At 37.8% G+C, this 489,444-nt stretch overlaps 4 protein-coding genes, 1 long non-coding RNA gene, 1 other non-coding gene and 1 pseudogene across 18 annotated transcripts; 3 read left to right on the forward strand and 4 right to left on the reverse strand.

Annotated features, from left to right (window-relative positions):
- Positions 1-71,467: 71,467 nt before the first annotated feature.
- Positions 71,468-129,229, forward strand: EFEMP1 (EGF-like fibulin extracellular matrix protein 1). Of its 2 annotated transcripts, none has more exons than XM_087436741.1 (11): positions 71,468-71,564; positions 72,825-72,912; positions 77,022-77,070; positions 77,237-77,638; positions 112,055-112,177; positions 116,087-116,206; positions 117,189-117,308; positions 118,599-118,718; positions 122,869-122,992; positions 123,077-123,272; positions 128,593-129,229. In XM_087436741.1, exons 2-11 carry the CDS (start codon positions 72,832-72,834, stop codon positions 128,752-128,754), a joined length of 1,497 nt encoding a protein of 498 aa, XP_087292867.1. In that variant the 5' UTR covers positions 71,468-71,564; positions 72,825-72,831; the 3' UTR covers positions 128,755-129,229. The 2 variants fall into 2 exon arrangements, with proteins under 2 accessions (XP_087292867.1, XP_087292866.1); XM_087436740.1 differs by lacking the exon at positions 128,593-129,229 and adding an exon at positions 127,890-128,189.
- Positions 107,279-307,479, reverse strand: LOC147915962 (uncharacterized; annotated as a pseudogene). Its single transcript, XR_015553647.1, has 6 exons — positions 306,748-307,479; positions 158,787-158,920; positions 152,059-152,196; positions 140,337-140,460; positions 110,111-110,310; positions 107,279-109,654 (listed from the first exon to the last, which is right to left on the reverse strand). The product of XR_015553647.1 is annotated as an uncharacterized LOC147915962 (transcript).
- Positions 245,084-286,245, forward strand: PNPT1 (polyribonucleotide nucleotidyltransferase 1). Of its 3 annotated transcripts, none has more exons than XM_087436738.1 (29): positions 245,084-245,259; positions 249,118-249,178; positions 250,160-250,234; positions 250,920-251,025; positions 251,883-251,932; positions 252,964-253,027; positions 253,122-253,169; positions 254,385-254,498; positions 259,610-259,796; positions 260,684-260,735; positions 261,112-261,169; positions 262,955-263,051; positions 263,530-263,632; positions 267,493-267,563; positions 269,308-269,344; positions 271,307-271,373; positions 271,457-271,546; positions 272,561-272,614; positions 277,065-277,171; positions 277,607-277,678; positions 277,771-277,834; positions 278,209-278,292; positions 278,620-278,703; positions 279,591-279,697; positions 279,785-279,840; positions 280,859-280,937; positions 283,007-283,054; positions 284,639-284,793; positions 286,017-286,245. In XM_087436738.1, exons 1-29 carry the CDS (start codon positions 245,099-245,101, stop codon positions 286,024-286,026), a joined length of 2,361 nt encoding a protein of 786 aa, XP_087292864.1. In that variant the 5' UTR covers positions 245,084-245,098; the 3' UTR covers positions 286,027-286,245. The 3 variants fall into 3 exon arrangements, with proteins under 3 accessions (XP_087292864.1, XP_004435724.1, XP_087292865.1); XM_087436739.1 differs by having other exon boundaries at positions 245,100-245,259; positions 250,164-250,234; XM_004435667.3 differs by lacking the exon at positions 286,017-286,245 and having other exon boundaries at positions 284,639-284,924.
- On the forward strand, positions 307,477-381,393 carry PPP4R3B (protein phosphatase 4 regulatory subunit 3B). Of its 5 annotated transcripts, XM_087436737.1 has the most exons (17): positions 307,477-307,619; positions 308,972-309,027; positions 318,991-319,089; positions 325,969-326,592; positions 335,019-335,096; positions 336,471-336,587; positions 338,036-338,152; positions 350,589-350,720; positions 351,823-351,925; positions 353,313-353,396; positions 354,172-354,213; positions 355,881-356,039; positions 359,509-359,678; positions 361,664-361,803; positions 362,202-362,386; positions 363,851-364,053; positions 379,764-381,393. In XM_087436737.1, the coding sequence occupies exons 1-17, from the start codon at positions 307,478-307,480 to the stop codon at positions 379,857-379,859; spliced, it is 2,547 nt and encodes an 848-aa protein (XP_087292863.1). In that variant the 5' UTR covers position 307,477; the 3' UTR covers positions 379,860-381,393. The 5 variants fall into 5 exon arrangements, with proteins under 5 accessions (XP_087292863.1, XP_004435726.1, XP_087292860.1 ...); XM_004435669.3 differs by lacking the exon at positions 353,313-353,396; XM_087436734.1 differs by lacking the exon at positions 353,313-353,396 and having other exon boundaries at positions 362,223-362,386.
- A 2,124-nt stretch (positions 381,394-383,517) lies between these two features.
- On the reverse strand, positions 383,518-415,443 carry CFAP36 (cilia and flagella associated protein 36). 4 transcript variants are annotated; one of them, XM_087436743.1, is made up of 10 exons: positions 415,188-415,443; positions 411,785-411,849; positions 411,045-411,146; positions 398,670-398,784; positions 392,245-392,332; positions 390,462-390,534; positions 388,533-388,635; positions 384,798-384,847; positions 384,456-384,602; positions 383,518-383,685 (listed from the first exon to the last, which is right to left on the reverse strand). In XM_087436743.1, the coding sequence occupies exons 1-10, from the start codon at positions 415,300-415,302 to the stop codon at positions 383,584-383,586; spliced, it is 960 nt and encodes a 319-aa protein (XP_087292869.1). In that variant the 5' UTR covers positions 415,303-415,443; the 3' UTR covers positions 383,518-383,583. The 4 variants fall into 4 exon arrangements, with proteins under 4 accessions (XP_087292869.1, XP_087292870.1, XP_014646988.1 ...); XM_087436744.1 differs by having other exon boundaries at positions 390,483-390,534; positions 415,188-415,442; XM_014791502.2 differs by having other exon boundaries at positions 384,798-384,937; positions 415,188-415,442.
- LOC147915963 (U6 spliceosomal RNA) lies at positions 385,483-385,589 on the reverse strand. The gene has a single exon (XR_015553702.1). It is a non-coding gene; the product is annotated as a U6 spliceosomal RNA (small nuclear RNA).
- A 22,938-nt stretch (positions 415,444-438,381) lies between the features above and the next one.
- LOC147915964 (uncharacterized) lies at positions 438,382-477,539 on the reverse strand. Of its 2 annotated transcripts, none has more exons than XR_015553649.1 (3): positions 477,480-477,539; positions 442,371-442,520; positions 438,382-439,234 (listed from the first exon to the last, which is right to left on the reverse strand). It is a non-coding gene; the product is annotated as an uncharacterized LOC147915964 (long non-coding RNA). The 2 variants fall into 2 exon arrangements; XR_015553648.1 differs by having other exon boundaries at positions 438,382-439,526.
- Positions 477,540-489,444: the final 11,905 nt, after the last annotated feature.

Genomic DNA, 489,444 nt, shown 5'->3' on the forward strand with positions numbered 1-489,444 from the left:
CAATGCCTGCGAAGATGCCTATAGAAACATCTACTACGGATTTAGAGGCTCCCTTCCTTTGGTAATATCCCTAAAACCTTTGAATAGGATGTATAGGTAGTGTTAGAAATAGCTTGCCCCTTGATGCTTTACTCTGCTACTATTTTTTTAGTTTATCTGGCCCATGAACTATGTAGCCACATTGGCATAGCTTTGTTACCAAAACCACTTTATACCAATTTCCTCCTTTTTCTTTTTAAATGTCCATCACAGCTACCCGGTAAGGCAGGCAAGGCAGCAATGTATGTCTGTGCTTTCCCTTCAGAGCCCTCCCCACTCCAGTTGTGGGCATAACATACCCTACTTCAGCTTCACCTGCAGCTATCTCATCTTCCTCATCAATGTACAGTATTTCCATTTATGATCTTTTTTTTCTAACGTTTTCCAGTAGAGGGAAGAAGAACTACATCTTTATTCTTGCTGTCTCTTTACAGTCACTTTTCAGTGTTAAACCTAGGGAGAAAGAAAAACCAAATCTAAGGTTAAGAGAAAAGAAAAAATGAACCATCATGCATGTTTCTTTGGAGTTGGGTCTGATTCATGCTAAGCCCTTGAGAGAAAAGACATGAGAAATGACAGGCCCTGGTTTTTTTATTAGGATAAAATCTTCTGTTTATTTTTTATCTTGAACAATATGACTCCAGAAAATAAACTTAGAACTATATTTTAAATGTTAAATTCCAATAAGCAGACATTTTTATTTTTCAAAAAGCATCCTTTTACTTAGGAGTTCATATGAAAAACAAGGTTGTATTCACTTGTTCTTTCTCACTTGTTTTGTAACTTTATATATACCTGAATTTTTTCCATGAAAAGCCATTTTCTAACTCAGCAAATTATCACTATCCTAATTTTGTCAAGTCTCAGTTATTTAAGGGCAAGTTATGAGCTGGAATCGGTAATTCTTTGCTTCAACAAATATTTGATTTAGTTCAACAAATTTTTCTTGAGTTCTTACTAAGTACCAGACGCTGCACTGAGAATTGTACGGCTGGGAATATAAAGATGAATGAGCACAGTCCCTACATTTAGAAGTCACAGTCTAATGAGGGAGACAAAATGGAAGCAAGAAAACGCCATCGTGTATAACGGTGCCAAAATAGGGAGAGTACAAGTCGAACAGGATGGCAAAGAAGGGACACTGAAAAGAGAAAGCAGTGTCTGATATTGGTCTTAGGTTCAGCATGTGAGTCAGTCACACAAGATGTGTATGTGTGCCTGTGCGTGTGTGTGTGTGTGTTGGAGGAGGGAGAGAGGAAGAGGAAACCATTCCCCATATGGACAAAGGCATAATACAGCTCTCTGGATTCTTGGAACTTCACGTGGTTTGTTATAGCTGGAGTCTATAGTGTAGGGGAAGAAATGTAATATGAAATGAAGCTAGAGAGAAAGGCAGGGAAAATCCCCGCCAAAGTGCGAATCCCAGCCCCTAAACCAGACCTACTGAATCTAAATCTGGACTTGGGTCCTGGGGATCTACATTCGTAACAAGATTCCACGGTGCTTTTTATGCTCACTGAAGTTGAGAATCTCCACAGCAGACGGTGGAGAACCTCTGCAGGTGCAGGCGTCTCCTCCTCCCTCCTTTCTTGATCATTATTCCTACCATTGATTATCCCCTCTCAATGGACTGAAGGGGCTGAGGCTCATGGCCCAATCCCACATAGCTGTAATAAAGCAGCATGGGCAAAGGGAAGGACACGGAAACTACCATCTAAAAAAAGTAGAGACCTTGGACCTCCATTGTCACACCTGCCCCTTTGGTGAGTACATGGTCGTTACTTTTTTCACTTGTTTAATTGCTGGTTTTCTTGTGATAAAGAAGTATTTTAGGGTGTTTGGCTTTGGTAGTCCCAAATTCTGTATAAAGCTGTTTTAAAATGGTTTTCAAGTGATTGGTTTTACACTTACCTATACTCCTACTTGATTTTGTTTCATATTATGTAAGGATTAAATAGAACAAATCCTTTCTAAATGCAATCATACTTTTACAACATTACATGCAATGCTGCATATGCCAGAAATATGTGAAAATAAGTTTCCAAGTCAGCAAGAAGACTAGCTTGATAATGTCTCATCAAGAAAAAAGGAGGGAGACATGAGACTTCAATGCCGGGTCTTCAGCTGATGCACTCAGTGAAGGAAGCCGTGCTTCTACCCAAGGCACCCACATGCCTCTGCTCACAAGATTCTTCTTGAAGGTCTAACCTGGATGGCTGTGAGTTGGCTTAATCTCAGCTGGCAACTGTGAGATGTTTGTAAATCCCCACAGTGGTCTCTGGGATTATGCTAAACAGAGCAATTTCTTTGCCCTCACGGATCAAAAGACTTGCATGGCTCCAAAATTAGAGTACCAAATTTCTATTTCACGACAAAGAAAAAAAAACTGCTATCATTACTGTTTCATTCTCAAATTCTTTTAATCATACTAAAGTCTTTTTCTCAAGTTCTGTCATACTGGAAAGGTAACTAGCCTTGGGAATTAATTTGCCTTATTCGATTCACATGCCACTTACAGTGCTCCTTCAATGCTACTTTTTTTGTTTTAAAAAAAAAACAAAACTTTGCAACCAAGGGACTTTGGGTGTTAGAAGCTGAACCTAAAATGTTTTCTTTCTGAATGCTCCTCCCACTCTATTTGTGAGTGCTGCTCTATCAAATTTCAAGCAGTTCAAAAGACGAGGATCTCCTGCCAGGCCCTCCTCAAACTTCAACTGCCCAGATTATCACATTGAATTGCCCTTCCTCATTCCTCTGTGAATGTTTCCCATTCAACTGTCCTAAATTAAGACTGAAATTTAGAATCAACTGTGGCTCAAGCTAAGATTGCCACAGACTTCTTTTTTTTTAATTGATGTCATAATAGTTTATAACATTGTGAAATTTCCCCACAAGACTTTTTTTTTTTTTTTTTGTGAGGAAGATCAGCCCTGAGCTAACATCTGTGCTAATCCTCCTCTTTTTGCTGAGGAAGACCAGCTCTGAGCTAACATCTATTGCCAATCCTCCTCCTTTTTTTTTTCCCCAAAGCCCCAGTAGATAGTTGTAAGTCATAGTTGCACATCCTTCTAGTTGCTGTATGTGGGACGCGGCCTCAGCATGGCCGGAGAAGCGGTGCGTCAGTGCGCGCCCGGGATCCGAACCTGGGACGCCAGTAGCGGAACGTGTGCACTTAACCGCTAAGCCATGGGGCCGGCCCCCCCACAAGACTTTTGAGCTGTACTCAACTTCAATTCTTGGTGATCCCTGGAAACGGGCAGAAAACCATATTCTGCAAAAAGAATGAAAATAAATGTAATTCTTCAGGGTAAAAAAATCAAGGCCAGTTCTCTTCCTCATTCACCTAGCAATACAAAACAAATTAGATGGAACAAATTTATAATTAAATGTAAGATTAACTTTAACAACAAAAATTATTAAAGATGCTATTTCAAAGATCTTGACTGGCACATAGCTCCTTGGGTATCCTCAGGAAGAGACTGGCATATAGCTCCTTGGGTATCCTCAGGAAGCCTGTATCTGTGTCTGTCTGATTAAATTATGGATATTTCTGCTATTGAGGCAGATTAGTATAGTATGACCTATTAAGTTTTCTTGCCAGAAATTGACGTTGGGTAGTAGGAGGTTGGTTTGAGGACTAGTTATTCCCAGACTAACAGGACAAATATGGAACTATAAGCCAGAAAGTAACATCTCTGGTGAGAAGAGGGCTTCATATTAATCCTCAGGGATCATCAGGACCCTTTAAAACTGCTTAAACTCTCCAAATATCATCTATATCTTCCTGCTAGTTGAAATAACCATTTTTTCAAACATTAAAAAATTCCAAATTCCAATTCTCGGTGACAATTTTTCAAAAAAGATAGAAAATTCTTTTTTTAAAAGGAAAGAAAATGTGGGGCCAGCTCCCTGGTGTAGCAGTTAAGTGCGTGCGCTCCACTGCTGGCGACCCGGGTTCGGATCCCGGGTGTGCACCAACGCACCGCTTGTCAGGCCATGCTGTGGTGGCGTCCCATATAAAGTAGAGGAAGATGGGCATGGATGTTAGCTCAGGGCCAGTCTTCCTCATCCAAAAAGAGGAGGATTGGCATGGAAGTTAACTCAGGGCTGATCTTCCTCACAAAACAAAAAGGAAAGAAAATTAATGTAATTCAAGAGGGTAAGTAATATTTTTAAAATACTTGAATACAGTATACTATGTGTCAGGAACTGTGCTTATTACCATGCTTGTACGTGCAGTAAGTGTATCTCTGCTGTCTGTAGATGTTCACAGTACTCTCTACACATACAGGACCAGGGGAGCTTTTAGAAATACCAGTGTCAAGGGCTCCACCACAAGTGAATTAAATCAGAATGCCTGGGGGTGGGCCCCGGCATCACTATTTAAGAGCTACCCAGGGGATTCGAATGTGCAGCCAGAGGTGAGAATCACTGTATTTGAGCCCAAAAAGAAGGCTGTGGATGGAGTGGAGTGAGAGAAAAACTGGTAGGAAATGGGGCTGGAGGGATTGCTGGGTGGCCCATGGTAAGGATTTGGGATTTTAATGAGAATGACTTGAGAAGCCAGTGAAGAGTTTTAATTTTAGAGAAGTGGCCTGACTTGTTTATAGGTAACTTAGATCAAATAGGATTTTCTTAGAACCTAATAATTTATAAACTCTGTCTAAAGAAAAATACTTACTATGAGTTCCAAATAACTTCCTTGCAATTAAACTTTAGGAGTGTAGACCACAGGATAAGCAGGTTCCTACCAAGAGAAGAGCTAGTATGAAAGAACAAAAAGAAAACTTGCTCAGGAATCAGGAGCCCCAATTCCTTTTGGCAACTAATTAGCTGTGTTGCTGTTTTAAGAAAAAATCACCTATCTTTTCAGCCACATAGAATCTGACCCATTTTTTTTTAAACTTAAAAATTCTAGAATTGCATCTCTGGTAGTAATTAGCATCAAAATAAGGGAAGGATTTGGCATCTCTGCCAATGAGACATTCAATATACTGTTGTTAGATGGGGTTAGTTTGTGCCATGCCTAACTGAAGATGGAGTACAGCAGCCTTTTAGTAGAGAGGATCTGTCATGCTCACTATCTGAGATCTTGTTAGGACTCCTGGGCACTAAGTCCTCACCTCAATCGCTAGCACCTACAGTATGGCCCTTGTTACTCCTCCTCCACCTACACTAGGAAGACTACGGAAGTCAAAGTGGAATTGGCCAGCCTCTCTCCCAGAGCAAGCAGGCAGAGCCTATTGTCAGTCTGCAGGTCTGTATCTGAGATGTGTACTGAATCTGTGATTCTGAGATGTTGCAGTAAACCTGAATTCTATTTCTGCTCAATACAGGCGACCATGTTCTCTTCATCCACTAGCCTGTGTGTTCCTGTTTGACCATAGATCCCAACTCACTGAGGCTCTGAGCATTGCTCATGTCAGACCTCACCTCTAGGCCTGGACTTGGCTTTGTCCTTAGGAGCCACAGTGACCATGTGCCTCCCACATCCCTTAGCTATTTGGAGCCCCATGCAAAGAGCATCCCAAGATTGCTTCTTTAGATGCTGCCTGATTCTGCCCTGATCAGGTGTCCTAGCATGTACTGCACATCAACCTGTGGTGCCCAAAGCTTGTACTGAGTATTCTCCAGGCATCCCTGGCTTCCTCCCCAGCCCACAGGTATCCCACCACCACCCAGCCCAAGTGCCTACCAGAGTGGCAGAAGTCCAGAGGTCAAATGGTTTTTCCATTGATCTCCTGGCTTTCCATACTACCTGTCAGTTCCCCAACTGAGAAAAGGTCTCCTCCTGAGCTCATTCCCCCAGACAACTCTTAACTGAGCCTCCTTAGTGCTAGAAATCAACATTTCAGTCCTGGCCTAAAAAATCAAGTAAGATTTCCAGCCCTATTAGACAGCTAGCGCTGGGGGCTCAGCTGGCCCAGGAGGCTGATCTAGCAGTTCACTTGCTGCAAGGAGGCTTGTGCTGTGAGGAAGCCCCAACTTGAGAGCAGGTTTTACTCCATTACTGAGAATAAGCTAGCTAGATGGCCACCTTTCTGCCTTCAAAGGACTCTATTGTCCTCTGCATCTGAATAGATTAAGTAAGGAATATGAGCAGGCTCAAATCAGGCCAGTAAAAGTTCCATCTACCACCAAGAAGGCCTATGAAGTCACTGAGAGTCAAAGCAACCAGAGACATTGTAGCAGCATCCCCGTAAAAGCTGCAAAATGGCTCCAGGCTCACAATGTCTATCTTCTGTGGACATACAGATTAGAACTTTCTGTGCTCCTCCCCATGCTGTACTATTGGAGGATGAACAGTTTTTGAATGCCCAGAAAGACTATCTTTGTCTTCCTTTGCCAAACCTCCTCCTCCCCCCGCAAAAAAAAATCAAAACAAAAACAACAGCAAAACAAATAGAACAAAAATGGTTTATGTTTTTAGTGATCATTGCAAGGTCTCTATGAACTCTAAAACAGATCATCTTACCCAAGCCAGAGCTGTATTCCATTAAGGTAGAGCAGGATTAAATAAACCTTTCCTGGTTACAGACTCAAGCCTGTATCAGCTAGAGCCCCACAAATCGGTAACCCAGCTTGGTACCCAATTTGGGCCAATCTAGCCAATTCCTCTGAGTAATCCTCAAAGCCTGAACTTCTAAATAACCACACTCTCCTTTGGGGGTTATGGTATTATTTAATTCATATTCTCAAAACCTGCTGCACCAGCACCCCACATTCTACTAGCAATGAACATGGTGGCCTGGAGGGGGTAAAGATGGGGAAGGTGCTGAGCTCAGTCAACATGCTTTACCAAGAGGAAACACTAGCTTTAAGTTCTGCTCCCCCCAAAATATAGTTGCTTTTCATTTTCCATTCAACAAGTACTTAATGCCAATGAGGTACCAGGTTCTGTATTGGGAACGTAGCAGTGAACAAACCATCTTTGCCCTCAGTCTAGTGGAGGAGTTGGTTAGTAAATCAATGGCGTAAAATATCTCCATTGTAATTATAGATAGTTAAGTGCTATGAGCAAGGGATGGGGAAACCTCATCTAGACTGAAGGTGAGGTAGAGACTTGAAGAATGAGTAGGAGTTGTGAGAACAGCATGGTAAAAACCTTGCGAGAAAGGAGGAGTTTAATCAACTCTAGTCTTGTCACCTGGAATTGACATACCAGAAGGATCTCTCTGGAAAAACCTCTGGGAGATACTCTGGAAAGGGTGACCCTCTGCTTTTTAGTTCTATTGTAGACACTTCAATTACTGGAAGATGCCCTTAGCCTATATAATACTCTAAAGATTACTCAAAACTGTGACCTGGAATTTAGGATTCTCCTGTTTTATGGTGGTCTATCTCTGCATCTGAGAGTTGTCTTCCCTTACTACCATTTTGCACTGTCTACAAGCATACTAGCTAAATTTCCAGACTCAAGTAATCCAGAGAACTGCAGAGTTTCTACTCTATGATTTTTATGGGGTGAAAAGAAATGAAAATGGGAAGTTGCAAATGTACTCCTAAAAGATCTATACTAATATAATGATGTCTAACGAGCAACATTCCTGAACTCCAATAATTAATTACTGGACTTGAACTTCTATAGGTGCTTCATTCTGGCCTCTTTCCTTCTAGATCATCACACTTACTTATCACAGTCCTGTTTAAGATCACCTGTTTCCAATATCCCACATACTTTCCTTACCAAGCTAGAATAGTGTTTCTCAAATTATAGTCCCTGGACTATATCACCAGGGAAATTTTTAAAAATGTTAATTCATGAGCCCCATCCCAGATCTACTAAATCAGAAACTTTGAGTGTGTGTCACAGCAATCAGTATTTTAACAAGCTCTTCTGGCTAATTCTGCTACGTGTTCAAGTTTGATAACCACTGGCCTATATGGGACCTTTCACTCATCTCCATGAATACCTTTTTCCCCACCTGATTCCCTGCAGCAGTTTGTAATCCAAGATGATATTCCCATATCTAATCATCCCAGCCACCATATCCTAGTCCTCAGGGCTTTCAAAACTTGTTGAAGTCTTATGCTCATACAGGCACTCCAAATAGTTAATAGAAGCTTAGAATCATGACATGGGGGCAATTGGACTCCTGTCTGTTACTTTTGATAAATGACACCGCCTAGAGAAGATCCCACAGAGCATATCTGCAACAATCAAATCTTGAGGGAGCCTGTTCTTTACCTACTTTTATTTCCTTGTCACATTCCTTCTAGCTCACAAAATGACATGATACCAACTAATTTTCCAGTCACTGCTAGAGTTGTTAACTCAGTTCCCTAATCTGTCAAATCTAGCTGCAAAACTCAAAACTATACCTACAGAGAGACCATGAGAGCTATAGGGAATATCATGATGGGCTGACTTTTCAAATCTTCCTCCTGGGGTTCCTTCTCCAACAGAGGTCTTTAGAGTCCCCAGTACCATTCTGCTTATAAGTCCTTTGGCTTTACTGAAATACTCTCTATGAAAAGCAAATAAACCTTAAGAAAATGCTAAACAATTGAAATAACATACTTGATCATAGATAAGAACTCTAGAAAGAGAGACAATAAGCTGGGAATTATGTCCCTGGAGTACTTTAATGTATTCCAAAATTTCACCATCTATAAAATAAAAATATGGTGAAATTTTAACTCTCAGGTCTACTTGGGATCCAAATAAATGAAGACAGAAAGATAGCCATCAATGGACTCTCCAGTCTCCATTCTGTGATTTCCACCTCTCAGCTCCACCCCTGTTCTACTTCCAAATCCCCTACTCTATTATTTCCTACTCTTTATGTCCAAGATAGCCCAACTAAACCAGAAGTTCCACTGGACAGAAGGATGGGTTTGATAAGTAATACTAGAGCCTTTCATTCATTCTGTATTTGGGGGAATTCTAGAGGATTAATTAGAATTTCCTAATGAGATCATCAAAAGCTGACCTGCAAAATGATCAATAAGGTAGAAAACCAGTAACATTCTTGGCGTTGGCCACTAATTCTTCTTGGTGTCATGTGCCTCCTATATTTACTAATTCTAACCTTATCATTTCAGTGAGCTAGAATTCTAGTATGGTTAAAAAGACATAATAAACTTATCTTGAAAATGTACATAGAGTTTATCCTAATCAGTGCATCTGAAATTAAATGATCATCAGATCATCTCATCCAAATCCACCTTAGGATTTTAATATTTTTAAAATTATCATTAAAAAACAGGAATGAGTGGCTAAAGGAAAGCTATTTTAAAAATATCCTTTCTAAAACATACCTATCCATACTAGTTTGCCTTGAAATAAATGATTATGCTAAGTGAGTCTTACATTATATTTACAATGTCTCTCTTGGTAAATTGGGGAAATTATTCATTAGTGTGAGTTTGGATTGATTTATCATGTGACATGTTAAAAAGAGATACTTAACTGCAAATTTCATATATAGGAACAAAAGGGAACAAAGTTGTTGCATTTAGAAATAAATGATACTTAATATAAATTATTACAGCGTTTTTGATGTCGCAGATACTGCATCAGGAACTGATTGGATAAGAATCTGTCACCATCAGTTCCTAATGCATTGCCTTCAGCATCTAAACAAGCATCAGTTTTTCTGTGATGTGATTGTGGTTATACAATAAAATAAGCCTAAGGGAAATGTTTCTAAGAGACGTGATCCCAAGATGCTAAAAGACCTATCATTAGTCTACCACACTTACAGATTTATCACTGAAACCAAAGAAGTTAATCTAGTTCCAAGTTTATGCCTATAATACCCTTGTATCTTCCTTGATAAATATATTACTAAATAAAACAACCTAAAAGTTGCTGATCATTTTTACAAGTTGGGAGAAAAATGAGTAGATATTGTTTTGTTTGCTCTCTTTGCTTATCTTTATTTTTTACCTTAAGAGTTTATGCAGTTTTAATTGCTATTTGAATAGAGATTATTTCCCACTATTACCACTAAAATAAATGTTATAAGAAAAAAAATGCTACAAAGCAATTACTATAGAAAATAACATGTTGGTTAAATTCTACCTTCAACTAGCCTAAATTCATTTGTATTTTCAGCATTTTCTAGTTGGTGGGTTGATGAGCAAGCTCATTTTACTGCACTTCCTAATTCATTTATCAAACACTTGTTGAACACCTATTATGTGCCAGCTGCTATTCTAGGCACTTGTGATATAGCGGTGAGCAAAGTCACTACCCTAATGGAGCTTACTTACTAGTGAAGGGAACAGACTAAAAACCAATTAATAATATTCTGTGTGAAATCGAGTCTTCAGAAGAGTAACAGTCCTGAAATAGGTTTGCTTTAACATGAAATGAACATTATTGGGTACAGGCAATAATATAACTTTTGTGTCTACTTGTAAAATAAATTTAATAAACAATTTAATAAGTAAATTATAATATACTATATACATTTTCATAGTCTCAGCTGAATATGTTCCCCAAAGGGAGAAAACGCTACTACATAGAGGGTTACATTATAAGAAACACAGGCAATGACCATAAGTAATTGTAAAAAATAATCCTTACTTCTAGTCATATCTGACAAAGAATATTAAAGGAAAAACAATTCACAAACTTCAGAAATACTTCTAAGAATCTCCTCTCTTTTTCTTAATGCCCCCACAGTTGCTCCAGAGCCTCTCAGTCTCAATTCTCTAACCTTTGCCAACTGTAAAAGCCCCAGCCCACTTGGCTTTTCTATATCTTTTTCCCTCCCCTTTCCTTCCGCCTCCCCCATTCTCTGAATTTTCTTTTTTTCTGTCTCTCTCTCTGTCACTCTCTCTCCTCCCACCTCCCTCTTCCTCTCAAGACCCTACAGAATCAGACCCTTGGCTTCCCTTTCAGTCAGTTGCTTCCATTATTCCTTGTCTGCTGTACCCAACTCTGCTCCATTCTCCAGACATTCACATAGCTAGCTCTCTCACTTCAAGTCTCTACTCCTTTTCAGAAACACCTTCCCCAGCTACCCTATTTAAAATAGCCCCTCAATCCCTCACCCTCTATCCCCTTGCCTGGCTTTATTTTTCTTCATAGTACCTATCACTACTTGGCATTTGGTTGTATACTTGTTTGTTTGGCTTTTTTATTGTCTGTCTTCCTCATTGGAATGTAGGTGCCTTGAGGGCTGGGACTGTGTAGCGTTTACTGTGGTATCCCTAGCATCTAGAAGATTTCCTGGCACATAGTGGGCTGTTAGTAATTGTCTGAATAAATGAGTTGTTTGTACTGGAAATCATTATTTTAATTCTTCTCTCCAGAACAATAGTGAATACTTGAATATGAAAGTTTAGAAACTTTCTAATTATATCCTCAGGCCTTTTCTCTATCTATAGTCTCTCCTGAGGGGATAGGGGGTTTTAGTACTGAGTCTCATATCTTTAAAAACTATCTATATGCTAATGAATCAGAAATTCATATCTCTAGCCCTGAGTATTCCCTGAGCACTAGACCAATATATCTAGCTCTTGGATTGGATTAATTGGAATAGGATCCTGCAAGTTGGAATGGAGATGTGTGGGAAGACCCTGATGAAGCTGGGGACGTTGAGCCCCTAAATTCTGAGGAGTCTTCTTTGCCAGTGGGAGTGGCCTCTCCACCCTATCTCCCACCCCCCAATCTGAGGCAATTAACCCTATACTGCCTGAGGAATCTGTAATGGTCTCCACTGAGGCAGTTTCCATGCAAGACAATTCTGGGTCTCCCTAGGACCTACCCCACACCCCTCTTTGCTTCTAGATCTATAACTAGATACAAATACCAGCAGACCCTAGGTGAAGCACATAGTGTGAACTGTGAGGAGACGTAGCTACACTCCAAAAGAACTACTTGAGTTTTCTGACTTATACAGACAAAAACCCAGGGAATATATCTGGGAATGGATAGTGAGAGTGAGGGATTATGGTGGAAGGAATATAAAGTTGAATCAGGCTGAATTTACTGATATGGGCTCACCAAGTAGAGATTCTGCATTTATTGTGCAGCTTGGAGAGTTAGACAGGGCTCTAACAGTCTCTTTGGTTGCTTGCTGAAACATGGACCAAAAGGCGGTCCACAGTAAGCAAGTCAGAAATGCCAGACTTGCTTTGGTTTAATGTAGAGGAAGGGATTCAAAGACTTAGGGAGATTGGAATGTTAGAGTGGATTTCTCATTTCAGATCTGCTCACCAACTCTGGGAGGGTCCAGAAACAGACCTTTCACCACGACTATGAGAAATAACTTCATGAAGATCCTTGAAGAGCTCTGTGATCACTCTTCTCTGTAGGCCAGACCTAACTGTAGGAACTGCAGCCACTGAATTGGGAAACTGAAATGTGATGGGAGTAATTGGATCCCCAGGTGGTAGGGGCCAAGTGGCAGCACTCAACCACCAAAGGCAAAGCGGGCATGGTTACCACAAGGGACAGCAGAGTCAAAGCGGCCTTCAGGATAGTCTGACCCTTGCAGACCTATGGTGTTGGCTGGTTAATCATGGTGTTCCTAGAAGTGAAATAGATAGGAAGGCTACTAAATTCTTACTTGTCCGTGTTAGCAGAAAAGTTCTAGGTCAAGTGAACAAAAGTCTAACCTGAATCAAAAATACACAGTCACGACCCTCAATCAATTCCCAGACTTGAGCCAATTTACAGACCCAGAACTCCTTGAACGAAGGAGAGGATGGGTCCCCTTGAGGAAAGACCCCAGTATACTGCCAAAAACCTATACTGTTAATCTTTCTCCCAGCCATACCCAAAGGCTTTTACCAGGGTAACTGTGTATTGGGGAAAGGAAATAATCAGACCTTTTGAGGACTACTGGACACTGGCTTTGAACTAATACTAATTCCGGGAGAACCAATACGTCACTGTAGGCCCTCCAGTCAGAGTAGGGGCTTATGGAAATCAGGCGATCAATGGATTTTTAGCTCCGGTCTGTCTCATAGTGGGCCCAATGGGTACCTGGACCTATTCTGTGGTTATTTCCCCAGTTCCAGAATGCATAATTTGAATAGATGTACTCAGCAGCTGGCAGAATTCCCACAGTGGTTCCCTGACCATAATTGGCTATTATGGTAGGAAAGGCTGAGTGGAAGCCGCTAGAACTGCCTCTACCCAGGAAAATAGTAAACCAAAAGCAATGCCTCATTCCTGGTGGGATTGTAGAGATTAGTGCCTTCATGAAGGACTTGAAAGAAGCAAGAGCAGTGATTCCCACCACATCTGCATTCAACTCACTTATTTGGCCATTGCAGAAGACAGATGGATCTTGAAGGATGACAGTGGATTACTGTAAGCTTAACCAGGGGGTGACTCCAATTGTAGCTGCTGTATCAGATGTAGTTTCATTTCTTGAGCAAATTAACACATCCCTTGGTACCTGGTATGTAGCTATTGATCTAGCAAATGCTTTTTTTCTCCATACCTGACAATGGGGACCACTAGAAGCAGTTTGCTTTGCTGGTAAGGCCAGCAATACATCTTCACTGTCTACTTAAGGGGTATATCAACTCTCTAGCCCTATGTCATAATTTAGTTCACAGAGATCTTGGTCACCTTTCCCTTCCACAAGATGTCACACTGATCCATTACATTGATAACATCATGGTGATTGAGCCTAGTGAGCAGGAAGTAGCAACTACTCTAGACTTATTGGTAAAAATTCAGGGGCCTTCCACCTCAGCGAAATTTCTAGGGGTCCAGTGGTATGGAGCATGTCAAGAAAGCTCTTCTAAGGTGAGGGATAAGTTGTTGCATCTGGCCCCTCGTACAACCAAAAAAGAGGCACAATACAGGCCTCTTTGGATTTGGGGGCAAATATTCCTCATTTGGGTGTTTTACCCCAGCCCATTTACCAAGTGACCTAAAAAGCTGCTAGTTTTGAGTGGGAACCAGAACAAGAGAAGGTTTTGCAATAGGACCAGGCTGCTGTGCAAGCTGCTCTGCCACTTGGGTCGTATGATCCAGTAGATCTGATGGTACTTGAAGTGTCAGTGGCACATGGGGATGCTGTTTGGAGACTTTGACAGGCCTCTGTTGGTGAATTGCAGTGCAGGCCCTTAGGATTTTGGAGCAAAGCCCTGCCATCCTCCACAAACAATTACTCTTCTTTGAGGAACAGCTTTTGGCCTGCTACTGAGCCTTAAAGACTGAATGCTTAACCATGGGCCGTCAAGTTACCATGTGACCTGAGCTGCCCATCATGAACTGAGTGTTATCTGATCCGCCAAGCCATAAAGTTGGTCATGAACAGCAGCACTCCATCATCAAATGGAAGTGGTATATATGTGGTCTGGCCCAAGCAGGCCCTGAAGGTTATATGAAGAAGTGGCCCAAATGCTCTTGGTCTCCTCTCCTGCCACACTGCCTTCTCTCTCCCAGCCTGAATTTATGGTCTCATGGAGAGTTTCCTATGATCAGTTTACAGAGGAAGAGAAGACTCAGGCCTGGTTTACAGATGGTTCTGTACAATATGCAGGCACCACCTGAAAGTGGACAGCTGCAGCACTACAGCCTCTTTCTGGGACATCTTGAAGGACAGTGGAGAGGGGAAATCCTCCCAGTGGGCAGAACTTAAAGCAGTGCACCTGGTTGTTCACTTTGGTTGGAAGGAAAAATGACCAGATGTGCAATTATATACTGTTTCATGGAAAGTGGGCAATGATTTGGCTGGACGGTCAGAGATTTGGAAGGAATGTGATTGGAAAACTGGTGACAAGGAAATTTGGAGAAGAGGTATATGAACAGACTTCTCTGAATGGGCAAAAAATGTGAAGATATTTGTGTCTCATGTGAATGTTCACCAAACGGTGACTTCAACAGGGGATGATTTTAAAAATCAAGTGGATAAAATGACTCGTTCTGTCGATACCAGGCAGCTTCTTTCCCCAGCCGCTCTTCTTATCACACAATGTGCTCATGAACAAGTTGTGCAGGTGGCAGGGATGGAGGGTTTGCTTGAGCTCGCACCATGGATTTCCTGGCTACAGTCACTGCTGAGTGCCTGAGCTGCCAGCAGCAGAGACCAACACTGAGTCCCCAATATGGCACCATTCTCTAGGGTGATCAGCCAGCTATCTGGTCACAGGTTAATTACATTGGACTGCTTTTGTCATGCAAGGGGCAGTGTTTTGTTCTTACTGGAATAGACACTTACTCTAGATATGGATTTACCATCCCTGCATGCAATGCTTCTTGTAAGCTACCATCTGTGGATTTACAGAATGCCTTATTCACCATTTTGGTATCCCACACAAGGTTTCTTCTGATCAAGGAACTCACTTCACAGCAAAAGAAGTGCAGCAATAGGCCCATGCTCATGGAATTCTTGCCATGTTCCCCACCATCCTGAAGTAGCTGGCTGGCCAGAATGGTGGAATGGCCTCTAGAAGACTCAGTTATAGCACCAGCTAGGTGGTAATACCTTGTAGGGCTGGGGAAAGGTTCTCCAGAAGGCTGTATATGCTCTGAATCAGCATTCATATATGGTGCTGTTTCTCCGATAGCTAGGACTCATGGGTCCAGGGATCAAGGAGTAGAAATGGGAATGGCACCACTCACCATCACCTCTAGCAACCCACTAACAAAACTTTTGCTTCCTGTTCCCATGACCTTCTGCTCTGCTGGTCTAGAGGTCTTAGTTTTAAAGGGAGGAATGCTTCCTCCATGAGACAGAACAATGATCCCATTGAACTGGAAGTTAAGACCGTTATCCAACCACTTTGGACTCCTCATGCCTCTGAATCAACAGGCAAAGAAGAGAGTTATTAGGTGGATAGGGTGATTGATCCTGACTATGAAGGGAAAATTGGACGCTACTCCACAATGGAGGTAAGAAAGAGTATGTCTAGAAAACAGGATATGCTTTAGGGTGTCTCTTAGTATTACCATGCCCTGTGATAAAGGTCAATTAAAAACTACAACTCAATCCAGGCAGGACTACTAGTGGCCCAGACCCTTCAGAAATGAAGGTTTGGATCACCTTAATAGGTAAATAACTAGGACCAGCTGAGGTGCTTGCTGAAGGCTGAAGGAATATAGAACGGGTAGTGGAAGAAGGTAGTTATCAACACCAGCTATGACCGTGTGACCATTTACAGAAATGAACAGTGTAATTGTCACGAGTATTCCCTCCTTTTTTTTTTATGAATATATTTTTGTGTGCGTATTAATATATATAGATAAAGCAAATATTTTTTTCTTTCCTCTCTTATTCCCTTATCATGTAACATAAGATGTATTGACTTTATATCATATTATTTAAGTATTGTTAATTTCATATCATAGTATTTAAGTTACAGGATATCAAGGAGAAGAATAAACATCATTCAAAGACCTACTTCTTCTAGGAAAGGGATTAGTGTATTTTTGGTTGTATGCAAGATAGTTGTATCATGTTATGTGGAATTATGACCTTGTTATTATATTTATTTGGAGATTAAGTATGGATTAAGGAGATGCATATGGGTGGCCACGTTGACAAGGGGTGGACTTGTGATAGTTAATTTTATGTGTCAACTTGGTTGGGCCACAAAGAACCCAGATATTTGGTCAAACATTATTCTGGGTTTGTCTGTGATGGTGTTTTTGGGTAAGATTAACATTTGAATTGGTAGCGTGAGTAAAGTGGAAGTGGTTCTCTCTTGGATACTAAGACCTCCCAACTCACCCAGTCCACGTTTTTAAGGAGAGGAAACAATTCCTTAGGTGGATTATGAGGTAAAATAGTGAGAGAGGCAAATCCCACCTTCACCCCTCAAACATGAAGAGTGCCTGTAGGGCCTGATGGATAAACAGCCTGCTCTAGAATGTTCTTTCCTTAATCTTTACATGACTGGCTTCTTATTTCTGGAATCAGCTCAAATGTGACTTCCTCAAAGACCAACTGTTATCTAAAGTAATGCACTCTCCCCACCCCTACAATCATGCTGTATCTTATTGCATGTTTTATTTCCTTCCTAGAATTTCATATGCTCTGAAATTATTTTTTATTTCCCTCTTTAGTCTATTTCTTCCCCCACTCCAAGAAGCCTGCAACTTTGTCTTATTTCTTCAGTGCCTGGTGTATAGAAGATGCTCTAAAATTACTTTTTTTTTTTTTTTGGTGAGGAAGACTCTCCCTGAGCTAACATCTGTTGCCAATCTTCCTTTATTTTACATGTAGGACGCTGCCACAGCATGGCTTGATGAGTGGTGTGTAGGTCTGCGCCCAGGATCTGAACCTGCGAACCCCAGGCCGCCGAAGCAGAGTGTGCAAACTTAACCACTACACCACCAGGGTGGCCCCCCAAAATTACTTTTGAATAACATAAGGACCAATGGCCTCCAAGGATGTAAGGCAAGAAGGAACCACATGCCAAATGTCAAGTATGAGCTGGAAGATTCCTGGAGACAGATTCCTTTTGCTACAAGGAGAAACTCGAAAGTATATTTCTAGAACTGATGAGAGCGTTCTAAAATATTCTGTAATTATTTGTACTTTCTATCTTAAAGTGATCATGATGGTATAGGGATTCAGAAGGGAAGTCTTTAAGCCTAGTGCTTTGATTTAATTATGGGGACAAAATGAAAATATGGATTTTTTGAGAGAAAGTAGACTAGAAGTGGCCCATATTGGCCCTAGTATAGCCCCTCTTTAAAAGACGCAAAATGCAGTTTGGAACGTGTAGTTTGAGAAGGACTTGCTGCATTGTAAGGACTGTGAAGAGATTTGTGAGGTCTGTGAGCAAGACCCTGTCTTATTCCTCTATATCACGCCATCACCCAGCAAAACTCCTGGCAGTAAGGATGGGAGGTGGAAGCATTTGAGGAACTTTGTGAAATGCTTTAGCATCCACATCACAGAATTGAAGTCAGGCCACACCCAGCAACTAACTGCCACCGTGGAAAATGCACCATCTGAGGTGCCTTTCATTTCCTGGGAGGCAAGTGACAAACCACAATGCTGTAACTTCTTACTCATTTGACCAAACAACCCCAATCCTGGTGTGCTTATTTGGACCAGAGGCATAGAATGGGCATGTCTGCTCTCCATTCCTAACTCACTCAACTAGACTTAGGAACAATTTGAGAATGGAGACTGGCCCATATTGCATCACAAATAAAAAAAACCAAACACACAAGTACCCTAGTTTATAAATAATAGGCCCTCCAAGAACCCACATGACATCCTGAGTGCTGGATGGTATTTCTGAAAGCTCTGAGAGAGCTGAAAATCACACACAGGCAAGCAAGTCCCTGCTGAATACACATCTAAGGATCTGTGCATGCATTGTTTATTCCAGCAACTTTACGGAATAAATTACACACAACAAATTAGTTTCAGATGGTAGGATATGAATAGCCAATGTGCAGTATAAAGGAAAGTGAACTCCCACTTTTGACCCAACTACTTCCCATCTCGAGCACCTCAGACTCAGAATCCAGATGTAATTCATTTTTGAAAACCCAATGAAGATCAGAAAGTTAATAAGTGGTAAGGATTAGAGATTTCAAAGTGTAATTTATGAGTATTGTTAACTCATTATATTGTCCTATGATTTTTGGTTGTTGTTATATGTGAAACCATGGGTAAAATTGAGCCCATCCTTCCTCCTTCCCTTCATTATGCACAACAGTCAAAAATAAATCTCTTCCTGACATTTCCTACCTGTACAGAAATTCCATAATAGATTCAACTGAATACACATTTAAAAATCTCACTGCATACCACACTGAGACAAACATTTATATTCCTGAAAGAGGTATCCCTCTTTTTCCCCCATCAATCTTTTTGTTTGTTTGTTTTTAATGAACACAGTAAAATTGACTTCTTTTGGTGTATAGTTCTGTGATTTTACTACATGTATAGAGTCATGGAACCACCATTACAATCAGGGTACAGAACAATTCTATCACTCCCAAAATTCTATTCTATGGTCTCCCACCTACCTTCAATCACTGGCAAATCACTGGTCTGTTCTCTGTCACTGGTTTTATATTTTCAAGAATGTCATATAACATTTGTCATGTAACTTTCCACTAAGCAAAATGCCTTTGAGATTCATCCAAATTGTGGATGTTATTTGTCTTTTTTTTTTTTTAAGATTTTATTTATTTATCTATTTTCCCCCCAAAGCCCCAGTAGATAGTTGTATGTCATAGCTGCACATCCTTCTAGTTGCTGTATGTGGGACATGGCCTCAGCATGGCCGGAGAAGCAGTGTGTCCATGCGCGCCCAGGATCCGAACCCGGGCCACCAGCAGCGGAGCGCACGCACTTAACTGCTAAGCCACGGGGCAGGCCCTGGATGTTACTTATCTTAATAGTTTGTTCCTTTTCACTGCTGAGTAGTATTCCATTGTATGAATGTATCAGTTTGTTTATCCACTCACCTACTGAAGGATACTTGAGTTATTTCCAGTTTTGGGCAATTATGAATAGAACTGCTGTAAACATTTGTGTATAAGTTTTGTTGTGAACGTAAGTTTTCATTTCTCTGGGGTAAATACCTAGGGTTGGATTACTGGATCACATGGTATATGTATGTTTAAATTTATAAGAAACTGCCAAACTTTTTCCAGACTGGCTGTACATAAAGTCTTTTTCATAAGTAAAATAATAAAAACTATTAAAAGTGATCCTCTGATAGCTTGTTCACTCATGTTTAGGTGATTCCAATAATGTTATTCACCATAATAAAATATTGTCCCTAAAATAATCAGAAGCATTTGACTTCATTTTTTTTTTCTTTTCACTTTTAAAGCTTCAATCAAGTCTTTAAGATTTTAACATGATTTTTAAAACAAAATTAGATGCTTGACTATTGTAGAAACATAAAGCCTGAGGAATCTACTTATAAATGAGGAAATTTTAATGAGAGGGAGAACCAGGGGAAAGTTTTCATCACAGCTAAGTTTGAGCAATTTAACCCAGTGTCATATGCATCAAGTCCAATTTTCAATTCATAAATAGGCCTCCCCCTCCCTTCCTCCAAAAACTTCCACCCCAGGCTAATTACAGAAGAAAACAAACCATGAGCACCAGCCAGAAAAGATTCACAGTTGCCACTCTTTAGTTGCTACTTTAATGGGAAACACATGTGCAAGATACCACCCAGGAGACAACTGACCAGTGTGCTCTGAAAAAGGGAACGTCACCAGAAAATGAGCCACACAAGATGGCTTATTCTCTTGGACAGGCTGAACTCAGAAGGAAGGTTGATAGCATTTCTGTTCTTATATAAATATGTGCTGGTCCAAAGATGAGATGCTGGGACAGAAATTAATCTGTAGCAACAAATTTGAAAGGCAATGACGTGAACTAGCCCTCACTACTTATCATCTCATCCACACACCCTGCAATCAGTTACCATCAGATTTGGGAACTTCTTAGCAAAGTTAACATGAGGAGAACTCCTGCAAAGGAATTGGAAGAAAGGGCATAGTGATGACTGTAATTATTAAATAATAATGCTAATACTAATTAACTGCCTCTTACTACAGGTGGCCAGCACTGTTCCAAGTGCTGTACACACAGCATCTCATTATATCCCTAATTTATAGGGTAGGTATTATCTCCACTGTATTAGCTCAGGCTGCCATAACAAAATACATAGACTGGGTGGCTTAAACAACAGGAATTTATTTCTCCCAGTTCTGGAGAACAAGATCAAGGTGCCAGCTGATTAGGTTCTTGGTGAGAGCTCTTTTCCTGCCTTGCAGATGGCCACTTTTTTTCTGTGTCCTCACATGGTGGAGAAAAAGAGAGAGAAGAGGAAGCAAGCTCTCTGCTCTCTTCTTATAAGGAGACTAATCCCATCATGGGCCCCTACACCCATGACTCCATCAAAACCTAATTATCTCCCCATCTCCAAATACCATCACATTGGGCATTAGGGCTTCAACATATGAATTTGAGGGGGAACACAATTCGACCATAGCATCCACTTTACAAATAAATGATGTTTTGAGAAGTTACAGAGTTTAAAATGGGTCACTCAGTCAGCAATCAGCAGAGCTTGAACTTGAATCCAGGACTGTCTGACTCTAGAGAATAATATCTACTATTTATTGACTGCCCACTAAGGGCCAAGTGCAGCTACACAATATCTCTAATCTTCACAGAAAATCTTGCAAGTCAATATTCTTCCCGTTTATACATATGGAAACTCTGGCCCAACTCTGGAACCATCTGAACCAAATTTATTGCACATAGTGTAACCTAGTGTTTCTCAAAGCATGGTCCTTAGACCAGCATCATCACCATCTTTACTTGGAAACTTGTTAGAAATGCAAATTCTTGGGCCACACAGCAGACCTACTGAATCTGAAACTCTGGGGATGGTGTCCACAATCTGTGTTTTAACATGCCTTCTAAGTAATTCTGATCCATGTGAAAGTTTGAGAATCATTTGTTCCATAAATTTATTGGAATAATTAACATATTCAAAACTCAATAATAAGTGGTATATCCAAGATTCAAATACAGATCTGCTTAGTGTCAAAGCCTATGGCCTTTTGCTATACTATACTGCCCCATCCCAACTTTACCAAGGGTAGATCTTGGGGATGGAACGTATTTTAAGTGAAGTGTAATTGTAGAGCATGATTCTGAATTTTGCTTTGCCACTATAATGCTGATCAGTTCTCCTACCTACAATAATGTAATACAAGGAAATGTCTGAAGGCCAGTCCCTGAGAATTGACAATGGTGCTTTCCACTGATCAAAAAAACACCTTGTGGTATGAATTGGAAAACCAAGCTCTGTGAAATTTTTATTTAGGCCCAACAATTTTGTAGCCCATTTAGTGAAAATGAGAAATAACATAGTATATGGAAACAGTAAGTATGGAACAAAGTTACTTCTTAAAAAAGTGAATTTCATCCTCCTTTGATTTATTTTTAAAAATCATGTTTAATTCATCTAATCAATCACTGTTTTTTCTATAGATAGTTGCTGCATAGTTTCTCCATTTTTCCCCTCCAAGGAACAAGACAGTATTACATACCATTTTGGAAGTCTGGATAATTTACAGAAAGGGATAGAAATCTGCCTATAATAGAAATGGCTAATTTTCAGAGAGTGGTGAATGCAAGTGTTTAATCTCACACCAAGGGCCTTTTAAAATTATTTACAAAGTCAAAGCACTTTGAAAGGGGTTATTTCCGATGCAAATATGATCATTTGCTCTTGTGATCAATATCACCTCTAAAACAATTTATTAATATTAACAATATTAATGAATATGTGCTAGTTCCTGTGCTAAGCATTTTACATGTAGTAAAACTCATTTAATCATCACAAACATGTGAGGTAGGTCCTAGGATTATTCCCATATCATAGATGAGGAAATTGAGACCCAGAGAGGTTAAGTAACTTGCCAGAGCTCCTTCAGCCGGGACTCTAGATTAAGCCTATTAAAGAGCACTGGCTGGACATTCATTCAGACACAAACCCTTGGCTCTGGATGGATGGACTCAGTGTTGCTCTCCATCTGGATTAGTTCCAAAGGTCCATCTGTGAGCCTGCCTGACCCCTGGGGTGAGACAGCACAGCCTTCATAGCCTTGGCACTCCATCTGGATAGAATGAAGAGCAGCAAAGTGATGATGTGGTGGACCTGACAGTACCCTAGATCTGGTGGGAGACAGAGATCAAAGCTATAAAGGGACAGAGTGGGGACTGTAGTTCTATGTGCCTGTTTGTTTTCCACTTGATTTTTGAAAACAGGGCTATTAATCATCTAGTTTGTGGTTTTGGTAATTTCACTGACTCCTAATACATTTGAGTCAATGAGGCAACGATTAGCAAGATCTGTGAACATTCAGACTTCTTATATGGAAGACGAATTAAAATCTTTTAAAAACATATCACCAGCCAGCAGAAAGATTTTCATATTTTTCTGCTTCAGAGTGGTAGATGGATGTGACTTAAGCCCTAATTGGGAGAGACTTTATCTAATTTATAATAGCAGATATTCTTTTAAGTAAATTTTTCCTGCTTTTTTATTCCATCTACCAAAAACAAAAGCTGTTTTCAACAGAGCATGTTGAGGTGAAAAGGGCTTTCCAAAGAAACTGTTGTGTGTGAATTGTGATTCTGTCCTAATTTGAGAAGTTCATCTGAGCCTAAAATCATTTTGCGCAGCTGACAGGAAGTTTGCTCAATGGCTTTTGCCTTCACACCCTCCCCTCCAGCTCTCTTTATCTCTACAGACAGATTTCCCACTTTCATTCTTTTCTCCCTTCCTTCTTCCTTCCCTTCACACACACCTCCACTCCTCCTATCCACTCTGATTCTATTCATTGACACCATAAGGAATATGGTTAGCCAAGTAGGCAAAGGTTTTGTAACATTTTGGGGGCTTTTCGTGCAGTAATTAAGGGCTTATACCTGGCCTGGCTAGACTTGTCATTGCATGTCATGTCCAGACTCTCTAAAACTGTGTAGATTGAGAGTCTTATTTTGAGTCCCTCTTTCACCATTCCTTTGGAAGCATTTGAGCTCACTGAATATGCTGAGCTTCCGAGAGAGCAAAGACCCAGTCCCTGCCCTCGAGGAGCTCATCCCCACCTGGGGCGGGGTGGGCAGTAGGTTTATGCGTAACAAAGCTCTCCCTAGTTAATCTGGACCCAAGCTGATTCATTTAGAAGGCAATTTCCCTTAAATTCCTTTATGAAAGAGGTCCTGTCAGGCATCAAACTCACAACAAATCTCCCTGGGTTGAAGATGGTAAGCTTTTGGTTAAACGATGAGTTTTGGAACCAGATCTACTTAAGTCCAAATCCCAACTCTGCCTTGGACAAGTTACTGAATCTCATGGAGTCTCAGTTCTCTCTACTGTAAAGTGGGAATGAAACCTGCTTCAAGGGTCTGCATGAGGATTAAATGAGAAAATGTCACACAAAGCACCTGGCATAATTTCTGGTACGCAGAAGATGCTCAATAAAGATTTGTTTCCCTTTTTTTTCCTCCTCTCTTCCCAGGACTCACAGGAAGAGGGGTGTGACCTCTTAGTGAGAAGACACAAAAGAGGCTCTAATAATATTAAACAGCTCGATATCACCTACTACATCCCAGGCCCTATTGGAGGCAATTTACATATTTTAATTCACTTGATTCTTCCCCAAAATTCTATGAGATAAGTGCTATTATTATCATCTCCATTTCACAGATGTAGAAACTGAGGCAGAGATGCCAAGTAACTTGCCAAGGTCGCACAGCTAGTATGTGGTGGGACTGTGATTTGTACGCAGGTTATCTAGCTCTTAACCATCATGCTATTAGGAGGCAGATCATGAGAGAGGAGCTAACTACAGCTGGAATCTGAGCATACAAACTGGCAGTCTTCAGATAATGGACTCTGGTTTGCATAGTGTATTAAAAATCAGAAGAGTTCACATTAAAACCTATATTTCTGACTTTTCTCAAAAACAGTCAGAAGATGTGGCAATATGCAGCCCACATCCTCATGGAAACAAGCCGCTGACTAGTGACTACTCTCTGGTCCGAGCATATGTTCTCCGGTTCACCACAGTTGCCAGTGTTCACAGTTGTATCAGGTAGGCCCTGCTTCACTTCCGATCTGCACATGCATTTGAGCTTGTGATCCAGAATTAGGCAGTGCTCTAAACATAGCATTGTCCATCAAGACACAAGAACTATGCTCAATAATGTACACCCAATCGTTGAAATGTTTGAATGACATGAAAGACGAATGTAGGAAAGAGGTCTGAGCGAAAAGCAAGCAACAACCAGGTTCAAATCACAACCAACGGCTTAAGCTTGGATAAGCCTTTGAGCCGAATGTGCAGGAATTGTAAACCCCTGCTTTTCCTCTCCACATCCCTACACCTAAACAAAAAGCCAGATTTCCTTATAGATCATGGGGCTGAGACCCATTTGCCTGCAATGTTAAAAATATCCTTCTTTGTTGGGTATAGCCAGAAGAGGTAGTCTAAATTTTCATGTACTGCTTAACCCAAACAACACCATCTAAACACTTTTTTCTTCTTCTAGCTCTTTAGGCCTTGCTGATTGGCATGATCTTGGAGAGCAGACAGATATACAGCAAAACTCTCCTAGAAACCTGGAAATTGTGGGAAGGGAAAGGTATGGAACCTTTTCTGGACAAGCCTATAAGACAAGAAGAATCAACCTGATTTACAAGTAAAGAAACTGAGGCTAAAAAGTTATCCAAGAGCACATAGCCAGCTGACCCAGCATATTCTGAACTCGGTCTGTGTTCTTTCCAAGACTTCACACTACCTTCCTCAGAGCCTATCTATGTGAAAATCATGTTTAAAGAAGTAATCTATGGTATCACCATTTGTACCAAAATGATATCATACATCCTGTATTTAAAAGTCTTCCTAACAGATATATCTTTGGCCAAGAGAGAGCTCTAATATTACTCATCAATGATCCTGCCTTTGTAACATGTGAATTATTTTTTGTTTTACCTTCTCAGTTTTATTAAACTGAGATCAGAAAAAGTCTCATCTTTTTACCAATTTATGATCATTTTTTAAATTATGAACCTGTAGTAATGCTTATTGTATTTACAAATCTCTAAGTGAAAATTTTAAAACCATTTTCCTCCTCTAATCTCTCCCATTTTGCCTTCTTAGAAGTACACAAAGCATTTCAACCACTCCCAAATTCCCTCTTGTAATACCCTTAATGATTCTGAAATATTTTGTTATTCCCCAAATACCGCCCTAAAGACAAATCATTGGACTCCAGGCTCTTTACACTGCCAAGTTGAATACAGTTCAAATGTCCTATCTAACCAAACTCTAACTTACAACAAAGACACATATAGTAGATGATGTGTAAGATATTCCAAAAATACCAAGGCAACAGAAAAAAAAAATCTGTGATCAAGAGGTCCTCCCAGAACTTCTGGTAATTTGAAATAATCATTTGTATCAAGATCCTGTAACCTGATCATAGCACACATATGTATATTCATATAACTAATAACATAAATCAACTTTCATTTTAGTAATGTATAGCTTAAGATTTCTTCTATCCAAAACAATTAATATTTTAAAATTTATGATTGTTTCTCTACTTTAGACATTGAAGCATGCACAAGGACTTGAGGAGAAAGCAAAACAAGAAAATTAACCTTAGCCTGATAAAATAAAAATTTTAAATAAAATTATAAGTCATTTAAAATATAATCTTGCTTTTGAATTAACCATTCCAAAGCATGGTATGAAACAGAACACAGAAAAGCCATTTTCCAAAAAGATATAGGACCTACTGGGATTTTCTTTTATGTTAAAAAATGGCCCATGGAAGAAGAGTTTCCAGGCACCTCTTCACCAAAAGGCACACTTCCCCTGACCTGGAAGTTTGTATTTCAGACCCAGTTCTTGTCCAAGCTGATTGCATAGAGAAGATCTTCGGAGACATTTAAAGTTTAAGGTAAGTTACCTTATTATTTTCACAACCGTATGACCATAAAAGCAAACTGTGTAAAGCCACATAAAAATGATCGAATTTAAATTTTTTCAAACTATAAGCACCTTGAAGACAAAGATTCTCCTTTTCCCCATCACTGTTGTATTACTTGCACCTAGAATAATGCACAGCATGCAGCGATACTTAATAAATTCAGTACTTGTATGAATACTGACAAATTCTCACAAGACCAAAGGGTTAGTTGTACAAACTTCCCTGCAGCCCTGCAGTTTTCAAAGTTTCTTCATACAGTTCCCCTAATGGCTCTTCAGTTCACTAATCATAAAGCCACATAGCCAGAAAGGAAAGAAATTCCAGAGACTGAAAAGCAGTTTGCCCTGTCCATCAACTCACATATTTATAGAGTTTTAAGCTAAAGGGGATATTGGAAGTTGCCTATGAACTCTCTCATTTTACATACAAGGAAACTGAGGTCTAAGCTCTCAGGTTAAGTGACTTGGCCTTGATTATCCCGCTGAGAGCTGCCAAAGCCCTTCCTGTTATTTCCTATATCTACCTCTGCAGTTAATTCCAACCATTTCCCCCCAAAAGTATTTGTAGATGTGAGGATTTCATCTTTAAAATCCTCCCAGAAATCTCCGTTGGGGCATGGTGGAAGGGCCCACAATGCTAATATAATCTACCATTAGCCAGGGGTTTTGTTCAACTGAAAAGTATGTGTTGACTGACCTGCAGGGTCTTGCTTCTGGGGAGAAGGTCTTTTGAGCCCATCTGAAAACCTGAAACGTTTTATTACTCTTTCATTATTTTATGAATAACTCCAAGAGAAAAAAAAAAAATCATTGTTCCCTGCAAGTATTGAGACAAAGAGGCAACAACCTGCAATTTGGCCACAAGAGGGCAGCTACAACATTTCCTCCTTGATCTTTGCAGTTCTAAAACATGACAAACGGCATTTTAGTGCTCAGCCTGCAATAGAATCACAGAGAGCACCTTTCAATTTAATTCTCAATATGTCACAAAACATTCTCTCACGGTGTTTCTTGGGACTTTTCTTCTTTTGTTTTTAAACAAATTATTTTCAAACTTCTTTCCAGATCTAGAGAGCCCTCTTAGAACTCTGTGCCAAGATTACCATCTACAAAGATCTTTGGAGACCAATAAATCGTCAGGCTAATTTGGAAACCCACAGAAAATGTTTTATTTTAATTATGTTTGACCCCAGATAAAAATAAAAACAGTAATGATCATCTGATTCTGCCGCACTTAATAAAGCTTGTTCTAAGTGCTTTACAGGATTTGCCAAATATTTGCCTCATCTCATAGCCTTCATTCGTCATTTCCATTTTCGTGATATCCTGAAATCTTTCAAGTCAAAATTTATTGTGGAATTTTATCACTGAGCTAAACAGTGGGAGGTCTGCAAACAAAAAGCAGAGATTAGTGAGAGCTAAATTCCGTGTCCTTATAGTTCTACAAAAACATAAAATCTAATTTATTTCATTTTTTAGGTGAATAGAGTTGAGAGTTAATTTGAAAAGTAAATGCTAGTTTGTGTGTGTGTGTGTGCACTCACTAACAATTATTAGTTTGGATGTTTACCAAGTTTTTTGTAGTTTTTAAAGATGTACATAGAGGTATATTTCCTTCAAGTTTTTCATGGGGCCTTCCCTAATCATCCTCTTTAAAGTTGCAACCCCTCCCTTCCCCCATATATGCTATCCCCATTCCTTGCTGTATTTTAATCTGTACCGTTTATCAACACCTGACATACTTTATATTTTACTTGGTTTCTGTTAGTCTCCTCCACAAATACCCCTTCCCCAACTAGAACAAAAGCCTTATGACAGGGAATTTTGTCTCTTTTATTTATTGCCATGATCTCAAAGCTTAGAATAGTGCTTAACACATCGTAGAAGCTCAATAATTCAGCAACATGGTGAAATCACAAAAATTGGAGCATTTTTACTAGAAACTGATATTTTTAAACCTCTGGTATTGCTAATTTACTTTAGTACATTTAAGGAGATGGCCTTAAAATAGATAATAACCCACTTAATCAGAATTGAAGCCTATTTCTTAAAGCAAGTACCTTAAACAATACTTAGGTTCATGATTATTGCTGAGAGTATCCTCTTGAATGCTCAGATCCAGCTGGGATTTGTTTCCCAAAAGTCAATCAAACCTGGACTGAATTCTCAGTGAACATGGTCCTCCAAGAATTGTCACAGCATCACATGAGCAAAGCAGGGGCATAAGGGAAAGAGCATGACTTAGCAATAGGAGCTCATAGTTCTAGTCCTGCTTCTGCCACTAGCTAACCAGGAGTGAGGAGATCTATTTAAACTGCTAGTGCCTTAACGTACTCATCCAAAAAATGAATATAACATCACCCTGGCCTATATCAAAGAATTTTGGTGTCTTATGAAATAGTGAAATGTGAAAGTATTTTGGTAAGTATGGAGTATTTTTCGAGGGTAAGATGTTATTAAAATCAGTGTTTCCTGATTTCTGCCACCATTTGGTAGGGCCAATCAACGATATTTAACAGTTTAATGGACAGTTGTAGGCTAGATGCAGTTCTATCAGTTAAGAGATGATTGTCAGGCCCTCCTTGTTACCCAGCCCCCAGACCTCTTCTCACCACCGCTGGGTTTATTTGAGCCTGGAAGCTCTGCCCTCTGTCTCTAGGATAAATACTGATTGGAAACAGAAGGCATTTAAGACAGTCTAGCCCTATAACAAGGAATTCACATCATGTCACAGTAGTCAGTCCAGCACTAATCATGTCCGAGCCCTACTTTTCTAAGAATTCACTTCCTCTTGGAAGTATTTTCACAGTAGGTATTTGCCTTAGTCCATTCAGGCTGCTATAACAAAATACTTTAGACCAGGTGGTTTATAAACAACAGAAGTTCATTTTCCATCGTTCTGCAGGCTGGGAAGTCCAAGATCAAAGCACTGGCAGATTTAGTGTCTGGTGAGAACCTGCTTCCTGGTTCATAGATGGCTGTCTTTTTGCTGTGTCCTCACGTGTGGTCTCTTTTATAAGGACACTAATCCCATTCAGGAGGGCTCCATCCTCATGACCTATGCACCTCCCAAAGGCTCCATCTCCAAATACTGCCACATTGGGAATTTGTTTTCAAAATATTAATTTGGGGGGACACAAGTATTCAGTCTATAGCAATATTCAATAAATATTTGCTGAACAAACGAATGATAAAAGGCTTTATGCCAGTGTCTCCCCAGGTTTGGAGCTCTGCCAGGCCCTTGCCAGTATTTCCTTCAATTACCTGCTGACAGATTCCCTGATGCTGACTGACCAATCAGCAAACTACACTTCTGAGGATCACTTCTTCCTCAATTCCTACCACTATATTTATTCAATCACCTTTGGGGCTTCTCACTTATTCCATTAGACTCTGTAAAGCCAACTCCTTGCCTGATCTGTTCTTGGTTGCCATACCCAGTGGATACCATGTTCTACTTGCCATTCTGTACTCCATCAGGACAGCTACAGCAGGTCTGTATCCTCGGGGCCTGCCTCACTTTGTTCCTGTTCCAGCTCATGGCCTATCTCAGAACCCACGATCCTCACTATAGTTAACCAAAACGATGCTGTGTAGTCATGCCTATCATGGGCAGAGCCCTGAGAGCATACAAAACAGTGCAAGTAATCCCCAACTTCAAAAATGTTATATTCCAAAAGTTTGTTGGTAAATAGATTCTCTAGCACTCAGGAATGTATTTCCCAAGTCATCACAAACAAACTCATCTATTTTAATAGTCATTCCTTCAAAAATATTCATTGAGTATCTCCCCACTTTACACTAGTCACTGTTCTTGGCACAGGGGAAACAAAGAGAAATGAGACTCAGTCCCTTCCCTTCAGAAATTCACAGGATAACAAAGGAGACAGTGGTAAAAGCAACTAATATATATGCAATGCAGCATCTGTGAAAATAGAAGACTGTCCACAGTACAGCAGGGACAAGAAAGAAGAGGTGATCCCTCTGCCTGGGCCGATCAGCAAGGTTCCACAAAGAGACATTCCTGCTGAGGCCTGAAGAATGAGGAAGTGCACCAGGCAGACGAGGGGAGAAGGGAGTTCCTGGTATGTGATTGTCAGGCTGCCAGACCAACACCCAAGCGTCAATTTAACCCTAATGTAGCTCTGCCAATGCTGCAGCACTGTCAGAGACAGAAAGAGAATGGGTTTTTGTAGGCTGGCCTGGGAAAATTTGTTTCTGTTGGGAAATTAGTTCTAAAGCCTTCAACAAAACAGAATTGGCCCTGGGCTCATGCCAACATACACACACGCCCCACTACCATCACTCATCATCTGGGGCAAAAAAGAAAAGCAACTTAGTGACAGAAGGAGCAATTCTTGTGCTTTTGCTTTCTTGCAAAATACTAGCTGATCCTGTGAATGCAAGGTCATGAGTAAGGCTTGTTAGAGACTGCACATACTAGACAGTTCCACACCCCGAGGAGCTTAACAACTAGCTGTATAGGCAAGACTCACGCATATAAAGTAACTAAGAGCTTAAGGCACTAGCTGCCAAAGGAATGACGCATGCTATAAGCACTATACTCCTAGCCATCACTGCTTTCTTCATAGAATAATCCAGTTTAGTTCAACAAGTGTTTTATATTAATGCCCACTGCAGGTCTGTTGATGATGTAAGGCTGCATTCTGAATTTCACAGGGCAGCATCCACCAAGTTCTGTAAATGCAAATAAGTTTTCTTCCCAAAGGTATTAAGTTAAGTCAACTCTGGAAAGACTCTGGGGGGCCTAATTAATAGGAATTCTGTTTTACTCAATACGGGAAATACATCAACACTGAATAGGTATGAGAAAGAATTTCCCACCAGTTGGAGCTGTCCAAATTAGAATGAACCGCCTTGGGAGGTAATAAGTTTCCCGTCAGCCTAGATAATTACTTGGCAGTGATTTTGTAGGGGTGACTCAAGCATTCAATGACCAGTAGGCTCCGTTCCAATCCTGTGATTGTGTGAAACTCTGCAGCTCCCACTTGATAGCACAATAGACAAATCTGGGAACCCACACTGCAGAACTGTCACAATGCTGAAGTTTAGTCATGAGTTAGGCTCATTTAGGGTACCAGGGCCCAGTATGAACAGTGGTGAGGAAACAGAGAGAATGGGAATATATAACTTCTACAAAGAGCCTGATCAAACTCCTGGGGTCAGTGTCTGGGAGAGCCTAGAATGCCAAAAGTCATTAGTACTCAAAGGGAATCAGGGCTATTTGACAAGGAGCATCCCGTGACGAAGACTAAAGAACTAAATATGTAGCCCCTTGAAGAAGAGATGTGTAGGATTCTAGAGTATTTTGAAAGGCTCATCTGATGCAAGCTCTCCTGATCCCCATACTGGGGGACGCTCCTGGATGTTAGGACATTAAATTCTTGAAAACATCCAAGCAAAGGTGTTGTCAAAGATGAGCCCAAGAGGAGATTATCTCCAAAGTAAAACAAGCAGAGGGTGGACAAAGCAAAGTTATACAAGCCTTCTGAGTAAATGATCTAATTGCAAGATGGTGATTGTAAAAGAGAGGCAACAGTATGAGGGTTCTGGACAGCCAAAGAACGAGCTGTTGAAAATTCTAGTGTCATATGGCACATCGGAACAAACTGCAAAGAGTATAATTAACTGAGCTCCAGGTTTCCTGTATCTAAAACAAGGTAACTTCATCAATGTGGCCATGTTGGCTAACGCGCTATCAGGTAAGAAAAAGAGCCTACATTTGGATCCCTATTTAACCAATTTCAGGCTCTTTAACAGAGACAGTTTAACTCCTGTGAGCTTCAGAAAGTAGGGGACTGAATTTGAAAACTTTCATGAAGTCCCTTCCAACTCTAAGATCTATAATCCCAATGCACAAAAGAAAACATCTCATAATAGAAGAAAACAGTTATCAACCACATCATCACAAAACATGCTGGAAGATACTAGATAAAGCAAAAACCTTGATTCCTGAATTTCCATCTGTGACTTCTCCGTTTTTTTCCTTTTTGGACTAAATTGTGGTTTAAGTAGTTAAGCCAAATGAATGGAAGTGAAACCAATACACCACACACTAGCAGCATTCTTATTTTTGTGGAGAAAGAAAGCAAATATGTGTTATTTGATCATGTAGGAAAGATCAATCTAGAAAGCTTCCATGGACAAAGCCCCATTAAATCAATAGGGGTTCTGCCCAGTGCCCGGGAAACCCATCAAGAAGAGCCAGATTATTGCTTTTTTTAAAAAGCTATCAACTAACATTACAAATCATTTGCTATTCTCAAGAGAATTGCCTAGTATTGCAAAACTTGATAATTACTGATTCATGACTGATTTAGGAAAAACATCGGCTTAAGTAATCAGGCCAGAGTACTGCTGCTGACCGCAATGCTGGCAGGAAACCTATCCTTTCTTTCATCATTCCTTTCATGAATGTTTAACATTCTACAAAATTTAGCTTTTAGTATATTAATAGTGGTTTGATTTTTCCAAAAGTTGAGTATACAGAACATACCAGTTACGTGTATGTTCTGTATACACCTATACTTTCTCTGACCTTTATTCAAGTATCACTAAGCAGAAGTTATGAGAAAATGATTCCAGAAATCAGACTTGGTAAGACATGGATTGTTTTTCATAACATGTCAGATCTCAGACTCTTTGAAAGGACTCTACAAACACATAAACATCTCTTCTATAAACTGACAGTACATTCTGTATAAACCAGCAGGAAGAATTTAATTAATGTTTTGAGCTGACCCTACACATCACAAGCTGCACATACCTACATTAGGGTAATGCATGCTTCTCTCATATAAGCTTTGCTAAACAATCACTTCATTTGGCGAGCAAACAAAACATCAGAAAGTGTTCATCTGTACATGCCTCCGGGAAGATGTTTCCTATAAGGATAAATGAATCTCATATCTGCAGAGAGAAAGTTATTCCCTCTCTGTTGGAATGGTTTTTCTGCTTAAAATTAAGAAATTAAGAATATTTTCTTTTCTGCAGAGGAATTACAGAGAAATTCAAGCCAAAATACTGTCCCACAGATTCAGACTGCCTCTAAAACCATATCAAATTTTCTTTTCAGATCTTTCCTTTTCTGAGATTCTGCTTTCCAAGTAAACACTCTTTTGTTAGTGAAAAGCAAACCCTTGTCATAAACTAATTTCTACTATCAGTCCTTAAATGCATATATCATGAAAATATCTGAATTGTAGGTCTATTCACTAAGACACACCATCAGTGTTCTTGGAGGAAAAAAGTCAAGTATCTAAACAGTGGAAAATTTAAGTAAACATTTTAGCAGGGTTGTCCAAATAGGTAGTCTTATAGATTGCTGAGGTGCAAGTTGGTAGAACTCTGTTACAAGCAACTTGACAAAATATATTAAGGTTTTAAATGTTTATACCTTGGATCGAAAAAGTCCATTTTGGGGAACTTAGCGTTTAAAAAAAAAAAAAAATCTAGGGGCCGGCCCCGTGGTGTAGCAGTTTAGCGCGCGAGCTCCGCTGCTGGCAGCCTGGTTCGGATCCCGGGTGTGCACTGACGTACCACTCGTCAAGCCATGCTGTGGTGGCGTCCCATATAAAGTGGAGGGAGATGGGCACAGATGTTAGCCCAAGGCCGGTCTTCCTCAGCAAAAAGAGGAGGATTGGCATGGATGTTAGCTCAGGGCTGATCTTCCTCACCAAAAAAAAAAAAAAAATGCAGACTAACATAAAGCTTTGTGCACAAAGATATTTACTGCAGCATTATTTATAATAGAAAAACATAGAAAGAACGTATATGTTGAACATAGGAAAATGGTTAAGGGAAAATTAATATAATCTCTCAACAGAATACTATGCAGCCATGAGAAATATTTGTGAACATTGGTAATAACAAGGAAATGCTTATATTATAATATTAAATTTAAAAGCAGAAGACAGATACACACACATAAAACATTTGCTTTTAACTATGCTTATAAAAATAAACAATAAATCTCTACATGTAAAAAAAAAATGAAAGAAAATATCGGTTAAATTTTTTCTCCTTTCACCTTTTCTATATTTTCCAAATTTTCTTCTATGAGCTTCCTAAGGAAACATTTTAAGCAAAATGAGAGGAATTCTAAATAGAAACAGATTAGAATTGATGCTCAGTATTCCTGACCAAAATTAGATTATGCCTGAGGAAGGTCGGATGTGAAGAAACAATGCTGGTGGCATTAATATGTATTGAATTAATTCATAATTAATTCATTCAATGAATAGTTATATAAATTGACTGTGGGAGGGAGGAGGGGAATTATAGAAGTCACAGTTAAACCAAGAGAATCATCTAGTCCACATTATGCAGCAGCAGGAAGAATGAACCCTGGGGAGACCAAGATGTAATTTAAGAACTGGAATAATATACCAGCAGAGAATTCGTAGGAAGAGAAACTTTCAACAAGGCAGAGAAGATCAGAAATGGTAATGCTGCAGAGAGGCAGTGAGCTCAAGAAAAACAAGGAGAGGAAAAAAAGGCACTGGATTTAGCAAGTTAAGGGCTAGTTGGGAAACTAAGGAAAGAACTTAAATCCCAGAGGATGAGTGGTGAGGAAATGGAGGCAGTGGGTTCAAAGGGAGATGAGAAGGGGAGGCAGATTAGACCCAGGACCGATTGTTTTGTCCTTTACAAAATAGGGGAGACCAGTGTGAGTATGGAGGCAAGACGGGTAAAGGCCGACCATCAAAGACAGAAGATTCGAGATAGCCCAGAACCATCCTGCCCCCTGCCTGCCCCTAAAAGTCAGAGGCTGCCCACATACCTATGTCTGGCACAGAAATGCACCTCAAATTGGTTCTAAGTACCTTTGGGACCCTAAACCATTCCTTAATACAAATTGTCCCTTCTAATCAAACCGTGCTTGTGCTACTCCTCACCTGTGCTCACAGGGCTCTTCCCTCCCTCTGGGACTTTTCTTGTCTGTCTCTTTCATGGGTCCTCCTCCTCTGCTCCCCTCAAGTGTCAGGTTCCAGGGTCTATCTGTGGTCCTTGTATTAGTCTCCTAGGACTGCCATAACAAAGTGCCATAAACTGGGTGGCTTAAAACAACATAAATATATTCTCTTACAACTCTGGAGGCCTAAAGTCTGAAATCATCAGGGCCATGCCCTCTCTGAAGGCTCAAGGGGAGGATCCTACCTCATCCTGATAATCCTTCATGTCCCTTGGTTTATATAGGCATGACTCCCATCTCTGCCTCTGTCTTCACATGGCCCTTTCCACTGTGTTTCTGTTTCCTCTTCTTAGAAGAACACCAGTCACTGGAATTAGGGACCACCCTAATCCAGTATGACTTCATCTTAACTAATTACATCTGCAAAGACCCTACTTCAAATAAGGTTACATTCTGAGGTTCCAGGTTGACATGAATTTTGGGGGAACTCTATTCAATCCAGTACAATCCTCATGCATTCATCAGAGAGTGGCCACTTCAGTGTGGTCTTATCTACCTCCAACTCATCTACTCTCTGTGTATGACTCTGAAATCTGTATCCCCAGCCTCAATCTCAGCCCCACTCTCCAGGCCTGTATTTCCCATTGCCTACTGAACATAGTTGAGTGAGAAATCCACAAGCCCTTTAAACAAAACATGTCCACTTCCAAAAGAGAGCCCATGGTGCCTCTTGTGTTTTCTGTTTTAATTCATGATAAAGCCATCTGGTCTCCCAAGTGAAAAGCCTTGGCATTATCTTCAACTTTCTCTTCTTCTTAATCACCTCCCACCACATCTAAACAGACAATGGACCCTATGGATTTCATCTCACTCAAATTTGACCTCTTCTTTCCACCTCCACTGTTAAAGCCTTAGTCTGGGCTCTCAACCTTTCCTTAGACTATTCAGGCAACAAAAAGGTCCAAGTCAGTAAAATATTATAGAGCACCTACCATGTGACAATGCTGGGCATACCAAGAGGGATGAAACACAATCTCGCCATTGTGTAGCTTTCAGTCTCAGGTGGTCTCCCTGCCACCAGGCTCAATGCATTTTCTTGTAAGAAACCGAATCTGATAATGTCACTCTGTAGCTTACAGCTCTTTTTTTGACTCTCTTTTTTCTACAAGATGAAATGCAAGTCCTCCCTTAGTCATAAAAGATGTTTCACAATCTGCTTCCCCATGTGCCACACACCTCATCCCCAGCCCTTTGTCACTGCCATGGTGGCTTCTTGCTCTTTCCAGATCCATGCCTAGGAGGAGTGTTTTTCTTTGATCTAAAGTGCCTTTCTTCCTTCTGTGCCCTGGGAAGCCCCTACCTACCTTTAAAATGCACTTCAAATAACCCCTTCTTTCTTACCTCCCATCAGAATCCAACGGAGTCCCTGTGCCCCCACAGAACTCTGTTCCAATCCTTATTTGAGCACATTTACCACGTTGTGTTAAAATTTATCTTTTTACCTGTCTGTCTCCATCACTAGACATGAGCTCACAGAGGGCCAGTACCACGTAGTACTCATTTATCTCTGTCTGAATGAATGTGATTATTAATGCACCCCATCCTCTGCTTATCTGAATCCTACCTGAGGTTCCAGGTAGGACTGACTCAATCCTAGCCCCTTCCCCAGACTTTTTCTGGCCACTCACTCCAGGCCATGAGTGTCTCTCTCCTCTGAATGGCCACACCACTTACCTTCTGTTTCACCAGCTTGGCATTTAAAACATGGTGTTTCGAGCTATTAGCCATTTTCCTTTCTGATATACTTCAAAGCTTCTTTTCCAAAGCTTAGTCCAATACTTTGCATCGTTAGTAGATGCTCCTTAATATTTTCTGATTGGTAAATCTTTTAGGGAATGGAATTTTAGAGAAAATGAGAAGGAGTGGGACTCAGGACAGGCGATGATTTTAGCTTATAGAAAGATAAGGTATACTTCCTCGCATGAAACTAAAAGGATGAGAAGGAAGATACAGGAAAATGATAAAAGAGAATACAAAAGTCCTGAATAAGAAAGCTTCAATCTTACAAAAATAATCATGGAAAAATAATATACTAAGCTAATTATGCTACACAAAATGTAGATGCAGCCAAATAAAAACAAATCATAATTACCATCTATGGGTAGATAAAGAAAGAGATAGCAAGAGTATATACATATCATATACACATTTAACTTATGTAAAGTTGCCTCTAGAGGCTTGCTAGAAAGGAGAGGGTGAGAAAAAAAGACTGTAAAGTGTGGACGATCCTGCCTGCTATTCCATTAAGGGAGCAAGGGATGCCAGTCCAGTCAGATCCACTTCCTGTGCACCCTTCATAGTATAAGCAGCTCGTGATGCTGAGGTTGATTATAAGGTCTGAAGATAAACTCGTACCAGTTTCTTCAGCAATCTGTACGGTAAAGGAAACACTGTGCAGAACTTGCTAAGATAGAAAGCGTACGTCAGTATCCAGTGTAGCACATATTTGTGACTATATATATTGAAATTTATGGATGATTTAAGAGACTTTCAAGGATATAGACTTCCCATAGTTTTTATATTGTGTACTGACTTTGGTACCTAACCCCAAGTAAGATGTGACTCCACTGGTTAAATCAAATGTCCTCTACTGATCCTTAATTCCCATTAGGAGCTCTTATAACTACCTGCTGTTTATACTGCTTATTTTGACATTTAGTCATATGCTGTCTTATATTGCTATTTAACTCCTGAATGTTCAGATATAAATGTAATCACCTTGTCCAGACTGTAAGTTGGTGACAGTAACCACATCTTAAGCTTTTATACCCCCCAATGTATATGGCACAGTACCAAGGACAAAACAAAAGTGTTTAATTATGGAGAGCTCATTTTATCAAAGTCACTTTCTCTACAATCAAACTCAGAGTCTAAAAGAAATAACTCAACTAAATGTATGAGTTTCATATTCTCTATTGTGGTTTCTAGGGTAGACTTACAGCTGTAAAATGACTGGCGGAAGGGGAAAGGCCCTTGTTTGACCCAGAATTATTCATTAAATATTAAATAATTGACTATCATATTCAATTGAGAAGGCATGAACAGGCTCAGTATAAAGGATAATAAAAAAGGATTTTGTCATCAGCACTTTTCTGGAGGGATAATAAAAAAATTCTTTTGGGAAAGAGGTCACCTTTATGAGTGGCCTGGGAGGGAACATCAAATCAAGCTAAAACCCACCCATTCCTTTAGAGAAAATAGAAAACAACAGAGCAAAATCTCCAAGGATTAATCAACAAAATATAGGTATATGAAGAGATTAATCAGGATTTCTTCAGGCTTAACTAAATTATCATGTACCATCTCTAGTTTAAAAATAACATTTTTAAGTAAAATGAACCTTTTGCTGCTGATTCCTGAATCCTATTTTCTTAATTCCTTTCATTTTATTAACATAACTCTGTCCACAAGGCAGCAGGAATCTGATGAAGATTGAGCAACTACTTAGTGTCATGGGATTATAAAGATAAGCTATTTGGATAATTTAAACTAAAAAAATAACTCTCCGTTATCTCCAGGGTGGGTTTTGGGACCTGGGTTATTCAGATAATTTGGCCAACCTACGCTTCATATTACCAGAGTAGACATTCTAAATCTGCTTCTAACACTAGGAAATTATTTCAAACTGTTTTTAACACGTTCTGTGATGAAGAGATGTAAGGTTAAATACCATCCCAGTTAAAAAGTAAGTTTGCTGCTATTTTTACTGTATTGGTCAGCTAGCTCCTTTCAACTCTTGGGTCAAAGTTTTTGGACATTAAAACAAATAAATTCACTCTGTTTTTTCAAGCATAAATGATATGTAGTAAGCCTCAGAGAACAGAGGTTACTCATTCTGGTTATGTTTTACTTTCTTGCAAACACATACTCATGTTCAATTGAACTGCCTCCAAGTGATTTTTAAGTATTAAAGGTGAACACAGCCCTCCTTTTTCAAAGATATTTTGGGGAACTGTTGTGAAACAAAATGCAAATCATTTTTTTAAAAAACTGATGTTAAATAAAAAAGTGCTAGTCAAGAAATCACCCAAAGTTTAAGCCCACATAAAAACAAACTAAAATTAATGATGGGTAAGCACCTAATAATGTTGAACAGGAAAAACATTCAGAACTCTTGACAACGGGTTCAAATTTCCTGACCTGCTGGACAAACTTCCCTTTCCACATCTTTCTTAGATTCCATCAGGTCCTGTTTTTCTCTCTACGATAAACTGTCATTTATCTAGAATGTAATCAACCAGAAAGTTAAAATAAACAGGGTGATGTTTTCCTATGCTCCCTTTTCAGTTAATTTACAGGTGTTTATTGAATGCCTACTAAGCTCCTAATACTGTGTTTCATTTGCTGTGGACATATGAAACACGTCACAAATGTTGCTTAGAATTGTGTAACTTCTCTTTTATGCAGAAAAAATAACAAGTAAACAGCTTTCAGAAAAGTAGTCCATAAGCAACTTCCAACACATCAAAAAGGTAATTCTGATTCAATCTCTAACTGCCTTGTTCATCTATAACCAGAAGGCAATAACAGTAAATGCTCTGACAGTAAGAGGAAAACACTATAAAATCTGGAAGTTACAAAGGAAGTCGAGATTATTCCATATACTTTTAGTTTCAAATGTATTTCTATTATCTGACTTTTTTTAAAAAAGTGACTAATAATACATATGTTCTATTAATAAAAATAAACAATTTTCCCACATTATAAATAAATGAAGATTGAAGTCTCTTCTTATCCTACACAAGACCCAGCATCAGATTTCAAAGGGTTAACAAATAATTACTGAATGGAGATTGTGTCCAAAATGCAAATTCCGTGTTATTCCCACATAGGTCTGTGCACATGTGAGCTACAAGTTGCAATTGGAAGTTTAATTTTACTTCTCAGACAGTGAATTTCTAGTTTGCATGGAAAGGATTCTACAGATACAGGGAAGCTTGACTAGAAAGCACAATTTAACCTATGAAGAAGAGCCCAATGCTCTTCCACAGAGGTTATCATGCAGCCCTCTCCACCCTCATAGTCCACAACCCTGGGGAAATAAGAAAGTTCCATTTTTCCTTTCCAAATTAATGTGTATCTGTTTCTAATTCTCTACTAGACCACCAATAATTGTGTCACAATGGGGAATTTAATATATGCAAGATTCTGATTTTAGAAAAACAGAAAGAATCTATACATGAGGTCAGCAAAAATTTTTAGTTCCCCAGGGCTTCCTGTTTCAATGCCCTATTTTAGAGTATCCAGGGAATTTTTGAGAAAAAAGATATGCTCCACAGTAGGCACTGGCAAATAAAACCAAGGAACTGAAAGTCCTTCCTTTTTCCAAGAGTACAAAGGAAATTAAGATACTTTTAAAAACAGTAAACCATTCATTTTCATAATTGGTCTTCTATAATATGCAGCTATTAAGTATGATTATAACTTATATTTACACAACCCTTTTCGGTGCTGATAACTTCAGCCTTTATTACTTCCTATTTCTTTGACAAATTACCTAGATGTTGGGACAACAAGTTAACTATCAGAAAAAAAAATAAAATCAGATTTCTACTTTTTGTGTTTCATCAAAATAAATTCTAAATGAATTATATATTTAAATATTTAAGACATAAAATTACAAAATAAAAATATATGTGAATATTTGAATATTCTTGAAGTAGAACAGGATTTCCTAAGTTTAACACCAAAAAAAAAACCCATAAAAGAAAATGTTGATAGATTTGACTACATCAAAATTATAAAATTTCTGGATTTATAATTCCAAAAATATAGTGTATACCAAGTAATGTTTCTGTAAAGAATACCTAAAAATTCTGAATAAAACATTTAAAAAAACCTTTTAGAAGCATAGCTTAGATGGCAATAAAATAAGGGAACTCTTCAGAGGCAAAAATAACTTAAAAGATAGAATCCAAAAAGGTAATCAAGCACTAAAATGCATAGGTGACAGGGGGCATTTGCTGATAGTTGCTGATTTCTGGCAGTTTGGAGATTTCAATTTTAATGAGAATAGGTGGACAGGGTTAATTTAAGGCAGAAATTAAGATTAAATCACCTCCACAAAGCTGAAATCATGAGAGGAGACACTCTCAGTGAAAAAGGTAAACTAAAAAAATAAGCAAAACAAAACAAAAACCTTTCCCCCTGCCCCACAGAGGGAGAGCTCTGGATTCTAGATTCTGGATAAAAGAAAAAAAGAAGAGAATGCCTGAAAACGGTTATGCCTCATAACTTCATCAACTTTCATTTGCTTTAGTAACAGAACTCACATTATCTATGTAGCCTGAAAAAAAAAAAAAAAAAAGATTAAAGTAGACTAAAGTAGCTCTTGATTTTGTAGTGTCCCGATTGGCTTGCAGAAGCAAATGAAAATTCCTTCTATAGAAGGTACCTTTAACCCAGGCCTCATAGACTTCCCACAGATAGAGTTCCCATGATTGTGAGCTCACAAATAAAAATCATAAAACACATAAGGAATGAAACCACCATGAACAAGAGTCAGCATAAAAACCAAGCAATACAATCAGACTACAGAAATTGCTGGTATTGGAATTTATGAAGAAATAAGAGACTATAAAAAATGGACAGGCTTGGGGCCAGCCCAGTGGCGCAAGTGGTGAGGTGCGAATGCTCTGCTTCGGTGGCCCAGGGTTCGCAGCTTCGGATCCCGGGCACGCACCAATGCACCACTTGTTAAGCCATGCTGTGGTGGCGTCCCATATAAAGTAGATGAAAGTGGGCACAGATGTTAGCTCAGGGCCAATCTTCCTCAAGAAAAAAAAGGGGAGGAGGATTGGCATCAGATGTTAGCTCAGGGCTAGTCCTCCTCACACACACACACAAAAAATGGACAGGCTTAAAAAAATGAAATGTTACTTCCAGAAATGAAAACTATAATAATTAAGATTAGAAACTTAATTGTCAGGTTAACCAACATATTAGACAAACCTGAAGAGAGAACCAGTGAATCAGAAGATAAGTCTGAGTACTCATATGCAGCAAAGAGATTCAAAGATTGACGTATAAAAGAGAAGTCAAGAGACTTGGAGGATAGAGAAGATAGAGATATATTTAACAGGACAGCCAAAAGAAAATAATAAAGAGGATGAGGAAATGCAAGAGAATTGCTAGAACTGTGGAAAGGCAGACATAGGAATTACAACAATGCTAAGAAAGACAAATGAAAATAAATCCTTACCTAGACACATCATGAGAAACCGCAGCATACCTGAATTAAAGAGGTCTTAAGAGAAGCCAGAGATAAAAGAGAGATTATCTACAAATGAATAATTAAAATGACTGCTGACATCTTGAGAGTGACCATGGAAGCCAAATGATTATGGAATAATACTTACGATATGCCAAATGACAATACTATCAGCCTGGAATTGTATACCCAGCAAAGGTATCTTTCAAGGTAAACATGGTGAAGACATTTTCAGACAAACAAAAATGGAGAGAGTTTACCACCAACAGATGCTTACTGAAGGAACTTCTAAAAGAAGTACCCTAGGACAAAGCTTCAAAGAAAGATCTGAAATGTGGGAGGAAATACTGAGAGAAAATATAACAAACATGTTGGCAAATTCAGTACACATTGACTGCAATGATAACAATGTTTAATTTGTGGCATTTTAAAAAGAACAAAAACAGAAAACAGTACAGAACATAGTTATCAAAGTTAAAGTATTCTAAGGTGCTTATATTGTTCAAAAGGATGAAGATAGTGATTATCTTTGAACATTTTTGAGTTAAATATGCATGCTAAAATTTTTAAGATAACTATAAAATTAATAGAAATAGTATGTACAATTTAAAAATAGAAGAAAAAGTAGAGTGAAAAAAATAGCATAATAACAAACCAATCCAAAAGAAGGCAAAAAGGGAGAAAAAAAGAACATGGAAAAAGTAAGAGTTCCAGCCACCAATTCCAGTTCCAATGTGTATGGGATTTTTCCCACATCACCAAGCAGTTCTCAGACACCAGCTGGGTGTTCTACAATTCAACTCAATTCTGACATCATCTACCCAGAGATAGCATCAGATTCCACAGGTTAAGGCCTCAGTCCCGCAAGACTGTCCCCACTTCAGATGCCAATCACAAGCCAGGGTTGTTGCCTGTGCTTCTGACCAACTGGCTATAATTCAGAGGTTCCCATGACCCCCTCTTTGGGTTCAATTAATTTGCTTGAGCAGCTCACAGAACTCAGGAAACCTGTTTACTCACTAGATTACCAGTTTACTACAAAGGATATTAAAGGATATGAATCAACAGCCAGATGAAGAGATACATGGGTGAGGTCCCAAATGAAGAAGTTTCTGTCTCTGTGGAGTTTGGACCCAGGACAGTGGCATGTGGAAGCATTCTGGTTCCCCAAGTTGAAAGCTCTCCAAATCCTCAGCTTTTGGGTTTTTATGGAGGCTTTATTACATAGGCATGATTGATTAAATCATTGGCCATTGGTGATTGATTCAACCTCCAGCCCATCTCTCCTCCCTGGAAATTAGGGGGTGGGACTGAAAGTTCCAACCCTCTGTTTATGGTTGGTTGCCCTGGCAACCAGTCCCCATCCTTAGGTGCCTTCCAAAAGTCACCTCATTAACATAAACTCAGTTGTGGAAAGGGACTTGTTATAAATAACAAGACATCCATTTCACCTTTATGGCTCTGAACTGAAGCAATTTCAGAAACTGAGGACAAGAGATGAAATACTATAACAAAAGATGCTCCTATTGGTCTTATCATTCAGGAAATTCCAAGGGTTTTGGAAGCTATGAACCAAGAACCGCAACAAAGACCAAATATATACGAGAAATGTATTTTGGTCATCCAAATGACCAAATATATATTTCTCATAAATCACAATATTGCAGTAAGACAAAGAGAAAATGAAAGTTAAGATGGTAGAGATGAGCTCGAAAGCAACAATATAATCACTATAATTGAAAATGACTAAACTCTCGCTTTCAAAGAATAAAACTGTCAGGCTGGAATTAAAAAAAAAAAGACATATACCTAAATATAAGGATCACAAAATAGGTTGTAAGTAAAATGATGAAAAAAGAATATACCAGGCAAATACTAACACAAAGAAAACCAAAAGACTAGAGACATTACTATATAATGAAAAGAGAGATGATTTCTTTTCATACTGAAAAAAAATGAAACTGGATCAGCACCTGTATTAGTTAACTATTGTTACAAACTCTGTGGCGTAAAGCAGCAATGGTTTGTTACCACAGACGACTCTATGAGTCATCCAGGATTGAGCTGAAATCAATTGGGCTCAGCTCAGCTGCTTGGCTGGGGTAGCTATCCTCCTCTTGGGACTAGTCGACTAGCTTGGACATGTTCTTCTCATAGCAATGGAAGAAGCAGAAATACACAAGCCCTCTTAAGGCCTAGGCTTGGAACTGATGTCTCTTCTGCTCATTCTGTTGGCCAAAACAAGCCATGTGACTAATCCCAAATCAAGAACTGGGGAAATATCATATAACTTTGTGGGAGGAACTTGAAGCCACATAACAAACGGGATACAGGGAGGGGTGAAGAATTGGGACCAATAATGCAACCTACCACAGCACATGGAACCATTCACAAAAATCAATTTCAGATGTGTAAGAAACACAACTATGAAAGCCAAAATTTTTTATCTTTCAGGAAAAAAATAAAGAGGAATCCACCTTGGAATCCAAAGAAAGAAAAACAAAAACAACTTATAGAAAAATGGTCAAAAGACCTGAAAAGGCATTCCTCAGAGGAGAATCCACAAATGACCAAAAAACATATGAAAAAGATGCTCACCCCATCAGTAATCAGAGAAATGCAAAATAAAACCACAATGAGAAACCATTTTACAGCCACCAGTGATTTTAAAGTCTGATAATATCAAATGTTAACAATAACATGGAACAATAGAAAATCTTAAACACTGCTGGTGTGAGTATAAAATGGCGCAAGCCCTTTGGAAAATAATTTGGCTTTTTTTAAAGCAGAAAATATGCCTATTCTTGGACCCAGCAATTCCAATACTAAGAATACACTTTTTGCAAATAAGCACCAGGAGATATGTACAAGAAGGTTTATGGCAGCATCGTTTTTTTGGAATAGCAAAAAACTAGAAACAATAGAAGAATAAATAACTAAACTGTGATGCGGCCATATAGTAGAATACCCATACATGCATTAAAAAGGATGCATCAGGGGCCGGCCGGGGGCATAGTGGTTAAGTTCCCACGCTCTGCTCTGGCAGCCCAGGGTTCACAGGTTCGAATCCCTGGTGCAGACTGATGCACCCTTATCAAGACATGCTGTGGGGCCGGTCCCATGGCTTAGCAGTTAAGTGAGCGCATTCCGCTACCGGCAGCCCAGGTTCCGATCCCGGGCCCACACCCAGGCACGGCTTCTCGGCCATGCTGAGGCCGTCCCACATACATCAACTAGCAGGATGTGCAACTATGACATGCAGCTACCTACTGGGGCTTTGGGGGAAAAAAAGGAGGAGGATTAGCAATAGATGTTAACTCAGAGCCGCTCTTCCTCAGCAAAAAGAGGAGGATTAGCATGCATGTTAGCTCAGGGCTGATCTTCCTCACACACACACACACACACACACAAAAAGGATGCATCAACATGGGTGATTCTCAATGGATAATGTTAATTTAAAAGAATAAATAAAAGAAATCACAAAAAAATTCATAAGTATGATTCTAGTTATATATAGTTCAAAAATATACAAAATTAAATAATATATTATTGAGGAATTGTCCATATGTGACAAAACTATAAAGAAAATAAGAATAAAATTAAGGAAATTGGTTACCTCTGGAAATGTACTATTGTTAAACTGGGACGTGAGTTCAGGGTTATTCGTTTTATTATTATTATTATTATTCAAACAGTATATGTATGGTATTTACATTTTTTTTGTACAAATGATATATTTAATTTTTAAAATAAAAGTTAAAAGTTTAAACTGTATATCAAAAATATCACAAACATTAAAAGGCAAATGACAAAGTAAAAAAAATCTTGCATTATATCAAAGATTTATTACATTTTTAAATTCCTACAAATAAATTTAATAGAAAAATAAGCTAAACTCTGAAACAGACAATCCACTTAAAAAATTATAGATGTACAAGTAAATATATAAAAAGGCATTCAACCTCACTAGTAATTAATGAAATAGAAATCAGAGCTACCATGGGATGCCATTTTCAACCGTGAGCATGTCAAAGATTAAAACGAAAGAGAATATGGGATAAAAGATCACTCATATTCAACAGAAGGGACTACATATTGATGTAACATTTCTGGGGAACAATTTAGCAATAGATGACAAAAGTCTTAATATATGCTATCCTTTAACTTAGGAATTACACTTCTAAAAATTCATCCTAAGAAAATAATCAGTCAAGTGCACAAGCTTTATGTATAAGGACACTGACTGGAAAACTCTTTATAACAATATAAAGTTGGAAACAATTTAATGTCTAATAATTAGGAATTGGTTAAATAAATTACAGCAATCTATACAAAATCACATCAAGCAATCAATAGATGATGGTAGGTACCTAACTCTGGACAGGAAAATGTGTTGATAATACTATTAAATGGGAAAAAAACAGTTGCAATATAAGTAGGCATAGTATGACCCCATTTAATATATATATAATAATTATTATTATATATGTGTGTGTAAATATAAATAGAAAGATATTAAAGGATATACATCAAAATGAGAATGTTAACACGTTACCTCTGGATGGTAAGATTTAAGGTGATTTTAATTTACTTTTTTTTTGCTTGTCATTATTTTTTTATTTTCTACAATAATCACGTATAATGAATAATTTTTTTAAGAAAATTAAATGTAGTACTTGGAAAAATAATATTGTGTGTAAACAGCACCAGAGAAAATACCATTACAACTTTTTTAAACTTCACACTTTTCTTCAGGGTGAAACTGGCACTTTTTAAAGGGAAGATGCTGAGGCTCAAGAAGTACTGTGGAATCCACCACAAGACTGTTCAACTACAGAGTATAATGGAAGTCACTAGCGAAATGATTTTTAAGTGCCCTATTGTAAGGTGGCCACAATTTAATACAACAGAGTAAGGAAGTCATAAAAATTAAAATCCAATAGAAGGGGAAAAATTAGAAAATTTGCAGAAATTTAACAAATGAAAAAAAAAGTTATCTAGAGTTCAATAATGGTATACACCAAATAAGAGAACCCTACCTATAGAATGAGAAATTTTCTAAGTTATAAATTGTTTATGCATTGTGCTTCCATTATGAGAGTTTGATGTATCCCCTGACATTATACAGTTAATGTAAGGAGAAGAAAAACAAAAGCAACCTAAGAGACCATGGGGATTAGTAATAGGACCTAGGGACTTTCGCCTCTAGTTCATTGTTTGGAATTTAGCCTACATCAACACATGACTAAGAATTATAACCTACACTTCATTCCCAGTGGTTATATGGTCCCCTTTGTCTGGAAAAAAAGTATTCAATCCAAAGAGCAACCTACCGATGTGGCACTTCTACTAGGAGCCCCCAAACACTATAGAAATTAAAGGTCAACCCTGACTTTTGTCCATTATCTAAATAACTATGTGTGTATGAAAAGAGGAAACGAGAGAGTGAAAAATTCAGGGATACAGGTGGCTTAAATTCCAAGTAAAATCATCCAGCTCTAACTTTCATACAAGTGCTGATAAGTTTTCATTAAACACACTAAACCATGCTATAATTAGAAAACAAACTTGATCAGTCCAAAAATATTTTAAATTTCATTTTAAATTTGATGCCTTAGCATCAAAAGTCCAAGATTTCTGTTACATTTAAAGCATGGTTTAAACCTCCCAATGAGTGCCTTTTGCTAAGTACCCCCAACTCACATATTTTATATTTTCATAGCAAAACATTTTCCCAATAGAGTTAAGAGTTTTCTATCAGATAATGAACAATTATACTACAACTTGCTAACAAATGTTCTTTACAGTGAAGACCCAATTCGTTGTGTCTGTTTGACTCATGCTGGCTTTCATTCAGATACTGAATTTTATGTGGCAAGACCTGTTCTTTCCTAGAGATATGACTCTGGTGATTGAATAATGCTAAGTACACATGGCTAAGATCCCAAAATCTGACAAATTGGATTATTGCTTGTAGAAATTTAAATTCCAGTTGAGAGCATCTCACAGTTCCCAAGGGCCATCACAAACTGTAATCATAAATGTTATTTATTCATGACTAAATAAGACAAAATTAGTAAAGTAGGGAGTTAGAAGGGCAAGGGTGGGAGGTTATTGGAAGGATAAATCTGTCAGCTATTTAGGTTAAATATAACATGCAGAAGCAGCTCTTTCAGCTATAAAATGATTTGGTAAATTTCTAACAGGAGATTTTTTTTTTGTAATTTTACCAAATACAGAGATTCAAAAAAGCATTTTACAGTAACATTAAAGAGGGATAAGAGCCCTCAAAAATTCACTTGTTTCAACTAACCAAACTTCTAAAGAAATTTTTATAATCAGAAAAGAATAGGAAAAAAGACAAAACCAAGAAAAGCTACTTTAAAAAAAAATGCTACTAAAACTAATAGATTTGACCTGATCCCAGCTGTTGGATTTTTACTTTTTCTAAAAATCAGATTTCAGATTTGAAACTTGAAAATAAACTATGCTCAGAGTACCAGGTGCTCTTTAAAAATAAAACATTGCTGGAGTAGAGGGAAAGTAAAGGAGATCTTAATAGTCTGGGAAAAGCCTGTAATAAACAGTTAAACCCTTTCCGGGCTTCTAGAAAGAATTCTGACGACCAGTCTGAAAACACAATCACCACAGGAGGATTCAATTAAACATACTCTTGGTTCTATGGAGTAACATGACTCCATTTGGGTAATATAAATGCTTTGGCAGCTGGGTAAAAAAATGGGATGATCTGTTCTTCAGGTACTCATGGATGGCTTTAGAAGAAATGAGATTTCTGACTCTGGTTACATATACCAAAAGCCCCGCACACGCTGAGTATTTTAGTGACAAAATAAATCTTAGGCTCTTTGTATGACAATAGGTATCTGGGTCATATAAGAAACTATTCAAGGGGATTTTTATTGAATGTTTTTATTGACTGTTTCTTTTTTCACATGGCCATGGTTAACTGAGGTCTATCTCTTTCATTTTATTTTGTCAGACAGCACTAGCTTTACCCCTCCTTTCTTAAAAAGTCAATTTCTTGATAGCCATTCAAATGTTCTAACAAGATTCTGATACAGACAACTGGTGAATTTTTGAGTGGTTTCATGCTCTCCTGGGGTAGAAAAATCAATAAAATACCCTAGGTAGAACAATTATCTAAAGTACGTCAAAGTGGGGCCAGCCCCATGGCTTAGCGGTGAAGTGCGCGCACTCCGCTGCTGGCGGCCTGGGGTTCAGATCCTGGGCGCGCACCGACGCACCACTTCTCTGGCCATGCTGAGGCCCTGTCCCACATACAGCAACTAGAAGGATGTGCAACTATGACATACAACTATCTACTGGGGCTTTGGGGGGAAAAAATAAAATAAAGTATGTCAAAGTAATAAGCCGTCATTCGTATATGCTAATGATGCCACAGATAGATTCACTCTTGAAGAGATATATGCTTGGATTCCCTTTTCCTATGTGATCATGAGCCAGCCATGGCCCCTAATAGTTCCCTATGACCAAGGGCATTTGCTTTTAGATATATTTCTCTGTGAAGAGTTAAGTCTGTTCAGGTATCAAACAGGCAAATCTGACCCACTGAACAGTATGTACTGACCACTTGAACAATACACAGCAGAGTTAAACTCATACTTAACAGGCAGGCCCAGATGAGTCTCAGCTCTCTAGGTCTCAGCTTCCTCATCTATACAATGCAGACAGTAATAGATCCTACCTCACAGCATTGCTGTGAAGATTAATTTAAGCCTAGCTCACAGTAAGCCTCAAAAATTGTGTCCTCTTACTAGATCACAAAGCCACACAAAGATTACTTAGTTGTTGGAATTTTTTGCTTTGCTGATTTTCAAGAATATTCTCTACTCATTAACACCTGTTTAAAATTTAAATGTGTGTTAAAATTTAAGTAGTCCACTTCTCCGGTTTTCTTGATGAAGTTCACAGTAGAAGCTTTATATACTTACACTGAAGATTCCTTATCTGGGGATTATCTATTACAGAGAAATCAGAGCAGACCTAGATTTTTGTTGGTTTGAAATTTATACAATTTGTGGGCCCTCTTTAAGAAAAAGCATATGAAATTATGAATACAAAATTAGGATACAAGTTCTTTAGAAATTAAAAATACAAAATTAGGTAGAAGGCTGTGCAAGTGAAGGGGCTGTGAAGTTTCATTAACTTCATGGTAAATTCACTCCTAATAGCAGTTTTAACATCAAAAGCATCATCTAGTAGGGTTTTCTTGGGGTTTTTTTTTGGTGAGGAAGATTGGCCCTGAGCTAACATCTATTGCCAATCTTCCTCTTTTTGCTTGAGGAAGAGTGGCCCTGAGCTAACATCTGTGCCCATCTTCCTCTATTTTGTATGTGGGACACCACCACAGCATGGCCTGATGTGTGATGTGGGACTGCGCCTGGGATCCAAACCTGTGAACCCCAGGCCACCAAAGCAAAGCATGGAACTTAATCACTGTGCCACGGGGCCAGCCCTATTAGTTTCATTTTTAATGCTTATAGCTTGAAAAAAAAATTGTGCTGAAAGGTAGACAACATGGTACTTACAGTACAGGTGGGCTGCTTTGCATAATATTATGAAAGCAGAATTCTTGTTAAATAATTTTACATGCATAAAAGAGCCAAAGAAATCCTATAGCCAGTGTCTTTTACCATGTCAAGAATTCTTGTATGAAATGAATAAGCTGTTTTCAAAAAAGAGATTCTTGTGACCTGCTTTGTTTATAGCAGTAACTGTAATTACTTTTAAGTTCTCTCAATTAGTCACTACGAGACAGAACTTTATAGGAACTTATGAGATCTCAGATACACCATACTTCTGAAGTAGAAGATGTTAACCTTGATGATAAAAAGACACTTCATTTTGGAGGAAACATTTTTATTACCTAACATTATTTGCTTCACAATACTCTTGGAAAATAAAATTAGCATACCTCAAGAGAGGTTTATGATGGTAAACCTATTGTCTGTTACTGTAGCCAACTATAATTCCATACTAATCCTATACATTTAATGACATACAAACTTTAAATGTTTCATCAATTGAAATAACTTCTTGACTTGACAGCAACCACTGTCTCTACACCATCATTTTTATTCACTCCTCAATATGCTACAGTCTGGTTTCCACCCCCACCTCTCCCATTAAACTGCTCTCTTCCCGGTCAAATATGATCTCTGCTTCTAAATCCAGTTGACACTTTTTGAGACAAATATACTTGAAGCCCATTTATATAGCACCAAGCAGCCCAGATTGCCTAGTCTGGCAAACAAGGGCCTCATGACCCAATCTCAGTTTATCTCTGCAGCCTCAACTTCCTTTTTCCCCCTAATGATCTCCCTATTCCATTCCTACAGAACTGCTTACAGCTCCCCTGGAGGCTTTCTGAGCCTTTGTGAAGGGCCATTTCCTCTCTTGCTCTGGCTAACTTGACTTATCCTCCACGACTTACCTTACCTGCCTCTCCTTCCAGGAAGCAAGCCTTCTTTGACCTCCTAAGGTGGGGTTAATTGGCTCTTCCTTGCGTTTTCTGTGCTGTCCCATCATATTGCATTATAATTGCCTGCTTAGATGTTTGACACCCCTCCAGATCATAATATCCTTAGGGGCATGGTGGTAGACCTAATGCTTAGTACATAGTATGTGGTCTACAAATATGTGTAGAAAAACTGAGGGACCAATAAAAATTTTAAAAACAAACAATTTTAAAAATAAATAAATAACACACATCCACACACACAAACCATCCAGATGATTCTATATAGACCTTTGGCTAAGTTTTACTTTCTATTCAGAGGATTCAATTATAACAACTAAATGTATTTAATAATTTCAAATAAAATGCATTACCAGTTAACCAGCTAATAATCACCTGATTGGATCTAACCACAAAATTAAACACTGGTATCTCTGTATGGCTGTATGGCAGTCTACAATACTGCCCATAATTTAGTCTACATTACTTCCCATAAATGGTTTGGCTATTAGGTTTATTTTTCACAAAGTTTACTGACTTAACAGGCTACTTGAAGAGCATGCAGTCACTGGCTTTCTAGTGATTTTATAATTTAGGAACAGTCTATTAATCTATTTCAAATATATGACTAAGAGCTTTCTCATATAAACACTATTTCCATCAATTGGAAGCTAATCAGACTTAATGCATTACCGCTTGTAAATAATGGAAATACATGTTCACTTTCATTTGCAAAGGACTTTTGAGTTTACATGTATCTTGAACATTCTATGGGTTTTAAAACCTCACCATTGTCCAAATGAAATAGTGAATCAAAAGAATAAGACATAAACTTGCACTTGTAAAAATTTGCACTTTAAGAAATCTAGTTGGAAAGACTAAAACACATAGAAAATGGTAGCCAAAGAGAGTCACAAAAGAAACCTGATAAGCATTTGTTGAAGCCAATCACTCTAGACCAGAGGATGGGAGGAAGAGAGCCATATCCATGATAATATCCTCATGATGTTCTATGAGATTCTTCAACGAAACCACAGCTTCCAAGAAAAAACTAACTGTTCATTCAAGAATTCATCCAACACATTTTTGTTGATAACCTATTCCAAGGCAAGCATTGACACAGAAGTGGACAAGCAGAAAACAGCCTTATGGAGCTTAGATTCAGATGTAATGAATGTTTGATAGCAGCTTATTACTAGAAAAAAAATCTGAATCTCTTAGCTCTTACCCCCATAATATGCCTATATAATTTTACTCTATTATTATAAACCACTTCCCACACCTGGATAACTATCTTACAAATGTGTAGTATGTATCTCAAAAAATACTTTTGATTCCTCTAGAAGGGATTAAGCATTATATGTCTCCTCTTCCAAATTAGGGTAGGCTAGAGACTGGGCTTTCTTCTTTGTATCCCCACACCCAGCCCAGGGCCTGGAACAGAATATTATGTAGGATAAGAATCAAGAAAACAGGATTCTAGACCTAACTCTGCTATTAAATCTGTGGGGGGTGGGGGGGGGATGGGAGGTGTGTATTTCTGTTTTCAGGTAAATTTCTTCACCTATATAATAGAGGAGTGGGATTAAACCTCCAGCTCTGAACTATAATCTTAAAAAGAATATGAATGGCATAGGAGGCCAAAGAATTAGAGATCTAGTGCCTGTTTAATGTTGTAGGACCTTTGATAAATATGAGAATATGGGAAGAAGAAGGGTCTGAAAAATGATCCTCAGGTTGAAGTATAGAGGACAGGAATCCGGTTACTTTTACATGACTCTGAAATGTTTTATTTCATTTAAACTAATTCATAACTTGTTCAACTCCAGTTTCAAGGCTATTTATAGAAAAATGAGTAAGAATGAAAAGGACAAGGGTACCCTTATTTTCTGTGGCCCAGTTGTTACCTATCCCTTGTAAATGCAATGATGTTGGTTAAAGAAATATGGCTTTCCTCAGCAGCTAGTAGAAAAATAAATGAGGGGCTAAAAGATGGTAGGGAGGAAAGACACACAGAAGATGCTACAGGGAAGAAGAGAAAGGTAATAGCAATTAGAAATACCAATAAGAGCCAGCATGTAGCAAGAATAGCAAAAGTTTTCAAGGAAAATCCAAAAGGAAGTCTAGAATTAGCAAGTGTTCAAAGGTTCTTCACTATGTGGCAGTTCAAAATCCTTTCCATCTTCATTACCAACCAACAGATCACCCTTTCAGACTAAAGTGTAATTTGATATAGAGATACATATGCCATGTTTTCCATTGTAATGTAGACATATGAGTTTGTCTGGTGAACTGGTAAGGTCGGCCTGCTGGAAGGTGATTTGCGTTGGAAGACCGAGGTTCTTCTCCTAGGAAGAACCTAAGCTTGATTCAGTAACAAAGACACACATGTTGGGGAGGAAGTGAGGAGGGTAGCAGCATGTCCTGAGGGTAGTATCATCACCCAGATTTGTCCCCTCAGCCAAAACCTCACACAACGATTGCTAAGGAAAGGTGTTGAGGAGAGAATAGACTCAAGAAACTATTTCTCCTATTCACTGTGTACATATTGATGTGCAATGCAATGCCATTTTAGTGCCCATGTGACAAAATGTAGCTAGAGATGGGGCAAGAGATATTTTCCTCACTTCTGCATGGATTCAGGGCAGTGTCAGAGCATTGGAGGCTCCAGAAAACAGTTTACTTTGGAATCTTGAGGCCTCCAGCCCAAGCATGGGAGATGCAGTGCCCAGTGGAATACCTCAGACTGTGTTCCCCAAGAGAGTTACACCATTTTGCAGGCTCAGCAGCTCTCAGCTATCAGAAGTGAGAAGTACTCATCCATGAGCTCATGTGAGACCCCCTAGGCCTTCCCTGCCCAGAAGTAGAGAATTTAATATTCCTGAATTAAGACCACTGAATATCCCTGGGCCTCTATTTCTTCATTTTTCTTTATAAACACATATGGAACACCAACTAGAGCCACTCCACTGAGTGTTGAGGATATCAAGATCAATATGACATGGCCCCTCACGGAGATTTTGGTCCCATAAGGGAGATAGATAAACAGACACACATACACACGGAAATCATAGATTGTAGGTCAACGTAATACAAAGGAAAAATACACGTTGTAGTATAGACAAGTATTTAACCCAATCTGTAAGTGTCATAAAATGGGAGAGAGAATTTTCCCATGAAAGCCAGTTTTTCAATCAACTGAAGTGGAGCATGGTTCTTATCCATGAAAATCAAAGATAAGCTTTACAAAACATTACACAATATAAGGAAATGTTTAAACTATAATGTTGGGAAAGAAAAAACAGTATAAAAGACCTTGTACATATGTATAATATATGTGTTCCAAAATTACAACATTGTCTATATTTGCATATATACTTAGAATAAGTATAGGGTGAAAGAGAGAAAGTGAGAGTGAATGAACATGTGGAAAAGAACTACTGGAAAGAACTACAACAAAATGTTGTCTCTTAGGGTGATAATATTTAAGTCATTTTCATTATGGATGATTTTAATTTACATCTTTATATTTTCTTTTATTTTATAAGATGTCTACATTGAGGACATATTACTTTTATAATCAGATAAAACAAATACTATTTTTTAAAATAGTCATTAAGAAGAAGGAAACTATGACATGTTTAGAAAAATAATAAATTCATTTTTCAATGTTAGAAAATTGCTAAAAAAACCTTTCTAGGGCCGGCCCTGTGGCTTGGTGGTTAAGTGCGCGCACTGCGATGCTGGTGGCCCGGGTTCAGATCCCGGGTGCGCATCGAGGCACCACTTCTCCGTTCATCCTGAGGCCGAGTCCCACGTGCAGCAACTAGAAGGATGTGCAGCTACAACACACAACTATCCACTGGGGCTTTGGGGGGAAAAAATAAAATAAATAAAATCTTTTAAAAAAAAAAAAAAAAAACCTTTCTAATCAATATTGTCATTTTAAAACCTATTGTTATACTCCTTTAATATACTTCTGCAGAAGAAAAACAAGTATTATTTTATCTAAAATATAGCTGATTCATACATTATTTTTAAATTGCTAATTATTAGCAATTTATTGCTAGTTATTAGCTCCAGGCCAGAATTTCTGAAAATGTTTGAAAGAAGATTAAGTGATAGAAACTCAGCATGTGTATATAGCACAACCCCATTTTCTTTACTGGTTACATAATTCCTTAGAAGAGAAAATAACCCCTTAATATAGCACAAACTTATAGCTAAGCTAAGTCTTCACAATACACAGAGAAGGAGAAAAATGAACAATTATTCATAGAATTTGCCAGGTATTTAAACCAGCTATCTGGAGATTCAAGACTAAGAGTAGGTTTTATTTATGTATGTAAGTGTGATCAATTGAACCAGGAGTCATTTTATATCACACACAGTGCTTAACACCATCTCTCCAAGCTAAATATTCAATAAAAAGATGAAAAGTTATATCCTCTTGTTGGAGTGTTCCCTTTATCCTTATGTAATGCCTTACTTTGTCTCTTGTTACAGCTTTTGTTTTAATTCTATTGTCTAATATAAGTATTGCTGATATAAATATTATAACACTTGTACATATCTATGCACCTAACATAGGAGCACCTAAATCCATAAAGCAAATATTAATAGACATAAAAGTAGAAGCTGACAGTAATACAATAATAGTAGAGGACTTTAACATCCCACTTACATCAATGGATAGATCATTTAGACAGAAGATCAATAAAGAAACATTGCTCTTAAATCACACATTAGACCAGATGGACTTAATAGATATATACAGAACATTCCATCCAAAAACAGCAGAATACACATTCTCTTCAAATGCACATGGAACATTCCCCAGGATAGATCACATATTAGGCCACAAAACAAGTCTCAATAAATTTAAGAAGATTGAAATAATATCAAGCATCTTTTCCAATGACAACAGTATGAAACTAGAAATCAACTACAAGAAGAAAACTGGAAAAGTCACAAATATGTGCAGATTAAACAAAATGCTACTGAATAATGATTGGGTCAATGAAGAAATCAAAGGAGAAATAAAAAAAATACCTGGAGACAAGGGAAAATGAAAATACAACATACGAAAACCTATGGGATACAGCAAAAGTGGTACTAAGATGGAAGTTTATAGCAAGCAATACAAGCCTACCTTAAGAAACAAAATAAATCTCAAATAAACAATCTAACATTACAGCTAAAGGAACTAGAAAAAGAACAAAAGAAGCCCAAAACCAGTAGAAGAAAGGAAATAATAAAAATCAGAGTGGAAATAAATGAAATAGAGACTAAAAACAACAATAGAAAAGATCAGTGAAACTGAGAGATGGTTCTTTGAAAAGATAAACAAAATTGACAAACCTTTAGCTAGACTCAATAAGAAAAAAAGAGAGAAGGCTCAAATAAATAAAATCAGAAATGAAAGAGGAGAAATTACAATGGACACCTGAGAAATACAAAAGATTATGAGAATACCACGAAAAGCTATATGCCAACAAATTGGAGAATCTAGAGGAAATGGATAAGTTCTTAAAATTATACAACCTTCCAAAAATGAATCAAGAAGAAATAGGGAATCTGAATAGACTGATCACTAGTAAGGAGATCAAAACAGTAATCAAAAACCTCCCAAAAAACAAAAGTCCAGGACCAGATGGCTCCCCCAGTGAATTCCACCAAACATTCAAAGATTTAATACCTATACTTATTAAACTCTTCCAAAAAATTGAAGAGGAGGGGATTCTTCCTAACTCATTATATAAGGCCAACATTACCCTGATACCAAAACCAGACAAGGACAACACAAAAAGAGAAAATTATAGGCCAGTGTTGCTGATGCACATAGATGCAAAAATTTTCAACAAAATATTAGCAAATCAAATACAACAATACATTAAAAGGATCATACACCACGATCAAGTAGGATTTATTCCAGGTATGCAAGGATGGTTCAAAATCTGCAAATCAATCAAAACGATACACATTAACAAAATGAAGAAAAAAAATCACATGACCATCTCAATATGTGCAGAGAAAGCAGCATCCATGTATGATAAAAACTCTGAATAAAATGGGTATAGAAGGAAAGTACATCAACAAAATAAAGGCCATATGTGACAAACCCACAGCTAACATCATCCTTAATGATGAAGAACTGAAAGCTATCCCTCTAAGAACAAGAACAAGACAAAGATGCCCACTTTTGCTACTCCTATTCAACCTAGTATTGGAAGTCCTAGCCAGAGGAATTAGGCAAGAAAAAGAAATAAAACATATCCAAATTGGAAAAGAAGAAGTAAAACTGTCACTATTTGCAGATGATGTGATTTTATATATAGAAACCCCTAAGGAATCCACCAAAAAACTATTAGAAATAATAAACAACTGCAGTAAAATTGCAGGATACAAAATCAACATACAAAAATCAGTTGCCTTTCTATACACTAACAACGAAATAGCAGAAAGAGAAATCAAGAATACAATCCCATTTACAATCGCAACAAAAAGAATAAAATACCTAGGAACAAATTTAACCAATTAGGTGAAAGACCTGTACACCAAAAACTATAAAACACAGTTGAAAGAAATCGAGGAACACACAAAGAAATGGAATAATATTTCATGCTCAAGGATTGAAAGAATCTACATAGTTAAAATGTCCATACTACTTAAAGCAATCTACACATTCGATGCAATCCCTATCAATGACATTTTTCATGGAAATAAAACAAAGAATCCTAAAATTTATATGGAACAACAAAAGACCCTGAATAACCAAAGCAATCCTGAGAAAAAAGAACAAAGCTGGAGGCATCACACTCCCCGATTTCAAAGTATAGTACAAAACTGTAGTAATCAAAACAGCATGGTACTGGCAGAAAAACAGACACATAGATCAGTGGAACAGAATTGAGAGCCCAGAAATGAACCCACACATTTATGGACAGCTAATTTTTGACAAAGGAGCCAAGAACATACAATGGAGAAAGGAAAGTCTCTTCAATAAATGGTGTTGGGAAAACTGGACAGTCACAAGCAAAAGAATGAAAGTAGACCACTATCTTACACCAGACATAAAAATTAACTCAAAATGGATTAAAGACTTAAATGTAAGACTTGAAACCATAAAACTCCTAGAAGAAAACATAGGCAGTACGGTTTTTGACATCAGTCTTAGCAGTATCTTTATGAACATGTCTCCTCAGGCAAGGAAAACAAAGAAACGAAATAAATAAATGAGACTACATTAAACTAAAAAGCTTCCGACAAAAGAAACCATCAACAAAATGAAAAGACAGCCTACCAACTGGGAGAAGATATTTGCAAATCATATATCGGATAACAGGTTAATATCCAAAATACATAAAGAACTCATACAACTCAAAAGCAAAAAAAACCCTAACCTGATTAAAATATGGCAGAGGAGGCTGGCCTGGTGGTTAGTGGTTAAGTTCGCATGCTCTGCTTTGGCAGCCTGGGGTTCACAGGTTTGGATCCTGGGCATGGACCTACCCACCGCTCATCACCCCACGCTACGGTGGCCTCCCATATACAAAATAGAGGAAGATGGGCACAGATGTTAGCTCACAGCTAGTCTTCCTCAGCAAAAAGAGGAAGATTGACAGAGGTTAGCTCACAGCCAATCTTCCTCACCAAAAAAAAAAGATGGGCAGAGGATCTAAACAGACATTTTTCTGAGGAAGATATACAGATTGCCAACAGGTACACGAAAAGATGTTCAACACCACTAATTATAGGGACATGCAAATCAAAACCACAATGAGATATCACCTCATGCCTGTCAGAATGGCTATTATTAAAAAGTCAAGAAATAACAAGTGTTGGAGAAGATGTGGAGAAAAGGGAACTCGCATACACTGCTGGTGGGAATGTAAACTGGTGCATCCACTATGGAAAACAGTATGCAGTTTCCTCAAAAAATTAAGAATAGAACTATCATATGATGCAGATATCCCTCTTCTGGGTATTTATCCAAAGAAGATGAAAACACTAATTTGAAAAGATATATGCACCCTTATGTTCATTGCAGCATTATTTACAATAGCCATGACTTGGAAACAACATAAGTGCCCATCAACATAAGTACCATATCAACATAAAGAAGATATGGTATATAAATACAATTGAATACTACTCAGCCATAAAAAAGACGAAATCTTGCCATCTTCGACATGGATGGACCTTGACGGTATTATGCTAGGCGAAATAAGTCAGATAGAGAAAGCCAAATACTGTATAAATTTAGTCATGTGGAAAATAAAAAAACAACAACAAACACATAGATACAGAGAATAAATTGGTGTTATGAGATGGGAAGGGGGGTGGGGGAGGGCAAAAGGAGTAAAAGGGCACATTTGTATGGTGATAGATGGCAACTTGACTTTTGGTGGTGGACACGATGTAGTCTATACAGAAGTCAAAATATAACAATGTATACCTGAAATTTACATAATGTTATAAACCAATATTACCTCAATAAAAAAAATAAAAGAAAACAGGAAAAAAAAGAGGAAGAAGGGAAAACTTGAAGAATCAATTTTAGGACTAAAAGAAAAATAACCATTCCAGAGAAGTATTCATGAAGTGTTGATCGATTGTTTTGCACAGTAGAAAAAAGATTAATCTCTACACCTGTACTCATAACCCTCATCAAAATTAGCTTTCTATGAGAGATAGCTGTATCCACATCTGGCTTCCTGAGAGTGTGAGCTACTTTGGGCAAATTCTGTCTGATCCTTCCTCTTCTGTATCTGCTACATTCCTGACATCATACCTCACACTCAGGAGGCTTTCCTGTAGATACTCTTCTAATTGAGTAGAGGCAGAATAAAGAAATATTTTCGAAGGCGACACTATGAATTTATAAAGAACTAGACTGCAGAGAGCCAATTGAAATCCATTTGTACCCACTCAGAGGGAGTATTTGTAATATTGAACTCAAAATTCAGTTGACTAATGAGTTAAGCAATATGTTAGGAGGCAAGAAAGAAAAAAACAGATTCAAATTAAGTAGCCATTAATCTGAACCAAAACCTTTTGAATCTTAGAATTTCAGTGTTGAATGTTGGAAATCATTTGAGTGATGAAATCCAAATGCGTTTCTATGTTTTCTGGTAATTATTTTATAAAATATTTGAAAATATTTCTATTTTAAAATTCATTATAAGGAGACAAACTTACTATAACAAAGGCACATATATTTGTGTAAATTTAAAGGCACTATTCTTTGTCATAGAAATATCCACAAGTTCTTGGTCAGCTTTGTATGACATTGGACATGGTACTCAACACCTTTGTTTACCACGGTTTATAAAAAGGGAATAACATGTATCTTATAGAGTTTTGTGATACGCAAGACAACTTATCTAAAAAACATTTGCCATAGGACATTCAAATGTTATTAGTCTTCCTACCTTTCTATCTAGAAAGTATAGAAATGATCTGAGTTGTATAAATTTTTCTTCTTGTGTCTTTAATTTTGTCAAAACAAATAGAAACAAAAATTTTATATTTAAAAAAATAAAAAGAGGAAGAGGACAAAGATGACACTATGGACTGTCTTGATTGTTTGTTCTACAAACATCTGTTGAGTATCTACAAGTACAAGGCTATTCCCGTTTCTGCAGCAATACAAAGACAAGACTGTCAATTTCAGCTCCCAGACAGGTAGGGCCTGGGTGTTAGTATGGGCTGGGGGCAGTGTCCTGGGAGCTTGCAGCAGGGGCAGATATGGGGATCACTTGCCCAAGGTCTGCAGAGCATAGTGTCAAGCAAATTAATATAAAAGGTAACCTCAAGGAGAGATACCAAAATCAAAGTCAGGCTGACCAAGTAAATTGTCAGTCCAAAGGGGGTATAGGCTGAGAGGCAGCCTCCTAGTAAGAGGCAATGGGACAGAAATAAAAACAGACAAGATGATTCACAGAAATTTCCTGGGACAGAGTGCATTCTGCATAGAGCTCCATAGAGCATGTTCTGCAATGCGGGCTGGAAGGGAGGTGGACAAACACAGTCCCTGCCTTCAAGATCACAGCCTGGCCAAAAAGAGAGATAACACCCATTTCAGTCTGCACACGTACCTGTTAGTTCCACTCAACAGCTCCCTAAACCTGGAAACATGCCTCAGTCACATGCTCAATTTGTGTTGTATGGATGGATGATGATAATGAAGAATATGTCAAATGGACAAAGGAGGCTACAGATGAAGACATAGGGCAGGGAAGTGGAATGCTGTAAAGACGAGAAGTCAAGACACTTGGTTCTAGCCCCTGGCTCTGCCACTAAACAGGATTAACTTTGATAAGTCATTTAAGCTCCAAGTTTTATGAGGGAGCAGAAGGTTGCAAGGATCCTCTTTTTCTTCTTTTTCCTTTTCATCATAAAACGAATTCATCTATCTTAAATCAGATTGGAAAGTCCTTTCTGATCCTGCCATTCTTCCAACTGAATTGAACAAATTCAAGTGTTTTATAACTCTTGGCCCTTTTAAAAATTAACTACATTTGAAGCATCTGCTTGAACAAGGTTATTAAAAAAAAAACACTTAAATCTAAGCAATATCCTTACAATATCCCTCTTGCAGATGTGTCAACTTTCAACCTCTTACCTTGAGTAGAGTTTCCACATTTGCCCTATTTAATCAATAATAAAATTCAGATATGTCATTTCTTATATTTTTTTCGTTAGCAGCATACCGTAAATTGCAAGTAGAAAGGGTTTTTTTTTTGGCCTTTCCACACTCTACAGTGAGAAAGAAGCTAATGCTAGTTTATGAAAATAATTTATGCCTTAAAATTCCTCTAAGAGCAGAGAGAAAATAATAATGTCCATTCTATTTTAGGCTTTGGTCTCAGCAATTACATTGCTATAGGATATAACACACTAAGGGAAAAAAATCATAAATCAGTACTACTAATGCTATTACACAGTTTTTTTAATTCTAGATTTCAACATACACAACGACTTTGATTTTGTTTGAACCGCTGCTTCTTATAAAATTAATTTAAATATTTTCAAAGAGATTTTAAAACCTACTTTGTTATCTGCAATCAGTATCAAGATAGCAAGATTAAGTATTCACAAAAGGACAGATGAGGAGAACTTTTTATTTTAATAAAAATCCACAAAGTGAAGGAAAAAATAATTCAAGTAAGGTGAAATAAAGTTGGAAAGTAGAACACAGAAAATTCTAATAGTCATCAAAATATTATGGAAAGATTCCAAACTGGCGAAAGTGGGAGAGTGATGATCCATTTCTTTTACATATTGAAATAAAATTATTAATTTTCAGGGGGTATTATTTCTAATTTCATGGTCCATAATGCAATCATCTTGAAATCCCATTAGCCTTGATTAGCCAAATGAAGTTTCCGGAAAAGCTAAGTTTGAAAGGAGAGAGGGAGGAACTTGTAGCCGAAAACAAAATAAAGCTTCACATCTGTATCCGCATCTGAAGTTGCTCTGTAAGATCTGATAACTTGTTAGAAAGCAATCTTTTTTGCAAGGCAATGGATTTACATCATACATTTTATCTCTCCAAGGAAATTCTAATTGCTGGTTCCAATCATTTCTGATTGATTTGCTTTTTATTCATCCAAGGTATTCTCTGCTCTATGATGAAATCAAGCCTTCAATAAAATTCCAAAAATTTCAGAACAATTTACAAGCTCCAGATGACTGAAAGTTTTCTCACGTCATTTTGGCATTTAGAAAGAGAGTTTCACCAAATATATTCTGAAGAAAAATACATCTGGCACTCACTAAAACAAAGAACTCACCAATAACATACTTGAAGCAAATTAATGTCACATAAATGCAAATTTGCCAATATTTTTTGAGGCCAAAGCTGCAATCCAAACTCCATGTATTTCAATGAGTCCCCTTCTAAAGCACAGGCCACCAGTCACATGGGTTAATGCTTGGGCATATTTTAGCAATCAATTTAATAAATACACATTATCTTCTGTGTACAAGTTTATAACGGTTCTTGTCTCTGTATGTGTGGATATTAGAAAAGACTTAGCATCTCCTGAAGGCCCACTTAAATTCATCTTTTCTCTTGGCCTGATGCTGGCTCAAATTCAGTAACAAAAGGCAAGATAGAATCAAAGAATCTTAGCACTGAAAATATTAGAAGCTATCTCTTCCAAGGACTTGTTTCAGTAATGGCAAGTATATCAGAAATCCATATATGTATTCATCATGAGACTATTTTCATGGATAATAATGGTAAACTTAACTACTTAAAAATATTGAGGGCCGGCCCCGTGGCTTAGCGGTTAAGTGTGCGCGCTCCGCTGCTGGCCGCCTAGGGTTCTGATCCCGGGCGCGCACCGAAGCAGCGCTTCTCCGGCCATGCTGAGACCGCATCCCACATACAGCAGCTAGAAGGATGTGCAGCTGTGACATACAACTACCTACTGGGGCTTTGGGGGAAGAAAAATAAATAAATAAAATTTAATAAATAAATAAATAAAAATATTGAATTTTTACGCATCAATACGAAAGCAGCCCAAGGAAATAAATAATTTAATCAACATTATTTTTGCAAGAGTATGTTACAGGGCTATCAGTAGCCAGTGATCAATTTTTATCACGTCACTAAGAATATTAGTATTTAACAGATGAACTCTTTCTATGAAAGCCAGAGGCTTATACAACCAATTCTGGCTCCAGTGTTGGCTTCTCCTTCAACAGCATTGTAAGAGAATATTCTTTTACAAACTAACTAGACCCAAATATTGCCCAGTTTGGCTACATGGCCAGAAATTGTAGGCTAATTCTGCGCTTCATGTCTTGGTCCCTAGAATGCCAGGAAAACCCACTATGGGTCCCGGTTGGGCACCGTTAGCCTACGCCTTAATCAGCCACTCTTAGAAATGAGCCACACTGATAGGATATCTTCGATTCAGAATTATAATCCAAAGCATACGGAGACTTAAAGCACAATGCATAGTCATCAATATCTGTGAATCTCTTCTGAAATTGTGATTTTTTTCACCAAACAGATCTTAAAATCTTTAAAATTTCAGATTCCCCTGAGCTCATAGCAATTTAGCAAGGTGAAATTATGGCAATCTCTAACTGCAGCCTGCTCAATCTATGCATATAGTTTGAATCTCTGTAGTTGCACTACGTTGAAGGTTGAAGAAATCATCCATGCCTCTGTTCTGTCCCTGCAATCCTAAATTCAGTTGGTGGTGGGGAGGGAGCAACAGAGAGGAGCACTTAGAGCAGCGGTTCTGGCCCCAGACAGCCTGCTTTTGAAGCCCTGCTCTGCTGCTCATTAACTATATGACCAGGACAAGTTACTAAACTACTCTGTGCCTCAATTTCCTTTTTAGTGAAATAGGCATAATAATCGTGCTGTTGAGTTAACACATATGAAGTGCTTACCACAGTTCCTAACACAGTGTAAGTACTATATAAGTATTAGCTATTACTATTTATTATCAGCAAGGAAGTATAATTTTATAAGCCACTTGCAATTCAAAAAATTAGGTATCTCAGAGCCATTTATTCCAAAAATACCATCATCTTAGGATGTTGGGGCCACACATTTCCATGACCCACTCATCAAACTGCGGCAGACTAAGTGTCCAGACCCTGCTTCTTCTAAATATGCCATAAACTAGAAATAGTTACACACAAAAATATGAAGAAAATTTTCAACCTTAATAACTTCTTTTATCCTATCATACAATGAATCTGATTTACTAAGCTTGTGGCATAAACTGATGAACAATAGGTCACTGTGATTAATAATAACAGCAACAAAAGCTATGTGCAAGGAACTGTACTAAGGGCTTTATGTGCTTTCTCTTATTTAAAACTCATAAAAACTCTACAAGATAGGAATTATCATTATCCTCATTTTACATATGAGGAAACTGAGGCCCAAAGAGGTTAAGTAACTTTCTCAAGTTCACACAGCCAGTGACTGGCACAGTCAGGACTTGAACCCAGGCTCTCCAGACTCAAGCCCTATGCTACACTGACCCCTCATTGGGGGTTATCTTGAGGTGTGTCTATCACTTCTGAACCAATCACTGTGGCAATAGGAGAATTGACGTTTTGATTGACAGAGCCTGAGCCACATGCTCACCCAAAAAGTCAGAGGAAAAATAAGCTCCATGCAAATCATAGGGACTAAGTCTAGTTCAAACTGTGATGTCTGGATTCAAGGATAGTAATGATCAGCAGGCAAAGGATATAAATGAAATAAGAGCCCAGGGTGGATGCCCCAGCTCCCAGCCTGCCTTGTAGTTCACAGAGGCAGGCCTAAATCCTAGAAGTCTTGACAGCCCATGTGAAATGGGCTGCCTTCCAGCCAGAGGAGCCTGCAAGTGGGCCCACTGCTCTTGTATCCCCAGTTTCATCAGCACGCAGAAACAACTTAAACTACTACAGAAGACAATAATTCTGCCACATCACCAGGCCTAATAGCCAGGTTCTGCACCTTGACATTCTTGTTGCACTGGCATGGAGCCATTTCCCCTGATTTTCAGGACCTAGGAGTTTTCCCTTTGTGTATACTTAGGGCCATTCTATGGACAGGCCTGGTCATGGCCTACCACTATAAGAGTTGGTTTCTAAAGGAAAATCGGGATATTATTACTAGAAGAAGAGGGAGTAGATGAGGAACAAGCAAAAACAATGTGATAAATATAGGTGAGTACAATGTGATAAATACAAGTACAACATAATAATCACAGATAAATGTTGTTACCCTGGTCAACGTTTGTGCAGAACTGACTCAAAGAAGTTGAGTGACTGCTATGGTTACCCAGCTAGAGCATAGCAAAGTCCAGGCAAGAACTCCTGGCTACCTGTCCTATTTTCTTTCCACTACGCAAACCTTTAAGTTTGCCCAGGACTGAGGGGTTTCCCAGGACATAGAACTTTCAGTGCAAAAGTCCTGGGCAAACCAGGATGAGTTGATCACCCTGTTATTAATCTCCACGTAATTGTTTCATCTTTACTGCCTTCTTACCGAATTCCTTTTTTCAGTGATTTCACCTTCCAATTACCCACATACCAGTGAATACTCTTAATCAGGTTTTAACCACAGGACTTGTTGACTCCATGACTCAATTAATTAAAAACCTAAGTGGACCCTTGAGACTTCTAATTATTTTCAAGAAATTTTTAAAAAGGGAAATATTAAAGAAAATATAATAATATAACCTTTTCTTTGTGATACATATAGGGTAATAGCTGGCAAACTGGGAAGCAGAGAGTTTCCTTATAAACGCCAGTCACTAGTTACTTTTCAAATCACATGAAGAGAAGCCGGAGTTGCCTTCCTGAGGCAGTGACTCTTCAAGGGAGAATTCAAGTCTTAAATCTTTGAAAATTGCACTCACACAAAAAAGGCCAGGAGGTAGCAGGGGGACTCAGAAGCTGATCCAAGCAGAAGTGGCTGGAATGCTCAGCTCGCCCAAGGACAGAAAGGCTGGGAATCTCTCCCAACAGCCTCTCCCAAGAAACACTCAAGGCCTGCCTCTCTGGAGTGCAGGACACAGGCACAACACATGAGAAGGGCCAGAGCTCCTGGAGTAGGAGGCTTCCTCACACTAGCAGTGAGTCCAATTTCTGCTGCAAGTAACACCTGACTCAAAATGGCTTGAGCCATAAGGAAATATATTACCTCATAAAACTGGAGTGCAGAGGTAGGACCAAGTCCTTGTTTGGCTGATTTGGAAGCTCAACAATCAGGGCCGCATGATAACTTTCATGGTCCCTAGTCACTTTTGCCTTCATGGGGCTCTTCTTCCAAAAAAAAATTATATTTTACCACTGCAATGGTATAAAAACAAATCTAATCCAGACTGGATGGTATTTATTTTTTCCTTCTGACTTTAAAAGAAATTAAAACATTGTGGAAGACTCCTAAAAGTATCATGAGTCCTAGGGTCAATCAGCCCAAGAACACTCCATCAAGGATCCAGGTTCTCTCCACGTGCTGCCTACGCACAGCATGTATTACTTTCGTGCTCAGGCTGGCTTACCTCCAGGCTGTATCATGGCTGTCAGTGGCAACTGAGGCAAAGGGCTCCATTGTTCCCCTCCACTGTGAGCTTGGAAAGCCTTTCCCCTAACTACATAAAAGAAATCCTTCCTTTCAGTTCTGATAGGTCCTAAGTGGGACAATGGCCTACTTGGAAACAATATCCAGAGAATGCCATTGCTGACTTCATTATCTTTGGACTAGTCGGGAGATGCCCTATCGTTAGTAATATGAAAAACACCTAAATAATACTGGGTTATGTTAGGATGGAGGATTAGTCTACTACAGCCCCCCACATGATACATTCTAATATCTCAGAACAATCATTCACATGTATTGGATACTTGCCATGAGTTTCTCACTCAGTTTTCACAATCTTAAGAAACAGAGAGTGTTATTCTCCCCATTTTACAGAAGCAGGAACTGAGGTTTAGAGCATTTAAAAGATTTGTCCATGGTAATATTTTTGTAAATAGTACATAAAAAGGACAAAACATAAAAGAAAAAAATTAATAAATTAGACTTCATCAAAATTAAATATGTTTGCTCTCAAAAGAGCATTAAGAAAATGAAAAGGCAAAGCAAAGGGAGAAAATACTCAAAAAATATATATCTGACAAAGGAATTTCAGGAAGACTATATTTTTAAAAAACTCTTACAGGAAGATGGGCACAGATGTTAGCCCAAGGCCAATCTTCCTCAGCAAAAAGAGGAGGATTGGCAATGGATGTTAGCTCAGGGCTAGTCTTCCTCACCAAAAAAAATAAAAAAACTCTTACAATTAATAATATGGCAAAAAAACCCCAAACAATAAAGAAATGAATTAAAGATTTGAATGGGCTCTCCGCAGAAGATGATATATTGATGGACAATAAGCATATAAAAATGCTCAGTATCACTAGATATCACAGAAATATAAAATAAAACCACGATGAGATGCCACTTACATTCCCACCATAATGGCTAACATTGTAAACGACTGACAATACTAGGTGTTGGCAAAGATGCAGAGCAAATGGAATCTCACATACTGCTGGTAGGAATGTAAAATGGTACAGTCACTTTGGGAAACAGTTTGGCACTTGCTTATAAAGTTAAATATACCCCTGCCATATGACCCAGCAGTTCCTCTTCTAAGTATCTACCCAAAAGAAAGGAAAACATATGTCTACACAAAGATTTCTACATGAATACCCATGACAGCTTTATTCATCAACAATCCAAATATCCATCAACAGGTGAACAGATAAACAAATCAGGGAATATCCACACAATGGAATACTACTCGGCAATAAAAAGTAATGAACTTCTGATATACCTAAGAACGAGGATGCATCTCAAAAGCATGCTGAATGAAGGAAGCCAGACACAAAAGAGTACATACTCTAGGATTCTATATGAACTATATGAACTTCTGCTAAGAAAAGGTCACAGGAGAGCAAGGGTGTAAGCAGGAAGACCAATTAGGAGGCTGTTGTACTAATTCAAGTGGAAGATGGTAGTGGCTCAGATCAGGGTGGTCACCAAAGAAGTGATGAGAAGTGGCCCAATTCTGGATATATTTTGAAGATGGAGCCAACAGAGTTTTCTGAAGAATTGAATGCAGAGTGTGTGAGAAAAAGAGAAATCAAAGATAAGGCCATGATCTTGGACCTGAGCAAACGGAAAGATAAAATTGCTATTGATTGACATGGTGAAGCAGGTGTGTGGAGCAGGCTGAGAGAGAGGGTGAGAATCAGCAGACCTGCTCAGTTTGAAATGTCCATCAGGTGTACAGATGAAGATAACAAGTCAGCAGTTGGATATACAGGAAGAGTTCCAGGCTGGAGATAGAAATTTGGGAGTTTTAATCCACTTTTTCTGGGGAAAGGGCTGAGGAATGTAGAAAGAATTCAAAAAGAAATAGAAGAAAATGTCTGGACAGATCTTTTTACTATACAAAAGCAAAGATCCAGTTTTTTAAAAAAAGTTTTAAGGTCATTAATGACTGGGAAAACAAACATTTGAATTTTGGTAGTAAAAATCTTCAATACTATTAGCAAAACCCCATATACTCAAGTAAAGTTCAGGGTCATGAAGCTCTTCTGATCTTGTCCAAAATTGTGTGGCTTGCAACCAAAATGGCAAGATCTGGGCAACCCACTGGATACCCCCCAGATAAGGAAAGAGGCTTCCACCTGACAGCCTCTCTCTCTCTTCCTCCTTGTCTCTCTTTCTCACACTGTCTACCACCTTCCCCCCTATGGTAAGCAGGGAAGGGAAAGGAGCTATTCCTCTCCCTCCCACCCTCCGCCTCCTGCTCCCGGTTGAAGTCTTTAATACCTTCAGTTTGCACATCGTCTCATTCATGAAATTGTACTTGGATGTTTGCTTCTTAGAAGACATGACTGCCTTGGAAGCAAACTATTAATCTGACTGTAGAGTTGGAGCCTTCCGAGATAACCACAATCTGTGTGGTATGATTTGAAGAAGCCAGAAAAAAATTTTTTTTCTCTCCAGATTCCTGAAATTCCACCATTAGTACCAAAGGTGGGAGTAAAATGCCCAACTTTGAACGACCGGTATTGGGGACTCCCGCAAGTGAACCAGCAGAGAGAAGATAAACAGTAGATGAGAAAAGGAGCCCATAAAAAAGGGAGGTTTGAGAGACCACAAACAAACCCAACCTCACAATTTTCTTAGTGTGAGTTCTACTTGGCCCATTCCCAAGACTTGCCATGTAGTGGGTCACAAATATTTGTTAAATGAATGAATTCCCTTTTCTCTACATTTGATGAAGCAGACCCTCCCCCATTCCGAAAAGGAAAAAAGCAGCAGCAGCTGAAAGGAAAGGCATAAGAACCAGCTCTTCGAATGAGGTTAATTTACTCTCCTAGGATTCACTTATTGGGTAAAAAAAAATTAAGCGACTTCTCAGGACCCTCAGAAGCTCTCTGAGAGATGTTTTCCCCTCCGCCGGGCACAAGAAATCCGCCGGGCTGCAGCATCGCCAAGGCTAATTCAAACCCCAGACATCGCATGCCAAACGTGCCATCTTCGGCCTGGGGTTCCGGTTTGTCTGGGAACTAGGGGTGAGGGGCTGTCAGGGGAGGACAGGGCGGGTGGCGCAGCGGGCCCTAGGAGGAGGGGATGCGGACGGAGCTGCGCAGCGCGCTCTCCCGACCGGCTTGCAGCGCTTGGCTCAGCCCTTGCGCCTCCCTCAGCTCTCTCCTCCGCCCCCCTTCGCCCTCCCTCTCTCCCTCCCTTTCTCCTCCTCCTCCTGCCGCCGCGGCCGCTGCCAGACCTCGCCAGTTCAGACCCACGGGGCTGCCCTCCCCTGCGCTCTCCCCTAGCTGCCCGGGCCCGGAGCGCAGCGTGGCCGCGCAGGTAGGAGCCCCCGACGCTGGGGTAGCACCAGCGCGCCCAGTGCCCCCGGGGCCGCGCGCCGGGGAGTAAGTGGGGTGACCTGAGGGGTGCAGTGTACTCGAGAACTGCCCCAGATTGTGCAGGATCTCTCAGGCAGAGTGGGAGGTAGAGGTGTGCGGTCTCGGAATGCGATCTGTCAGCATGTGCGAGTCCCCGGTGACATCTGTTTGGATAGGCATGTGTGTGTGCGCCGACAGTCAGCCGGCCGGGCTTTGCCCATAAACGAGGTTTTGAAAGTTTCAGGGGGCCAATGTGCGAGATTTAAGCCACACCTGAGTTCCACAGGAGCTGGTTAGAAGCTGGAGCGCTGAGTAGCTTCCCGGGACTGCCGCCTGTTAACTGTTAAGAAAGGGGACCTCACCTCCCAGGGGGCGCCAGGCCGACCGCACCGAAACTGGTACCTCGGGTTGCGGTGTGGGCCCCTGGTTCTGGCCCTAGGCAGCCCCGATCCTGAAGGTAGCATGCGGGGACCGAGAGACTGATAAGACAAGGGGAAGCAGACGCTTTGGGCTGCTCCCCCACACAACCTGGAGCTTTTTAAACAAAGCTGCACGCAGAGAACGGCGTGGAAATGCCACTTGGAGAGTTTGTGCTGGGAGATGTGAGAAGGAGCTCTGAAGGGCAGGTATTCTATTAGGGAAGTAGATTGCTCCCCGAGTTTTGTTTTGGTGTTTTGTTTAAAAAAAAAAAAAAAAAAAGTTTGAAGCCAAGGTAATTTATATTGGTTCACAGGTATTTCTGTTGAGTTGTGTAAGGAACTTCACTAGCTGGAGTTGAGCATATAAGCCTTAACGTTCAAGGGAATGTGAGATTTGCTGCCCCACCTCCACCCTCGCAAAAAAAAAAAAAAAAAAAAAAAAGCACCATCCCCTTTGAAATTCATTACCTGTTATTCCTTACCTCCCACCCCCTTTCTGGAGCCTGTTGTGTAGGTGCAGCATAAAATGCACGCTGTATATACCCTTTGTATATATTCAGCGCAGCCGGATGCAGTAAAGTGAAATGTTATTCTGCAGCCGTTTTACAGTCTTTGGTGCCTCGTTTGCCCACGGGAAGGTTGAGGAGGGGAGGGGAGGGGAGATGAGAAAGTAGATTGGAAGTTGGGTATGATGAAGCCTTAGCCTCCCCCGCACTCCCTTCCTTGCTTGTTACTTAGCAGCTATAGTTTTATTTCCACCGCAGCAGATACTAAGCATTGGTTTGTCCTGTGTTTTCTTTGAGATTCACGATGTTGAAAGCCCTTTTCCTAACTATGCTGACTCTGGCGCTAGTCAAGTCACAGGACACCGAAGAAACCATCACGTACACGGTAAGGGGCGATGGAATTTGAGATAAGTGCGGTTCAGCGGGATTCCGTGACACAAGGGAGACTTTATCCACTCCTGCCAGTGTATGTGGGCTGTACTCTGTGGAGGGTAATAAATTAAACAACGCTTTAGCGTGGTTCACGTTTAAGATTTGTTGTAAATTGCCAGTGGTCCTTTCAAAAGCTCATTTAGATCACCAATTGAGATAGGGACCAAAATGTCCCTTGCACAAATAGGATTTGTGCAAGGCTGAAAAAGGGAACCCTTTTAAAACAAAAACCAAAGTAAGCTACATGTTTCCAACACATTCAATAAATTAATGGGTATAAAGAAGTGGAGAACCTGGATTCCTATACCCATGCAGATGAAACCAAAACTTGCAGAGCAAGACTCAAGTCAAGTAAGAAAGTTAAACATCACAAAAGCACATCGCCTTATTTGTGCATGTGACTTGTGTTCTCATGTAAGTGCCTTTTATTGACTTTATAAAGGCTATATATTCATTTATAGTATAATTGATACCTCATATAAATGCCCTTCAGACAGACATTATGTGTTACCAACATGTGGTATTTGCTAAAGTGGTTTTAAAATGCATTGTGTGAAATTTGGTTTTACAGATAAGTATATCTGATACTTCCTAATTAGCATATCTGATACTTCCAAGTAATATTTGATTAATTAGTTAATTGCATGGATATAACCAGTGTTTAATAAAATATTGAAAATATCATCTGACCCCTCCCACTGCCAGGAATGGATGTGGTGAGAACAGAGGGCAATGTTTACATCACTTCTGGTGAGTTTGCACCTCTGTTTTGTGTTTTCTAGTCTTTAATCAGTGTTGTGAGGCAAATGACATTTGTCCTGGATCAGAATATGAAAAAACATATTTTTCTACTTGCTCCCAATTTAAAATTAAGTAATTCTACTCAAAAGAATGTGAAAAATTTTTGAAAATAAAACTCTTAAAGTGAGCTAATGTCAATTACTGATAATAAACATTATCTCACTTTTCAGTACCATATTATCCCTAGAATGTTAGTATTCATCTGGTAAATGTTCCTTGTTGTTGTTCAGATCAACTGTAAATCAAACAGTGCTTAATATAAATATTTTGTTAATGGTAAATGTAGTTGCTTCCTCTGCTGAAGATAAATAAAAGCAAGAGAAATGAATACATGTGTTGTTTATCTTCAGATGAAAATGTTTTGTTATTCAGGCTAAACTTACTACTTTCTTAGGGAACTAAAATTAAATTGGCTACCCACTTTTATATTCATCTAATAAAAGATTTTATTGCTTTTACAATTGCTTATCTTATACTCCCTTCCCTTTGCTCATCACCTAAATCTTATTCATCTTTAGCAGAGAAAGTTCCCTGTGGATTCAACACTATAGTTTTAACACCAGTGACTAGGGTTCACTAATATTATAACAGATTTCCAAGATATGACACCCTTTTTGTGCTAAGATTAGGCCTATTCCCATTTGAATTGTGTATGCCTATTAATTCATGGTTAAAGGACAAGATGTCACTATTTTTTGAGTACTCCACTGTGGAGACACTATCTCCTTTCATCCTCATGGTGAAGTATGAGGTCAGTGGCATCATCTTCCTTATGCTGATAGTAGAACTGAAGATCAGAGAGGGTATCTAACTTGCTGAAGGCTACACAGCCAGTATGTGGTGAAGCTAAATTCAGTCAAGGCTTGTTTAATACTAGATTCGTATTAAATGTACTGGAACTAAATACCTAAAACAAACTTCAAATCTTCTCTATTTAGCATACTGACTATTCAAGTGAACTGTCATTTTGCCTGGCTTGAAAGATACTTTTCAAAAAGATGGGCTCGTATCCACAAGATAGCCTTATATCCCCCATCCATATTAAAGATGGGGTCCATTAAGCTATTTACTTGCCAAGTATCTGCCATGTGCATAAGCCATTCTCACCACTATCAAAAGAATGTAAGTTTATTTGTTTACTAAGAAAATTCAGATCTTAACCTCAGGGAATTTACCCTGGGAAAATGCTGTTGAAAGCTACAAAGTTCCTAAGAAAGTACAAATAATATTATTATACAGATTATACAAGTTGCTAAAGAAATAGAAAAGCAAAGGGGTAATTAATGTCAATACTGGCATATTGGAGGAGCTAGAACTCTGTGCTGGTTCTTGAAGGAAGTGATGACTTTGGATTAATCTAGAAAGGCTGCAGAGGCACCTGAATCAGAGAAAGTGGCATAATCAAAGGCAGAAGTGAAAACAGCCAAGTCAAGTCCAGGAAGCAAGAAGGTCAGATGGGCTGGAGCTGGGTAGTAGGGAGGACATAGAGATGATAATAATGGGAAAGGAGAGATCTGCAGGCCTCTGTGAGCTCTTAGATGGAGGAACAGCATAACCAAGAGAGCAAGAAAGATTGTCACGGACACTGTGTGCAGCATGTAGAGATATGGACCACCTAAGGAACCTTGCCTATTCAGGAGGCCAGGAAGTCCTTACTTCAGTGTGGTAGATATAGAAATGGACACAAAGTCAGCAGAACTTGAAGGAAAATAATTGGAAAAGTTGATGTTAAAGTTGTAATCCTGGGTCCTAAGAGAAGTGGTAGTGCCTTGGACAGTATTGGGGAAACTAGAAAAAATTAATTTGGGAGGTAAAGTTAGTTTAGTTTTCACCTTAAGTCTGAGATATCAGTAAAATATCTAAACTGATCTCTGTCTCCATTCAGCTATTTACTTGCCAAGCATCTGTTGTGTGCATAAGCAACTCTTGGCTCTAGTAAAAGAACTGAAGTTTATTTGTTTGTTTACTCTACTTTCGCTCCTGAAGCATCTTCCTCAACTCTGTATCTGATCAAATGTTTTCTTGAGCTTAAAAATTCTTCATGGCCTCTTATGGTTTATAGCAGCAATTCTCAAGAAGTAACCCATAGATGACCTGTATCAGAATCACCTGGGATGCTTGTTAGGAATTCAGATTCCAGGCCCCCTCCCCAGACCTACAGAATCAGATCTTTTGGGTGAGCCCAGGAGTCTGCATTTTAACAAGCACCTGAAGTGATTCTTAAGCATAATAAAGCTTGAGATTCACTGACCTTCAAAGTAGAATTCAGTTCCTGCTTGTCCCAAGGAAAGGCTTCCTAGATTTGGCCCTTCCTACCTCTCTAACCTCAACCCCAGCCCCCCAGGACTACTTGTAGCTCCTTCCTTCTTTAACAATTTTGTGCCTTTGATCACGTGGTCCCTCATCCTAGAGTTCCCACATCTCCCTGGAAAAATTCTGTAAGGCCCAATTCACTTGTGGCTTCCCCCATAAAGCCTTCCCTTCCACTCTGCCATACCCACCCACAGCCCCAGGCAGAGCCCATCACTCCTTCCACAGGCATACTTCTATCATGGCGCCTGACATCTTGCTCCAACTTGTCAACATGTCTGACTCCTCTTCTGGCCTGTGAGCTGCTTGAGGACAGGGACAAAGTCTTCATCATCTTTGCATCCCGAGGGACTAGGATGGTGCCTGGTGTGAGAAGGTACTCGATAGATGGATAGACAGTTTGTTCAGTGAGTGAACTAGGGAGGACCTGTAGGAACTGCAGCTAGGAGGCAGGCCACAGTGTAAGGGAGGCTCAGCACTCAGCTGAATAGGAATGATAAGGAAAGCCAGGTGCTGGATGCTCTAACAGAATTTAGAGAGAGAAGAAAGAGTCAAGGGCTGAAAAAAAGGAACTCTGTTGAATTTTTTTTTTGGTAAAATTTATAATGTGGAAGAAGGGGCAAATAAAGCAAAAAAAGAGCAGTCAGAGAGATTGGAGATTAGTATCAAGACAGAGAGAAAGGAATTCCAAGAAGATAGTTATGGGCAATTGTACCAAATGCAACTGAAGAGTTGAGACAGCTGATGATTGAGAAGGGACTCTTGAAGCAGTTCAATGCACAAATTTATCTTAAAGAAAACCTAGAGAATGTTAAACTACCCAGCTCATCATCTATCTAGGACTCTAGTGCAAGGATTGTTTCCATAAGTATGAAGCTTTTAGAGTGGCTTCTTAGGGAATGAATACTCAATTAACTGTCTCCTGGCCCCATTTTGATGTTTTCTTCACAGCAATGCACAGATGGATATGAGTGGGATCCTGTAAGACAGCAGTGCAAAGGTGAGCCAACTTCAAAGACTTCCCATCTGAACATAGCTTTCTGTCTCCATCTCATATGTCGCTCTTCATGTCCTGTTTGTATTATACCAAAAAGGCATAAGCATATATTTACATGTTCAGTTTTCCCTCTAAGAAGAGTCCTGACTTATTTTATTACTGACCACAGATATTGATGAATGTGACATTGTCCCAGACGCTTGCAAAGGTGGAATGAAGTGTGTCAACCACTATGGAGGATACCTCTGCCTTCCTAAAACAGCCCAGATTATTGTCAATAATGAACAATCTCAGCAAGAAACACCAGCAGCTGAAGCTGTGGGTGCAGCTGCAAATGCAGCCGCAACCTCGGGTGCAACCCCTGGGGGTGTAGCAGCCAGTGGCGTGGCAGCCAGTGGAGTGATGCCTGGGGGTGGTTTTGTCGCCAGTGCTGCTGCTGAAGTGCAGACTGGCCGAAATAACTTTGTCATCCGGCGGAACCCAGCTGACCCTCAGCGCATTCCTGCCAACCCTTCTCACCGGATACAGTGTGCAACAGGCTATGAGCAGAGTGAGCATAACGTGTGCCAAGGTAAGCATAACTTATAATACTAACAAGAAAGTTCCTGCCCAAGTGCACCTCGTGGTGAGGATAACAGCTCACATTTATTGAGAGCTTCCCACTCACCAGACATTGTGTAAGTACTTTGCCTGCATTATCATATTTAGTCATTACAATAATCCTAAAAGGTAGTTGCTGCCAGTATTGTCATCATTTTACAAATGAGGAAACTATGGCTCAGAGAGGTCATCAGTGGTTCTCAACCTTAGCTGCACATATTTAGAGTCACTTGGGAGCCTTTAAAATGTCTCCATGTCTAAGCCACATCCCAGCCCAATTAAATAACAGTCTCTAGGGGTGGGTTCCAGGTATCAGTATTTTTTAAAGCTCCCCACATGGTTCCAGCATGCAGCCAAGTTTGAGAACCAGGGATCACATAGGTGGTGAGTGCAGAGCCAGCCTTCAAACCCAGGCAGGCAGGGCCAAAGTCACAGCTCTCAGAAGGAGCAATCATTTGGAATTTGAAATTGTGCTGTCAAGCTACTCCATAAATGTCCCCCTTTGGGTTCCCAAGCTTCCTTTTCATTGAACTTGCCACTGGCTTATTTTCCTCACTGAAGAATAAAGAAATAAGACTTCTGCTTCTCATTACCTTTGAAGGAATCTCTCCTGCTCACATTTATATCTCTTTTTAAGCCCCCATTTGAGCACATTTTGCTTATATCACTTGCACCACGGCACCATCTGCCTGGGTTTTTCTGTTTATTTTCACAAAGACTACACATCACTGTGTATTCTAGAAACAGCTGTAGACTCATGCTAGCAAAGTGATAAGAATCTTGGGCTTTGAAGACGTGTAAGATATTAACTAACTGGACTGTGCTAAGGGATTTTGTTTCCCTTTTCCTACTTAGCAAACTCTTTCAGTTTTGCCTGGTGTGGAGACTGTGTTACTGAAATGGGCCACAGGAGCCCCAGACTCCTTTTTCACTGCCAGGGGCTGACTGAGTAGACCCCATATTATACCATAAGTGCCTGGTACACATTGGCCAATGGAAAGGGCCCAGGAATTCTTAGCTTCTACCTGACCATGAGTGAGGAAGAAAGCATCTTCCTTCCTGAATACTGAGGAGTTCAATCAGGATCACCTAGGATCACCAGTGATCCTAGCAGGATCACTATTGCATTTAGTGAAAGAAGCATTGTCTGGTCCCTTGGGATGCTGCCCCTTATTCACCAATGTTGGTTTTATCTTCTGTATAAAAGATAGTAGATTTTAAGTGGCTTATAAATGAAGTTAGGAAACCTATCATGCTCTGACTTTTATTGTTTTATATTTCCTATCCACATTTTAAGTACCCCACATCAAGAGCTAACCCATGCTGTGATGGTGTCACTTTTCAGAGGGTGCATCATATTAGCATCTGTTTCATGTTACTGTCATGAGTCAGAATTCCAATATTGATGATGAATGCTTCAGCATCTGCCTGATATTCCACTATTTAATTTAAGGGTTATGTCAAGGAGATAACCTCATGAGGTTATTTTATATACATGTATTTGAGTGAGTATTGATGAAAAATATCTTGAGTTTATTTAAGATATCGACTTTAATTGTGTTATTTAAATATATAATTAGATTGGATAGATTGGAAGGTTTGGTGGTATTTTTCCTGAAAGTGAAAAGTTTTGCTGCAATTTTTTTAAGTATTGACCTTTATATACTGAATTATTTTTCACACTTCAGATGTATATTTTAATGGTACTTAGGAGGAAAAAGACAGATAAATAAATGGGTCATTTCCCAAAGTAGTTTATAGTCTATCATTGATAATTGTGGTTGAATTCAAGAATGATGCCTAGAACTGAATGAAGTTCTAGAATAAAACATATTCAGGACTTACAACACACATTAGTTACAGTAGAAACTATAATAAAAATGAAATCTTATTTAATTTTTCTTAAAAAGATTTAAACTACCTTACAAAGTAAGTTACTTTTCACATATTAAAACATTTATAATTCTTACTTCTTTGGGAATTTTTTTTAGTTATAAGCTAAAACTATTAAATGCCTTGCTTATGGTGGATGCTAAATACATACTTATTGATTGTGTGCACACAGGGTATTTCCAACCCAAACTGTTCTGCATAATTCAACCAATTTCTAAAACTTGGGATTGGGGGTCTGTATCATTGAAAACAGGGTTAAAAGTTTTTTGGATGACTTAAGGCTTAAGTTGGATTTCTTCCCACCTCTCAATTTTGCAAAGTGCCCATAAATGTGGATTTACTTAATTGTTGATAAAAGAGGGTTATTTCATATGATAACAACAGGATAATCTGTCTAGGGAATCTGACTAACATAAGTCGAGTCACACTTGTGCCCGTTTATTATTGAGCTAATCAAACACGCAGTCCAGCTTCTTCTAATTGCCTGCAGATGTATGACGTTCTCATTCCAGGCCAGCAGCACAAAATAATGTTTTATAACCAATGTGAAAGTGTGGGGACCTCGGTTTCAAACAATAATGTGCTCCAAGGACCTATATTTCTGACATCATTGTGGAGTTTGAGGAGCCTTCTGTTTTAATAAAGACCTCCATTCCCTTTTAAATGTTGTGTACTGGCCCAGTAATCCAAACATATTTACCGTGGTTGCTGGATCAGAATAAATGAATGCCTGCAGATGAGTCATATTTGTATTAAAATTATTTCTTTTTTCCACATATATTTTTCAACAGGTACAGTTTATCATAACCTAAAGCCGAGGACATTTTTTACGTAATGACTGAAATCTGTACTGTGTTTCAGTGTTCAAGTCAATTGCGCCTTTGAATGCACTATTACCAATCACACATGGCACCTAATGGTTTAATACCACCATATATTTTTTAATGTATTCTATTTCACAAATATATATTTTAACCAGCTATCTGTGTTTTAACATTTAATGAAAACATGATCCTTTTACTGTTTTTCATGTATTTGTCCAGTTTTTCAATTTTGTGCAAAAACAAGGGGTTTAAAATGCAATGTAACACCCAAATATCAATTCACACTGAGCAGGTTTTTTCAGGTAATATTTGCCAACTGAGGGTGATGCTGGGGGAGCCGTTCGCACTGCGAATCTCAAATGACAAGACCATCCTTAAATCATTTGGTAACTAGCAAGTAAGAAAATGCATCAATTGCCCAACTGGAAGGAATTTGTTCACTTAATTGAACTTTCAAAAAATTCAACATAGGGTATTTTGTATAGCTCGTAATTAAGCCATTACTAAACTCGGTCAGGATGTACAGGTATCATTAACTAACTTGCTAAAGAAACTACACCACCAAAAAATGAACTCAGTACAAATGCCTAATGAAGCTGCTTATAGAGCCAAATACAGAGTGCAGTACCTGGCTTATATAAGGTATAACCAAGAGATGTGAAAACATATCATAGGGTTTTCAACCATCTCTGTCTATCTGAGACTGTCCTGGTTTGAAAACTGAAAGTCCCACATCCCTGGAAATGCCTCAGTCCTGGGCAAACGGGATGGTTGATCACCCTAGCATGCACCCAATAACCATATTTCCTGTACCTCCCAGCCAAGAGGGAGAGAGTCCCAATGTTGGAGCCATTTTTTCAGGTTAAGGCATTGTTTATCCAGTGAGACTGTTTTTTCCAATCGTTTTGAACTTTCAAAAATCAGACTTCATTGATTTTTATATACTTGGATAGAGCCTTACTTTGCAGTTGTCAGGATCCACTTGCCAGTTTGTCAATGAGCTGGTTTCCGCATTGTTCTAGATTGCATGTGTAGGATATCTCGACATTAGCACCTACATAATTAGATACATGTCATACTATAGTTAGCTCATCTTTCCACATTTCTGTTGGGAAAAATTTTATCACACAGCCAAATTAAATACGTACCATGCTGCAGCTATAAACTTTTGTTGCCAAAATTTTAATTTTTTTTCTTTTCAGCTATATTTTTAATGATTTGATTTGATTTTTATCATTATTACCTATGATGCAGGAACAAATAAAAACCTAAAATTAAAAAAAATGCCTTTTATAAAGCCCAAAGGAGCAAAAATTATACCCAGGGTTAAAAAGCTCTACATTCTTGGGGACCATCTATTATCTTCTGCACATTTCTTTATAAACGTAAGGATAACTAAAATACTATTTTGAAAAGGAAAGAAGTTATTATTTATATATCTACTCTAAAAAAGAGAAGCTTGAACTAACATGTACAGATTCTCAGATGCTGAGGACATCTTTCTTTGACTTCTTTCATTTGAAAGTTAAATGATCTCATATCCAAAAGAGGATTTATAAATTATAGTGTAATCAAGTGGTTTAGCATAACTGGTGTTGTCATTACTAAACAACTTTCAAACACTACCCTTTTGTAGATCCTCACTAATGTCATTAAGGTCTCTGGTTCCTTTGGTTAGTTTTGTGAGGAAGTGCCTAATTTTTTACATGTAATTATACAGCCCAGTGAAGAGCTTTGATCTCAGAAAATAGATATTTTGCAAAAGGAAGACTATAATTGAGTAAATTATGATATTAACAGAGAATACTTCATGCAGAAAGTAAAATGGGTATTTAGCCTGCTTATAGTTTTTCACTGTTTTTAGTTGTTAATTACCTTTGAGTATTTGAAAATTCTCAATACCCATATAAATGGATAGAAGTTGAGTTTATAGAGAAAACTTAATTACTTTTTAAATAAGCTTATGTAGTATAATAGAAGTGATCGATTTCCTCCCGAAAAATCTAGCATTGTTTCATAATTTATTTTTCCAAATACTGTAGCCATCAAATTACTAGTTAATTTAAGACTCATTTTCAATATACATTTGTGAACAATATGTATATGTATCTGATTCATGCACAGTTAGGAAGTGTCCTTAAAATTCCTTCATAAAAATTGAATGACAACTATTTGAGGTGGAAGGACGGAAGAGGTCAGTATGATCACTCTTCTGCAACAAAAGGCTCTGCTATGTAACTGCCTAACTCAATGATTCCCAAAGTGTGGTCCCCAGACCAGAAGCATTAGCATCATCCAGTAACTTACTAGAAATGCTAATTCCTGGGCCCCATCAGACCTACTGAATCAGAAATTCTGAGGATGGGGCTCAGCAATCTGTGTTTTAACAATCCCGCGATTTTGATGCCTGCTCAAGTTTGAGAACAAATGCCCTAATGATCTTAACTTCAGGAAGCTGCATTCAGCTACAAAAATCAGAGGGCAGCGTCATAACACTTTATATGGGATATGGGGAAGTAGTGAATTAAAAACATCAAAAATATATATTCTGCTTCTAGGACAGAATCATATTTCTATGTTACTTCTCTCACTTTTCTTATTGTCATTACCAGTACTCTGATCCCTAAACATGAGTGGTCCTGAGTCCTGATTAGGACTATATTCCTGAACCAAGGACCATGATGTATGCAATCTAGAGGACCTGAAAATGTGATATACTATAACTGCCCTTACATTGTCTGCAGGTTAAACTCTAAATTATGTTCTGGCTATGGTAATGATTGATGCTGAGATACCCATACCTTCTGTAGGCATCCCCCTTACACTTATGGCACAAACTTGTGAACAAGGCAATGCTGTTTGAAGGTTCAGTTCATGTAGAGTCACAAAAGAGAAGAAGGTTGACTCTGACTTTGGCCTTAAAGTGTCTTTCAGTTACCAAAGTGATAGGAGATCCTTCCAATACCAGATGCACAGCTGATATCTCATTCTATTTAGAGTCTGTGAATATTATCAGATATTAGAAGAGTTTTACATAAGTGTCTTCTGTTCAATTTAAACTTGATCAAAGATTTCCTTCCCATCAAAGATGAGGAGATCCTTGTTAAAATTAGTTAACACTTAATCTGTGGAGTGAACTTCCCTCCCTCCATAGAAGCACAAAGAAGCAGATTAGAGTAGAATTGCAAGCCTGGGTAACTTCAGGAATGTGCACTGGTACTGGCTCATTATTTCCTTCTCCAGCAGAAAGTCTCAAACTATATTCCCTGAAATCAACAAGTTGCCCCATTTGTAAGGATTGCCTTTGCACTTGTTGAATTACTGGCACAACTTTATTCTTCAAAACCAAAGAGTAAACAAAATTTGTCCCAAATGTGTTTGATTTTGCACGAATGTACAAATAAGTAATTCATGCCACATCTGAAATTCATTAGCATGCTTCTTTTTCCAGGAGGTAACTGCAAATTGCATACTCAAAAATAAAACTGATCAAGAAAACTGCATTCAAATATAGGCAGAAAAAAGGCTGTCATTGCAAGCATTTAGCCACAATTGCAGGCTTGTAGCTTGAACCTAAATGATTTGTAAACATTTAATAAAGATGAAGTGAAGAAATGACTTGAAAGGAAGGCTGAGTGCCAAGATACTGGCAGCAGCATGGATAGCTTATTGCTGTCAATTTCATATGACCACAGATTAAAGGGAGGGAGAGACAGTGAATCAATGTTATGTACATGTGTACTAAATAGACTAAAAAACTTGAGATTTGGGATAAATCAAATTCTAAAACTTGAACTACCTTTCAAATAATTGTACATCTATACTAGTCAAGGGTAACTAGGCAATATCGCATGTGAAATTGATCAAACAGAACATAAAACCATTCAGTTAGTGTTCAATAAATTCAATCAAGTTTGAGAACCACTTTATGTTGTAAGGCACTTTGATAGAATCAAAGTAGAAGGAAGGAGTGGTCATAGTCCTTAGGGAACTTGGCATCATCAACCCATGAGTTATAAAATAACAATAACAGAAACAAAAAACAGTTCAGTAAAGTAACACATAGGACATCACAAGGAGTATATAATAAATTGCCAAAAGTAGAAGTAAAACCAGTGTGTGATACAGGTATCCTTACAATTTACTAAAATTCATATTTGGACAGAAAAAGAAAACATGTCCCCAGAAATGTGGTCAAGAACAAAAGTCTGGGTCCTCCCTAGAATGGAGCATTTAGAAGAGAATGACGAGGGGAAGTTGAGAGGTCTGATGAGGAAATTAAGATCCAAGCAGTGGAGGAAGTAACCATCCTATAGCCAAGCAGAACAAGCAAGAAGCAGCATTTGTGTCCATGTTCCTTCTATCCTAGAGTGGTTTCCCAGGAGAGTCCCCCAGAAGCAGTGTGCTGCTGATAGGAATGCTAACGAGGTAAGGGGTAGGTTACCATCCCTATGACTGGTTCCATCTTCAGTAACTGTCCCCAACAAAACACTAATGTGTTCCTCCAGCTCTGTCTTCCTGAACTGTGTCCCATTTTACTTATTATTGAATAGACACTAAGCAAATTTCTTGTGAGTGTATGTGTTAGTTTGAATAAATGAATGGTTTTTAATCATCAGAGAACTCAGGCTTAAAGTTTACTCTTGACTTCTAAAACCATCCTTGAAAATGAGCTATTGAATACCATAGGTATATAAGGTGTATTTCCCAACTATATATGTTATCAAATTTCTCACTAATAATGGAGGTCTTAGATAGCTTGTTCCCATTTTAAACTTAAGCCACTTGAAAGGAGCTATAAAGTCTATTCATTATATCCTGGATTATTAGGTTTTTAATAAACATTGGTGAATAAACATGTTGTTCTTATTCCTAGAGCAAGATTAGAGTTGGAAATACTAGAGTTATTTTTACTTTCTGGCAAGCCGTTTAACCAGCAAATGCATCTCTGTATCAAATATATCCTTCCTCAGAAATCTAATAGTGAATAATGAAAATACAGTTGAGTTGGGGAAATGTTAGTATTTATGATATTTGAAGTGAAATCATAAAAAATACTTATATGAGCTTTCTAATATCATAAAGAAACTCAAGGCACTTGATGAAGCTCTATAAAATAAGAGTAAGAAAGGAAAATGGCGTTAGAGCAGTCCATCTTGGTCATTTCCCTTGACTGTAGGCCAGAAACTATCCTTTTTAAATCTACTTTGTTCAAATGCTAAAGGGTAGAATCCAGGAAAGTCACTTAGTTGGCTTTAGGTCACTGAAAGAGGCACAGTTCTGGTCTGGTCCCAAGGTAGGAAGAGCTGTATTGCTAGAGAAGTGAGAAGGAAATCCCAGAGGCCCAGGACGAAAGAACCTAGCTTACTGAGGGCCCCTTGGGAGCTGATAACTAGCTTGTACTTGAATTGGAGGTGAAATAAGAGTGTGAAGTAGGGAATGGATCTAGAGATGACCGTAAAAGCTGTGTGTATAGCTTTATGTGTGCCCAGCTAAAGTGAAAATCATGATGGGAATTGGAACTGCCTTTGTGCATATAGTTAAGTCTCAAAAAGCTCCAGGGACTGTAGTGAAATAAGTTTTGCACTCTAAACAGCTGTGTGTGCTGCAAGGAATCTAATCCTACTCCCTTGAGTGGAGGTGTGGAACACAATCCAAAATGGGAAACAACTGAAGGGGTCCTAATCAATGTCCACCCTGGAGACTAGGTCTGTCACAACCTGAATTAGGGAAGAATTTTTGTTCAATGGTGATTGGTTAGATTTCACTTGTGAAATATTTTGCAGCAAAGCCCTCCTCTCATACATACATTCACAAAATGGGTATGCCATTAAATTGTCATTGACATTTTTACTATTCACCAAAAAACTGAAGTGTTTTAATATTTTTTAATATACCAAAATTACAAAGAGCAGTATAAGTCTGTTTTTCTGAATCTGCTGTCAAATCCTTCAAATTTTTGTTGACATGAAGAGGCTTCTTAGAGAATTAGTTCAACTTGAATCGTTCTCCTAAAATATGTGAGCAATTTAGGTATCTGGCATCATTCAACTTTGCAAAACCCCCCAATGAACTTTTTTCTAATCACTGCTTTTCACAATTTGAGGCCTAAAGAGATACTGTTGTGTAAGATGGCTTTCTTTCCTTATCCATGTACTTTCCTGAGCAGTTTGTGATATCAGAAGATACCTCATCTAAAAAAGAGAAGGACATTCTTAAAAAAGTTGTTAAAAGACATCTTAGAAACCTGCCTGTGCAGGCTAAATGCCCCTTTATTGCCTAGATTTAGTTTATTCCAGCTATTTACACTCATACATGTGCACACATACAGATACCCACTCAAGTTCATGTCCATATATGTGCACATGCACAAACATATAACACACCATTATTTTTGGTAGGAAAGTAATATGTACCAAAAGTAAACTGATAAAAGCTGATAATTCTTCTAAAATGTTCCCCTATGATTATTCTCATAAAATCAACAGTGGAAACTGCTTTCTAAATTCATGTATTTACCTATCACAAGAGAATAGGGCACCTTGGACAGCTACTACACTATTTAATCAACAAAGAATTATGTTAGATGGAGTATAGAAAGGGTCAACAAAATAGAAGTAATAGTGTTAAAGTGTAACCTCTAAGGCTCTATTGTCTTACATTTCGGCAGCATCCCGGTCATTTCTTTACTAATCTTTCTTAGAGATGTACCTGGATTCTATCCTGACCCACCTTTATATTCTATAATGAGCAACTGAATTTTTAACAAAATAAACTTTTTAGATAGACCATCATAGAGCAGATTAGAAAATAACTTATCTGGGACTGACATTGAATCCCCAAGCCCTTCCATTCTTCAGACGTTGGTAAATTATATAGTCAGGAGGCAGCCCAGAATAAAACTCCACTCAACAAGCAAGGCAGAAAATTCCAGTCATTCATGATTAATTAAGCTTCCTGGTAAAAGCTGTGGGCCCTTTTTGTAAAAATAGTTCACAACCTGGCATCTCAAAAGAATCCTAATCCAGGGAGGTGGCCAGAGAAAAAAGTCCTCCCACACAAGCTGGGAGAATTGCAGAGCTTTCTTCTAAACCTCAACTGTATGACCTCCCTTCTTTAATGATGAAAAAAAAATAAACTAATGATAAAAAGAAGCTAAATGAAAGAAGGAAATTTAATTGTGGTGCAATTTAAGCAGCTAATGATAGTTCTGAAAAACCAGGAAAGATTATTTGATGAAAAGCTTATTCAAAAAAAAAAAAAGTTAAATAGCAAAGCCATTGTAAATTAGAGTTCAACTCTTAGTAAACTAAAAAATCTTCTCATTAATTTTTCAATTTAAGCAGAAAAATGGATTGTGTAAGTATGCCAGAGCAATAGTTTCCAATAAACCAAGCTATCACAGATGGTTAATACCCCAAAAAGACTGTTACAATATCACTCTATTAGAAAAAGAGCTTGGGCTATTTACCTGTCATTGTAACAACCTGGCCACAAACAGTATTAGGATTCTAATAGAGAGTTTTAAAGAATTATTAGAGGGCTGGCCTGGTGCCATAGTGGTTAAGTTCCCATGCTCTGCTTCAGCAGCCCAGGGTTCGCAGGCCCGGATCCCGGGCACGGACTTATGCACCTCTCATCAAGCCATGCTGTGGTGGCACCCCATATACAAAATAGAAGAAGATGCACAGATGTTAGCTCAGGGCCGATCTTCCTCATCAAAAAAAAAAAAAGAATTATTAGAAAATCTAGTTATAATATCAAAGTCAGGAGTAGGCAGAATTACACCTTACCAAAAGTATTATGAATTTGTGTGTTTTTCTTGGTAAAATACAGTTTCTGGTCTAATATTAAGGGAACAATTTATAGTGACAAGAGAAAATAAGAAAGACTTCAATGAAGAAGATTTCATGAATTATTTAATTAAATATGAATGGTGTTTTGAATTTTCTCAAGGGCTTAAAAAATCAAGTAAAGGTCCTGAAAAGTGGGCAAAACTAATTGCAAGCGACAGGCCTGCCTATTCCTCAGTGTAGATCTCAAATTAGGAAAGAAGAACCAGTGCAGATTCAAATTCAGACCAAGCCTTTGCAGTTGATTTGGAGAGCTACATTTAAAAATGATTCTAATAGATGACACATCACTGTTATGTCAACTCTATTACTCAGCATAAAGAAAAATACCACTTCCCTTAAAGGAGAAGATATAATTTCTCTTCTCTGTTACAGTTAGGTGAACCTTCTAACCACAAAAATCACAACTGGTTAACTGTAGTCACTGAAAACTCATGACTTAAGTGTTGCTTGCCCATTGATCAATTTTGAATATATATATATCACATTATTAGGATGAAACAGTGAAGCCAGTTATGAGACTTCCCTGGCTCCTCTGCTGAGTGACTCAAGTAACAGTGTCACTCTCCCTCAACACCACCTACCATCACCACACACCACTCAGTCTGAAAATCAGTCATCTAAAGAAAAAGCAAAAACACAGTGAACACCTGTTAGGGTAGAGGCCAGGACTGTATTCACACATTTGTGGAGAAAAAAGCAAACTAGAGCAAACAGCTGAGCCATATCCTTCTCTTCCAGGACTATCTTACCCTGAGAGACAGGTGCAACTGTAAGAGGAGTGAGAGGCAGAAAAAAGAGATGTAGAATGGAACTGGAAGAGATAAAAAGAGAGCAGGAGAGGAAAGTAGAGGACAATGAGCAAGCATAAGACTATACTAATCGAAAATAGGTTCTACTGAAGTATCTTATAAAATAGTGTTACAGTTACCAACTTTCCACCTATGTGTATAAGTGCGTATTTCCCTCAAAAGACTGATGAAAGAAAAAAGAAGTGACACCTGAATAAACCAGTTTTGCTGTTTTTATAAAATTGGCTAGGGGAATCTTTAAATTTGGGATTCAATTGTCTAATATGTTTTTTGAGAATCGTCTATATGCTATATGTGATGGACCAGCGCTTCTCAAACTTTAATGAACACACAAATTACCTGGGGACCCTATTAAAATGAACATTCTAATTCATAGGTCTGGGGTGAGATCCGAGATTTCACATTTCTAACAAGCTCCCAGATTTTGTTGGTATATATAGATCCTATATTCCAGTAGCTGACAGTTTGCGCTTCCCACCAAGAAGTTGATACGTCTAGTGAGTCTTCATTTCTATTTTCTGCACTTAGCAAAATGTGATATAATTTGGATAGAATCAGATTTCCGTGTGGTGGGTTTTTTTTTTTTTCAAAAAGATATTTTTCTCTGGTTAGATACTCAGTTTCTCCAATATAAACTCCGTTGTAACAGCTACAGCTGTAATACATAGATATTTCCCTTGCTTACTAATTAATAGAATTTTCTTCTGCAGTGGAATGTTTTTATGCTTGAATGCTCGGGAGGATACCAGAAAGTAGTCTTTGGCAGCCAAGAGTGGTGGAAACCCCATGAAACTCAGCAAGAGACAAAAGTTCTCATCTGGGTCTTCCCCTAAGAGAGTCTGACTGCATTAAACCAGTTAACCTCTTTGGGCCTCAGTTTTCTCAGCTGTTAAAATGAAGAGTTGTCCTTTCCAGCTCTTATTCAAAGTAATTTTAAAAGAATGAGAGAAAGAGAGAAGTAGAGAGAGGGCACTTTGTCTGGGTTACAAGCCTTGGAGGTGTGGACAGTATATGGTTCTTGATTGATACGTGCCTGGCATTTAAACTGTTTCTATAGATAGGAGATCTTCTTTGCCTTTCAGATGGCATTTTTATCAGGAAAACATACCAGAGCAAGTCAAAATCTGCCCTGGGAAGAATGCAGGTGCATTCTGTGATTATAACAGCATTAACGACTCAGAAACAAGAAACCAGACAGTTCTAATGACTTGAAGCTTTATTGACAAAACAGTTCACACCTAGTGCTGGTTGTTTGCTAAAAGTCTGGACCAAATCACTGAAGCTTTAAAAGCTTGATCACTGAAGTCTTTTCCCCGGGCACTGACATGGGTAATTATTGTGGTTCATGCCACAGCCTGGGACTCCATTTCAATCCTAGCTTGGAAAGGAGTTATTTTTATTTTGGTGCACAGTGAATATACTTTTTGTGTGTATTAATATAAACTCCTTTAAAATGTAAAGGTTTCAACACTAAATGTTACAAGCTTTTTATTATTTTCTTGATTTTGAATTAAGATTTCCTGCCTTCCTTGGAGGACATGAATACCTGCTAGCCAAGAACAATCTGTTTAACATCTACACTTTGTTCATTTTACATTTCGGGATTTTTTTCAGCCTCAGACTCAAACCAGGCTTACAACCAAAGCAATCAGTCTTTCCTGAGCTTATGCATTATTATCCATCACATAGAAACCGTAAGGAAGTCTGTGTGCTAGTTATCTGTTGCCACATAACGAATTACCCTAAAATTTAATGGCTTAAAACAACAAACCTTTATTATCTCACAGTTTCTCTGGGTCAGGAATAGAGATGTGGCTTAGCTAGGTCCTCAGGCTTTGGGTCTTTCACAAGGCTGCAGTCATCTCCAGGCTTGACTGGGAAGGATCCACTTCCTAGCTCACTCACTAGTGGTGTTGGTAGGGTTCACTTCCTGCCTCCGTTGCTCATGAGTTCTTCCTCCTTCAATTCCTTGCCACATACACCTCTCTATAGAGCACCTCACAACGTGGCAGGCTTCTTCATCAAAGTAAGCAAGGGAAATGGCAAGAGAAGGTGCCAGCAAGAAGGAGAGTGCTAACAAGACTGAAGTCACAGTCTTTTGTAACTTAATCATGGAAGTGACAACCTGTCACTTTTGCCATATTCTGTTCATTAGAAACAAATCACGGGGCCGGCCCCGTGGCATAGCAGTTAAGTGCTCCCGCTCCACTGTTGGTGGCCCGGGTTTGGATCCCCAGCGCGCACTGATGCACCGCTCGTCAGGCCATGCTGTGGCGGTGTCCCACATAAAGTGGAGGAAGATCAGCATCGATGTTAGCTCAGGGCCAGTCTTCCTCAGCAAAAAGAGGATTGGCACGGATGTTAGCTCAGGGCTGATCTTCCTCACAAAAAAAAAAAAAAGAAGAAAGAAACAAATCACTAGATCTAGCCCACGTTCAACAGCATGAATGCCAGGAGTCTAGGATCATTGGGAGCCATGTCAGAAGCCGCCTACCACAATCTGTAATTAAAATTCCCCCTGAATTGATTCCAACCAGACCTTTCGAGTTAAATCTAGAATTTTTAAGTGGTTTCAAGCAGCAAAATATGAGTTAAAAAACAAAATGCACCCACCTCCCCAGCAGTGCAGAAGACTGGATGACTCATTCAGATACACAGCCTGATGGGTGTGGTTGAAATAGGCAAAGTACTATCCAAAAGAAGAACCCCGCTGCTTCTACAGCTCCTTTTGAATGAATGTATCTTTCTCTTCTTCATGGATTTGGGACTTATAAAATGCCACCAAAACCACTCCTAAGTAATTATGACTATATCCTTTGATTTAAAAATTTCTGTATTAAAATCCTCTTTTACTCCACTGTACAAATAAACAATACCCATGAAATAAAAACTTTATGAACAAACACAAAAACTCCCTTTATTTTTGCAGGTTAGCGTGTACCCACATGCCTGTTACATAAAAGAAATTTAATAAACACTGTTCTTACTTGGTGTTAACTTTTGTGCTAGACATCTGTGATATTTGTGTGTTTGTTAGAGAATCATGGAAAATATTCTCCATCTCACCGATAGACATGTCTGTTCTGTTTTGGTCACATTTTCCTTTCTACAGCCTATTCAAAGCCTGCTCTTAGAATCATCATTTTTATGTTTAAATATGTTTACATCCTTTCTTTTGCCTCAAAAGTCTACTAGGAGATATGTGCTGACCGTAACTTAAGGTTACAATAAATAGGTTGTGTAAGAGTTAAAAATTCAGAAGGCATAAAATCCAACATGAACTTTCTTGGGATTCTAAGGAGTCAGTATCTTGGTTGTGTGGGTTTTTTTTTTTTTTCTTTGTATGAGGACCATCAGCCCTGAACTAACATCTGATGTCAATCCTCCTCTTTTTTCTGAGGAAGATTGGCCCTGGGCTAACATCTGTCCCCACATTCCTCTACTTTATATGGGACGCCGCCACAGCGTGGCTTGACAAGCAGTGCGGCAGTGCACGCCCAGAATCCAAACCTGCAAACCCGGGGCCGCCAAAGTGGAGCACGCGCACTTAACCGCTGTGCCACCAGGCCGGCCCCAGGAGTCGGTATCTTGATAAGAGGCAGAATAGTGATTTATTTTTCAACAAGAAGACAATAGTGAAGTAGAGTAGCACTCTAAGGCAAAGGAAAAAGAAAAAAAATATGTGAGCAAAAACAAAAATCAGTGAAGGTGGAAACCAAGAAATTGAACAACGTATAGGAGGATCTATAAAATCAGATAGTGACATGTAGGGAAGGCCACCAACCACATCCAATCTCCCCTAAGAAGAATATTCGAGAAGCCAGATTGTGAATTAACCAGAGGGAAAGAATAAAGACAAGGCTAATGCAGCTACTAAAAGAAGTAACTAAAATCCAAAGGAAGGGTTATTTTTTTTTTTCTTTAAAGATGGAAATGGACCAAATGTTCTTAAATTGCTTTTTAAAGTACATAATACAGCTCTGTATGGATGCAGTACGCTTTCTACTTGGTTCACTCTCCCCCAGACTTAGTTTCCAGATTTGCCCAGGTGTCTCTGATGCCAATAATAAACCCTCTGTCGGCCTGTTGAGTGGGTAGTAGGATAAATGGGTGCCTTGGCAGCCAGGTAGAAGCTAGCCTCTGGCCTCCGGCCTGGAGCATCCTGGGGAGGCTGGTCTGGTCCATGAAGCAGGCAGTGAGAGCCAGGGCAGCCCTCAGGGGGGCTCCCAGTCAGATCTGCTTCCTTTTACTGTGAAGCCCAGAGGGAAAAAAAGCATCATGCTCATAAGATTTCCTCATATTCAGCCATCCATTTGCTAATACATTGTCTTGACATAAGTAGCCCCACTAAATTCCTCTTTCCTCATCACTAACTCTAAAATGACAGTTTAAGGATTACCCTTTCTGCCACTTACCATGAAACACGGCTCCAAACCAGTTTGTTATAGGTTTCTGAGCTTAACCACATAGTTCACAAGTGAGTGGATAATCAATCATTTTATGACTAAATCCATCTGGAACAAATTTGAAGAAGTAGCCATGTAGGTTTCTTTTGGAAAAAAAAATTAAACTGAAACCAGAGTTGATCTTTTCAAAGGTTCAGAAGAAAAAGAAATTATAAAACTCAACAATGACTTTTCCCCCCAAAACTCATGCATGTTCTCTGAGTAAGATTGTTTCTGTCCTGCACCCATTTTACATTTCATTTAATCTTTCAGAGAGGCAGTCCTGGAATGCTTTGGAGGAGAGTCCACTTCCCAGAGAATGAGGTCATGATCCCTCCTTGGGTAGAAGGAAAGGGGGACATTGTTTGGTCGGGTTGTAACCATAACTTCATGCTGATCTTAAATTCCCAAACATGCAGGGCTCAACTGGAGGATTATGGAACCAAAAGAGCCTGTTTCTGGCCATTCTTGCTGGACCCACTATTTTTGCCCTGTAGGCATTAAAGGATAATTTAAATATCAAGAAACTTAGCTTTTAAGAACTCTGGCTTTCTTTCCCTTGCTAGACCCCAAATTGTTAGTGTAAACTTAGGATATATTTTTCCATGTTTACCCTGAAATCTGCATCATTCATGCATTCATTATTTCAATTTTTATCACTTACTCATCAATTTGTGCATGGATGCATTCAGTTAATATGTTTCCAAACTGTACTAGATGCTTAGACACACCACCTTTCTTGCAAAGACTTTTCAGTCTATCTAAAGAGGTAGGATAAAGTCAGATTTTTAAAAATTAAATGATATAAGTAATTCAGCTCAACAATTGAAGAAAACCCAAGTTGAGATCCTCCAGTCACCGTATAGTCAATGGTAAATGGTGGTTACTGAAAAGCACTGGAGGAGTCCGGAGGAGGGATTGGTTGCTGCAACCAGGGTCCATTTAGGGCTTTGTGGATGTGATCTGGGTCAGGAAGGATGAACTGGATGTGAATAATCCTGAGAAGAGAAAGAGCAGGTGTTGCTAGGTGGACGCCCTGTTTATAGAATAATGGTGACAATATTGTGTTGGTGTTTGGGGTGAGGGAAAGGAGGGCTACTGTGGGGGCAGCAGGAAACATGGTAGGAAAATTCATTGGAGGACAGTTTATCTAGAACCCTGAATTCTTGGTTAAGCCATTTAGATTTCGTACTGTCATAACTAGTGAAAGATTTTTAGCAAGGAGTGACATAATGAAAACACTACCTCCAGATAGTTGTAGTATGAGGAGGAAAAATAAGTATACACATATGGTTAAATGTGTTAAATCATCCTAATAGGACTGGGGTGGGGTATGGGGGTGGAGAGGGCATATGTCAGTCTGATTTATTGAAAAGTGAGTGAGTTTCTCAAGAAAGAATTGCATTAACTTTCAAGTACGGTACATACAGTAATGATGCTAATAAGAGACATAAAAAGAGAGTTTGATCCACAAGTACTATTTTCAGGACCAAAATAATTTGTTTAAAACTATTTCTAACAGAAACATTCATTATTTTTTCATGCAAGTGCTTCTGAGTCAAATGATGATTCTAAATAAGTTCCACTCCAATAAGGTAAATAATTAGGTTTTAAAAATTTTTAAAGTAGGGTTAAACCTTAAGTTTAAATAGTAGGTTTATAATATTGTTTAGCAATATATTTATTCATAGGTCTTACAAAGGTAAACATCAAATTGTAAATTAATAAGATTTTGGTGTAATTTCAGCTCTTGCACCCCATGAAATAACCAATTAGGAGCTAAATAAGCCCTTAAATAATCTTCTGAACAATCAGCCTTTCTGCCTCGTGCCACATCCATTAAACCGTAGAATGTTCATTAGTCGTAACATATGGCTGAAGGAATACGGAACAAGTCTCTAGCCATTAACTATGTCTAAACATAGACCTTTAACAGCAGTTACTCTTATTTTAACATGTTTAAGGCTGTGATGCTGCAAAATGCAATGAATGCAACCTAAGCAGTCATGCCCTGATTATAATAAAGATTTTGCAGTTATAGGAAATTATGGCAAGAGGCAATTATCCATAGGCCCACTGTCCCCTATGAGTCCTCTAACTTTTACTTTGCAAATAAGCATGAACTAAGGACTAAACAGTAAATAGGTTATAAATAGAGGAGAGCAACAAGTTCTCCCAATATGTCTGGGGAAATGCATTTTCCAGTAAAAAATTATCTTCATTTAAAAATAAGAATTTAAATGGAGTACAAAAAAGAGAAGGGCAGTTTGGGAGTGGCGGTGAGGCTGGACTACTAAACTAGTAAAGCAAGAACTTAAGAACATATAATTTAGCTTATGGAATGATCCAAGGAATGTTAACTGGATTTAAATTCACTTCACTAAGTCATGATATTATTTTGTTTTGTTGTTTTTTTGAAGACTTACCTACAGAATTTTGCAAAGGTAAAACACCTGGTTTGTCTGTTTATTGATCTGAGTTTCCATTCTGGAACATTTCATAAACAATAATCATGCCTGTACTTTTCCTTCTCAAGAATGGGGTCTGCTGGAGATGATGTGTTAGTTGTCCAGATTTACTTTTGTATTTTGTATTGGATTTGAATATAATAAGATGGGGAAAGAAAATTTTAATAATTGCTTTGTTACTTAAGATGGCATAAGACCATAGACTAGGTATCCTGTAGCTGGATCCCTAAACATAAATTCAAAGTGTGAGATTACTCAACAAGCCTGAATTGAGTAAACATTGTGTGCAAAGCATAGTAGGTGGTGAGAATACAAAGATAAAAGCTTTTAGTGCCTGCCCTCAAAGAGCTCACAGTCTATAAGGAAGTAGACAGTAATTACAATGTGGCATGTTGAGTCCCATTTTAGAGACTTCCAAGAGAAGGGGACACCAGGCCTCAGTCTGAGAAAGTTGTGGAATTAGCCTTGGGTGAATTGGGGGAAAGGAAGGAGGGAAGGAGAAAGAATGATACATGCAGAGGGAACTGCATTTGCTAAGGTTGTAAGTAGACGACAGAAGAAGGGAACACGTGTGCTATATGATTCAGTATGCAGTACGTGAGGGTAGCAAGAGTCAAATCATGAAGGGCCTTCCATATCATGTCAAAAAGTTTGGGGGCCAGCCCCGTGGTGTAGCAGTTAAGTACGCCCGCTCTGCTGCTGGCGGCCCGGGTTCGGATCCCTGGTGCGCACCGATGCACCGCTTATCAGGCCATGCTGTGTCAGCGTCCCATATAAAGTGGAGGAAGATGGGCATAGATGTTAGCCCAGGGCCAGTCTTCCTCAGCAAAAAAGAGGAGGATTGACATGGATGTTAGCTCAGGGCTGATCTCCCTCACAAAAAAAAAAAAGTTTGGATTTCATCCTGAAGATAGTGGGAAGTGACATATGAGATTTCCTCTGCAACAAGTGAACAATGCCCTATACCAATTTGAAACTTTCTTATGCAAATCCAAATGAAGTCCACCCTCTTTGCTCACAGAATAAGTAAATAATACATCATTTGCCTTTAAAACTTATTTCTGAATTCTAAATTTGTTAGGCCAGTTAGATAATTTTATTGTAACTAATTAGAACTGGTTTTATTCTCCATTTATAACAGTGCTACAAAGGCAAATTAAGTATGTATTTCATTCTAAAAATAGCACAGCTCTGTTGTAAGCCTAAATTTTTATCAAATATAATGCAGTAGGGAAAATATCTTAGCTCAAGGAAAAGCTAAAAAAGTCAAATCCAGCCTTAAAAATCCACTCAGCATTTAGTGTATTGTTCCAGACCATTATGATTTTATCCACACAGACTATAACTGTAACTCTAAAAGGATTTTTACTACTTTAGGTTTGTTCCATCTTAAAGTTTGTAGTAAAACTTACTGAAAGACTAGTTTGAAAGTAAAATTGTAACCCAGACTTTGCAGAAGCTACAAGAGGTTCTATACGTCCACCTTATTTGGCACAGCATCCCCTAGTCTGTAAAACAAATTGTTGTAGTGACAATATAATTATATAAATACCATGGAAGCATTGAGTGTTATTTATCTTAAGTGTTTTGCGACTTTATAGTAAAACAGTGCTAGAATTTATACATCAAATCTAATGAAGAGCTCAATTGGTACCTTCAACAAATTGAGGCTATAAAATTATATAGGCCACTGATGTGTGCCCAGGGTTGTCCAGCTGCTGGGTTCCTAATGGAGAATGTCAGAATTCTGTAGTCAGAGCAAAACTTGTTTAGGACTCTGAGCCAGACAAAGTGCCAGGGGCACCACTTCCTCCTTAAGGTGGCTCTAGTTAAGGAGGAAGTAGGGAGCAGCCATCCAAGACCTCTCCAAGGCAGTTGACTCCAGAGATAGCAATTTGCTGCTACCCCTCTTTCTTAACAAGGATAATTTTTGGCTACAACTGTCCCAAGGTCAGTTGGACAAGCTGCTTTCTGTAGCGATCTTACATCAGCTAAAGAACCTGGGAAAAGAAGCATAAAGAACGTGGGTGTGAGCCAGACCTTGAAGGGGAATCTATCCTATTAAGGTAGAGGAGTTGAAAAGAGGCTCACAGGCAAAGGCAGACAAGGGGCAACATGTGTGTTGCACATGGCAGTATGTAGCCTGGCTAATGTGGAGGGTCATAAAAGATGGCATTGATAAGCTGGAATCTAATGAAAATACTAGTTTTTATATGAAACTACCTGTTATGCTGCAGTGAGGTTCAAAACAATCATACAGGACCTTCTGCATTTTATCGACATCTATGTGCATAGTGCCTAGTCACAAGATTAGCTAGCAGGTGTTGGAGTCTTGGGAGCTTGGACAGCAGCCCACCATCACTGAGGAGATGAAGATGGCAGGAGCAGCCCTGCTGAGCTCCCAAGGGGTGCTCGGGAGAGCCACAGTGCTGGGCCAGGGAAACAGCATTTACAAATGCTGAAGCAGCAGTGCCCAAGGCCTCCAGACCAGTAGGAGATGGTCCTTATACTACATTGGATGTGGCAGCAAGCAGTCAGAGCTCTCAAGTTAAAAGAATGGTCTGTCTGATCAGGGTGAAATAGAGAAAGGGCAAATGCAAAATTGAATATTTAAATAGGAAGGAGTCAGAAATGCAGGATGCAGAAAGGTACGATAAGAAAACGGAGAAGGAAGTCAGCCTAGCCACCTGCTGATTTGTCATACTATCACCATAAGCATAGTTTTTCCTCAGGCTTTAAATTCTTTCATGTTTCCTGTTAATTCTCTCTGTTATGCCCTTATATGGGAACAGGAGTCTATCATGTACACATATATGATTTAACTATGGCTATAATGAAAGCATTTGGAGGAGGTTGTTTGGTGTTCGAAAAAAACAAAATTAATTTTCCAAAAGAATATTTTTCTAATATGCCATGATTTTACTGTATTACTAGTATAGCATTTAAAAAACAAAAATTAGCTCCAAATCACCCTCTCCTGTGTGATATGATTGAATGGATCCTCCATTACTTCATTAACTACAGATAATGTAGCTCGACATTATGTTTTGTGGACTCCTCGGACCTGCTCATTTGACAAGTCAGAAGTCAGGCATCCAGTGTTTTCATCCTAGAGTTTAACTCTGAGCCTTGTCCTTATGAACAAACAACCAGAATTTACATGCCTGACTTTACAGGTGGTAATTTCCGCTACATTTGAAAATATTCCCCATCTGTTCTCTAGTTCTGATTTATAATTTCATCACTGCCTTGAAAGATGATGACCATAATGTGCTTGACATAAACAATATAATAAATAAAAATTGCTGCTGAAGTTTACTTTTTTGTGTGTGTGAGGAAGATCAGCCCTGTGCTAACATCTGCCAATCCTCCTCTTTCTTTCTTTTTTTTTTTTTTTTTGCTGAGGAAGACTGGCCATGGGCTAACATCTGTGCCCATCTTCCTCCACTTTATGTGGGACGCCACCACAGCATGGCTTGCCAAGCAGTGTGTCAGTGCGCGCCCGGGATCCGAACCGGCGAACCCCTGGCCGCCGCAGTGGAGCGCGTGCACTTAACCACTTGTGCCACCAGGCTGGCCCCTGAAGTTTATATTTTTATAGCTAGAATTTGTTCACACAAAAGTTCTCTCTCAGAGTTACATATAGGTTCTAATTAGAGCTCTAGTTAAAACTGTAATTGCTAAGTAGTCTTTATAAACATTAACACTCCATTGCTGTGAAGTGGTCCTATAGCCACCAACTGCGCTTTCAGATCACAAAATATTATGAAATGCAAAAGATGCTAGATGCTTTTTGTTTTGCCAGATCCCTTTTGTTTGAATATTTGCAATTTCCCCAATGAGAAATAACTTTAAGAAAGGCTGATTTTGCCTGTTCTTGTATCCACTCATCTGGAATATGCCAAAGGAAGAGAAGTGATTCAATGCTATTGTGTTCCTCCTGATTGGATTTCAGTCATGATGGACCACATTTAAAATATGAGCAAGGAGGAGCCGGCCTGGTGGTATAGCGGTTAAGTGCACGCGCTCCACTGTGGCAGCTTGCGGTTCGCAGGTTCGGATCCCCGGCGCACACCAACTCACTGCTTGTCAAGCCATGCTGTGACGGAGTCCCATATAAAGCAGAGGAAGATGGGCACAGATGTTAGCCCAGAGACAATATTCCTCAGCAAAAAGAGGAGGATTGGCAGCAGATGTTAGCTCAGGGCTAATCTTGCTCACAAAAAAAAAAAAATATATATGAGTGAGGAAACAAACCTAGGATGTGTAATTATATGCAAGTACATAGAAAATAATATTAAAAGCCTTGACTTTCTGCGGTTTTCTTTCTTCCTTCCACCTGTATACAACAGAAGTACCAACCTGATGTACATCAACTTATAGTAATTTCACAATGTTTAATACAATTTATTGAGTACTTGCTGTCAACCAGGTACCATTTGGGTTCTGTATTATTTCAGTTAGTCCTCACAATAACATTATGAAATGGGTATTATCCCTACTTGACAGATGTGGCAGTGAGACTTGGAAAGGTTAAATAACTTTCCCCGGACACATACCTAAAACATGGTGTTGCTTGGATTTGAACCGAGACCTATTTGACTCTGAAACCCGTGATCTTACCCATGCTTCTGTCTCAATCATATTTCATATCTTTCTGTCAGTGAGTTGCATAATAAAAAAATTTATTCTGCGGTTCTCAGACTTTCTAAAAAGATCAGCAAGTCTTCCCATAAACTCTAATTCTTGGTATAATAAATTCTTGGTATAATAAGGCTAGAAAAAAAGCTAGCACAAGCAACTAAAGAAAGATACAATCTCAAATAATACAATTTAAAACTTAAAAACACTATGCAGTGAGAAAATAGTATGATTGTTCTAATTCTGAAAGCCATGGAAAGAGATCTGTAGTTGAAGGTCACTGACAGGGGACGTCCGTATACCTATCTGGTAACCTAACAGTCATCTACATTAACCACATATGTGCCTAAAGCCAAAGGTTTTCATTTAAAGATTTCCATAAACAAATTATTACATTTCTAAGGAAAAATAATGCTAGGCTAATTTTAAAATTAACAATATGAATTGTTCAGTTTTTCCATTTTCTTCTAAAATGAAAATTTGGAATATGATAGACTCCACGGATGTGCTCCATGCAGTAACCATTGTAAGAACATATAACAGACCCAAGAACATAGACTGTTTTTTTTTTCATCTGTGTTTATTCATGCCAAGAAATTCTCTTAAAGACTGACTAAGTTTGGCGTCTACCTTTAACGCATCAACTGCGTAACTGGCACGAGTCCATCTCCCTTTGTACTCCACAGACATAGGAATAGTGTACAGGGCATGTCTCCCCACGAGATGTTTTTCAGAGTTTATGCTGCCAAACAGGCATTAAGCTCCTCTAAATTCTTAACTTTACAGGTACACAGTAGTGCATTTAAACATTAAGGAGAACTTTCTATTCATTCCAGAGCCATTTAATCCTGTCCAGAAGGATGAGTCCATTTTTAGACCCTCCTTTGATTCTACAGATTAGAAGCAGGGAGAAGTCACTGCTGAAAAATGAAAAAGAAGAGAAGAAGAAACAGAGACCTATGATCCCGGCCCCCCAAAAGCAAGAGCATGTTATTCAGGCTTCCCAAGATCCACCGTCTTAAGTTAAAGAGGGCAGAAGAGATAAGAGCTGGAAAATGAATACTTTTTACAACAACATTCAGAAATTCAGCAAAGTGAGCTTTAATTCCAGATTTTTAAAACTGAAAGAGGTCTCAGAGAATATATAGTCCAAATGTATTTTTTGCCTCCAATGGAAATGTAAGATAAAATGCCCCAAACTCATTTAAAAGTCCAAAGACCATTTTATATGCCAGCCTGAGAAGTCTTTAGAATTGAAACACTCACAGGGTCAGTAGTTTTACCAAACAGTATTTTCTTTTGTCCCCTATTGCCTTTAGATACTCCTTGAACTAATCCTTAGGGGTTATTTGAATGCTATTGCTTCACAACACTGAAAGTGTTTTAACACAGAGGGGGGGAAATATCCCACAGCCTATGTATGTCAGACACAATTTATCAGAAAATTAAATTCAAGTATGCATGATAATTCATGAATAACTTGGGGAAAATGGTAACTAAAGTATCAATTTGGAACAAAACCAAGAAGTCAAATCTCACTTGGTTTAATGGTGTATGAAAGATTTGGGCACAAGCTGATAGTTGCTTACATTTAACATTTTGATCACTGAATAATCTTATGCCTTAAAATGATGAAAGCTGCCGAGCCTTCCTTCCTGAAAAATTCTTAATATGGGACAAGGAATAATAAGCCTAGGATTTCTTCCTTGAGCAAGGAAGCAGTAGAGAATAAATAACCACTTAAGATGCGATCTTTCCTTGCTACATTTTATCATAGAGCAAGTTTTTCAGGTGGATATATCATAAAAGTATAAAAGTAAACATCACAACTATACCAAGATATATGTATGTGTACCATGTGTCAAATGAGAGAAAGTATAGATATTCAATTGTGTTGAATTTTCACAACTTTCTATATTACAGTGGATGCAGCATCTGTTTTTCAAAATTATTATCAATATTTTCAAACTTAAATGTATGATACAATGAACATTGAACACCCACCATCCAGATTCAAAAATTATTAACATTCTGCTATATTTGCATGCAGCACCTTAACACCATTTTTCAAAACAGATGACTGGTCAAATCCCTACCCACTACTGGGATCTCACGTTGCACCATTTGCATATTTCCAGTGATAGGAATCTCATTACTTCCTAATATATTAAAATGTCCAATGACCACAACAGTTTTTTCTTACACTGAACTAAAATTTGCCTTCTTTGAATTTCTACCCATTTATTCTAGTTCTGCACTTTGGAAAGTCATGGTCAAGATCTTTTTCTTCTTCTCTAAGCAGTCCTTCAAAACCCTGAAGTCCACTCTCATAGCAGACTATCCTCAGATACAAATCTCATCTGTATTTTCTTCTCTTGTATATTGAGTTCGGTGGGAAAAAGATAAGGATGATGTTAAGGACAGAAGGAGGGACTATAGGGCTTCTTATGGGCTGGCATTTTTCCCCACAAGTTTTGATATGTAGTATTTTCATTTTCATTCAGTTTAAAGTAGTCTCAATTTCAATTTTGTTATCTTCTTTAAACCATGAGTTGTTTTTGAATTGTATGTCTTTTTTACAAAAGAAGGTGATTTTTCTAGTTTTGTTGTCTTCATTGTTGTTCCTTTCTTATTTGCATTGTAGTTAGAGAACAAAATCTGTATACTGCAATTTTTGAAACTTATTTAGACTCTCCTTAAGGCTAGCGTATAGTAATTTTCTTTTAATGTTCCCTCAATACTTGAAAAGATTATGTATTCTGTACAGTGTTCCATATATGTCAATTAGTTCAAAGTTTTTAATCATGTTATTTATATTTTCTATTCATTTCTGAAAATGTATGCTTATTCTTTTAGTTATTGGGAGAAGTATGTCAAAATCTCTTACTGTAAGTGTATTTATTCATTTTTTCCTTTAGCTTTATCCATTTTTGCTTTATCTGTATTGAGGCTATGTGATTAAATGCAGTTAAATTTAGAATTTCTGCATTTTCCTGATGAACTAAAACTTTTGTTAATACGTAGTATTATTTTTTATTCTCTAGTAATTTTTTTTCTCTTAGAGTCAACTTTGTCTTATATTAATATTGCAAAGCCAACTTTCTTTTGGTTAGTGTTTGCATGGTATTTTTTCCATCTTTTTTCTTTAATCTATCTGTGTCATTATATTTAATTGTTTTTCTTGAAGCAGCATATTCTGGTTTTGTTTTTTTAATCAATGTGAATTCTTGGTTTTTAGTAAGAGCATTTAATCCACCTACATTTAATGTAACTATTGATATGTTTAGGTGTAAGCTACCATTTTACTATTTGCCTCTATTTGTTCTGCACGTTTTAGTTTGCTGTTTCTTTCCTTTCTTGCCTTCTCTCTAAAATGATAGACTATTTTGTATTATTCCATTTTCTCCTGTATTAACTTTGCAGTTTTATACTCTTTTACTATTCTTTTATTGTTTTTCCCTAGGGATTACTTTAACGTACATCCTTGACTTATCAAAGTCTAAAATAAATTAGTAGTTGTACCTCTTCCCAGACTATGCAAGGACCTTAAAATACTTAAACTCCATTTACCTTCCTGCCAACCTATGTGCTATCATTCTCATGTATTTTAATTCTAAATATTTTATAAATCCCTAAAGACTTGACTATTATTGTTTTATACAGTCAGTATTTATTTAGATTTACCCACATATTTATCCTTTCATTGCTTTTCATTGTGCTGGAATTTTGAATCAAAAAGAGAAAAGAAAAGGGAATTTAGTGCAAATTTGGTGAGTTACCCCCATCTTCATCCTAATTCTCTGCTCCATTTGGAATTCAGAAAAACATAAGGACCCTGAGGCATATAGGGAAACATTGTGCAGAAACAACATAAGTAAGATGAAATGATATGGGTAGGAAAATACACACAAGAAGGTAACATGCTCTGAAGGCAAGTGGGGCAAAGATAAACTTTATTTAAAAAGCCTTAGGCAGTTAATGATTTGGAGAAGTATTGCCGAGTTACACTCAGCAAATTTAGTAGTATGTCTCAATTTAGTGGCCACAAAAGCTGTTTATTGTTGAATGAACAACAAGTATAATGAGAGTGGTCTCATACAATTAGGAGGTCACCAAGCCATGCTTGTTATAATTGGCATTGCCATAGCCAGGAGCTTATGCGACTTCAGGTGACGGCTGGCCTAAAGGAATGAGGTGACGGCTGGCCTAAAGGAATGAGCCAGGAATGTGTGTGCTTTGGGCTATGGAGACTGACTCATCTGGCTGTAACGACTCACGGAGGGAGGCCAGGAATCAAATCACAGTGCTCAGGCAGGGCATGGTGGACTGAGTTGAATGTAGTCAGTCTCCATTTAGTTCATCACTTTCCAAGGGTTTGATCTGGAGCTGGGGATGGGAGGCGGGTGGGAGGGGCAAGGTGAAGCTTTAGCGCACCAGGAAAACACAACTGAAATGTTACTGCAAGGGCATTCCCATAATAAGATGCGATCATAATTCCTCCAAAAGCCATCCAGTATAAGACAGGTCCCCAGCTTGTACTGGATGGGCTTGACCTTTCACACAGAGGGTCTTTAATTTCTGGAACTGAGCCACCCCAGAGCAAAGACTGATGGTTCAGCTTCTTTCAAAATACAGTATTACCTCCACAAGGTTGTAGATTGATGATTGGTTGTAATATCATTCCAAATACCAGGGTCATCTTTTCTCAAACAATTTTTTAATGGATAATTAAGTTTAAGAAGAAAAAAGAGAGTTTTAGCTGGGTTTGACATATTCACAGAGATGTCAGAGAACATCCCTGACAATTAATAATCATTTATCAGTAGAAAATGTTTTTTCCTTAAGATTCTGAAAGTAATAAGCTTCACTTTGCCAGTGTGCAAAAAGGGCGGAAGAATGAGAATTAAGGCCTTTGTTTTTGCTTGTTCTGTTTTAGCCTATGACTGGTTCATTTGGTTTGTATGTAGTACAGATGAGTCACGAGTTGAGTGTTCACGTGCACCAGTTGGTTTTTCTCCCCCATCTTCAGGAACTGTATGTCTAACCTCATCCAATCATCTTGCAAATGAACACCACTAGCCACAGAGGATACTAGGTGAGAGAAGGTTGATTTGCAGTGTAAATCCATCATCATTGCTAGAAAAGCAACTCTGCATACATGTAGCATGGTTTTCCTATATAGAAACAGCATATTTCAAGGTTCTGATAGAACACAGTGCAATGCCAAAGACACTTGATTCACCACTCTCTAAAAGAAAGAAATGAACTATCAGGGAGGCTGATAATTGTTGATTTTGGTGATATTTTTGTTTATCATTTAAAGCACACCAAATTATTAACAATCTGTTTTGCCAGAACAGATAAGAATCTAGAACTATAAATCTACTGCTGGCCATCGATGAAGACAGTCCTCTTTTGTTACTTAATATCAGTATTTATTTTCTCCACTAGAACTGCTTAGCTTGGGTGAATTCTAGATGATAATTTCAGAAGGGTGAAAAGCTAACTAGAACTGGGCATTTAGCCCAGATAAATCTGATTCCAGTACTATGAAAGAAGCAGCAAGGGAAATAGAAAGTCTTTGACAAAAATTGTTGATAATTGGCTAAGGACTGGGGAGGGAAATAGAAGACTTGGAGAGCTATGAATGTTATTCTAATGTAGAAGAAAGACACAAGGGAGGAATCAAAGTGCTACAGATTAACAACCCTCTCTTTAATTCTAAGAAAAATTAAATATATATATACAACTACAATCAAACTTCTGCTATTCAGAACCCTTAGGAAATAAATCTTTCTGGAGACCTAAATTGCAGAGGCAAAATAGAAATCTTGGGTTCGAATCTCTGCTCTGTGTGACCTTGGGCAGGTCACCTCACTAATCTACATTTCAGTGATATCCTCCTGCCTCATACATAAATTATGGATGATGTGACCACTTATTCCACAGGGCATTATTAGGATTAAATCAGAGGCTTGTAGATCTGATTTCCTAATAAAATAATAGATGTATAAATATTGCTAAGCATTTACCTATTTTTTATACCAATGAATTTTAGAATTTTAACAAATTTCTATATGAAGTTATATAAAATATTACACTTTCTTCTTAATCAGATTTCAATCAACATAATTTAATGCCATGATGACTCAGATTATCATTATCAATAGCCATTATTGGATGTGGCAGTAGTAAAACAGCAATGCCCTCAGCTCCTGCTGAAATAGTTCCTACCTTTCAGGATTATATTGAAAAATAGGATGAATACCCAAAATAACTATAAGATCTTCATCCAATGAGTCCCTTTTATTTAAAAAGTTTCATGGAATAAGTAGAAAAAGTACTTTGCTGGAAACTAATTTATTGTCCTGTCACTAAAAATCATTAGGACCAATCATTCTGAGCAGATGGGTATCTATCTAAATCATTAAGAATGTGGGGGGGGGGGGTGGAAGCAAGAAAGAAAGAAAAGGAAAGAAAGAGGCCAGGAGTAAAGTAGCTCCTCCTTACAGCAAACATGAATGCTTGACCTTTTTTTCCCCCTACTTTACTCCATTTATGAGATTAAATCAGTATGGTTGAGGAAGACATAATAAAGTTTTAAATCCACATGGCCGCAACTTAAATTTAACAGTACCTTTTCTTTAATCACAGAATTTCAGAGAACAGCACCATCAAATATTTACAAGGCATGCACAGTGTCCCACACAGAACTAGTAAAGATGTGGTTATTTTATTCTAAAGGTTTACGATCTGGAAACAAAAAGATATATTTTGATGTTTCTGAACATTTTTTTAATCTGTGCATTATCATTAAAGATAGACAGTCTATTTTACAGATGGAGAAACAGAGAGAAAAAGAATTGCTACCATGGCCCTAGATCACACTGGCAGTGACAGAATCAAAATAATTTCAGTCTCCTTCCTCCTATTTCAGTGCATTCTCATCACTGGTCCATGGTGGCTTATTCCAAAGTAGTTCTGATTATTCCTTAAACCTAAAGCAGCACAAATTAGAAAAGTCTAAGTGGTAATCCACAGCATTTAAGGTACGGAAAGTTTTGCCCATGAAAATACACTGAAGTGACTCCATGTCGTGGTAAGTTATCAAATTATGGAAAGAACATTGCAGAGATTAAAATGTTGCATAAGAGAAAGAAAGCAGCATGAGTCAGGGGTTTGGGAAATATGAGTCAGACTGAAGGGAAGGAGCCAAAAACATAGAGAATGAGGGCCTAAGCAGGGACTTAATGGACAGCACAAAGATTTGGACACAGTTGCCTTCATTAACTTTGAGAGAAAACCAAATATGCAGTTCCATAGACTGGGGGTCAGTGTGATAAAGAAGCTAGAAGTGAGAGCTGAGCAAAGTTCAGACTGGATTATTTAAAGCAATGATGGTGCCAAAGTCAGCAAGAGAAGAACCTACAATAGTATAAATCACTAGGAGGGAGAGTGTGGGCACATTTTTGAAAAATGAGGGAATCACCAAATATTGCCATTAGCTATTCTTAACGCATTAGAATGATGAAATATGAGTTCATTTACGTGTTGTGATATTTTAGGAAGCACATTCTATTATTTTGTTCTTTAGTAATGTTTACATTAGGCTATGTCTACATAGTTCAGAGCTGCTCCCTATGGTGTTCAATCCAAACTCTAATCCCACCTTTAAGGCCCTGAATTTTGCTAATGACTTGAGCTACCATTTTATGAGTGTGTTCAACCATGCACAGGCACCAGGCTTCTCATGCACAGCCCCTCCAGCCATGCTGATTCCAGCTGTCTGCCATACTTCTCATGCAAACCACTTTTGTCTTATCATTGTTTTCTATTGTGACTTGTCTTCTGCCTAGAAATAGCCTCCTATTTCTGCCAATCTGTGTACCTTACCTTCTTCAAAATGCAGCTCAAAACTCACCTCTTCAGGCAAACCTTCCTCAGCCTCCCACCTTTGATGCTGCCTTATTCCTCCTAGCTTCTGCACTTCTCAACTCCATTGTTTTATATCCATTTCCATTTGCTGACATCTTGCTGGTTGTGCTGTGTTTCTTACATTTTGCCTGTTACTCTGCCTTGTAAATGTTCAGTTCCATGAGATATAACACTGATCCTACTTTCCTTAAACTCTAGGCATCAGTTCTCAGAAAACAACCATGATTCATTCATCCATTTATTGAAAAAATATTTGTTGAAAACATACCATGTTTCATGCACTCTGCTAGATGCTAGGAATACAGAAATAAGTAAATCATAGACCCCATCCTCAAAGAGCTTGGGTCCAGGGCCCAGGGAATGTGTTAACTGACTGCCTAAAGGACCTAGTGAACTTAACTGTCAAGGATAACTTATAAATAGTTTAAAAACAAAACAAAAACTCCTCTCCCTAGAGTAGTTTTTCCTAGATTCTCAGGAAAATCATGGCTGACTTGAGTAGTTTCCTTTGTGACTAAAGCATTGCTTTTACCAGTATAGATATTCTCACCACAGAGGACTTTCATAAACACCTGGGAGATCCAGGTGTTCTGGTGCCTCGGCACAGGGACGGATATTCTGCTCTGAATTTCTGACATAGTTGTATATTTTAATGATTTTCTTATCACATTGAACTTTATGATATTTAAGACAAATATAAATGCATACAAGTAGAAAAAACAAGCATAAAAAAGCTTAACAATGTATAACAATTCTTATATGACTTTGTATAGATGTGTGAATAAACAATAAGAGGATCTCAAAGTACAACTTTCAAAATGATAAAACTGTGTCATTTAAGTACACTATTAAATTGATGGTATAATTGAAGATAGTTCAAAGAAATTCAGTCTATGTATATATCCTTCAGCATTAGATAACCTGCTAAGAGCAAAGGAGAGGATAAATATTCTAAACTCGAGTCAGAGAAGCCATAAATCAAAATATAGTCAGTTCATTTACTAGCAGATCCAGCTCAAGGTGTATGATGAAGCATGCATTCAACTCCTTTGGAATAATTTCTTGAAAGGGGATTTCATTCAACTGTGTTTTATTGAATTTCAGGAGGTTTCCCATCTGAAAGAATTAAAAATAAGTGAGTCTAGGTAAGTAGAAGAAAGTGTACAAAAAATATCACCAGTCACTTCTAGGTGAGGTGAGTCCTATTACAGTTTAGTTTGTTTTTTTGATAGAGAAATGGAAAGAATATAGTGGCAGTGGAGGCAGTGGTATTTTATTTTTTGTTTTTTTTTTATTAAATTATTCTAACTCACCTAATGTTTTTATTAAATAATCCTTCTCAGAAGGTAAACGGACCTGCTTCTTAAGAAGGAGCAGGTCCAGGTAGCATGGTTTTTATGTTTAAAACCTATTTAATGATATATTAATTCCACTGGAAATGTTAGGCTATTTTTCAAAGAGACTTAGAATTAAACGACAAGAAAGAAGGAAGGAAATTGTAGGACATCAGGAATGCAGTGGGGTGGAGACATCTTTGCAGAGAGATGTCTCAGAAAGAAAAGCCACGCTCACTGGTGAGGCCTCTCTTAGAAAATGCAGCAGCCAGCCGAGTCCTTGATCTTCTGCCAGCATGTACTGAGGAAACTTGCCACATCTGAATCTCACATTGCAGTATCTCTCAGGGCTGTTATCACTGCAAATGCTGGCAAATGTTCTTGACATAAAACAATAGGAATTCTGCTGTCATTTCTGCATTAGCGAGTCATAAAGCTCTGAAAGAAACCCCAATAGAAATGTTTTCATGAAGTGTATATGAGAAAATAATAAAAGGCAAACAAAAGAGCAGATAATTTTAAAGCAAGGTTACTGCACCTTTGCATAGTACCTAAAAAGGACAGAGTTGTAACGGTGATTTGAAAATAATAATAATAGATTTCAAAACAAAAACAAAAAACAATACCAAAAATATTCGCCAAAACTTTAAAACCAGGTTCAAAGAATTATGTAATAGATGCTTTTATAGGTTATCATCCAATAAACAGCCATACATCCCTCGAGTATTTTTCATCTCCCCTCCCTCTTTCTTTTGGAAAAAATGCTTCTTATCATTTCCACACCCAGCTAATTGAAAGCCGATATCTGAGAACAACTTCCTACATTATCACACTGGGTAGTGTAAGTGCAGCAATTCTTCTTGGGAATATAGAAAGATGAAAGGCCACACACCAGGAGCCACTCTCCGAACTTCTTCAAGGGAGGGCAGGAATTGATGAATAAATTCTAATTACTGATGGCTCATTTTTTAATTGATTCTTGGCCCATTATTTCTTCCAAAGCACCACCGTGGGTCTAACACACTGACGATCTAAGGCGCCCTAAGCCTGCCTCAGTTTTTATGCAAAATTTGTCATCTAGGAATTACAAGTTTTATGATATTTTTTAATGAAGCTTAGTGTCTTCAGTTGTTGAAGAATGCCAAAATACATAATCCTTTCATCTGTGCTATTTAACTTCATAATATGAGAGATTTGAATGAATGCAAAGGTGATGTAGATAAGACAAAATTAAATTTCACTTATAAATTATTGTAATATGAACGCACACACAAAAATTCACATCACATTTTGATCCCAAAGAAATTCGTTATAACAGGTTCATTAAATTATGACTGAGCATTTTTTACTTTTCTAGAACTATAATCTTCTTACTCCTTAAGGCACATTTAGTAAATTATCCCCAGAAGTGAAATGCTTTGGGAAAATATGTATTTTAAACTATATCAGCTTATCTCTCCTAGAGGAATATGATCAAATTGAATCTTTTGCATTTAGAAATTTGCAATGAAAGGTTTATACATTCATGTTATGCTCAAGTTTGCCAAAAAAAAAAAGAACAGCAATAGGGAATGTATAAAATTAAAAATAACATTATACAAAATATTAAATTTAATGCATTTAAATGCGTTAACAAATTAAATCAATTATACCCAGTTATTAGGGAGAGTTTTAGAGATTTCTCAATAGAAATTATCTCAAATGTGATATATTGCATGGAAAAAGCAAATATCAAACAATTTATTTTCATTTTAAAACACACAAAACAACACTGTATATTCTAAGGGGTGCATATCTATATAATAAAAATATAAAAACATCGCAGGAAAGAATTCACGCCTACCAGCATAGTGGCAGGTGGTGGGTAAAGGGATGAGGATAGAGTAAGGCTTTAGCTATATCTCAAATGTTTCATTTCTTTACAAAATAAAGTGAGCTGAGGCAAGCATGGCAAAATGTTAGCATTTGTTAAATGTAAGTGGTACATACTGGTATCTATGAAATTGTCTTCTGAACACTTGAAATAATTTATAATTTAAAACATTTTCAGTATAACAATATTATAATGTTTTAAGAATAAAGTAAAAACTTGGTTTCTTTAAGAAAAGTACGAGAGCAAAACAGAGGAAATAACATCTTCACAACCAACTCAAACTCCTTCTGTGCTGCATGTCTTTAACAGACATAGATGAGTGCACTGCAGGGACGCACAACTGTAGAGCGGACCAAGTGTGCATCAACTTACGAGGCTCCTTCTCCTGTCAGTGCCCTCCGGGGTATCAAAAGAGAGGAGAGCAGTGTATAGGTAAGTACAATAATGCAGTAAGCAAAGTCCTGTCTTAAGCATCTTAATTGTTTAAACCTTAGGCAATCAAAACAAAGCAATCATATTTATTTGGAGAATGATAGCTAACAACTGCTTATTCTTCCATTGACTACCATTCCCTTTTCCACGTTAATGAGAAAGAATTAACCTTAACGATTGAGCATATTCTGAATATCAAAGTCTTGGTTACATGTTAGACTAAGCAAAATCAGAAATTTGGGGTATGAATGGGACCACAAAAGCAACTAAAAAGATAATTTTAAATTAGCGATTTGGGGGCCATAGCACTAAAACACCCATGATGTAGGCTTCATTCACTGGTTCATAGCATAGCTTAGCTTATAGGGTAAATGGTGAGGTTCAAATCGCAGCTCCACCCCTAACTCACTTTGAGGCCTTGGGCAAGTTATTTAACTTCTCTGTGTCTCACTATGGAGAGAATACTAGCCCCTACCTCAGGAGCTCTGTGTGGGAGTGCTTAGAACAGTACCTGGTCTTGGGCTGAATAGTGCTATCATTATGTAATGAGCTAACAGACTAGACATTCTTTATGTTGCAAGCTGGGGCAGTGCTAGGAATGCAACCCTAAGTGCAGCATGTGCCTCTACTTGAGCTCCCTGAGGACAGGGGCCAGGTCTGGTTTGTGTCACTGCTGTCTCCCCAGTCCCTGAAGAGTGCCTGCCAAGTAGATGCTCTATGCATGTTTTTTGAATGACTGAAAGAATGTGGTATGGAGAGACTGACTGGCAAATAAGTAGTAATCTAAAGTGTTCTGGGCTCAATCATGAGGCCCAGCTTTAGGCATGAAACTCTCTAATTGACTCCATTGCTTTATATAACACCTCATACCATAGATCAGTGAAAAGTCCTTCTTTTCTCTTAGCAACAGAGGATGAGGATGTGGGGACAGGCAACCAGCATCAATTTTCACCTGAGACTGTGAGCTGTTGATAGCAGGATATCAACACTGAGCTCCTCATAGTCCCGGGCTCCGTTCTGCCTGCCACAATTCTGTGCCTAGATGCTGGGGTTGGTGCCTAGCTTCCGAGGAAGGCCAAGAGTTTGCAGTGACTGAAGCTGTGATTTAGGAGAAGATTTTGTGGAAAACTCCATAGGCACCAAAGTTTTGCCCACTGTATTAGTCAGGGAAGTAAACGATTGAGGGAATAAAAAGTCCAGAAAAAGAACTAACCCAACCTACTGCGGGAAGAATCAAAGAAAATGAAATAGATGGTTAGAACCTTTCAGATCTAATCATGTGGTTTCCCTTCTATTTCCCTTACCCATAGAACCAACTCTACATTCCTCAACAGAGCATACAAGGTCTTCCTTAACTTGATCCTTGCCCAGCTCTGTTGCATGAAGACCCCTCTCCCCACAAAAAATTGTACTCCAGCTTTATCTCACTAGTTATACTTCCCCATATACATCACACTGTCACACTTTATTGAGGGCTGACTGTGTACCAGGCACTGCTCTAGGTGCTGGGTTATCATGGTGAACCAACAGATTTTACAGAATCATGGCCCTCATTGAGCTATTAGAAAGTACTATTTATACAAATTAGCTATTGATACTGACACTTGGCTGTAAGAGTTGGTAGTAGACAGAACTATACTAAAATTGCTCTTAATTAATATGAAATTTCCATTCATTCAACTAATGTTTATTGAGCACCCACTATGCCAGGCACTGTTCCAGATATTAAGCATACAGCAGTGAATGGACAAAAAATACTCTATTTCTACCTCAAGAGGAGGAGACAGGTCTTATCTGGAATGCATTATAGTGATGGAGACAGACAAGTAGCAAATAAACACAAAACACAATGTCAAGGAGTGTCAATGGCTACAAAGAAATACAAAGCAGGATAAGGGGATAGATAGGGCAGAAGATGCTATTTTATATGGATGGACAGAGATGGCCTCCCTGAGGTGACATTTGAGCAGACTCCTAAATAAAGGAGGGGGGAAGCCATGTGAATATCATTATTATTTATTTCAATACAGTCATGTGCCACAAAACATTTCAGTCAATGATAGATCGCGTATACCACAGTGGTTCCATAAGATTAGTACCATATAGCCTAGGTGTGTAGTAGGCTACACCATCTAGGTTTGTGTAAGTACTGTAGGGGAGGAAGAAATTTTCCTCTACCTTTCTAGGTACTTCTGGCTGGTCTAAGAATTAAATTGACATGAGACAGATTAACAGGAGAAAAACAAATAAAGTTCTAATAACACGTATACATGGGAAAAACCAAGGAAAACCAAGTAACTCACCAAAATGGCCAAAGCCTTCACCTTAAATACCATCCTCAGCTAAAGACAAAAGATGTTGGGGGTGGGGAGAGTCAGGGACTTCAAAGGGAAGGAAGGCAATTCACAGGAAGGTGAAAAGGAGCAAACATTTGGAAAACAAATGTTTGGCCATACAGAAATAGAAGAACACAGTGGGAAGCTCAACAAACAGGCTTTTCTAGGTTCCTCCCTGCCTACCACCTTGTTCCTGTTATGCTAAGATGATAGCTCCTTTCCTGAGACAGGTTTTTTTATTTGAATTCTTTTAGGCAGTTAAGGGAGAGGTAACAAGAAAAACTTCCTGAGTCTTTTGTTCCTTAAAAATAATCAGCCTAAAATAATCCTCACGTTCGACACATTTTGGGGTGGCAAATTTTGTTCCCCTTCGGTATAATCTATGATGTTCGCACAACGACAAAATCACCTAGTGACACATTTCTCAAAACATATCCCTGTCATTAAGCAATGCATGACCATATTCAAGTTAAATCAAGTATATTTTGCAACTTATTAATAATAGCTCCCATTTATATTTACCTGTTTTGTTCAAGGAAGTTTGCCTACATTATCTCATGTAATCCTCTCAACAATTCTACCACATTGTTGTATTACTTACAGAAAAGGAAATGGAAGCTCTGAGAGGTTAAGACCAAGCTAGTAATTGCCAGAACAAAGATTCAAACTCAGGTTACCCTGAGGCCACTTGAGCACACTGCCTCCCACACTTTTAGTTATGAAAATACCAGCAGAGCTCAGTGTAAAGTTTTGTTTTCTTTTTGTTTTTTTCCCATAAGACTGTGTCACTATATTGTCTTACATTATACATATAATTATTTGAAATTACACACGCCATGTTGGAGTTGTCCAAAGTGTAGAGTTATGAATTAATGAAATCTTATTATGCTTCTAAGATGTTAATCCTACTCTGCAAGTTCTCAGTTGAGCATTTTATAGTTGGAAATATTTATATGAGAAGGACATGGGCTGGAATGCTTCATCAATGTGTCAGAAGAGCACTCTCAAGAGGTAACTTGTTTAGCATCCTATTCCTTCCACAGTGTTCTTTCATTTGGTGCTCACAGAAACTTTATAACATACACATAGCAAGCATTACTATCTACATTTTACAGAAGAAAAAAATCAAAATACTGAACATTTAAGTAACTTCACCAGGATCACCAAACAGCAGCCCACACTTCCTTTCTCTTAGTTCTGTGCCACATCATTCAGTTCTTCCATAGTTCTTTTTTACTTCTATCATTATAAATAAGCTTTTAGACCCCCAAACGGACATTCTCATATATATGTGAAATAGTTTTAATTACTTTTCTCTCTTTAAATTTCAACTCACCCAACCTGGTTTATGAAGTCTTTGTTCTTAACATCTCACTTAACTGCAGAATGCAGACCAAAATATATTTATAAACACATATATCTTAATTTAAAAAAAGAGAAAAATAATTACTTTTCAAATGAGATCTTCTCTAGATAGGTTTTCTAGATAATGTTCTGCTGAGAACTTGAGAGAAAACAGCTGCGGATAGTCAATAATTTGGTTTTCCTTGTGTGTGTGTGCCTGATAACCTAGATATAGATGAATGCGCCATCCCTCCATATTGCCACCAAAGATGCGTGAACACACCAGGATCATTTTATTGCCAGTGCAGTCCTGGATTTCAGTTGGCCGCAAACAACTATACGTGCGTAGGTAAGCCTTTTGGGAATTACCATCCTAACTGATTTCTGTCTTCAACAAAAGCAAACCCCATGCCATGCTGCAGTATTTCCAGTTTTCTATGTTCTTGAGTGAACTGATTTCCATCAATATCCATGCATAAAGCTGAAAAGACAATAACCAATCTGTTTCTTAAAACACATCAAGATATGAATGGAAAACTTTGTTAACCTTGGTTTTAGTTCTCTTCTGTGGGTATATCAAAAAATAAAAAGCTACACATCAATTGATAACACACACCAATTAGTCAACAATGTGTGATATAAATGCTGAAGGTGCCAAAGGGGTTACTGCAAGTTCAAGTACATAAACTTTCCACTGAAAGCACATCTGATTTTTACATGCTTCTTCTCCCCTTTCAGAATGCAATGTCATGGCACACAATTTCAAGATTGGCATGACATAGAAAGAATCTAGTGCAGGAAAAATGCCTTTTCACAATATTTTCAGTGCCTTAGAGCATTGCAAAACTCTGTATGGGTCTCAAAGGCTTATGTTATAATTGTAATGGAATTTAACAGGACACATTTAAAAAGTAATAAATAGCACAGATAAATCTTCACTACAGCATGCTGAGAGACCATATCAGTATGAGTGTCTTGTATCAATTATTTATAGACTTGGCATTTTGCATCTGAAAACAATAAAAGAAAATAGATACTGGAATGTATATTTATTAGAATCATTAAATTCTTTTGGAAAGATTCATCAAACACCAAGTAACTGTCATTCCCAGAGAAAAAAGTATTCTGGTATTTCTAAAAGAAGTATATGACAGATGTTTGAAGTTGTTCCAACAAACATGAAACCTGAATGGATGTTCTCCAATGAGCTTCTGCAGGGCAAAGAATCCAGCTAGGGAATTACTCACTTATCATCAGATGACATAGGTACAAAAGAACAAGAATATGTTTAAAGACATACGTATATAAATGTTTATAACCTTTCTTTTCAGACATAAATGAATGTGATGCCAGCAATCAATGTGCTCAGCAATGCTACAACATTCTTGGTTCATTCATCTGTCAGTGCAATCAAGGATATGAGCTAAGCAGTGACAGGCTCAACTGTGAAGGTAAAATATTTTCCAAATAATTTGTAATAAGAGTGCAGTCTCTGTGATTGCTGTGGCTTTATAGGATTATGTAGCTGTTTATAGAAACAAATTGTTATCCATTGAAATTCTACTCTAAAATCCAGTTAATTTAATTGAGTTGTAACATTGGCTTTTTAGTATGTTATCAAGAGAAAGGAGAAGAAACAAAATAACTGAAATATTAGATACAGGCAGGGTCTAATAATTAGAAAGGGTGCTCTAGTGTCTTGCTTCTCAAAGTGTGACCCAAGAACCATCAGCATCGGCACCTCCTGGGTGCTTGTGAGAAATGCAGAATCTCAGGCCCGGCCCAGACCTACTGAGTCAGACTCTGCACCTTACAAGAACTCCTGGTGACTGGTGTGCACCTTTAAGTTCTAAAAGAGCTGACTGCATGTCAGAAACATTAGAACAGAAAACAAGAGACCTGGCCCTTAGTCTTATTCCTGCCACTATATGACTTGGGCACATTGCTTAAGTTGCCTGGATTTCACTTTCCACATGAGTAAAAGGAGAGCCATTTAACTGAAGGAATGACCTTCAGAGTCCATTGCACATGCACATTCCACTGTGTCATTCAAAAAGCATAAGACATCCTGAAGGGGATGCCATTGACATTTGATGCCCCTGACTTCCTCATGGACCCTCGCAGCTTTACTTGGGGCCACCAAAGTGATACCTTATCCAGAGAGATCTCATATCATGCTACTGTGCTCAAAACCAAAAGAGGCTGGCACTGAACAGCTACCGCTGCCCTTAGGAGCAAACTATAGGGACATCACCATTGAGAAACACAAAGCATTCTTCCCCTGAAGGCCAGACCCTGCCAGGATGTCACCTCTAGAAGCTAGCACAGGGTTGGGACTTGGAGTTCAAAGCTCAGATGAACTTGGCAGCAGAGCCACCCAATATCTGAGAAAGCAGGTATGAATCTGCATCACGGGTGGGTCTGCAGAGCCCAACATGAAGAGCATCAACCATAAGCCAATTCATTCAGTCTGCTCAGCTAGTATGGTTAGGTCCAGGATTCGCCAAACTGTCAGCAATGATTGAGTAAAACTGATGGTAAGAAAAACTCTTTGTGCTGTGAAGTTCTAGGGGAAATGAGCTGATATTGTTAGAACTGCCCTTGAGCTTCTTATAAGTATTGTATTTCTGTTTCAGAGTTTGCTGTGTTTTTGCTCTTTTACCTCATCTAAAAAAATATCACCAAAGTACTGACATGTCAGTTTTTCAACTCTGTGTCCTTGCTCTTGCCTGATTCAACAGACATTGATGAATGCAGAACCTCAAGCTACCTGTGTCAATATCAATGTGTCAATGAACCTGGGAAATTCTCGTGTATGTGCCCCCAGGGATACCAAGTGGTGAGAAGTAGAACATGTCAGGGTAAGCCTTTGTTTTCATATCTGTTAAGTGTTCCATTTTAACCAGGAAGAGCAGGGAGGAAGTTATAGGATTCTCTACCATACACTTTCATTTTTTCCAGCTTGAATATACAATTTGTGCTCTTTTTCCCCTGTTCATCATGAGACATGCATGTCTCATTAAGAGGGTGTTCAATGTTAACACTGACCTTCCTTGAAATTTAAAGTAATTGTTATTCATTCTTAAAACAGAAATAATTTTAATAAAATATTGATATCCCTTCTATATAGCCTACATAATCTCTATAATATACATCATCTAATCATCCACCAGAAAAGAATCAATTATCAAAGTATTTCACTGAGAGTTTGAGTCTAGAGCATAAGCTTAATATGTAGGTTAGGCATACCTCAAACCAGTCTCAATTGTCTAAAACACTAAGATTACAAATTGGGTAGTAGTTTCAGTGCTGAGAAAATCAGCTTCAAGTGTATTAAAATGTGCTTGAATTCTTCAGCAAAAAACTATTGATCCAAAAATAGCTAATGTCCTTGGGTCCAGTTGTAAAATAAACATTCAAATGATCTTCACACCTACACATAGGTGGAAGAAGCAGCTCTCTACGTGGTATGATTTCAGAGTCTCTCCAGAAAATCTGAAAATACGCACTCTCTTCTCCCTACCTCCAATGCTGCATGTAGCTTAAAATTTCTTTAACAGGGAAAAGACTGCTCAGATAAAATTAAAAATGTAGATAATCCTGGAAAAGCTAGTACAAACATTTACATTTACATAAAGCAGTGAAAGAGTGAAAAAAATGACTGAACTTGAAGACAAAATCTGTTGAGTCCTAGCTGTGCTGGATTCTAACTGTACAATCTCAAATTATCAAACTTCTCTGAGCCTCAGTTTTCTCATTTGGAAAAGGAAGCTGAGGAAATGAAATGGAATAACAACATAAAAAAGATTTGTAACTATAAAGCCTGTACAATTCAAGATGTCTTTATGAAATTTACCTAACAATATCAATGACTAGTAGGAAATCTACTCCAGACAGTCTTTTTGAATCAGAATTGAGAGAGGGCACACAAGGGTAGTAGAATCCTGTTAAGAACGGAAAAGATCAAGGAAAAGAGACACAGGCGATTCTCAGCCTATGTCATGATTTTACAGGAGAATATTAACTCAGAGGAACATCCATGACCTTGGATTTCATAGTATGCAAATGATCATTCAACTAGACTCCAATCATTAAGTGTGAGCATACATAATCAAAATATTGATAATTTCACAATGAATATCTTTATACCCCTTTCCAGGTTACTAGAGACTGTAATATTAATTGTGGAAAAATATTGTATTCCCGTGGTTTTACTTTCTGAACCCTAATTGAGACTTTTTTTTTTTTTTTTTGCTGAGGAAGTTTCACTCTGAGCTAACATCTGTTGCCAATCTTCCTTTCTCTTGTATGTGAGCCGTTGCCACAGCATGGCCACTGACAAGTAGTGTAGGTCCGTGCCCGGGAGCCAAACCTGGGCCGCCGAAGCAGAGTGGGCCAAACTTAACCACTAGGCCACCGGAGCAGTCCCCCTAATTGAGACTTTTAACATGAATATTACATGCAGAAAAATGTTAGCCAGTGAGCTATCTTAACCAATTTCCCTGGAGTCCTTCAAACAAATGTCTATGTGTTTCTGATCATAAATGGATTTGATACTTAGCAAAAGACAGAAACAAATTAACATACAGTGGAATCTTACCTGACTACTCTTTATATATATGGAAAAATTTATATCTGTTATAATTAAAGGTGAAAAATGCACTGGTATTGCAAATAGGGGATTCCTGAGTGTTATATCTTGAAGATATGCAGCTTCAGAATGTTTGGTTAAGTCAAAACATCTTTTGTGAAAGAGACATAATATTCCTTTAAGGTACAAGGCAATTGGTTTCCCCCACTGAAACCATCCCTTCCCAACCTCATCCACAGACTAAAGTAAAGCTGAAAGTTTGGATTCTTACCTTCTGCCAAAAGGCTTATTTTGGGAATGAAATAACTATTCTCATTTCCACAGTCTTGCAAAAAATGAAAACTCTGTGTTGGGGTTGGGAGGTGGAGGCGGCAGGGAGGGAGAGAGACAGAGAAACAGAGACAGAGAGAGAATACACATACACACAGACACACACCCATCAAATATTTTAATACTATTAGTAATTTCTGAAAAACCTTCCAGAATGATTAAGGTGTTGATTATACTAGGCTCTAAATTACTAGAAGGAATAAATTAAATTATTACATAAAGTTTCCTTTCGCTGCTGTTGGACTTCATGTAACAAAACAGTCTTAGTTTTCCCTGTAGCTAAACAGCATCATCCTTTTTCAAAAAAGTGAAAAATATTGAAAGGGCAAGTCAATTGTGATTTCTTCCGAGGAAGCTAAGTTCTTTCTTTAGCTATATAGCCAGTCCAAAAGAAGACACTTCTTGTAACTGACTCTTGGAAACTGCACAGCTTTTCCAGTCTCCTCTTGGGTTCCAGATAGCTTTAGCCAGTTTGGAAGCTAAAAGAAAATGTTTCTCTCCAAAGACAAGGCACGGAATTATTCTTATTTAGAGGATGCAGTACCTTGCAGAGGAAAGATGCCTGTCACTAACTGTATGAACTTGGGTCAGCTGCTTAACCCTTATTTGTTGTTCCTCCATGTCAAATAGAGATAATATCTTTCTCGCCTATCTCCACATAGTTTGTGTGAGGAGCAACTTAGTTCAATTTAATATCTCTTAAAAGCCAGGTGCTCCAGTGCATTAATGCTAGGTGATGAAGTGATAAAAAGATGGATATGATAGCCTTTGGCCTCAAAGAGTTTACAAGCTAATAGAAGGATTAAGACAAATATGCAGATTTCAGTAATGCAAAGCAGAAAGCAATAAAGTCCCCAAAAGAGGAACATGAGGTGTGAGAATTCATAGAGGAGAAAGAGATCATATCCTAGCAATTAGCCCGTGACTGGCTTGCAGCAAGGATTCAGTAAATTACTTTTGGAATAAGTAAATTAATGAATGGAAATATCCAATTGTAGGGAAAGAATGATTCAGAAAAGGCTTATATTGGATAAAATCTAAATCACTATCCAAATGTAAAGGAAGATAGACATAGATAGAGATGTGGATATTGATATAATTTTTATTGTTGTTGTAAATGGAATGGCTCTCTAGTGAAACTGTTCTCTCAGATGTCATCTGGCATCTCCTAATTCCCAAATCTAAAATCAGTCTTTGTCCAGCCTGGCCTATCCACAACCCTCCTTCCCAGGACTCTCTCTCCCTCTGACTTTCTTGCACTGCTTTTTCCTTGGTTGCCTGTCACCTCTGACAGCCCCTTCCTTACTTCCCCTTCTTCCATACTGTCTTTAAATAGCTATGCTCTACAAAGTGGAACACTTCATAGCCTCATTCTTGTGCTGTGCTTCCTCTGGACAGTATAATCCACTCCCAGAGCTCAACTCTCCACCAGCATGCTACTGCTTACCAAAACCACATCTCTAGCCTTTACCTCTCTCCCCTGTCTCTGAAGTTCCTGAGCCAGACAATAAACTGCCCTCTCCATAGTTTTTGCTTGCTGCTTTCTCAGCCTGGAACGCTCTCCCCACCCCAATCATGAAAATCCCATCTAACTACCACCCTTCAAGGTCAAATTGACATGCTCCGTCCTTCTTTCAGCCTTCCCTAATCCCCCAAGCAGAATTAATCAGCTCTATTTCTAATCTTCCAGTGAACTCATCTATCTCTTATTTAATTCCATCTTATTTTATAATTAACTGTTGCCATATCTATATTCCTAACTAACTTATAATCTCCCTGAGGGCAAGAAGTGGTGTCTTTCACTTTTATATATGCAGGGTCAATGGTTGGCATTTGGCTTTCACTTCAACAAATGAACAATAGGTGCTTGATAAAATATTATGAAATGACACATATTAGTCTATCTAAAATGGCTCAGCTACTTCTATCTGTCTGAATTAAATGCAGTGAACTCAGGTCCCACCCAGTCTTGTGTCTAAAAGCAAATTAAACACAGTCCAGATTCCCACACACCTTTCTTTGCAAACCTGAATCGGCCACTTATACAATTTACTTAGATCAGTAAACTCTTTGACTGTATGTCTCTACAGATATAAATGAGTGTGAGACCACAAACGAATGTCGGGAAGATGAAATGTGTTGGAATTATCATGGCGGCTTCCGTTGTTACCCACGAAATCCTTGTCAAGATCCTTACGTACTAACATCAGAGAAGTAAGAAAAATCAGAACTTTTGAAGGTGAGACTCTTCTGGTCTTACCAAACCAAACTGGTGAATATTTTTGTTTGTCTCTGCAGCCGATGTGTTTGCCCAGTATCAAATGCGGTGTGCCGAGAACTTCCCCAGTCCATAGTCTACAAATACATGAGCATCCGATCTGATAGGTCTGTGCCATCAGACATCTTCCAGATACAGGCCACAACTATTTATGCCAACACTATCAATACTTTTCGGATTAAATCTGGAAATGAAAATGGAGAGTTCTACCTAAGAGTAAGTATCCTGAGGGCAGCCTTAGCTGTTGAGGTTCAAGTTTGTTGTTGTTGTTGTTGTTTGTTAGTATTCACATGGAAAGAAAGCTAACATTTAAAGAGTTTTTGTGTGCAGACATTGTGTATGGCCTTCCTGTGTGCATTACCTCATTTAATCCTCTTGGTAACACTGTCAGATATTAATATTTATCTCCATTTTTTACAGAAGAGAAAAGTGAAAGAGAGAGAGATTAAGTAGCTTCTCTAAAGTCACTCAGATACCAAGTTGCAGACTCTAATGGAGTTGTGTGTGACCACCAAAACACACAGCCTACACAAACATACATACACCAAATAGATACCACAAATCAGTGATAGTTATTTAATTGTACAGAGAAAAAAATAATTCTTGGAGAGCTTTGTAAAAACCATGAATTCCTTATTGTTACATTCCCAAGATTATTTACATTTGCACCAAAACTAAAACCCGGAAGTCTCTGACAAATGACCCCAACCCCTTGCACGATATGTGTCAGTAGTTGCACCATTCTTGCAAACTTTCAGGCAGACAATGTGAAGTCACCTTTGAGTTTTCCCTTTCTTTCATTGCCTATATGAAATCTTTCTCTGAATTCTGCCATTTCTTTCTTCACAGTGTCTCCTGGGTTATCTTTGCTTCCCCATGCCTCTGTCTCTCTTCCATTAAACTGGCTCTTAGCACCTCCCTAACCCCTCCCAGGGCTTCCAAGCAGATCTCCCTGACTCCAGTGCCTCAGCCTTCCAGCACCCCCTCCCCCCCCTGCAAAATCACAGCAAGTTCATTTTAGGTTAAAATTCTAACATACTTTAAATAAGGCTCACCACTTCATGTGAAAATGATGGCACCCCACCAAGCAGTTTGCAGGGTTACGGTAACTGTTTCATGCTAAGGATGTTATTCATCCAGTTACAATTTTCTCAAAATTCCTTTGGGCACTTTTCATTTTTAATCAAATTTTAAAGTCAATATTTCATTTTGAGAATATGAAAAGTTAATTGGGAAATTCATCCTTGTGGTAAAGTTTACAGATTTTTAATGTTTACATGTTTATCCTGTTCCTTGATATATTAAGTTCTCTTCCAGCTCCAGAATTATGTGATTCTGTTTCTTTGCCAGTAAATTAGAAATGATTAATTTCTCATGACCAACTTCTGAAGAGAAAAACCCAACCCAAAATACAATCTATTACTATTCTTTTTTCTAGTAGCTAAGAATAAACTTCTTTAACATTTGATCTTTAAATTTGAGATATATTAGATATTTATAAGAAGTTTTCTATAAATGAATTTCACACAGTTCAGATAATATCAATTTAATAATTCTAGCTCAAACAAATAACATTATTTGTAACCCATGGCAATAAAATAGGTTCATCTCAAAATCTTCTTTAAAAATAATTTTCCATTTTGAACTCTTAGCCATAATTTAAGAAAATAAAATTTCCTAGCAGAATCAACAAAGCAAAGTTCCAGCATGTATTTTTCCTTGTAATAAACATGGCATTTTAAAAGTATATCAGTGCATTTATTGACTTGATATTTTCAAATATAAATACAGTGTTTTTCTCAAGTAAAATCCTTTTTTCTCATGAATGATATAAAACATTGCCAATTTTGATAATCCCAGAGTTAAATAATATTAAATTATTTAAAAACAAAAAACTATTTGAAATAAAAAGATATTTCAAGACTATTTCTTATCACATAATTCAGAAAGTAGTCAGATCAAATCCTACAAAATGTCACCACTGAAATTCCACCTGTGCAGGGGGCATTTAATGCATAAGAATAAATCAAAGGCCTTAATTAAGCACCCACCGTATGCTCAGCTCCATGCTAGGTGCATGAAATACACAGTTCCTTATTTCAAAGAGCTTTAAATATTACTGTGTGGCAGAAGTTAACATTTATAAAAAAAGAAGGGGACAGTTTTGTGTTTAATTCCATGGTCCAAGACATCAAAGAATTAATGTGGGCTGGAATAGTCAAAGAATGTTTCTTGATGGTCATGAGACTAGACCTGATCCTTGAAAAGATCTGTGGGATATAGGATTTTATTTATATTCCTTTTGGGAGCATACTGAGAAAACCTTCTTCCCTAGAAAAGGGGACACATTGTAAAGAAGTAGTATATGAAATTGAAGGTAGAGTATCATCCCCCCACACCACCCAGTATCTGTCCTCTCTTACTGAGCCTTATTTTTCTTCATAACCCTTATCACCACCTTACATAGTATTCATCGCTCTATGTTGCCCACTAGAGTGTGAGTGTAATGAGAGCAGAGACTTTACCTGTCTGTTCATTCTTCTTCCTCAGCATATAGAATGGTACCTGGCACATAGCAGGTGCTCAAAAAATATTTTTAAATGAATGAATGAATTCAGTCAACACCTTCAAGGTACATTACCTACAACTATTGCCTACAAGGGGCACGCACCACGGTAGGTCCTAGAGACACAACAGTGAATAAAACCAAGCCTGCCCCAGTGGAGCTTATAGTCAAGATTTTGAACAGGTGCTCACAAGAATGCTGAGTATTACAACGGAGAGTTGCAAGTTGCTCATGAGTGCAGAACAAATCGACCTAACCAAGACAGGAGTGGTCTGGGAGCCTCCCAGAAGAAGTGGATTTAAGCTGAAGACTAGAAATTAGAGACTAGCAAATGGAAGGAATAAAAAGCGGTCCAGTTGGTCTTGAACTCCAAGTGCTACAGGCAGAGTGGCTTGAGAGGAGCCTGGAGAGATGAGCAGGGCCTAGATCACACAATGCCTTACAGACCGTATTAAGGGTTTCAAGTAGAGGAGTCGCTATCAGATTTTCATGTTAAAATGATGCCTGGCTACACTATAAACCCTGGATTAGAGTTGGGCAAGAATAGAAATGGAGAGACCAATAAGTAGTTCAAGAGATGGGGGACTAGGATGGTAGCAGTGAGTCCAAAAGAAGTAGACAAACTTATGAAGATATAGGAAGAAGTATATGACTTAATAATCCATTTTCTATGGGGTGATGGAGGAGAAGGAAGCATCAAGGATAGCTTCCAAGTTTCTGTCTTGAGCAACAGTAAATGGTGGTGCCATTTACTGAGTTAAGGAAGAAGGAACCACTGTGGAGAGGAAGGTGAGGAGTTCAGTTTGGACATATTAAGTCCTGGTCCTCATGAGACATCCAAGTCGAGATAAGTAGAGAATTGGATATGGGGGCTTGGAACTCAAAATACAGACTTTCAAGTCACTGGCCAATACGTGATAATTGAAGCCATGGCTATGGATGAGATCACTCAGGAAGAGTGTATAGGGAATGGGTGAGATCACTGAGAAGAGGAAAGGGCCTGGGATAAAGAGAGGTTAGATTATGGAGAGTTTTCCTTTCTGTAACCTGATCTGGGCGCTATCATAATCATCCAGTACCTTAGCCTACCATTCCCTGGCCATCTCATCTCCCATGACCTTCAGCTTCATGCCACTCTGCCACCAACTGCATGGCTACACCCTGGACTTTGTTATCATTCAGAATAGTTCCGTATCAGAATCTTAGTCTCCAGTGACCCACTCAATGACTGACTCTCCTTCCCCTCTCTCATGCTATCACTCTCACTCTATCTGCCCTTCACCTTCAAGTGATGCTAGTCCTCTGACCCCTCACCCCCCCTTTTCTTCCAGTCTATCAACTGCTTGGTAAACCCTTGAACTACCCTGTTACCAGCACCTCAACTCCCTGTCCAGGAACCCTGGATCAATCCCATAATCCATATCTATTTTCATACCCAGCTTGTCAGCACAAATTGGTACTTATAAGTCTCCAATTTCAGATGTGTCCTCAGTATGTTGAACAATCCTATTACTTTCTTTTATTTCTTCTCTTCAGCCCCTGATCACAAATGTCCCCACACTCTTTTAAGTCCTTATACCCTTCATTTTCAGTAGGTGACCTCACCTCCTATGCTAAACCACTGATGCCAACAGGCAATTACCTGAACAGGCATCCCACCCTCTGCAAACTTAAGTCCATGTGTCCCCCTTTTTACCTCCTCCCTTGAGTTTGCCAAAGACATGATTTCACTTCTGTCAATCAAGGCCAACCTATCACCTGTATTCTTCACACCATCTCCTCTGGAAACTTGTTCCATCAGACACCCCTCTACCTTCTACATATTCAACTTGTTTCTTCCTCTAGATGTTGCCCTCTCCTCTTCCTTCCCCACCGAACTTCTTAAAGCACAGTCTGTAATCACGGTCTCTGCCTTCTCACTTTAGTAGTGGGAACAGAAGACAGAGGAGTGACTGAAGTTGCTCTGGAAAAAAGCCACCAGTAACATCCATACTGCTAAATCCAGAGGGCATTTTTCAGTTCCAGTCACCCTCAGCCTCCCCTGCTCTATTGGTCACTGCTGGCCACTCATCTCCTTTCTACTTAATCATCTATTTTTTCTCAGCTTCCTTCAGTGGTTTCTCCTCCGCCGACTCCTTAAATATTAACTTCTCCCAGGCCCAGCCTTATCACATATATATTCTCTCTCTTGGTTTAATGTCTGCCTATTGAAGTGATTGCTAAACCCTAATCCACTTCTCTATCCCTGTGCTCTCCTTGGCATTCAGATTCACACATCTACTTACCTGCCCCTCCAATCTCATCTGCCCCCACTCTCCAGCACCCATCACATTCGTCATCAATATGAAGAACTAGAAACTGCATCCAGTTCTCCTGAATGTCCTTCTTTACAAAACCTCCATTTTTCCTGGCGACTCTCCTCAGGCATTCAAAAGCCATCCCTCAATGCTTCGGGGTCCCTCCTCTTTTTCAGTATGTATATACACCTTTATGTATCTTCATACATATCCTGCATGTCCCCTTATATCTTAGCATTTGCCACATTCTATTGAAATTAACTATTTACATGTCTCTTCATCTTCTAGAATGTAAACAGTTGCACAATGTTGAGAATGAAAGATGACAACTTTTTGTTGACCAGTCCAAAAATTATCAGATTCTCATCTGAACTCCAGGCTCTATAAAGACTGGAACTATTCAATAAAAGTGAAGAGAAACAGTAACAGAGAGGGATGAATAGAAAACAAAGAACTATCAAAAAAGCAAGTCCCTATAACTTGGAACTAATGACTACGCGTAGACAAGGGATAGAACCAAGAAAGGGTGGAACAAAGAAGGAATTAAGTAGTGACTTTTATCCCACCCTCAAAATTGTCCCCGAAATTCTTATAGGAGGTATACTCACAAATAATGGAAACTCCAATCCAAGAAAAATTATTCTCTCCCTCCCTCTTTTTTCTTTTATTTTAGCAAACAAGTCCTGTAAGTGCAATGCTTGTGCTGGTGAAGTCGCTATCAGGACCAAGAGAATATATCGTGGACCTGGAGATGCTGACAGTCAACAGTTTAGGAACCTTCCGCACAAGCTCAGTGTTAAGACTGACAATAATAGTGGGGCCATTTGCATTTTAGTCTTTTAAAGAGTTCACTATAGGCCTTTAAATCAGCCAAAGAATATTGTTACCTTAAAGCACTATTTTATTTATAGACATATCTAGTACATCTACATCTATATACTGTACACTCACCAATAATTCAAACAATTACACCATGGTATGAAGGGGCATTTAATCTGTAAAGATTCAAAGTTTGTTTTTATTATTGTATGTAAATTAGACATTAATCCACTAAACTGGTCTTCTTCAAGAAAGCTAAGCATACTCTATCCAGTGAAACTTGGATTCTTTTCTGTAAAAGTGGGACCAAGCAATGATTATTTTCTGTGGTGCTTAAGGAAACTTACTGCAGCTCCACTGACAGTCTCATAAGGAGGCAGCCATCATTAACATTGAATAGCATGCAAGTTCAAGAATGAGTTTTTTAACTGCTTTGTAAGAAAATGGAAAAAGTCAATAAAGATATATTTCTTTAGAAAATGAGGATCTACCATATTTGTTTTGGGTTTTATTTTTATGATCAGTCTAAACGTGGTTGTTTATTACACAGTAATAAATCATTATTGTATAATATGCTGGTTTCTGTAGGATATTTTAAATTTTTCAGAAATTTTTGATTATGAATGTAAAAAAACAGTAAGCAAAATACCCAAAATGAATAAGGCATTCCCTAGAAAATTATTATATTGAGAAATCTACAGGGAGAAGGTGAGAAAACAAATTCTTTCTAAACCACATTGGAGTTGACCTAAAGAAGCAAACTCAGTGTCTGAGTCAGTTTGAGCTGCTATAACAAAATACTGTATCTGGGTGGCTTATGAAAAACAGAAATTTATTTCTCACAGTCTGGAGGGTGGAATTCTGAGATCAGAGTGCATAGTCAGGTTCTGGTGAGAGCCTTCTTCTGGGTTTCAGACTTGTATCATCACATGGCAGAAAAAGAGCTAGAGAGCTCTCAGGGTTTTCTTTTATAAAATCACAAATCCCATTCATGACAGCTCCACCCTCATGACCTAATTACCTCCCCAAGGCCTCAACTCCTAATACCATAACATTGGGAGTTAGGATTTCAACATATGAATTTTGGGAGGACACAAACATTCAGTCGATAACACTCAGTAAATGTCATAACATCCGTGAATTTAGAACTTGCACAAGATGTGGAGCGAAATGAAAAAAGGTATTTTACTGAAGAAGTTTTAATTTCTGAATAAAATTAAAACCCTAAAACTTCACTAACTTATAGTTGAATTTTCTCATCATTATATTTGACACTCACAGAGGAAGAAAATGGTGATGGTTCTTATTCCTGGCAAACAGAGTGATAATGAACTAAAGCATATTACCCTCCCTCGCAATTCTATGAAAAGGTTTTATGTCTTCTTATTTGTTTAAAATGTAACTGCTTCACTTTGATGTATCATATTTTTAAATAAAAATAAATATTCTTTTAGAGGATCACCCAATCATTGGAGGTTTTTTTAACATAGCCAATAAAAGCCAATGTAATTTTTGTGTCTGGGAAAAAATTAGTTATAGCTGCCAAAGCAAGAATGACCCTTTGACATTTTAAAAAATAAATAACCTAGGAGATAAGGAAATAAATGGACTGTTAAAATCATGCCACAAAAAGGTGTGCAAACAATTTTCTCTTAAATCCAGTTTCAAAGCACATATGAATAACCTCTGACACCAGGTAACCTTGCCACTGAAACAAATGTTTCTCAAAGAGTTGACTGTGCAGTAATTATCAAAAAGAAAGTTCACCAAGAGATCAAGGAACAAAACATAAATTTCTGTGGGAGTAAGCAGGGGATGGGCTTTTAAAGGTTACAGGGGCATAGAAACGGTGATGAGAGAATGGGTCTAACCAAGGGCTAGGCAAGGAAGCAGAGTACACAACCAGCCACAATACAGCAGGACTGCTGAGTGCGTTCCTGTCACTCCGTCCACATGATTAGTTACAGTCCAGATAAATTAAGGCTTGATCTAAAATTTTCATTTTTAATCAATCTAGTGATTTTTCTACATACAGACACAATTCTCAAGTCAGACCTGGGAATGGTAAGAGTTAAAAAAAAGAAAAGCCTAAGACCGTCTTTCAACAGATTTTTCACTCGCAAACAAGTAGGCAGGGTCTTATCTACACCTCACAGAGGATTGTAGAAGAAACAGGAAACTCTGAAATATTTATACATAAGCCCTGACCTTCTACCTCTACGCATATATATGTTATTATATAATTATATATATTATTATTTTATTATATATCATATATTTAATATAGTAATTATATATAATACATTATATATTTTTATAGTAATTATATAATATATAATTTATATGTTATATATATTTATATGTAATAACATATAATATAATGATATAAGATATATAATAAAATATAGTAATAATATATAATATATATTTACATATATATTATGTATATATATTTATATATATTATATATTATATATAATAATTTATATATTATTTATAATAATAAAATAATAATAATATACTTTATACATATATTCTGGACCTACAGAAGCCATTATCTGCCAACAAGATGGTTTCCCTTTTATCCCAAAGCCTAGTCCTATTCACAAATCATAGATACATGGAAAAAGTTAATATATTGAAGTGTCACTGGTGCAATTACTTTTTCTTTTATGTAAAACGCACATAAAATTCACAATTTTAAAGTGTATAACTCAATGGCATTTAGTATATTACAATGTTATCCCAATATCACTACTATCTAGTTCCATAACATTTTTATCACTCAAAAATAAACCCCAAACCTATTAGCAATCATTCCCCATCCCCCCTCCCACAAGCCCTGGTGGGAGTTACTACTAATCTACTTTTTGTCTCTATGGATTTGCCTATTCTAGACATTTTATACAAATAGAATCAAACAATAGGTAGCCTTTTGTGTCTGGCTTCTTTTACTTAGCATAATGTTTTCAAAGTTCAGCCATGTTGCAGCATGTATCAGTATTCCATTCCTTTTTAAGACTAAATAATATTCCATTGTATAGATATACCACATTTTGTTTATCCATTCATCAGTTGATGAACATCAGTTAATGGGTTGTTTTCACCTGCAATGTCTTTTGATCTTGAGTGTCAAAAAGGAAACTGATTCCGAGACTACTCATCCACAAATTTCACAGCCTAAATCACCCACTTTTAGTTTTGTGGGTTTTTTGGGTTTTTTTGTTTTCTGTTTTTTGTTGTTGTTGTTGTTGAGGAAGATTGGCCCTGAGCTAACATCTGTTACCAATCTTCCTCTTTTTGCTTGAGGAAGATTGTAATGAGCTAACATCTGTGCCAGTCTTCCTCTATTTTGTGTGTGGGATGCCACCACAGCATAGCTTGATGAGCGGTGTGTAGGTCCACACCCGCGATCTGAACCCAGGAACCCCGGACCACCGAAGTGGAGCATGTGAACTTAACCACTACACCACCGGGCCAGCCCCTAGTTTCATTTTTAACTAAAAAGAATAGCAAGTGAAAAAAAAAAGTCTTTTTTTCATTCACAGAAACAAAATCCTGGAAAGAACTTTGAAAAGCTAACAGATGAGATCCTTTACAGGTCCTCAGTAAACAAAAATCTCATGCTCTCTTTTAATGTAATTTGAAATTCAAAATAAAGTAAATATCATCACTAAAAACAAACCAAAGCAGTAAGACAAAGCCCTGCTTTGTTTTCAAACTACACATGACTCCCTCCCCGTCTCCTCCATTAGAATCACTGATTTAAACTAACTCCCATAGATGGGAATTATGGGAATAATTCATTGTGAGAGTTATTATTATTCAGCAGCAAACATTTATTAACTAACTTCTAAGGTAATCCCTTCTAACATCTAACAGCCTGATGTAGTATAGAAGAACCAGGGTTCTAGTCTCACTTCTAACACTAACCAGTTATGAGACTTAGTTTCTTGGGCGTTTGGTTTCTAAAGAAACCATAAAACTGGGATATTGAAACAAAGTGTTTTTCCAGCTTTTAAAAACTATAACTAATCCCTACCTAGAGCTGCACTCAGAGAAAAGATGGCTCTCTTTGCCAAATTTTTGAAAGCTGCTGAGTATTCTTTGTATGCAGTGGCTGTTGAAAAGTATTGGACATTGGTGAAAGAGAAAACTAATAGTTCTCACCCAAAAACAGGTCTTCACAATATGGGTTCATTATTGGGGCCAAGGACATGAGAAATAACCCAATTTACCCATAAATTTTTAAAATTACAATTCAAAATAAATTTTCTTTAGTATTCACTCTGTTAAATTATCCATGTTTTGGGGGGCTGGTCTGGTGGTGTAGCAGTTAAGTTCACACGCTCTGCTTTGGGGGCCCAGGGTTCGCAGGTTTGGATCCCAGGCACGGACCAATGCACCGCTTATCAAGCCACGCTGTGGTGGCGTCCCATATAAAGTAAAGGAAGATGGGCACGGATGTTAGCCCAGGGCCAATCTTCCTCAGCAAAAAAAGAGGAGGATTGGCAATAGATGTTAGCTCAGGGCTAATCTTCCTCACACACACACACAAATTATGCATGTTTTTGCTCCTTTCCACTGATATTAACTGAAATATGATTACTCATGTTAAACTGAAAGTCATTTAGCTTGTTTTGTCAGTGAAAAATGTCCAGCCATGGATTCCCACGCTTCCAAACATGCTTCCAAGGAAATTCATAGGTTCTTACTCAGTAAGCCTCCATAATGAGGACTGAACCAGTCGTTTCCATCACCTCACCATTCTAATACCCGTACCTGGGCTCTGAGACTTCCATGCTTTCTGACTAGACAGAGTTATTTTCTGATAGTGGTTAGGAAAGGCCTCTTGTTTGTTAAGACTTTTCAAAAGGAGAATAACTTCCCTTCCACTGCCAAATTTCCCTCTTAAATAGTTTCTTTGACAACTTGCAATCTCCTTCCCCTCCAAAAATAAAATCTTCTATTACATACGCTTCTTTTTAATAATAATAGGATTCTGAACTTAGATGTCACCTACTCAAACCATCTTATTTTTAAGACTTGATCAAGGTCACAGTCTGTTGAGCAAGAAAACTGTGCCTAGAATGCAGGTCTTGTGACTTAGACTGGTGCTCTTTTCATTGGCCATACTCCAAACTTCATCAACAACAAATAATCCCTTTCCTTCCAAGCTTCTTCCTGCAAAGTGTCCACCCCAAATCGTGGACCAGTCTTGCTGGTTGCCATAACCAGTTGGCACTGCTGCTGTCACATATAGTCGAGTTGAAATAACACAGATACCAACCTGTTCTGATTTACTCTCTTAAACTTTAGCTGATTTGTTCTGTTTAAAAACTCCAAAGAGGCAGAAGTAATTGTGTTACACAAAATACTCTTGAATTCTAGAAACTGAAACTCAAGGACCAATCATGTAAACCGTATTATACTTGAGAAGACAGCAATTTCCAAAAGAAAAAGAGCCTATTATTAAAGATCCAAATGGAGCTCTCTGCACGGGGGAGCTTTAGAGCAACAGTGGTGAAGACGGAGTGGGGCTAATATGCTCCTGGTTCAGAAGCTGGACCAAAAGGCTTACAGAGTCCTTCCTTCCACAGGATTAGAATAAGGGAAGTGATTAGTGTAAATATTACTCCCATTCCTTGACAGTGGTTAATATTCATAAGGTGATTTTTGAAGGGGCGAGCAATGAACATCATCATTGAAAGGATTCTTGCTTTAGAGGCCCGGAATAAGATAAGACTCCACATTTTATTAACAACTTAGTCCTCAATGGGGCTTTTAGTTGTTTCACAATATCTTTAAGTGAAAATGGCAAAAACAGTTAGGGGTGTTGTTTTTTATTGTGATTAAAAAATATAAAAATTGGAGGGTAGAAATCAGCTAGAAACCAATCCCGATATCTAATATAGTCATCTTTACCACTCTGCCTCTACAAGGAAGATGATTTAGTGAATCCAAACAATGGAAATAGATTGTTCAATACCCCAAGACCACCTGAACACAGCTCAGTGGGATTATTATTTTTTGGGAAGCTTCACAAATACAAGTTTATTGCTGAATCTTGTTTCCATGACTCCAAGCAGTTGCTTATGTTTTGAATAGCCATGTATGCTTCTAACTTTCTAACTCTTCTTTTAAAATATAGAACAGCTGCTGGTCTGCTCATAGGTTATGTATAAGAAGCCCACAAGGGACAAAGCCCTCCATTAATATGTCGAATTATTTTTAACACACTTTTATTTCTAGCCCAAATCATCATCTCAGAAATATGGCAAGTTTCCATCTTCACAGCTGGGGGGAGCACCTGCAAAATGCAAACCCAAACTGTGACACATCTGGTACCAAAAAACCAATCTTGTTTCATCTGGCCAGCAGACTAAAATATCAAGATCATTGAACAGAAACAAGGCAAAAAGTTAACTGCCATTTATATGTAGTCAACACAGATGTCTAGTTAGCTGTTTATATTGTAAGCACATGTATGTTAATAGAGCACAGACCACTTTAATAAGCCAGAGCTGGAATATAAATGCAAGAGAATTTTAAAGACCTGAATGCAATAATTCAGTTCTTTTTTATCTTCCCATAGAAATTAAATTAGTTTCTGCAGAATCGCAGCATTATTTTTAAACAGATGCATATAACACAAATAAATAATTTTTTTGAGTTATTTGGGTATCTCCAGATTGTGTATTTCCTTTAAAAACTGTATTCTTTGTCTTGTATTTTAATATTTAGATTATGTTTCTTTAAGTGGTAAATTACTTGTCCATGACTTAAACCAGGTGTCTTGGTTTGTGTTGCTCCAAAAGCAGTCCGTGACACAAGAATTGAGCATGGGTAGTTTGAGAGGTAACTCAGGAAGCACAGGTTAGGAAGTGGGGAAAATGAGTCAGGGAAGGGAGAGATGCCAATAAATGAGTGTGTTAATGAGTGGGTCACGTCTGTGGGCAACTGGCTCTCAGTTCCTCTGGGGATCCTCTGAGAAATCATGTGGAACTCACCTCAAAAGCATCTCACCAGAAGCTGCATAGACTGGGCCATTTATCTACCAACTCCCATAGCTGTGGTGAAGGTTGCCCCCTGGGGCACTAAACGCCACATCCGCTTATAACTGCCCGAAGGAGGGCAAGCTCCCTGGCACTGAAGAAAGCCCTCAGGCAGAGAGGAAGAGAGACAGAGGCTTGTTGTGGGATGCTGTCAGTGAGATAGAAATTTCTACTGCAGCTCCCAGTAGACTCATGTGGCTGAGAGGATGTGGAACAGGTATCAAGATCCACTGACCAAGGTCAGCGCACTGCCTGATGACTCTGACACCTGAAACACGTGTAACTAGCCTGATGGCTGCATAGCACATGAACCTCTTCCTTAACCTTTTTCTTTTGGTTCTCCATCTTTTTTTCTCTCTTCCTCCTCTTCTACCCTAGTTTTCTTCTTCTCAGCATATCACTCAGCAAATCAGGCACCAACCACGTCCAAGACACATGGTTCTGAATTAGATGCAAAGACACATAAGATATGTAAAGTGGTATCATATAGTTAACACCATGAGCCTATCTGATTCCAGATCACATCACAAGTCCAACTACAGAGTATTATATAAAATTGGTTGCCTTTCTTTTTTTTTTTTTTTAAAGATTTTATTTATTTATTTTTTCCCCCCAAAGCCCCAGCAGATTGTTGTATGTCATAGCTGCATATGCCTTCTAGCTGCTGCATGTGGGACGTCACCTCAGCATGGCCAGAGAAGCGGTGCGTCAGTGCGCGCCCGGGATCTGAACCCGGGCTGCCAGCAGCGGAGGGCGCGCACTTAACCGCTAAGCCACGGGGCCGGCCCTGGTTGCCTTTCAAAGGCAAATTTTCAGGGAAGCCAATGAAGCTAAAGCTTCAAGGCCCTTCCCTTGCACCAGTCCCTTCCAAGGCCCTGAAGGGAGCCTAGCAATGTATTCACATGGTCATGTTATTTCTGTGAAATTTTCAAAAGTAATACAGTTTAGCTGCAAAAGTAATACAGTTTTGATTAGGAATTCTCTTTCTTCTTATGTCTCCACCCCCACCCCCCACCCTGTCACATCACACTTCTCATGTTAGATAGAACTGGAGTGGTCACAACCATTTTTGGGAATCTAGCCCAGGGAAGTTAGTTAGGAGGATACATTTAGTTTGGGTTTAGTGGGATATATCTATATAATTCACAGTCACTTCTATGTATGGTTAATTTCACTTCCTGTATGGTATAGGAATAGCTTCTAGAAATATTCCTACCACACTCTGTGTTGACCTTACCTGACAGCATGCACAATGGTTCAAGGCCAGGAGTCCTATCACGATATAATGTGTGCTATAGCATCCAGCACCAAAGTAGGTAGTAGAGGAAAAACAAATTTTTGTTTGTTTGCTCATTTGAGTTTCTTTTGGTGAGGAAGTGAGGCCCTGAGCTAACATCTGTGACAATCTTCCTCTATTTTATATGTGGGACACCACCACACCATGGCTTGACCAGTGGTGTGCAGGTCCACACCTGGTTCCAAACCCACGAACCCCAGGCTGCCGAAGCAGAGCATGTGAACTTAACCACTACGCTATCGGGCTGGCCCTGAAAAACAAGTTTAATAGACTGAAAGGAGGCCAGGATGGGTATAGGTTAGAAGGCTATTCCAGCAGCCTAGGAAAGATGATATGTTAACTTGGACAAAAGTGTTGGTGGAGCGCATGAAGAGAAGTGAACAGATTCAATATATACAGGAGACAAAATAAAGGACTTAATGATGGATTGGATGTGGAGAGTGAAGGAGAAGGACATGTCAGAAATGAGCCTAGGTTTCTGGCTCCCATTACCCAATAGGCAGGCAATTGGTTCCCAGCAAAGATTCAGGAATCCAAGCTTCTTCCATCCGGGGGCTCTACCATCTTCAACAGATGGTTTCCAAGGTCACTGTGCTCATCTATATCAAGAAACGGATCAATGGCAGATAGAAGGCGAGAACCTTTTATGGGGCAGGCCTAGAACTGGCTCATCTTCCTTTGGCCACACTTGCGAGGAAGGCTAAGAAATAGAGTCTAGCTGTGTATTCAAGAAGAAGATTGAAAAGGGTTTGGTCACTAGCTACCAGTCTCTGCCTCAATGGGGAGGCTAGAAAATGACTATATTCTTTATTCTGGAATGGAAGTGTTCCACTGGAGCACAGCTTTCTAACTCTCAGATTTATTTTTAGTGTCACTTATTTTTCTCTATGTCCCTTCTTTTAATGTACTTCTTGTGTTCAAGGGTAAGTAGAACCCTTACTTAGTTCCACACTTCCATGTATTCACTTTTAATAAGGGAAAATCACCTTTTCAATACCTATTTATTCATTCAATAGATATTTAAGTGTCTACCATTGGCTCAGCCTAGTTGTTTCACTAGGCTTGTTGTCTCACTCCTTGTCCAAGGATGGCAGAAAGAAAACTGTTCTTTTACTCTTAAAAAAAAAGGTATTAGAACAGAGTTTTAAATTTATAAGAAAAATGTTTATGCACAAATATGATTACTTTAGTGTCATTTCTAATAACTAAACAAATGAAGACAGTTTAAATGTATAATAATGGGGGAACAGCTAAGTTAAAACTATGGCACATCTACATGGTAGAATATTATACAGTGATTAAAATGTTTATAACGAGATTTTGATGGAGTGGGGGATGTTTATGATGTAGTGTTAAGTGGAAAATGCAGGAGATGCTATCTCAATTACATAAATATATGCACAGAAAGAAGAAAGTACACCAAATATTAACTGTAGTTATTTCTGGAATAGGATTGAAAGATATTGTATTCTCCTTTCTGTACTTTCCTATATCTGCAATTTATTATTATTATTTTTTACAATGAGTTTCACATCAGATTAAAAAGTTCTTTTTTAAAAACTCAAAGCAAACTTGAGAAAGCCATAGGAGACTTGGAAATATGACAGATAATCACAGCCAGGCCATATTAAAGCTTCCTAAGCAAAATGGGCATTAAACTAAAGCTGGGGGATCAGTCGAAAATCTGGGAGCGAGTTACCAGAATCTTCCATATGAGTGCTTGTTCAGTAGTGTTTTAGTATATAATCCATCAGTCCCATTAACTGAGGACTTTAATATCTTGGTGTCCTATATGCAGCCCACGGGATGGGTCCATCAATGCTGACTTGGTAGAGCAAAGTCAAAAATAGAACTCAGGCCAGAGGGTCAGGCATAGTGTAGATGACGCGGCATAACAAGGCCAAATTTCCTGATAAGAGAGCATCAGGAGGAAAGGCCAGACTTGGGCTACCACAACAGCAAAGGCAAGAGGTTCCAGACGTCAAACAAGCAGATGCAAGAGGTAAAAGCTGTGGCAACAGTTTGGATTCAGAAGTGTTAAGTGAAGTTCAGCAGCAATGATTCAGGTGCCAGGCAGTTCACATTAATCTCCTAGGATGGGATTTAGGCTAGCGCCTTAGTTGAAACTCTAATGCATGCCTTTGAACATCTTAAAGGTATAGCTTAGTGTCAGCAAATCGGTGTTAGGCTTTTTCAAGAAAGGCATTTTCAATGCCTAGACATTTAAATAGTAATAAAGAGAGCTAACATTTACTGAGCAACTATTATATACCATACACTGTGGCCTCACACTGTGCTAAACACTTTATGTGCTTTACAGATATCTCATTTTATGACATGAGATTTTCCATTCCATTTGAAAGATGAAGAGACTGAGTCTCGGAGAAATAAGAAACTGCCCTAGTCACACAAGTGGAGCCAAGTCTGTAACTCAAGTCAGTTTGACTCCAGAGCCCATAGCCCTAACCACCTCATTACTAGTTAGTGGCTAATTCTACGTGGCCATTCACATTTTCTGTGCTTCTTTTTAAAAACATGTCAGTAAACCAAAAACCCTGTCTATCAGAGGTGAGGCTAGTAGACACCATGGGTAAGTAAAAGGCATTAAGATCTTTGGTGCCTGTTAAAGGAATATTACTAATAAAAAACTATTTACGAGAGTTAATTCGGGAAATAAAGTCTCAGCACCCCTAACATCACACCATTGGGTCTGGAGATGACTCTTCTTCATCTCTAGCCAAGGTAAATGGGCAGGAAATGAAAAGTTTATACTAGGGATGACTAAGGCAGCCTTGAAAATTAGTCTGGATTCAGGAAGGATCTAAGTGGAGTAAGTAAGGCATTAAACAATTAAGATTTCTATTTAAAATTGAAAACACAACATACAACCCATGTGTGATTCCTCTTTGGATCACTGAAATGTACCTCCTTTAAATCAAACATCTAAAGGACACTATTAAATATAAAATATAAATATAAAAAGAAACCTTTACAGGGCAGTAAATATTTCTGTGGATTGAAGAATAAAATCAATTGTGCAAAGTTAACAATGGATAAAAAGAGTAAATACTCCTTTGTTCACTTCTTAGAGATTAATGTAGAGCTGTTGAATATCAGTTGCAACTTAATAACATGCTCAGGTGATTTTTTTTTTAATTGCCCAAGAGTTGACATGTTTTCTTCCTTTGAATGAAAGCTCATGCAATTAGCCATGTGGAAAGCTACAGACATGCTTGGGTCACTTACCTTAACAGAAAGTACATCATCAATTGCATACTCATCAGTTGCATACTCTCCATTGCTGGTCCTAAATCTAGCAGGCCACTCCAAAAGTAAATGGGGGGCTTCACCACATATCATTCATCAACTCCTGTTCCCAAAAAAAAAAAATTAGTCCCTTCAGTAGCAATTCTTTTTTTTCCAGAAGACATGTTCCAAGCACTCTGCAATGAAATTATGCAAAGAAAATAGAAAAGAAATGATGCTGTGAATGTCACAAAATGGCAGTGGGGATGTCCCATAGCAGCCCATGATCACCTTGGAGGAGGGAGAAATTAAACATCTGCTCAAAGACACTAAAGAAATTTCTGTTTTGTTTTGTTTTTTACTAGTCCAAGAGCCAATCTGAAGATTCCATTTTGAAGTCACTGCATTGATATCACGATAGCCTTTTTATTCTATGAGTATGCTTAGAAGAGTGTGGGGCAAGTTTCAATGTCAAATAAATTGAATTAGAAGACAAATAAAAAACAAGAATTGAAAAATGATGTAATACAAAACTATTCAGCTCTGCCAGATGCTTCTGTAGCAAATAAGGAATCCCAGCAAGTCAAACGTATGCCCTGTTATCTTCCCAATAGCTTCAGTAACGAGCTATTTGGTGTAGAAGAGAACTTGGGCCCCAGGTCTTGACAGTTTTATAGCCCTTGGTCAAAGTTTTCAACAGCATTTGGGCAGGCGTGACTAGGCAGCTAGATTACACATACTGATTTTTCCACTTGCAGATACACAATATTTACTTTTCAGGGTGAGCCAGTAAACCAGCTGATCAATTAGGCCGCAGATTCTTTGAGCCTCGTGAAAGCTTAGCAAAGACTGAATATAAAAGCCTCAGAGACACATGCAGGCTGGACTTGCCTTTAATGTGTTTTCATATAATATCCATGAAAAAGAATGCCAATGACTAGTAGTCTTCTACATCAGAGCCACTTTGGTGTAAAAAAAACTGAGAATGTCTTTCAAGTGGAAAGTTCTAGTTCTGTGGGATTGTGGAGACCCACATTTAGGCAGTAGATAGTATTAGACTTCAGAAATAGAGGCAAGGTTTTACAAGAAATCTCCTGAACTTCTCTAACCTCCCTATCATTTAGTCTGTCATTCAAGTGCCCCCCACAATCAATTTTCCAACTTTTTAAACCAATACTTCCTTCAATGAATCCTCTCTTCTAGCCAAATTGATCTTCTCATGGTCCCCTAAACATGCAGTGTATATTCCTACCTCTCTAACTCTGTTCAAACCATTGCCCCCGACTTAGAATGTCATCATTCCTTCCTCCCTATCTCTCCTTCCCCATCATAGATCCCACACCTGCATCTAGATCTCACTCAAATGCTACCTCCTCCATGAAGACTTCTTGGCCACAGTGATTTCTCTCTTCTCTGACCTCCCTTAGCATTAACTGTTTATATATCCATTTGATATTTATATGCTGTACAACCATCCTTATTTCATTATATAACTTTTATTTATGTGTATTTTGCCCTCCTGAAAAATCACCCAGCCACCTGAAGGCTACTTGTACTTGAGTAGCAGCCATACTGCAAATTCAACAAATCTACCACCAAGCCTGTATCCTTCTGAAATTTCTATTACCAGCATCATCATTCTTACATTTCACCCAAGTTTAAAAACTTAAAATCAACTTTGAGTCTCCTTCCTCTTCCATACTTCCCATATTTAATCAGTCCTCAGGGCCTGTGAATTCTAGCATTGTCATATCTCTTGCTACCAAAATCCTGCCTTTTCCATTTCCACTGCCAACACCTTTTCTCAGGCCTTTATTTCCTCACCTGGACTATTTCAAAAGTTTCTCACTGCCTTCTCTGCCTCTAATTTCTCCACCTCCGATCCAATCTAAACACCTTAGCCAGATTAATCTTCCTAAATACAGCTATGAATCACGTTACTTCTCTGTGTAAACACCTTCATTGGCATCCCAAGACCTATCAAATAAAGTTTAAATTCCTTAGTCTGGCATAAACTAGGCCTAGTGTCATGGACGCTGTAATGTGCCACCCAGACCCCCATTTACTACCAAAGCATTCATTCCCCCACTGCCAGTAGTGTTGACTTTTGACAGATCATAATTGAACTCTTCCCTAGAAAGTACCCTTGGCCAAAGGGAGCTGTTTGGCCCAAGTTTTGCCCCCTCTCCAGTGGCATCCTACATCTAATGACTAACTGCTATGAGAATAAAAAGTCCCAGCCCCTTTGTCTCAATTCAGGACAACTTTGTAGGGTTATGCCATCTTTTGTATGCCATGTGGGATTAGCTGAGGGCCCTGTTGCAACTTCATTTCAGTTCAACTTCTCCCTCTGCCATACCCTGCTTCCCTGGGTCCCTCACAGGAGTTGACCCCAAGAGCATTCACCAATAAACTTCTTGCACTTGAACCTCTATCTCAGAATTTCTGTTCAGGGAACCCAATCTAAGACACCCAACTACCTTTCTTTCATATCTTTCACTCCCGTCCTTTATATATCCTGCATTCCAGTCAAACTGGGTGATCTGTCATTCCTTAAAGACACCTTGTGCGTTAGCACTCACTCATTCATCCAAAAATTATCTACTGAATATCTAAATTGTGCCAGACTCTATAAGAGGTACTGACTGACCTAAAGGGATATAGACAAGTAAACCAGCCATTAGAATACAGTATAAACAGTGATTTCCCAGCTGAGACCAGAGGAAGAGCAAGGGAGAAGAGTGTTAGATAGTCCTGGAAATATGGAAACTTACCTGGTGAGTCAGTGAACTGTAAGTGCACTTCAAAATGTCTGAAGCTCAGGAAGTTTGAGTGCTGGTGGCAAGAGATGAGGCAAGAGAGGTCAATAGGGCCAGAACAATAAAGGAGAGTAGCCTTATTTAGGGATCTGGACACTATCCTTAGGGCAAAGAGGAGCTATCAGAGGGCTTTAAGGAAAGAAACAACACAATGATCATATTTGTGCTTTAGAAAGATTTCCCTGGCTACAAGGTAGAGAAGAATTAGCTGGAGGAAAGAATGAAGATAGATGGATACTGCAGTCATCCAACCAAAAGATGATGGAGAGCTGAGGTGGCAATGGAGACGGAGAGACCCGGACAGATTTAGGAGATATTAAGAAGCTAGAATATAAAGGGTGTGATCATTTATCATACGGAAGGCTATGGGGAGGGAGGAGTCAAAGATTATACCATGTTTCTGGCTTGAATAACTAGATGTACATTATTCATTAAGATAGGAAACACTGAGGAAGATGCAGACCTGGGGAAAAAGATAATGAGTTCAGTTTTGGACATGCTGGACCGAAGGTATTTAAGTAAGATGAATATGTGGGTGTGAACAGCAGACAATTAGATATACAGGTCTGACCTTCAAGACAACAGCCTGGCTAGAGGCACAGGTGAGGCATCATCAGCATATATATGGTCATAGAAACCTGGGGTGAGATTGAAAAGAGCTGTCAGAAAAGCAGGAGAAAACCCCATCAAATGTGTTGTCCTAGAAGCCAAGAGAACCCTTCGAGAGGAAGCAAGTGGTCAACAGTATCAAATATTGCTCAGGCCATTTAAAATAAGGACCAAAAAGAGTGTCCACTGATTACAAACACCTCTGTGTCTTTGCTCAAACTATTCCACAATCAGAGACCATAGATACATTTTTCATCTTTCAAGATTCAGCTCAAATTGCCTTACATTTGCATGGCAACTTACTGAACATCATCACACATTATCTCATTTAATGACTATAAGATTTCAAGGGTTAAAACCATCTCTTATGTATCTCGGCATACCCCTCAGCGCATTAAATGTGGATGTTGTGGGTTCAGAAAAAGAGCCAAATTTGCAGGGAAAGCTTCATGAAAGAAGAGAATCTACAGATGGGAAGAGCTGGTCCACAGGCCAGAGCTATTGCTTGTCCCTGTCAGCAAGATGGCACAACCAAGGCAAGGCCATGTCCATATAGAGAGAGTCATGAAAAAATGCCCTTGATTGTTTAGAAAGAAACATCAGTCAGTCTTCATCCTTATATACAAACTTAGTGAATGAAATGACAGTGACAAGGCCATTCTGCCTTTTTGCTGTGACATTAACTTCATAGACTGGTTTAGTACCAGATCTGGAGCAAAATGCCCACATCTTCTGGGCCCTGACTGACCTCACTTACCCAAACGGGAGGCCATGAGCAGCCACTGATAAGGAGGCATTCGTCTTCTGACTGTTCTTTTTTCTGGAGTGTAAACATCTAAAAAGGAAAGTCTATTTGAATAGGTGCAACTGCCAACTTCACTTGCCCCTTCATATTTAATGAGCTTATTTTGCTTTATGGGTGCTTCAAAAGAGCTGACAGAGAAGAGGCGGCTATGAATGGAAAACATGAAGCAACTTGCTGAGCCCTCATTGTGAGGCCCATGGCTTGCCTTTTCATGCCCTCACAGAATTATATTTCCATAATTCCCTTTTCAAACACAGACCAAAATCCAAATGAGAAGAGAATTCTTGCTCCCCTCCAAAGTGTTGAAATGAAAGAGCATTTCAGGCAGCTTGAGGGAGATGCAGCCACCAACACAGTAAGAGTTAAAGCAGTAGTAATTGTGGTACATTTTTCGGAGACATTCAGCCCAGACCTCCAAAATTCACTGCACAATGGCAAGGCCAGGAATTATTCTGCTCTTCCCCTATCCCTGCCTAAGTAACATTCCTCTTAAGTTCTCAAGAGGCTCTGGCATTTAGAACATTGGCAAATATTTACTCAACGCCCAGAAGAGTACCTTGAAAATGGTGGGTCCTTGATGGTGGTGACACTCAACATCAGTAACAATTAGCCCTTTAAGCAGTAGCTTTTTATAAATGGAGAGAGGACAGAGTAGGGAAGATGAAAGTTAAAGGCAAAAATTCCCAGCAGCTTCTATCTGGAATACATTGCCTGAAGAAACTTCAGCTCATGCCTATTAGAATTAAGCAATGCAGGAGTTCAGGTAGCCCCCCCCCTTTTGGCACATCATTTTGTCATTCAGCACTGCCTCTACATTAATATTGCAGACTTCATTTCTGGATGCCATAACCCTTTTTACTGTGGTTTCCACTGGCAAGCTTCAGTGGGTTAAAAACAGATGATTCCCTTTACACTGGTCCATCCTACAGGTGTCCAGGATGCATGGAATCATTAAAGTGAGACCAGCTGTGCAAGCAGAGCATTTATAATCTAAAGCTTGGGAAGGAAATTTGGGATTTAGTCTAATGCCAGCATTTTACATGATTTAAAAAATTTTTTAAACAAGCCAAGACATGAGAGAAAGTGTTTTACCAAGGTCACATAGTTACACGTACTTTCTTAGAATTAGTTTTATTCTCTGTGTGTTCCCACTGTTTTAATACCTGCGATATTAGATTCTTATCACAATATAATAGCGTGCTACATTTTATAGTCTTAATGACAACACACACACACACACACACACACATTCACACACACAGAAGGCCCACAGCTGTCCAGAACACCTTCAAGAAGAACATATAGATACAGAGGTTAAGAACAATTTAGGTGGAGAAAAGGGAACACGCATACATTACTGGTGGGAATGTAAATTGGTGCAGTCGCTAAGGAAAACACCACAGTGTAGCCACTATGGAGAGCCCTCAAAATATTAAAAATAGAACTACCATATGATCCAGCTATACCACTTCTGAGTATTTATCCAAAGAGCATGAAAACATTAATTTAAAAAGATACATGCACCTCTATGTTCATTGCAGCACTATTTACAATAGCCAAGACTTGGAAACAACCTAAGTGCCCAGCAATGGATAAATGGATAAAGAAGATGTGGTATATATACACATTGGAATACTACTCAGTCATAAAAACAGATAAAATCTTGTCATTTGTGACCACATGGATGGACCTTGAGGGTATTATGCTAAGCGAAAGAAGTCAGATGGAGAAAGATGAATACCATATGATTTCATTCATATGTGGAGAATAAAACAAACAAACAAACAAACACAGAGATACAGAAAATAGATTTGTGGTTACCAGAGGGGACGAAGGATGTGGGGAGGGTGAAAGAGGTAAAGGGGAACATATGTACAGTGATAGATGGAAACCAGACTTTTGGTGGTAAACACGATGCAGTCAATATAGAAGTCGAAATACAATGATGTATACCTGAAATTTATATAATGTTATAAACCAATGTGACCTCAATAAAGAACAAGAAAAAAGAATAACTCAGGTAAGAAAGAATATTCTCCAAACACAGACTATATTTTCCATTGAGAACAAGTCTATTTGTAATAGTCCAGAAAATTCTCTCCTGTAGCTAGTAATAATGACAATAACAGGTAAAATTTTTTAGATGCATTAACACATCTAATCCTGACAACAATCCTGTGAAGTAGGACTTTACCATCTCCATTTTAGAAGGGAGGAAAACAGGGCTCTAACAGGTTAAGTAATTTCCCCAATTGTTCACAGGTTCTACAGCTAATAAATGAGAAAGCAGGGATCTGAACCTAAGCTGTCAGGCTCCAGAGGCTGCCCTCTTAACCACTACACTGAACTGACTAGACTTAATATACACAACCATTAAACAACATGCATGAGACTGATTTGCAAACAGATTTCCCAGAGTTTAAAAAAGAAAGTTTCAGGCCAGCCCTGATGATCTAGTGGTTAAAGTTCGGCACTCTCTGCCTCAGCAGTCCAGGTTCGCTTCCTGGTCATGGAACCACACCACCCGTCTGTCAGTTGCCATAGTGGGGCAGCGGCTCACGTAGAAGAACTAGAAGGACTTACAACTAGGATATACAACCATGCACTGGGGCTTTTGGGAGAAGGAAAAAAAAAGAGGAAGATTGGCAACAGATGTTAGCTCAGGGTGACTCCTTCCTTCCAAAAAGAAAACTTTCATCTATATACAAAATTTGAGATTTTTCTTCTTTTGTAGTATGTCTTGGATCTGCTGATCTAAAACAGTAGAATAAGTCAACATCTCACAATTCTCAAGCTGCCCTTTCTACTGATGTGTTGCATTTCATTTTACTAGATAATTTTTATAACCAATTAATGTAAGATTGCATCCAGTTTAAGAACTACAGCTACACACTTATTTTAATATTTTTCAAGAACTTCACTCTTTTTCTCTAGAAGATTGCTCTTTTTTTAACTAAACATTTAGCATCTATATCTTTTGGTCATCATTTATCACTTGTTCCAGGTCTTATAATTTATTAGCGGAAATTATGCTTGGTTTGGGAAGAAACCATGCCGATTCTAAGTGGAGTTACTTTTCACTAAGGGTAAATGAAAAATTCCAATAGTTACTACCTATTTTACCAATGGAAAATTGGTAAACTTCAAGTGAGCCCTTTTTGAAACAGAATCTGATTTTTTTAAATGATCAAAGTAGGCTATGGCTTCTCATACTTTTAAGCTGATCAGAATCCTCCAAGCTCTCAAATTATAAACCACTGTCATAAATTACAAATTAAATTCACTATCAACTTACAAAATAATTTAATCGAGTGATTATAATTCAATAGAATTTACTAGGTGACAATAATGTTACTAAATAGTTAGCAGCAGTCCCAAACAAGTACCCATACTATTTACAGGCAGAAATAAAAGCATTATTTATTGATCAAATGTGAATGATCAACCTCTTTTTAGCTCTTCCTTTCCAAGTAGCATGTGTACCCCAACAGTTAATTTTTCACTCATTTTCCAAATATGATAAAGTAAAATTTGATTTGAAGGAAAGAAAATGAAAAATTAAGCATACCTATGATGAAAATACCTATGATGAACCCTATATTAAATGCACCTAAAAATTCAAAAACTGGTCCAAAATAATTTTATTCCACTGTTTTGATCTTGTCATTTTCACTCTAGGGTGTTTTGACCACATTTTTATGGAGAAAGATATACTGATATAACTTAACTAAGGAGGTAAGAGATTCACATACTGAAAACTACAACACATCAATGAAAGAAATTAAACAAGACACAAACAAATGGAAAGACATCCAGTGTTTATGAACTGGGAGACATAATATTGTTAAAATGTTTGTATTACCCAAAGTGATCTACAGATTCAGTGCAATCCCTATCACAATCCCAAAGACATTTTATACAGAAATAGAAAAAACAATACTACAATTCATACAGGACCACAAAAGACCACAAATAGCTAAATAAATCCTGAGAAAGAAGAACAAAGCTGGAGGCATCACATTTCCTGATTTCAAAATATATTGTGAAGCTACAGTAATCAAAATAGTATGGTACTGGCGTAAGGACAGACATATAGACCACTGAAACAGAGTAGAGCCCAGAAATAAATCCACATACATGCAGTCAACTGATCTTTGACAAGGGTGCCAAGAATACACAATGTGGAAAGGATAGTCTCTTCAACAAATGGTGTTAGGAAAACTGGATATTCACGTGCAAAATCATGAAATTGTTATTATCCCTCACTGTAAACAAAAATCTTATCTTACACTATAAACAGAAATCAACTCAAACATAAGACCTGGAATTGTAAAACTCCTAAAAGAAAACATAGAGGAAAAGCTTCATGACGTTGGTCTTGGCAATGATTTTACGGATATGACACCAAAAGCACAGGCAACAAAAACAAAAAGAAGTAAGTGAGACTACGTCAAACTAAAAAGCTTCTGCACAGTAAAGGAAACAATCATCAGAGTGAAAAGGCAACCTAGGGAACAGGAGAAAATATTTGCAAACCATATATCTGATAAAGGATTAATCTCCAAAACATATGAGGAACTCCTACAGTTCAATAACAAAAAAACTAATAATTTTATTTCAAAAATGGGCTAAAGACTTGAATAGACATTTCTTCAAAGAAGACATACAAATACCCAACAGGTATATGGAAAAAATGCTCATCATCACTAATCATCAGGGAAATGTAAATCAAAACCACAATGAGATATCATGTCATAACTGTCATAATGGATATTATGGAAAAAACAAAAGACAACAAGTGTTGGAGAGGATGTAGAGAAATTGGAACCCTTTAACACTGCTGGTGGAAATGCAAAATGGTGCAGCTGCTATGGACAATAGTATGGCAGTTCCTCAAAAAATTAAAAATAGAAATATCATATGATTCAGCAATGTCATTTCTGGGTATATATCCAAAAGAATTGAAATTAGGATCTCAAAGAGGTACTAGCACTCTCATATTCATTGCAGTACTATTCACAACAGCTAAGAGGTGGAAACAACCTAAATGTCTGTGGACAAATGAATGGATTAAAAAAAATATGTTATATACATACAATGGAATACTATTCAGCCTTTAAAAAAAGAGGGAGAATTCTGCAATATTTGACAACTTGGATGGACCTTGAGGACATTATGCTAAGTGAAATAAGCCAGACACAGAAAGACAGATACCACGTGATTCTGCTTACATGAGGTATCCAAAATAGTCAAATTCACAAAATCAAATGCTGGAATGGTGGTTATCAGAGGCTGGGGAAGGGAGAAATAAGGAGTCATTAATCAACAGGCATAAAGTTTCAGGCAAGTAAGATAAATAAGCTCTAGAGACCTGCTGTAAAATGTTGAGTCTATAGTCAACAATAATGTATACTGTACACTTAAAATTTGTTTAATGTATAGATCTCATGTTGTGTTCTTAACACAATAAAATAAAAAAAGAAAAAATATCTCAGTTTTAAATGTTTGAGGTCCTCTAATAATTCATAGGATGCTTATTATAACATCTAAATAAATATTTTTGACATGTAAGTCTGATCACTTCTCCCACTCTACCCCCTAAGATTTTTTTTTTTTTTTTTTGGTGAGGAAGATTGGCCCTGAGCTAATGTCTGTGCCAATCTTCCTCTATTTTGTATGTGGGATGCCGCCACAGCACGGCTTGATGAGTGGTATGTAGGTCCACACTGGGGATCTGAACTCGTGAACCCCAGGCCGCCAAAGCGGAGCAGGGGAACTTAACCACAAACTTAAACTACACCACCAGGCTGGCCCCCCAAAGCATTTTTATGGCTTTCCTTTGTTATTAGGATTAAAGAGCAAAATCATCCATAACATGGCCTTTGAGCCCCTGGATGATCTGGCCCCTGCTGCCCATCCTCATATTGCCCCCTGCTGCTGCCTCATTCTCACTCTGTTCCAGCTGCACTGGCTCTCTCTCTCCATCCCACCTATCACAGAGCTTTGGCACGTGGCCAATGTCTCTAGGGAACTTCTCACCCTACTCTCCAAGCACGTAATTCCTCTTCCTCCTTCAGATCTCCTCCCACCTCACAACTACGTCAAACCCAACTATTTTATGCTCCATAGCTCCATGTACTTCCCTTTTTTTAGTACTTATTACTGATACCATTTTAAATGTACTTGTGTGATTATGTGATTACTGCCTATCTTCCCCACTGGACTCTATACTCCCTGAGGGTGGGAGCCCCGTATCTGGCTTTACTCATCATTGTTCACCACGGTTTAACAGTGTGCCTGGAACAGAGTAGGTGCACTATGAAACAAATGAACGAGTATTATTTTGCCTCAACAAAATGAGTAGATTTGAATTTATGCTTATCACTTGTGACACAGAACTTTGCAGCCTCCCTTTTTAATGGCTCCCATATTGGGCATGGTTCCATATAGACAGCAACTTTTTCACCCTGAATAAAGCCCTCACCACAGGAATCCAAGGGAGGGCATGGACTGCTACAGATATCAATGATCTCTAGTTCCCCTGGAAGGATCTAAAGTTACCATACAGGTGGGGAGAGCCAAGGTGCACCAGAGCAAGACCTGTTAACGGCATTAGGAGTTAATCCCTCCACACTCTCCCTTCTGAGAGTTCATCAGCTTTCAGATATTATAAGGATTTCTAACCATCTGACAATATTGATCTTTTGGCCTCTCTGAAACGAGCCAAATATTTTCTTGGCTTGGAAATTTTTTTGTCTGTTTGTTTTTCAGCTCAGCATAACTTAACTTCAAACTATAATATTTGAGTTGGAGAATCTAAATGCACAAAAAACGTTTACCTGATCCACCAATCCCAAGAGTATCTCTTCATGGAATCACAGAATCCTAAGGGTGGAATGGACCTAAGACAGATCATAACCCATCACCTTTCAGACCCACAACTCCAAGTCATTCCATGCCTCTCACTGGAGTGTTCCCTTGAGCTAGGACAATCTGTTCCACATAGTTTAAGGGGACTTGGAGCAGAACTTCATGAAAGTTCTGTGATAAAAAGAGCAAAGAAGGTCATATCTCTCCATAAAGGTCTAGAGAAAGAGGAAGAGATGGTGCAGAAAAGGGAGAATATGTGGAAACAGGAGTTGGAGAATGAATAATGGGAAAAAGAAGAACTAGGGAAAATACTGAAAATGAAAAAAAAATAAAAAACAAATTCTGGAAACATGCGCAAAGTGAGATAGCCCAGGATATGAGTCAGAATAGGCTTGGTAAAAAAAGACAACCAAAGAAAAATAAGGAAAATGAGGATGGCTTTGTTGTTTTCCTTGTTGTTCTCTTACAAACATAAGTTTTTAGTGACTAAATAAGGAAAAAGGTAAAGTTGTTATAATGTACTATATGTGTAGGGAACTAAATTTTTGAGGTAAAATATGACAGTCAAAGGATATATGCAAATTAGATGAAAAGATTGAAGATGCAAAATAAAGCATACCTTATATTTGTTTTTAAAGAAATCACATCGAGCAGTGAAGAAGATCCCTTCTAAAATGTTTAATTTTCCTTCTCTTCACCAGCTTCCTCACAGTGTGTTCACCCACACACCCAGATGTTAGTGGCACATAAATCAAACCTTTCATAAAATAAGAAATAAAAAATACATGAGCACAGGAGTTTCCTGATACTGGCAAGACTCCAATCCACATATACTCCTGGGCCTGATCCTCTAACATTAAGATGCCAGTTTGTTCTTAGTTCAGTATGGAGAAGGTGCTACCGGCCTTAATTTTCACGTACTAATGTACTCTCTATAAGGAGCAAGGTGTCTCCAACAAATTACCTCAGAATTGTCATACGAGCTATTGCCGCAAAGTGTGTAAAGTCTTCCTGACTACCAATTTGCAACCAGGCAGTGACTGAAGTATCAGAAGATGTGGAAAATCTGGCTCAATGTATTTGTGACCAACAGCAGTGTAAGGAAAGGGTGTACCATTGCACGGGTATGACATCTGCAGCAGGGAAACCATCTCTTAGGACAAGAAACTTGCATGCAATACAGGACACTCCACACATCAGAAAGATCTAGTGCTGATCAACAATAAAGCAAATACAGGTTCTCTCCAAAAAACAAACACACAAACAAAAACTCTTTGAAAGGGACAAGCTACAGATCATATAGAATAATCTTAGCTGAAAAAATGTCAAAAAGGAGGCACAGTAACTCCCTTTCAGCCAAAGGCTGACTCCCTGGGAGGGGCTCCCAGGGCAGTCTTCAAGTCTGTTGACTTGTTTTTTCAAGCTGTTAATGTAACTCGCAGCTACGTTGGTTTGTTTTGTTGTTGTGACATGGTCTCCATAGATGTGCATTGAAATTGTGCCCAGCTGCACTGAAGCCAAGAACCATGCAATCTGGAGGTTGTGCAAGCGAGATTACAAGGCTCCAAGGTATCCAGTGCCTGTGCTGCTCCTCTCTTCCGCTTACCTCGAAGTTTGGCTTGTCCAGCCCAGGCAGCAGAATGCTGCATTGGGACCAGATCCAAATGCTTTAGGAAAGTGGCTACATTTGCAGAGAAGGAACAGAGCTTTATCTTCACATAAGGGCTTTATTTGAATGTCTAGGGAATAGTCAATGATAACTAGGACTAATTTAGTGCCTCTCTGTTTTTAGTTGTCCCTCCTCCTTTCTGTATATAGCCCACTTTGCTCATCTTTATTCATCTCAGGAGTTCATCACCCTCATGTATTCTTCAACCCCTGTCCTTCTCAAGAAATGGATTCTCAAGAAATAATTTATTCAGCTCATTCACACAAGACTTAGCAAGTAAAAACATAGGACGGACATCGAGTTGAATTTGAATTTCAGATAAACAATGAATAATTTTTTAGTGTAATTATATCCCATGCAACATTTGGGACATACTTATACTAAAATTATACTAAAATTAGTCATTGTTTATTTAAAATTCAAATTTAACTGGCTTTCCTATATTTTACGTGGCAACTCTATACTCAAGAGTAAATTACTTGGGATGCTTTTACCTCTCCCACGGATATCAACTGAATTTTAACTTAGGCTCAAAGTCCCCATAGCTTAAACCAAATTAATAATGAGGAGATTTTACCAACACACTAGAAGAAAAACATATTACATCAGGTAAGCAATCACTTATTATGGGTAGCCATAAGGAGTCACCTTTTTTTAAATTGCAAAAGACTATAATCCAGAGACAGAAAGCATAGCTTGATTCTTACCAACTTGGACTTAGGGCTACTGATCAATGTTTATTTCAAATCAGACAATGTGATTGTTCATAATAATTGGTGCTCTATTTTTCTAGATGGAGAAAATATGGTTCAAAGACACAAGCCTCTGCCCCAAAATATCTATTCCCACAGCGTCTTGAATGGCTAGAGATATAGGTGGTGTTGAGTATCCTAGGCCTCAGCCCACATCTCATCACTTTTCATATGTTATGTCTATTGACAAAGCCAAGGATGAAGTACATAAAAAATGTTATAGAAAAGATGTAAATGGCGAGTGAAGAGGACACTTGGGCCGACCTCAATTACCTGGAATAGGTGGTTACCTAGTGGTGTAAGTTAAGGATCTCCTTAACTGGGAAGAACCTTGTGGCAGATACTAGAGATGAGGTCATTCAACATCTTTTCCAACCTCCTTCTGGAATGGCTTCCTGGGTAGTACAGAGGCTGGTAGACTAAAAACTGCTTTTTTCCATGCTTCCTTGTAACTAGGGTTCTGGGTATGATGCAGGCTCTGTCATCAGGTTCACTTTCAGAACATGAATTCAGACTGAGTGAAGCAAGGAGAGAGGCTGGACATGAGGCATCATTCTGCTGCTGCCGATGGAGTGTTGACTCCTCAGTTTAGCAGAAGTGGCTTCCTGACCACAGCTTTTCAATTTGACAGGCAGCATCCAGATAAAGGCTAGCACAGCAATTCCTTTGATGGCTCAGTTGTGGTGCAGCTTCGGGATTCGTTTCTGGAAGCTGACCAGCCTAGCATCTGTTTCTTCAGCCCACAGACTAGTTCTGTAGACCATCGAATACCCTGTCATTAATACATTTCAGCTTTGAGCCAGCTAGAGTGGGATCTGTTCTCTGCAACTGAACATTAACTGATACAAGCTGCTGCTCCCAAAATATCTGTTTCACTAGCCTAAGAGTTCTCAAGTGGGAATAATTTTGCCCGCTGCCCAGAGGACACTGGCACATGATGTCTGGAGACATTTTTGGTTGTCACAACTGGAGGGGAGGGTACTATTGGCATCTAGTGGTAAAGGCCAGAGATGCTGCTAAACATCCTACAATGCACAGGACAGCACCCCCCCATACAACAAAGAACTATCCAGTCTAAAATGTCAATAGTGCCGAGACTGAGAAACGCTTCCTTAGCCCACAATCCAATTTGAAACTTTATCATTAAAAATATAATATTTGCAATATTTTGGTTTAAAAAGTACCCTCTTTCACAACGCAAACAGCCCTCAAAAAATTACAAGTAAAATTTTCCTCTCAGCTAATATAGTATTAAAAACCATATTCTCTTTATTCTAAGATTTACATGATTTTCATATTTTAATATTTCTGAAATCATGTCATAACTTAAAATTAAAGTATGCTTTTAATGTGGTGATATATTTTCTTATTTTCTTGTTTTTTTTTTTTTAATCAAAAAGCTATCATTAAATCTCTAGTATACCTTAGGACTGGTGGCATTTTGAATCAAAGAACTAGGGCAATTTAAGCAGGTACTTCCTGAGGATGAGCTTGCCAAACTGCAAGTAGTGAATTGCTGTAGGTGGGCAAAGGGCACCATAATCTCAACCCTAGCTGCACAACTGAATCACTGCAGTGGTTTTCACTGGTTTGGGCTTGAGGCCCAGACATCAGTATTTTTTCAATGCTCTTTGCAGCCAGGGTCAAGAACCATTAATTTAGGGCATCTTGAAAAATTTGGACTCCTGAAGATAGAGACAAGGGAAGAAAGGGGTGCCACTATTAGGAAAGATAAGCAAAAAGTGACGGCAGATAACCAGACAGACTCCAGAACCTTACTCGTCTGCCCAGGACCAGATCTCGGTACTATCACTAGGCAATTTGCTAACACTCCAGCCTTATGGCTCTTGAGTGACTTTCACAAGCTCTCTGGGGCCCAAAGAAAATCACAACAGAAGATGCTTTCATCTACTCCAAACTCAGCACATATTCAGAAGCAAGATGTATCTTATAAATACATTTCCTATAACTTACAAACATCTCATTCCCCTATAAAGTCCAGCTCCTGCCTTGAATAAAGAGGTGCTCAGTAAATATTGGCTAAGTTGAATTAAATCTACTTCCTAAAAGTGCTACTGACTTAAAATGTATGGGGAAGAGACATAAGCCCCTTTTAATGGGGAGAGCAAAAATTCAAGAGAGAACAGTAAGAGGAGACAAAGGAACAAGCACATTCCAATTACCTCCTTTCTCCAGCAGTGGGAAGAGATCTACACTGGCCCAAATAAATATTGCCTCAGAAATTTGCTACTACTGCTAACCCAACATCCCTACTATGATTTTGTTAATTTTTTTAAGTCAAAATTGACACAATAAATTCTACAGTGTCCCCAACTGCCTTAAGACCAAGAATGTAGACTTCTGAATAAGATCCTGAAGCCATGCTCTGTTACACCCAAAGGGTATATTTAGGTGACAGGCCATGATATTGCAGAGGAGTTAGTCTCAAGCAGTAGAATCTGAAGACTTAATCTATCTTTTTAGAAACAATCACTCTCATCATTCCAGCAGAGTTAGTTTTCCCTTGCTTTATATTTATTTATTCAGAGACTTCTAAATATATGCTGGTCTGTTGCAACAGCCTCTGGGCCCAAGTACAATAAAAACATTAATTAAAACACATGATTAGAAACACCCAGCGGCGAGCCTGAAACAGCATCACATGAGCTCTGCCATTTAAGTATCAGTCATAGAAGATAAAGCCACCCACGGGTGCCCCGTACAGTGCCCCCTAGCTTCTCTGTGGATTCCTGACCAGCTGATGCTGAGGCAGGTGCTCTCTGCCAATGGATGGCCACACCCAATTATTCCATGTCTCTCCTAGCCCTTGATTTGGTACAGTCTCTACCTCTTCTCCTTTCAGTCTGCACTGGGCTAACAAGAAATTCACAGAATCCCCAAATTTGGCAGATATCTGGGCGTGGGAATCTTACATAACAGTTGGGCTTTGGCAGAGCAGGACGTGGAGGGCTGGGTCCCCTCTGCTGAAATGTGCCCTGCACTTTGTGGGCAGCATAACTGTCCCTGAGATGGTCTACCCTTGGTGCTGGCTCTGAACACTTCTGTTCAGAAGCAGCAGCAGAATTAACATAGAATATACAATGTAAGAGTCAAAGGGAGCACCATATGGAATAGTATGGATCTCAGATAGTGTAGACACTTCAAATTTAGGGAGATCCATCTATAAAATAGACCCAACCGCAAAATTACCATCTACAAAATAGGTAATAAACCTTCACTCCCTTGTGACATAGAAAATTCCCTAAATTCCAAATTTGTTTACACAGCTAATTAGGCATGAAAATTGTGAATCTAGCACAGGCATATTAAGAAGATCTTCTTATATGCAGACATATTCTGTTAAGGGTGCATATCCAGTCAAGAATGCCATCAATGGGTAATATGACTTGTTCTATCCTTTTCTTAAAGGCTCACAAGTAAAACAAAAGCAAAAGATCTTGGCCTCCTTCTATTATGTATGATTTTCCCACAAATCTCCCATCTTAGAAAAACAAGAAAAGAGATTTGAAAGAAAATAATAGCAGATCAATGCTAGGTAGGAATAGTATTTCAAAAGTGGTGGGAACATTATTTGATGTTCTACTGGATTTTATATTATTCATCCCTTTTTTTTTTTTTCTTTAATGACAAATGTGCCCACATCTTATTGCAAAGAAGTTACCACCAAAGAAGATAAAAATGTCTTTTATCATGCATCTGGTCCAAGTTATATCTCTGGAACCCCTTTTCAATCAGCTGTGGTGTTTTTAACAATTTTGTGATTTCGTCAAATTGGCTGAATCTCATGTGCTGCCTGCTACTACATTCTGAAGTGCCAGGCTGCTACCTAAAAGGAAAAATAACATTTTCCTTCACTCTTAACCTACATTTTGACTTCTCATGCTGAATTCAATCCCCAGCTAATTAGTTCAAGAGCAAGCAACTTTAACCAAGATTTTGTATCACTTTCCTGTTCTGAGAGCTGGGCTTTCCTCAAATGCAGCTCTCTTGTTACCCTTTGCATTTTAAATAAGCCATTTTGGAGCATGGCTCTTGCTTTTTCTTTAATATATGCGCCCCTTGAGGCTGCACTGAAGCTTGTGATGGCTCTCTGCCAGCAGTCAGGGCAACAAAATGTCTACAAGATCCGGCTTTGTCTACAGTTGGCATCCATTGCGCAGCCCCAGCTGAACAGGGAGATTGCAAGTCAATTTTCTCAGAAATGCGGGGTCCCTAGTATTCTAACATAGAGTCTTGAATCTCACTTAGGTTTCTCCATTTTGTTTGTTTTAAACATGCAATAACATTTCCCTTATTAATAGTTCCTGGAATAAAGTATTCCACAGAAGTCAATTTTTCAGATAACTGAAAACTTGTTAATGTAACAGTTTGGTAGAGACTCTTCCTAAAATGCTAAATAGTTCTCTTGGGTCTCAAAGTATGCTAAATGTATGTGACTTTTTCTTGATGATTTAGGGTCATCTTTAAACTATCAGTTATTATATTGGGGTATAAAACAATAACACATGCATAGAATTATTTGCCCCTGCATTAAATAGGCCACTATGCTTTCTTGGTTACTTTAGCAAATTTTTATATTTTTATATCTGTCTCCTACAATACTATCAAACTATCAGCGTTCACTTTGCACTGATGTTCATATGTCAATCCTAGAAGTAAACTTTGGGTTTATTGGGTTCATTGGCTTCCAACTTGCAGGTGGTTGGCAATCCAAACAAGTTTGTTGTAACAACATCTATGTTAAAAGTAAATCAGTTCTAGATGGTATTCTGAAGCTCAGCCTTCTGATTTAAATGCATAAGCATCAGTGTGTGAATGTGTGGCATCTACTCTGGTTGCTCAAAACACTTTGAGCTCCTCATCAGCTCTTCATCTGTATCTCACAGAAGAGAGATTACCAGATACCTGTCCTCAGGTATTGCGCAGTCAAGTTCAGCAGTCAGCAATCAATTTGTTCTTCTCTGTCCTTCTTGTTCTTGTCTTCTCTTCATCCCTCTGATTCCTGCTTTGAGCCATTTCAGTAAGCATTAAATCATCCACTATAAGGAAAGAAATCATAAAAGAAAGAGCAAAACATTTTAATTTATGCAAATTGAACTCTAATATTTTGGGGGGGGACAGGGGTTTAGCGATTGGTGGGAGAAGGATGAAAGTACATCAAAATGAAAGATTTTACTTTTTAAATTTGCCTGTCATCAAAACGGAAGCATGAAGCTTGGCTATACTCACAAAGGTACCTGCCACTCATATGTGGTTGTTTGCCCCAGTTATAAAATCTCAACCTCTTTGACTAAAATCCCAACAGCTGTTTGAAACGTCTGTCCAAGATGACTCAGGCAAAGTTGACTTGGAATGTCAAAAGAGCACCCCACCAAAAAAAAAGATAAAAGCTCTTATTCAACACCATACTATTTGATGTTAGCACTGGTTGGGGATAGGGTGACCAACTTGTGCTGGTTTGCCGAAGACTGTCCTGGTTTTGAAAGCAAAACTCCCACGCCGACAGAACCTTCTCAGTCCTAGACAAATTGGGATATTTGGTCACCCTAGTGGGGGATGATCCCTCAAAAGTCTCTCATGTTTTCCCCCAGGTCGTCACTTTTACCTTCAAAGCAAAACTTTTTATTTTTACATTTAGCATTTCTAAGAATTCAAAGACTCCTTCTCCTTTTCTCCGTCTGCCCAGTCAGTCTAGCTAATTCTTTCTTAATAACATCTCTAGCATCTATTTCTTCCTTTATTATTGCCACCAACTTGGACTTTATCCCCTGATCCTGGGCTATTTTAAAATTTCCATGAAGTCTCCCTGTCTTCACTCCAATGTGTATGCCCCTCTGAGATGAATCTTTTCAAAACTTTGTTTTGCACAAGGCTCAATTGAAGTCCCACCTCCTCCATGAAGTCTGGCATCTTCCCTGGCAGGAAGGGACGCATGACCAGGGTGGGAGAAAGGAGTGGCAGGAGGTGTCAGCTGCTCAGTGCTGGTAGGGGTGCTATGGGGCCAGTGCAGAAGTCACCTCCCAGAAGCTGCTAAGGAACAAAACCAAGACAGGCTTCAGAGAGGAGAGACAGGCAAGGCACAGAGGTCAGTAATCCAGAAAAGGTAGTCTAAGTCAATCACCAAACCAAGGAAGACTAGCCACAGACACAAAACCCCAGTGTCTATGTGGATATCCAAGAGCCAGGGTGCACTGGGCTCAGAACACTAGAAGCAAGAGGGTCTTACCAAGAAAATCCCTAGGAGAGCAGACTTTGCCCCACAGCTAGTTCAAGGCAGGACTGCCTGCATGAGAAGGGAAAGGGAACTGCAGTAGCAGGAACTGCCTGTTCCATAGTTAGCAGCTTCTAATTTGGAAAGCAGTAAATATTTTAATTCAAGCATCCCTTAAATGCAAAGATAACATCTTATAACTCTCTGTATTCCCTACACCTAGCACAATATGCAGTCAATAAAGATTTGATTTAAATAATAATAAAATATGCTCCCACGTTCTAAAGGCCATGAGTGTAGGAAACCACGAGAAGGTTACAGTGACTCCACTTCTTTTCAGGAAGTCTGGAAGTTATCTGCTTGGTTGGGGTTTACAAGATGCACTAATCAGCAAGTACAGAGTGGACACAAATCCTCCCTTTACTCTTTTCAAAATTTCAGAGCAAAGCATCAGCTCTCCTACTTCCTTCTGTATCTTAGTTCAAACCCTAAGCACAAGAGAAAAAAAAAAAAAAAAACTACCTTGCACCAAGACTGCAAACCAAACCTCAGACCCAAAATATCCTGATGTTTTCAAGCTATAGTGTTTATTAGTACTTGAAGTTCAACCAGAGGGGATGAAAAATTGATCTAGTTCAGTTTCTCAACTTGAGAGTTTTCAGCACACATGCTAAATCACTTCTTGAGCAAATTTCGTGGTGTGTTCATGCTGAGAATCCCTTTAAAATCATCAAGTCTCAAAAAGACTTTGCTAAAAATATATTTTTCATTCAATGACATTTAGGAAAAAAAGATCCAAGTTAAAATGCAGGCCTATTATGTTAGCTTTATAAATGCAATCACCTTTCTTTAATCACTGATTTATGAAGTTCCTTGAGTAAACAGGAAAAAAGTGATACTTAAGATTTACAAATAACATATTACTGAAAATGCCTCAAGTGAGATCCTTGCTTTAAATGCCAAAGAAAACACCTTCCACTGTAAAAGGGGGCTACTGTATTTTGTTTTCAATCAAAAAAAGAAGTGTCAATTGTAATTTTGGAGAGTCTCTGGAGAAAAAAAAAAGAGGGCTTCACAATGAATCTCTGATAGGAATCTGCATGACATGCATAATGCTGGAAATATTATTCACCTAAAGAAAATGACTACCTTAAACTTCATAAATCATCTAAACCAGGATTTCTCAGTCTTTGCAGTATTGACATTTTGGACTGGATAATTCTTTGTTGTGGGGGGCTGTCCTGTGCATGGTAGGATACAGCAGCACCTCTGGCCTCCAACCACTAGATGCCAGTAGTGGCCCCCACCCCACCAGTTGTGAAAACCAAAAATGTCTCCAGAAATTTCCCAACGTTCCCTGGAAGGCAAAACCGCCCCCAGTTGAGTACCACTGATTAAACTAGAGAAACTTTTTTCAAAAGGTGAAGGATTTTAAAACAGCAGACTTGGAAAGATACAGCAAAGAACCAGTGATGTCAAGGAAATGCTACACTAGCAAGGCAATTAGCTAAGACAAGTGATTGAAACAATGCACAGAGCTAAACATACCCAAAAAATAGAACCATAAATCTAACCAAGAACAATGATATCCTGAAGAAAACCAGAAAGATCAGCATCAGTGAAATATCTGAAAAACATTTTTCTTAAATTCTTATCTGGAAAAAAAAAAATCAGTCTGGATAAAGAAAGTCAATCAGTTTCACTCAGAAATAGTCTGCAAAGAATGACAGCCCTCCCCTCCCCCAGCAAAAAACTGTACCTGTCAAGTATTTATCATTTAAAGGATAAAATTTTACAAACTTCCAAGGAGTCAGTACTAATTTGGAAAGGTATTGATATTTTTATGTGTGCATCCTTGAATGTGAAGACTAGCTTAGGACTCTCTGGATCCCCCACACTTACCAGTACAGGTACTCAATAAATTTTTTTTTTTTTTTTTTTTTTTGGTGAGTAAGATTCACCCTGACCTAACATCTGTTGCCAATCTTCTCTCCCCTTTTTTTTTTTTTTGTTTGAGGAAGATTAGCCCTGAGCTAACATCTGTGCCAGTCTTCCTCTATTTTGTATGTGGGTTGCCGCCACAGCATGGCTGCCAACAAGTGGTGTAGGAACCAAACACATCCAGCAACCAAACCCGGGCCACCAAAGCAGAGTGTGCTGAACTTAACCACTAGGCCACAGGACTGGCCCAGAACTCAATAAATATTTGATTTATATGATAATAAAATGTGCCTTCATGCTCTAAAAGGTTTTAAAGAAGATATTTCCAAATGTGGTGGAGTGAATGATTTTGGACATCTCACCTGGAAATAAGAAGAGCTATATGGAAAAACCAAGACAAAGCTAAGCAGAAATATTGGAGTGGGAAAAGCAAAGGTGGGAGAATTGAAAAGACCTGAGTTAAATCCCAGCTACATTGGTCCTAGGTAGGTGACTGGCTCCATTTACTCTATTGTACTCTATAGAATGAGTACAATAATCCTACCTCAAAGGACAGTTAGAATACTTATATAAGAGTAGACACAGTAAGAAAAAAAAATCAGCTCTCTTGAACTCCCTCTCCAAGAGAAATGGAATTCTAACCACAAGTGCAATATCTACCCAAGTTAACTTTCTCTTTGAAGTCAGTAAGAGAAAAATCTCAAATCATTGCAGACCTGAAACAAAGTGTCAACAAAGTTCCATACCAAAATGATAAAGCAAAACACCATCAAGCAGTGCAAAAAAAGATGACAGACACTTGAGAATAAGTGGATAAACAATTAATAGAGTACTATCAATACAAAGTCAATTAGCAAATTTGGTAATATTTTATGGAAACTCTAATGTATGAAGAGAAAATTACACCTAAACAACAGGTAATGCCTTATCTTTTCTATAAAGTATTTAAAAGTTTACTTAGTTAACTGTAGAATTCATTAATTTGTTTTAAAAAAAGTTATATATATCTGTGTTAAATGCTTTTTAAAAAAAGGAAGACTGATTAAGCTGAATAGGTTTAGTTAAAATTATCTTCCAACTTTGTTTTTAAAAGAACAAAAAACAGTTTTAAACAAAAAACTGTTTTTAAAAGAACAACTCTGTTTTTAAAAGAACAAAAAACAGTTTTAAACAAAAAACTTTGTTTTAAACTGAAGTTTCTTTCTGGGGTCATGGAAATATTCTATTCCTTAATTGGGGTGTTGGTTACACAGGTGTATATATATGTCACAGCTCATTAATTGTTCATTTAAGGTCTTGCATTTCACTATATGTGAAAAATGTTATGTGTATATATGTGTGTGTACATATTTGCATATATGTATTTGTATATATATTTGTATGTATATTTATATATATAAAACTTTTAAATTTTTAAAAAATATAGGTATAAAATTGATGTGATGCAGATGTTTTTCCTCTCCCTCAAACTAGTTTATTTTTATAAACCAATTTTAATTGTCAAAGTAATAAATAAATAAATAAATTTTAAAAGAAAGAAAAAACATTAGTTGGTTCACAGAAACCATAAAAATAAAAAGAAAAGTAAAGAATGAGCACAAAAACCTTAACTCCCAAGATCACCAGCTATATTAAAAGATAAAATTTCACTTTTGTTGTTCTTTATTGTTGTTATTGTTGCTGTTCTATTTTTAATTGTTGCCTGCAAGAGAAACACTTACACTCAAGTTACATTAGTAGTGATTCTTACATATTTGGGAGTTAGATTAAGGACCCTTTGAGTCAGGGTGGGAAATGCATATCGGCATATATGTACAGAAAAATTTGGACTACAATTCCAGATACCATATATGGCAGCTTTAAAAATCTTTCAACTAAAAGTTACCAAATGGTCAAAGGCCTGTCATGTCCGTATGACTACAAGAGAAACAGGTTATTATCCTGGTAGTCATAAGGGTGATTTCTTAGCATACATCATTAATAGAAATAAATATAGTTACTACATGATGAAAATATAGATTAACAATGAAACCTAGAAATACTGAATGTCTGTATCTGAAACTGCATAGCAAGAGCATACATAAAAGAAAATTGACAAAAATGAAGGAAGAAATTGAAATGAAATTATAACTACCAAATAAATTTTTTTAAAGAAAATTCAGGAATAATGATCAAGGGAATGACAGTGAATGTGAGAGACATCAGTCATATTTAAAAAGTAACATTAGCTCAAGTTGGTGTACTTTCTTTACAAGGGATTTAGAAAAGAAACAAATTTTCAAATGAAAATTTTAAAATCTCAAAGATGCAAATAAACAAAACTGAGAAAGAACAGAATTGAAAAGAGCAATAGTTGGCTGCCTGAAAACAGCCTTTTGTTATCCTTCTCCAAGTCACGTCAGCAGCCTCATCGCCTCCTCCCCCAATCAAACCAAGTACCAGAAACACTGAACTTTTTAACGCCTCTCTCTTAAAGATGAATGAATAGCCAAGGATTGCCAGATATTTGAAGAAAAGTTCTAACAAAAAAGAGACCAAGACAAACTCTGAGGAAAAATAATTTTCAACATCAAACTATGTGAGGGTAAAATAAAGTAATTTCTAGACATACAAAGTCTCGTGCAAACTCCTAGGCACCCTTTCTCTGGAAGCAACTGAGAAATGTGCTCCACTAAAATGATGGAGTAAACCAAGACAAGGGAAGATTTGCCACAGTAGAGAGAGAATTCTTAAGATGATGTCAAAATCAATACCTAGTAAACAGATGTGTAACAGGTTTAAAAAGCAACCAATCCTGATTGAAAAAGAAAGATAAAAGGTGACAGAATGGATTTCTCTAGGAAAGAAATAAAATGGAAATTGCCGATTATCTTACAGATTTTATCATGTGAAAAGCTGTATTGAGAGCCACTTTATAGAAAAGAAGGCCAGAGATTCTAAAATATAAAAACTAAGCAAATGAAAATATAAAACAATTATTAACCCCAAGAAAACTTAGAAATTGTACAAGAAATGCAATTATTGTATAAACTATATATATACACACTATGTTTTCATTCATACTATGTTTTACTGTGTTTAAATTTTATAATAGTATATGTATACTATATATATAGTGTACATAATATAGTTTATAGTATAATCTATATATAGTATAAACTATATACATATATTTGACTAAATAACATAGTATATACAGTATAAACTATATACACAATATACATAGTACAAACTATATATATAGTATATATAGTGTAATTATATAATTATATATACTCAGTATAAACTATACACATCTCATATATATATACACAAATTATATAAATATATAACTACATAACAATTATAATAAATCACTGAATATGGATTCAACAAAAATCTGTGATTCTACTATTTTGGAAGGAATGGAATGGGGAAAAGAGCAGTAAGAGGGCCAAAATAAATAATGGCTAAAATGTTGACTCAAACAACAGCAGTATATGCACAGTATTTTGATATGAGAAGTAAATATTGAACTAATGGTGAAGATTTTGAAAATGGTTGGGAGGGATTAAAAATGAGGGAGGTGGGGGCAGCCAGAAGGAGAAGAGGCAATTTAGCGTGGAGGAACTAAGAGAATATTGGTTTTTGCCTAAGCCACTTACCATTATTTGACTTTAAATTGTGTGCCCATATTACTTTGATGAAAAAAGGAAAATATTAATTTTTTACAAAAGGAAAGAAAGAGGGGAGGGAGAAAAGAATGAAGTCACTCACCTTAAAATAGACTTATGTACACGCTGTAGTATTGTAAAAATATTTACACAACCATAGTTCTAGGGACTGCAACTCTAGAAGAAATCAACTGTTCCCAGCTTTTCAGTTTGTAAAAAACTCACCCTTAGAGTTGAGGTATTCAAGTTCAAGTGTAATCTAAGTGGTCATATTGAGTAGAAAAACACTGGTTGATGGTTAGTAGGAAGGAACTGTCCTATGAGGCTTTGGTTACAGTTACTTCCTCACATCCTATCCCGCGTGCTTCATGAGGGCTTGGATCGCATGTTCCCAAAGGGATTGAGGACCTAGGACACATCTCCTACTGCTTTGGCAATTCTCACATTGCGGTATACAAAGAAAATAATCCAAAAATTTAATTACAGGTACAGGAGGGTTTGGACAATGCTATTTAATTGATGGAGATAGGAAGATGAAAATTAGTATCTTATTCATAGGAAAAAAGGAGAAAATCTATCATTCATAAAATAACATCATTATAAGCATTCCCAAGGATAAGTATGCATGCTCACTACTAAGTAATCCAGGAGCAACACAAACCTTCTGTTACATAAATCATTTTACCTTTCTTAATCTTTGAGTAATTAACATTTAAAAAAATTTGTCTTCTGGGCTACTCCACAGACAAATGTTTCCCAGCAGAAAGAGACAAGTAAATAGGCCTGAGTATGTAATGGACTTGGAAAGCAATGAATCTTAACAAATTTGCAGCTGTATTATTGAACTAAGACCACAGTGTTAAACAGAAAAGATTTGGAAGGATAAATGAGGTTTTGTTACCTTTGTTTCTTTGCTAATTTTGCTTGTTACAGCTTCTTGTTGCCATCAGCACCAAAAGTTATGACACTGCAATTCACACTGAATATTTTTATTTGGAAAATAAGGTTTCACTTACATAGTTGAGGTTCATCAACCACACGAACCGAGAGTGGGAGGTTTACAGACACACCATAGATTTATCTGCTAAACTACTGTTTATTTTTAGTTGAACTGCAAAATGGTGCTTCTTCAGTTTAGAGGATCTTTTCACTGATTCATCCAACAAATATTTGTTGAGTTGCTACTATGTGCTCTGTGCTACTATGTTCTATGTGCTCTAGGTTCTGTGCTAGGTGGTAAAAATTCAGCAGTGCAAGACAGAATTTATAATCTTGTGTGTTAAGCAATTATAATAGGATGATTTAAGTGCTTGGAACACATGTCTAGTAGGCAGTTAGAGTAGAGGGTCTGGACTACAGATTTGGAAGTCATTACCTCAAAGCAGACAGTTGAAGCCATGGGTTTAGATTAGATCATCCAGAGAGTCTACAGAGCGGAAAAAGTAGGGGCCAAAAGACAAGCCTCTGGGGCCTACTGACCTTTAGGGAACTAGCCAAAGGAGAGCAAGAAAGAGGCCTGAGAAAGGATAGAATGACCAAGTAACAGATGCCAAAGAAAGGTCAATTCAATTCAACATACATTTATTGAGTGCCTACTATGTGCCAGATATGTGCTACTGGGTAATGAGAATAGAGCAGTGACATACACAGACCCAGTCATTAGAATCAAAAGGAGAAAAAGTGGGCATGGAATTTGGGATTGCAGAGAACTGTGTGGCTTTTGCAGTAGCAGCTTCAGTGGAGAGAGAAGGTAAGAAGCAGGGTTATAGTGCATTGAGGAAAGACTGAGAGACCAGGAAGTGTAACCGGCAAATGGAGACAACCCTTTCAAGTAGCGTGACCATGAAGAGAGGCAAGAATAAAGAACAGTAACCAGGGGTGACAGGGAGCTGAGGATGAGGAATTATTTTGTTTGTTTTTTAACTAATGAGAGGCTCGAACATGCTTATATGCAAGAAGAACGTGCCATGGAGAAGAAGAGGTTAAAAGTACAGAAAAAAAACAGGGTGGTGGATGAAGATGGTCCCTGAGGGAAAAACAGGAAACAGGATAAGGAAGTATGTAGCTCATCTTTCAAGCCTTACCGGTCTCATTTCTTGTTCTGTCCTAGCCCCATGAGAGCTCTGAAGGGAGCATCCAGCTATGTAAAGACTGCCCCCACTTCACTCCTACAATCACTGACCAGAAGCTTTAAATCCCTAAACCAGTGGAATTTGGAAATAGAGCTCTTATGCCTCAGAGCCAAAGACTCAGGCATTTCCATGGTGCTATCAATAGCAGACCTTCTTTCCCACCCTTACCCATCTTTAACTATAAGGTGACCAGATTGCATTTCTGCCCCTTCTGCCTACCCTGTCTTGGGGTAGGAGAGGTTCCTCTGTTTTTCCCACATCCCCATGGCACTAGAGCAAAGAGTGAGGCAGGAAGGTGAGAATCCTGCCTTACATACCAGGTACCTGATTAGGTAAACACACACACACACGTACGTGCGCACACACACACACACACATAAACCTGTCTGGAACCTATCCTATTCCCCACCCTATTTTGACATAGGCTTCCTAGCACAACCCTGCTTTGCCTGGTTCCTTCACCATTGCTATTCTGCAATTTAAAATCATCACCTATGCCTGTCCCCCCAAAAGAAGCTCCCTTTGGGCTTCCAATGCCAGCTTAGAACTGGACTACATTTACCTCACTCCCATTTGACCTTCATCCACCTTTCCTCTAATTTCCCCATCCCCAGCTCTTGTTCTCCTAGGTTCTCAACATGCCTTAAGGCTAGGGCTGTGTGGCACCTTCAACAGGATACCATGGCTGATAAGGAAGTTTGCAAGGCCTTGATTCTGAAGTCAAAACACAAAATAACGCTCAAGTGAAATCACCTCCTTTTGCTAGCCTAAAATCTGGATTACATGCTGTCTGTGTTGGTAGTGAACTGGTATAGAAGTAAAAACACTGAGTCAACCGCAGCTCAGGTTTCCACTTGCTGTTTATTAATTCTGTGGGTTTTGGCAAATTGCTCAAGTTCTCTGAGTCTTACTTTTCTTATCTGCAAAATAGGGATGATTATAGCCAGCATTTGTGTTTATGATGTTCTAAACACTTTATGAATGACCTCATGTAATCCTCATAACTACCTCAGAAGACAAGTTCTATTATTGACAATTAGTACTTGATGAGCGAAGTTTAAACCAAATAGCCTCATTCCAGAGCCTGCCCTGTTAACCACTGTGCTCTATTGAGCTAATAATACCTTCCCTCCCACTTTCAGGACTATAGAGAAGAGCCTGCAGTATGAAATAATATGTGAGAAAACAGCTGGTAGATTATTGTTCAACAGGTCCAGAGTTTCAGTGTTGCAGGTTGAGAAGAGTTATGGGGATGGTTGGACAACACATAATATGCAAACTATTAATGATGTTTTTAACTCTTTTTAATTGATAAATCAGCAGGTTCCCCAGAAGAGGATTTTGTGTGACTCTATTTTAATCCTTCCCAGAATATCTAGAATAAATAATGGAAAGGGGGAAGCCTACTGCAAAATGGCAGTGTCTGCACTTCAGCAGCCTTAATGGCAGAATACAAATAAGGAGGAAAAAGTGGGTCCAGGTTGGTTTTTACATGGCAGTCTGAAGGTTCCAAGCCTGACTGCAAATACATTCTCTGGCCACCCTCTGTGTTGTCCAACAGAGAATAGAATAGTCTTTCAAAAGTTAGCCCCAGCTCCCAAAGGGAAAGATCAAAGCTGAGGCTTGATTGATCACATCAGTGTAAGCCCTGGTTATAAATCTGCTCATTCATGTACATTGCTCTTCAGGCTGAAACTGAGAGCTCCAGCATCACATGTGGCTGATTCCCAGCAGTGTGCACCTTCCCTACCCTCGCCTCTACCACGATAGGTCCTTATGTGATTTATTATACTTATGCCATTGTATTACCTGTAATGTCTTTCCTTTCTTCTCAAAATATTTTTTTCTCAATAAAAAGGATATATCACTATAGAAAATTCAAAAAATACAAAAATCAAGTGCTCTTGGCTAAGTATTAGAAATTGGCCCAGTAACTCCAAAAAAATTGTTTTCTTGTTCTCTCCAGAGAATAAAAACGTGAAGTTCAATCTTATTTTGAAGGTGAATTGGGTTCTGAAATTTTCCTTGAAGGTTTATTATCTGGCACTCTGGTTGCATTCCTCCTTTAAAATAATGTCATGGAGATCCCTGTCCACTGTGGGGATGGGGAGACACAAACAGAACTGGGATGTGTGATGTTGGCTGAGTGGATCCGCCTACTATTAGTGAGCCCAGATTGGCTCCTTGGTGCAGTGTACTGGAGGCTGCCCCTCAAAGAGCACAGGCAGTGAGAAGACGTGTGCGCCTCGCACTGATCCGCACTGCCTCGCACTGCACCACCTCCTTGTCCTCCCTCCAGGGAAAACAGGAAAACGAGAACTAGCAAGAGCTTGAGTGACAAACGCCTGGATTCAGATTGGAAGACTGTTTATTTGCCTATTGCTTCATTCCTGGAAGTCGCACTGCAACTGCCTGGTAAGATAAAAGAATCCGAAAGAAAGGAAACAAAGAACAAAATACCCCAGAATTCACAACAGAACAATGTAAAAACCAAGGTACAGGATGCAATTTACCCAAGGTCAACTAAATTCTCAAAAATTCACATTCGACCACCTCAACACAAGTAAATGGTCTCTGAACAACAACAACAAAAATCAACTGGAAGTAAGGTCAGCATCATGGCAGAATGAGCTCTTCCCTTAGTCTCTCCCCCCTAAGATACAACGAAAAGGACATTCATAAACCAACAGAAGACACTCACACAACACAATAGACATCTGAGAGATCCACACAGCCAAACGTCTGAAGGTGGGGGTGCTGGACCCCCCCAGGAGGCAGTGGAAGGAGCTAAGGGGATCTCCTCTCCTACCTCTGTGGCAGTGAACTAGGGGCAGGACCTAGCACCCGGCAGCCAGCGCACGACCCTGAGAGGAGAAGGGGGAAAAGGCAGCCCTCAGTGGAAATGCTTGCACTCTCAGAGTTGCCTCCCAGCCTGTGAGAATCCTCCACAGAGGCAGCTAAGCAATCATGGGGGCATCTGCACCAAGCCAGGCAGACAGTGAGTGCAGAGCTGGGGCACTTGGGATTGCACACAAAAGAAAGCACCCCTCCCCACCTGCCTGGCGACCAGCTCAGCCCGACAGCTTCAGCAGGGGATCCCCATCAGAACGCCTGTGCATGTGCATGTAAAGCAGCAGCAGCCAGCGGGCAAACGCAGATGGTCCCTGTCAGCACAGCTTCCAATGGACTGGCACATCTGCCAGGGGTTTCAAAGGGCTCAGAAAACACAGCTCTTGCCCACCCCACCCCCCAGCAGTGGCTGTGGAATCTGTGATAAGGTATGACCACTATGCGACAGCAAAATCCACCCCATCAAATAGTTTGAAGAAGTATATTAACACTCCAGACTAGAAGGAAAATGATAAGCACCCAGAAATCAATCCTGAACTCACAGAAATTTACAATCTAAATGACACAGAATTCAAAATAGTTATAATAAAGAAACTCAACGAATTACAAAAAAACTCAGAAAGACGTTTAATGATCTCTGGAGTAAAATTAATGAACAGAGGGAATTCTTCACAAAAGATATTGAAACTATAAAAAAAATCACAAATGTTGGAGATGAAAAACAATGAATGAGATAAAGAAAAATCCAGAGCTGATATTATAGAGGACAGAATCAGCAATTTAGAGGACAGAAATACAGAAATGCTGCAGATGGAAGAGGAGAGAGAACTAAGACTAAAAAGAAATGAAGAAATTCTCCGAGAAGTAACCAACTCAATTAGGAAATGCAACATAAAGATGATAGGTATTCCAGAGGGAGAAGAAAGGGAGAAAGGAACAGAGAGCTTGTTCAAAGAAATAATAGTTGAGATCTTCCCAAACTTGGAGAAGGAGCTTGAATTACATGTAAATCAAGCCACTAGAACTCCTAATTACATCAATGTAAAAAGACCTTCTCCAAGGCATATAGTAGTGAAACTGGCAAAAGTCAATGACAAAGAAAAAATATTAAGGGCAGCAAGGCAGAAGAAAATAATCTACAAAGGAACCCCTATCAGGCTTTCAGTGGATTTCTCAGCAGAAACCTTACAGGCTACGAAAGAGTGGAATGATACATTCAAAGTTCTGAAAGACAAAAACTTTCAACCAAGAATACTCTCTCCAGCAAAATTATCCTTCAGATACAATGGATAAATAAAAATTCTCCAGATAAACAAAAGCTGAGGGGGTTCATTGCCACAAGACCACTCCCTACGATAAATGATGCAGAAGGCCCTCATGCCTGAAAAAAATGAAAGGGTTTACAAAGCCTTGAGCAAGGAGATAAATAGATAGACAAAATCAGAAGTATGCAGCTCTCTATATGAAGAGGTTAGAAAACACTTAATTATAACATAGATAAAGGGAAGGAAAGAATCAAAAATAACTATAATCACTTCAATTTAATCACAAACTCACAACACAAAATGGAATAAGTTGTGACAACAATAACTCAGACAGGGAAGAAGAAAGGGATGGAACCTGCTTAGACTAAGGAAATAAGAGGCTATCAGAAAATGGACTACGTCATCTACGAGATCTTTTATACAAACTTCAAGGTAACCACTAAACAAAAAATCAGAACAGTGACACAAATGATAAATAAAGAAAAAACTATCATAGAGAAACACCAAAATGAACTGGAAGTTGGAAATACATGGGACGAGAAACAAGGGAAATACAGAAAAATGGGAAAACAAGTGATAAAATGGCAATATTAAGCCTCCATATATCAATAATCACTCTAAATGTAAACAGATTGAATTATCCAATCAAAAGACACAGAGTGGCTGGATGGATTAAAAAACAAGACACAACAATATGCTTCCTCCAGGAAACACACCTCAGCTCTAAAGACAAACACAGGCTCAGAGTGAAGGGTTGGAAAACAATACTGCAAGCTAATGGCAAACAAAAGAAAGCAGGTGTTGCCATACTTATATCAGACAAAGAAGACTTCAAGATAAAAAAGACAACGAGAGACAAAGAGGGGCCGCACATAATGACAAAAGACACACACCACCAAGAAGACAAAACACTTATAAATATATATGCACCTAACACAGGAGCACCAAGGTACATAAAGCAACCATTAACAGATCTAAAAGAAGAAATTAACAGCAACATAATAATAGTAGGGGACCTCAACACCCAACTTACATCAATGAATAGATCATGGAGAGAGAAAATCAACAAGGAAATGGTGGAATTAAACAAAAACCTAGACCAGATGGACTTAATAGATACATATAGAACATTCCATCCAAAATCAGCAGAATACACATTCTTCTCAAATACACATGGAATGTTCTCAAAGATAGACTATATGTTAGGAAACAAGGCAAGCCTCAATAAATTTAAGAAGATTGAAATCATATCAAGCATCTTTTCTGACCATAATGCTATGAAACCAGAAATCAACTGCAAGAAAAAAGCTGGGAAAGAGACTAAACAACATGCTACTGAACAACCAATGGATCAATGAAGAAATTAAAAGAGAAATCAAAAAATATCTGGAGACAAATGAAAATGAAAATACACCATACCAACTGATATAGGATGCAGCAAAAGCGGTCCCAAGAGGGAAGTTCATAGCAATACAGGCACTCTTTAACAAACAAGAAAAATCTCAAATAAGTAATCTTAAACTACATCTAACAGAATTAGAAAAAGAAGAACAAACAAAGCCAAGGTCAGCAGAAGGAGGGAAATAGTTAAAATTAGATCAGAAATAAGTGAAATAGAAACCAAAAAAAAAAAAAAAAACCAGTAGAAAGGATCAATGAAAGTAAGAGCTGGTTCTTTGAGAAGATAAACAAGATTGACAAACTCATGGCCAGACTCACCAAGAAAAAAAGAGAGAAGGCTCAAATAAATAAAATTAGAAATAAAAGAAGAGAAATTACAAGGGATACCACAGAAATACAGAGGATTATAAGAGAGTTCTATGAAAAACTATACGCCAACAAATTGGACAATTTAGAAGAAATGGATAAATTCTTAGACTCATACAACCTCCCCAAACTGAATCAAGAAGAAATAGAGAATCTGAATAGACCAATCACAAGTAAAGAGATTGAAACAGTAATCAAAAACCTCCCAAAAAATAAAAGTCCAGGACCAGATGGCTTCTCAGGAGAATTCTACCAAACATTCGAAGAAGATTTAATACCTATCCTTCTCAAACTATTCCAAAAAATTGAAGAAGATGGAATACTTCTTAACTCCTTTTAGGAGGCCAACATCACCCTGATTCCAAAGCCAGACAATGACGACACAAAGAAGGAAAATTACAGGCCAATATCACTGATGAATATAGAAGCAAAAATCCTCAACAAAATATTGGCAAACAGAATACAGCAATACATTAAAAGGATCATACACCATGATCAAGTGGAATTTATACCAGGGACACAGGGATGGTTCAACATCTGCAAATAAATCAATGTGATACACTACATTACCAAAATGAAGAATAAAAACCACATGATCAGCTCCATAGATGTAGAGAAAGCATTTGACGAGATCCAACATCCATTTATGATAAAAACCCTCAGTAAAATGAGTACACAAGGAAAGCACCTCAACATAATAAAGGCCACATATAACAAACCCACAACCAACATCAATGGGGAAAAACTGAAAGCCATCCCTCAGAGAACAGGAACAAGACGAGGGTGCCCACTCTCGCCACTCTTATTCAGCATAGTTCTGGAGGTTTTGGCCAGAGCATTTAGGCCAGAAAAAGAAATAAAAGGTATCCAAATTGGCAAGGAAGAAGTGAAACTCTCACTGTTTGCAGATGACATGATTCTATATGTAGAAAACCCCAAAGAATCCATCGGAAAACTATTAGAAATAATCAACAACTACAGCAAAGTTGCAGGGTACTAAGTCAACTTAAAAAAATCAGTTGTATTTCTATACTCTCATAACGAACTAACAGAAAGAGAACTCAAGAATACAATCCCATTTACAATAGAAACAAAAAGAATAAAATATCTAGGAATAAATTTGACCAAGGAGGTGAAAGACCTATACATTAAAAACCATAAGATGTTATTCAAAGAAATAATGATGACATAAAGAAACAGGAAGATATTCCATGCACATGGATTGGAAGAATAAACATAGTTAAAATGCTCATACTGCCTAAAGCAATTGACAGATTCAGTGTAATCCCAATCAGAATCACAATGACATTCTTCATAGATAGAACAAAGAATCCTAAAATTCATATGAGGCAACAAAAGACCCTGAATAGCTAAAGAAATCTTGAGAAAAAAGAACAAAGCTGGAGGCATCACAATCCCTCACTTCAAAATATACTACCAAGATATAGTAATCAAAACAGCATGGTGCTGGTACAAAAACTGACACACAGATCAATGAAACAGAATTGAAAGCCCAGAAATAAACCACACATTTATGGACAGGTAATCTTTGACAAAGGAGCCAAGAACATACAATGGAGAAAGGAAAGTCTCTTCAATAAATGGTGTTGGGAAACCTGGACAGCCACATGCAAAAGAATGAAAGTAGACCATTATCCTTCCCCATACACAAAAATTAACTCAAAATGGATTAAAGACTTGAAGGTAAGACATGAAACCATAAAACTCCTAGAAGAAAATATATGTAGTACACTCTTTGACATTGGTCTTAGAAGCATCTCTTCGAATACCATGTCTACTCAGGCAAGGGAAACAAAAGAAAAAATAAATAAATGGGACTTCATCAGACTAAAGAGCTTCTGCAAGGCAAAGGAAACCAGGAACAAAACAGAAAGACAACCCACCAACTGGGATAAAATATGTGCAAATCATATATCCTACAAGGGGTTAATCTCCAAAATATATAAAAAACTCATACAACTCAACAACAAAAAAACAAACAACCCGATCAAAAAATGGGCAGAGGATATGAACAGATATTTTTCCAAAGAAGATATACAGATGGCCAATAGACACATGAAAAGGTGTTCAACATCACTAATCATTAGGGAAATGCAAATCAAAACTACATTGAGATATCACCTTACACCCGTTAGAACGGCTATAATTACCAAGACAAAAAATAACAAGTGTTGGAGAGGATGTGGAGCAAAGGGGACCCTCATACACTGCTGATGGGAATGCAAACTGGTGTAGCCACTATGGAAAACAGCATGGAGATTTCTCAAAAAATTAAAACTAGAAATACCATATGACCCAGCTATCCCACTACTGGGTATTTATCCAAAGAACTTGAAATCAACAACTCAAAGAGTCTTATGCATCCCTACGTTCATTGCAGCATTAGTCACAATAGCCAAGATGTGGAAGCAACCCGAGTGCCCGTCGACTGATGAATGGATAAAGAAGATGTGGTATATACATACAAAAGAATACTACTCAGCCATAAAAAATGAAAAAATCGTCCCATCTGCAACAACCTGGATGGACCTTGAGGGTATTATGTTAAGTTCAATTAGCCAGACAAAGAAAGACAAACACCACATGAGTTCACACGTATGTGGAAGATAAACAAACACATGGACAAAGAGAACAAATTAGTGGTTACCAGAGGGGAAGAGGGCTGGGGGAGGGGGCGCATAAGGGGTAAAGGGGCACATATATATGGTGACTGATAAATAATAATGTACAACTGAAATTTCACAATGTTATAAACTATTATGACCTCAATAAAATAATTTTTAAAAATAGCATGAAGCGCTATTAGGTTTCCAGCCCACAAAATCCTACTTAATGTACAATGGAGCTGAACTATAGCATAGCTAGAGCTCCAACACCAAGCCACCAGACCCTAGGCTCCTTATAGGAGGCAGAGACTTTGCCAGCCAGTTCTGAACCACCAGCATTGGCACATATTGGGCACCGAGCAATGGTGATTTCTAACTGTGACTTTACAAAGAAAAAGGAACTGGTTTTGTGGATATCTCCTCCCTCAAGCAGCACTAAGAACATCCAAAGTTTCCATAGTTGGAAGGAAGATGAAACCATCTGGTTAAAGAAGGGGACAATAATCTTTAATGTGTAAAGGTCACTGATAGATTGAATGCTCACAAATTGGGGACCTTCATACTAGAATGTGTTGAAGAATGATCTCAGCGTCTCCGATTCTATCAGTGATACATACAGTCAACAGCCCGTCATATTTATTAGATGGCTGTCTTCTATTTGTTAACCTACATATTGGTGCTGGGAAGGAACACAAAGTATTTCCGAAGGCAACAAATCACCTTACTCCAGTAAACTTTCTCCTTTCTGGGCCTACAATAGTAGGCACAAAATGACTGGAGAAAAATAAATATACAAAGCACTACAACTTAATATAAGAATCATTTAAGTGACTCAGAATCATTTAAGTGACTCACCCTTTGCAATGGGTTGATTTCTAAAAAGTTTGGAGCTCACTCACTAGTGAGTTCTGTTTTTTTTTTTTTAATTCATTCAACAAATATTTGCCTGTAGTTTCTATGTGCAAAGTGCTGGGCTAGGTTCTGGGTACACAACTGTAATCCCAACCCCTCGTGGAGTTGCAGACTAGTAAAGTCAGGAGAAGACTGGCAGGGAGCAAGCACAAAACAAATAAATATATATTTCCAATCTGTAATAGACACTGTGATAGAGAATAACAGGAGGGACCCACTGAAAGAGGTGACCAGTGAAAAGCCTTGCTGGAAGAGGAAGCTACCTGCATGTTTACTCAAGGAACTGAGAGGAAAGCAATGTGACTGAATAAGCAAGCAAAGGGGCAAGTGGCTTGAAACAAGGGACAGGTTGGCAAGGCCAGATAATGCAAGACCTTCTGGGAGTCTGGATTCCCTTCTAAGTATAAGAGAAGCCTGAACTGAAGGCTAAAGTCAAGGGGGATATGATCTGGTTTATGTTTTAGAAATATCACTTTGGCTGCTGGATGAAGGAGCGATTTGAGGGGTTCGAGAGTGGAAGCCAGGAGATCTAATGGAAGTTCTTGCCTCTAGAGGAATCAAGGTTCCTTGAAAAAAAATAGTCATAAATGATAGAAACATCCTGTCAAAATATGTCCTGGCACTGGGAGAAAAGGGGCTCCTTCATATTACTTATTATTGTCTGACATTATATTATATGTTTATTAATTTATATAATTGTTTATCTGCTCAGTGTCTGTCTCTCCAACTAGAAAGTAAACTTGATTAGGGTAGGAAGGTTGCCTTGTTCACTCCCGTATCCCTAGTACATAGAACGATGTCTGCCACATAGATTCTCAATAAATATTTGCTGAATGAATGAATGAACCATGTATTTAATCCTTTTATGAAGCAAAGGACCCTTCTGTAAAGCAAATCATCATCCTCTTTCTTTTCCATTTTGCAAGTCTGGATCTTCATATATCAACTGAGAGGAACTAGAAGAAAGAGTAAACCAAGTCAAATGAAGTTTATTGTACTGAATAGAATGACTTCATAAAATGTAAATCCCAGGAAGATAGAGAATTTGAAAGTGCTTATTATATATTTTAATGAATAAATTAACAAAACCAGAACTCAGAGCACTTGTCTCTGGTTTCCAGAATTGTGCTATTTTAACAGATGATTAAAACTTTGCATTTTAAAATAGTATTTTAGGATTTATCAAAGCATTTAAATTCATCTGATTTGACAGCTATCATAGCAAGCTGGTTGGCATGAGTTATGGAAAAAAAGTCTTCCACCCATTTCAGAAAAAAGAACGGTATCATGGCATAGTCTGCAATAAAACTGGCAAAATGATCCATTCATTCATCCATGTCAAAGCTCTGTGCTCCTTTGGCCCCAGAAACCCAGACTTTTAGGAGTGAACTGTAAGATTACTGGATACTAAGATCATCAAGTTAGCAAGTTTCTGGACCCCTTCAACTCAAAACTGCTTCTTGAGGCAAGCTCTACAAGGCTGTATTAGTTTTCTGTTGCTGTCGTAACAAATTACCACAAACTTGGTGGCTTAAAACAACAGAAATTTATTCTCTCACAGTTCTGAATGCCAGAATCCAAAATCAAGGTGTCAGCAAGGTTTGGTTTCTACTGGAGGTTCTGAGGGACAATCTATTCCATGCCTCTCTCCTAGCTTCTGGTGGCTCCTGGCAATCCTTGGTTTGTAGATGCACCACTCCAGTCTCTGCCTCCCTCTCTACATCACCTTCTCATGTACGTCTTCTCCTCTCTTCTCTTCTAAGAACGCTTGTCATTGGACTTAGGGCTCATCCTAATCCAGGATGGTCTCATCCCCAAATCCTTAATCTAATTGCGTCTGCAAAGACTTTTTTTTTTTTTTTCAAATAAAGTCTCATATTCATAGGTTCTAGATGGACATATCTTTTGGGGGACCACCATTCAACCCACTACAAGGGTCAAAGCAAGGTTAAAGTTAAAAAAAAATTGTGCAATTCCATTGAGGTAACTATCTGAATCAACAGGACCAGCATATGTGTCTGCAGTGGAAGATGGGAAAGATGTTTTGTTTTGGTGTGAGGTCACAACTCTGACTTTTTTTCTCAACAGGAAAAGTAGATGTATAATTATTTAATTAATTCTGATGAATCAATATCAGAGTCCCCTGAGGGGGTACCAAGTTAAGGGGAGGGGGCCTAACCATGAAAGTGGGTAGGTGGTGGAGGAGGCCTTACCAGGTATTCTAGGCAGCTCTTTGGGTCCTGTCAGGTGCATCAGCTCTGTACTACATTGCTTCCCCTGCCCTCATCTCTCCAGTCTCAGTGGAAAAGCCTTCTCCAAACCTCGAGCTCTTTAGATCCTGAGATACCCAACTAGCAACCCAAATCTGACTCTGGATGTTGACCTCTTGTCTAACCATTTATTTTCAGTGCTTAATGCTGAACTGTACCCCTATTGGGATGAACCCACTATAGCAGCTCAAGGTGAAAGACCTAATCCCTTTCCCCAACCATCACCGCCCAAACCCCATCTTTTCTCTTTGATGTGTAGATGCAATAGATTGTCCTAAATTCAACGGATGCTTGTGCATTGTCCAGAACCCCTTCCTTTACACTCCTTGGTGATCTGGTGTGGAAGAAACAGCCAGCCTTGGCTGACAGCTTGGGTGACATTACAAGGCACATGAGGCAGGAAGAAGCACTGCCAAGATTTCATTTCTGTTTTTGCTGGTCTCTACTGTGGTTTCCAATGAAAAGAACAGTTTTAAGAAGGTAAAGTTGGCAGGGCCACACTGTGTCAATGGGCTACTTTCAAGTTTGAGGAGCACAGATTTTTTCTTTTTCTTGGGGTACAGTTGGAATTTATTTCTGGCATAGTTCTTCACTAGAATCAACTATACATGTTTAAAATTGTGCTTTTAATGTTACACTAAGTACCTATTTTATAATTTCAATAAACTACTCTCAAGCATGATGTAATGCTGATTAATGACACTTCCCTGGTACAACAAGAGCTCTCAGTTCTACCTTGTGCCTCCGTGCTTACCCGAGGCATTCCATTAATCATTGTTATGCCACAGTCTGTCCTATCATATTGTTTAATTACCATTTCTGTTACTCATTCATCTACTCTATTAATCCCCATAGAACAAATTCATCAAACTCTGAGGCCCTGAAGCAATGGTGTTCCTGGTCTTGCCAGAACCTAGCCCTAGAAGCAGCTTATCCATAAAAGATGGAATGATCCAATATCTCTTGATACTCAGGAAAAACTAATCTTAATATATACAGTCTACACAACGGAATCTTGTCTCTCTTTCTTCTTTGCAGACCCAAACCTTACCCATCTTTCAAGGCTCAGCTAAATCCCTGCATCCTCCATGAATTTCTTCTTAGTTATAGCTCTTATTGCCAATATCACAATCTAATCACTCAATTTTGTTATTTTATTCTGTTCTTTGTGGTTTTGTATATGAATATTAATTCACCTGAATCGTGACTTGCCTGAAAACAGGCTTCATATTTAATACTCTTTAATAATAAGGAAGAATAAGAATTACAAATAATAATAATAACATCTATTGACTATTTATTATGTACCAGGTACTGGGCTCAGTGGTTTACAAAATCCAAGTGCTAGACCACTAAGCAGCACTGTCTCTTTTCATAACCTTCACAGTGCCTGGCAGTGTACTAGGCACACTATTAATTAGCTTAATTGTTTAATTAATTAATTGTTTAGCTTGGATGAAAATCTCATATTCTTCAGAATGGAAAGAAGAGGAAAAAAATGTGCTTCCAAATTAGAATAAGGACAAGAGAGAGGAAAAATCTAAACCTGAAAGACAAAAAATGATTGGCGGATATTTGGAGTGGGAGAAAAGTATTCAGAGATCAGGTGTACAGAATTCTACATTCTACAAAATATATTGCCATATAAAAATTGAAATAAAGTTGTGAAATTTTAATAGGGGTATGGTGAAGCCATAACATAGTTTTATAATATCAAACTTTGTTCTAGGAAACATAATATTGACTGGACCAATTGACTAGAATTGTAGATGTTTCTAGTCACTTTCACTGACTCATACCCAACATTTCCTAATCCTTTTCCCTCATGCAGTGAATAGGAACCATACTTGAGATCTGTCCTAATGGAGAACTAAGGGCAAAAATGCAGGTGTCTGTTCTCTCCTACCAAAAACTCTGCAGTAAGATGTACCAAAATATGAACGGACTTTCTAGTCATAACCTAATTATTTTCCAATATGAGAATCATCAGAAATAAGCCTTTGCATTTCTGAATATTTAAAAGAGAGATATATCATTAAATCACAGAGGATAATTGGATACAATGTATTTTAAGTTATTGAACCTGTTATGCTAGGTGTCTTACCAGTAGGCAAAACAACATACATAGCTGTTGGAACATGCTACCTGTTGGAGGGCTTCAATTTTACCACAACACTTCATACCCCATTTTTGTGCATATGTACGCATGTATATATGGATAAGGAAGAATTTTCACCAAAGTATTTGTAGTGGTTATCTTCGGGAGATAGAATTTGGGATGTACTTATTTATGCCATTTGAATTTTTATAAGGACCATGTATACATTTTTACAAAAATTGTACATCTATTTAACTTTATATCTTTGGCTTAGGAGGTGGTAGAGACAAGTTAAAATTGAAAACTTGGTGGATAACAGGAACAATTGAGGTCAGCATCAGTCACATATGCCTTACTGTGAAGGTTGAGAGAGTGGATTTTGTCAGGAGTGACGGGAAGAGAGCAAGAAGACTTTTAGCTGCTAGGAGTGAGCTCTGGGTACAAATACCACTCAAAGTGAGAAATGACCTACCATGCTGTGTCCAAGAGCACCAACAATTAGCTTTGCCTATTTCATGTTATTCCATAAACCTGGAAACTGACATTGTCAGGAAAAATGAAGTTAGCATATTCAAACTCTAATTCAGATTCCAATACTCTTCATAAAATCACAGAATTTTGAAAATTAGAGACAGTGATGCCAAACAGCACACTCTAGGTGAATACTAGAGGAATATTGTACCATCTCTTTCTTCAATTCGATACAGTTTCATTTATTTGGTATATATGATGGTTGTTCTCACATGCTCACAGCAAAAGGTCTAATTCACATAATCACTTAGTATTTTGGCTTCTTCTGTATATGATTTTTTTTTCTTAGCGAAATATTGTCTTCAGAACTGAATTAGATCTCGAGAGAGTAGATTTTCCCAGGATTCCTCACACTGGCTACCAGAGTGCTGGTCAACATAAGAGGCACTGGGTAAATACCACTGTTCCTTGACATCTTAGGAAAGGAGTTTACAACTGATCCAGGGATAAGAATGAGAAAAAGAAAATCAAGTGGGAAAATTCAATTCCACAAATAATTGTTGTAGCCCTAACAAAGCATTGTGTTGTAGCACTGTCCTATGGTAGTACACATAATACTTTCCAGACATCATCATTAGGTCTTCAGAACACCCTGGTGAGGTAAATAATTAGCAAATGCCATGAGGATCCGCAATAAGTAACATAAGCCAACATAGAGAAAACTTGTCCTGAATATTTGGGAACTCACGGAAAACCGAGGCCTCCTACCTCTCAAATTTATATTTTGTCCACTTCAGAAAGCCTTCTCCAATTCCAATTCTTATCCCAAAATCTATCCCAAGAGTCATTTATTCCTAGTGACTTCTAACATTGGCAGAATTAGAGAATTCCTGGAAAAACTTCCAAACATTTGCCTCTTGTACATAAAGACTCATTCAGAAGACTGATTGTAAATGCAAGATTTTGTTGATAACATGTCTACTTTGTTTAAATTATTATTCAATGCTCCTGTTTTCCATAACCTTTTCTTGAACCTTCTATGATTACTGTAGCTACAAAACAGACTTGGATTAGCTAACTTGTGCCATCTAAAGGCTATAGTGAGAACCTCTTTGACCAAGAAAAATAAAATTAAATAAAAAATAAATTAAAAATATTCATATCAGGCTCTCTATAAAATGAATTCAACAAAACTGTTCTCTGTGAGGCTAACATATAAAACAGATAATAAGGGCTTGGGCAGATATTATTGATATTATTTCAAATTAAAATAAAGGAGAAAATCAAGAAACCTCTGAACTATAGTCTTAGCTCTGTCACCTACAAGCTGTCGGACCTTAGTCAATTTATTTCACCTCTCTGGACCTCACATGTCTCATCTATAAAATAAAAGGTTTGAACATGATTTCAAAAGAAACTTGACAATATAATGTTTTAGTTCTATGAAATGAAAAACTTAAACTTATAAATATTTACATGAAATCCAAGAAAATGGGTAGGTTTATAGAAAGGTTAGTGAATTAAGACAGAAGTGGAGTAAGTCAGAGGATTTCACAACCCTTCCCCCCTTTTCAACTATTTCCTCTTTTTTCTGGGCATACAGTGGTATACATTCTCCAGGCTCCCTCACAGTTAGGTTTTGACCATGTAACTGAATTCTAGTCAAAGTAATGTTAGTAAAAAGATAGATGCCACTTCCATTTCTAGCCCATTAAAGTCTCACATGTGTGACATCCTCCATGCTCCTCCCCATTTTGCCAGCTTGATGTGGACGTGTGCAAGCACCTTGAGAGGAACTGGGCATCTGAATTACCTCTTGGAAGAAACCCATTTATTTACCAGAAATACCCATTTGGGATTTTACATGAGCAAGAAACAAACTTATTTCAGGTTGTAGCCATTATATATCATTGAGTTTGTTACATCAGTTAGCTATACTCTAATTAGTACAACAATATTCTTTCATTCAAATTGACCAGGGACAGATTTGTGTTCCTTCTTTCTGGGATCCCTTAAAAAATACCAAATCAAAAATCATGTGAGACATATGACTTTCTAATTTTGTTTGTGCTGTGAACTTAAGAAGGTGCAGGGCCGGCCTCGTGGCTTAGCGGTTAAGTGCGCGCAATCTGCTACCGGCAGCCCGAGTTCGGATGCCGGGCGCGCACCAACGCACTGCTTCTCCAGCCATGCTGAGGCCGCGTCCCACATACAGCAACTAGAAAGATGTGCAACTATGATGTACAACTATCTACTGGGGCTTTGGGGAAAAAAAGGAGGAGGATTGGCAATAGACGTTAGCTCAGAGCCGGTCTTCCTCAGCAAAAAGAGGAGGATTAGCATGGATGTTAGCTCAGGGCTGATCTTCCTCACAAAAAAATAAATAAATAAAAAGAAGGTGCAAACTTTGGTTGTTGCCTCAAGGGAAAAAAAAGAAGAAAAGAAAGTACCATGAGCCATGATAAATGGGATGACATAATCAAAGCCAAAAGGAAGGTAGAGACAGCTTCCAAAGGTAACCCTGAAGTGGCTCAGTGCCTAATACGAAGTCTTCTTGCACAAAACTGATGCTCATTTCCTTGAAAGAAACAATGAGTGAATGAATGAATGAATGGACCACAAATCTAATGATTTCCACAGTGGAGTATGAAAAAAAGGATTTATTGCCCATGCTATAGAATAGCTAGATTTAATTCATTCATGACCAGACTGTCATCAGCAATGTCTTCAGTGCAAGAGAAAAACTCTAATCATAATGTGTACTCTACTGACTTGTCGGTTCACCAAGAAATGGAGTATTTGAACATTCATTCAAACTCAGCCTAGGCTTCTACCATGAGCTAGGCTCTGTGTTCTACCCCCAAGAGGTACATGTCCTTTGCTTCCAGTATAGCTCCTCACCCAGGACCTGAAGATTTTCCATGTAACCTCAGCAGGCTCCCAGCCTCTTCGGGCTTTTTGAGTATTGTCACCCTCATTCACAGAGTAGGACTAGCACAATGATTAAGAGCATGGTCTCTAGAGTAAGAATGCCTGAGTGAGAACTTGCTTCTGAAATTTTTAGCCTTAGGAGTTTGGGAAAGTTACTTAAGCACTCCGCCTCTATAAATGGGAGTATTAACAATACCCACTCAAGTTGTTGTGAGGACTCATTGAGAAACTCCAAGTTTAGCACACTGCTTGACACACACTAAGTTAATTCTCAACAAATTTTAGATACTATCATTTCTCTTCCTTAAGGGTATAAGGTCTTAAGATGGCAGGCATCAGTGGAAAGAATATTAGACAGCAAGTCAGAATTCCTAGACTGTAGTTTCAGGTTTGCTGTTAAATAGATATTTTAACGTGAGCATTTCACTTAACATCTCTGAGTCTCAATTCTCTTGTCTTTCATGTGAAAGGGACGGCCCGATGATTTGTATTTTCCCTTCTTGCTCTATGATTCCACATCTTATGTCTTATTCAAGTCTCTGTAACCTAATGCTCAATACTTTGTTCTGCATATAAAGTACAGACAGATAATCTCCTCTGACACCTACTCCAATTATTTTAAGCCTTGAGAGTTCACTCCTGGCATCTTTGCCATATGGTAACAGGAAAGTCAGGTAGAGCCAAACAGGCCTCAGATGCCCTATCAAACACCCTGAGGGCAGATGTTATGGCCGAGAATCCATAGGAACATCTGCAGAGAGCATCAATAACTCACAGAGGCTGTTGCATTTATCTCCTAGCAAAGCACCTCAGGGATAAATAGCAGAATTCTAAGCACAGAAGACACTCAAGAAGTATCCGTTGCTTTGTTTATTTATGTAGAACACTCATTTCCTAATCCTAAAGGACTGAATTTGAAGAGACAAAAAAAAAGTATGTCTCTTGCTTCAAGTAAGGGATTACATAATTTGATTCCCTAGGATCAACACCTAGTAGATTCTCAATATATGTATGTTTGATAAATGAATCATTCTAATCTTCTAGTTCTGTGTTCAGGAATGCAGGCTGCTGGAATCTTGTAAGTTAATATTTATAATTTCTCCTAATGAGGCACGTGGTATATTATCATAATAATGTCCTCCAAGGAATCACTTCTCCCTGTGCCCATGCTCCTTTTGCAATGTGATGTTGCTGCTTCTCCAATAAAGAGGCAGGGCTCTTTCTCCACCCCTTCGAATCCAGGTTGGCCTGGTGACTTGCTTTGACCTTTAGAATGTGATAGAAGTGATACTGTGAGAGTTCTAGAACTTAGATCTCAAGATTCCTTATAGCTTCCATTTTTGCGCTCTTAGGGCTCAGCCACCAGGGAAAGAAGCTTGGGTTTCAATATTGATGAGAGACCATGTGGAGAGAGAGGTCTCAGCTTTCCAACCATCCCTGCCAAGGCCCCAAACCTGAAGGTGAGACCATCGAGACTCTCCAGCTCCAGCAGACCAATCCAGATGAATGCAGCTCCATGAGGGAGTTTGGGCAAGACCAGCAGAAGAACTGCCCAGTCAACCCACAGAATCATGAGAAACAGTAAATTGTCATTATTTTATTTTATTTTTATTTATTTATTTTTTTTGTGTGAGGAGATCAGCCCTGTGCTAACATCTGCCAATCCTCCTCTTTTTGCTGAGGAAGACTGGCCCTGGGCTAACATCTGTGCCCATCTTCCTCCACTTTATATGGGATGCCGCCACAGCATGGCTTGCCAAGCAGTGTGTTGGTGAGTGCCTGGGATCCGAACTGGCGAACCCCAGGCTGCTGCAGCAGAGCGCGCACACTTAACCGCTTGTGCCACTGGGCCGGCCCAATTGTCATTATTTTAAAACAATGAGTTTTGGAGTGGTTTGTTATGCAGCAATAGGTAGTTGATGCAAAACTATTTTTGAACCAGAATCAGAATAGCCACACAATAAGGAGTTTCATGAGAATAAGATTATATCAGCAGTTCTGTCAGAGGGGAAAAAGAGAAAAAAGAGAGGAAAAAATTTAAACACCATGTATGTTAAATGATAAAATCCCAGATTTTGTCAATATGCAAATTATGCAGGAAATGCAATACAGGATCAAATACCACATTAAATCTATTCATTTGTTTGGGGCCCTGCAGAAAACAGTTTCCAAACCACAGATGCTTTTTTAGAATTAATTAATTATTCATTAGTAATCCCTCATTGCAATAGCTATCTATTTCTGCCTAACAAATCACCCAAAAGCTTAGTGGTTAAAAGAACAGTCATTTATTATTCTCACAGTTTCTGTGGATCATGTATACAGGAGAAGCTTATTTGGGAAGTTGTGTGACTCAGAGTCTCTCATGAGGTTGTAGTTGAGGTGTCAGCTAGGGCTGTAGTCATCTAAAGGCTTGATTGGGGCTGGAGAATCCACTTCTAAGGTGTCTCGCTCACATGGCTGGCAAGCTAGTCCCACTCCACTTGGACCTCTTCTGGTAGCTCCTTATGTGTCCTCACACCATGGTGGCTGGCTTCCCCCAGAACCAAAGATTCAAGAGACCAAGGCAGAATCTGAAATGTCTTTTATGGCCTAGCCTCAGAAGTCACATATCATCACTGCTGCCCACATTCTATATGCACACACAGAGCAGCTTTGAGTTAATATATGAAGAGACTACACAAGAGCAAGGATTATTACAGGTCCTCTTGGAGGTTGGCTCCCATATTCCTATTGCCAAAAATATTGAGAGCTTATACTAAAAATACATATGCAACAGGATTATTAAAAATAATGTTAGAAAGTGAAACTAGAAACCATAAAGAGGCAAGAAGGAAGCCAATTCCGTCTGGGCCTTTGGGTAAGATATTTATTACAAGTCCACAATCCCTTAATGGAAACCCTTGAGGCCAGATACATTTCAGAATTCAGAATTTTGGGGATTTTAGAAAGGTAAGGAGAGAAGGAGGTACATACACCGGATATTACACAATACCCTCCAGTATTGTATGAGGAACAACTTAAAATCAACTACATTCTTATTTATGCAGTGCAATGTATGAATTGCAAACTAAGTGGAATAAAGACTTGAAATAGTCTCACATCCATTTAGATCAGATTTTGACAACAAGTTTTTTTAAAGTCTGGGTCTTGAGAGCTTTTTGCATTTCAGAATTACAGGTAAGGGATGGTAAGCCTGTAGAAGTTGCAAGTTCACAGGATCAAAACCTGGGGCTATAGATTCCTCTAGATTGTGTGTATCCATCCCCATTTCTAGGCCTTGCCTCCCCATCAACTCCCCAGTACTGCTGATCAAATTTGTCCCGTGAACTCGGATTCTCAGAGCTGCCCCATTCATACTGAGGTCTCAAAAATGACCTATTTTTCTGCCTTGGATTTCAATTCAGGGGCTAGGTTTTCATACTTGCCCAACTTTTGCCCAGCCTCTGTTTTCAGGCTTATAGCTACCCTTTTAGCACTGACAGCTCATAGTAACTATTGCATAGCCTAAGATGTAGGACAGTTACCACACTCAAACCACAGATTTAGCTGTTTCCTGCCAAAACAAAAAAGCATAGAAGTTGCTTGAGAGAAATCATTATTTTCTTTATGTCAAATTCTGATAGGAATTTTGTCAAATGTGATATTAAAAAGGATATACTTTTAATCTGAGAGTGGAGGCATCCAAAATAAGACACAATACCCCCAGAAGCCACCAAGTAAAAGAGTTTTAGTTTGCCTAAAATAAAAATACGAAATTTCTAAACAGGGCTAAAAGACAAGTGTCAGACTGGTTGAAAACTTTGCAACATATAAAAAAGAGAAAGGGTTAATGAGAGAGCCTACAAATTAATAACAAAAGGACAAAAAGGCAAATTAATAGGAAATTCACAGAAAATATATTTAAATATCTAATAAATATATGAAAAGATTTCTGACATCACTAGGAATGAGGAAAACACAATTTTTAAAAGTGAGACATTATTTTTTCCCCATCAGATGGCCACAATTTTAAAGTTTGATAATATCAAGTTTTTACAAGAGTATAGGGAATAGCACTCTCATACTATTAGTGGAAGCGTAAATGGTACAGCCTTTGCAGAGGGTAACTTGGCAATACCTGTCCCAATGTTAAATGCAAATACACTTTGACAATTGATTCCACTTCTAGGATTCTATTGGCACACATGAACAAAGACATAAGTAGTAGGATTTTTAACTGCAGCATTGTTTGAAATAGTGAAAAATGTAAACAACCTGTCTATTAATAAGGGACTGGTTTGTTTGTTTTTAACTATGGTATAGTCCGAGAGTTTGCAATCTATGGGTCCCTGGGCCGAACTTGGCCTCAGCCTGTTTTTGTACTGCCTGCAAACTAAGAATGGTTTTTTACAACTTTAGAGGATTGAGGAGGACAAAAGGGAAAAGGAAGAAAGGAAGAGGAGAATACGTAACAGAGATTTTATATGACCCAAAAAGCCTAAAATATTTACTGTCTGGCCCTTTGCAGGAAAAGTTTGTATAACTAAATTATAGAATACCTTCAGACCATGAAGATGATGAGAAAGAAGGGTGGCAACTGTTGGAGCCCAGCAGCGAAACTGACAAATTTATCCTATTCCTATCATCCTTCAGGCCTCTGTGCCAATATCCAATAACACTTGAAGATACAAAGCTCCCAATGCCCCCTTGAAAATTCATGAGGCATTTAAAAAATGAGTCCCATTTATAAAAAAAAAAAAAAACACAGTAATTTAAAGTGGCTGTCTACATTGATCACTATCACTGGCGAGTGGTTACCTACTTCCTTCAATTGACCAATGTTGATATCACAAAATCATAGCCTCACAGGATTGAGAGAGTCCAAAAATTCATCTAAGTCTTAATCTGATGCATGGATTCTCTCCACAGCTTCCCTAACAAGTGGCTGTCAAGAATTTGCAGTGATGAGGACCATTCCAACATAGAGCAACATTAAGTGTTGGAGTAGTGCATGGAGATACATACACCAGGTATAACTAGAGACTTGCAATTTTTTTTCACATTTTAGTTTATTAAACTATAAATAAGATAGCAGGTTCTAAACACCTGAAGTGAAAATAGTGGCTGCTGAAGGAAGTTTTGTGGAAAAGCAATGAACAACCTGGTTCTGAAACCAGAGGATTTATCCAAGTGTTCTGGATGTGGTGATCTGGGGCCAGCAGATGCAATGCAGACGTTTTAGCATCTGTTAGAAGGAACTGTTATATAAGATCCTTTTACTTCAGAGTCTTAGTTATCATTTTAGATTGAACACAGTGGTTGATTTAGAAAATGAGGGGAGAGATAATTCCCTGGTTATGGAATGCAAAACTAAGGGCTCCCAGAGAAAAGAGACATCTCCAGAAACAGGACTTGCTTCAGTGTTTTGCAGTAGGAAGATCATTGTACTCAGAGGTGGTTCTACTTTCTCCTCCCTCTCTGTGGGACCCCTCTCTGACCTGGGGCAAATCACACAACCTCTCAGCCTCTGTTGTTTTACCAATAAAGTAGGAATGAAACCTTGCCTGCCCAAAAGTAAGAGAAAGTCAGATCTTTTCAAGAGGAGCTGCCTAGCAACAAGACCTATGATCCTGGATTGAATCCAGAAGTTATAAATTTTTTTGCTTTTTTGCCACAAGACAGAATCCATTTTTATTCTTTCCTTGTTCTACTAGTTTCATGGCACTCTAAGCAAGGCAGCAGATATGAGTTATGCTGAGTATCCATGTCTTCTTCATTCATGCGATTGTGATTTTAACAGTAACCACTCTCGACCAAGAGTAGGGGATTACGTAAAGAGAAATGACAGTGGGAAAACCCAAAATTGTGTTCTTTCTATCCCACAAGAGAACCAGGCCTGACATTTTCTTATTCAGTAATAGCACCTTGCCTATAAATAGTGCTTTACAACTGACAATGTCCAGGCAAAGCCAGCAGCTGTATCTGTACTTTCACACATGGAAACTAGGGCCAGCTCTACACCCCAGACCTCCTGACACCTAGGAGAGTTCTCTCTCCACTATTTTTACCTCCAGATTTCAGTTAAATGATCCTGGACTACTGTGAATAAGAATATAAAGACTTTCACAGGAAAAAAAACTCAAAAACCATTCTAGCTATTGTTGTACTGAAAAGAGCATAAACCTTGGAGGAAAAGAGACCTGGTATTGAATCCTGGCTTCCCCACTCTCAGTCACCTTCGATACTTCTAAGTCTGAGCCGTCATTTTATCTATAAAATGAGGAGTATAATACCTCCCTCATGTGGTAGTTAGTAGAATTAAATAAGATGATATATATGAAGTATAGCTACATAGTGGACTCTCAATCAATGCTAAATCCCTTAACAATCTCAGCATTCAAGAAATTCTGCCTTATTTTGAGCTTAAATCTTTCCTGCTACATTCTATCTCTTTTTCTTTTCACACTGTGGAAGATACATATATATATCTTTTGTACATATATAAAATCTTCAGTGCCTCACTGTACTGTGAATTTTAGACTATAAAAGGGGGAAAATTTGAAGATAAATCCTTCATCAAGTTAGTGATCTTGATCGTGGCCTAGTGTAGACAGTATGGTACTATACAACTCTTACAGAAAAATGTCTCTCAAACACCACAATTATGGGAGCCTTGTTGTATCATATCAGTTGTCCCACCCAATTATCATGAGTACACAGGGAGAGAATCCCATTTCTGCAGCTGAGGAAAGAGATTACACTCTGAATAACCAAGAGACAAAGAGAAGTGACCCAAATCATTTGGTTAAATAGGAAAATAATGTCTCCTTTATTTGTTTTATATTTGTAGCAGAAGAAAAATGGTAGAAGAATTCTAATGCAGGCAAAATGCTACCCACTTGCATTATGTGTGGCATTGTTTTAACTCTAAAACAAGGATAACTGATTCATCTTCCCAGATTTCCATGATAGTAGCAGTTAAAAAAAAAGAGAGAGGAAAAAAAACCCGGACTTGATTCTCACAAAATATTTTTCTTAAAAGCCTTGCAAAAGATCTTAAGGGTTTTCAAAGGCCAGGCCTGACTTCTTAAAAGCAAAATGATTTTGCAAAGGCCAATTCTGATTTTGTTAAAATGACCACAGCCAAATGAAAACTCCACCAATCTTTCAGGAGTTAAAGCAGCAGCATAGCAGCATACCAAGAAAATGGCAAGGCTACAATAAATCTACTTACATTGGGAAAATAATGACAGTTCAGATTTGAAGGAGTTCAGAGTCAAGCTTTATCCCCAAACAGAGACTCATTAAGCACATAGTGTACTAACCACAGTGTACCCTACAGGGATAAATTCAGAACTCTTGGCATATGAGATGTTAGGGCTGGAGCAACTCTGAACTTCTTTTATAAAGGCATGAAAAATATGAGAAGCATGTCTCTGAACCTGAGCCAACTCATAAGGCTGCCATGCCCTCCTGTTTTGGCAAGAAATTAAAAAACGTTTAACCTTCGAGTAGTTATCTGTCCTCATCATGCTATTCTAATCTGTAATATTCTGAAGTTAGAAAATTAAAGATAAAACTTGAGAGAACGAGATTAGTCATTAAGGGTGAGGAAGACCCTATATCTAAATCCAGGTTCACATTGCCAATTATTTATCATTAATTTTAATTCTCTTACCTCACCTAGCAATTAACTTCAGTAGGTACTATGGATTTATTTGCCAAACAACTAATTGCATAGTCTGCTTTGAAGGGAAATACTGTGTTTGAGGAATAGATGGTATAAGGCAACGATGCTTGTTGGAAAAACACAATCAAAAGAAAAAGTAAGAGGGCAATCCAAGTAAATTGAAAAACAAGGGTAAAGTGAGTGATGAAATCATATAGTGATGAAATCCATAAAGCAGGATTAGGACATGCACACAAGGAAAAAACATAAAATAGAAGGGGAAAGCAAGAAGTAGACATAAGAAAAGAAAAAGAACAATGAAGAAAGGAGAAAAGGGCATAGGAAAATAGGGTTAGAGGAAGTGAGGATGAGCCCTCACAGGATGAGAAGAACACACCAGTGACCATCTCAAAAAACCCCCGGGGTTTTGGGGTAAAGTGACCTTGGAAAATGTTTGCCTCTGAGATGTTTTACATTTGCATTATTTGGTCCTGTATTAATTGCAGAAGATAAGGTATTTTTAACTGTGTTTGTACTAGGCAATGTTAAGTCAGACCTTTTAAACTATCAATGCACAATTATGCTTCAGAACTTCTCCCCCAATGAGTATAAAGGAAAGTAGACAAAGTCAACATAAAGGTACTATGATGGGGAAATATGATAAGTATTTAGCTGTCCTGAATGGGTAAATGTGCATGAAGGGAGACAAAAACACCTAAGATCTCCCTTAGAGAAATATAAGGAATTTTAAATAGAGGAAAGCACAGTCTAAGCATCAAGCAAGCTTAATATCTTGGCCTTTTGCATGATAGGAGCAAAACTAGACCCACACCTGAGTAATTCTTTACAATATAATTCTTTCATTCATACTCTTATCTAAAGCTATCTTGGTCATAGAAATTCTAAACAGATAAACTCAGACTGCAGCCTGTAATGTGAACAGATAAGAATATATTACAACTTCTCATGATGTCTTCCTAATGCAGATTTTGAAGCCAGTATTTCTATTCTTATTTAACTTCTAAAATGCTGTGGTAGGCAGAATTTTGGCCTCCATGATCTTTGCCCCCTGGTATTACTCTTGTGGTCATGTTATACTGCATGGTAAAAGGATGTTGCAGATGTAACTAAGATTACTAATCATCTGACCTTAAAATAGGGAGATTATTCTGGATTATCCACGCAGACCCAATATAATCACACAAACCCTTAAAAGCAGAAGAGGAAGTCAGAGAGGTACAGCAGAAGAGGAAGTCAAAGGGACTCAAAGCATGAGAAGGACTTCATGTGCCATTGCTGTCTTAAAGGTGGAGGGGTCACATGGAAGGCATGAAACGGAACTGGACTCTGCCAACAACTTGAATAAGCTTGTGTTTTAAAATGTAGGTTTTATTATTATTCAGGTATGGTGAGGCCAACAGATGAAGAGACCATTGCCATTGAAAAGATAGTTTGTTACTCACAGTTGCCAAGAGGAGGGGCCATGTCATAGCACACAGGGCCACACAAGGAAGCACCAATATCAGGAGGCAAGAGGGAGTGGGGAAAATGTGGGTGATTGTCTTTGTTGCGGTTTCCATGGAAGGAATTGGAAAGGCAGAGCAAGCAGGTTTACGATTGGCTAGTTTGAATAATTTCAGTGGGTTCTAGGACATGGGGGCTGTCTAGAACCTGGCCCTGGGGTGACTAGAGCAGAATAATACTGGACCTGAGTGTGACAGCCCAATAGAGGAGGCAGGGGGAATAAACTCTGGATTGGTTAGTTTGCATATGAAAGGCATGCTTGTAGGCAAGTCATTTACTATCTGTAGGAACTGGCTTATGTTAGGAGGAGCAGTCTCTCCAGGGTCAGCAAGGTCCCAGATCTCAAAGCATCAGAAAGACAGAAAATAAAAAGGCATAATTAGGGGCTGGCCCTGTGGCTCAGCCATCAAGTGCGCGCGCTCCGCTGCTGCCGCCCCGGGTTCCGATCCTGGGCGCGCACCGAGGCACCACTTGTCAAGCCATGCTGTGGCGGCCTCCCATATAAAGTGGAGGAAGATGGGCACAGATGTTAGCCCAGGGCCAGTCTTCATCAGCAAAAAAAGAGGAGGATTGGCATAGATGTTAGCTCAGGGCTGATCTTCCTCACAAAAAAGAAAAAAAAAGGCATAATTAATGCAACTTGGATATGGATTTTTGTCAATAGCTTCCAGAAAGGAATGCAGCCCTACCAACACCTTAATTTTGGCTTTGTGAGACCTTGAGCAGAGAATCCAGCTATGCCATACCAGACTTTTGCAGATCTATGAGATAAGAAATCGACATTGTTTTAAGCTCCTACATTTGTGGCAATTTGTTCAGCAGCAAGAGAAAACTAATACATATGCCAAATCCTCCCTGGTGGCATGTTTCTAATTAATTCTCTGGGCACGTTATATTCTGCAGAACCTTCCACCACTTTCACAATTACAGTCTTACAGAAATAAGCTAATTAGACAAGCTGTCTTCTATGACTATTTTTGGCAGGTTTCCATCAAGCTAAAGATAATGTAAAATTTTTAATGCTATCCACCATTAGAGCATGGAGGGAAATTAAATCAAGATGTGCTTAGAAAATTGGTTTGAGTTTGTGGAGCTCAAATTCTTAAAAGTTTAAAACATTTGGCTGTGTGAGATATAATAAGTATTAATAACTATGGATGCACTATCCATCCCTATTAGGCAAATGACTAACTGTACTAACATATCAACTTCAGATCAAGATGTTATAAATGTGTGCTTTGAGCCCCTCTCCACCCCAAATAAGCTCATAGCAATGAAAGATATAGCCTCACAGTCAGGACCTGGGCTCAGCTGCCATTGGCTAAGTGATTGGATCTGTGCTATCTGCAAATCACCAGTGATAAGTGCTCTAAGCCGTTCCTGTAAGACCTGACTCTGAACAAAGGACAACAGGAGCTATGTGCCGACAACTGCAACAAAGTAGAGAAGGAGGAATGAGCAAAGACAAAGGGAAAAAAGACTTGCCCTCAAGATGAGTCTACACAGCAAAATTTTAAACACATGAGAAAAATTAATAACAAAATGAAAATAAAAAGGAAATCTTGATGTGACTTTAGAATGCTCAAAGAAATAAAAAAAGGAATAACAGTTTTATGGAAAAAATCAAGAAATTATGAAATAAAATGAGAATAGGTATTTTTAAAAATCAGTTAGAATTCCTGGAAATGAAAATTAGAGTTTAATTTTTTAAAAACTTTAATAGGTGAGATACTGGCGAGGGAATTAATAAAATGAAAGAGTAGTGAGGCATTTACACAGAATCTATTACAGTGAGATAAAGAGGTAAAAACAAAACCGTGAAAAAGCAGTTAAAAAGATGGAGAATCAATTGGGAGTCTCCAACGTATATCTAACGGGAGATCTACAAAAAGAGCATTGAGGAAATGGCATAAACTTTTCCAAAATAGAAGAAATACGGGAGTCTTCAGATTAAGCATGCCCACCAAGTGCCACACAGAATAAGTAGATGTATTTGGCCTAGAATTGTTCCATTGCAATAAAGATGCAAAAGTAAAAAATCCACCCTTAGAATGCACTATTTATTTAAAAATCTTTAAAAGTCTAAACATAAGAATTTATACCCTGACTGAAATGTTCCTTAGCAGCTCTAAAACTCAATGGAAGACACATATGAATAAATTTGGAATTTCTAGTTAAAACTGTAGTAAGAATTGTATCCAACAATATTAAATTATTATGTCTTCCTAAATTGGCTTCTCCGTTTCTGTGGAGTAATAGAGTTGAAATAACCCAAAGTCAATATGGAGGAAAAAATAAAGTTTGGGATAGGGGAAATGAAATACTAAATTGTATTAGATGGAAGAAGGATAAAGTTTTTATTAACTTCAGACTCTGATAAGTAAATTATGCATGTTGTAATGTATAGATTAATTACTAAAGGAATAAACTACCAAGCTAATAAAAGGAAAAAATGATTTTTAAAAATATACTCAGTCAGTGTGGAAAAAAGCAAACAAGGAGAGAAAAAATGTAGGGCAGGTGTGTCAAACAGAAAAAAATAAATAAATGATAGAATTAAATAAAATGTATCAGTAGTTACATTCAATGTAAATAGACTGTGTTCTAGTTTAAAACACAAAAATTTTCAAACTGGATTTTAAAAGGACATTGAAAAGTGGAAAGCAAAAGGATGGAAAATCACATACCATGCAAATAATAACCAAAATAAAACTAGTATGTATATACTAATATCACACAAAATCAACTTTAAGAGAAAAAAGTATTAGAAATAAAGAGGCTTCCTAATGATAAAAATTTCAGTTCATCTGGAAGACATATTTTGAGAATTATATGCACTTGATTAACATGACTTCAAAATATGTAAAGCAAAAACTGAACAAGGACGAATAACAAGTCCACAATTATGCTGAGAGATTTAACATACTTATCTCAGTAAATGATAAAACAATAAAAAATATAAGGACAAGGGGCCCGCCCGGTGGCGCAAGCAGTTAAGTGCGCACGCTCCGCTGCCGTGGCCCGGGGTTCGCCGGTTCGGATACTGGGCGCACACCCGATGCACTGTTTGTCAAGCCATGCTGTGGTGGCGTCCCATATAAAGCAGAGGAAGATGGGCACGATGTTAGCTCAGGGCCAGTCTTCCTCAGAAAAAAGAGGAGAATTGGCTCAGGGCTGATCTTCCTCACAAAAAAATATATATATACATATATATATATGAGGACAAAATATTTAAACAACACAATTAACAAACTGACCTAATAGATATACATAGAACATTGAATCTAACAACTGTGGAATGCACATTTTTACCAAGTATGTAGAAATATTTACAAAAAATTGACCATATATTCAGCCATAAAGCAAGTCTCAACAAATTTCAAAGGATTGAAATCATACAGGTTATGTTTTCTGAACACTATGCAATGTGGAAAGATAACCTCAAAAATCTCTATTCGTTTGAGAAATTATGAAATGGGTCAAACGGGTCATAAAATAAATAATGGGAGAAACTAGAAAATAATTTGAACTCAATGATAATGTAAAAATATGAATATTAAAATTTGAAGATGCAGGTAAAACAGTACTTAGAAGGAAACACATAACCTAAACTGAATATATTAGAAAATAATGACTACAAATTAACAAGCTAAGCATTTACTTCAAGGGATTAGAAAAAGAGAAGCAAAAGAAAATTAAAGTAAGTAGAAGGAAACAAATAATAAAGATAGAGCACAACTCATGGAGAAGAACCAACAAAGTTAAAAGTTTCTTCTTTGAATAGACTAAAAATATTGACAAACCTTTGGTGAAACTAATCAAGAAAAAAAAGATAGAAGGAACAAATAAATATCAGAAGTAAAAAAGAGAACACCACTACTGATGCTGCACACATAAACAGATAATAAGAGCATATTATTGACAACTTTGCCAATAAATTTGAAAATTTAGATGAAGTAGAAAAAAATCCTAGAAAAATACAATATATCAAACTGGCATTAAAAAAATAGAAAACTCTAAAGTCCTATAACCATTAAAAAAATTAAATCAATAATGAAAAAGCTTGCCCACAAAGAAAACTCCAGGCCCAGATGACTTTACTCTTAAGTTCTACCAAACATATGAAGAATAAATAATTCCCATTGTACACAAACTCTTCCAGAGAACAGAAAAATAGGAAATACTTTCCAACTCACTTAATGTAGTTAGCATAAATTGTGACTACCAAAACCTGACAATGACAATGTAAGAAAGGAATACTATAGGCCAAACTCATGCATGAGCATAGATGTAAAAATCCTGAACAGAATATTAGCAAACCTAATCTAGCAACATATCAAAATAATAATAGATTATGATCAAGTTGTATTTATCCCAGAGATTCATGGTTGGTTTAATATTCAAAAATTAAGTCATGTAATTCACCACGTTAACAAATTAAAGGAGAAAAATCATATGACCATCTCAATAGATGCAGATAAAAGCACTTAATAAAATTTAACATCCATTTATGATTTAATCAAATAAAACTCTTAGTAAACTAGGAATAGAAGGAAATTTCTTTGATCTGGTAAAGGATATTTACAAAAACATATAGCAAATATTATACTTAATTTACATGCTAAAAGTTTTACATTGGAGATCAGGAACAAGACAAGGAAGTCTGCTATCACTGTTTCTAGTCAACACTGTACTGGAGGGCCCACTCATAAGGAAATAAAAAGAAATTAAAGATAAGAAACTAAAGTAGAGGAAAAAACAAAACAATAATTATTTACAGAGGATAATGATTTTATATAAAATCCAAAAGAATCTACAAATAAACCATTAGAATTTAGAGCAAGAAAGTTTAGCAGAGTCATTGGATGTTAAATCAATGTACATAAACCTATTCTATTTCTCTATACCAGCAAGAAATAGGTAAAAATTTTGATTTTACAAAAGATATCATTTACAATAGCATCAAAAATTACCAATTACTTAGGAATAAATCTAACGAAAGATTTTCAAGAACTTTATAGAGAAAATCATAAAACTTTGTAGAGAGACATTAAAGACAACTTAAGTAATGGAGAAGAATACCATGTTCAAGGATTGGAACACTCAGTCTTGAAAATATGTAACTTCTTCCTAAATTTATTTATAGATTCATGCAATCTTATCAAAATCACAAGTTTCTATGGAACTTGACAAACTACTTCTAAAATTTATACGGAAGCACAAAAGGCCAAAAGCAGTCAATGCACTTGTATTAGTTTCTTACAGCAGCTGTAACAAAATACTACAAACTATATGGCTTAAAACAACAAATTTAGGGGGCTGGCCCTGTGTCCAAATGGTTAAAACTCCATGCGCTCCACTTTGGTGGCTGGGGTACGTGGGTTGGGATCCCAGGCACTGACCTACTCCACTCATCAGCCATGCTGTGGAGGCATCCCACATACAAGGTAGAGGAAGATTGGCAACAGATGTTAGCTCAGGGCAAATTTTCCTCACAAAAAAAAAAAAAAAAAAAAAAAACACCAAACAAACAAAAAAACAAATTTATTGTCTTATAGTTCTGGTGGCTAGAATTCCAAAATCAAGGTGTCACCAGGTTGATGCTTCCTTTGAAATCTGTACAGAGAATCTTTCCTTGCTTCTTCCTAGCATCTGGTGGTTTCCTGCATAACTCCCATCTCTGTCTTCATCATTACATAGCATTCTCCCTGTGTCTGTGTCTTTACATGGCCATCATCTTATAAGGATATCAGTCATATTGGACTAGGGACTCAACCTACTCCAACATGACCTCATCTTAACTAATTACCATTGCAATGGTATCCCTATTTCCGGATAAGGTCACATTCTGAGGTATTGGAGACTTCAACATACCTTTTTGGGAGGGACACAATTCAGCCCATAATAGCACTCTTAAAGAGAAAGAACAAAAAGAAAAATCTGTTCTACTAAACATCAAGACATTTTACAAAGCTATAGTAATTAAGACAATGTGTTGGCACAGGGACAGAAAAATAAATGAATAGAACAAGAGAGGTCAGAAATAGCACAGAAATAGACGTCTGTGACACTTGATTTAAGACAGAAATGGCACTGCAAGCAGTGAGGATGGAATGGAATTGCCAAAAGAAGGTACTGGGACAATGAAAAAAATGAAATTGGACCCCTCTTTCACAGCATACATAAAAATCAATTCAGTGAATTTTAGAAAATACAGGATGAGGGTCAGCCCAGTGGCACTGTTGGGTGCGCACACTCCACTGCGGCAGCGCGGGCAGAGTTCACCGGTTCAGATCCCAGGTGCGCACCAACGCACCACTTGTTAAGCCAAGCTGTGGCATCATCCCATATAAAGTGGAGGAAGATGGGCATGGATGTTGGCCCAGGGCCAATCTTCCTCAGCAAAAAGAGGAGGATTGGCATCTGATGTTAGCTCAGGGCTGGTCTTTCTCACAATAAATAAATAAATAAATAAAGAAAGAAAGAAAGAAAGAAAAGAAAATACAGGATGATTTCTTCTTGATTTTGGACTAGAGAAGGATTTCCTAAACAAACACAAAAAGTACTCATAATAGAGAAAATGACTAATAAATTAAATTAAAATTAAGAACTCCTTATAAAAAGCAATATAAAAAGAGTGGAAAGTCAACTCCCAGAGTAGGAAAAGATATTTGCAATACATATTGTGAAATGAATAAGAAAAATCTCAACTAAATTGGAGTCAGGAAGGCCTTTTGGGAGCAGGGAGAGCTCTCACAGCCTATCATATATCATCAATTACTCCAAACAGGAAGAGACATATGCTTTCATCACGAGTAGGAAGTACAACTACTTTACTACTGAAGGATGATTTCTCTCCCTGCCTCCGCAACAGTGCAGCCAATGAGAAATGCCACAGTTCATCCAATGAGAAGCTGTTGCCACTCTACTTTCCTCCAATGGACTTTCGCTTAAAATAGCCCCTCCCTACTCCCCCGTTTGCTCTATAAAAGCAAGACCCTTGCTGTGTCTCTCCACATGTACCTATGATTTGCCATAGCCTGTGGATCCCAAATTGCAATTCTTTTGGCTATTCCTGAATAAACTTGTTTTGAGGGTAAAATAACGGCAAATTTGCTTTTTTAAGTTGACATGTTTGGTGTCAGAAGTGGGATTCGAAGGTGGCGACCCCACCGCCATCCTACCCCAAGGGATGACAACTCCTGGAACAGAACAAGGTACCCACACCAGCCCCTTCCATTCATCACTGCCCTAAATCACCACCTACTTTTGGTTCGGTGAGTCTTCTCTCAGATTCTGAACTCTGCTCCTTTTGTGTTCTGAGCTCTCTGACTTTATTCAGGATCAGGAGAGTCTTTATCCTCTCAGGGGAGGGACTTTGTCCTTCCTAGTTCAAGGCTCTGTCCTTGGGTTCAAGGCTTTGTCCTTGGTGAGTACTCGGTTGTTTTCTGAAGTGGTAGCAAGTTCCTTCTGGTGCCCAGGCTTGCTGAGAATCTAAGAGTTTTCTTTGGTTTTCAGATTCCTTTTGGAATCAGGGCTGGGAATCCAGCAACTTTCTTTTGTTATCAGATTCCCTTGGGGATCAGGGCTAGGACTCTAGCAACTTTCTTGGGTTTTCAGAAGAAATTTCAGAAAACAGGATCCCAGTCATCTAAATGTTCTCAGGGAAACTCTCCTTCAGAGACCCCCACGGGGTTTATGTTTAAGAACTATGGCTCCCCCTACATGTGCATTTTTTTTTAATAACTTTATTTATTTATGTTTTTCCCCCAAAGCCCCAGTAGATAGTTGTATGTCATAGCTGCACATCCTTCTAGTTGCTGAATGTGGGACACGGCCTCAGTATTGCCGGAGAAGCGGTGTGTCGGTGCACACCCCGGATCCGAACCCAGCCACCAGTAGCAGAGCGCGCGCACTTAACTGCTAAGCCATGGGGCCGGCCCTACATGTGCATTTTTAACTAAGTGGGCCAAACTGACCAAAAGCAGTCTGAAATTGCAATGGCCATTATGGGAAATTTCAATCTCTCCAAACTCGTTTTTCTTAAAACCAAATTGGAAGACTGTAGCTCTAAAATTCAGCAGAACAAATGACATATTTATTTTAATTGGTACCTGGAGTCTTCTAAATGCACACAAAACTCTCAAATCACCTCACTACTAGATTCTTTATCTAAATTAACCAAAACAACTAAAAAACTAAGGGAGAACAAAATGACTTCTGAAGCCTTGTGTTCCCCTCATTCTTCTGTGTCTCAGGCACCATCGTGTTTGTCTTCCCGGATTCCTTTGCCTCAGACTCCACCCTGGCAGCCATCTTGTGCTCAGGCTCCATCCCAACACCATCTTCTTCCTTCCCTTCTGCACTGCCCCCACCTTTTCTGTACCCTCTACTTCCCCACTCTAATCCTCTTGCCAAACTTCCTTTCTCCTCTGATCCTACCCTCGCCCCTCCTTCTTCTTCTGGACCTATCAGAAAGTGCCCTTTTAAAGTTAAACCTTCTGAGGATCCAAACAAACCTCAGATCTCTTTTGTTCCCTGGACTAAGGCTGAATTGTGAACCATTGATAAGGATTTTCCAAAAGCAATGGAGGACCCCCATAGATTCGCTGACAAAATTAATACAGTTGTTCAGACCTGCCAGCCGAGGTTTTCAAATTTACATCAGCTAGTTCATATGCTTGTTGGGGAAGGCCAGGCTCAAAATTGGATGAAACTAGCCTGATGGGAACATTCTGAAAGGGATTTAGAAAAACAAACTCCTAACCTTTGGCAAGAGCCTAGAAATCTTGCTAAGAAACTCCACCAAGCAATCCCAGTAGCTTTTCCCAAGCTTGTCAATTGGAACAAAACTCAGGCTTGCGTGCAAAAGCCTGATGAACCTGTTCATGACTATTTTAATTGGCTTCAGATTGCTTTCAAAGAAAACTGTGGCCTCCCCATGGAAGCTAAATCCACTCGGGCACTTTTTAATTCTATGTTTGTTAATGGGCTGGACTGAGATCTTTCCCTCTTAGTGAAGAGGACCTGGATGTAGTGGGAGACTATGTCCACTCCAGATTTGGTCAATTTGGCAAATCAGCTCACTTGCACCCTAGAGGATTTAACTAGAAAAAATCCCACAAAAATCCTAAATTTTCAACTCCAACATATGGAGGCCTTCGGATAGAGCTAGAAACTTCCTGGTCTCTGTCACTTTTGTAAAAAGCCAGGGCACTGGAAAAAGGACTGCTGCAAGCTAAAAACTCCAGGGTTTTCAGCCCCGCAACTAATTCTTCCAATGCCCTCCCAATCCCCAATGACAGGGCTCTGAGGAACCAGGGGCTTTTCCCAATCCTTTCCCTTAATCAACTTAGGGAACTCACTCTCACGACTGGGAACAAACCTGTCCCCATACTTATTGACACCAGTGCTATGCTATCAGTGCCCGTGCCTCAGAGTACTAAAACAGTTCAGATAGTGAGGGGGTCTCAAAAAACCCCAACACATCCCTGTCTCTAAACCCGTTCCCTTTTGTTTAGGCCCTCTGAGGGACACTCACTCTTCTCCTTAGTTCCTCCACTCGTATTCATCTGTTAGGCTGAGATTTCCTGAAGAAATACCATGCTGGTGTTTTTTTCTTCTGAAAGGGGGAAATAATTCTAGAATTTGATAGCAGCAGTGACAGCAGTAGTCAAAATAGCCAACTGGACAAACTAAATGACTCTACAACATCTTTTATTTGTTCTATCACTGATGGTATTAAAAATAACTTTAAGGACACTAGCCATTTATCTCTCTTAGATCAGCTGCTGCCCTCCTTAAGGGCAAAGTCCACAACTGATATCAGCAGACTCCACAGTGCACCTCCTATCAAAATTCAAATAGATCTTTCAAAGCCTCTCTGTAAAATTAATCAATATCCTATAAATAAAGAAGCCCTCCTGGGTATTGGGCCAATAATAGAAAATTATAAGACCCAAGGCCTCATTATCCCCTGTACTAGTCCATGTGATACTCCTATTTTACCTGTAAGAAAACCCAATGGCTGAGAATGGAGATTAGGTCCAGGACCTTGGAGAAATAAATAATATTGTCATTCCTAGGCACCCAGTTGTTCCTAACCCTCATACGCTACTGGCATCTACCTCAACGGAAAGCAAAGTCTTTACTATAATTGATTTGTGCAGCGCCTTCTTTAGCATCCCAGTTGATAAGGACAGTCAGTATTTCTTTGCTTTCACTCGGGAAGGAAAACAATTCACCTGGACAGGATGCCTCAGGGCTTGACTGAAAGTCCTTCTTACTTTTCAGAAGTTCTAAAGACTGATCTGGATGATGTACAGTTTTCTAGAGGTTCTACCTTGTTGCAGTATGTAGACAATTTGCTTCTTTGTTCTTCCTCTCAGGACTCCTCACAGAAAAACAGCATCCACTTTCTAAAGCTTTTAGCCCTAAAGGGACACAAGGTCACCAAAGAGAAGCTGCAGTTTGTCCAAACCCAGGTTCAGCGTTTGGGGCACCTGATATTGGAACAAGGGCTACACCTAGATCCAAACAGACTCTAAGCATCAGCTACAAGGTTTTCTCAGGCTGGCTGGCAATTGCCAAAACTGGATTTCAAATTTTTCTTTTATGGCCAAACCCTTGTATGTCTTTCTTAAAAAACAAATAACCCTGACCTGATCTTGTGGGGAGAACAAGATGACATAGCCTTTAAAACCATAAAGGAGAGCTTAATAAACCCTCCTGCTCTTGGGCATCCAAATTACCAGCTTTCCTTTTTCCTTTTTGTTTATGAAAAGGAAGAGAGTACCCTTGGGGTACTCATACAAAAACATGGGGACCATCATCAACCCATAGGGTATTATAGCCAACAACTGGACCCAGGAGCACAAGGATACCCTCCCTGCCTTATAGCCATACCTGCCACTGCCCTTTTGGTTAAGGCCACTGAAGAAATAGTTGTAAAATATCCTTTAACCATTTTGGTACCCCATGCAAAGGAAGCCCTCCTAAATTCTCACCATACACAACATCTTTTGGCTAGCTGTCTCACCTTGAGATCCTCTTACTAGCTGCTCCTCACATAACTTTTTCTCACTGCAATAACCTTAACCCTGCCACCTTTCTCCCCTCCACGACCAGTGAAGTCCCCCATGACTGTTTAACACTGACAGATCACCTCCTGACCGCTTGTGACCACCTACAAGAAACTCCTTTGAGTAACAACGACATCTCAGGGTTTTACTGATGGGTCTTATTTAAACGGTGACAATGGTAAATATTGTGCTGGATATCTGATACCAAAGTCTTTTGAAGTAATCGAAGCAGCACCTTTGTCCTTGGCTACTATGGCCCAACAAGCCAAATTGTGTGCACTTATGCCGGCCTGTACCCTAGCCAAAGGCCAGACTGCCAAAATTTATACTGATAGTATTTATGTTTTGGGAGTGGCCCATGACTTTGGGATGTTTGGGAAGCAACATGGTTTCCTTACTTTCAGCGAAAATAAAATTTTAAATTGTCCTTATGTTCAGGAACTATTGGCTGCAATACTCTTAACCTGCTTCTTTAGCTATTATTGAAATCAGGGGAGTCTAAACTTGACTCTCTGGAAGCTAAGGGAAATCACCTTGCTGACACTTCTGCAAAGAATGCTGTTCTTAAAGGAGCTAATAGTAGCCAAAAGTCTGTCATGGTCCAAAAGGATGCTTCCCCAAATGATAGCTTGGAAAAACTGGCTAGAGAAACCCAACAATTGGCCTTAGAAAAGGAAAAGCAAGATTGGAAATTCAACATTTGTTGGTTTGACAAAAAGAGAAAGCTCTGGTTTGGGCCAAGTAACAATCCAGTTCTACCCGAGACTCTAAAATTCCCATTACTAACCACCGTACATGTCTTGAATCATTGGACTGCAGATAAAATGGTAAACTTTATGCACCAACACTGGTGGGGAAATATCAATAAGGCCGCAAAAAGGGCCTATCTTGCTTGCCCTACCTGCTCAAAATACAATTCAGGAAAACCTGTCTGCATCACTCCTGGATACTTTAAATTGCCCAATGGACCATTCAAGGTTTGGCAAATGGATTTTATACAGCTTCCTCCATCTCGTGGATATAAATACGTCTTGGTCATGGTCTTTATGTATTCTCAGTAGACTGAAGCTTTCCGTGGTAGACAAGATACTGCTTCTTCTGTGGCTAAAATTCTGTTAGAAAAGATTACCCCTAGCGGGGGAGACCCCCTTCAAACTTCATAGTGACTGGGGAACTCATTTCACAGGTCAAGTGCTTGGACAGGTCTGTGCTGTTTGGCCGGTTCTGCAGCACATTCATTGTGCTTATCATCCTCAATCCTCCGGGCTAGCCAAAAGTACTAACAGCATTATTAAGACTCATTTAGTGAAGTTTGTAGAAACCCTCCAGATACCCTGGTCTAAAGCTCTGTCATTGGTCCTTCTAAATCTCAGGTCTACCTCTTTTGAAACTCATAAATTCTCACCCTTTGAAATAATCACAGGTTGCCCAATGCACTTGGCTCCTGCTTCCTTCAACTCTTAATTGGTAAAGGGAAACATATTTCAATATTGTAAAGGCCTACCTGCTTCTGTTAAAAATAACCATGCTTTGGTACCCCTGGGAGATGAAGACCTCAAACACCACACTCTACAACCTGGAGATTTTGTTTACTGCAAAAGACACCTCCAAAAAAACTCTCTCCAGCCTCACTCGAAGAGGCGCTATCAGGTACTGTTAACTAACACTTGTGCTGCCAAACTCCAGGGAGTGGACTCCTAGATACATTGGTTACACCTAAAGAAGGCACCAAACCCCAAGTGGACCTGCACTCCATCCAGTGATCTGAAGATAAAATTCACCAGGATTTGAAGCAGCTGACTTCTGAGGCAGACAGCTTTCCCAAGATGACTGGATCAGGCCTGTATACCCTCTTCTCACTATTGTTTCTTGCTTTATTTTCTCTCTCTTTCCTGGAAGGACAATGCTCTTGTCTGCATTTCTCAATGCCTTGCAAAAGGGGGAAACCTCTCTGACTGTTGGATTTACCCTCAGAAACCTCAGTCTGTCCAAGATAGTAATGATCCCTTAGTTCACTCGATAAGTAACTTCACTGGGATTCCAGATGCTGTCGTTTGTCTAAATTGCTCTGCTGTCCCATTATACCAAGTCAGGGTGCTAAGCCCACCTAGACTTGTCCTTTGCTTTAATTTAACCCAGCCTTGGAAGGGGAACAAAAGACCTTTTGAATATTTATATAATTGAATATTATATATAAAAATGTATATAATAATTTATATTATATATATTTATATTTTGAAATTTTATATAAATATTTTGAATATTTATATTTATATTTGAAGATTTATATAAAGCATTTTGTGGGATCACCAACGTAAACCAAATTGTTTGTAATTTCTTGACATGTCCATGTATTTAGGCAACCTCTTGGTATGTAACAACTTAGTATCTGAGCCTTGGTTATATAATGCTAATGCCTCTATGCCAATGAATGAGTCTATAGATGATATCACTTATGCAGAGCCTTATGTACACCCTCTGGTTACGTCTGCATCCATGGAGGTTTCAGTGATAGCCTTTATGCCTGGGTAACTCATTGCCTTGACAGCTGGAGAATACAAGGACAGTGTGCCCTTGCTGTATTCACTGTCCTATTCTCTCTGCATAACCAGAGACCTCTCATTGGTCTCTCCCACTAAATCTCCATAGTCACACTAAATAAGAACTTCCAGGACGCTTATGTGACTCTGGGTTTCCTTCCTTGGGAGGAGATTTCTTTCCATGGATCGGAGTGAGTGCCAATGAATGAATGATCAGGAATCTCTCCCTATCACTAGAAGAGTTGGCTGACTCCACAGCCAAAGCAATTTCAGCTCAACAACGGTCACTTAACTCATTGACCAAGGTAGTTTGGGATAATCATATAACCCTTGATTATCTACTTGCTGAGCAAGAAGGTGTCTGTGCAGTGGTGAACACTTCCTGTTACACATGGATAAATGCCTCTGGGGAAGTAGAAACCCAATTGCATAAGACAGAGAGCAAGCGCATTGTCTACAACAAATTTCATCTAACAATCCGCTGTTTTTTGATCTGTTCAACTGGTTACCTTCAAGGTCTGGGCTCTTGGTTTAGAACCATTCTGCAAACTGGGCTTACAGTATTGCTCTTAATCTTACTCTGTATACTTGTTGTGAACTTCTGTACTATGTTCAATTATTGCCTATCGAACCTTTGTAAAAATGACATGCCCAGTGTGGTGATGCTAGCTCAGCACTTCAAAATGATCTCCACCACCTACGACCTTGGAGACTTTAGATGGGAAATGCCTGAGAGTTCTCCCTCCTAACCTTCCTTGTTACTCAAATGTGGACTACATGGCTTGCAACCACTATGCACTTTCCTTCCAACATGGGACATGACAACCAGGAAAGATCCTTCCTGGCGCCAAGGGACAAAATTACCATGCACGGAGAACGTGACTCTTGATCAGTGATGCTTTCAGAGAAAGATCTTGATCAAAAGGGGAAACTGTGAAATGAATAAGAGAAACCTCAACTAAATTGGAATTAGAAAGGCCTGTAGGGGAAGCTCTCATGCCCTATCATACATCATCAATTACTCCAAACAGGAAGAGACGTACACTCGCGCCTCTGGCTTGAAGTACAACTACTTTACTACTGAAAGAAGATTTCTTTGCCCACCTGACAATAGCCCAGCCAAGGAGAAATGCTGCAGCTCAGCCAATGAGAAGCTGTTGCCACCCTGAACTATTACTTTCCTCCAACAGACTTTTGTTTAGAACAGCCCCTCCCTACTCCCTATTTTGCTCTATAAAAGCAAACCTCTTCCTTTGTCTTTCTGGATTTGCTTATGGTTTGCCATAGCATGTGCATCCCAAATTGCAATTCTTTTGGCTATTCCCGAATAAACTCATTTTGAGGGTAAAATAACTGGCAAATTTGCTTTTTAAGTTGACAATATAACTGATAAAGAACTAGTATCCAGAATATAAAGAGACTCCTACAAATAACAAGCAAAAGTACCCATGAGTAAAAATGGTGAAATGATTTGAACAAGCACTTCACAAAAGAGGACATCTCAATGACTAATAGCATATTTTAAAATGTTCAGTGCCACTATATCTCAGGGAAATGCATTTTAAAACCGTGATGAAATACCACTACTCGTCCATCAGATGAGAAAAATGTAAAAGTCTGACAACATTAAGAGTTAACCAAGACATGGAGCATCAGGAACTTTTATAATATGAATTGTGTAAATTGGTACAAATTCTTTGAAAACATATTGCATTACCTGGTCAAGTTGAAGACAATGCATACCCTATGACTCTGCAGTTCTACGACCAAATCTTCACCCCAGAGATATACATGTTTATATGTACCATGATACATGAACAAGAATGTTCATAGAAGCATTATTCATCATTACCAAAAACTGTAAACAATTCAAATGTCTAACAGCAATAGAATGGATAAATAAATTGTGGTCTTAATCAGCAATGAGAATGAACAATCCATAGCTACAAATAATAATATGAATAATTCTTAAATTAATGTCAAGACAAAAAAGACAAGTCACACAAAAACACATACAATAATGATTTCATCTATATAAAGGTCAAGAAAAAAAGAAAGGCAAACTATGTTGTTCAGGGGTGCGTACCCAAGTGGTAAGATTATAAAGAAAACTAAAGAAATACTTCTATAAAAGTCAGGATAGTGATTATCTCTGGAGAAAGAAAAGGAGCTTGGGATTGAAAAGAGGATAATTGGGAAGACATACACAGGGGGCTTCCTATGTATCAGTACTGTTTTATTTCTTGACCTGGGTGGTGGTTACAGGGGTGTTCACTTCACAAATATTTGTTAAACTATACATATAATTATTATGCACTATTTTGTATCCTATATTTCACAATACTGAAATTTTTAAATTTTAATTTAATTTTTAATTTTTTAATGTAATTTTAAAATATTAAAAATTTTTAAAGTTCATATGGTCTGGAGAGAAAGTGATTGTGCTCAGTGACTGAACAATTTTTAATTACCTTAAAGAGAATGGTTTCACTAGATTGTTGAGGGCAGAAGTCAAGCCACAATCAGGTATAGAATTTCTAGATCACTCTAAGGCAGAGGAAGCAAACATGATTCTTTCAAAGACTTTTGGTAGTAAATAGGTGAACTAAAGGAAAGCAACATGAGAGCAATAAAGTCAAAAGAAAGGACCTTTTTCATTTAAAGAAGACTACTATGGTTTTAGACAGATGAAGAAATATTACAGATGCAAGATGGTAGTCTGGGTAGACAAATGAAGGAACAATGTTTGGACAGCTGGAAGAGCACAGGTGCAGGAGCTAGTCTTTGAAAGGAGAAAGAATATACCCGGCCTGAGTCAGAGGAAATCTTCGATACTAAAGTGTGCGGTGTGAAAGGAAAACTCAGAGACAAAAGAAAAGAAAACCTTTGTATATTGTTGGTGGGAATGTAAATTGGTGCAGCTACTATGGAAAACAGTATGGAGCAAAAAATTAAAAGTAGAACTACTATTTGATCCAGCAATTCCACTTCCGGGTATTCATCCAAAGGAAGTGAAAACACTAACTTGAAAAGATATGTGCACTCCCATGTTCATTGCAGCATTATTTACAATAGCCAAGATATGGAAACAACCTAAACGTCCATTGGACAGAGGAATGGATAAAGAAAATGTAATATATATATACACACACACACACACACACACACATATAAGAATATTATTCAGCCATAAAAAAAGAATGAAATCTTGCCATTTGTGACAACATGAATGGGCCTTGAGGGCATTATGCAAAGTGAAATCAGTCAGACAGAGAAAGACAAATACCACATGATCTCACTTACATGTGGAATCTAAAACAAAAAACAAAACACCAAGCTCAAAGATACAGAGAACAGATTGGCGGCTGCCAAAGGCGGGGGGTGGAGGGTGAACAAAATGGATGACAGGAGTCAAAAAGTACAAACTTCCAGTTATAAAATAAATAAGCCGGGGCTGGCCCGGTGGCGTAGTGGTTAAGTTCGCCTGCTCCACTTCGGTGGCCCCACAGTTCGCAGGTTTGGTTGCCAGGTGCAGACCTATGTACCACTTATCAAGCCATGCTGTGGCAGCGTCCCATATAAAGTAGAGGAAGATGGGCATGGTTCTTAGCCCAGGGCCAATCTTTCTCAGCAAAAAGAGGAGGATTGGCAACACATGTTAGCTCAGGGCTAATCTTCCTCACACACACAAAAAAGAGACCAACAGGAAATCTAAGCACAGACCACTCACTTAACTGTGAAATTGGTTCCTTAATGGTTGATATGTCTGGACTGAATCCACACATAATCACGCATAGGAATAGGAAGAATTTACAATCAATCAATCAATAAGCAAGCCATGGGGATATAACATACAGCATAGGGAATATAGTCAAGAGAGTAGGACTTAAAAAAAAAGAAAAGTATTTTTACTTTTAATGCCTTGTAATGGAGTCTAGTCATTAAAATAACTGACTCTCCAAATAAAGAATACAGAAGGTATTTAAGGGAGAAAACCACTGTTACCAAGGTAACAGTAAATCTGTTTATGGTGGGCAAAAGCAGCCATTTCCTCACACGGTTACCAAATGGGCAAGGTTCACCACCTATCATAGATGGCAGAAGTCAGGGGTAAATTTGTTTTTATCAGGGACTTCTCAGAAAGGACTCAAAAAGGCCTTATTATTTAGGGGCTCGTGTTAGACAGTGTTCTTGCTTTTTGTTTTGTTTTTACTGTGGTTCATGATGTGCTATTCATGTTGCTCTCAGAATTACAGTCATCTGCCATCAGTGACTGTGTCTGTGATAAAGTGCAGACCTTGAGGAAAATGCAAAATGCTTGAGATGGACAGGGTAGGAAACATCAGAGGAAGTCAGTTGTAGATGATATTCCAAATATTCCAAAATATCAAAGAGGGTGAAAACAGGAAAGACTTCCAATCCATACTCATCAGCATGTTTGGGGAAAAAATGAGGCCTAGAGAAAAGGCTTAATGAAAAGCAAAGTTTGGAACATAGGGCTATCAACCTGTAGTCCAGTGTTCTTTATGTCATACCACATGGCCATGTAAAATCAAAGTCCTTTGGAGCCCAATTCTTTCTTTGTGTGTAACGTGTGCATAGGAATGGAATCCTAGCATGGACAGTAAAATAAGCAGGACCCATACTTTCAGAGGCATAGTAGGTATCTTTGATTATCTTTATTCTGGTCTTTGCCAGACTCTGCTCTAGGTGAGAAAAAAAGGCACACAATATATTTTTTTTAATTCCTAAAATAAATTAGAAGTACTATAGGGTTAAATTTAGAATAAAAGTTATCCAATAGTATAGAATTTTATATTAAGCTGGTATTTAAAAAAATATTTCCAATAGCTTCCTAATTTCTAAATTTAATCAAGAGCTCACTTAGAATGAGATAAATTAATTTGAAGAACTATTAAAATAAATGTACTTATCTGAGCACAAAAGTTATTAAAATATTGAAAATTTCTAAATCTCTTGCTAATATCAAATCACATTATTAAGCTGTTCTAAAAATGAAAAAAAGTTTAAGTGTAGCTTGAAGACAAGAATAAAAGGGTAAAGAAACACTTCATTAGTCTTCTACCACATTTTAATCATTCCAAAGAATAGTAAAACGTTAATATGTGTAAAATCGCCAAATGAAGCTAATCAATTTATATAAAAATGAGAAAGCCGTGGAAAATATCTTTCTATAAAACTGTGGTACTAGTTTTAAAATGATTGGTTTCTGTTTTTAATTATCTTCTAATTTGCAGAACAGCAATCTGAATATATATACACTAGGAAAAATCATAATTAGATAAGGCCCATCTTCTTAAAGTTATCCATTTTAGATTTGAATGTGAAGAGTTGTCAAAAATAATCTCAAAGCAGCTGTTTCCAATTATACTTATTTTGACAACTGAAAATGAGTAAACAAACCAAAAATAGTTTAATATTTTGATCAACATAGCTCCTTAATACTAAACAAAATAATTACACTTTATAATGATATAAAATTTAATAAGCATATTTTAATGTTTAAACAGGAAGGAATTATTTTTCTAAGCTCTGCAGAAGTTAGTTATTATACAAACTCAGGTATATGGTGTACAGAGTATATTTTCTTATACACAAAAATTCCAAATAAGTCATGCCTAGTCTGTAAGGCAGATATTTGAATCCACTCAACACAAGCTTCATTCATAAAAGGTTTCCATCATATTTGATATTTGAGGGCTAAGTCAAGTACAATGCCAAAATCAGTAATAGTATAAATGTGACTTGGATCTCCTAAATATTTTCCATTCTGCCAAAGGTAGATTCCTACTTTCATTCTTAAAAAAAAACAAAAAAACACAACTTTTATAGGAATTTCAACTATTTGGAAGGAATATTTTTTCATATATGAAAACAAAAGTATAAATAATACAGATGAGCCAGAAAGAGGAAAAAGAGAGGAAACATGAACAAGAGTTGTCAGGCATACAAAAGTCCTAGAATAACATGGCAAAAACAGTACAGGAGTTTGGGTTCTTCTCATCTAGGCTGCTATGAAATATGAAATGGGAACACCATTTAATCTTTGTATTTTTTTGTTAAACATCTTTAAAATAAGGACCCATCCTTCCTTCACCACAAATCTGATTTTTCTTTGAAGCTTTCATTAAGACCTTTCCATGGAAGTAATAGGAATTTTCTCAGTAGAAAACAAGTGATGACTCAAAGGCAGCTTTGACCTTATACATAAAATCCTACAGGACACTAGAAGGCCTGCCTGCTCCCAGACACCTGTCCAATTACCTTGACATCATCTGAAATTTCCACTAATTTGTTATATATTAGTAGAGTTTCTCTGGGGATAAGGAATGAATTCTAAAAGATTCTTATTGTTAAAGTGCAAAATGTTATATTAATGCTAAAATTTTTCCAACCAGCTAGCTAGCTATACGCGGCTGGGAGCAGAAATGTATAAGGTAAAGGGACACTAAATTATTTCCGGTCAGTTGATATCCATCTTACAGTGGAGGGTAAAGGTGAGGAAAAGATCCAGAGCATGGGGTATTGCCTAAAGGCAAATCTGTGGGGACCCTGAGGGTGGGGTCCTTAGACAAAGCCTTGCGGTAAAAGCCATGTTCTACCGGACACTTGGAGATAGTAGGAGAACCAAAGAACCATATTTTCCTACTTCACCATTTGATCTCCTAAATACTTTCCATTGCCAGAGGTAGATTCATTCACAGTATAATAGCATGTTGAGTGTACCAGAAGAAAGCAACATGTTACAATACTGTAAGATTTATGCCTTTCCACATCTGGTAAAAGGGGCTGTTTCTTCATCTGAATCTGTGCCCTGCTTTCTGCCTTCGAGTATTAATTCCGCTTACCCCTACATCCTTATCTGCCTAGTCCTGCAGCAGGTCAGGCATAAAACATAGGACCAGTCAGGACCACCCCACTTTAACATTAAACAATTCAGGTCGAGGGCAAGAGGGAGCGGGGAGTAACCATCCTTGTGTTTTTCTAAAATGAAATGCCACAACTTCCCTTATTGGAAGTGTCAAGCATCCCATGAACTAACATTAGGATCAAAACCAGATGATTATCCTGTTTAAAAATAATCCTGTTTTTCCTAAAAAAAAATACACCCTAGTTAGTTTAAAAACCAAAATCTAATTTTTATCTTTAAAAAAAAGCTCTTTAAAGTAAATATTTCCCAAAAGAAAACCACCATAATTTACATTGGTGGAGGGGAGAAGAGGGATAGAAAAGGAAAAGAGAAATAAATTGAGGTTTGTGTGGGGCATAAGTAATTTGAACTCTGGACATGGACATGGATCTTTACCATTAGTAATTGTTCTGCTATTCCGGGGGAGAGGAGAGATGAAGCTAGGGTTGAAAACAATTCAGGATTGACCAGAGATGAAAGCACTAATTCCAGTGCGGGTGGGGGATAGGATTCAGAAATACTGGAAAGCTTTGTTTTCCTCACCCTGTGTCTTGGAACCGCCAGATCAGAAGTTGGCAACTCTAGATTAAACATCATAACAGCTGGGATGAGGAAACTCTTCACAGAAGGGCCACCCCAAAAGTCAGGAATGAAAAAATGCTAGAGGAATAAACACAACAAAATCCCTCAGGAAAATATATCTGGCCACTGGGTGGGTATCAGCCTTGTGTCATACTCGGTATGCACTAGAATTTCTTCCTTTAAAATAAAGACTTTTTTTTTCCTTTCAGAAAGTTTCTTGGTTTTTAGGTATTCACCCATCTTTCACAGAGAAATTCAATTCTAAATATATATTGCTCATATTAGCCCAATCCCCTGATCTAGGGTTTAAAAACATTACCTATAAGAATCCCTAGATAGGGAGAAAGAAGGAAATGTTGGATAATTGCCCCTCTTGAGAGAAGCAGGTTGGTCTTCTATAATGTCATTTACCATGAAGGACATACAAGACCATTGTCAAGTCCTAGGATGTCTCTTGGTAGAAGCACAATAGTTACCTTACCTTCACTCTGCATCACTTCTCTGTGTCTCATTCTACTTAAACTCCTTCCCCTGATGCCTCAGCATCCAAACTTCTGTCATCCTTCCCCCAAAATGATAGTCTTTTTTTTTTTTTTTGCCATAGAAAAGCTATTTCTACGCAACAGAAGTTGTTCACTAAATTTGGCCCTAAATGTTTATACTTTTGCCTTTACATTATTTATTGACCCTCTTCTCACCTTCTCACGACTTCTTATGCCCTTCATGTGGTGTGAAAACTGAAGGTATTTAAAAATCACAACAAGGTGGGAATCTAACCCATGAGCAGGTAGTCAGAAGACCCTGAAAATAATGTTGAAATAAGGATCAAAATCCAGGGCAGAAAGAGTATCTAAATAGACAACAAAAGATTCAGCTCCTTAACTTTTTAACATTAAAGAGAAATCAAGAAAAACAAAGCTTTCATATATACTTTGTGCTTTTCCTCCATTGAACAATGAATTCTCTAAGTAAATGAAAGAGAAAATAATGGAATGTATTGACTTTAGGCTGCCACACGAGTAGATATGTTTTCTCCTCTACACAAAGGAAGAAATAGAGTTCAAGTGCAAAAGATGAGATTTGTGTTTTAGACTTTTCTTTTTTCCTAACTGACTTAAGGGGAACAAGTCACTGGAATATGGCACCAAAAGACCTTCTCTGGAAACTTTGAAGAATCTAAGCTAGTTATTGGACAGGGCTTCCTGGAAAAACTAGGTGAGAGCTTCTTTAAGCCAGAGTAATATATTTGAACATTGGCTTGGCAGTCAAGCATATTCTGGGTGTGAATTCTGCTTCTACTCGTCACCATATTGGTGATCTCAGACAAGTTACTCAGCCTCTACGAGCCCCAGATTCTTGGCTATAAAAATGGAGGTAATACCATCCTCCTCAACAGAGTTGTTGTGAGAATTAAATGAAGTAATGGAAGTAAATTCTGGCACATGAAAAGCAAAAAATAATAATAGCAATAATAGTTAACCTATATTTAGTGATTACCAAGTGCCAGGCACTGTTTACATGTTTACATCATCACAGCAATCCTATGAATTACATGCTATTTGTAGCCACATTTCACAGATGAAGAAACTAAGGTTAAGCAATTTGTGGTCTATCAGGAAGTGGTAGAGGTAGGAGTCAAATCCAAGTATGCTTATCCACTATGCAACTTATTACTGCTATACTACTATTACTGCTACTATCATTCACTATTCATCAGTATATCCCTAGCACTTAGCACAACGCCTAGCATAATAGGCATTCAATAAATACTTCTCGAATTGAATTTAATTTCTCAGCATTACTTAGACTCAGACAGGGAAGAAGTGAACAATCCAGTCCACCAAATAAATTGTATTCATATTCAAAATATCTGTCAAAAAGCATGGCTGTCATTTTTCATTGAATTAACTTGTTTTTATTAATTTGAGTGAACTGAATGGGAATTTGGATAGATAGAGCATACTCTAATATTCATGAATGTCACCAGAAGATAAAACTACAGACCAATATCACTTATGAATATAGATGTAAATATCCTCAACAAAATACTTGCCAATCAAATCCAGCAATATATAAAAAGAATTATACCCTGTGGCCAAGTGGGATTTATCTCAGGAATGCAAGGACGTTTAACAGCCAAAAATCTATGTGATAATCACAAGTGGCCTTGAAGGTCTGATATGTAGCATTTTGTCATTTTACGAAGAAGCAAATCTGAACCACACGCAATGTGAGACTAGTACGTGAGGACCAGTTACGAAGGTGTGCTTGGTGAGTGCACCGGGCGGGGGCCTGCTGAGAAGACAAATTTGCCCTTTTCTAGATCATTATCTTTGTAGAAACTCCTATAAAGTTGTGGAGGAAAAGTCTTCTTGGTGGAAAATTGGGCCCAAAAAGTCAGCCAACAGACAGCTATGGTAGTATTCACGAATTTGGGAATTCAAAAAGGACTTGGGACAAATCCCTAGTAGATATCAAGGATATACCATAAAGAGCATGATAACTGTGAAAACTAAAATCAGATCTCGTCAAAGCTATCCAGTTGGAAGACCAAATAAAGTCTCAGAAAATCAGCAAAAAATTCTGGGGCAAACTTTCAAAATGCAGTTCATCTTTATCTTATCATTTTTCTAAGTTGTGATATGTTCATGATTTCCTATAAAATTATCTTCAGAAACTTTTTAAAAACTTTTACAACATTTTCACATTTTCCAAAATAGTACAAGCAATCAAATGTCAAGCCTACCATAGTAAAATTATTTAAAATGTGCATGCAGAAAATATGATATTGCTTTGCATTGTTACATTAACTTAACCACATTACAGAGTAAATATTATGTTCTTTTAACATCATAAGAGTAAACTAATGGCTCAGAAACAACATGTGTGATCTGACCAAATTAGTGTTACTATGGAAACTTGATATTTTCAATTTCCTGGCCCTTAAGGTTGATTTCAACACTGCAATATGCTGTGTTTTCCATTTTGCTGCTATAGTTTACTACAATAGAAAAGCACGCTGCAAATCACAGTTATTAAAGACTCTAAACTAAAACTGGGAAATAAAAGTAGGAAAAACTATACTCTTCTCTTAAAAAGTTCAGTCATATGTCATCTATGGTTCATTCCGTAACCCTAGTCCTCATCTGGCTTGTCTTTATTTTTCCCAACAGTTTGCTGGCAAATTCACAAACTCAAAATAAATAGAATTTTTCCACTATCTAATTCTGAATTTGGCAGAGAAACTCAATGATGAATCTATTCCTACCTCAAAAAATGTTTTCTTTTATACATTTCACTCACCCATACTCACTCAAGTCTGTAGACTAGAGAAATAACACAACTTTATTGTGGGGGTATTTCCATCACATGTTTCTCAGGAATAAATCAAATACAACTTAAATCCTAATATCTGACATTTTAAACAGGAATAATCATTTTTTCTACCACTTTCCATCTTGGATTCCTTCCAGGCCATCTGAGGAGAAATCCCATAGGCTTTATCACTATGAAGAAGATATTCCCTCATATCCAGAACTAGTAAAGTCCCCTCACAATAGCAGGTGGTGCTGTAGGCTCACAGCTTCACTTACACCCCAACTTGATTCCTTTTTAAAATAAAAATGCTTCACAGGTTACACACACTTTTACCAGCTAACTTGTATAGAACTTATAGTAGTAAAATAATTTAAACAGTAATTTTTATTATTTCCTTCACCATTCCCAGGTAAGTGAAGGGTTATTGTTACCTAACAATGCTTTACCTACTAATTTTTTTCCCACTTTTTCAATTTAAACTTAGTCCCAGACACTCTCTACCTACCAAGTCTACCTTCTGTTACAAACCTTTTCAAAGGAGTCTTAAAAGTTCATTCATTCTAGTTTGGAATTAATGCCAGGGAAGTGACACAATGTGAACCACCCTGTTTGTTTCATGTAGGTGCCTAGAAACAACTTATAATCTCTATTTGGAAAGACACAAACCTGGGTTACACATGGACTTTTACTATGAAATATGTTAGCATTTCTTTTTCAAGCATCACTTTGAGTTTATGTGAGGAAACTTGTCCCCAGGGCATTATTTTAAGGAGATTTGTGAATTTTTACTGAATAGCGCCTCCAAATTAATTTACCAAAGTAATTTTGATCATGTCACTACTCTACTCAAAAACTTTCAGTGATCTTGCTTTCTCCACTGCCTACAGGCTGAAGTTCTAAAAGGCCCTCAACAATCTGACACCAATTAATGTCTGGGATCTCATTTCCTACCCTCTCTACCCAGACTCTCTGTTCCAGCCAGGGCAAGGAGAACTTAAAATTCCTATCTAGTGGGATATGACATGTGCTGTAGACCAGAGAAAGCTACGCATTGTATTTTAGCCTCTCTTTTTCCAATGGGAGTTTTTTTGAAGTTATCCTGTTCTTTCTCCACAATTCCATATTGGTTATGTTGGAAGTGAACCCCTTAGATCATTAGACTGTGAAGACTTGTATCCATACCTCGTGAAGAGGAAGAGACAACACCCAGAGATCCCGGACTCAGAGCTTGAATTAAACTTTGGATTGTCTCCCTTTGGAGAGAGGTTGTAAATGCATGTAACAATGTATGGATAGGAAGGAGGATATGTATGGATGCTGAGTAACCAGAGATATACTGTAGAGGACTCTGTGGGTGCCTCCCCAACATATTATCCACCTCTTTCTGTGGAGAAACAATGCTGTTTGAGTGGTAGCAAACCACATCTTCAGCTCTAGGCGGACCCTAATTTGTCTAAGCCAATCATTGTGATCTTATCCCCCTTAAAACAAACATTGGCTCAGCAACCCGGACCTAAGTCATTCAGTAGCTGTTATTCTCCTAGTCACCGCGATTGAATGCAATCAGAGCAAATCTGAGAACTTCTATTCAATGGCTAAAGGAAGCAACTCTCTTCTCCTGGATATGAACAAGGAATCATATAGGCCAGATGTGGTAGCCAGACTCCAATGATTCCAGCCTCCTGATATTCATACCTCTGTATAATCCTCCTCTCACAATGTAGCAGGGTGGGTCTATATGACCAATAGAAGAAATTATATTATAACATCCTGTGTTCTCTCTCCTCCCTCCCTCTTCTTCTCCCTGTCTCTCCCCCTAGGGGAAGCTGACTGCCATCTCATGAGAAACCCATAGAGAGGCCCATATGACAAGGAACTGAAGCCTCCAGCCAACAGGTACATGAGTGAACTCAGAAGCAGATTCTCCAATCCCACTGAAGCCTCAAATGACTATGGCCTGGCTGACATCTTGATTGCCACCTTGTGAGAGGCTCTGAGACAGAGCCACTCGGCTAAGCCACACCTAGATTCCTATCACACAGAAACTGTGAGATAATAAATGTTTATTGCTTAATCTGCTAAGTTTTGGGGTAATTTGTTATGCAGCAATAGATAACTCATACACTGAGGAATTATCTTGCAACTAAGAAGAACACCAGGCTGAAGGTAAAGAGAGGGCTATCAGGATGATAGAGAAATGGAGCTACAGCCCTAATTAACACACCACTGAAGCCCACTTTACCTCTGTTCTCTTCGATTACATAAGGCAATAAATAAATGTCCTTTATCTTTTAAGCCAGTTTAAGTTTTCTAGTACTTGCAAAGAAAAGTAGGCTGACGCAGAAATTGTTTGGAGGGACTCAATGCCTCCAAATGTGACTTCCAAACTACCCTGATCTCTACTCATCTGCTCACGTAGCAGCCCTTTAGTCTCTGCCCACTTTATTCTTACCCATCCTTCACCGCACTGTTTAAGCCTCACCTTTTCTGACTTGATGACCACTGCAAGAGGATGTCTGGGTAATCTAAATCCATACATACTTTAGCTGTCACTTCTATTCATTTGGCACTTGTCTTACACTGTTCTATCTTTGATGAGTATATGTTTATCCAGATTGTAACCTTCTTGAAAGTAGGGACCATTTTTATATATTTTTAATCCCCACGGTATTTATCATAGAAGGCACTCATTAAATATTGACTGTTTGATTAACTCTATCAGTCAGGATTTTTTATTCAAAAGTGAACTACCTGGCTGGGCCGGCCCCGTGGCTTAGCGGTTGAGTGCACGCGCTCCGCTGCTGGCGGCCCGGGTTCGGATCCTGGGTGCGCACCAATGCACCGCTTCTCCGGCCATGCTGAGGCCGTGTCCCACATACAGCAACTGGAAGGATGTGCAGCTATGACATACAACTATCTACTGGGGCTTTGGGGGAACAAATAAATAAATTTAAAAAAAAAAGTGAACTACCTGGCTTAGAATCACATCTTCATTCTGGTAGATCAGATGCCAAGATACCTGCTATGGCAAAAGGAAAAATCAGAAGAAAGGAGGGAGTTGCCTTTTTTGCTGGCCCACATTTTCTTGATTTCATCCCTGGGACACGCAATAATGGAAGATTTTAAAGATGCTACGTGGTTCCTGACAACACCATCCCGTAAAACTTTCCCCATATTTGAAAACAGTGCAAAGCTGTCCACGTAAGCTATGGTTATTACATATATTTTTGAAACATATGTAATATCCATCCTAAACAGCCCAAACTCAGTAGAGTACAAACATATAATATCTTTTTTTTTTTTTTCCAATTACTACCTTAATCCTACTCTGCTGAATCTCCCTTTCTCATCCCTTAACAACATTCTGGGCAGTTCCCACAGCTTTGAAGTGACTACATTACTAAGAAGTCCAGTTCAATTTAAAACTTCATTTTCAGCTCCTCTCTTCCTGCAGCTGAGGTATTTGTGGCCAAGGCATGAAATGGGAAAGGGGCTTGTCTCCTCCTTCACTCCTCCCTCCCTTTCCTCTTGAGGGGTGGGCTTGGGGGTAGAGGTTTATAGTAGAAGCAGAGATATAAAGGGACAAGCGTCTACTTCAGTGCTGCATTGTAGCCTTCTCTTGGCTGATGCTGCTTATTGGCCTCTGTGTGGCAGACATCCCAACATTGGCTCTTCCATGGGGTACACATGTGAGGGGACTTGTGTGGGGCCTCCCCAGGGCATAGATTCCACCTTGCTCTTCCAATACCCCCTCAGTTACTACCTTTGGCATTACCCCCACAGCCTCTTGCGTAGGGCACTGGCAAGTTAGCTCAAGTATGCTGCTGTCCATGGAGGGTTCTTGACCCCTGGGAAACTCACACATCACTGCCATGCCACAAGGTAGGTACAGGCTGCTCTGCTGCCTCACTTCTCTCTGCCCCATTATCTCACTTTGATTCTCTCTTCTCCTAGTCACATAGGCACTGGGGTCAGATCAGCCGGTTTGATGACTAAGAAATAAGATATCATTCTCCTCTTCTAATCCCAATCTCTGTAGGTGGTCCTCAGAGCACCCCCTCTGGTTTCAAAGGGGAAGCCACAGTACTTTCCACTAGGCCAAAGACTCACGACTCTAACAACATGTCCATCTCCCCTTGTCTAGTCAAAAGCTTAAGTGGTTTGGGCATGAGGAGTGGTTCAGTCTCAGATGATGAAGGCCAAGGGGTGGGGGTGGGGGGTGCAGAGTCAGTTTGTCTGACTCTTATTAAATCCTGCAGGTGATACATGGTCTCCAATATTGAGAATATGGAGTACTTGGTACTTCTTTGTCATTAGCTTTGGCTCCTAGTCACCTATTGCCCACCCAACACTCTAACACACATGGCAGAGAAAGAGAAACTGGTCTGTGGGGAAGAACTGGATTCTTGCCGCTGCTTGTCAGCATTACCTAGCACAATACTAATATGGTCATCTTAATTCCCTATATTGTCTCATCTGTAAAATGAGAATACTACTTACCTGATCAATCGGCTTCATATATACACAGTCTAAAAACATGGACTCTCATTAATTTTATTCAATATTTAAGTTGTGTCTATAGACGAGCACTCAATAAAAAAATAAATCGGTTACACCAGTTGCTTAGCACTGATTTATAATCCCAGCTTTTCACATATTATGTATGAAGTAATAAGACTATTGTGAGAATTAAATGTGATCACGTTACGAGGAGGGCATGGCATTAAGTACTCAATTAATATTATCCATCATTATTATTATTATCTCTGTGACCTTGGAAAAGTCATTTAAGCTCTCTGAATCTCCATTGCCTCATTTTTAATTGAAGATAATAATAGAGTTCTGAAGATTCTATGAAATCATGTTATCTGGAAGCAATTGTAAATTTCTTTGTAAATATTAGATATTATCTACAAAACAAGGACATTGGACCTTTAAAGTATTTTCCTATTCTAAAGTACTATGCATTTGCTATTTAGTATTATGAAGAAAGAAAAGAAAAATGTTCACTTTTCAACAGGGTGTATTGGAGTCATTAATAAATAAAATCAGCAAACACTGCCTCATTCTATCCATGAACTCACAATTTCCATAGTGCAAAAGACTGCTCTTCCTTTCTATCACACTTTCAATTCTTATCTGTTCACTGAAATGTTTTACCTCCCCAATGTGTACATTTCAAGCAGCTTTACATAACTTAAAATGGAAAGGATGTGACTTAAGATGCAATAGAAAACTACCAAAGAATCAGCCAATAAAATTTAACCATAGAGGTTACTTATTCCAATTCCTGACATCTAAGTATTGGTGGGAAATTTTCTTTCTTCCACCCTGCCTTCAAATATGAATACTAATCATATCACAGAGATATTAACTCCATTTTGGAAATTCCAAATCTTACCATATTCCTTGCCTGTTGAATCAGGTAAAAAGTATATTCGAAAATTAAAAGTTTTTAAAATAATCTATTTAATTTACATTTACTGACCAGTCTGTCAAAAAAATCTTGACTGCATCAGCCAATCCAAATTTGAAAGAATATAAAATAGATCTAAGTTTCTGTTGTTACTATTTACCACAATTATTCATTGCAATCTTTAAGTACAAAATGGAAACAAACTCTACTATGTCAGCCTTTAAGGAATAAAATAGTAGTTAATGTATTTTGGCCACTTAAGACATTCAGACTCACAATTAGTTGTAATCATTAAGCTTTGAAACAGGAAATTCTCTTGAGCACAGAATCAATCTGAGGTGGTCCTCAGAGTTTGAGGTTTGAAAGTTGGAGCCTTGGTGCAAAATTGCAAGTAGCACTATTTATCAATCAAGCAAAATATCTTTTTGTTTTCTTTTTTGTTTTCTTTTTTTTTTTGGTGAGGAAGATTGTCCCTGAGCTAAAATCTGTGCCAATCTTCCTCTATTTTGTATGTGGGTCACTGCCACAACATGGCTCGATGAGTGCTATAGGTCCACACCCAGGATCCGAACCCATGAACCCCAGGCTGTTTGGCGGCCGTTTGGCAGAGCACGCAAACCTAACCACTATGCCACCAGGCTGGCTCTAGCAAAATATCTTTTGAAAGGTCTGCCACATATTTATATGGCCCTTTACAACTTGAGAAATGTTTTCACATGTATTATTTTATTTGATGTGTGAAATTCCTTGGGAGAGAAGCAGAGCAGATAAGGAAAATGTGGCTCAATGAAGGTCAGTGACTTGCTCAGGACTGCAAGAACTGGCGGAGCAGAAAGGAGACTGCAGATCTCTTGATTCTCAGCCCAGAGATCCTCCCACCATAATAGGCTGCTTCAGGTATCCATAGAGTTCTCTGAAGTCCTGATGAAACATCTCATCTATGTTTCATTAACAAGTTAAAATCATGCCAGTTAAAATCAGCCATTCAAAATCATGTCCAGCATGAAAAAATGCTTACAACATTTTTCATTTATTCATTCGTCCATTCAAAAACTATTAGTTGAGGGCACACTCTATGCCTGGCATTGTGCTGGCACTTGGATGCAGCCGTGAGTAAACTAGATGCGGTTCCTACTCTCCTGGAGCTTATAGTTTAGTCATGGAGATAGATACTATTCACGTAATCACACAAGTAAATATACCACTACAAACCAGGAGTAATGCTGTCCAGAATGAGTACAGCAGGCTTTGCAAGTGTGTAACAGAGAGACCTAGCCTCATCTGAAACATCAAGGATGGCTGGGATAGGAGGAAGGGATGGAGAAATAAGGAGCACCCCGGGCCACGGAAGGACATGCCAGGCCAAGAGGATGACATCCATAGAAGCCCTGAGGCAGGAAGGAAAACTGAACATCCTTTACAATCGCAATTTTATTTAAGCAAAGGGAGGAAAGTCTAGCAGGAAATACATCAAATCATTAATGATGTTTTCTTTTGGAGAGGAATTGGCGATGTTCATTTGCTCATTTATGCTTTATCCAATGTTCCAAATTTTCTACAATGAAAAATATACACTTTGTGATCTGGGGAGAAAGCCTAAAGAAGTAGGAAAAAATTGACTAGAAAATCTAGCCCAAAAGGCCCCTGTGTGAGAAGAAAGGGAAACAGAACTCTCCCGGTCACTCCAGGCCAGAAATCCAGGAGCTCAAGTGTGAAGCAGGAAGTAAATGGTATAAGAACATAATTAGGGGGCCAGCCCGGTGGCGCAAGCGGTTAAGTGCGCACAATCCGCTGCCGTGGTCCGGGGTTCGCCGGTTCGGATCCCGGGCGCGCACCGACGCACCACTTGTCAGGCCACGCTGTGGCAGGCATCCCATAAAAAGTGGAGGAAGATGGGCATGGATGTTAGCCCAGGGCCAGTCTTCCTCAGCAAAAAGAGGAGGATTGGCAGATGTTAGCTCAGGGCCAATCTTCCTCTCACACACACACACACACACACACACGCAAAAAGAACATAATTAGCTTCGGTGATTTAAAAGGTCCCTGAATACTCAAAATGTATAAAGCTGTGAATGAAAAGGAATTAATGTGCCTTGAGCCCTCTTACGTGCCAGGCGCTATCCTACACTCTTTATAGCATTTCCTGAAACAGTAATATATAGATAACGGTGCTTTATTTCCACAATTTACCCTCTGAATGTATTCCTTTCTCTCACACTGACTCTACAAGATGTATATTTTAATCCCCTCTAAGTGGGGAAATGAAAAAGAAAGTGAGATTTAAAGATAGGTCAAGGAATTTGCTCAAAGTCAGACATCTATTAGGTAGGAGAGCTGAGATTAAAAGAAAAGGTCTGTCTGACTCCAAAGGAGCTCCTAGGACTCCTGTCACCTATATAAATGTGATAGGGGTTGTTTACATTAAGATTTTCCCGTAGAAATTGGAAAAAGATATGATTATGGTTGCTTTGTTGCTGGCCAAAGAGGATAGGACTGTGCTGGTAGGATGGTAGGTCTGGACCTGTGCAAAGCACAGTATTTTTAAACTCTTATCTAGTGCCAGGGACTGTTCTAATGCATTAGAAACCTTGTCTAACTTAATCCTCATAACAATCCTGTGAAATAGGTACTATTACTATTCCCAATTTGCAGATAAGGAAACTGAGTTATAGAGAGGTAAAATAACTTGCCCAATATCACACAGAGCTGTTACTTGAAGCAGGCAAGATGGGTTCAGAATCTGTAGGCCTAACCACCAAGCTATACTTCACTCCCAAATTCTGAACTGACTCTCTTGGTCCCCTCTACAAGTAAGTGATCTATTTCCAAAACTTCCTTCCATGGGCTGGTGCCCCTGCTTAGACTGGTGAAAGACAAGTTCCTTTAGAAGCTTGAAGCAGGTAGAAAACCACTTTGACACTGACTACCCTTTGCCTAAGGGTCCGAGACTTACCTAGGAGGGAAGTCTGCTTCTGATTCTCAGAATGGGAACTAAACAATAATACTGAGGCTCTGATTGCCCCAAAGCAGCTTGCCTTGTAAAAACAAAGTGTGGAGCCTAGTGGTTGTCAAACTGCCACATACATCAGAATCACGCAGAGAACTTGTTAAAATGCAGATTGCTGGGCACTGCCCCCCAGAAGTTCTGATTCAGTAAGTCTGGGGTGGGGCCCAAGAATTAGCATTCTAACAAGTTCCCAGGTGATGCTGATGTTGCTGGTGGGGGGACCTTGAGAACCACTGGCAAAGCTTCATAGGAGGCAGGACTGTTCTGGGAAGCAGGACTCAGAAGAGTGTCAGCACCTTGCACCCGAGCCCTGAAACAGAATTCAATTCATCCTGGCCCTACCCTACCATCAATAACCTGGTCCAGAGTAGGTGAATGAGATGGAGAAGGAACTGTGGCTCTCAAACCTGCAATGAACCAGGACTGGACATGTTTGCTGAAAAACAAAAATGACTGACTTTTAGATGGTGGAAGTTTGAATTTTTTTTTTTCTGTTTTTTTTGTAAGGGGTTCTGTTTGCTATGTTATTTGGGTAATTATTTTTAATCTGAAAGGAAAAACAAGATATACTCAAGCTTTTTGGAGTTATATTAACCTCAAAATCTCTACTACGTTCACCTACAAATAGAAAAAATAAAAATTCCATTTTACATTTTGAGTTACATAGGAAGTCCTGAAACCCAAAAAGGTGACTTAAGTAGCACCCGAGCGCCCTCTGGTGGGAACTGAATTCTCCATTGTCCAAAGCCTTCAGGAGTGTTTCCCACACTAAACAACAATAAATGAGATCTCCATTATTTTTTGAACCCTTTGAAGTTAGTAAATGTTTTATATATTGAGGACAAATATAAAGAGAAAGATTGACTGGAGGAGAGAGATTTTGGAGAGCACTGTTATGAAAATAGAAGGAAGCTAAATTTTAGATCAAAGATGGATCTAAATCAAATGTTACTCCTCAAATTTTTACCCACTGGTTTTAGCTCCACTGATGATTCTTGCCTGAATCAATTATTATGATGACAGAAGATATTTTTATTTACATTATACATCCCACGGCACTTCAGCAATATGTTAACATACAAAACTAGTATTCTAGTAAACTTTGAAATTATCTCGTTATGAACATTGTGCTGGTCTCACTTGAAAATGCCTACGACTTATGTTGAAGTCACCAGCCTTGTTTCCATTGACTCGACATTTTGCAAAGCTATCTTTTACATTTTGTAAAGTGTCCTGACCCACTGCATGGATCTCTCTGGATTCACAGCACATACCTATAGGTTCAAAGCCAGGCCTAAAGGATTCAGTTCAGGATATCTTTAAAATATTAAGTCCAAAAGGTAATCTCTAACATTTGCATTGTTGCTAGTAACCACCAACCAGATTAATATAACATAATATCAATGTTTTCTTACCAATCCTTCAGTCCATCAGAAAAGCTGATGAAAATTTTAAATGAATAATATTTTTGAACATAGTAACTGAATTAGACTTACATTTTGTAATATTTCCTTCCTTTTAGAATTCTAATACTAACAGCAGCTAAAATTTATTGAATGCTAACTATGTGCTATTCACAATCTTACTGGATGAGTACTCTTGTTGTTTCCGCATTAACAGATCAGGAAATTCAGACTTACAGTGGTTAGAATGCTCACCTAAGTGCACAAAGCTAGTTAAGAGCAGAGCAGGGATTTAAACCCAAAAATTCTTAACTACAGTCTTAACCAGTAAGACACACTACCTCCCATTTTTTTTAAATCTCTTTGCCTATAACAAAGAAAAAGAGAAGTGGGGACACAGGTAGTCTTCTATTTGAAGGTACCCCTGGTACTTTTATCACACATTATCTTTATAAACCTGTTTGTCTGTTAGACTCCTTTATTTCAATAGAGGAAGCACCATCTTCTTAATCTCTTATATTCCAACCATCTATAACCTTTGACCTGAGCCCCACTCTCAAATGCAATGAACTGTCCAATCTTTTGTGTCAATGGTCCCCTCCTCTCCACTCCTGTTTCTAGCATCCTGGTACAGTGTCCTGCTCTTCTCTCTGCCTTCACTCTCTCTATCTCTATTTTGTCTCATATAATACCTGAGATTATTCTTCTCAAAGCATGGCTCTGTTCAGATCATTGCCCAAGGCAAAGCCCAATGCCCATTACACACAGAACCCCAATGCCTTTCATGACTTGGTTCCAACCCACCACTCCAGCCACATCCTCCTCATCCAACTTTAGCAAACTTTACTCTAGTCAAAAACAAGAAGTCTCAGTTGTTCTCAAACAATATCCTGAGGGCATACATGCCTTCACTTTGAGATTTCCCTTCCATCATATCCCTATATCCAGATCTTACCAACCCTTCAAGGCCTAGATCAAACACCACCTTCCTTATGATTCCATCTTTGCTACCTCTGCAAACTAGAAATTATTTCTGTTCCTCTGAGTTTTATTTCCATCTCCTCGATGTCATTTATTATTTTCAATCTTATGTTACAAGACAAATCCACGTGAGTGGTTGACAAGCACCTCAAGTTTTGCAGGACCAAAACTGATATCATCGTCTCTCACACTCCAATCCTTTCAGAAACCTGGGAATCATCCTAACCCCTCCTCCCTCACCCTCACCCATTTCTTTGAATCAGGGGCCAAATTTTGTACTCCCTGAATACCTCTAGCATTCACTTCCACTCAGGTCTCTTGTAAAGCCCTAGTTTATGTCCTCCTCATCACTCACCAAACGATAGCAATTAGTCTCTTAGCTCTTTTCTTATATCTTATCTTACTCCCTTAAATTCATCCTCCATACCACCACATAAGACATCTCTTGGAAATTCAAATCTCCAGGTCACTCCCCTGCTTAAACCCATCTATAGTTCTCCACTGCCTACAGAGTACAGTCTAAGATCCATAGCATAGAATCATCCATCCTCTAGTATGCCTCCTCCACTTTCCACCTTCATTTTGCAATCTAGTAATATCAAACTGATTCCAGTTCCCTGAACACACAGTTATTTTATACTTCTCTGCCTTTGTTCTGCCTGCATTAATCTTTGCCTCAGTCTTCGCTCTTTCAGGGTTTCTGTGTTGCATTATTGCCAGGTGTATGACACAGGATACAATTAGTTGTGCCAGCAGTGGCCCCTGGCACCCTCAGCCCCACTTCTGTACCTAGTGAAGTCATATTTGTTATTTTGGTTCAGTTTGAACCAAATTCATCTCTCCCAGGAAACTTCTCTGGAATTTTTCAGTAGTCTCTGCACATGGCTTCTATTATAGCACCTTGTCGTATTATTTTTAAGTCATCCGGTCATGTGTTTGTCTCTCCTACAACCAGACTTGAGGGCAAAGACCATGACTTACTTATTTTTGTAGCTCTGACTCCTAGCCCAGTGTCTCATACATTTAATAAATGTTGGTTAAACTAAAATGTTATGTTCATGCCATCTCACCTTCAGGACCGTGATTTGCTAGAAAGAATTCTGGCTTACAGTACATATCTTTACATTCTCCATGGTCATCATACACAAAGCTGACTGAATATCAGAATTGCTTGAAAAGCTTTTTTTAAATACAGTTTCTTGGAATTGAGTATATTACAAAAGGTGACATTTCATATCACTGAGGGGAAAGGATAGCAACCACTTCTCCAATAGTGCTCATTTTTACAATATACATAGGATATAATGTGATCAGTAGTTTAACAATTTGATTGTGATAGGGAGCTAATGCTGAGTGAGTAGAGAAAATGTGTATAAAGCATAGGACACAGAACCACTTTGCTAGGACGGCTGTCTACTCTGTTGGCATGTCTGATACCTATTGACCTGGGCATACATTTGCTCTTATGTTTATCTTTGGTGCTTGTGAGGTGTGCTGCAAGCAAAATTTCCAGGTCAAGCCCAAAGATTAAAGACGAGAATGAGGCTCTGGAGTGAGTGGAATATAAAGAAAATGAAGAAGTTTGTTTTGTCAGTTTTAATGTAATTTATTATTTTTAGCATTTAATAAGTAAATACACTTATATTCAAAATTCCTTTATTATTAAAATCCCTGCAGCAAAAATAACTTGGTTATTGCCAACCTAAAACTCTCTAACCCCTAATTTCCTTTTTCTACTGCAACAATTGTTTTTTTTTGTTTTTTTTTTTAAGATTTTATTTATTTATTTATTCTCCCCCCAAAGCCCCAGTAGATAGTTGTATGTCATAGCTGCACATCCTTCTAGTTGCTGTACGTGGGACGCAGCCTCAGCGTGGCTGGAGAAGCGGTGCGTTGGTGCGCGCCCGGGATCCGAACCCGTGCTGCCAGCAGCGGAGCGCGCGCACTTAACCGCTAAGCCACGGGGCCGGCCCGCAACAATTGTTTTGATAACATACTTTACATAGTGAGAAGTATCTTAGGAATGATACTATCGAGTTATAGCAGAGTAGATTACATTTAAAAAATGGTGTTGAGACAACTGGCTGATCAAATGGAGCTTACAGACAAGTGAAGAAGGAAATCATTAAACAATGTCAACATGACCAAACCTGAACTCATCTTTTTTCCCAAATCTGGCCTTCACACCTCTCTAAGACAGGCATATCACGTCATATTTGACTCCTCTCATGCCGTCTCCCCAACATTCAATGTATCACCTAGTCTTATCAATTCTACCTCCTAAGCATCTTGTGAATCTGTCCACTTTTCTCCAATGAACTTCCAATGCCTCAGTTTAGACTTCCATCATCTCATAACTGGATTTCTGAAATAGCCTTCTAGTGAGTTTCCCTCCCTACATTCTTGTGATTTTCCAATTCATTCTTACAAACCACAGCCAGAGTGGTCTTCCCAAAAACAAATTCAATCAGGTCACTCCCCTGCCTATAACCCTTCAACGGCTCCCCACTCATTGTAGGATAAAGACCACACTTCTTAATGTGGCTAACAGAATCCTGCATTATCAGGCCCCTTCTCTAGCCTCATCTCTTGCCACTTTCTCCTTAAAACATTCTTATCTAGACACAATGAATTTATTTCACTCCTTTCTTACTTCCTGGCTATTGTATATGTGTTGCATTTGCATTAACCACTCTTTTTCTGTCCCTTTGCCACTTTCCTACTTATCAAGCAGCTCTTCACTTCCTCTAGAAAGTCTTATTTGATACCTCTCTCCACCAGTTTGTGTTGTATTCTGATCTCTCTGTTCCCTATGTCATCCTGTACTAGGCCCATCATAGCTGCTACCACAATGAATTGTATTTATCTGTTTACTTGTCTCTTTTCTCCCACCAGACTATAAACTCACTGAAGGTAGGGATTTTGCCTATCATGTTCACTCCCATATCTCTGAGCTTACCACAATGCCTGGTACATGGTAGGCATTCAGCAGTTAATTGGTCAAATGGATGGATGGATAAATTAATGAATGAATGGACAGTATGATAATTGTTATAACAAAAAATTATCATGGAGTATCAAGATCACCCTCAGGTTCTATGATTCACCATAAGGACTCATAGGACACAGAGAAGCTATTATACTCACAGTTATGGTTTATTACAGCAAAAGATACAGATTAAAATCAGCAAGAGAAAAAGGTGCATAGAGTAGAGTCCAGGAGAAATCAAATGCAAGTTTCCAATTGTCCTCTCCCAGAGGAGTCTCACAGACAGCACTTAATTCTCCCAGCAATGATATTGTGACAACACATGCAAAGTGTTGCCAACCAGGGAAACCCATCTGAGCCTTGGTTCCAGAGTTTTTATTGGGGGGTCAGTCACGTAGGCATGGAGCATCTGCATGACTGACCTTAGTTACTCAGACTCCAGCCCCTCATCCAAAGGTTAAACTGATACAGAATGGCCCAAAGCCCAAGGCATAAAAAAACAGGCATTCACCACAAATCACACTGTTAGCATAAACTATCTGGTGTAGCACAAAGTCTCAGGTATACAAAGACACTCTTGTCAGGAAGGATATTTCAAGGGCTGAGGTTAACTCCCCAGGAGGTGGTCAAGGACCAGTCCTGAAAAACCTTTAGAATGTGCAGGGTTTGGGCAACCCAGGCCAGCTGAGGTAATCCTTTCCTGCTTATAGAAACTGGGGTGGGCTAAGGAAGACTTCCCTACAGAAACACTTGAGCTGCATATTGAAAGAAAAGTATCATCCAGAAGAAATATAGGTGGGAAAACACTTCAAGTGAGTGTAGAAGAAGCATGAGCAAAATCACCAAGGCATAAGTGAGTACGGCTCTTTAGGGGACTGAAAGTAGCTCATATGGCTGAAGTTCCCTTTATTCACAGATTCTCAAGCTTCCTTGAAGTTCCTATTGCCACCACTCTCCCACTTATTTATCCTCTCTCTAGGATGTCTTTCCAAAATCTGGAAAAACGATTCTTATATCATCCTGTATTCTTCCCAATCTATGTTTTATGATATGCAAAACTTTTTGCCCTAACTCTCACAAGTAATTTCTTTCAAAATATTGTCTGCATCTATTTTGAAAGTCAAAGCCTAAGTATTTATTATTTTCTTTCTTTCTTGTAACAATCTTTCCTAAGGATAGTGAGAATACCCATACCTTAGTTGCTTCCTGAGTGGGGGAGAATAATAGGATACCAGAAAATACTGGAAAAGAGGAATAAGTTAGTATCTCAAAATATAATCTCACTATATTTGTATGCCTCCTTGCAAACTTCTCAAGAGAGGACAGTCTTCCATATCATTTGAATTTCCCATAGCACATAGCTCATGAATTTACATTAGGCCAAGTCTGCATGGCCATGATCCCCTACTCTCTACAATTAAGTAAAACAATAAATGTGAAAACAGTATCGTGCCTATACTCACAGACTCTATAAATTATTGTTGAAACTGAATCCTAATACTTTAAGTAACATTTCCAAATTTACTCCTTCATAAAAAGGGGAAACAATTTGAACACGTATAGAATTCAAGGCTTGAATGAAGTATACCTTCTTAACAATCAGAGCAACCAACTTGCTTTATGAAAGATAAAACTAACACTAAAATTTTCCATAAGAAAATATTGAGGGACTGGGAGGAGCTAAACTTCGATGGGAAAAATGGAGCAAATCAGCTGTAAAAAATTAAACTAAGCTATGTATCTAAGGCCAAAACCAAATTAAAAGATACCTAATGAGAACTAGGCAGCAGCCTAAAAGAAATCTCATATGCCCTCTTCACCTTGGTATTGCTGTGTTGGGAGTCCATGGGAGTCTGTATTTAAAGAGAAAAAATGTGCAGGCATTTGCTACAAAAGTTGCTGTGTTTTCTCATGTAATGGTATAAGCTCCACTAACGTTCAGTGGTAACAAGAATAATGCATATTGGAAGCAGGAAAAAAGACATAAGGATTGTTTAAGGCAAGAGAAAACACAAATGCAGATGCCCCAATCGAATTTTTGTGAACTTACTAATTTTTGAAAGCTATATGAAAGACTGAAAAAGACAATAAAATATTAAAGCTAATATTACTGCTCAACTTCAAAGCCTCCTCTCTCATAAGATTGATGCATGCGTATAACCACAGAAGAAGTTTTATTTTAAATGTAAACATTTCAAGGAATGGTACATGACTTTGAACATCATCTCTTTAAAAGATAACAAGCTGTGAGAAGCTAAAGGTTTGTGATTTTAATGAGGGTTAACAATGATAATGTAAAGCTACTTTGCACACAATAGTCCATCTATAAGCAACAGCTCATGCCTGTCTGCAGAGCCACCTGTTTCATATCTAAGACACAGTAAGTCTATTTTAATACAAAACTTTAAGTTACCTCAAGACATTCTGAATTTAGATCAAAATTATCATCTTATACAATGAGCCAAAACTCAAAAGTATGGATTGCTTCTCTCCTGATCAGCCATTTGTGTGAATTGTCAAAGGGAGAAGGAGAAAATTGGGTGAGGGATGGCTTTACGTTGTTCTTAAGCAAACATTAAAGTCAGCCTATTCCAAAATCAGGTCAAAGACATAATTATTCTGTTAAGAAACACGGAACAAATTTAAGGAGCCAAAGAAAATGTTAATATAGTTTGAAATTCCCACTAGCATAATCAACCAAAAACCACTCCAAAAATCTCCTCCAAATTTTAATCCACGTTAATTACAAATGACAAACACATTTAATATAAACCATAATGGTCTGAACTAATTTGACTGAGCATGCAATACAATGCTGGCAAGGTCAGGCTTTTGTGCTCAATTACTGCTCCTTCAGGCTGACTTTAAAGAAACTGTTTTGTGAAAAGGAACAATGATCCCACTATCCTAAGAACAACTAACCAAAGTGAAAATTTAAATAACAATCCATTGGGGAACTGCATTTAGTTAGAATCCTAAATATACAAAAAAGTCTACTTGTAAACTGATTCTACTTATCACAATTCTGTAAAACTTTCTGCTAGCCAATTTGTGACAATGAAGGAAGGCATCAGGAGTATGGTCAATGCAGGAAAATCTATCCACTAGGAAAAACAACGACTAGTGGTGGTAGAAGTAACAAACAACCAAAATGGCGACTGGAGGTATTATGACACAGAGGAACACCCATGGGACTCAGGGTCTGGATAATGAATGAATCTAGCTGTTTTAAGATATGGAAAAATTAAGAGATGATCCCCTCATTGGGGAAGACTTCTTTTTGATTCTCTTTTATTGGGATGGAGGGAAATTTCAGTACACCAAGAGATAAAGACAGGCTGAAGGGGTTTTTACTCTCCTTTATTCTCCTCCAAAAATGTAGCAGCAAGTATTATCCATGCATTACCTAACCTGTTCCTACCCTCTGCTTTAAGGTGGGAGTTTTTAGTTATCCAATGATCCAGAGCCCCAAAACTGCTCAGTTCACTTGGTTCCTGGGGAAGATACAGAAGAGATGACTGTTACCCACCAGCAAGGCTGGATGACCACTCCAAAGAAGGGAAATGTTCTAACCTTTTGCTTTTCTCATAGCAGAAAATGTGATGGTACCCAGTCACAGCTTTCTTAATGAATCCCTGACAAGGAGGAACAGGTATTTTCTTAAACTTTTCCTCTACCCACTTATCTACAGTACCTGAGGCCTGTAAATTAAACTGACAAAAGATGGATTAACAGGAGAAAAGTTATACAAATTATGTTGACATTAACATTTTTATGTGCACAGGGGCTTCACAGAAAAGAAGCGAAAACTCAAAGAAGTGGTTAGACTCAGGGGCTGTACCATTTTAACAAAGGGTGATAAATTATAGAGAAGGAACTAGACAAAGGAAAGGGGAGTTTGGACTTCTAGGGGCAATAAATTGTGGGAAAGTGACTAAGAAACACAAGAAGGAAATTAATGGAAGATAAAAGTTATTTTAGTACAGTTTGTTTGTGCAGATTCATCTTGGTGCCAGTCCTCCCTCTCCAGAGTCACTCTCCTCATCCTGGTATAGGAGAAAGAGGAAACTTACGCCACCTTCCCAAAAAGAAATTTATGGCCTGCTTTTAGGCAGATAAGGGGAGGGAAGAGAATTTTCCTGTATTTGTTGATTCTCAATTTCCTTCAGCTCAGAATAATCCTTATGCCAAAGTGGAATATTTTAGGGTGGCATATTCTAAATGGCTTCATTATTGTACATACTTTAAAACACCCACCATCTATTATTTAGGACTTTTTTAACTGCAAATGTCAGAAGCCCAAAACAAATTCATTCATTCAAAAAAAAAAAAATCTACTAACTCACTTACCTGGAAATGACCCAAATATCCATTAACTGATAAATGGATAAACAAAATGTGGTATATCCATGCAATGAAATATTATTCAGCCATAAAAAGGAATGACATACTGATTACACTACAACATGAGTGAACCTTGAAAATAACCACCATCTTTTATTCCCACTGCTATAATTAAACCTTCAATCCACTGACCCCACCATTTCTCCCTGTTCATCAACCTTCTCTTAGCTTCTTGTCCCATTTTTGGAGCTACTTGTCCAGTCTATATTTCATAGTCCCATCCTTATAATCATTCCTCTGCAAATATCCACAACTCCTTTGCCCCTCTCTCCCTCTGTCATCCATGCCTAGTGTCTTAGTCAGCTTGGGCTGCCATAACAAAATACCATAGAGTGAGTGGCTTAAACAACAGATATTTATTTTCTCACTTCTGGAGTCTAGAAGTCCCAGATCAAGGTTCAGCAGTGTTGGTTGTTGGTGTGCTCTCTTCATGGCTTCTCACTGTGTCTTCACACGGCTGAGACAGAGGGAGCAAGCTTTCTGGTATCTCTTTTTACAAGGATACTAATCCTATCAGGGCCCCACTCTTATGACCTGATTTAACTTTAATTATTTCCTTGCTCCAAATAAGTGACACTGGGGGCTAGGGCTTCAACATATAAATTTTGAGGAAACAAAATTCAGTCCATAGCACCTAAAAACCCCAACCCTAGATGAATCCTACCACTTACTTTCTCCATTCCTGCACAAAACAGGTAAACTTTGTTAGAAAAATAATTCACCCAACTGAATAGACTGGTTTCCCTTGAAATTCATGATCACAAACCTCAAAGAGCACACAGCAATCCACCAATGTCTGGCAATCCCTTCGTGCTTCCTGAGTAGGTTCACTCTTCCATCTCCCAAAACAACCTCCTTCCTAAACTTCATATACATTCTCTTCCACCACTGACTCTCAGCTGCTGGCCTTGCCTCAAACTTCATTAAGAAGATTGAAGTCAAACAAATTTCCTTGATCCTCCCTTAGGCAAACCTTTAAACTCACTTGCATCTGCTCTTACCCTCACCTTTTCTCCCATTACAGTGAAGGAAACTTTCCTTCTGCTATGTGTGAAACAGCATGTTGAATGAGGACTTTTCCTTCTGTATCAGAATTTTGGTTAAGGCTCCAAAACTGAAAATAATGAGTGATAATTATCCCAATATTCTATAAAATATAAGATATCACTTAAATAGAACCAGTCCATAATTATCAACTCCCATCATCCATTCCAGCCAAAACAAAGAACGCTAGAAATTTGGAAGTAGAATTGAAGCGAGACATTGAGGTAGAGAATTGCCAGCCTAGTTAGGAATGATGCAGCATTTTCCCTCCCCTCTCTGTGGAGGAAGACAGAGCCTTCCCTGCCCATCCTACCCTCAACTAAACCAAGCAATGGGAGCTCAAGAGAACCACTGATCGAGAATGAGGGAAATGTTGGCATTTCCCTCCCCAACTGGGCATTTATTAAGCTGCAGAATAGCCCTGTGCTGCCATGAAATAGAAGCATACACAGTAAAAGAGTTCTCAGGAAGGCTTGACGTATGTCCTCTAAAGCTGAAGGACTATAATAAAGAATTTGAATCCATTTTTTGATATTTGATTGCTGACAACTTTTAACCCTTATCACTCCCTCTTCCTCTTGTACCCTGCATCTGGGCAAGCTGATGAGAAAGCTTGAGTGCTCTCTCCTTTGGCATCAGTGGGAAATTCAAACCACATGAGCCTCTGCCCACCCACATATAGGGACTCTCACTCCAGCCCTACCTCATAACCACATTGAAAACTCCGAACCAGTATCCTTTCCCTGCTCTCTCAAGCCATTTTCAGACCAGCTTATGAAGTCTGTCATGCTCCTCCCAAAAAGCCTCATTATGTAAGTAAACCTTTTCATACCCACTTGGTGGGTGGGTGGGTGTGTGTGTGTGTGTGTGTGTGATATCAGTCTTGACATCCAAACCAAATTTTGGTGAAGGTCCACTCTGCCATTACTAAGTGGCCATACAGGGACATTTAAGAATATAGACACTAGTGCCTGCTTCCACATAAGAGAATTTGGAAGATAGAGACTTACTGGAGCTACCTGCAATGACAAGGCAAGAAAAGAGTTCAGTGTTTGAGACAAGCTTCAATTCTACCTATTTGGAGGGCAAGAATGTGTGAGCTTGTGGGTGAAGAGAACCAAAGGAAGCCATTTTGATGGTATTTCACCCAAGAGGGCTAAGAGCCAAGACAAGAGGAGCTCAGCAGTGAGAAGCTGTGCAACAGACCACCAGGAGCAGAAGCTGAGAAGGTCCCAAAAAGTCACCCAGAAAGTACCCACATTAGGAAACTGTGAGTTTGGTGGTCCCAGCAGATTTCATCAGACAACCCACACATACACTCCATATCATAGCTAGCTTTTGGATGTTTGCTATAATGGTGGACATGAAAAACAGCCACTGTCAAATAAGAACTCCATTGGCTCCAGAAATTGAATTCTTTCATCCCTCTTCTGCTCCCTTCTCCCATGTCCCAATCCTGGAAGAGCCATAAAAATTTTGGAGGCAGGAGGAGGCTAAAAAAAGTAGTGAAAGAACAAATTATACCCTTTCTTCACTTCTCTGGATTAGGGAGAGGAGGGGTCTTGAATTGCATGTGAGACCTCTGACTTCTGCTTAGGATGCAGAAATCTGGAAAGAGCATCCCACCCTTATAACAATAATAACAATAACAATGGTAACAACAAAGCCAGACAATCTGAAAATTCACAACTCTTCTAGAACCCATCACAGAGCTAAGAGTAACCAACTAAGCTGAAATCTAAGAAAAGATAAGAGCCTCCAAAGAGAGAAGGGACATGAGCTCTTGCTTACCTGGCACAGTCACCAACAGACATTGGTAAGAAGAATTCAACTAAATTTTTTAACCAATTGCTAAAGGCCGAGTGTGGGCTATGGAGAGAATATAGAATCCCTGGGGCTGCGAACACAAGAGGAATTTGCAACCACTCACAGGTTCTTCTCTGTGGACCTCATTGGGCACTCACGAAAAAGACTAGGGTAAGATCAAGAGTCCTGAGAAAGTGTCCCTCATGGTGCATGCCTGGGGAAGGACAGCAGCCACTGTGGCAAAGGTGGGAGTCCCACTGGATCCTTCTCCCCTATCTCTCCATAGGAATAAAAGCCTTATACGCTGTGAGAAGGTACCAAATACTGTCATCCTTAAGGCACTGCGAAAACCCATTGCAGGTAAGAGAAGGAATAGAACATAACCCTCTACCCCTGGGGAAGGGGCAGGATACATGCTGGGCCCAGAATTACAGCTGGGAGAGGGGCATGAGCACTGAGAATGCTACTCCCACCCAAGATCCAGGGACACAATGCCTTCCTAAGACTGAGGGTTAATTAGAACAGCAGAGAACAGCATGCCCCTCACCTCCCACTAACAGAGTTAACAAGCTTCTAGTAACAAGTAACAGTGGTCTACTGCTGGGTGAGTGTAGAGAGAGACCCTCTCTGAGGGGCAGTGCAAAGGGAAGCAGGAAACAGAGGGCATACTCAGATGAGTTCTGAAGAGAATTTAATGAAAGGACTATTTACAGAGGGGAAGGCAGATTCTGAAACTAACAACGAGAATACTGAGGCACTGAGGGATGAGCAACAGTGGGAGACTGTTAAGGCTTGAAGAGACAAGGAGAAGAAACAGTGTAATTGGAGTGATAGCTAGAGCCAAGCAAGCGGGGCCACCTGGCAGGTGCTGTAGAGACAGGCAAATACAGTCACTGCCACACCATAAGGAATTATGGTTCTGGATTTTGAGTTCCTCTCTCTTCTTGCCCTCTGATCTCCTGCTGGTGCCTTCCATTGGCTGACCCAATCAAAAGTCAGCGGGCCAGGGAGCTGGGGTGTTGCAATCCATAAATCAGTCCCTTGGGGCACAGAGCTGAGAAGGGTAGAGGATGGACAATGTGGGTGCAAATGGAAAATACCCAGCATAATACATCCTAGCTTTCCTCCTGCATCAACACTGGCTCCATCTCCATAGCCTTGGCAGCCTCTCCCTCCTCAGGGCTTAGACTCAGGCCTTCTTCTCTTATCTCTCTACCCTCTCTCTAGGTGATATCACGCATATTCATGGATTGTGATGTCACTGGTATGCTGATTACTCCTATATTACTCTAGTCCTCTCCTTGAGTCCTGCACTAAGATCCAACTGTCTTGACAGCTACTTTCAAGTATCTCAGACACTGCACGTCTCACCCATCTAAGCTTATTAATAGTCTTAATTCCCTCTCCCAGTCTCCAATTCATCAGCAAGAGCTATCAATCCCAACACTAAAATAGATTTCAAATCTGTTCATCCTTTCTCCTTGTCACCCTTGCCACCATATTACTCCTGATCTCTACACTTCTCTTTTGTCCTCCTCCAATCCATTTTGGACTCAGCAGTCAGAGGGATCATCTTAAAATGTAGACTAGATCATGCTACTTCCCTCTTTAAACTTTCCAGTGCCTTCCTCTCCTACCTCATATCCACCACACTCCTGCTTACTATTGTCTGGCTGCACTGGCTATTCCATATCCTCACAGAAGCCAAACTCTTTCCTGACCCAGGGGCAAACCTCCCCTCTGCAAGTAGCTGCTCCCACCTGGCCCTCATGTTTCAGAAGCTGTCTCTTCCTCATCCTTCAGGGAAGCTTAAATGTCTCCTCCTCAGGAAGACTTTCCCTAGCCATCTTACTTGAAGTAAGATGTCCCTCCAACCTGTTATTCTCAATCTTTGCAGCTAGTTTACTTCCTTCTTAGCATTAATCACATTCTAATTTTCCTGTTTATTTATTTGGTTATGTTTTTGTCAGTCTCTCATACTAGACTGCAAGCTCCAAAAACCAGGGATTATTAGGGGCCAGTCCAGTGGCATAGTGGTTAAGTTTGCACAACCCGCTTCTGGCGGCCCGGGGTTCGCAGGTTCAGATCCTGGGCACGGACCTATGCACTGCTCATCAAGCTAAGCTGTGGCAGGCATCCCACATAAAGTAGAGGAAGGTGGGCATGGATGTTAGCCCAGGACCAATCTTCCTCAGCAAAAAAGAGGAGGATTGGCAACAGGTGTTAGCTCAGGGCTAATCTTCCTCACAAAAAAAAAAAGGCAGGGATTATTAAGTCCTATGACTGTCTCAATACCCCATATTCCATAAGCCTAGCATAGTGCCTGGCAGAAAGCAGGTATTCAATAAATATTATAACACTTTATTACGTTTTCCATGTGCCAGGGACTATGCTTAGTTCCATAACAATAAGATTGCATTTAAATCCGCATAATAACCCTTACAGGTAGGTACCATTATCATTCTCATTTCAGAAATGAGGAAACTGAGGCATAGGAAGGGTAAGCAACTTACCAAGAGTCACATGTTTAGGAGGTGACAAAGGTGAGATTCAAACTTAGACAACCTAATGCCAGAGCTGGCATTTTTAATCACTGTGCAATACCTACTCCCACATTCATTTCCATGGATGAAATATGACTATATGAATTAATTAATAAAGTAGAAGGACAGACATAGATTGTACCCATAAGTCAGCCTGGGGAAGTCAGAAAGGATAGTATTGAAGCTGAGACATAAGGACTGAGTTTGCCAGATTGACACATGGGAGGGAATGTGTGCCAAGCACACAGAATCATACATGCAAAGACACAGAGGCAGGAGAGAGGGCGGTATGTTCAAGGGGAACAAGTAGTTCAGTTTACCTGGCATATAAAATGAGGAGAGGGGGTGAAGGAAATAGGGTAGTAAGTCAAAACTGACGAGGCTAAATAGGAAAGATTTATAGTCTACATAGAGCAGTCTAGATTTTTATCCTGTAGATTAAAGATTCAAGAAGCCACTGAAGAAACCTAATCAGGATGGAGACACAATTAGGTTTGTGATTTAGAAAGATCCCTCTGGCAATGGTATAGAGCAGTCTTTCTTAAAGTTGAGTAGGCTACATTATTGCAAGAGAAAAAATTTTGATGGACACCCTCAGTGTCTGCTGATATTTCTTACTATGTTGCTTAAATACTACAAATATATAACAAGACATAAACTTCCTATTCTTGTAGCTCTTAGTCATAAAACTAAAATAAATGTATATATTGTCTAAACCAAACTAAAAACCAAATTAAACTTCAATTAACAATAATTTAATGCAATGATGTTTCACTTAAATGAAATCGCTACTCAGAGCGTGCAGTGGTATTAACTATTTTGATGCAAGTTCATTGGAGTTTGAAGAAAAGAGAAAAGGAGATCTGAAAAACATTGCCTATGGATTTAAATTGGATCACTTTTAATGCCCTTCAAGAGTTACAGGTAAAGAAATTCCTTTTAAATTACATTTTGGCTGTCAAACTATACTTTGCAGAACTGTACGTCTAGAACGTCACGTTCCAGATCGAACCTCATGGATCATAGCTTCAGTAGTTACAACCACAAAAATTTAAAGTTTTTATATTTTTGTTTCTATGTTAACCTTAAAAAGCTTAATATAAACACCTGGATCATCTGTATGACTACTTCATAACAAAACTATGCCACGAGATTTCAGAACCCACATTTGCCTTTGAGTTTATGATCCAATTACTACCATTTCAATTATTTTGGATTGGTGTGAGGAAACAGGTGGGCTTAATGTGTAAATGCTGCTTTCCAGCATTAGCAGCTGGATGAAAGCTAACAGATCCATGGGTTCTGAAAGAAAGAAGGTTGCTCAGTATTTCAGAGGAGATTAAAGGGAAAATTAAAAAAAGGCTGGAGCAGAGCTGAATCTATCATTCATAGAGTGCTGACAATGTGCCAGGTACTGTGACAAACATCTTACATTCTCTGTCACATTTAATCTTCACAAAAAACCCTGTGGGATTCATATTATTTTACATTTTTATAGATGAGGAAACAGGTTCAGAGAGATAGGGTCAGACAACTAGTAAATGACAGAGCCAAGATTGGGACCACTCAGGACTAACTTCAAGTCTATGCTCTAAACTATGAGTCAATATGCCTGAATGAAAATGATTACAGAGTGCTTAAGTACATTACCAAAAGGTGATTTAGTATTCCTTTTTTATAAATCCAAAGTCATGTTGAATTACAGCAAGTAGATTCTGATAGGTTTGTCATCATGACAGGTTTCAGTGGATTGGTCTTGAAAACACAGTGGCAACACAAGGTAAAGTCAAAGGTAGAGGAAGAGGCAAAAACTACTTTAACGCTAAATACCCATAGACAGAGTTAGTGGTAATCCCTTCTATGGGCGTAGAAATTCCAAATCAGTGATAATAGCTCACGAAAGCAATGTGTCAGGGAGCTGCTTTGCCACCAAACAAAATTTCTGTTTGGAATACATTTTTAGTTCTTAAAACCATACTTGCGTGTGTGTTGGGTTTTGTTGTTTGGCTATCTTTGGGAGAAGGGAGATATGACCTTAAAGGAGAAATATGACCTTCATAATAGAAAAATGATCATTGGTTCATTCAAGGAACCACACAAAGATTTTCTAACAGACTGGATTAAGAGGGGTGGGAGAAATTTATCCACCCCCTAAAATTTTATCAAATTCAAATTCCAAAAATTTTTTCACTTTACAAAATATGTTTTTATATAATAGCTGACATTTTGCATTTAAGAGTTGGTTTAGAAAATATTAACATTTGACCAAAAAGGGCAGAGAAATGAATTGCTAAATATTAGCAATGGAAATGATGAATCAGAAATAACAATAGATATCTAAAATAATGATATAGGTCAATGAGAAATGAAATTAACTTACTACAAACAAATTAACACAAACCTTTGCAGTAATAATTTGTTGTGTGAAATTTATAAAACAAAAACCAGGACGGAGGACGGGAGAGATCTCTTTCCACGATCCACCACATAAATTCTCCTAATTCTCAGCTCACCGAGGCCATACAGTAATAATGTGTTGTCTGATGACTTTTATTATTACTATATTTACTCTACTTATTAAACACTTACATTATTCTAGGACTTTCTTTTAAACTACAATAGAAAAAATAACATTACTTTTCTAATTGCCTTTCATTGGCAGATACTGAAAGAGGAGATAGAGGTTAAGTCACAATCGCGTTCAGACAGGTTTGACCCTCTCTAGTCCTCGTAGAAAGCCGGCCAAGGTATCCGCTTCCCCGGCGTTCCCCACTAGCACCACGGAAAAGAAACTGCATCAAGCTCCGCCCCACCATCTGCAGAGTGAGCCAATCAGGGCACAGCCCGGGCTGATCGCGTGCCGGGTGTCATGGCGGCCTGCAGGCATTGCTGCTCGTGCCTCCGGCTCCGGCCGCTGGGTGATGCTCCCCTCCGTCTGCCAGGGCGGGATCCGGCACTCACCAAATTGCAGGTGCGAGCACTATGGGGCAGTGCGGGGTCCCGAGCCGTGGCCGTGGACTTAGGCAGCAGGTAAGGAACGGCATGCGTTCTCTGTCCTTTCACAAGGTGTCCTGTTTGGCCAGCCCAAGTACGTTAATCTCCTAGGGTAGGAATCAGGCAATGCAGTTCTCTTTACTCCAAACTTAATTCCTAATTTTCGTTTCCGGGTTTGGAGTTTGTCTCCTGGCACCACCCCCCATCCCGCACTGTCTCAGCCTCATGTCCTTAGTTTCTTGGTCCTCCCTCTTGCCCTGTTCCGAGCTTCCTTTCTCTAGCTGCGCCTGCCCACCTGACTTACATTCTCTTTACTTTCGGGGACTCCTGTACTCTGAAATGGGAAACGTTCCACCTCGGGATAATGAGTTGACAATGGATGCTTATGTCACTCGGTCCAACTTATTGCCTAAAAGCGTGGCCAGTATGACCCTGGGTAGGTAGGGAAGGGAAACGTCAGTTTATTGAACGCCAGTTATATGATACACTGTTTTTAAACCTGCAGTAAAGGTACTATTATCCCCGTTTTATAGTAAGACAACAGAGGCTCAAAAAAGGTTAAGTAACTTTCTCAGAGTCGTCAGAGCTAGTACTATGAGACTAGCTGGCTTTTGAACTTGGTTTCTCTGTTACAAGGCCCATAATTTTTCCAGGGGTCCGTTTGCCAGAATTCATGTCTAAAGTCACTATTTAAAAACTCGTACTTGAATCGTTTTTAGAAAAAATGAAATTAATGCTTACTTTATATATCTACATTTTTTACATGTACTTTAAAAAATTTTGACCCCGATTCATACAGAAAGCTGGAAAATCTGGCTTTGGATCCAGGCCTTCTTCCCTAACTTAGTGAGTGAATGATCTTGAAAAAGTTACTTCACCACTTTTTTTCACAAAATGAAGAGACTGAACTAGATCAAGAGTCTGCAAACTTTTTCTATAAAGGGGCTAAATAGTACATATTTTAGGCTTTGTGAACTGCACAGTGTCTGTCACATATTCGTGTGTGTTTACAAACCCTTTAAAAATGTAAAAAACATTCTTAGCTGAAAGGCTGTACATAAACAGGCTATAGTTTGTTGACCCCTAGACTAGATGATCTCTAAGGCTCTTTCCACCTATGGCATTCTTTGATTCTGATTTTTTGAGGGAGAGGATATCTCTTTCATTCTTCAGGGACTGAACATTCTTCTCTGAAGAAATGCCCCAGAACATTTCATTCAGCAGACACCTACTATGTGCTAGAAACTCAAAGTAACAAGATCAGCCCCTGCCCTGAGATTTTCCAAAAATAAACTACTAAGACCTCTTTTGTAACTAGTTCTTTTAAAACCTGTATTATGTGTTGTAACAACTAGATTCATAAACATTGTACCTGCTGAGTAAATCAATTCTTTTATCTTTGTCATAAGTTTGTAATTTGCAACATTTGGGTAACTACTGTGTACCATGCCCTTTATATTTGTCATCATATGTGTTCTTCACAATGCCCTACGAGGTGTATACTCTTCTGGTAAGTGTTTTTCAGATAGTGTATCTAATACTTGCAGTAACCTTTGAGGCAACTATTTAATTTTCATTTCAACAAATTTTTATTGAATATCTGCTTTGTACAGGGCACTGGAGATGCAGTCTGATGAGGGAGTAAGATAAACACAGGTTCACTGCTGGGAAAATCACTGTGGGAGGGGTATGGACAAGGTGTTAAGGGAGCACAGAGTCATACTTATCCCACCCTAAAGCTTGCCGTTTAAGGTGAATCTTGAAGGGCAAGGAGGAATTAGCAAGGAGAAAGTAGCAGAGAAAGTGGCAAGTACAATTACAGAGAAGTGAGAGAGTGCATTTGAGTGGCTATAAATAACTCACTGTGGATGGAGCAAAAGGTGAAATGTGAGTTTACCAACATATGCGAGGCCAAATCTTAAGGGTGGGTTTTTGTTTTTGTTTTTTGAGTTTTATATTACTGAATTTTTCTTGGTGGAAGTTGGAGGAAGGTGGTTACATTCCATATCATTCTGCAGATATTCTAAAAATGTTCTTGAAGCATCTCTCTCCCTGGAGTTCTGCCTTCTGTGGCAGGTGGCTCCTCTCTTCCCTTTCTCTCTCAGTTACCTCCTCCCAGTCTTCTCCCTCCCAGTAGGATCTCCCTGCTCATCTTATCCTTTTTATTATTTATTTTTTCAAAAATATTTTTTAATTAGGCATTCATTTACATGGTTTAACATTTTAAAAGCCCAAAAATCTCCTCGTACAGTTTTATAGCCACCCATTTCCAATCCCTAGAAGCTACTGATGTGTTATCAATCTTGTACATATTTGGAGATATTTTATACATAAAATGTAGGAGAGTAAATTGATAAGAGGTAAAATCAACCATGAAATGCAAAAGTAATAACAGGTTTGCACCAAAAACAGAATTAAAAGTGCTGGGACAGAAAAAAAATCACATAGGTCAGTTAATACCAGCTGAGATCATGAAATTTAAAGGAAAGTAACCACCTGGTTCTTTGCATAATATAAATTGCACACACCTGGAAGAAAAACAGTCTGAATTAGGGCAATCATAAGGCAGGACCATAGGACTATCTAGTGGGTGGCCTAGGACCCCGAGACATTGGGTAGACTCAACAGAGGGAACAAAGAAGGTAGAATTTGGTGTTTGAATAAATATATAAATCTAAGCATACATGTTTGAGAACATCTGGGGTACTGCAGACATGTTGGTTTTTCTCACTAATTTGACCAGTCCCCATTGTAAGTATATTAGCTTTAGAAGCTTAACAGTGCTTCCCTGGCTCCAGTTCTCTGCCTGCTGATGTAGTAGGAGGGCTGGTTCTTAGCCAGGAAGGGGGTAGTCCACTACGTGGCTCATGCTGGTGAGTACATGTGCTCTCTTCTTTGGTACAGTGCTAGTGCCTACATCTAGATGGGGCCATGTATCTGGTTTTCACCAGTGGAACCTGAGAAAAAGTGACACATGTCATCCTCAGACTGAAGTGGTCAGAAATGCCAGTGTGGGCAATCTCAAAAATTCTGGGGCAAGATCCCTATTAGTGGAAGCAACTATAGCTTTCACAGCTCTTCTCTCTGTCTTGGGCCCACTTCAATCTATTTAGAGATACTCCCCTCCCCTTCACAGGTATCACTCAGGTATTCATAATTCACATTAGTAAATGAAATGCCATTCCTGGTAGGTCTTGAGAAGTACTGGTAGCATATTCTTTTTTAGGATTAAACAAAATTTCAAGACCCCAGATTTACATTTAACCACATAAAACTTTAATTTAATACAGCCATGAGCTGCATAATGATGTTTTGGTCAACAACGGACTGCATATACGACAGTGGTCCCATGAAATTAGTACCACATAGCCTAGGTGTAGTAGGCTATACCATCTAGGTTTGTGTACTTATATTCTATGATGGTCACAAAATGACAAAATCACCTAATGATGCATTTCTCAGAACGTGTCCCTTCCTTAAGCAGAGCATGACTGTACTGATTTCAGCTGTAGGTGGGTGGTGATCTGTCTGATACTAATTTCTGTCTCTACAGATTTGCCTATTCTGGGCATTTCATATGAATGGGATCATATAATATGTGGTCTTTTGTGACTGCCTTCTTTCATTTAGCATAATGTTTCCAAGGCTTATCCATGTTTTAACAAGTACCAGTACTTCATTTTTTTTTATGGCTGAACTGTATTCCATTGTATGGGTTATACCACATTTTGTTTATTCATTCATCAGTTGACAGACACTTGGGTTACTTCCATTTGGGAGCTATTATGAATAACGCTGCTATGAACGTTCATGTGCAAATTTTTGCTTGGATTTATGTTTTCATTTGTACTGGTGACCTAAGTCCTTTTGTATTGAATTTTTATTTTTAAACAGAAAATTAGAAATATCCTCTGGAAAACTGGCCAGATTTGCAGATGGCTCTGCTGTAGTACAGGTAAAAAGTCCAGGTTTTTAAATTTTCTTCTTAAAAATGGTTATGGAGACCAGTACAAAATATCTTTATAACATAATGTAACCTCTTAGAATTGTGGTATGAGAAATTAATTCAGACCATTTCTAGTGTCAGAACCATTCCAGACAACCAGGGAGTCAGAGGGCTGGATATATTAAGATCTCTTCCAAACTTGGGGTTCTGTTTTATTCTGTTAATAAATTGTAATGCTTTTCTAGAGAAAGTGATTTTACTGTTTTCTTTAAAAGTAATACTTAGAAAATTTTTCTTGATATATAGCCTAAATTTCCTCATAAGAAGTAGAAAATTGATTGGATGTAACTAAGCTATCAGTGGGCCTTTTCTCCTTTTAGTTCTATTGCTTGTGAAAAGCTCAGTGACTGTTCTAATATAGATCATGATCACGCAAAAGAGATCAAGATTGGACTACTTGTGAAAAATTATTTTCATTGTCATTGTGTCATGGAATAACAGTTCTCTTTCCTTGGGTTTAACTGGAATGACAATTCATTCAGTCACTACTTGTATGTTAATATCTGATTTTAAAGGAATTTACCAGAAATCCAGCCATTTGTGACAACATGGATGGACATTGAGGGCATGATGCAAAGTGAAATCAGTCAGAGGGAGAAGGTCAAATACCGTATGATTTCCTTCATTAAGTAGTAGATAATAACAACAATAAACAAACACATAGGGACAGAGATTGGACTGGTGGTTACCAGAGGGGAAGGGGGGAGGGAGGAGGGTGAAAGGGATAATTGGGTACATGTGTGTGGTGATGGGTTGTAATTAGTATTTTGGTGGTGAACATGATGTAATCTATGCAGAAATAGAAGTACAATGATGTACACCTGAAATTTTTACAATGTTATAAACCAATGTTACTGCAATAAACAAAAAATTTAAAAAAAAAAAAAAAAAATTAAAGGAATTTACCAGTGTTGTTTATGTTTAACTAAGTCAGGTGACACGGCAGTGATGGTCACAGCGGTCAGTAAAACAAAACCTTCACCTTCCCAGTTCTTGCCTTTGGTGGTAAGTATTTGCTGATTTATCTGAACTGTAATATAGCATAAATGTAAAATTTTTAATATTTTTGTACAGTATCTAATGGGTGCAAAATGTAAAAATACAACAAAGGCTTTTCCTTAATTGTTTAATACTGAGTCATTAAAAGAATTTAAACTGATTGCTTCATAACCAATTCTCATATTAGTAGTAAGCATACTTTAGAATGTCCAGATGCATAAGTTAACAAGAATAGTGGAAGTGCATGAGTACTCTGATGTTGAATAAAAAATGAATTCATTGCTTTCATAGGTTTTCCTTCAGTATAAGTCTGCAAGTATGTGTTTAATGAAGAGTCAGGATGTTATGGCTTCTTTCTATTATGAAAAGAGGAATGCAGTTGTATCTAAGAGTTGATACACAAAAGGCAATGTTTGACGTGACCAGAATAAGCTACTGTGGGAAGTAGTGAGGCTAGGTAGTCATCTGACTGCTAAGTGAAGACTTTTTTAATCAGTTTGCTGAAACATTTCTGTCAGCTCCCATTTCCCCAACAGATACAAAACGCTAAAAGTAAATAAAATACTCTTAGTCTGGAATATGTTGTTAGCAACCTCAGGGGAATTAGTATCAATATAGTAGTTCATGGGAAATAGTTTTATTATTACAAAAAGCAGTCAAATGAACTTCATTTTTTTCATTGCTACTTCAGGTGGACTATAGACAGAAGGCTGCTGCAGCAGGTAGAATTCCCACAAACTATCTTAGAAGAGAGATTGGTTCTTCTGATAAAGAAATTCTTACAAGTCGAGTAATAGGTAAGATATTAAGATAGAGGCATTAACCCTCTCTGATATGCTTCTGTTAGCATCTCTTCTCTTCCATCTGTGTTCTAAAATACCTCTTAAATTTTCCTTCATTACATGAACATCACCTGAATTTACTCTCAATATCCCTTCATTTAACTGTGGGCTCCATGAGAGAAAAAACTTTTTGTTTGTTCACTACTGAATCCCTTGTACCTGGTATACTGCCTGGCACAAAATAGGCATTCAGTAAATATTTGTTGACTAAATGAATGAATCTCTATTGAGCATATAAATTCTGTGGCCCATGGCTCTACTCTGTTGAACCTTTCCCTGGTATTTTTCATTTTCATGTTCAGCATAGTAATTCCTGAAAGAATTATATTCATCAACCACTGAAATATGTCTATCTTTCAAATCTCTGACATCCCTAAATATTGTAGGATTGTATGTAGTTTACAGCTCTTCTACCCATAAATTGCTAGTGGTTAGTTATATGCCTTTCTCAAACACAGAATGCCAAGGAAGGATTTTCTTTTGGTTTGCTCTTAATCTTTCCTACTCTTTCCTCTACTTATATATGTAAGTGATGCCTGTGGAACCAGAATGAAAAGTTGCTCCCCAATTTTAGAATTGTGTTCCTGCCCTAGTAATTTTTTGTTGTTAGGTCATGGTGTGTATTAATTGAAGCACTGACATTTATTTGTGTCCCTCTCAGTAAATCAGTCCAAGGGAAATTTTTTTTTTGACATATTGAATAGCTAGCTATATTATTTTTTTAGCCTGGTGTTTAATGGGGAAAAGTTTTGAACTGTAAAGCAACTTCTATCAGTACTATTTAATGTTTTTTCTTTTTTTTCTTGTGGCAGATCGTTCAATTAGACCGCTCTTTCCAGCTGGCTACTTTTATGACACACAAGTAGGTTCTGCTTTAGGTTTATTTGTTTCCAGTTCAATCAAAAATAACGTAGTGAATCTCTATAATACTTCCTAGGCTAAACACTATAAAGAATACAAAATAAGAATTTTTGGTGATACTGCTGCATTTTACATTTTGTTTTTAAAAAGATAGCTAACATTTACTCAGTGTCAATTTGTGCTGATACCTGAATTATGAGCAGGAGTTAGCCAGCCAAGGAGTATGGGGAAAGTATTCCAGACAGATGGAATGGGAAGCATGAAAGCCCTGAGGCAGGAAAGGAACTGGTGAGTCTGAAAGAAGGAAAGTCATTGTGATTGAGGTGGGTGGGGATAGGGCCATATAAATCACATGAGTAACAGTGGCTAGGACAATCAACACAACTAATCTTTATTACCCTTCTTTATTAATGGATCCTCTAAATCTCTTCTTTATTACATTTTAATACTTTCTGAAATTATTTTCTTGCAGAATAATGACCCATATAGTTAAGTAACCATTTTATTTGATAAAAATAAATATGCTTTGCAAATAGGTCTTTGCAAGATGTCACAGCCTCAAGAAGTTATTTTCTATTGTATATGACATAGGCATATTATTGCAGTGTAAAGTAATTCATTGGTATGTTTTGTCTATACTTACAAACAGAAGACAAAAATATCTTTATGTAATAGAAATAGCCAACATTTACTGTATACTTTCAACATGCCCAGTATCGTGGTAAATGATTTACACACAATATTTCCTGTGCGTAATATCTCCAATAATTCTCACAGGAAACTTTTAGGAAGATGCTGCTATTGTTTTTCCCTTTTAAAGATAAGGAAACTTTTGAGGCTGAATTTAAGTAATTTGCCCAAAGTCAAGCATGTAGTTAGATGATAGCCAGAATTAAGGGGTTTGACTACAACTCCCATGCTTTTAACCATATAATGCTTCTATATTTTAGGCCAAGATGTTAAGCTAAAGAATAATCCTCCGAAATCAAGTAGATTTTTTTTAAGTGCTTTGAATTTTTTACCTTGTACCAGGTCCTTTGTAATCTGTTAGCAGTAGATGGTGTTAATGAACCTGATGTCCTAGCAATTAATGGTGGTAAGTATAAAAATAAAGATTAAAATGATCACTATTGATTTTTTTAAAGCAATGAAATATTTTATTTCAGCCCTAATTTTTTTCTTTTTTTAAGCTTCCGTAGCCCTCTCATTATCAGATATTCCTTGGAGTGGACCTGTTGGTAAGTTAGGGTTTGAAAGTAAGAAACATCATTTATATTTTTTCAGAAAATGCTAGTGAGCATGCTAAAGCAAGGTCATAGATTTGACTCCGATTTATTATCTCTTAGGGAGCTGAATTAGATGACAGACATTCCAAGACTCCTTTCAGCTCTTTGAGACATTTTCATCCTTGCCTTGGGTTTCATTTCTGATAGCAATATATTATGGTGTTATATGTTAGAGATTTTATGTCCCTAGATACTTTGACATCTTAGTTGCCTCTTTTATTTGAGGAGTTTTTTTTTTGTTTTTTTTTTTTTTGTAAGGAAGATCAGCCCTGAGCTAACAACCATGCCAATCCTCCTCCTTTTGCTGAGGAAGACTGGCCCTGGGCTAACATCTGTGCCCATCTTCCTCCACTTTATGTGGGACGCCACCACAGCATGGCCTGACAAGCGGTGTCTTGGTGCACGCCCAGGATCTGAACCCGGGCCGCCAGCAGCAGAGCGTGTGCACTTAACGGCTACGCCATGGGGCTGGCCCCAGGAGTTTTTTATTTTTTGACTGGAAGATTGTCAGAGTACATACTCTCAGAATAAAACAAACATATGTTTATAACTTACAGCTCTTATGAGTTGTAGTCATGCAAGGTAAAAATGATTCATCAAGTAAATACTTATTGAGTGTCATAAATGCCAGATACTGAGCTAAACACTGAAGGAACACAGGCAGACTAGGCACTAGCAATACAAAGATGAATGAGGCAGTTCTTGCTTTCAGCATAAGTAAGGGAAACAGACAAATAATTATTTATAAACAGTAGTATAAAGGTATAGCCAATGTGCTAAGAAAATGATAGAGAAGGGCCAGTTCAGTCTTGTGAAGTCAAATTGTCAAAGAGGGCTTCCCGGAGTCGTCAACATTTAAGCTGAACCTCAGTAGAATCAGATAATAAGCATTTGTTTTGGAGAAAGGACAGTCTAGATCAAGAGAAGAGCATGAGCATAATCACTGAGGTGTGAAAGAAATGGTGAAATCTGAGCAACTCAGAGTGGTCCAGTGAGGCCAGAAGGTAGGGTAGGGTAGGGTAGGATGCTCTGTGGGTCTTAAATACCATGGTAAAAATATGGATTTTATTGTGGTCATAATTGAAGATAGGGGTTGAAGCCATCACTGGAACAGTCTTGAAAACTGAGTTTTTATTAAATAATTCCCAATATTTTATTATATTTTAGGGGCAGTACGAATAGGAATGATTGATGGAGAATGTGTTGTTAACCCAACACGAAAAGAAATGTCTTCCAGTACTTTAAATTTAGTGGTTGCTGGAGCACCTAAAAGTCAGATTGGTAAGTTGTTTAAGTACTATATTTGTTCTGGATTTTACTTAACAAGTTCTGACTTCTTAAAAATGCATGTAGAGCCAGCCTGATGGCCTGATGGTTAAAGTTCAGCACTCACTGCTTCGGCAGCCTAGGTTCGATTCCCGGTCAGGGAACCACACCACCCGTCTGTCAATTGCCATGCTGTGGCAGTGGCTCAAATAGAAGAACTAGAACAACTTACAACTAGGATACTAGGATATACAAGCATGTACTGGGGCTTTGGGGAAAAAAAGAAAAGAGGAAGATTGGCCACAGATGTTCGCTCAGGGCAAATCTTTTCCTGCAAAAAAAAGGTACAGTATAACAGATGGATGAAAAAATGAATTTTAAAAAAATGCATTTAAACTCTTTTTGGTATGTGTGTTTTGTCAATTAGCCATAAAGATTTTTGTTTTGTTTTATTGCTGCCCTATTTTGGTAGTGCTCTTGCTTTATATCAAACAATACCTAAAATTATAGAATGTTGTGCAACTTTAATTGAAATATACAAAACTCTTTACCAAGATAATTGTTTTTACAAGCAATTATTTTTAGACTGGTAAGCTAGTCTAAAACTTGGAAGTTCTAAATCTGGTAATAAATTTTTTTGAGTTTAAATATGTTAGTTTAGCTAATTCAGTCATTCTCAGCCTGTTTGATGTCTTCTGAGAAAGAAGTAGCCTATTTTTAGTAGGTAGAAACTAGTAATAAAGTAGAAGGAATGTGCTGACCATAGGTCATCTTCACTCCATGTAAGAAAAATGTCATAGTCGCATGATTGAAAATCAGAGCCTGGTTCTGTTGAAGAAGAATGGGCTTTAACAGTCAGAATGACCTGGGTTTGAAACCCAGCATCTGCCATATACTTAAGCCATGTGACCTTGGACAAATTAATTAAGGTCTCATCACCAGTTTATTCAACTGTGTGACATTTGATGTCTGGGACTTTTTGACATGGGATCTTCTGATATGGGAACATTTTGTTGAAATGTAAACTACTAAACTTTTAGTACTTTTTTGTACAATTAATGTGTGAAACACCTCATTTCTAGCTTTTTCTTTTGGAATGTTGGTCAGTAAGTTAGAATTAGGTACTATATGATAGACAAAACACATATAACGGGAATTGCATGTGTCTACGTACTACTAGAGATATGTTGTTAAGGATTGCGTTGTTAAACTAAATAACAAGGCTTAGACAAGATGGGAATTTATTTTTCTCTCAGGTAAAAGAAATTCAGAAGTAGTGAGTCCAAGACAGGTATAGCGGCAACATGTTTTAAGAAATCTAGATTCCTTGTAGCTTTCTGCTCTGCTACCCTCAAGATGTGGCCCTTACGTTCATGCTTATGAACAGGCTCCCAGAACTCTGGCCAACTTACCTGACTTACAGGCAGGAGGATGAAAAAGGAGGGGAATAGCAAAAAGGTGTGTGCCAGCTGAGTGAGTCACCCTCCTAAGGAGCTTTCCCAGAAGTTACCACACAGCAGTTTACACTTAACATCTCATTGGGCAGAACTGTGACACCTGACCACATCCTTGACTACAAGGGAGGCAAGGAAATGGTTTTTGGATTCTACTTCTAGAAGGTGGGATTCATACTGTGGGGAACTATCACAGTGTAGAGAGAGTATTCCAAAGATTTGAGGAAGCCATGAATAACATATGACCCTTGCATCATATTTGAGCATCTCAGTAAGGGCCTTGAGCAAAGTATTGGTTTACTGTTTAAAGTTCACTTGGTCAACGTCTGAAATTTTTTTTTGCTTAAAGTTACAGTGTTCATTTACTTTCGATTAGTAAACTGATTTGGCTACTTTACAGGGTTGTTGTGAAGATGAGGGTCAAGGTTTGTAAAGTGCCCAGCATAATACCTAGTACTTAGTAGGTATACAGTTAATACCTATTATCATTAAGACACAGAAATAAACTTGCTCCTAGACAGTCATATAGCCTCTATCTGCCTTGGAGTTTGAACTCCTCTAATTTTAAGTAGATGTTGGAGGAATTACTAGGATCTTTACTGCATCTACGGCATGCCATAGAAACCCAATGGGCAGCCTTCCAGCTGGCTATTCTCACCTTTTGCTCTCCAGATGGAAGAATGAGACTCTAGAGACTGCATAAACCATCAGCGGGTAGTCTTGAGTAATTGGAAGGAGGCTGAGAGTGATTCAGAACTAACCTGTAAGGAGACTGGTTTCAGAAATTACCAGCCTCCATTTTATGGCTTTTGCATCACTGTTTCCTTGAAGATATTTAGCTAGCTCTCTGTGCTTTCGTAAAGGTGCACCAAATATATGTTGAACCCCATGTTCATGTGTTAAAATTAGTATTGGGCCCAAATCAAATACCAGCATCATGGAACTTCTGGTATACAAAAATACAAAAGAGTAATTGCTACCATTTCATTATAAAAATATTTAGTAATCTGAATCTTTAAAGCATGACCTTATAGGGCAAGAATAATTTCTTTGTGGTGTCAACTGCTAGATTACTGCAGAAGCCATTATTCTGCACAGTGCCATTTAGATGCTTGTTTTCAACTGGATTTTTAATATCACTAATCTTTCTATGTATACTAGGATATAATTCAGGAAAAAGTATACCAGTAACAATTTTTAATAAGAAATTTGGGGGCCAGCCCCATGGCGTAGTGGTTGGGTTTGGCATGTTCCACTTAGGTGGCCTAGGTTTGCAGGTTCAGATCCCAGGCATGGACCTACACCACTCGCCAGCCATGCTGTGGCGGTGACCCACATGTAAAGTGGAGGAAGACTGGCACAGATGTTAGCTCAGGGCTAATCCTCCTCAGCAAAAAAAAAAAAGAAGAAATTTGTGTCTAGAATTCATAGTTTCAGCTAATCCTAAAAGTCCTTTATCTTCAACTATTGAAAATGTTAACAATTTTGAGCAATCATTTTGACAAGCTTTTTTGTTTAAATTTTTAGCCTCTATGGCAGTGCTGTCCAGTAGAACTCTCTGCAATGAAGGAGGTATTTTATATCTGAATATGTGGCTACTGAGTACTTGAAATGTGGCTGGAGTGACTGAGGAACTGAATTTTTAATTTTATATAATCTTAATTTATTTAAATGTAAATAGCCACATGGGGCTAGTAGTTATCATATTGGACAGCACAGGTCTGTAGACTCAGAACTGTAAGGAATTTTCTTTTAAAGGATTTTTTAAAACAAATTGCTTTGAAGTTTAATTGGTAAAAAGTTATTTGTTATTATTTTAGGAATATTCATTTTCTTTACCATATTCTTTTCATATTCTCTTTTTTAAATCAATTTATTGAGGTATAATTTACGTATGTTAAATACATTTTTTTAAATCTCCAATTTAATTCTGCGAAAGTGAGATAGGAGGTCAGGAGAATACAGATGAGAAAAAGAATATAACCATCCCAGTATCATGGTGTCAGAGGAGGTTTCTTCATACCTCAAGTAAAGTATTGAAACGTTACTTCTCTTTACCCTCCCCCATTTATAATATAATTGTTTTAATATTCCTCTAGGAATTTAGAATTTAGAACCACAACAGCTGGTGTTAAAATTTTTGCTTTTGCTTCAACCATCAAACATAATGTAGAAAACTCGAGACGGAAAGCATATCGTATTTACTCATATTTTTGCTTATTATGTTCTTAACATAGTTTCTTCCTTTATTGTTTCCTTTCTGTTTAGAGAACTTCCTTTAGCCTTTCTTTTAGGGTAGATCTGCTGGTGACAAACTTTCTTAGTTCTCCATCTAAGAATCTTGAATTCCTCTTCATTCCTAAATATTTTCACTGGGTATAGGATTTTGGGTTAACAGTCTTCTTTCAGCACCTGAAAAATAATTATGCCACTTCCTTCTGGCCTCCATGGTTTCTGATGATAAATCTGCTGTTATTTGAATTGCTTTTCCCATATGCATAAGGTGTTGTTTTTCTCTGGCTGGTTTCAAGACTTCTTTGTCTTTGGTTTTCAGAAGTCTGATTATGACATGTCTTTTTTTGGGTTGTCCTATGTAGGGTTTACTCAGCTTCTTGAATCTGTAGGTTTATGTCTCTGCCAAATTTGAGGAGTTTTCAGCGATTTTTTTTCCCAGTACTTTTCAGCCCTGTCATCTTGCTCCTCTTTTTCCAGGATTCTAATGACATAAATGTCAGATCTTTGGTATAGGTTCACAGGTCTGTTTCAACTGATGGAATTCCAACATATAAAGAACATAAGGAGATCTTTCTTCATTCTAGATTATACCTAGAAGCCTTAGAAGTGACTTTTTGGATAATAATAAATCTTAACCAACATGATATGGTTAAACATATTACATATGATGGTAACTATGCATTACTATGATCTTTTACTTTGTGCAAGTTGAGAAATGACACACAAATAGGCAGGAGTCATTTAGCCTTGCAGAAACCAAAAGCCAAAGCTGAATAGCATATTTTAGCTAGATACCATGCTAGAAGCCCTACTTTGGAGCTTTCCTGCTCCAAAAAACGGGAGTTTTACTATTAAAAAACCAATAAAAGCAACCTTTTTTATGGTAGTAGGTAGGGCCCTGTGGTTGGCTTACTTGAAACAGTATCACTGCAAAGATTTCCCCACCTGTCCAAGCATTAGACATCATGACAATGACAGAATTAAGTGGGAGGTCACATCAAATAATTATTAAACAGGAAACATTTATTGAACACCTACTGTGCTGATACTTTTAAATTTCATTTTAAATACAGATTAAAAATAAATGCAACTGTATACTTTAAAAGGTGGAATTTTATGGTATTTAAATTATATCTAATAAAGCTGTTATTAAAAAGTAAGTATGCATAGTTTATTTTCTTTTCTGTTTCATTTTTTATGAGAAATCCTTCATTAAATTTAAGAAGAATATAAACCTAACTTCAAATATCAAAGTTTCTTTATTCATTTATTGCTGTTTACATTTTGGAAGTATGTTGATTCTGAGGAAAGAAATCAAAAAGGTAGATATACCATTAATAAACAAAATTGATCTGTAGTATTTATGTCATGTCATGGTATCTGAAAATGTTATATTGGTAAAAGGTTCAATGGCAATCTTTTCTTTTTTTTCTTTAGTCATGTTGGAAGCCTCTGCAGAGAACATTTTACAGCAGGACTTTTGCCACGCTATCAAAGTGGGAGTAAAATATACACAACAAATAATTCAGGGCATCCAGCAATTGGTAAAAGAAATTGGTGTTACCAAGAGGACACCCCAGAAGTTATTTATCCCTTCACCAGAGATTGTGAAACACACTCATAAGTAAGAACACCTGTAAAAAAGAAAATATGAAATTGTCACAAGATTTAATTTCCTCTCAAAAAACCTTCCTATGGAAGCACTGTCCATGCATTACTTCTTAAATAGCACCCTTCTATATTTTAAGAGTCATTGCCATAAATACCAATTTAATGCTTTAAAAAGGATAAACCCACATCCCTCTTCAAGGGCCTAAGTTTGAATCTCTAATGAAAGGGGGAATGAGTTTGTTGGTCAAGGTTCAGATAATCTGCATTTCTCTCTCTGTCAAGGAAAAGGAGAATAAAGTGTAAAATATCTGATTATCTAAGGAAAATGTTGAGGTTCTCCAAGGAAAATCAAGTATACCACATCAAGTATAAGCATATGCCTTGTGCTTAGAACAGTGCCTGCACATAGGCAGGCAGTCAGTAAATATGAATGAGTGACCAGAAGATTATTTCATTTTATTTGAAATAAATTGAAAAAGTTAATATTTCCCTTTGTATCAGTCTTACAGCCATCAGTCAGAGATTAAAGAGTTTTATATAAACTGTCCCCAATAAAAAGAGATGCCTGCAATAGCAGCCAAAATGGATAGAACAGAAAACAGTAAGAGGTTAAAGTACAGTGTGTGCGGAGAGAGAGCGAGAATAAGAAAAATCTAAGGTGAAATTAGTTAAACAGTTAAGAAGGGAGGGCACAGTACCATGTATGAGTGATTCCCCTGAGAGGTGGGGAGAAAGAAATTTGTGTTCTATATCATAAATAGTAAACAGATTAGCAATGTTAAAGAGCATTTTTTAATTCTTTATAAAATGTTTATTATTAAATATTTCAGTTTTGTTTGTAATAGACACTGCCTTGTGTTTCCAAATATTATGCTGACATTTATTTTGTGCTTAAAATAGACTCGCTATGGAAAGACTCTATGCAGTTTTTACAGATTATGAACATGATAAAGTAGGTATACCTGAATTTTGTCTTACATAATTGTTATGGGAATTCTTTTTTGTCATAACTGATGTAATTTTGTTTATGAATGTTAGTCCTATTTTCATGAAAAATCTCTAAACAGAAGGCTAAATAAAAGCCTGTTTGCTTCTCCATTCTCCTTTTATTGATTAATACAAGTTTTAGGGAAGTGTGTAAATATATTTGAGTGAATTAAACAGGTAATATTTCTTGTAAATCAATTACCAGTTCTAATCTTTTAAAGAATACGACCTTTAGAGAAATCTGAGTACTATCACAATGTGTTAATTGTATAATAATTTAAAAATAGAAATGTTAATTGTTGCCGTGTATGTTTAATAACTGAACCTCAACTTTCTTTTAGATTTCTAGAGATGAAACTGTTAACAAGATAAGATTAGATACAGAGGAACAACTAAAAGGTCATTTTTTTTTTAATTTAAAAAAATATTTAAAGGAAATAAGAGATGTTTTAAATTTCAGTTGTGATACCTCAAAGAAATCAGTTATTCTCATTGCTCCTTAGTTCTATCTTCAGTAAACTTGGAATAATGATATATCCCAAGGTTAGTGTTAAATTAACTTCAATGAATGTGGTCAGCACTGCCCCTGACAGAGTGGGCACCAGTAAATGTTGAATGTGAAATATTCCTAGTCTTTTCTGGATCAGACTCTTATACTCTAACATGGGTATCCTTGTATCCTGTCATTTGAAAACCTGAAATACATTCTTTAAAATTCTTAAGTTCTTAATCTGTGAAATTGCAATACTAGTAATATCTGGTTCATGGGGAGTAAATGAGTAAATCATTTACATCTGTGCCTGGCACATAGCAAGTGTTCAATATACGTTAACTGATGCTATTTTTAATACCATGTGGAACTGTAAAATTTAGATTTTAGAGAATTTAGCTCTCTAGAAATTATTAAGCAAAGGATTTTACTGTATAATATCAATCACACACAAACAATGTCTACCAAGCATAACATATAGTTGTTAATTTTTCTGCTAATTGACAAATATCCTCTCACCTGAGTATCTTATTTTAAGATTAAAAACTCTGCTGTTAGCATTGCTATTAAGGCCATTACCTGTAATTGCCATTGAAAAAGTTTAGTCTCTTCTCACTATATTTTATCCTGTTAAGAATGAGAAGTTGTATAATACATGTTGGCTTATTTAAAAAGAAAAGTGATTTTGTGTTTATATCATACATAGTAGAATATCTTCATGGCTCTCTGGATTCATAGATTAATATTTTAAATGTTTTGTTACTAATTATTTTCCTCTCCAAGTGAACCCAGTTAAAGCATAAAAGTTCATATTAAAGTGTAATATTTAAAATTATTCTTGTCTGATCAAGATACAATACTTAATATATCTCTCTTTCTGTGCCATTTCTTATGTTCTGATTACTTTAAAGTTATATTTAATAAACCAAATGCTTGAGAGAACAGTGCTGAAAACTTGGGATAAATCAATTGATAAGGTAAAGTAGCTTAACATTTAAAAGCATAAGCCTAGGCAGACAGATGTGTATTCAGGTCACAGCTGTGTCAGTTACTACCTGTGTGATCTCAGGAAATTTACTGCACCTCTTTAGGCCTATTGTTTCTTCTGTAGAATGGGGATAATAATAGACATTATTATATCTAATAATAAAATTTACCTCATAAGTTCTTATAAAGATTAAAGGCATTAAAACAAACTGTACAGCACAGTATAGTAAAGTACTGTACAGTAAAGTACCTGAGTCATGAAAGAACTTGATAAATGTTAACTAAAAAAAGTGAGTAGGGACTTTTAGTATATAAAGAAAATTATTCCTCTTATTTGCAGACTAAAAGTTCCTAAGGCAAAACAGTAAAGGTGACTACTCTTAAAAGTGTCAGTTAGACCTTTTCATACTATGGTTGGCTGGATTTGTCAGGTAACATACAATAGAGAGCTGATTTCAAAGCACTGTTTATTCTGGGAGAAAGCAAACTAAGTTCCAATAACAATACATTTGAGATGTAATACTTGTTGTGTCTCTCCTACTTGAGAACATTTGATTTATCTACTTTGTTTGTCTGAGGACTAAATGTTCAGAGTCAACTCCCTTGGTTTACTTCCACAGTTAATTGATTTGATACTGTGAACTTAAAAGAAATCCTATCTTCCAAAAAGAGAAAAACTTTGTTTGGGTTTGTCTTTTCTTCTATAGAAAAATTTCCAGAGGTTGATCCATATGAAATAATAGAATCCTTCAATGTTGTTGCAAAGGAGGTTTTTAGAAGTATTATTTTGAATGAATACAAAAGGTAAATATATCCTTTTTTGATGGAATTGAAGCATGTGCTATCTCTGTTAGGTTGCCTTGGAAGTGGCAACTTGCTCGAAGTAAGGAACTGGATTTTTTCAAGTGAACAGTAAAGAATTATAATATTTATTTTATAAACAAGTACCTGTTGAAGAGTGTGTGGATTGTGTGGATGTGTTTGTCGCTCTGTGGGCCTCGTGTGTAGAGCAGTGCTTCACAGCCCTGACTGCACATCTGAGTTACCTGCAGAGCTTTTTAACAATACAGGTGTATGGGTCACAACCCCTGAGATTCTGATTCAGTGGGACTTAGGGTGGGACCCAGGTATCTTTATTATTTTTTAAAGTTCTTAAAGTTCCACAGCTGATTATGATATGCAGTGGGGGTTTAGAACTTCCTCATAGGGATAAAGAGATAATATGTGATTTTTTTCTGATTTCCAACACTGCTTTACATACTTATTTCCTTTATTACTATAGGTGTGATGGTCGAGATTTGACTTCACTTAGGGACATAAATTGTGAGGTAGATATGTTTAAAATTCTTCATGGATCAGCATTATTTCAAAGGGGACAAACACAGGTAAGATATATAAAAAGCTACAATTTGCTAATTGAGGATTGCCTAATTAGATCTAACAGAAGTAGATTATGTAGATGCTATAGGTTTTTATCATATAGAATGTATTATCTATTCAGATTAATATCTGATTTTTTAAAAACATTTTTAACAGCTTTTTTGAGATATGATTGCCATACACAAACTGCACATATTTAAAGTGTATGTTTCATAAGTTTTCACATGTATATAACTGGGAAACTGTCACCACAGTCATGATGATGAACATATCAAACACCCACAAAAGTTTCCTTGTGGCTCTCTATCATCCCTTCCTCCTGCTCCCCTCCCTTTCCTCAGGCAATTACCAATCTGCTTTTGTCACTGTAAATTACTTTGCATTTTCGAGAATTATCTGGTATTTATATTGTATTTTTCTTTTAACCTTAGGTGCAGAAAATTGAGTCACTGATACTCCTCAGTTTATGGCATATTGTCGTCATTGGTCTGTTCGGGGCCCTCATTTGTTTTCTCCATGTAGTCTGTACCTCAGTCCTACTCTCTTTTCTTAACATAGGCACCCATTCTCTTGTGTTTAACTTATATGTGTATCCATTGTTTTGTGTATGGTATTATGCTTATATCTCTTTCTTTTTCTTATATTAATCACTACTTTAATTTTGCCAATCTAATGGGTACAAAGTGGTATGTCATTGCTTTCATTTGTATTTCCCTGATTACAAGTGAGGCTGAGCATCTCTTTATATAATAGCCAATCAACATGGTCACTGTATAAACCATATCCTTGGGGCTGTACACCTCCAGGACACTCTTTTCATATAGATAGTCCCTGGAATTGTAGTCCCTGGAATTGAGCAATGTGGTGGCCCTGGTTCAGGTTTGCTCTTTTGTGAATGATCTGTTCATATATCCTTTGGCCAATTTTTTTTTTTTTCTTTTTTTAATATGGTTTACTGTCTCTTTCCTGCTATTTTCAGTGATTTCTATGTGTTTTAAATATTAATCCTTTTTGGTAACCAGACTTTGTATGTATCATCTCCCTCTTCATCATATGCCTTTTAACTTTGCTTGTGGTAGCCTACTATATGACTGGAGTGAACCTGAAATATTTAGTTTCTATGTTGTTAATCCTTCCCTCTTTTACTTTTGTGGTTTGTGTTTTTAAAGTCTTGTTTAAGAAATCCTTCTTACCCCAAAGTCAAAAAATTCTGCACCTACTTTTTCTATTAACTTTCTAGTTTTAGCTGTCAAATTTAGACCATTCATCTATCTTAAGAGTTTATTCCTATACTTGGTGTGAGGTGGAAACCTCTAAAGTGAGCCAGTATTACAACACTCTTTACTAATAATTAATTTTTCCCATTGATTTGTAATGTCACCTTACCATATTCAAAGTTTACAAATATATTTTTAAACTATATTCTCTTCTGTCGTTCTGTAAATTTCCTGGGCCAGTGTCAAACTGTTTTAATTATTATGGTTTCGGGGTACATCTTAATATCTGAGAAGCAAATCTTCCCTTTGTATTCTACCCCCTCCCCCCAAAACTGTCTTAGCTGTTCTGGGACATTTGTTCATTCATTTGAATTTTAGTATTATATCAAGTTCTGAAAAAAATCTTTCTAGAGGATTTAGATTGGTACTGTGCTGATTAATCCATAATTGGATTAATTTGAGAAAGAAGTGATATTTTTACAATTTAATTACAGTCTTTATAATGACTATAGTCTGTCTCACCTTTGATTCAGGTTTTCTTTTATGCCTTTTAATAAAGTTTTTAAAGTAATTCCATTAAAGATACTCTGCATGCTTTTGTTAGCCATTCTGACAATCTCTGCCTTTTAACTGGAGGCAGTTTTAGTCCATTGATGTTCGATTTAATTATTGATGTGATTGAATTTAGGTCTGTCATTTTATTATTTGTTTTTTTTGTTTTTTATTTTGTTTTGTTTTGTTTTGTTTTTTTAAAGATTTTATTTATTTATTTTTTTCCCCCCAAAGCCCCAGTAGATAGTTGTGTGTCATAGCTGCACATCCTTCTAGTTGCTGTATGTGGGACGCGGCCTCAGCATGGCTGGAGAAGCAGCGCGTCGGTGCGAGCCCGGGATCCGAACCCGGGTCGCCAGCAGTGGAGCGCGCTCACTTAACCACCAAGCCACGGGGCCGGCCCTTATTATTTGTTTTTGTTTGGCTCTTCTGTTTTTGTTTTTCTATTTTTTCTACCTTTTTTTTGGATTAATTGAATATTTTTTTAGAATTCCATTTTAATTTATCTATTTGCTTTTTAGCTATACGTCTACAGTATTTAGCTATACCTCTACGGTAATACAGTATACATCCTTAACTTTTCACAGTCTTTTTAGAGTTAATTTTGTACGACTTCACATAAAATTAGGAAAGTTTACAACCATTTAGATCCATTTGCCCCTCCTTCCATCCTCTATGCTATAGTTGTCTTATGAGTTACATCCACATGTGGTATAAACTCCACATGGTATAAACAAGGCAGTGTTATAACTTTTATTTTAAACAATCATATATGTTTTAAAGAAGTTAAGAGGAAAAAGATAGTCTTTTATATTGACCCACATATTTACCATTTCTGATGCTTTTTTTCCTTCCTGAAGATCCAAGTTTCCATCCAGTATTATTTCCCTTCAGTCTGACAAGACTTCCTTTAGTATTGTCCCATGGGTCTTCTGACAACAAATTATTTTTCATTTATCTGAAATGTCTTTATTTTCCCTTTATGTACAAAAAATCTTTTTGCTGGATATAGATTCTGGGTTGATGCTTTTTTCTTTTGGCACTTAAAAATGCTCCACTTCTTTTTTTCTCCATTTTTTCTGATACAAAGTCAAGACTCATTCAAATCATTGTTCCCTGTATGTTATTTATTGTTTTTGTCTGGGTGCTTTTGAGATTTTCTCTTTGTCTTTGATTTTCAGCAGTATGACTATGAAAAGTGTGGGTTTCTTTGTATTCATCCTGCTTAGAGTTTCCTGAGCTTGAACCTTTAAATTTATGTCTTTCATTTAACTTGAGAAATTTCAACCATAGTTTCTTCAAGTATTTTTTCTACCTCATTCTCTCTTTTCTGTCCTTTTGGGATTGCAAGTACATATGTTAATCCTTTTGATATTGTCCCACAGGTCCCTGAGACTATGTTCCTTCCTCCCCAGCACCTTGTTCTTTTGATTGGGCAATTTCTATTAATCTGTCTTTGTGTTCACTGACTCTTATCATCTCCTTTCCATTATGAGATAATATACTTTTCAGTTCTATAATTTCCATTGGTTCTTTTCTGTGTCCTTGAGTATAATCATTATTGAAAATGTTGGTCTGTTAATCCAACATCTGAATCAGCTCAGGGTCAGTCTCTGTTCATTGTCTTTTCTCTTGAGAATGGGCCCTGTTTCCTCTTTTTTTGTAGGTTGTATCTTGGACATTGTGACTGATAGATTGTAGAGTCTCTGGGTTATGTTATGTCTCGCCAAAGAGATTGATTTTTTTTTTTTTTAATTTTAAGCAGTTTTATTGGCTGAATGTTTATTGAGGCTTCCTTTATGGTCAGGTTTTATAAATATTCCTTCTTCCTGTCCTTCTCCCCCAGTACTCCTAGTACAGTGCTTTACATACATAGTCTATGTCATGTTAGACTTTTGGATTATTGAGGTTTACATATAACTCTAATATTTATAGAATGAATAAATGTTTACTATATTAAGTACCATGGCAAGCTTTGTATAGATTGTACTTATCCCATTTCTTTAAGAGCTAATTCAGTTCTTAAAATATTTTTAGTTTTCATCTTTGTTGTTAGTAAATTAAAGTCTGAGGAATTTTTCTTTCCTCTTTTTTAGGTGCTTTGTACTGTTACATTTGATTCCTTAGAATCCAGTATTAAGTCAGACCGAATTATAACAGCTATAAAGTAAGTTATTTTGGGTTATGATGTTCTAGTATACAACTAAAGCTATGTGGTATATTAGTATTCATTACTTTTTTAAACTTATATCTTTGTATTTCATTTTTCTGTTTACATAATAGTAATTCCAAGAGATTTTTTGTGCTATGTTGTCTTCTAACTCATTGGTTGGAACAAATATTGGTAGAGCATGTAATTCTTTAACATGGGTACATTACCCAGAACCATTCCTCAGGACAGATTTCCTGGGTAATCTTGAATGGATAGGTTTTTCTACTATAAACAAGAGAGCAAATAAATAAGCAAGAGTCCCAGTTGCTGAAAAGAATCTGGAGGCTGTTAATAAATGAAAAAATCTTGTCTACTCCCAGGCCACATTTGAATTTGTGTTCAGAAATATATGGCTCTCCTCCTCTGTTCCTAAAAAGTCAGCCATAAAATCATGTTGATCACTTTTAGATGCTGAAAATCTATATTATAAAGTCCCCACCAAGCATACTGCATCAGAGTCCTGGGACTCACAGCCACAGTTCTTTGTCTCCTCAGCACTTAACAGGGTTGCTTCTTTGGTTAAGGATCTTGGAAGACCACAGGACTCTGCCTCCCTCTTTCTACTGCCCAACTGATGAGGATAATTGTTTTTCTTCACTTTAGGATGGCATCACTAATTGTTTTTCATGTATGTGATAAAATTGACAATGCAGCTGCGTGTATAAGGCTAGACTGCTCATCATAATTAAAATCCTTTTTGCAGGAGCTCTTATACTTTGTATTTTAAATACCCATCTGTACCAAAACTTGGTTGCCTTACCCTTCTTTACTTTGACTCCTTTCTCTTCTTCATAAGAAAGTGCACTGGGCTTGGCTAGGGCAGTTCTTTATGTTATAGTCTTAGGTCTGTAACCTGTGTAAGTGAGGGGCACACATCACTTGGTCATGCTGGCCTTTGGTTTCCTCATTTTGTAAAATGTGGGTACTGGGCTAATGATCCCTATCCTCCTCTCAAAATCTATGATTCCTTTAGTCCTCTGAAGAAGTCTCATTTTTAGATTTCTTTTCCCAAGCCTGCAGTTTATGGTTATGCAGATTCAGCCCTAGCCCAGGACTTTCTAAATTCTCTGCACAGAGAGGTGCTTTTTGTAATCTCACCCAAAGGGGACACTATTTGTGCTAAGACCGTGCATGTGCCTGTCTTTTCCTCAGTTAAGGATAATCAGGTTTCCTCCTTCGGGAAAGGAATTATGTTACTCCTCATCCTTATCTCCCCCACTGTTCTAGATATAGTCACAACAGTTCTGTTTTCAAACCCTGAAAAGATCTTTGCCTGTTAGATCTTCTGATTGCTCTTAGCTATATCATTTCAGTTACTGATCTTCATTTCACATGTTGACTTGGAGAAAGATCGTTAACTCTGAGATTTAATGTGTTTGTAACATTTAGGATTCTCTCAGTAGTTATTAATGCTTAAAAGTATATATCTACTGTCTTAATATTCAAATCTGGATATGTAAGTGCTTGTATGTGAAGCAAAGTTGTTTTCCCAAATCTGTGTAGAATTCATTCATAAGCCCTAGGAACAATACCGTCTCTGACATTCATCCTTCTAATTCTCCTGGTTTTCAATTTCAGACCAATTCTCTTTAATACCCAATTGTTTTTTAAAATCTCCTTAAATCTTTTTTAGTTGTTTACTGAAATAAATTTGTTTATATCTGTATGATGTTTTTAATATTATGCTTTTTGTTTGTAGTGGAATAAAAGATAAAAACTTTATGCTGCACTATGAGGTAAGGTGAATTTTTTCCCCCAGTATTTTATTATGAAAAATTTCCAGGATATAGCAAAGTTGAAAGAACTTGACAGTGAATACCTGTATACCCACTACCTAGGTTCTACCATTAACATTTTACTATGCTAGTTTTATCTGTTAAGGGGGATTTAGGGGCTATTTTATCACATATAGAAGGGATTTATAGACATAAGTAGCAGCTTTCCAATCAGCAACTTCCTGTTCTGAGTCATACATAAAAGTTAAATTATAGCAGACAATATTGTTTTAGTTAAGAGTTGTGCCTGTTCACATGTGTGTCAAACAAAATTGGGGCTTTTCAAATACCTCAACTGGCAAATCACCTTCTCCCTTTAGTTCATTTAAATGTTCATATTTTTACTCAGTTGATTACTGGTAAAAGAACTGAGGTATTTAATATCAAATTCTTTATATGAAATCATTATATATAATTGAGTTTGTGATTGACTTTATTCACAACTAATCATAAGGGACCAGACACAACATATAGTACTTTAACTTTAGTATTTGAAGCATCCATGCTGGTAGGCTAGTGTAAAGTAGCAAGTTGCTTCACCTTTGAGTGACCATTGTTGGCTGCCCAGAACCCCAACTTCTCAATTTTGTTGAACCTGCTATAATTAATAGAGAATATTTCATGCATATTCTGGAGAATATCCAGAAACCTGGAGATTTTCATAGGTTTTGAGTCCCTTATAAATATCCTGTTCTGGATATACCCAAAGCCAGAGAGGAATTGTAACTAAGTAAAGCACATCCTTTGTCATGAACTGCAGAGCACATGGCAGTCTTTATAAAGGGTAGCTAGGGAAAACATAGCTGTAGCTGATTACTGGGAAAAGAGGTGGAGGAGGGGGCAGGAGAATGATATGAGTTGTTATTGCTGTTATAATACCATTTTTTAAAAGCTTTTTCTTTTAAAATAAAATACAGATACTGAAAACCATATAAAACTAAGGATGGCTTAATGAGTTTTTATAAGGCAGACAGCTTTGACCACCAAAGTCAGAGAATAGAAGGTTGCTAGTCACCCCAGAAGGCCCTCTATGTTTTTCTTCCCAGTCTCAACACCCTTCTTCCCCTAAAAGTTAACTACTCTCCTAAGTTTTATAGTAAGCACTTCCTTGCATTTCGAGTGTACATCCCTAGATACTATGGTTTAGTCTTGTCCATTTTTTAAAATTTGATATTTATTTAAGTCTCTTTTAATCTATAGGTTTCTCCTCCATCATATTCTTCTCTTTACAATCCATCTGTTGAAGCCCCAGAACCATTTGACCTGTAGAGTTCCCCCACAGTCTGGGTGCTACTGATTGCACACTCATGGTGCAGTTCAACATGTTCCTCTGTCCTTCTATCTTCTGCAAATTGGCCACTAGATCCAGAGCCCTGATCAGATTCAGTTCCATCACTCTTTTTAAAAGTTATTTTGTTAAACTTGAATTCCCGATTTTTAAAGGAAATTTCCCAATTTTTAAAATGAGTGCAACTAATTCATATGCCTTCAAGACAACATATTGGTCACATAAAACATTTTGCAAGCTCTGGCTAAAGTAAAACCCTTACTGGAAAAGATCTCTGTTGCTTCAGTGTGCATTTCTTTTTAAATATGTGTATATTTTTTCTTATTATAAAAGTATAGTATTTTGTTATTGTTAATAATTTAAACATTATAGAAATTTATGGTGTAAATCCCCATAACCATCCACTTCCCACCCTGATTCACATACATACTAGAAATAGCTACTTTTAGCAATCTGGTTTATATTTTAGATGTCCAGGCATTTTCTGTATATATATATATACGAATGTACTTTTTTTTTTAACAAAAATGGGATTCTACAGCTTTATAACTGTTTTATTATTTTGGTAATATATTTTGGATATCTTTCCATGTCCACTTGTCCACGTGTGTGGTTTTTGTTTTTGTTTTTTCAAGTTTCCTCCTTATGCAACAAATGAAATTGGCAAAGTCACTGGTGTAAACAGAAGGGAACTTGGGCATGGTGAGTACAAATCTGTAAACTTATATGGTATTCTTACAGAGACTTAGTACATTTTTTGCTTATTGTTTTCTATTCTAATTTAGGTGCTCTTGCTGAAAAAGCTTTGTATCCTGTTATTCCCAAAGATTTTCCTTTCACCATAAGAGTCACATCTGAAGTCCTAGAGTCAAATGGTATGGTATTGAAATATGTTTTCCCTAGTCAAAAAGACCAACTCCCTGTTATATTCTTAACTTTTCATAAGTAATGCTACATTGTTTATTACTCCAGTGCCCAAGCCAGTTGGAAGAGAAAAATGTGTGTAATCATATACAATCATATACTTGTCTGAATCTCTGTTCCTAGCTAATTAATTGTTTTGAAAGCAATATAAAACAAATTGCTCTTTATGTATCTGTTATAATAGATCCAGTTTGGGTTATTTCTTTATTTTTACAAACCAACCATAAAGCAAGGCCAGCTTGGAGAGAGGAGGGGCCAAAATAGAGTAATCCATTAGGCAGGGGGCATCTGTCATGTGTCACAGATATAAGTAGACACCACAGAGAGAGGCTGGGCTAAAAGGTCAAATTTAAATAAAAAATCAGTCCATGGGTCAAGGCAAGGTATGGTCATTAAAAGCAGAAAGGGCACAGAGTTCTCAAAAATGTAGCAGACACAGATCAGATGGTCATAGATATTTTTAAAAAAACAGCAGAGTAAGCTCAGGATTTAAACTAAAGATTTTCTGTTCTCTACTGGGTCTGACTAGGCTATAACTTATGGCCCAGTGAGAGAGCCAGAGCTCTGTATCTTTAACTGCCTTATGATTAAGCAACAAAAAAGGCATGCTGATTCTTCTGAGGTTTCTTAGAATCAGAATCTCTAGCAGTGCTGTCCAATAGAACTTCCTGTGATTTTGGAAGTTCTTGATCTCTGTGCTATAGGGGACTGAATTTATTTCAGTTAATTTAAATTTAGTAGCCATATGTGGCTAATGGTGATCATATTGGACCATGCAGCTCTGTAGTTTGTGGTTTAGGAGAGATTGCCTTAAGTGCTTTTAAAAAGAAAGAAGGAAAGAATGAATATGGAATATTTATATTATAATTGAATATTTATAAGGAAATAACCAATACTGACAATTTTATACATTTTAAAAAATCAGTATATTATAAAGCAAGTGTTTTTTCTTTTTCTTTCTATAGGATCATCTTCTATGGCATCTGCATGTGGTGGAAGTTTAGCATTAATGGATGCAGGTAAAAGAATTATGTCTCAAGACTACTAATGCTTTATATATACTTGATTAGTATAAAATAAAAGATTTCTTTAAAATTGGATTTTAGTAAGACTTGGAGAAGTCAGATTATAGATTACCAAACCAGGCCAGAAGCAAGATAGTTACAAACTGCAGCTTGAACTATAAGGATATCTGCCGGAATTCTTATTTTTGGCTAAAAGCAGTAAAATGAAATTATTTACTTGCCTTGGTAACCCACTGAGCTTTCTCACCTTCCAAAAGGTGGAGAGCTCCATAATTGATTTTATTCACGAAGGAAGTTTGGATTAGCAAGCAGAAGTATTAGGACCCATAAAGGAAAGTAACCATGTAATATTCCAATTTATTTATGCAAGCCATGAGAAAAACAATGCCCCTCATAGAAGTGTACACAGAATTTTAGAAAGGAAGACTGCAAGTGGTTCAATATAATCTCTGGGTCTGAAACACTAAAAGGGAAAGAGTCAGCATGTTAAGAGGCTCTGAAAACAATTTCTGCCACAGTCACCAATGATGATATTCAAGAAGAAAGAGAAAAGGAACCTAAAGACTCAAGAGGACATACAAGGAGCTCCTTATAAGTTTACACATTTACAGTACAGGTATAAAATATGGAAAGCACAACATAACCAAGGATGAAATGAAAGAATGGTGTGAATATATGATAACATTATCCAGAAAGATTAAAACTTAAGCCAAAGCAAAAAAAGCTAAAGGCAATTAAAGGTACTTTTCTAATTGTGTTCAGTAGAAGGAAAACATAATCTGATATTTAAGGCAGTTGGTAAAATACTATTCCTATTTTCACCTTCATGCATTCATTCAACAAATCTTTATGCCACCTCTGTGCCAAGCACTGATCCCAGCTCTTAGGACACAAGTGAACAAAACAAAGTCCCTGTCCTCGTGGAGCTTGCATTCATTAGTCTTCCAAGCTCATACTGGAAAACACAGAACAAATCCTGAAAAAGGTGAACTGAAAGATAAAATAAAAGGAGATCATAAGAGACTCTTTAACTGCTTTAAATGAATTCAGATCTTTTGATCTAGACAAAGCCCATCCTAAGTAATGATGAGAACTTCAGGATGAGATAACTGAAGTATTTGAGAAATCACAGAGACTAGCATACTAAGGATACAAAAAATTCTTACTTTTGAAAGATAAGAAAGGTATTTTCTGTAAAGTATAACCCAGTGAACTTGACAGTGACCCTTGGCAAGACTCTTAAATATTGACTATGAAAAGAATGGTTTATAAGTATTTTAGAAGGAGGGAAGGGGGGGCTGTGGAGAGAAGGAACCAGAAGGGACTCACTTAAATTAAGTCATACCATAGTAAACTCATTTTTGTTTTTGAAAATATTACTAGGTTTGGAGTGGACAGGGAGGATACTGCTAATGCAGTGTATCTAGAGTTCAGCTTGGCTGTTTATGATCTTTGTGTAAATGATGCAGAAATTGAGACTGCATGATAGTTACACCATTCATAACTAGTTGAAGGATGAGCACAGGGGACTGGGTAATCTGATCGGTAGGTAGGAAAGGGGTCTCAAGTGGAATACTTTAGATGCTTCATCCTAAACCCTGTCCCATGCTTCATCCTAAACCCTGTCCCTTGCAATGTTTTAGTTATTACTGAGTTTACTGAGAACACGGGCCTGCCAATAAAAAGGAACTGATAAAAAGGAGTAGGTGACCAATATGTTACATGATAATTTTAATCTCTAAAAAAATCTTAACAGGATAAAAAAAAACTATGCATCCAAATATTAAAAAAATGAAATCTGACAAAGTCAAGTCCTTGGGAAAAGCCAATAAATGGTATGCAATTCAATTCAAACACGAGTGCTTGCCATGCCCTACATCAGGCACTGTCCTATATCCAGAGATACAAATGGTACCCTTTTTTTAAAAATCTTACAGGTGCAAAAACAAAGATACTAACAGATCAAAGAGATAATACAAATACGTACAAGGCACAAATAGATACAATATGGCTGAAGAACTAGGTTGAAGATAATTGGCTTTATAGAAGACAGCTACATTTCATCTGGTTTTAAAGGTTGAGTAGTTGTTGATCCGGCATATTAGGATCAGGGACTGTATTTCATGTGAAAGGAATAGCATATGCAAAGTTATGATGCAGTATAGTTGTGTGCTTCTGAAATGTATTCGAAAGAAGTGAAGTAATAAACTGGGACCGGATTTTAAAGGTCATTGTTATGCTAAGGAGTTTGAACTTAAAGCTAGTCTTTTCCAACTCAGTATTCCATGAAATAGTGTTCCATAGGATGTTGATTATTGTATAGCGTGAAAAAATTATTCTGTTCTAAAGTACATTTGAGCAGAGTTAGGCAGGTTTATTTAATATGGGTTAAACAGACCTTAATATGATAATATGAATACTGAATCTCTAGGAATAGGATATGTACTACTTCCCAAACTTTTTATTATTTTTTGTGAGGAAGATCAGCCCTGCGCTAACATCCATGCCAATCCTCCTCTTTTTGCTGAGGAAGACTGGCCCTGAGCTAACATCCATGCCAATCTTCCTCCAGTTTATGTGGGATGCCGCCACAGCATGGCCTGACAAGTGGTGCATCGGTGCGTGCCCGGGATCTGAACCCCGGGCCGCCAGCAGCGGAGTGCGTGCCCTTAACCGCTATGCCACAGGGCCGGCCCCCCCAAACTTTTTTGATGACAGAACATGTATAAAAATTTCCTGAAAGCAGATAATGGGGAACTTGAACGATTTTATGTAGAAAAGTGGCATGATTTGGATCTGCCTTTTTTTTTTTTTTTTTTTTTTTGAGGTAGTTTTCCCAGCGTAGATGAAAGCACTAGGAGATGAAATGGGGGAGAAGAGGAGCTTAGGGAGAGACTACAATCTGGAAAACCAGACAGGGAGACTTTGCCAGGGCAAGAAATAATGTGGACTTGGACTAAAGGAGTAGCAATGGATATTTCAATATTTAGGGGAAAGACAATTTTCTAAAAAATTTAGAGGATAAACTAATCAGATCTTTGTGACTTGATGGAATATAGGAAATGAAGAAAGAAGTGTTGATTCTGGCGTGAGCGTCTTAGTTGCTTTCAACCAAGATAGGGAATGCATGAGAAAAAGAATTTATTGGGGGTGAATAAATTTTGAATGTATGGGGACATTTGGCTGGAGATGTCCAATAGGCAAGTTGGCTCTACAGATCCAGGACTTAACCAAGAGAAACTAGGCAGGAGGGATAGATTTTTAAGTCATCAGCATTATAACTGGCTGGAAGATTTTATCAAAATCTTGGAGAGGAAAAATCTTTCTAAGCAAAATCCAGAAACCATGATTGCATATAACTTTAAAAATTCTGTACAGGGAAAAGAACTCACAATAAACAAAGTCAACAGACTAGGAAATAATATATTTCATATTTATGTTTGATTTACTATAATAGTCTACATTTATATTTAACGAAGATCCACTGTCCGTAGATTGAAAGAGCGCTTACAAATAAATCAATAAGAAAAAGACTAATAACCAAGAAGGAAAATGGTTGAAGGCCATGAACAGGCAGTTCACAGAAAAAGAAAGAAAAATGGTTTATAAACATGAATAAAAAGTTCAACCTCACTCATAAAAACAAGAATCAAATTAAAACCAATAAGCTACCATTTTTACCCTTTAGATGGGCAAAAGTAAAAGATTTGAAAAAATTAACAAGAATGTAGAATAGCAGGCTGATATATATATTGCTGGTAAAAGTATAAAATCTATACTCTTGGGAAGGCAGTTTGATGGTATAACAAAGGTAAATCCACACACCCTTTGACTCAGTAATTCCACTTCTACTGTGTGACTGATAAACATGTACAAGGAGTACTATGCAGCCAATCAAAATAAGGTAGAGCTATGTGTGGTGGTATGTGTCAATATCCAAGATGTTATTAAGTAAAAAAGGCAAGATGCAGAATAGTGAATGCATTTAGTATGCTCCCATGAGTAAAGAAAATAAAAGATTACACTTACATTTATACTTTTGAAATTTTTTAGGAGGATACACAACCTAACGATGCCTATCGTGGGGAGGTAGACTGAGGGGTTCAGGCTGGAAGGATTTAGCAAATATATGGTTACTTTTCAAAAAAAGAAGAAAAAGAAGGCACTAAAGCAAAAAGGCAAAGACACTGATTAAGAGTTGAGTTTGCCATTATTAGAGAGGTTTTTGTTCAGAACAATGATTACCTGTTAGAATTGTTTTCAGGGACTTTTATTAATAAGAACAAATGAGGTAGATGACTTGCTAAGACCTTTCCAGTTTAGTTTTGATGATTGTCAATTTAGAACACCATCCACTTACATTAAAGTAAATGTCAACAGAATGATAAATACATGTGTTAGGCTGATGTACACATTACACACAAGTTCTTTTTCTCAATTATAGGAGTTCCAATTTCATCTGCTGTCGCAGGTGTGGCAATAGGATTGGTCACCAAAAACAATCCCGACAAGGGTGAAATAGAAGATTATCGTTTGCTGACAGATATTCTGGCAAGTATATTCACAATTTCAAATACTTAATAGTGAAGAGTACACATACTTTACAAGCATGATATGCTTAGAAGAATGCTAGTACTAGAGAAGTAGAGGTCCTTGTTCTTACTTTCCTCCCTTGCATATTCGTGTTGGATTTCATAGGATGTGAATTAAAAATATATATTACAGTATAATATCCATAATGGCTAACCTTAAGATGATCGTAATTAATCCTTTTATGGGGGGAAACGTGATCTAAAAATAAAGTGATTTTCTGATGAGATATTTGTAACTTAAAAAACGTCACAAATTGGAAGCAGTAGTTAATGTAGAAGATATTTCTTTGTGTGTAGTCTCAGAGGACATGGTTTGGTTTAATTGCCCTACAATGACTATGGGTGAATTTTGTTTTTGTTTAAAACTATATCATAATTTCTTAAATTCCTTAAGGGAATTGAAGATTACAATGGTGATATGGATTTCAAAATAGCTGGCACTAATAAGGGAATAACTGCATTACAGGTAATTTTACACACATTTTGTTTCATTTTTGTAATATTTAAAAAATGTCATGAATCAATATTGATGTAATTTTTTTGGCTTTTCCGTATTAGGCTGATATTAAATTACCTGGAATACCAATAAAAATTGTAATGGAGGCCATTCAACAAGCCTCAGGTAAACGAAGCCAGTGTGCCTGATTCTCCTTTCATCATTGTCTAGTTTGTTAATGGGAACTAAAATTCTAATTAGGCTTATTATAAAATATAGAAAATGAAATTTCATGTAACAACCAAGATCAAGTTATTAGGCATATGACTAACCACCAAAGTGGCAGACCAGTTAAAGTTCAATTTTTACAAATTAAGTAACTCTTTAAGATAGGATTTATGGAGAAGGAAATTGGAGTAGAATTGTCAAGGTAAATGGGATGGGAAGAGCTTTGATTATTAAGCTAAGGAGTTTGGATTTTACGCCATAAAAACTAAGAATACTGCTATATCTAATCATATTTATTTTATGTAGTTATAATTATGTTTTATCTCTTATAGTGGCAAAGAAGGAGATATTACAGATTATGAACAGAACTATTTCAAAACCTCGAGCATTTAGAAAAGAAAATGGACCTGTTGTAGGTAATACATTAACATTACTGATTTCATGATAAGGTAAACATTAAGATATGAAAGTATATTACTATTTTTACATATTTTTTAATTCCACACACAAAACAAAAATATTTTAAATACTTTTATAGTTAAAATACTTTAAATTTAGGGGAATATTCTTAGACGTTAGAACTTTCAGTAATTTCAGTCAAGTAACAAACCGTTTTTGTATTTCATACTGAAATAGTTTTACATGTGTCTAGGCCAAAAAAGAAAATCTTGAGTGAGCGGGACATGTTTTAGGTTCACAAATGTATTTGAACTATTTATATTTTTGTCTGTACTACCTTTCAGAAACCATTCAGGTTCCATTATCAAAACGAGCAAAATTTGTTGGACCAGGTGGATATCATTTAAAAAAGCTTCAGGCTGAAACAGGTAAGAGTTGTATGAAGTTGGGGTTTTTTATTTAATGCTAGACCATGTAAGTTGGCCACTCCATCCCTATTGTGTTGCTCCAAAAGTATATGTTTGAAAAATGAAAGACCAAGAGAAAAGGATATAACACTGACATGTCTTTACTGTAAGTTTTTGTATGCCTCTTAATAAATCAGCAATCATCCTTAAGTATATTCAAGAAGATGGACTTAGAATTCATCAGTTTTTTTGCAACATTTTAAAATCAAACATTTAGAAAAATGTTTAGTTTTGCACTTTAGAGGAGTTTTGGTTTAATTTTCGCTTACTATTACTCGGGCTGTTTTTCACTTAATCTTATTTATTTAAGGAGTATGTGTAGAAACAGCATGCTTTAATTTGTTTTTTCTGGAAGCAACCTTTGGGTTGCCTAGTACTTACCAGCTTTGAGGTTACTGAAAGATAGTGAGAAGCAGAGTCACGTTAGCCAGTTCTTAAGATTGAGAAACTGACATGATTTTGTCCCTCATCTGTTTGCCACTCTACAGGGTAAGAGGGCAAAAGAAGATGAGGAACGGGTTCTAGTATAGTTTTTACTCATAATTGAGAGCAAAACCAAACTTTCCAAAATTGGAACTTACATGCCTTATGCCACAACATTTATAGACTCCAAGAAAGCGGGAACTTGAGCTCACTGTGGTATCCCCAGGGCCTAGCACCTACATAGCAGGTGTGCAATGTGTATTTGTTGGTGAATGAATCCCTTCATTCCTAAAGCAGTGACTAAACAGGGCATAACCCTGCTCAGCTACTTCCAGGTCACTCACCTGCTCTCACATCTGCTTTTAAGACTAGTCTCCACTGGAACGAGCAAGTTAACTTTAATAGTTAAATTATCTTTTTAAAAGGTGTAACTGTTAGTCAGGTGGATGAAGAAACATTTTCTGTATTTGCACCAACACCCAGTGCTATGCATGAAGCAAGAGACTTCATTACCGAAATCTGCAAAGATGATGTAAGTATAGATCTTATAATAGTTACTTTTTTCTACTTTTTGTTGCTGTTTTCTTTATGAATCTTATGGCTTATTTTGCACTTACAGCAAGAGCAGCAATTAGAATTTGGAGCAGTGTATACCGCTACAATAACTGAAATCAGGTAATACCAAGTATTATGCTGTGCTGTGCTGGTTTTTATAAGATTTATATTACAAGCCCATGTTAACTTCATATGTTTGCTTTATTTACTTTGAACTTCTAAGGTGTTTAGATTATATGTCAATTACCATATAATTGTTAATTATTTTTAAGGTATAACTTTATTTTCTACACTAGTTTGTAGATTTTCAGTAGCATGGTTCTGTGATTTCTAACTGAGTTTTCTTTAACCAAATTTCCCACCATTTTAATTTTCCCAAAAAACAGTAAACAGGCCCAAAATAGACTTAGCAATATTTCCTATCTCTTTCTTCTTTTTCTTTTTTTGGTAGTTTCTTATTGGTTTATTTTAAAGATAGTACTACTTAATGCCTAAGTAGCCCATTTTTTAAATGCCAGTTTCAACCTCAAAACATTTTTTTACCAGTTAAAAAGACTGGATTTTCAGGATCAGAAAATCCCCTTTTAAAGAAAAAAAAAAAAGACTTTATGAGATGTAGCATGAATGTTCAAAGCTACTTGAAATGAACAATAAAAGTCAATGGGATAATTTGTTTAATATCACCCGTGAAAGGTAAGACATGGGATGGCTTACTTTAGACTAGAGCAAAAAAGGAAGAGCAGTTTTTAAATAAGTCTCCCATTTTCTCAACCTCCTTCCTTAAATCACTACTACTTAATAGCTTGATGATAATTCTACAGTATTTTAAAATATTTAATGTCATTTTAAAATTTTTTGGAAAATATTATGAAGAGAAACCCAGAAGAATATACTAAAAGCTTTTCACTGCACATTTTTATCTTTTCTCTGTCCTTTGATTAACAAGTATGTAAATATAGGGTATATTTTCAATTGAAAAAAGAAGTATCCCTTTTAGATAATCATACTTTTTATAGTTATAAAAAGATGTACTAGAGGGTTTGTTTTTTTATTTTGTTCTCCTATGAAAACATAATTAGTGTTTGATTATCAGTAGATTTACAGATACTTGTTTTAACTAGGCTTATTTCTCTTGCAGAGACACTGGAGTAATGGTTAAACTATATCCAAATATGACTGCAGTACTACTTCATAACACACAACTTGATCAACGAAAGGTAAAAAAAAAGACAGAATTGATTATTTTTAAAACTACCTTAAAATAACCATAGTGAAATTACCTAGGTTGATGGGAATTGTACACTTTGTCCACTCCTAGCCTAATAGACAAAACCAAGAATGACAGAGATGCTGCTGACAAAAGGTTTTACATTGTTTACTACAGATATTTGTTTCCCCTTCCATGATGGAACAGAAACACTCTTGAGTGTTTTAAGGTAAAATAACATCTAGAGTTAACACACAGCAGTTACTAAAAATATCTAGCTATAGCCCTTTTTCCCAATTTTCTTGACCAACCAATCATGGCAAGATAATTCTTAGGGATGTTTTTAAATTTATTTAATCTTTGTTGTAATATATACATTTGGAAGGCTAAGAATATGAAACTATGGCAGCAGAGGAATAATAGGAGTGTCTGTTTTACCAATATAAAGCTATAGAGACTAAAAGTGTATTACTGGCCCAGAAATAGACAATCCATGCAACAGGAAATAGAGACCAAAAATAAACCCAGTTATATACATGGAGATATAGTACATGCTAAAAGTTGCATTTTCAGTCAGTGAAAAAACAAAGGTTATTCAATAAATCATATTAGTACAACTGGTAATCATAAAGCAGGATCTCTACTCTTTTTATACCAAAAGCCCATGTAGATCAAGGAGTAAATGTAAAAAAAAATGTAAATGTAAATGTAAAAAATGTAAAAAAAATGTAAAAAAATGTACCAAATTTTGGTACAAAAAATGTACCAAAAAAAAAATACCAAAAGCCCATGTAGATCAAGGAGTAAATGTAAAAAAAAAAAAAAAAAAAATTTTTTTTAAGGTGGTGAGGGAAGAAAAAATCTGGGCATGAGGGATGGGAGGGTTGAGGGAGGACACGTATTTTCTTCTCAAAACTGTGGATATTTTAATAATCTTGGGACTGGGGAAATCTTTTTCAGCCTTGATATCAAAGCCAAAAGTGTAAATAAATTGATAAAATTTGACGTTATAATTTTTTTTAACTATATGGCAAAATTACAATAAGGTTGAAAGACAAGCAGCAGCTTAGGGAAAAAATGCTTATAACATATGACAGAGGCTTCATATACAAAGGGCTTGTATAAATCAGTAAGAAAGATGAATATGAAAATAAATAGGAAAGATCAAAATCAATAGGGGGAAAAAAATAGGAAAGACAAATATCAATAGCAAAGAACATGGATAAATCACTTTTTTAAAAAGCCAACCAAGATATTTAATATCTACACTAATTTTTTTAAATGAAAATAAAACCAAGTTATCATTTTTCAACTTTTAGATAGTTGAAAATTTCCAATGTGTTTAAGTATGGAGAAAAGATGGACGTTCTCATACACTGTTGATAGGAATGTAAATTGGGACAAACTTTTTGGAGAGTTTGGTCAATGTGTATGAGTACCTTTGGACCTAGAAGTTCCACATGTAGGACTTTGTTCTGAGAGGATAATTAGAGTAGATGAGTATATAATCATTGCAATACTGCAATTTATTTTTCCTCAACTTTTTATTTTCAACAATTTTAAACCTACAGAAAAGTTGAAAAAAAAAATAGTACACCGAACACCCATATATACCTTTCACCTAGATTCACCAGTTATTAACATTTGCAACACTGGAATTTAAAACAAATTAAATGCCATCTTTAGGAGATTGGTTATACAAATTATATCATTTGAATACTCAACTGTAATGCTTCACTTATTGATATGAAAAGATGTCCTCAACATATTATTGAATGAAAAATCAGCATATTATAAAACAAGCTCAGTAAGGTCCATTTTTACAAATGCAACATACACAAAATAGACATTTGAAGGGATGCTCAGTGGACTGTTAGTAGTAATTATCTACAAGTAGAGGGGTTTGGGATAATTTTTACTATCTGGATACTTCTGTATTATTTTAAATCTTTATAATTAACAGATTTTATAATCAGAACAATCAATAAAGCTGTTTTCCACTTAGGAAAAAAATGTGTACTACCATGGATATTAGGTAATTATGCAAGACAACTAATAAATCAACATGTTCTCTTTCAGATTAAGCATCCCACTGCCCTAGGATTAGAAGTTGGCCAAGAAATTCAGGTACTTGTATTCAAACTTTTAGCCTTAAAGTTGTAAATTGTACTTGAAGTTTCAGTTATTTGTTTCAAAAAGTCAGCTAAAAGAATCAGTATATGTGATGCATATTGTTTATATGCTGTGCTTCTTTTTTAACTGCAGGGTTGCCTAAACAGACTCATTAAGGATTTAAGACACAATTCTTTCTCAAGGAGCTTACCGTTGAATTAGAACAACAGTCCATCCCCTTTAGAGCTTTTAAAAATACATGAGGTGGGGGCCGGCCCCGTGGCTTAGCAGTTGAACGCATGTGCTCCGCTACTGGCGGCCCCGGGTTCAGATCCGCTTGTCTGGCCATGCTGAGGCGGCATCCCACATACAGCAACTAGAAGGATGTGCACCTGTGACATACAACTATCTACTGGAACTTTGGGGAGAAAAAGGGAAAAAAAGGAGGAGGATTGGCAATAGACGTTAGCTCAGGGCCGATCTTCCTCACCAAAAAAAAAATACATGAGGAGGTCAGTGATGGCTATGCCAAGTCAGTGATTTGGAAACAGGACATGAGAACCCTGATAATGTAACTTTGTTGAAGGCCTTGAATGTCATATTTGAGGAGTTGAGACTTTAATTGCTTCTACACTGTTTGAGGCTAAAAGTTTTTAGGTTTGTTGAAAGCCATGTTTTTCAGTTCTAGAATTCTGATAATAAAATTGATCTTTTTTATAGTCCTTTATGAGTGGATGACAGAACTCATTGCCAGTCTGTTTTTTTTTTTTTTTGCGTTCCAGTTATACTTAATACCCATGACTTGAGTAACTAAGCCTTCTAGTTTATTCCCAATCTGTAGTCCCATTGTTGAAAGTAGCCTCCAGGGAAAGATGAGAACTAAAACACATCTCTGTATAAAGTTGTTTTTTAACATCAGAAGGGACTTAAAAACCGCCACATATCCCCCTGACTTTCATTGTCTAGGGTCAAGCCAAGTAACCTCCAGTGTGATAGTCCTTTGAGCAGTAGTCCGAGTGACCTAAGTGTAATCCTATATAGTTTGTGGCACAGTTAGGCTTAGGAAGCCCTTGTCTAGATTCATTCACTATGGCTTTGACTGTTCTTCCAGTATAGGCACCTGGCCTGGAGAAAATAAGAAGGCACAGATGAGTTTAACGGATTATAATTGGGCAACTAAATGCTCCTGTCTCTTCTTTTTTTTTATAATCACTACTTAACCAAATTATATTTATTAGCATATAGCTCCACTTAGCACTGAGTTATCCTTTCGGTGAACAAGTAAAAACATTAATCATTGCTTTATTTAGACCATGTAAATTTAAATATCTTTTAATAATTTTATTTATTTCTTTTTCCCCAAAGCCCCAGTAGATAGTTGTATGTCATAGCTGCACATCCTTCTAGTTGCTGTATGTGGGATGTGGCCTCAGCATGGCCAGAGAAACTGTGCGTTGGTGCGCGCCCGGGATCCGAACCCGGGCCGCCAGCAGCGGAGCTCGAGCACTTAACCGCTGAGCCACGGGGCCGGCCCTAAATAGCTTTTAATTTGGATGTCAGTCAATGTGCTGTAACTTTAAATTTGATTCTTTAACACAGGTGAAATACTTTGGGCGTGATCCGGCTGATGGAAGAATGAGGCTTTCTCGTAAAGTGCTCCAGTCTCCAGCTACAACTGTTGTCAAAACTCTAAATGACAGAAGCAGTATTGTAATGGGAGAATCTGCTTCACAGTCATCATCTAATTCTTCCCGGTGATTTTTTTTTTTAAAGAGAATTCTAAAGTGATATTCTGCAGAGCAAAATTTCAGTAGTATCTTCTAATGTATAGATTTATATATAGTATAAATATATTCTAATGATTTGTATTAAAATGTTCATTTTACGTGGGCCATTTTTTATTTCAAGAGTTACCTATTATTCTATTTACATTATAAATCAAATATTTATTATCAAAAGTAAACCATTTATACATCTTAGAAAAGATTATCCTTTAGTTCCTGTAATTCTGAAATATCTGGAAAACTTAGAAATAATAGATTACACTTGCTACTATAATGGATATCTTCCTACATATCTTATTTTTCTTCTTTATATGCAGTAGTGAGTGTATTCTTATTCGTCTTATGGCTTACCTTTTTGCCCAACAGCTTTACTTGCCTACGACTATTTCACAAAGTGGAACTTGCCATATTCAAAGTCAGTGCCTATTTCTTTAGTACACTCACTAGATATAGTAAGGAGTTGAGGGAGCTAATTTGATCTGTTTTTAATGATATACCACCTTTCAAATTGGTCACAAAACCATAAACATAGTAGAGCAAATATTATAAATGTGATCCTAACTAGAATGAGGTAGTATGGTTTTCAAACTCAAAAAAATTATTTACTCATCAAATAGAAGTAGGTCATTTTTTGAGTGCATATGTTGCTAATGTATGGATGTTCTTGGTATAAGGGATGGAGGAATCATGATTTTCAGTTAAAAATGTTTGAAACAGTCATGTATAGAGGCTATTAATACAGTTATTAGTAATAGCTGTAAGATGTTCATTCTCATCATTTAATATATCACATTATAATTCCACAAAGTAAATGGCTCATGGAAGTCATTATTTAGAGTATGCAATCCTTTTATAAATCTGATATTTTTGTAAATTCATGACTCAGGGCTAACTAGCTCATAAAATATTAAAAATTAAGCTGGCCAAAGATTTTTTAAACATGTGTATTTAAGCCAATAAACACTGATTATATATCTATAGTGAATAAAATAGCATGTTAGGCAATGTTGATATACTTCCTGAAATACTGAAAATTGAAAATGAAGATTAAATGCTTTGTACATTTGATTGTTCTATTTTATAATAGTGACAAAATTTTTTATTCTCACTTTGCCTTCTGTTTAAGACATATCCATAATGGTAGAATTTCAAAATTATAATTTTTCTTTAATTTTCTACTTTCTTTTTCAAAGGGACTCCTAACTGCTAATAAGATGGAAAAATGAAGCTAGTTCTCAAACTCTAGAGACCAGTACTGCTACAAAGTGACAGAACAGCTCACTAATCACAAACCACCAAAAAGATCCCATTTCCATTTAAACCAAGAGCCCATACTTGATGTCTGAACTTTTCTTATTGTTGTCTTCATTCAAATCTTGGTAATTTACCCTACTTTCCAATAAAGTTTTTCTGTGAGGGTTATTATATGCTAAAAACTCTAATTTATAATGACTCAAATCAAATTGAGTGCCCATCTTTGGTAGTGAGTGCAATATAGGTACTTATAAGACTTTTTCCTTCATATTCTTTGTTATTGACACCCTTCTGTTACAGAACCAGGCTCATTTTGCCTGCTGCACAGTATGCCAATCACCGAGACAACAAGTTTTGCAGCACAGAAAGGGTTTATTCACAAGGCTTACCAAGATGGGAAAACAAGTCTGAAATCCACCTCCTCAAAAATGGGGATTAGGGATATTTACGGGATAAAGGGGCAGGGTGGTCTGAAACATGGGGATAGATGACTGGAGGTAAGGAAAAGATCTATGCAAGCAGAGTCAAGCTTCATGGCTCTTCATAGGATGTATGTTCACAGAATGGCAGCATTAGCATGATCTGAGGGTGGAGTTTTCGGACCCTGATGTCAAAGGGTCACCTATGGGACATTTGCACAGGCTTAGTTGATGGGTTGATGGTCTCGACTGGCCTGAACTGGACAAGGAGTTGACTCTCAGTTCCTGAAAAACAACTTAAGTACCCATTACCATGGTAACTCGAGTCAGAGATGTTATCTATAAGAAACCTGGTGGGATTCTGATAATATATTGCTTATCTACATGACTTTTAAGAATAATTATTAATGGCTATCTGGCCACCAGTTTCAATCCCACTATTCTTTGATCATTCCTCATTCTTGAGGGATTTGGGGTGATGACCAATCTTGCTACTTCCTGCTGAATTGGGGCATAGATCTGGGTTAGAAGAATGGAACAGTTTAGCACTCATTTGGAAATAGTCTGTCTCTGGCTTGAGGTTGACATTTTGCATTATTAGAATTTTTGTACCTTGTTCAGCAGTTTTGGTACAACATCTAAAAGCACATTTTATAATCAAGTATGCAACCAGAAGGAGAAGTATAGACAACCCAAATTTTGAGAGTCCCTGCAGAACAGATCTGATCCCCTGGGGAATCCAAGAGAATGGTCCTGAAAACCAGTCTGGACTCAGCATCTCTGGGGATACTTGCTGTAGCCAGGTAGCCTGTTGTCTGAGTTTCTCTACATGAGTCTCAACTTCTGATGAGGTGTTAATATATATGCAACATGATGAGTTAGCTATTGCACAAACCTCTCCTTGTTCGGCTAGGATATAGTATGAAGCTATCAAATAGTCCAGGACGACCCTTGCCGATAATGCTCTCTGCTGGGCTGCTACTGCCTGTGCAGTTTCATTGATGAGTATCCCAAAGGTGAGAGAGAGACTTTTTATCGTGCTCGTGGGCTGCAACAACCCACCAAGGCAATAAAGTGTGTCCAAAGAAATACCCAGCACCATCGTCTTGAAAACTAGGCAGGTAACTGGTAGCATCATCTGGCATGGACCTCTTAGTTCTGGAAAAAAGTTCTAAAGAACTGGCCCAATACCGGGTCTCTCCTGAGCTATACATAGATATAGGTGTAGTCAGGTACCCCAAAAGACAGTACCCCCTGTATGAGCCAAGTAGCCAGGCAACTGTAGGCCCAATGCTGATGATCAAACCCACAAACAAAAATATAACCAGGTGGGGCACATACTGCCTGGATTCCTGGAATAAGCATTTGAACTCTTGTGTTATTTAACCAGAAATCTGTTACTTCTTTAGAGCACTCAGGGAAACTTCCCTTTGAAATTATGGAAAGATTTGAAAGGAATTTGTTCATGATATTAGAAAGATTTCTTAGCTGTGTAAAATAAGCTGTCACCGTAGATATATACATGCAGGGTATGGGAGAGTGAGGATGCAGTAGCCTCACTCTATAACTTATGTTTATTGGTGGGCCGGAATAATTACAGTTAATGTTTGGTATGCTGGTAAAGTTTGTTACAGGGATTACTAAAGGGTCCTGATGTTCACGTACTGAGTGAACTTTCTGATGACATATCCAACATTCAGTGAGGTTTCCAGCTTTTGCCAAAGACTGGGAAATTCTCACAAGTGAATTATCCTTCCAACAATAAACAGGGATGAAATAAGTGATCAGGGAAAAGATGAAACCATACCTTAAAATCATGATTGTTAGAGGAGTGGTTCTAAAAGATTAGCAATAGACTGTGGAGTTACTTATCTGGTACTTGCAAAGAAAATGGTTCAACCCTCGTAGCACGCCAGTGAATGCACAGCTAGTCTGCAAGAAATGGAGAAATATGGAAAAGAGAGCAATTATTAAAGTGCGGCTGGGATGTAAGAAGCCCAGTTGGCCTTCGGCACTTCTCTCATGACCTAAGACTTTGGCTGAATTTTCTTCCTTTTCCTGAAAAGTAACTTTAGGTCAGTCAAAGGTTCGCAAGAATAAGAGGCAGGTAGTGAGGAGAAATCAGTGTCTGGGTATGGAACCAGCTGAGGTTAGGATGATCTCAGCTATGATATTCATCCACGGCATCTTTCCTGTTTCCCATGGTGTTTCAGTAGATGGGACGTGGTGGGTCTGACAGTTCTCCTGGGACCAGCATGACTTGAGTATGGTGGATCCATGGCTTAATTCCTTTCAGCTTTATCGAGGAGTGGGTTGCCAGCAGCACTTCATAGGGCCCAGTCCAGCGGGGGTGGAGTTGGTCCTCCAGATTTGCTTGTTTCTCCAGGACACAACTGATACAGAGGAACATCTGTGGGATACATTAACCTGCTAGAAGCAAACCCGTGTAGAGCAGTTAGAGTAGCTCCCAAAGACTGTACATACCTCAGTATCTAGTTCTTTAATCCAAGTTCCCTCTGGATCCCCCAAGCCATATTTAAAATATAGGAAGGGTCTCCCATATAACATTTTGTAGGGTCTCAATTGGAGCTTGCTTGTAGGCGGTACCCTGAGCCAAAGCAGGGCAACTATAAAGGCTTTGTCTCAAGTTAAATTAGTCTCTTGGCAAATTTTAGCTCAAGACTTTTTAAGGGTGTGATTCATTTTTTCTGTTTTGCCAGAAGACTGTGGCCACCAAGAAGCATGTGGTTTCCAGTGAATATTCAGGGCACCAGATATCTCCTGTGTAATCATTGCTATGAATGTCCCTCCACTGTCATTCTGAATAGACATAGGTAATCCAAACTTAGGAATTATTTCTTCTAATACAGCTTTAACCACTTAAGGGGCCTTTTCAGACCTGCAGGGAAAGGATTCTACCCAGCCAGAAAATGTCCACAAATACCAGAAAATACCTGAAATTCCCAGAGGCTCTTGGCATCATTGTGAAGTCAGTCTGCCAATCTTCCCCAGCTCCAGTGCCTCTGGATTGGACTCCTTTTAATATTGGTGGGGGTCCTACCTTTGGGTTATTTTGGCACATATCATTCCTTTCTGAATCACCTTTTGAATGGTCCTTTGCATATCTGGTCCTATAATGAATTTCTGAATCCACTGGAAGGTCGCATCCCTCCTGTAGTGGCTGCTCTGATGTATATGACTTATTACATCTTCCATAAGATGTTCAGGGACAAGAATTGTTCCTTGCCTATTATAAACCCATCCTTCTTTGGTGTACCAGTAGTCGGCATCCTGAGAACAGGCAGGACCCCAGTTAAATCCCCATTCATTGGCCCTATCTAAGTCTTCAGGAGAGTATTTTGGGTGGCATTTCATCAAATCCTCTTCAAGAATCAGAACCATTATCAGGGACCTAGGTGCTTTTGTCCTGGCTGCTAGTTTTGCAGCCTTATCTGCCCAGTTGTTTAATTGGGTAGTCAGTCAGATTTCTGGTGTCCTGGACAGTTGACAATGGCCACTGCTTTTGCTTCTAGGACATCCTCTAGTAAGTCCAAAATTTCTTTAGCATGTTTAATCTTTTTTCCTTCCAGATGGCTCCATGGGCATGGACCACTGGGAAAGCATACTTGGAATCAGTAAAAATGGTCACTGTCCTGTCTTGATGAAAATGGAGGGCTCTCATCAGAGCTATAAGCTCTGCTTTTTGCACAGAGGTACCTGGCGGAAGGGCTTCTGCTTCCAGAGTCTTTTGATGGGTTACCACCGCATATCCAGCTTGGCATTGTCTTTGCTCCATGAAGCTGCTCCCATCCATGAACATCTCAAAGTCTGGGTTTTCCAATGGCCGGTCTGTCAGATAGGGACGGCTACAATAAACTTGTTCAATTATCTGAATACAATTATGTACAGGTTCTTCAATACTAGTGGGAAGTAGAGTGGCTGGATTTAAGGTTGAGACCACTTTCAGAGTGACATTAGGATTGTCTAGTAGTATGGCTTGATACTTGCCTAGCCTCCAAGAGGTGAGCCAGTATCCTCCCTTTTGTTCCAAGAGGAAACACACAGTGAGGAGTGTGCACAGTGGTGGGCTGACCCAAAGTAAACTTCTCTGCCTCCTGTATAAAGTCACAAGTGACTGCTACCACTCTCAGGCAGACAAGCCATCCTTTAGCTACTATATCCAACTGTTTGGAGACACAGGCAACAGACCTTCTCATGTAACCCAGATTCTGGGTCCATACCTCAAGGCTAATTCCTTCAAATGGCTTTCTAATGTCTGGGAGGCCTAGAGCAGGGGTGGTAAGCAGCTTCTCTTTAATGGTTTGGAAAGCTTTATATCATTCTCCAGTCGAATTGATTCTCCAGTCGAATTGATGGTTCATTGTCTCCTCCCTTGAGAGCCTCATTGAGGGGCTTGGCTATCAGTCCACAGTAGGGGATCCAGATATGGCAGAATCTTGCTATGCCCAGGAATCCTCACAATTGTCTCCTAGAAGTGAGCACTGCTACTCTGGTTAGTGCCTCTCTCCTGTCAGGGAGTAGGCTTCTTTGCCCCTCTGACGGCTCAAAACCCAGATATTTAACAGACAGCTGTGAGATCTGGGCCTTTTTCTTTGAGACCTTATAGCCACATTCGGCTAGGAAATTTAGAGTCAAAATCGTGTTTTGGTCTGAGGCCTCTGGTTTTACTAGCAATCAGAATGTCATCCACATATTGGAGAAGAGCTCTTTCTCTCAGCTGGAGATTCCTCAAATCCCTGGCTAAAATTTCAGCAAAGATAGTAGGGGAGTTTTTAAAGCTCTGAGAAAGGACAGTCCAACAGCACTGCTGTTGGACTCTCATCTCAGGATCTTCCCATTCAAAAGCAAATAGCTCCTGAGAGTTGGAGCTAAAGGGTATGCAAAAACTGCATCCTTGAGATCCAGAACTGAGAACCAATTGAAATCTCCAGATAAGGTGGTAAGCAGGGTATAAGGATTAGGCACCACTGGGTGGATGTCTTCCACAATCTGGTTAATCGCCGTCAAGTCCTGCACAAAGCGGTACTCTTGTGTGCCTGGTTTTCGCACTGTCAATGGGGTGTTATATGAGGACCGGCAAAGGCAAATAAGGTCATAGTCAAGAAAAGCAGTCAATAAAGGCTGAATTCCCCATCTGGCATTTCTTTTAATGGGTACGGTCTTAAGTTTGGAATCTTTGACTCGGGACAAATTCTGACCTGTACAGGTACTGCAGTCTTTACCCGTCCTGGCCTCCCACCCACCCATATGTCCAGGCTTAGCTCTTATAAGACTTCTTCCAGAACTTCTATTGGAGGCTCCCTAGTTTGTTGCAGTAATGATGCCTGGAGGGTGCAGACCTGTTCAGGTGGTACCTTAATGTCCATTCGTCCAGGCGCAAAGGTCACTTTGGTGTTCAGTCTGGTCAGTAAATCTCATCCAAATAATGGAACACGACACTCGGGCACGTACAAGCAACTATGCTTTAAGTACATTTTTCCCATTTGACAGTCTAGGGATTGGAGAAGTGACTTTTTCAAGGTTTCTCCTGAGACCCCCATCACTAGCATTGTCTTTTCAGAGTTTAGAAAGCCAAACGTTCAAAACTGAGTAAGTAGCCCCCATATCAATCAAGAAGTCCAAAAGTCTATTTCCCACCATCATGGTTACCCAGGGCTCCATGTAGGAAATCTTCACAGGGTCGGTGAAACTGGGAAGCCCCTGGGCCTCATGATTCTTGATCACGATCGGTGATCTCAGGCATTTGGTGTGCTGCCTGTTGTCCCTCTTCTTTAAGAGTCTTATTTCAATGAGTCTTATTTCAACTGGGACATTTCAATGGCCCTCTTGTTTACAGTAGGTGCACTGGTGGGGTCCCACCACAGGTGTCCCTTGTGGCTTGGGGTTTGGGGCCCAGGGCGGCCTACCTTAGGTTGGGTTCTTCTTTGTGGTAGCACTCAAGACGGTCCTTGAGACAATGTAGCTGCCAACAAGGTGGCTTGTTGCTTTATCTCCCATTGTTCTTTTCTTTCCTGGGCTTGGTCCCCGCCATTGAAAACTTTAAAGGCAATCTCAACCAACTGGAACATAGGCATTCCCAGGGCTCCCAGGGCTCCTTCCACTTTTTTGTAACTTTATCTGAATGTCTGGCATACTTTGACCGATAAAAGTCATGTTTACCATTTTTAGGTTCCCAGGTGCCTCTGGATCTATATCTGTGTATTGTCTATATGCCTCAAAAATTCTTTGTAAAAATTCCAACCTCACCAGGGTTTTGTTTTACCTCATAGACCTTATTAACGCTACTTTGCTTTGGAACCCCTTTCTGGAGTATGGTCAGAATGCAATCCCAGTAATGTTCCAGTTTAGCCCTTTCTCCAGCATTCACATTCCAAGTGCGGTCAACTGTGGGCACAGCAATAGTGGCATTGACCCCCACAGGGTTACCTGGAGTTTCTGTGTGCAGCTGATTCGCTTCTTCCCTAGGTTTCTCTAATACCATTCAGCATTCCTCAGAGGTCGGAAGGGTATTCAATAGATTTTGTACATCTGCCCAGGTGGCATTATGAGTGCCAAAAATTGATGAGAATAGATTTTCCATTCTCCTCAGGTCATCTCTGTAGGTAAGCAAGTTATTTTTCCAGTTAAACAAGTCCAAGGTTGAGAAGGGAAAGGGTACCCACATCAGACCCACTGGCTGACCCATAGTGGCATCCACGCCTCCATAGGGACTTGCCTTAAAGGAAATTGCCCCAACTGGGTTTGGATGGCTCCCTGGCCAAATTGGGTACCCAGCCAGGTATAAGAAGGGGAGACAATTGCTATTTCTCAACCCTCGGGGACCAGAGGAGTTGGAGCCTGAGGTTGGGGCTCAGACTGGGGCGGCAGAGGAGCGGCAGTGCCACCATATGGGGGAGGAGGAGGAGCGGTTGGAGTATTTGACTGAATTAGCAGTAAATTGTCCTCCTTTTCATTAGAATCAGGCAAAACAGGTTTCTTTATCTTTCCCTCTTACTGAACCACAATCACACATCTCCTTTGCACAGACTTATTTTGGTATAATAACATAAAAGACTGAACATAAAGTATTTCATCCCATTCTTTTCCCATTTACAAAACAGATCTAATTGCAAGATTGTACCATAATTTAAGGAACCATTTTCATTTCTCTCTGGAGTCTAAAGAATACTGTGGCCACACAGTGTTACAAAAGAATATAATCTTTTTCCTTTTCATGAGCTCGTAAGTAAACGTCACCCAATTCTCAAGAATGCGCACCAAAGCTGCAGGTGGGGACCAAATTAACATTTCCCATTGTTTCAGAATTTAGACATAGCTGGTCATAAATATATTTATGCTATTCAGGCTGCAGCTAGACCCAGATCTCAGAAACCAGACAGTACCAGGAGATCTCAAAAACCAAACAGTACCAGGAGAACTTATGTGAGCAGAAATTCTCTAATTCTTCCCTAAATTTAGGGCATCCCCGAAACCAGGACCCTCACAACAAAGTTCAAACCAGGGCTTCCATTTGGAAGTCAAACCAGAGAGAAGAAGAAATAAAAATCTGGTCACTTGTACCGAAGTTAACTCATCGAAAATACATCTTCCAAACCCAGAAACTGTTTCTCTGCGGCAAAAAAACGAAATTATGCACCAGAGGTTGGCGACACTAAGCCAGGGAAAGTCCTGGGGACAGTCCCTGGGACAACTGGTGCTGGCAGCTGCTCAGATTTGTCCACAGGCTCTCAATACTAGCAAGGGGCCAATGAACCATGGGCAAAATGTCCGTCTGGACTTTGCTCCTGCTTGGCTCACCAATTGTTACCAAACCAGGCTCATTTTGTCCACCATACAGTATGCCAATCACCAAGACAATGAGTTTTGCTGTAGAGAAAGGGTTTATTCACAAGGCTGCCAAGCAAGCAGATGGGAGAACAACTCTGAAATCCACCTCTTCAAAAATGGGGATCAGGGATATTTATGGGATAAAGAGGCAGGGTGGTCTGAAATGTGGGGATGGATGATTGGAGGTAAGGAAAAGTGAGGGAATTGATGATTTGTGCAAGCACAGTCAAGCTTCGTGGCTCTTCATAGGACACATGTTCACAAAATGGTGACATGAGCACGATCTGAGAGTGGAATTTTCGGCCCCCTGACATCAAAAGGTCACCTATGGTGGGCCAGCCCCGTGGCTTAGCAGTTAACTGCACGCGCTCCGCTGCTGGCGGCCCGGGTTCGGATCCTGGCGCACACGGACGCACTGCTTGTCCGGCCATGCTGAGGCCGCGTCCCACATACAGCAACTAGAAGGATATGCAGCTATGACATACAAGTATCTACTGGGGCTTTGGGGTAAAAATAAATAAATAAAATTATTTAAAAAAAAAAAAAAGGTCACCTATGGGACATTCATGCAGGCCCACTTGATGGGTCGATGGTCTCAACTGGCCTGAACTGGACAAAGAGTCAACTCTCAGTTCCTAAGAAACAACTTAAGCACACATTACCATGGTGACCCAAGAGTCAGAGATGTTATCTACAAGGAATCCAATGGGAGTCTTGACAATATATTGCTTATCTACATGACTTTTAATAATCATCATTAATGGCTATCTGGCCATTTTACCTCTACCCATAAATTAGTTTTTATACCATCATTTTTTCTTCTCTTATAGAATATCTTAAGTTTCTGGATCTAAGATAGTAGTATGAATATCAGTATCTTTCTTAGTTCAGTTCAGCCAAGCATAGCACTCATTTATTTTACACTTACTATGTGCCAGGCACTATAATGTGTGCAGGGAAATCATCAGTAAACAAAACAGATAAAATTCCTATGCTCACATTCTAGTGAATGGGAAATGACAGTAAATAAGTATACAACACGTCAGGTAGTAATAGGTTCTTTAAAGCAAAAGAAGTGGGTAAGGGGATAGAATGATAAAGAAAAGGTACTACTTTAGATAAAATCATTCAGAATGGCCTCTCTGAGTAGGGAACATTTGAGCAGAGACCTGAGTGAAGTGGAGGAAGATGTGCAGCTATTTGGGAAAAAGAGTTGCAGATAAAGGGACTAACAACTTCATTTTCACTTGGTATTGTATGTTTAGAATATAGAGCAGCCTTTTCATTTTTAAACCAATTTCACATATCTTTTACTCCTTAATCTTGTGCCTGTTCTTCACTAGAATTAGAAAGCAAATGTTATTAAAGAATATAAAACAAGAGGAGATGGTCAGCAATATTTTCAAAGCATTTAATGAAGCAAGAATATGCTTGGTTACTTGCAAGAAGGTAGACACTGAGATCATGTGAAAGTTGAACAGGCATTGACAAAATTCCAGGCTCATGAGACTTGAGACTAGGGTGGTAGGCAGTGAAAATGAAAAAGAGAAAATATGTCTTGGTATCAAGGAACAGAAACCAACCTAAGTTAAGCTAAAGTGAAACGGGAAATTTATCACAGGACCATGAATTTTATTTCACAGAAGCCAAATCACACTACCTGTGGTAGACCAAAAACAGGACTGGCAAGTCGTCAGGAACTAAGGCACTTCTCCCTCTCTACTTGCCTGTGGAGTCTCATGGCCTCATTTGTACTTCTTTCAACATAACAGCTTTATTCTTCTAAGCAAACATATTTTCACAGCATGGGGCAAAATATGACTGTCCCAAAGGAAGTTACCTGTCTCTGAGTTTCAGTTCTCCTGGAGGAGAAAATGATAGGCTCAGCTTAGGAAAGATGTCCAACCTGATTAGGATTGCCAGATAAAATAGCAGAATGCCAAGTGAAACTGGAATTTCAGATAAACAAAAGTTCAGTGTAAGTATGGCCCATGCAATATTTGGGATATATTTATATTAAAAAAAATTATTCCTTGTTTCTTTGAAATTCAACTTTAACTGGGTGTCCTGTTTTGTTTGCTAAATCTAGTAACCCTAAACCTGGTATAAGCAACTACTCAGAGAATTGCCAAGGACCCACTCCTGGGAAGAGACAATGTTCAGAAAAAGTGTGCTGAACTGATACCAAGATACTGCAGAGCAAATATAAAAAGAAAATGGATGGACTTAGATTAACTCAGAAGGAAGTGTAGGCAGAATGCCGAGGGAAGAGAAAGAGGCAGTTATGGCTGAGGATTTTGGCCTGAGGATTGTGAAGACAATAGGATCTGTGACATGAATAGCAAACCTGGAGGGGCAAAACAGTTTTGAAGACAAAGATGTCTGACATTACATATGAGTGTGAAGTCACCAACCAACATATCAGCTGGATATTCACTTGAATATCCTAGAAAGCAAATGGGGCATAAGTGACTTTTATAGAGGTAATATTTAAAACAATCCCAGTTTTACTATCTCAAATCACTGTAACAGATTTCAAAATAACTCTGAAATTTACAAAATTAATTTAAAGGTAATTAAAACTACCTATTATGAGCACAGTACTAAGTTACAGAATAGTCTGTTTCCTCCTGGGACTTATAGTCTATATAGTCTCTCTACAGTAACTCTATATAGAGTTACTAATTAATGAAAGGTAGATTGATAAGCACTCTAGTAAAGGTTTAAAAAAAAGTCATGTTAAAAAGATGGGGATGGGCCGGCCCCGTGGCTTGGTGGTTAAGTGAGCGCGCTCCACTGCTGGCAACCCGGGTTCGGATCCCGGGCTCGCACCGACGCGCTGCTTCTCTGGCCATGCTGAGGCCGCGTCCCACATACAGCAACTAGAAGGATGTGCAGCTATGACATACAACTATCTACTGGGGCTTTGGGGGGAAAAAATAAATAAATAAAATCTTTAAAAAAAAAAAAAAAAAAGATGGGGAGAAGGGGGCCAGCCCAGTGGCATAGTGGTTCAGTTCGCATGCTCCACTTCGGCGGCCCAGGGTTCACAGTTTCAGATCCCAGGTGCGAACCTACACACCACTCATCAAGCCACGCTGTGGAGGCGTCCCACACACAAAATAGAGGAAGATTGGCACAGATGTCAGCCCAACAACCACCTTCCTCAAGCAAAAAGAGGAAGATTGGCAACAGATGTTAGCTCAGGGCTAATCTTCCTCACTAAAAAAACAGATGGGGGGCCGGCCCCATGGCTTAGCAGTTGGGTGCGCGCGCTCCGCTGCTGGCGGCCCGGGGTTCGAATCCCAGGCGCGCACCGACGGACCGCTTCTCCAACCATGCTGAGGCCATGTCCCACATACAGCAACTAGAAGGATGTGCAGCTATGACATACAACTATCTACTGGGGCTTTGGGGGAAAAATAAATAGATAAAAATTATAAAAAAAAATAATAATACAAAAACATGAACATTATTAAAAAAAAAGATGAGGAGGGAAGAGAATAGATTAGTTCTAACTCGAAGAAAAAGTAGAAGTTTCTAAGAAGTGGACTTTGAATTGGATTTCCACAAGGAAAGGGGATATTTGAGCTGGGCTTTAAAGGATGATTATAAAGGGAAAGGCCATCTACGGATCGGAAACAGTTTTATCAATGGACAAAGAAGATAGTAAATAGAGGTCCGATTGTAGAGGGGTTTAGAATATTAGACTTAGGACTCTGAAATTTATTCTGCATGTGTTGGGAAGCACTAAAGAATACCCAGTGTTTCATGAAAACCAAAATTGCCAAGTTGGCTATAGTTTTTGATATTGTGGCTATAAAATTTAATGCAATTGCCAAGGACTCATAAATTCCAAGAGATGATATTCAAAAAAAAGAAAGCATAAAAATACATAGACCATTATCATTTATGAAAACAAATAAATTGTCTTAATAAAATATTGACAAAAGCTATTAGGACCAAGTAGATCTGTGGGAATGCAAGGATGGGTAAAATGAGAATATGATCCATTATAGAGATTACAGAAGAAAAACGATATGATCACAAGATGCAAAAAAGGCAATTTATAAAATTCAATGTACATTTCCTAGAGAATTGAGAATATGAGGAAATGTCCTTAACTTGGTGAGTGGTATCTATCAGAAATTAAGAACATGTATACAACAATGCAGACATTGCCATTAAAGTCAGAAAGAAAACAAGAATCACCACTATTACTCTCATCGATGTTCTGAGGTCCTAATCAACATGACAAGATGTTAAAAGGAGGTAGAGAAGAACAAAAATATTTGCAGATGACCATCTATAAAACCCTCTGAATTGTTATAAAACAATTAGTTAGAACTAATAAGTGAGCAGTAACCACACAAGTATGCCAAAATAAACAGCTATTTTCTCCAGGAGTCATGACGTGAGCTCATTTCTACATCTCTCACTTTTTCCAGGCTTCCAAGAGCTACCCTAGCAGTGAGTTTGCCCCACCCCTTGGGGTCCTGGCCACAGTTAAATCTTCTGTCCCAAAGGCATCTCAAGTCCATGAAATCTTGATTATCTAGTCTTAACCTCCAGCCCCCTTGATCAAGCACCCTCAAAATCCAATCCTAAGTTTTCTCCTCTGGCTCCTGCTAGTGTATGCTAGCTTATTATTTCAATTCCTTCAGTGTGTAATCTCTTTCCTCCCTTATTAGGCCAAATAGTCCCCAGGCAGATTATGCTGAGATTTAACTCTAGTTACCACAACCTCTCAGCCAGGAGAAGAAATGGGAGCAACTATGCAAGAGGTCTTTCTGCAAGGGGGAAAATGTTACCTTTTACTAGGAGGTACGAGCCATTTCTGCAAGCCTTGAAGGTCCAGGGGTGTCTACAGAGCCAAAATCCTCAGGGGCACCTATCCCATGTTTCAAAGCTTCAAGCTTTCCCAACCAGGGCCCAAAACGTCATAGCAAACTTTCCTAGGATGAGCGTTGAAATATCTTTAGAACTCTGTAACTCTGTCAAATCCCACATCTGTTCTTCCACTGCACAAAATAAGGGCCTCTTTGTGAAGCTCCAAAGAGGCCTCCTGGCTCCCAAACTTAGTTTTAACTGTGTGTTAAGTGCCCTCAATTTCTCAATATCCCTCTGCAAGGCAGCAGGACAACTTAAATTGCCCAGCTCTGCTGTCCTTGTAGGCATTGTTTCCCCCATATCTTTCAAATGCCTGAATGTATAGGCAACAGCATTCCCCTCTTCTGGGATGTTTTCCTAGGTCACCACTCATGAAATCAGTAGTCAAGTGGCCACTTGTGCCAGGGATGGAGTAAACCTTTACCCAAACCCCATCTTACTGCCTGATTTCTTGCACCACTCCCTGTACCACCTATGTCAGTTCTGGTCCTCAGGGAAGCAGATGCCAAGAAGGGATTAGACATGCAAGATATTAACTGAAGGATAAAATAGATGGACTCAGCAACTGGCAGAGAAAGCCTGCAGACCATAAAGCAAGTTTGACCTCTGTAAAAAGAAGGAGGGCAGGAATTACTGGGTGGAAAAAGCTTCCAACTACAGTGTAGCTCCAAGAAAGTCTCATTAAGGCTGATAAGAAGTTCCCCAAGCCAAAGGTGCCCATAAGAGGACTTCTGCATTGGGCAGAAAAGGACAAGTTTAGTACTCCTGCTATGTTCAGTCACTGGCTGAGAGCAGCTTGAAGTATTTGTGGCTTCAGTAGAAACAGAATGGTAGTTCCAAAGGGGTAGCAGCTGGCTGTCAGTCAACTATGTTCCCCAGAGTAGGTTCTCTTGGAGGAGATCTGAGTGGTGCACTTATACGGCTACCACACTAACCAAATACCAAAACAAACTATAAAACGATAGCAATTAAAACTGTCATACTAGAGTTGTCCAAATAAAACAATGAAAACAGAGTAGTGAATTCAGATTCAAATCCAGATATATGTATGTATATGTGTATGTGTGTGTGCGTGTGTGAATTTAGTAAAGAATATGATTAAAACAGCATTTCAAATTATTTCATCTAAAAATGATGTGGATAATTGACTCTCCATTTGGAGGAAAAAATTTAAATTAGCACCCTACTTCATATATACAAAAATTCCAAGTGGATTAGAAAACTAACAACAAAAAAACCATAAAAACATATCAGAATACCTTGGTTAAACAAGGAAAATTAACCACACAGAAGCATCCCACCTCTTTGACAGTTAAATAAATTTTCTAAAAAGTATAGGGTCCAAAGGGTAAACAAAATAAAAGACACCACAGCAGACAAAAGAGATTTTAACAAATGTCAGTTGCATGACACACAGATGGAAGAGTAGCAGTGCACTTAGCAGAGTAGAGAAAGTTACAACCTAAATGACCACAGAGGTAATCAGAGAAAAAAAGAGAACTAATTATCTCCACAAAAAAACCAGAAAGGATCAGGGGTGAGAATGTGAGGGCAGGGTGAAAGTCCATATAGAGAGGGGCTACAAGCCTGGGTCCAACCCCCAATCCCATCCCTCTCCACACACACACTCATACCCACACATACTCTTGTAATACATACTGTCACGACCACCTCAGGAGACTGAGATTTATTTTCCAAAATGGGAGAGACTTGATTTGGGGACATTTGTCACAGTAGATGGTAGGAGATTATGAAGCAGGGTTAAAAGTGGGGATTAAGTGAAAGCCTGAATACCAAACAGTTGGACCTTTAGCGTCCTTCCTTTGCCTTTACCCAAGCAGGATATGGGGGAGTACCTGGAGAAAGTAGACCCCTCCAGAGAAAAGACCTCTAAAAACATTTGGTAAGGGATGAGGGAGGGGCTATGATTGAAAAAAAATCACCTTCTTGAGATTAAAGAGCCACAGTTTGGTAGGGGCCAAACCAGAAGGGCTTTGTATGCCATCCTGAAGAACTTTATCCTGCAAGAAATCAGAAACTACTGAAAGATGTTAAAAGAACATAATGTGACCAAATTTGTTTCACAAATAGCACTCAGTGGTGTGTCAAGAATTGACTACTTGGAGACAGAAATTAGAGACACCAGCCTGGAGCTTTCAAAGATGTAATCTAATCTCAACTGAGCTGATAGGATTGTGATTAAATTACCTGCCAGGGGGAATGTAAAACTGAGTAGTAAACTTCTAACGAAACTTCATTCTTTCAACAGTTATTGAATACCTACTATGTTCCACACCCTATGCTAGGCACTGGAAATACAATGGTGAGAAAAAACATAGTTCCCCGGACTAATGGAAATTTTTCGTCTAGATGTAGAGACAGTTATTAAATCAGAAATCACACAAATAAAGCTACAAGTATGACAAATGCTACAATGGAGGGATGCCTGGAGCTATAAGAGTGTGTAATAGGAAGATAAAAAGAATACTCTGGTTGTCTTCATAGCATCAATTTTACCCATATCACACAGTGTTAACATCCACGGGATTTGGGTGGGATTAACCCCACCCCTAGCTCCAAGGATGGGCCCTGATTTGCCTTAGCCAATCAGTGCCTGACATTCCCTAGATGACAAAACTTGAGGTTCAGGGGTGGGCATGCAACCTAAGTTAGCCTAATCACAATGCAACTAGGGATATGTGAAGAAACTCTCTTGAAGTGGATGAAGAACTATGTAGCCTTGGGAGCTCTTGGTTACCATCTTAAGATACAAAAGGAGTTAGCCTCAGGATGAATTTGACAGAACAGAAAAAGATAGGCAGAGGCAGGACCAAGAGGGCCTTATGAATCATGTAAAGGATTTTGGCTACTGAGAGATTTTTAGTAATATATATTAGTAGGATACAAGAGGAAATGGTGACTGACAACATGATCAAATTTCCAGCTTAGACAGATCATCCAGTTGTACAGTGGAGAAGAGATTGGGGGGATAGGGGTAATGAATCGCCAAAGTGGATTCAAAGAGACTAGCAAGAGACTATACTGCAGTGGTGGCCCTAGAATTTCTCTATAGAAAAATTTAGAGCAATAATTTTGTTGGAATGGAGTGAGGTAGGAGGCTTAAAACTGTTCTTAAATTGTCCATTTCAAAGAATGAGGAAGGGCAGGAGTGATGATTGAGATTATGGGGTAGAATATCGTGCTTCCCTACAGGCACTCTGTAGTGCAAGTAGAGATGATGGTAGCTGGGTAGAAGATGGTGCTGCTGGAAATGAAGAGAAGTGGATGGACCAACAGAACTTGGTGATGACTGGACATGGGTGGTTGTGAGTTTAAAAAAAAAAGACATGTAAACCACTTAAAACAATGGTTAGCATATGTCAAGTTCTCAATAAATATAAGTTTAAAACAAAACAAAGTGGTGAGGATGAATTCCAGGTCACTGTCTTGAATAACTTGCTATTCACAGAAATAGAGAACATGGAAGAGAACCAAACACGAAGGAAGAGAAAATGATTGAGTTCAGTTCGGGACATGCTGAACTTGAGATAACTTTGAGCCATTTCAGGTGTCCTATAAGCATCTGGATCTAGTAGTCTGGAGCTCTGAAAGGAGGTCTGGCCTGGAGATATAAATTCATGAATCATCTATGTATAAGTGATACCTGAAGCAAGGGATGTAGTTGAAATCACTTAGGGAAAGAGTCTAGAGTGAGAAGAAGAAAATCTAAGACTGAGCCTTTGAGGAACTCCTGGTATTGACTGGTTGGATAGAGGATGAGACAGCAAATAACAAAAAGAAGCAGTAATCAAAGAGCTAGGAGGAAACCCAAGAGTATTTGTCAAAAAGAAAAGTGAATAAACAGTTTCTAGAAGGAAGTGGTCAAAGTGTCAATTTTAACTTAGATCAAGTAAAACGGGTTGAAAAACGTCCACTGGCATTATCAACATAGAAGTCGTTACTGAGGTTATCAAAAGGTTTTTGTTGAGGGCTGGGATTGATGGAAACCAGAATGGGTTCAACTGAGGAATGAGTAGGCAGTGAGGAAATGAAGGGAGTATAAACAATTTCAACCCTTGAATAGTTTGGCTATAAGAAGGAAAAGAAATAGGAATGCAGCTGAAGAGGATAAAAGTTATCAGTTTTGATGGTTTATTTAAATAGAGAAGTCTTAAAGATCTATCACCTTAAGGAAAAAATGAGTGAATATAGCAAAAAACGTTCATAAAAGTTCTTTCATAAAAACATCTAACAGAATTGGGAAAGGTGAAAGAAAGCCTCACATTTCAAGGACATGAGTCAATTAGACTGAGAACCCAGGTTACCCTGTAGAGATTAACAATATATTTTTTTAAACTTGCAAGAATTAAAAAGTGTAATGTGCCCTTATGGGACATTTGGTAGTGATGGGAGATAATTTTGGTTGTCGCACCCGGAGAAGGGGGTGCAATACTACTGGCATCTGATGGGTAGAAGCCCGGGATGCTGCTAAACATCCTGTAATGTACAGGATAGCCTCTCATAACAAAGAATCATCCAGTCCAAAATGTTAATGGTGCCAAGGCTGCAAAACCCTGCTTCAGGAATTTAACCTACAAATATACTGGCACACATGAAATAACTTCTGTACAATCATTTATTTTTGAAACTGCTGGAAATGACACAAATATACATAAATAGGAGATGGTTTAAATAAACTAGTATACATCTGTACAACAGTATGTATAGTATTGCATTATTTGTGTTTTAAAAAAAGGTAGTAATGTAAGTATTATATATATATATATATATATATATACACACACACACACACGCACACACACATCAACTCTTGGAGTGGAACTTTGATGACTGCCTGAAGAAAAGAAGCTTTGCTGGGGAAAACACATTGTTGCAGTGCAGTACTGCCCTCAGACCCAAGTGAAGTGCTGGGCCCTGTGTTTTAGCAGGCCCTCTGTCCATGCTTCTCTCCATGAGGTGATAAGTCCATGGAACCCAGTCTCCCCTTTCTAGACCATGCTCTGGGCACCCTGGAATTCCCTGCCCCAAAGGCCAAGCCTGCTTCCAGGGTCTGCACAGTCCTCTTCTCAAGTTCTGTCCTCACGTGGAGTGGCCAAGGGGTAACTACATTCACGGAGCGCAGACAGGGCTTGGACAGAAAGCTGGGGTATTCTATGTGTGCACATAAGGGCTGCTAAAGTACAGGACAGAGCTGAGGTAGAAGAAGAAAAGGAAGGCAGGCTAAGGACTCTGGGGCCCAGAGGGAGATTCTAGAACTCTGAGGAGTTCAAGAATACTAGATTTGAATCTGGCTTCCAGGTCATTATGAAAATATATTTGTCAAAGTATACCCAAGGTAGGAGAAGAAAATATATTTTATTCCAGTTTGTTAGCTTGATTTAAAACTTTTAAATATTTAGACTTATGGTATATGGTCTTCCATCTGTATGCCTGTCCTGAGCCTTGCAGATATCCAGCCCTACAAATGTTAGAAGTGGGCCTGTGGCAGTAGAAGAGATGTGAGAGTGAATCGCTGTGGCCTAGGGGAAGAAGAAAACAAGGGAGAACGTGTGCCTGAGGATCCAGCAATGGGGAGAGATGAGTCCTATGGGTTTAACTCTGTTCTCTTTTTCTCTAGGTCACCAGATCTTAGGGGGTATACCAGAAGAGATACTGAAGAAAAGATGGGAGGGATGCTTTGAAATCTTAGATCATTTCACTCCTTAGTTCAAAACTCTCCAGCGGATTTGCAACTCATTCAAAGTAAAATCCAAGGCCCTTCAAAATAGCCTCTCCCCCACTCCCAACCTTATTTCCCACCATTTTCCCCTTTCTCACTCCAATTCAATCACACTGGTTTCCTGGCTAACCCTTTCACTCACTCAACATGCTACAGTCTCAAGGCTTTTGTACTGGCTGTTCCCACTTCCTGGCTCTCTCTTCCTCTGGGGAAATGCTTGGCTGACTGCCTCTCTCACAGAGGACTTCCTCAATACACATCATTACTCTTCCCAAACTCACTCTCTAACCTTTTGCTACTCTATTTTCGGTCACAACATTTATCAGTACCAGGCATGTATTTGTTTATTGTCTACCTACACTAGAATGTAAGCTCCATGAGAAGAGGGACTTTTTCTATTTTACTCACTGTATAGAACAGTGCCTAGCACATAGTATATGCTCAACAAATATTTATTGAATGATTGAATAAATACAGGAAATGACTCATTTCACAATTTTGTCCAGAGTTAGATCTATTTGTAGGATATTAACCTCTTAACGTGTATAGTGTTAAAGTGACTTCTGCATAGTTCTCATTCTTTTAACTTATAAGTTCTTTTAGGCCAGTAACACATTATGACTTTGTTCACCCTGTCCCCTCAGCCTTGAAAACCTTTGCACGCCAAACTCCCACTCCATCTCTAACATCAAACTCAAAAGTTATGTATGTGAAGCTTTCCCTGATCTGAGACAGAAATATTATTTTTCTCTGGGCTCAAAATGCATTTTGTCCACATCAATTACATCAATTAACGGGCTCTATTGTTATGTATATTATAACTACTTAATTCAAGTACATTTTCTGAGGTCCTCTTTAGATTTAAAAAAATTCTATGTATCCAGAATTTGAAATTAGAATCTATTTTTTATCAGGCGCCTGCTCTGTGTAAGCCATTATCTCACGTATTACATGTACCGCTGAAGGGTGTCCATGCATAAGACCTGGTCAAAACATAAGCACGTTTTGACCAGACCAGTAATAAGTAACGACTACAACTCCCAAGATACGCTGCAGGATCAACGTGTGCATCTCGCCTGGTTTTCACCTTTCAGGGTGTAAGAAATGGCGGGTGACCAAGCTGAGATCGTCTTAAAGAATAAATAAAACGATTCTACCAAGAACAAAAGAGGAATGAAATGAACGACTGTCCAACGCACGACCTGTATCCACCGCGTATGTCTGACAACGTGAATGCCGAGAGAATTCTTCCTTCGCTTATTCAGCGCCGAAGACCTCCCGAAAGATAACGCAAGAAATGCTCGCAAGAGAAACTCAAGAATATCAAAACAATGCTCTTAGAGGTGTTAGGAAAGCAGCTTCCCGCCACCTCCCTAAACTTATCTGAAGACTTATTTTCGAGGCTACAAACACGGGAAGGGCACTGTATTTTCATAAAACGGAAAGTATGCTTTTCAACGGCCAGCTACCAAAAGCCTAACGGTGAAACGCCTTCGCGGGAAATAGGAAATGGTCAACACACTTCTGTACGACGTTATAATCGCCTGGAGATGCATAGAACACTTCCTGAGGAGATGCTTAACTGTAAGAGACTCCATAACGAGTTTTAGTGGGTTCAGGTCGCTTTAAAGGGCTTCAAGTTCCTATGTCTTCACAGAAAGAGGTTTTAAGACTATTTTTCTCCCACAGGCTGACAGAGTGAGCTTCTATTAAGGAACGCGAGCACATTTCCTTCCTTTTTGCACAAGGTTAGTCCCGTCCAAGGACGCATACCTCCCAGGTTTGCTTTGCTTTTTCCTCAGAGCTGGGTCCCACGGGTCGCCCCACGCCGAGCGCTGGCAGCCACCTCATGAAGCACGATCCACGACTCAGCTACCGCAGCCCGCATAGACAGGAATCTCGCGGCACCAGAGGGACGCGGAGCTCGCGAGAACCGCCCACTTGGCCGAGATCCCGCTCCAGCAGGCGGGGCCGAGAGAGGAGGAAATCGCACTTAGGCCCTCCCATCACAGTCCAGTACCCCGCCTCGCGAAAACGCCGAGCACAGCCGGGCCGGGAAGCGCGTGCAGAAGTGGAGGCGTCGCGCGTTGGACTCGTCGGCCGCCGTAGCCCCTGCTAGGACAGCCCGTGCGAGCCTGCTGGAGGAGGAAGAGAAAGGCAGAGAGAATCGGGTTACAAGATGGCGGATCTGTAGTAGTTACAGCGGCGGCGGCGGCGGCGGCGGCGGTGGGAGAGCGAGCGAGCTCGCGGGGGGCGAAGGGAGGGGAGGGTGGTTGTGTGCGGAGGTGAAGTGAGAGGTAACCGGGACTCTGGGCGGAGAGGTCGCGGTAGCTCTCGTTGCCCCTTCCCGCGGCTGAACCTTGAGAGCCATGGTGAACTCGGGCCTCTCCGGAGCCGCCGCCGCTGCCGCCGCCGCCGCCGCCGCTCCGGTCTCTCAGGAGTGAGGGGTACGGACCTGGTGAGCGAGGAGGCGGCGGCTGGAGCGGTCAGGACAGCAGCCACCATGTCGGATACGCGGCGGCGCGTGAAGGTCTATACCCTGAACGAAGACCGGCAATGGGACGACCGAGGCACCGGGCACGTCTCCTCCACTTATGTGGAGGAGCTCAAGGGGATGTCGCTCCTGGTTCGGGCAGAGTCCGACGGTAAGGTTATTGGAACGGTAGGATAGGGGACAGTGCCTCCGGTTAGGGTACAGCCCTGGGGTTTAGGCCCTGGGCCGAGTACTGTTACTACCATGTCTTGGGACAGCGCAGTGGTTTTGTGCCTGCACTTCTGTACGGTAAAAAGAAACTACTTGCCCGGATTAACCCTCAGTCCGATGCCGATTCTCCGTTCCCCCGCCTCCTATCCCTGTTAAGGATTTGACCCCTTCCTCTCCAGTCTCCTCTTTTGAAGAGGATAGTGTGTGAAAGAGAAGGAAGTAATGAGAGACAAGGTAGTGATCTACTGGTCCGAGGGAGCTGATCCCTTCCCTTTTTTTTTAAAATTTTCTTAGCCATATTTATATATATGTCTGGGACAGAAGGTTTAGTGGAACTTTCCTGAGTTTTTTTTTTTTTAACTTTTTACCAACGAGCCCCAGTTGCCACAGTCGACAGGTGCTGGGGAAAAGCAAAAGGCATCTTTTTTTGGGGTTATTGCAGACTGTTACCACGATACGTGCACGCACAAGCATATACACATCTTTAGTGTGGGATCCCTCCAGGCTGTTTTCGTAGAAAGTGCTGTGAAAAAGTGGATACTTCACAACCTAAACAAGTTAGGACACCAAAGCAGATTGTAAACTTGTATTCGTTGATTTATTGTACTAGTCATATGTAAAGTATTTTTAAATTATAAAATATAGAGCTGTAATTAAAACATTTTTCTCATTGTAATTGGAATGCCTCGATTTGAGCAACTATGTGCAGATAATAGAAAAATAACAATCTTAGATTTATTCTTGACGTATTTGTACTCTTGCACTTTCCTTTTTATTTTAAACAGTCATGGACATTTATTACTACATGAGATGTCTTACCTTCTGTTGTTAAGGAAAAAAAGATAAACGCAGTTCTGTAGTTTGTGTACTAAGTACTTAGACCCCTGTTGTGGTCCTTTGTAATTTGTTTTATTTGTTAAACTGGAAATGCAATAAAATAACTTGGTTAAAAAGAGTTTGGCCTCAAGTGGTCGTTTAGACCTTAAAATTTTCATTTCAATAAAACTTTAATAGTCATTTAGTCTCCTTATATTCTTGGTCTGAATGTTGGTCTTAGATGGATTTTTTCCTTTAAGGGGGTGTGGGGATAGGATGATACCTTCTAAATTAAATGTGAAGCCCAGATCTGGAGAGAAAAATGTGAGTTCCAATATATTTGATACTTCAGATGTCTGGCTGGGTGAAGGGAACATAAGGTTTTTTTGGTTTGGTTTTTTTTTTTAATGTGGATTCTGATTTTTTATTCGGGATTTTATCAATTAAAACTTACAAATACTGTTTTTTATCTTTCAGGATCACTACTCTTGGAATCAAAGATAAATCCAAACACTGCATATCAGAAACAACAGGCAAGTAGTTGTTTATCTTTAATTTGAAAGACTTCATCTGTGATCAAGGAAGTATTAATCTGACAAAGATGGGAAGGCTTTCCTGACAAGAAAAAACATGTTTGGTAAACAAAGTTACAGACCATATGTATTTCCCTTGCACGTTAAAAGTTTCAAACTGAAGAGTGAAAGTTTTTTGTACTGGCAGTAATTTATTATCTTTGAAATGAGCCTATGTTAGTTTGTATTAGAATACAATGTATTAGTCTTATTTAACTACAGTTAGCCAGATCTCTTCTATACCCTGTACACTAAGCCTTTTATTCTGGATCACATTTAGAGGAAATGGCATAAAAGAAAATTCAAAGAGGTACTCTTAAAATCAAGGAAAGCCTGTTTGTGATGTGAAATTAGATCCTTTGGCTGAAGCAAAGGTCGAGTTTTTGAAGTAGAAGCATTTAAATCCTGTTCTTTGTGTATTTTTAATATAATAATCAGTGGATACTTTACAAAAGTGTACATTGCCGGTTATGTAATGTTTTCTGTTAATATTTATTGTCTTGGGGAAAAAAACCTGTGTTGTGTTTTAACATGCCTAATTATTTCATCTGGAAATGGCAGCAGTGATTCACCCTTTCTTTATTATGTGAATGTTTTCATTTTTATTATGAAAGATTTCAAAATTGAAAAGTACAGAGAAAAATCTAATGAATGTCCTTGTAACACTACTAAGTTTAACAATGTTAACATTATACCATATTTGCTTCAAAATTTTGTGTAATGTTGAACGTTGTGGATAGAGTTAAAGACCCCTCTGTACCCATCTCATTATATCCATTCTGCATCCTCCCTGTTGGTAACCACTATTCTGAAGTTGATGTGTATTATTTCTGTACATGCTTTTATACCTTCTCTGCATATGTATGTATCCATAAATATGTAGTCTTCTGTGTGTTTTTAAACTTTGCACAATTGATCTAGACTCTTACATGTATTTCTGCAACTTTCATTTTTCACTCAATGTTATTTTGAAGATTTCTTTGTGTTAACAATGTAGATCTAGTTGATATTTTTTTAAACACTGTATAGTATTCTGATATATGATATATACCTGTTAGATATTTGGATTATTTTCAGTTTTTTGTGTGTATGGTGTGTAAAGTGAATATGGCAGAGATTTTTTAAGGAAAAGATAAATTTTAGGATTATATTTACATCATCAATGCCTATTTTCTTCAAGGTCAATGAAAATTTGGATGCCCAGAAACAAATACTTCACAGTTGGAGGAATGAAATGTCTGTTGCACAGCACATTATTAGTAAAATTGTTAAACAATTGTTTTGTGTATGCAATACATTCGTAATCAGTTCTTTGAAATATTTTTAAAGTTTTCAATATTCAATTAATAGTTTTTTCCTCTGCTTAGAAAATGTTATGTCTTTTTTGATGGAGAATCAAATTAAACATTTGTTCTGTATTGCACACTTGAAGATGTTTCCTATACCTTAGACATTTTAAGGTAGAAAGTTTAATTTCTAAGTCAGCCAGGCAGGTGGTTACTCTCTGTCAGTGCACTTAATTTTGCCAGATAGCCAGTTTTGGTTTGTTTTTTGTTTGCTTGCTTGTTTGTGGGGAAAAATTGCTAATATTGTGTGATCATTTTTCCCCCTATCTGCATGAGTATCAAATTCTCAGGAACTGTGTTCTTAAATGGGACTCCCTACATTAGTTATATTATGGATTCTTCTCAGATTGTGTACAAGATCCTTTAGCTGTTGTTACTATTGGAAAGACTACATTATGGCAGAGGTTTGTGTATAAAATAGTTCCCAGCGTTAGTCCAAAAATACACAGCGGTTCTGTGAATACTTTAGGAACTTTGGGATATGTTTCATGTGTAATGTTACTCTGCTAGAAAATTAAAGTATTGGAGAAAAAAAATCTTGAAAAAATTTTTTTATGCTATTGGGAAAATGTTTTCTGTAATTAGTCACATTTAAATAATATACTATTGGGCTTTTTAAATATATATTTCTCTAATTGAGGTACTTTTACTAAACATTAAAGTATAAGAGAACTTTTTGGCAATGAGAATAATATGGAGAAGCTTTGTATATAAGAAGGAAAAACCGTGTAAACGGAGTCACCTGTTTTATTTTCTTTATTTTTGTTTAAATTGAGTGCACTTTTCTAATAGAAATCAAGGAGCCATTTAGGAGTTATCTTAAACTTAGTTTTTTTGTAACAGATATGGTTTTTCATATTTTTACCAAAATCTTGTTCAATTTGCACTTTTTACCAAGTTACACAAGTTGGGATTTACAAACACGTTGATATTTTTCTATATTCATTAGAATTATCTTTTTTTAATGTCATCGTTTAAGTTGTTTAATAAATTAGTCTAGAAAATCACTTCCAAAATTTATATGAAATATATTGATCATTAGAGGATTTTCAATAAAAAAAACTTGAGTGAGTGAATGAGACATTCATAGTTCATAGGATATTTTGCTACATTAATATATGTTGAATAAATTCAGAGAGGAGTATTTAACATTCTTCCTTTTAATATCACAGTTCTGCAGTGAGCGAAGTACTGAATTGTGGGCCAAAGTACATCTTTTTAAAATTTTTTCCAAAAGCGAAGTACTGAGTTGTGGGCTCAAAATAAGTTAGAATGAGTTGAGTTGAATGTCAAATGACTCAATATTGATAGGACATCATTGATTCAGATCACTTTCTTGTTTACTGTGGGCCATATTGAAGTAGTTAATGGGAAGGAGAAAATATACTTACCCTAAAGGAGCCAATAAACTTAAGTGTTTAAACATGTTGGAAAGAGAAAAGAAGGATTATACGGTGGAACATGAAATAAAGTGCCTGATACATGTGTCAAAATTTTAAGTTATTTACAGTCAGTCCCACTGATCTTGACTAAGTCAAAAGCAAAGTCATAGGGATGTGTACCTTTTATATTTAACACAATTGTGTGTTAATTGGGTGTAGAAGAGAGGTATAAGGAATTTCTCATCGGTTTTATTGGGAGGCAAGACATAACAGGTGAAACAACACAGAATGATGATAATATAGCTGATAAGGTGTTTTAACCCAGTCCTCATTGAAAGCCCATGAAAGTATTTCACAGATAAGGCAACTAAGGCACAGAAAGTTTAAGTTTCTTGACTGAGATTATACAGCAAGTATATGCCAACGCAAAATATTGTAAAAAGCAACTTGTGTTCCACAGACTTGGGCAGTAGAAAATTAGAGAAGGGGGAGATTGATTTGAGCTAGAATCATTAAGAAAAACTTCACTCTCCTAGGTGGTGTCTGCTGAAGGAACTGTGATAGGGAAGGAAATAGTACACCTGATACAAAAGGTATTAAGCCTGTTTGCAGCAGAAGTTTTTTTATTTGAGAGCTTGTTTTGCTAAACAAAAGGGGAGCCGTTATAGGTGTTGAGTAGGGGTCTAACATGGTGAAAGTGATACTACTGTGTTTAGGAAGTGTGTGTGGCAATGTCATGAACAATGAGTTGAGGGTGGAGAGGGAAACAAGAGCTTTAGGTAGCAAGACCTTTTGCGATAATTCAGATACGAGAAAATCAAAGTCTGTTCCAGTGTAGTAAATGAGATTAGAAAGAAGGAACGGAGCTCCAGTATATTTTCAAGAAAGTGCTGGAAGATTTGGTGAATGATTAAATATGAAAGAAAGAATCAAAGGTCACTAGTAGTGTTTTTGAGTCTTGGGGCCAGAAAAATGGTTCTCTCCAGAAACTGGGAAATTCAGAAGAAAGCAGGTTTACATTAATCGTTTGGTTAGAGGCTTGTTTATTTTTAAAAACTTTATTTTGAATAGATAATACATTCACATAGTTAAAAGTTCAGAAGGTATTTGGTGAAGTCTCTCTCCTACCCTGGACTCTGTCCATACGGTTTTCCTTTACTAGAGGCCACCAACATTACCAGTTTACTGTGTATTTTCGTAGAGGTTTTATGCATATGTAAACAAATATGCATACAATCACATATATATTCTTTTTATTGGGATAAATGGTAGCATGATATACTGTTCTGTGCCTTGCTTTTTTTTCATTTAGGTTTTAAGCGATAGTAAAATAAATGGAAAAAGTCTTGTAATGATCATCTGGAACTAGAGATACAGTAAGAATTTGGCCCAGGAGATTCCAATTTGAGAATCATTAAATGCTGTTTTTAGCTGTAAGAGGGGACCTCCTTTGAGAGAATAGATATAAATTGAGAAAAGAACAGAGTGTAAGACTGAGCATTGTTGAATTGTCCACATTTATTCATCCAATAATTGAGTTTTTAAAGTGCAGTTGAAAGCTTTTGAAGAGTTTTCAGCAGAGGAATGACATAATCCAAAATAGTAACACCAATCTAGAATTGAAGAGAGACAGTAACTCAGAGACTAGGTAGGAGATTGCAGCATAGTCCAAGCAAGAGATAATGTTGGATCGGGTTAGGGTGATGACAGTGGAGATGGAAAGAGATGAGTAGATTTGAGGTATATATTGAAGACAGAATTGACAGGGCATGCTGCTGGATTAGGTGTTTCGTAATCACAAAAAAAAGAAGATCCAGTAAAGAGGAAGAATAAGCAATTGGAAAGAGTAGAGAATTGGAAAAATGTGTTGTCTTCAAGGGAGAACAGAATTTTGGTAAGGAAAGGAGGGCCAATCGGTCAGTACTTGGCTGTTTCATATCCTGCAAGAGAAAGATTGAGAATCTTATAGGTTTTGGTTAGAAGAACATCCACTGAGATGAAGGTAGAGACCAAAATGATCATATCTTATTGTATCTAATTGGCAAAATAATCTAATAAAATTGAGTATGTTGGGGTTCAGCCTGAGAGTCATTGTGGCGAATGGACTGATGAGTATAGAAGAGAGAAAGAGATTTCTACAATTTTGAATGCTGCATTAAAATGACAGCATGAGGGCCGGCCCCGTGGCTTAGCGGTTAAGTGCGCACGCTCTGCTGCTGGCGGCCCGGGTTCGATCCCGGGCGCGCACCGACACACCGCTCCTCCGGCCATGCTGAGGCCGCGTCCCACATACAGCAACTAGAAGGATGTGCAGCTATGACCTACAACTATCTGCTGGGGCTTTGGGGGGAAATAAAAAAAAAAAAATGACAGCATGAATTTGTAACAGTCCACTCTGCACTTTGAGCTGTAGATCAGGTGCATGAGTAGAGGATGTGAATGATTAGGTTTGAAAGATTAGGCAGAGTGATGGGTAGAGATGTGTTCTGGATGGTGGTTTGGAACAGGACCAATGAGGAATCTTTGGGAATCAGATGGAGAGGAGGGGGGTCTTTCTTATTTAGGGGTCTTGACAGATGCCTAGATAAATATAATGGCACAGGGGAGAGGCTTGGGAAGCAAGTTGTTAAAAACTTTGCATTCTTTTAGAATTCGTTCACATTTCGTTTGTGGCATAGTAGCAGGAACATGGGTTTAGAATTGGACACTCAGTTTTTTAATTCCGTTATTTCTAGCTATGTGATTTTGAACAAACTTTCTCTGAACTTCATCTTTTAAATGGAAATGCTATCTCATATAATAGTTGAGAATTAATGTATGAAAAATGCTTTAGCATAGTATCTGACACATAAGCTCAGTAAGAGAACTGTATTCATAATAATTTTATGATAATCTTGATGTAGGCAGCATTTTCCTCTTTTCCAGTGAGGAAAAATCAAAGAGGCTAAATACTTTGCTGAAAGTCAGAGAAATAGTGCACAGTGAAACTGAGTGGTACTCAGATCCTGTTTCTAGTCGAGGGTTATTCCCATTGCATCCAAATATATCACATAATTGGGGAAGATATTACTACTGTTTGTAAATAGTGGCATCCTGTCTGTCTTGGACTATATTTTATACCATACTATATTTTAAAAATCCATCTCAGAAAGACTGGGTCAACTACTATTAGGAACTCATCAAGAGTTAGATACTGCATTATTTGGTTAATCTCACTCATTTTCAGATTTTTAATGGATTTTGAATCTGGAAATTGAATTCTATAAATCTGCTATTTCTATTTGTTTTCCTTTTTTAAAAAAAGTATTTCTTTTGAAAAACTTCAGCTCTGTTTGTTGGGGGCAAAGATAGGATTAGCCTGGCAAGCAGTAGGATCTCAAATATTTCATGACCCTGAGTTTTATTCATGTCAGTTGAAGTAGATCAGTACCAGGGAGGAAAACTGAAACATAATTCATTGGTTTGTTAGAACCTTTTAAATGTGTCACAGATGGTTTGTGAATATAATATAAAAACTGGAAACCCTTTCCCCCCAAAAGATGTTATACACCAAGTTTTAGATACAATTTTAAGGTGTCATTTAGATCCTGGGTTAAGAACCTCTGATTTAAACAGTATACTGCTCAAGAATGTGTTTTTAATATATAAGATTGAAAATAACCATTTCTTATGATAATACTACATTGTGAAAACCTGATTTAGCAAAGGCTAAATTGTCAAGCTTCATTAGCTCATGTCTTACTCCCATCCTGGGCTTGGACATAATCACCTTTCTTATTTTTTTAAAGGACCAGACCAAATATAACTGACTTTTTCCATTCTCCCTGCAAGCTCATTTTAAATCTGATTTCTGTGGGACATAGTGGTGATTAAATGTTTTAGTTAGTAGAGGAGAACTCTGAGCTTCTGTTGATTTAAATAGAGGCATTAATATCCCAAAGATATGTATGCCACGCACAAATGAGCAAAAGATATAGTATCACAAAACACAGTGGTTGAAAACAGATCTTAACTATGAAAAATTGAGCTTGACTGTATCTAGGCTTTTTGGATATGTAGGAAATCGTGCCATTTGACACTTTTCATTCTGTTTTAAGTATTCTTATGGCAGCTCTATGCTCTCTCACCTAGGAACTCTTACTTTGACCCCTGGAATAAGCAATTCTAGGGAGTGTTTCTTCCGGGTATTTTTTTTTAACTGAGACAGTAGGGTGTGGGGTAGGGGGAGAAGGAAGGATGAGATTTGTCACCCATTTGAAATAGATAACATAGAGGTGGAAGGTGCCTGCTCTGATGGCACTTCCCTATCTCTGGTAAACAACTAGAAATACACTTAGGTCAAGTTCTCAAATTTGACTTATTGAAAGAATTACCCGGGACCCTTGTTAAAGGTAAGGATTCTTGGGATTCACTGCAGACCTGTCCCCAGGGGAGAGGCATGGGAATCTGTATTTTTAACCATCTTCCAAAGTCAATCCTCTTTGCATTGAATAAGGATTCTGAATATAAATCCCATTTAGTTTCTGATGTTTTGGCTGGCTTAGGGAAAAGACTACCTTAAGAATGGGAAGGAAAGAACAAAAGAAAATGATGATGAAGAGGACTAAGTTAACTTAATTCAGACTTTGTTGCTCACCTGGACTTTCTCTCGGAAGGTGGATGGGAACCAAAATGGAAAGGGCCTTGGATTCCTAAATAAAGCATTTTTGATTTCATTCTTTTGTACTAGTGATCTTCAAAATGGAAGGCACAGTATGAAGCATTGGGATTTGAGAAGAAACCTGTTGATATTTTTTATCAAAAGAAGTTGAGTTTTGCTAATATTTAATAAAGTCAGGTGGTCAAGAGGTCAAAAATAGGCATGGTATTCTGAGAGAAGAGTAACATTTCCATGAAAAGTATTCCCCACCTATTGTGAATTATCGTAGCCTATATGTGCAGATAGCTGTTTACAGATATTTTCCATGTTAACTGACCTGTAAGCCTGACAAAATGAACAAGTGCCTTAAAAAGGGTTGAAAACAATGTAAGTGCAAGTGAACAAAATAATGATCAAACTGACATTTATGCTGTAGTCTAAGCTGTCTGTCGGCCAAGTGATAAAGCGGAAACAATGATAAAATAGATCTTACAAGAAGTTGCCCCTCCCAAAAAGTTCAGAATTATTAAAAGGATAACATTGAATATGCATGTGTATCTACCGTCGTTTGTGGGTGTGCTGTGCCCTAAGTGTATTATTGGGTCTTTTTTTGTTTGTTTGTTTTGTTAGGAAGATCAGCCCTCAGCTAACATCCATGCTAATCCTCCTCTTTTTGCTGAGGAAGACCGGCTCCTCCTCCTTTTTTTTCCCCAAAGCCCCAGTAGATAGATGTATGTCATAGTTGCACATCCTTCTAGTTGCTGTGTGTGGGACACGGCCTCAGCATGGCCGGAGAAGCAGTGCGTCGGTGCGCGCCCAGGATCCGAACCCGGGCCGCCAGTAGCGGAGCGTGCACACTTAACCGCTAAGCCATGGGGCCGGCCCTATTGGGTCTTAAAATACTAATAGTGGTATGGAGCCATTACAATTGAAACATTTAAAAATATTGCTAATTTTGTCCTTATATAAGCCTTTTTATTTCTATTTTAGTGATGTTTTATAAAGTATTCCTATACTAACATTATATTTCTGTATATAATATATAAATAATTTGAGGTTAAAATTAACCTGTTAAAAAAGTTTTAGAGATTACTGTTCATGAAGCTGTTTTGAGGAGAGCTCTAAGAAGACAACTCAGGGGCTAAGGAAAGTGCATGGAGCCTGAGTGGGTGCCCTAGTGTTTTAACCAGAGTAGCTCTGTTTTTATCCTTTTTTACATGGAGATTCTTAGTAAAATTTTATTTGTAAAAAGAGTTCTGCTGGTTTTTGTAAAAAGATTTCAAAACCTCTTCTGTAGATCATGGGAGACACTGAAAGCTTTTAAAAGAAAGAGCAACCTAATAAAATTTTAGAATACCTGGGGGTAATTTTCCTTCCAAGAAGCACATCCAGGCAGAAGCTAGAAAACAGATTTCCAGTTGTTCTTGCTGATTACACAGCAAATAATTATTAATCTGAGGCCTGGATTAATTAAAGGATATTTTTCGTTTACTAGATAGAGCTACCAAAGTATTGAAATGTTTTCATTTTGAAGACTTTGTCTTTATTAAGCTGGGGCTCACTTTTAGTTTTATACTTTTTAATATCAGGTCATACTATTTATAAGTACTAGTCAGATGAACAATTATTAAATATAAGGTTTTTTTAGGTTATATTTTTAGTAATTAGAATGTAAACTCAAATGTGCATTTTTTGAAAGATCAAAGTTTTAGCCATGTGAAACTTTCATTATTATGTTTCCTTAAAAAAGGTCCATTTCATTTGAGTGTTGCATAGGGATTTTAGTATTTAAACATGTGAGTGGTTTTAATTTAAACCCAAGCCTTCATTTTTAATAAAGGAGTTGACAACTTTTTCTCAAAAGCATAGCCTTTTGGTAGGGATATAATTCAGGACATTCTAGGAAAGCACTTAGCTGAACCTGGAGTTCTTAATTTTTCTAAAACCGAAACTGCTGAAGTAGGTGCCATTCGTTATACCTACAGATAGCGTATCTTCATTTCACCATCGTTTTGCATTCCTTAATGTCCTGAAGGCTTTTCCAGATTAAAAAAAAAAAAGGCAAAAATAGAGTTAAACCTTAAGATATTTTCAGCTGTTAGTTAGCCTATACTTGCAACCAGTTGACAACTAGCTTAAAGGGAAAGATAAACTTGTAGGTGGTAGGTGGTTAGTGAGTGAAACAGCTGACTTTCTGGAAACAGTAGGAAGTAGATGATTAGAATGTCTACATTACAGTTTGGCCAGGAATAGCTAGGCTTTCCATTAAACATCATCTTGGTAACATGAGCTCTGGCTCATGTGACCTGTTTTAATATATTTTGTTTTAGAAAATTGCTCAATGTGATTTTTAGTACCAAAGCTACTATTTCATCACCAGTATATTACTAAAGTTTCAAAGGATAACAAAATATAATTATATGATGTCAGTTGAGTGTACACTTATCAGAGAGCATTTGTCATTGTTATGCTGTTTCCTGTCCTCTTGATTTTTATTTATATTTTGTAGTTATTTCTTTTCAAGTGTGATGATGTAGAAATCTTTATTTTTAAACAGGATACATTAATTGTTTGGTCAGAAGCTGAAAACTACGATCTGGCTCTAAGTTTTCAGGAAAAAGCTGGCTGTGATGAGATCTGGGAAAAAATTTGTCAGGTAAGTTTCCTTTAGTAACATTTAACTTAACATTTGCGTGTATTCTTGAGGTTTTTTTTTTCTTTTTACCTAAAAGATATATATTAGAATGTGGAGAGATAATGTCTTTGTGTGAGATTTTGGTAATCTAACCTGGAAATTTCTTTTATGTTCTACAGCAAATTCTTTTACTTAAAATTTTTTAAAATATTACCTTGGGCCTGGCCAGTGGTATAGTGGTTGGATTCGTGCGCTCCGCTTCAGCGGCCCGGGGTTCCCAGGTTCGGATCCTGGGCCTGGACCTATGCACTACTTATCGAGCCACACTGTAGCAGGCATCCCACATATAAGGTAGAGGAGGATGGGCACGGATGTTGGCCCAGGGCCATTCTTCCTCAGCAAGGAGAGGAGGATTGGCAACGGGTGTTAGCTCAGGGCTAATCTTTCTCACCAAAAAAAAAAAACTTAGAATTTTGTTTACCACTTTAGATTTTGATGGCATGTATTCATAATTAATACCCTGCAAAATGTCAAAATCTTAAAAACCAAAACAAGATTAAATAATTATGTTCTAAGGCTTTTAGATTTTTCTTTAATATTTGGTCACCTGTTTGCCTAATGTTTATGAATACTGTGTGCCAGACACTAATGTTATCAAAAGTGTTCATAACTTTTCATGAGGCAGGATATGGGATGGATAGTAACTCTCAGGTAACTGGAATTTTTGTTAATAAAGTTTTTATTTTAGAAATTTCAGATTTACAGAAAACATGAGCTGAAAATACAGAGAGAGTTCCTATATACTCCCCTCCTTGACACCTCCTCCTCCCTGTTTTCCCTATTCTTAGCATCTTACATTAGTATGATACACTTGTCACAATTAATGAACTAATATTCGTACACTGTTATTATTCACATATTATTATTAGCTAAAGTCCATACTTTATTCAGATATCCTCAGCTTCAAACCCAATGTCCCTTTTCTGTTCCAAGATCTCATTCAGGATACCATGTTACATTTAGTAGTTGTGTCTTCTTAGATAAATCTTGGCTGTGACAGCTGATAACTAGAATTTTAAATTAATCATAACATTCATTTTAACTACCATTTTCTGTAAATGGAGATCACTGTGTTTCAGTGGTTGCCTAGTGTAATATTCTATTATAGTGTTTTCTGACTATTGTCATTTTCACTTATATCAGCTTTTCTCTCTAGTGATTCTTATCACTGAAGATTCTTGAGTTAGTTTTATGCATCTGACCATGGTCATTTTTTTCCCTGGTCCTCCCAATAACAGTGCCACACAGTGTGATAAAGTATAGTGTGAACCTTCCCATTCCATATAAGGGTTATTTGACATACGACTCTAAACCACTAAACTTTTCTTAACTGAAGTAGATTGTTTGTTTCTTTTCCACCTCATATCTTACTATGCATCATGTATTGCTGGAGCATTATTAGTATACATTGTTAAATAGAAGAATTTCAGTTGATGAACAGCTGAAAACATTAGTAAATATGATTTTGCTTTAATTTGTACAATATACATAGAATATAATCCAAATTGTTTTGTTATTATTTCACGTTTGTGTTTTGCCTGTTTTTAAACCTATGGATGGTGATGGCAAGAAGGTCCTAATTTTTACCTTTTTTTTCTTATGTGCTCTCTGAGGATTGAGATTGAATTTTGTTTGCAGAGTTTTCTGTAAAGTGAGATAATAAGACCTAAAAATGATCTCAATTGCAGACTTATACATATGCAATCCACGAATGTTTGCTGTTCTAGATTCAATAAACTTGAATCATGCGTTCATTCATGAAAAGGGGAAAAAAAACTGGTCCATGAAAATAAAGCACACTGGAGGATGTAAAACTTTAAAAATAAAAGAGAGAAAGATGATTTTACCATAATACTTATAAGGCTATTCAGAATATTAATAGCAGTATATAAAGACTAACTTTTATTTATTATAAATTCCTGAAAAGTGTTGTTTTATTTTGTATTCTCCCTCCTCCAGTACCACTATGGCAATTGGCACATGTTGTGTATGTGCTCGGTATATATTTGAAGAATGGATGAAGAAAACAGAAGACAAACAGCTTATTTAGAACTAGGGTGTTGATTTACAGATCTACTAGAACATAAATTTATGTGGTAGATAATATTTTCCAGTGATCCAGCATATTAGATTATACCTTGCCCTGTTTCTCACCTCCCCACACCTCAGCACCTACTGTTCAATATATGTTCTTGGATATACATATATTCTTGAAGTCTTTGTATATTTGTACTAGAAATTTTTGCTGAAATTTTTTTCTTACTCTTTTCACTTACACGGTTCAGGAGGTCCCTAAGATCACTCTCAGGTTCACTAATTCACTAGAAAGACTCAAAGAATCCACAAAGCTGTTATAGTCATGGTTATAGTTTATTACAGCAAAATGATCCAAATTAAAATTATCAGTGGGAAAAGACACACAGGACAGGGTCTAGGAGGGTTCCAGACATGAGCTTCCAGTTTTCTCTCCCAGGATAGTTGTGCAGACGGCACTTAACTTCTCCCAGCAGTGATGTTTGGCAGCATGCATGGAGTATTGCTGACCAGAGAACCTTACCCAAACCTTTGTGTCCAGCATTTTCATTGGAGGTTTTTCATGTAAGCAGGCTGACTGCCCATGTGGCTGACTTTAGTTTCCAGCACCTCCAGAGGTTGACCTCTACCGTCAACCACATAGTTCCCCACATAGAATATCTAGTATGGCCCAAGACCCCCAGATAAACAAACCACTTTTATTAGACAGGATATTCAGAGTGCTTAGAGGTTACCTCTCAGGAGCTAGGCAAGGGCGAAACCTTTCTTCGGGCAAGATTAATCCTGTACTGCAAAGGCCACCCCTTGGCCCTTGGCCAACACTCTCTTACAGCAAAATGATCATATTTGTCTAAGCATCTACATTTAGCATAGCATTTATATGACTGAGCAATTAGTATCAATATGAATATGCCTAACATTTGGAGGAGCCAGTCTGTAGTAGGGATAGATTTAAAGAAACAACTAATCTGTCCTATAAAGTCATGATTTACTGTTCACATTTTTGCACTAATTTGATTACTCATTTACCTCCTTGATGTGCTGCAATTTGTACCTTATGATAAACTTGCACAGAACTGTTTAGCACAGAAATTAGCTGATGGTTAACAAAATCTACTTCTTCCTCAGGCCACTCATTGTCTATCAGCATTACATGCTGAGGACTCAATCTCCCAATATATTTGATCATCAATATCAGTATTATCATAAAGCTTATGTACATAAGGTGGTTGGAGATATAACCTGAAAAGTAAGAGTAAATAGATACTGGCACATTACTAGAATCCCACTTAGTTATTAACAGTTGGTCCAGTTCATCATCATATTGTTTGACAAAATATCTCCCAGAGTGGTGTCACTCATCAAGTTTATTTACTGGCTTCCATTTGACCTTGTCAAGTTCCAAGAGCAGTGGTTGTCTTGGTAAACATATGGCTTCAGCTTTACAGGCATCGGGTATAATTGAGCTAAGAGAAGATCATCTCTTACTCTGAGCCTTTCTTGAGGCACCAGTGTTAATGCTGGATTTCTCTTGTTGCATTACCCATGTATTCATTCCTTTGCCCTCAGTTACGATTTCTCCTCCCGATTTGTTATTAATTTTCACCCAAACTTTTCCACCTTTGGAAGGGATGTGAGATTTGGCCACTCTACTGGTCCAGCAAGGTTAATTTCTACTGCACAACTTAGTGCTCTACTTTTAAGATCTATGCAAATTGCCGAATATACATTTAGTTTATTGCTCCTAACTACTGCGTGGTATCCCACAGAACCGTATATTATACGTTTTACTTTTCAATTCTGGGAGGTCATTGCTGACATTTGAAAGAACAATTTCAATATCAATAAAAACCATATTACTCAGTCATTTCTTAACCCTTATAATGAGAAAGCAGAACTTCTCTCTGAAAAGTGACAGCTCAGAGAGCAATAAGTATCTTAAGGGGAATGGTGAATGATAGAACCATTGGAGAGGAAGAAATTATAAAAACAAGAGCTAAGATAATTGATATATATTGAGCTTTTAGAAAGCATGAAATCAAAAATACGTATGGAAGTTTTAACCTCAGAAAATGGGAGGGACATTTTCTTGGAAACAGATAAAGGAAATGAGTGAAGATAAGTTGTGAGAGAGAAGGATGTTGGAGGAGATTGAATACTGATGGCCTCTTTTTCAAAGGAGAAAGGTCTCTCCTCTGAGAGCTAAAGAGGAAAGTAATAGTGTTTGATGCTTGAAAAGGGAAAAAAATTTAAAGCAACATCTGTAAGGGACTACAACAGGAGTGTAGGAAAGAGAAATTTTCATTGAGAACCCTATTGATAGTGTGGATTTTTTGTAAACCCATTCAGCACAGTTAGTTGACTGACTTGAAGAATGTTAAGGTCAGATTATGTTGTAGTAACAAAATCCTGAAATTTCAGTGACTTATTACAACAAAAGTTTGTTTTTCGCGTAATGCTATTTGACTAGTGAGGGGTAGGGGTGTAGAGGAAGGGTCTCTGCTCGTCAGAGCCACTCAAGGAACCAGGTGGATAGAGAATTCATTTTAATACTTCCAATATCAATGCAAAGTGGAAAGAAAGGTGGCAAATCAGAGCACTGGCTTAAAAGTTTCTGCCCAGAAGTTGCACATGGCAGTTTTGCCCACATTTCATTGGCCAAAGCAAGTCACACAGCTACTTGTAACTTCATGGAGGCAAAGAACTTGTGTGTCGCAGAGGAGAGAGAACCAGAAATACTTGGTGGGCAGCACTGTTAACATCCAGATAGATACTTGGGTTTATGTGGGATTGACAAATCAGAAAAGTGAAAGTTAAGTTTAGGAGAGAATCCAGGAAGCTTGTAAAGATTAATGCTAGATGACATAGAAATAAAGATGCAGTAACCTAGTGAATGCCTCTGAAGCTGTGCTTTTATTCTTCAACATATGCAAACTATATTCATTTGAAGTGTAAATTAACCCTTTTAATTTCGTCTTATTCTTTCTTTATAACCTCTGATTCTTCTTCCTCTTCGTTCCTCACCTCACACTCCACCTCTCTTTTCTCTGGTTACTGTCAGAGTCTTCTGGCTTTAACTGTTGCCGTAATACGAAATCTATCTTCTGTCCTGTTCTTTTTCCTGAGTAGTAGGCCCACTGATTTAGTTGCCAGCTGGATATTCAAACACCTCAAACTTACTAAAACTGAACTCTTACTAACCATTTCTCTCCCATGTTGCCAGTTTTTGTTAAAGGAGCCATAGTTTTCCTGATGACAGATTTAAAACTATAGGGTCATTTGTGATTACTCCTCTCTTTTGTAGCTGTCTCCTCTGTCCCATCATCACTATCCAAATTCAGTTGTTCGTGTAGACTTTGAAATAACATCCTAATTTATCTTATCTTTCAAATTTAACCCATACAACTGATGCCAGGTGAACTTTCTAAAAGACAGTTCTGCTCATTCACTTCCCTGCGCAATAACTCAAATGTTTTAGCTTGACTTTCCGTGATCTGGCATCAATCTGCGTTTCCGCTTTTGCTGTTTGCCATATGCGTGTCACATATTTCCATCTCTCTGCTTCTATGCTGTTCTCCTTGCACTTTGAGTACCTTTATTCCCTATCTTACCCATCTTTGAAGTTTCACTTAAAATCTCAAATGCCACTAGTTTTATGATTCCTTCCTTATATTCTCTCCTCCCCAGAACCCCAGGAGGTAGAAGGAGTTTCCCTCCCTCTGAATTTCCATGGCATTTTATCTGAACTCTTATGACCTTGTTACTTATACTTTTCTTATATATGTGTGTCACCTAAGCCTAGCTACTCTAAGTACTCAGAAGTAAAAAGTACTCTCATCTCTCTAGGAAGGAAAAGTATTTTGTATGCCTCAGTATATCCATCTACTTCTTTCTCTCAATTTTTGCCTGTGTTGCTTTGGTGGATTTGGAAATTTATGGAACTGTTCTCCAGATATTTGGGATATTTTCAGGTGGAGAAGAGAGGATACTTGCGCTCTTGTGTTAGGAATTAGAGAAATTCTATGAAGAGTAAATTTTTTATGTTAAGTAGAATAAATTATCATAGAAGATTTATGTTAGCCATGCTTTTCTTGAGCTGTCAGCCTGAATCATAAAACAGTTCTTTATTCATTATGTTGTAATTTTTATCTAGATATTAGAACTTGGAGGCTTGATCACAGGTGTTACATGAATGCCAATTTTTAAAAGAATAGACTTTATTTTTAGAGCAGTTTCAGGCTCATAACAAAAGCAAATATTTTTACAAAAGTGATTTTCAAAAGTAATTTGAAGAAATCATATTTTCTCACTCTTGAATATATAAGGAGTTGGGTTTTAATTTGGTTTGAACTCAGTAGTGTCCTTGCCAGGCCAATGTGATGGTGATTTAAGTCATATGTGGTGATTTTGGGGACCAACAGCAAAGTTACCTTCTGCAGAATTCAAAATTACTACTTATAGTGAAGTTATTAAACAACTACACATGGTTATCACATAATTTAACATCACAGATGTGCAAGACATTAGCTGAAATATTCAGATTATCAAGGATCAGAGTTAACCTCAAGTTGTAAGTTGGGAAATTTAGAGGTGAAACTATCTGCAGTAACTTAGACTTTAATAATTGACTCTAACCTGGTTGTATTTTCCCCCTCTAGGCTTGACTTTTAATTAACAATGATTGTAGTACTAGTATTGATTCTTTGCAAGGTATTTTTACTTAAATTCAATGCTCAGTGATTTGATTTCCAAAATTTTGAATTCTTTTGTATTTTAAGGTAACCAGCTATACTTGGATATTTTTAGGTTCAAGGTAAGGATCCATCAGTGGAAGTCACACAGGACCTCATTGATGAATCAGAAGAAGAACGATTTGAAGAAATGCCTGAAACCAGTCATCTGATTGACCTGCCCACATGTGAACTCAATAAACTTGAAGAGATTGCTGACTTAGTTACCTCAGTTCTCTCCTCACCTATCCGTAGAGAAAAGCTGGCTCTGGCCTTGGAAAATGAAGGCTATATTAAAAAACTACTGCAGCTGTTCCAAGCTTGTGAGAACCTAGAAAACACTGAAGGCTTACACCATTTGTATGAAATTATTAGAGGAATCTTATTCCTAAATAAGGCAACTCTTTTTGAGGTAATGTTTTCTGATGAGTGTATCATGGATGTTGTGGGATGCCTTGAATATGACCCTGCTTTGGCCCAGCCAAAAAGGCATAGAGAATTTTTGACCAAAACTGCAAAGTTTAAGGAAGTTATACCAATAACAGACTCTGAACTAAGGCAAAAAATACATCAGACTTACAGGGTACAGTACATTCAGGACATCATTTTGCCTACGCCATCCGTTTTTGAAGAGAATTTTCTTTCTACTCTTACGTCTTTTATTTTCTTCAACAAAGTTGAGATAGTCAGCATGTTGCAGGTGAGTAAACTAACATGGTCTTCACAATTTTCTTTTCAGATATTTAGTTCTCTTAATAGTTCAAGCTGGTGTTCATTCCTTCTTTTTGAAAGATTTCTTTTGTTTACTTTAAATGTACTATTAAGCATAGAAAACAGGGCTTCATCTTATGGTTTTCTGAAGGAGAATCATTTCTTAATGTGACCTTTTATATTTTTAGGTGTCCTGTGATGCAGCTGTTTTTGTTTTCTTTTAACTTTTCACTTTTTGCATTTTAAAAATTGTAGTAGAATATACATAAAATTTACCACTTTAACCATTTTTTAGTGTACATTTCTTAGCATTATGTACATTCAGAGTGTTATGCAACCATCACCGTTACCCGTTTCCAAAACTTTTCATCATCCCAAACAGAAGCAGCTTTTTTTTTTTTTTTTTTTTGGTGAGGAAGATCAGCCCTGTGCTAAGATCTGCAAATCCTCCTCTTTATTTACTGAGGTAGACTGGCCCTGGGCTAACATCCATGCCCGTCTTCCTCCACTTTGTACGGGACACCGCCGCAGCATGGCTTGCCAAGCAGTGTGTCGGTGTGCACCCGGGATCCGAACCAGCGAACCCCGGGCCACCACAGCGGAGCGCGTGCACTTAACGTCTTGTGCCAGCGGGCCAGACCCCAGAAGCAGCTATTTTTAAAAGTATTTTTTATTCCATTTTGTGAGACCTAGTTATTATTGGGGTATGTATATACGAGTGTGTATGCTTAAAGCTTCCCAGATAATTCAAATGTACATCCAGGATTGAGAACATTAATTTTCAGGAAATGATGATTCGATTATTTGCTATATGAGGTTGATGTTATGAGGTCTCCTTGGGTTGTAAAATAGGAGTTTTATACCATGTTTATCTTGTTAATTCTTTATACCCTAATTGTAGTAAGCATGATTTTGAAGATTTTGCTTTACTTGTGATAATATACTGTACTCACAGTTTCCTACTTAACTGCCTTTGTTATTTCCATATCAATAGTCAACTAAGTTTATTGAGCAGCTACTATATACTTAGTGTAGTGGGTCTCGAGTGTGGTCTGTGGACCTCGGGGTGGGGGGTCTCTGAAACCCTTTTAGAGAGATCTGTAAGATTTTCTCTTTTCCAACTTCATGTGAGTGTGAGGCTGTAATTTCTTCATATACTTCAACCAAAACAACATATCACAACAGATGTGAGAATCTAGCTGTCTTCTGTTAAGCCACATATTAAAGAGAGTTGCAAAAATGTAAAACAGAGCACTCTTCTTTCTAAATTTTTACAATTTTGGATCGTATAGTTGTTTCTCATATAAAATATTTACCTAAACATATAATAGCTTATTTTTTAAATGAATTAATAAATGCTATTAAATATCTCAGCTTTAACTATGGTAAATATTAATAAACATAACGCACATAATAAAAGCTCTTTGGGGTCCTCAATTTTTAAGAGTTTAAAGGGATCCTGAGACCAAAAAAGTTGAGAATCTCTGACTTAGTACTTAGCGATCAGACTCCATTTTATGATACTTCCAGCCACTATTCACCTTTCTATTATTGTTACTTTACTTTTTGTATAGGGCTTGCTTCTCCAGATCATTCTTTCACCTAGCAGTTTTTCGTTATTCCACAATGATAAGTGTGAGGGAAGTTGGACTTACACATTAGGTTCCATTTATAATACAGGGGATCTGCTTCTTGAAAACCATACTATACACTTGAGTGTGCCATTTCACTTGCTGACAGAAAAACAATTACAGTCTCAAGAGATTGGAAATAGACCCACAGTCAGTATAGTTGATGTACAGGACCCAGTGACAGAAGCTCAAGTGTAGCTTTCAAATGAGCTGCTTTTGACTTCAGAAGGGTTGCCAAATCCATAATAGTAAATCATAAATGCTTTTTTATGTTTTAAAGAATAGATTATGCAAACTAATCTATAAATATCTGCAACACTTTGTAAGTCATTTTATATATTTTGCCTTAGGTTTATTTGTGAAGGCTATATTTATATAAGTCAAGTGTAGCTTTAAAAAAAGAAAATCTTGGGCCGGCCCCGTGGCTTAGCGGTTCAGTGCGCGCACTCCGCTGCTGGTGGCCCCGGGTTCAGATCCCGGGCGCGCACCGACGCACCACTTCTCCGGCCATGCTGAGGCCGCATCCCACATACGGCAACTAGAAGGATGTGCAGCTATGACATACAACTATCTACTGGGGCTTTGGGGAAAAAAAAGGAGGAGGATTGGCAATAGATGTTAGCTCAGAGCAGGTCTTCCTCAGCAAAAAAAGGAGGATTAACATGGATGTTAGCTCAGGGCTGATCTTCCTCACAAAAAAATAAATAAATAAAAATTAAAAAAAAGAAAATCTTACTCATTTTTGGTCCATGGGATGTGTTTTATGAAATAGCCAGATGCTGTGAACTACCTGTTTTTTATCTAGGGTTTACCACTTAATTATCTCTTATGTGCCAGCCATGATGCTGAATTCTATTTTCAACAGTGTAATGAGAAGAGAGTAATTAAGATTATGGCCATTGGCCTCTAAAGGCTCATTTCCTAAAGCCCAACTCTGAGGTTTCCATGTAGAATTTTTTTGGCTAGGTGTTAGGTGTTTCCAGATACCCTTCTGGCTAACTGGTATACATATCCATAGCTTCATAAATAGTATTAACCTGCTCTTACATGAGTTACGTAAGGCAAGGGAAAATGTAAGAAATTTTATCTAACTGGACCAAAATGAGGTAGTGCTAAGGTACATAAGTCAACTCCTAGCCTAAATTAGGTTAATTAGCTGAGAAATTATATGAAAGCACTTAGTCTGGTCACTGGCTTCTGGTATATACCCTAATACATGTTGAGATTCTCTTAAGCATGATAGGGGCATAAGATTTTAGTTAACCTGAGTTTTCTAGCTAATTGCAGATCAAAATCCCTCATGCCCCAAATTGAGAGATATACTTAAAAATGTTTTATAAATTAAATTCCTGAAAGCCAATAAAGTAAGATTATTTCCACACAGACAGCTACAGATTAAGATCCTTTTCAGAACAAGAAGTTTTAACTTTTCCTTTCACTAGAAATGATGGAGGACAGGTATCTCAAATGTTGACATTTTAACATATTACATATATCTCCACTATTTCATAGATAAGAGTTGAGCTAAAAACAAACCCAGTAGGGTGAGTGGTTTAGTTCTTTTTTGACATATTTTGCAGATAGAATTTCAGCACTGAAAGAGAAATTTCTAACCTTTCATCCCAATTACTAATTAAATATGTAAAATCTTCCAAAACCTTTAAGAAAACAGCTGTTTGCATGATATGGTTCTTCGTTTTGTTTTAGAGATTTTTGGACTCATGTAGGATTTAACAAATTTTATCTTATTAGATTTGGCCCATTCTACTTCGTGTGTGTGTTTTGCTTTCGTTTGTTTTATAACTTTGAACTACTTAGAAATCTATCCTGTTATGTGGTGGGAGTGACAAAAACCTCATTATGCAGGAGGCCTGGATTCTAAATCCGTCTCTGTCACTAGCTAGCCTCAGATAAGTCCACTCTTTGGGCCTCAGTCTCGTGAAATTTGAAATTGGAATAGGTAATCTCTAGGTAACCTCTTAAAGCCTGATCTTATTCTGAATTTCTGCATTTATATGATTCTAAAAATGGTGAATGGGTTCTGGGTTTTGGAATTTTGGTTTTATGTGCACGCCTGTTTTTACATTATTGCAAAGGAAAAGGTTTGATTCAGACTTTATAGAAGCAGCCCCTGTTTTCCCCATAAGGTTTTGTTATGTTATCCAGAAAAGAAGATAACATGCAATTTGACTTAAAATAGTTATATTTTGTTAAAACAAAAGCTCTTAAAATGAAATAGAAAAGAAAAACTAAAGTGATCTAATAAAGAGACTAGTTTAATTACTTGCAGAACCAGAGATTTAGGGGGAAACATTCCACCTATATTTATGATAGATTTTAAGCTGTCAATCAATTGCTTCCTTAATACGTACATTGGAACAGAGTGCTTTTGTAGAATATTATCAAGTATAATGTTAGAAATCAGAAAAAAAAATACTCAAAATCAGAAAGCATTCTCCTAGCAGACTATAATATTTGAAATTGCCTCTATAATACTTATGCAGTTCTAGCTGTCAGCCCACGAATAATGAATCATGTAAGAAGGATTTAAATGGGAAATTGCATTTATCAAAGAATTAGAACTATTTTCCTATAAAAATATTCTGAAAAAGTTAAAAATTTTTAGACAGGAAAGGTATATTTAATGTAGGAGAGATGCAGGAAGATGAAATTTGTAAAAGGTGTAAGTAGAGGTTAATATGTACTATTCACCAAAACCTAAAATATTGAGATGATAAGTATTTGGAAAAAGGATAAGTAGAAGATTACATATGCGGTTGAACTCGCTCAGAAGGCGGATAGTTCAGGCTACAGTGCATACAGTCCAAAAGGAGTCAGTGAAATAAATAAGAAAAGAAACACCATTCTGAGTCAGACTAATGAAAGAGGTTATCTCTGTGTTGTGTCTTTGAGTAGCAATGTTTAGTGGGAGAGCATGTTATATTCTGTGTGATCATACCTAGCAGTTTTCATTTGTTTATTGTTTCATATACTCCACCTTATTTCAGAAAGGCTTTAAGGGATTGATTTCACTTTGTGGATGATCCACAGTAAGAAAAAGGGCAGGTATTTGAGATACATCCTTTACATGTCATGGTTTGATTTTATTGTCAACCATCAGATACCACGTATTACAAGCATTTTTAGAACATGCTACTTTAATTAATTAAAATTAATACAAGTTGTATTTCATAAAAGTGAATTTTGGAGATAACCGAAACTTAAAAGCACAGTTTTCTTTTAGCAAGTTTTGATGGAAATCTTCTCTAAAGTGGATTTCAATATTCATGTCAGTTTTTTCCTTTGTAATTTAAAAGTTCATGCTTATTATAGAAAATTGGAAAATATAGATAAGCAAAAAAGAAAATCACTCATAATCCATCACCAAAAGATAATCACAGTTAACATTTTAATGTTTATCCCTTCTAGACTTTGGACACACAAATTTGTATTGAAAATAAAATCATAGGGTACTGTATTCTTCTGTTTGTCCTTTTAAACAGTGTTTAGAAAAATTAACGCATATCTGTCTTTTAATACCTCAGAGTCATCAGTATGAAAAGCAGTTATTGTGGTGTTTTGTCATTTAGTTATATCTTTGGGGGCCACAAGAACATGTAAAACTCGACTCCAAATGGCCCTAGATTATTATATTTTATGAGTTCTTTTTTTTTTTTTTTTTTTTTTAATTTTTTGTTTATTGCAGTAACATTGGTTTATAACATTGTAAAAATTTCAGGTGTACATCATTGTACTTCTATTTCTGCATAGATTACATCATGTTCACCACCAAAATACTAATTACAACCCATCACCACACACATGTACCCAATTATCCCTTTCACCCTCCTCCCTCCCCTCTTCCCCTCTGGTAACCACCAATCCAATCTCTGTCCCTATGTGTTTGTTTATTGTTGTTATTATCTACTACTTAATGAAGGAAATCATACGGTATTTGACCTTCTCCCTCTGACTTATTTCACTTTGCATCATGCCCTCAATGTCCATCCATGTTGTCACAAATGGCTGGATTTCATCGTTTCTTATGGCTGAGTAGTATTCCATTGTGTATATATACCACAGCTTTTTTATCCATTCGTCCCTTGATGGGCACTTAGGTTGCTTCCAAGTCTTGGCTATCGTGAATAAGGCTGCAATGAACACAGGGGTGCATGTACCTTTGCAAATTGGTGTTTTCAAGTTCTTTGGATAAATACCCAACAGTGGAATAGCTGGATCATATGGTAGTTCTATCGTTGATTTTTGAGGAATCTCCATACTGTTTTCCATAGTGGCTGCACCAGTTTGCACTCCCACCAGCAGTGTATGAGAGTTCCCTTCTCTCCACAACCTCTCCAACACATGTTGTTTCCTGTCTTGTTAATTATAGCCATTCTGACGGGCGTGAGGTGATATCTCATTGTAGTTTTGATTTGCATTTCCCTGATAGTTAGTGATTTTGAACATCTTTTCATGTGTCTGTTGGCCATCTGTATATCTTCTTTGGAGAAATGTCTGTTCAGGTCTTTTGCCCATTTTTAATTGGGTTGGTAGTTTTTGTTGTTGAGATGCATGAGTTCTTTATATATTTTGGAGATTAAGCCCTTATCAGATGTATGGTTTGCAAATATCTTCTCCCAATTGTTAGGTTGTCTTTTCGTTTTGTTGATGGTTTCCTTTGCTGTGCAGAAGCTTTTTAGTTTGATGTAGTCCCATTTGTTTATTTTTTCTATTGTTTCTCTTGCCCGGTCAGATGTGGTGTTTGAAAAGATGTTGCTAAGACTGATGTCGAAGAGCGTACTGCCTATGTTTTCTTCTAGAACTTTCACAGTTTCAGGTCTTACATTCAAGTCTTTAATCCATTTGGAGTTAATTTTTGTGTATGGTGTAAGGTAAGAGTCTACTTTCATCTTTTGCATATGGCTATCCAGTTTTCCCAACACCATTTGTTGAAGAGACTTTCTTTTCCCCATTGTATGTTCTTGGCTCCTTTGTCAAAGATTAGCTGTCCATAGATGTGTGGGTTTATTTCTGGGCTTTCGATTCTATTCCATTGATCTGTGTGTCTGTTTTTGTGCCAGTACCATGCTGTTTTGGTTACTATAGCTTTGTAGTATATTTTGAAATCAGGGAGTGTGATACCTCCAGCTTTGTTCTTTTTCTCAGGATTCCTTTAGCTATTCGGGTCTTTTGTTGTTCCATATAAATTTTAGGATTCTTTGTTCTATTTCTGTGAAAAATGTTGTTGGAACTTTGATAGGGATTGCATTGAATCTATAGATGGCTTTAGGAAGTATGGACATCTTAACTATGTTAATTCTTCCAATCCAAGAGCACGGAATATCTTTCCATTTCTTTGTGTCTTCTTCAATTTCTTTCAGAAATGTTTTATAGTTTTCGTGTACAGATCTTTCACCTCTTTGGTTAAGTTTATTCCTAGGTATTTTATTCTTTTTGTTGCAATTGTAAATGGGATGGTATTCTTAATTTCTCTTTCTGCTACTTCGTTGTTAGTGTACAGAAATGCAACTGATTTTTGTATGTTGATTTTGGTTCCTGCAACTTTACCATATTCGTTTATTACTTCTAAAAGTTTTCTGGTGGATTCTTTAGGGTTTTCTATATATAATATTTTATGAGTTCTTGTGTTTTTTGTTTTTTTTTTTTTTTTAAAGATTTTATTTATTTTATTTTTTCCCTCCAAAGCCCCAGTAGATAGTTGTATGTCATAGCTGCAGATCCTTCTAGTTGCTGTATGTGGGACTCGGCCTCAGGATGGATGGAGAAGTGGTGCCTCGATGCGCACCCGGGATCCGAACCCGGGCCACCAGCATTGCAGCGCGCACACTTAACCACCAAGCCACAGGGCCGGCCCAAGTTCTTGTGTTTTAAAAAGCTTTGTGATCTTAAAGCTGCCAGCATATGGTTTCCTTTACTGGTGTCCTTGTGCAACCTTTGTAATTTAACTTTTCCAGTCTGCTATTTGTTTTGTTTTTTTTTTATAATTTTTTTTTTCCCCCCCAAAGCCCCAGTAGTTAGATGTATGTCATAGCTGCACATCCTTCTAGTTGCTATATGTGGGACGCGGCCTCGGCATGGCCGGAGAAGCAGTGCGTTGGTGCGCGCTCGGGATCGGAACCCGGGCCACCAGCAGCGCAGCGCGCGCACTTAACCGCTAAGCCACAGGGCCGGCCCACCAGTCTGCTATTTGTAATTTAACTTTTCTCATTGATAGTGAGATCTTCAAGCTTGTTTGAATTATGTTTAAATTGAGATAAATGGACCCTGAGAGGGAACTAGAGAGTCTCTCAGTTAAAGTAAATGAGTTTTCATGCATGACATCTAGGACATCTATTTTTCTCTTCCAGAGTTCTTTAAATTCCACCACCCCCCCCAAAGCCCCAGTAGATAGCTGCATGTCATAGTTGCACATCCCCCCAGCCGCTGCATGTGGGACACGGCCCCAGCACAGCCAGAGAAGCGGTGCGTCGGCGCGCGCCCGGGTCCGAACCTGGGCCGCCAGCAGCGGAGCGCGCGCACCCAACCGCCAAGCCACGGGGCCGGCCCCCAGAGTTCTTTATATTCTTTAGGTGTTAATGTATATATAACAATATTGAATGATGTAGTAAAGTTTTGAAAATTATAACATGAATATACCGTGGATTTTTAGGTTTCATAATGAAACTACTATTAGGTTTTCAGCTACTTTTATTATAATTTATATAAATGAGTGTAACTTGATACTTTTGTTACTATTTCATAGTAATTATTTCTTATCATGTAGGAAGATGAGAAGTTTTTGTCTGAAGTTTTTGCACAATTAACAGATGAGGCTACAGATGATGATAAACGGCGTGAATTGGTAAGTTATTCTTGAAACAAATTGTTAAAGAACACTTACTCTTTTGGCCTACACAGCTTTAAATATTGAATTTGTTAACTTAGAGACAATTTTTTGTAATTAGTATGAGATGAAAGATATGTATTTAAATTATGCTATAAGAATGATTATTTTCAGAGTTTCTAAAACTTACTGTTTTGTATATTTTAGAAATTTCTTAACCATATTTTGATATGATTCCCCACCCCCCCGGTGAGGGAATCTGTGTGCCTTATAAATTTCAAAATTAGATAGGTGTTTTATGTTAGGACAGAACTACAAACTACAAACTCATACATTTTTATGGTTGTAGATAATCACATTATAGAGATGCTTTTCTTTTTAAACGAGAGGTAAGGAGAATGCTTCATTAATAAATGAATGATAAATAATTTGGTTCTTGGAAATGTTTTTTTATTTCAAATGTGTTTGTAATCACTTTATTGAGATATAAACCATGCTTTAGGGAAAGAGAGAAGTGATTGCTGTTTACCAGCAGTTTCTCATTTTTTCAAATATTGTAGATACTTGGGTTTTAAGAAGTAATGAAAAATTGCTGACTGAAAATCAGCCAAGTCATCTTTAGTGTAGTTATTTAGTAATAGCCTATCTCATTTATAAAATTAGTCCTTTAGAGTCGGAAATCTCTAATGTCCTTTCCAATTCTTAAAAATTGAATTGGACTTTTGAGGGCACCCTGGGAATCCATCCACCATTTGTTATAGCATGGTTTCTGTAAAAATGTGTGCTCTAATTTATTTATTTTTTTATTTTTTTTGTGAGGAAGACCGGCCCTGAGCCAACATCCGCTGCCAATCCTCCTCCTTTTTTTCCGTTTTTCTCCCCGAAGCCCCAGTAAACAGTTGCACGTCATAGTCGCACATCCTGCCAGTTGCTGTACGTGGGACGCCACCTCAGCATGGCCTGACAAGTGGCATGGGATCCTATCCCGGGCCGCCAGCAGCAGAGCGCACGCACCCAACTGCCAAGCCACAGGGCCAGCACCATGTGCTCTAATTTAAAATATCTGCTTTACGTGGGATTTTTACACCTTAATCGTAAATTGAGAATAGTATATATATGTGTATGCCCTCTGAGACTCCACATATACTGTGTACACTGTAATGTCTTTAGAGAGTTAATTGTTCAATGTTTGAGAAATAATGCAAGGTTTACTTTTAATGAGATGCTAGTTTTTAATATAGTCTTTAATGTAGGTTTTGAGGAGCAAGAATACCCTAAAAAGTCAAGGTCCTTGAGAAGGGTGAATTCTGTGCTGTGGTAGATCACACTACAGTGTGCCTCAAGTTTTCTTTTATGTGTGTCAGTTTCTAACTATACTTTCTAACATTACAGGTTAATTTTTTCAAGGAATTTTGTGCATTTTCTCAGACATTACAACCTCAAAACAGGGATGCATTTTTCAAAACTCTGGCAAAGTTGGGGATTCTTCCTGCTCTTGAAATTGTAATGGTAATTACACAGCTTCATTTCATATTTTTGAATATGTGAATTTGTAATAGATTTATATTGTGGGTGGGAAAGTATTTATTATAGTAATGCATATTGAATTTTAGAATTTAAGTTATGACTCACTTGATAGTGAATTATTATAAGGGTGTTTTCAATCTTTAGAATCTTGTTAACTTAAATTTGTTATATTAATATGTAATCACTTGCATATAATATGGCTTCAAGTGAATAAAAATGCTAAATTTTTACAAGACTGTTATCTCTTATATAATAATAATAAGTATGTTTCATAGAAACTGTAAAATATCTTTCCTTTTTAGACCAGTGAGTGAAGTGAGGGCAGACTGGACCAACAGGGCTCATGCTGCAATATGGGGTTAGAGCAATGGTTCTCATACTTTTGTTTTTGTGAGCTTTATCCATTGGTATTTATTTTGTGAAAAATTAAAACTGAGAAAATTAAGTATATATTAATTCATTTCAAAATAATAAAAATCAGCCCATTCTATGTTAACATAATACAACTTTTATGAACAATAATTTATCCAAAACAAAAACAAATTTATAAAAGTGGCATTCTTTCACATTTTTTGCCAGTCCATTTAATGTCTGGCTTAATAAAAGATAGTTAGATTCTCACAGCAGTTTCTGTGTTTAATTTGTTGTGATATATCACATATCCTATGGCCTCTGGAAAACCCTGCTGTACTTGTGATAGACTAAGAGTGGAAAAGGCCAATAATGCCTTAGTATTATTTATTATTATGAAAATAGTTTTAATCTCATGCACTTTCTGAAAAGGCCCCTTGCCAGGATTTCCTAGACCACACTTTGAGAACTGCTGAGTTAGGGACTGTTTTCAGAATCACCTAGAAATTTTATAACTTACAAATCATGTATCCTTCATGTGTTGAAGGGGGAAAAACATTCAGGATCACTATCTTAGAAAACTAAGTCGTGAGAAAGAGTGAAAATACCCAGTGTTTTCAAAAGCATCCTCTATATGGCGGGATGAGTCGTAAACTAAGGAGTAACTAACTATGGCAAATCCGGGGCCAAAGATAGATTCTGGAAAGTGTTGAAGCCTTAACTAGGAGACATCATTCATGTTTTTGCATATATTTAAGTGAAGAATCCTACCCCGAAGAAAATTTTTAATAGCATTTGTAAAGCATTGCTTTATAATCCTGTGCTGATTCTTATATTTAAATTCTCTGAGTATTTATCTTTGTGGTGGTAAAAACTGGCAGAAACTAATCATTAAGCTGCCTAAAAGTTTTTAATATTTGTAAAAGGAAAGGAAGAAAAAGAGAGGTTATATATTTTGATTCCAGTGCAATGTCTAATTCCAAAAAGTTGGAGATGTACACAGATTTGGGAAAGAAAAGAGTGACACAAGCATAACTTTCGTTAGCTGTCTCTAAGTAACCTAATTCTTCCTTTATCAGGGCATGGATGATTTGCAAGTCAGATCAGCTGCTACAGATATATTTTCTTATCTAGTAGAGTTTAGTCCATCCATGGTTCGAGAATTTGTAATGCAAGAAGCCCAGCAGAGTGATGACGTAAGTAATAATGCACTGGTTCTATGAGAATTACTTGTAGTGTAGTGTTTACAAACTATTGAGAGAATCGGCATAACCATAATTTTAATCTTTTATAAGCAAAATAATAGATTTCTGATCAGCTGTGACTTTGGCAAGCCCAGAATATGTGGCAATTGATTTGTTTCTTGTAAAAAAGAGATATTCAAACCAGTATTGAGATAAATAGATTATAATGGAATGAAATTCTTAGATGTTGGTCTTAAAAAAAGTTTCAAGTGCTAATGACATGTAATTTCAAGCCCTTAGGTCAAGCGTTTATCTAGAATAACTCAGAAGTTTTTTCACTAGTTCAAATGTGTATATTTTTTTAGTAGGGATGAACGTTTAATAATGAGACCAATGTTGTGTTTTCCTACTACAGAAATATTTAAACTTTCCCCTTAAACTGTTTTAAGAATAAAATGAACATATAGCTGTAATTTAAAATACTCTTTCTTATATTAAATATATTTTAGTCTTAAGTAGAAAATAACTAAAATATAATTGTCTCTTCTTAAAAAAAGGTTTTGATTCCCAATGTTAATTTAATTCTTGTATGAGTTAACTATTGAATTAAACTATATTTGTTTTATGTTTTATGTTTAATTTCTTGATGTCTATACTTAGATTTTTATGTTCTGTCTTTGTTAGATATTTCCAATGTTTTTTTTAAGCAATTTTATTTTAGAATCAGTTTGAGTTAATGCTATACTTGAGGGACTAGAAAAGAAATAGAAGAAATATTTGGTGTTAAGTATATTTTAAGGTTTTTTTTTAAACCCAAATGATGCTAAATCTGACTTAAAAGAAATATACCTAGTTTATTAATCAGTTTATAGTCTCGCTGTTGACGTTATCTTAGTGCCATCCTTTACAAAGATAACTTTAAAGATTTTATTTATTCATTTTCTTCCCCCCAAAGCCCCAGCAGATAGTTGTATGTCATAGGTTCACATCCTTCTAGTTGCTGTACGTGGGACTCGGCCTCGCGCTGGACGGAGAAGTGGTGCCTTGGGGCGCGCCCAGGATCCGAACCCGGGCCGCCAGCATCAGAGCGCGCGCACTTGACCGCTAAGCCACGGAGCCGGCCCCAAAGATAACTTTAAAATTAACACTCTTATTGCTCCATCTTAAATGATATATGTGACTAAACGCATTCATCATAAAATCTCTCAAACCATGAACATAGTGAGCCACTAACGTTTAGAATTCTTAACTCTTAAAGCTTTTATTTCTGTTTTCATTGGAAATAGTTCCTTGTTTACATTTAATTGATGCATGAGACTTAGAGAAGCAGTTACTGATTTTTAGCTACGACAAGTCTTTCTCAATTTCTCTTTTTCTTATAATCACAGTCTTCAAGGTCGTTTAATTCCCTGAATTTCTGAGATCTAAAAATTTTACAGTTTAAAAATTTTGTTGCCTCAAAATAATTGTTAGCCCACAAAAGGTGATAAGTTGTAATTTTTTTTTAATTTTCAAAATTAAAGATTTTACATGCTGAATTGTACTATATTGGGTCAATGGTAACCTTCAAAAAGAAAAAATGCTTACTATGTATTAAGTATGTAGTTGATATTTTGATGCCCTTTTAAAATAAATGCATAGCATTCAAACTTTTCTTTCTAGTGTTATAGAGCAGATTTGGTTTTAGGAACATGGACTACAGTATTAAAATATGTGTTGAGACACAAGGAAATATTAACATCTGGTACTATAGTCATTATTTCTATCCAAGCTAGAAGGATAGATTTAGCAATAACTATTGTCTTTTTGTTATGCCACAGATTTTACATGTTTTTATGCTAATGGCCTTTGAAACATTTAGTAAAACTTATTTTAGAATCTGACTCGATACGTAATACAACTATTACTGAACTACTTATTTTGGCAGGTATTTTCAGTGTATTTATCACTTAGGAATAAATTCATATGTTAATTTTTAGATATGATAATAGTATTGAGGTTATTTTTTTGAGTTCTTTTTAAAGATTCTTAATGAAATATTTATAGAATTATGTATATGGAATTTGCTTCAGAATAATTCTGGAGGGTGAAATTTGCCATAGTAAGAAGTTAAAAAAATATGTAAGCTAATCTCTGTGGGTTAACTGTTCAATATTTTATATTGAACATATTCCATTTTATTTCTTAAAATTGCATCAGTTTTTTAATTTTTAATTTTGAAGTAATTTTAAATTTTTACAGAAAAGTTACAGTAATAATACAAATAACTCCCATATACACTCCATCCAGATTTCCTAATTGTTAACATTTTCTCTCTCATTTGCTTTACTATTCTTTTTCTTTGCTTATGTTTGTATATACATATTTACATACATACTTATTTTTGTTCTGAACCATTGAAGAATAAGGTACAGACATGATGGCACAATGCCCCTTTACCCTTGTTTACTTGAATGTCTGTGTGCTAAAAACTCTACATACATACAGTATAATTATCAAAATCAAGAAATTAACATTTTTACAATACTATTATCTAACTACAGTCCTAAATCAGATTTTGTCAGTTATCCCAGTAATGTCCTCTTTAACCAGACAAAAATGAAAAGTTTCTGATCCAGTATCCAACAATTTGCATTTGTCTGATGTTTCCTCATGATTCCATTCAGGTTATTTCTTTGGGTGAGGAATGGTACAGAAGTAACGTTGACTTCAGTGCATCATATTAAGAAATTCCCCTAACTTTAAAAAATGAGTTTAAATTTTTGTCCAGGCTGTTTTGCCATTTCACAGACTTAAGGAGTTGGACCATTAAGTTCTGCAGAATTTTGAGGAGCTATTGTTGCTTTCTTCTAACATGTCAGAATGGATTGAAAGAGGTATTGGTTCTGTAATACTTGTAGCCTTTATTCAAAGTGAGCAAATTTCATATGCATAACTTTTTTGTGTGTGTGTGAGGAAGACCAGCCCTGAGCTAACGTCCGTTGCCAATCCTCCTCTTTTTGCTGAGGAATATTGGCCCTGGGCTAACATCCGTGCCCATCTTCCTCTACTTTATATGGGACGCCGCCACAGCATGGCTTGACAAGCAGTGCATCCGTGGGCGCCTGGGATCCTAACTTGCGAACCCTGGACTGCCGAAGCGGAGGGCACGCACCTAACTCCTGCACCACCGGGCCGGCCCCTGCATAACTTTCTTTTTAATTCTTACATTTATATTAAGAAAAAAACTGGAAATGTTTTCATAACATGCATCAGTTATTTTTGTTCTCCTTCAGAATATTCTTCCTGCTCTTGCCGTTCTATCTTTCTTATCTTATTTACTATATTCATGGAATCTAAGATACACAGATGCTAATATTTTCTTGACCTTGCCAGAAAGTGTCAGTGGAAAATTTTTGTGCAACTTTATCATGATTGCCACTTGGCTGATAGTGACTGTCTAATGCCATAGATTATAAAATGTATCTCAATGTCAAGAAATTAAAACTTTTAAGAAATCTATATTAGAAACAATGAAATTAAGCGTGTTCTTTATCTTTCCCACTCAGAAGATAAAGATGCCAGCTGATAATCTGGATAATCTCTGAATTCTATGTGTAGGTACCCAGAGCTTGCACTCTGTCGCTAATTACTTTTGGCAATCTTGCAAAATTCTTAAACCCACTTAAATGTACTTCAAGAACAAAAGTATGTGTTTCTAAGAATAGTATGAGGTGAGTGTGATGAAACCAACAGGAGTGTCGTTTCTCTAAAACTTTGATTTAGAAACAACTAAAACGTAGAAATATCTCCCAGAAACTGTGGTTAAACTCACTTAAATGTTGCTATTTAGATGAGGGATGGCAAACTTTCCTCAAAGCACCAGAAGGTGAATAAGATTTGGTGGGCCCTGTGATCTCTGTCATGACTCTTCAACCCTGCCACTGTATTATGAACTATCCATAGACGGTTTGAAAATGAACAGATGTGGCTGTGTTCCCGTACAGTTTTACTGTACAACTTTATTTACAAAGTAGCCAATTGGCCAGGTAGTTGCCAACCCCTGACTTAGACCCTTTCCTCAGAATATTGCAGGTAAATGGTGGTGGCACTTAGATGCTCGTTCTGAGTTGAAGGTTGTAATTGCAGAAGCTACTATGGCGGTGTGATAAGAAGTAAAACAAAGAGACCATAGAAATAAGCAGACATCAGTGAGGAGGAAGTTGTTGGGCTCTTTAAGACTATAAATTTAAGAGAGTGTTCTCTAGAATAGATTTTGGTGCCCCAGCATTGGAATAAGTTCACTGGGGTTACTCTATAATGGTTTATTTTCAGCTCCATCCAAAGAAGAAATTTTCCAGTAGTTTGTCTTACATGTTCATTATTTTGCTGCAGTTGCTTGGGAATGAGTTTTCTAGCCAGAGTAACGCCATTGTTGGAGAAGCAGGTTGTGGAAAATTAGATTTGTACTTGCAGTGTTTTAATGCCAGTGAAGAACTCTAGCAGACAATTAGAGATGCTGACTTGAATTTTGAGAGGGTTGTCCGACTTTAGTGATCTTCTGTTCTATTCCCCTTGTTGTGCCATTGGAGAAACAGGCATGGAAGAGTTAATGTCACTTAGATAGCTACTCACTGGCAGTACTGCAGTTAGAGGCTAGGTCTTTTGATTTAGCTATTTCTTCTGTTCATCAGGCTTGCTCTATTGTGTTAATTAAGAAATGAAACATTCCTTACAGACAACTTATAATGCTGATAATACTTTTAGTTTATTGATGAATGTCCAGCCATTTATTATATTGCTTAGGAACTATTTGTTCATTATCTCTGAAAGTACGTTATTACTTTTGAGTGGATTTAGTCGTGCATTGTAGCAGACTAATTTTAATTGTTTACTGAGCTGAGTATACCTCTGGGATAAGATGGTATTGCTATTCTGTACTGCTCTGTGCAACATAACCTCTAGATCCGTGGTTAATTGCACTATTTTAGAAGTTGATTTTTACTTACTTTAGCAGAATCCAGTAATTCAATAATAATAATAGAACCTAGCATGTATCATAGGGTTCATCTCGTTTGTTTCCCATCTCATAATGTCTTTCATTGGCTGATGTCTACTGCATTACCAACTGTAGTTTCATATATTTTATCCAGTTTTTTGTTGTTGTTTCAGGTAAAAGAGTAAATCTAGTTCCTCTTACTCCATCTTGGCCAGAAGCACAAATCTGATTCAATTTTTTATTTTCTGAGCAAATTTTGACTGGCCCTTATTCAGAATTGGACATTTTGTGGATTCGTGTCTCTTATGTGTTATTTTCTTTAATAATTATTCATGTCTCATTAAAGAGACTTCAGAACATTAAAAAATAAACCTATCTGACTCAAGGATTTAGAAACCAACTTTTTAAGACTTTCGTGTCATTGAGTGTGGCAATTGGTGTTATTGATTGAGAAATTCCCTTTTTTGCCCCCTTTTTTCCAGCCTCTTTTTTTCTCTGTCTGTCTCACTATCCTGTTTTTTCCTTTTCTCTTCTTCAACAGTGAAGTCGTAATAATAGGCTTGAAGAGTGCTGCTCCGTTTCTATGATGATGGAAATGTTTATTTTGTAGTCATTCGACAAGATAGCCATTAGCTACCTATGGCTACTGAGCACTTAAAATGTAGGTAGTGTGACTGAGGAATTACTAATTTTAATTTAAACAGCCTCATGTGGCAAGTGGATACAATATTGGACAGCATAGGGTTAGAATAATTACCACTTATACAACCAGTCTTTTATCTTTTATCTTGTAGCCAATCTAAGCAAAGCATTGTGTGGATCAGGTCTCTGTTTTAGAAGGATAGTTCTAACGACATTTTGGAGGACAGAAAGCTGGAGAAGGCGGCTTGACCTGTGACAGGAGAAAGGAAGAAGGGGAATAAGGAATTAATGTATCACTTAGGAATGGGTTTGGTTTTATATACCAGAAAAACCAGGAGTGACGTCAGCAAGATGGCAGAATAGGAACTTCCAGCCCTCATACCCCCAACAGAAACACCAATTAAACAATCATCAACAGACAAGAACATCTCCATGAGACTTCCAGAATCTTAGCACCTTGGTGGAGCACAGAAATGAGAAAGGATGCATTGAAAAGGGTAAGAACAGTTCCGCTTTAGCCATGTCATTTCTCCCCCAAGCCAACACAGCACAGTGCCGAGAGAGATCCCCTGGGCCCCTGAATTCTCCCATGAGGTAAAAAGAGAGCAAAGTGGGCCGGCCCCGTGGCTTGGCAGTTAAGTGCGTGTGCTCCACTGCTGGCGGCCCGGGTTTGGATCCCGGGCGCGCACCGACACACCGCTTCTCTGGCCATGCTGTGGCTGCGTCCCACATACAGCAAGTAGAAGGATGTGCAGCTATGACATACAACTATATACTGGGGCTTTGGGGGGAAAAATAAATAAATAAAATCATTAAAAAAAAAAAAAAACAAAGTGAGAGTCAGACATCCCCAGCCTTTCAGTACACTACCCAAGAGAGCCATTTCTTTCGTGCCTCACCCAGAACACTGAGGGAATCACCTCATGATAGCTAAAAACAAAGAAAAGGGGCAGAGACTCTCAACACCGCTGCATAGATCTCAGTAGCTGGTCCATTTACCCTAGTAATGGACCCCACCAGCCAGCCCAGCCAGAATCTCTGACTGGGCTGACTGGTGAAGGGCTTTCCCTGCCAAAGCCAGTCTGTAAAGACTGGAAGAGCTAACTGCTTCTTTAGATGTGCAGACACCAACAAAGGCTACAAAGATCCTGAAGAATCAGGGAAACTTGCATCAGGACACCACCAAAGAAACAAAATCAGGCTCTAGTAACCGACCCTAAAAAAATGGAGAACTATGAACTGCCTGACAAAGAATTCAAAATAATTGTGTTAAGCTCAGTGAGCTAGAAAAGAACACAGTTAGCTAACTAAATGAATTCAGGAAAACAATACATGAACAAAATGAGAAGTTCAGGGGCCGGCCCTGTGGCCTAGTGGTTAAGTTTGGCACGTTCTGCTTCGGTGGCACAGGTTCACAGGTTCAGATCCCAGGCACAGACCTACACCACTCATCAGCCATGCTGTGGCAGTGACCCAGATACAAAATAGAGAAAGATTGGCACAGATGTTAGTTCAGGGCTAATCTTCCTCAAGCAAAAAAAACAAAAAATGCAGATTGGCAATGGATGTTAGCGCAGGAAAAATCCTCTTCAGCAAAAAAGAAAAAAAAAAATGAGAAGTTCAACAAAGAGATAGAAACTATAAAGGAAGAACCAAAAGAAATTCTGGAGCTGAAGAATACAGTGACTAAACTGAAAAAAATCAATAAACAGATTCAGTCAAACTCAATCAAACAAGAAAAAGAGAAGATGAAGACAGGCCATTTGAAATTATCCAGTCAGAGAACAAAAAGAAAAAGTGAAGAAAGCCTACATGAATTAAGGGACACCATAAAATAAAACAATATATACATTATGGGAGTCTCAGAGGAGAGGGGAAAGAGTAAGGGGCAGAAAGCATATTTAAAGAAATAATGGCTAAAACTCATCAAATCAGGGGAGAGAGAGTGTCATCAGGTACATGAAGCTCATATGTCCCCAGCAGATTCAACCCAAAGAGATCTTCACCAAGAGACATTATAATAAAACTGTCAAAAACCAAAGACAGACTTTTGAGAGCAGCAAAACAGAAAAAAACTCACCACATACAAGGAAACCCCCATAAGGCTGTCAGCAGATTTCTCAGCCAAAATGTTGCAGGCCAAGGGACAGTGAGTTCATATATTCAAAGTGCTGAAAGAAAAAAGCCTCTAACTAAAAAAACTTTACCTGGAGGAAGATTGGCAGCAGATGTTAGCTCAGGGCGAATCTTCCTCAGCAAAAAAAAAAAAAAAAAAAATCCTGACAAAGCTGTCCTTCAGAAATGAAGGAGAAAGACTTTCCCAGACAAACAAAAACTAAGGGAGTTTGTCGCTACTAGACATGCCTTATAAGATGCAGTAAAGGGAATTCTTCAAGTTAAAATGAAAGAACACTAAACAGCAATATAAAAGCATATGAAAGCATAAATCTCATTGGCGAAGATAAATATATAGACAAATACAGAATGTAATACTCTAATGGTGGTGTGTAAGTCACTTTTAACCCTAGTATAAAAAGTAGAAGACAAAATATTAAGAATAACTGTAACTTTGTTAATAGATACCCAATATAAAAAGAAAAATTCTAACATGAATAACATAGTATGTAGGTTGGGGAGTAAAAGTGTAGAGAGTTTGTATGCAATTGCTGATAAGAGCTTAATATCCACAATATGTAAGGAACTCCTACAACTCAATGACAGGAAAACAAATAATTTAAAGATGGGCAAAGGAACTGAATAGACATTTCTCCAAAGTAGAAATACAAATGGCCAACTGGTATGTGTGGAAGTGCTCAACATCGCTAATCATCAGGGAAATGCTAATAAAAACCATAATGAGATTATCACCTCATACCTGTTAGGGTGGCTGTTACCAAAAAAATCAAAAGATAACAAGTCTTGATAAGGATGTGGAGAAAAGAGAATCTTTGTACAATGTTGGTGGGAATGTAAATTGGTGCAGCCACTATGGAAAACACTATGGAAGTTACTCAAAAAATTAAAATAGAACTACCTTATGATCCAGCAATCCCACTTCTGGGTATAAATCCAAGAGAATTGAAATCAGGATCTTAAAGCGATATCTGCAACTCCCATGTTCATTGCAGCATTGTTCACAATAGCCTAGAACTAGAAGCAATTTAAGTGTCCATCTACGGATGAATGGATCAAGATTTGTCATATGCATAATACATACAATGGGATATTGTTCAGCCTTAATAAAAGAAGGAAATCTGGCAATTTTTGACAGCTTGGATGCACCTGGAAGACATTGTGCTAAATAAAATAAGCCAGACAGAAGGATAAATACTGCATGATACTGTTTATATGAGGAGTATAAAATAGACTCATAGAAGCAGAGAGTATAATAGTGCTTGCAAGGGATGGAGAGAGGGAGAAACAGGGAGGTGTTAGTCAAAGGGTACAGTTTCAATTATACAGGATGAATAAGTCCTAGAGATCTACTGTATAGTTTAGTACCTGTAGTTAACAATATTGCATACTTAAAAATTTGCTAAGAGGGTAAAGATATTATGTTAAGTGTTGTGTTTTTATCACGAAAAAGAAAGAACAAACAACTTACAATAGTTTTAACTAATAAAGGTTTTATTTTATTTGGGTCACAATAAGTCAAGGAGCAACTCCACAATGCCCTCAGATATCCAGCCCCATGATGCCGAAAGACTTTCATCTTTTGAGTCAGTCATCCTAAGCTTCTGGTTTTAGTGCTTTACTTGAAGTTGGAAGATTGCTATTCCACCTCCAGGCAGCAAGAAGAAGAAAGGCAAAGGGCAAAAAAATGGAGAGAACTAGATAGCTTTTCTGTTTCATTTTAAAGTGCTTTCCTGAAGGTTCCACTTAGCAGTTTCTACTTAGATTTCTTTGGCCAATAGTGAGTTACCCTCAGCTGCAAAGGAAGCTAGGAAATACAATGTTTTAGCTGAGTGCATTGCCTCTCTGAACAAAATTTGGGCTCTGCTAACAGGACAAAGAGAATATAGACTAGATTGGCATCTAGTAGTGTCTGCCACAGTCCATCTGTATAGCTACCTAACATCCATGTACACTTTTCTTTCCTCACCCACCCTCTCCTCAAGGGAGACAGATGAAGTTTCCATTCGCTTCTGTATCCAGCACCACGTCCAGAATATTTGGATGTTGTACAGTCCTCTTCAGGTCCAGATAAGGTTCTTAGTGTTTCAGTAATCTATAAACAAAAAGATAATTCATCTGCCCCCAACATCACAATTAAACTCCTTTTGTTTGGAAAAAGGGAGAACATAGATACAGCAGTCATTCATTCACTGCTGTGATGTACTGGTCTGTCAAATATTTGTTGAAGAGCAGTAGCTTAGACTCCTTGTGCCTGGTGGTCCTTGATTAATCAAACCAGCTGTCCCTGATTCTGTGTTCTGAAGAATCTCCCTTGCCTATTTTCTTCCAAAGCCCAGGTTCCTTCCCTTATGTCATTATCAGCTGTGGCTACATCTGCGACAGGCAGTGGGAAGATGCCTTTCCTTCAGGGCTCAATATAATCTGTGTAGCCTACTTGCTGTTGGTGTGAGTTCTCTGGCCCAGTGGTGGTCTTAGAGATTGAACAATCACAGGCTGTTGTTTATTCTAAAACTTTCTTGACAGTTAAGCTTCCTTAACTGTTTAGTAGGCTTCCAAACTATTTGCTTCTTGTGGATTCTAAAGATCTTATCTAAGCATAATCTTTAAACCTGAAGATTCCCTTTTACCTACTGACCTCTGTGCCCTTCCTGTCTCAAGTTTGGGTACCTTAAAAAGCTCTAAAGAGGGGCCGGCCCTGTGGCCCAGTGGTTAAGGTTCTGCACGCTCTGCTTCAGCGGCCCAGGATCGCCGGTTCGGATTCCAAGCGTGGACCTACTCCACTCATCAGCCATTTGCTGTGGAGGCGTCCCACATACAAAATAGGGGAAGACGGGCATGGATGTTAGCTCAGGACCAATCTTCCTCATCAAAAAAAAAAAAGCTCTAAAGAATAGCACTCAGTGGTGCATATACCTTTGGCAGAGGAGTCTTACGTGTCTTTGAGAAAGGCAGTTCTTTTCTTTTTTTTTTTTTAATCTCTTGAAAAGACTAGTTTTCTGTAGCAGTCTGTTTCACTATGAAATACTTAAATTGACTTTTTTATTTCCGCAAGTCACCAAATTAAGGGACTCTCAGTCAGCACAGTCCCCTTTTATCTCTGCTGGTAGACCAGCAGAGTTTGGCATTGGTACTTATGGAATCAGGATTTGTGAGAGACTGTGTTTGAGAGAGAAGACAAGAGTAAAAAGTTTAAAGAGTATGTATTGAAATGACATTTTGGTGTATGAGCTATACCTTAAGTCTTTCTTGTCACTCTGTTTTTATTTAGATGTAACCTAAATTCATCGTTTTTTTTTTTTGCCCAATTTTAAATGAATGAACTTATGTAAGAGAATTATATATAACTGAGCAAATTATCTGAGGCCCTAATTAACTGGTGGAATCCAAGTTGTACACATTTACATAAATTTAAAGTAAGTAAATGCGATGGCATTGTTCTGAAGATAGCTCATTGGCTAACACCTTTTTGTAATATCTTAACATTTTTATATGAAGTATGCTTTGCTGAACATACCAGGATAAGGAACAGCAGCAGATTAATGTGGAATCTGATCTTTTCCCTCTAATTGAAATAAGGCTTGAGTCTGGATTTATTAATGTAGCTCTGTGATTTTTATTTCATAATTCCTCTTTGAAGACATTTTATTCTGTTTCTAGTGCCAAAATAGAATTGATTCATTGGTGTTCAAATTTTAAAACATGGTAGAGGGTGGGGTTCTAGTTTTAAGCAGTTAGATGCTCTGATGTGATTTTGTTGGTTCTCCATTGCATTTAAGATCACAGACAACTTCAGAAGGAAATACTGTTTTTGGATAACACAGTGTGTTAAGTTTGGGAGGCACAGGCAAAACAAAAAAATAACAAAAAAGTGCTTCATACTGAAGCTTTCTTTTTATTACTTTGCAGAATTCTCCCAATTTAAGACATTTATCTTCATTTCTTGCAGTTTCCCTTATTTCATCTCCTTCAGTTACTACCTTTCTTTCTCCAATAATAAACATATTCTCAAATCCACTGAGTTGATGTCAAAACTTTTTCCTTTGACATGAACAATCACTGTGTCCAACTTTAACGTTTAAGACTTCTGCTTTAAAAATACAGGCAGAAGGCAAGTAAATTTTGTATCTGCAAGCTGCTTTATAGCTCTTTATATTTTAAAGACCCAAGAGTGTGTTACTAATGTAACAATAAATTTATTTGACATTAGATCGTTATATAAGATAATGTGTACCCACTCACCTCCTGTAGAGAATAGTGTACTGGGTTATTTTTTCTTCTTTTTTGTTTTTTTGCTATAAAGGATTTTCTGGTTAGAAGCTGAGATTATCTGTATTTTGGGGTCACATGATGTGTAAACTTGCTTGTTTAGTCAACTTCTAAATTTATACCTGAGGCTGAAACATAGAATCTGTTAGAACCTCCAGTGAACAAGAATTTCTAATAAATGATTTTGTTTTCCACTTCCCTATGTTGATGGTATTGTAAGCTGTAGCATGCTCTGCTTTGTCATTTTTTTTTTTTTGAGTGGGTTTTTTTTCACTCTGGTATGTTTATAGAATTTTGAAAAACATTAGGAACAAAAGGTTTATGTTCATTCTTTTTTTTTCCCAATATAACTCCAATTTTGTTCTTTCAGCTGGTATATTTGTCTTGTATTCAAACCAGGTCTAATGGAACCCTGTTTTCTTTCAGGATATCCTTCTCATTAATGTAGTAATTGAACAAATGATTTGTGATACTGATCCTGAGCTAGGAGGTGCTGTTCAGTTAATGGGACTTCTTCGTACTCTAATTGATCCAGAGAACATGCTGGCTACAACTAATGTAAGAAATTACTTTGAGTTAAAAATGTTTGGTCTACTCAGTTTTAGATGATTTTATATATAATAAATTATGTATAAATATATAAATTATATGTAAATATAAAATTTTTGAAAATTTCTACAATTTTGTAAAACAATAAATACTTAGGTATTTGTACACTCAGTATTCAAGTAGCAGTAGTGTTCCTATAGCAGTTCATTTGTGGCAAAATGCAAGATTGAAATCTGCTAAAATCTTATTAAAATGTTAGCACTTCTCTTTATGGCCCTTGGCCTCTGCATGTTAACTTCTTAAAAATTAATACACATTAATGTGAATTCACTTAACACTACTGAACTGTAAACTTAAAAATGGTTAAGATGGTTAATTTTATGTTGTGTTTTTTTATCACAATAAAATTAATATGTACCAAATGATCTCAACTGCATAGTAAAAGAAGTTGTAAAAAAAGAACTTAAGGAAGTATTCCAAAATATTAATAATGGTGTCTCAAAATGATGGGACATTTTTCCTTTATAAAATTCCCTCATATTTAGAGAATATATTATTTTTAAATCATTACCAGTTTTTTGGCCCTTGTGTAAAAAATAGTGGCCAAAAAAATCAAAAGGCATTATTATCCAAACTTAGAAATAAAAAATTTTTTAAGATTTTAAAAATAGATCTAAATTCTATCCTGTTTCTAATAGCTTCATAAATCGATTTGGTGGTTTTTCAAATTTGGATACGTTGTGAAATTTGGGGTTTCAGATTTTAAGCAGTTAAAACATTGCTCTCACACTGCTTGATAGATTCTTCATGGTATTTCAGATGACAAGCATATTTGAAAATAAATTGTTCTGAATAGTTTTCCTCGGAAAAACTTTTTATGGTACTATCTAGTCTTTTTTCTTGCTTTTGTTTTTTTGATGTGTAATATGAAATAAATTTGATTATTCAGTTCTGCAGAAATGAGATTAAGGTGAATATAACTAATTTTTTGGTTCTTTCACAGTATCTTAACATATCTGTTGTTTGTGTATGACCTGCATTGCTAATTCTTGAAAGTGTTTTGTTAATTATGAAGATAATAAAATATTTTTTAAAATTCTGTATGTTGCAGAAAACTGAAAAAAGTGAATTTCTTAATTTCTTCTACAACCATTGTATGCATGTCCTCACAGCACCACTTTTGACCAATACTTCAGAAGACAAATGTGAAAAGGGTAGGGTTCTTATTTATCTGCTCATGATTTCTGTTTTAAAAGAGTGAAATAAGTATTATAACTAACAGGCTGTTCACTTGGTGCTTTATATGACAGGGAAATCACTACCAAACAATTTAAACTGCAATATAAAATCATGATTTCCCTTGTTTCTGAGTATCTTTATTAGAGAATCATATAGAAAATGTGGCAAAAAGTATTACACCTTGAGGAAGAGAGATGTAAACACTTAGCAAAAGAAGGAGATTGTTCCCAAAGTTGTTAGAGTTAATATCTAGTTAATATCTGCTCTGAGTAAGAGCAGACAATATATTGCCTACGTTAGAAGATCCCAAGGGAACCATCATTTTGGAGAACAATTTGGAAATACAGTAAAAGCTCTCTAATTTCACGACATAGGGATCAGAAGTTGATGGGTTAATCAAAAAAGTTGGTTAAAGCAGAGAACAATTAAATAAAAATAAACTCTTTATAAACATTTATTCTAAATGCTGACTCATTTGCTGATATTTTGTATAGGGTCAAGGCTTTTTTTGTGTGTGTGTGTGATATTTCCATATTATCTTTCTTGCATAAACTACACCCATAATTCATCAGCTGCGATTTGTGGTTTCAGTTTTTTAAAGTGGGGTGAACACCTAAAGTTGTTTTTGAAGTGAGCTGAGTGCAGAATCCTACTGTGGTTTTAAGTATTCATAGTTGTATATATCTAGTTTGGCAACAGTTTTTTTTATTGAGTTGTACTGTATTCAAGTTAACCATAGATACTACAGTTCTATGACATTTCATCAACCTGTAATATTTAAATCATATACTCATAGTACCAAACATAACTAGCATAAGCAAGAGACTGACTTTTTGATAAGCATACAACTCAACTACTGAAATGAGATATGTGTAGGATCATATTCTCTGAGGTTGTTGGTTAATCTGATAAGTCAGTTAAAAGAATGTGTACTAAACTAACAAAGTTGTAGGGTGGGCACACCCTACATAATACCATCAATTCCATTTCTAAGCATGTATCCTAGGGAACATTTATACATATGCATGACAGGTACAAGAATGTTGTTGCATTGTTCGTGGTAGGAAAATGAAGAAAATGTGGTATATTCATATACTGGAATACTATATACCAGTTACAATAATTGAATTTTGATCTGTAAACTGACTAGTTCTCAAAAATGTGAAGTTGAGGGTAAAACATGTTGCAGAATGTTTTATTGCAGAATGGTTCCATTTATGTAAATAAAAATAAATACATTTTTAACGTTCATTTTAAAATAAAACACTTCCAGCATACAGAAATATAACAGATAATAGTTTAACAGACACCCAAATACTTCCTGTTGGCTTTATCAAAACTAACATGCCATATTTTTTTCAGATTTTTTCAGATACTGTTGGAGTTTCCTATGTACTCCTTCACATTCTTATTCTACCCCACCCCCACCTCCATCTTTTAAGAAATGCCGAATTTGGAGTTTATTTCCTCTATGTTTGTTTATATTATTATGACGTATAATGTGGCGTTGTTTTTCATGTTTTCAAACTTGATATGAATTGACTTCTATTGTACACATTCTGCGATTTTTTTTTTTTTTTTAGCCAGTGCTTTCTTTGAGATCTATCCATATTGACACCTAGAGTTCACATTTATTTTTAACTCTTGCATAGTATTCTCTTGTATGAGTATGCTCTAATTTAACCATTCTGCTTCTAATGTACATTTACGTTGTTTCTAGCTTTTTGGTATTACAAACAGTGTTCTGATATGCATTCTTGTGTTTCACTACACAAATGTGCTCTAAGATGTGTGCATAGAAATTGGAACTTATAATGTGCTACTTATTTTATTTTTTAAAAAATTCAAAGGATAAATGACTAATTGTTGACATATGTATTATTCTGGAGTTTAAGAAATTCCTATCTGCAGAGATGTATCCTAATTGTTGGAGGATGACTAAGACAAGGTAAAAGAAGATATATTGGTCTTATCTCTGGTTGTAATCTCACTTTTTTATCAGAATATTTATGATATTGTCTTTTAATAATTCCTCATCTGCACCCAATTCTGTAAAAGATTGCAGATAGAGGTATAGTATTTGACTGAAGCAACTAATTCTTAATGGTTATTATGCAGGTAAAATGAGATTATGATCAAAGACATGCTTTGTATATTGTAAAGTGCTAGGGAAATGTGAGATATTAATACTGAAGTAGCTGATTTTAATTTTTTTTATTAGATAATATAGTTGGATCTAACAAAAACAGCACGATTTGTCCTGGTAAGTATGAATTCTTATTTTATGAACTAATACAGATTATAAGCTTTTTTCTACTCAGAGTATAATGCATTTATACAAGGCTAAGCAAGGCATATTTTTAACCAAAAAACCCAAAAATAGATTTACTTTTTTCTTTATTATAAAGAAAAAATTCCATTTTCTCCAGTATAAAAGATGGAACCCATTTGGAATTCTTGGTTTTTTCCTATCAATTTAGAGCTTGTTTTCTGACATTTTTTTTTGAGACAATGTCTGCAAGTTGAGAATTTAGTTACATATTTGTGAAATCTAGTAAGCTAAGGCCAAATAGAAATTAGTCTTCATGATGTCCTTACGCTTAAGTATTATTTATGAATCTGAGTGTAAACACTTGGTTCTACTTGGAAAATACATACCAGATATGGCTCTGGTAGTATGGAAAATATGTGTACTTAGCGTTCTGTCTTTTCTGTGAAGCCCATCAGAGCCCTAGTGGAGCCATTTTCAAATAAGGAGACTGTTCAGAGATATTAATAATGAGTAATTTCATGTCTTAGTTTGGGAAAGTGAAAACAAGACATTTAATTAACACTGCAGATAACTGTTACAAAATCTTTTGTAAGTAAAATTTGGAAATTGAGAAATGAACATGTTTTGTTTTTAATGGTAAGGGACTAGTTCAAATATTGGCTGTGGTGTTGGCTGTTACTCAGATTGGTCTGGAGCAAGTAAAATTCTTTACTTGCGTTTAAAGTAGAAAAGATCTTTGAAATACCAGAATTGTATTTTGTATATTTAATGGCCATTCTGTTATTAAAAAGAATGCTAATTTATTTCTGATAGCATCGTAGTTCCACAAAATATTTGAGTGTGATCTTCTTGAAAAATAAAATAGTTGGACTAGATGATGTCAATCATTTTTTCTTTTCTGTAAGACTGTGCTTCCATAATTTCCTCACAGTTTAATATTTCCTTGCCTAAAGCATTTATAATAGGTGTGCGTAATTACCTGTATAAGCCCTTGATGTACATTCAATTTTAATATTCAGGAAGCAGTTTGAAATCATTCCATGAATGTATTAACCAAAGCCTCTTGAGGGAAGAAAAAGCTAGTTTATTTCAATAGACCTCTCAGATATCATGATTTGATGTTAAAAAGAGTATTGTTAAGAAATCTTGACGTAAGATTTTTCTCTTGATAGTCAAATACCCAAAAGTGTCCTTTCCTTAAAGATGTCTTTAAAGAAAGCATATTAATTTTTCTTGGGAAATTTCCATTGTGCCACTTTAGGCAAAAAGTTTCAGGTACGTCTGTGCTGTGGACCCTTTTATAGAATCATTAAGATTAATAATGACAGCACGTATTAAAGAAACATTACCAAGAAAATCTCAATGCAATGAGAGTTTTTATTGTCATGTTTGTAGGTTTTTATTGAGGCTTTTTTCCTTTTACTGTTGTTAAATATTTTATACAAGAGCCTTAGAAAGTAGCTATTTAGTAAATAAAACTGATAATCCTTCTGGAGAGTCTGCCTAATGAACAAGTAAAAACCTGTAGCTTCTTTAATTGATATGAGGAGGAAATACAATTTTACTTTTGCTTTTGAGTATAGGATATAAGCTTTCTTCTCTTTATTTAGATGTATTGCAATATTTATTTTCTTTTCATGTGATGACTTTCTTTGTAGATAATTATCAAACAGCACAGCTGCTTGCCTTAATTTTGGAACTACTTACATTTTGTGTGGAACATCACACATATCACATAAAAAACTATATTATGAACAAGGACTTGCTAAGAAGAGTCTTGGTCTTGATGAATTCAAAGCACACTTTTCTGGCCTTGTGTAAGTAAATTTAAACGAACATTCTTATAAAATGTTTTAAGGAACATTTTTAATAGAGATAAAAGCTGAAGTTACCCATGTGAATTTACTTATTTTTTTAGCAGTGTATATGCTATTAAAGAGATGATTATGAGAAGTACTAATCTTTTATTTAAAGGACAAGAAGAATATGTCATAGTGCTTCCTCACCCATATATTGCTCACATTTAGATTCAGTTTAGCTTAACTGTTTGAGATAATACTGTGTGCAATGATAACATTTCACTAATAGAACCAGTTCTACTGTCTTTTACATCTGCTTCATCAAACTGTCATTTAGTAGTGACTCTTTATGTTTTGGAGATGGGGGCCTTGAAATGTTTTTGTGTAACTCACGTTATTTATTGAACTTGTAAAATAACTTATGGGTAGTCCCTCAATAGACCACTTGGACCAGTAATAATCAAACTTAAATGCTGATATTTGCTCCCATGTTGATTTTTGGCAAACCGTAAACTTTCCTTTGTTCTTCATAATTTCACCTGCAAATAGGGATAAAGAAGCCTCCTTCTCCCTCCAAATAAAAAGAGCTTTGTGGGTTATTTCTGAGCATAAAAATTATAGTTAAAATTTAAACATTTATTTAGAGAAAAGGTTAATCTCTCTACTACTTCCTTTATTTTTAAGGCCTTAAATTAGCCACTGTTAACTGCCTGCACTATTTCTTTTCCATTCCTTTCTCCATACCTGTAGAAATTTACATAAACATATTTACACATGTATAGGTTTTTTTGTTTCATTTTTACAAAAACAGGATCATACTAACACACTTCTCAGACCCTTAATATTACTCTAGGTCATTGGATATGGTGTGAACTACTTTTTTTTTTCCCTAAACACAGCTGAGTAATATTTCACAGAGTGCCTCTTCCACAATTTATTTTACCATTCTTCGCTGCATGGATAACAAGGTTGTTTGGGTATTTTGCCACTCCAGACAACACTGTAATAAATAGCCTAGTACATAAATCTTTTAAGTATTGGTTTATTTATTTCCATGAGATAGATTCCCAATAATGGGATTGCCAGGACAAAGTGTGTATATATTTTTAATATTTCCTTTTAAATTTTAATTTAACATATAGCCTCGCCTCCAGATTACTTTCCCAAAAGATCAAAGCACTTGACATTCTTCCAGCACTCGATGTTAAAAAGCACTGCTTTTTAAAGCTGATGATGGAAAATGTGGTATTCCATTTGTGTTTTAATTTACATTTTCCTTGACAACATCTTTTCATATTTTAGTGCTTTTGCATTTTGTCTGTTGTGAATTGCCTGTTATCTTTTTCGTAGAGCTCTTTTTATATTAAAGATACTAAGAAGTTGTCAAGTTTTGGGGAAAAAATGTCCCAGTCTCATTTGTCTTTGCCTTTATGGTATTGTTTTCCATATCACTGTTTTAAAATTCTTTATGATGATGAATATGTCTCTTTTCCTTTTATGGCTTTTGGGTTTTCTGTCTTGCTTAGGAAAGTCTCCTGAGATTATACAAATATTCTCCTCAATTTTCTTCTAATGTTTTTATATTTCATTTTTTACATTTATATATGTAATACACTTGAAATTTGTTTTTGCATATGGTTTGAAGTGAGAGTCTACCTTTGTTCTCTTCTAGATGGATAGCCAGTTGTGCCAACACCTTTATTAAATAAACTGTATTTTCCTTACTGAATTAAAATATCACTTTTGTTATGTAGTAAGTTACCATATATACTTGCATCTTATTTCTAGACTGTCCTTTCATTTCACTAGATGAAATAAATGGGAATGTTGATTCTCATGCCGTTATAGTATCTCTCTTGTAAAGTCTAATATCTACAAAGTCCCCCCTCACTTTTCTTTTTCATAATTTTCTTGGTTCTTGGACATTTGTTCTTCCACAATAATTTAAAAATAATTTTATCCAGTTCATCCTGATTAGATTTACATTACATTTTTATATTAATTTTAGAAGGATCGATGTTCTCATGATAGGTTTTCATATCTGACTTTCTATATGTAGTCTTTCTTGATGACTCCAGAGTAGTCCTGTTTATATGGATATATCATAACTGAACTGATCTCCAGTATTTAAATGTTTATATTGCTTCAAGATTTCCATTACTGTTTTATAAGTAATGCTGTTTTAACTGTAGCTTTGTGTGCATGTCAGTTCATTCACCAACAGTGTAAGAGAGTGATTTGCTCACATCTTTGCCAAAACTTCAATCTTTTTAGTTTTAAGTGAACTGTTTCTTATCCTGCCATAAAAACAGGTAATATAAGTCTAGCACTTCTCTCCACACTTGTTTAGTGTCAGTTATTATACATTTATACCTTATGTGGCCTGTTTCTGTTTTATTCTCAGATAGTATTGAGAACCTTTTTGACAGACACAACTTTTAATGACTTTCATCCATGAACAGAGGGTTGAAATGAGAGACTGACTTATAAATTCAGAAACCATGTGTTTGAAAGATTCGACTAGTGGTATCAGTAAAATAAGTTAAAGTACTTAGGGGAGAGGTTACAAGTTAAAGGATCAACAAACATAAAAATAAGAGATTAAAATTAGAGTGTTTTCTGTTTCATAAAAATTTTAGCAATAATATTGCTAAATTTGTTTAGCCTTATTTAGCTAGGGAAAAGACTAGTTAAAAGGAAAATTGCTTTTCAGTATTCTAAAATTTGAAAAAGCCGAATTATACTGTTTGTCACTTTATCATTCTTTTACACATACATTCTGATCTGCCAGAATACATGTTTACCTAAGGCAAAATAGCTCATAAGCAATTGGTAAACAAGGGAATGATGTTATTATATTGTGGAGGTAGTGTTGGTTCACAGATGATTTTTCCAGGGCAAAGGGAGCTGGAATAGTGGGAGTGGAACTATAGCCTTTATCAGAAAAGTGAAAAATCTGTAGCTCTCCTGTTAAACTGATAGCAGGAGCCCCTTTGGCTGTATTTTCAGAAAATTTAAAAGAAGCACCTACTGCCAGAGCTCCCTCCTCCAGAGAGGTAAGGGAATCTTGGCTCTTGGCAGGTTGCACCATTCCTGTGCCCACCTTAGTGACAGCGCCCCACTGATTCTGAGCTGCCTTCACTGCATTGTCTCTGCATCCACCAGCATTGCTGCTGAGTACTGCCAGCATTTGCATTCTATGGTTTTTGTATATTTTTTAATCTCTCTGCCATGGAGCTACCTGCTTACGTAGTTTATTTATCTCCCAGATACCAATTACTGGTTTTTTGTTAACTCTGGCTACAAAAGTTGTGCAGGTTTTGAATGGTCTTTCCCTAACTCTCTTTTTCTCCAAGCCCAGTTATTTTTAATGCACAATTTTGCTTATTATTCGAGAAGAACATATACATTGCCTTATGCAAAAATACCTGTATAATAATTAATATTAGTAAGATCATCAACTTATTCCTGTATTATTTTTAATTAGGTGCTCTTCGTTTTATGAGGCGGATAATTGGCCTTAAAGATGAATTTTATAATCGTTACATCACCAAGGGAAATCTTTTTGAACCAGTTATAAATGCTCTTCTGGATAATGGAACTCGGTATAATCTATTGAATTCAGCTGTTGTTGAGTTGTTTGAATTTATAAGAGTGGTAAGTTTATATTAAGGGATTCTTGGTAAAGTACAGTAATTATATGTTTAATGATGTTAATGTTTTAAATTGCAAAATTCAGCATTGTCTTTTAACCCATATTTACTCTATTCTTCTCAGTTCCTTTTTTATTGGCCAAATGTTTCAGGATCATATCTGGCATATGTGGACATTTCAGTCAAGCATGCCATTTGTGTGATCTCTGTGATCTATTATGAGGGTAGTAATAAAAATGAATGGAAAGGTTGAAAAATAGTTGCTTTGGTAGACATTAGTATAAGATGCATAAAAGGTAGGATGTTATCATTGAATTTAAGTTAAAGAGACCAGGAAGTTAGGCGGACTACTCCAACTGCCTTATTTTACAGATGAGGGGCTTGAGACACCCAAAGTGATAAGTGACCTATTCAGGAGCATCCATTTGGTTAGGAGCACAGTCAGCGTTTGAAGATATGTTGCAGCTCAGTTTTGGGTAAAAAAAGACTTGTCATAAAACGATCCGGAGAGAGCTCTGTGTGAATAACAGGAATAAGACAGATAACTGTAGAAATGGTACAATAAATTTACCCTCTCCCACACACTGAAATCATTCCACCAGGGGAAATGGCCACATGGTTAGAAAGAACTTGAAAAAAGTCAAATCTAGAAATTCTCTAGTTCTCTAGTTTTGTTTCTTACAAATCAGATTTCTACTGATGACATACTCTTCTCATATGAAGATTATTTGGCTGACTGGATTGTTTTCCTAATAGTGGTCACTTGCCAAGAATATGATTTTCAAAAGGATGAAGAGGATAGAAGTACTGTCTTTAGCCTTGGAAAGAGGGAACATAGTTAACTAGCTCACCAAATATCTGAACCCAGGTTCACGGTACACTGTTCTAATGAATCAGGGATTAACGTTTATATTTTTATTCCTTTAAAATTTTTGGTGAGATACTGATAAAATGAATTGTAGGATTCACAACCCCATCCCCATTCCTGTGATTGAATTTGTTTTTCTGAAAATAATTTTGAGTGGTTGATAAATGTACATTGAATCCCAAAATTTATCTTTTTGTTGAGTATGCAACATAGAACCATTTTACCTAGGTTTCTAATTTTTCTTCTTTGCATATTTTTTGATTGAGATGTCCAGGGAGACTAGTTTAAAGACTTAAAATCCTTAATACAACCAGAATGTGGTGCATTTTTTAAAGAAGCAGCCTGTATATTTGTTACTAGTGTTAAAGTCCTGAATCACAGCTTTAATTATTTTTAATAATGAACCTGCTTTGTACCCATGCATTTGCAATGACCATTTAGAATGTTCATATAGAGTTTAGAAGTTATTACTGTCAGTTTATTTCACAAAGATTAAACACTGGAAGACTGCGGGAATAGGCAAGTAGAATTCAAGTTAATAGTTTATCAGATCTGTATATGTAATATAGTCTGAGGAATCTGTGTTTATTATTAGATAAGGCTTATCCCATTTTGATAGCAGTTAAATGAGGAGTCATTAATTAAAACCTAACATTTGTTGAAAATATAATTTCAAAATCTGCTTTCTGTGTGCTGTGTGCTCTTGATCAGGCCATCCAACTGCTCTCATAGCCTCAATTTTCCTTTTCTGTAAAATGGGGATAATAAAACCTATTTCATAGAATTGTTATGAGGATCAAGTGAAATTGTATGTGAAAGTGCTTTTTAAGTTGTAAAGTGCTATGTAAATACAAAAAATAAATAGAAGGCATAAACTAAATCCATTTACTTTTCAAATGTTCTTTATAGTCCTCCAAAAGGGCTCCAGTGAATTGCTTCTCCCTTTTTCCAAGTTTTCTGTGGAGTCCTGGCTCATGTATAAAGAAATTAGGACATTTATTTTTGGAAGGTGATTTTGAAAAACATTTTTTGATCAGCTTTGGAACTATAAAAAAATTTTTAAGTTTTTCTCCTAACAAGCATTGCATTATATTTGAAATGTAAATTTTGTACTTATACAGGAAGATATCAAGTCTCTTACTGCACATATAGTTGAAAACTTTTATAAAGCACTTGAATCGATTGAATATGTTCAGACATTCAAAGGATTGAAGACTAAATATGAGCAAGAAAAAGACAGACAAAATCAGAAACTGAACAGGTACTGTTTAAGTATATTGCCCTTATAGCCTATAAAATTACATCTGAAATAGTCTGCAGTTTGGATCTTACATATGAAATTTACCCAGGAATTTTTTTTTCCTGTCGTTAAATAGTACAGGGTTATGTAAGAGGGTAGGATTACCCCAGATCTTTTATATGAAAAGTTACTGCTCCATATTGTAACTCAAGATAAATTTTTAGTTTTGTTTACAGCATCCTTAAATATTTTGGAGTGTTCTCTGTTACATCTTGTATCATGATTTGAGGTGACTGTGATATAAATTATACTCAGTTAAAATTACTTCAGCTCCTCTTGGTTATACATATTTATTCTCAAATTTAATCTGGGCATGAACTTTAAATCATTACTCAATATTTGTGATATATTTCTTACAGTGTACCATCTATATTGCGTAGTAACAGATTTCGCAGAGATGCAAAAGCCTTGGAAGAGGATGAAGAAATGTGGTTTAATGAAGATGAAGAGGAGGAAGGAAAAGCAGTTGTGGCACCAGTGGAAAAATCTAAGCCAGAAGATGATTTTCCAGATAGTTATGAAAAATTTATGGAGACTAAAAAAGGTATTAAAATTTTGAATTTTTGAATACTGCATTCTCTTGTTTATTACAGAAATTATTAATTTGTGTGAAGGTCTCGTCATAGTTTTTAAAACAAGAAAAACATGAATTTTATACTGAATCGTGCCCTTTTAGATTTATGCACTTTTTGTAAATCTGTTTGGGAGTTCTTTTCATGTTTAAAATGTTTTTTCTTGAAACCGACCATTTTATGAAGCTCTTCCTTTGGTATTTAGAAATTGCATTGTCTGCTTACACTTTGCCCTCTGTGAACACTCTTGTCTTTTTTTCTATACTGAAATCTCCAATAATAATAGAGATCATACAGATCCATAGAAACTTTCCAGAGCACTCTGCCTTTTACAGCTAAGGAAACTAAACTCAAAGAAATAACTTTGCTCTTTGAAATTTTAAAGTCATTATAAAAGTTTCATAAAGATAGAATATGAAGAGAAGTAAAAGGAAAATTTCTCTTGTCTTTCAAATATTTTTGACTTGTTTATAAAACTAGGCTCTTACTCGTATCTTTCAAAAGAACTAATCACTTGAATTCTATAGCCTGAAAAATTACCGTTATGGGAATACTGTCCTGCGTATATTATTTAAATGTCTAATAAAAATTTATATGTTAAAAGGCAAAAGCATTTCCTGGACTTTATAATAAATAAGTTTGTGATTTTTGAATGTGCGATTTTCTAAAGGCATTTCTAATTTGTTAGTGTTTCATTGATTTCGTATTACATTCTCCCTGAAACTATTGTTCCCAGTCTCATTTTCCACTCGTTAGTGCCATAGGTTCTATTTACTTCAGCCTGGGGGAGCAAATAGCATATTAAAATGTCCTACGGAATGGCTACCAAATTTGGTAGCCAAATTCTTCTACCGTTACTCATTACAGGCACTGCCCTGACTACTGTCAAAAGAGGCAGTGAGGCCATACTTGAAGTACTGCATCCAGTTAAGAATCATGTACAAAAATAGTAGCAACCAGATGTTAAAGGATAATAGACACCTGTGTCATAAAAGAAAGAGATAAAGGAACCTGGAATATTCAGGAAATAGGAGACTGATAGACATAATCATATCGTTGTCTTTAGGCATTTGGAATATTGACTTGTGGGAGAGATTATTAGGTTCTTAAGGAGCAGCAGTATAGAGTCAGTGAGTGGAAGCTGCAGGGAGACAATCAAAGGAAAACTCAGATAGCTAATGAGTCTTTGGCAGTGTCCTAGAAACAGCAATATAGAATTCCAGTGTAGGGTGGCTGGTTCTTAAGGTCCTTTATAATCCTGAGATTTCTAAGATTCTAGCTAATAAAGATTTATCACCATACACATCGTGCTCTACTCCGTTAGCTCTTATAAAGCAAAAGCAGTGTTCTATAGGTTTTTAAATTATTGTTTTTTTCAAATGCTTTTATTTAGCAATATTTACTGATATAGGTTCAAAATTTTACTTCTCCTTCAGCAAAAGAAAGTGAAGACAAGGAAAACCTTCCCAAAAGGACATCTTCTGGTAGCTTCAAATTTACTTTCTCCCACTCCACCAGTGCTGCTAATGGAACAAACAGCACAAACAGTAAACCTGTAGTGGCTCAGACACCACCAGCAAGTTCTAATGGATCCTCTTCCAAAACTACAAACTTGGCTACATCAGTAACAGCCACCAAGGTATGTGAAACTGCTCTACACACAAACTTTTCTTTTTCCATCTATAGAATTTTACCTCGTGTTTACTGAAAAAAAATTGGATAATAAAAATAATTTCAAAGAAAAAAAAAGTTGTGCACGTTGTCAGAGAATGTGACTGCTGACGTTTGATTGATTTTAGGTACATAGGTTTGTTTATCTGACACATAATTCAGATCTTTCTATAAACACAGTTTTGTATCCTGCTTTTATTTATTTGTTATAAGAGTTTGTCTGTGTTATTAAAACACTGTTAATGATGGTAGAATTTCATTTTATTTGGCTGTATCATAATATTTGTAAACATCCCCTCCCCACCAGTAATATTTTAGAGCATATAAGTTGATTCTGATATTTCACTGATGTGACTACTATTGTTGCATTTTAAATTATTTTCTTGGCTAAATGAGTGGAAGATGTTTTCACACATATTGTCAAATTCCTCTCCAGAAAATCTGTGCCAGTTTATGTTACCATAAGCATTGTGTGAGTGTGCTTGGCTCACTGCAGCTTTGCCAGTGTTATTATATTTATTTTTAGTCTTTGCCACTTAGGTAGAGGAGATGGTATATATCTCATTCCCAATTGTGTGTCCTTTGTTAGTAGTAAGGTTGAATATTAGCCTTTTGAATTTGCTCTTCTGTAAGTTGTCTGTTCATAGTCTTGCCTTTTTAAAATTGGCTCATGTTTTTCTTAATATGAATGAATCTTTAGTTAAGAATATTAGCCTTTTTGTCATTCATGTAGCAAATCTATTTCCCAATGGTTATTTTTTTTATAAACGATTTTAAATTTTATATGAAACTTTTCTTTCATTTACATTTTTATTCTCTGTAACCATCCTTTTCCCCAAAAAGAAAAGGCTTAAAATAGAAAGGCATAAATTATAGGACAGCTGTTAGTATAGCGGTAGAAGGACAAGAGGAGGGAAATGCCATGGTAGTAGAAAACCTAACTGAAGTGATGGTTCTTGTTTTAAACACAAAATACAAGTCTGAGTTTATTGTTTTACAAAAATGTAGAATCTTTATTCAGTATTGTAGTGAGGGGTGGGCTCTTAAAGATCACGGAAGTAATATTTTCAATGGGATTCTACTGTTTTTGAAATACATTTTATGTTTTTAACTAGAGATTTTAAAATTAATTTTTACTTTTTGATAGGACAATTTAGTGTAATATTGTGACACTATAATAAGAATATTTGCTGTGGAGTGATATTGTTTGGGTTCAAATCTTAGCTCTGCCTCTCTCTAGCTGTTTGATCTTGTAAGTTATTTAATCTCTCTGGGCCTTAGTTTTCTCATTTTAAACAGGGATAAAATACCATCTACTTCATAGGCTTGTTGTGAAGATTAAATTATTTAATAAATATAAAGAGTTTAGAACACTATTTGGCACCTTCTCAATATATACTAGCTTTTTTTTCTTTTTTTTTTTTTTTTTTTTTTTGCTGAGGAAGATTCGCCCTGAGCTAACATCTGTGCCAGTCTTCCTCCACTTTATATGTGCGTCACCTCCCAGTGTGGCTGACAAGTGGTATAGGTCTGCACCAGGGATCCAAACCCATGAACTCAGGCCACTGAAGTGGAGTGTGCTAAACTTAACCACTATGCCACGGGGCCAGCCCCCTTTCTTTTTTTGTTTAATCACAGTAATATATGCACTTATTTTCAGAAGTCAAATAGTATTGAAAAAAAATCAGTCTTTTTTTCCTCTCCACAGAGATAGCTTTGAACTCTTCTAGCTGTTTCTTCTGTTTCTAAATATGTGGATACTGCCATGTTGTTTTGCCAAGTTTAGACATAATTTATTAAATTCTTATTATGATAGATGAGAATTTAGCACACGTGAACACTCTGTACTGCATCCTCACCCTTATTTCTCCCTGTATCACAATTTTTGGTTAAAACACTATTTGATAATTTTGTAGCTATAATGACAATAGTCCTGTGCCACATAACGTTTCAGTCAACGACGGACTGCATGTGACAGTGGTCCCTTGAGGTTAATACCATGTAGCCTAGGTGTGTAGTAGGCTATACCATCTAGGTTTGTGTAAGTACACTGTGATGTTTGCACAATGACAGAATCACTTACCAATGCATTTCTCAGAATGTATCTCTGTCAAGTGATGCATGACTGTATAAAATATTCTCTATTGATGAATTTCTTCCTGCTCTTTTTTTCTATGCTGTGTTTTTCTTTATAACTTTTCTCTTTTTATAGATAAAATAATTGCCACCATTTTTTCATTTGTTGCAATAGTTGTGTGCCTCTCACGAATTCTTTCTGTACCTCTCAGGTTAGTTTCCACATAGTCTCCCCATTCGAGATTAGTCTCCCCATTCCAGACATCTCTCTTGAACACTCCCATCCTATTCTAGCCTAAATTGGTTGCCCTCTAGCCTTGCTGAACAGCTATTGTCTTAAGGCTGCCTCTGCCATCATCCTAATACTTCCTTTTGTCTCCTTTTTTTTTGTATTGACTGTGTCCTGGATCTCATGTCTCTGTTCTCTTTCTTGATTTTCCCTCTCATTTTCGTGGAGCATATCCTCTAATAGTTTCCTGAGAAAAGAATTCCCTAAGAGGTAAACTTCTGAGACCCTGCATGTCTGAAGATGTGTTTATTCTATCTGTATACTTGATTGACAATTTAACTGAATGTAGAACCAGATTGGAAATTTTAAAAATTTGAAGTTATTCCTGCCAAGATATCCAAAGACATTCTTACTGCTGATCCTTTGTGTGTGATTTTATTTTCTTCTTCTTGGAAACATTTGGAAGGTTTTATCCCTGCATTCTGAAATTTTATGATGATATACTTTGGGCATTCTCAGCTAAATAGTCGTGTCCTTCAATTTTGGGACATTTGATGCTCTTTCACTGTAACTTATTGTTTGGATGTTAGGCCTTCTTTGGATTGATTTTATAATTTTCATAATTCTTCTCTCCTGTTACTCATTTTTTTATCTTCTTCTATTTTCTGGGTTTTATTTCCTTGAGTTTTTAATTTATTATCTTTGCAGATAATTTTTTTATTTATGAACAAGCATAATCAGGTGCAAGCACAAACACATTTTTCACCCTTTTTGACACTAACAACAGATTGCTGAATATATTTGTTCTGCATCTTTTTGGGGGACTTGGAGAAAACAGTGATTGTTCTTGGAAAACAAATTAATTGCTCAATCACTCTAGACTATCAAAAAATTTTAAATAAGATAAGGAGTTCACGGAAGTAAAGCACTAGTTAAATTGACTGTCAACCTTCTTCAACAAACTGTGGCCACATTTTTAAGTGGCTGCAGGTTCTTTATATAAATACCAGTGGCCATTTCACCATTTTCACCATCAGTGTTGATTGCTACAGTCGAATTGATTGGTTCTTAAAATTAAATAGATCAGGTGTGAACTTGTCTATTTTCCTTTGCAAGGCATCCTAAAGCTCTAACATACGTTCAAAAATCACATTCTTTGTAAATTTTATAGTTTTCGAGGCTGTTGAAACATTAGCTACTAATGAAATTAAAAGATATTCTTTAAAGATGTGAATGCTATAGAGACACAGAATACTGCTTTAGTTGTAGAGCTGTAAAACATGCACATTTTCCTAAGGAAACATACAAAATCAGAATGAGAAGCCATTAGTGGATGCTAAAACAGACACTTCTTTTGCCACAGTTTCACAGAGGAGAACACTGCATCTTGCTTTTTCACCTCAGAAACTTCTCTGGGTGAGCTCTCCATATCAGGACATAAAAGAACTTCCTCCACTGAATTCCAAAGTATGGATAAACCTTAATTTATAACTAACCCCTATTGGTGGATTTTAAAGTTGTTTCCAGTGTAAAACCATTGTATGTGACCTTCTACATACATCATTTCAGATACATACATATATTTATATAGAATGTACATTTACAATTTTGATAATTGTTATCAAATATAAACATTCAGTAAAATAGGAATAAATGGATAGTTTCTTAACCATGATATATATGGCTGAAACCAAAAGCTAGCTTTATACTTAAAGAAGAAATATTAGAAGCATTCCCACCAAAGTCAGAAGCTAGGATGCCACTATCACTCCTCTCATTTAACCATGGTTCTGGGGTACTGGCCAATGCACTTAGGTGAGATAAAGAAATTCAAGCTATAAAAATTAGAAAATATCAAAACTATCACTTTTGCTGATGATTAAAAAAACTTTTTAAATCATGTTTAAGGAAGATCTGTTCTTATTTCATTGAGTAGAGGATAAGTCTTGAATTCACTTTCCTTAAATTGGTTAATATGATGAATTATATTAATAGTTTTCTAACATTATTTGTTAGCTTATTGATTTGTTTGGTTCAGAAAAAAATGTGATTGTTTTTTCATAGGTTTTTGTTATTGTTATCATTTGTTTTCATCCCTTCTTTCATGTTAGAAACTTTCCTCAAGTGTATAGTGATGCTCAGGTTTTCTTTCTTATTAAAAAGTAAGGCAGATTTTCAACAAGAGTGCCATGACATTCAGTGAGGGGAAAAATAGTCTTTTCAACAAATGGTGTTAGGACAACTGGATATCCACATACAAAAGAATGAAGTTGGACCCTGCCTCACATCATGTTATATTACTTAAATCAAAGTGGATAAAAGACTTAAATGTAAGAGTTAAAACTATAAAACTCTTAGAAAAAAATATGGGCATAAATATAAATATTCACAGCCTTGAATTAGGCAGTGATTTCTTAGATATAACACCAAAAGCACAAGTGTTACAAAAGGAAAAAAATAGATAAATTGGACTTCATCAAAATTAAAAACTTTTGTGCTTCAAAGGACCCTATCATAAAGTGGGAGACAACCCACAGAATGGGAGAAAATATTTGCAAATCATGTATCTGATAGGGACTGGTATCCAGAATATATAAAGAACTCTTACACCTCAGCACGACAGCCGGTTTTAAAATGGGCATCTGAATAGACATTTCTCCAAAGGTGATATACAGATGGACCATATAAGCACATGAAACGATGGTCAGCATCATTAGTCATTAGGAAAATGCAAATCAAAATTACGATGAGATTCTACTTCACACCCACTAGGGTGGCTGTAATAAAAAAGATGGACAAAAACAAGTGTTGGTGAGGATGTAGGGAAATTGCAACCCTCATATGTTGTTGATGGGAATGTAAAACGGTGCGGCAGCTCTGGAATACAGTGGCAGTTCCCCCAAAAGTTAAACTTCACCCCTAGGTATATACCCAAGAGAACTAAAAACATGTCCACACTAAAACTTGAACATGAATGTTCATAGCAGCATTATTCATAATAGCCAGAAAGTAGGAACAACCGAAATGTCCATCAACTGATGAATGAATAAACAAAATGTGATGTATCCATAATAATGGATATTATCGGGCCATAAAAAGGAATGAAGTACTGATACATGCTACTACATAGGTGAACCCTGAAAACGGTATACTAGGTGAGATAAGCCAAACACAAAAAGGCCACATATTGTATGATTCCATTTATATGAACTGTCTAGAATAAGCAAATCCATAGAAACAACGTAGATTAGTGGTTGCCAGGAGCAGAGAGGAGGGAGGAATGGAGAATGACTGTTAATGGGTATGGGGTTTTGTGGGGGGAGTGTGTTGATGAAAATGTTCTAGAATTAGTGGTGGTGATTGCACAACTTTGAATATACTAAAACCACTGAATTGTACACTCTACAAGGGTGAATTTTATGGTATGTGAATTATGTCTCAGTTTAAAAAATGAGGCAGTTAAAACACAATGAGCAGGGCCTATTGATGTAGACTTGATGTAAAGGACTAGAGCAACTGTCCTGCTTTTTTCAGGGATTGTTAGTTACCTGTAGTTTTGGTTTTTTCTTTTCCTAGCTTTTACAGGTGTAGCTAGTCTACTATCCCTGGCAAGTATAAGCTTACCTGTTGGTGTTGTGAGAGCCTGGATAGGAAAGAGAGCTTAGAGTGGGGATACGGGTGTCTCTGCTCAGTATGCAGAATTTTAATTTATTCTTCCATTTTCAACCTGGCGCCTTACCCTTGCTCTTTACTGTGCCTGAAGTTCTGAAGTGCAGAGCCTTTCTGGTTCATTTTCTTTATAGTTGGTGGTGGTGGAGGAGCAGGAATCTCCTGGCAGGGAGGGAGTGTAGGGTAAGCAAATGGAATCTGAGGACTCAGTTGTCTCTTTTTACTGACTTGACTTAACTGTCTTCCCTGCATTCCCCAGTATTTTGGTGCCTTTACTTCCTAGTCCTTTCTGGAATTAAGACAAATCAGTTTGATTCTCTTTTCTGTATCTTCCTGCAAATACTTCATTCTTGACTTTCCCCTCTTTTAAAAATGAGTTACCTTGCCTCTAATTTTTCTTTTCCAAAAGTACCTCGACAGCTTTCTTTTTTTTTTTTTTTTTTTAAATGTGAGGATATTTCACATATATTTTTATTGGTATGTTCCTTTTTTACTATTTCTTTTCCTTTTTTACCCATACCTCTCTACTCACAATAATCAACACTTGCCTTGTAACCCACAATGATAACTTGGTTTATAATCTTCCATCTTTTTTCTTCATGCTTTTATAATCAAATCAAAACATAAACACACACAGACCTATATGTATCTATTCCTATGTAATTTTTAGCCATTTAAAAATAAAACTAGGAATATGTTATATCCAATTTTTTTTTCCCTATGTGTTTGTTTATTGTTGTTATTATCTACTACTTAATGAAGGAAATCATACGGTATTTGACCTTCTCCCTCTGACTTATTTCACTTTGCATTATACCCTCAATGTCCATCCATGTTGTCACAAATGGCTGGATTTCATCGTTTCTTATGGCTGAGTAGTATTCCATTGTGTATATATACCACAGCTTCTTTATCCATTCGTCCCTTGATGGGCACTTATGTTGCTTCCAAGTCTTGGCTATTGTGAATAATGCTGCAATGAACACAGGGGTGCATGTACCTTTGCAAATTGGTGTTTTCAAGTTCTTTGGATAAATACCCAAGAGTGGAATAGCTGGATCATATGGTAGTTCTATCCTTGATTTTTTGAGGAATCTCCATACTGTTTTCTATAGTGGCTGCACGAGTTTGCACTCCCACCAGCAGTGTATGAGAGTTCCCTTCTCTCCACATCCTCTCCAACACATGTTGTTTCCTGTCTTGTTAATTATAGCCATTCTGACGGGCGTGAGGTGATATCTCATTGTAGTTTTGATTTGCATTTCCCTGATAGTTAGTGATTTTGAACATCTTTTCATGTGTCTGTTGGCCATCTGTATATCTTTTTTGGAGAAATGTCTGTTCAGATCTTTTGCCCATTTTTTAATTGGGTTGTTAGTTTTTTTGTTGTTGAGATTCATGAGTTCTTTATATATTTTGGAGATTAAGCCCTTATCAGATGTATGATTAGCAAATATCTTCTCCCAATTGTTAGGTTGTCTTTTCGTTTTGTTGATGGTTTCCTTTGCTGTGCAGAAGCTTTTTAGTTTGATGTAGTCCCATTTGTTTATTTTTCTATTGTTTCTCTTGCCCGGTCAGATGTGGTGTTTGAAAAGATGTTGCTAAGACCGATGTCGAAGAGCGTACTGCCTATGTTTTCTTCTAGAAGTTTCATAGTTTCAGGTCTTACGTTCAAGTCTTTAATCCATTTGGAGTTAATTTTTGTGTATGGTGTAAGGTTAGGGTCTACTTTCATTTTTTTGCATGTGGCTATCCAATTTTCCCAACACCATTTGTTGAAGAGACTTTCTTTTCCCCATTGGATGTTCTTGGCTCTTTTGTCAAAGATTAGCTGTCCATAGACGTGTGGGTTTATTTCTGGGCTTTCAATTCTATTCCATTGATCTGTGTGTCCGTTTTTGTGCCAGTACCATGCTGTTTTGGTTACTATAGCTTTGTAGTATATTTTGAAATCAGGGAGTGTGATACCTCCAGCTTGGTTCTTTTTTCTCAGGATTCCTTTAGCTATTCGGGGTCTTTTGTTGTTCCATATAAATTTTAGGATTCTTTGTTCTATTTCTGTGAAAAATGTTGTTGGAACTTTGATAGGGATTGCATTGAATCTATAGATTGCTTTAGGAAGTATGGACATCTTAACTATGTTAATTCTTCCAATCCAAGAGCACGGAATATGTTTCCATTTTTTTGTGTCTTCTTCAATTTCTTTCAGAAATGTTTTATAGTTTTCGGTGTACAGATCTTTCACCTCTTTGGTTAAGTTTATTCCTAGGTATTTTATTCTTTTTGTTGCAATTGTAAATGGGATGGTATTCTTAAATTCTCTTTCTGCTACTTCGTTGTTAGTGTACAGGAATGCAACTGATTTTTGTATGTTGATTTTGTATCCTGCAACTTTACCATATTCGTTTATTACTTCTAAAAGTTTTCTGGTGGATTCTTTAGGGTTTTCTATATATAAAATCATGTCATCTGCAAATAGTGACAGTTTCACTTCTTCCTTTCCAATTTGGATCCCTTTTATTTCTTTCTCTTGCCTGATTACTCTGGCTAGGACTTCCAATACTATGTTAAATAGGAGTGGTGACAGTGGGCATCCTTGTCTGGTTCCTGTTCTTAGAGGATAGCTTTCAGTTTTTCACCATTGAGGATGATATTAGCTGTGGGTTTCTCATATATGGTCTTTATTATGTTGAGATACTTTCCTTCTATACCCATTTTATTCAGAGTTTTTATCATAAATGGATGCTGTATCTTGTCAAATGCTTTCTCTGCATCTATTGAGATGATCATGTGATTTTTGTTCTTCATTTTATTAATGTGGTGTATTACGTTGATTGATTTGCGAATGTTAAACCATCCCTGCATACCTGGAATAAATCCCACTTGATCATGGTGTATAATCTTTTTAACGTATTGTTGTATGCGATTTGCTAGTATTTTGTTGAGGATTTTCGCATCGATGTTCATCAGTGATATCGGCCTGTAATTTTCTTTTTTTGTGTTGTCCTTGTCTGGTTTTGGTATCAGGGTAATGTCAGCTTCGTAGAATGAGTTAGGGAGCTTCCCCCCCTCCTCAATTTGTTGGAAGAGTTTGAGAAGGATAGGTATTAAGTCTTCTTTGAATGTTTGGTAGAATTCACCAGGAAGCCGTCTGGTCCTGGCCTTTTATTTTTGGGGAGGTTTGTGATTACTGTTTCGATCTCCTTACTGGTGATTGGTCTATTCAAATTCTCTACTTCTTCTTGATCCAGTTTTGGAAGGTTGTATGATTCTAAGAATTTATCCATTTCTTCCAGATTGTCGAATTGGTTGGCATATAGCTTTTCATAGTATTCTCTTATAATCTTTTGTATTTCTGAGGTGTCTGTTGTAACCTCTCCTCTTTCATTTCTGATTTTACTTATTTGTGCCTTCTCTCTTTTGTTCTTGGTGAGTCTAGCTAAAGGTTTGTCAATTTTGTTGATCTTTTCAAAGAACCAGCTCTTGGTTTTATTAATTTTTTCTATTGTTTTTTTGGTCTCTATTTCATTTATTTCTGCTTTGATTTTTATGATTTCCCTTCTTCTACTGATTTTGGGCTTTGTTTGTTCTTCTTTTTCCAGTTCCTTTAGGTGCATTGTTAGATTGTTTATTTGAGATTTTTCTTGTTTGTTGAGATAGGCCTGTATCGCTATAAACTTCCCTCTTAGAACCGCTTTTGCTCTATCCCATAAATTCTGGCATGTCGTATTTTCATTTTCATTTGTCTCCAGGTACTTTTTGATTTCTTCTTTGATTTCTTCGTTAACCCAGTCGTTGTTCAGTAGCATTTTGTTTAATCTCCATGTATTTGTGGCTTTTCTGATTTTCTTCCTATAGTTGATTTCTAGTTTCATACCATTGTGGTCAGAAAAGATGCTTGGTATTATTTCAGTCTTCTTAAATTTATGGAGACTTGTTTTGTGGCCTAATATGTGATCAATCCTGGAGAATGTTCCATGTGCATTTGAAAAGAATGTGTATTCTTCGGTTTTTGGATGGAATGCTCTGTATATATCTACTAGGTCCATCTGTTGTAGTGTGTCGTTTAAGGCCAATGTTTCCTTATTGATCTTCTGTTTGGATGATCTATCCGTTGGTGTAAGTGGAGTGTTAAAGTCCCCTACTATTATTGTGTTACAGTCTATTTCCATTTTTATGTCTGTTAATAATTGCTTTATATATTTAGGTGCACCTACCTTGGGTGCGTAGATATTTACAAGTGTTACATCCTCTTGTTGGATTGTTCCCTTGATCATTATGTAATGCCCTTCTTTGTCTCTTTTTACAGTTTTTGTTTTAAAGTCTATTTTGTCTGATATGAGTACTGCTACCCCAGCTTTCTTTTCATTGCCATTTGCGTGGAGTATCTTTTTCCATCCCTTCACTTTCAGTTTGTGAGTGTCTTTAGGTCTGAAGTGTGTCTCTTGTATGCAGCATATATATGGGTCTTGTTTTTTTATCCAGTCAGCCACCCTATGCCTTTTAATTGGAGCATTTAGTCCATTGACGTTTAAAGTAGCTATTGATAAGTATGTACTTACTGCCATCTTTAATCTTTTTTTTTTTTCTCAGTGTTTTAGTAGTCCTTCTCTGTTCCTTACTTCTTCTATACAGAATTGATGGTCACTTTAGTTTGACCTCTGTCTGAAAGCTGTACTCTTTAACTCCCCTCCTCCCTCCTTTTATGTTTTTAATATCATATCTAACCTCTTTTTTGTGCATTTGTATCCATTATGTTCTAATCATGGAAATAGATAATTCTTTCTATTTGTGGTCTTCTCTTTTCCCCTTAAATCAGTCCCTTTAACATTACTTGTAGCACTGGTTTCTTGGTTACAAACTCCTTTAATTTTTGCTTATCTGGGAAAATTTTGATTTCTCCTTCCATTTTGAATGATAACCTTGCTGGGTAGAGTATTCTTGGCTGTAAGTTTTTACCTTTTAGCACTTTAAATATATCGTGCCATTCTCTTCTAGCCTTATGGGGTTTCCTTTGTATGTTACTTGACATTCTCTTGCAGCTTTTAGGATTCTCTCTTTATCTTTAATTCTGGACATTTTGATTATGATGTGTCTTGGTGTGGGCCTCTTTGGGTTTATCTTGTTTGGGGCTCTCTGTGCTTCCTGTACCTGGATGTCTGTTTCCTTCCTTAGGTTAGGGAAGTTTTCATCTATTATTTCTTGAAATAGATTCTCTGCCCCCTTGTCTCGCTCTTCTCCTTCCGGGACACCTATAAAACGGATGTTAGTGCGCTTGATGTTGTCCCAGAGGTCCCTTAGACTGTCCTCACTCTTTTTCTTTTCTCTTTTACCTGTTCACCTTGGGTAATTTCTTCTAGTCTTTCTTCCAGCTCACAGATCCGTTCTTCTGTATCCTCTACTCTGCTTTTGAGTCCCTCTAATGAATTTTTCATTTCCAGTATTGTATTCTTCATTTCTTTTTTATATCTTCCATTTCTTTGTTGACATTCTCACTGAGTTCATCTATTCTTCTCCCCAGATCAGTGAGCATCCTTAACACTCTTAGTTTGAACTCTCTGTCAGGTAGGTTGCTCATTTCTCTTTCACTTAGTTCCTTTTCTGGGGTTTTGTCCTGTTCCCTTACTTGGAATGTATTCTTTTGCCTCCTCATTTTGCCTCTTTCCCTGTGCTTGTGTCTACGTATTAGGTAGGTCAGCTACGTCTCCTGCTCTTGGATAGGTGACCTTATCTAAGTTATGCCTTAGGGGGATTCCAGTGTGCTTCCCTCAGTTCTCAATGTTCCAGGGGTGGCCCCTATGTGGGCTACGTGTGTCCTTCTGTTGTGGCCTGTTAGCTCTCCCTATAGGCGCCCAGGGAGGCTGAGTTATGCTCCTGGCCAGCTGTTGTAATGCTCAGCTGCTTGTTGTTGTTGTGGGCCCTTCAGTCTCTTTATCAGGTGTGGGGAGCCCCAGTACAGTTGGCTGCAAGTTCTAATACCACATTTGTGTTGTAGTATTTCTTTTAAGTGAGTAGGCCCCCAGTGTGGCAGGTTGTTAGGCTCAGGGCCTTACAATTGCAGTAAGCCTCTAGCCTATTATGTCTCTTGTCAGCTCTCTGAGGTTTGCAGCTGGGTGGGGCTGGCCTCAGGCACAGGAGCACCCAATTGTTTCAGGCTTTGGAAGGTGGGGCAAACCCCCTATGTGGGTCTTTGAGAAGCACAAGTCTTCTGCAGCTGACAAGCCCTGCCGCCCACAGGTCTACACACACAGTCAACACAGTCCTGCCCCGTGTGAGCACCCCTACCTCCCCAAGCGGACCCAGTCTCTCCACGGCAGGAGCCCCACACATTCCGCCACCGCCCCACACTCTCCATCTGCTCCTTGTGCACACCCTGCCCCGCTCAAGTCGGCTCAGTTGCCAGGCTGCAGAGAATCCAGTCACCAATCTATGCAGGCCCACACGTTGCCTGAGGGCTTGTTGTTGGGTGGGGCCAGTCTCTAGGGTGGGCTGCCTGCCCTGGCTGAGCTGGATTAAATCGGTGCTCTAGCGGGTGGAGCAGACCCTGGGCTGGTAGGCCTCAGGGAGAACTCCAATGGCGTCTGTGTCAGCACGCCCACACCAGGCCACAACAATGGCCGCCGCCAATGTCCCAGTCCCTGGAGAGGTCTCACCCCTCACCGAGATGCACTCTGGGCCTATTAGGTGAGTCTCTTGTCACCAAAGCACTGTGCACCTTTCTTTCTGGTGATTTTAGGATGCTCTCTGAAACGGGTGAGTTTGCGCACGGGCCCTTTAAGAGCCAATTTTAGTTTCTTTGTGAACCGGGTTTTCTGGGGGTGCTCCCCAGTGTTTTAGTAGCAGGCAAAGTCAGATATTATGCCGCTGGTCTCGATTGTGCTGGGTCCACAAAATGCCCACAGCGGGCGCGCACCCGGCTCATGACCCCACGGCTCCAGGGAGGGTGCGTACCTGTGAGCTGCTCCCGGCGGCCGTGAGGCCGGCGGCTTGTGAAGGCGGCGTTTTTCCTCTCCAGAAGGGAGTCTCTGCCTCTTCTACCCCAGTTAGGATTGTCCGTTATTGCAGGAGTTCCTCTTATCCAGTTTTCAGTTCTGTCTCAGGGGTAATTTTTCCACGAGTAGTTGTAAATTGGCTGTGTCCACGGGAGGAGGTGAGTTCAGAGTCTGCTTACGCCGCCATCTTGACTCCGCCTCCTCGACAGCTTTCGTCTGCTGTTCTCTCCTTTCCTGTTTTGTCTTTGTTGATATATACCTTCTTTAATTCCTTTACTGTGATTTTAGTGAGGTTTCAGGAGACAGTAGAAATAAATGCATTTATCAGTCTTCCAGCAGCTTAGCTTGAACTCTCCTTTAATTATACAAATGTAATACTTTTTAAAAAGTAGCACTAAAAAAAAAAAAAGTAGATGAATTGAACTTGTAAATATAGATACAAAAATCCTTAACAAGTTAACATGTCTTATCCATATGATATTCCATGTACAAAGATGGTTCACAGTCAATTTCATTAGTAGACAAGAAAAGCTATCATCAGAAACAAAATTTTTTAGAGAATATAATACCCTGGGAAAGCAATCTAAATGTCCAACAGGGAATTTAACTATATGATGGTATATATTAATACTATGGAATACTAGAGGTTAAAAGAATGAAATAGAACTTTGTGGACTAACATCAGAAGCTTTCTGCAGTGTATTTTTAAGTGAACATAATTGTACAACGGTAGATGTAATTGCAATCTGATATTTGTTTAAAAGCGATACATAGTTGTATATTAAAAGTCTGAAATCTATCAAATTCTTCACAGGGTGCATCTCTGGATTACAAGTTACTTCCAGTATTTCACATTTTGTATTTTTATTCCTTTTACAGTAAACGTGATTTTTTTAATGTATATGAGTTTGTTTATGGTATATATATGAGATAATAGAGATAAAATTAAAAATTAAATTGTGTAGCTGAGTGTTTCAGATACAATGTTTGTTAATCTTAAGGAAAAAATCACTTTAAATGTTAATCATTTGGAACTGAAATGTTTGTACATTATGATATATAATCCTAAGCTTAATTAAAACTTGCCTCGATAACTTGCTGTCATCTTTGTGAATGTCAGACTGGTGCCTTTTTATACTGTAATTATGTCTTCTATCTCCTCTCGTCCAACTTGTTTGGCTTAGAAACCAAATAACCAATAATAATGATATTACTAATAGCAGCTAATAGCAATTATTGAACACTATATGCCAAACACTGTGTCAAGTGCTTTACATGTTTTGTTTTCAATTTAATATTCAAAATAGTTCAATGAGATCTAAGTACTACTATTATATCAATTTTACACATAAAGAAACTGAGGCATAGAGATAAATCACTTGCCCAAGGTCATGCACCTAAAAAGTGGTGGCATTGGAATTTGAAGTCAGGCAGTCAGACTACAATCAACATATTCTTAACAATTGAGCCATACTGCCTCTTCCTTACCAAACTTAAGACTTGTGTGTTATTAAGCTGAGAAAGAAGCAGGATTCTCACCTAAGTATATAAGTTTTATTTAGTTCACAGACTTTCTGATAACTGTTTCTAGCTGCTCAGAGGCCTTTGATGATTAATATTACAGTGTTTCAGTTATAGTCTGGTAAAGTGTTAATGCCAGATGCCTGGATTCTTTAGGTATGAAGCTACATAGGTTTGAAATACATAGGTTATTTCAATTGTATTTGTTTATCCCCTAGAGGTCTGAAGGGTTTGAACTAAAGACAGTGTTTACAGTGGCCCTCTTAACCTGTAGGACATGTGTATAAATTTCATGGGATTGGTTCAAAATCAATGCAAACCTGACGACATGTAAGTTTCTTGGTAGAGTGTCCAGAACTTAAATAGAATTTTCAAAGGGATCCATTACCCATAAAAGACCAAACATCTGAATTACCTCATCCTTACTTTTCTTTTGGTTAGAGAGCTAGCTCTAAATTTTTCAGTCATTAGTTTTTAGGAACCATTTCATGTGTTTATTCTCTTCAGCCTTTTTTTTTTTTTTTTTTTTTGGTGAGGAAGATTGGCCCAGAGCTAATATCTGTGCCAGTCTTCCTCTATTTTGTATGTGGGTCGCTGCCACAGCATGGCTTGATGAGTGGTATAGGTCTGCGCCCGGGATCCAAACACATGAACCCAGGCCACCAAAGCAGAGCACGCCAAACTTAACCACTATGCCACCCAGGCCAGCCCCTGTCATCAGGCATTTTAAACTGTTCTTCAAAAGCAGAACAAAAACAATGATGTATACCACTTAGTGATGAAATACATACATGAGGAACAGAGACTAAAAGGAGACTTCTTGTCACTGACTGGCTCTTCTTTCTAGTTTAAAATTAGAGAAATGAACTAGTTGATCTCCAAAGTCCTTCCACCTCCAAATGTCATGATTCTTTATAAGTCCTGCTGTTTGGGAATATAGTTATTTTTCCACAGTGAAATTTTGCTGAATTGAATTGTGAAGTATCATTAAAAATCCGAAAGCTAAATAGGGAAGTTGAGAGTAACTAAGTGTTGAGAATTTCAGGCAGTTCCTTTATCATATTCAAATATATCTGGTTAGATAGTTTGGAAAAATGATTTCTTTATCTTTAAAAGTGACTGTACTGAAAAGCTTCTTATTTTAAAGTTACATATGTTAAAAAATAATAATTTTTTTTTATTCTTCAATAGGGAAGTTTGGTTGGTTTAGTGGATTACCCAGATGATGAAGATGATGATGAAGAAGAAGACACATCTCCCAGGAAAAGACCTCGTCTTGGCTCATAAAATATTTACTGGGGACCCTCAACATGTGGTCTTACTAAAATGCTGCAACTGTTCAATGAGCTGAAAATCTGAATCAGAAAGCTTTCTCACTTGAACTTATAAATATACAAGGAGTAGCAAAAGACACTCAGCATATCAGCTAGGAAAGTTTAGTTCTGTAAAAACCAGGCTTCCCAAGAATTTGATCGCTTGCTAGTAATTAAGGGTTTTGCCTTTCAGGCTTCAAAAAAAGGTTAGTAACCAGAACCTGGGAGATAGCTTCTCACCAAGGACACTCTCAGGTTTTGGGACGGTTTGGGGGAGGGACAAGGTTGATAAAATATTAATGCAGGGTTGCTCCAGGGTGTATCCGACCTAGAAACAATTATAAAACTTCAGTTGCAAACCCAGTAACATTACTTGTATAATGGTGCTCACCATATTGTTCTTTTAATCAGTTGCCTCTTTTTAAAAGAAATTTTTATGGAAAACAAATTCAACTGTCATAAAAAATGAAACTGTTGGGACCATGTCTTTGAAGATTCAACAGAAATTCAGCCTTATAGGGAGCTGGAGGGAAGTACACCCTGTATTACAGCACATATTGAGTTTTCTACACCAGGAATTTTCAGTATGTATTTTGATGAAAACAAACAAGCTGGATTCAAAATGGACACTTTTGTTAATATAACTTTAAAATCAGCACTTTCAGAGATGACAGATGCCAAGAATCAGTAAGTAGTATTCCAAAATGATTTTCTCAAGTGGATTGAACAGAATGTTTTCAGCTGCCTACCAGTACAGTCTTTTGTGGAAGATAGTTTGAAGTCACTTTCTGATTTGTTGGTAAAGTTGTCTCTCTCCAAAGCTGCAGGCAAGTTTTAAAGAATAATTTATAAAGACTAACTTAAAAAGAATAGTGCTGAATTAAGTGGCATTTAATATCTAAAGGCCATTTTGATCCAAGAAGTTACTTCATTGTCAAAGTCAATAGGCAACACATGAAGCTTTTCCATAAACAAACAAGGGTGTAATATGAAAGCTGCTTTTTTTAAAGAGTAAAAGCACATTCCATGTACGTAAATGAATTTAAAATAATAAATTGAGGCAAACAGTTGACGTTTTATTTTTAGAACAGCAAGTTAACTGTAAATATTTTAATGTTAGTTTGGTCATCTATGATCTGAGATCATGCTGAAGTGAGAAAAATATCCCCCAAATTACAATTGAATGCATTGGGAAAAAAACTAAAAATAGTAATTCCAGCTACAATCTTCAGATCACCCTTGTAATGTGTTATGGGTCCATTTTTCCTGGAATAGCTTAAACTGAAGCAGTTTCCCCTGTTTTGGAGATTTTATAGTTAATTTTAATTTTGGCTATTGTTTGGAAAAGATGGGCTGTCTGTGTAGATATGAAGTATAGTTTTTCCATAAAACAGATGTTTATTTTGTATTAAAAATACCACTGTACTTGTTTTACACCATTTGTATACGTGGTGATATTAATGCTGAACTGTAAAATTCAGGAATTAAAATGTGACCCTGTAATTCTATGATTGTTGCTTTTGTTTGGTTTATTGTAAATGTGTTAACTCCATTTTGAAATATGTCCATTTTACAATATCTTTTAAAAGCCAGTTATCCATAGATATTTATTATAAACCACTAGGTCATACACCAGTCTGAAAGAATTCTAAACAAATGGGGGTCAACTGCACTTTAAATATCACTGACTCTAGTTATAGAAGGTGTGCCTTGAGCAAATAAAGTCCCAGGACCAAAGCATCACAGCATGGGGCTGTTATCATCTCTCTGTTAAAGGTACATATAATGAAAAAGACCTTCCCCCTCATAAGGCAAGTGACTCAGGATATTTTAAACCAAGATTGGTAAAAAGTTACCATATGAATACATTTTCTTTCAAGCAAGTTTCATCAAGCCCCATCACTCTTCTTAGCTCTTACTAAATTTCCTCTCATAATCTAAGCAGCCCAGGCCTCAAGCAGTTCTGTATTTACTCTTGACTTCCTGCTTAAGTTCCAGGAGGAAGTATTATCTTTCTTTATATCGTATGACGAGTTTAATTTTCCTTTCTCAAGAACTGCCACATGTCTTAAACTTTTAAATCATCATAGGAACCTTCTTCTTATAGCAGAAATGTGAATGTTTTGTTGAATTATTGTAACAGTTTTCATGGAACATACGCTCACCCACAATGATATGACAACAAGACTTAAAATATCCCTTGAAAGAATAATTATTAAGATGCTACATGTTAGCTGCTGTCTTAAATGACTACCCTCAGGCAGATCAGGATTTTTATATTTTTATCTTCACTCAGTGAAGCAAGCCAGAGCCCACATTTGTTATGCCTGAGGTTCTCTTAAAATTATATCTGTAAACATGTATCCAATATAAAAACTATTTTTAATAAAAAGTTACATGAAACAGATTTCTGTGTTTTAATCACTAGTTTTTCCTCTTGTCCATCTAAGTGATGAAAATGTAAAGTAATACTGGTTTTTCTCTGCAGCTTGAAGGTTGGAGCTAAACTAATTTTGGTATCCCTTTTAAAAAGTTGATAACTGTAGAATTGAGATAAAATGGAATTATAAGTTAAACCTCAGGAGTGGACGGTAACTAGAAAAGGGGGTGCTAGTGGGATGACAGAACACAGGAAGTTTCTGAAAGAAAGGTCTCTTCCCTACTATTCCGGTTATCTTGAAGCAGACAACTGTACAGAAGATCATCCAGGATCACTTCACATACAAAGACCTACACCCAAGGCAGCACTCCTCTCAACAGGCTCTGTCAATTGTTCCCTTTATTTGTTGTAATAGTAGCTTTTCTAGAAAGAGTAATTAATTGAGTATTTTTGACATCTCCCACATCTATTTTCCAAGTCCTCTTTGCTTCTGCCTCAAATGTAAGATGCTAAAATCTATCTTACCACTGCCCAAGATAACTACTCTTTTCAGTGGATTACCTTACACCTGGTATACCCACAACTACTATAACTCACCCAGGTCTCCATACAGCAGCCACATATCTTTTTAAAATGAATACTTTGATATGTAACTTGCCTGTTTTAAAACTTCAGTGACTTCCCACTGCCATTATAAAATTTAAAATCCTCACATTCCCTACAAGGCCCTGCAAATCAGTACCCCACCTATTTATATCCAATTTCATATGCTAACCCTCTCCCCTCACTCTATATCTACACTAGCAGTAGTGACAGCTCCTCGGTATGTGCTTTATTCTTTCCTATTACAGGACCTGAGTAGTTCTTGCCCATTTCTCCCTGCAATTAGCCTTCCTGCTTTCTCAAGGAGGCTTGGCCAGCACTGCTTATAACACTGCACTTTTCCCTTCTAACACTTTGCTCTCTGGGCCTTTCACTAGCCCCACGAAGGCAGGGACCCTGTCAATCTAGTTGACTACTGTAACCTCAGCACAATGTTTAGCACAAACGATAGGTAACCAAGTTTGAATGAATGCACTATCAGTTAGTTTTCTGAACCTTCTCTCCAAGAGACATCATTCAGAAATTTGTATTAAACTGGTCAGCGTAAGTAGCTACCTTCTCCACCACCCTTTACCTCAAGTGTTGAATAAAACAGTAATAATGAGCTTGTATTTGCATTTACAAACTTAAGTATTTGAAACAGGCTCAGTTTAAGGATTAAATAATTTATTTTTAAGAAAATTTGAACATCTGTTTTGCTAAATTGTTTTTAAAATTACTTATTAATAACTTCTTCTTTAAGTTTCTCTGCAAGCAATCTCCTCTTTAGTAATGTTTGCTTCTCCTCTGCTGTCATTTCTGGTTTCTCTGTGATTTCCTTTAAAAAAAAAAGGAAAAAAAATTGGCTACAGTATAAGATGGGCTCATTTATCTCAAATTCCCAACATACTTCCTGGAACAAAGATTAGAGCATTTTCAGTAAATTAAAAAAAAAAAAAAAGCCACATGTGGACTGGGATCCCTAAATCTCTTCTTTGTAAAAAACCTCTCTTGGGGGAAGCCTCTTGGAGGTGGGGCTAGGGTACTGATGCTGCTCTCTGATAAAATATTTCAAAAGGCTCAAGTAAAGTAGACTGCTGATCCTTAAGCACTCAGAGCAGGGCAAATAAACCAGAAAAAAAACGTATAATGAAACTGCTATCAATTCTATCTCACAAAATCCTCATATCACTGCCTAGAAAAGACTTACCAAGTGCTACACTAGCAGGGAGGTTAATAAGAATGGATCTATGAGCAATATTCATTATCGAGGTTTTCTTGCACATACTCGAATTTTTTTCTTTTTTTTGTGAGGAAGATCAGCCCTGTGCTAACATCTGCCAATCCTCCTCTTTTTTTGCCAAGGAAGACTGGCCCTGGGCTAACATCCGTGCCCATCTTCCTCCACTTTATATGGGATACCGCCATAGCATGGCTTGCCCAGTGGTGCGTCAGTGTGCGCCCGGGATCTGAACCGGTGAACCCCGGGTCGCCGCAGCGGAGCACGTGCACTTAACCACTTGCGCCACCGGGCCGGCCCTGCACATATAATGATTTTGAGACTACAACCTCTAGATTTGCAGACTGACATACTGAGGCTAGTCCTACCTCTACCTCTCCAGGCTTTCCTTTCTGCTCCGAATTTTGTATCTGCTTAGTCCTCATATCCCTTCTCATGGACATCAACTGATCTCTCTTCTGCTTGAGATAGTGTTCTCGTTGCCGGAGCTCTTCTGTTCCAAGTGTTGATAGATTCTGGGTCAGAAAAGAGAAGGAACTATTTAAATTCAAGTCTGTATAATAAGTGGCACAGACACCCACCGACTGATTCAACTAGAAGTTTGAGTTCAAGATCATAACAAAAGCCAAGTGTATGGCTGTTTACATTGTTTGTTCCTAGTACTTTGTCATTTTGCTCATAGTTCTTAGAAAGTAATGTTTTTTACTTACTGCTATTGGTCCTTCAATGCTTGCATGTTCTAAGCCAGGAATCTTCAGGCCTTTTTGTGGGAGGGAGGAAGTTTCAGGCAACATTTCCAACTTTCTTGCCAAAGGTTGCACTGACTGATTAGCAAAATGCACTTTAACCTCTGGCAGTAATTAGATAGAGTCCAATTAGATTATTATAAGAAATATTAAGTATTAGGCTAGGTTCACCAAAATGAGCTAATGTTAACAATACTTGTTTTTTTTCACATTCACTCAATCAACACACATTGATTCAGTGCCTACATTGTGCCAGGCACTGGATGAGAACAATCAACATAGTCTCGGTCCTCAAGGAGCTTGAACTACAGTTTCTTATGAATAATGACATTTCAACAAATACCAAGCTCCTGCTATTTGGTACTATAGCTAAAAAAAGGTATAATTCTTGTCTAAAGATTAGAACTACACTATAATACACTACAAGGTTGCTACATAAGCCAAATAAACAGTATACTAAAATCCCTCACTAGTAATGTAACTGATTTCGAAACTTCTGCTTGCTGGTAAAAACTGTTAAGTGACTCTATATTTTCAGAATAATTAATGTAAAGCTACAATTTTTTGTATTGGAAGAATAAGTGCCAGTAATATCAATAATTTTTGTAATACATATTTTTTTATTGCAGTAACATTGGTTTATAACATATAAAATAAGGAATGCTTCACAAATTTGCGTGTCATCCTTGTGCAGGGGCCATGCTAATCTTCTCTGTATTGTTCCAATTTTAGTATATGTGCTGTTGAAACGAGCACTATAATACATAATGAAGATAACTGTAAACGTACCAACACATTTAAAAAAGTAAAGATTTAAAGTAAGAAGAACTTGGAAGCATATATAACATGAGCACTCAGTACTTTCCGGTTATTTGGTGACTGTACCAAGAGACGGGATTAACATGCTAATTGCTTTTCTGAGCCATTTTTCACTATTAGTTCAGGTGATTTTTTTTTTTTTTTTTAAGATAAAACATTTTCAGTGTTAAGTACATGGACTATGAAGGACAGCAGAGTGAGAGAAGCAAAGACTCACATAAAAATGATGCCAAGAACTGAAAGCATGATGGAAGAACATGATATATATGTCTCCAAATGATTAAAAATCTTGCCAGCATAGTAAAACTGGAAATAGAACTTTGCATGACCGAAAAACTTGCCAAAGGACCACTGCTCTAGCATGGAGTAAGTGGACTATCTGTACTGCCAGGAGGCTGGAAGAAGAAAAGCTCTTCAGGCTCTTGGGCAGTAAGGGAAGTTGCCATGGAAGAGATGAGCCTAGAGCTAACACTCCAACGAACCTCAACGGGGAGCTACAGAACTAACTTAAACAGAAATAAAGATGAGCTTAAACAAGTTGGTCATAATATGCAGACAGAGTTAAACATGCCGTCCTTACTGATGGTGTCTTTAAGCAGAGCTAGGCTTAGCCCCCAAATATGGAACCACAGAGCAGGAGAAGGCACAGTTCAATTCATTTCTGAGGAGGGGGGATCCCAGACACTTAAGCATTTACATTCAATCGATGTACTTGCTCTGGATAGTTCTTGCATTGAGTATGCTGGTTATGAACATCCTGTATATTCTAACTCAGATCTAGAGAGGAAAGTATTTAAAGCCAAAATACTTAGCTTCTCTGATTTCTAGGAATGGAAAATCAGAAAGACAGCAAGCTTAAAGAAAGATCACCTCATCTCTGGCAACTCTTTGCATCAATCTGAGAACAGATGGTGTCCATTTCTAGCAGGAATCAAAGAAAGGACATGAGCAAAGGGATAAACAGGAGGATGAACAACTTTATGATTCTTCCCAAATTAGGTGTTCGTAATGGGCTTCCATCACATTGCATAAGTGATTTCCTGGAATATCAGATATATTCATTTTTTAAAAAATAGAATAGTTTTTGAAAATTAAAATCATTACTTTTGAAATTATCTGCCATTTGTTCTGTGCCACTAATGTGCATAATTGAGTTATATATAGTTTGAGATTGTTTTCTATAGCTCACTTAATAGATAAGGAACTAGATGAAGCAAATTTACTCAAATGATGTCAGACACTAGATTTAAACAGTATATGTGTACTTAGGTCTGTATATACAAAGTTAAATTAGGGCCAGCAAATTAAAAAAGTGCTCAGACAAATATAAAGCAGGTGCTTTCATAGATATAATTCCAATGAGGTTATTCTACTCAGAATCTGCAGAATATGAAAAAAGAAAAGAAATGGCTAGATTTGCTAGGAAGAAAGAAGCAAGGTAAATACATAAACCTGCTTCTGTTTCATAGCCACATTGTTAATCAACTAAGAAGAGTTCCTTAAAATCAACAGGTAAACATCAAACCCATCTTATCTCAATTATAAAAGTTCTTCTAAAGTGTAGAAGAAAAGATTTGGAGTCAGAAGACCAAGGTAAGTCACAGTTTCACCATTTAAGAGCTCAGTGATTTTGGACAAGTCACTCAACTTCCTTGAATTTCTTTTTTTTTAACTAGTATTTTTTTTTTTTTTTTAATTTTTTTTTGTGAGGAAGACCAGACCTGAGCTAATATCTGATATCAATCCTCCTCTTTTGGCTCAGGAAGATTAGCCCTGGGCTAACATCCATGCCCATCTTCCTCTACTTTATATGGGATGCCGCCACAGCATGGCTTGACAAGCGGTGCATTGGTGCGTACCCAGGATCGGAACCTGCGAACCCCGGGGCTGCCAAAGCAGAGCATGCACACTTAACCGCTACGCCACCAGGCCGGCCCCTATTTTTATTTTTTTTTTGCTGAGGAAGATTCACCCTGAGCTAACATCTGTGCCAAACTTCCTCTATTTTGTATGTGGGTTGCCACCACAGCATGGCTGACAAGTGGTGTAGGTCTGCGCCCGAGATCCGCACCTGTGAACTTGGGCCGCTGAAGTGGAGTGCACTGAACTTAACCAGTATACCACAAGGCCAGCCCCCCTTGAATTTCTTGTTAAAAAAAAAAAAACATATAGGAAAAATAAAGATCATAATATCTACCTCACAGAGTTATGCTTTTTTTTTAATTGAGAAAAAGACACTTATTTAAAACCATAGAAATTCATGATAAAATGAACTGAACTCCTAATCATGATTCAGTTTCAGTTTCATAATTACTGGTTCTCTTTCAGAGGATACTGAAAATGGATTTGCCACATATTTAACAAGTTCATCCACTAACATTTCCCACAAGGATTCTCATCAATTTTGGTTTCAACGATAGCTTCTGACTAAACATCTAGATAAACTGGTGACCTCTTATTTTCTAGTTGTGCTTTAAGTCATTAGGAAAATAACTTAGTATTATCTTTCCAAGTTCAGCTTCTAACTCACAAACACCATATAACTGTGGTCAAGGAAGAGAATACCAAATGTTATGTGAACACATCTTAGATGCTGCAGCCATGGCACAAAGGCTGGTGACTCCCTCAAGGAATTTTGCTCACTGCTCTGGGTTCCAGGCTTCACTTAGAAATTTGGGGACTACACCTTCCCTGTCAGCTGGGTATTTCCCACCTGCAACCTCTGTAGCTAAATTCACAAGAAACTTGAAATACCAATAACCATTCAACAACTTCCTCCCAGGGTTTCTGAAGCTTAAGTATGTATGAGAAAGTAACACACTCTTTACAATGTTGATATATTCATACTAGTAGAGAAAGTTCGGTAAACTTCAACCTTACCCGAGGGTGGGTGTCCAAAATGTTCGCCATCCCCTTGGGAATTATTCATTTTTGCAGTTTCATTAGCATGCATTGGGGGCTCTTCTGTTTTAGTCTCTGATAACTTCAGGAATCCATAATACAATTAAAAAAAAAACAGATTAATTTTGACTAATTCATTTCCTAAGGGATCCAAAGACATTAGTTTAAAAAATAATTACTGTCTACTAAATAGATAATGAACAAAAGACTATTTCCGAAGTTTTTAAGATATTTCCAATACTTTATATCTTCTGCTTTTTGAGGTAGGTAAACATTCTCATTTCAAATCATGCAGTGCTAAGAGTAACTAGCTAGTGTGGTTAGGACTTTGGACTTAGCAAGAAGTAGGTTCAAACCCAAGCTTCACCCTTACTAGTCACATGACCTTGAGCAAGGCACTGAGAAATACTCTAAGAGAAACAAAATCACTGAACTATAAGGTACTTTTCCATTTAAAATAATCAATATACCTCTACTATGATATGCCTGAAGAAGACACAGATTGGTTTATTTCCATTTCTAAAATGGGATAGTATATTTAAACCAAAGAAATCATTTAAATCTTGGAAAGAACTAAACAAACTGATAATTCATTTTTCCTTAAAAACAGAGGAAAATCCAATCACATGTAGCTTATTAGGTAATTCATGGATATCTAAATCATAAGTCCCTAAATATCCTGGGTGATGGATATATGAAGATTCATTATTATTATTATCAGCTCTCCTTTTGTGTGTTTGAAAATTTCCATTGGCCGGCCCGGTGGCGCAAGCAGTTAACTGCACGCACTTCGCTTCAGCGGCCCAGGGTTCACAGGTTCGGATCCTGAGTGTGCACCGACGCACCACTTGTCAAGCCATGCTGTGGCGGCGTCCCATATAAAGTAGAGGAAGATGGGCATGGATGTTCGCGCAGGGCCAATCTTCCTCAGCAAAAAAAAAAAAATTCCATAATACAAAGTCTAAGAAAACTATACCCCCCTAAAACATATTATTCAAGAAGCCTAAAATAGTTTGCTTATAAATCAGAGAGTTAATACTGTCTTCTGATAGCAGTTTTGGACTGATGTCTGTTCTATACCTTTACATTAAAAAATATTTATTAATATCTATGAATTTCACCTCCATTGACCAAAAGGAGATTTACTCAAAGATACATAAATCACGTCTTAATCCTAAAACATCTCTTTCTTCTCCTCTTAATTAGGTACCTTGAAGTAAAATAGGTTTTCCAAAGACAGTGAATGATATAAGCATGTATTATAGTGATTGAAGAGAAAAAAGGAAAATGCCTTTCAAGTGACTGAAAGAGACTGTATATTAGATTTCCCTTGCCTTTCAGGGAGATGTAAAATCTGGAAAGACAGGCAGCTAGAAAAGGGGAGAGGAAAGAATAAATATTAGCTTCCTTCCCCTCAGCCAGATAGATGTTTAATTTATCCTTAAGAAAGATTAGGCATTTTATGGAAATAGTTCTTAATGGAAGAACACTATGCCAGGACATGTGATACAGAATCATCCTGCTTCAAGCTGATCATGGTAAAGCCTGCAGGGAACCTTCAGTAGTAACCGCAGTTGCTGCTTCAAAATAGTAAAGGAATCAAGGAGAGTGGGACAGTAAAATATTTTTCTTAATCTTCTTTTATGCATAAAATTAAGAGGGATTTTTTTAATAAGGATCCCCCAAAACATGAATGGTATTACTTTTTTTGGAGTTCATCGTCCCAGTCTTTACTGGGAATTTAAAAGCTAGGCTGTTGGATGAATTGTACAGTTAAATATAGATGCTTAGAATTGTCAAGAAAATATGAATACTCTGAGGAACTGTGTAGTTCCACATAAGCTTAAACTCCTACGGAAAAACTAGGTGTAAACTTTAGAGATAATGGCAATGAAATACTTCTGTTACATTTATATGTTCTGTAGGCACCTGCTTTTTTCTCTTCCTTTCTTCCTCCTGGTCATATTCCTCTTTTGATTTTCTGAAATATACAAAATAAGGTAGAAAAGTAAATTTTCCTTTTTGGTCAAAGAACAAATACTCAATAAGCAACATGCTGACCTAAGTTTACAATATGTGGAGAAATTTTGGAAACAAAGATGGAAATAATCAGGCTTTGCTTAAAGCAGCTTACGATCAACTGAGAAAGACATACATAGGCATACACAGCATAATACAGTTAGTAACATGAAATACAGGTTTACCCACTTCTGGAAATGTGAACAAAGACCTGCCTGAACAAAGACCAACAGGTTTGAAATCCTAAACCCAAATATGCATGGCAAATCCCATTAACACAGACTTTCATCTCTCTCTTTAGAGAGATCAGTTATACCCCTTCTGATAGGATTCATTTCTCCCCTCATTCTAGTTTTTCCAGCGGCATCTGAGCTATCACAAAGCTCTCCTGATGCCACTATGCCAAAGCCTTACCAGCTTTTGTAAACCACTCACTGAGGCAGTCTGATTTAGGAAAATAGCCAAGGAAACTCTTGTACATGTTCATAACTAACCTCTACTACTTATACAGTAGTATCCCCTCCACACAAAAAAAGCCCTTAGAAAATAAAATCTAAAAGTACAATGCTGATCAGAAGCAACCAGTACAAGTCAAAACTTTACCAGTTCTCTAAACCTATTACCAAATATCCTTACCTCTTCAAACCTGTAAACTCAAAGCATTCTGTGTTGTCTCAGGCTCCCATTTGCCCCTGCTGTGGAAAGTAGGATCTGGCAGGAAAGGTCTGGGTTCACCCACACACCTGCCTCCCTCCCCACAATCACTCCAATCCCCTGAAATTAAGCACTAAGTTCTGGAGCTCCTTCCATATTCCCTACTAGGCCCATCCTCCTAACCACCATCCTGCCTACCCTCCTTTCTGCTATGGAGTTGGGGACAAGGTAGGTAGGTGAGGGGACTACAGGATGCTAGAAGATGGCCATGTGTGTGGTTACAGCCCTCAAAAGCCAAGGCTCCATTCCGCAGGTGACAAAGTGGCTGCAGGTAACCTTTTGCCCTAAACCCATGCATTCTCACAGGAGCTTTAAAAATTAGGTCCTGCAATTGCCCCTCCCTTCCAAAACTCCCATAGGGGTCAGGGGACAATAGGCCCAAGGCAAAAAGAAATAACCCTTTAATGGGCTGTACACTCCATGCCAGGCATTTGGCTGAGAATCACGTGACTAAGGCAAAGAAGAGACTGGCAAGACAGTCATCTGGGATGGCCACCTCCCTTGCAGGTTACCCTGTCACTATTCAGTCTATGGAGTCTGGATGTCCAGCCTCCTACTATGAGACACCTGGCGTGAGCCACCTCTAGTACCGAGATCCAGATACCATGGAGCTTCCTGCTCAGCTCAGGCCACTAGACCCCTTTCCAGGCATCAGGCTGAGTCTACTGCATCTTGTTCCCATTGGTGGCTAATTTCCTATTTCCATGATGGGAGTGGAAGAAGATCTTCCTATTTGGGCTGATCTGGTATGAGACATCTGAAAATAACTTTTTCTGGCCATTAAAAAATGTAACATATACATAGTTATAACCAAATAAAATGATAAACCATTTTCAAGGTCTTCAGTAGAGAATTTAGATGTTTTACTAGTTCATAATATTTTGGGTAAAAAGCATGTATACAGACCATATTACAACATTACTGATGATTCATTCAAAAAATAATTAAAGAAGGATACCTAAGAACTTCCCTCAGGATTTTCATCTCTTCCTGTTCAAGGTCACTGACCACATCAGAACCACCCGTTAAGCAGTCAGGTAATACACCTGTTCAAAACCAAAGACCACATGGAATAATAACAACTCAATTGAAAACATTTATTTCTCACTATTCTAGTTCATCAAGAAATACAAATTAGTTTACTAGGATCTATCACTTTAAAAAATGTTCTAAGCTATTATCTTCTTAACTATGGTCTTTTTAATACTTTCTTGTTTTAGGGAATCAGCCCCACCAAAAAAAAAAAAAAACCCACAATTTTACCTTGAAACATCTCTTAGTAATTATTTGTATTGCCTATTAAAAATAACAATAATAAATGGCAATAAAAATTAATTAATATAAGCCATTATCTTCCATAATCATATACTGTCTGAGGATATACCACTGAAATCATTAAGCTTCTAATAATAAACCCACGCTCTCAAAAGTATCCCTTAAATGGGAAAAGAGTTCACAAAACAAAATGAAAAATACTTCATTAATTGAAACAGCATGTTAATACTCTTCATTCATACTACAACAAATGCTACTAAAAAGGGTCCTGCTTACTACATGCAAAAAAGCATGATGCTAAGCACTTAAGGGGATCATAAAGATGAATAAAACATTCTCTGTCCTTGGAGCTTTTATTCAGATATTGGGCTAATAACTATAAACCAGGGCAGTACCAACTTTGGCCCAAGGCAAATAATAATTCATGGAAGGTAATTTTAAGTATTGGTTTAATTTACTTTATTACCCATATCTTCCAAATAAGCAAGTAGACTGGTAATAAGTGTTCTGTTCATTTCTACAATTATTATATTCCCACAACATTAGCATGTCTCTTAATTTTTACCTTCAATTTCTTTATCCACATATGATTATGGAATTTTGGATCTGCTCTAAATTAAAGTAGCTTTATTATTCTAATCTCCTTGATGTTTAAATGCATTTTTTTAATTAAACTTTTTATTTTGAGATAACTGCAGATTCACAAGCGGTTGTAAGAAATAATACAGAGAGATAACTATGCACCCTTTACCCAGTTTCCCCCAATGGTAACATCTTACAAAACTACAATACAGTATCACAACCAGAAAATTGACAACTAATACAACCCATCAATCTTAAGTGCATTTTTGCTCAGTCAAAAGATATATAATTACTATTCTCATAATCTTTCTAAGGAAAATTAAAAGAACTAAGGAAAGAATAATGCAACAGTATACAATACTTCAAAATCATCAAAATAATGTGCTGATTTGCATTTACCCCAAATTATTTGATAAGATACAACCAAGAATCCAGAGAGCCTTTGAATTTTTGTCACCACAAAGACAATTTTCAAATGGTCTGTGCTTTTGAGTACAATCAACATGGCTCTAAGGTACTTACCCCAGGCTCTAAGGTAAGCAATATTCTTAAACACAAGTATTAAAAATTCCATGGCAGAAACTAAGTTTATGTTTAAATGTAAGCAAACTGTCCCACCCTGTGGTTTGACAGCAGCATTATTCCACATCATTCCCCTCGTCTTCATTTGCTAATACAAGACAGGTTTGTGCAGTTATCAGGCAGCCAAGTACTTAGAGGCAGGGCCCTACCTGACCCCACAAGAGTGACTCATGACTGGTTTTAAGCCAACCATAATGGTCTCATTCCCCTGCCAAAGGGTTTAAGAAAGGCATCTGACCCTAATCCTGGCTAAGAGGACCTGAGAGGAAAACTCCCCCCTTCCATGACAGTGTTGTCCTGCTAACAAAAAGAGATGTACATGAAGAAACATTCCTTTTCCTCATGAGACAATGTTGAGTCTGCATTTGATGCAGCCAGAGCGCAATCATGAGAGAAGATCCTGAAAATGGCAGAGAATAAAGATAGAAATTGTCAGGGGCTGGCCTGGTGGCATACTGGTTAAGTTCATGCACTCCACTTTGGCAGCCTGGGGTTTCAGATCCCAGGTGCGGACCTACCCACCACTCATCAAGCCATGCTGTGGCAGCATCCCATATACAAAGAGGAAGACTGGTACAGAGGTTAGGTCAGAGCTAATCTTCTTCACCAAAAAAAAAAAAAAAAAGATGGAAAGTGTAAGCGTCCTTGAAAACATCACTGAGCCACTAAATTCATCAACCCCGGACCTATATTCCTTCCCCACCTTCCCCTGGACTTCTTGTTCTGTGAGATGATAATTGCTTATTACTTAGGCCATTTTCACTTAGGCCATTTCACTTAATTTCTGCTAATGGCGGCCTGAGGCATCCAGCTGATACAAGCTATATGTACTTGTTCCTCTTTAATTAAAATCTAAATGAGTTTCCAGTTAATTTCCACACTGAAAACTACGGAGTACCAATATCAAGTTCACTATTTCTTTTATGAAAACCAATTCCCCCCAAATTATTTAATTAACATAAAATAATTATTCAAATTCTCTAGCCCATAGGTCAGAATAAAGTATAGTTTCAGGAAAATTCAGAGAAAAGGATTTTACAAAGCAAACCATGGTAGAAAGACAAAAAGAAAGAGATGTTTTTCAAACTTACGTATACCAAAGCAACGGCACAGTGTCATGCATCGTTCAAGGTTAGGCTAGACAACAGCTCTCTTACTTGCTATGAAAAGCATCTTTGGATTTTAGGGTATAGTTATGGAGGTAACTGGCTCTAAGGGATAGAGTCTCCACTCACATCACTCAAATGAGAGAAGAATCCACAACAAGGGCCCTGCAACATTTTTTTTTTTTTTGTGAGGAAGATCAGCCCTTAGCTGACATCCATGCCAATCCCCCTCTTTTTGCGCAGAAAGACTGGCCCTGAGCTAATATCTGTGCCCATCTTCCTCCACTTTATGTGGCACACTGCCACAGCATGGCCTGATAAGTGGTGCGTTGGTGCACACCCAGGATCCAAACCCAGGCCCCCAGCAGCGGAGTGCATGCACTTAACTGCTACGCCACGGGGTCGGCCCCCCTGCAACATTCTAATGCTTGCCTTGCAACAATAGAAGCCAGACAAACACACTACAAAAAAAGAAAGTTACAAGCCAGTATCCCTGATGAACATAGACATAAAAATCTTCAACAAAATATTAGCAAACCAAATTTGACAATACATTAAAAGGATCCCACCATAATCAAGAGGGATTTATCCCAGGGATGCAAGGATGGTCCAACATCCACAAATTAATCAACATGATACACAACATTAACAAAACAAAGGATAAAAATCATATGATCATCTCAAAAGACGCAGAAAAAGCATTTGATAAAATTCAACATAAATTTATGATAAAAACTCTCAACAAAGTGGGTATAGAGGGAACAAACCTCAACATAATAAAGGCCATATATGACAAACCCATAGCTAACATCACACTCAATGGTGAAAAGCTGAAGGCCTTTCCTCTAGGACCAGGAACATGACAAGGATGCCCACTCTCACCACTTTTATTCAACATAGTATTAGAAGTCCTAGCCACAGCAATTAGGCAAGAAAATGAAATAAAAGGCATCCAAATTGGAAAGGAAGAAGTAAAACTATCATTATTTGCAGATGACACGATACTATACATAGAAAACCCTAAAGACTCCACCAAAAAACTATTACAATAAATGAATTCAGTAAAGTTGCAGGATACAAAATTAATATACAGAAATCTGTTGCATTTCTATACACTAGTACCAAATGATCAGAAAGAGAAATTAAGAAAATAATCCCATTTACAATTGCATCAGAAAGAATAAAATACCTAAGAATAAATTTAACCAAGGAGGTGAAAGACCTGTACTCTGAAAACTATAAGACATTGATGAAAGAAAGTAATGACAACACAAACAAATGGAAAGATAAACTGTGCTCAGGGACTGAAAGAAGTAATATTGTTAACATGTCCATACTACCCAATGTAATCTCTATCAAAATACCAATGGCATTTTTCACAGAACTAGAAGAAATAATCCTAAAATTTATATGGAACCGCAAGAGACCCCAAATAGCCAAAGCAATCTTGAGAGAGAAGAACAAAGCTGGAGGTATCACACTCCCTGATTTCAAACTATACTACAAAGCTATAGTAATCAAAACACTATAGTACTGGCGAAAAAACAGACACATAGATCAAAGGAACAGAACAGGGAGCCCAGAAATAAACCCATGTATATATGGTCAATTAATCTTCAACAAAGGAGGCAAGAATATGCAATGGGGAGAACACAGACTCTTCAATAAATGGTTTTGGGAGAACTGGACAGCTACATGCAAAAGAATGAAATTGGACCACTATCTTACACCATATACAAAAATAAACTCAAAATGGATTAAAGATTTGAATGTAAGATCTGAAACCATAGAACTACTAGAAGTTTGTGAAGAAAGCATAGGTAGTCAGCTCTTTGACACCAGTCTTAGTGATATTTTTTCAGGTATGTCCCCTCAGGCAAGGCCAAAAAAAAGCAAAAATAAGTAAATGGGACTATATCAAACTAAAAAGCTTTTGCACAGCAAAGAAAACCATCAACAAAACGAAAAGGCCACCTACTGAATGGGAGAAGATATTTGCAAATCACATATCTGATAAGGAGTTAATATCCAAAATATATAAAGGATCATACAACTTAATATCAAAAAAACAAATAATCCAATTAAAAAATGGGCAGAGGACCTCAAGAGATATTTTTCCAAAGAAGACACACACACTGTCAACAGGCACATGAAAAGATGCTCAACATCACTAATCATCAGGAAAATGCAAATTAAAACCACAATGAAATATCACCTCATGCCTGTCAGAATGGTTATTATCAAAAAGACAAAAAATAACAATTATTGGTGAGGATGTGGAGAAGAGGGAACTCTCATGCACTGTTGGTGGGAATGTAAACTGGTGCAGCCAGTATGGAAAACAGTATGAAGGTTCCCCCAAAATTTACAAATATAATTACCATATAACCCAGTAATTCTACTTCTGGGTATTTATTGGAAGAAAACAAAAACACTAATTCAAAAAGACATATGCACCCTATGTTCACTGCAGCATTATTTACAACAGCCAAGATATGGAAGCAACCTAAGTGTCCACAGACAGATGAATGGATAAAGAAGATGTGGTATCCATCCATCTATCTATCTATCTATCTATCTATCTATCTATCTATCTATCTATATACACACAATGGAATATTATCCAGCCATAAAAAAGAATTAAATCTTGCCATTGGTGACAACACGAATAGACCTATAAAGCGTATAACGCTAAGTGAAATAATTCAGACAGAGAAAGACAAATACTGTATGATTTCACTTATATGTGGAATCTAAAAAATAAAACAAAGGGACAAACAAAACAAAACAATAACAGACTCATACATACAGAGAACAAACTAGCGGTTGCCAGAGGGGAGCACAGTGGGGGCAGGGGTGCAAAATAGGTGAAGGGGATTAGGAGGTACAAACTTCCAGTTATAAAAAAATAAGCCATGGGGATATAATATACAGCATAGGGAATACAGTCAATAATATTGTAACAACTTTATAGGGGGACAGATGATAACTAGACTTATCATGATGATCATTTCATAATGTTTATAAATATCAAATCACTATGTTGTAAACTTGAAACTAACATAATGTTGTAAGTCAATAATACTTCAACTAAAAAAAAGAAACTCAGATGTTTTGAGTCAAGATGTCAAATGTAGTTCAAGTACACAAGAAGGGAACAAAAGCAGTAAGAGCTAACAGAAACTGAGATCAGGCAGCGGCAGGGGAAAGATAAAGTGCAAGAGGGTGACCAGGGCTTTGAGGTCTGTTTTCTTTTCCACCCGATGGTGGTGCAATCATATCCCTCACTGGCTGGAAGAGCGGTCCTCAGTGCAGTCTCAGGACCAGCAGCTTTAGCAACACCTGGGTACTCATTAAAAATGCAAAGTATTCGGCCCCACCCTGGACCTACTGAATCAGAAACTGGGAGACAGCCATATGTTTCAACAAGCCCTCCAACTGCTTCCAATGCTCACTAAAGCTTGAGAACCACCGTCTCTTACAAAGGTCCTGACAACAATAAGCTAGAAGGAAAAGAGCAGTCATCTTCTATTAACAGTAACTGTAACAGTGACCTCTCAAAAATCCTGAATTTCATAAATACACTGGCTGGGCAAAAAATTGAGCTCTCTGAAACCTAAAACATCATTAAATAAATTCTGGCCTGCTTTCTTTGAGATCTCAAACACATCCTAATCAGGTAGTTTACACTCTTGAATCTGCTGAGTCAGCCACAGACTTTCAACCCTGAAATAAATTTATACAAGGCAGCTACATTTCAGTCCATATTAGAATCACAATAGTCAAAACTGCTAAAAAAATGCATTTAGCACTTAGATTTCTAAATTCAACATTTTACCATTTCTCTCTTGAATTATTCGAATGGCTTGCAGCTGCATTTCAATGTTTTTCTGGACCATCATTGTTTTAAAGATAGTAAAATCTTCTGCTGCCAACACAGGTTGCAAAATGGCCTGTGGAAAGAAGTCTGAAGTTAAATGAAGATTCAAGTTTTAAAGTTATTTCCCATACACTCAAATCATTTCTACTGTAAAAGGTGCATTAATTCAAGAATGCTGCATTATTATTTATAATTAAGTGACTCAAAGGGACAATTTTAAGATTTTATTCTAAAAGTCCTGAAATTAGGGTTCTCAAGAGGCTGCCTCTCCCAACCCACAGGCCTCCAGGAAGCTAAGGCTGACAGTGATACATTTTCCAAATAAGCCAGTGATGAGTAACTCTGAAAAACAACACAGGAATTGGGCTTATTTTTTTTTTCTTTTTCTTTTTTTTTTTTTTGTGAGGAAGATCAGCCCTGAGCTAACATCCATGCCAATCCTCCTCTTTTTGCTGAGGAAGACCGGCCCTGAGCTAACATCTATTGCCAATCCTCCTCCTTTTTTTTTCCCTTTTTCTCTCCAAAGCCCCAGTAGATAGTTGTATGTTATAGTTGCACATCCTGCTAGTTGCTGTACGTGGGACGCCGCCTCAGCACAGCCCGACAAGCGGTGAGTCGGTGCGCACCCGGGATCCGAACCCGGGCCACCAGTAGCGGAGCACGCGCACTTAATGACTAAGCCACAGGGCCGGCCCCCCGGGCTTACTTTTTTAAAGTTACTCCTTCAGTATCGTGATTTGTTTTTCAGCCAAAATAATGTTATGCTTTATATTCTGTTGAAATTTACTGTTTAACAATAAATCAGCAACTACAAAATTATCCCTTAATTAATAAAAGTACCAAATTAAATAAAAGTAAATACCAAAAAATGGAGTCAGAAAATAAGTGTAATGAGTTATTAGTAACATGAGAATGCAATTGTAGTTGTTCTATATGTAGAAAATTTCATGGAAGAGGTAGAGTTAAAAATTATGATGTAAAATCATTTTCTGGATGAAACAGAAGAATAATAAATTAAGAAAAAAATAAAGGTGTCTACCCTAGAGTACCCAAATTAACACTTCCTTAACTATAGAGAACTACTGCTGTATCAAAGAGCCAACCAATTCTAGAGCTGATCAATAAGTAGAATAAGATTTGAAATGCGTGAAAACTCAAAAGATAACACTAAGATCTTATCCATCTTACTAAAATCTTATTTCAAGCTTTACATGATATTAATGGAAAAGCTGACCACACAAAACCACGCAGAGGCAACTACGGGTGTGCTATTGTTTACAAGGTAGGCAGCAGCAATAACGTCAGAGAGACCTCAATGAAAGCTCCATCGAAGAGCTCTAAGCAAAGAGGAAGAAGCACTTCCCACAACAACCAGCTCACATCCTAGACCACCGCAGTACAGCAAAACAAAATAAAGTGTAAAAGCAGCTCTCTGTGACGTGGAGTCAATTGTAGAAAGAAAAGATGGCAAGTTTCTTTTCCCTTAAATTCACATACACTGTTCAAAAGGCTCAGGGCAGGGGATGGCAAATGGGCTTCATCGGTTTTTGACTCAGCCCAGAGCTCAGAATTAAAAATAATTGTGGGCAGCCTCTATGATAGAATAGTGATGTCTGCCAGGACCTCTTTATGGGGTTATGCCACCACATAACTTTGTTCTGGGGCTTCCTAGGTTTCTTATTAGTAATATGAAATACTTTATCCTCAGCACTAACAACCACTTGAAGGACTTATTAACAATGTGTTAACTAGAGCTTCTATCAGCAAGTTAGAATTTGAGTTGATACTTGAAATTACAGTATAGGGCTTCTCAGCGTGTTCCTTTACCCATCTAAGAAATGCAGGACAGAGGGACTGTTAAATCTATATTCCGGAGCCCTGCCCCAGACATAATGAATCTAAATTTCTGGAGAATGGGTGCCCATGTATCTCCCCAGATAATTCTTATAACATTTGAGAACCACTGGAACACTGGGGAAGAAAATGAGCCCTTGATATTAAAAGCCTACTTCCAGCTTAACCATGCACCAGCTATGTGACTCTGGACATACCACCTAGTCCTCTGAGCCTCAGTTTCTTCATCTGCAAATTAGTATAATAATAATAGTAATATGGCATTTTGTTGAATCTAAGACTCCAGAGACTAGTAAAACAAACCATTATTTCATGGACCAATAAGAAAAGAAAAAGACCCTGCCAATTAAATTATAACATGCCATCAATTATAAAGGGCATTCTCATTTCAGAGATATTATGATATTAAAAATTTGCATTTTACAATGAAGGAAATATAGTAATAACTTTCTGACTGGGTGCTGGAATTAAATAAGATGAGAAAGCACTTTTTAAACTGTCAAGTACCTATAAAAGTAATGGCTACGGCCCTTTTGAGGCTGGTTAAATATCAAAATAGTGTGCTAAACCTAACAACTTTACAGCAATTGGGCTCTTCTGGTCCAAGGAAATAGATCACCCCTCTCCTAAGAGCTTCCAATAAGGGCAGTTAAAGGAACTAAATACAAGAGTTACTCCAAAAAACTAGCAAGTAGTTTAAAAACAACAATCTTGGGCCCGCTCCCTGGTGTAGCGGTTAAGTGTGTGCGCTCCGCTGCTGGCGGTCCGGGGTTCAGATCCCGGGCGCACACCAATGCAGTGCTTCTCAGGCCATGCTGTGGCAGCGTCCCATATAAAGTGGAGGAAGATGGGCACAGATGTTAGCCCAGGGCCAGTCTTCATCAGCAAAAAAAAAAAAGAGGAGGATTGGCATGGAATGTTAGCTCATGGCTGATATTGCTCACAAAAAAAAACCAACAACCTTAAGGATCCTTTAAATTAACTGAAATGTCAAACTACTTTGAAAAACTATGAGGTAAAGCAAATGTGACACCTATGTTTGAGAAAAGCACATTAACAAAAAAATGAACATTGAGTCTTTAAGAATCTGACTTAAATGAGTTTAAAAGATATTCAAACATGTTCACACTTAGCCTAAGGTAACCCTATTATTATCTCTGCTTAGAGTTAATCATACCATAGTTTTGAAAGGTACATGTGACATTATGCATTTATGCTGCTCCATTAATAGAACTGCAAGGAGAAACAGATGAATTCACTATTATAGCTGGAGACTTCAACACCCTCTATCAGTAACAGACAGATCCAGCAGGCAGAAAATCAGTGAGGATATAGCTGAATCCAACAGTATCTCCTGTTAACTGGATCAAATTGACATTTTTCCAACAACAGAAAAATAACACATTCTTCTCAAGCTCACATGGAATATTCACCAAAACAGACAACATTCTGGGCTATAAAACACATCTTAATAAATTTAAAAGAATAGGAACCATACAAAGTATGCTCTCACCACAACAGAACTAAACTAGAAATCAATAACAAAACGACAGCTGGAAAAACTTAAAATACTTTGAGATTAAACAACATGCTTCTAAATAACACATGGGGCAAAGAAGTAGTTTTAAGAGAGATTTTAAAAATATTTCTAACTAAATGAAAATGAAAATACAACTTATCAAAATTTGTGGGGTACAGCAAAAGTAGTGCTTTGAGGGATATTTATAGCATTGAATGCATATATTAGAAAAGAAGAAACATCTAATATCAATAATCTAAACTTCCACCTTAGGAACTATAAAAAGAAGACCAAATTAAATCCAAAGTAAGCATAAGGAAAAAAATAGAAATTAGAGAAGAAATCAGTGAAATTGAAAAGAAAAAATCAACAAAACTAAAAGTTGATTCTTTGAAAGACCAATAAAACTGATAAACTTCTAGCCAAGTTAACTAACAAAAAAAGAGAGAAGACATAAATTACTAATATCAGAAATGAAAGAGAGAGGACATCACTAGACATCTTACGGACATTAGAAAGATAATAAAGACATATTTGGAACAACTCTATGTCCACAAATTTGATATCACAGATGAAATGGACCAATTCTTTGAAAAACTCAATCTGTCAAAACTCACACGAGAAGAAATAGACAATCTGAAAAGTCTCTATCTATTAAAGAAAAAGAATCAACAATAAATAACCTTCCAAAACAAAGCACCAGGCCCAGCAGGGTTCACTGGTGAATTCTACCAAACATTTAACAAAGAAATTATACAAATTCTCTACAAAAAAAGATAAAACTTTGAAGTTATAGATTCATATTATTTCTCAAAAGAATAATGATTAAATATTTATTTGCAGAAGTTGAATAGCACAGCATATAGAACTGATGTGAAAGCCTTTCTATTGAATCAAACCATTAAGGGGGAAAAAAGAATGACTTTGAAGTGCACTATCTCTTCTATATATAATTACTCAGTTTCTATGCTATTTTTCCACCCCCTGCCCTGCAAGATTCAGATTAGCATCTGCATGTATTTGAACATGCACGTGAAAAATTGCCCTCAGATAAGAATCCTTGGAGGGAAAAAAGGAAGAAATTATACCAATTTTCTACAATCTCTTCCAGAAAATAGAAGCAAAGGGAGTAATCCCTAACTCATTTTATGAAGCCAGCATCACCTTAATACCAAAACCAGACAAAGACATTACAGGAAAGGAAAACTATAGACCAATATCTCTCATGAACAGAGATACCTCAACAAAATATTAGCAAATTGAATCCAACAATGTATAAAAAGAAGTAGACACCATGACCAAGTAGGATTTATTCTAGATATACAACATCCAAAAATTAATTAATGTAATCCATCACATCAACAGGTTAAAGAAGAAAAATCATATGATCATGTCAATAGACACAGAAAAAGCATTTGACAAAATCCAACACCCATTCAGGATAAAAACTATCAGCAAACTAGGAATAGAGAGGAACTTCCTTAACCTGATAAAAAAAACATTTATAAAAAACCTACAGCTAACATCATACTTAATGGTGAGAAACTAGATGCTTTCCCAGTAAGATCAGGAACAAGTTCTCTCTCACTATTCCCATTCCACATTATACAGGAAGTCCTAGCTAATGCATTAAGAAATGAAAATTAAAAGTATAAAGACTGAGAAGGAAGAAATAAAATTGTTTTTGTTCAGATGACAAAACTGTAGAAAATCCCAAAGAATAACTTAAAAACACCTCCTGGAACTATTAAGTAATTATAGCAAGGTTGCAGGATACAAGGTTAGTATACAAAAGTTAACTGCTTTCCTATATACCAGCAAAGACCACTTGGAATTTGAAATAAAAACACAATACCATTTACATTAGCACCACAAAAAAGAAGTACTTAGGAATAAATCTAATAAAATATGCACAAGATCTATATGAGGAAAACCAAAAAACTCTGATGAAAGAAATTAAAGATAATCTAAATAAATGGAAGGATATTCCATGTTCATAGCTAATAAGACTCAACATTTTTAACATGTCAATTCTTCCTAATTTGATCTGTAGATTCACACAATCCCAATCAGAATCCCAGCAAGTTCTTTGTGGATATCAACAAACTGATTTTAAAATTTACAAGGAAAGGAAAAAGACCCAGAACAGCCACACAATACTAAAAAAGAACAAAGTCAGAGGACTGATACTAACTGACTTCAAGACTTACTATAAACTTCAATAATCAAGACAGTATGGTATTGGTGAAAGAACAGACAAGTAGACGAATGGAACAGAATAGAACCCAACGGTAGACTAACACAAACGTAATCAACTAATCTTTGACAAAGGAACAAAGGCAATCTAATAGAGAAAGGATCATCTTTCCAGCAAATGGTGCTGGAACAACTGAACATCTACATGTGAAAAAAATGGATCTAAATACTGACCTTACATCTTTCACAAAAATTACAGTAGTTCCCCCTTATCTGTGGGGGATACATTCTAAGACCCCCAGTGGATGCCTGAAACCTCGCATAGCACCGAATCCTATGTTTTTTCTTTTTTCTTTTTTTTTTTTTTACAATTTTTATTTATTTCTCCCCCCAAAAGCCCCAGTAGATAGTTGTATCTCATGGCTGCACTTCCTTCTAGTTGCTGTATGTGGGACGTGGCCTCAGCATGGCCGGAGAAGCAGTGCGTCAGTGCGCGCCCGGGGTTCCGAACCCAGGCCGCCAGCAGCGGAGCATGCACACTTAACCGCTAAGCCACCGGGCCGACCCCCTTATGTTTTTTCCTAATGGGCTAACAGGAGTGTAGCATATACAGCGTGGGTACACTGGACAAAGGGACGATTCATGGGGCCGGCCCGGTGGCATAGGTTAAGTTCGCATGCTCTGCTTCCTCTGCCCCAGGTTCCACAGTTCAGATCCTGGGCGTGGACCTACGCACCACTCACCAAACCACGCTGAGGTGGCATCCCACACAGAGCAACTAGAAGGATGTACAACTACAACATACAACTATCTACTGGGGCTTTGGGGAGAAAAACGGAAAAAAGTAGGAAGATTGGCAACAGATGCTGGCTCAGGGCCAATCTTCCTCAAAAAAAAAAAAAGGGGGGGATGATTCACATCCCAGGCAGGAGGCAGGATGGAGCAGGACAGCTCAAGATTTCATCATGCTACTTAGACTAGGCGTGCAATTTAAAACTTAGGAATTGTTGGGGCCAGCCCGGTGGCACAAGCGGTTAAGTGCACGCGCTCCACTGCAGCAGCCCGGGGTTCACCAGTTCGGATCCCGGGCGCGCACCAACTCACTGCTTGGTAAGCCATGCTGTGGCAGCATCCCATATAAAGTGGAGGAAGATGGACGTTAGCCCAGGGCCAGTCTTCCTCGGCAAAAAAAGAGGAGGATTGGCAGATGTTAGCACAGGGCTGATCTTCCTCACAAAAAAAAAAAAAAAACTTATGAATTGTTTATTTCTGGAATTTTCCATTTTACATTTTCAGACAATGGTTGACTGTGAGTAACTGAAACCACAGAAAGCGAAACCACAGATAAGGGGGCACTACTATAACTCAAAATGGATCATAGACTTACATGTAAAAAACAAAACCATAAAACTTCTAGAAGATGGCACAGAGAAAATCAGATAACCTTGGGTTTGGCAATGACTTCTTAAGACACAACACCAAAAGCATAATCCACGAAAGAAAATTGATAAATAGGACTTCATTAAAATAAAATTAAAAACTTCTGCTCTGTAAAAGACACTAAGAGAATGAAAAGACAAGCCACAGAAGAAAATTCTGTGAAATACTTGCAAAACACCTATCTGATAAAGGAGACTTGTATCAAAAATATACAAAGAACTCTTACAACTCAACAATTAGAAAACAAACAATTCAATTAAAAAATGGGTGAAAGAAAACAATAAGATACCACTACACACCTATTAGAAGGCCTAAAATCCAAAAAACTGACAATACCAAATGTTGACGAAGACGTGCAACAGAAACTCCCATTCATTGCTTGTGAAAATGCACAATGGTACAGCTACTTTAGAAGAGAGTTTGGCAGTTTCTTACAAAGCTAAACTTAATCTTACCATATGATCCAGCAAGCTCACTCCTACTTACCCAAATGAGTGGAAAACTTTACCTCCACACAAAGGCCTGAATACAAATATTTATAGTGGGTTTATTCATAATTACCGAAGACTGGAAGCCACCAAAATGTCTTTCAAAACGTAAATGGATAAACAAACTGTGGTATATCCATATAATGGAATATTACTCAGCAATAAAAAGAAATGAATTATCAAAAAACACAAAACACAGAGGAACCTTAAATTCATATGGCTTAGTGAAAGAAGCCAGTCTGAAAAGGCTATATACTGTATGATCCCAATTATATGACATTCTGGAAAAACTAAAAATGGAGAGACAGTAAAATAATCAGTGGTTGCCAGGGGTTTGAGGCAAAGACGGAAAGGATGAATATGAGGAGCACAGAGGATTTTTAAGGCAATAAAACTATTTTGTATGATATTGTAATGATGGATATATGACATTATGTGTTTGGCAAAATCCATAGAAGCATACAACACAAAGAGTGAACCCTAATGGAAACTATGAACTTTACTTAATAACAATGTATCAATATTGGCTCATCAATTGTAACAAATATACCACATTAATGAAAGATGTTAATAATAAGATGTACTATCTGCTCAATTTTCTGTAAGCCTAAAACTTCTCTATAAAATAAACCCTATTAATTTTTTAAAATCTTACTAGCATTCATACAAAATATCATTAATTATCCTATATGTAATTGTAGAAAATGAAAGTTACACCACATATGTAATCTTTTGAACAATACAAGTTATTGGAAAAAAGTGTAATTTTCCCAAATTACCATTACTATAATACAAATGTTTCTGAAAGTGTTAATGCCTATCTTATAAAAGTTAAAGCAGATCAAGTAAAAAACAAAATGAAAAGCAAAAAGTACTGTTTGTCTCTTGCCATATAAAAGTCCCCAACTTTTGCAATACATAGAAATCAGTGATGAGCTCTAGCCTCACCAAAAAATCACAAGCAAGGAAGGAAGTCAGTTTTGCCTATATCAATTGGAAAACACTACAGAATTACAAATTTTAACCGAAGACAACTGCATTAATAAATATCTCAATATTTATTATATTACCATTTTTTCCTGAACTGTTTAGAAGGATATCCTAATTCATGAGCATTTTTTTTAAGAAACCACACACATATAACAGGAAAACATGCTCTGAAAAAGATTTTGTTGTTGTTTTTTTAAACTACAGTTCTTCATCTGATGCACTCGCTACTCCTGCTGACTTGAATACACCACAACATGCCAGGACAGCGGTCTAGGTCTAATGATGACCAAACCAGGTGAAAAGAATTTTGCAAGCAGGCTTTAGGAGTACAATTCAATGGGAGCAGCAGCTGGTTTAAAAAATCAAAAGCAAACCAAACAAAATAAAAATTACCTCCTAAATTACCCAGGGCAAGCAACTGGTTTCTTGAGTTCATTTTTAGGCACCCCATATTGGCATAATGGAATTAGCATTCTGATCTTTATGTACAAAGATTAGATTACTGCTGCAAAGTAGTACATAATGTGTTTTGAGTTGTTTTTCTGGTAATGGTGACGGCCTGGTGCTGATTCAATCATGTTGCTATTCAGTGTCTGGTGCTGAGCTTGCTCCAGAAGAGAATAAAGCTAACTAGTCCACATGGGGATTGAATCCATGACCCTGGCCTAATTAGCACACTGCTAATCAACCACCAAAATAGCTACCATTAATTAAGAAAGTGTTTCCATTTATAGACCACCTTATATATGTCAGGCATTGCACTAAATGTTTTACAAAACTTATTTCTTAAATTTCACAAAAACTTTTCAAAGTGCAAGCATACCTCAGAGATATGGCAGGTTTGGTTCCAGACCACCACAATAAAGCGAATATCACGATAAAGCAAGTCACACGAATTTTTTGGTTTCCCAGTGCACACAAAAATTGTTTACACTATATTGTAGTCTATTAAGTGTGCAATAGCATTATGCCGCAAAAAACAATGTACATAGCTAATTAAAAAATACCTTATTGCTAAAAAATGCTAACCGTCACCCGAGCCTTCAGTGAGTCATAACCCTTTTGCTGGTGAAGGGGTCTTGTAATAAACGAAATATCTGCAGAGCACAATAAAGCGAAGCACAATAAAATGAGGTATGCCTGTAAATATTACCCCTATTTTACAGATGTGGACACTGAAAACAAGAATGGATAAGAAAGGAAAACTGTAAAACAACTTTTGTCCAAGGTCTTACAGCTGTAAATGAAAGATCTAAGCCTCAAATCCAGGTCTGTCTGTGTCAAAAGGCTTGCCTCCTTGTACATAACAAGGCTGTACTACCAATCAACTCCAAATAAATCAAAAGGTGTTGTATGATACAACAAAAGAGAAAGATGCGTCACTCTTGATTGGAAAACATTTTAAAATTCTGAACAGGGCCGGCCCCGTGGCTTAGTGTTGGAAAACATTTTAAAATTCTGAACAGGGCCGGCCCCATGGCTTAGTGGTTAATTGTGCGCACTCCGCTACCGGCAGCCCGGGTTCGGATCCCAGACGCGCATCGACGCACCGCTTCTCCGGCCACGCTGAGGCCACGTCCCACATACAGCAACTAGAAGGATGTGCAACTATGACATACAACTATCTACTGGGGCTTTGGGGGGAAAAAAAAAAAAGGAGGAGGATTGGCAATAGATGTTAGCTCAGAGCCAGTCTTCCTCAGCAAAAAGTGGAGGATTAGCATGGATGTTAGCTCAGGGCTGATCTTCCTCACACACACACAAAAAAAATCTGAACATCTTCATTCACAAATAATTTAAAGTTATCCTGATAACGAAAACAAAAGAGGGATGTGTCTACTATTACTGTGAAAATCTTTATTCACAAAGTAATTCAGACTCATTCACAATGGCTTAATTAATGGTTGACAAATATTAAGCAGAAAATATTCCTGAAAGACAAGGAAAACAAAAACAAATACCAATGTGTTAAAAGAAATTTAAACACTAGTTAATAATTTTCAAATTCTTCCTATTCAACTAAAAAGGCGAAGAAAATAATGCCTATAATTATTCCTTACACTAAAACTATAGTACCTACAGAATAAAAGCTATTAGTGAACTATAAAGCAAATTTTGCTTTATAGAATTATTAACTAATAACATCAGATGTTTGTTTACATTTGTGTGGGCATACTGATAACATTTAAATATTTTTTTAAATGTCATGTTATATTAAAGATTTTCTATCTCTAGAATTAAAGGTGATCCTTAAGTGAGCAGAAGTTGTGCAAAAAAGAACTGTAGCAGCAAGTGCTGGATTAAACCGTAGTGAAAGCAATCTCTTCTAGGCCACAATAAGAAAACAATAAATATTTATTGAGAACTACTACTAGGGATAAAGTTCTCCTCTCTGTGCTAGATGCTGGGAATGCAAAGATACTAAAAACAGCTCAAAGGACTTATAGTCTAGTAAGGCAAACAGAATTGTAAGAAACTCTAATTCAAGGCAGAGTACCAAAAATGTAAAAGTGCCAAGTGAGGCAGAATAAGTGCTAGTCTGACTAGAGGGATCAGGAAAGCTGCCGTAAGAAGTAACATACCAGCCAGGCCCTGATGATGAGAAGGATTTCTCTGGGTAAGGAAAGGATGGTGGGTGGGGAGGTGGGGGCCAAATGTTCCAGGTTAAGGGCATAGCATGAGCAAAGCCAGGTGCATGGATGCTTACAAGAGCAAGTGGCCTGGAAGAGTGTACTACATAATGTATTGGAGAACTATAGCCAGAGAAAAAGGCTAAATATAATTAGGGGTCACATCATAGACAATCCTCACTATCATCTCACTAAGGAATTATAGTTTACTTGGCAGAAGATGGAAAGCTAAAGCAATTTTGGAGAAGAAGGCTAATTGGGTGGTAGTAACATAGCCCTGTCCTCAGCCTCTAAGTAACGGCTCTTAGCTGGAGTGCCTGGCCTGGTATCTTGGCTCTACTACTCACTTAGCTGTGGACTTTGCACTAGTTGCTTAATATATCTGTGCATCAGTTTTCTCATTTATAAATGGAAGTAAAATAATACCAATTTCTTAAAGGGTGTCAGGAAGATTAAATGAGATAATACATGTCAAGTGCCTAAAACAGCAGCTAGCATGAGCCCTCAGTAAATATTAGCTATAAAAACACATAATACCAACTTCAGCCAAGCACTGCACAAATGAGACAATAAAAATAGTTCCAAGAGAAGGAAGCCCCAGGAACTGCATATTGTGCATCTGCTAACATTAAAATAAGGGGGAGGTGGAAAATTGTTAGAGATCTATATAAATAAAACAGTACTCTGAATAAACTCTGTGATCTACTATAGTTCTGAGTTCAGAAGGTTCCTTTTTAATTGCATCAGTTCATTAATGCCTCAAATTATCATTTCTCAAGGTAATTATAAAAAAGAACCCATAAGTGGGGGCCGGCCCAGCAGCGCAGCAGTTAAGTTCACACATTCCACTTCGGCGGCCCCAGGGTTTGCCGGTTCAATCCTGGGCTCAGACCTACTCACTGCTCATCAAGCCATGCTGAGGCGGCATCCCACACAAAAGAACTAGAAGGACCTACAACTGGGATATACAACTATGTACTGGGGGCTTTGGGGAGAAAAAGGGGAAAAAAAGAAGAAGACTGGCAACAGATGTTAGCTCAGGGCCAATCTTCCTTAAAAAAAAAACAAAAAAGAACCCAAATGTGATAAATTAGCTTTTCACTCTCACAATGTCTAGAATATTATACTTTGATAATCAAACATAGCAAATTTAAGTGAAACCCTGGGCATTTTATGTGTTAAAACTATGTTAGCAGAATAATAGAAAAGCAAAAACCTGTGATGTATGGGTCTTTGCAAGAGGAGAAGTGCATGCTTCTTGAAATTGATCTTCATTAATTCCAATTTCTTTGAGGTAACTTTCTAACAGCTTTTCAACCTAAGAAGAGAAAGCTTAACTTTTATAATGTACATAGAAAAATTCCAAATGATAGTTTTCATGTTAAATACTGAATTTAGAAGTATAATCAAATGCTTGTTTGCAATTATTAATCTACATAAAATTATATTACATGACAGTGACAATGTCTTTCACTGAAAAAACAAACAACAGAAAGTTAAAATTTCTGCATAGAATTAAATGAAATTTTATTTCCTCTACTATAAATAAGTGAAGTCAGGATTATGACGTTCAATATGGTACAACTCTTCTGCCACCCAGAGGCATTTTTAAAAATCACAAGACAACCATGGCTAAATTAATAATTAACACTTCCCTGGATGCATTAGCAGAAGAATAAGAATAAAATTTAAAGATGAGATGCAAGACTAGATGCATTTTAAGGGTAAATTAGTTGTCCTAAATCCATTCCTTAGATTCTAGAGTAGAATAGGTAAGAAGTCATAACGATGAGATGCTCAGAGAACTGTTGGAGCCTGACGCAACTGGTAGTTATTAGGGTAGATTGGATTTTTTTTTAAGTAAAGAATTTTAATGGAAAATCCACTTTTTTAATTTAGAAGAACTAAAATTATTATTTTAATTACCTTTAAAAATCAGTGAAAAAAAATACTCACCAGTTCTTTGTATTCCTGATGAATCTCTGTATAGGTCAATTTGCTTTCTTCTTCATCATCAAAAACTAAATTTAAAAGAAAAATATTGCATAGTATAAGAAAACAAATCATTTCCTTAATGCAAATATGTCATCTTACAAATAGGACTATTCTTTTTATTACCTAGCTCTTTAACTTTGAATTCTTGGGTTTAAAAAGAAAAAAAGTATATACATATATGTTTGTATATCTATATGTATATACTTTTTTTATACATATAAAGTATAAAAAGTATGTATACACACATATAAAGTATAAAAATTATATATATATAGTGTTCATTGTAAACAAGTTTTTTTCCTACCTAAGATCTACTTCATATGTAATACAAACACTAATTTGCTACTTTTCAATCAATAAGACAACAATTTCTTTATAAACTTTTAATGGAATATTATTGTTAATAGTTTTTATAATTTTTTTTTTCCCCCCCAAAGCCCCAGTAGATAGTTGTATGTCATAGCTGCACATCCTTCTAGTTGCCGTATGTGGGACGCGGCCTCAGCATGGCCGGAGAAGCGGTGTGTCAGTGCACGCCCAGGATCCGAACCCGGGCCGCCAGCAGCGGAGCGTGCGCACTTAACCGCTAAGCCACGGGGTCGGCCCTGTTAACAGTTTTTAAACATTCTTTTTACAACAGGCTCCCGATTATTTTATCATACTGAGACTTTGTTGACGAGAGTTTTACTTGAAGTGACTAGGCTATTTTTGTTACGTATAAATCAATAATGAAGTTAAAATAAATAAAACCAAAACAAATGTTTACTGAATGATCATACATGTGACACAATGTAGATTAGAAAGATGTATATTCCCTCAAGCAGCTACAACCTAATTAGGGAAACAGGACAAATTCATGAATTGTAAACAATAAACTTTTTTTTTTAATTCCCCCTGAATGAGCTTTCTAAAATGCAAAACTAACTTATGTAAATTTTTTTCTTTTTGAGGAAGATTGGCCCTGAGCCAACATCTGTTGCCAATCTTCCTCCTTTTTTCATTTTTTCTCCCCAAAGCCCCAGTACACAGCTGTAGGTCCTTCTAGTTCTTCTATGTGGGACACCGCCTCAGCATGGCTTGATGAGTGGTGCATAGTTCTGCACCCAGGATCCGAACCAGGGAACCCCAGGCCGCCAGAGAGGAGCACACGAACTTAACCCTACACCACCCGGCAGGCCCCTAAATTTTCTATTTAAAACTCTTCACTGACTGCTCTTTGCCTAGAGAATAAGCGCAAAGTCCTTAGAAGGCCAGACAAAACCCTCCAAGATTGGATCCCATGTTCCACCACTCCAAAACCCAAACTTCGCACTCTTAACAATACATAATTACTTGGAATACCGCCAAACATAACACACACAGTGCTTCAAACCCCCAAGCCTTCGCTCAAGCTGTCTGTCCCTAGATCTTTTTGCCTTTATCCCAATCCCCTTCTCCCAACCATTCTTCCAGACATGGCAAGTGGCACATTCTCCATGATCTGGCCCCCACTCCCAACTCCTAGGCTGGTTAGATCCCTTCCTCTGGTTAGATCCTCTGAACTCTTATAACACACAACACCATGTGCCTACCTTTATTATAACATCTGCCACTTTATATTTAAATTATATTTACTTGCCTGTCTTTCCTACTAAATTATAAACTTCTCACGCACAAAGATTTTGTTTTACTCATCTTTCTATCCCCAGCTTCCAGCCCAAAGACACTCAGTAAATGTTGAAAAAAATGCTGATATCACAGAGTTGTACAAAACTAATCTTTAAATTATCTGAGGTGGAAAACAACACACTCACAACCCAAGGTCAGTGAAGTACAAACACTGTTATTTTAAGTTTGCTTGGGATGTTACTTCCATTTCTCCTGGCATCTGCTCTAAATAACACCAGGCATATACGCAATAGAGCAGCTACTCAAGCTGTTTTCAGTTAATTCTGGATCCAAATTACTACATTACACGTTCAAAAGTCTGAGGATTATTTGCTTCCCTGTAAAATTACACAATCAGGTGTGTTATTACCAACATCCAGCCACTTTTGATGTCTGGGAATAAAAGGAAGAACAATGCTTTAACGTTTTTCCATTTCAGCATTTAGTCTCAGTGAGGTAAATGGAATCAAAAGGTGACATATTTTTTTCTCCTAAACGACGTCAGAATTCCACATGCTTCATCAGTCTCATAATAGTATTTTAAATTCTTAAAAAAAGCACAAATAAAAATTATTTTGAACTTCTTAAAAAGTTACCTGTAAAAACAATACCTAATAAAAACTATTTGAATTTGGATTATGGCAATGAGAATGTAATGAAAAGATTCCGTGGTCAAACTTTTATCTTTACCAGATTCATGGAATCTTAGAGTTGAAAGGACTCTTAAAAGGTCCTCCAGGACAACCAACCATTTGATAATAGAATCCCCATCTATAACATCTCCACTAAGTTGCTGTCATGTCCATTCCAACACCGCTAGTGCCTGGGGAACTCATTATCTTCTGAGGCTGACTAACTCATCTGGGATACAGTCTGTTATGAAGCACTTCCTTCATAGAAATTTGTTTCCCTGTAGCTTGTACCCACTGACCCTAGCTCTAACCCAATGAACCCTACAAAACAAGTCTAATCCCTCCAACGTGGGACAGACGTTCAAATGATTGATGGATATTACTACCCTCAAAGTCTTGCCCAGCTAAACAACCACGGTAACAGTTGGAATTCATTCGTAGGACGTGGTTTCTCGTTCCTTTTGCGTGCATGGGCTCAGGTCTGTCCCCAAGAAGTGAATGCAGAGCTCCTCAGAACCTGGAGGTGCCCTTCCCCCACAGGGAATATTATGTCACGTTTATATACCTCATTTGTTAGAAGATACCCCCATTTTTGGTACAGCCGAGAGTCACAGAGCTCCATAAAGGGAATACATACAGGCCCCCCGGATCACCGGCTCTGGGCCTGCAGGAGTAATCACATGCCCCCCTTTGCGGTCAACTGTTGGGATCAGAAGGAACTCAGAGGCAAACTGACGCCTCTCCTTCCAAGTCCTTGGGAAAGCTGTTGAAGCCCACCCAAACAGTGCACCTGCCAGGCCAGAAACGTGCAGGACGGGGTCAGAGACCCAACAGAGAATTGAAGTCTCATGTTTTTCGGACGTGTGCTTGGGCCCACGGGGAGGGAAGTCGCGGTCTGCGTTTTCAGTTCCGTGAAGGAAAACACTGGCGCAGTAACAGCAATATCTCCCACAATCCAGCTCTACACCTGGCGGACAGGGGTGGAGAGGCGGCGGATGAGACATGGTTTGTGGTGACCACCTCCCTGCCGACTGCTGGTGTGAGAGAGGAGGGAAAGGACTGTTGGTTCGGGCTCTAGGTGTTACCTTCACATTTCTGCTCCACGAAGTCCCAGATGGGGATGGACCAGTCCGGGCCTCGCAGGAACCCGGCGATGCTCTCCACCACCCATTCCACGTCGTCCTCTTCTTCCGCAGCCATCCCTCCGCCCCCACGCGGGGCGCCGCGGAACCCTAGGCCAGACCCCCGGAGCCTACGAAGGCCTTCCGGCCGCAGGGGGCCCAGGAGGAATGGGAGAAGAAAGAGTTCCCCCGCGGTCGCCCTGCCGCCTGGAAGGAAGCTACAAAGCAGTTAACGTAAAATGGTCGCTATGGCAACACGCGTAGCCGCCCCTCGCTGCCGCCCGGAAGTGAAGCCATCTTCCCAGGAGCCTGCGCATCTCGGAGAAGGGCATTTGAAGAACGTTTACGATTGGCTGGAAAAGAACAGTAGCGGCTCGAAAGATAGCCTTCCGCCCATTGGCCCGGAGTTGCTAGGGCTGAGAGCAGAAGTGTCACCATTGGCTGGAGGTCCTAGAAGGAATGTTCTTGTACCCTTTTCTGAGAAGTGCGTGGGAGCGAAGGTTTAGAAACGTCGCAGTGAGGGCCTACAGTTACCTGGCCCCTGACTGAAGGGGCTTCAGTTCCGCAGCCCGTCAGTCCCCACATTTTCAGAAGCGCTGGCCCAGAAATGTTTGTAATTAAAGGGTTGTTTGAAAATACAAAGCCGAGCAAAGTAGCTCTGTAAGACTTGCTGATTGGCTCTGAAGTTTGCCTTGGGCAGCTCCAGGCAGCTCTTGAACCTTTCATGCGTAGTTAGAAAAACTAGAATTGGGAGCTTTTCAAGGGCGATATCAAAATTAATATTTCTTTAAGTAAATGTCTATGTAACCAAATCTTATATCTAATAACACCAACTCAAGTTTTAGATGGGGGTCCATTGTGGAGTGGGTCTTCAAAGGTCATCGTCAAGGTACTTGGCTCCCAAAATATCTTCAAACAGCTTTATATATATTTACATAAATGGGGTCATATTATATGTACAGTTATGAAACTTTTTTCTCTTCATATATGGTCTTTTCCTATGAAAATATAAAACTATCCTTTACAGCTGCACAATATTCTATAAACTACCATTTTGTTATTTTTATTTCGTCTGTGTATGTACACACAATATCTTACTTGGATGCATAAATGTGATCATTAGTATGCAGGGTTTTTTTGCTCCCTTCATCGTGTGGGTGTGCCATGCCATTTTTTCCCTTCTACAAACTGCTGAAATAAACATGTTTGTGCCTCTAAGAACTGTTGGTTTTATGGACTATTCCAGGGGGTAGATTCTAGCAGAATTGCTACGTGAAAGAATATATATACCTTGATTTATTTGACCAATCCTCAATTGCTAAGTTAAATTACTTCAATTTTTTAAACTCGTAAACAATTCTGTAATGAACATACTTGCACATACGTTTTTGAACCCTAGTCTCATTATTTCCTATGAATAAATTCCCAAAGGGAAAAGTAGTGAACCTATTTTTTAAAATCTTTTTGAAAAATATCTTTGCCAATCTACTAGGTTAAAAAAGATACATAATTTTAATTTGCATTCTTAAATTTGAAATTGAGCATTGTTTCATTGATTAGCCTTTGTGTTTCTTCCTGTGTTATCTTTTCGTATCCTTTAACTATTTCTTATTAGAATGTTCTTTTTTCTTATTAATTTGTAAGAACTTTTTATACATTATTATAAGAATTTTAACTCTGTCACATGTTGCAATGACATGTTTGTCGTTTGTCTTTTAATTTAGTTCATTGTGTCTTGCTGTATAGAAGTTTTATATTTTCCATGTAGAGTTGAAATGGGAGGTAACAAGTTAATTATTTTTCTTAGTGGATAGCCATGCTCCAAACACCACTTGCTAGAAATGGGTGTGGTAAAGTGGTGTGGTTTTTCCATTAAAAGGGGTAAAAAGCAAAGGGGTAAAAGCAAAGAAGAACATCATTCTTAGGCTAAAATTTTGTGACACCAGAGGTGGATTACTGTGGTTTATTGTTCTGCTTTTCTGTCTCCTAAACCAGCTGAAAATAGAAGTCCCACCTTTGTTCTGCCAGTTTCCTCCTTTCATAAAGAAATTGCTAGGGGCTGGCCCCGTGGCTTGGCTGTTGGGTGCTCGCGCTCCGCTGCTGGCGGCCCGGGTTCGGATCCCGGGCGCGCACCGACACACCGCTTCTCAGGCCATGCTGAGGCCACATCCCACATACAGCAACTAGAAGGATGTGCAGCTATGACATACAACTATCTACTGGGGCTTTGGGGAAAATAAATAAATAAATAAAATCTTTAAAATATACATATATATACAGGTTGAAATCCTGATATTTTTCCCTGAGTGCCAGTGGATCATCTTGTGCACCCACCGTGAAGGCCACTACTTTGAGCTTAATAAACTCGATAGTTTGGGCTTCTGGCATAGTAAGGAAGCCACTGAGTGTCCTATTGCTCTAGTTTCTTTCAGAATATTCTGAGAGAAATGGTAAAGAAAATTTCAAGATTCATATTTGGAGCCCAGGACATTGAGATCAAGACTCTCAAAAAAAAAAGGATGACAGAAGCCTCTCCCACCTTCGGAAGAGCTGGAACCATCCGGAATGGGAATTGTCCTAATGTGGGAGGAAGTAGAGAATTAGGCTTAATATTGGAACATTTTTTAAGGATGGTAGGGAAGCATCCTTTTATTTATTCATTTTTAAATTTTATCTCTATTGCTTTTTCTGTTGGAAAAGTAATATATTTGCATTGGAAAACACTTAAACATTACAGAACTATAAAATGAATAAAGTGAAAGTCTCTTATTTTTCCTACTAACTAAAGACAACCACTGTAATTATGTGATTATTGGCCTCCAGATTTTTTTTAAATGCACATATTAACATATATTATTATCTTCTTTAACCAAAATCAGGGCATTCCCATTTATACAACTTAGTTTTACTTCATTTTCCAAGGATATCTTTCAATATGAATACAAAGAGACTATTCTTTTAAATGCATGGCATTCCATTATATAGATGTACCTTTATTTAATGAGTATCTTATTCATGCTCATTTCCAGTATTTTGCTCTTATAAACAATGCTACAACAAACATCAGTGTACATGCATTTTTGCATTCTTGCCTGAGTAGTTTCATAAAAGAGAAGTGGAATTTTGGGTGGAAGGATATGGAACATTTTTGGAACAAGAAAATTTTCCATCAGTATCACCAAATTGCCCTCCAAAAGGCAATACCACTGATACTCTCACCAAAAGATCATGTGCTTATTTTTCTACATGTTTTCAGCACTAAAAACTATTAGTGTTTTAATGCTTTTTTTTAAATCTGAAAGGTAAAAAATATTTACTTGTTTTACTTGCTTTTCCATATTTGCCTGTGTTTAAAGGTTAATGAAATTGAAGCTTCTTTCATATATTAATTGGCCATCTATGTTTGTGAGAGCAATGATTTTTTGTTTTGTTTCTATTTTTAACTTTTTATTGCACAAATTTGCAAACATGCACAAAAGAAACACCATGCTTCAACAATGATCAACATTTTTCCCAGACATCATGTCATTTTATATCGGAGTGCTTTTAAGTAAGATTGGAAGATGTCATTTAGTGCCCTTTGACCCAGGCACTCACCTCTAATTCTTTGGCTAACCAGTTAAAGTGTAAACTAAAGGAGCAGCAACAGCCAACCCTAGGCCTCTTGCGGCAGTGGAAACATACAGTTGCTGATTCAGGCCACCAGATGGCAGACCATAGGGAAAAAAGAAAAAGGAGAAGAAATCTACACCTACCAAGACCCAGCTTCAGGGTGGCCCAGAGGTATTGGGGAACTTGGTTTCTTATCAGTTTTTCGGGGAGGGGAGATTAGTCAAAGGCATTGTTTTAAGCCACAGTAATGTATTTAATTATCTGATAGTAATGTAATTTATTATTTGATGTATTTTATTATCAGATAAAATATCTTTTTATGGTTTTTTTTGGTTTTTCCTATAAATTTTATTATCATTCTTAAGGCCTCCAAAAATAACGTTTTAACTGGAATTGCATCAAACCTATAAGTTAATTTGAAAAAAATCAAGATCTTTGTGATATTTATTTTTGCCATGAAAGAACATGATGTTTTCCTCATTTATTTGTTTCCATTTATATCTCTCAATAAGGATTGCAGTTTTCCTTTTAAAGATGATGCACATCACACATTAAGAATTTTGCTTGGGAACGGGTTTACTTTACGTATACTCTAACTGGATTTTGATGATTTTACAGAAATATGTTGACTTCTGCAGAGTTAATGTTTAATCTCGGTATTCCTAAGAAAAAGCTATGAGTTAGTTCTTTTGAATTTTCTTGCACTGCAATTATATAATCTGAAAAATATATAAAATTCTTGTGTTGCCTTTTCACTGTTTCTCTTATTTCTGTTTCATACTTCATTACAATGGCTAAAAATGACATAAAAATATGAAATATGTAATAATGATAAATAATGTATCTTTACTATGTATAATTGACTTTTTATTTGGAATATTCATCATGTTTATTTTAACTTCATATAATAATATGTTTTTATTACGAGTATAAATGGGTGTTGAATTTCATCTGGTGGCCTTTCAGCATCTACTGAGAGGATCATATGATTTTTCTAATAAATCAATTGATGTAGTTATTTTATTAACGTTTCCTTATATTGTCAGTTTTCCAGTCTGAAGTAAATTTTCCTTGACCTCAATGCCTTAAAGTTTTAATATATTTTGGACTAGGTTTGCTAGCATTTTATTTGTTTTGTGTCTAATATTCATAAGTAAGGTTTGTCTATAAATTTTTTTGGTGTGTCACATCTTTATTGGATTATAGTGTCAGAGCTATGTTTAGCTCATAAAAGAATTGCATAGCATCTAATCATTTTCTGTATCTTATGTTCTAGAATAAATATGTAGTGATTTTTATCTATTTTGTTATTATTACATTCCTAAGGCAGTTCCGAAAAGAATGCTATTTTTAAAATTTAAAAATGAAAATAAATAAATGCTTCTATTACAGTAGAGATATTTTATAATTCAAAACCTTAAAGAACTGTAATAAAGATTATTTTTCCCACCCCAACATCTTAAAGAAACACCTATCAAACCCATTATAAAAAATTATCTCTGTCTGGGTGTGCTATGGATTATGCTATTACATAAAGCAGACAAAATCTTTTATTTTTCTCGGCTGTTCTGCTCAATCATGGAGAAAATAAAATTATGCCTAGTGATCCAGCATCTCAAATGTTACATCAAGTCAAAAGTTGCTGCCTATATACTTTTTGCAATAAGCTATTGCATTTCTTAGGTGCTGGTAGATAATAATATTCCAAGAAAGTCTTTGTTGGGGGGGGGAAGCAGTAAAGAATTTGACCCGTGTTTTAGCTAGTTGTATATCTTGCCTCTAGAAGTAATTCATAGCTTGGATAATAAAAAGTAGTTGTGGTAAACTTCCAGACGAATAATATTGGTAAAGCTTCATTATGACTCTTCTCCTCGTGATGGATTACAGCATTGTCAAACAGAACTTTCTGCCATGACGGAAGTGTTCTATTTCTGTGTGTCCAATGTGTCCCTATGTCCACTGTGGCTCTGAGGACTTGAAATGTGCCTAGTGTAAATGAGGAATTGAGTTTTTATTTTTATTTAATTTTAATTAATTTAAATTTAAGCAGCCACGTCTGATTAGTGGCTACCATATTGGACAGCAAAGCTTCAAAGTATGACATTTAATCAGTATGGATACATTAAAAACCCAGAATGTTTTCACCACTAAACGTTTCCTTATCATGCATAAATAAATTTCACTTGCTAGTATTTTGACAGCTGAGAATCAATATCAGTCTCTGCTCACTTCTCCAAAATTATTTATACTTGCATTTTAAAAACTTGGTTTAATACATACTTACCTCCTATCTGGGCCACCGTCTTTTGCTATTCTGAGAAGTATCTGTTTTTCCTGTCATTGGCATTTTGTTGTTGTTGTTGTTCCTCTTTGTTTATATGCTTTTAGCTTGGTATTAGGTGTCTTTTAATTTTGCATCCAAACCTACTGAATTTTTGTTAGTTCCTTTAGAAAAAAAGTGATTTGGTTTAAATATTGGACGTGAACATTTTGCCATGGATAATTATATCAATAAAATGTTCATGGGTGAAAAATGATCAAGAAGAATTTGTAAAAAAAATTTAATGAGAACTTCCATGAGAATAGAATTGGCACTTTAGTATGGAAATTGCAGCTATATCATTGAACTGCTTTTCAAAGATGAAGCCATTTTACTGAATCCATTACTGTAATTACACTTTAAACTTGCTAAAAATATGCACTTCAGTATGCACCAGTTATACATGTAATCTCCACATCCAGCTCCATTATTATTAAAATTTTAAGATTTGGTGGTTATACAATTGTAACAATCCTGCAAGTGTCGCTTCTTGTATTTCTGTAGGAGCAATTTGAATGTGTACTTGAAAAGTTTTATGGTTTCAAATGACCTAGGAGGATCAAGGAAATATTTCAGTGAATTATCTTTTGATTAACAGATCACAAAGTACTATTTTTAGAGAGGTTGGAGCAACCATTCATTCAAGCTAAAGCTTCATCATTTAATAAGTTAATTCATCATTCAAGTCATAATCATCAGTAATTGAGAATAATGGTAGCTGCCTAAATATAAAAAACTAAAAGCTATTTTGTTTTTTTGTGAGGAAGTTTGGCCCTGAGCTAACATCTGCCAATCCTCCTCTTTTTGCTGAAGAAGACTGGCTCTGGGCTAACATCCATGCCCATCTTCCTCCACTTTATATGAGACGCCGCCACAGCATGGCCTGACAAGCGGTGTCTTGGTGTGCGCCCGGGATCCGAACCGGCGAACCCCGGGCCGCTGAAGCGGAGCACGTGCACTTAACCGTTTGCGCCACTGGCAGGCCCCTAAAAGCTATTTTTAAATGAAATCTGTCACTGGAATCCAGATACTGAAAACTTGATGTTTTCAATAATGGACTGGCTGGGTTCTTAAAACAAGAATTCATATTTTGAAATATATGTTTTTCTATCTTGGAGAAAATTCCCTATAAAGATGCTTAGTCTGTGGTGGAGGCCATTCGAAGTGTGGTGAGAGAGGCAACTCATGAACTCTTCAGGAAAGTGTGGCACAAGACGCTACTCCTCACTCAGATCAGTAACTGAGATTAGTCTAGCATCTTGATAAAATATAATCTTATTACCTTATTACCCACTCACAGTTTATGATATAAAATTTAAGTTTGCATTTTTTCTTAGGGAAACATTTTGCTGACCGAATAATAATGTGAACACAGAAAATAATATAAAACATGCAGCAATCCTTTTTTTGTTTTTTTGGCTGAGGAAGATTCACCCTGAGCTAACATCTGTTGCCAGTCTTCCCCCATTTTGTATGTGGGTCACCGCCACAGCATGGCTGACAGGTGGTGTTGGTTCACGCCCGGGATCCAAACCCATGAACCCTGGCTGCCAAAGCAGAGCACACAGAACTCAACCACCACACCAGGGAGCCAGCCCCAAGGCAATCCCTTTGTTACCTATTTTTGTATGATTACAGTTCTAAAATTAATGAAATGTTAAATCATTTTTTATGATAACTAAGAATATTAGCTATTTTTACCTATTTATTCTTTCAATAAATTTCAGAATTATTTTTTCAGGTTCTTCCAAATTATTTTTTATTGGAATTTTGCCTAATTGCTTTAAATATATTAATTAATTGTGGGAGAATGACATCAAAATATTAGTCTTCTAAAATATGGTACCACTTTTCTTGTGCTTAATATCTTTCAGGAAAATCTTCTAATTTTTTTCATACTGGTATTTTCCACTAAAAGTCATTAACACATATTCATGTCTGCTGCTATTGTAAATTAGGATACCTTTTTAATTACATAATTCAAATTGAGTATTGTTGGTATACAGAAATGTTATTTCAATTTTATATATTTACCTTATTTCTAAGCATTTTACCAAACTCTTTATTCTATATTCCTCTCCCCAAAATGGAAGTTTCTGTTGTTGTCTATTTTCTTTTCTTTTTTTTTTTTTTGAGGAAGATTGGCCCTGCGCTAATATCTGCTGCCAATCTTCCTCTTTTTTTTTTTTTCTCCCCAAAGCCCTAGTACATAGTTGTGTATCGTAGTTGTAGAGTTGTAGCTCTTCTATGTGGGATACCCCCTCAGCATTGCTTGATGAGCGGTGAGTAGGTCCACGCCCAGGATCCGAACTGGCAAACCCCAGGCTGCCGAAGCAGAGTGTGCAAACTTAACTGCTATGCCACTGGGCCGGCCCCCTATTGTCTATTTTCTTAAAAGTAATACCTATTCACGTGATACATATTATGTTCATTAAAGTCTGATGAGACTCACTGGAATTGTGAGCACTCAGCTGTCAGATATAGACAACGGGCTCTTGTCAGCAGTCAGGAAAACGTAGGCAAATCACACTCCAGAGTATCTGCAAATCAATTTATAAATAGCAATTTCTGCTTAGATATTCAAGGATGTATAGGGAAGATTTTGTTAGAGGAGAAGTCACCTTAAAAGTGTCCAAAATTTGTTGCCATATACTTCTGAAACTTTTGAAGAGGTTATTGTTATGTTGGTGTGTTGGCAATAAAATGGGCATTTAATGTTAATTGAATGAATGAAGGACTGATTGAATGAATTATATATAGCACTTTGCTATGCCTTGAGGGTATAATGATGAGCAAAAACAGACCTCAAGGGGGAGACAGACATTAAAGATTCACCCAGATAAATGCATCATCTGGTCCTAGAGTGGAGAATTTGAGAAGCTCAGAAATCATGGCAACAACAGGTACCCTCTCCAATGTGACCTCAACCACTCACAGGAAATCTAACCCTAATTAACACCATTCTCTTTGGGGTTTCCCTTCCCAAATCCCCTGTGAAACAAAGGCTGGAAAAAGACTTTGAGAGGGTCCTACTGGACACATTTGTCAAACAGATGAAGAATTAGGTAGGACAGCACCTAAAACACCACTCCAACTTCAGCGATGTGCCTAAACTTTCTATTGCCTGACCAACAGCCTTCCCTACTTGCAAATTACTAAATATTTTCAATACATTTTCAAGGAACTACCAGAGCCTGACATCTCAGGCTAGGGTATCTCTGAACAGCAGATAAACCTAGCTATTTGTATCGGCCACAAGCTAAGGACTTTCACTGTTGCCCACAGTGACTTTTCAGGGTGTCCAAACCACACACTGAGTATCCCATTTGTACCCCTGAAACAGAACTCAGTAAAACGTCATGATCCATTGCATTTGGGTGGAGCCTCATGTGCTTAGGACTAAGAACTGCATAAAATTTACTTGATAACATTTTATGGGGAGGAATGGTTTCCAGAGAAATGTTACACTATTTTCACTTATAAACATCTTGATTTCCCCAAGCACTGGAGGTTTAGGGAATAGTTTGATCTATCATCAGTCCACTCAGTCCAGTCAGGAAAACAGAAACCACTGTACATAGTTCAAACAGAAAGGGATTAAATTCTGGCAAACAGTTACAAAGGTGTTGAAAGGGCTAGAGGAGAAAGAGGGAGAAAAAAGGAATGTTACCCAGAGATGAGAAAGCTGCTACCACCACTCTTAGGCTGGAGTCCTCCGGCTGCGTTTGCTGCCAGAGGTTACAGTATGGCCAGCGCAGGAATTCCACCTTCACAGAAGGGGCACCATGTGGTCAATGCCGAATCTGCCATTGAGACACCTCTACCACTGGTACCAGACTAGAATGGCTTCTTCTTTTCTCCCACCAGTGACTCCCATTGGCGAAACCTGACCAGAAGCCAGTTGGTAAAGGATTCTGGGGAATGAAGTTACAGGCTTCCAGCCCCTGCAATTATAGAGTAGAGAAGGGAGACTGTGACATTGCGCCAACAGAAAAATAATTGGCACAATAATATTATCAATTAGGCAGATGATAAACTTTTTTTGTTTTGGTGAGGAAGCTCAGCTCTGAGCTAACATCCAATGCCAATACTCCTCTTTTTTTTTTTTGCTGAGAAAGATTGGCCCTGGGCTAACATCCGTGCCCACTTTCCCCTACTTTTTATGGGACGCCACCACAGCATGGCTTGACAAGCGATGCGTCGGTACACGCCCGGCATCTGTACCTGTGAACCCCAGGCCGCTGAAGCGGAGCGCGCACTTAACCGCTATGCCACCGGGCTGGCCCCGACAATCATTTTTAATCAATTACATTTGATATAAAAACTTACTTCTGAATGGATTGGATAAGTCCATAGCACTAATCACTGTCTTTCCCATCATTTCTTGGGAAATCTTGCCATTGAGGCTTATTAAGACGGCAGTAGCACAAGACTGAGAAAGGGAGCCAAGGATGGCTGAGAAAGAGAGGAATGGACAGAGCAGAACAGGTCCAGGGGCAGACATGTGGATAACTAACTGGATGAAAGGCCAGCATGGATTTTGAAAAAGACTCATCTTTCCAATTAGAAAATGTTTTGCCTCTAAAATTGAGGGTGGAGGTAGGGGAACAACAAGAAAAACCTTTCCTTTTGTCTGAGTAGCAAAAGCCAATGAGTTCATAAGAAGAAAAAAAATCTAGCTCACTAACTATATGTAAAGTCTCCTTTATAAAGAAAGAAAAATGAGTCACCAAAAATACGAAAGCTACATAAATTAGCATCCTTCAATGTCTTTAGACAACTGAATGAAACAGCATAATAGAGTTATGTCCCCAAATTAGCTTCCTTTCACATTCCGCCTGGGCATATCCTCTAGCATTTGTAAAAGGCTCACATTACCATCAGTTGATACCTGATATGGATTTTTTTTCAACTTTTTAATATTTCCTCCACCCTCACTCTGATTCACAAAGTGCTTTGTTAGAGTTCACTGTGGTATTGTGGCTTGTATGATTCAAAAATGAGTTAATTCCTATTTTGTTAGTTGGCATAAAAAACATTCAATGCATAATGCTGAGCAGGATGATAACTCTGTGGATAAACATGTATGGATGATCTCAGATTGTTTTGAAAATTGTACTCTATAGTAAAGTACATTTAATTTTAAAAATCTTATGAACTTAAAACATTAGCTTTTAAAATGAACTTTGCTCCTTGCCAGGGTGTGTATACATATATATATATATATATATATATATATATATATATATATATATATGTCTGTGTATATAGACATCTTAAGTTTATGATTGTATTTTGTGGGATACCACTCTGAAATGCTGTTCCAGAGACTTCTTTCAGAATTCTGAAATGGTTTAGATTATAAAAGTTGGAATGGCTTTCTGGAACTCTATTTTTTTAAAGCTGTCACTTGCAGTCATCATGAAACGCATACTATAAAACCAATGAAAATTAATATAAAAATAAATTCATGTATATGCATTTAAAATTTTCACATAAGATAAAAAAAAGAATATTTCTATCAGATACTTTTCTTAAGTTTGCGAACAATTCTCTCCCAGTTCTCCTGGGTCTGAAATAGTCAACCCATTTCATTGTTAATTCTTCTAAGAAAATACTGGTGAGGTGAAAGCAGTGGATTAAGTTATATTGGTTTGTGTAGATTAAACTTTCCCCTCTCTCCTCTTGGGGGTAACAGAGTGAACATTCAAGACACATTCACGGCATACTACATAGAGGCTCCAAAGGGGTCATTTCACAGACAACCTGTATTCAGTTCCTTTCAGGCAATATGCACAGGTGCGGCTCTACTGTCAAATAATGAAACATTTCCATTGCCATTGTGGTAGGCAATAATGGTCCCCAAAGGTGTCCATTCCCTACACTTCTAGAACCTGTGAAAGTGTTACCTTACATGGCAAAACGGACTTTGCAGATGTGATTAAGGATCTTGAAATGGGGAGATTATTCTGGATTATCCAGTGGGTTCAATCTGATCACATGGATCTTTAAACACGGACTTTTTCCCAGCTGTGATCAGAGGAAGACGTGACTATGGAAGAAGGGAGAAAGGGAGACGTAGTGTTGATGATAGAGGAAGGGGGCCACAAGTCAAGGAATGTGAGCAGCCTCTAGAGGTTGAAAAAGACACGGAATCAGATTTTCCCTTACAGCCTCCGGAGAGGAATACAGCTGTATCAACACCTCGATTTCAGGTCAGTGAGACCTGCCTGATTTCTGACCTAAACAACTGTAAGATAATAAATTTGTGTTATTTTAAGCCACTAGGTTTGTGGCAATCTGTTACTGCAACAATAGAAAACTAGTATACCCACGAAGCCACTGCCCCAAGCCCACTGCTGCCTTGGCCATCCTGACTCGTTCCTTGAAACTCTCGATCCAGTAACAAAAGGGGTAACCCCTGGCATAGCAGAGTTCCCTGTTCCAACATTGCAATCAGCTTCAGTTCTGACTGGGCTAGGCCCAAGCTTTACCAGTTGTGAAATATTTTGAATGTTACTTTTGGTTACAGGGACCTAAATCAGTGACTTTCAAATTTTTGATTCCAACCCACCTACAGTAAGATATACATTTTGATTTCAACCTAGGACACACACACATTCCACCACACACATACAATATAACTGAAATTAATGTTTCATGAAACAGTACTTATCTGTAACACATGCATTGCACTCTGATATTTTCAATTCTATTCTCTTCTTCTTCTTTTTTTTTTTCACTGCAGAAGATCTGCCCTGAGCTAACATCTATTGCCAATCTTCCTCTTTTTGCTTGGGGAATATTTGTCCTGAGCTAACATCTGTGCCAGTCTTCCACTGTTTTGTATGGGGGTCACTGCCACAGCATGGCTGCCCATGAGTGGTGTAGGTCCACACCCGGGAACCGAACCCAGGCCACCAAAGTGGAGTACACCAAACTTAATCACTAGGCCAAGGGGCCGGCCCCTATTCTCTTTTACTTTTTATGTAAATTTCAACCCATTAAACTGATTTCACAATGCACCAGTAGATTGCAACCCTCAACTGAAAAACACTGACTAGATCATAACACCACTTTGGTCAAGATAAAGAGTTTCTGATGGAGAATATATTCTGTTTTATTTTAAAAGGAATATAAACATCTGTTCAGAATTTAAATAGTTTCTACATGTAAACTTAAATCCTTGTTACGAAATGTTATTAATTAATGTACCAAAAATTTATTAGTTTTCTCAAAGTGAACTTCAAACCTATGGCAGTTTGTAAATTAAACCTAGTAATAAGAGAGAGAGACCACAAGGAGGGGGTACATTCCAGAAACAATTTTTAAATGAATCCATATAGTCATTGGGTACATGTATTTAGTGTTCTGCTTTTCTATTACTCAATTTGTTCATTTCTGCTTTTATTTTTAATATTTCCCTTTTTCTTGCTGCCATGAAGATATTACCCATTTCCTTTTCTAGATTTTTTAGGTTAATTTATTGCATTTCTCTTTTTCTTTTTCTTATTTCTCTTTATAACTGCAGCAACATTTCAAGCACACTTTGTTTCAGTATCCTCTTAATTTAGAGATCCTGAAGAAGTTTAAATATGCATTTAAAATTATGTTTGTTATAATTCAACTAGCCTTTCTAGGTGTTGGTAGCAAAAGGGTTTGAAGATTATGCTACATATTAGTGCTTTCACTAGGTTATGTTGTGGAACAAACAACCCCCTAAATCCAAGTGGCTCACAACAACAAAGGTTTATTAGTCATTCACTGCACATGTCGGCTACAGCTCTGTTCTGTGATCTTCATTCCAGGATGTAGACTGAAGGAGCAGCCTCTATGTGAGACATGCTGGTTCATGGCCGAACCACAGGACGTCTTAAACTTCGGCTTACATGTGGGGCATATGTCACTTCTGCATACATTCCATAGGCCAAAGCAAGTCATAAGGCTAAACTAGAGGTCAATGGGATGGTGAACATAATCCTTTCATAGGCAGGGCAACAAATAACAGGGAACAATAGTATAATCTACCCCCTTGTTAGCCCCCGTAATGCTGCAACCAGAAAGGTTTATCCTCGCATCTCTGTCAATTCAAAACTCTATTTTATTGTTGGATTATATCTGAGAATTATCATTACAGCATTTATCATTCCATTTTCAAATGCATCTTTAATCATAATGTAATACTGTTTGTCTCCCTTAATGTTTTTGCTATAAAATCAGCTGTGCTTGTTTGTATGGCCACACCAGGCTGTGGCTACTATGGGTTATAATAACATTAGGAAAACAATATTTTTCTAGCTTAGCCTACACCCACAGCAATGCAAGACCTCATCTCTCTCTAAATTCTCCAGGTACTGCATGTGCAAGGAGTCCTGTGGGAGCCAGGAGGATCCTTTTTGGTACCCGTCCAGCAGGGGTTCCTAGACTGCTGAGAGGAGAGCAATGTTCCCTGTCACCTCCAGACGTCTACAGAGCAGCGCTGCTCTGTGCATCTCACACCTTCAGAGACTCCAGGGAGTTCACTTTCTTCTCAATTAATAGCAATCTTTCCCCAGAGCTTTGGCTCAACTTCCTAGTTGCTGGGACACCACTGGATAGAGAATAATATGATTAACACACTGTACCATACTCAAAATTGCTCTGACAGCTAAACCTTACATATTCAATAAACTTATTTCCCTCTCTGTCTCTCCCTCTCCTTCTTCCTCTCCCTTCCCTTCCTCTTTGCCTCTCCTCCATCACCTCTGCCGTCCCCCTCTACAAGGGGCTCCTCTCAGGTTCTTGCTGATAGAGCCTCTAATAACAAATCCTACTCTGGAATCTCTGTGAAACTGATACCATTTAAAACTGAGTTTTTATTATACTTAAACAGGCACTATGCATTGTAAGCCATTCCCCTTACTTTATTAAAATTTCCTATTTTAAAACATTTTATCACAATAATCACACACGGAAAAAGCAATATAATAGGGTTAATAATGAAAACTACAGTCTATTGCCCGACCCTCTCCTACTCCTAATTCAATTTCCCAGAAGGAACCACCTTTGACTGTTTCTGTTTCAAGCCTTATTGATGGTTACTTTCCTAATTCTCAACAATGGGCCTTTACTACTCTTTCTTAATTTACTGGTAAATCACTGTATTAGGTGAGGAGATTAGTTCCCCTCTTCTTCCAGCTCTTCTCCTCCTTCTTCCTCCTGCTTTCTGTGCTTATACCTTTACTTTCACATTATAAAGGTTGGCATTTATATTTTCTCTAATAACCATATTTTTTAAGTTTTCCCTGTTTTGTTCACAGGCTGCTTCTAAAAATTGAAAACCACTAACAATCATTGACATATTAGAACAATGTAAATATTGTTGATAAGAAAATTAGATATTAAGATTTCATTTTCCTTTCCACAGGGCCTCTACAGAGTTTTACTTGGCTGGTTTGATTTTATATTTTCATCTCTTTTCACTTATGCTGAAAATCTTGGTTCCAGTGACAATAACATAACAATCAGAAATTATTAAACCTACAGAAAAAGTTGAAAGAATAGTACAACAAAAGCCTGTATGCCTTTTATCTAGATTCACAAATGATTAAAATTTTTTGCCACATTTGCTTTACCTCTCTTGTTTTTGCTGTCATTTGGAAGCACATTGCAGACAGCATGACAATTCACCACTAGCATGTTTCTCCTAGAACAAGGACATTTTCTTACAAAACCACAATCCCATTATCAGACCCAAGAAATGTAATATTGATTCTATAATACCTATGACATAGCCCAGACCCAAATATCCCCAATTATCCCCTAAAATTTCCTTTATAGCTTTTTTTTCTATTCACAATTCAATCCAGGCTCACTCTTTACATATAATAGAAATATCTCTTTAGTCTCGTTTACTGTCCCTTGCTTTTTGTTTTTGTTTTTAATGACATTGACATTTTTGAAGAGTCCAGGCAATTGCTTTGTAGAATGTCCTACATTCTGGATTTACCTAATTGCCTCATCCTGATTAGATTCAGGTTAAACATTTTTTGTAAGAATATCATAGGAAAAGTGTGCATTTCCCATCGCATTACATCAAAAGACCTATAATGGGCTGGCCCAGTGGTGTAGCGGTTAAGTTTGTGCGTTCTGCTTCATTGGCCGGGGGTTTGCCAGTTTGGATCCTGAGCTCGGACCTACGCACCTCTCATTAAGCCATGCTGAGTTGGTGTCCCGCACAGAGGGGCTACAGCTCTACAACTATGTACTGGGTCTTTGGGGAGAAAATGAAAAAGAGGAAGATTGGCAACAGATGTTAGCTCAGGGCCAATCTTTCTCAAAAAAAAAAGAGGAACCAATTTGAAATGAAAAAAAAAAAGACCTATAATGCCAGTTTGTCTCATTGTTGATGATGCTAATGATCATTTGGTTCCGATAGTGTCAGCTAGATTTCTCCAATGCAAACGTACCCTTTCCTTTTGTAATTAATAAATAGTCTGTGGGGTGATTCTTCGAGACAATGTCAATATCTTGTTCTCCAGCCACCTTTCACTCAGTGTTGTTAGCATCCACCAATGACCCTTGCTTGAATCTGTTACAATGAGGTTTTAAAATGGTGATTTTCTGAATCATTCTTTTGAAATGGCTGTGTGGTATAACAGCTTTTAGAGTTGTATCATAATTTATTTATTAAGTCCTCTACTGATAGATATTTAGGTTGTTTCCAGTCTTTGGCTGTTACAAACAATGCTGCAAAGAAGACCCTGGTATCTCCTACGCAAATGTGCAACTATAACTGTTAGATGAATTCTAGGAAGAAAAATTGCTAGGTCAAAGGCATTTAACATTTGGTAGATATTTCAATGTTGCCCCCCAAAAGAATGATACCAATTTACATTTCCACTTATTTTTTAACTATATATTTTTGCTTTATATCTACCACCACCTCCTGTTTTTCCAGTTCGCTCTCGCTATACCTTGACTCCCGCAATGCTCCTTCTGAAGCTTACTATCAATGATCACCTTTTCACTGCTCATTACGCCCCATCATGTTCTCTCTTTTCTACTTCCCCAGCTTATATTCCATGGTCCATCATTATAATTACTCTTTTGCACACACTCTCAAACCTTTAACTCCTCTCTCCCTCCACTGTACTTTACGACCAAACTCCAGCCCAGTTAAATCCAACCGTCTTCCTGTGTCAAATCCAGCAGCTAAATGTGACTGGAGAAAAACAAACAACCATGCAAAAGATACTCCCTGCAAATTCATGGCCCCAACCTCAAATGGGCCTTTAATAAAGTCCCAGTACATTCCCTAGGCCATTTACTCTCCGACTTTCTTAGAGGGCTGTTTCATTAGTTTTCCTCTCTCTTCGACTCTCTAACATCTCCTGATCCCTCTGCTGATGACTGCTTTCTGCTTCACTGAGAATAGAACTACCACAGCTACCACCACACCTCCTGGCCTCCGAGCGTCAGTGCCCACATATCCTGCCTTCTCCCCCGTAACTATGGATACGCTGTCAGTCCTCCTGTCTAAAGCCACCTCCTGCATTTGTACACTGGATTCCATCTCCATCCACATACTCAAGGCCTTCTTTCCAGCAATTGTTCTCTCTCTCTCCTGCATCATCAATGTTTTCTCCCTATTGAGTCATTCCCATTAGTATCAAACATACTGTAACAGCTCCCATCTGGGGAAAAAAATCATCCATTGACTCTATGACTTCCAGCCAATGCCCCTGTTGCCAGCTCCCCTATACGTACAACTTGTCTACAGAGTTGTCTATGCTGACTCTCTCTCCTTCCTCTCCTCCTGTTCTCTCCTGAACCCATTCCAGCCACGCCTTCACCCCCACCGCTCCACAAACGCAGCTTTAGTCAGCGTCCCTGAGGACCCCCACGTTACCATACCCGAAGATCAATTCTCAGTCCTCACCTTAAGTGCAACCCATTTGTAGCATATGACACAATTGGCCATGTCCTCCTTAAAACACTTTATTCTAATCTCTGTTCAAATGTTACTTTATCAAAGAGGACTTTTCTGAGCACTCTGGATTAAATAGCCAACCAACTAGTCTCTTCTACTTTGTACCGTCTGCACTCTACTCTGCTGTATTGATTACCATCTGACGTATTTTATATTTATTTGTTGATTGACTTTCTCCCTTATTTCAAGACTGATCTGAACAAAGCAACTATAAAATGACATCTTTGAGACAATTAGGGACTTCTGAATATAGACTGGTTATTAAATGATATTAAAAGAATTATGTTAATTTTATTAGACATGGTGTTTATGTAAAAAAAAAAAGTCAGGAGTTAGCGATGCACAATGAAGTATCTATAAGTGAAGTGACATAATGTCCAAAATTTTCTTTAAAATACTCAAGAATGAATCCATGATTTTTGTTTCACACAACTGGGAGAGTGGAGCTGTTCTTTACTGAGATTTTTGAAGATTGCAGGAGGAAGCAGTTTTGCAGGGGATGCGAGTGGGAGAAAATTATGGGCTTGGTTTGACATGTTAGGTTTGAGATGTGTGTCGATACCCAAGTAGAGATGTTGAGTAAGCATCTGGATGTACCAGTCTGGAGTTCAGGGAAGTGAACTAGGCTGGAGATAAACATCTGCAATTCATCAAGGTATACATGATATTTAAAGCCATGAGTCTGCATGGGAACATTTAGGAAATGAAAGTAAGGTTTTTTAAAAGACAAAAAGATGGGGCCGGCCCAATGGCATAGTGGTTAAGTTCGCATGCTCCATTTTGGTGGCCTGGGGTTCGCAGGTTCGTATCCCGGGCACAAACCTACACGCCGCTCATCAAGCCATGCTGTGGCAGTGTCCCACACACAAAATAGAGGAATATTGGCACAGATGTTAGCTCAGCAACAATCTTCCTTAAGCAAAAAGAGGAAGATTGGCAATAGATGTTAGCTCAGGGCCAATCTTCCTCACCAAAAAAAAAAAAAAGAAAGAAAGAAAGAAAGAAAGAAAAAGAAGAGATCTGAGGACTAAGCCCTAAAGTGCTCCAAATTTCAGAGGCCTTAGATGAGGAGAAGTCATCAGAGGAGACTAGAAAGGAGTGGCCAGTGAGGTGAGAGGAGATCAAGTATGGCAGCCTGAGAGTGAAATGAAGAAAGTGCCCCCAACCACAAAGTCCCAAAAATGGTGTTATAATTAAAATGTTTAACAAGTGAATATAACACAATAATTTATTTCCCTGCACCAAAATATACAACTGCGGATAATCAATTGATATAAAATGCCAGAATATTTATGGTAAAGTAATATTCTTTTAGCCAGCCCTGGTAGTCTAGTGGTTAAGGTTGGGTGGCACTCTCAGCACCGTTGCCCGGGTTCATTTCCCACTCAGGGAACCACAACACCTGTCTGTTGACTGTCATACTGTGGCAGCTGTGTGATGTTGAAAGCGATGCCACCAGTATTTCAAATACCAGCAGGGTCACCCGTGATGGACAGATTTCAGCGGAGCTTCCAGACTAAGACAGACAAGGAAGAAGGACCTGGCCACCCACTTCTGAAAAAATTGGCCCTACGAAGAGCAGCAGAACATTGTCTGATGTAGCGCCGGAAGGTGAGAGGATGGTGCAAAAAGAACAGGCCGGGTTCCCCTCTGCTGCACACAGGGTCGTTAGGAGTCAGAATCGACTAACAACAAAAAATATTCTTTTAGACTTTTTAAACAAAATAGCTATTATTATGCAAACTATGGGTTGAATAATAGCTGAGTGTCATGAATAATCTCAAGACTTAATTCTGTTTTACATTATTGTAGTGCATACTATTGTGTTCCATCAAGAGTCCCTCTTCAGGGTCAACATTCTCATCCTCCAGCTGCCACAAATATCAACTGCTGTTGGCTCACAGCTGCATCCCTTGCTGGAAACACCTCTTGGCTGTAAGGAACCACCTTTTCTAAACTTATACCCACTACTAGGAGGCAGCCCATATCAAATGACTGGCGGAGACAGGAAAACAAAGCCTGGCCCCCTTGCTTCAATTTGGGACAACTCCAAAGGGTCGTCCACACTCCAGAATTCCCCCTTGGATGACTGAGGCCTCAGCTGAAACCTCATGGGATCACTTCTCCGCTGTCCAATCCTACCTTCCTCACTTCCTCAGAGGTGTCTCTCCAATAAACTTCTGCATGCGACTTTCCATCTCAGAATTTGTATGTAGGGAACCCAGCCTAAAAAAATGTCCTACCAGGTAGCACTATCCCCCAAAGGTAATTGTGACATTCACAATATAATTTTAGAATTTATTATTTGTTGAAAAAGCCAGGTCATTTGTTCTGTAAAATTTTCCATTTTCTGGAGTTGGCTGATTGCATCCCTGTGTGCATTCTTTATCTGATACTTTCTATAAACTGGTAATAATACTAGAGGCTTAATTAGATTCACTTCCACTCATTTAAATGTGATATTCTGAAACGCTTTTTTACTTCTCTTTTTTTGCCCCATAAAATTTAAATATTGATCTGATGCTAGGACGAGGAAAAATCAAAGCTCCCCAGGATCAGGAGCCATCATTTATAATTCCACCTCCCCCCACTCCACCCCCTCCACACACACACCCACACACAGACTTGGTGTATGCAACCTAAAGGCATTCCAGATACACATTTGGGACCGGAAACAAATGACTGGAGAATGTATTTACCTAGGTTTACAGCCTTAAACACTGAATACTTTCCCCTCAAAGCAGAGTATGATTATCTCATTCTCCTCTAGGAAGGGAACCAAAGACAGCAACACCATCTCTGGATTATTTGCATGTAGAATCCCACGTTGTTACTAATTTTAAAAGCCATCCTGGCTTTCTTCAGTCAAATGGTTTGATTGTGGATCACATTCTTTCACCGACAGCTGGTGTATTCTAAGTCAATTAATCAACGTGCATTTATCAAGCACCTGCTGTGTGATCAACGTCATTCTTGGAGAATTCATGCTGATTAAATTCTCTGTAAAACAATTAGGAAGCTGTATCTTGTTTCTACTCTGCCCCCATCTCCACCCCCAATTCACATAAATGCATTCCAAAATCAAATAGATGCTCTTTTTGTATCAATTTACTGTTTTGAATTATCTACACCCTGCTCCATTCTGTTAAGAGTTGATAACACCCTGGACAATTATGATTTTTTTTCTAAGGTATTCAAAGCAATTTTGCATAAGTGTATACCCTTCTGCATAATTATGTCCTCTTATGTATCTCCTTTTTGTGTGTGTGTGTGAGGAAGATTAGCCCTGAGCTAACATCCGATGCCAATCCTCCTCTTTTTACTGAGGAAGATTGGCCCTGGGCTAACATCCGTGCCCATCTTCCTCTACTTTATATGTGGGACGCCTGCTACAGCATGGCTTGACAAGCAGTGTGTTGGTCCGCCCCTGGATCTGAACCTGCAAACTCTTGGCCGCCAAAGCAGAGTGTGTGCACTTAAACACTAAGCCACTGCGCTGGCCCTTATGTATCTCCTTTTAAAGACATTTGCTAAGATATTTTGTTCATTTTATATTTTTATTAATGTCATTACGAATAACAGAAACCAGCTTGAGTTGGCTCAAGGGAAAATAAAAACTTACTGGAAATATATCAGGCTCTCTCACACAATCCAAAGAATTGAACCAACAACCAGGCCTCTGGAAGGACGTAAGACAAGGCAGCTCTGGGGACCTTGACAACAGCTGTTCATGAACCTTCCCTTTGGAATTCTGCCACTAACAGGACTCAAGTCAAACTTCTTCTGTCTCTGTGTATCAGTTCAAAATTCAAATTCTTGGGAGAGAGAATCTGATTGGCTGAGCTCTGGTCAAAAGGCTGCTGCTGCTCCCATCAAGTATGACCAGGAGGCAGGGTCAAATGCTCCATATCCACACCATCCAACACAGAAGCCATGAGCCATGGGCCACATGTGGCTATGGAGCACTTGGAATGTGGCTAGTACCCTGAGGAACTGAATTTTTCATTTTATTTAATTATCGTTAATTTAAATTTTAAAACTGAAACAATGTAAAATATTTTTCCATTACATGCAACTTTATTATTTTGGTAGAACTACATTTCACTGTTAAATTGTTAAAATTTACCATCTGAACTGAGATGTGCTACCAGTATAAAATACTCATTAGATTTTGAAGACAGTACCAATAGAAGAATGTAAAATATCTCATTAATAATTGTATTTATATTAATTACATATTGAAATGATAATATTTTGGATTGCTTGGATTACACAAAATATTAAAATTAGTTTGACTTATTCTTTTTACTTTTTAAAAATATGGCTACTAGAAGATTTTAAAGTACATATGTGGTACACATTCTATTTCTATTGGACAGCTTTCCTATGTATAGCTATCAAGGATCCATTTCTGATGACCAGGGGCAGTTCCAAGATACTGGATAAAAGTTCTGGGCAGAACAGACACCCTCCAAGGGATCAACTACACAGTACAAAATAACAAATACAGAGATTTCTGGGGCAACCTAACGTACTCGATCTACAGGGGGATGCGTCTCTTCAGCATTATTTGACTACTTCATTGCAATATTCATTATATTATTAAGGAATATTGAAAGCTATCTCAGCCTTTAATGTTTGATGCTACAAATTTCCATTTAACCAACATTTTATTGACAAAGCCCCTGTCCTCATGGAGCTGAAAATCTGGTAGGGGGGAGAGAGACAATAAGCAGATAAGTAAAGACATAATGCCAGGGTATTAATAAATGCTCTGAAAAAAATAAAAGGCAAAGAGACAGTGAATGACAAGGGATGCTATTTAGCTGAATGATTATGAATGAACTCCCTGATCAGGTGACATTGAACTAGAGATTGGAATGAAGGAGAAAGGACAAGTCATGTGACTCTCAGGAAAAGCAGTCCTCCCGGCAGATGGAATTAGTTCAGCATGTCTCAAGATCCACAGGGAAGCTTCTGGGGCTAAAGAACAGAGAGAAGGGGGAACAAGGTAGAAAGTGAATCAAAACAGGCAGTATGGAGGCAGATCACCCAGGGCCCTCAAGACAAGGGAAATGTGAGTGGAAGCCCTTGCAGTGCTGAGAACAGAGAATGACATGATCAAATTTATGTTTTTCTTAGGTCCACAAATCATACAGGTAAGATCTGAAATTTTATGACCCAGTTTTTTCTGTAGCATGTTTTCCTCATGGTTTTATCATAAATTATCAACTCTTTATTTCTTCATTCTGCATTTGTCTTATAAAAATAATTACATTAATTATGAAAAAAATTGTTTATGAAAAATTAATTAATTAAATTCAGAGATGTTTAGCTCCTGAATTAATTTGAATCCTTAAAATTTTCTATACCTTTTATCTGAATAAAATGTTTCTACAATTAAATTGTAGAACTAAATTATTTGCCTCAGGGACACAGTTTTATCCATGACAGAAGTCTTTGTAACGAGTAAGAATCCTTTCAAAATTTCTGGAATGCAAAGCTTTAAAAAAATAATTCACTCAATTGCCTAACACACAAAGAAACAGATACCCATAGAATCTAAAGACAAGCATAAAGGAGACGTGAACACAGAGACACATAAATTCCTAAAACTTGCTAAGCATATGCATAGATAACCTATATAAAAGAGGTATATATATATAATAATAACTGCTGATTATACATAATAACTACCATTTTTTAAGCATTTACTATATGTCATTTATCTGTGACCATCTGTATTAATTTGCTAGCGCTGCCACAACAAAATATCACAGACTGGATGACTTAAACAGAAACTAATTTTCTCACAGTTCTGGAGGCTAGAAGTCCAAGATCAAGGTGTCAGCAGGTTTTGTTTCTTTTGAGGCTTCTCTCCTTGGCTTTCGGATGGCTGCCTTCTCGCTGTGTTCTCACCTGGTTTTTCCTCTGTGCATGCACAGAGGTCTCCTGGTGTCTCTGTGTGTCCAGATTTCTTCTTATAAGGACAGCAGGCAGATTGGATTAGGGCCCACCATAACGGACTCATTTTAACTCAATCACCTCTTTAAAGACCCCATCTCCAAATACAGTCACATTCTGAGGTACTGGGGTTAGGGCTTCAACCTATGAATTTGGAGGGGACACAATTTAGCCCATAACACTGCCACTTACCTATGAAGATAAAAGCTTAAGTAAGATGCTGTCCCTAAAAGAATCAACAATGTGATAAGTGCTACATTAGAAGTATGTAAAATTAGTATTGTATCTTGGGAGCACAGAGGAAAGAATATAGATTCTTCCTTGACGGAGGGGCTGGGAGCAATCAGAAGGCTTCACAGAGGAAGTTACATTTGAAGTGGCTTTAGAGGACAAGTAGACATTGTATACTTTGTGCCAGCCCCCAAGGCAGCTGTGCCTAAAATATAAAGTCACCAGTTAACTATTCAATATATTATATGCAAGCAAGTGATTAGGAAGCAATAAAGCACTATGTAAATATTCAGTTTTCTTTCTTTTTTTATTAATTCGCTAAATTAGTATATTCCTTATTCCTCCAGAAAACAAATTGTTAACTAAAAATCTAAACACATGGTATCTGCATTTGCCTTCTTTATTTACAGGCTAATGCTCAGCAAAATATTTTGTTGTTTCTCATTGCTTTTCTCATCTATCTTTGCTTTCTTTCGGTTTTACAAAATAATTTAGATAAGTCTTGAATTTTTTTTCTAGGGTGGAGAAAAAGAGCCTTTGACAGGAATTTTAGATGTCAGTCTGTGATTTGATGACAGCACCTGAAAATAACTATTAATTGTGGGAGGAATTAGATGGAATATACACTTAGCAAAGTTCTATATTTCTCTTGGATCGGATAAGTCTTTGAATTGACTTCAAGTGGAATTCTTTATAGCTCTTTTGTTATAATAATTATAATATTGTTCTCTTAAAATGAAAGACACTTAAATTTTCAAAAAGCAGGTCTTATATCCAGATAGCCTCTATGGGTCTGAAAATATCTTTATATAAAATTGCAAAGTAACTTACACTTTCCCCCAAATCACTCCAGATATTACTCCTGGAGAGAGCTTTCTTCTCCTAGGGAGAACTTTTGGGTTTTTTTGGCAAGTGTCCTTCCCCCTGGAGAAGTTGGTTGGACAAGAATCTGTTTCTGTGGTCTTTTGTGGTTTCTGTGGCTTAGACTGTGATGATTGGATCAGACCTGTAATGTGTTCATAAATTATATTCCCACTACCTTTATAGCATGTCACTGGAATGAAACCCTAACTCTACTAATTACACTAGGAAGAATGAGATTATTTTCCACTAAAAGTTACAATGCTTTGAATTTTCTTTTCCTTCTCTCAACTCTTACTGCTATGAAAACTACATCCTGTGGAGAATGTGTGAAACTAAATATAGCTAAAATGTGCCAAATAAATAATAGAGACTCTTTCCTGGAGGAGCTCATGATCAGGGAACAAGTGGCATCTTGACAACTTGTGTTGTTTTTGCTAATGGATAGTTTATCCTAAATATTAAAATGCCACATTCTTCATAATTGTCATAGCTTAACTGGTAACGACTTGAAAAATAATTTGTTTTAAAATTTAGCAGATTAAATGCAATGTGCTATCCTGGATTGGATCCTGGAAAAGAAACAGAACATTAGTGGAAAACGGGTAAAATCCACATACAGTCTGGAGATTAGTTAATAGTAATGTATCAACGTTGATTTCCTAGTTTTGACAAATGCATTGTGGCTAGGTAAGATGTTAACATTAGGGGATACTGAATGAAGGATATACAGGGACTCTCTGTACTATTTTTGTAAACTTTCTGTAAATCTAAAGTTACTCCAGGGCCGGCCCTGTGGCTTGGTGGTTAAGTGCGCGCGCTGCAATGCTGGTGGCCCGGGTTCGGATCCCGGGTGCGCATCGAGGCACCACTTCTCCGTCCATCCTGAGGCCAAGTCCCACATACAGCAACTAGAAGGATGTGGAGCTATGACATACAACTATCTACTGGGGCTTTGGGGGGAAAAAATAAAATAAATAAAATCTTTAAAGTTACTCCAAAATAAAAAGGTTATTTTTTAAAAACAAAAAATTTAGCACAATATTGAAGTTATGTTTTCCAGTCTATCTTCATGAATAAGGAGGCCAGGTCCACAATTCCAGGGATCTAAATTGGACTTGGGCCTATGGGGAAAAACAAGACACAGAACCAAGATGCAAAACCAAAAAGGCTGAGACCAAGAGAGCTTCTGGGTGAGGAAGTTCAGAGCTGGTAGAAAGTTCTTAACTGAAGGGGAAATCCTCTAGATTTGTTACTTTCCAAAAAAGGGGGTTCATCTGCCCACCGCCAAGACATGCCAATAGTCAAGAGGCAAGGAGGTAGGAAAGAAAGGCTTTTTTTTTCTTTTACTTAGGAAGATTAGCCCTGGGCTAACATCCGTTGCCAATCCTCCTCTTTTTGCTGAGGAAGATTGGCCCAGGGCTAACATCCGTGCCCATCTTCCTCTACTGTGGGACACCTGCCATAGCATGGCTTGATAAGTGGTGCATAGGTCCATGCCCAGGATCCAAACCTGCGAACCCTGGCTGCCTGAAGCAGAGCATGCGAACTTAACCACTATGCCACTGGACCAGCCCCAAGAAAGGACTTTTTATTACAGCTTGCTAGCAAGAGGGAAGATGGCTGACTCATGTCTGAAAGAACCATCTTAAAGGGGCACAAAATCTTATACCAGTTATATAGGCCAGTGGGTTATAGGAGTGGGGGTTAGGAATATTGACCCTCTGGTGTTACAGACTGGGAGTCACCACACCAGATCTTTCAGTTTTCATTGATGATGGCTATCATCATAGACTCTCTGTTTGGGGGTCATCACATTCCCAAGGAACTTAAAAGAACAAAGTTATCATCTTATTGCAGCTGGGGGGTCTATGCACAAGCCGGGGTTGTATAATCTACAGAGCAGTTAGATCTCCTGGAGGGTGCATAGCTGGCTGGGTTAGTTAGTCAGAGGTCATTCAAAGTTACAATAGCGTTTCTTTTCTACAATGGCTTTCCCCATGTCAACCTTGTGTTGAGCCAGTATCAGGTTGTGAACTTAGGTAGTCACTAAAGCTAATATAAACCTAGAAAGGAGATTTTAGAAACAGATAATGTTATAAAAACAAAACATTTATATAGATGAAAATGATGGATATAACACTAATCGATGCACCTTCTAAAAGTACTTTTGAAATTTAGACTCTACCTGTCAGACATTCGGAAGCTGCCAGTTGACAAAAGCTAAGGAAGTGGCTGAATATTTACAGGATTGGCTGGTGCATTTCTGATGGTGTGAGACGAGGTGACAAAGTCTTCTGTTGTTTTCCTTGTTCTCTGGTTCTGGCTCTTTCTCATTCTGTAATTTTTAAACATGAGGTGTGATCATAAGAATCTTTTTTACTCATACGTTTTCAATTTTAGATTTGATCATTTTTATGTGATGTACTAAATTCTTTTAAAGATAAAGGTTTAATGGTAGCCTGTAGTCTAACTCAGCATGGATTTCCATGCCTCCTCCCTTTCTCCAGTAAACCCCAACCTCTTGGAGGTGGGCACACGACCCAGGCCCATTCAAACGTGGTACCCCATTTCTCTGGACATACTGAAAAACTGAATGAAGCAAATATGGAGATGCTAGGAAGAAGCCCTGCTAACTAAGAGGAAGGGACAAGCTTGAATCCAAGCTCATCTGTCTGAAAGCAGAAAAGCAACAGCATGCTGGGAGGCCCCCTCCGCCTCTAGCCAGCAATCTAGGACCACTGAGGGTCAAATAATAATTCTTCTTTCTGATTTGAAAAAGCTGAACTCTATACCCCAATCTAAAATTAATGCAAAGGATGGGCCGGCCCCGTGGCTTAGCGGTTAAGTGCTGGCGACCAGGGTTCGGATCCTGGACGTGCACCGACGCACCGCTTCTCTGGCCATGCTGAGGCCACGTCCCGCATACAGAAACTAGAAGGATGTGCAGCTATGACATACAACTATCTACTGGGGCTTTGGGGGGAAAATACATAAATAAATAAAATCTTTAAAAAAAAATAAAATTAAATTAATACAAAGGAGAGAGGCAGGAAAAACACCAGAGACTCAGTAAAAATTAGGGAATCTTGTTTCCCTCTCCCGTTTCTCTTAAACAACTATGTTATTCCCTGGCAAACATAATTAGAAATCATGCCCGTGGCAAAACACTATCCGTTGGGTTACAGCCTAGGGGCAGGTTAGCCATTAAGGGAGACAGCAACTTGAGAGCCTATAGGATGCGCAAGGCTGAGATCTGTTGCTAAGAGACAGAAACTGCAAGGGCAGGGTAAGATTTCTGGTATTGGTTTATGGAATCCCCAGGTATAAAACTGGCAAAAAGCCCACTGAGATCTGAAAGGAGTTGTATTGCCAGAAAAATCTAACTTGGGAACAAACCTGCAATTGTTCAAAACATAAGGCAATACCAGGCTCCATAATCAGGCCAACAAGTAGTTAGTGGCTAAAGTGGTTGCCGTTCTGGGATACGATGGGTGAGGGAGATTTGCTTCTCATATGTGCAGACCCAGGGCAGCAAGACTGACTCACTAAAGAACCTGCTTATTGCAAGAGAAGCAATTTAGATGATATTTGCATTGCAGGAGCAGAAGGAGCCCCATTTCCACCTGAACAAGAGGAAAGCATATGGGCCAGAGATCTTAGACTTTAAGACAATGTGGTCACTGGACGAGACTTTGGGTTGTCTTGTTGGGAGATGAACTGTACATGGAGGTGTTGCATTTAATTCCGTATGGGCCGTGTTTGGAATTGCACATTCAAATAGGCAAGAGTGTAGGTGCTAACAGTGAACTATGATAGCATACTGTGCTGCCCAATATCTTTCTTCATTTGGCTGGCCACCATGCTATTTCTCTCTTCTAGTACCAGATCTTCTCTTTCTGAATAGAAATGGGCACATGTCACAAGCCCACCCAATCTTAATACTCCCTTCCCCAGATATTGTGATTAGTGTAGAGGTGGGCGTGTGGCCCAAACAGGGCCCATAAGAGTCCATCTCTGGAACTGATATGTAGACATTGGGGGAGAGAGGTCTCTCCACCAGGATTCCTAAAGCAGATGATGTAAGCCTAGAGCTGTGGGCAACCTAATTCTCTGGCAGCCTGCAAGATGGAAGAAAATGAGGTCACTACACAGAGGAGGCTGAACTGAGATATTAGGGGAGGGTGGAAGAGAGAGATCTGGTGATATAATTTCAACCTGGGCTTGAAGCCAAATCCTTCCATGAACTCTCTCCCTCTTCCTCCCTTTCCCTTCAACTCTTCTCCCTTTTTGTCTTAAATTAACTTGAGTTGTGTTTCTGTCCATTTCAACTGAAATAGGCTTTATATTTTTTTATTTTTCTAAATACAAAAGTAATACATGCTCATTGTAAAAGAAATTTGGAAAACATAGATAAGTAGAAAGAAAAAAGAAAATTATCTATTCTCTCATGCTTCACGTATAACGAGATTAGCATTTTAGAGTTTTTGCAGTATTTTAAATGCTTATTTTACATAGTTATGATCATAATAAGCATTCAAGCTTAATCATCTACTGCTTTTGCTACTTAACATTATAACATTTCCCATGTTATTAAACCACCTTATAAATGTAATATAATTTTCTTAAATTTCCCCTTTTATTGGATAATTTTGAAATATCATAACCATTTTGGATTATAGCCCTAGCATTTATTTTCAGGAATATAATTACTGGGCCTAAATAGCGGAACATTTTAAAGGCTTATGATGTGTTTCACATATGATTCCTTATTTAGATGAATACAAATAGATACATATGAGAAATTTGTCCTTTATGGGCAATCAGGATTAACTGAATCAAATATATAGTGTTAAGTAAGAGGAAAACAAATAAGATACCATCAGGCCTTCAGTGAATAGTTCTTTTTAGGGGCAAAAGCTATTCTGAATTAACCCAATTCAAAATTTAAGCCATGTACAATCACAGAAATTAAAAAAAATAAAAATACTGATATTGAACCATGGCACCTAGTATACATCCCTCCCTACTTGACATAATCTTTTAAAAATATAATTTTAGTGTTTTTTCCATGATGAAAGTAATATATAAAACAAGATACTATTGATGGCTTTTTTTGTGTGTATGTGAGGAAGATCACCCCTGAGCTAACATCTGCCAATCCTCCTCTTTTAGCTGAGGAAGGGCTAACATCAGTGCCCAGCCTCCTCCACTTTATATGGGACACCACCACAGCAGGGCCTGACAAGCAGTGCATCGGTGCGTGCCCAGGATCTGAACCGGTGAACCCCTGGCCACCACAGCAGAGTGCACGTGCTTAACCGCTTGCACCACCTGGCCGGCCCCTATTGATGGCTTTTTTTAAATGATAATGTCCATTGTCATTGAAGTACAGGTACAATGCTGAGAAGGGTGTAAATTAATATAACCCTTTGGGGATAATTTGACAACTATTTTATTTTTTGCATGACTGAATAAATAACCAGTCAGTTAAATTGCTTTATAATAATCCATTAATTGCATGTATTTACTTAACCAATACTCTATTTTTAGACATTTAGATTGCTTCCAGCATTTTACTATTATAATAATATTGTATATACATTTTATATACATTTTACCATATATACATTTTAATAGTTTTAATATATTATGCCTTATTTTCTTTAGATTCATTCCCAGAAGTGAGATTACTGAATCAAAGGTCACTGAATCAAGATAACAAAATCAAACATTTTTTGGCTCTTGATGGAGATTAAGTCAAATTACTTTTCAAAGAGAGTGTGTCAATATGCCATGCCAACAGCAATAAATGAGAGTATGCGTTTCACCCTAACCTCTCTAATCTATTAAATTATTTTAATGTTTTGCTCATTTAAAAGGTAGAAATTGATATCTGATTTTAATTTAAATTTTTAAATTACTAACAAGGATGAATATTTTCTGAATATTTGTGTACAACTATGTTACTCTTCACTAATATAATCTTTTAACCGGTAAGATGGCACCATTTTTTTAGGGCTGCCTCTGTCATATTAGGAAGAAATATACCAGGCTCTTCTGTCACTCTGTCTAAAGGAGGTGAAGGGGCTGACTAATCAGTGCCCACAGACTATTACAATGGACTGCAAATGCCTATCCAAAAAATTGTGTCAAGATCACTTCAGAAATAAGAGCTGGGGAATCTATTAAAAATGCAGATTCCCAGGAGCTGGCCCCATGGCCTAGTGGTTAAGTTTGGCATGCTCCACTTCGGTGGCCCAGGTTCAGTTCCTGGGCATGGACCTACACCACTTGTTGGCAGCCATGCTATGGCAGCAACCTACAAGCAAAATAGAGGAAGACTGGCACAGATGTCAGCTCAGGGCAAATCTTCCTCAGCAAAAAACAAAAGCAGATTCCCAGATTCCACTCTGAGTATCTGGTTCTGCAGGTCTGCAGTAGATCATATTTCATAACAGTTCTATAGGTGAGGCTGATGTGTTGTCAGATTTAGACACCAGTGCTCTAAAGCAGAGCGTTCTAAAGTATGGTCCCCAAACCAGCAGCAGCAGCAGCAGCATCACCTGGGAAACTGTTAAAAATACAAATTCTCAGGACTCCACTCCAGACCTACTGAGTCAGAAACTCTAAGGGTAGGGTCCAGTAATCTGTGTTTTAATCAGCTCTCCCATTGATTCTGAGGTAGAAACATTGCTCTAACTATTATTGTGAGATGAAGAGTTGGGAACCATCCAAGGTCTACCATCTCCTGCTTAGAAAGTCAAGGGTGATGATGTCTGAAGGACAAGTAGACTTTCACTGGGGACAAGGAGCAGAGGAACCTATCAGGCAGATAGAACAACGTGTGGAAAGGCACAGAGGCAAGAAAGAGCAGGGTGCGTGACGGCACAATGTGGCTGGCCTGGCTTGCATGCAGGGTGCAGCACAGGTGACAGAAGATGAGGGAGGAAAGTTGATAAAGTGCCTCATGTGTCATGCAAAGGAGTGCACATTTGTCATTATTTGGCCACTCAGTCGCCATCCGTCTTCCTAACTGCACCCCAAAGTCCATTGGGGGAATTACCTCTTCCCCACTGTGTCTCACTGACAGGATGATAAGCCCAAGTGCTCTCCTAGAACAAAAACCAAAGGAGCCCCTAGAGGCTTCCCCTGAGACTTTCCTCTCACACACCCCTGGCATAGTCAAGGGGTGAGCATGTGACCTAAACTAGACCAACTACACTCTCTGCCCTGAAACTTTTTTTTTTTTTTTTTAGGATTTAAAACTTTTTATTGTTGAGAATTCAAACATATACAAAAGTGGAAGGAATAGTATATTGAATCTCCATGAACCCAAACTCATTCTCAGCAATGATTTATCATGGCCCATCTGCCTTTTCTATACACTTCTCCATTTCTTCTAGTCCCCAGGTTTTTTTTTAAGCAAATCTTAGAGATATAATCCTGTATCAAGGAATTTTTTTCCCATAATTACTAATATAAACCATTAGACTGATTTAAGTTAGTTTGATGAAAATATTGCTTTGTGCTAGAAATGATGCTTTCTAAAAGTCCTTTCAGTGCTTAGTACTGAAATTGACACCACCTGAAAAAAGTGTTTTCCTCATTGGAGGAAAGAAGAATTGTTAAGGTCTGGTCACCTTCTGTGTTTCTCTGACTCTTTGTCTCTCTCTCTTTTTTTTTTTTTTTTAATTTTGGACAAGGGAAGCATTCCCAGTCAGACATTTTATTTTTTTTTATTTTTTATTTTTTAAAATTTTTTATTTATTTATTTTTCCCCTAAAGCCCCAGGCGATAGTTGTAAGTCATAGTTGCACATTCTTCTAGTTGCTGTATGTGGGATGCGGCCTCAGCATGGCCGGAGAAGCAGTGCGTCTGTGCGCTCCCAGGATCCGAACCCGGGCCGCCTGCATCGGAGCGCACGCACTTAACCGCTAAGCCACAGGGCCGGCCCTGTCTCTCTCTTTATTACTTCCAATGTCAAACACGATTGTATCAGTTTTATTTAACTTGATCATATTTATTTAATTCCATATATTATCATGTGTCATTTAATCCTCCAAAAGATTAAAAGCTATATTTGTGTTTCATTGCTCTAAAATTGCTTTCCTGAAAATTTCCAGTATTTGCTACAAGATCATTATTAATTTTTCATTTATTATGGTAAAATACATATAACATAAAACTTGCCATTTTAACCATTTTTTTAATTGAGGTCATAATAGTTTATAACATTGTGAAATTTCAGTTGTACATTATTATTTGTCAGTCACCATATAAATATGCCCCTTTACCCTCTGGTAACCACTAATCTGTTCTCTTTGTTCATGTGTTAGTTTATCTTCCACATATGAGTGAAATCATATGGTGTTTGTCTTTCTCTGTCTGGCTTATTTCGCTTAACATAATACCCTCAAGGTCCATACATGTTGTTGCAAATGGGACGATTTTGTCTTTTTTTATGGCTGAGTAGTATACTACATCTTCTTTATCCACTCATTAGCAACTTGGGTTGCTTCCACGTCTTGGCTATTGTAAATAACGCTGCTATGAACATAGGGGTGCATAAGTCTCTTTGAATTGTTTATTTCAAGTTCTTTGGATAAATACTCAGCAGTGAGATAGCTGGGTCTTATGGCATTTCTATTTTTAATTTTTTGAGAAATCTCTATACTGTTTTCCATAGTGGCTGCACCGGTTTGCATTCCCACCAGCAGTGTATGAGAGTTCCCTTTTCGCCACATCCTCTCCAACATTTGTTATTTTTTGCCTTGGTAATTATAGCCATTCTACTGGGTGTAAGGTGATATCTCAATGTAGTTTTGATTTGCATTTCCCTGATGATTAGTGATGATGAATATCTTTTCATGTGCCTGTTGGCTGTCTGTATATCTTCTTTGGAAAAATGTCTATTCATATCCTCTGTCCATTTCTTGATTGGGTTGTTTGGTTTTTTGTTGTTGAGTTGTGTATGTTCTTTATATATTTTGAAGATTAGCCCCTTGTCAGGTATATGATTTGCAAATATTTTTTCTCAGTTGATGGGTTGTCTTTTCGTTTTGTTCCTGGTTTCCTTTGCCTTGCAGAAGCTCTTCAGTCTGATGAAGTCCCACTTGTTTATTTTTTCTTTTGTTTCTGTTGCCCAGGTAGACATGGTATTTGAAAAGATCCTTCTAAGACTGATGTCAAAGAGTGTACTGCCTACATTTTCTTCTAGGTGTTTTATGGTTTCAGGTCTTACCTTCAAATCTTTGATCCATTTTGAGTTAATTTTTGTGTGTGGCGAAAGATAATAGTTTACTTTCATTCTTTTGCATGTAACTGTCCAGTTTTCCCAACACCATTTATTGCAGAGGGTTTCCTTTCTCCATTGTATGTTCTTAGGTCATTTGTTGAAGATTAGCTGTCCGTAGATGTGTGGTTTTATTTCTGGGCTTTCAATTCTGTTCCATTGATCTGTGTGTCTGTTTTGAACCAGTACCATGCTGTTTTGATACTATAGCTTTGTAGTATATTTTGAAGTCAGGGATTGTGATGCCTCCAGCTTTGTTCTTTTTTCTCAGCATTGCTTTTGCTATTCAGGGTCTGTTGTTGCCCCATATGAATTTTAGGATTCTTTGTTCTATTTCTGTGAAGAATGTCATTGGGATTCTGATTGAGATTGCATTGAATCTGTCGATTGCTTTAGGTAGTATGGACATTTTAACTATATTTACTTTTCCAGTCCAAGTGCATGGAATATCTTTCCATTTCTTTATGTTATCATTGATTTCTTTCAATAATATCTTATAGTTTTACTTGTATGGGTCTTTCACCTCCTTGGTTAAATTTATTCCTAGATATTTTATTATTTTTGTTGTGATTGTAAATGGGATTGTATTCTTGAGTTCTCTCTCTCTGTTAGTTTGTTATTAGAGTATAGAAAGGCAACGTATTTTTTTTTTTTTTTTTGGTGAGGAAGATTAGCCCTGAGCTAACATCCATTGCCAATCCTCCTCTTTTTGCTGAGTAAGATTGGCCCTGGGTAACATCCATGCCCGTCTTCTTCTACTTTATATGTGGGATGCCTGCCACAACACAGCTCAGTGAGTGGTGTGCAGGTCCACGCCTGGGATTCAAAGCCACGAACCCCAGGCCGCCAAAGTGGAGCGCGCGAACTTAACAACTACACCACCGGGCTGGCTCCAAAATGCAACTGATTCTTGTAAGTTGATTTTGTACCCTGCAACTTTGCTGTAGTTGTTGATTAATTCTAATAGTTTTCCAATGGATTGTTTAAGGTTTTCTATATACAAAATCATGTACTTTGCAAACAGCATGAGTTGCACTTCTTCATTGCCTCTTTGGATTCCCTTTGTTTCTTTTACTTGCCTAATTGCTCTGGCCAAAATCTCTAGTACTATGTTGAATGAGAGTGGTGAGAGTGGGCAACCTTGTTTTCTTCCTGTTCTCAGAGCAATGGCTTTCAGTTTTTCCCCATTGAGCATGATGTTGGCTGTGGGTTTGTCATATATGGCCTTTATTATGTTGAGGTACTTTCCTTCTATGCTCATTTTATTGAGAGTTTTTGTCATGTATGGATGCTGGATCTTGTCAAATGCTTTCTCTGTGTCTATTGAGATAATCATGTGGTTTTTATTCTTCATAATGTTAATGTGGTGTATCACATTGATTGATTTGTAGATGTTGAACCCTCCCTGTGTCCCTGGTATAAATCCCACTTGATCATGGTGTATGATCCTTTAAATGTATTGCTGTATTCGGTTTGCCAATATTTTGCTGAGGATTTTTGCATCTATGTTCATCAGAGACATTGGCTTGTAATTTTCCTTCCTTGTGTTGTCCTTGTCGGGATTTGGGATCTGGGTGATGTTGGCCTCATAAAATTGTTGTCAAAAATTGGCCTCGTAAAGGAATTGTTCCATCTTCTTCAACTTTTTGGAATAGTTTGAGAAAGATAGATATTACATCTTCTTTGAATGTTTGCTGGAGTTCTCCTGAGAAGCCATTTGGTCTTGAACTTTTATTTTTTGGGAAGTTTTTGATTACTGTTTCAAACTCTTTACTTGTGATTGGTCTATTCAGATTCTCTATTTCTTCTTGATTCAGTTTGGGGAGGGTGTATGAGTCTAAGAATATATCCATTTCTTCTAGATTGTCTAATTTGTTGGCATATAGTTTTCCATAGTATTTTCTTATAATCTTTTGTATTTCTGTGATGTCCATTGTAATTTCTCCTCTTTCATTTCCAATTTTATTTATTTGAGCCTTCTCTCTTTTTTCCTTAGTGAGTCTGGCTAATGGTTTGTTTATTTTGTTTATCTTCTCAAAGAACCAGCTCTTACTTTCATTGATCCTTTCTACTGTTTTTTGGGGGTTCAATTATCATTTATTTCTGCTCTAATTTTTATTATTTCCCTCCTTCTGCTGGCTTTGGGCTTTGTCTGTTCTTCTTTTCCTAATTCTGTTAGATGTAGTTTAAGATTACTTATTTGAGATTTTTCTTGTTTGTTAAGGTGGGCCTGTATTGCTATGAATTTCCCTCTTAGGACTACTTTTGCTGCATCCCATATGAGTTGGTATGATGTATCTTCATTTTTACTTGTCTCCGGATATTTTTTGATTTCTCTTTTAATTTCTTCATTGATCCATTTCTTGTTCAGTAGCATGTTGTTTAGTCTCCAAATGTTTGTCACTTTCCCAGCTTTTTTCAAGTAGTTGATTTCTAGTTTCATAGCATTTTGGTCAGAAAAGATGCTTGATATGATTTCAATCTTCTTAAATTTATTGAGGCGGGCTGGCCTGGTGGCACAGTTGTTAAGTCCACGTGCCCCACTTTGGCAGCCCAGGGTTCACAGGTTCAGATCCTGGGCACAGACTGACACACCACTTGTCAAGCCATGCTGTGGCGCCATCCCATATGAAGTAGAGGAAGATGGGCACAGATGTTAGCCCAGGGCCAATCTTTCTCAGCAAAAAGAGGAGGATTGGCAACAGATGTTAGCTCAGAGCTAATCTTCCTCACACACACACACACAAAAATTTATTGAGGCTTGCCTTGTTTCCAAACATATGGTCTATCTTTGAGAATGTTACACAAGTATTTGAGAAGAATGTATATTCTGCTGATTTTGGATGGAGTGTTCTATATATATCTATTAAGTCCATCTGGTCTAGTTTTTCATGTAATTCCACTATTTCCTTGTTGACTTTCTGTCTGGATGATCTATCCATTGATGTGAGTGGGGTGTTAAGGTCCCCTACTATTATTGTGTTGTTGTTAATATCTCCTTTTAGGTTTGTTAATAGTTGCTTTATGTATTTTGGTGCTCCTGTGTTGGGTGCATATGTATTTATAAGTGTTAAGTCTTCTTGGTGGAGTGTCCCTTTTATCATTATATACTGCCCCTCTTTGTCTCTCATTGCTTGTTTTATCTTGAAGTCTACTTTGTCTGATATAAGTATGGCAACATCTGTTTTCTTTTGTTTGCCATTAGCTTGGAGTATTATCTTCCATCCCTTCACTCTGAGACTGTCTTTGTCTCTAGAGCTGAAATGTGTTTCCTGGAGGGTGCATATTGTTGGGTCTTGTTTTTTAATCCATCCTGCCACTCTGTGTCTTTTGATTGGAGAATTCAATCCATTTACATTTAGAGTGAGTACTGATATATGAGGGCTTAATGCTGCCATTTTATCTCTCCTTTACTGGTTGTTCTGTATTTCCCTTGTTTCTTGTCCTGTGTATTTCGGACTACCAATTCAGTTTAGAAGTTCTCTATGATAGTTTTCTCAATTTTCTCTCTATCATTTATTTCTCTGTTCTGATTACTTGTTTAGTGGTTACTATGAGGTTTGTATAAAAAATCTCGTAGATGACATAGTCTATTTTCTGATAACCTCTTATTTCCTTAATCTAAGCTGATTCCATCCCTTTTATCCTCCTCTTCTAAGTTATTGTTGTCACAACTTATTCCATCTTGTGTTGTGAGTTTGTGGTTAAAATGATGAGATTATATTTATTTTTGATATTTTCCTTCCCTGTATCTTTAATGTCATAATTGTTTGCTAACCTGTTCTGATAGAGAGCTGAAATTTCCTGAATTTGTCTGCCTATTTATCTCCTTGCTCAAGGCTTGCTAAACCCTTTCTTTTTTTTTTTTTTTTTTCAGGTTGTGGGCCTCCTTGATCATTTCTTGTGTGTGTGTGTGTGGGGGGGGTCTTGTGCCAATGAACTCCCTCAGCTCTTGTTTATCTGAGAAAGTTTTTATTTCTCCATCATAGCTGAAGGATACTTTTGCTGGATAGAGTATTCTTGGAAAGTTTTTGTCTTTCAGAATTTTGACTATATCATTCCACTCTCTGCTGGCCTGTAAGATTTCTGTTGAGAAATCTACTGAAAGCCTGATAGGGGTTCCTTTGTAAGTTATTTTCTTCTGCCTTGCTGCCCTTAATATTTTTCTTTGTCATTGACTTTTGCCAGTTTTACGACTATAAGCCTTGGAGAAGGTTTTTAACACTGATGTATTTAGGAATTCTATTAGTTTCTTCTACTTATATTTCCAGCTCCTTCCCCAGGTTTGGGAAGTTCTCAGCTATTATTTCTTTGAACAAGCTTTCTGCTCCATTCTCTCTCCCTTCTCCCTCTGGAATACTATAACCCTTATGTTGCATTTCCTAATTGAGTTGGATATTTCTTGGAGAATTTCCTCATTTCTTGTTAGTCTTAGTTCTCTCTCCCCTCCGTCTGAAGCATTTCTATATTTCTGTCCTCCAAGCTGCTAATTCTATCCTCCATAATATCAGCTCTGTTATTCAGGGATTCCAGATTTTTCCTTATTTCATCCATTGTGTTTTTCATCTCCAGCATTTCTGATTGGTTTTTCTTTATAGTTTCAATCTCTTTTGTGAAGAATTCCCTCTGTTCATTAATTTTGTTCCCAATTTCATTGAATTGTCTATCTGTATTTTCTTGTAACTCGTTGAGTTTTTTTAATGATAGCCATTTTGAATTTTCTGTCATTTAGATTGTAAATTTCTGTGCCTTCAGGATTGATTTCTGGGTGCTTGTCATTTTCCTTCTGGTCTTATTAATATATTTCTTCATAGTATTCAATGGCATGGATTTCTGCCTTCGCATAGTGATAGTGTTTGGTCACAGGTTCCACCTGCTGCCATTGGGGGGGAAGGGTCAAGAGCTGTGTATTCTGAGCCCACCCTGATCCCTGGCATCTGTAGCTGCTGCTTTTCTAATGTATGCACAGGTGCTCTGGCCTACCGGCTAAGCTGGAGTGCCAGGCAGGGGGAGAGGTGCTTCCTTTCACAAGCACCATCCTGAGGGTGTTCTCGCTGTGCCCTCACTATCTGCTCTTCTGGGGTGCTGGCTTGATGAAGACACCCCTGCAATACTTAGGCTCCTCTGTATAAGGCTTTCACACCAACTGTGAGAGAACTTGGAGAGTCAATGCCTTCCTGCAGAGGGCCGCCTGTCTTTTCTCAGAGCTATGCACCTGCGGTCCTGCTTCCTAGGTCGCTGTCAGGGAGGGAGAAGAGATCTCCTTACCTTCTTCCACTTCCTCCTGGGGGCCCCAGCACCTCCACCTTCAGACGTATGGTCGTGTGGTTCACTCAGACGTCTTTTGTGTTGTGTGAATGTCCTCTGTTGGTTTATGAATGTCCTTTTCATTAGATCTTAGTGGGGAGAGTCTAAGGGAAGTGCTCACTCCACCATGATGCTGATGTCACTCACCACTTTAAGCATTTTTAAGTGCACAGTTCGGTGGCATCAAGTACATTCACAATGTTGTACAATCAAGGACTTTGTATTTTGAGCAGTGTAACATAAGGAGAGAAGAAGCAGATGGAGTCCACTCATTGCAGCATAAGTACCCAAACAAGACCAACCAGGGATCCCTACTACTGAAACTGCCATCAGGAACTGCCTCATTCCAAGGGTCAGCCTCCCCTTCAATCCTGTAAGCTCTTGAAATACCTTAAGATGATCAGTGACAATTGTTTCTCCACCAAAGAACCCTAAATGACGCAGAACTGTGGAGGATTTTAAGCAAAATGACATGATCAGCCTTGTGATTTGGAAAGATCACTTAGACTTTAGTGTAGAGGTTGTTATGGACTGAATTGTGTCCCCTCTAAATTCGTTTGTTGAAGTCCTAACCCCCAATGTATTTGGAGATAAGGCCTTTAGGGAAGTAATTAAGGTTAAATGAGGTCAAAAGCGTGGGTCCCTAATCCAATAGGACTTGTTCCCCTATAAGAGGAAGAGACACCAGCTATCTCTCTCTCTCTCTCCATGTGCACAGAGAAGAGGCCATGTGTGGACACAGTGAGAAAATGATTTTCTATAAAACAGGAAGAGAGGCCTCATGAGAAACCGCATTTGCCTGCACCTTGTTCTGGGACTTCTAGCCCCCAGAAATGTGAGAAAATAAATTTCTGTTGTTTTAGCCATCCATTGGCTTAATACCACTGTGGTGTTTTGTATGGCAACCCTAGTAGACTAATACAGATGTTATTGCAAACACATAAAAGTGATGTTTGCCTGAACTAAAACAGTGACAGTAGAAATGGAGAGGAGAGGATGAATTTGAGCCTTAGTAAGAAATAGAAATTAGAGGATTTAGTGATCAATCTAATGTGAGGACTGGCTTTAGATGATCTCTAAGTTTCTGACTTGAGCCCCTTGTGACCAGTTGCTAGATGAATGTGAGGCCAATGGTCCTTCCCCCTCTTCTCTTTCTATGGAAATTTTACCCAACTCTATCAGAAATCTCAAAGCAAAGATCTGTTGACACAGATAAAATATACCCAGGCACAATTTGTGGGCAAATGAGAGGTCCAACGTGGGATTTACGTACATGAGAGCCCATGAAACCTCATTGAAAAGACAATGTAGGGGCTGACATCTGATGTCCACTAGATTCCAAACTTCACCCTTATATTGTAACTCCTTGAGGGCAGACAACATTGTACCTGGGCTTCTCACATAGTGACTGATACATAGTATATCCTCAATAAATATTTATTGAATGAATATATACGAAGTAATGCTCTCATCAATTCAGCCTAATGTGGGGGACAGGACTTAATGGTACCATTTTGGTTTGAGGACAAAGATAAAGAACCAGAAGGGAAAGACAAATTAAAATGTATCATGATTCATGTCCCTGAGATTGTTTCCCATTATAAGTCAGCATGTAATTTCTATCGTGTTGGGGGATGCAAAAAACAAAAAAGCCAACTGAAAGATCTGTATTATTAGAGAGGTAATAAGAAGCTGAGCACATCAGCTTACAGGAATGCCACAGTTTGTGAGGTGGATGATTTCCTCCATGTTAGTATGCTGACTTGCTGAGTGAAACAGAACAAGGGGCTAATTCAGAACCGTCGCTTTGCACAACTCTAATGGGTGCCGTTCAAACAGACCACAACATTAATGATATCTCTGGCAACACCCACGAGTGCCCTGGAAGGATGAGACAATCAAGCATAGAGGAAAAGAATGGTCAGGGCTGTAAAATGAGTCCAGAGGCAGAACTTCTTGATCCCCAAACCTCATAAAATCTCTTCTGAAAACATGAGACATCACTCAAGGACTGAAAGAAGAATGGAAGGATTTGGGGGAGGAGATTTCTGCACTTTGCTGTGTTTTACTATTTTTGTTGTTGTTTTGCTACCTTACTATAACCCTGAGGGACTGTGGTCTGGGGAAACATAAGTCATCCATCCTAAATTCTGTTCAAATGCTATCTTCCCATGTCCTTTTTTCTACTGGCCCAAATCTCTCAAAAAGGCTAAACCTATGGTATGTGGACAAGTGGCAAAAGATGAATCTAGAATTGTAGACTCTGACCAGATCATGGAGAATCCCAAAAGGAGAATCTACAAAGATGAAACAGCATGATTGTTGGAATTAAGTGAAACTGGATTTGGATTCTAGCTTCATGAGTTTCAGGTTGTGTGATCTGTGCACTTGACCCTCTCAGTTTTGTCATCTGTAAAATGGTGTATCCATTAGGATTTGACTTAGCTACACTTAAGAAAATTCCAAATAGGACTCGTTTAAACAAGATAGAATGAATTTCTCTCTTGAGTCCAGAATTAGGTCATCTAGGAATGGTGTGGGGCTCCATAGTCTCAGGCACCCAGGTTGCTCTGCCGTGCTTGCTTTCTGTTCCTAAAATAGAAATTATCTCATGGTCCAGAAATTATCTCATGGTCCTCAGCTACTCTAGAGACATATTACAGCCAGCAGGAAGGAGGGAAGGGGAAAGAAGGAAAAAGGAACAAAGCATGCACAAGTTCTTTCCTCAGGAAGACTCCCAGAAGTTGCCACATGACACTTGTAGTTTTATATAGTTGGCCAGAACTTAGTCACATGGCCAGACCTAGCTGCAAGAGAGTCTGAGAAATGTTTTTATTTTGAGCAGGTGTGTGCTCAGCTAAAAATTCTAACTCTATTAAAACAAAATGGAGGTCTGGCCCTGTGGCTTAGCGGTTGTGTGTGCGCGCTCCGCTACTAGCGGCCCGGGTTCAGATCCCAGGTGCACACTGACGCACTGCTTCTCCGGCCATGCTGAGGCCATGTCCCACATACAGCAAGTAGAAGGATGTGCAACTATGACATACAACTATCCACTGGGGCTTTGGGGAAAAAAAGGAGGAGGATTGGCAATAGATGTTAGCTCAGAGCCGGTCTTCCTCAGCAAAAAGAGGAGGATTAGCATGGATGTTAGCTCAGGGCTGATCTTCCTCACAAAAAAAAAAAAATGGATATGGATGGGGAGGCAGGACTAGTAATCTCTGCCATAGATGGGGATGATAATTCTACCTTTTAGGATTCTTGTGAGGATTTGAAGAGAGGAACTGTATAGCCATTATTCACTTAAAGTTGTCTTCCTAACTCGTTTGGACTTGCTCCTGAAAGACGTATTGCTTCTTCCTTTTTATCCTTATAGAACTTTGATTACAAGTCTCTCAAGGTTCTTATAACATTAGAGCCTTTATTTATCCCACATGGCTTGAGCTTCAGCAGCCTGAGAGTACAAATGTCATCACATTAACTTTACAAAACACAATGTTCCTGTTTGTGCTTCCACTTGAATATGTAGGAGCCATTTCCTCTTGCATAGTTCTCTGTCTGGAAGTCTCCAAGGAAGAAGACTACATATGGTCACAAAGAACTGCTGATCTGTAGTCACCATATGGCACCCATCTTGTTTTTCTAGTCTACTTTTGCATCTCTTAACTGATTTCTGTTTGCCTGAAAGTTTTTTTTAAATTGAGATGAAATTCACATAGCATAAAATTAATTAGCCACTTTAAAGTATACAATTCAGTGGCATTTAGTACATTCACAATGCTGTGCCACCATCACCTCCATTTAGTTCCAAGACATTTTTATTACCTACCCCCCTGTACCCATTACCAGTTACTCCCCACATACCCCTCCTCCCAGCCTCTAACAACCTCTAGTCTGCTTTGTGCATCTATGGATTTACAAATATTTTCTCCCTTTCTATGGGTTGTCTTTTTACTCTCTTGATAGTGTTCTTTGATGAACAAAACTTTTCATTTTGATGAAGTCCAATCTATTTTTTCCTTTTGTTGCTTGTACTTTTAGTGTCGTAGCTAAAATTCCATTGACACATCCAAGACTGCTATAGACTGAATGTGTCCTCTCAAAATTCATACATTGAAACCTAATCCCCAGTGTGATGCTATTTGGAAGTGGGGCTTCTGGGAGGTGATTAGGTCACAAAGACTGAGCCCTCATTAATGGGATTAGTCCCTTTTTAAAAGAGAACCTATGAATCTCCCTTGCCCCCTTCCACCATGTGAAAACACAGCAAAAAGACTCCAAACCATGAAGTGGGCCTTTACTAGACATTGAATCTGCCAGCACCTTGATCTTGGACTTCCTAGTCTCCAGGAGTGTGAGAAATAAATGTTTGTTGTTTGTAAGCGACCCAGTCTATGGTATTCTGTTATAACAGCTCAGATGGACTAGGACAAAGGCCATAAAGATTTTCCCCTATGTTTTTTTCTGATAGTTTCATAGTTTATAGTTTTATAGTTCTTATATTTAGGTCTTTCAACCATTTTGAGTTAATTTTTACATACGGTATGAGGTAAGAGTCCAACTTCATTCTTTTGCATGTGGATATCCAGCTCTTCCAGCCTCATTTGTTGAAGAGACTGTTCTCTCTCCCTTTGAATAGTTTTGGCACCCTTGTCGAAAATGAATTGGCCATAGATGTATGGTTTTATTTCTGGACTATCAATTCTGTTCCATTGACCTACATATCACTCCTTATGCCAATACCAGTGTTTTTTGATTACTGTAGCTTTGTAGTAAGTTTTGAAATCGAGAAGTATAAGTCTTCCAATTTTGCTCTTCTTTTTCAAGATTTTTTTGGCTGTTTATGGTCCCTTGAGATCACATATGAATTTGAAGATTGGCTTTTCTATTTCTTCAAAAAAAGGCTTGGGATTTTGATAGGGATTACACTGAACCTGTAGATCACTTTGGGGAGTATTGCCATCTTTACAATGTCAAGTCTTTTAATCCATCAACACGGGAGAGCTTTCCACTTACTTAAGTCTTCTTTAATTTCTTTCATCGGCATTTTGTAGTTTTCAGTCTATAAGTTTTGCCCCTTTGTTAAAATTATTGCTAAATATTTTATTCTTTTGATGCTACTATAAATGGAATTGTTTTCTTAATTTCTTTTGCAGATTGTTCATTGTTAGTGCATAGAAATCTAACTGACTTTTGTGTTAGTCTTGATTTCTATTACTTTGCTGAATTAGTTAATTAGCTCTAATTGTGTGTGTGTGTGTCTTCTTTAGGATTTTCTCTATGTATGATCATATTACTTGCAAATAGAGATAATTTTACTTCCTCCTTTCTTGTTTGGATGCCTTTCCCCCCCTTTTTCCTGGCCTGATTTCTCTGGCTAGAACTTTCAGTACAATATTGAATAGAAGTAGCAAGAATAAGCATCCTTGTCTTGTCCCTGTTGTAAAGGGGATAGCTTTCAGTCTTTCACCATTGAGTATGATGTTAGCTGTGGGTTTTTCATATATCCTCCTTAGCACGTCAAGGAAATTCTCTTCTATTTTTAGTTTATTAAGAGTTTTTGTCATGAACTGTTGTTAGATTTTGTCAAAGGTTTTTTCCCTATCAATAGAGATGATCACGTGGTATTTTTCCTTTGCTCTATTAATATGATGTGTTATGTAGATTGATTTTCTTATGTTGAATCACCCTTGTTTTCCTGGGATAAATCTCACTTGGTTGGTCATGGTGTATAATCCTTTTAATATGCTGCTGAATTCGGTTTTCTAGTATTTTGTTGAGGAGTTTGGCATCCAAAAATCATAAGGAATATTGATCTGTAGTTTTCTTTTCTTGTGATGTGTTTGTTTGGCTTTGGTATCAAAATAATGCTGCCCTCAGAGAATGAGTTGTTAAGTGTTCCCTCCTCTTCTATTTTTTGGGAGAGTTTGGGAAGGGTTGATGTTAATTCCCTTTTAAATGTTTGGTAGAATTCACTAGTGAAGCCGTCTGGTTCTGGGTTTCTCTTTCCTGGGAAAATTTTGATTACTGATTCAATCTCTTTACTTGTGTTGAGTCTATTCAGATTTTCTATTCCTTCTTGAGTCTGTTTTTGTAGTTTGTGTATTTCTAGGAGTTTCTCCATTTCCACTAGGTTATCCAATTTCCTGATGTACAATTTTTCATAGTATTCTTGTATAATCTTTTTATATCTGTAAGTTGGTAATAAAGTCCCCACTTATGAAAAGTTTTTTTAAACTAAAAATTTTAGTTGAAATATTTTTCATTATGGAAATTTTCAAATATACACAAAAGTAAATAGTATAATGAACTTCCAAATCCTTATCATCAAGATTAATAATTATCAAGAGCTTGTCACACTTGCTTCTTCTATTCCTTATCTTTCTCTCCCTTTCTCGTGCAACCTAAAAGTATGTGAAAGAGGCTAATCCAGTTCTGTGTTAGGGGTAGAGAAGAAAGTTAAAAAAAAGAGCTACAAGCCAAACCAAATGTGTGCATGCAAATATTAATTCTTTGTTGGCACTGGGAGGCTTCTCTCCCTCCAGATGTGCCTCTTTGTTCAAGACTGAGTTCCCTTTGCTAGAATGTGATTCTCAGCCAATTGGAATCTGAGCTTTAAAAATATTGATGTCTGGGGGCCAGCCTGGTGGTGTAACGGTTAAGTGCCCACGCTCCGCTGCGGCGGCCCCGGGTTCGGATCCCTGGCGCACACTGATGCACCGCTTGTCAAGCCATGCTGTGGCAGCGTCCCATATAAAGTGGAGGAAGATGGGCACAGATGTTAGCCCAGGGCCAGTCTTCCTCAGCAAAAGAGGAAGATTGGCAGATGTTAGCTCAGGGCTGATCTTCCTCACACACACACAAAAAAAATTGAATTCTGGGTCTTACCCTCCAGAGATTCTGATTTAATTGGTCTGAGATATAGTCTGAGTGGCAGGAGTTTTTAACAGGTGATTCTAATATACACCCAAGATTAAGAGCTTCTGCTCTAAAATGTAAGAGCATTAATTCTTCTATTTCTACTGAGAATTTCTTACAAGATGGTTCAGAGAACAAATACTATGGGACCTGGCCTTTCACTCTCATAGGTATTTACAAATAAGTAACCAATTTAGGCAAGGATCTAAAATATGAAGTCTAGCCAAGGTCAGTAGTAAGTGCAAAAGTCAACTCCAAAATCTGCTAGAGAGTTACTGGCAATCTTACCTGGGGGGTAAGGGGGTAATCTTACCCGGGGGCCTGAGGTGGGTATCAGAAAGTGAAGAGCACAGTCAGATGTGAGAAGTGACAACTTGGTAGACTGGGAATTCTACTGAATTCCTAGGCCTTTGTCCAAAGGTAGTGATTGCAAGGCTCTCTGTACATCAGAATCACCTGAGATGATACATTTACTCAGGCTTCACCTCGGAGACTCTGATTTAATTTGTCTGGGTCATGTGTTCTTAAAGTTGAGTGTGCATCAAAATCACCTGGCAGTGGGGCCAGCCAGGTGGCGCAAGCGGTTAAGTGCACGTGCTCCGCTGTGGCGGCCCAGGGTTCACGGGTTAGGATCCCGGGCGCGCACCCATACACCGCTTGTCAAGCCATGCTGTGGCGGCGTCCCATATAAAGTGGAGGAAGATGAGCACGGATGTTAGCCCAGGGCCAGTTTTCCTCAGAAAAAAAAAAAAAAAAAGAGGAGGATTGGCAGATGTTAGCACAGGGCTGATCTCCTCACCAGAAAAAAAAAAAAATCACCTGGCGGACTTGTTAAAACAGATCACTGGGCACCAACCTCAGAATTTCTGATTCAGTAGATCTGAGGTGGGCCCAATAATTTGCATCTCTAGCAAGTTCCCAGGTAATGCTGATGCTGCTGGTCTGGGGACCACATTTAAGAACTACTGATTTAGGGTAAGATGCAAGCGTCAGATTGTTGGAAGAAAATTCTCCAAGTGATTTCAGTGTGCAGCCAGGGTAGAAAAATCACTACCCTAACACTGTTTCATCCTCTCTAATTATAGGGAAACAGAATACAGAAACCTGACCCTCCTGAATCAGGACGCTTCTGTTGAACGAGAGGTGGGAATGAAGGAAGGAACTTCAGATAGAGTTACTGGGTGAATCAGTTACTCTATGGTAGGTTTGATCTCCATGGGGGGGAGAAGGATGGTTGAACTCAATTCCTAAATTTTACTTCTCAGTTTCTGAATTTTACTTCTGTTCAGCTATTAATCTCCACTTTTCTATGATTCTAGAACTAGAAAAAATAACTGTTTCCTGAAATACCTTTACTTCTGGATAGAAGTGCTGTCTAGAAACTCTACTGGGTCTCTGATTCATAGGAACTTAGGTATCTCCTAGGCTGAATCTTGCTTTTAGACTGTCTCTGCTATGATCAAGTATTTCTTGAATTTATGTAACAACCGTTTAAAATTATGTGGTCACTAGGAGAGATGCCGCTAAAGAACATTGTTGCCTTTTGCACTCAACTATTACAAATCATATGAACAAACACTTCTCAACACAAATGGCATGCACAGAAATGATAATACAGTATTTGTACGGCACAGTGGGGCAAGAGGAAGAGGCTCTTTACAGCTGAAGACAGCCAGCCAGGTCTGACCAGCTGCCCCAACGACTGAGGGCAGTCAATATCTCAGCTGGAACCAAGTCTGCTCGTTAGAAATCTCTGATGTAGACAAAGTATATATCTACTTCATGTAGATGCAGCCTCCCATACTATATAGTAGTTAAAGAAAATATCCTCAAGAAGTCATTGTTGGCTTAAATATTTTATAAATGGCTTAATCTAGATTTGTTTAATTGTGGATTTACTTGTGATAGGTGTGAATTTGCTCCATGATACAGTTGTGCAATAAATATTACCACAATCTTGGGGTAATATTGGAAATGAGGCGGACAGAATTAGAAAGTCTAGAACATTTAGGGAAGACCATTGTGGTTACCACTTCAGTGCTCCATAATCAGGAATGTTCCTTTGAAAGCAGATGGATCCACTCCCTCCAGGCCAAGCTTGGACTTGGGCAAATCTCCTCCCAAGCCACTGCACCTAGTATCCAACTCTCTTCTGGGACCCCATGCAAACATCTCCCTGATCCACACACTGTGTATAAGTGGGACACAGGTCTCCGCCAAAATCAAACCTTCCTCCCCACCCCCTTGGGGGCAGCTCCAGTTTAATTTCTTGTTGGGTCCATATGTGTTTTTCTTCAGTCCGATACAAAGACATTGGAAATACCCTCTGGTAGGTGAGAAGAGCCCAAATGTAGTTTTCCTGGTGGGGGTTGAATTACCTTTCCATTCTTTTCAGTCTCCTAAAATGAGTGGCTAAGAACTGGGCAGAAGATACTACCATAACAATAAATTAGCCTGACTCCAGAGAAAAAAGGTCTCTGCTTCAAGAACACGTACTTAAAGCTGAAGCCCAAGAAATTACATGGTGAAATAGTATTTAAGATTAAAGACTTTTTTAGTAATATAAATTCTGCCTTTATGTAAAAGTTCAGGATACTCTAATTATGGACAGATTATTGCTAGTGATCTGTACAGTGATAAAGGTTTTCCATATTCAAAACAGAAATGAATACTTCCTTTCAAGCAAAATAAAACAGGTTTAAGGGGAGGGATAGATCTGTGCAGTGTTCAAATGTGGGTGTGAGTTTGGCCCAAGTCTAAAACCAGAGGTGGACTACAGGCAAACGTACAAACTAATACCCAGGAACTAAACTGGATTAGATCGGGAAGAAGAGATCATAGAAGTATGAATCTAGAAGCAGGAGTCATTAAACCAAAGTGGATAAAAACCCAGGGAATGTTTGAGAATCTAAGTCATAAGAGGGCATGGAGCAGCTTCTCACCATTGAGATCTGACCTAAGCCAATTTGTCCGCTCAGTAGTTGTCGGCTTCTTCTAGTCAAAACACCAGTAGCTTCCAGAAATTAGAGGTGGGTAGGAGCCACCCTTCCTCTCCTACAACACTCTTACCATGATTTATTACAGTGAAACCTAGTTTTAGACTTAAATTTTCTACCGATATAAACATGTATTATTAACAAACAGGCCAAAAGAAAATAGTCACTACAAATGGTTCCTTTAAGATAGTGAAGTTCATACTTCTTGTTCTTGGCTCTCTAACAAGCTACCTTGCCTGGAAGATTCACGTGGATGCCAACACATCTGTATTCTAACAGATGTTTAACCTTCCAATCAGCTCAAGTGAAAGAATTCTGTGTTAAGAAGGGCGACACGGAAATAAACAAGTTAGAACTAGAGACTTTGGGTGCTACTTCAAAGGCCGTTAAGCTTCTGGGCTGGCAGATTCTTATACTCCATTTATGCTAAGTGGAAGTACCTGTACAGTATATTTTGAATAATGCTCATTTCACTATTAAAAAACATCTCTTATGGTGCAGATTCAGATAGCGATATGTGACATGCTGCACTAGCCTTTTTTGAGGGATGGACCGCTGATTAGGGTCCTTCCGCTGCTAACTGATCACCGCTGCCTGGGGTGTAGACTACTGATCAGGCTGTTCAAAATGTTAAATCACCATCCCTGGGATGTAGTTTAATTTGCACACACATGTACATCAAACTAGTGTATTTCAAGAAAATTGCAGACAAAATATCAGACATCTTTAACTAATAAATTTTAAATCTAATTTGATTTCCCACAGTAATTTTTTTCCTCCTAGGGATGGAAGTGAGATTGATTTTAAAAATAGTTGCTGTGGCTCAGAAATGGATAAAATGTAATATGCCTTGCTATTATTAGTCAAGGGGCAGAAGTCTTACTCAAATTAATTTAAGCAAAGAGCAGAATTTAGTGGATCATGGTCCTGGGGAGAATAGGGAAGGATCTGATTATAGGCACACTGGATCCAAGTACTCAAATGTTATTGAAAGCTCTTCTCATTCTCTCTCTCTCTCTCTCTCTCTCTCTGCCCCTCTGCTTTGTGTTTCTTTCTCACAGGTTGATTTCTCTGTATCTATTTCTGATAAGACTTTTCACCAGCATACAAGCCCCTTTAGTTTCACTTCCCTCTAACTCTACGTATGACCCCAGAGCCAAGGGGCCCCTCTAGCACCTGATGGGGAAAGACTTGGATTATCTCAATTTGTGTCACCTGCTCTGAATAAGAATCCCTGGATAATCCTCTGGCTGGAATACTCTGTCTAAGTCTGGGTCACTTGCTCTGCGCTTTGTGGGTGGGAGAGGACTGTTATCAACAGAAGGGGTGGAGCTGAACTGCCCCAAATTACAGTTGCCATGGCCTCCCCCACCCTTCCTTCCTGCTCTCCTTTCCCTGCTTTTCTTTGGCTTGTGTGTGTTAAATTGGATACTATGAAAAACAAGAAAAATTAAAGCCTTCTGTAGCTTAAGATTTTGTAGCACATAAACTTTGATCCACCTTCTATTTTTCTGTAGATGCACAAGAACTTTCTGGGATTTTTCCCCCCAAGTGATACCATTAAAGTGGAAATCTGAAGGTTTTTATAAGCAGATATGGGCTAACATTGATCTGAAAAAATAGTGCCAATATGCTATAGCAGTGAATATCATAACCAAAATAAATTTCCTTAATCATTGAAATTAATTGAATCTGGGACTAGGAAAAACAGCCTGTTTACATGTAATCACTGTCTATAGGTAAGAAGCTCCTGGATTTCCCAGATGAATGATGCTCCTGATAAATATCTCTCTGTCTTGTAGACAATAAAATGATTCAACAAATGCCATATGTAGTATTTAGCTCTCAAGGAGACCTACGGCCTACTTGGAACACATCCTATTTGCTGTGCCTACTGGAGGGTAGAATGAACAGATTGCTGGTAATAGCTCACTCCACAGAGTGTCTGTCAGACACCAAGTGCCCGGTCAAAAACTGACCACATGCAATGTGGACACCAGTATTTTTCCACTTCTCTCAGTTACTAAGAAACTTCAAAGAGGAACAAAGAGAACAAACAACAATAAACTGTGGTATGGTATCTGACCATTATATTATGATGACTAATTTATAGCAGTGTTGATTAAAATGGACAAATCAGCTACAATTTCAAGTGTTAACAGAAACACTTTGATGTAATTATTAGAAACTTTCTGGCATGAAATTCTATTATTGAATATATTCTGAAGAGAAGTGCTAGTGTAGGAAAAAAAACATTCTACTATTCATATATGAAAGATAGTGGCCTCATGTAGGTGGATAAGACCAAAATAAAGGTGGAATGGTGAATGATTAAGTCTAAGTTCTGCTAGTTAGGACCTAGTTGGTTGCTGAGTATTGCAGTTAGGGTACTGAAAATATATACTGTTGTGTGTGCATGAATGGTATAGTACCTTGATACTCGAAGTGCGGCTTCAACATCACCTGGGAGCTTGTTTAAAATGCAAATCATTTGGCCCTACCCTGGACCTAGTGAATCAAAAATTCTGGGAGCTGGGCCAGCAATCTGTGTTTTACAAGCCCTCCACATGTTTCTGGTGCCCCGTAAAGTTTGAGAAGCACCATCCTAATTAGTTATAAACACTCTCCTTGAGGCTTGTGCAACTACCCAAGCAATAGGACTGTACAATGTAGATGTATGGGACGCACAGGTCTCTCTTGTCTAGTGTCACTGCTTGCAGCAATAAACCAACTTAGTGGACCTCCAGTGTTGCAATGACTTCTTTCACCTAAACCTCAGATCCACACATTAGGTGGGTTGAAACAGTCTCATTTTCTTCAACAATTTTTTTTTAAGTCATCAGCAGGAACTTCTCATTTTACTTTCACTTCTAGAGTTCTATACTCCGTTATCTTTGATCAATGCCATATAATACACACAATGCTGTCTCTAATAGTTAATACAATGAAGGTATTTCTTCTCTATAACACATATTCTTTAAAAATTCACTTTTCTTTTTAACTATTTTTTTACAAGACTGGAAGGCTTGAATTTTATTATGTCACTTAGTACTACAAACTCCTTGCAGTATGTGTGCCAGCCAAAGCTGCATCATCCACTCGCTACTATTCATATATTAATTAAAAATTAAATTGTAGGAGGGGACTTTTTGAACCATTAATCAGCATCAACAATATTTATTAAGTGTATATTACAGCCAATACTCTGTTCTAGGAGCAGCAGAATATATATAAAGTGGCTTAAGACATGATTATCTGTTAACATCTGGTTAAGGATAAAAGATAAATTTGAAAAATTAAGTAATAATATCAGATAGTAATGCAAGAGATATCTCTAGGCATTATATAGTTAATTGTAAAATAAATGGAAAATTTAATGAAAAGGAAGAAATCAGTGTATTGAATAGGCCTGGGAAGGCTTCTTTCAAGGTTCTTTCACTGAGCACATGTCTAGGAAGCACCTGCTCCAGGAAGGCCTTACACAGGGGAGAGGAGCTGGGGAGAATGTGGAACTTGGGCTAGGCTTCTGGGAAAGGCAATTCAAATGTCAGGAAAAGTATAAGCAAAGGTATGGTGTGAAGAATTAATACAGTAGATCTGGTGGCCCTCTCCTGGTGTATCTCCAAGGAAGCCTGGACCTACGATTGACCATCGCCAAGTACTGGATATGTGGTCCTTGGAAGGTTCTTTATGGTAATTTTGATGAATTTGTTGTATATACCTGGAGCCGTGAGCTATGCGTTACCAGCTTGTCAGAATGGCTTTGCACGAACATCAAGATTGTTGATATGCACCGGTTTCATTGTTAGGGTCCTGAGTTTCAGCTGCCATGAATAGTCATGGACCAGAACGTGCCTAAGTAACCAGACGTCCATAAAAGCCTTGGACCCTGAGACTTGAACCAACTCCCCCGAGTGGAGACTTTCCACATGTCTTCTGCTAGAGAGAAAGTACATCCTATGTGGCCCTTGATGGGGAAGGACTCGAAATCCTGTATCTAATCTCTCTGGATTCTGCCCAATGCATATCTTTTTCCTGCTGCTTTTGCTCTGTACCCTTTGCTGTAGTAAACCTCAGCCATGAGTATAATCTGATATTGAATTTTATAAATCCTTCTAACAAATCACCAAATGTAGGGTGGTCATGGGACCCCTGAAACATATGGCATGTGACAAGATTCAAAACGCACATGCACATTTTGGGGTAGAAACAATAAATATTTAGATCTGGTGGGAAATTCAATTCTTGATTGCTGAATGTAGGTAAAGGGTATGTGGGTGTTCATTGTACTATTCTTTAAAGTTTTCTATAGGTTTGAAAATTTTCAAAACATCAATTTGTAGAAAAATTAGTAGTATTGGGCAAATACTAAGAAATGTTAGCAATTAAAAAAATCAATTATTTTATATGTGTGTAGACATAAGTGTGTATAGAATCATAGAATAGTATGTTGTCTTGAAGAATAGAAGTTTTATACTTCGCTATTTAGTCACATCTATCCATCTTTTCTTGTTTGTTTGCATCTACATTTTCTATTACTTTTTGACCACAAACTCCTGTCTTGGACAGATGGGGCCTGAGAGGCATGGTAGAGCCCTGAGTTCCTGGGCTGGAAGTGGGCATGAGGTTGTGGTAAATGGAGCCAAGATGATAATTACCAGGTCAGTTTCCTATGGAGTTACTGGGTCGGTAGTGCCAAGACCAATAGTCTAGGGTCAGGATGCCAAATTCAGGCTGGACAATGAGAAGAGGAAGCTCTAATTCAAAGCTGATCAGTCTGACAGAGAAGGCAATGCAGACAGAGTTCAAACAGGGAGGAAGGCAGACAAGCCAAGAAGGATCCCTGAGAAAAAAATACAGACAGCTACCATTTTTTTTAACCTGGTTCCTGCTACAGCTGAAAGAGGGGGTATGTCCTGAAGTGACTGATGCAGCTGGGGGGTGGACACATGTAAGGTCACAGAGTTCTCTCTCATTCTGAGACTGAATAAATATTTACTTATATTTTCTTCTAGTTTTATTATTTGAGATTTTACGTGTAATTTTTTAAATCTCTCTGGTTAGACTATTATATCCACATATATGGGTGAGATTGGTTTCCATTGTGCTGGCTTCCTCAGGTTTTATTAATAGGATATGCATAGTGGTCAAGAACACGAATTCTGGAGTCAGACTCCTTGGGTCCAAATCTTGGCTCTAACACCTAATAAATAATTAGTAATATTACTTAATCTCTTGATACCTCATTCTCTTCTTCTATAAAATGCAGGTAAAAATATTACCTACCACGTGGTTGTCATGAAGAATAAAGAGATATGTATGTAAGGCACTTAGTACAGTTCTGACAGAGAGTAGGTACCCAATAAGTCTTCATTCTATTAGTGTTTGCGGCATCAGAAGAAGGAATTACAAACAAGAAAAAGAGGAAGGCTAGAATGACGCCTATGGCGTTGGATTGGAATAAAAAGTATCAGGAGGCCGGCCCGACGCAGCAGTTAAGTGCGCGCGCTCTGCTTCAGCGGCCCGGGGTTCACAGGTTTGGATCCTGGGCGTGCACCAACACACTGCTTATCAAGCCATGCTGTGGCGGTGTCCCACATAAAGTAGAGGAAGATGGGCATGGATGTTAGCCCAGGGCCAATCTTCCTCAGCAAAAAAGGAGGAGAATTGGCAACAGATGTTAGGTCAGGGCTAATCTTCCTCCAAAAAAAAAAAAAGTATCAGGAACAAGATGGCAGAATAGGAGTTTTCTATTGTCATCCCACCATAGAACATCAATTTTAACAATCACTCATAGATGAGAGTACACTTGTGGGAGTCCGGGAGTCTAGTGGAAAAGTTCCAGCACACCATTGGAGCAAAAAATCTGAGAATACAGTCAATGAAGAGGGTAAGAAGAACAGTTTCCCTTTATTTGCATAAGTTCTGGGGATCTAATGTACAACACAGTGACTCTAATAATACTGTACTGTATACTTGAAATTTGCTAAATGAGTAAATCTTAAGTATTCTCATCACACATACACAAAAAGATAATTATGTGAGGTAATGTATGTGTGAATTGACTTAATTGTGGTAACAATTTATAAATATATACAATTTTATTTGTCAGTTATACTTCAATAAAACTGAGGAATAAAGTATCAGTACGAACTAATGGTTTTGGATAAATATAGAAATGTAGAAATAGAGGTGTGTGCATGTGTATACATATATATAAATAGATATATTTATACACAAATATTTCTTAGCTCTCTCTGCTGAGAGGGCCTAGAAGCAATGATACCCCAGTAGTGACAAACACACCCAGCGCCCACATTTTGTTCTGTAAATACAAATTTCCAAAAAATAAAAAAAAACCAAAGCTCCTGAGAGAAATGGCTGATACAGGGCTAGAATAAGGAGAGAACAAGAGAAGCCTGGAACATCTGATAATGTCAAAAAGTAAGTGGTCAAAAGAATGATGGCGGCATGTTGAAAGAACCTAGGAACCAGTATGAAGGGAGTCCCAATGGCCCAATCTAAGACAATTTAAGCAACAAAATAAATAATGATAGTAATATATTATAACCCATGGAATAAAACCAACATCCATAAGACCATAAGATAAAAAATCGAATAAGTAAGTGATTGGTGGAGTAGGGAAAGCTCTTTGTTAGGGTAAAACTATAAGTAATAAATGTTGAAGAAGTGACGAGAATAGAAAATCACCATGTGCCAAACACTGTAGTGAAAATCATTTCAGGCAAGAATCATTAATGGATGCTAAAATTGGTGGGCTAAAGTATGAAATGGTATTTTTACATAATGTCAAAGTATCTCCCCAGCAGATACTTATTAATGGCAAAGAGAAAAAGTGTCAATGTCACAGAAGACAGAAGGATTGAGAAACTATCCTAGATTAAAGAGACTAAGGAGACATGATTACTAAATGTATAGTGTGATCCTGGATTGTTTCATCCTAGTCCAGGAAAAGGATGACGTTAGTGGGACAGTTGGCAAAATTTGAATATGGTCTGTGGATTAGTTAGTGGTATTTATTGGTGTTATTTTCTTGGTTTTGATCATTTTAACATTATTATGTAACATTTAACATTTAGGGAAGTCAAGTTAAGGGTACACAGGAATTTTTTGTATTATTTTTGCAACTCTTTTGTAAGTCTGAAATTATTTCATAACAAAGTTAAAAAATAAAAAATATTTTTTCCTGTTCACTAAAGTCTTTCCAGACTCTTCTAATATATGTATTAGCAATAGACATATATTTGTAGATAGTTGTGTTCTGTTTTACAGAAATGGGATTGTATTACACATGGCTCTGTTTTGTTTCCACTCAACAATTGTATTCAGTTCTTTTGGGTGTTGGCTCATCTCACAATGACTTAGCTTAACTTCCTCCTCCTTAAAGATGGGCCCCAGGTAACCATATGTCCACTTACATGACTTCATTCCTTGGTCACAGATGATCAGACCACAGGTAGAGATCTGACCCAAACTGGGTCCATCAGATTCTTTCTACCAGGAATTTGAAATTGGGGCCATAATATTCTTATTCAGACTGAGCTGCTGTCTTGAGTGAAGGAAATTTAAAAACTTCAAAGCCGGAGTACAGCTCTAACCTGATGTGTGAACTGAGTAGCAGAGACAGTTGTTAGGCAGAGAAATGAGAATTAGAGAAGCGGGGACAGGATATGAGAAGGCATTTCCTGGGTTCCTGGTTGCTAACCATTTTATTATCCCATGCTCTTTTGGAGGTACTTCTGCCCTCAGATTCCACAAGACACATTGAATCCTTATAACACATTCTTCTTTTGGGCTGCTAAGAGGCAGAAACCACACCAGTTATTTTTACAGAAATAATTTGATATAAAGAATTGCTAACTAGGTATTCATGAACTGAAAAGGCAAAAAGAAAACACTGAGGTATCATGGAGGTAGCAATGGCAGGAAGCAGAGACTACCATTAGGGCTGGATGGAACAAAGGGGCATAGTTGGGACTATTAAAACTTAAAAGCTTAGAGGAGGAATCTGGAAGAAATCCTTGGAGGGTCCCAACCCCAGCATTACAAAGCACACCCACTATGGTGGGTTTGAAGCAGAGAGACCGTCACATGATAACTGACACACCAGCTCAGGTCATTTTCTGTTCCTTGCAAACAAAGAGTTCTAACTGACAAAAGAATATTTTATGAAAATTTTGCATGACAATATATACACTCTCCAAGATGATTTCAAACGACTGCATAGTACTTAATTGTATGCACGTACCGCAATGATTCACAGGACTCTGCTCTTAAATCTTTAGGTTGTTTTTAGTTTTTCATTATTATGTACAACACTGCTATGAGCAGCCTTCCGCATTCTTCATTGTACATATCTTTTGTTCTCTGAATAAATTCCTAGAACTTGTTGGTCACAAAGATCCACATTAACAAACAAAATTTCGTGTATTGAAAAATTTCAAATTAACAGAAAAATTACATGAATAGTAAAAAAGAACACCTGTTTACTTTTCAACTAGGTTCACCAATTATTGACTTTTCCACATTCGTTTTCTCTCTCTCTCTCTTTGAATCATGTAAGAGTAATCTGCAGATAATAAAAGGATGCACATTTTAAAGGCTTTTAATTTATATGGCCATAATGCACTCCAGAAAAATTGTACCAATTTACATCTATTAGCAGCATATGAAATTGTTTCTTCCCCTGTTCTTCCATTTCTGGCCAAATGCATAATTTTAATTATGGTAGCTTTAAAATATAATATGTTTTTATTATCTGAAGAGTCAAGTTCCCCCTTATTTTTTTCTTTTTAAAAATTTTATTGATTAATCATTCAGATAAATTTAAACAAATCCCTTTTCCTTTTCTGTCCCTCCTCCTTCTTCCAAAAACAAGCAGACACAGATATATTTTATTTTCCCTTTTTCCTTACATGAAGATAAATACTCTTTTGCACTTTGCTTTTTACACTAACAAATTTATCCTGAAATCAGTCCGTAGTGGTTCATGGAGATCTTCCTCATTCTCTGTTACAGGTTATAATATGCTTTTGTGTTGCTGTACAATAGTTTATTCAATTATTCTAGCAGGAGTTACTTCTGAATTATATACAGTGTTTTTAAAAAACTTTTTCTGGAAATATACACATATGCACATATCAAATTATATACACATATCAAAGTGTACAGCTCAATGAATTTTCACAAACTGAACACACAGGCATAACCAGTACCCAGGTCAAGAAATAGAATGTTGTTAGTACCCTAAAAGCTCCCCGTGTGCTTCCTTCCTGCTACTGTCACCCCTACCCCTACCACCCATGGTAATTAACCACTATCTGACTTCTAAGAGTAAAGATTAGTTTCACTATTTTTGTTCTTAATACCAATGGACTTATACAATATGCACTCATTTGTGTCTGGCTTCTTTCACTCAACATTATATTGTGAGAATCATCTATATTGTTCTGTGTAGATCATTCATTCTTGTTGCTATATAGTATTCTATTTATTTATCCATTTTACTGTTGATGGGCATTTGGGTGGTTCCCAGTTTGGGGCTATTACAAACAGTACTGCCATGAACATTCCAGCACATGTCTTTGGTATACACAGACATACATTTCTGTTGGATAATTACTTAGGAGTGGAATTACCACATTATAGGATACGCATGTTTGGTTTTAGTATATGCTGCCAAACAGTTTTCCAAATATCGACTTACACTCCCACCAGCAACATGAGATCTCTGTTTGCTCCACACCACATCCTCACTAACACTTGGTAATTTCATTTTAGTCTTTCAGGTAGGTGTGTAGTGGTATTCCACTGTGATTTCAATTTGCCATTCCTTGATGACTAAAGAAGTGGAGTACCTTTTCATATGTTTATTGATCATTTGGATATGCTCTTTTATGAAGTATCTGTTCAAGTCTTTTGCCCTTTTTCCTATTAGAGAGTCGCATTTTCCCATTTTTTTTAAGGACATATATATATATATTCTGGATACGAGTTGTTTCTTGATGTCTTAGGTTGGGTTCCCTTGAAGGAAACCCTGAGTCGAGGATTCCAGTGCAAGTGATTTATTGAGAAAGTGCTCCCTGGAGAAATAATATGGGAATGTGAGCGGCAGGATAAGAAAGGGGAAGAAGCCAAGCAAAGGTGCAACTTCAGGCAAAGTCCTGCTGAGGGTGGCTTCAGCCTGATCCTACAGGGGAACTCTGGAATGTTAGTTATACCTCAGAATTTGTCCCAGATTGAGACAAGGGAGCTGGGCTTTCATACCCCTGATACATAATTCTGATACACACTACAACATGGATAAACTTTGAAGACATTACGCAAGGTGAAATAAGCCAAAACAAAAGGACAAATATTGTATGATTCCATTTATGTGAGGTACCTAGATTAGTCAACTTTATAGAGACAGAAAATAGAATAGTGATTACCTGCAGCTAGGAGAAGGAGGGAATGGAGAGTTATTACATAATGAGTACAGAGTTTCAGTTTGGGATGATGAAAAAGTTCTGGAGATGGATAGTGGTGATGGTTGCACAACAATATGAATGTGCTTAATGCCACTGAATTGTACACTTAAAATGGTTAAAATAGTAAATTTTATGTTATTTATATTTTACCACAATAAAAAAATTTTTTAAAATTAAGAGAATCGTACACCATGATCAAGTGGGATTTATCCCTGGGATGCAAGTATGGTTTAACGTATGCAAATCAATAAATGTGATTTACCACATTAATAGAATGAAAGCCAAAAAAAAAAAGATCATCTCAATAAATGCAAAAAATGCATTTCACAAAATTTAACATCCGTTTGTGATAAAAACTCTCAAAAAATTGGATATAGAAGGAACATACCTCAACATAATACAGGCCACATATGAACAAGCCCACAGCTAACATCATACTCAATGGTGAAAGGCTGAAAGCTTTTTCTCTGAGATCAGGAATAAGACAAGGGTGCCGACTCTCAACACTCTGTTCAACATAGTACTGGAAGTCCTAGCCAGAGCAATCCGGCAAGAAAAAGAAATAAAAGGCATCCAAATCAGAAAGGAAGAAGCAAAATTGTGTCTGTTTGAAGATGATATGATCTTATACATAGAAAACCCTAAAGACTCCGCCAAAAACCTCTTAGAACTAATAAACAAATTCAGTAAAGTTGTAGGATACAAAATCAACATACAAAAATAAGTTATGTTTTTATACACTAACAAAGATGATCTGAAACAGAAATTTAAGAAAACAATCTCATTTACAATAGCATCAAAAACAATAAAATATTTAGGAACAAATTTAACAAAGGAAGTGAAATCCGTACACTGAAAACTATAACACATTGTTGAAAGAACCTGAAGAAGACACAGATAAATGGAAAGACATCCATGTTCATAGATTAGAAGAATAAATATTATTAAAATGCCCATACTACCCAAAGTGATCTACAGATTCAATGTAACCCCAATTGAAATTCCATTGGCATTTTTCACAGAAATAGAAAAAATAATCTTAAAATTTATATGGAACCACAAAAGACCCCAAATAGCCAAAGCAATACTAAGGAAAAAACGTAGCTGGAGGCATCACGATACGTAATTTTAAACTTATTACAAAGCTATAGTAATCAAAACAGTATGGTACTGGCATAAAAACAGACACATAGACCAAGGGAATATAATGAAGAGCCCAGAAATAAACCCCTACATATACAGTCAACTAATATTTGACAAAGGAGCCAAGAATACTCAATGGGGAAAAGATAGTCTCTTCAATAAATGGTGTCGGATAAACTGGATACTCACATGAAAAAAATGAAATTGAACCTCTATCTTACACCTCTCACAAAAATTAACTTGAAATGGATTAAAGACTTAAATATAAGACATGAAACTATAAAACTACAAGAATAAAACAGGGAAAAATCTCCTTGACATTGGTCTTGGCAATGACTTTTTGGATATGACACTAAAAGCACAATGAAAGCAAAAATGAACAAATGAGACTACATCAAACCAAAAAGCTTCGGCACAGCAAAAGAAACTATCAGCAAAATGAAAAGGCAACCTACGGAATGGAGAAAATATTTGCAAACCATATATCTGATAAGGAGTTAATATCTAAAATATACAAGGAACTCATACAACTCAATAGCAAAAAAAATGAACAATCCAATTAAAACATTGGCAGAGGATTGAATAGAAATTTTTCCAAAGAAGACAAACAAATGGCCAACAGGTACATGAAAAGGTGCTCAGATATCGGAGTCAAGATGGCGGCGTAAGCAGACTCGGAACTCACATCCTCCCGTGGACACAGCCAATTTACAACTACTCGTGGAAAAATTACCCCTGAGACAGAACTGAAAACTGGATGAGAGGAACTCTTGCAACAAAGGACAATCCTAATTGAGGTAGAAGAGGCAGAGACTCCCTTCTGGAGAGAAAAACGCCGCCTTCACAAGCCGCCAGCTTCATGGCCGCCGGGAGCAGCTCACAGGTACGCAGCCTCCCTGGAGGCGCGGGGTCCTGAGCCAGAGAGCGCCCCCGCCGTGGGCATATTGTGGACCCAGCACAATCGAGACCAGCGGCATAATATCTGACTGTGCCTGCTACTAAAACACTGGGGAGCACCCCCAGAAAACCCGGTTCACAAAGAAACTAAAACTGGTTCTTAAAGGGCCCGCGTGCAAACTCACCCGTTTCAGGAAGCACCCTAAAATCACCAGAAAGAAAGGTGTACAGTGCTCTGGTGACAAGAGACTCACCTAATAGGCCCTGAGTGTATCTTGGTGAGGGGTGAGACCTCTCCAGGGACTGAGACATTGGCGGCAGCCATTGTTGTGGCCTGGTGTGGGCGTGCTGACACAGACACCATTGGAGTTCTCCCTGAGGCCTGCTAGCCCAGGGTCTGCTCCACCCGCTAGAGCACCGATTTAATCCAGCTCAGCCAGGGCAGGCAGCCCACCCTAGAGACTGGCCCCACCCAACAGCAAGCCCTCAGGCAACTTGTGGGCCTGCATAGATTGGTGACTGGATTCTCTGCAGCCTGGCAACTGAGCCGACTTGAGCGGGGCAGGGTGTGCACAAGGAGCGGGTGGAGCGTGTGGGGCGGTGGCGGAGTGTGTGGGGCTCCCGCCGTGGAGAGACTGGGTCCGCCTGGGGAGGTCGGGGCGCTCACACGGGGCAGGACTGTGTTGACTGTGTGTGTGGACCTGTGGGCGGCAGGGCTTCTCAGCCGCAGAAGACTTGTCCTTCTCAAAGACCCACATAGGAGGTTTGCTCCACCTTCCAAAACCTGAAACAGTTGGGTGCTCCTGTGCCTGAGGCCAGCCCCACCCAGCTGCAATCCTCAGAGAGCTGACAAGAGACCTAATAGGCTAGAGGCTTACAGCAATTGTAAGGCCCTGAGCCTAACAACCTGCCACGGTGGGGGCCTACTCACTTAAAAGAAATACTGCAACACAAATGTGGTATTAGAACTTGCAGCCAACTGTACTGGGACTCCCCACACCTGATAAAGAGACCGAAGGGCCCACAACAACTACAAGCAGCTGAGCATTACAACAGCTGGCCAGGAGCATAACTCAGCCTCCCTGGGCACCTACAGGGAGAGCAAACAGGCCACAGCAGAAGGATACACATAGCCCACATAGGGGTCACCCCTGGAACATTGAGAACTGAGGGAAGCACACTGGAAGCCTCCTAAGCCGTCACTTACATAAGGTCACCTATCCAAGAGCAGGAGACGTAGCTGACCTACCTAATACATAGACACAAGCACAGGGAAAGAGGCAAAATGAAGAGGCAAAAGAATACATTCCAAGTAAGGGAACAGGACAAAACCCCAGAAAAGGAACTAAGTGAAACAGAAATGAGCAACCTACCTGACAGAGAGTTCAAGCTAAGAGTGTTAAGGATGCTCACTGATCTGGGGAGAAGAATAGATGAACTCAGTGAGAATGTCAACAAAGAAATGGAAGATATAAAAAAGAACCAATCAGAAATGAAGAATACAATACTGGAAATGAAAAATTCATTAGAGGGACTCAAAAGCAGAGTAGAGGATACAGAAGAACGGATCTGTGAGCTGGACGAAAGACTAGAAGAAATTACCCGAGGTGAACAGGTAAAAGAGAAAAGAATTAAAAAGACTGAGGACAGTCTAAGGGACCTCTGGGACAACATCAAGCACACTAACATCCGTGTTATAGGTGTCCCAGAAGGAGAAGAGCGAGACAAGGGGTCAAAGAATCTATTTCAAGAAATAATAGATGAAAACTTCCCTAACCTAAGGAAGGAAACAGACATCCAGGTACAGGAAGCACAGAGAGCCCCAAACAAGATAAACCCAAAGAGGCCCACACCAAGACACATCATAATCAAAATGTCCAGAATTAAAGATAAAGAGAGAATCCTAAAAGCCGCAAGAGAATGTCAAGTTACGTACAAAGGAAACCCCATAAGGCTATCAGCTGACTTCTCTGCAGAAACCTTACAGGCTAGAAGAGAATGGCATGATATATTTAAAGTGCTAAAAGGAAAAAACTTACAGCCAAGAATACTCTACCCAGCAAGGTTATCATTCAAAATGGAAGGGGAGGTCAAAATTTTCCCAGATAAGCAAAAATTAAAGGAGTTTGTCACCAAGAAACCAGTGCTACAAGAAATGTTAAAGGGACTGATGTAAGGGGAAAAGAAAAGACCACAAATAGGAAAAATTATCTATTTCCATGATTAGAACGTAATGGATACAAATGCACAACAAAGAGGTTAGATATGATATCAGAAACATGAGGGAGGAGGGGAGTTAAAGAGTACAGCTTTCAGACAGAGGTCAAACTAAAGTGACCATCAATTCTGTATAGAAGAAGAAAGGAACAGAGAAGGACTACTAAAACACTGAGAAAAAAAAAGTTAAAAATGGCAGTAAGTACATACTTATCAATAGCTACTTTAAACGTCAATGGACTAAATGCTCCAATTAAAAGGCATAGGGTGGCTGACTGGATAAAAAAACAAGACCCATATATATGCTGCATACAAGAGACACACTTCAGACCTAAAGACACTCACAAACTGAAAGTGAAGGGATGGAAAAAGATACTCCACGCAAATGGCAATGAAAAGAAAGCTGGGGTAGCAGTACTCATATCAGACAAAATAGACTTTAAAACAAAAACTGTAAAAAGAGACAAAGAAGGGCATTACATAATGATCAAGGGGACAATGCAACAAGAGGATATAACACTTGTAAATATCTACGCACCCAATGTAGGTGCACCTAAATATATAAAGCAATTATTAACAGACATAAAAACAGAAATAGACAGTAACACAATAATAGTAGGGGACTTTAACACTCCACTTACACCAACGGATAGATCATCCAAACAGAAGATCAATAAGGAAACATTGGCCTTAAACGACACACTACAACAGATGGACCTAGTAGATATATACAGAGCATTCCATCCAAAAACCGAAGAATACACGTTCTTTTCAAAGGCACATGGAACATTCTCCAGGATTGATCACATATTAGGCCACAAAACAAGTCTCCATAAATTTAAGAAGATTGAAATAATACCAAGCATCTCTTCTGACCACAACGGTATGAAACTAGAAATCAACTATAGGAAGAAAATCAGAAAAGCCACAAATACATGGAGATTAAACAAAATGCTACTGAACAACGACTGGGTTAACGAAGAAATCAAAGAAGAAATCAAAAAATACCTGGAGAGAAATGAAAATGAGGGCCGGCCCCATGGCTTAGTGGTTAAGTGCGTGCCCTCCGCTGCTGGCGGCCCGGGTTCGGATCCCGGGCACGCACTGGTGCACCGCTTCTCCGGCCATGCTGAGGCCACGTCCCACATACAGCAGCTGGAAGGATGTGCAACTGTGACATACAACTATCTACTGGGGCTTTGGGGGAAAAATTTAAAAAATTAAAAAAAAAATTATTAAAAAAAAAAAATGAAAATGAAAATACGACATGCCAGAATTTATGGGATACAGCAAAAGCGGTTCTAAGAGGGAAGTTTATAGCGATACAGGCCTATCTCAACAAACAAGAAAAATCTCAAATAAACAATCTAACAATGCACCTGAAGGAAATGGAAAAAGAAGAACAACCAAGCCCAAAATCAGTAGAAGAAGGGAAATAATAAAAATCAGAGCAGAAATAAATGAAATAGAGACCAAAAAAACAATAGAAAAAATTAATAAAACCAAGAGCTGGTTCTTTGAAAAGGTCAACAAAATTGACAAACCTTTAGCTAGACTCATCAAGAAAAAAAGAGAGAAGGCACAAATAAGTAAAATCAGAAATGAAAGAGGAGAGGTTACAACAGACACCTCAGAAATACAAAAGATTATAAGAGAATACTATGAAAAGCTATATGCCAACCAATTCGACAATCTGGAAGAAGTGGATAAATTCTTAGAATCATACAACCTTCCAAAACTGGATCAAGAAGAAGTAGAGAATTTGAATAGACCAATCACCAGTAAGGAGATCGAAACAGTAATCAAAAACCTCCCCAAAAATAAAAGTCCAGGACCAGACGGCTTCCCTGGTGAATTCTACCAAACATTCAAAGAAGACTTAATACCTATCCTTCTCAAACTGGAAATGGATATAGAAGGAAAGTACCTCAACATAATAAAGACCATATATGAGAAACCCACAGCTAATATCATCCTCAATGGTGAAAAACTGAAAGCCATCCCTCTAAGAACAGGAACCAGACAAGGATGCCCACTGTCACCACTCCTATTTAACATAGTACTGGAAGTCCTAGCCAGAGCAATCAGGCAAGAGAAAGAAATAAAAGGGATCCAAATTGGAAAGGAAGAAGTGAAACTGTCACTATTTGCAGATGACCTGATTTTGTATATAGAAAACCCTAAAGAATCCACCAGAAAACTTTTAGAAGTAATAAACGAATATGGTAAAGTTGCAGGATACAAAATCAACATACAAAAATCAGTTGCATTCCTGTACACTAACAACGAAGTAGCAGAAAGAGAAATTAAGAATACCATCCCATTTACAATTGCAACAAAAAGAATAAAATACCTAGGAATAAACTTAAGCAAAGAGGTGAAAGATCTGTACACCGAAAACTATAAAACATTTCTGAAAGAAATTGAAGAAGACACAAAGAAATGGAAAGATATTCCGTGCTCTTGGATTGGAAGAATTAACATAGTTAAGATGTCCATACTTCCTAAAGCCATCTATAGCTTCAATGCAATCCCTATCAAAGTTCCAACAACATTTTTCACAGAAATAGAACAAAGAATCCTAAAATTTATATGGAACAACAAAAGACCCCGAATAGCTAAAGGAATCCTGAGAAAAAAGAACAAAGCTGGAGGTATCACACTCCCTGACTTCAAAATATACTACAAAGCTGTAGTAACCAAAACAGAATGGTACTGGCACAAAAACAGACACACAGATCAATGGAATAGAATCGAAAGCCCAGAAATAAACCCACACATCTATGGACAGCTAATCTTTGACAAAGGAGCCAAGAACATACAATGGGGAAAAGAAAGTTTCTTCAACAAATGGTGTTGGGAAAACTGGATAGCCACATGCAAAAAAATGAAAGTAGACCCTTACCTTACACCAGACACAAAAATTAACTCCAAATGGATTAAAGACTTGAATGTAAGACCTGAAACTGTGAAACTTCTAGAAGAAAACATAGGCAGTACGCTCTTCGACATCAGTCTTAGCAACATCTTCTCAAACACCACGTCTGACCGGGCAAGAGAAACAATAGAAAAAATAAACAAATGGGACTACATCAAACTAAAAAGCTTCTGCACAGCAAAGGAAACCATCAACAAGACGAAAAGACAACCTAACAATTGGGAGAAGATATTTGCAAACCATACTTCTGATAAGGGCTTAATCTCCAAAATATATAAAGAACTCATGCATCTTACCAACAAAACTACCAACCCAATTAAAAAATGGGCAAAGGACCTGAACAGACATTTCTCCAAAGAAGATATACAGATGGCCAACAGACACATGAAAAGATGTTCAAAATCATTAACTATCAGGGAAATGCAAATCAAAACTACAATGAGATATCACCTGACGCCCGTCAGAATGGCTATAATTAACAAGACAGGAAACAACATGTGTTGGAGAGGATGTGGGGAGAAGGGAACTCTCATACACTGCTGGTGGGAGTGCAAACTGGTGCAGCCACTATGGAAAACAGTATGGAGATTCCTCAAAAAATCAAGGATAGAACTACCATATGATCCAGCCATCCCACTCTTGGGTATTTATCCAAAGAACTTGAAAACACCAATTTGTAAAGGTACATGCACCCCTGTGTTCATTGCAGCGTTATTCACAATAGCCAAGACTTGGAAGCAACCTAAGTGCCCATCAAGGGACGAACGGATAAAGAAGCTGTGGTATATATACACAATGGAATACTACTCAGCCATAAGAAACGATGAAATCCAGCCATTTGTGACATCATGGACGGACATTGAGGGTATAATGCAAAGTGAAATAAGTCAGAGGGAGAAGGTCAAATACCGCATGATTTCCTTCATTAAGTAGTAGATAATAACAACAATAAACAAGCACATAGGGACAGAGATTGGATTGGTGGTTACCAGAGGGGAAGGGGGGAGGGAGGAGGGTGAAAGGGATAATTCAGTACATGTGTGTGGTGATGGGTTGTAATTAGTATTTTGGTGGTGAACATGATGTAATCTATGCAGAAATAGAAGTACAATGATGTACACCTGAAATTTTTACAATGTTATAAACCAATGTTACTGCAATAAACAAAAAATTAAAAAAAATAAAATAAAATAAAAATAAAAATAAAAAAATAAAAATATAAAAAAATTAAAAAAATCTTTATATCTGTTAAAAAAAAAAAAAGAAAAGGTGCTCAACATCACTAATCATCAGGGAAATGCAAATCGAAACCACAATGAGCTATCACCTCACACCTGTTAGGATGGCTATTATCAAAAAGACAAGAGATAACGAGTGTTGGTTGGGCTGTGGAGAAAAGGGAACTCTTGTGCAGTGTTGGTGGGAATGTAAACTGGTACAGCGACTATGGAAAACAATATGGAGGATCCTCAAAAAATTAAAAATAAAATTACCATATGATCTAGCAGTCCTACTTCTGTGTATATATCTGAAGGAAATGACATCAGGATCTTGTAAAGATGTCTGCATCCCCTCATTCATTGTAGTATTATTCACAATAACCAAGACATGGAAACAACATAAATGTCTATGGAGGACAAATGAATGGATAAAGAAAAGGTTATACATATATATACACATACACAATGGAATATTATTAAGTCATAAAAAAGACAGAAATCCTACCGTTTGCAACAACGTGGATGGACCTTGGGGGCATTATGCTAAGTGAAATAAGTCAGACAAACAAAGACAGATACTATATGTTTCTACTTATATGTGGAATCTAAAAATCTCTTGGAAATAGAGAATAGAACGGGGGTTGCCAGAGGCTGGGGGATGGGGGAAATGGAGAGATATTGGTCAAAGGGTGCAAACTTGCAGCTATAAGATGAATAAGTTCTGGGGATCTAACTTATAGCATGGTTACTGTAATCAATAATACCGTATTATATACTTGAAAGTTTTAAGAGAGTAGATCTTAAATGTTTTCACCACACGCAAAAGAAGGTAATTATGTGAGGGGATCAAGGTGTTATCCAACCTTATTGTGGTAATAATTCTGCAATGTATATGTGTATCAAATCATCATGTTGTACATCTTAAACTTACATATATGTTAATAATAGCTGAATAAAGCTGGAAAAATTGGTTTCCATCTAATTCAAATTATATTCTAAAAATGTTTTATTAACATGTAAACATAGTCCTATATATTGTTAACTGGGGAAAAATGGGTAATATACATTGTCTATCATATGATCCCACTTGTATGTGTGTGTGATTGTGTGTGTGTATGACAATTTGGAAGGAGCTAGGTAGACGAGATTGTGGATGGAATTTTTTTCCAATTTTTTCTTTTATTTTTCCTTTCTCTCTTTTATCCTTTTTTGTATTTATCTGTAGTATCTGATTTTCCTGCAATGAAGATATATTCTTACAAGTCAACTTGTATAGATATGTTACAGTTTTTATTAATGTGATTAATACTGAATACATTAAGATGTATAATAAGTATTCAAGACACAGACGTGAATTAGCTGTATTTATCATAGAGTATTTTGTATAACATATGTTAATATTATTTATGCATTGAGACTACCACACTAATGGTATTTCTATTTTATTTTTATTCTTATAACTTCTTGAGGTTCCTTTTTGTGCCATCTACTCTTAGCACAGTTACTGGCACATAGTTGCAAGAGAATTTATGAATAACTTGAATTTCAAGGGAGGAGAAACCTTTGTATGTAGTTGTGTTTAATAATGTGGGGAGAATGATTTAAAACCTCAGTGGTGGTCTACATATATATTTGTAACATAATTCTGGCGTGTATTTTTATATCACCAAACATAACAAACATTATTTCAGGGAAACTGAAATACTGTCAGCAAATGAAATATGAAATAATGCCCTAGACAGTAATTTCTTTTCCTTTCTGCCAATAGAGGGCAACACAAACAAGTTGCTGGATTGGTGGTAGAGTTCATAACCTCCCGTCTATCAACAAAGTTCTAGAAAATCAGTGTTAAACTTGCAACAAACAAAGCAGCATTAGTTGAATCTATAAAACTTTAGTAGGAGGAACTCCTGTCTGGTTTCTCTGCCTGCCCTCTCACTTCTTTCCAATCCCCCAACTACAGTGCCAGTAGAATTTTCTTTTTTAAAAGAGAAATCTGATGTCCTTCCTTTTTTTTTTTAAAGCTTCAATGGAACCCTATGGCCTATAGGATAAAGGCCAGTTCTTTAGTGTGATATTTCAGTTTCTTACCAATATGACTTCAATTTTCATTTCTCACCACTCCACACCCCTGGGAAACTATGTTCTTTAGCCATGTAAAGCTCTTCATGACTCCCCACACACACCACACTCTTCTATACTTTAACGTGTTGCTTCTGTTGTTCTTCCACCTGAAATTCCCTGGACATCCCCCCCCGCCCTTTGAACATCTACTTTTCATTCAAGGCCTGGCTGAAAAGTCATCTCTCTGTGAAGCCTTTCCTGACCTTCCGTTAAAACTGAACCTTGTTTCTCTCTACGTATCAAAACAGTGCACATATTGCTTTTAGAATAATCACTTTGTCTGTATTTCCTAGCTGACTGTAAGGTCCCTGAGGGTTCGTGTGTCATAAGGAAATATCTTATTCATCTTAGTATCCCCAGTGCCTGGCACATAATAAATACTCAAAATGTGTATTCACTGAATGGACAAAAGAAAAGGAACTAAATAGGAAGTTCTCGTACTGGACAAAACACCTTGGATAAAATTTTAGACTGACATTACAGCTAAGGCATGTGGATGGTGCTTCTCATAAGTTCGGGAAGCATCGGATGTTACTAAAAGATTATTTTTGAAACATACAGGAATTTTTTGGTGAATTTTAATTTATTCACCGCTTCTTCGGGGCCAGTGTTTTTGCAGTATTTGTCAAGATGGGGGTCATTTAGGACAGAAGTATAGGGATATCATGTTTTTATAATTTAGAGAAATCCTGATAGCATCAGGTCACTTGATTTCTAGGCCAGGTGGAATTCCACTGTCTTGCTTCTCTGGAGACAAGGGATGATCTACCATCTGTGTGTACTCGGCACACTCAATAACAGATTCCAGTCTCATTTACGCCTCTATGCTGAGATCAGCATTCAAGAGTGTGATGAAGGGGAGAGGAAGCATTCCTTTCATGATTTTACCTCAGACTTGAGCTCCACCGTATGTTTAAAAACACATGATATATATATCAGTAAGTAGATACAGATGATGTTTTGTAGAGGTGATCATTGCTATACCATCTGCCAGGTTCTGCAGTTGGTTAAAAAAAAAGAAAAGAAAAGAAATTAGTTTGGCAGGATTTGCTCTTCACAAAATCATGTTGATTTTTGCCAATTCCATGTAATTTGATATGCCCTTGTAAAATGAGTAAGAGAAAAGTGCTTTCACATTGAACCACAGGAAAAATATGGCCATTGTTCTTATGACCCTTGTTAAAAACAAAAAATCAAGTATGAGTTAGGGCGGTAGTAAATAAAAGAGAAAATAAAGGAGACAGAGACAGTTGGGTAACTAATTCAGAATTACCAAAACTCAAAAATTATTTGCAGCTGTAATATAATTGATATATTATTGCCATGTCTTAAACTAGAAAGAAGAAGGGGGATGAGATCTAAAGCCTTTGGGAGCAAAATATGCCCAACCCAGGACTTGGAAACCTGTTGTTTTAGATTTATCCTAGTAAATTTCCACAGAAAGTGTGTATGAGTTTGTGAAAGGTAATAATTACACGTGAATGATTTCTTCCTAATTTAGAGTCCAAGTCCTCACATGATTAATATATTGTGAAATGTAGGAGATCTAGTTGGTATTACCTACTAACATTATTTCAGTCACTATCGTGGTTGTCTACCATGTTGATTTCACAATGATTTTGGAAGAGGCCAATTGAACTGCTAAATATAAATAAAGGGCATAACTCTGGTCTGTTATCCACTTTGCTTTTATTAAACAAAATGTTGACTAAGTGATTTCAAGTGGGGATACATTCTAAATAAATGTTGAGTGAATGGGTTTTAGTGAAAGTAGGTTTGTACGTAGAGCTTCCCATTTTGGCTGTGAGTGGTGGACACACATAAGAGAATCACAGTGCCCCATAGTCACATTAACCTAATTTTGTTACGTTCTTTTAAAATAACCTCTTTTAATAAATTACATTTCTTGCTACTTAAAAATCAAGTTCTTTAAACGAAAGTTACAAAAAAATTATTTTAACAAATTTATTCATTCAACTAATATAGAGTGCATAGTATGTGCAAGGGCACTGATACTCTACATTTGTCAGTTAAAAAAAAAGATTTGGTTTATACCTTGCATTAACAGATCATATATGTCAAACTATATGCCACAAACTTTATGGCATTTTATTATTAACATTATTATCAGCTCCCTCTGTTTCATCACAGCATTCCACCAAAGATTTAAGCTTCTGTTAATTTGAAAAGAATTGCCATCTTGTATGGCTATCAAAGAATCTATACAAATGATTCTAGGTGTTATCCACACTTTTCACAAGCAGCTCTGTGCTAGACAGTCTTCTTTCGGGCCTTTAGTTCCAATCTCTCTCTGCCTTTCTCTGTGCCTGGGGTCTGACGTCTATGGTCTGCATCCTCTGGGTTCTCTTGCTCTCTGCTTCTCATGGGGTTCAGCAGTGGGGAGTGCTCGCCGGCAATATAAGTGAGAAGGACAGAGAGACAGGGATATTCTTTCGCTTTTTTTTCTTTGCATCATGATGATGGCAGTGGCCCTATCCTCTACGGACATAGCTCCTATCCAGTGGCTCCTCTTCCGAGACTATAGTCTTTCAAGTTTCAGGTTTCAGACCTCTTGCCCCTTCAAGCCTAGGGTTGGAAGTGCTCCCTGCCATTGCTCTTCCCTGGGTGCTTTACACATTCTGTTGTTTCACTTAACTCTTCACACCTCTCTAAGTCATCCCTTCATTAAATTCTCTTTAGTTAAACACTTCAAGGGTGTCCCTATTTCCTGCTGGTACTTAAGAGAATTTCCCCCCAAATAGTTTTATAACCAGGGGAAAAGTTTTTGTGGTAACACGATGAGAGATTGAAAGCAATTTGAACTATATCTGATACACTAGAATAATGGAATTCAGTTTCCAAGCAACTTGTGGACCAACTCTTGTGCACTCCCGAAACATAATTATACAATATAGTTGGATGGTTAATTTAATTATTTATAATGTTAATTAATTGACTGGAAAAAAATTCAATCCTGTTTTTTGTTTTGCTTGCATCTAGTGGAAATATTGTGAATACTGGTTTAGAGGTTGACAAACTATGGCCTGGGGGACAAACCTGGCCTACTGTCTCTTTTTATAAATAAAGTTTTGCTACAACACAGCAATGCCTATTTTTTTTTAATTGAGGTAACTGGTTTATAACATTATGTAAATTTCAGGTGTACATCATTATATTTTGACTTCTGTAGACTACATCGTGTTCAATAGCAAAAGTCTAGGGCAATGCCTATTTCTTTACGCATAGTCTATGGCTGCATTATGCTACCATGGCAGAGGTGAATAGTTGCAACAGAGACCTTATGGCACACAAAACGTAAAATATTTACTAGCTGGCCTTTTACAGAAAAAGTTTGCTGACCTCTGAACTAATTGATTAAATGATATATTTGCCATTTTATTTCTTTTGGCCTCATTGGAGACAATCTCCTCTGTGTCTTGTATGCTCAGTAGTCTACCTCACACACATGGTAGCTCAATAAATATTGATTAATGAAGAAAGTGAGAATGCACTGACCAATATAGAACTCATAACCTCAGTTTTACTTTAAATCCAGAGAACACATTTTTATTTTTTTGCAAGATTTATTAGTCAAATTTTAGATATGGTTATGGGAATTTGGGATTTGATGTTTAAAAACTGGCAAACTGGCAGTTCCATACACTTAAAATATGATGAATATCACTATTAAAAATGCATTTGAATTCCATTTATTGATTG

This window comes from Ceratotherium simum, chromosome 11 (genome assembly GCF_057802395.1).
Source record: "Ceratotherium simum simum isolate JZ-2026a chromosome 11, ASM5780239v1, whole genome shotgun sequence".
In the NCBI taxonomy this organism is placed as follows: domain Eukaryota; kingdom Metazoa; phylum Chordata; class Mammalia; order Perissodactyla; family Rhinocerotidae; genus Ceratotherium; species Ceratotherium simum.

Bases quoted from the DNA above. Each gene is read 5' to 3' on its own strand.
- EFEMP1 (XM_087436740.1), top strand. From the start codon at position 72,832: ATGTTGAAAGCCCTTTTCCTAACTATGCTGACTCTGGCGCTAGTCAAG. The intron at 112,178-116,086 runs GTAAGTACAATA...CTGATAACCTAG, and splicing joins GAGAGGAGAGCAGTGTATAG to ATATAGATGAATGCGCCATC. The intron at 123,273-127,889 runs GTAAGTATCCTG...CTTGGCATTCAG, and splicing joins ATGGAGAGTTCTACCTAAGA to ATTCACACATCTACTTACCT.
- PNPT1 (XM_087436738.1), top strand. From the start codon at position 245,099: ATGGCGGCCTGCAGGCATTGCTGCTCGTGCCTCCGGCTCCGGCCGCTG. The intron at 251,026-251,882 runs GTAAGATATTAA...TTCTTGTGGCAG, and splicing joins TCTTACAAGTCGAGTAATAG to ATCGTTCAATTAGACCGCTC. The intron at 277,172-277,606 runs GCAAGTATATTC...AAATTCCTTAAG, and splicing joins GTTTGCTGACAGATATTCTG to GGAATTGAAGATTACAATGG.
- PPP4R3B (XM_087436737.1), top strand. From the start codon at position 307,478: ATGTCGGATACGCGGCGGCGCGTGAAGGTCTATACCCTGAACGAAGAC. The intron at 307,620-308,971 runs GTAAGGTTATTG...TTTATCTTTCAG, and splicing joins GGTTCGGGCAGAGTCCGACG to GATCACTACTCTTGGAATCA. The intron at 356,040-359,508 runs GTAAGTAAATTT...ATTTTTAATTAG, and splicing joins GCACACTTTTCTGGCCTTGT to GTGCTCTTCGTTTTATGAGG.
- CFAP36 (XM_014791502.2), bottom strand. From the start codon at position 415,302: ATGGCTGCGGAAGAAGAGGACGACGTGGAATGGGTGGTGGAGAGCATC. The intron at 388,636-390,461 runs GTAACAGAAGTA...GGATTCCTGAAG, and splicing joins TGCCTACAGAACATATAAAT to TTATCAGAGACTAAAACAGA. The intron at 384,938-388,532 runs GTAAGGTTGAAG...AATTACTGCCAG, and splicing joins TTTTGGACACCCACCCTCGG to AGGTTAAAGTGCATTTTGCT.